General features: G+C 35.4%; 21 protein-coding genes and 1 long non-coding RNA gene across 40 annotated transcripts in view; 13 read left to right on the top strand and 9 right to left on the bottom strand.

Moving 5' to 3' along the window:
* The first annotated feature begins 2331 nt into the window (after positions 1-2331).
* Positions 2332-17521, top strand: LOC115443297 (alpha-tocopherol transfer protein). Of its 2 annotated transcripts, none has more exons than XM_030168652.2 (8): positions 2332-2442; positions 11896-12048; positions 13263-13422; positions 13992-14050; positions 14590-14786; positions 15106-15216; positions 15733-15835; positions 16773-17521. In XM_030168652.2, exons 2-8 carry the CDS (start codon positions 11904-11906, stop codon positions 16922-16924), a joined length of 927 nt encoding a protein of 308 aa, XP_030024512.1. In that variant the 5' UTR covers positions 2332-2442; positions 11896-11903; the 3' UTR covers positions 16925-17521. The 2 variants fall into 2 exon arrangements, with proteins under 2 accessions (XP_030024512.1, XP_030024511.2); XM_030168651.2 differs by lacking the exon at positions 2332-2442 and adding an exon at positions 9733-10015.
* A 5400-nt stretch (positions 17522-22921) lies between these two features.
* On the top strand, positions 22922-47952 carry LOC115443278 (alpha-tocopherol transfer protein-like). Its single transcript, XM_037436855.1, has 8 exons — positions 22922-23164; positions 42598-42758; positions 43542-43704; positions 44114-44172; positions 44547-44743; positions 45609-45719; positions 46345-46447; positions 47094-47952. Exons 2-8 carry the CDS (start codon positions 42605-42607, stop codon positions 47243-47245), a joined length of 939 nt encoding a protein of 312 aa, XP_037292752.1. The 5' UTR covers positions 22922-23164; positions 42598-42604; the 3' UTR covers positions 47246-47952.
* Positions 47953-48620: 668 nt separating this feature from the next.
* LOC115443279 (aldo-keto reductase AKR2E4) lies at positions 48621-62286 on the bottom strand. 2 transcript variants are annotated; one of them, XM_030168629.2, is made up of 8 exons: positions 62155-62286; positions 57368-57451; positions 56370-56540; positions 54785-54901; positions 53890-54057; positions 51704-51892; positions 49247-49404; positions 48621-48709 (listed from the first exon to the last, which is right to left on the bottom strand). In XM_030168629.2, exons 1-7 carry the CDS (start codon positions 62200-62202, stop codon positions 49258-49260), a joined length of 924 nt encoding a protein of 307 aa, XP_030024489.2. In that variant the 5' UTR covers positions 62203-62286; the 3' UTR covers positions 48621-48709; positions 49247-49257. The 2 variants fall into 2 exon arrangements, with proteins under 2 accessions (XP_030024489.2, XP_030024490.2); XM_030168630.2 differs by lacking the exon at positions 62155-62286 and adding an exon at positions 58358-58527.
* Positions 62287-66608: 4322 nt separating this feature from the next.
* Positions 66609-78236, bottom strand: LOC115443304 (aldo-keto reductase AKR2E4). Its single transcript, XM_030168659.2, has 7 exons — positions 78120-78236; positions 71455-71550; positions 70149-70319; positions 69076-69192; positions 68643-68810; positions 67614-67814; positions 66609-66843 (listed from the first exon to the last, which is right to left on the bottom strand). The coding sequence occupies exons 1-7, from the start codon at positions 78159-78161 to the stop codon at positions 66655-66657; spliced, it is 984 nt and encodes a 327-aa protein (XP_030024519.2). The 5' UTR covers positions 78162-78236; the 3' UTR covers positions 66609-66654.
* Positions 78237-86278: 8042 nt separating this feature from the next.
* On the top strand, positions 86279-87781 carry LOC115443291. Its single transcript, XM_030168646.2, has one exon. The coding sequence runs from the start codon at positions 86922-86924 to the stop codon at positions 87225-87227; it is 306 nt and encodes a 101-aa protein (XP_030024506.1). The 5' UTR covers positions 86279-86921; the 3' UTR covers positions 87228-87781.
* A 4318-nt stretch (positions 87782-92099) lies between these two features.
* On the bottom strand, positions 92100-93716 carry LOC115443274 (structure-specific endonuclease subunit SLX1 homolog). The gene is given in 5 exon segments (XM_030168623.2): positions 92100-92689; positions 92692-92773; positions 92877-93068; positions 93134-93185; positions 93434-93716. Coding segments are annotated over 5 exon segments (1065 nt in total). The 5' UTR covers positions 93613-93716; the 3' UTR covers positions 92100-92129.
* Positions 93717-93924: 208 nt separating this feature from the next.
* LOC115443263 (zinc finger HIT domain-containing protein 2) lies at positions 93925-96442 on the top strand. 2 transcript variants are annotated; one of them, XM_030168604.2, is made up of 4 exons: positions 93925-94114; positions 94195-94729; positions 95155-95358; positions 96087-96442. In XM_030168604.2, exons 1-4 carry the CDS (start codon positions 94059-94061, stop codon positions 96417-96419), a joined length of 1128 nt encoding a protein of 375 aa, XP_030024464.2. In that variant the 5' UTR covers positions 93925-94058; the 3' UTR covers positions 96420-96442. The 2 variants fall into 2 exon arrangements, with proteins under 2 accessions (XP_030024464.2, XP_037292536.1); XM_037436639.1 differs by having other exon boundaries at positions 93958-94046.
* Positions 96443-96682: 240 nt separating this feature from the next.
* LOC115443262 (phosphatidylinositol 4-kinase alpha) lies at positions 96683-129225 on the bottom strand. The gene is made up of 37 exons (XM_030168603.2): positions 129045-129225; positions 127027-127237; positions 125560-126281; positions 125042-125155; positions 123758-123935; positions 121193-121293; positions 120468-120618; positions 119667-119862; positions 119124-119234; positions 118660-118833; positions 117562-117772; positions 116876-116987; positions 115129-115402; positions 114763-114864; positions 113638-113839; positions 113022-113159; positions 112767-112871; positions 112366-112557; positions 111532-111754; positions 111108-111308; positions 110277-110409; positions 109402-109476; positions 108407-108636; positions 107884-108011; positions 106800-106946; positions 106139-106320; positions 105299-105428; positions 104690-104869; positions 104116-104236; positions 103416-103606; positions 102955-103021; positions 101393-101514; positions 100954-101142; positions 100607-100729; positions 100057-100180; positions 99384-99543; positions 96683-98966 (listed from the first exon to the last, which is right to left on the bottom strand). Exons 1-37 carry the CDS (start codon positions 129126-129128, stop codon positions 98741-98743), a joined length of 6330 nt encoding a protein of 2109 aa, XP_030024463.1. The 5' UTR covers positions 129129-129225; the 3' UTR covers positions 96683-98740.
* Positions 129226-131148: 1923 nt separating this feature from the next.
* Positions 131149-133541, top strand: LOC115443296. The gene is made up of 5 exons (XR_003938596.2): positions 131149-131240; positions 131999-132029; positions 132293-132331; positions 132904-132993; positions 133450-133541. It is a non-coding gene; the product is annotated as an uncharacterized LOC115443296 (long non-coding RNA).
* Positions 133542-135586: 2045 nt separating this feature from the next.
* On the bottom strand, positions 135587-151286 carry LOC115443294 (luciferin 4-monooxygenase). The gene is made up of 11 exons (XM_030168650.2): positions 151113-151286; positions 147149-147356; positions 143615-143804; positions 143159-143308; positions 140989-141151; positions 140262-140396; positions 139404-139535; positions 139009-139089; positions 137898-138044; positions 137013-137178; positions 135587-136134 (listed from the first exon to the last, which is right to left on the bottom strand). The coding sequence occupies exons 1-11, from the start codon at positions 151194-151196 to the stop codon at positions 136007-136009; spliced, it is 1584 nt and encodes a 527-aa protein (XP_030024510.2). The 5' UTR covers positions 151197-151286; the 3' UTR covers positions 135587-136006.
* A 3889-nt stretch (positions 151287-155175) lies between these two features.
* LOC115443306 (protein nessun dorma) lies at positions 155176-163823 on the bottom strand. Its single transcript, XM_030168662.2, has 10 exons — positions 163692-163823; positions 163142-163322; positions 162639-162852; positions 162075-162304; positions 161516-161676; positions 160756-160966; positions 160191-160363; positions 159745-159852; positions 156954-157108; positions 155176-156033 (listed from the first exon to the last, which is right to left on the bottom strand). The coding sequence occupies exons 2-10, from the start codon at positions 163320-163322 to the stop codon at positions 155943-155945; spliced, it is 1524 nt and encodes a 507-aa protein (XP_030024522.2). The 5' UTR covers positions 163692-163823; the 3' UTR covers positions 155176-155942.
* Positions 163824-168218: 4395 nt separating this feature from the next.
* On the top strand, positions 168219-184707 carry LOC115443293 (cytochrome P450 4g15). Of its 3 annotated transcripts, XM_030168649.2 has the most exons (11): positions 168219-168313; positions 168737-168909; positions 178067-178176; positions 178744-178831; positions 179411-179596; positions 180050-180125; positions 180936-181203; positions 181834-181902; positions 182430-182604; positions 183336-183515; positions 184399-184707. In XM_030168649.2, exons 2-11 carry the CDS (start codon positions 168750-168752, stop codon positions 184569-184571), a joined length of 1485 nt encoding a protein of 494 aa, XP_030024509.2. In that variant the 5' UTR covers positions 168219-168313; positions 168737-168749; the 3' UTR covers positions 184572-184707. The 3 variants fall into 3 exon arrangements, with proteins under 3 accessions (XP_030024509.2, XP_037292854.1, XP_037292855.1); XM_037436957.1 differs by lacking the exon at positions 168737-168909; XM_037436958.1 differs by lacking the exons at positions 168219-168313; positions 168737-168909 and adding an exon at positions 174418-174443.
* A 4239-nt stretch (positions 184708-188946) lies between these two features.
* On the top strand, positions 188947-207350 carry LOC115443292 (cytochrome P450 4C1). Of its 2 annotated transcripts, XM_030168647.2 has the most exons (11): positions 188947-189044; positions 193522-193682; positions 201651-201757; positions 202402-202492; positions 202964-203149; positions 203724-203799; positions 204256-204562; positions 204882-204950; positions 205621-205789; positions 206351-206530; positions 207056-207350. In XM_030168647.2, exons 2-11 carry the CDS (start codon positions 193523-193525, stop codon positions 207238-207240), a joined length of 1530 nt encoding a protein of 509 aa, XP_030024507.2. In that variant the 5' UTR covers positions 188947-189044; position 193522; the 3' UTR covers positions 207241-207350. The 2 variants fall into 2 exon arrangements, with proteins under 2 accessions (XP_030024507.2, XP_030024508.2); XM_030168648.2 differs by lacking the exon at positions 204882-204950.
* A 1151-nt stretch (positions 207351-208501) lies between these two features.
* On the top strand, positions 208502-216791 carry LOC115443267 (serine/threonine-protein phosphatase Pgam5, mitochondrial). Of its 3 annotated transcripts, XM_037436731.1 has the most exons (6): positions 208663-208835; positions 209832-210010; positions 210528-210745; positions 212368-212501; positions 212832-212988; positions 214785-216791. In XM_037436731.1, exons 1-5 carry the CDS (start codon positions 208663-208665, stop codon positions 212980-212982), a joined length of 855 nt encoding a protein of 284 aa, XP_037292628.1. In that variant the 3' UTR covers positions 212983-212988; positions 214785-216791. The 3 variants fall into 3 exon arrangements, with proteins under 3 accessions (XP_030024472.1, XP_030024470.1, XP_037292628.1); XM_030168612.2 differs by having other exon boundaries at positions 208502-208835; positions 212371-212501; positions 212832-216791; XM_030168610.2 differs by having other exon boundaries at positions 208503-208835; positions 212832-216791.
* Positions 216792-217187: 396 nt separating this feature from the next.
* LOC115443307 (neo-calmodulin) lies at positions 217188-236013 on the bottom strand. Its single transcript, XM_030168663.2, has 8 exons — positions 235885-236013; positions 232183-232300; positions 230938-231041; positions 221745-221881; positions 221126-221269; positions 219730-219939; positions 219101-219157; positions 217188-218795 (listed from the first exon to the last, which is right to left on the bottom strand). Exons 2-8 carry the CDS (start codon positions 232183-232185, stop codon positions 218686-218688), a joined length of 765 nt encoding a protein of 254 aa, XP_030024523.1. The 5' UTR covers positions 232186-232300; positions 235885-236013; the 3' UTR covers positions 217188-218685.
* Positions 236014-242293: 6280 nt separating this feature from the next.
* Positions 242294-261924, top strand: LOC115443270 (sodium/calcium exchanger regulatory protein 1). The gene is made up of 4 exons (XM_030168617.2): positions 242294-242532; positions 260429-260595; positions 260933-261043; positions 261628-261924. The coding sequence occupies exons 1-4, from the start codon at positions 242463-242465 to the stop codon at positions 261676-261678; spliced, it is 399 nt and encodes a 132-aa protein (XP_030024477.1). The 5' UTR covers positions 242294-242462; the 3' UTR covers positions 261679-261924.
* A 4957-nt stretch (positions 261925-266881) lies between these two features.
* On the top strand, positions 266882-524858 carry LOC115443301 (unconventional myosin-XVIIIa). 9 transcript variants are annotated; one of them, XM_037436648.1, is made up of 38 exons: positions 266885-267200; positions 311368-311545; positions 323092-324309; positions 325680-325817; positions 399607-399789; positions 400167-400346; positions 400914-401038; positions 401340-401477; positions 401932-402075; positions 402940-403169; positions 403530-403677; positions 404265-404375; positions 405186-405315; positions 405626-405722; positions 406237-406360; positions 406786-406933; positions 407329-407429; positions 407655-407779; positions 408767-408942; positions 410494-410579; positions 410996-411131; positions 486956-487228; positions 497128-497217; positions 510512-510655; positions 512557-512790; positions 516382-516498; positions 516758-516919; positions 517557-517733; positions 518163-518292; positions 518697-518710; positions 519485-519618; positions 520246-520351; positions 520426-520623; positions 520758-520967; positions 521338-521504; positions 521598-521807; positions 522349-522459; positions 522664-524858. In XM_037436648.1, exons 2-38 carry the CDS (start codon positions 311372-311374, stop codon positions 522746-522748), a joined length of 6474 nt encoding a protein of 2157 aa, XP_037292545.1. In that variant the 5' UTR covers positions 266885-267200; positions 311368-311371; the 3' UTR covers positions 522749-524858. The 9 variants fall into 9 exon arrangements, 7 of the variants coding, with proteins under 7 accessions (XP_037292551.1, XP_037292549.1, XP_037292548.1 ...); XM_037436649.1 differs by lacking the exons at positions 266885-267200; positions 311368-311545 and adding an exon at positions 321472-321571; XM_037436650.1 differs by lacking the exons at positions 266885-267200; positions 311368-311545; positions 323092-324309; positions 325680-325817 and adding an exon at positions 370469-371662.
* Positions 336758-340697, bottom strand: LOC115443300. The gene is made up of 4 exons (XM_030168656.2): positions 340451-340697; positions 339807-339931; positions 339369-339473; positions 336758-338998 (listed from the first exon to the last, which is right to left on the bottom strand). Exons 1-4 carry the CDS (start codon positions 340611-340613, stop codon positions 338534-338536), a joined length of 858 nt encoding a protein of 285 aa, XP_030024516.1. The 5' UTR covers positions 340614-340697; the 3' UTR covers positions 336758-338533.
* On the top strand, positions 446622-452472 carry LOC119188792. The gene is made up of 2 exons (XM_037436655.1): positions 446622-450500; positions 450870-452472. The coding sequence occupies exons 1-2, from the start codon at positions 449580-449582 to the stop codon at positions 450876-450878; spliced, it is 930 nt and encodes a 309-aa protein (XP_037292552.1). The 5' UTR covers positions 446622-449579; the 3' UTR covers positions 450879-452472.
* Positions 524859-527466: 2608 nt separating the features above from the next.
* Positions 527467-538911, top strand: LOC115443271 (AP-1 complex subunit beta-1). Its single transcript, XM_030168618.2, has 18 exons — positions 527467-527523; positions 527741-527882; positions 528729-528899; positions 530541-530738; positions 531167-531284; positions 531845-532035; positions 532728-532910; positions 533500-533682; positions 534276-534470; positions 535093-535185; positions 535532-535653; positions 536035-536225; positions 536679-536770; positions 536916-537020; positions 537327-537465; positions 537692-537809; positions 537912-538038; positions 538146-538911. The coding sequence occupies exons 2-18, from the start codon at positions 527775-527777 to the stop codon at positions 538545-538547; spliced, it is 2736 nt and encodes a 911-aa protein (XP_030024478.1). The 5' UTR covers positions 527467-527523; positions 527741-527774; the 3' UTR covers positions 538548-538911.
* A 1861-nt stretch (positions 538912-540772) lies between these two features.
* Positions 540773-556078, bottom strand: LOC115443269 (PAX-interacting protein 1). 3 transcript variants are annotated; one of them, XM_037436762.1, is made up of 16 exons: positions 555872-556078; positions 552883-555426; positions 552536-552703; positions 551589-551696; positions 551010-551088; positions 548885-549036; positions 548038-548140; positions 545816-545933; positions 545462-545540; positions 544982-545209; positions 544574-544720; positions 544010-544222; positions 543591-543743; positions 543081-543159; positions 542478-542757; positions 540773-541879 (listed from the first exon to the last, which is right to left on the bottom strand). In XM_037436762.1, the coding sequence occupies exons 1-16, from the start codon at positions 555965-555967 to the stop codon at positions 541315-541317; spliced, it is 5112 nt and encodes a 1703-aa protein (XP_037292659.1). In that variant the 5' UTR covers positions 555968-556078; the 3' UTR covers positions 540773-541314. The 3 variants fall into 3 exon arrangements, with proteins under 3 accessions (XP_037292659.1, XP_030024476.2, XP_037292660.1); XM_030168616.2 differs by having other exon boundaries at positions 544982-545197; XM_037436763.1 differs by having other exon boundaries at positions 548885-549033.
* A 4380-nt stretch (positions 556079-560458) lies between these two features.
* The window catches only part of LOC115443305 (serine protease gd), a 23965-nt gene continuing 7707 nt past the window's right edge, over positions 560459-576716 (top strand). The window contains exon 1 of the mRNA XM_030168661.2: positions 560459-560833. Within this exon, the coding sequence (XP_030024521.2) occupies positions 560474-560833 (360 nt within the window). The 5' untranslated portion in view covers positions 560459-560473. The remainder of the gene's footprint in view (positions 560834-576716) is intronic.

Raw genomic sequence — 576716 nt, 5'->3', positions numbered from 1 at the left:
TGCCGATAGGCGGCAGATAGATTTTGTGCAATAGGTTAGTACATTTGAAAGTTCTGCTAGGCAATAACTTCTAAATGTTTGGATAATTGATACGTCTAATACAGTATTCAGATATTTAATAATATAATGGAATAATAATAACATCAGGCCTGTATTATATACTGTTCCACTACTGGGCACGGGCCTCCTTTGTTACTGAGGAATTATCCTGTAACCACGTTGGAATAGTGCGGATTTGGTAGACTTCACATACCCTCAAAATTCTTACAGAGAACTTCTCAGATATGCAGGTTTCTTCACGATGATTTCCTCCAGCGTCAAATCAAACTATAATACAGAAATACTAGACCCATAATTTTATAAGTCATACATGCCCTTGAGATTTGAACCTGCAGACATTCGTCTCGGCAGTCCGTTCCACACCCAACTAGGCTATTACCGCTTCTAATTTCGTAATGCCTACCTAGTAACTATTGGATATAAAAAAGTCTATCAGGTTCGACTTCCTTTTATTTTTTATAGTATACGAAGGAAGGGAGTCACAGATTATAATCTCCTGTACCCCTAGCTCGAATTTAATAATAATAATATCAGCCCTATATTACTTATATACTTGCCCACTGCTGAGCACGGGCCTCCTCTACTGATGAGAAGGATTAGGCCTTAGTCCACCACGCTGGTCTAGTGCGGATTGGTAGACTTCACACACCTTCGAAATTCTTATAGAGAACTTCTCAAATGTGCAGGTTTCCTCACGATGTTTTCCTTCACCGTTAAAGCGAACGATAAATTCACAAAGAATACACACATGATTTTAGAAAAGTCAGAGGTGTGTGCACTTGGGATTTAAACCTGCGGACATTCGTCTTGGCAGTCCGTTCCACACCTAACTAGGCTATCGCCGCTTTTACTCTTATCATATCGTTACTCTATGGCTTCCTTTAAGTAAATTTTTGTATGGAATTTTTAATAGCTCGCCGCACAAAAATGTGCCAACTGCGCGTGTAAATTTTGAATAGTAAGTCGTATAACCCTACTAATATTATAAATGCGAAAGTTTGTGAGGATGGATGTATATTTCTTCCTCTTTCACGAAAAAACTACTGAACGGGTTTGGATCAAACTTTATAGTAATATTGCTTATTCATCAGAATATCACATAGGCAAAAAATTATAATGATTTTGTGTAATTTGGTCATAAAATAACGATACATATCAAGTAAGTCGGAAAAAAAATATCCCGGAGAACTACTTCACGCGGGCGAAGCCGCGAGCAAAAGCTAGTTATAGTTAAGTATATGTTGAAGTACGGAATACAACGGCAAGTGTCTTTTTTGACGTATAGGATCGTCTGATGAATACCAAATACGTTAAGTTACTCGATACATAGATATTCTATACTATAATACGTAAATTCATGCGAAGGTGGTGATGTTTGGATTACTGTAATTTGTAATAATAATATCATCCCCGTATTATATACTTGCCCACTGCTGAGCACGGGCCTCCTTTACTACTCAGAGGGATTAGGCCTTAGTCCACCACGCTGGCCTAGTGCGGATTGGTAGACTTCACACACCTGCGAAATTCCTATAGAGAACTTCTCAGATCGTCTTGGTAGTCCGTTCCACACCCAACTAGGCTATCGCTGCTTCGTAATTTGTAAATATTCTGAATATCAAAGGTTTTACTGAAGCATTACTGGCCTTCAAGGATACATTTTTTGTTTATTTTTTTTACGACGTTTAAAGATTTATAGACATATTTCAAACTAGGAGCCGCACTGATAAAGCCAACTTTCTGAAAATTTATTACAGGACGTTTTGTGTCTGCCCTGAGGTCCTTTTCTAAGATGTCTATAACATTGATTTTAATTACGATAGTTTATGGGCTAATATAATAATATCAGCCCTGTATTATATACTGTCTCATTGCTGGGCACGGGCCTTCTCTACTATCGAGAGGGATTGGGCCTTAGTCCACCACGCTGGCCTAATGCGGATTGGCATATGCCCTCAAAATTCTTTGAGAATTTCTCAGTTATGCAAGTATCAACGGGGCGTGATGACGAAGGCTGCAAAGTCTTCGAAAGAAAATTGTAACATAAAAAAAACGCGATCAAATTCGAAAATTAGAATTATTTCAATGTCGTACATTCGCGTAAACGTAAGAAATATAACAAAATAATTAAACTTAATTTTGAATAACATCAAACATTTCAAAATAGAAAAGAGCGTACTGCGATTTTACTTCCGGGAAAATAGTTTTACATGGCTAGGCTAGTCCACACAAATCAAAGGTAACAAAAGAGATAAAAAGGCCAAGTTCTTCAAACTGCAGTGTCGTAAGTTCGGTTGCTCAAGTGTTCCGGTTGGTAAGCACAGTGCGGCTTCAGCTCTTGAGTGTAGTCGTCGCGTTCAATTGGATGTCAGTGCCTATCAAGTGAGTATTTGAATTTATATTTATTTATATAATTGTTTTTATATGTACATTTTAGGGAAATTGCATTTGAAAATTGAAATAATATTTAAATTTAATTCCGTAGTTTTATGTGACAATTTTGAAAAGTTCAAAAAATACTAAATTAAAAAAAAGGCTTTATGTAAAATATTTTTAAAATTTTAATTCAATAATTTGCCATATATTACCACAAAATTTTATACTATAATAAAAACACTGTTTTACAGCAGGTTTACATAATTTGAACAACAGTGTACTCTAATAAATTAAATTTTATTCCTAAAATTGCAATGATAAAAATCTGTAGACTTTTTATGTGATAATAAATATTATTGAGCAGAAAAATTATGCAAATACATTATAAATCTTGTTATATAAATGTAGCTTTATTATATTATACTATATGTTTATTACATTTATGAATTTTAAAAAAGATTACAGCTAGCAAAAAAAGGGTCAATTAATACAAAAACTTTTTTTGACGCCCTACAATGCTATTGCGTATAATGATCGAAATACTCTTTAGGACTATTTAAAGTTTCAGTACTTTCAAGATCAGAAATAAAAAAAAAACGCTTTCACCATACATTTTGTAAGACTCCAATTCGCTTTGTAAATACGTATTGAAAAATATTTAGATCGTGAAATTATTTCACGTTTCCTAAGAGGCTTGTGCACGCGTATAGGAACTGAAAATGTTTTATTTTGCAAGTAAATACATTATAAATGTACTGCTCCGAACCAAAAAAAAAAAAGGATTTTTTTATATTATACGCTGTATGCGCTTACCATCCGAAGTCACTTTGTCGTGCTTGAATAAAAAAACACACACCTTTAAATTTATAGAAACACCATCCATCACCTTGAATTACAAAGTATTGTTCAGTATTCCACTGCGCTCGCCATCCTGAGATGTTAAGTCTTATCTCCAGTAGTTACACTGGCTACAATGTCCTTCAAACCGAAACACAACAGTGACTACACAATACTGCTTAGCAGTAGAAATAAATATTGCGGTGGTACCTACCCAAGCGGACTCCCACATATGAGAAACCTACCACCAGCTTCTAGACTTATTCGACATTAGAGTTGCTAAATCGTATTCAAAATATCCCACGGCTATTTAACTGCTGATGATGCATGATTTTTCATCACGTATTATAATGACACATTGATTGACTTCTCCCCTTTATTCTTAGTGACACATTATATAAACAAATTACACCGGAACCAACATTTATTTACAACACTGAGACAAGTTTATTTAACAACTATGTTGGTTCACAACTATTTGTTTTAGTATCCTGTTTGTTTTTAAACAAATCTTTATTTTTAAAGAACGTAAAGTAAAATCATATTTTTATTATTATTTTCCTTACGCCCATCATCGAACTATTTCTTTTTATTAGTTTTAAAATCTCTTTAAAGTTATTATTAAACTAAATTATTTTACAGTTGCCAAAACTACCTAAGAAGATTCTTTCAAATAAATTTAACAATTTATTTGAAAGAATCTTCTTCTGCTTGGCATTATTTCGGCCTAACGAAATTATTTGACAGTTGCTAAAACTAAGTTGAGGAGTTTAACAATTTATTTGATAGAATCTTCTTCTGCTTGGCATTATTTCGGCCTATGTCCCAGGGCCCGCCTTCCTACTGCGATCCTTTCATTTCGCCCGGTATTTTACATCCTGCATAATGAGACCACTGACTCTCATATCTTCCCGGAGAACATCAAGCCAACACTTCTTAAGCCGTCCGCGGGCCATTTATTTGAAAGAATATCATTTAAAAATACAACACATTTAATATTTATCCTCATAGGGGTGCAGGCAGAGGTGCAACTAGGCCATACACTTTTCGCCATGTGTGTTCCGTCCCATGAAATGATATGGGCGAAACTTCCAATCCCTATATCACGCAGAAATCCCAGATTCCGGGCTAATACTGAGCACAAACATCCAATATCACCTTTCATCTAAGATACTCATAAATCGAAATCTTGGCTTGTCTCGTGGAGCAATAACAATGCCTGTGTGGCGTCTTTTTTGCAACGGAATGCAGACAATATAGTTCGCGGTAAGCGATACGACAGCCCATAAACACTAGCAACAACATATAGAACTTTGAATTCCAAGGTATTGCATGGTCTCCCACTGCGCTCGTTGCCCCGAGACGTAAGATCAGACAGTGCCCAGTAATTGTGCTAGTTAGACTGTCCTTTAAACCGAAACACAATGTGCACGCACACTGCTGCTTGGCGGTAAAAATAGACATTGCTATAGTACCTACCTAGACGTTTCCTCCCAAATCTTATTTTAACATGCACCTAATGGGAAGTGAAGTGGGTTCTAATAAAATGTTGCCTGATGAGAGATGATTACCCCTCGGCAGTCGTAACAATTATGCCGGCCTGTTAAAACCGGATATATTCAGGCTGATACCGGAACGCAACGCATTTACCAGGGCCACTATGGCGGATTTTGGATCTTATGTACGATGGTCACTATCTAGGCAGGTGTAAAATATATCCTACTACTAGCAAATGAGAGACCTACAACCAATCTAAGTCCTTAATTCATTTATAAATTGATATTTGGTATTGTATCTGTAAAGACAAAACTGGGCTACAGAATCATAGTCTATAACCACGATCTAAAAATGGATTTAAAAAACACCAACTTTAATATCCTTCCTCGGATATAAACCCCTGAAGAAATCATTAAATCTTAGCAACACTCCGTAACTAAATGTAGGAAACGTCATATTAAATTAACATGTGCTGTACTGACTACAAATCATCATAATCCGAGGTGAAGGTTACGCGTGACTGATATTACGTATTACATATAATCATATGTATATATAAAAAAAAAATTGTCATATGGTGTTTGTACCGTTTTTACTATGAAGAAATAGTATCAGCCCTGTATGTGTATGTGTATACTGTCCCACTGCTAGTCACGGGTATCACCTACTACTGAGACTAATTCGGACTTAGTCCACAAACATTAAATCGAATTAAGAAGGTCCTAGTTTTTTTGAAGTCAGTTAAAATTCACATATAATTTAGATGCTAATAATAATATCAACCCTGTATTATATACTTGCCCACTGCTGAGCACGGGCCTCCTCTACTACTGAGAGGGATGAGGCCTTAGTCCACCACGCTGGTCTAGTGCGGATTGGTAGACTTCACGCACCTTCGAAATTCCTATAGAGAACCTTTCAGATGTGCAGGTTTCCTCACGCTGTTTTCCTTCACCGTTAAAGCGAACGATAAATTCACAAAGAATACACACATGATTTTGTAGAAAAATCAGAGGTGTGTGCCCTTGGGATTTGAACCTGCGGACATTCGTCTCGGCAGTCCGTTCCACACCCAACTAGGCTATCGCCGCTTTTTTTTTATGCAACATCCCACTTGCGAAATTATAATACAGCCTAGGCTGTTAATTAGCACATATTCGCCAATATTTTTTTTCATCTAATAATCTAATCCAAAGCCATAAGATAAACTGACCAAACTTGCATGAGGTGGCGACTTATCACAAGTTTTTATCCATCAATCTTCAGATTTGTAAACGGAACAACTAAAAACAAATAATGACGCAACGGTATAAAAAAAAAACAGAATATAGAAGGAAAATCCTTTGAAATAAATATAACACCATCTAAGTAACAACTAAGGGCTTTTTGCACTAGCGATCTACGCGCGTTTTTCTGGTAAGCGATTATTATACTTTGTAGTGTGCATTCAACAGACACTCGGCGTTTATGCAAGAGAAGCCACGTTGTAATCGCATTTATAATAAATAAATCCGCCCGCCTCAGTTCTTTCCTTGATAAGATCAACAGAAATAATACTAAGTAATAGTATGTTTTATTAACAGAATTGTTAATGATTGTTGAAAACATATAAAAAACAGTCAAAGCTTAGCGCGCACACGCAGCTAAAACATTGCGCGCAAAGTGCAGGCGTTCAAAAAACGGTTAGCAAATCGCTAGTCAAGTGAATCGCATCCGTTAAAAAATACGTTTACAAAACGTTCGTGTGATGGCGTCTTAATCAAAAAAAAATTATACTGCTGCAAAAACTCTCTCATTGTATTGGCGTTCAATGTTACATAATTATTTATTATTTTTTTAATTTTATTATAGTCTCGCTGCAATATAACGCATGGTTCCGCCTTTATATCTGGATAGGTAGAGATACAATAACCTAACAGTATATTGTGCATGATTGGATCTTATATGTATAATTAAATTTTGATAGTAAAGTTTTATGTTAGAGGTAAAGGGACATATTGTGAACAGTAATATTTTTTTTTACATTTTTATATAGTTTTCATTGGTCCACATCATAATTTGTAGAATCGAAAAGTACTTATATAATAATTATTGTCTATGATTTCTACAGTAACCAAATACAGAAATAAAAATGGCTTCTTAATCGTTGTATCCTCAGGTTGTATCTCTATCTACAAAGTGGTCAGTTCTAAACAACTGTCGGTTACCTTAACTTAAAGACGAGTAACACTTTATTGTCAACGTAAGTTAATATTCGCATTTGGTATTTACCATGCACTTGACCTTTATTCTCAGTTTTTATGTGTTCATAATGTTTTGCAATTTACACGCGAATGTTGTTGTTGAAAATAATACTATAACACGCTTTGACATCCATGGTTATGCAGAGTTAAACAATTGCAAAGACGAAAATTTTTGAAAATATTTGGATATTTTTAAGATAATGCATAAACCTGGATTTGTACAAAATTTTACGTAAAGATAAATCAAGTCCTGGACTAATAGCAGTTAACAGAAAAATCATTTTTGAACTGCTAACTGAAGTTAATTACAAGCTAAACTAATATAAATCCTCAGTTAATTCATATAAAAACGTTTACAAATATCCCGTGTCCACCTAACAGGCTTTAACCGATGTAAGTTGCAACACGCTGGCGGAGCCAGTTTACCACATTAATTCTATTGCTAAACTTCAAACACGTGAATTCCGTTTGGGTAACCAATATGGATGGCGTAAAAAGCTGTATCCGACAGCTTAGACCAAAATGGATCTTGTGTTATTGAGGCGTAGGGTGGTTTTCCTGTTTAACGAACCTGTTCAACCTGAGCGACATTCGAATTATTTACTAAAGAGGTTTTTTATTTATTGATTCAAAAATATTTGTTATATTTGCAGTGTTTTTATAGAATGGTTGTTTTCTAAGTAAATACTGAAAGAATGTCCACAATATTTTAGAAATAAAAAAAGAAAAAATGCCCTACTAAAAGTACTTACGAAATATCAAATACGGTGTTCCCTGAAAAAGATAATTTAAACGAACTAAACAAGCTCTGGAAGAATGGTTTACATATAATTGATTTTTTTTATAAACCATTTCCAATATACACAAACATTTTCGTCGTCACAGGTATCAAACCCGCGACAATTTCTTCAGAAGTAGATCCTTACCTGTTGCACCACGGAGATAACTAGCTTATTCCATCAATAATAACAAGGTTGACGTAATCTTGAACTTGAAACCTAAAAATTTGCTCGAACCAACCAAAATGACAACAGAAAATTGACATCATTTGAACTTTGATACTTTTGACCTCAATTCTATAACAGTAACCGCCGAGTGGGAGCGACATAGTCGTGAAATAACGACCAAGCTCCTTAAATAAAGATTAAAAAAAAAAAAAAAAAAAACCGCCGAGTGGATACTAATGTTTGGCATACAACTAGACCATGTCCCGGAACATATAACTTTTATCGCGCTAATTTGGTCTCGAGGAAAATGTTTGAATATGTAATTTGATTTTTAACTAAATGTCATTATGGATCACTTTACTAATTTATGGATTTTAGCGAGAGCGGCTTTTCACACGTGCGAAGCGTGACAATCTAGTTAGTAATATACTATCTTCAACAAATACCTATTTGATTTATAGAACTGTTGACCCAAATGAGTTTACAAAATCAGCGGTTTACCAATACACTTTAGTATATGCGACCTTGCGGTGAAGACTTTCATGTTCGTAAAATATGTCAAAATATGACCTTCAGTTTGCTATTATAATAAAGATAGTGTACAGTATTCTTTTGCAAAGAAAGTTAATTTTTACCTTAATATCATGCGCATAAGATTGTATACACTATGCGACCGAGAGGTTTCGTGTTCAGCACCCAGATCGGGCAAACACTATGTGGGTTTTTATAATACGGAGAGCCTTCACTCGCGGCTCCGCACGCGTAATAGTTTTTCGGGATAAAAGTTTCGTTGTTTGTAGTTCCGCTCCTATTGGTCATAACGTGATGTTATATATCCCATAGCCTTCCTCAATAAACAGGATATCCTACATTTAAATATTTTTTCAATTCGAACCAGTAGTTCTTGAGATTAGCGCGTTCAAACAAACAAACTCTCCAGCTTTATATAATAATATAGATATAGCTGGCGTTGGTTACTGATTGATTTGCATAGTGTTTGGCCTAAATGACTACTTATTTCTTCAGAGAAAGTATCTTGCAATCTAAAAGAGAGTCAGCGCCTTTACTTCATCTAAAGGTTTCCAGACGGATCAATCCAAAGCATCCTAAATCCAGCGTACACCTGCGACGTCTATCGAATTATCTTTCCACCTTGCACTTGAACGACTTGACGGTGAGCGCCTTGCTTATCGTGTAGCAAATATTTCCTAAAACTTATAGCTAATAATAATATCAAGTAAATAAGCAACAGCTCAAATATGACATTTTCCGTTCTATAAATTATTTGTACAAAACATCATATCATTTCACCATCGATTTGTCGTTCTTAAGAACCAAAATACCTTCCCCTTTGTAATACATAAATCTTATTTGCCTAAATTAATATCAAAATAATATATTCTTTTTTAAATTCAAATTCAGAGTTTATTGCGCTCCACAATCATTTTATACATGTTTCATTTTAATACTTGTGATATAATCATGGATCCTGTGGGCACGGCAAAATTTTAAGAGAAGAAGAAGCTATATAATTAAGTACTTATATTGGTGTTTATTATATGCATGTACATATAAATTATTTATTATTATACTTACAACTGAGTTTTTTATTGCTTGTGTAAATCTTAGTTTTTTAATGTGTGAGTGTGTGTGTGTGTTTGTGTGCGTGAGTGTAAATACGAGACTAATATAGTGACCAAATTATGTTTGCCAAAAGTTATCAGTTGATATACCTATCACTCATAGTACGCGGAAACTGTAGATAAACTTTTATCTTCTATTTGTTAAATCAATGGCTAAAGGGAACCTAGCAGTTATCATTCAGTTCATACAATGTGCAAAGGTTTATATATAAACCAATTAATATAATATTAGAAATGAATAAAGTGCGTAAAATGGTTCATTTCTAAAATCAGTAATATATTATTTATATCAGCTGTTTAAATTAGGTATGAATCATCACGTGACGTATTTAAAGTGTGATAAGTTGTGAAGGAAATATGGGAATAAACGAAACTTCTAAATTTTGTGATAGACAAGCAAGAAAGACGAATGGTAAGTGATTTGCACATGAATAACATCACGTTAGAAGTATATGGTGCTTTGAATGAGCATTTAATGAAACACACATAGTGGCTATTCAAAGATTAACGTTTTTATTAAAAATATACATCCATAATCAACTAGTTTCACATGACTTATAACAGATATGGCTCCATTATTTAAAATAGTAATTGAAAGACAACGTTATTTTTATATTAATTCATAATTTATTTCAGAATAAAATTCCATAGTTGCGTTAGTATTAAAATCGTATTAATCTATATTATGTTAGTATTTGAAGGAATAACGAGGAACTAAAAAAACTTATTTGCACCTAGCGAAATAAACTATATTACTTTAGTACTTATTTGAAGAAACAACTAGATTTTAGACTACTATTAGCACCTAGCACTAGACCCACACTTTCAATTGTATCAGTCTTATTTATAAAAATTTCGAAATGCTATGCTTTGTTAAAACAGAAATTTACTCGATCAGCTGTGAGTCAAAACCCGCCATCTTGCCTCTTAATAAGATAAACTAGGAAACCGGTGTTGTTTTTGACAACTATTTGTAATTCTTAATCACCTCTTAAAGCTAAAACTTTATAATTAAGGCTGTAAGTGAATAATGACAAGTATTTCAAATGGCCCTAGATCACTTATAAGGTTGTTTTTTCATTAACAAATTCCAATAATCACGAAACACAAATAAACAGGTAACGATGATTTATCTTTTCTAATCCTTACCAATATGGAACTTTAAAATCTCGTTTTTCCGACAGAATAAAAAAAATACAAAGTAGTTTCTAATAGCCAGCGATTTATTGAGCCATATGATGATAGTATCGTCCCTTCTCCCACCATGGGAGGGAATTGAGCTCAATAAATTGTAGTTGATAAGGCACGTCTTATCATTGCACCTTGTGTTTGTAATGATTACCTTATTAAACATATTATGGTCTAATATGTATTATTACACGGACGCTTTTGTCAAGATATATACACACACAACATCACGCATTTATCCCCAAAGGAAGGGATATGGAGAGGCACCAGGGCACCCACTTTTCGCCAACTGTGTTCCGTCCCATGATGTGATAGGGGCGAGCTTATCGCTATATCATGGACCAATTCCTCCGGGCTGATACTGAGCAGGAAATCCCAAATATCACTTTGCCCAACCCTGAATTCGAACCCAGAACCTCAGAGCGCTGGCTTACCACGCATGCAGTACAACTACGCCACCGAGGCTGTCAAGATATCCCACACCAATATACCCCACGTGAACCTGTCTTAAGTTGTTTATTTCGTTTTTATATCATCGATGTTGTGAGATGAGTTTCCTTGAAAAGGACTCCTCGTTTTACAATGTCAAAGAATTCCGCGTATTATTTCGCTGTGTCTATATTTTTAATGAGATTTTTATTTTGACAGATATTAAATTATTTTTCCTTGTTAGAGATTCGTATGAATTATGCTGAGGGTACCGTGAGGTATTGTTTATTTGCATTCGCATTCATAAAGAGATGTCAGAATTTATTTACAGAAGGAAAATATTGTTTGAAAATTATCTTAGTCTCATTATTTTCTTGTTGCTAAGGTCATCTGATTTCATCTTCTTCTTCGTTTATATTTGTATGCCTACATACTACGTAGGTACTGTTTATTATAATTAGATTTATTTGTATTCAATTACTAAAGTAATACGTATATACCCTCCCCTGAGAGCATTTAAGCTCATCAGAAAAGAAAGGAAGAATATATTTTATTTGCCAAGCTGTTAGTTGACATCGGTTTCTAGTAGTGTTCATAACTCGTAACCTTATCATAAATGACTACTTTATTCTATGTTTTGTCATACAGTCTAAAACAACTTGCTTTTCTTTTCAGAACCCAAGATGGCAGTATCATTAGTTCAACCCTCAGGAGAGATGTGGAAGAAGATCAGAGTGGAGCTGAATGAAGACATCAACACTAGAGAAAGAGATTTAGCAACCATCAAAGAGTGGCTGCGGAAACAACCCCATCTGCCGAACGAATGGGGTAATTATAAAAATATAAGTCCTGTATTATATGCTGTCCCACCGTTGGGCACGGGCCTCTTCTACTACTGAGAGGGTTTTAGGCCTTAGCCCACCACTGGATCAATAGATTTTGTGCCCATTTAAAAGTCCTGCTACGCAATCGCTCCTAAATGTTTAGATACTTAGTACATCTAGTACAGTTTTCGTATTTCTGATAATATAATATAATAATAATAATATCAGCCCTGTATAATGCGGGTTGGTACACTTTACTTACTTTCGAAATTCTTATAGATATCTCTCAGGTATGCAGGTTTCCTCACTATTTTTTCCTTCACCGTAAAAGCAAACGATTATTTACAAATACACGTAACTTTTTAGAAAAGTCGGAGGTGCGTGCCCTGGGTTTTGAATCTTCGGTCCAAAACCGGTCGTCACGGAAGTCCGTTTCACTCTCGACTTATCGCCGCTTATTTTTTTATGACCAAGTACTTAAATTACAATTCAAGCTAACTCAGTACCACATTTCATCAAAATAGTTTCAGTGATTTAGACCTGAAGGCGTACCACACCATACTATGTATTTGTGGAAGAATTTTATAATTTATTTATATTCAATTAAAACATACGTGCGTATATTGGCTCGAAAGCATACTTGTGTGCCGGTATGAATCGGATGTCATATCGCGCTAAGGTTTTGGACTCCATCTGCAGCTCTAATAAACTGATCTGCTTACATAGTTTTATCATATAAAATTACATTAGGTGAGAATTCCTCGAAATGACCGTGAGCGAGGGCGTTGTTAACGATAAGCATGATAGAATACTACAAAATTATCGATACTATTATGCATCGATTTTTATCATCGCTAAGAGTTCGAATTATTACAGTTTTTGCGGTTTTTGAACATTATAAGAAATTTTATGGTGTTTGCAAATTAAGTAAAGATAATAATTATTAAAATTGACTTAAAAAAGTAAGTACTATATTCTTGTACATGTAATATAGATAGGATTGAAATTAAACTTCTTCATTTCGTTTTTTTTTTTCGTTATTGTAACTGCTAGGAAGCTTCATGGCACGATAGCTTACCTCTTAGGATAAATGTGATATATTATGTGTATATGTATATGTGTATACGTTTTGAGTCCTTTTTACGACCGACTACCTACCAACTTCAACCAACTCTGACAATTCTCGCACAATATTCTCTATACTTACCTTGTCAACAGATGATAACTGTCTGATGACCTTCCTCCGCGGCAGTAGCTTTTCATTGGAGAAATGCAAGAGAAAACTCGACATGTACTTCACCATGAGAGCGGCCTGTCCAGAGTTCTTCGCCAACCGGGATATCAACAGAACTGAACTCACGGAACTAATGAGCAGGGCGTGAGTGATTTTTTAAAAGTATTTTTTCTTCATGATCAGCAAATTGATTGATATTCCTGAACATAAGTGAAGTAGTCCAACATATGTTCATCAATGAGCGATGGTGAATCACTCGCCATTTGCACGTAATTCTTTTGTTGACTTTGATTTACTGAAACCCCCTTTTTATATACATTCAAAGAGCTTGAATTACGATGAGATCGCTCTATAAATCCACTTCAAATTATCCACTCGTAGGCTATAAGCCTTAAAAATGTTATGTACAAAGCCATTTAATGTTTATATGTTAGGGGTCTTATTAGGTCTTCTTCTCCTTGTATTGCCTTTCCAACTAGTGAAGATTGGCAGTCAGTCAGTCATTAAGTGTACGAGGGCGAACCCGTCTTTTTGCAGTTACAGGCGTTCTGCGATTTGATAGCTATATAAGTAAAAAGAGTATATTTTAACTCTTCTACTTATATAGTTGTAAAAGTTGCCCTTCATATAAAACGCCAGTTTTTGCAAGAAAATGAATATACTCCCATAGACGGAATAAGGCCCCTGATAATAATGTCGTTTTTAAATTTCAGTCAAGGCCCTACCCTGCCTGGTCTTACTCCGCAGGGACGCCGTGTCACGTTTTGCAGAGGTTTGTATTGTGATAAAATAATTCTTAAGGTACAAGGTGAAAGTACGAAAAACGGTCTTATGGAGATATTTTTATCATATCGTTAATAAATGAAACCACATATTCGTCTTTACCCTTGGGAACATTGTGGCTAAAATAATCTACGAGTCAACGAATATTTTCACCTAAAATCCCGTTTACACATTTCAACATTTATAATTTAGTGCGAATAAAGGGTGTGCGTGAGTATATTTCTAACTGAAAGTGTGATATTGCTGCGAAGAATTCTCTTAAAGTAGTAGAAGTGGCATTAGGGCATTTAAATTTAAAATCATTTTTGTTGATATTTATTTTCTTCGAAACTTATTTTTTTTAAGTCACATCTACTATCATAATGACATCGTATATCGAACGCTTATTGTAAAGATCAATTACAATAATCCAGCAATCAATCTACTGACTGATTCTGATCAACTCTTATTCTTAATTACCTAACACATTTCACTTTATAAAACAAATTTTAAACATCTTTAATAACTAAAAAATAATTCAACTTCCAGCTCTCGATAAAGACGTAGACACCAACATGCTGAACGATGCGTTCAAGATCGCGATGATGATTGGAGACATCAGACTGAAGGAGGAGATAGAGGGAGTCGCAGGAGATATCTATGTTCTAGATGCTTCTACTATAATACCCAGCCATCTTGGCAAAGTGTCCCCCGCTGCGATAAAGAAATTTATGATTTGTGTCCAGGTGAGTTCTTCAGGAATAAAAAAAGAAAAAATTTAAAAATTTATTGGATAAGATGTATTAAAAATTGGACCTTATTGTGAAGTAATTTAAAAAGGTTTTGTTTTGACGAAATGAGATAGTATGAACAATTTAATTTTGTACTAAACATTTTAAAACAGTTCAATCGAATTATTAAATATGATATTCTATTTATACTTGAATAATATTCAATTATTTATTAGTCGAGGATGGCTTAAAAATGCTCAGCTTCCCATGCGGAGCCGGGAATGATTGCTAGTTGTTTTAATAATGCTTAAAATCACCTAATTTTTATTTCCAGGAAGCTTATCCTGTCAAATTAAAAGAGGTGCACATCATCAACGCATCTGCTATAGTCGACGCTGCATATAACATAGTCAAACCTTTCCTCAAAGAGAAAATGAAGAACAGAGTGAGTAACCAGACGCTTTGCTTTCTAAAGTGACTGCCAAAATTTACTTATTGTTTATCATGTTAAATTGCTGAAAATTAAATAGTTTAAAATATTAGTCTATTCAAATGTTGTGTACAGATATTTTAAAGGTGTACAAATTCAAAAATTATTATGCTGAATATCTCTGAAATCTATGTTAGTGAATCATGTAATTTGTACAGTGTTTCTGTGCCAAATAAATAAAATTAATGCTATACTATTTACGATAAAAGACCATGTCTTGATGATTCTATTTTTGAAACTAGATTAAAATCAAAGTCATTCGTAGTGTAGAATACAACGGAAAAATTTATATCGGCTTCCTATCTGATAACACATGTTCATCGTGCTAATCACGTGTTTAATACTAATAACATTAATAAGAAATAATAAACAAATTTATAGATACAAGTATGACTAATAATGTACTGAACGTTTACTAGACCTGATTTTTTAAAGCATTTGGTTCTGATGCAAATAGTTTATGTATTTCAGATATTTTTCCACACCGATATCACCGAGTTACAAAAATACATTCCTAAGGAGATTATACCAATTGAATATGGTGGGAATGGTTGCTCCATGGAAGAAGTTAACAGTAAGTATGCCCTGCTTTACGAGCAATGCCTTAATAATCACGAGGCGAATAGCGCGTCCCGTCTTTTTATTGGAAATACACACACACACACATTTATCCACGAAGGGGTATGCAGCGGCGCAACCAGAGCACCCACTTTTTGCCAAGTGTGTTCTATCTCTTGATGGGGCGAGCCTATCGCCATATCAGGCACAAATTCCAGACTACGGGCTGATTCTGAGAAAAAGCCAAATATATCTTTGCCTGACCTGGGATTCGAACCCAGGACCTCAGAGCGCTGCGGTACCGCGAATGCAGTACAACTACGCCACCGAGACAGTCACGTGAAAATTGATCATAATTATCATACCTCTGACTCATGAGCCGTGAGGGCTGATAGTACGCTCTTCACACGTGTCCCAAAAAATATATTACACTTGCAACGAGCCACCTTATTTACCCTGATTAGTTTTCGGGCCCGAACAACCGACGAAAGAACTTATATAAACGAGTTTTGGAATTAGAGCTCGCCTTCCCGACCCGAAACATTTTACCGACACTCTAAAGAAAATAACCGTTAAAATTAAACTACTTTTCGGATTTTGTAACGGTTTTTTATATTTTAGTTACCTCCCGACGTTTCGAAGACTTTGCAGCCTTCATGGTCATTGGGGACTAAAAAACCTCGATAGAATCCGAAAAGTAGTTTAATTTTAATGTCTAACATTCGCGTAAACATAAGAAAATAACCGTTTATTGAACGTCAAACAATGTATGCCTTCATGGTCAGTCCCTCCAGTGACTAAGAAGGCTGCAAAGTCTTAGAAACATTAGAAGAAAATTATAATAAGCAGTGGCAAAGAGTTAAATATAATAAGAAAAACCGTGATAAAAATCGTAAAATAGTTATATTTCCCTAAATACATGTAGTTAAATGTCTTTCTATTTTGCATTGCAGTTGCATGGATGAAGAAACTTGAAGAATACATACCCTGGTTCAAAGAACAAGAAAACATCAAAGCAGATGAGGCTCTTCGGCCAGGGAAACCAACAAATTACGACGAACTCTTTGGTATAGACGGCTCCTTTAGACAGCTCTCCATCGACTAAATTTAATTAAAATTAAGTATATTAATAAAATATTTAGAATGCTTGTATTTGAAAATATGAATAATTTAGGTTCATTACTTCTAAGGTTAGTAGGTGAAATATTGAAAATTAATTTGAAAAAAAAATGATTCATCATAATTAACATTGTTTAAATTTAAATCGGGCAACGGTACATAGAATATTTCAATGGTCGCAGTTTACTTTCTTTTTTGAAATTCCGATACGCAGTATTTTGAAACAACATAAAGATAGTTTAAGTGATGCATGGATCTATCGCTAAAACGAACCGTGTGAGTGGTCATTTATAATCAAAGTGGCGCATATGTTTATCGCCAATTTTATTCATAAGCATGATTCATTGCTCGTATTAAATAAGCATTATTATTCACATATATATTATAAAATCAAGATGATAATTTTGTCATTATGCTTTTATAGATTATGAAAACAGTAATTTCTTTTCAATGAAGGGGAACTTTAAACAAGTAGTGTAGTTTGTATGGAGATTTTATTATTAAGCTAATATTAATTCAACGTGGTGTGTCTGTGATAAGAAATTATTCGATGTTTTTAAATATAGAATTTATATTTAAATAATTTATGTATTTCATTTCAAATAATTCAAATTGTGAAAAGTTCTCTAAGAATTTTAAGGTTATGTGAAGTCTGCCAATCCGCACTAGGCCAGCGGTATGGACTAAGGACATATACCTCTCAGCGATAGAGGAATATATTGCCCAGTAGTAAGACAGTATCTAATACGGGGCTTGTATTATTATTATTAAATCCCTCCTAGCCGAATATTCAGCCATGGCCGCCAATATCCACGGAGATCAGCCAGGTACGCAGGATATATTATAATGTACAAGTGTTTGCGCAATACACACGTGCACTCTCAGTTCCTTCATTCTCATAGTTCGGTGAGACGGCAATCCAACAAGACCGAAGAGAGATCAGGTGCAGGACCAACGGCTTTACGTGCTTTCCAAGGTATGGAGGTATCACAACGCCAACTTCCTTACTGAGCTGTGACTAAGCAATGTTTTAAGATGGGAAACCTAGTCACAATTATTTTGGCCCGACCCGGGATTCGAACCCAGAACCTCATCGTAGTAGTCATACTCGTACCGTGTACAATTAACAACTACGCCACCAATGCAGTCAAGTTCAAGGATATATGCTAAATCCATAACTTGTTCTTTCTGGAGCGCCAATTTTATACAAATCCGTTCAGCAATGTCTTCTTCGTTTACTTTTAACTAACATCTAAATCCTAAACATTTTCACAAAATAATAGTAAGAAAAGAAATAGTATTTTTACAGCAAAATCTTTAGAATTATATGCAACATCAATATTTTATAAGACGCCTATTTTTTTTTGCGTTTTTAGTAATATTCGAATAGAAAAATAGCAAAAACATTTTTAAAAAATAACTCGCCAATGATCCGATTTTTATTTATATTTTACTCTTTTGCTCGTTTGAAGGAGTTTTACGGTACAAAAGTACCGCTTTATATATTCCCGGGGTAGAAAGTAGCCTATAACCTTCCCAGGTTCTTAAATTATCTCTATACCAAATTTCATCAAAATCCTTTCAGTCGATTTTGAGAAAATCGATAACATACAGATAGAAAGGGGACTTTGTTTTATAATATGTTTAATTATTTCTTACGTGGTGTTTAGCATCAAATAGGTTGTCGGTCTATTAAAAACAAATGAACTGAGACGACATCATAACACGTAACCGCGTAAACAACAAAAACATTAATTGACTTTGCATTTACGTAATATGGGTATTTTCCTAACACTATACGACAGCCAATGGATTCGTCTACGGCTATTAAGGCTAATAAACAGTGTTGTAGCTTGCCAAAGAACGGCCCTGTATTCTGATACAGGGCCCCGAAACTTGTTCGGGGCCCTTTAGGCCAGTGCGAACTTCTAGGAGCCCACTTATTTTAATGTATTCATTAGCTAAAAGTGGCCCCTAAAACTCGGGGCCCTTTATTATTGAACCGGTAGTGGCTGCAAACCTGCAAAAAATATTAAACTCACCAATACTCCTCGCATAACCATTTTGCGTTGGTTATGTACTGTTTCGTTAAATAGGAAATTTCCATTCAAATTTGAAAATCGAACGTTCGCTTTTTAAATTTTGCACTGATGCCGCATGTAGTAGTGAACCATAGATTGATATTATCTATTATTTTATTAATGTTAAAGAATCATTTAAAAGAACTTGGCTAGAGATTAAAATTAATGATTAAAGTAGTTTTGTATCATTATATTTTGGTATCATCCAAGTGGCAAAAAACCATTACTTAAAAAGCAACAAAAAACATCTAACCGTTCAACAGAAAAAAGAACAAAACAGAAAAAATAAAATTATTTTTTTTAAACCGGCCAGTTATAATTTCAATGTCAAATTAGATTCAATATTTTTTTGTATGCTATGAAGAACTATAACATAAACAGCAAAATTAGGAACATTTGTTCCTTTTTTAAATCTTCGCAGCAAAATGAATTCAGCCTAAAATATATGTACGGTGTAGTGCTATTGCAATATTGACCAACAGATGAGTAAATTAAAGTTTTTGACGATTCTGTCTCGAAACGACGGGAATCCCCGTTCAGACTAGCCATGATGTACATACAAACACCAACATTACAGTATTAGATACACGACATCCATACAAAAACGATATATAAAAGACGTGTTTTCCGTCATCGGAGACGCGCAATGCACGATTTATTGAACTGATGAATCGTTTGTATTGTATTCACATCTTATTGTATTACTACGCCATATAGCTGAGTCATTTTTGTTTTAATTGAAGGGCATTTAACCTTTATCGAGATAGCACGTAGGTGGGTATAGAGGTACATGAACGAAGATTTTGTCGTCAGAAGTCAGAACTAATAACTGAAGATTTGGTAAAGAGGTACATGAACGAAGATTTTAACATCAGAACTAATAACTGAGGATTCCTTTGTCCTACTCCAGTGTATAGAAATTCTTTCACAATGTTTTCAATTTTTTATAAGCCCCTATCCACCCACTGCTGGGTATGGACCTGTGTTTAATGACAACAGTTTAATGTGATCAAAACTGACTTTAAATTATACTGGATAGGTATCCAACTATACTATATCCAACTATTATTGTTTACAACTTTCATGTCTAATTATATTGCAACGAATATGTTAGGCTGAAAGTTTCAGATCATAAATACATAATACAAAAATGAAACAATACAGAAAAAAGAATGAAAATTAATTTATTTGTGATGATAATTTAAGTTAATATTTCTTTTGTACGGTCAGGGCAAAGTGACCCACTGCACCTGATGGTAAGTGGAGTGGAGTCCAATAGAATGTCGACTGACGAGAAATGATTACCCCTCGGCGGTCGTCACAATTATGCCGGCCTGATGGAGCCGGTTATACACAGGCTGATCAAAAAACGACATACGTACGTGGGCCGTTATGGCGGGTTTTAACACCTTGTGTATGGTGTACGCTACCTTGGTATAAAATATATCCGCAAGCTTATGTTTAAAACAAACAAATTCAATAAGGTGTGGAGGTAGATACGGTCTGATAATGGTTGCTGCTACGGTATACCCGATTTTATTACTTTCGAGTTAAGGATCAAGTAAGATGGAAACATACAATTGCTTAATGGCCCTGATTAATTTTACTCTTGTTAGATATTGAAATCGAAATTTAATTACTCTATAATTCCAAAACAACAAAGAAATTTAGAAGGTAGTAAACAAGTAAGTTTCAACGTATTATTTTGGTATCTCACCCTGAGTATTATACTTCTTACTAATCTCATCTTATTTGTTACTATCTTAATATTATGCGAAACTTTGTGAAAATATTCGGACATGTTCGAAGTAAACGAAGAAAATCAAACATCACTTTGTCTAACCCGTGGATCGAACCCGACGCCTCAGCACTGCAGTCTTACCGTAATACAATTACGCCACTAAGGCAATCAGAACGTGCAGTAATATAAAACATAAACAGACGTTCGTAGCTTTGTATGCTGTTGGTATCCATACACAGCAACATTGCATATGAAAACAATTTTTGGACATCACCATCATCGTTAAAGGCTTTACATATAGCGTCTGCCCCAATTAGTTCCGAATAATAAATCAAGTACTCTAATAATTAATAAAATCTACAGCAATGCCGTTGCCAGCTTTCAACTCAGTGGGGCATAGTAGGTACAAGATTATATTCTAGAATCCAGGAGAGAGCAGCTACCCTCGCCCTGGATTTCCTACCCTCCCTCTGGATTTCCTACCCTCCCCCTAGATTTCCTACCCTCCCCCTGGATTTCCTACCCTCGCCCTGGATTTCCTACCCTCGCCCTGGAATTTCTACCCTCGACCTGGATTTCTTACCCTCCCTCTGGATTTCCTACCCTCGCCCTGGATTCCCTACCCTCGCCCTGGATTTCCTACCCTCCCCCAGGATTTCCTACCCTCCCCCTGGATTTCCTACCCTCCCCCTGGATTTCCTACACTCCCCCCTTGCGACGCCAATATCCTTCTACGCTGTAACTAATTATCGAATATTACTCACAAAAATTATAATTAAACAACACAGATATAAAAAACTTTTGGAAATCTACCACGTTATGCAAATCAGACGATACGCTTGTTGTTTTTGTTTTGAACTTCTTTAAATATTATAAGACTCAGACCCCGCCGCGTCTAAACGTAATAAAAACTACCGACAGTTCGATGAAATTTTGTATAGAGATTGTTTAACCCCCTCATTCATAGACGTTTTTTATCTAAGGACGGGGTAATGCTGTGATAACAAGTCTGTTTCTCAGTGCCCAACGGCCTTATGTCTACGCATTGCGAAGGCTGCCTTGCCATCAGCACTGAAAAACAGACTTGTTATCACAGCTTTGCTCCATCCTTAGATAAAAAGGGTCTATGAATACGGGGGTGAAGCCCTGGGAAGGAGGCTACTATGCCGGGGTAATATATAACGGGACGTTTGTCCCCGAAAAACTCATGCGTAGAATCCCACGCGCAAAAGCTAGTATAACTTAGATTGAAAGAAAATAAACGCAATATGAGGACTACAGGGCAGAAGAAACATTTATAGGACAAAAACCTCGTTAAACTATTTACCTTCGTCTAACCTTAAACATATTTACTGTTTAAGTAGTTTTATTTTATAAAACTGATTCATAGATTAGTACAATACTTAAATGGCTCAACGACCTACAACATTTGCATTACTAGAACTTGCTAGTGGTAGGATATATTTTATATCCGCCGGGATAGTGACTACCGTACACAAGGTATTGAAACCCGCCGTAATATTTACTAGAGATCAGCCTGTGTATATCCAGTTCCCACAGGCCGTAATAATTATGTCGACTGCCGAAGGGCTATCATCTCTCGTCAGCTCACCTATTGGACTCTACTCTACTTACCATCAGGTACAGTGGGGTTCACTTTGCAGTGCCCGTACCAAAAAAAACTTTAAAGTGATCTCCTTGGAATGTCGGAGTCTTTGTAATTACTTCATAAAGCCCTTCAAAACTACATCAGCTTGCACTCTATAGATTGGCGGAAGAGATGTAAAACGGTGTTTTTAGGGTAAATGGTATAATTACTGCCCTGGCTCGGGGATGGTATGTTGGGGTCACTGACCTTACGAACCAGCGTTTGACGTCAATCTTCTCTAGAATACAGCCCTTGACTAATTGAACAAGCAATTTCGAAAAGGCCACAGCTCTGGAAATGTGGTGTTTCTGAAATTTAAATATCGAATTATATTCTAAAGTGTAAAGTTCATAGAATATGTTTTTATGTAGATAACACAGATAGTGATATTGACTTAAGTACCATTTTTAAAATTTCATATTCAATTATGTTATAAAACCCGCACAAAGTCTTGCGTACAAATACTACTAGACAAAAATAAATCCAAAAACTGCTTTACCCAGAATCTCCGCTAGAGGTGCTGACAATAAATCCAAACACTTCATCGCTAGATCTAACATTGTGTTTAGAACGTTTATATTAATTAGCCGTGTTCGACGCAACACGCACCCGTGTACGTTCTTACCGTACGAGTGCAATATTTCCCAACAATCAGAGAGAGGTGAGGTCGCCAAACGAGCAGTGGTGACCGAGCGCTGACGCTCGGAAGACGCGACCCACTTACTATAGTTTGTGCATCAGCTGTAAGGATAAACAGTGAGTATTTTTTGAATTTAGAACACTTCATTTTAGTTGGTATAGTGGCCAGGAACAAACTATTATTGTAAAAGATTTATTTTTCTATTTTTAAAAAGTCGAAATAAAACTACCTTCCATAGTTTGAAAAAAATGAACAAAAAATATATTGTTTAATTTTTAAGTACATTACAAACTCGTGTTGTGATGAAATAAAATTATTCTTTAGCTGCCATGTGGATCCAATGTGACTTTGGTCTTTGTGGTCAACAAACAAAAGTAATGGTTATGTTATGATACCAAATATGTAAATTTTTATCCTAAATAAAATAATATTATTCACTAATTGACTACCCAGAATGAAATACCCTTGTTTTGTAAATTGAATGTGTCATGGTGTTGTGCGAATAAATGTATTTGTATTTATATTTTATCAAATAATATTACTATTTGCACTTAACCGATTCGCTCCCTATTTACGAAGATTAAAATTTTGATTGTGATACCCTTAAATGTAGAGAAAAAATCATTTGTACGTTTTTGTTTAATTTTTTTTTTTATTTCATAGTCGTAAAATTATAAGACATTTCATATGAGCAAAAAAAATAAATTCTTGTTTCTATTCTATAACGAAAAAACGAGTATGTACAACACTTAATATATCATTGAACCTTGCATAATTAAGTATGTAATACATAATAACCAGCCAAAATTACCGGATGGATAAAAAAGCTTAACAAGTAAATCGAATAAAAAGTGACGAAAGAAACATCCTTACAAGTTAGAGCTCATTATTATTGTATTTATATTGTGTATTTTAATTAAAATACATCTTGTATAATAATAAATTAAAAAGCCAATAAAAAACCTAACGTAATTAATGGACGACCCCAAAATAATATTCTACATAACTCTGTAATATTTGCGGATTTGCTTATTTTTTAGTTTTTATATTTTTATTTTGTATAAATTTAGCGTCTAACTCGTTTTATTTTTCTGTGTACACATATTTTTGGAATACAATCTAGATTAAAACTGTATGATTTTATATATATTTTATAGCACTTGTAGTCTGTTTTGTGTATAATAAAACAAAAAGACCCTTATTCATAGACGTTTTTTATCTAAACACGGAGTAAAGATGTGATAACAAGTCTGTTTTGCAGTGCTGACGGCATGGCAGCCTTCGCAGTGCGTAGACATAGGGCCGTTGTGATTGGTTAATGTTGAGATATAGCAATAAGGGGGTAATTATATAAAACATTCATAAAAATTCATACATCTAACCTCAAAAACTTTCGCATTTATAATATTAGAAGGATAAGTAGAGTCAATTTGACATTCTGTTAATAAATGAAATCACATACTCGTCTTCACCTCTGCTAATATTATGCCAAAAATAATCCATGAATAATGAATATTTTACCCATAAATTCTAGTTTTTTTTATGATTTTAATTTGTTCGAAACTAAACCTTTTTTATAGTAACTCATTGTATGTAAGATACCATTTTATCATGAAGAAGCTTGAGATTATATCTCAGTTTTTTACATTTTAATTGCTCAAAATTAAAAGATAAAAAACGATAAAATCCAAAAACTAGTTTTACTTCGTAGTCAAACATTCGCGAAAACATAACATGTCATTATAATAAATATTTAGTAATCAAAAACTACTTAGAAATGCTCTGACTCGTTTTGAACTCGCTACATATTGTTTTAAAGATAATATAATTAATAATAATAATATCAGCCCTGTATTATATACTGTCCTACTGCTGGGCACGAGCCTCCTCTACTACTAAGAGGGTTTAGGCCTTAGTCCACCACGCTGGCCTAGTGCGGATTGGTAGACTTCACACACCTTCGAAATTCCTATAGAGAACTTCTTAGATGTGCAGGTTTCCTCAAGATGTTGTCCTTCATCGTTAAAGCGAACGATAAATTCACAAAGAATCTACACATGATTTTAGAAAAGTCAGAGGTGTGTGCCCTTGGGATTTGAACCTGCGGACATTCGACTTTGCAGTCTGTTCCACACCCAACTAGGCTATCGCTCGCCTAATAATGAATATAGAAATATAATGAATATTTCTATATTAAAATTATAACACATTTTCGAGAAATTTACAGTTCAGACATAATGAGATAAGGTTATGCAGAGATTACGGCGATAGCCTAGTTGGTTGTGAAACAGACAGCCAAGGCGAATGTCCGCAAGTTCAAATTCCAAGGGCACACACCTCTGATTGATACTAAAATTCTAAAATTATGAGTGTATTCTTTATGAATTATCACTCGCTTTAACGGTGATGGAAAACATCGTGAGGATACCTGCATACCTGAGAAGTTCCCTATAAGAATTATGACAGTATACGAAGTCTACCAATCAGCACTAGGCAAGCGCGATGGTCTAAGGCCTAATCCCTCTCAGTAGTAGAGGAAGCCCGTACCCAGTAATGGGACAGTATATAATACAGGGCTGAAAATATTTTTATTATTTATGCAGAAATTTCTTAATGTATAAAGTAAAAAGCGGCAATAGCCTAGTTGGGTGTGGAACGGACTGCCAAGACAGTTGTCCGCAGGTTCAAATCCCAAGGGCACACACCTCTGACTTTTCTAAAAAATCATGTGTGTATTCTTTGTGAATTTATCGTCCGCTTTAACGGTGAAGAAAAACATCGTGAGGAAACCTGCACATCTGAGAAGTTCTCTATAGGAATTCGAAGGTGTATGAAGTCTACCAATCCGCACTAGGCCAGCGTGGTGGACTAAGGCCTAATCCCTCTCAGTAGTAGAGGAGGCCCGTGCTCAGCAGTGGGCAAGTATATAATACAGGGCTGATATTATTATTCTTAATGTATTGTTTTGATGTGTAGATAGGTAGAACACTTATAATATTAGTATCTACACATGGTTATGGGCTCCTTTTTCCGCACTTAGCCCGTAAAAAAGTCGGGCCATTGTGCGTGAGTATCTACACATATACCATACTATAACAAACTATAATAGGTTCTTAGCAAACATCAATAGTATACAACATATACGTTTAAGTAAATCACCATTATCTATTTAAAATATTTTTACACAAAACCTACGTGATGTCACAGTGTTCTTGGGATTTTGCATTGCTTTAGGTGTTATATATTATAATAATCCTTCAAACTATTTTTCTGTACATCGCTATCATAATGGCGGGCAACAGCTAGAATCTGTAGTAACAATATAAAGCTGAAGAGTTTGTGCGAACGCGCGAATCTCAGGAACTACTTAACCGATTTAAAAAAAATCACTGATTGGAAGCTGCATTACTCCTGAGTGTTATAAGTTTATTTTTTATCCCGGTAACATAATATTCAGCTTGTAAAACCTTTTTCGCGCGGTGAAAGCCGCAGACAAAAGCTAGTGATACATAAGAAAAACAAGAAAAGGTTTATAGCTTTCCACAACTACTTGAAAAATATTTTGAACGTTAATTACTTGATATGTTAGTAAATTAATTATTTACAATATATGACTGCCCCGATGGCGTAGTTGTAATTGTATACGGTACGAGTAAGACTACCGCGCTGAGGTCCTGGGTTCGAATCTGTGTCGGGCCAAAATAATGTGACTGGGTTTTCCTTCAAAAAACTACTTAGTCGCAACTCGCAAAGCACTTAAAGCAGTTGGTAATACGCCTGATCTTCTCCATTCATGTCAGATTTGAACTCTCACTGGACTATGAGAGTGAAGGAATAGAGACCACCTGTGTATTTCGCACACACTTGTGCACTACATAGGTAATATCTCCTCCGTACCTGGCTGATCTCCGCTGAGATTGGTACCCGTGGCCGAAATTCGCCTAGGAGGGATTCATTCATTCATTCACTTATAATATCTATGCTCCTCATTACCAACTTACCCTATTCCCATGTAACGTGCAATTAATTCTTTACGTGGCTTTCGAAAATTACTTTCTCAAAACTTCATTGTTCTCAGCGTAAACTTACTTTCTTGTCTTCAATTGTGTTTTGATAATACAAAGGAATCTTTGTCTTAGTGATCAGTTTGGTATGCAATAATACTGTGATGAATATCAACACTTATTTACCAAAGCAACAATGCGAACGAAGTTCTAACAAACATAGTTTCTGATCCTCAAATATTTGAATTGTATTAAGATTTAAGGAATTTTATTGCAGTAAGGAATAGGTTTTATCTTAAATATATATATATATATATATATATATATATATATATGATATAATGTTCAGTTTAGCCGATACTGTAACTTAATTTTAAAACTATTGTCTTTAAAGTCGAAAGTCATTCTTCAAATTTTTCATGTGCTTGCCTGAACGGAATTGTTATTTTTCCTCAATTTGTCCCTAACTATCTTAACATAAAAATTACATTTTAAATTCGGAATATTAAGTAGACGTTATTTACGTTTCGCAGAATATTTAAGATTTATATTCTTTTTCCTCCTGCCTTGTGACTTCTATACTTTATTTTTTTCTTGCAATGAACCAAGTAACCATTTTGCTAATAAAATAAATGTACGCTCAATAAATGTTAGATATGCTACGACCTCATTTACTATAATGGGCAGTTTCATCATCTCTTCTGACATTTGCCTTCCTTTCAACGTAGCCTAGTACTTTCCTTTGTTTGAAAGGGCAAGTGCAGTGCGATTTAGTCTGCCTTATAACTACTCATCCTTGTTTATTTTACACACCTTTATACACGGTCATTTTGACATTGCGTTACTAAATGAAACCACAAACTTATATATTTGGAAATAAAACTTTACAGCAAGTCACTTGATCTGGAGATGTAAAATAAAAAAGTGTAAGTTTAGAACAAAATAAATATTAGTGTAATCATTAAAAATTTTCGCGCCCTAATGCCACTACTACTGCTCTAAGAGAATACGCCGCAGCGCCAATATTATACTTTCAGTCAGAAATACATTAACGCACGCGCCATGTTCGCATTCAACTAGAAAATGATCAAAAAAACAGTAAATTAAAATCAGGATTTTTGGTGAAAATATTCGTTATTAATGGATGATTTTTGGCACAATGTCAACAAAAGTAACGAGTATGTGGTTTCATTTAGTAACGCAATGTCAAAATGACCCTGTATATTATATTTATTTTCTGTTGTCTACGTACATATATCCTTATGTGTTAATTGCAACCTAAATAAACATGTTATCTAACTATCTAATACTGATTTTGGTACCAGCTAAAACATTAAACAGTATAGTTATTTACAGACCGAATATCAGAACCAAATTTCTGCTACAAAAGTTATTACCAATTGGTAATAGTCGTTGTCGTATCTAAAATGTCCGTATTAAGAGATGTCACAGGATCCTTAGATATTAATACAAAATGAAACATATTTATAGACAATATAATAAGTGTAACAACTGGACATAATAAGACTTAACATCTCATGTCTCAGGAAAGCGAGCGCAGTAGAATACCCAACATTTTGTAATTCAAGGTGTTGGATGCTGTTTCTACTGTTTATGGGCGGTCGTTGCTTACTATCAGGCGAACGACAAGCTCGTCTTGTCATTCAAAGCAACAAAATACATGTGCTAATATGTGCAATAAAAACGTGCAAATCACGATATGGAAAAATTAAATGTATTTAACACTGACGTTTTGCTATGACTGCCTCGGTGGCGTAGTTGTATTGCATGTCCGGTACAATAGCGCTCTGAGGTCCTGGGTTCGAATGCCGGGTCGGGCAAAGTGACATTTGGGTTTTTCTGCTCAGTATCAGCCCGGAGTCTGGAATTTGTGCCCGATATGGCGATAGATAAAAAGCGGCGATAGCCTAGTTGGGTGTGGAACGGTCTGCCAAGACGAATGTCCGCAGGTTCAAATCCCAAGGGCAACACACCTCTGACTTTTCTAAAAAATCACGTGTGTATTCTTTGTGAATTTATCGTTCGCTTTAACGGTGAAGGAAAACATCGTGAGGAAACCTGCACATCCGAGAAGTTCTCTCTAGGAATTTCGAAGGTGTGTGAAGCCTACCAATCCGCACTAGGCCAGCGTGGTGGACTAAGGCCTAATCCCTCTCAGTAGTAGAGGTGGCCCGTGCTCAGCAGTGGGCAAGTATATAATACAGGGCTGATATTATTATGGCGATAGGCTCGCCCCCTATCACATCATGGGACGGAACATACTTGGCGAAAAGTGGGTGCCCTAGTTGCGCCTCTGCATACCCCTTCGGGGATAAATGCGTGATGTTATATGTATGTTTTGCTATTTCACGGTACATTGAGTAACCATCGCATGAGCGCAAAGTTTCGATATGACAATTTTCTCAATGTCCTATATGATCTTAGAACTCTTTAAAGTGGTATCAGTATTGTTGTGGCTGTTGTAATTCATGCATATGCTGATTAATAATCCAGATCTGAAAGTTGTTTTGTTATATTAAAACTTCGCAATCGGGTGGCCGAAGTTACATAACGCACACGTTACGTTTTGGTAAATGTAAAGCAATACAGATCTTTGTGGGAAAGACGAAATATAATGCATCGATATTGTATTCTTACTCACGTTACTCAGATATATTTAGTTCCAACGTCAATTAGACAAGGAGAACGATTGCAAAAAAATAAAGTACTTTCTTATCGAATACTATAATATTTAAAACTTGTCAAACACAAGTAACTACATGGAAATAATTGACAATTGCATCGTTATTTTTTTAGGAAATTTATAATGATGTCTCCTCCAAGTAAGCCTGCGAAATTAATGAAATCAATGCAATATATTAAATAAAAACAAATGATGGTGATAATAGCGTTATACCTACACAACTTACGTCTGCTTATGCTAGGATATATTCTATAACCGCCGAGATAGCGAACACCGTACACAAGAAATTAAAACCCGCCATAGTGGCCCACGTAAGTGTCGCGTTCCGGGATCAGCCTGTGTATATCCGCTCCCAACAGGCCGGCATAATTATGTCGACTGCCGAGTGATAATCATCTCTCGTCAGCCGACATTCTATTGGACCTCACTCCACTTACCATCAGTACAGTGGGGTTATTTTGTCATGCAGGAATAACAATTCTTATTTAATTAAAGTTAGGAAGCCATGATATGCCTAGAATCATGCGTGACTATGTATCCCTATATTAACAAATTAATGATAGGAACAAAATGATAAGCACATCCCGTGTCGATGCGTGTCAACAAATTAATATAATAGCTAATCTCATTGCATTTGACCTCCTTCAAAATATGGAAACAATTTTACACATTACAAACTGCATTAATGCTGGCTGTTAGTTTGAATTATCAAATTGTAGACTTAGGAATGTCAAGCTGCGAAGTGTATCATCATGTATGTATCGGCCTCTGCTACGGCAAACTTAGGATACGGTAGATGACCTGATAAAGGTCACTAGAAGTTGCTAAATGCTGCCTCGACTGCCTCGGTGGCGTAGTTGTACTGCATGCGCAGTACGGCAGATCCTGGGTTCGGATCCCGGAACGGGCGAAGTGATATTTTTAGGTTTTTCTGCGCAGTATCAGCGAGAAATCTGGTATTTGTGCCCGATATGGCGATAGGCTCGCTCTCTATCACATCATTGGTGTCCTGGTTGCGCCTCGGCATACCCCTTCGGGGATAAATGCGTATATGTGTTTGTTATTGGTTAAGTTGCTAAATGCTCTTTCCAGTAAGTCGGTCTGGAAACCTTCGAAACTGCTATGACAGGAATGGCGAATCAATGGCACGTGCCAGTGGCGATACGATTATATAATTATTCGACCACGCGTAATGTCGACTTAGTTTGGAAAATAAATGAGGTCCCTATTAAAAGGGCATTTGGATAGATAAATCGGGCCCTAGACAGTACATTATTGTTTCGACGATCCCCAACAAAATCTCATCTGCAAAATACTCTAGTTGCAGTATGGAGTTCTTAAGTTCAAATAAAAATTAAATTAATTTTTGAAACAATCAATAGTTTTGAAATGAGTAATAATTGATATTTATATTTTCACTTAACTTAAGCATTCTTACAGCAACAAGAGCATTTTGTAGATGAGATTTTGTTCTTAGGTACCGTTGAATTATTTATCTTATGCACACTTTTATTTATGTTATGCATATTTACCATTAAAGGTTCATCCCTTGCCTACGAAGTGTATATTCGCAGAAAATATTGAAACAGATGAAGCGAATGTGCGGCTAGCAATTGTAATCTAGAATTCCGATTGGTCCACATTGCAGTTTTGTAAGAGCGGTTGAGTTCTGCACATGCTTTCACTACAAAGATTATGAAAAAATGCATTATTGATGACTTAATTTCGTTGTTTATTTCTCTACGGGTTACTTAACTTTATGATGGTATTCCTTCGTCCATTTTCTGCCTTAACAAATTAAGAATAAAAAATAGTTTCTATTTTAGCGTAATAGTTTTAACATTCAAATAAGGAACACGAGCAATCTGAATGTTAAGGTGCAACAACCTTAGCGCAAACAAAGTTGAATAATTCAGTGATTCGTAACTATTATGTAATAAGTATAAATTTAATTAATCTGATGCATAATTACAAGCAAGTACACAGTTTTTTTTATATATAAGGCAAAACTTTATTTATAAAACAATTTTGTTTGTTTTTGCTTTAGATTTTTGACTTAATTTTTCTTTTTTTCACTGTAAGGTTTCACGTCAGGGGTCACGGGTTTTTTGTCTACGTAAAAACATAGATACCTAACAAGAGACTTTGACCTTTTCAAATTAACATTTCATCAGATTTATTAGCTCTCAGCTTTCATAACATAACGAAGCCAATTGCCATTTAAGTAGGTACAATATCAAATTCCGGACTGATACTGGGAAACCCAATGTCATTTTTACCCGACCTAGTGTTCGAATCCGAGACCTCGTATTGTACCGCAACATAATGACACCACCGTTTAATCATCATCATCAGCCGCCACTGCTGAACATGAGCCTCCTCCAAAGATTTCCAGATCAACCTATTGTAAGCGGCCCGCATCCAGTGACCTTCTGCGACTTTAACAATTTATTTGTTACAGCTTATTTGCACTCAATTAATTATCTAGGTACTCATGGAATATAACGTGCAGAAAGAAATCATTTTTTATATATTACTCTAAAAGAACCAGTCCTTTTAAACCTTTTAAACCCCACGCATTTCTAAAGCAAACACTCAAACGCTAAGCAAACTAACATGGAAATGTTTTCCTTTGCAAAACAAACATCAAAGACACGTCGTCCAAGGCCAGTGGGTCACTCACAAGGTCCAAGTTTCACAACACTTGCCTCACCGTCTGCTTCGTCCGTTAACTTAGAAGGTTAATATCATGTTTATGAAAGTGAATTAGTAATCGAATTGCATCTATGACTAATATGAAAGGCAAGATTAAAATTTAAATCTCAAAGTGCAAGGAATTCGTTTTTTAAATAAGTAAGAAGGTTGGTTATGCAACAGACTATGTTAGTCATATTATTTATTACGTTAATCAAAAATGTTCTTCATTTAAAATCTAACATAGCACGATTAAAATCCGTTTAAAAATCAACAAGATATAAGTCTTTGTGTGCTGATGAGTTAACGTCGAAAAACGAAAAAGAGACGCAATATCCTTATTACGTCATATAGATTTCGATGCGCGCGGAAGAAAGAGATGAAACGATTGCCTCATTACGCGCCCAATTTTGGTGGAATTTCTCATTCAATGTACAAACATGGTATTTTTCGTTATATTTTTTCGTTCAACACGGTTATTTTCGATTTAAACATGGACACAGGTACCACTAGAATACTGTTTATAACGCATCCATAGTTTTTTTATTAATATCACTGCTTTTATCGTGACAACTGGGGCTTTTTTGTTTGCAACTTGTTTCATAACATTTATTAATTTGTTTGTATTTATTTATTTGTTTGTATTATACCGCATCCGTTCCACCCATTAAGGATGCGATAAGTTATTTCGTGGCATTATTTATTGACTTATCAAATTTGTTGTAGAAATAGAAGCAAATACATTTCTAGTTTATGAAAAAAGGTCTTTACGACTGTATTCCTGAAGGAATAGGTAGAGTTGCAACCAAAGCACCCACTTATGGTAATATATGTGATATATTATTAAGACAAAAGGCTCGCCCTTTATCATATCATGGGACGAAATACCTACACGGCGAAAAGTGGGAGCACCAGTTGCGCCTCTGCCTACCCCTTGGATAACAAAAGGCGTGAGTATGTGTAACCAAATAATAATAGGACAGCCTTACGAGGTTTAGATGCTTTTTCATCAAGAAACTCTATATGACTTCATTTAAATAAATGTAAAATAGATAATACCGAAAGCAGCGATAGCCTAGTTGGGTGTGGAACGGTCTGCCAAGACGAATGTCCGCAGGTTCAAATCCCAAGGGCACATACCTCTGACTTTTCTAAAAAATCATGTGTGTATTTTTTGTGAATTTATCGTTCGCTTTAACGGTGAAGGAAAACATCGTGAGGAAACCTGCACATCCGAGAAGTTCTCTATAGGAATTTCGAAGGTGTGTGAAGTCTACCAATCCGCACTAGGCCAGCGTGGTGGACTAAGGCCTAATCCCTCTCAGTAGTAGAGGAGGCCCGTGCTCAGCAGTGGGCAAGTATATAATACAGGGCTGATATTATTATTATTATTAGATAATACCGATTTTAAATGCACTCAATATCTAACCTATACTGTCTTCATTACAGTTACTCGAGCGCAGTACCTAACCTTACATTATTGAATTCCCTCGCTAAACGTGCATCGGACTTTCTAATACCTAGATATTAAACATTAAGGCCTATGGTGCAGCTATAAATATCAATAACTTTCTAGAAATCGTTTTATGAACACGTACTTTATTGTATTTTAATTTAATTCATTAGATTATACTTTTGTACTTTAAAGTTTCATCTCCTGCCAAAATAGGTAAAGCTACACTTAAGAATAAAAAATATAGTGAAAACATTGGTAAATATCTAAATGACTTTTAAACGGGTGTCTGAAATTTTGATATTTTAAATTTAAACAAAACTTGCACGCTAATTCTATTTCTTGTTATATACAAAATTGTTTTTAAAAATGAATAACCTAAAAGTATTCAGTGTATTATAGTATAAATAAAGTCTTAAAGGACAAGTAACCAGAGTAGTAAAAGAATCCTTAAAAATCTAAATCAAGTAGCAATGTTGTTAAGGCGATACCTCAAGGTCCATTTTCATACATTTTGTTTCGGCTTTAATCTGGGTAACTAAACAAGTATTGGCAAGTAAAGAATTTAAATTCACGTCTAGTTAGTGATTAGTTCTCGCAGTTGAAAGAAAAACGTAAAAATAATTAATAATCATGGATATTTCGGCCTTTAAAATTTAATATGACGAAATTTATTTTTACGTTTTTCTTTCAACTGCGAGAACTAATCACTAACTAGACGTGCATTTAAATTCTTTACTTGCCAATACTTGTTTAGTTACCCAGATTAAAGGCGAAACAAAATGTATGAAAATGGACCTTGAGGTATCGCCTTAATGTAACCTTCGCGGGCCGACGCGTTGCGCTACGCAGATTGAGTACCGGAGTACCTACATTGTAAGGTGTAATTAATTATTCCATCTGGAGTTTGCACTTACGACACGATGAGGTGACATAAGTCCTTGCTTTTAGCGCGAAGTTTACGGTCATTTTCCATAATGAGTAGTATTATAAAGATTAGAGAAAATCGCTTTTAGCGTCATTATGTTTAGGTCAATTATTTTTAATGGATTGCCTATAATTCTAAGATCGAAGTTTGAAAAACAGACCTTATAAGTTCTTACAATAAATATAAAGACTTTTACATTTTTATGCCACGCTACTTGTGCAATATTAATTCACAAAGGAACAATGATTTGCGCAAGCATCGTCTTTATTAAGATATAAAGCAGCCTACAGCACTCAGGAGTAATGTAGCCTACTATTAGTGCAAAAAAAAAAAGATTTTGGTTTAACAGGTCCTGAGATTACCGCGTTGCTTGAGCAAAGTACAAACTCATCGTTACATCTTATAATATAAAAATGAATCGCTGAATGTGTTGCTAAGCGCAAAATTCGAGAGCAGCTGAACCGATGTCGCTTTCTTTTTTTATAATATTCCTTGAAGTACGAGGATGGTTTTAACGAAGAGAAAAATTTTAAAAATTGCCTGAAAACGTCTAAAAACACACTTTTCTATATTCCCATACAAAAGATTCGTAATAATACTTTAAAGTTAATAAAATACCATACCATAAAGTGTAAGCTTTAGTGGAGGGGTTCCGAGAAGGCAAAACAAATGAGTGTTGTTAGTATCGTATACATATTAATGTCAATATTTCGATTGTTACGTAGTATGAAGTTCGTCAGCTAGTTTTAGTATAGATTTGTAAAATCCATGTTAAAGGGTAGGTAGCAGAAACTTGCCAGGGACTGGTAACAAAAACTATTGAATGTGATATCAAACTCTATGGCCCAAAGTTAGCTATTATAACCTCTACATCTCTTATTGCTCAGTAGTCTAAAAATGGCGACGCCACATATAACTTAAGTCTGGTCATAAAGATTGGCAATAGCATTGAACTTCAACATTGCTTAATACTAAATTTAGAAATATTTGCAATCGTCCTTGGACTAGATATTTCTACATTAATATATCCTAAAACATTAATGTGTTGTTGACACAGTAATAATTAAGGTCAAAGTAATGACAAAATTCTATTTAATTTTGCATATTGTAAGATATATTTTTCCGCCTTGGTAGCAATCGCTGACACAAGATGTAAAACCCGCCATCTCGGCCCACGTAAGTGTCGCGTTCCGGGATCAGCCTGTATATATCCGGTTCAAATAGGCCGGCAAAATTGTGTCGACTGGCGACGGATACCTCTCGTCATTCAACATTTTATATGAAACCCACTTCGATAACCATCAGGTGCTGTGGGGTCACTTTGTCGTGCCCCGTATAAAAAAGACCACAGTAAGACGTTATTAAACTTTAATGATCATTAAAGTTTTAGTAATTCGAATATTTTTACATGAAGAGCTAATAATCTCGTAATATTTTTAAGAAATAAAAGAAAAATGTAATCAAAAGATGACTTGAAAATTTTTAATTTACTTGAAGAAGTAATCCAATGGTTAATGACTAAAATTAAGAGACGTAATATTTCGGCAGTGACGTGTCTAAGAGCCATAATAAAAGAAGATTTTAAGCAAATAAACCGATTACAATAAATCTCAGTAAATATGTTGAAAAAATTGAATTTTAATTGGTCAATTTTTACCATCATTTGATAGATAGATTGGAATCGTTTATTGACCGTAAATATCTATATGATGAATAAGATTTAGTTTATTGAACATTATTTACAATAAAGTTAATAATTGATCAAATATGATTCGTTTATATTGTAATTATTAGACAGACAATTGTTTAACTATGATTTTAGGACGTGCGAATTTCCGACATTACCTGCCTAACCGCCTACCTACCTATGCTAAACATATATACATATATAAATACCGATGAAATACATATTTAATTACGTACATATATTTATGCATAAGTCATGGTACGAAGTGCGAAATAAATTTAAACGACTTTAAAAAAGGATGAGTGTCTCAATTCGACGTCTATTTTTATGTTTGTTAACCTCAAAACTCAGTCATTTATTAATGGATCTGAATATTTTTGTATTTAAAAGGATATACATCCAGATGGGTTCCGTAGAATATTGTTAACACTACATTTTCGGCTTTTGCAGTTTTTTAAATATATTATATCGGGTATAATAATATCAGCCCTGTATTACATACTTGCCCACTGCTGAGCACGGGCCTTCTCTACTACTGAGAGGGATTAGGCCTTAGTCTACCACGCTGGCCTAGTGCGGATTGATAGACTTCACACACCTTCGAAATTCCTATAGAGAACTTCTCGGATGTGCAGGTTTCCTCACGATGTTTTCCTTCACCGTTAAAGCGAACGATAAATTCACAAAGAATACACACATGATTTTTAGAAAAGTCGGAGGTGTGTGCCCTTGGAATTTGAACCTGCGGACATTCGTCTTGGCAGATCGTTCCACACTCAACTAGGCTATCGCCGCTTATATCGGGTATATATTTATTTAATTCAATTTAAACACAGCCGGCTCGGCACTGCGGGAGCGCAGGACGCCTTCGCCGACGCAGCCCGTAGGCGCGGTGCGGTAAAGAGGTTCGCAGGGCCGACGAGTTCGGTGCCGAAACGACGGGTCCAGTTATAGGGCGCGCTATAATTAAAACAAAATTGCATAGTAAAAAAAAAGTTTTACCATTACCATACCATTTTATAGCGAAATGGTTTTGTTATTAGTGAAAACAAAAACTAACCCAATCCAGTAGTTTGGTTTTTAAACTGAAATAACAGGAATAATTATGTCGTGTAAGTTAAAGAAAATGCGAACTTTGCTTACCCGTCATTGTCAGTGGGTTTTTTGTGTTTGCTTTTTATTGAACAAGCATCATTCTCGTGCGAACGTATGTGACTATAAAAACATTTTGAAAAGCATAAATATTTTAGCTATTAGCTGTCAAAATGCAAATAACCATACTTTAGTTACCACAAAAAAGGAAATATTTATGCCCATTCAGTTTTTGCTGTTCATAATAAAAAATATCCAATAATATATTATAAAAATTCTACACTGTCTTTGCCGTCCGTAATCTTATCTTGCTCTTTCCAATATTATAAAAGGGCAAGTTTGTGAAAATGTTGAATGTTTGTTAGGAGTAAACATAGTAACAATTGAACAGATTTGGATGAAATTTAACGCATGGGGAGACCATATCCTGGATTAATACATAGGCTTTTTATCTTAGTAACTTTCTTCCATGGTAAATAATGGAATGTTTATTCTCATTGATTGATTAGATGGCGCTGACGTCGTACTGTATTTCACACTTTTTTAGCAAGAAAGACTCTTCACGCGAGCAAAGCCACGCGCAACATCTAGTTTAAAATTAAATGGCCAGGTTTTGTAATCCTTTTGTCTCACGTATTACATTCAACCAATGATGTAACAGACGCCTAAATATCATTGTACTAACCTAATTTGAAATTACAACACAAAATCGCATTGTGAGCAACAGAAATCTAAGACCAGTTCACTGCTTAAATTCGTATTTCCATTTATCGCGAATGGTCTTCTTTTTTATAATAGCTCCGTTGTAACAAAGGTGATTTTGTCAATGTCGGAATGTGTGTATGTCAACCAGTCAATAACCCTCTGAGGCAAGTCTTGGGCGCCTGGTCTTCACCGAATGCACGCCTATTCATGTGAGGACATTTCTCGCGGCTCTTGGCCACCTCGTGGATGTAACAACACGTTGAGTCCTACGAAGATCACTAACATTTCCTGGCCTTCTCCCCTCCGCTCTTCTACGAGGATTCCTTTTCTTTTTCCCACACTTCCCTTCTCCAGATATCGCCACCCAACTTTCCTTCAGGTCCCAGTAGTCGCTTAGTCGGGAGATGGGATCATGATCGCATTCGGAATTTTCCCCCGGTGTTGACTACGGAGCCGATACACAAAATGATTGTGATTGATTTTTTGTTTATGCCATCCTTTAAATACGTTGTAAGTATCTCAACAATGAGTCGTTCGCATAGATGTGTCTATTTCTACCGTCAAATGTTGAATTAAAGATATTCACTGCTGTGTTTGAGTTTGATATTGTTACCAAAATAATTAATAATAACAAATATCGTGAGAAACGGAATACATTCCCACGCAGTACTTGTTTTAAAATTAAAACATGAAGGATTACTAACAACCAAACACGCTCAAAATACAAGAAAATTAAATAGAACATAACATAAAATTACTTGGTTACTATATAAATTACTAGCTTTTGCTTGCGGCTCCGCCCGCGTGAATAAGAGTCCCGCTTTTTTCCGGGATAAAAAGTAGCCTACAGCATTCAGGAGTATTGTAGCCCCCTCTTAGTGAAAAACTTTCAAAATCCATTTAGTAGTTTCTGAGATTAGCGCGTTCAAACAAACTCTTCAGCTTTATACTTAGTCTGGCCATAAATACTGTTACACTTAATTATAAAAAAATATTACATTTGAATTTCGAATCTGTCATTTTTATACGATTGTTCATTGTGTTTTCTCATTTTGGCGCCAATACATTGTAAAATATTTTGCGATATTAAAATGGTGTGGGGTGATAAAGAGAACCGAATCGCTGTGATAGCATTACACAAAGTAGGTATGGAGCCAAATGCAATTTTTAAAACTCTCCATACACTTGGTATTAGTAAAATGTTTGTGTACCGGGCTATTAATAGGTACAATGAGACCTCCTCTGTTTGTGACAGAAAAAGATCTGGCCGTCCACGTAGTGTTCGTACGAAAAAGGTGGTCAAAGCAGTAAGGGAAAGAATTCGAAGAAATCCTGTCCGAAAGCAAAAGATTTTATCTCGGGAAATGAAGATAGCACCTAGAACCATGTCGCGTATTTTAAAAGATGACTTAGGACTTGCAGCCTATAAGAGACGCACTGGCCATTTCTTAACTGATAATTTAAAGAAGAATAGGGTGGTAAAATCGAAACAACTACTGAAGCGGTACGCAAAGGGAGGTCACAGAAAAATTTTGTTTACGGATGAGAAAATTTTTACAATTGAGCAACATTTTAACAAACAAAATGACCGTATTTATGCTCAAAGCTCTAAGGAAGCTTCCCAATTAGTCGACAGAGTGCAACGTGGACATTATCCGACTTCAGTGATGGTTTGGTGGGGTGTTAGCTATGAAGGAGTGACTGAGCCATATTTTTGTGAAAAAGGTATCAAAACATCGGCACAAGTGTATCAAGATACCATTCTTGAGAAGGTAGTTAAGCCCCTTAACATCACCATGTTCAATAACCAAGTATGGTCCTTCCAGCAAGACTCGGCGCCGGGTCATAAAGCTCGGTCCACGCAGTCTTGGTTGGAATCGAACGTTTCGGACTTCATCAGAGCTGAAGACTGGCCGTCGTCTAGTCCCGATCTTAATCCGCTGGATTATGATTTGTGGTCAGTTTTAGAGAGTACAGCTTGCTCTAAACGCCATGATAATTTGGAGTCCCTAAAACAATCTATACGATTGGCAGTGAAGAATTTTCCCATGGAAAGAGTGCGTGCTTCTATTGATAACTGGCCTCATCGTTTAAAGGACTGTATTGCAGCCAATGGAGACCACTTCGAATAAGCTTTTTATATTTTTTAATTGTTTTATATTTATGTATTAAACTGACACACTGTAAAAGTAATAAATGTTATTTGCAGTTAACAATTTTTCTTTTTTCTTTATTACAATATTTATGGCAAGACTAGGTATATTAGTATCTATACTATTATATAAAGCTGAAGAGTTTGTTTGTTTGTTTGTTTGTTTGTTTGAACGCGCTAATCTCAGGAACTACCAGTCCAAATTGAAAAATTCTTTTTGCGTTGGATAGCCCTTTATTCGTGGAGTGCTATAGGCTATATATCATCACGCTATACCCAATAGGAGCGGAACAGTAATGGCTAATCTCAGGAACTACCGGTCCAAACTGAAAAAATCTTTTTGCGTTGGATAGCCCTTTGTTCGTGGAGTGCTATAGGCTATATATCATCACGCTATACCCAATAGGAGCGGAGCAGTAATGGCTAATCTCAGGAACTACCGGTCCAAACTGAAAAATTCTTTTTGCGTTGGATAGCCCTTTATTCGTGGAGTGCTATAGGCTATATATCATCACGCTATGACCAATCGGAGCGGAGCAGTAATGACTAATCTCAGGAACTACCGGTTCGAACTGAAAAATTCTTTTTGTGTTGGATAGCTCTTTATTCGTGTAGTGCTATAGGCTATAAATCATCACGCTATGACCAATAGGAGCGGAGCAGTAATGGCTAATCTCAGGAACTACCGGTTCAAACTGAAAAAATATTTTTGTGTTGGATAGTTCTTTGTTCGTGGAGTACTATGGGCTATATGTCATCACGCTATGACCAATAGGAGCGGAGCAGTAATGGCTAATCTCAGGAACTATCAGATCGAACTGAAAAAAATATTTTTGTGTTGGATAGCCCTTTGTTCCTGGAGTGCTATAGGCTATATATCATCACGCTATGACCAATCGGAGCGGAGCAGTAATGAAACATGTTGCAAAAACGGGGAAAAATTATTAGTTTTGAGAGCTTCCGTTGCGTGCGCTGCGTAAACGGTTACAGTTATGCAACAATAATGTATGTGTGTGTGTGGATTATTCCTCTTAAAAAGTTCTAAAAAATATATTATAAAACAAAGTCCCCCGCTGCATCTGTCTGCCTGAACGGGTTAAACTCAAAAACTACCCAACGTATTAAGATGAAATTTGGTATGGAGACAGTTTGAGAACCTGGGAAGAACATAGGCTCCCGGGAAACTACTACTTTTATAACTGAAAACTTTAGCCTGAAAAACTATATAACGCGGGCGGAGCCGCGGGCAAAAGCTAGTATATTATAACTGAATTAAATCTTACCCACACAATGCTGTTGAAACACATCTCCGACAGAATTGCAAAATTAATGAACACACGGATCATTGTGAAATGGTGTTTCCATTGCAGACGATAGTCCGCGATCACGTTACTTGACCTTCCAAATCGCGCATCAACATTTCCGAATTAGTATCATTAAATAAAAAAATTGCATAAAATACATTCAATAATGATAGCTGTATATCGTTATAATACAAGGTTTTTGTTATTTCACACTAATAGTTTTAAGATAGATAATTAAGTTTACGAAGATTTTGTTATTAATGGAGGGGAGATGACCTAATAGTGACTTCTACCAAACGGTAGGCAACTATTAGTACGACATTGAAATGCGCGGTATTATAAGTACCTAAGGTTCGAAGCAGTACCAAATACATCCGTGTATTTTTAAGATAATTTATACAGTCTAACCAAGGGCGTCGCCAAGGGGGGCAGGCAGGCGGAATACGGGCGAAAAGTGCGCACACCTGTTATGCATCGGCCTGCTCTTTCGAAAATAAAAAGCGTGTGTGTAAACTATTTTATAGTATTGTATTATTTTTTCTTTTATTAAGGTACTAGCTTTTGCTCGCGACTTCGCCCGCGTGAACGAGTTTTCTGTGATAGAAAGTAGCCTTTAACCATACCAGGGTTTTAAATTATCTCCATACCAAATTTCATAAAATCTGTTCAGTAGATTTGGAGGAAATCGATAACATACAGACAAAAAGACAGAAAAGGATTTTATAATACGTATAGAATAAGCTAGAGCTTGAAAATAATAAATTATAAAAAAAACTGTAGTGCAACGTAATCAATCAAAATTACAAAAGCACAAATTTAATTCCAGGTGCAAAATGAAGATAAAACAAGAGCTCCTTGTCCAGCCGACGGGCGAGTTGTGGAAGGCGATCAGGGTGGAGCTGAACGAAGATGTCACCAACAATGACCGGGACTTGGCCGCAATAAGGGAGTGGCTGAAGAAGCAACCGCACTTGCCTGATGATTGGGGTCTGTATTTATTATTTATTGCTCTTAAATGTAGGCTATGTGTTAAGTGACTGCTTCGGTAGTGTTGTTGTAATGCGCACGCAGTACGGATACGACTACAGCGCTAAGGTCCTGGGTTCGAATCCCGGGTCGAGCCATAATGAATTGTGACTGGGTTTTACAATCTTAAAATTTACGCAGTTCGGAGTTAGGAACTTGGCAGTGTGACAACCCCGTGCCTCGGAAAGCACGTAAAGCCTTTGGTCCAGCGCCTGACCTTTCTCCGATCATGGAGGATCGTCGTCTCTCCAGACTATTAGAGTGAAGGAACAGAGAATGCATCTGTGTATAGCGCACACACTTGTGCACTACAATATCTCCTGCACACCTTTGAGCAATTGAGATTGGCCGTAGTGCCCGAAATTCCGTTAGGAGTCATTCATTCATTCATATGTTAAGCCAGGACATGGTCTACCCTTCTCGAAAATTTTATCCATGTGTTCGACTGTATGAGCGTTGCCTTCTAACAAATGTCCAAACATTAACAGAAACAGGTGACATCCTTGTTTATTCGAGAGATAAGAAATGTATACTGTTGCTCTTTTGGACCGCGATTCGCATCAAATAGCAAAATCTGGCCCCCTCCAACAGCCCATACATTGCAATCACAGTAAAAAACTATGAACAAACATACGAGTGTGTATGTAAACAAAATATACTTTCAGTAATAAAAAAAAATTCAGGGTTCATGTCGTAACATGTCCCAATTCGCCAAATTATTATAATTTTATTTTTATTTTTCAGAAACTGGCCCACTAATGACCTTTCTCCGTGGTAGCAGCTTCTCTCTGGAGAAATGTAAGAGAAAGCTCGACATGCACTTTACCATGAGAGCGGCCTGTCCAGAGTTCTTCACAAAAAGAGATGCCTCAAGCCCTGAACTGAGCGAAATCTTGGCATCAAAAATGTACGTTGATTTCGTGTTATTCTATACGGGTTATAGTGACATTATGTTTCTAAATGAAACGACATAATCGTCTTTACCTCTGCTAACATTATGCTAAAATCATCCAAGAATAACTAATATCTTCACTAAAATTCTCAGTTTACCTATTTACGAAATAATTATAATATCATATATTTAAATCATTACTAGGTCTAATGTATTTTTTTATAAATGTGTAAAAATGAAGTTTAAAATTTTAATCTAATAAAAATTACAAAAGACAATAATTTATGGATCCCCCTTTATTATGTTTTGTGATTATTGGAATTCTAAACGGTTTCTCAAAACTTGCGAATAATATTCCAAGAACTTATGAACTGGTTAACTTTCATTGAACGATCTTTATTATAAGTATTGATTGTATTTTCAGTCAAGGTCCACCCTTACCAGGATTGACACCTAACGGAAGAAGAGTGACCATATGCAGAGGTAAACATTTCTTGAAATTATTCAAAATAAAAATACCTACAAAATTAATAATACCAAAAAATTATGCCCGGGCTTTTATATTTGAAGTCTTATATTAAAAGGAATACTCAGCTAGACTGTTTATGAACCGTCTCCTCGTGGGACTCCCATAGTGACGGCATAAATTCAAAATTGGCAACACATTTTATTTTACCAAGATCTAGAAGAAATTAGTCTAAGTGTAAACCATAGTGTGGGCACAAATTCAAAATTGGGGACGTAATTTTTTTACCAAGATCCAAAAGTCCAAGTGCGAAGAAACTTTAGACTACCGAACTAATAAAAACCTTGACAGACAAAACCTAGATTTCCTTTAAGCAATAAAAACTCCCCAGGTATCCACCACAACTTGGACTCGCAGCAGATAGTGGACACACTAAAACTGGCGCTGATGATCGGAGACATTCGCCTGATAGAAGAGAAGGAAGGTGTTGCTGGCGACATCTATGTTCTAGACGCTGCTATCCTGGGTCCTAGTTTGCTCACCAAGCTCTCTGCTACTATTATTAAGAAGTTTATGATTTGCGTGCAAGTAAGTTCGTATTCTAATCTAGTCATTTGAATAAAGGTGACCTAAACGGCTAATACGTAAGATTACAAGGATCTATTTTGTCCACGACATCACTTTTTAAAATGGGGGAGCGGCCCCAAACGGAGGCGTGACAAGATATAAAGGGAGGCTCTACTGTAGCTTTTTGTCAATCTATTTCGATCCCTAGTGAAAAGTACTTTTTTTCTAGATGAAGTACCATATCTCCTTCTGTATCCCTCACAACGTATATGCACATTCATGATCATCAGTTAGAGTTATAAAGGCGTGAAAGCATGACAATTCATAAACCAACTTTCATAATATTAGTTAGGATACTTGGAGAGTCACCGTCTTCCTCTTCCTTGCATTGAAGAGAAGGGAGGTGTGGGCATTTCTATTTTAGGGAGGAGGATGGAGTGACAATAAATTCTTTGGGAATACGTCTTTTTGCAATAATTATACGCGTTATAATCGAAGGTTAGTTTTAATAGCATAGTTAAAAGATTAAAATGCCCATAATTGCAAAAGCATAAATGTATTCCATTTATGCTTGGGCCTGACAATAAGTAATGTCTTGTGCGGTAGTCAACTTGCGATCCCAAAAATTGGCACATCATACAATCCAATTGTCGTTGTATACGCACATTTTACAATTAATTTGGATTAGCTCATTATTAAATTCGTTGCGTACAAGGTTTGTTTTTTTTTAAGTTTGATATATTAATATAATTTGTCAATTTATTATTTAAATTAAACAATGTTATATTAATTAAAAAGATAATCGGATGCTTTTGTATTTTTTAAAAAAAGTATTTCAATAGCATTTGGTAGCAATGTTGTTATAAACTCAAATTTGTTTTCACAGGAAGCTTACCCAATAAAGCTGAAAGAAATACACATCATCAACACATCACCTATAGTAGAAAGATTTGTTAATTTCGTGAAACCCTTCCTTAAAGAAAAAATTAGGAAACGAGTAAGTGGGACAATTAGTATTAATTTATTGTAATTTTTTTTTTTGTAAAATGTAGGTAGATATTGTAACTTTTACTTTTCGGACAACCAACACCTCAGTCCCCTCCGTGACCACAAAGGCTGCAGTCTTCGGAATGTCGGGAGAAAATTATAATAAGTATAAAAAACCACAATAAAATCATAAGAAATCATAGCGGTTATCCTAATTATAATATTCATACCCTTGCAACTATCAACATATAATGCTAGCAAATAATATTACCTATTTATAATTTCTATATCTAGCTACATTTTAGTATTTATTTATGTGGGAAAGATACAATATTTTAACTCTTTTAGACTAGTTAAGGTAATTAAAAATACATAAATCAATAAAGTTTCCACTTATAAGCAGTTATTTTACAGTACAGTAGATGTTATAGGTAAAAGTTAGTATATTTCTTTATTATATAGTACTACAGTTAGTATCTTTACTATATTCAATGAATTTGTTTTCTTTTCCTTTTTTTTAGAATATTATTTTTATAAAAAATATTTTTAAAGCATATCACCAACCTAGATCAGGAACGTTAAAAAATTATATTTTACTTACAATCAAAAATAACCAGCATTTATTTATAATCTAGATCTTCATCCACAAAGAAGTAAAGGACCTTTACAAGTATATTCCTAGAGAAATGTTGCCTGAAGACTACGGCGGCGATTGCAGCACCATGGAAGCTCTTCATGGTAAGCCTCTTTGTTAATCTACTCACAGGTCTTAATTCCAACTTCTTACCAATCCTAACAATCCAAGAGTGAATAAAGATGTTTGAATGTTTTATTCTCAGTTTATTGCATTCCACAATTTTTAGAATTTAAGTAAACACATAATCCGCTGACCGGAATGATACAATTTGGCAAGGCTAGATAAAGTCCTAGATTCACATATAGACCATTTTATACCTACAAAGGGAAAGGTTTTTTTCTGATCGCGAGCGAAACCGAGCAACCTTTATGCCCGAAGGGAAGGGCGGAGGTGTAACCAGGGTACCCACTTTTGGCCAAGTGTGTTCCGTCCCTTGATATGATAAGGGGCCTATTGTCTATTGCCAGCCCATTGCCAAACACCGGGGCTAAACAGAGCCAAAAAACCCAATATTACTTTACCCGACCTGGGTGTCGAACCTTGCACCATAGTGCGTTATCGTACTGCCCACACAATACAACTACGCCACTAAAACAGTAAATAATATTACAGTATACTTAATCTAAAGACGACTACTCCCATGCATATGTATATTGAACAAGAAGCAATGATAAGGAACAAAGATATTTTTTACTTTAAAACTTTAAAAAAGTCTACATTCTCAATTATTAACAATTTTCCCTACAGAACAATGGACTATGAAACTTCAAGAATACCGTGACTGGTTCAAACGCCAAGAGTCGATCAAAGCCAATGAGGAACTCAGACCAGGAAAGCCGACCAACTACGACGAACTCTTCGGAATAGATGGTTCCTTCCGTCAGCTAACTATCGATTAACTCGATATAGGCTTACCTCATAGAATTGTTCGTCCTATTTGCTGTTAGGGTAATGTTTAGTCAAATATACTTTTATAACTAATAAAAATTTAAATTTAGGTAAACAATTTGGGTAACTTGGGGCTGTCAGAACAATTAGACTTAAATTAGCAGTTGTTTTCTCATTGCTCGGTCAATCGTCTATTTTTTTTTCATTTGTGTAATTTTCTCATGACAAATGTGTATTGTTTTGCTTTGCGCTTTATACTCGTATTTTTTTTTCATTATCATCTTTTTGAAGATATGTAGCTTAACAAAGATGTAATAAAGCCAGAGCAAAGCAGATTTTTCAATAAATATAATTATCAGCCATTTTTTATTCTCACAAATCATTTTCTTTTTAAAACCTCTCAAGTGCAAATAATTGATCCAATAAGAATTGTATACTTATCGGACTATTGTTAAGATTTTTCAATACCTATGAATTGTGATAGTCAAAAAAAAATCTCTTAAGGACTTGATCTAAATCTGACATTCCAAAATAAACCTTGAAAATCAGACGTTATAAATTAAAATCATTTAAACATTGTAACTCGAAAATATTGATTAATTGTATGTTATTTGCTATTTATGCTCAGCTATTGTGATATATTAAATTAGCAACTTAATTATTGTGTATTATAGTTTGTAATGGTGTCAATTATATTAAATAAAAATTATCATACCGAGAGAGTATTTTTTTTTTAATTATTGACCGATAGTTATTATATTATTAGACGCATAATAATATAATATTTATGTTTTAAACGGATTATGAAAAAACTAGGCTGCCTTGACTATGCCAACCAAAATATAACTCTATTTGATCGACAATTTACCATATGGTGCAGCATAGTCAGCGATCGGGATAAATTAAATCTTTTTTTTAATGCTGTGTGGAAGGTCTGTAAACCAGTGAGAAAATCTGTCGATACCACCTAACGCCCATTAAGACAATTTCTCAAAATGAATATGCGCAACATAATAGTTTTGACGTTACGAAATTTCATGTAACATCATTTTTTTTAGTTTATTTTAATTCATTCATTTTATATATTCAAGGATACGCTTTTCGTTGTATTGAGAAGCTCTTTGGAATACGCTGTACTTAAATAAATAGTTAATAGCCTGACCAGGAAAATAAAAACTACTTTGGATCTTTTTTTGTTTTAAGGTTAACATTATCAGAACATATACAAGAAAGTAGTTCCATATTCCATCACATTACGAAGTTTTTATTTTCCCTATCAGGCTATTCGTAGGTTCTAAACACCAATATTATATAGGCTGATCTATCATTGATAAAGTAAATTTCGCCTCCACTATGACTCATATTTGGACTTATAAATAACAACACTTATATTTTAATTCGTATATTTCTTATAAAATAAAATTATTCTACAATAACGCACTTTTAACGATTCTTCCCCGTTCTCCTCAATACTCCTGAAAAATATTAAAATTAAATTCTGGATTTTCAATCAGCATAAAAATTTCCAGGCTGGGCACGGGCCCAACAGTGGGCAGTATATAATAAGGGCGGGTCTTATTAAATATTATATGCTCTCTCAATATACTTTTTTTATACATACGTGCGCGGCAAAGTGACCCCACTACATCTGATGGTAAGTGGAGTGGAGTCCAATAGAATGTCGACTGACGAGAGATGATTACTTCTCGACAGTCGACACAATTATGCCGGCCTGTTGAAACAGGATATACACAGGCTGATCCCGGAATGCGACATACGTGGGGCACCACCGGGTTTTAACACCTTGTGGTAATTGCTATTCGGGCGGATATAAAATTTAATTTACCACCAATAACTGACCATTGTCATGATTTAAACTCAGCCTCGGCCATAACATAGGCACCTAACTGACCTACTAATGCTCGATGTAATGTGTGCCACTGCTGATCCTGGCTTACAGGAGTTGTAGTGTTGGATGTGAGGAAATACCTATTTATGATTGCTATGTTTACCATTTCAGCTTCTAATCATCAAATATGCTCTTATTCTTGTTCAGTTTGTTGATAGCGGAGATGTCCTCGTCAGTCAGTCTGAAGTCAAAAACGTCCATGTTTTCGGCAATGCGCTGCTTGTTCGTAGACTTTGGTATGGGTATTAGGTGCCTATCGATCTGTAATCAAAAATAGTATTTTAAAACACAGTATTTTAGACGTAAAAATAAGTAAAAAGAAAATAAAATTGCTTATATTTGTAGCGGAGTATGGGTAGATGGTAGTATAGACACCGCTGTAGAGGAACAGATGGTTGCGTTCCTCTATGGAAAGGGAATATTTCCAGTCAGGCAGATGTTGCGCCTGACCGGCCGCGGCCCCTCCAACAGTTCCTATTCGGAGGTGGTATATATGCAACGCGTCGCTCAAATTCTGCAATCGTAATCCAGGATCGTCTGTTGCCATCTTGCGTGATTGCTATGCGATAAATCACTATAGTTGTGTCAATACCACATAGGTTTTCTCGAACTTCCGCTGATGTTGACGAAATGGCGGTATGTATACTAATTGTACCGCTACATATTTAAATTTAATATAAAAAAAATATTTTCGTTCTAATTATAACACACATGCCATTTATCCCCGAAAGGGTAGAGAAAGGTGCAAATGTTGCACTCACTTTTCGCCGTACATATTCCACCCCATGATGTGATGGGGGCGAGTCTATCTCCATATTGGACACAAATTCCAGATTCCAGGCTGATACTGAGTATAAAAACCCAATGTTACTTTGTCCGACCCGCGGATCGAACCCAAGACGGCACTTTAGTCGTACCGCAATACGCCACCGACGCGCTAATTATAACTTGAGCTAATCTAGGAACTGTATTACTTTCAGGTAATATTATCTATCCATATATAAAAAAATGAATCCCTATTTCCCTTGTTCACGCCATGACGCGTGAATTGCTGGACCGATTTCACTATTTTTTTTTTTGTTGTTGTGTTTGTTATTGTCAGGAGAAGGATCTTATGAAAGAAAAAATCAAGGAAGTTGAGCGGAACGTTAGAAAATTTAAGAAAAGCTAATTTCAGCGATTGACTGAATGCGCGCTGCAAATTCATAGTTGACAGGACATCGTCTGTCGGGTCAACTAGTTATAAATAATTATTATCATATATTTATATTAATTATGACTAAATTTTATTTGTCTTTAAACTCTTTAATTTTTCCTGTATAAGACGAAAAATGTAAGAAACCTTTTTCTTACAATAATATGTTACCATAATTAGAATAAAGGAATCTCTAAGGATCAAGTCTGTCGTGCTAAACGCAACGGCGGTATGTCAGGGAAACCTTATTTCGAGATAATCTAAGTTTTATAAATATAGTTTTATAGTTTTGTATGTAAAACTGAGATAGAGAAACTCTTTTATGGTTTTTTGAACAAGTTCTAAACAATATACTGTTATTTAGGTAAGTTCATTGGATGGGTATTTCTTTAAACTATCTGACGACATAAAAATCAAGTTTTTGATTATTTTTTTAAATACCGCTTTTGAGCTTACTATGGCAGAAGTATAAATATTGAGTATAGAGTAACAAGAACATAAAATACTTTTAACTTGACAATTTCATGACTCACATTCTGATTTCTAACGCAATTTTAGTGACCTGTGGCTTGACCTATGAGCCAATCGATCACCTTTAGACGTGAACTCCGAGGTCAGTTTATAACCTTGACTATAAACAGATTAGAGAACGTGTATTCCTAATATTTAATTCGTGAAACATAAAAATAAAATTATAATTAAATTAAATTATACATTTCACAAATTAATTTAAAAATATATATCGATGCCAACCTCCTTCGCAGATATGTCTCTCTGATGATTTTGTATCTTACTTTTACTAGGAACGCCACCTAATAAAATATCTGAACAAATTGAAAATTTTAAATAACATTCGGTGAAACTTTTTTGTTTCGTTATTTTTTATTACAGAGGTAAAATAAAGTACAAAATTATCAGAGAGAAATATTCCCTCAGGGTGATGGTATCATATGAGTTAAAATTCAATTTTTCTTTGTAGTTTATTTTAGAGACTACGTTACAACCCTGCTGTGAGGTCTTGGGTTAGAATCCCTGTTCGGCAAAAGTCATATTAGGTTTTTCTACCCAATATCAACCCCGAGTTTATTGTTCATTATTATTGAATTTATACCCGATACACAAGTGAAAAGTGAGTAACATAGTTGCACCTCCGCCTACCCCTTCGGGGATCAAGGCGTGATGTGTACGCATTTATTTTAGTTAAAAATATAGTCGGTAAGAACACAAAAGTATACACGCGATTTGAAGTTTTGAATTTGTTCAGCAATTTTTGTTACTAAAATAAAAAAACATTGTTTCCTAAATTTTCTATAACACATTTGCCTTTAAGTATATGTACAGCAAAATACGACCGAATAAACTCACCAAATACCGCAGCACCACTTGATTAGTAGACTTGCCGTACTTTTCCGCAATAGATACCAGAGTGGAATCTTCATTCTTGTTGCTTCCACCTCTCTTTACCAAAAACCCGAAGGGGCTGTACGCTGTGACAGCAATACCGCGTCCATGGCAATCGGCAACCAATTGCTCTTGGGTCAGCCAAGGATGGATCTAAAATTGACGCAAAATACAGTTTATTTTTGATTGGTTTCTAGTTATTAGGCATATAAAACACTTCAGCTATTATGATGGTTATTTGTTAAATATTCGATCGATTCGATCTGTTTTACATAGTATTGTAGATAAAAATGTACAGCTTTTATTACGATAAATTCAGAATTATTTTTATACCAAAATGCTGATATTTAATTTACTCCGCACCAAAGTATCTTAGAACTGTTTTTGATAATATTTTTCTTGTAAGTGTCCTACATTAAAAAACCCAATGTTACAATAACTAAAATTTATCTGATAGGTGTAATTTATGTGTGATTATGATTAAAATACGATTCTAGAGATAAAACGAGATATTTTACTTCTTAAGGTAAACCGGTGTGTATATCTTTGCTAAATGATTTTCGTAGTAATACTGCTTTCAGTCTTTTATAAAGCATAATGTTTACTAATAAAAGGTTAATAAACGATAAGCAAAGGTTGTAAATATAAATAAAAACAGGTTTTGTAAGTCGTATTGAAATCAGCTGTTAATAATTTGTTGCCGTTTACAATAACGCTAGACAGCTTTTTCAACTCAAAATTCTTATATTCTTTTTTATCTAAACTAGGTTCATGATTTTTTGATTGGCCGTTTTGTTTACTGAACCATACTAATTGTTACCTACTAAATATAATCTAGCAACTTATTCTTTCACCGTAATACAGCGGTTACCAAAACAACGGCTCTAAAAGCTTAGATGAAGTAAAAAGAGAAGAAAAAAGGAAAATTAAAATTGGTTCCACTTTTATTGACAAGAAGTTTTCAAATATTTATAATACAATTCAAACATGTAAACTGCAATAAATCGAAAACTTCCTTGATGTACCAACATGTAGACTTTTTTTTTTATACGGATAAAGCAAAGTTTTCCAATTGCATCTAATGGTAAACTGAATGAGGTCCAGATAGAGCATCACAAAATCATCCCAAACTCTTTGAGACACAGATGTATACACAAATCATCATCATTGGCCTGTTACATTATACAGATGATTTAATCAGCGTCAACTGTTGGAGGTTATTTTATGACATTTTCTTTGATTGCTGTAAAGACCAATACGAGAAGGGCAAATCCACGCGACTTACAGACATTATTATCAGACTTCGCCCTGGATAGTAAAGGGTTGCTAGCACATTCGCGTCGGTGTGCATGTTTCTCGGTCCAGTCTTTAAGCCAAGTATTGTCATATGTGGTTATACCATCAAAATAGTTTTAAGCCAGACGACGTCATGATCCTCAGCTAGGCTTTCCCAACTCTTGCAGTCAATATCGAAGGTGATCATGATACATGTTTTAATTATACTGACATTCTTGTATCTATCCTTATATTCGATTTTGTTGACCAGAAATTCAATTTTAGTAGCCTTCGGCATTAACTACAAGAACTTCGCGTGTGCAAGATTAATTGGATAGATGCAAGGACCTAATCAACGGCATTGACATTTATGATGCAAAATTATGTGACACTCACAAGATCATCTTTATGTATAATATCGGTATGCCGAGGCTGTTGTATTCTTAGTGCGTCTGATGAATTGTGTAACGTATGCTGTCTTATTTTATACTTAATGTGCAGTTCACAGCGACGTGCAGTATTGGATCCAAGTCAGTGTTTATATCAAAGAAGTGTTCAGGGTTTTTTCTATCATTTTCTGTTATGGTAATGTCAATTGATATTTCTAGTTTTTGTTGTTTTTATTTAGCATGAGATAATGGTACATTATTGACTAGAAATATTATTTTCAAGGTCTGTTTCAAATACGTTTTGGCACCAAAATGCAAAATATATAATCGAAGTAAGTATGAAATCTGAATTATTAGAACCACAAATATTTCGTAAAGGGAAATCAACCAACAACAACCAAATGCTTAGTTTAGCGCAACTGAAGTCATGTATCATTAAACTTATCTCACCATTCACAAAATTACCCGAAATGTTACATCACTTACCTCAACCTGATTAACCGCCGGATAAACGGACGAATTTGAAATGATTTTATCCAAATGCTCAGTCTTGAAATTAGACACTCCAATGGATCTTGCCAATCCTTGTTTCCTAACTTCAATCATGGCAAGCCAGGTCTCTGTGATATCAATATCGGCAGGGGATCCATCGTCCTAAAACATAATCAAATAATGATTTCTTATGGTTACGCGAATGTTGGACATTAAAATTAAACTATTTTTCGGATTTTATCGCGATTTTAATATTTTAGTTTTCGCCCTACGTCTCGAAGACTTTGCAGCCTTCGTGGCCAGCCCCCCTCCCCCCGAACATTATATAAAATAATATAACATTCGTCAACAGCTAGTTTTAATTCAAAATCCCAATATTCGAAATTCTAGTCGATCGCGCAATTGACCAATCAAGATAAAGTTTGAAATGATTACAGACTTTTGATTGGTCTTTTCTCAGGATTGTTTATTCCGCTAGATAGCCTTAAATTTTAACGGAATTAAAATATTCAATGAAGGTGATTTTACAATCGTGAGAATCATAATTGATTCGTCACGGAAGTTTTGACTACACTGAGATATGCATAGAAGAGGTCTTATAACACCTGACTGATGCCTATATGTCCTTCCATTTTGTAAAATTCAATATCAATGAAACATCATGACATATTTATTAGCTTTCTAAAAATTAATCAATTACGCTTTTGAATCTAACTGATACCTATGCATTCCGCCATTTTGTAAATTCAATGTTAATGAAATATTATTAAATATTTATTAACGTTCTAAAAATTAATAAATTACGCTTTTTAATCTAATTTTCAATATTAATAGTTTGGTTAGAATAATCTGCATGACTAAAAAAGAAACATTCAAATGTGGTACTCACTTTCTCCGCTTGAGTGGAATGAATAAGGTACAAATCGACGTAGTCCAAACCCAACTTCTCCAACGAAGCCTTCGCTGCTGTCACCACTTGGTCCTTACCGTGTTTGTCGTTCCATAACTGCAAAATATAAATAAAAATAAAAAGGCCTTTATTTCTACTACTCTAATTTAAATTGAATATTATACAACTAGAAAGTTTTGTGACTTAATTTAATTAATTAGTAGTAGTCGCCTCTGTGGCGTAGGCCTCCCCTATTTTCCGCCACACCTCTCTTACGCAAAATATAATTGCATGAAAAAAGTTAAATCAGTAATCTATACTAAAATATAAAGCTGAAGACTTTGTTTGAAGGCGCTAATATCAGCAACTACTGAACCGATTGTGAATATTTTTGGCTAATAGGAAGCTATATTACTTCTGAATGTTATAGACTATTTATCCGGGAAAATGTAAAGCGGAACTTTTATCCCGGAAAAACTTCTTCCCGCTTCAATTAGTTTAATTGAAATGGTTACATGGTAGACGACCAGCGTGTACACGTAGTAGGTATTCTGTTTTCTTTTGTTAAAGCATGTTTCATACAATAGCCGTATAGCAGAAGTTATTAGTGTTTTTTTACACTATCTACACTGCATAATACAATCCAAAGTGCTTAATCATTTAACATGAATGATGATATAATTTATTATGAAAAGTATTAATGTCTAGTTATCAAAGCAATTTATATTGCTATTTTGGTCGTAAACGATACGTGATGATAGATTCTTGTAATTATGCATAAACAATTAATCAACGTCATGCCAATGTTTTAAAAACAAGATCTCTTATTATTGCTAATGAAAGCAGAAAACATGAACTCCAAAGGGACATGTAGAAATCCAGTTGTTAGTTTTTTTTTAGACAGAGGTAATTATATGTAAAGCCTCTAATAATGAACAAGTTTGCAACACTCTATAACTGGTTTCACGGCTCATCACTAGGCTCAAAATGTCAAGGATTCTTATTATTATTTTACGGTAAAACGATACTAAAGATGCGCATATAAAAAACAACCTTAAAACTAATTAATCTCAGATCAGATTATAATTAATATACAAGATATTTTGCAATATGGAAAAACCAAAACCGCAAAGTTGTTATTCCAACAGATGAAAAAGAATTAATATTAATAGAATAAAAAAATATAAGATTGTATTTACTCTTTTTTCACTATTAGCAATTAAAAGACGTAAGATCCACATAATCTGTGGGAAAGGCGATATATTTTGTTTACAAGCTAATACTTTATACTCTGCTAAAAATGTTTAAATAGAAATCGAAATACTGAAAGTCAGCACGTTATTTTTAAACTAAACTGACCTTCATAATAAAGAAATTCCAGTAATACGCAAAAAGTGTAGTTATTTTTTTGGCACTCAATATTGCCCTGAGCTTACTCGCAAAAATCTAATGCGCCTCGAAGGCAATGTAAACTCATTGCCAAACTACTAAGTATGTAAAGTTCAGTTCAACTGCTCCAGTAACTTCTGCGTGTAGCTTATCTTCGCCCACAAATGGAGAGCGTCTACGCGATTATATCACTTACCTTAGTAGTAATAAAGAGATCTTCCCTCTTCACAAGCCCTTTGTTGATCGCGTCGGCTATGCCCTGGCCGATCTCTCGTTCATTGTTGTATAGGGCAGCGGTGTCGATATGTCTGTACCCAGCTTCGATTGCCCAGTACACCGCCTCACGCATTTTAGCAATATCTTTTCTCTAAACAAATATGAAAATTAATATTTAACAACCAAACCATTATCATAATCGATATTACTCTCTAAACCTTGTTAAATTTAGCAAAATAAATAATTATTTATTGAACATCACGTAAGTAAAAGAAAACAAAATACACATATTAATAACTATAGCTAATGCAACAATAGGCGATCTTATAGCTAAGAGCGATCTCTTCCAGACAATCTTAGAAAGAAATTATTTCTAAAGAGAAGAACAATATAAAGAGTACCTAAATAATTCATGGCCATAGCATAGATGCAACTTAATTTAATTCGGAAATGCGAAATCATCTGAGACGCTGTCATGTTAAAGTCAGCATCTTAAGATCCTCATTTTTAATAAACAGATATCAACAACTACTTAGATATCTTAAGTCACAGCGTATGACGGATTGTGACAGCTAAGTTCTGCTTATAATACAACACCAACTTAGCTAACAACAGGCGCTCAAGTGGCAACCATTGTTTATTAAATAGTTCAATACCTTAAATATCTACTTAAGATCCTAATCTCAAGTGAGATTGGTTTATTAAGTCTCCTAAAACTTGATGTTAATTACATAGTTACATATAGATTTAATATAATGATATTTGAACGCTGAGTAGTAATTTTTTTTATTTTATTTATTTATTTATACATATATTATAACACCATAACAGTTGAAACTAATGCGATGTTATACAGATTTAATTTTAACAATTTATATCAATACATTTATGAGCCATTTCAGTGAATTCTGACAGGTAATGGAATTACTAGCAATAAACAATAATAAATAGTTGATTGACAAAGAAATATTAACTTACTGAGCCATAAGTCCCCAATCCTAATAAAGGAATGTTGTACCCATCGTTTAGAGCGATCGTAGGTGCTGTCTCCGCGCTTGATTCCTGCAACAAACAAGCAAAGAAAATTACTATTACTAGAGCATTTAAAAATATCTCTGACATCATGTCGATTATGTTTTCTTTTATGTTTAGTCGATAATTGCAAATTACATCGATCCAGAACACGCTACGGATAAAAAATTATAGTGTGGGAGCAGCATCACAATTCCTACCATGTTTTACAAGATAAAACCCTTTTGTTCCTATGCATGACAAATTACTGAAGTAAAATATATATTTTTTCCAATAATTATAAAAAGTACAATAATATGCAAAGAATATTGGCTATATTAGTTGCGGAAAATTAGAAGCTTGGAACTTTCTTTAATACTAATACCAATTTTGTAAAAATATACACAAATAAATTGGTAAATAGTTCAGAGTACCTATATAGCAACTTACATAGTGCGTGATTATGTGATAAATAAAAAATAAAACAATTACCTACACATTTCCTATGTAAAAGCAATTTTATAATTGAAACGTTCTGGACCATATTTTGTTGAATTTGTGTAACTAATAAAAAATACTTTTTCAAAAAACACATTAATTATTTGAATTGTAAGTTTATTTTATAGTTTTATGCAAATTTCATCAATAACGAAAAATACAATAACATTTTAGTTTTTATATTCAGTATTATTAGCGAAATGTCATTCAAAGTTAAAATAAATATATTGAAAAGAGGATTGATTATAATAGATATGGAAAGTGATATTGCTCAGTATTACATTCACATCTATGGCAAATTCTTTAATGGCTTCCACCGTTTATCTATCGGTGATTTCGCCAATTTCGACTAAATATAATAGCGGATATAAAACAGAGACTTACTAAAAACCATGACGTGATTTTTTTCTCGGTCATCTTTAACACTATTTCTCTTTAATTCAAATTCAATCAACATACCTTTGTTGTAACTGACATTATACTCTTGAAGAAACCCAAATAGAAACCAACTTTGCAACGCCACTGTCAAAATTAATTACTCCCAAATTGATCGTTGAACTTTACTGGTCAATTTTCACTTTTCTCATTAATTGAACGTCGAAAGTTAACAGTAAACGACACTCAGCAGTTGGTTTCACTATTTATTATAAAGTGAAGGGAAAACGTTAAGGTTAAATGCTAACTTAACAATACAACGCTCTATCAATGTTCTAAATTCACATCAAAATACATTTGCTATGCCGAGAGCGTCTTCGTCACGATATTGAAATGGTAAAGTTCAATACCTGCGGTATTTCTAAGTAAATGGAGCAAAATTTAAAGCCCTTACGCCATTATAATACAAAATAACATCAAGTATCCATGCAAATAGTGTACAAGACACAATGATATCAAGCATCTAGGTGACAGATGGTGTAGGTATGATATAACAAATTCCAAACACGTATTCTAGGTGGCCGAAGACTCATATAATTCTACACGACTACCTTCGTGTCGTGGTAATGTGTGTGCGGTACGAGTACGACTATCGCGGTGAGGTCCCGGGTTCAAAGCCCAAGTACAAAAATAATTGAGACTGGGTTTTTCTATTTTAAAAATTACTCAGTCGCTGCTCGGAGTAGGATGTTAGCGGTGTGATACACTCGTGCCTAGAAAAACACGTAAAGCCGTTGATCCTGCGCCTGATCTCTCTCCGGTTGTTTCGCATTGCCGTCTCACCCGACTATGAGAGTAAAGGAATATAGAGTGCACCTGTGTATTACGCACACATCTTTGCATTATAATATCTCCTGTGTAGACCTACCTAGGTGATCTCCGTTGAGATTAGAAACCGTGGGGCGAAATTCGACTAGGAGGGATTCAATTCTACACGACTATCTCTCTGTTCCTGAGTTGAGAATCAACTCATCAATCAATCATGATGATATATTTCAGATCCTGTTTTAAATTTATAACCTTATAAAGAAAGAAAAAACGTAAACGTAGACAAATGCGTCTCAGTTTATTAAGTAACTCTACTCAAACAGTATATATATACTGAAGAAACTTCTACTTTATTCGATATAATTGACGGGTGTGAACAAACCCACTATTTACTTCCAAAGATAAATACTGCTTGTTTACATGAAATTTTTCCATCACAGGATATACCTAGTGTCCGATAACCACTACTTTGAGGTTATAGTTGAAAACTCAAATTTTAAACTTTTATTTACATTAAAATAAATATTGTTTGCAAACTCGCATTGGTATAAAAAGATCGAACGTTACGCGGTTACTCAGAAAATACGTGGTAAAATGAAGCAAGTTCTACTTTATAAAGGCAGACTCTGCGGCTATAACCAAGGCACCTTTCTACAATAGTTTACGCTAAGAGAAAATAAACATTTGTATAAGAATGATATTCGAGCGACAAACTTATCATAGCATATGTCATTCCGATAGTTTTTTGTTTTTTATTAGCGTTCTCTTAATTTGCCCCATTACTAAGGATCGTGACTCCTTCTGCGTTTCATAATCTGTATGATCCGTCGCCTGATGAAAGGCGGTGCTGATGGGGATCTCCAGCTGGTCGGAGATCTGGTCCGACCACCTATTATTAGCATTATGGATTGTTAAAAGGCGTCTTGGCCTCTTTCCTGTAATTGCATATTACTGGTACATCCTTGGGTACATCACTTATTCATTTGAAGCGTTGATACCTACCAAATAATAATAAAAAATACCTAACTACAATAACGTCAAATTATCGGTGTCAAACCATCTAGATTTCAAGGTGAAACCTGCTTTTTAGTTGACATTTTCCTACAATAGATGTTTATATTTGACCGCAAAAAAGTATGAGATGACCCGGATTGTATTTTTTGTGGACATTCTAGAATTATCGTCAACACGCAGGTTGTTATCAATTTGTCCTCACGTTTCATATCAAGGAAAAAATTCAGTGGAGTGAATGCACTTTGTCACGGACCTTTTTAATTACCTTGTTAACACTTCTAAATGTACTTTTGCTTTTAATTAAATGACCGTATACGACTTTGTTTCTTCCGTTCTGAAACAATATTTCTGCTATTTTTATTTCTTAGTCATATTTTTATGTTGGCGTAGTTGTATTATTGCACGAGTAAAGTAAAAGTCTCGGGTTCGATACCCGGGTCGGGCAAAGTATTTTTGGTTGTTCCATTTAGTTGCAACACGGACTCTATAATTTGTGCCCGATGTGGCTATAGGCTCGCCCCCTATCTCATGGTGGGACGGAATACACACGGTGCAAAAATGCTTGTAACAGTTGCGCCTCTGCCTACCCTTTCGGGGATAAAGGACATGTGCGCCTATATTTTTATGTTTATTGACACATTTTCATACGCAAATATTAATATAGCAATAGCTGACTTGAGTATTGAACCGGCAGATTCACAGTTCAATGTTTTAAAGACAGTATTTGTTGTTATGTCGAAAAATACGCATTTTTCAAAGCTATGATTTTTATCCGAAGTGGTAATAGGCTCGCAACGTCATATCACGAGACGATATAATCCTAGTCGAATTTTGAATCCACTAATAGAGCCTCAGCCTATCCCTTCGGCGCAAGGTGCATGTAAGTACTATATGTAATTCGGGAACAATTACAGCTTCAAATCATAATATCTTTATAATAAAATACTATTTGAAATAACTAAACTGTTTAATGTCTTTGATTTCAAACATATTTACTCATTGTAAAAAAACATACAGTCGCATTAAAAACCTCCTCCTTTTTTTAAGTCGGTTAAAAATGAAATTTAAATGGAGCAAGATTGAACCTGTTTGCCTTCGTGACATCATTTTGATTATGTGTATAAACAGAATTACACATATATATTTTTAATAAAAAAAAAAGTTTTTTGTACCTTCGTCTGACAAACTAAAGATAATAAACATCTAAGGTAATGGACACCTTTAAGACTTGATACTTGAGAGGAACTTAACTTGATGCGATAAATTTATTTATTCAGATTACAGAATGACATTAGAGTTATTATATTTTTTTTAATGTTTGCACCAACGTCAATCAAAAAAAAAAAGTAAAACACTGGGACAGTCAAATTAATGTCATATAGAAATGAGAAATATAAAAACAAAAAGATTTTGAAAATGAAATGAAAATGATATTTAAAAAACTGTTAAATGTGATTAAAATAAGCGATTCAGAATTTTTATATATTTTATTTTAATACTTTAGAATATTCACAATAAAAATTAATAAGCTTCCCAGCTATACCCAAAGTTAAAATGAAAATTAACGATGTATTTTATAAACAAGGATCAAAATCAGTTATTTTAACGTATTTACTTACGTTACGTCCTTTTTACTGTATACAATATGTATGCAATCAGATAAATTAATAAGCTTATTACTTGCAGACATGTAAGGATTATAAAACCATGGTCTGATAATTGCAAACTTTCTTTTTTTAAAAAATCCTTATACAGTAATATACTTTAATCGAAACATTTAGATATTCAATTAATTAACTAAATTTAACTAAAATAAAATTAACTAAAATTAAAGTACACGTATTTTTTTACAAAATAATAAATATTTCAACACCGCTAACAAAATAAAATTATGGAACATAAGCTAAAAATAATTATGTGTTTAGTTTAACAAAAGGATAGAAATAAATTAATTTATTTTATTCCAGAACATTACATACAATTCTAAAATAAATAAATACATTTCAATAAAATACGAAATTCTTTTCAAAAATACTCACATTCCATAACGCGAGGCAAAACAACGCAAGCGCGGTAACCAATGCCATCTCAATGCTCGTGTGTGCCGGCCGAGCGCAAAAAGCTGACTGATCGTGCGCAGGGTCCTCTTCACATAATAGGAAATGTTGCAGCTATCTGTAATATTTATTTCCGGACTGGTTATCTTCAGGTGATGTGAATAGCCTCCAATCGTAGTTACATACTTAGATATTACATAGGGCGCGATGACTAGATCGAGTATGTATCTTTGTTGACTGCATTATTTAGGATTCCGTGCCTCACAAGGAAGCCTTTTAGGATCACTTTGTTGACTGTCTGTCTGTGTCTCAAGACTCTTTTTCTCAAGAACGCGTAGAGGTTTTAAGTAGTAATTAATATCAAATCCTACTCGTTTACGATCCGAGGAGTCGGCCTGGGTAGGTACCACCGCAATGTCTATTACTGCCGCCAATCAGCAGTGTGTAGTCACTGTTGTGTTTGATTTGAACGACATTGTAGCCAGAGTAATTACTGGACATATTAAGACTTAACATCTCATGTCTCAGGATGTCGAGCGCACTGGAATACCAAACAATACTTTGTAATTCAAACTCGACTCGTCATACAAAGCAATAAAAAAAAAAACAATATTTTTGCATATTTCGATTTCACAAGGGAATCATAACCTATAGGGTTGACTCTCAGTTAACCTAGAAACATGAAATTTGGCGAGAAATAATGTCTTACAGCAGATGTAAAGGAAAAAATGTGAAAGTCATAAATATGTACGTATATACTTAGATACCTACAAGTTTGTAAGGAAGCCTCAATGTGCGAGTCCAACTCGCACTTGTTTTTTTTGTAATGTAAATAGATCTTTGACAAAGGATGACTGCATTTTAGTAATATATAGAGAAGTTTGTATGATAAAATGAGTAATATTGTTTTAAGTAGCTCTATAACATGTACCAAATGCATATAGGTATCATTATAGACGAGAAAGAATGTCTGGCAATTTTAGTACCTGCATTGGAATGTAAGTAGGTGTAATAATTCCATGATTGGAATACATTATGCAACTTGGTGCCTCTGTGGCGCAAAACATGGAACTTTTTAGCTACTAACTAACTTTTGTTCGCTATTTCGCCCGCAGAAAAAAAATGTAGATATAAAAGTCCCACTGCAATTCCGAAATACAAAGTAACATTACTTAATTTAACTGCGTAATTAATTTTTCCCATGAAGTTATTTCGCGTCGAATGAAATCCACACTTGCAAACATCATATCAAACTTTGACATTTTTATTACCTATAATTACTAAGATTTGTTTCCTCATGGTAAAACTAGTAAGTTGGTACATAGGAATTATTGGTGTACCAAATTGTTTATCGCAGAAGAAAAATCGAAGTTATTCATATTAAGCAAATAAAAAATCAAACAATTGATCTAGATACCTATTGAATGAATGAATGAATAATGTGTGGGGAATCTCTCCTAATCGAATTTCGGCCACGGCGGCCAATCTCAGCGGAGATCAGCCAGATACGCAGGAGATATAGTGCATCACTTATGCATGTGCGCAATACACAGGTGCACTCTCTGTTCTTTCACTACCATAGTCGGGTGAGACTTACCTATTAATCCAACACAGACCGGTCACAAAAACCTGTTTTTACTCCATAATTCATAGGCGCCTTTATACAATCATGGGATTTTAATCGCAACCCAACAATTGCTACTGCGAAGTATTTTTTCATATGAGAAATGATAACAATATACACATGTATATTGGTATGTGATTGTTTATGCCTATAAGAATAAGTCTTTTTGTAAAATCCTTATTTACAAGCATCGAGTAAACTGCCTTGTAATTTCCTAATTCATTGAATTATTAATTATAATTTAACAAATACTGTATCGTATAAGCACGAACTAAGATTTAGATTTAGATAGTACCAACTACCAAGCCATTAGAATTGGTATTTAAAAAAAATCATATTAATAAAGTGGTTACTAGCCAGCTGGTTTATAACAATACCATATTAAAAAGGCCAGATGGTTTAGCAAGCTGTAATTAACAACGCCTGACTATGTATGAGAGCAAACTTTTAAAGAGATACTTGCTATCTTTCCTTACATAGTAAACTTGTCATAAAATATGACTCCATGCAATAGGGGTGCTCCTTCACACAAAATAGAACTCAAAAGACGAAGAATGACCTAAGGATGCCTCACGAATCCTCTAAACATAACTATACAGGATTTAACTGGGTATTTAGATGATCGGGACCTAGGAATAACTAATTACAGTTAGCACTGAGTGCATCATGACAGTTACTGGATACTTTATTGAGTGCATCATGTAAATTAATTACTGTTAGGTTTTGCTCGCACATCCGCCCACGTAAAAAGTGTTTCTCAGGATAAAATAGAGCTTATATTTTAAGTTAGACCTCTAGCAACATATCGGTGAAAACTGCATTCAATTTGATGGACTAGTTTTTATGTGGTGCGTGTACAAACATAGACAGATAAAAATTCTACAAACTTTTTTTTGGCTTCTGCAGCTTATAAACACCCACCATATTAGTTTTTCTACAAAATCTGTAATGTGCAAACGTCGCTTACAATTTTATTATATGTAAAGATAGGTATTGCAAAGGCCACACAAAGGCTTCGAACAACTCACTGCTCCCTGATAGGTAAAATACGCGTAACAGACGAGCTTGCGGTTTATATAATGGTAAGCTGGTAAGACCTAACGCAGTTCATGGTCATTACCAATGCCAACAGGTCTGCCAAGCCGGTGCCTATCAACTGACATTGCCAGAAGTTTAAATGGCGGATTTGTAGGTAGAATAATTGTAAAAAGTCGTTGAATAAACACATCACGTTTAAATTTCATACACCCACTTTCCGCCGAGTGGTTTCCGTCCAGTTGTGATGGGTGGATCCTATCTCCATATCGGGCACAAATTTCAGACTCATTGCTGATGCTGAGAAGAAAAGCGCAATATCACTTTGCCCGACCTGGAGATCGAACCAGAGCCCTCAGTCAGTTCTACAGTAATACAACTACGCCAGCGAGGTAATCGTACTTTTGGCACTTAGTATTTTTTAAATAAGTTATTATATTAAATATTCTCATGTACCTTGACTTATAATAAGTGCAACTATGTTCGCCTACGTGATGAATAAAGCATTTTATTTTATTTATTTTTTATTGATTTACCTACTTCTTATTATTGGTATTTGTATAGGTAAATAACTATTAGGAAACCTAGTTTTCCCGCTCTTTAAAATCTATAGGATTTGGTCATATTTTTTCTATCTTACGAACAAGAACATAATATCGACGGTTAAAAGGCTAATTGTCTTAAGCGACATTTTTTCTCGATATATTTGAACTACGTTAAATGAACATAAAAAGTGCTGATTTTAAATATGTATGAAACTTAGTACTTATCACAAAAAATGTCGCTTAAATAAATTTCGTCATATTAAATTTTAAAGGCCGAAATATCCATGATTATTAATTATTTTTACGTTTTTCTTTCAACTGCGAGAACTAATCACTAACTAGACGTGAATTTAAATTCTTTACTTGCCAATACTTGTTTAGTTACCCAGATTAAAGGTGAAACAAAATGTATGAAAATGGACCTTGAGGTATCGCCTTAAGTTAATTAGCTTTGCAACCGTCGATATTTAAACCTGCCAGAATAAGTGGCAACCCTAACCATGTTGACGCCCAGCGAGTTGAAGGCCGGTGCGTGAACCCTAAACAAGCGAAGTACTCTCTTGTTTACTTATTTCATTATGGTAATAAAGATTTATACGCAATTGGCGGAGGAAAGTCGTAATTATTTATAGACTCTATGAAATTATATTTTGATTTGTAATATTCAATAGACTTTGTTTTTATTTTATGAAATTTTGGAGTAAATATATATGTATTAAAAATGCAATAGTGTTGTTTAATAATATATGTTGTTGGAATCAGATAAAAGAATTATGCGCTATTTCTCAGTTTATTTTAATTTAGATATCTACGCATGTGAAGCGTCGTTCGTCAATTTTCAATTCTTTACGCTATATAAAGAAGAAATGTCAGTTTTGTTAATTTCTTTCATGTAACAAGTAACATAAAACACAAACAAGCATCAAACCTTAATCCCCAAGAGGTAAACAAAGATGTTATAAGGACAACCGATTTTCGCCAGTGTTCCGTCCCATGATGTGAAAGGGTGCGAGCCTATCGCCGTATCGGGCACAAATCTAGGCTGATACTGCCTACTTTAGTCTCTGCACCACCTAAAGGTTGACTGATAGAAAATGCCACCAGCAATAAGCCTACCTTTATACTCTTCGTATGGAAATTGTAATAAATAAGTATACAATGGTAAAAAAACCCAATATCACTGCTTAACTCAGGATATAAGCCGACAATTTTGACAAAATATAAACAACAACTTATTTTTCAACTTATATTAATCAGCACATAACATACAAAATATTTTTAATCCCTCTCGAAAGGATAGTTGGGGTAATCCTTCCAGTCAGTAGGGTTCACCACTCGAATGTTCTTGTTAAATCTGCTGATCGTAGCGACTTCGTTATCTGACAATTGGAAGTCGAAAACGTCGATGTTCTGCGCAATTCTGCCTTTGTTTGTCGACTTCGGGATGGGGATAAGTCCTCTTTCGATCTAAAAAAGATAAAATAATATGATATTTTTAAATGTGCGTGATATTTCAATTTTAGATTTGGTTTTGATGTATCCTAAAGCGACAGCCAGGACGCCTTTCTACAATCGTATAAGCTTATAGAAAATAATTGAGAACAAAGAAGAATCCAGGTTTCAAAGTGAGGGAGGGGTCATATAGTCGATGTGTAGTCATTCGTGTGTTTTTACTATCTTACAAAATAATATTTATTTTAATAACAATATATCGATCATAGTCATTAAATAATAATCAGTAGTCACCTAGACACCGACGGGGGGGGGGACCCAATTCAACCCCCCCCCCCCCGTCAGTCGCTAAGATGCGTCATTGCTATAAATTTATTTTTTTACCCTTAGCGTTAACGATTCTAGAAAGGAGTCATGATTACCCTTATGTTATAATTTTATCCGTAGACCTTATTACATTAGCTTTACACAGCATAATTTTATAACAACAATGGGAGTAATTTCTTAATTCAAGGGCGTAACAAACAAAATATTTTTAATCCCTCTCGAAAAGATAGTTGGGGTAATCCTTCCAGTCTGTTGGAAATGTTCTCGAATGAACTCGAAAGTTTTTGTTGAAATTGCTGATGGTAGCGACTTTGTACTTTAACAATTGGAAATCAAAAACATCGATGTTCTGCGCAATTGTGCCTTTAAGAAGACCAAGTAAGAAATAAAATTAATGTCTAAAAACTGACTCAATTAGAAATTTATTATTTAAATCATCAATAATCAAGAAAACTTACCAAATATCTTAAAACGATTTGCTCAACAGTTTTCCCGTACTTATTCGCAAGTGCGACCAGGGTGGGGTCGTCTACACCCGGAGGGGGAGCCTGGGAGCCTTTCCTGGACACCACGAATCCAAACGGACTGTATGCCATCACAGCGATGCCCAGATTTTGACAGTGAGTCACTAGTGGCTCTTGAGTCATAGTTGGGTTCACCTGGAAAAAGTATTGGTATTTTGGAATCAGCGTAACACGGTACATGATTAACAAGGAAAGAGAAATATACGGTAAAAAAATATAATATAATATTTAGTGTACCTAATTTGTAAATATTTACTAGCTTATACAAGTTGAAAATAAAAATTAAATAAAATCTATTTGACGACAATATTTTGATACACACGTAATTCAACGACAACCTCGTTTCGTCATTCAAAGAAATTATTAAAAAATATATATTACAAAGTTTAAAGTTAACAATAATTTAATTTATTTGCACGCTTTTGATACTACAATGTTTAAAACGATCTTAATGCTGAAGGCATTATATTCCAATCACGGAAGTGGTGCAAAGATAAAACAATGTAAGCAGGTGTGTGTAATAATAGGATAAAGAGAGGATGAGACATCAACCATTAAGGCTAATAATGCTGGAATTTTACAAATATATTGAAAATAATCCCTACACTAGGCAAGCCTGTATCATAGTGAGTAGTCAAGTCAATAATCAACACATTGTGATGGTTGCAAAACTGGCAGCAAGATGGGTTATCCAGTGCCGGATTTAAATTTTTTATGAGTGTGTGCCACTTTATTTCCGCCGCCCCATGTAGGTAGGGTTATATATGTATGTAAGTTTCTAAAATACTTAATAATTTTCCATTTGTTTGTAATATGGAAGGTACTAAAGTTAAATAAACGAATGATTAATTAAATCGAGTGAGCGTCCTCTGAAATCTGCCGCCACTAAGAGGCTGACGCTGGGTGCCGGTGTTATTCTTGGTTAGAAATCTACGAGCTATTCATAATACCAAGTATTAATACCTCAAACTGGTTAACAGCAGGTCTGACGCCGCTGCTCTCAACGAGTCGACTAATCTGGGTGATGTTGAAGTTGGACACCCCGATGGACCTGGCCAGGCCCAGATCCCTGGCTTCCTGCATGCCCTGCCAGGTTTCCAGGTGATCGATATTGTCGGGGGAACCGTCGGCCTAAAAACAGGGGAAATGTTAGTATAGGATCGTAAAAATTATAATTGTTCATGCCGCTTAACCTTTGGAAAAACGGTTAAGATTTTTCAATTACATGTTCAAAAAGGTAATGATAAGTTTCATTGTAAGGAAATTTGATTTTTAATTGTGCAAAAAAACTTTAATCCTTTTTAAAAGCCTTTAATCTACATGACGTTCGTCTAAGTAATTCAATATTCTGCAATCTCCAAAATCTTTGTAATTTTTTATTAATTCAAATTCTTACCTTCTCGGAGATAGGGAAGTGTATCAAGTAGAGATCAACGTAGTCTAATCCAAGACGACGCAGCGACTCCCTCAGCGCTGGCACCACATCTTGACGAGCGTGTTTATCGTTCCACAACTGGAAAATACAAAAAAAGTTGTATAAGATGCCACTTGACTCTGCTATCAACCAGTTTCATCATGAACTGTAGAAATAAAAGTAAGCTATAAGAGTTGCCACAACACAAACATCGCTCAACTAAAAGCAATAAGAGTTGGCACAACACAAACGTCTCAAAAGTAAAAGCCATAAGAGTTGGCACAACACAAATTTCACTAAAGTAAAAGCCATAAGCGTTACCACAACACAAACACCATAGACTCGGCAAAATTAAAATGAAAGTACTGGTACTGTCAATGAATAATGTGTGATTAATCTAGTGTAAGTGTAAGTTACTCCATAACTCTGCGGTTATAAGGATGTAGATTCGATACCCAGATCGAATAATCAAAATTTGTGGTTTTCGATACGACATAAATAGATTGATACATTGGAATCAGAACGCTCTATAGGTATGTATAGTCCGTCATATGTTTCTGTATGAACGCTTATATCTATTTCAAATACTGAGTAGTAGAGTCTGGCTAAGATCAACATTCATCATCATAACATCATCATCATCATCAGCCGCAGGGTGTCCACTACTGAACATGGGCCTTCCCCAAAGATTTCCAGATCGCCCCACTGGAGGCGGCCCACACTCAGCGACATCCTGCGACTTTCTGAGATCAATATTATTTAATCAAATTGATGATATTCATCTAACGTAAACATTATGTTAAAATAATATTCTACATAACTCTGTAATAGTTGTGGATTTCCTCATTTAGCAGTCTATACTTTTTATGCGGTAGTAGTACTTTAACTTTTACTCACTTTATTTTGTATAATTTTTACATCTACCCCGTTTTAGTTTTCTGTGTACACATATTTTTGGAATACAATACAGATTAAAACTGCATAATTTTATGTATATTTTTGTAGCAGTTGTAATCTGTTTTGTGTATTATAAAATAATTAAAAATATATATTACCTTAGTAGTAACGAACAGTTGGTCTCTTGTGACTATGCCCTTTTTAATGGCTTCAGCTATGCCTAATCCGACTTGTTCTTCATCCCCATAGATGGCAGCAGTGTCTATGTGCCGATAACCTTCTTCAATAGCCCAGAATACTGCTTGGCGGACTTGGTCTAAGGTTTCAGACTGGAAATAAGGAATAAAATTAAATATAAATTAGTATTTAAATTTAAAACGATTATAAATATTTGTTACTATATAATAAATACGAATGAAATATTTCTTAAAATATTACTTTAACTTTAAAACACTCTGACAATCTAATAATTAAAAATTATCAATAAACTGATAAAAAAAAACAAAATACCGTTGATACCGTTTAAAAACATTCTAGCACTCGTTTATAATTGCTTTATGGTCAAATCAAAGATGGCGTCTTGGCTGTCATAGAATTTCCTAAATATCACTAAAAGCCAGACAAAAAACAATTTACGCATACATTTAATCATTTCCATTATAAGCACATTTAATTTTAATTCTTTGCAGTTTATTAGAAATCTTATATGGAAATTCAAATATTAACTAAAGATTACCTCGTTTAGAATTGATATGTAAATATATTTAGTAAAAATATATTTCGAAAGGTTCTCAGTTTCTGTTACGAATTAGTTAAGTTCAAAGCCATGCCAACCAGAGCGTGTATTTTTTATTTATTTCGCAATATATAGGTAACCTTTAGAAATAGATAAATATTTAATATTTTTTGTGTTCATAAAATCATATTTTCAAATATTACGTTAGGTCAGGGATTTTAATATTAATTAATATATTTTTTAACATGTAGCATATATACCAACTAGCCAATCTTTTAAACTGCTCGATTTTACCGCAAAAGTGAAAGCAAAACAAATATAAATGTATCGAAATTCGAACATAACTTGTTAGGACACAAATTAAAATGAGATAATATAATTCGAATAGGTTATTGTGCAATAAATTTAAATAAAGTCAACAAACATAACCACAAAACTCGATAAGAAACATAACCTCAAATTATTTGTTATTTGTTAGTCGGAACTTAACTTGTGTGCACAAATAATAATATCCCTATAAGTATGTAATACGGCGCAATTTCCATTGTTAAACGTGTAGGGAAAGTAAAGCTGGCCTACGTAAGTATCGCGTTCCAGGATCACCCCGTGTATATCCAGATTGGTACAAGCCGGCATAATTATTTCGACTGGCGAAGGATAATCATCTATTAATCGACATAATGGAATGGAACAATGTAGTTAATTTGCTGCGTTAAAGACAAACTCACCTCTTTTATAGTGCCTCTACCGGTACCCAAAGCGAGTATTGGGATGTTGTAACCATCGTTGAGCTGGATGCAGGGCGCCAACCCAGCCATCGCGAACTGAAAGTGAAATGTACTGTAAACCACATTTATAAACGATTGATCGCCCTGACACGGTGTCGGGGACAATCAATAATAAACTTTATGCTGTTGCAAAAAAGTATAATGAAGGTAAGTGTGTTGAGAAATTATTCAATATTCATACAAAAGCAGACGCGTATATCAACAAAAGGTTTAGAAGAAAAGCAACTTGTTTAATGTATATCCACACTTAACCTATTTATGAATAAATGGTAAGTCGATAGCACTATCAGGCATAAGTACCACATCTAATCAGAAAAACTGCTGACAAGAAGTTCAATAATCATGTTACACACCATGCATCTATTGTTTATACAAAATACCTAATGATTTCGATTCCAGTTGGGTACGCATTCGTTTTGCTGATGGTAGGATATATTTTTGATCAGCCCGGATGGCACCCAAAGCACACTAGTTGTTAAACCATAGGGGCTCACTTAAGTGTGTCGCGTTCCGGGATCAACCTATATATATATCCAATTCAAAAAGGCCGGCATAATAGTGTTGTCCAACCACCACACACAAAGTGTTAAAACCCGCTATAGTGGCCCCCTGAAGTGTGTCACATTCCGGGATCAACCTATGTATATACAATTCAAAAATGCCGACATAATTGCGTTGACTGGCGACGGGTATCTCGTCAGTCGACATTCTACATAAACCCCACACCGTTTACCATCAGGTGCAGAGAGCTCATTTTACTCTGCACGTAAAAAAACTTCTTTGACCGTTCTTTCGGCAATCTAACTACAATCAATCGCAAACAGGTCATTCTGCATAAACATTCCATTCCAAACTATACATACTTATATCGTGCGGCCTATCTAACGCTCTACTTTGCTCTGCTCTAATCACCATAAACCATTGCCACTCCTCCACTGCTGAACCTAGGCTTCCACTGATCATTTGCAGACCGACTTGTTAGGAGTGGACTGCATCAAGCGATATAACTACCATTATTATACAAGACACCTTTTGTCTTACGATAATATCAGAATAGCAATTATTCATTTGGACCCGTTTTATAAATAAATCATAAAGCATCATAATAACCAACAAGTAATACAGAATACATTGTTGATAACGCGTTTAAAATAATATGGTGCAACTACATATTAATAGTTTATTTTTATAGGTACGTGCGCGGCTAAGTGACCCCTCTGCACCGGATGGTAAGTGAAGTGTGATCCAATTGAATGGCGACTGATTACCCTTCGACAATAGTCAAAACTATGCCGGCCTGTTGGAACCGGATACAACGATTACGAATTGATCGGAACTTAAATTGAACTATCAGGGTAAAAGACACCAGTGTTACTATAATTTGGTTATTAAGAATTCAGTATACACGGTCGTTAAATGCATAATTCAATACACATCACGTCTTTACACCCGAAGGGGTAGGCAAGGGTGCAACCCTGGTACCCTCTTTTCGGCTGTGTTCGTTCCATAGTATGATAGGGGACAGGCCTATACAATTCAATAAATTCCAAAATATGATCAAATATAACGTCATAGTCAATCATTTCCGAAATACTTTTGCCCTTCAAGATGCTGTTAGTTGTTATCCTTTGCTTCGTCGTAGCTCGGTAAAAAGTGCACTTAAATTTATAATGTCGGAGATAAATGACCTTCAGACCAAAACTTAAAATAGACTAATAACCTATTAAAGTCACGTTTTGGGTTTTACTTGCCGTCAGTCGTTCGGCATATCTAAGGCAATCCATAAAAATCTGACCTTATTTAACATAGATATTTAGAATGTAGCATCAGTTCATCAGTCCATGTTTGTATTCAGATACACTCCACATTTGATGAAAATGACCTACTTCATTAAATGCATTGCATTAAATGGTAGGATTTAGTTTATATTCGCCTGATAGCGACCACCGTACACAAGGTGGTAAGACCCGCCGTACAAAATAAAATACGCTTTCATATTAATTACACACACTTGCTTTTTATCACGAATGAATGTAGAGATGAATGTAGTGCACATACTTTTCACCGCTTCTATTAGGCCCCTGAGGTGATACGGATATATTTATTTCTAAAATATAATAATTATTCTTCTTTATCAATCGGCAACGACTTTAGGAATATGTACTACATCTAAGAAGCAAAAAACTGCCTCGGAGCCGAATAGGTTAATCAATAATTAATATTTATTTGTAAATCTGCATTATATTTCCATTGGTAGCCAGAAAATACTGGAGGTATTTTATATAAGACGGCAATCCAATGCAAAAGTTAATATAAAAATATAAGCTTCCACACTCAACATAATTGTTTATTGTGTAAGTTAAACATTATATTTTAAAAAATATGAATACGAAATATTACGCTCTGCTTTGAACAATACTTAACAAAAAAAAAACACGCGTCAGTTATTATAATATAAAACTAATTTCTACATAAAAGTTAACTTCAGATTTAAATATAAAGTAGGTCATGGTCTTAGCAATAAAATATTATAATATAAACATATAACAATACGTTTTAATGATGAAACGTTAAAAAGATTCGTCACAGAAATAAACTTGAATTTTATTTATTATTAGATGTTTATGGAAACGAATTAAACTAATTACTAGGAAATTAAAGGCACTAAAAAGCAGCAGTGAACTTAATATGACGATGATGGATTAAGAAAAACAATAAATATGTTCATTAGACAGGCTTCTGAAGTGTCTTATTACTATACCAAAAGTAAAAGATATAGGTGCAAATCTGTAGACATGGTCATAGTCTTATACAAATAGTTGTCCAACTAACAATAGGGTAGTTGACTACTTTGTTTAACCCATTTATCAAAAATGAATGTCATCCACCATCTAACAGAAAAAGAATTATCAAAATCCACGCAATAATGAATAAGTTGTAAAGCTTTGCAATTTGGTGGAGGGTGTAGCTATCAAATAACAGTAAAAGCAAACTGTGACGTCACCGAGTGCAACCGACCATAACGCTACGTGCGCGAGACAGAGAGCGCGATAACCTCACCACGTCCCGACTTTTGCTCACAACAATATTTCAAATATGAAATAACTAATTTATTTTTTATTATGAAACTGGTCTCACAGAAAAAAAAATTGTTTTATTTTGGTACATATAAAATAATACATAAAACCAAACATAGGAATGTACCCTATAAAAAGCAGATTTCATATCACTCTCAAAGGTTGAAGTAGCAAACACATTATTTTCTCCATCTGCACTTATACCATTCCAGTGTAGAGTCGTAACAATACAGTTTTTCAAGCATGTTGAAAAAACTTGGCATATTTTTTACTTGGCATCTGACGTCAACTCCCTCAGATGGTTCAGACCCCAGACCAATCGTGTTATTCGAGGAAATCAGTTAACACTGAAGGCGCCTTCTGACGTCGTTTTTTGTAGTTATTAACATATAAAATGCGTTAAAATAATTGCTGTTTTTTCTTGTTTTACAATGTTAAGCATTTTTACGGTGATTCAATAATTATTATGACGCATGCGTAATACGTAAAAAAACTACAATTATTGTTCTAATATTATGCAACACGTAAGTACATAGGTACTTCATCAACAGTGTTGATGAAGTTTTGTAGAGTTGAGCCTATGCTCAAGTTTTGTAGAGTTGAGCATAGGCTCAACTCTACAAAACTTCATCAACACTGTTTATTTGATTTATATTTAATTTATTAACAGATATTTTAGTAAACGTCTGCATCCAGCATTTCTTGAACTTAAGAAAGAATTCCTGACCGAAAAATCTGATAATTCATGATCTGATATTTCATAAAATATTTAAAATTTACAACTCAAACCTTTCACATCTAGTCAGAGAAAAACATCAGAGATAATTATAATCGGTGGATATATCGCTCCCTACCCTTTACACCGCGGATGTAATCCAAGTAAGGGTCAGTTAAAATATCGCAACTGAGTTACGAGAGCGAAATGTGAAGTAATGTAAGGCGCGGTCACTGCACGGGTTATAAAAACTCTACATGTCTAGTAAAACTTGTATAAGTTGTTCATTGAAGTACTTCGAACCATGCTTTAGAACCGAGGATCCCAAACTTTTTTTCTCATATACTACTTTCGAATTTTTACGGGTTCTAAGTGGATACCCTGTAGCTAAATTTATACCATATTCCACAGAATATGCAAGTTATTACATGTAACAGTCACTGAGCTTTTTAAAATATTGTCTGCGTCCATTGATAAATGAAGTCAAGCCAACATATTAGTTCTTTACTATCAAAGAAGATAAATTTTCGTGGACTCCCGCTTACAAATTATGAACCCCCATTTTTTGACCACGCCAACGTAAACCTCGGTCGAGTCTCCCGTAGACCCCTGGGGCCACCTGGACCGCTTTGAGAATCAATGCTTTAAAATATGCAAGCCAAGTCGAGAATGCCTTTTTTATCCATTTAACGTAAAGTAATTGCGAAGACATGTCGCTGGCTCAGTATTACTAGGTTCTATGTTATTTTTAATGCGCAAATTGAATTATATCGCATCGTTATAAGATTTTCTCAGTGACAGTTTCCAATAATCCCGAAAGATAAATAAAGAAGGCAACATGAATAATGGTCTTTTCGAATTTCTACCAACATGAAAATTTTAAATCCCCTTTTTCTAACTTAAATAAAAAATAACTAAGGCCTTGTTACAGTAAGACAATGATTTGTTATAGTTAAACAATAAATAAGGTAATATATTTTATTTAACCCGACACTAAGTATGCTAAGTATAATGATTTCTTAAATTTATGCGAATGTTAGATATTAAAATAAAACTATTTTATGGATTTTATAGCGGTTTTTAGCAAGATGATTTTGTTTTCTAACATAAATAAATTTAACATAGGACCTTGTAGTATTAAGCCAGCGTATGTAGACGTTTTAATTAGCGGACGTGAGCAAACTTTAAATTAAATCAATTGACATATAAAAATGTAACAGCGGATACGAATAGTTAAGTAAACTAATATTGACCAGATTAATTGGTGCCCATTCGGCATTCACTAATATCATGTGTGGACATATTAAATTTGACACAGTTTGCTCTAATAAATATATTGCATGTTATCACTACATACTGACGCCTTTTATCAAAAGCATAATAAGACAACATTTCATGTCTCATGATGGCGAGCGCAGTTGAATACCAAACAATACTTTGTAATTCAAGGTGTTGGATGTTTTTCTACTGTTTATAGGCGATCGTATCGCTTACCATCAGGCGCACGGCAAGCTCGTCTTGACGTTTAAAGCAATAAAAATAGGCATAGACAGAGGCCAAGTAATAATCATTGTTTTTTTATGTAATGTAAGAAAAAACCGCAATAAAATCTTAAAAAATAGTTTCATTTATAAGTCTAGTCATTAGCCAAACTTATTTTTCGGTCCGTGATGTGCTACGAATCTAGCCTTTACAAGCACAAATTCCAAATATAAGCAACGTAGGTATGTTTTAGAATTTTAAAATTCTAAGTATTTAACCCATAAATGAAAATAAACATTGTCGTTTAACTTCGCCTTCTGCGTACAAAGCGGGCAAGGATAGAAGAAATATAGGACCAAAAGTATTATAAAAGAGATATAGTGCATCTGCAATGTTAAGAAAATACTTACAACTTTCGAATGCTGAATAAATAATTTCCAATTTAATAAGGGGTAACTGGTCGTTCGTCATCAAAATTATTTCGAATAAATAACTTTGCAACTTAGGTTTTATTTATGTTAGATCTTGAAAATACCTAATTTACAGTTTTTTGTATACCTCTTGACTCTCAACGTTGCTCACTCAGACTGCACCGACTTGCGAAAAATTTGGCAAGAAATCCGAAAAATAATGTTATTTGCGTTTTTATACCTTGTTATATTTTCATCTATTTGTTTGTGTGTGTTTTTTTATTTCTATTTGTATAAAAAAAATTACATCTCTATATTTTGTTTGAAAATGAATGTGTCATGGTATTGTGCGAATAAATATTTTTGTATTATTTCAACTTTGATATTGTTTCGATTGCCAAAGGTATACGTCCGATAAAAGGTATTTAATGGTTAACAAATATCCGTAAGTTTGATGTGTCATTGTTGATTGTGTGTAACCCACATGATTCAGTGTAGCAAAAAATAAATTATGCAAAATAAGTAATAACACGGGCAGCGCTATTAAAATCGTAAAGAGTTTTTTACACTCGATTACATACGTATTATGTCCATTAAGTTTTATTATAGTTCTCAATTTTAGCAGCTTTATTAGTGTTTTTAACATGTAAATTACTTCGAATTTACTGAAAAAAAATATAATAACTCTTTTAAACAGAACAATTATAAAAACAAATAAAAATTAGTTCATAAAAATACTAGACAATTACCACAAAACAATAATTATCTATATCGCACGTAAGCATATTAAAAAAACAAGTTCCTCTCTCAAAAAAAAACCTATCACAAGCAAATAAAAAACGTAATGACGTGTCATAAAGCATAAAATAAAGTGATATCATAAAAGTAATTGATATAATGTAACTAAAGGTAGGTACTCACGGCAATTAAATTAAAAACAAACAGTCCTCGCAGCGTGTTCATCTTGTTCTAACGTCTCGATCGGACTGGCGGAACGACGACACAATACAAGTTTATATGTTAGATAACATAGCTTAAAGAACGACCGGTTGTACGACCGAGCCGTACTATTTGACAAAAAGTCACTTTATCTCATTGACCTGCCACTTTCAATAAATATTTCGTATCGCTTTTTTACTGCTATGAATGACGAGACGAGCTTGACATTCGGCTGATGGTAAGCGATATGACCGCCCATTAACAGTAGAAACGTCAACACCTTGAATTACAAATAATTGTTAGGTATTCGACTGCGCTCGCCATTCTAAGACATGATACTGGCTACAGTGACCTTCAAACCGGAACACAACAGCGAGTACACTGTTGTTTGGTGGCAGAAATAATCATTACAGTGGTACCTACCCAGGCGGACTCTGACATATGGGAGACCTACCACCATTTCTGACTGCCTCGGTGGCGTAGTGACTGCCTAGCGTAATTGTCCGGTACAATAGCGCTCTGAGGTCCTGGGTTCGAATCCCGGGTCGGGCAAAGTGATATTTGGGTTTTTCTGCTCTGTATCAGCCCGGAGTCTGGAATTTGTGCCCGATATGGCGATAGGCTCGCCCACTATCACATCATGGGACGGAATATACTTGGCGAAAAGTGGGTGCCCTAGTTGCGCCTCTGCATACCCCTTCGGGGATAAAATGCGTGATGTTATTTATGTATGTACCACCATTTCGCTTTATCAAATTCATCGCGAAAATGGACCAGTCATAACAAAGTTTTTAGATATGCTTATAAATGATATTCTGTTTGGTTCATTCTCGGGATCGAAGATAAAGATCGGGATCGTTTATTGAAATCGTCTTAATTTTCTGATATTAATAAATGAGACATAACTCGCGTGTGATAGAGTCGCAAGTTATCTGGTAATACTAGTAGACAATACAGTACTTAAAGCAGGTCAACACAATGGTAGCAATTTAGTCACTGTTGGAAACACTCATAGTCAAAAAACATGATGTATTACTACTTGGATTCATGAGGAAAGAAACCTTAACAATTTTAGTTTTACATCCAACCTCAAGATGTAATCGTTAATTTAGACACGAAGACAAACGTTTCAACACCTTGACAGGTCGTTAAAGAACCCGAGGCAGATTGTTTTTAGAAGAAACAAAATGAGCAACTCATAATTATATCTTGTTATCCTTGAATGTTTTTAAATTAAACATGGATATAAATTCAGTAATCTATAGTAATATATAAAACTAGAGTTTATTTGTTTGAATGAGCTAATCTCACGATTACTAAACCTATTTAATTTTTTTTTCACTGACAAGAAGTTACATTACTCTGAGATTTACTTTTTATCCTGAAAACAAATTTTTCACAGGGGCAGAGCCGGAGGCAAAAGTTAGCGAAAACATAAAATCGTTGAATCCATTTAATTCTTATTGCTAATAATATAAAGATTGTTTTACCGTTAATATAAATTATTCTGTATCTATTAACTATTAATTACCATTGTAAATCGTGACGTATCTTTATTGAAAACATATAGATATACACAAATTAACAATATTGGAATATTTCATTATTTTTAATAGAGAGCGAGATATATCTTATTCATTCATTCGATATTGCGAAATTGATTCGAGTTACTTTCGACCTTTTCCTATAGTAGCTCAGTCAGGTCGTCGACATTAAAAGCTAACTGAAAATGTCAATGCAAAAGCTATCTGTCGAAAAAAACGGTAATATTGTATTAGTAAATATTTTTACAACGAGTCAAGAAACCTTGTACAGCTATCGCGAAAACTATAATTACTTTAATACACACAAGAGATATTAAACAATTAGAGGACCAAACATATTTTTGTGAACTCACACCTAATATTAAAATAGTAAATATTATAATTTATCTAACTTCTTATTTTATAATGTCATGAATGCGAAAATTTGACAAAAAAGTTTGTTAAAAGTGTTAAAACAAAAAAAAGGCTAAACGCATTTTGATGATATTTGGCATACGGTTAGACCATGTCCTAGAATTAACACATAAGCTACTTTTTATTCATAAATTTACTTTCGGAAATCATAGAATTTTTAAATCATTTTTTTTAAAACTAGATGGCGCTAGCGTCGTCTATGAGACATGAATCACTACAGTGTTTATTCACGAACGTTTTCCTCGAAGTAAATCGACCAACTTTCGTCAACAACCAAAGAACCTGTTCAGTGTAGCAACACTTTCGACATGTTTGCACTTTCCGACTTGTGACCACGTGTGACAGGGTTGACGCGATTATGTTCTAGATTTCAAACTGTGTTTCATACTTAAAGTATTGACACACACTCGTACGTTTTATCCCCAAAGGAGTAGGGAGGCAATTGATGCACCGACTTTTCGTAGGGTACATTCCAAGTTCATTCAAGTGTATCGCAATACACAAATTCCAAACTTCGCGCTGATATTGAGTAGAAAACCAAAAATCAATGCTCGACCTGGTGATAGAAGCCAAGACCTGAGGTCTTGGGTCAGTAGTACGCCACCGAGACAATTTTAACTAATGTTGTATTAATAATAATTATTCGAATTTTATTTCGTTTTTTTATATTCTATTTAACAGCAACCAGCTCCTGAGTCCTCCCTGTGACCTTAAAGGTTGCTAAATATTCGAAACTAGCGACCCGCCCCGGCTTCGCACGGGTGCAATGCTGATACTAAATACACTACAGAAAAACTGTGGACGTTGTATATAAAAACATAGCGGCCCGCTCTGGCTTCGCACAGGTATAACATAACAAAATAACAGTATTTCTCCACTATTTAATGGATGTTATTATACATATAAACCTTCCTCTTGAATCACTCTATTTAAAAAAAAACCGCATCAAAATCCGTTGCGTAGTTTTAAAGATTTAAGCATACAAAGGCCAATAGGGACAGAGAAAGCGGCTTTGTTTTATACTATGTAGTGATGTCGGAAGAAAGTTATAAACTGCGACAAAATCCGAAAAAAAAAATTATTTCAATATATACCATTCGCGTAAACATGAGAAATCATTATGTGTTGACATCGTTACATCAATATAATACATCATTTTATCGAACGAAATATTACTTCTTATAATGTTTTAATATTCAATGCCTTTTTTGAAACGGTGTTAACTGATTATGTGGCACCTAATAGTCAATCATCGATAATATACTATGCAGGGATAGTAAATACATGACATGACAGCATCACGCCTTTACCCTTTTCAGGGATAGACAGAGATGTAACACACCAACAATTCGCCAATGATTGGTGATAGGTCTCAAGTATTAGGAGGACTACATACCATTTACCAAAAAGTTCCAAGTTTTGGGACTGATACTGAGCGAAAAAACCCAGTACCCCATTGCCTAACCCTAGGATTGAATCTGAGACCAGCGCGGTAGTCATGCCGCTACACTAAACGCCAAGTTAAGAAGTAGTATGCAAAACACGCTTTATAAATATTAGATATTCGCGTGCATAATTATAATTAATAATACATTAAGAGTAGGGACGTGCCGGATATCCGAATCCGTATCCGCGAAGCTCCGAAGAAAAAAAATAAGAGTATAGGATTTTTTTTTGGCGGGTCTTGTACGGACCTTTGACAATAGTAAAAACGTATATGAAGTTCACCATATTGTATATGGCTATGAAATAGCGGTATATGAAATTTTAATAATTTTGTATTAAGCCACATAATTAAACAAAATTTATTGTACTGAATTAGCTAGGTACAGCAATGTATAAAATAGTCTGATTAAAGTATTTTAATACAAAATGGAAGTACTTTTTAAGTGTCTATTAAAAACAAATACAAATGTTTTTCAATTTTATATTTTAAATACAAAATACGTATTTTATTTTTTTAAAAAATGAATGAAAAATCAATTATTACCAGATATTTTATTTCTCTATTTATATCATTGTTTTTTAAAAATGTCTCATACCTTATTAAAAAGAGTACGTACTTATACAGAATAATACATTATTTTACATGTGGGCGTAGAAGACAAAATCCGAAAAGAATCACTGCCCACTTGAAAATCCATTTGTGACCGAAGAACCTATTTCGATTAATTTTGGTATAGAGATAAATAGGATCTTGGAGAAGTACATTCCTACATTTTGTCACAAAATAAAACTTAAAAGAAATTAAATAGGGGATTATAATTCGTATTCTTAACTAGTTATTCCTCAATTTAAGAAATAAAAATTAATTATATCATGGTATACCTGTTTGATAGATCTTTATTCGCGGATCTGAACTCTTATTATCCGTATCCGCAACCGCGGATACCCTTTAACGACTGAGAACATCCCTAATTAAGAGCAACAAAAAACTTATGAATATTAATGTTGCACTTTTTAATGAGATTGATTTATTAGAAAGTACAAATGGATATGTCATGTAAGTCATTATTAATGTATTAATTTCTCTTGACGACAGAATATTTATATTTACTTTTAAAGAATCTTAATACATTTTGCAACATCCCAGTAACTTCGTTTTTAGAGAAGTATTCTCTAGGTAAACTCCGTTCAATTAACTTTTACTCTCAACATCTGTCAAAAATGGTAAATCATTGGCGATCGAGCCTCTCTACCGGTTACAGACAAACAGCTACGTTAGTGTAGCTTAATTCACATACCTGAGAAAATAACTTCAGTACATAGCTTATTTTTTTTACATAGTTTGTGAATTGCACATAAGTATAACTCCATAAGCCCGCAGTCCTATACACTCGACCCTTCTAATAGTTTCAACCCGCGTGCCGACGAATACGGTAATGAATAGATAGTTTAGTATGCTCATCTCTATTGTTAATGTCTTATCCTTTCCCACTGGCCGTGCTGAGCCGAGGTTCATAATCCCTTTAGTGGGTTGCCCTGAGCATGGTCACTTAATTTGTCAATGGTTGCGAGCGCTAATCCTCTCACACAAAAGTCCAGTATGTTTATATAAGCCGACCCTTGTCAGGCTCACAAAAGGATGTCAGGTTAAAAAAAGTATGAAGAAATACCTCAGTTATGCGAGCTAAGATAAACTAACTCGTTCACAAAATCCAATAATTATATTAATATATTTTTTATTGCTTTGAACGATGAGACGAGCTTGCCGTTCACCTGATGGTAAGCGATACGACCTCCCATAAACAGCAGAAACACCATCCAACACTTTGAATTACAAAGTATTATTTGGTATTCCACTGCGTTCGCCAAGATAAGGTACAGTAAGCCTTATGTCCAGTAGTTACACTGGCTAATATTGTCCTTCACACAACATATCAGTGACTACACACTGCTGCTTGGCGGCAGAAATAGACATTGCGGTGGCACCTACTAAGGCGGACCCTCACATATGAGAGACCTACCACCAGTCATTATATTATTTTTAAGCTATCGCCCTCCACTACTGTATCCCGGTCTATAGTAGTATTTATTTGAACGAATCGTAGTCATATTAATTCACTATCAGGTTACATTCCTTTACCGGTGACAATAGCGAAGCGTGCATACAATTCGATTCCTACCGGCTTCCCTTTTAGGTTTATTTACGTTTGCGCTAGTCTTCTGTTAAATTAGCCGCGATATGTTAACTAGAGCCAATATTTTTGCTTCGGCTTACCTTTTGAAAAAATGTCATACTACGACACTGTTGCGAGGTATATTATATTTTATATATAGGTATATTTAACCGATGGTTTAGTAATGAAGCAGGTAGCTTGTTGACGTGCTGACTTGCATTTAAAAAAGAAAGTGTTTATCACCAAGCCGTTTCACTTTGGCGCCCCAACGTTTTTACTGGTACGAGTAAACAGTATTTATGCAAGTAAGTACAGGTAAGTACTTTTTTATGTCATAAAAAAGAACTCTAATATTGCAGGTATATAGTACACAAATCTATAGTAATATTAGGCTGAAAAGTTTGTCTGTTTCTCAGGAACTACTAAACCGAATTTGAATTTTTTGTCAATAAAAAGCTACCATACTGTTGAGTGCTATAGGCAAATTTTTATCCTGGAAATTTTTTTTCACGCGGACGATGCTGCAGGCAAAAGCTAGTACTAAATAAAGAAAAATATTTATTTCAAAAATCTAATCTATCTAGACTCTATTATTTAATGTCCAAAACAGATTACACTCAAAACACTGACAATTTGAATCTCATTATGTATCAACGTGCGCGAATTTAATTTATTCCGCCATAGTTCCCGTAACACGGAATTTGCTCATTTGAATCCAGGACGAATCCAAAAACGCCTATCGGAACCAGGCTATGCTTTCACCTACTCATATAAGGATACGCCTAATTAGGAATATAACCCATTAGAAATCAGGATACAGGAAATGCAATTTAATTTGTTTTAATTGCGACTGTATTACGGTCGTTATGATGAAAATTTGTGACAATACAAAGGTCTTACAAATGTGAAAGGTCATATGAATTGTTTACTTCAGGGTTAAGTGTAAAAAATGCAACGTTTTAATTTTTCGTTCTTATGCAAATTAGTTATATGATAAAACAGCTAATTACAAATTATAAAGCTCTCTGATTTAGGTAAGGTAAAGAAATACTTGATTGCCTTCATAATAATCATAAGCTCAGTCCCTTATCCATGAAGAGGCAGGCTTACTGCCTGCCTGTAGCTAATACACCTAGAAATCGCGTATTTTAATATCCGTCCTAAGTATTGATAAACAACAAACCCACCTTCATATTAGACAGAATATGATTTTATATTTCCCATGTTGGGAATCAAATTGACCTTTTTAACTCTTGGTCTCTCGTGGCTCGCCGGCGAGCCAAGACAGCTACATGACATTTGCGTGTGTCACGGGATTATAACCTTATATACTACATAATAAGGTTATTTTTCCGTCACACGCGTAGCTGTTTGACAAGTCATGACGGGTTAAGCTTATGACATAACCAAAAAGAGCTGAACCCCGTCCGCATTAAGACCTTGCGCGTGTATGACCAATTCACTGGAGCTTTTTGCGACCTCTGGAAACCTCCACTTTATTTGTAAAAAATATCTGAAACTTCTTACTGGATTATGAAAAAATATTTCTAATAACCATATCTAACAAAAACGACGTAGCAAAGAATTAAACGCGCGCTTACACTGCAAGCTTTTATAAAGCTTAGTTACTTGAGCTTTTTTAATTTATCTAACTAAAATATAATAATATAAACAAACTTTAATGAGTAATAACCTCTTAAATTTACCGACTTAGATCAACCAATTTTTTTTTTATTATCATGCAGGAAAACTATAACATAATGAACAAACAGGAAAAAGATTAGAAACTGTCAAAAACCCAAGACAATGAAAACCGCAGTTCGTGCGCGTGTACATAGTTATCTTCAAATTACATATAGTTACAGAGTGTTACAAAAATACATTTTAAATTGTAAGAATGACGCACATTAAGAGCTCTAAATTTCTTACTTGGATAAACTTTGCATAAAATTATAATTAAAATGAACCTCTATGTAGAGCTGTTGATCGAATGTATTTCAATAACTATGTATTTTACATTTCTTTTCACAAATGTATGGGTAGCACCAGTTATAGCTCCTTTACTTTCATTGTAAACTCGTCGTTTTTTTCTGACATTTACTTTCACTTTATATCTCCCACTTCAGGTTTAAGGATTTTGACACAACAAAGTGGGACATAATAATATCGACCCTGTATTACATACCGTCGCACTGCTGGGCACGGGCCCCCTCTACTACTGCAAAGTGTTTTAACATTAGTCCACCACATTGGTAGACATCACATACCCTCAAAATTCTTTTAGAGAACTTCTCAGGTACGCAGGTAAGCAAGCCATCATTCACTAAGAGTACTCACATAATTTACGAAAAGTCAGATTGCTCTTGAATTTGGAACCTGCGGGCATTCGTCTCAGCAGTCCGTTTCACTCCCAACTAAGCTATCTTCGCTTAACCATGCCTCAACCACAATCACAAAGTTAATAAGACATTGTTTTTTATAACACTCTGTATAAGGTCGTTCACGGCGCATGCGCAGCCGGCACGCGTGTCAAGCCTTCCAATCTAGCCTCTATCTAGTCGTATCATGATCTTGGTTAGTGGGTGAAGTGTTATTTATATCTAGTCTGGCTGACACGCTACAATTACCTGATTCCTACATTGTCGCGTTGCTATGTCGAGACTTCATTGTCTCAATAGTTTGTCACTATGTAGCGTCTAACTTAAAAAGCGTGTAAGTATTCATTGGTCGAAGATGGTCACAATACCATACAGAAATCAATGTGCGTTTTTTCTACAGATAAGTAAAATATGGCCTAAAACGAATATTATAGTTTATAAACGCATGTTAAACCAGATCGTATGAATCCGGATAATGATATGCAAAATACATCGACGCATATTTTGAGTTCACGGTCCAACTCCAACGGTCGCGTCATCATTAATGCAAATAAACATAGTGAAATGCGATTCCTTTTCACTCTGTCCCAATATGCCGCTGTAACTGTACAACGTTTCTTTACGAACGTCGCAACAGACAGTTATCCATACACTTATCGGCGCGTCACAACTCACAATAGAGTTGCGAGCGAGCGCGCCGACACGACTGTCGCTTCATTCACTTACGCGCTTACATTCCGTTTCAAATTTATTATGATGCAGTAAATTAACACGCTAGTAAATTATCGTGGACATCGAACGCGAAATATTGGCGGGAAAAAATTCAAGATGGCGCGGCAAATATGTTATTTCTTCGTCTTCACACTGTTGTTGAGCGTGATGCCGTGTGAAATGAAGAGAGTGAAGGTCAGAGATTATCCAACGGACAAGCAGCTGACACTGCAAAGGAAGGAGACAACTCCAGTTGACTTCACGAGGCTTGTGGTGATGCGGCTTGTGTACGGGTTAGCTAAAGTGTTGGGCTTTGAAGAGCCCGTCAGTGAAGTGTTAAACGGTGCGCTTGTCCCGCCAGGAGTCGACGACGATGATGATTTCGATGATGATGACGATGACGGTATCTTCGATGATTATTAGTTGTAAAAAAAATCTTAAAAGTCATACCAAATATCAATTGCATTTAAATGTAGATTTTAAACTTATGTTAATAAAATTTATTTTAATTCACACGATTTTATATAAATGTATGTAGTGGGTGAATATTGTTAAATATTGCCTTTTTAATATTCCTTCATAGACTGCTACTTTGAACTTTATTGAGATAAACTTTATGCATTAAAAACGATTTTTTGCCCTTATTAAGTAATTATAGTTGTTATACACGAGCAGAGCATGTAATTTTTTTTTTACTAATGTCAAAACAAAAATAATAAGATGCTGTATATATTTTTAATAAACTCGTGAGGGCAGCTCATCTGGACTTCATAATAATAAAATGCACACAGATGAGTCGACACCTTTTATTGCACAATAAACTATGATTATCGACCTCTCGTTATAAACTTATGTACCTGTTAGTGATATTAAAAACACTATTTATTATAGGCAATGAATACAATCATGTACTACATTGATTTTTGATGTACCTATTTATTGAAAAAATTGTAAATAAATTATTAGGTTTAAAATTACACATTTATTTATTTAAAGTCAGAGGGGTCTATTCCGTCTGTAAAGGCAAATCCGTCTTTTTGCAATTACGGACGTTTTATTGAAAGGACAGCTTTGATGGTTGTATAGGTAAAAGAGTTAAGAAATCCTCTATTTACCTACACAGCCACCAAAGCTGTCTTTCGATTAGAATGCCCGTGATTGCAAAAAGAAGGATATACCCCGTAGACGGAAAAAAGGCCCCCTGACTTTCACGATGTTGATCAATTTTATCTGTATTAAAGATTTAGTCTTTGATGTAATACAATCACAACAAGGAAGAAAGTCAATTATGTAATGAAAGATGCGAATAAAACTGCGTTGTCCAATAACTGTACCACAAATACTTCCATAGATCAATATAATATTATGAATGACGCGAAAATATAGTAAACTAGCTGACCCGATAGACGTTGTCCCGTCTTAACTATAAATTTACAGCGCGCATTCTGTCAATCGCTGACAGTTATTTTAAACAATTGACAGCTATATAAAATTAATATTTTCGTTAAGTTTTCTAAAATTTTCTAATTATCCGCGCAATTTTTTGAGTTTTTTCTTTCATAAGAACCTTCTCCTGACAATATAAAACGCAGCAAAAAAATAGTGAAATGGGTCCAGCCGTTCACGCGTGATGGGGTGACCAAGGAAAGTAGGGATTCATTTTTATATATATAGATTATATTATTTTTGGTAACGCAGAAATGAAACCGCGATGTCCAATTCTATAACTACTTCAATACAACAGAAATCAGTGGCGAAAGGTGACATTTTCCGAAAGCGAACCCGACACAACATATAGGCACTATTGATATCCATAAATACGGTCTGCAAATCATTAGAACGATAATTACATTTTACATTAGTTACAAAAGGGAAGCTGGCAGGATTCGAATTATAAGGGCCCTTCGCTAGTGACAGAAATCCTGCTTTCATTACATTGTTGATAATCCTTACATCTTAAACAAAACTTAATCGCCGCGTCTGTCTGATTGTTTAAACAGGGTAAATTCCAAAAATACCAAACGGGAATTACGTCGCCGTAATAGGGTACCGGACTTATTTTTGTTCTTTACTATTATCAATTATTTACGCTATATAAATTATAACACAAAAGGAATTATTAAAATCCGGTAAAAAATCAACAACTTATAAGTCTTTGAATGTCGGTGGAAGGGGTAATTAACAGGAAACAGAAAAGAGACGAAATATCCACATGTGACGTCATCGGGAATTACGACGCGTGCGAAAGAAAGAGATGAAGTGATATCCCTACAACGCGCCCACTTCTGAACGTTACAATATTTGAAATATGAATTACTAGCCCATTTTTAACCAATTTTTATGCAGTTTTCGCAGGAGTGCTTCTTTTTCGTATTATTAACCATTACATATAGAATAATTAAACATAAGAAGATAATTAAGTTTAAGATAAGAGTCAATGATTGTATGTCTAGATTAATAAAAGTTTAGTTCTCAGCTTCTTCTCGACGTGGACGGTCAAGTCTACGGGCTTAATATATTATTATATTTTTTAAAAAGCCCTTCTCCCCGCTCCGCATCATAACTCGGGTTTCGATGAAATTTGGTATGGCGATAGTTTGAGACCCTGGAAAGGACATAGACTGCTGCTTTTTTACCTGGGAGTATATAGAAGGACTTTTTTTTAATTCTGGCACGACTAAGTGGCTGCATTGTACCTGATGGTAAGCGTGATGCCGTCCAGATAAAGTATCAAATGGCAACAGATGGCAATCTCATGCCATTCAGCACAATTATGCTATAGGTGCATTTTCTAACTTAATAGAAATTGCTTTCACTATTATTTTTAACATTAAAAACAATTACAAGCCAAAATTAGTATTTAACTACCTGTCTCTATTAGCTCAGCAGTCAGGCGACCTTCATTTGGCTTCTGAACCTTTTCCACTAATCGCCCAAGGTATTTCAAGAGCATTGTACCCGCCAACCGCACGGCCACCCTTCTTACAATCGTAAAGGATCGACTCCCGCTGTAGTTGTTTATTTAAAAAAACTTTTGAACGCGGTGGCGGAGTTTAATTAGGGTACGACTGCATTGCTGCAGTGTCGGGTTCGATCCTCGGGTCGGGTAGTGATATTGTGTTTTTCTACTCAGTATCAGCCCGGAATCAGGAATTTGTACCTGATATGACCGTCATAAGACGGAATACGCACGACGATTTTATTGGGTGCACCAGTTGCGCCTCTGCCTACCCCTTCGGAGATGAAAGGCGTGAGTGTGTATACTTGTGTTTGTGTGTTCTATTAAACCGCAAACTTTGCTGGTTCTACCCACCATAGTGCGAACTCCACCTTATGACGTATATGACAATAAACGAAAGGAAATTACATCTTACTAATCTTGGTACTAGATTGAGGTCACTTAAAATGACTACTTTCTTACAAACAATGCAGACCACAACGCCGCCGAGTGCATTATAAACAAAAAAAAACACGATAACCAAAAACCAAGTTACAAAACGATGCGTTAAACCTATCATTAGCTTGCGGTGACTCGTAAGGAACGTCGCAAACTTTGTTTTACCGTTATAGAATTCTTTCAATAATTAAGTGGCGGTAGCCTAGTTGGAAGTGGAACGGACTGCAAGACGAATGTCCACAGGTTCAAAACCCACGGGCATACGCCTGACTTTTCTAAAGTTAAGTATGTGTGTATTCTTTGTGAATTATCGCTTACTTTAACGGTAAAGGAGAACATCGTGAGGAAACCTGCATCAGAGAAGTTCTCTAAAAGAAAATTGAGGGTGTGTGAAGTCTGCCAATCCGCACTGGTCTAGCGTGGTGGACTAAGCTTAATCCCTCTCAGTAGTAGAGGAGGTCCGTGCTTCGCAGTGGGACAGTGTATAGTACAGGGCTAATTTTATTAACTATTCAGAGAGTAAATCAATAAAAACTCGCGTGGTTGTGTTTAAATAAATATTTTGGTTATTCATTATTTCGCTTTTTCCGTTATTTATATTGTGTACTTAATTAATATTCCTTTTAAACCCCGACGAAAAACCTGGGGTGGTATAAATTTAAAGTGTGAAGCTCTGTCTGCGTATCTGTTTATTTGTATATCTGCTTGTGGCTTTGTAGCTCCGAAACAAATGAACCAATGTAGACGAGTTTTTTTCTCTATAACTAAAAATTACGACAAAATAATCAATTATTTATAAATTATCATTGATAATGGATATGGTACGGCAGCGCTCTGAGGTCCTGGGTTCGAATCCCGGGTCGGGCAAAGTGATGGTTTTCTGCTCAATATCAGCCCGGAGTCTGGAATTTGTGCCCGATATGACGATAGGCTCGCCCCCTATCACATCCTGGAACGGAACACACTGGGCGAAAAGTCCGTGCCCTGGTTGCACCTCTGCATACCCCTTCGGGGATAAATGCGTGATGATATGTGTGTGTATCATTGATAAGTCAACAAAAACCTTATCTTAATACACCGAAGTTTTTTATTTACTTAACGCTTTCACTAATCCATACATGCTAATATATTTGAGCTAAAGTAATGAATTAACGTGACTCCGTGAAATATTGCACGTACGATAAATTCTGAACGAAACGACATGAAAGTGAAAAATCGTAAAAAAAACAGTTGCTATGTATATTACTTATAGTATATAGTACTTATAGTGCATATGTATACCTAATTATAACAACACAATTAATAATTTATATAGTTCGAGAGCATATAAGACTGTATTAGGCGAAAAAGGTATGATTTATAGCTATGTTGCATCTCTTTTTTATTTCTATTGTAGGGTAATATTTTCCGAAAGAGAACTACATAGCAATATAGGTACTAAAATGCATAAATAAGGTGTGCAAATCGTACTAATGATAATGACAGATTTTACATAAATTACGACAGGGAAGCCGGCAGGAATTGATTTATATGGACTATTCGCCACTGACAGGTAACTAACTAATAACTACTTACATAGTAATTGACTGGTAAAAGACTAGAAGTAATCAAATTTTTTCTGTTCGTTCACTCATATTTGGATGAGACCGCAATCCTTCAAGACTGGAGAGAGATCAGACACAGAACCAATGTTTTTAAGTGCTTTTCGAGATACGGCGGTGATACTGCTAAATTAATGACTCCGAGCTGCGTATTGTTGCATACATTGACATATATTCCACGGGTTACATACATTTATTTTGAGATATACTCATATATTTGTGTTTAAATTTTTGTAGGAAGTTAAATAACTACCTAAAAATATATATGTCTTATCAATTGAAAAAGAAACAAACTAATTCATTTGGAATAAATAATTTAATAGTATGTCATAAATCTTCACAATCGTCAAACCAACTTGGATAGTCATCAGTATTTTTTTCATAGCTCTTTTTTAATGTATCAGCTTTTGGTGCAGTGTCAACATCTGCCACTATATCATCATCTGATATGTCAACTTCTGACACTTTGTCATCATCTGACATGTTATCACCCAAAACTATATCCTCTTCTGACATTCTATCTAAATCTGACATGTCAGCATCTGAAAGTAATTCCACTTCTGACGCTTTATCAACATGTGACATGGCACTGGTTGGCCCAATATCAATATTTGACATATCTTTCCCACCTGACACCTCATTTGACTTGATCTGACCATCCTCATTCCCACAACCTTTCATCTTCCTAATAAGCTCTCCCCATTTCAATACTGTATTACAAAAGGGGCATTTACCTCGGACTGGAATGTATTCCCCTGGTGATAAAAATAGATCTGCCAAACAGGTTATATGGCTTTTTAACTTGCAAGTAGAGTTCAAACATGTTATTCTTGTCTGACTATCGGCTATGTATTTTGAGCATAGTAGACATTCTTCGTTTTTAGTTCAATGCACTTTGTTGATTTCTTTAGATTCTTGCTTTTAATTGGTCCTTGGCATATCACCATGTGGTCTGGGGGTTTTCTTTCAATCTAAAGAGAATACACATATGTTTTTATGAAATTAAATATAAATAAAAAAATGACAATTTTTACATTGCAACTCTTGAAACAATTATTTAAAAAAATATATTACCAGAAATTCTTCAATGTATTCAGTTTCCAGCCATCTCACAGACAATGGCAGGCGATACCACGGGCCCACTCTGAGCATCTCACTCAAAACCCTGAGTTTAAATTTATATTCAGTCTCCTTTCGTGGGATTTTTTTTAAGTTTAAATGTTGTAATCTTATTGTTTTTGTAGGATTCTGCCATGCCCATTCAAACTACAAGACATACATTCATAAGAGAATATTATAATGCAATTATTTAAAGATAATTATCTACTTACTCTTAGAGCAGAAATGTTGTTAGGAAATCCATGCACGATCAAAACCATTTTCCTAAAAATATAAATATTCTATTTGTACTTGAACTATTAACAAATTATAATTATCCACTGTTATCACTTGGATATAAAATATTTTCCACATGATATAATATGATACCTAATGACAAGCATAATCCCCTCAAATAAATATTTATAATTTCTTTTATTAAAAATGTCCTACATTTCATTTCATTTCAGGCGTATTATACATATTTACATTATAAGGGTTCACTAAACTTTAGAACCTTATAATCTACTTACCAAGGTCCCTTATTGTTAGTACGATGCGCTCCACCGGCCCAAGTGCCTCTGTTGTGTTGCATTATTCGCCGGTTAGGATCTCGTGTATATCCTATGTAAGTACGGCCTTTATATTTGGGATTTAAACAGTACAACAAATATACACCGAAGAAATCTTCTACCAGCTCGGGTTCAGTCATTTTAAGTATATTTTTTTTGTTTGTTTTTGTTTTAAATCAAGTACAAGCGTTCATTTTTGGCGGTTGACGTTAAACCAATGATTATATTTAATCATTGCGTTAAACAGCTGATTACTGTCAAGAGTTTAGTAGCTGCAAGTTAATAAGTCAGCTTATGCGTTATTAAAGTATTTTATTATAATAGACTTTACAACTTACTTATAATTATTACTACTGATATAATTATGAATAATATAATAAAAATTCACTAAATCATTAACAAGCAAAACTTCCTACGTCAATGTTACGTGCAAATATCTAAAATGTTTATAAGGAGCAACAAAACGATTTTAAAAAAGCAAGTCGTCAAAATAAAAAATAAACATCATTAATCATTTTGTTACTGTGAGCTGAAAACATAAATAGTATTTAACACTATTATCAAATTTTCAACAGTAAGTATCGAAATGGAGGAAAGTCCTTCAAATTCAACTCTAGCTCGTAAAACGAAAATTTGTGGATTGTAAGTAACCTCTTTGTTTTATATTTTATCAGTAGATTTCTCACAAATATTTTGCAAATAATACCAAAAAAACATTTCAGATGTGAAGCAAACGTAAGCAAATATTGTTGCCCTCGCTGCGATGTATTATACTGCTCATTAGATTGTTACAAATCGGATAAACACTTAGAATGCTCGGAAAGTTTTTACCGAGATTGCATCAACGAAGAACTTTCCTACCAACACGCAGATGAGGGCTCACGACACCAAATGATCGATATTCTGAAACGGATGAATGAAAATAATGAGTCCCTGGAAGATTTACAACCAGGTGATGAGGATGCAAATGATGATGATTTTGACTCGGATGATAATGACGAAGTCGATTTAGAAGAAAGAATAAAAAATTTAGATTTGAATGATGCTGATGCTCTTTGGAACGTACTGACGGATGATGAAAGAAATGAGTTTGAAGCATTGTTAAGTAAAGGTGATGTTGGTTCCATAATGCCACAGTGGGAGCCCTGGTGGGTTGGAAACAAGGAAAAAAAGTTGGTTAAAGATATGGATGAGTGTAAGGATGAATTGAGTAGGTGTCCAGCAATAATAGAAGTCCCAAAATTAAACACACTTACTGTAAGTATTTTTATTATACAAAATCTATAGGTATTCTTGTTTATTTAACTCTAAATTTGATGTTTGTTGAATTTATGCCAGTATTTAAAGCCTTTGCAGGAAGGACATTCTAACCAAAATTTGTACAACACACCAAAAATTGAGAGTACTTTTTTTATTTAATTATTTAGCTGTGTTTTACAGCAGTCATCTTTAAAGCTTGTCCTTTTAACAAAAAGATCTCCAGTATTCGCCATTTTTTTCCTTTTACCAAATTTTTCATATTCATTCTAAAATATTAATGGCATATTTGCTATATTAAGATACAATTTTTTTTGTTGTAATTATTAAAGAAAAAGACATTAAAAGTGTGAAATGCTCTTTCTGAAAAGGATTGATGATCATTACTTTCAATTATTTAAAATATATTTTTTTATTATTTTCAGAACATCAAGCCATCACCAGCAATCATTTTTAACATAACAAATGTGCTGTCCTCTTATGTGTTTGTAATCAGATACTTCAATGGAGAAATAGAACCTGTTGAAGGAGTTTTATGTTTATTGAACATTTGTGCTAATTTGGACACCAACACAAATTTTGATGATTTTGCCACTGCAGTGGAGTCAGTTGCACAAAAGTGTCTTCAGGTAGTCACATTAATATACTGTTGAAATATCCAATTGTTGGAAATGCGTACAGTTAACTCCAAACCACGAAATTGAAACAGCTTGACTATAAAAACTTTCCTATCTTTTATTCTATGTTCATAATACTTTATAATACTTTTTGTGTAGGCTGAAAGGTTCATTATGTACTTACTACCTTTTACTCACAGCTCTACCTGCATAAAAGAGTTTTTCCAGAGTCAAAGTCCAGCTTTATATTTTTACAGAATAAAAGTAGTCTATAGCACTCAAGTAGATTTCTATTAGTAAAAAAGTCAAAATTTGTAACATGAGATTAGCATATTCAAACTCTTTAGTTTTATATATTAGTATCATCGATAAATATGTACTATGTACACATTCACTGAGTTCAACTGAATCGAACTGCAATCCAATCAAACTGACTTTAGTATGGTCAATACTGACAGCTTGTTGTGTATGGAGTGGCGCTCATGATATAAGAACTCTAGTCTAAGTGTAAACCTAGATTTGAATAAAAATATTAGTGAAATAAGTAAAATTATTTATACTTCAAGTGAATAAATAGGTTATAACAGTGACATTTCGGTTGCCATTATAGTTCAGATTTTTAACAAGTTTATATGGATGTTCATGTCTATAGATATACGCCAATGATTAGTATAGATTTAACTTATTGAACTGCATGTCTTCAATCAAATGTTTATAGTATAAACTATCTTATATTTCAGAGTGAGCTAATACAAACTGATGAAATCAGCTTAAATGTTATGAAGCATGATACACATCTTATACTAGAAGGGCCAAGTGACGATAACAAGAAATATTATTGCCAAGCAGCATTATCACATTTGAGTAAAATATTTAGTGATGCAAAGAAAGCGGAAAAACTAAATAAAAAAGATTCAGACAAAGGTAAAGATGTTAACAGGTTTTCAAAGAAGTTTCCAGAACACACACAAAGTCATTTGCCTAAACTAGATGTAAGCAAAGTAAAGAAATGTATGAAGAAAGTGGAATATTACTTGTCATATATAGAAAGTTATGGTATGAATATGGAATAAATATTATATACCATGCATATGAAGTCGTTTTTCCCTTTTTAAGATATTTAGTAAAATTGTTGATAAAAAGGGCTGTATGGGTGGTGTTTATTGATATGCTAAAAAATATAATCGAAAAACATCAAGTCCCAACTCATGGAAATTTAGGAATATATTTGGAATGTGTGCACCCGCGTACATACATCATTGCCAAAGGTCTCAACATTTTAAGACTAGATTTTATTTATACATGAAATAAGTTTACAGGGTAAAAAACACACAACACCTTTACCAGATACTTTATTCGAATCCAACAACAATAATCCAGAGGAATGTCCAAAATATAGATACCGATTAACAATAATAATGTCCCTTTCACATATTTACAATAGAATTATGCATCAACTCAACACTTACCACGGCAATCGAGAATGTTTCATAGGATTTGTTCAGAATCATCAGAATATAATCGAACATTCATTTGTGGACTGTATAAATTCTACAACATTAAATACTGTAAAAATAAGTTTATAGCAATTATAAGATTTCAACGAACAAAGCTTTGCGAAAAATTAAAGCATTTTTTAAATCATTTAAGATTGGAAGAATTAAGATATTCATTAATATTTCATTACTTTCGCAATTTGGTACTGAAGTTTTATATATTATTTATTTTATATAATTCTGTTTGATTATCGATAAATATTAGTACTTCTTGATGCTTAAGAATTTATAACAATCCACAACTTAACAATTAATATAATTGTTAACAAAAATAGGAATTTGTCTACAACATTTCTAAGTACATTACGTACAATAAATATATCGATACTTACGTAAAATACATATTTATTTCGCACATCTAATTATAACGAACATCCACTATAACTTCACCTACGCGGCCAAGCAAACAATATTTTATAAACAGCTAAAGTGGGCATTTTTTAAATGCACCCAAGGTTTACAAACTTAATTCTGATATTAAAAGAAAAACTACACTACGCTACGCCGCATCCCTCGTAGCGCTGTTATAAAATAATAGTAATTTACCAAGATAAACTTCAGCCACATTTAGAAAATAAAGCTATGACAGAAAACGACAGTGGAAACTAATGGACATAAGAAAATAAGTTTTTTTTTTTATGACAAATTATCACCATACTATCACATTTTATAGTTAATGTTAACTATAAATGATATATGGACGTTAAAGTTGGCAATGAAAATAACTTACATTCAACCCAACCTTATTAATTAACTTGTATACGATTAGAGACTTAAATAGCTAAGGAGGAAGTTCAGAAACACTAAATGAAATTAAAAATGCACATATGTTCACTATGGTCGCGTAGATAAAGCTTTATATTTTTCACCTATACATTAATGGTAACGAACTTGAAAAAAAATATTTCTCAGTTTCTACTGAACATTGATAAAATACTATTTACTTTCATTGACAAAAGTTATTTGAAAACGGAGAAAAATAAATAAAATTAACAATTTGTATTTTCTATATTTGTTCCAATTTTAAACTGTATGAAGAAAAACGATCAATGGACTTCGTATTGTGTCACATTTAATACATTTTTACCTAATTAACTTCGATTAAAGAAAGCTATTAAGCGTAATAGTAATTTTTTGCAATATACCGGCATTTCGAAAATAAATAATCATTTAACATTTATTTAGATATCTATATAAACATCGATTAATTAAATCGTACCATATCGATCATTTTCCATCGACTTTGAAATTACATACAGACCTGATTTCAAAATTAAATTGTTTTTAAATCATGAAATAGGAACATGTTAAATGACATTCAATGTTACCTGTCGAAGATATGAATATCGATATCGATAAAAATCACAAGTTATTGACAACAGTAACGTTTACTAAGTACACAATAGCCAAAAGACACCTTTTTTACTATCCGGGGGATATTCAAACCACATTCCATATAATTTCTTATATTATACCACTCTTAATTTACACTTCAGCGTCTATGTTTCATACTTCTGCTACGATAGTATAGAAAGATATTTGGTTTTATCGAATTTTCTATCGATATTGATGATTTTTACGATGTTATTTGAAAAAACTGCTCTCTTAATAATAAACCTGATATCAATATTAGCAGAATAAAGGAAGACGCATAAATAGAGCCCATACTAATTTTGTCGCTCTTACAAACAAATTATCGAACTTAATACGGAGCTGTAACACTCGACATGCGTATAATGTTTAAATCCGACATTACCATGCACCAGCATGCCATCCCTTTTCCTTGCACACAATCAATCTTCCATCTCGCTTACACAATATTTCCGAATACTATCCTTTTAATAAGGTATCTGATTCTGATAATACTGAATCATATCATATGTTCGCGTTCTAAAGTTGAGGAAGGAGTTTCGTATAACAGATAGCATGTACGCTGCTGCCTCCTTCTCAGTCGAATTGGGGGCGAAACGAGACCGAAGGAGACGGATTGTTTGGCCACGGAAGCATGGTAGACCTGTGTCCAACATCAATGAGACCATCGATATGATCGCTTCTTGATACGGTCTGAAAGGGAAAAAAAAATATTAGTGCGCATCTTTTGTTTTTGTAAGTACTTTTATACTTTGAAGGAAGGGGTTTCAACAAGCGACGACGCCCACTGATCGAACGAGAATTGATAAATCAAATAAGCCTCAATTAATTTTAATATGAGCAAAGATCTTAACCCACAGACTCAATATATTTATTATTGTATTAAATATTGAGATTAATCGCAACATCATTTACCTAATGTTAAGCTCCATGACCGCACATAAACAGTATAAACACCACTCTAACTTTAAATTACAAAACACTGCGTCTCATTGCACTTCTCTCGTTACAAAGACGATAGAAATCCTATAATCCACTACTAATTACACAGGCAATAATGTCTATCAAATCCTGGGATTTTCTGTGTTCTATATCTTACAAATATATTACCTGACAGCAAGGAACGCTTGCACGCACAGCTCGCAGAACCATCGGAATGGCGGCGCCTCCATCTTACCGCCCATGACCATCACCATCTCGTCGGTAAGCTTGATGTCAGGCTCAAAGCCAAGATTGCCACCGGGCGACGATTCAAACATGAACCCGAAATCTGTTACAATAAATATTTCTTCTTTAGCTATACAATAAGGCTGGCACAATCTTGTGGATTAAAAGCCTCTAAGCTTGTAGATAAAGTAAGATTAAAATATAAAAGTATTTCTTCATCATAGGAAACAAAAAAAAAAATTATAATGCAATAAACTCTATTGGCCTCTAGTAATGAGTATTCATGTCAATTCTTCAATAGACTTCGGATATTTTGGCATCAGTATTTACTCGTTATTTTTCCACGCATCGAAATTCATTAAAAACATATTTCTGCGTAAAGTTTAACGTTGAGATCATTGTTCGATTCTCTGAATTATAACAACTCGATATAACAATTTAACCAAAACGCAAAATCGATACTTTCATTCGAATCCAATTGTTTTCTATGAAAATGTATAAATAGAATCTTTTGCCATTGTTTTTTCATTGAATGCCCTTCACAGAGGCTAGATCATACAGAATATTGATGAACAACAATCGAATTCATCGATATTTATATGCTGGCTATACTTACCGATGTGAATAATATGTCCATCTGTGTCCAACATGATGTTTCCGTTATGTCTATCCTTGATCTGCAGAAGGAACCCTATCACGCTGTATGCCGCCATAGACGTCACGAAGCATCTTCTTGCAGCCTATTTATATTAGTGATATAATTAGTATAATTGAATTATTGGAAAAAAAAAATGCTTGAAGTTTAAGGTGGTTTGGACATTTGGACATGAAGAATCACAGGAGATTGACAAAGAGCATATATAAAACGAATGTGGATTGCAGAGGCGCTAGGGGTCGACCGCACCGAACCTTCGAATGTCAGATATCTGATATTCTTAAAGGCCAGGTTAAGTACCCTGGAGCGGCGGGAATGCATGAAAAGATTGAAGGTGGAGGAAGCGAGAGAAGTATGTTAGATTCGTGCAAAATGGCAATACATAGTCTCTGCCTACCCCTGTGGGATAGAGGCGTGATACTATATATGTATTTAAAACTGCTGTTTGATGTTTATAGGAATCGGCATTGAGAATATATAGATAAGATGTTTGATAGTCGATAGAAGTTACCTGGAACTCTCTAGTAGTTTCATCACCATATTTCTTGATAAAATATTCATACATTCCAATGTCCGTTTGTCGACCAAGCTGATCTCTTGATTTAGCATTTGGCACGCATTCGATCACACCACACTGGAAAACACACACACGAAATCATAAATTTTAAAATTCTTATGAAAATCTTTAACCCATATAAAAACAATTCAACCAGAATATAAATTATTAGAGCAACAATAATTAATATGTTTTTCCTAGTTAAAAGTAATAACACATTAGCGAAACTTAATTAAAAGACAAAAAACCTATTTCCCACTGAAACTATTTTTCAACTACCCACAGTTTTTAAAACAACTCACCCCAGGCGCAGTGGCGACAACTTTATAAGGGAAAAGGTACAGATCCAAGCCGACTTGCTGGAATATGTTCTTGAACAGCGATATCACTTGAAGGGCGAGCATGTCTTGTCTGACGTCATCGCCCACTTTAAATATGGCCGCCTGCCACGTCTCGGAGGCTATTGCAGTGTATCGGTCTTTGCCTTCCTCCTGTAAATCGTATTTGGTTGTATGCCTTATCATTGAATAAATAATTGAATATTAATTACTTTCGAAGGCAAATAGTTCAGAAAAGTATACCGAAATATAAACCGATATCGATTGAATAGAATAATCGATATCGAAATAAAAATAAACCTTATCCGAATACCAAGTATTTTTGATTCCTATTTGATGTTTCAGACATTTATATTTTACATGCACCGTTCTTATAGTATTATTGTGTCAAAATATTACTTACTAAAGGCGGATCTTCACCAGCAGCTATTGCCATGGCAACCGCCTCCATCTCAGCGATACCGTACTTGCGGACCCTAAACCTCGCCAAATACGGGGCTTTTGCTGCACTCTGCATGGGCGTGCCTGTAAAATGATTAAATTTATATTTGACTAGCTGACCCGGCAGACTTCATACTACCTCATGGATAAATAAAAGACCTAATCTTTTGTATAAAATGATTTTAAAACAAACAAATCGAATCCGTATTTAATAAAAAAGCATTTATTGAATAAATAATTTAGCCTATCTCCTACATTGTCACTCACTAAAGAACGCAATTCTGACATAGCAATACGACTATTTTCTTGATCTGTCTGTCTCTGGTCATCAGTGCGGTTAGCACGTGAGGTAGCTCTTCGCACATTTGATTGACTACGACGACCTAAGTCAGGTCGTCTTCTCCTCGGCATCGTAAATTGTAATTAATCAAAGTGAGAAAATTTCCCGCTCATTTAGCAGTAAAGTGTCACTATCACACAAAAGAGCACATTACTTGGAATGTCACTATCACAAAGGATCACCAAAGTAAAGAAAGTTCTCGCGCACGTAACCACAAAGATAGATATAATATCGTAATAATACTCTTCCGTGCTCTGAAATGCGACAGGATGGATTGACATATTAGTTGGTTGTCAAATCTAATGTCAAATATTATGATTGCGTTCAGAAATTTAACTTAAGATTCATAATTTAATTTGTGACAAAACTTAAGATTTATCTTCGATTTCTATATAGTCTTATTAAAAAAATAATCGGACAGATTAACAACTGAAGTTAGCTAAAATTGAGTTTCTCGAAGCCGACCACTGTTTATGTACTATGTATTTTGAGACTATGCAATTTTGTCGCGTTCGCGATTCACTTTCACTTTTGTTGAGTTTCAGAACGCGATATTAGATCCTCCAACGCGCACGCGAATTTGAACTTTATGCAGCGGTAATAAATTACAAATTGACTCTCCATTTTATTTAGAAAACGTTTGTATGGGAAATAGAAAAATGCTGTTTTGAGGATTTTCCCGGCAATTATTCGAATTTTTCTGACCTTTTAAATCTTCCCTAGACCTCCACGAATAATTCAAGACCAAGATAAGATAAATCCGTTCAGCCGTTCTCGAGTTTTAGCGAGACTAACGAACAGCAATTGATTTTTATATATATAGATACTAGAATAATTTGCAAGAATTACAAAATTTTATACATAGTCTGCAACAATGATTTCTTATGTTTACGCGAATGTTATACATCAAAATAACACTATATTTCAGATTTTATTGAACTTTGGTATAATTTATTTTTCTTCTGACGTTTCAAAGACTTTCTAGCCTTTATTATTACAAGGCGGACTGAAATGTAGGTAGTACGAAAATTCAACGTCACAATATCTACATTTTACAATTGTACATAAAAAAAACACAGTGACCTCATTCTATGTAGATCGAAAATTCAATTTATTATTTTTTCCATATTTATATTAATGCCGATACTAAAATAATCGATATTATATCGATATAAATAACTTACCGCTCTTATAATCGATATCAATAACCATCGAGTCTGGGTTTGAAGGTAGATAACAACCGGGCTGAACCTGCAACAAACCCGTTAATTGTGATAAAATGCCTCGAAATATTGGAATAAAAATATTATAATCTAATGACATTTTTATTTACCATAACCGAAGATCTATTTAACGGAAACATCCTACTAATAATATAAATTTGAAAGTTTGTAAGGATGGATGTATGTATGTTTGTTCGTCTTTCTCGAAAAAACTACTGAACGGATTTGGATGAAACATTACAGTAATATTGGTCATACATCAGAATAACACACAGGCTAGAATTTATAACGATATTGTGTAATTTGGTCATAATATAACGATACATATCAATTAAGTCGGAAAAAAAAAAATATCTGGGAAAACTCCTTCACGCGAAGCCGCGACCAATAGCTAGTTTAAAATAAACAAATACAAAACTTACTTTAACATTTTTCAGCGCGTCCAAGCACGCCCGTTTCCTCTCAGTGCCTTTCGGGAAAGGTCGGATAATGCCGCTTATGTTCGTTATTTGGCTGAAGAAGTCGAATTCTCGTTCGTAGAACGCCTTCGCGGGACCCGATAGAGTGTCCAATATACATTTCGTTAGGTTCTCTAATATATCGAATAGGGCAGCTGGAATAAAAATGTTTATAATTTTAATCCTACTATTTTTCTAATAATAGACATTTGCATTAGACTTTATTGCATTACATAAGTGTTTGTCAGTATAGAATGTATATATTGTTGGTGTGTCTTATTAAATAAAATAAATTAATATTACAAATTTGAAAGTCTGAAGATGTTTGGATATAAATATTAGCGTAACACGCATAAATCGCAGACTTGTTTGGTTAAAATTCATACTCGAGTTCTGAATTAACTTCTATGTACTCATCTATGTCAATAACATTACTGCAAGATCAAAAATTATCTATGCATATTATAAAACAAAGTCCCCTTTTCTATCTGGCTGTATGTGTTCGATTTTCTCGAAATTCTACTGAAAGGATTTTTATGGAGATAGTTTAAGGCCCTGGGAAGGTTCTAGACTACTTTATATCCCGGGAAAATATATAGCGGGACTTTTAGAAAATTAAAAAGAATATAAATAATTGTACACACAAAGTTATTTTAATACTTACGATCTTTATTATGCATTTCTTCATCTGTGTACATATTTGTGTGCATGTTCCATATGAGCTGGTGAGCAACCACTTGCGACTTCTTGGCTAAGGACTTTATCAGTTCCGCCACGTAACCCATCTACGGGTAAAATATGAAAACAATAAATTTCAGATTTAAATTAATAAACATAATTCGGGTCATACAAATATCGATATCATCGAATGTTTAAGATGAAATATCGATACCATTTGAAAGAGGAAAGAAAGAAAAATGATTTATTATAATTTAACATTACAGTACAAATTGTATTCTCAAGTTCTCTTATTTTTTATATGATGTGTAGCTAGCAGATCTTCTTGATTTGAGAGTCTATTTGGATCGATATAATGGCTCTATCAATTCTTAACACCAAACATCAATGTTCAAGCAATACTGTTATCCTGTTTGATGCATATTATAGTCATTAATATTGGACGTAATGAAAAGTATTATCTAGAATACATACTAGTTCTAGACCCGACTATCGACTATCGACTATCGACTAACGACTATCGAATAGACACAAATATCGAATAGTATATAGACACTCACAGTGTCATGCCTCAGCGCCTGCACCAGTTGCGGTATGTACAGTAATAGCGTGGAGGCGGGGTATGACGTCAGCGTGTCCACCGCCGCCTGCGCAGACAGCGGGTGCGGCGGGTACTGGCGGCTGAAGTACGACAGCGCTTCTACCGGACTCACGCGGGCCCAGGTTACCATATGCACCAACTGGGAATAAACGTTTATCCCTTCTATAGTTAAAAAAGTAAAGTAATTGTAAAGTTAAAAAATAACAGACACAAATAAACATACAGACCAGTGTAACTTTGACGACTGTTAAAACACAGGATATTATGTTCGTACTACATTATGATTACCGTTAGATGTAGCTCGTTTTTGTTAGTTTTATGAAATAAAAATATACGATAATTAGACGTCAAAATGAGTCATAGGTTACGAAGCGAATTTTTAGAGTTAAAGGTTTTGAACATAACATAACAAATGAACATTGACCACTAATATCGAATATGATTATATAACATAGCGAAAAAAAAACAACAGAATAAACTGCTCTGACGGTGGATACAAGGTTCTGTTAAACCAACAATATTGTAAGAAAACTCTTTTAGTATTTTAGTTTTAAAATCAAGCACTAACCTCCTGAGCGTCGTTGAGCAAGGTATCAGTGGTGACCAGGTACTTGAGCGCTTGTGGTATGTGACACACCGCAACAGGCTGCGCTTGCACCTTACGCCTGATCTCCGCCACTATAGCGTCATTCTTTAACCTGAAAATATTTACGATTATGACACAAAGAAATGCAGTTTCGTTATGGACGGAATAATATTTATTTTAATATCAAAACCAAAGTCAAGTGATGATGATTCTTCCTAACCGAATCTCGGCCTTGAGGGCCAATCTCAACCGAGATCAGCCAAGTACGCAGGACGTATCATAGTGTACAAGTTTGTGCGCAATACACAGGTGCACTCTCGGTAATCCGATGTGACCGGAGAGAGATCAGGCGCAAGTCCAACGGCTTTGGTGCTTTCCGAGGCACGGTGTACCACACCGCCAACTTCCTGACTCCGTGCCGTGACTGAGTAATGTTTTAAGATAGAAAAACTAGGTCATAATAATTTTCGCCCAACCCGGGATTCGAAGCCAAGACCTCACCGCGGTATTCGTACTCGTACCGTATACAATTACAACTACGCCACCGAGACAATCAAATAGTGTAATCAAAAGTAAAGTAGTGTATTGCTGAATGGACGGTAGTTTTGGTACTCTTTCAAAGACTTGATATTTGCGATAGTCGATAAATCCTACACACGACATTATAACTTTATAAATAAAAATCATTTTCATATCACTTGGCAGGCGAGATCAATTTTTGCTTTTAATTTAATCATCTAGTTCACATGCAATGTATATAAACAAACTCCTCCCTCTCTCTCTCTCTCTCTCTCTCTCTCTCTCTCTCTCTATGAATCGCACCTCTCCGGCAGGAACACGGCGAGCGCCGGGCTGATGTCCCAGGCGAGCTTGGCGTGGTCGCGCCACGTGCGCTCGGCGTTGAGCTTGGAGCGCCACGTGGCGATGTTGTCCTCGCCCGGCACCGCCTGCTCCGCGCGCCCGTGCGGGTTGTGCCACGTCACCAGGAACTCGATCTCCACTGCCTGCCAATACAAAACCGACCATCCGATGTAGAACATAGGGTATAACAATCCCGCATCAATTATACAGCATGGAACAAAAAACAATCAGCTGCGTACGGAATATACGTTTAAAAAAATTCGCTATAATTACATAAGATCGCTAATAATTTTGTGCTATTATAGCTTGTCTTTTTATTATTAAATTGTTGATCAGTATCGACTGATTAAAAAGATGTGGTAATAATTAAATACATTTATAATATCATAAGGAAAATACTGTTTGTACATAATAGTATAAACTGAGAAAAAAAATTATTAAAGAAATCTCTGACGTCATAAGGAAAAATGACGTTTCTAGATAATAGTTTATATCGAGAAAAATAAATCGATACGTCTTATTTCTCATGACTGATTTATTATCCCACGAAGCTAGATATCATGAATGATATAAAAATTTATACTATTTAAAATATAAGTATGTACACGTTTTTTGACTTTACCATAAGCTCCAGTATAAGATTCCTTTTCCTAACATAGTCCTTGACGAATGTGTCCTGCGACTTGACAGGCGGTTTGACACTACGGTTGGAGCGCTTGCCCGCTATACTTCCAGCACCGCTACTCAATGTCGTTGTCGACATTGGCACCTGCAATAAAAATGTTATTTAAAACATAATATATGTCGTCGCAGCACTGGTGATTTTCAGGAGCGATAGTGGCGCCATCTATCATTACATCGAGGAAGTATTAGAAAAGGAGGGAGGTCGACCGCTGTCAATATAAGAACCGGCCGAACGACGAGAGCTCAATCTTGTAGAAGTTTTTGTACGAGTCTTATTTGGACGCTCGAACCAAGCACATTGTGTATTCCGCTAGTGTTACTATGCAGTAAATTGTTAGTGAAGTAAAGAAGTGTTTCAATAATTTAATAACTGTCTGGAAAATAAATATAGACCGGTGATATTTTACCGGTCATAAAGAATTTTCACTCCGACATATAGTATATTTTTTTAATGCACTCTCATGCATACCTGAAGTCCCTTATTACTTAGGATGTGCTGTTGGCAGGATATATTTTATATCAACCACCGTGCACAAGGTGTTAAAACCGCCATATTGGCCCGCGTAAATGTGACGCGTTCCACGACCATCTTGTGTGTCGATTGTCGAGGGATAATCATCTCTCGTCAGTCGACATTCTATAGGACCCTACTCCACTTACCATCAGGTGCGGTTGGGTAACTTGACGCGTCCGTTTAAAAAATAAAAAAGTTTCTCCAAGTTAAATCTTTATCAAAAATAAAATAACTTTAATTTTGAAAAGTAAACCGGCAGGTTTGCTAGTTATCTCATCAAAATCATCTAATCTGTCTCGTAGATTAACTAATAACTAAAATATATCAAAATTATTAATGTTACCACAAAAACCCAACCGCTAATTTCAATAAACGAACACAATCCGATACGATACATAGGATAAAGATTTTTGACATTCTTTCAAATCACTTATTTAAATTGGTTTATTCTCGGGATTATTGAATATATAATCTGAAAAAAAATCAGTCGTATGTAGAAAAATATTACCGTATTAATCCATCCAGTGGTCTGCCGACTCCCTATATCGCTGCTGTTCACCGACGAGCGATTGTCCGTCGGAGAGTTCGACGTGTATATACTCTGCTGACTGCTCGGACCCATCAGTTCGAATTCGCCTGTCGATAAGAATGGATATTACTTTCCAATTGTCCGTTATTATATTGAAATTTGAATCCGTTGACATTTGATGACAATATAATAGTTGACTTAAATTGTTTACTATTAAAAAATAAGCTCATAAATATTATTAGCACCCAATTTCTTCATGAGTAAAAACTATTAAAATTCCCATAACACAAACGTCTCTAAAGTAAACGCCATATGAGTTACCCCAACACAAAGACCTATAAAGTAAACACCATAAAAGTTGCCACAACACAATCGTCTCTAAAGTAAAAGCCATAAGAATTACCCATAACACAAACGTCATGATTTTGACAAAAGTAACAATAACATTGTTAATGTCTATATAGAAACTGGCCGTAAGAAAAAAAAATCAATCGTCCCGTACCTCCAATATCACTGCTCTTCAAATACTTCTTATCAGAATGCATCAGTTGCCAGAACTTGATGAGCGATATGATGTCCTCTCGCAGGGCTCCTGAGACCTTGGAGGGGCACTGCAGACCCCTACAGAAGTAGTCTAGGCAAGCGCTGTACACTCGCTCGCGGAGGATGTTGCGGGCTAGCGATTTGGGTAGTATGTCGCCTTGTAGGAGAGATAAGCCGCAAGAGAGTAACCTGGAATTCATAGACGCAATGAAAATAACATCTTTTACGCAAATATCCGTTATGAAACATTTAAAAAGTTATTTTACCATTTTGTAAATGTGTTTTATTTTCTACTTTACAAATGGATAACCCACCAGAAATTTCATTTTAATTTAGTGAAATCAATAAGTGCTATAGAAATCCATTTATACTTTGTTTTAAACATCCATACAAAAATGCTAGCCGGTATGCCATATTGATTCATGACGTCACTCTATATTAAAAAATTAGATTTTGAATCTCGCTTTAAAAACAATTATAGAAATTATATATCCTAGCAATAAGTCCGTCTCTCGGCCCATTGACCGCCCTGAGCCGAGGTTCATAACTCATTAATAGATTGCCCTCAGCATGGTCACTTAATTTTTCAAGGGTTGCGAGCGTCTAAATCGCTCACCCAAAAGTCCGGTGTGTTTGTATAAGCCGGCCTTTGTTAGGCTAACAAATCCAAGTCATGTATAAACAAAAAGTCGCTCGTATGTCATTCCCAGGGGGGGGGGGGGGGGGGCAAATTACATATCAAATAGCGATAACCACAATGCCACGACTTTAAGTCTAGTGAAATGTATAAAAAAAATGTGTAATCACTTAAAAAATATCATTCCCACAAATATTTTTGTTTTCTATACGCGTTAACGATTGTAGAAAGACAAGTTTGGTAAGACCCTTAGCACCTTACAGTTGCAGTCATAGACAAGCAAGAAGTACCACAAGGTCCACTGAACTGTTACTTACTTAAACCGAACGCCGACAGCCTCGACATGCCTGTTGATGTGATCCCGCATATCGCCAACGGTTATTGGTAGAGATCTGTGAAAATATATAATCTACATAAAAATCACGATGAGGTAAAATGTATGTTTGCAAGTTCGCTTGTTGGGAGTAGTGTAAAAACAACGCCATCCCTAACTTAAAAAAAAAAATATAGTAAAAATTTTACGGACTTTTTTTATAGCTTTGAATGACGAGATGAGCTTACCGGTCGCTTGAAGGTAAGCGATACGACCGCCCATAAACAGTAGAAACATTATTCAACGCCCTGAATTACAAAATATTATTTGGTATTCCACTTTCCTCGCCATTCCGAGGCATGAGATGTTGAATCTTATTATGTGCAACTACACTGGCTATAATGTCCTTCAAACCAGAACGTAACAATGACTACACACTGCTGCTTGGCGGCAGTAATAAACATTGCGGTGATACCTACCCAAGCGGACTCTCACATATGAGACACCTACCATCAGTACCACCGGACTTATCAAAAGTACATGAACTTCTGCTATTTAATAAAACGAATAATCAAACAAACAAACGCAAATCACGCTTTTATCTTCGTAGGGGTATTCAGAAGCGAAACCCAGATACCCACTTTAAGCAAAGAGTGTTCCGCCCCATGATGTAATAGGGGGCGAGCCTGTCGCTATATCAGGCACAAATTCCAGACTCCGGGCTGATACTGAGCAGAAAAACCCATATATCACTTTGCCCGACCCGGAAGTTGAATCCAGGACCTCAGAACGCTGCCGTACCGCGCTTGCAGTGCAACTACGCCACCGAGGCAGTTGTACTTGATATTTAATGTTTATAATAAAAGCGGAATATTATACCTATGTAGTAAACTGGCCAACATCTCGACTTTCTCTTGGCTGTTGTACTTGGCCGTGTCCGCGACTTCGCACAGGTAACGAACCCAGACCGCGTGCGGCGCGACGAACGGCGGACGCGGCTCCAGCTTTGAACCTGTTTGTAATATATGAAGATGTTTGGAATCTGTGTAGTATTAATAATACTACACATAATACTGTAAATAATACTGTATGATTTACCACAATGTACTTTGGATGGGCTAAACGGCAGTGGCGAAAGATGAAATTTTCCGAAAGGTAACCCGACACAAAATTTAGGTACTAATACACATAAATGTGGTCTGCAAATCGTTCTGATGATACTTAGATTCTACATAAAGGAAAACCGGCAGGAATCGGATTATACGGACCCTTCGACACTGCTATACGGTAAATGGAATTAGGTATAAAAAATATTTTTATGGTGTCTTTTTGTAATTTTGGAAAAAAAATCTATTTTGCGGATTTTCGGACGTGACGTGAACCTTCATGGTCACGGGGCGGACTCTTCGAAACGAACGCTGCAGTCTTCGAAGCGTTGGGAGAAAATTATAATATAAAAAACCGGGATAAAATAGTTTTATTTCGATGTCTAACATTTACGTAAACATAAGATATCATTTTCGTAGTTTATTAAACTGTAGAACTGTATACCGACTATATCGATTATAGAAGTTAATTATTTCTAGTAACTGACGCGTGTAGTCAGTAAATTTAGCTACTAGTACAAATAGACCTTAACCAAGACAGTTCAGAATGAGTTACGATTTCAAAAGACAAAACTTCACTTGAATTTTTTCAATACAACCTCACCTTCATATGCCGCCAGGGGGCTGATCTCCTCGGCCTGTTTCGAGAACAAGCCCATCTTCCTATCGACGGTGGACTGCCACGCCGCGAATATTTCCTGCAGCAAACGCAGCTCCAGGTCCGGCCGTGCTGTTGTCAACCATTGCCAGCATTCCACCGCTGTCGTCACCGCGTCTTCAGTGAAGATCTCGACTTGCGACCACGCTGTGAAAATTTACATTATATTTGTATGGCTAGATGTTTGGGATCATTGCTGTCTGCAAATGCCTCGTCTCGTCCATTTTTGGTGTATTTGCATTGGCCACCACCTTTACTTGTCTTATTAACAATAGTTTGCTTAACTTGATTAATAACCATACTGATATATACCTAGGACTATCGTGTAATAGACATGTTCATTGAAATGTGTGAATAATACACTCCTAACCTAGTGAATGCAGCAGGTGCCTGGCGGCGGGGTGCGCGGGCGCGTGCTGCGCGTGCGCGTGGTGCCGGGAGTGCACGAGGAGCGCGGTGGCGCGCCACAGCGCCGCGCGGTGCGCCGTCTCGCTGCCGCCCGTGCACGCCTCGCGCAGGCTGGCGTGCAGGCGCGCGCCCACGCGCCACACCGCCGCCTCGCCGCCGCCCTCCGCCATCACTGCGCCAGCTATCTATATACCAGAAAAAAGGGTACTATTCATATTCTAAGATTTTAAACTTATACCCTTAAAAAAAATAACTGAATACAAAATATATTTTTTTAATACTTATATATAATAAAGTATACGTATCAATTCTATATTAGCGTTTAGTCGCAACTCCAGCCAGTCTAAAGACCATTCCTATGGTAAAGAGTAGTCTATAGTACTCAAAGGTATTGTAAATTCCTATCAGTGAAAGAATTATCATAATCGATACAGTAATGACAGATTATATCGATTACAAGAAAGCCTATCTTTTCCCTTTATAATATTCGTATAAGAACAGACTTGATAAAGATCGCAGGAACTCGTTGGATGCAGGCCGCTACTAACAGATCGATCTGAAGATTTTAACAAATAGCCTAAGTTCTGCAGTGGAAGTCCTGAGACTGATGATGATAGTCATACACACCTCCCCGGCGATAATATTAGTATAAGAACAGACGACTTGATAAAGATCGCAGAATCTCGTTAAATGCAGGCCGCTGCTAACAGATCGATCCGGAGTTCTTAAGGCATAGCCTAAATTCTGCAGTGGACTTCCTGTAGCTGATGATGATGATAGTTGATGTCATACATACCTCCCCGGCGTACCTGCTGCGCTGCGACACGACGGCGAGCAGCGCGGCGGAGTCGTGCGTGACGCACGGCGGGCGCTTGTCGAGCGCGGCGCGGGGCAGCGGCGCCGACGCGCGGTTCAGCCCCGCCGCGCCCAGCAGCGCGCCCGTGGCCAGCGCCAGCCCGCAGTGATGCCAGAGGGTCGAGTTTGGAACCTATGGCACATGTATACGGTTTAAATTAGATTTAAACTTAGAAACAGACGAAAAATAAATCGATATTTTTTAAGATGAAAAAATATCGATTATTTTTCGTAAATATTAAACCAATTTTTATCGATAAAAATATTTCAATTTTTGGTTGTTTCGTTAGGTTGACTATTGAAATATCTTATTATAGACAAAATGATTGATAAGTCTTTTACCAGGTTAAGATACTCTTGTAAATGTGACCGGGTAGACTGCGGCGCCCACTTCATCGCTTCCTGAACGATCCCATGACAACGGTCGGCGAAATCTTTCACGATACTCTATAAAGCAGAATTTAAAATATTAAAATTATTTTTGTTCAATAAAATCTTAAATTATTAAATGGCTTATCCGATATTTAAATCCGATAGATAATTATTGATATTTTCATGTTTGTTGAAGATGATTGGATGCTTCTTGTTTAAACTTACCTCTCTACCTTCCAACGTGTCTTGCAGTTGCAATGTAAAATCTGTGCCGGGCACTTTCAACAGCGGCGTTTCTTGATTCGCATCCAATTCCAAACTAAAACTCAACACCTGCAGAATGTCCAGCATTGACCACAGCACCTAAAAACAATACAATTCTTATAACCAGAGTCTAAGCTATTGAAGAATTGTAAATAGTTTTTTCGATAACTATTAATGCTGCCTTGTTTTATTGCGATAGTAATTATACTACGTCACGTTTTGGGGTAATTATATACCTTACTGGTGGTAGGTCTCTCATATGTGAGAGTCCGCCTGGGTAGGTACCACCACAATGTCTATTTCTACCGCCAATCAGCAGTGTTTAGTCACTGTTGTGTACCGGTTTGAAGGACTAGCCAGTGTAACTACTGGACATAATAAGACTTAACATCTCTTGTCTCAGGATGGCGAGCGCAGTGGAATACCAAACAATAATTTGTAATTGAAGGTATTGGATGGTGTTTGTTCTGTTTATGGGCGGTCGTATCGCTTACCATCAGACGAACGGCAAGCCCGTCTCGTTATTCCAAGCAATAAAAAAACATCCTTCTACGTTCCTCTTCTTAAACCAACTCACCCGACAGTTCCACAGCAGATGCGGGAATCTATCGACTAACCCGGCGAGCCACTTGTCCGCCACGCGTCGGATCTGCTTGTGTATGTGGTTGAAGTTGACCAGCAAGAACTGCGCATGTCCCTCCAGCTCACGCTCGCGCGACTCGTCCTTCACCTTCTCAGACATCACATCCAGGAATTTTTGGAATACTTTATCGCCGACACTGGCAATAAAACATAAATTTAATGTCATTTATGGCCTTAGGAGTGGGGAATATTTAATAATAATATCAGCCTTGTATTATATACTTGCCCACTGCTGAGCACGGGCCTCCTCTACTACTGAGAGGGATTAGGCCTTAGTCCACCACGTTGGCCTAGTGCGGATTGGTAGACTTCACACACCTTCCAAATTCCTATAGAGAACTTCTCAGATGTGCAGGTTTCCTCACGATGTTTTCCTTCACCGTTACAGCCAACGATAAATTCACAAAGAATACACACATGATTTTAGAAAAGTTAGAGGTGTGTACCCTTGGGATTTGAACCTGCGGACATTCGTCTTGGCAGTCCGTTCCACACCCAACTAAGCTATCGCCGCTTTTTGGAGGAATATTTAATGAATAATATTTCCATTCATACAGCATTTCATCAGGCAAAAGACCGAAGCCGATGGAGAAATATCACAATGAAGATAATTAAGTCACGATTCTCAATAATGAGGGACCGACTGGAGAGAGAAAGACAGAGGACAGCGGAAACGAAGCGCGCGGCAAAACACGACGAGTGGGTTAACGTTATACTCTTGACTCGACTCAGGACAGATTTTCAGGCACGAGTCAAAGGACCTTGCCATAGTATTAACAGATACTTATTTCGCGCGAGACGCTACGAGACTAAAGCCTAATGGCAATAGATATCGACGGTTGAGAGGCTAATTGAATTAAGCGAATTTTTATTTTCTATAAATTTACCTTGTTATCAAACAAAAAAACATTAAAAGAAAGCGCTGGTTTAAAATATGTATGAAACTTAGTGTGGCCAAAAAATCTCTTAAATCAATTAGCCTTTCAACCATCGATATATTTTCTTATTCTTGCGAGTGAATTTATCGATGTTTTTTTTATTGAGTATTGATGCTACTTACCTGGCAACACATTGCCACATGCCAGCTTTGTCTTTCTGTAACGCTGTGTCGCTCAAATATTCTATGATGGGTTGCAAACTAGGCTCCGGTGAATTACATACACTGAAATACGAATTGATAAAACGTTATCTATGCAAGTATGAAATGTACGACAGTTAAAAATTACACCCTTAATTTAATATTTTTATAATTTTCTGACTTTCCAAAATTTGTGTAAATATTTGCCTAGAATAAAAAAATACCTAAATAATATACTCTTTGTATTCCTCAAGGACAGTTTAATTTCTATATTTTGATAGATTCTTTAAAATCAGATGGAAAAACTTGAAATTTTAGCTTTTAATTTTAGTTAGATAAAGAACATACCGCAAAGTCTCCAACCAATACACGCTCAGTATATACATGCACGGAGCGAACATCAGTTTATTGACGATCACAGTGACATCTGGCGGATGCTCGAGCAAGTTCAATATTTGCGTCTTCAGCTCTTGTAATTCGTTCATCGACACCGAATCGTTCCGCACTGCGGATGTGTAATGCAACTCTCGGAATTCGGAACGGAGCGACGTTTGCGAGACAAGGAACGGTGATTTTACAGCTATCTCTTTCACACCCGTGTACCATTCCTGCGGCCATAGTCCTGCGGACGTAATTTTATTGATTTTAGAAATGAACTTAATATTTACAATGTCTTTTCTTTTTTTTTATATTATAATGCCTTATATTGTTGTTTTTTTTTTATAAATTGTCTTTGAATATTTTTACAGTTTATTACTGTATTAGAAAAATATTTTTAGCAGTCTTTTTTTCCATATTTATGTTGGAAATTTCTTTTTTTTTTCATTGAGACAAAAAATTCTCAATTTTAAACACAAAAACAAAATCACATTACAATTTTATCAACCGAAAAACAATAAACGTAAAATATAACACTCCAATCCAAAACCATTCAAAAAGCTTCATCTATAAACATTTTACCTAATAAAACAAAAAAAACTCATCTAACAATGCGTAATCTATAATACTCGACCTAAAAGCACACTCTGAAAATAAAAAACACACACACTACTAAATTTGTCCAAACATTTGTTCAAATATACAAGTCGAGCCCAAGATTATCAAATACAGCATTTAATCCGGTGCTATATCCATGGAGTGAAGATGATTTTCAACCTGATTGTTTCGAGATAATTTATCATAGCAATGAGAGACCCAGATCGCACTATGAAATTCCACGTATTGAAACGTATGGAATAACATGTTTTAATTTCATTTTATGAATGAAAAAAGCCATACAAGCTTTTAAAAAAGGTTTTCATACAACGGAATGTTATAACAAACATTTACATTAATTTTTAATGTGAATGTAGAATGAGCATACATTATTATTTTGATCACAGTATCTTTAAGAGTATTATTTTACCTTTCAATTATTATAAAACAGCTAAAAATTTCGCTAAATTTAAAAAAAAAATATGCCACATATCGATAATAATCGATATGTATAATCGGTATTTCCAGATTATTATAAGTAATCCATGAATATACTACCGGCATCAAACTAACATCATATAAAAACCAAACGACATACATCTATTTACTGTCTAAAAGCATGTTTACTCACGCTTTCGCATGGCTACAGGCGTTGCCATAGAAGGAGAGACAATAAGACGTTTAAATACATCTATATAAACATCACAATATGTAGGTATTTACATACAATTTGATTATAGAGTGTTGAAGGAAAGTGCGATATCGAATTGTTTTTTTTTATTTAAAACTGTCGACATATCAAGCGATTCGTTTAATCGATATAATATTTAGTCATTAAATGTTAGTCAAAAATATCAATAAAATTCTTAATCAAGCTTTTTTTCTATTATAGAACAATAGACTCGAATCGATTACTACAATTTATCGACATGTTATTTATTTACAAAAAAAAATATCAGACTTAAAATAAATCGATATTTTTTCCCTAATCATTCGCTTGAAATGTTTACAGTAAAGTAGAATAGATTTGTTTTAATAGTAAATTTAATTCGTGGGTAGAAAAATATAAGTAAATAAATTTAAAGATCATATTATATACGTAATATGCAATGATAAATACCTGATTCGGCAGCTGTGAAACCCATCACAACGCAATACAGCCAAAAGTCTTTGAACAGTTTGTGGAGACGCGGCTTGGGATTCTTTATCGCCGGCAGCCTTTTAACGAGTACCTGAGTGAGATATATTTACCTTGATTGTTTTTCTTTCTATGAAATAGTTATAAAATAGTTCTATTTTGCAGAGTTATAATAAACAGCGCATTGCCTCGCAGGGTTGATTGGTCAGCCAACAAAAAAATTATAAACAAATATGAGTATGGTACGTTGTATGCCTCTATTTAGCCGATATTTCTAGAAGTCTTTACAGGACGCTTGGTTCAGTAGAGGACTTCAATAATAATAATGATCTGAGTTGATGGGGATTTGAAATTGTGTTTAATATTATGTTGGAAGGGCTCAAAATATCAACTCAACATATCAAACTATTTTTTTCCGTTATGCTATAGATGTTACCTCGACGTCTTATGGATAGATTAAATCATTTTTTATCTAGCATTTCGGTACAAAGTATTAAAATAAGCATCGACTTTATTTCTTTCTATAAAGAAATATTCTTTACGTTATGCTATAGATATTATCTCGATATCTTGTGAATAGTTAATTAATTTTTAATCTAGCATGTAGATACAAAGAATTAAACTAAGCATCGGCTTGGTCTCTATAAACAAATATACAATAAACTCACAGCGATGACCGGTATGAGCACGCCGAGGTTGCCGGCGGAGGCGGAGGCCTTGAGCACGGGCGCGGGCGAGCGGTCCGTGGCGCGCTCGCCGCCCAGCCCCAGCTGCACGAACAGCTCCAGCAGCCGCGTCAGCAGCTCCAGCCGCGCCGCCGTGCCGCGCACGTTCGCCGCGATGTTCGCCAGCGCGTTCAGCACGGCGCCCGACACGTGTCTGGGGGCAAACGATTCACAATCTCCGCCTTTTTGGAAGTCGGTTTGGAGCCGTTCAAGTATAACGTAACGTAATTTTTGAAGATTTTTGACCCCCCCGCCCACCTGTGTAACGCGCCGTAACGTTTTCCTGAACGACCCCGCCCCCTCTCAAAAAGTTATGTAACTCTAAAATTACATTTTTTTTGCGCAAAGTACCGGAAAATCGCTAAAATACCTTTGTTGTTGTTTTAAAAAAATCCAATGTTACATAACGCGTTGTTCGTGAACCCTCCCTCCCGCGCCTGTAACGCATCGTAACGTTTTACATGAGCCCCCTACCCCCTCCAAATTGCATTACGCAATACTTGAACGACCCCTTAAAACGGATACGATATTCTAATTGGAAGTGACTAGTGGTGAAATTTTTCGAAAAGGAATCCGACACAATATAATATAGATACTAATATGCATTAATGCAGTCTAGAAATCGTACTAATGATATTAAAATTAAACAAAATATATTGCTTGTCAGTAATTAACCTTTCAACCGTCGATATCTTCTATAATCATCGATATATATGTACAACGTACTACTTTTAGCGTTCCGAACATTCATTGTGTTCAACTGTATTGAACTGTAATCTATTCAAACTAATTTTAGCATGGTATCAATATTGATGCTTTTGATTGTGTACGGAGTGGCGCTTATAATATAAAAACGCGAGTCAAGTTCAAACCTGGATGTGAATAAAAAATATTAGTCAAATAAATAAAATTATTTGTTCAAGTGAATAAATAGATTATAACAGTGACGTTTTGTTTGCCATTTTAGTTCAGATTTGAAACAAATAGTTTATATGGACATTCATATCTATAGAATATACGTTAATAGCTACAATATTTTACCTGTACTGCTTCTTATCATCGGTGTGATGGTACGCAGCGCTCGCCGACTCGACCGTGATGACGGTGAACATGCGCATGATCTCATCGTGAGCGGGGCCCTCGGGACTGGCCAGCGCCATACAACCCAGCTGATCCACAATGAGGGTATCCAACGATGATGGCGCTCGACAAAGCCTGTGGAGTTATCGATATCGATAAAGTGTCCAATGTCGATATTTTTTATGAATGTTTGGCGTTGATGTATATTGGTGAATCGATAAAACAGGTATAGGTATACCCGTGTTTGTGCGGGTTTAAAAAGAAAAGTCGATGAATCGATTTCATCAATACTAAAGCGTCGAAATAAAATGGGCCTAAAACTAAAGAGAAAATAATGCAAAAGGTACCCATAAAATATAATACTCAGAAAACAATATTGCAATGTGAGGTACAAAGTATCAATAATCATTACATATGATACCAACCTCTGCTGGAAGAATTGTAGTATCGTGTCTGTAGTTTTGGGTGTGTCCTTCAACGCTACTGCCACGTGACCCAGCATTATCACTATATTCGTGCTTATTAATGATGATTCACTGTAAAGAAAATTACCAATAAACATACTTTTCCTGACCACGGATAAAACAACTCGGCCTTAATCATCTAACTCCCCCCCTAGGCAATTCTTGTGCGCTCGGTCTCCACACCGAACGCACGGGAGGAAATTTATCGCAGCCCTAGGGACACAGTAAAGAGTAGAGTATAGTATATAGTATAGGTAGTATATATATCTCATGGTTGCCAATTCACATTGAGACCTATAAGCGTTCGTGAGCATTTCTTGGCCTTCTCCCCTCCTCGCATCCTAAGAGGTTTCCCTATCCTTCCCCCACACTATCTACCTAGCTATCCCCTCCTAACATCCTCCAAGGCCCTACAGTCGCTAAGCCATGGGATTCCAGTATCTATTCGCAGAATTTCGAATACCAAAAAATCATCTAACTTGTTCATAATATAATCATACTAACCTGTCACTTGTTTCAGCTGTGAACAATCTGTTACTAACTGACCCTACTAAAGCGGGAACGCAGTAGGGGTCCACTGTTAGTGCTGCCTCTAACGCCACGCATAGATTCTCTATGGCAGCATCTCGAAGTTTCTCGAACGGTGTCGATTTAACCGGCACTCCTGACTCTGTTAGACCTTGCAATTCTTTACCTTGTACTGAAAATATAATACGTTATAGTTATAAATGAGCCATGACAACGCAACTATGCTGGATATCAGACAAAATCAACAAATTAGTACTATCGATGTCTTCGGATAAATCCAAAGAATAAATCGATCAAAATAAGGCATCTGTAAATATATCAAACAAATTTAATTGTGATTAATTCATTTTTACAGTCGATCTAGAGATAGCGATTGTGGGTCACACACACACTCACGCCTTTTATCAGCGAACGGGTAGGCAGAGGCGCAACTGGTGCACCCACTTTTCGCCATACGTATTCTGTCTCATGATGTGATAGGGGGCGAGCATATTACCATCTCAGGCACAAATTCCAGACTCTGGGTTGATACTAAGTACAAAACTCAATATCACTTTGCCCGATCCGAGATCGAACCCAAGTCCTCAGCACTGCACTCGTTCTGTAATAGAACTACTGTAACGAGGTAGTCAAACTTCCTACCAGCAAAGCAGTCGATTGGAGGTCGTTTATTAAAATCGTCCGTATATTCACCTCTGTAGTATGGGTTAGTAATGTAATATTTAAATAGCACATAGACGTTTTTTTTTTCAAATGATCAAAACAACTGATACTTACATGTTACTTTCATATGTTCTTTGCCAGTCTTTTCCAATTCCAATTTGTGTAATTTAAACAAAATAGGCGAGGGCGTCACTAGAAAATCTCTCAAACAATAAATAGACGTGTTCGCTATAGATGGGAATTTTGTTGCCAATTTACCGAGTCCCTGTAATAAAATTACAACAAAAAATGCTATTATCCTTGCACGTCTTTTAAGTACTGATATATTGGCGTTTTTTTTTAGTCCAAAAAAAGTCACCAATAATCTTACGGTATAGAAAGTGAGCACAATAGTTCTGATAAATTCATTAATTTCGACCTTAAGGCGATCATGGATATTTCTGCCTTTAAAATTTCGTCATATTAAATTTTAAAGGCCGAAATATCCATGATTATTAATTATTTTTACTAGACGTGAATTTAAATTCTTTACTTGCCAATACTTGTTTAGTTACCCAGATTAAAGGTGAAACAAAATGTATGAAAATGGACCTTGAGGTATCGCCTTAAGGCGTTGGACATCTTGGCAGTCACCAAAACTATGCTGAATAATACAAACGAAAACATTCCAAATTTGAAAAAAAAACTTCAAAGCAATAAAAAAAATACAAAAATCGAACTCTTTTCACAGTACTGTCCTTTTTATGTCCACATGTTTGATATACCCAACATGAAAAATGTTACGATTTTTTTTTATAATTAATTAATTCACTTAAAATTAGAAGAAATTTTATACTCACTTCAAGACACACCATCAATAACGGCATGTGTGCTAATATCAATTTGTGATTATGATTAGAGTTTATCTTCTCCGTTAAACGTCCACATAACGAATCCGCTCCTGCAAACGATTTTTTATTTAAACTCTACAAACTTAAAGTTCATATTTGTTTTCACTTGTTATAAGGTGAAATTCAGCTATTTATATGTACAGGGTGTCCGGATTTTATTCATTTTAAATTAAGAATGATTGTATTTGTCATAATTTAATTTGTTAATAATTTTTTATTCTATGAAGCTGAAAACAAGCTATTCAAACTTTGGTACTCAAAATATGAAGGGATTTACAAATGTATATATTGAACGAATGAACATGATTAATGTGCTATCTCTTTTAAAGTGACAAAACAGTTATTAGGTCAAGTCTGATATATATTTTTTATAGGGCAAATGGTTTATAACTTCCTATAAATCAAATGAAACAAAAAAAATATGATCCTGCGTCTTGAAGTAGATAGAAATTAGATATTTTTCTTTTAATATCACAATGTAAGAGATGTTTTCTATGTGTACACTGTGATCAAACAATGATATATTCTAACATTCAGGCTATAAAAATAAATTGACACCACAGGTCACGTTTCTATAACTTAAACCGTGCCAAAATATTATACATTTCAATTGATCACAAGTATTTAAATAATAAAGAACATGTTACTTTTCAAACATATCTCCAACTGAATCAACTAAAATAAATAAAGCAACATATTTTCGGGCAAATGTGATAAACCTTTTAACCGACTTCAAAAAAGGAGGTGGTTATCAATTCGACGTGAATGTTTTTTTTTATGATGTTCCCACCGTCGTTCCACGACAAAACATCATTGAAATATATTACGTTAGATATGAACCGACACAAAAAACAATTTACGAACTAGAAACAATTAAAATGTATGCTTCAAATGTTTAGTATATCGACGCTTGAAAGGCAATAATATCTAAGCGACATATATACCAAACATGAGTCAAACGAAGCAGAAAAATATTTGGAATCGCCCAATTTTTCTGCTTCGTTTGATCTTGGTTTTGTAACTCTTGGAAATTTTAATATGATTACATTTATATAAAGAAAAAAAGTTTAGAATTTCATTAAAACTAAATCGTTCTACTTAAAATGTTAGTGATTGTCCCTTAGACATAATTGCCTTTCAAGCGTCGATATGATTTTAATATGCGATAGAACTATAGATGGATAATCTACTGGATTCAAACCCGGTATTTGGGAAAAACATCGATAAATACCCGTATACACCCAGTTTTTGGCATTTACGCCTTTAACCGGTTTTTACCCAAACCAGATTTAAATTCAAGTAGATTGCCCATCTTTATATACGATGATACCGTGATATATTAATTCGAATCGATTTGGTATTGTTAATCAAAAGGGATGCCACTCTCAAACCCATACGTGAATACCTATTAATATTGTTAGAGCGTTTATAAGCGTCGGCACGTTAAACTCGGGATCAACTGTAACATCATAATACATAGGTACACTATAGTCTCTCACCAACATGACAAACACACGCCTAGTCTGACCAACATAGTATAAGTCAACATCCCTTGAGGTTCAGGCAGAAAAAGAACAAGGTTGTCAAATTGTAAATCATAACTTTATAATAATAGTATCAGCCCTGTATTATATACTACTGTTGGGCACGGGCCTCCTCTACTACTGAGAGGGAATAGGCCTTAGTCCACCACGCTGGCATAGTGCGGGTTGGTAGACTTCACACACCATCGAAAATTCCTAATAGAGGATTTCTCAGGTATGCAGGTTTCCACACGAAATCATAACTTTGTAGCCAACTAATTCACCAATTACAAGACTGACAAGAAAAAATGTAATTCTTTATGTTAAGCCTAGTCTCTACGGTATATGAGTTCAAAATAAATATAACAATATAATTTAAAAATTATAATAATATGTTCTTTCCAACAATTTTTTTTTTAAATAGTTAAAAAAGTAATTTGTGTGATATCCACAGCAGTGACAACCCTGCTTAAACAGAACATTTAACGAAAGTACAAAAAAATTATAAACCTTAATGATTTTTATTTATTGTAATGGGTGATAAAAATCTACAATTTTTATCACCAGTCAATACATTTTGACAATTTATTACATGTAATCCTATCCAACCTTATCTATGTTCTCTAAGTACCAATTTATAATTATATTTATCTATAACCGACATCGTTATAGATAATTTTATAATAAAAGACTATAATTAAATAGCAATATATATATCATTAAAAATAATATTGAAAATAAGTTTTCATAACCCCACAAAAAAAGCATAGCAAAATAAAAAAAATACGGTTTAAGGTTATTTCGGTAAAACCTTAATGTAAACAAAATCGATAAAAAAAGGGGCATTCATAATTTTATAAAAAAAAAAAAATTATGATTTTCCTAGCTACTATTATTCCGAAGTTACAAAATTCTTAATTTAATTTTCCATTTATATTTTTCTACACTTAAAAGTTTGGCTCCGAATCCATCCAAAAAATATATACATTACCTGTTTCATCTCCAATGGCCCACACCAAAAGATCCACACACGCTGAATTAGCCATTACGTTCACTTTAAACTTATTAACTGTTGCGAAATTACTCTCTCTGTCTTCCCTCTCTGAGGCGTCGTGATGGCGACTCTGCAACTCGGTTTGGCCGCTAAGGAACAAACATTTTACGAATTCCTGAAATATACAACACACTGTCCGAAATAGGTCCACTTATGCAATAAAACTATGAAAAAAAGTTATATATATTTTTTTATTGTAATGTTCGTTAAATAGGATTGACACTATTCGAAATAGGTCCACTTATGCGATAAAACTATGAAAAAAAAGTGACATCGTTTTTTTCTAATGTATGTTATGTGAGATTTAGAAGTATTAATTTCGTATAAACTTTTTTTTATATTTTTATAAGTATTTAAAAAGAAATAACAATATTTCACAAGAAGCATGACATGATTTAAAATATCCACCTGTATATATAAAATTTAGTTATGTTGCTAATATACGAAAATTTTATAATTATAACATTTTCAGAAACTTGTCTCGTTATGATTAACCAAATAATCAACTCGAAAATAAGAACTGCAAGCAACATCTTTCCTACTTTATTGAACACTACCTTGCTAAAACATAAGTTTATTGAAATGTTCAAGTGTATAAAAATAGCATGTACTAGAATAATTGTTATTCATTATGTATAAATAACTTTAAACAATTATAGTAAAAACTGGCAATGTACCAAGCTTCTTCGGATGTTTTCGAAAACTAAAAACCACAGACTTCTGTGTACTGCGAAATTGTGCCATAAAACGATTTATATTTCACGAAAATTTTACATAAACTAAATATAACTAACTGAAATTTGATAAAAGTAAATAATATTATTGATATAAAACTACCATTCGCATTTTATCGCGGTTTTTTATATTATGATTTTATCCCTTTTTTATATACATATTATAACTTTGACTTTTCGGACGACAAACTCCTCAGTCTCCTTGTGATCATGAAGGCTGCAAAGTCTTCTAAATACAAAAAAAAGGAAAAAATTATAAATTAAATTTTATTATAAATTATAAAAAAAAAATGTTTTTTCAATGTCTAACATTCGCGAAAACATAAGATATCATTATACATATTAATATTATTTGTGTTTTTTACTTTTATAATATATTTTACAGTGTTGCATACATACTCCTGTAGATAATGATTTATTCAAATGTATCTGTAACATTTTTTTTGCACTTAATATACAAATGTATACAACATTTAAATGCACTTACCTGAACATCTTTAGTAAATGGACCGGGAAGATCCTTTTGATGTTGTAATAGCTCTCTCAAGAGTGTTACCATCACCAAGTTCAGAGTCTCAGAGAACGATTTATATGGAAATACCTGCAAATAACAGAAATAATTTTAATGATCTACAAACACTGATTAAACTTTTTGCTCACATAGTTTTGCCGGTGGTAGGATATATTTTATATTCGCCCGGATAGTGACCTCCGTGGACAAGGTATTAAAACCGCCATAGTGGCCCACGTAAGTTTGTCGCGTTCCGGAATCAGCCTGTGTATATCCGGTTCCAACGAGCCGACATAAAACTGTCAAGGAGTAATAATTTCTTGTCAGTCGACATTCTATTGGAGGCCACTCCACTTACCATCAGGTGCAGTGGCGTCACTTTGTGTTGCCCGTATAAAAAAAAAATTGAAATATGTTTCGTAAAACTAAATCCCACAAGATAATCAAATTGGCTTTGCCAAATCCTGTGTTATTATTGGGAACATAATACTCACTTGAATTTGCCCCGAAGCATAAATATCCTCAGCTTCTTCGTCCAGAAAGCCGAGCAGGTCTTTAGTCAGCAATTTCTTCGCCAACGACAATATCGATTGCAGATACGTAACATAAAATTGCACACTGATCCTTTTCTCTGGAGATTCCGAGAACCTCATGTATGGGAACTGATTAAAACTCGAGCCAAACTTATGAAAGAAGTATGTTGTGGGATCATATGGCACAGAATGATAACTATGAAGAGAACCACGTTTAAGAGTGCCTTCTGCACTATCCACGGTATCGCTTCCATTCTCCATAACATTCTCGTTATTAAGGTTCAAATTCCCTGACAAAGATCTCGGTATGATAGGTCTGAATTGGTTGAATTTTCTCTTCTTGTCTAAGGTAGAGTATTCGAAGCTGGGTTCGGGTTCCTTCGTCTTTACTGGGCTTGGTGGTTGAGGGAACAAGCGACAGAGTAAAGGCGGTTCCACAGTGGCGTACCTCCCCATGGACCTAGCCAGACCAATCAGCACTGGAATTGTGCTTTTGCATAATTGAAGTTTAGAAGTTCCGCTATAATCTTTGCTCTCGAAGCAACTAATGATGATCTTCGTCAGGTTCGACATGAGCTCAATCTGAGCCGTGATGATTTCCTCTCGTAATGATTGTTGCTTCGATGCAACGTCGGAGAGGAGCGTGTTGAGGCAAAAGCTGAACTTCTCAGCCATTGGTATACCTAGAAATGTGATTTTTTTTTTTTATAGATATCACCTATAAACGGATTTTATACATAAAGCAGTATATAATACACAAATAATGCGAAAATTTTTTTTGTTCATTTTATGTGTCTAGTTTGGAAAACGCTACCTTGTAGTATGGCGAGTGTGTCACTGTGGATCGGGAGGTGTTGTGTTTTGTTATCAAGTCAGGTAGCACTAAGAAGGGGTTTTTTAAAAAAAATCGCCATATCCATTATGCTATATACGTAAAATGTTATGCCCCACATTACAATAGGGGGATAAATTTGGGAATTGAATCCCAATACTCACTGTTTACAAGGCGAGAAGACTGCCACTAGATCATTGCCTCGATTTACGTCATAGCAACATAATAAAGTAAACACATTCACACGCTACGCCATTGTGTAATAAAATTTAGTTTTGTTTACATTAATATGTTTAGCTTCGAATTTTATATTCATAAACTCAGTTGCTTATTAAAATAACTTTAAATATTTACTAGTACTTCCATGGATAAACAAGGACTCTTTTTTAATGTTAAAACATTAAATATTAATAATAACACTAAAATCTACTATCCACATTCTTAGTTGACACAAGCCCTCTATAAGTTTTATTAAAATTACCTTTTTTGGGCTAATCTTTACAAAAGGCTAATTTTAATACCATTCATTAAAAAGAAATACTAAATACAAAGTTTGCTTGGAAAACACAAAATGTCACCAAAATAAAATAACTTACGGTCTCCATTTTTAATCCTGTACAATGGCTCCTCAAACTGTGCATTTGTGAGACACTTTAGCACCTTCAAAAAATACGGTAAGAGTTTGTCCTGATGCTGCAACTTGCTCTGGAGGAAGTACAGGCCAAGGGCTATAGATGCCTCTTGGCTCCGAGCAGTGACAACAAGGGATGAAGTTGCTTGAGGACACAGCATAAACAGGGTGTTGACCTGATAACAAAACAATACAAGGTCACCAGTTATGAATAATTCACATTATACAAGAGCCCAGTTAAGTTGGTACCACTGAATTTATATTTCAGACACCAAGCAAGATTATGTAAGCATTATTGTTTGACAGATTAAAATAAAATTGTAGCCAATTATCAATTTTGAAATAGGTCATTATTTTATTAAGAGTGCAACATATTATTCACAAGACTGCAGTTCCGTCCTTGCCGCGTTCCTTTGAATAGTTCCGGCCCACATGGCTATGAATGTGGTACCGGGTAACCTACATACCCGTTTACTACACTCATGTAATATTCTATCATGTCCTAATCGTTGATGTGGCCGAGCCACTGGAAGAGGATGAGACAGCTGTGATCGGCCACAGCCGTGGTCCGTAACCTGCTAATGGGTTGCTCTTATCATGGGCACTTAATTATTCTAGGTTTGCGAACACCAAAAACACTCACCCACAAGTCTGAGGTGTTTGTATAAGCCAACCCTTGTCAAGCTAACAAAAGTAGAGAAAAAAAAACTTACATATTATAAGTCTTAGCATCTAAACTCTCATGATGATATCAAATTGATTACTGTATCTCTAACTTATTAAAGAGGCATTGAGCTTTACAGAGGCATCTTTCATTAAGCACCTTGAATAATGAATAGACTTTAAATTAATTTATTATGGAATTAAATCATTTGTACACAAAATCGTTAGTAATATATAAGCTGAAGAGTTTGTTTGTTTGAACATGCTAATCTCAGGAACTACTGAACTGATTTTGACTTTTTTTTCACTAATAGGAATCTACATTCCTTCTGAGAGCTATAAGCTACTTTTTATCCCTGGAACATAGTTATCCCGGAAAATCTTTTCATACAGGGAGAGCTGCATATAAAAGCTAGTATGCTATAGTGATATATCTGTCATTATGATAGAAGTTTGGTAGGATATTGTGTCCAATTAAATAGTGGCCACTGCACAAGGCTTAAAACTAGTCATAACAGCCCAATTTTTATACAATTTAGCAAAACAATATAATAATATCAGCCCTGTATTATATACTTGCCCACTGCTGAGCACGGGCCTCCTCTACTACTGAGAGGGATTAGGCCTTAGTCCACCACGCTGGCCTAGTGCGGATTGGTAGACTTCACACACCTTCGAAATTCCTATAGAGAACTTCTCAGGTATGCAGGTTTCCTCACGATGTTTTCCATCACCGTTAAAGCAAGCGATAATTCACAAAGAATACACACATAATTTTTTTAGAAAAATCAGAGGTGTGTGCCCTTGGGATTTGAACCTGCGGACATTCGTCTCGGCAGTCCGTTCCACAACCAACTAAGCTATCGCCGCTTAAAAGCTAAACAATAAATAAACCAAAATAAATCATACTGTTTTAACAACTAAACTTTTTGAAAATAATTACAATGTCTTGCTTAAAATAGCAAAAGAAGGTTGTGTGAAATTAACTTTCAAAAACCATTGAATTAAAGTGTGGAAACATTTCTCAAGGTCTTCAATTAAACCTCTGCTCATTAACCAATGCTAATGTATTATCCGTGAAATGAATAACTATAGGTAATAGGTAAACAGATATGAATCACCTCTACCACAGTTATAAGGAGTCGATAATGTTAAAAATTATGTCATCGTGCAGTCATACTCACAAATACGGGTAAAAATAAATCATCATTCTTTTATATGCGGACGTAACCTTTGCAAAATAATCAACAGTCGAGGGAGTAATAAAAAATGACCAATAACAAGATTACAAAACGTAATGTTGTAATGTAATCGGATTACCTTCTCCCATGGTGTTGGATTTATACTGGACAAACACCGGGCTAAGTGTTGCACTGTCTGTTTGAAGAACTCACTCTCTTCCATTTCTTTGTTTATATTATATCAATATGAGACATTTTCTAAAAACTATTAGAAATTACACCCATCGAATCAGCGGATTGCGATTTGTAATATGATTTGACAGCTTGTCAATACTGCGTTCCATTTTACATAATATAAACACTATATGCATTTTTGGAATATTTATAAAATTATTTTTAAATCGCTGGTAGTCAGGCTGGTCATAATTACTAAAGAATTAAATAAACCTGCTCGGCTTGATATATTTTAAAATTATATGTATGTTAAAACTTTATGGCATAAATTTAATAAAGTAAAACGGAATGCAAGTCTCATTTCATTCATTGTTTTTTTTAACCAAGTCACTACTTACCACACTGCACCTGATGGAAGTGGAGTGGGCAAACACCATTACAATGCTACGGGAATAGGGTTCATCTTTGCCATTGGACACAATTATACCGGCCTATTTGGAACTGTATATATACAAATAGTCCATTGAAATGTTACATTTTTTAGGCCTTACCTTGCGTTTTTTAGAGGACGCAATTTTATTTTTTTGAAGTGTAGGGGGGGTCAGTGTAAAGCTAAAACCAAGTTTGTGGGGTCGCCACCCTTGTCCCACGGCCGCCATCTTGAAAATAGGGGTTGAAATGGTTTTTACGATGTATCTCTTAAACTATTTATCTGACAAAAAATTATAAACATTTTTTGTTGCAAATTAAATTCTCTACAACTTTGGTCCAGTAACTTTTGTCGTAGAACTATAAATAAAAAAGTTATAAGCGAAAATGTTAAGAAATTCAATTTTAAGCAATGTCCATTGCAACGTCATCAGAACGTGTGTTTATAAGGTTCATAATAAATTTTTTTGTACTCTCATTACGTACAACACAAACCCGCGGTTGTCGGCTTGTACGCGAATTACTTGGATCCTGAATCGCTTTGGCACAGATGAAGCATTGTTCACAAAAACAATTTTTTACGAACTGTTTCGGAAGTTACTGTACATATTGCGTGTTATTGTTATTACGTGGACAATCGAACCGATAATGTTGTTCGTCGTCGCAGCAGCAGCTCCAGTAGTTTATCGTTAGTTTCAGAAGCTCCAGAGCCAGACTTTGATTTTATCGGTTCGATTGTCCACGTAGGTAATAACAATAATACACGATATGTACAGTAACTTCCGAAACAGTTCGTAAAAATTTGTTTTTGTGAATAATTGCTTCATCTGTGCCAAAGCGATTCAGGATCCAAGTAATTCGCGTACAAGCCGACAACCGCGGGTTTGTGTTGTACGTAATGAGAGTACAAAAAAAAGTATTATGAACCTTATAAACACCCGTTCTGCTGATGTTGCAATGAACATTGCTTAACATTGAATTTCTTAACATTTTCGCTTATAACTTTTTTATTTATAGTTCTACGACAAAAAGTTACTGGACCAAAGTTGTAGAAAATTTAATTTGCAACAAAAAATGTTTATAATTTTTTTTTTGTCAGATAAATACTTAGTTTAAGAGATACATCGTAAAAACCATTTCAACCCCTATTTTCAAGATGGCGGCCGTGGGACAAGAGTGGCGACCCCACAAACTTGGTTTTAGCTTTACACTGACCCCCCCTACACTTCAAAAAAATAAAATTGCGTCCTCTAAAAAACGCAACCCCAAATGTAACTTTTCAATGGACTAAAACTAATCTCGGAATGCGACACACATACCTACATGGGCCGTCCACTTTACCCGACCCGAAATTCAAACCTGAGACATTAAAGTAGAAGTCGTACCGTGCATGTAATACAACTACGCAACCGAATTAGTCAAATATTCCATAAGGTCATAGATATTAGCATATAATAGTAGGTACGGTTTGAGTACCCACCTAAGTGTAAATACAAAAGGAAACTACTTTGTTATTAAATGTTATTTAACAGGTAATTTACTATTAAAATCGTCGCAGGCGCAATTTAACCTATTAAATAACCATCATCATTTTCTAAATGTTTTTATGGGTACTGGCGAGATAGTATAAATAGAAGTGAAAAATGTTCTACAAGTATTACACCTAAAGTACGCGATTAAGATGTTCCAAAAAGTTATTGTTTTGTTTTTCGTTGTGATGCTGATTGGCAATGTAAGTTACAATTTATATATTATTCCTACTGCAATTATGGGCAATGACGATTGGGGCAACCACCCAAAGCCTTGCGCTTACAAGGGATACCAAAAAAATCGTTACCATCCTTAGACAGTTCGGTAAAAAGGTCTTGCAGCAATTTGCCGCCAAAAGTTTCGCATTGGTAAAGCCCTTACTGATTATGGGACTTTAATATATTCTTGAATAGATACACTTATATTAATGTTTAAAGAACCAACATCCCAATTCTAATTCGTCATAGGTATCTTCAAAGTAGGCATGTCGCGTCATTAGCCTATTTTGAATATTTAATTTCGGGGTCAGGCCCTAGAACTATAATATTTAGTCATCTGAGGGTCGGACATCACTTTGGTTTCTAACACGATTTGTCCGAGACTTAATGATCCGGAGGCAGATGAAGCACCGAGCGTAAAAAAATAAACCAAATCCTTTCTGCAACTTACTTACTTATGTACTTAGAACATTTTATGCCGATAACATTAGAGGGGGATAAGGGTATAATAATATATTTTTAGCCCTATTGTGTTCAAATTAATGAAACTGTTTCGCAACTTCTGAATAAGTGGTACTCGTCACATAAATGTATAAGCCGACCAAATACAATAGTGACTACACACTACTGCTTGGCGGAGGAAAAAAGACACTTAAACTTGAAATATATGAAACAGGCCCCGAGAATGCATCTATAAATATAAATTCTGAGAATTACACTACTTAAATTATTCAATTTACAGAGCATCCAACAAGGATCCGAAAGCAATTCCGGTAAGTGACAAATCCACGCGCTTCTGAATTACTATCTACCTTAGTTTACTGCCAATTAAAGTATGCAGGTGGTTCACTACTTAGGTCTCCATTACAGTACAGTATTTCTCATACCATACTTATCTATAACGCGCTGGCGCAATTTTTATATTCTCTTCTATATAAAAACTCGAGTCAAATTTGTTTTTGTCTCAAGGAATACTGAGCAGTTTCTTTTCAAAAGAAGTAATTAAGTAATTAAAGCATAATGTTTGTATATACAGGTAGTTCTGGCCAATCGGGAAGCAGCGGTGGTTCAGGAGGTATGTTGGTAATTTGTTAACGATTTCATACAGCTATTAATTATATATATTTTAATTCAGTACTTATAGTTTTTTTTTATATCTTTCCTTTATCGAATAAAAAAACGCTTACAATGTTCTTCACAAAAGATCGAAAAAATTCAAATGAATGTCCTTCAAAAATTTAATAGGTAGCTCGCTCTCCTCCCCGTCTCGATAATCCAATGGTGCAAGTTGTGGTGCACAAATGAGAAAGTCGAAAGGAGAGTTGGGAGGGAGTTTTGGGATGGGCGAAGGGAAGAAGGAAGGAAAATGTACGAGAGACCTTATAGGCTTCAATGAATTTACAACCAAGAGCTGTATACATTGAACTAGGGCCGCGGCAAATGTCCCCCATAGCAAGGATGTGCATTAGAAAATTTATAGTTATGTAGTAGATCCTAATATTAGCCATACTGAGCTTAAAATTATTTAGTACCTATCTACCTATGTATTTATGTAGTTACGTATGTGTCCATTGTATGTTCGACTCTAGCGTCACTCTTAGGGGACCGATTTTGGCAAATGAGGTGTAACCATACTTTATTTCACAGGTGGGTTTGGTGGAGGAATGAACGCGGGAGTTGGATTTGGTGCCAGTATGGGCGGCGGCGCCCAAGGCGGTGGCTAGGGGGGTAAATGAGGTACAAAACTATTATATCACATATACTTAAACAGTAGATATTTAAGTATGCCCAATGCCGGTATATTACTGAGAGTGGCAATACTTAGGATTTTGAACAAGGAAAGTTTTAGAACTGGTAGTTTTGTAAGATATTAGGCACGCTGCCCAGCTGTAATAATGTTTTTATATTACACGTAATGGTTATAAGCCGTTGTTGTAGGTAATTCCACTGCTACCCTAAAATACCCTAATACCCTGGTAACTTCGTTATCTTTTCGGACTACTAATTTTAGGCTATAATTTAAGATAAGAATATTTTTTTGTTTTATGCTTTTTAGTTAATATTTGTCGTTGATACTCAAGGGTTAGTTATTCAACGTAGATTTTAAACGAAGCAGTTAACTACTTTATTGATAGAGAGATAAAATAAGAAATAAATAATGAAATACTTAAGTATATAATGTTTAATTTTCAGGTAAAATCTACTGGAAATCTGAAGATATCTTATATACTGTGGCCGTTATGTAATATTTATTTGGGTATTTAATAAATAGTGTTCTCTAATAATAATGCCTATTCATCTACCTTTTTTCGAAACACTCTGTACAATTTCTGTAACTGTCTGTTTCCCAGCAACAAGTCGACAGCGCATGCGCGACAATTTTTCTTTCTCCACTTTTACTATTATAACCTGAACAAGAAAATAAAAATTCTCGCTATGTTATGGCAAAGTATGGAACTTACTTATTTCTTCTACTAACAACATTAACTTTAAAACGAAACAGCACAAGTAGCAGCAGCCCTGAAAGCAGGGTTTTATTTTCGGGGCTATAATAAATTATATGTATATAGCATTAGCCGTGTATTATATACTGTCCCACTTCTGGGCACGGGCTTCGTCGACTACTAAGAAGGATTAGGCCTTAGTCCACCACGCTGGCCCAGTACGGATAGATAGACTTCACATACCTTCATATTTTTTATAGAATAATTTTCAGGTATGCAGGTTTCCTCACGATGTTTTTCTTCACCGTTAAAGTAAGGCTATAATTTAAGAAAGTAGTAAATGTTCGGTCATTAGGTTCGGACTGACGATGGCTATTAATAATAATAATAATAATGAATGATAATAATGGAATGAATAGGAATGGTTCCTATAATTTACTCGAATTCGAGTTATCCAGACAGCATTAGTTAATATTTAAGGAACAGCAGGTTTTATTGCTGAGGAAGGGATAGAGACAGATAGCTTTTGTATTGTATACAAAAATAGCATTTTGTAAAAAAATTGGTCGCCTGATTTTGCACTAAACTAGACTGAAAGGTCCCACTCGATGAATTTGTCACGAGCCTTCCCGGATGTAGTCACGCCAGTGAAGTAAAGTAATATCAATTAAATGTTAATAACAACATTTATAGATTAAAGATTTATAAGTGTTTAAATGTACAAGGCTGAGAATCAGTAGGCAATTTTACATTCACGCATTAAAATTAATCCTATTGCATTTCACGCCGCGTTTGATGTATTAAACACAATAACCAAAACTAAGTATTGTTGTCAACGGTGATATGATATCGCTTTTTATAGATTGATCGTTGAACTCGTCATAAAAATACGCCTTTATCTACTAAGATTTAGACAGAAACGAGGCTTGAGCCCTATTTTGCTGAGCATCCGTCCCATGTAAATCTAAGTGTTATTTCGAATCAAAATACAATTTTAAGTTGGCCGACCGAGAAACTATAGGTAGATATACTTAATACTTGCAGCTTAAGTACGCTTCTATAGAAACTAGGCAATTTTGTATGCCCTATGCACATATATTTATTCAATGAATAATCTAAACAATCTTTTGGTGTCTCCTAAAATTATAATTCGATATCAGAAGAAATGGCAAACAACGATACGTCTAACAGTTATTCAACGAAGATTTATAGAAGGCATATTATCGGCTCTAAAGTTTTTGGAATTGATTCCGGGTCAAGATTCTTTGTTTCGATAATAATGCATTTGTCCAAAACATTTTTTTATTACCATAGTAGACAAACGAGCGAGCGGTCCGCCTGATGTTAAGCAGCATCCGCCGCTCATGGACTAAAGCAATGCCAGGGGCGCAGCCAAGCCGTTGCCCACTGGACACATCATAGGATATCTTATCAGCAAATAATCAGTTAAGGAACACTTCATGTTGATTTTTAACAGCATTTCCCCGGAACTGGATACACCAGAGAAATTTTTTTGGAAGATGAATGGTCGTAACACTAAGCCCTTTTTTCAATATACTTATAATAGTATCTTGCGAAATCTTTACATTAAAATTATAAGACAGAACAGTGTTGCCATTTGTAAATCGATAATTACGGTGTGGCAAGGTTAAAATACCAAACAAAATATGATATTTCTTGAATCAGTAAAACCAACTTGTAATGAGGCGGGAGCTAAAACAATTCGTATCTTGTAACTTGAGTTTATTTATTAGGAATTTCCGGCAACCAAATGGTAGATTAGGGCCATATTATGGCGTGCTTAGTGTTATTCTCGTGTACATGGAGACACTAGGATACAGGCAGAAGCAAGATTAATAGGTATCGAATTAAAAGATAAGTCAACATTGCAGTGTAGTACATGTTTACTTACTAAATTACACTTAAATATTTCGTATCAATTAATCAATAAAGAAAACAACAATGAACATGTATATAAATATAATTAATATCATTATTTATAACATTAAAACGTATCTATATTGATTCCAACAAATATAATACCTGAACGGCGTATACTTTATCGCTATGAATATAAATTATATTTTTATACTTAAACGAATAAAGTGAATTCATCAGCTATCAAAAATATAAACAAATATATTATTTACATTTTTGATACAAGAATTCTGCTTGAACTTTACTCTGATGTTGAGTGCAGTCCAAATTTGGACATTATACGACATTGACTAACGGGCGTCTTTCTCAGTGGTACGAAAATCACTTTACCATAATAGCCAGACGAATTTATACTAATATTGACCTAATTATTCTCTCTGTAGATCGGCCACCATTGTTTTTAGTTTTGCACGGGCTATTTTCCCTGCAGATGTCATTGGAAGGGCGTCCATAAATGCTACACCTCCTCGTAACTGTTTACTTGCGGATAGTTTACCTGAAAAAATATATGAATGTAGTGTAACTAGATAATTTATACAATACTTAAATTATGTATAGAATTATATCTAAACTTATATCTAGACTTATGTACATAATATACAAACTTATATCTGAAATAAGTACTCATAATATTTGGTTTAATTCACTTGTATAGATTATCTAGTTCCATTACATGAAATTAATTATTTATACAATTTCATCGAGGGACGAGGAGCACGAGTTGAGAGATATTTAGGTGATAGATTTTAAGGTGTCTTTTATTGATACTAGTTTTTTATTTTATTTTATTATTTTACAACACATTATAAAGCGACTATCACGTTTCTTTATAATATGTTGTATACGTGTGAGTTACGCTTGATAATATGGTCGTAAGGTTGAAATTTGCAGTTTTTATTTAGACAAAGCGAATTTTTATACGCACTCCACTACACCTGATGATGAGTAGCTCCCAGATATCATATGTAAGGGTGATTATTCCGTCTTCGAAGCCGAATATACACACTTTTATAGAATAATATCAGCCCGGCATTAAAATATAGAGCTCCACTGCTGGGCAAGGGCCTTCTCTATTACTGAAAGGGCCTTAGCCCACTACGCAGGCCTGGTGCGGATTAGCGGACTTCGCATACCCTCCAAATTCTTATAAAGAGCTTCTCAGGCATGCAGGTTTCCTCACGATGTTATCCTTCACCGTTAAAGCAACCGATAATTCACAAATACACGCATAACTTTAGAAAACTCAGAGGTGTGTGCCCTTTGGTTTTGCCATTGACATTCGTCTCGGCAGTCCGTTCCACTCCCAACTAGGCTATTGCCGCTTGCGCAGATTTATAGAGAAATTTCAAGATTATTTTTATAGAAAATACGCACTAGCAACCAAGTCCTTGATCTCTTGGGCGGTGACGTTGGCACCCTTGTTTCGGACGACGCACGCTACTGGCAAATCTCCTTCGTCCGCGTCGTCTACTGACGTCACGCTTACGTCATAAACTCCTTCGTGCTGTCTGATCACCTCCTCTATTTCTGGAGGTACTATCTGGAAATGTTACAAAAACGTATTCTGTTGTTTTATATATTCTTATTAAATCTTCAAAATCCTATACCTATAAGTACTTATTTATATTATATTTCACTCTAGAGTCGCTTCTAGTGGGCGGAGTTTGACTAAATACGAAGTGTAATATCGATTTGTCTCTACTGTGTGATCATTATACGCTAAATATTATTCATAGTTATATTTTTTTAATTAAAATTGTTCATAAAAGCTGATTTAGCCTAATCCTACCTATGATTGTCATTAGTTATTGACATTGACTCTATACACAAATGCACAAAGTTTTGTTTACCAACGGCCGTTTCCAGTAAACAAGACCAATATTAATCTTCGATCTGATCTCGGGAAAAAACCAGTCGAAATAAGTCATTTGGTAACATGGCAAAAACCTTTGTAGTGATTGGTCGATTTTCGCGATAGATCGAAAAAACGTTTGAGATATTCTATTGAAAACAACCGTTATAAGATATTGTTTAAAAGAAAAAATAACTATTAGACAGAACCATAGTTATAACCATTAAAACCGAAGAATAGAAGATATAACAAGATCTAAGTTATTTATAGCAACAATAATATTGGAGTCTAACAATAATAGGTAAATAACTCTTGAAAAGTGTAGAGAAAAAAATTTTGGAAAAGGACTTTTAGACTTGTCGAACTGTAAACAAAAGCTAGTATTGAATAAAACAAAATTAACACACCGTGTAACCTCTATTTTTGATGACCATTTTCAACCTCTCCACAAAGAAGAAGTTATCTTCCGCATCTCTATACAATAAATCGCCGGTTTTGAACCATCCGTCTTCAGTAAACGCTTTCGCTGTTTCTTCAGGATTGTTATAGTACTCCTGAAAAGGGAAAGTGAATTTTATTATTATTTGAATAAGATGCAATTTTATGATAGCCGGTCAATAAGACTCCTATATTGTGGACGAAACTTTTTACGTCAGGTTGGCTTTACATTATTCTACACTAGATGTTCCTCGCAGCTTTGCCTGCATGAACGACCTTTCCCACTACGAAAGACTATACGACACCAGCAGCCTATATTTAAAAAATCCATTGTTTCTCAGTAATGTGTTAATCCAGGGTATGGTCTAGTGGTATAACAATATTCATCGAAATCCGCTTAATTGTTACTGAGTTTGCTTCTAATAAACATACAAACATCCAAACATTTTTATAAACTTTCCCATTTATAATATGGATATAAATCAATTTCGCTCTTAAGTCCGATATCAAGTGAGACGATGTCAAATTAGTAGGATCTTAAGATCTTCATTATTTAATAAACGGATATCAACAACATCTCCAATAATAACTTAAGTCAGAGCATAATATGACGGATATTGACATTTGAGTTCTGTTAATTAAGCAACACCGACTCAAATGAGAGCAAGCTCTTAAGTGGCAAGGTTGTTTATATATCCAATATATTTATCTCTACTTGAGATCCTACTGGAGGGTAAGATTGGTTAATACCGCACGAAGAATGCCTTAGAAAAATCTGGAAACTTTTGCGATATTTCGTAGCTAATCGTGAACTCGCGATAGATATTTTATACCGATAACATGTTCCGTTCTGAGAGGCATGGCTATATTAATCAATCTTACTTATAAAAAATTCGTAAAGCTATGCTTAGTAAAACACAAATTTATTCGATCAGCTGTAAGTCAAAACCCACCATCTTACCACTTAATAAGATTTAAACTAGGAAACTGGTGATGTCTTTGACAGCTACTTAAGCAATTCTTAAGCACTTCTTAATGCTAAAACAAGTTTATAAGTAAGACTGAATTTGTTTAACTTACCGCAAAACAAATTCCTTTTGTCCATAATTCACCGGGAACGCCTGGCTCTGTAATTTCTTTACCCGTGTCTGGATCTATTAGCTAAAATATAATTGCGGTTTAATTAATTTATAATATATATTATTTTTAAAATTCATAAGAAAAAGTCAGCTCTACAAAAGTTAGGGAATTGAACACTTCAAATTATGTATGTTAATACATAATACGTGTATTAACACGTTAAGTTTAATGGAAATAATATTTATATCTAAAAAAAACTCTTAATTAATCTTATCTAATAGTAGTGAAGCAAAAATTTTTGTTGATAAAGGCAATAAATTATAGAGGCAATTTGTTTGGAATTTCTTCAGCAATTGTTGTAGCTGATTGTATGTACCTACTCAATAAAAACTTACCTTCACTAGTACAGCGTCAGATCTCTTGCCGCAGTTTCCAACCGGCCCCTTGGGATTTGGTAAGAAAATTGGCCCCAAATTCTCCGTTTGGCCATAAATTTCGAAAACCGCAGCGTCTTCTCTTGTTCTTTTCTAAAATATATAACATCAATTAGTTCGTATTTTGAAATGTTTAAATCATAAACATGTAAAAATTTACACCGCATAAAAAGATCAATGTAATGCAATCGTGCATAGCCGCTTAGGACCTGATTCTGATAATTTGCATATTTAAGAGGCGATTACTCAATAAATATAACTTTATTACAACAAAAACATAGAGCTAATAACGTTAAGTATTACTTTAACAATAATTGCTATAACTGAGTTCAGCATTTCAATATTGTCAGGGGCCCCAGGACTAGGCCATGTCCTCTACCTTTGACTACTTAAGTATAATTAGAATGTCAAACTCATGAGTTGGCAACTAAGCAAAAAACAAACTGATATCAACAAATAAAACAATAATCCTAAAAAGAAACTCAAATCTACAAACTCTTTTTTAAAATCAAACTCTATACATACTTGGTAAACTAGATAGTTGAAAAATTATACACTTAATTAGGAATTAAAAAAAAAAAACAATTCAAAAAATTTCAAAAATAAGGAAAAATTATAATAAAGGAGAACTAAACTAATTCTAATAATATTGATAAAAAGAAGAATACTGTTTAATCTGTGCTAAAACAAGTGATATCAATTTATTAGGTCCTTTCACATGTAAGAACTTAATATTTATAGAGGGCCACTGGTTCATCTGTTGCTACATACGTTTTACTACTTCATCAATCAGTTAGTAAGATATTATAACGCACTTACCTGAACTTCGCTCCATACATCCGGATACACCTTGCCCCCGGTCAATATGACCATGTTAAAGCAGGCAAAGTCACAGACCTTCTCGTGCTTTATCATAGAGGACGCTAGAGTCGGGCTCATCATGACTGTTGCGGGCTAAAACAAGCATTAGATTTCAAACCAAAAGCAAATTTCAGGAAATTTATACGTTCGTCGAGTTCTAATAAAATCATAACAGGCAGTGATAATCATAAGGGGAGGATTCGCCTGCACAGCGACCCCGCTGGATAGCGAATAATTATGTTCTCTATTTATATAATGACTGTTATAGCTACACTTTTATATTTAAACGTAATATTAAATAATATTTAACTGTTTAGGCTGAAGGATGCTGACCGCTGTGATACGATTAGTACAACCGCCAACTACATATGCTAAATCCACAATAATATTGTGTAATTAATAAATATTTATTTGTTATATTCAACTTCTAATAAATAATTTTAAATAAAAACTATACGCAAGTTAAAACTCGCTATAACGCCGCATTAAGCGTGTGTATATACGGTTTCGAATAGGCCGGCATAAGTGTCAACTAATAATCATCTCTTGTCAATGGACACTATCAGAACGCCACTCACCTTACCATTAGGTACAGTAGAGTCGCTTCGCCCGTATATAAATAACATACCTATAACCTCCCTTGCCTTAGCTGCTATAAAAAATATATTTGACACAATATACATACTTTATATATATTAATCATGTCGATAATGTCTCCTGTGGTTAAATTCGGCGAAGAACTTTGCACTCTCGTCATTTTTGTCAACGGCATTATGATCGGATTGAAGAACCCGGATATCCATTGAATTGGTGATATATGCAGGCCATTTCTTGGTGTTAGTTCTTCCCTAAAATAGGAATTTAATTTATATTATTAAAAGTACAAATTACAAACACACTAATAGAGATTCTCCATTGTTTGCAGTTGATTTGAAGTTCAATCGCAGAAGTCAAAGTTTGTTTTTTAAACGGATTACTTTTTGGAACTACCATTCCGGTTCTGATAATTTTCTGGTTTTTAATAATCAACACTATCTCTGAACGCTGCTAGTTGCTTTCATTTTATATCCGGGTCTGTATGTATTTGGTACACGCAGGCGCGCGTAGTTAGAACAGTTTCTAGTATAAACTGGCTAGGCCTTAGTAATTAGTAAAGTTTTGACCTTAGATATTAGTAAAATAAGTAGGTATAATATCTCAGCCCCAAACCTAAACGGGGGCAAACCGGGGCCCATGCCACAGGCTGAGAATTTCGAAGGCGGCAAGTTCAAACTTGGCAAACGAATACACAATCAGTAACGCAATTTTGACTACAGAGACGTTCAGTTCATTAAACACAAAATAAATAATTTATGACGATGCTAACAAAAATAAAAATATATATAGGTATATGTAGGTGGGCGGAGGCGTATTTTCCACATTTTGCCCCGCCTCGAAAAGAATCAAGATCAAGGGCTGCAAAATCTACATGGATAACTTACGCTTAAATCCACGAAGAGAAATGCAACATGCTCTTAGATTATAGCGAATATATTCAGAAGCCGTACACTCCCATTCGTACAACTAGTGATAAACTATAATCTATAGAATCAATCATCGTGATTGCAAGACGAAGCCATAAAGTATTGCGGAGAACTGTGACTTCTGTGGCATGAGTACAAAATTAAATGATTTACCATACGTCTCTGTAGTTTATTATCTATAATATAAAAATGAATCGCTGAATGTGTTGCTAAGCGCAAATGTCGAGAGCAGCTGAACCGATTTCGTTAATTATTTTTTTTATAATATTCCTCAGTAGTAAGTACGGGGATGGTTCTTACGGAGAGAAAAAATTTGAAAATTGTCTCAAAAAGCCTAAAAACAACCCTTTTCTATATCCCCATACAAAAGATTCGTAAACAATGGAAAGAATTTTAGGTGTTTTATAATTTTTATTTTTCGACATAATGTAATCGTTGACTTATCAACTTTCTTTTTTCTGTTTTTATTTTATAATTTTATATTATAACAGAATAAGTATTAAAAAAAAAGATTTGAGAATAGACTGTTAGGCGGTACGAAGTTCGCCGGGTCAGCTAGTTTACTAATATTAATGTATGTACAAATTAAACCATTGCAGTGATAGCGAGATAATTCCGTAAACAGGGTCATTTTAAGTTGTGGTTGCTTACTTGAGCACAGAATTTGGATAATGTTGTATGTTTTTTCTTGTTTGTTTCGTAACTGTGCAACGTCTACCGGTAATGCTAAATAATCACTACATAGTATTTAAAACAAAGTCGCTTTCTCTGTCCCTATGTCCCTTTGTATGCTTAAATCTTTAAAACTACGCAACGGATTTTAATGAGGTTTTTTTTTAATAGATAGAGTGATTCAAGAGGAAAGTTTATATGTATAATAACATCCATTAAATAGTGGAGAAATACTGTTATTTTGTTATGTTATACCCGTGCGAAGCCAGAGCGGGCCGCTATGTTTTTACGCGACCTCTTCAACAGTCATCATTATATTTCCGTCAATTTACATAAAACCATAATGTACTAAACCTAAACCGTAATAATTGCACTATTTTTTAATAAATATCCTACAAAAATCAGCTCAGTAGATTTTGAAAAAATCGATCACGTATAGACAGCTGGGGACTTCGTTTTATAATATTATGTAGATGATATTTATGTTTCTTTCCTTTTTAATTTTATATCAATCTACGGCAACTTGTTATTTTGTAGTAAACTGTGGATAACGTTGTGGGCTGTACACTTATGTAAACGTTGATACAGTAACAACCTGTTTGTAAATTTCGTTGTGGAGCTGTTTGTTATCCCGTAATAAATAAATAAATAAATACGCACGCTTTTTTCTTATTAAACATTGTCAACGCTGGGCTCATCATTTTCTGGAACCAGGCCATGTGTGTGAATGCTGCGAATTTGATTATCCCTGTTGTGCCACCAGAGCTGACGAGCCACGCGTATATTTTGCTCAGGTCGAACGTTGCTACCCTAAAAATATATATAAATTCAGTTTTGTTGATAGAAGGGTTACCCTTAAAAAACAGCATTTGTGAAATGGGTAGAGGGCCACGTAATGCTGGGTCATCTAGACCTAAACGATTGCAAAAGAAGTTGTGCCAAGGATACGGCGATGTCCCATGCAACTGCCAATTAGGCAACAATTAAACTTTTTAAACAACCGCTAGTTCATTCTTAATTTACTGCCTAAAAAAGGGCCCGCGTTAAATTAGTATATATCCTTTTTATTCTTTTACTTAGTGTTCTGTTTTAACTTAAGTAATAACCCATACTCACTGAAAATCGTCTATTGGTGAATTGTCATCATACTGCTCGATCAATTCAGCCATGGGATTCTCACCATCGAAAGTGAAGACTTTGGTATCTATATTTGCTTGTTCTGCTGCCTTTACAAAGTCACAATAATTTTCTTTTTGACAGAACGCTACTTTTGGCCTAGTAGTTTTTATCACCGTGTTAATTTCATCTGCAACAAAAGTTTTTTTTAAAACGTTTATACTTTCGTATTTATAATAAGATATATCATCAAACAACGGGCCGGTACGAGTATCAATGACCAGTTGCCTTGGTCTGTCAAACTATTAGTGTTTTTCCGCAAAAAGTGCTACAAATATTCTGACAAAAATATTTATATTTTATCAGTCCATAAAGTTTTTTTTAAATACGTTTATACTATCGTCTTTATGTCGAACTAGTTTCCTGGAATTTCGATTATTTTTTTACAGGGCGCGGCAGTGTCATCCCCCTGATGATGGGCGGGTCTGATTACTTCTCCACAGTCTTCATAATTATTCCGATTTAAAAGTTGAGGGCCGAGCGTGTTTTCCTTTAGCGCTCGCTTCGTATTTTGATCGCACGTTTACATGTCTTGTCCTTCCCCCTCCCCCTCTTAAATCGGTCCCTGCATCACGTTTACTGCGTCTTTAACTTGCGCATGAAGGATAACATCGGATACATAGACTCTATAAAGAAAGTTTCTCTATAGAGTCTATGTATCCGACGTTCCCACATGAATGCGTTCCATGGCATGCAATATATTTTGGTACATTACATAAAAATATACGTAAATACAGTGATTTGGTTCCAAACAAAGGTTGAGAGGTGCCAGAGTCGTACCGGCACATTAACTGTATCTATGAACGGGGCCTCTGGGATTAGGGGCCCCTCTCGGCCCATAGCTACATTAAGAAGGAGCCTAAAAGTGTGCACTGCCTTGAAGGGCTCTCACAAATTTCGATACAGGACCCTTCTGTTGCCAACTACGCCACTAGTAGGTACATCATCATCATCATCAGCCTACAGCTGTTCACTGCTGAACATAGGCCTCCCCTAAAGCGCGCCACGCTGTTCGGTCCTCCGCTCTCCGTAGGTACGTTTTATCTATTATCAAAAGTGCATTTACTCGTAATTGTAGATACAATGTGTGTAGATACAGTGTGTGTAGAATATACAGATTGTATATTCTAGATAAGATATTTAATCGGCCATATTAATAACGGTGTTCTTATAAATAGCATTGTCATAAATTATCATACTTGAATAAAGTTAAGGTTTTTGGATCATATTTAGATTTAAGCCGAGTGTTAATGTATCAGCCGACGATTGCATTTTATAATTTTTTATCTTCTATATTAAAAATAATACTAATCTATGTATAATTAGGTAGGTACTGAAAAATAACAATGAATAAAAATATAAAAAATTAAAAAATATTGATATTATTCAAGTAAAAATTCAGTAGATGAGAGATGATGATATGTGTGAGATCTGGGTTGCTATAATATATTCCTTACGGAACAGTAATATCCCGATGGAAGAAATTCAAGCGTATACCTAGGTCGAAGGGATTTAAGTAAGAGGTACCAATATCTGGTATGTACAACGCATTCAGAAGTTGCGCATGTGTAATTTTTGTGAATGAATATAATATAGTCACACACAACATCACGCATTTATCCCCGAAGGGGTATGCAGAGGCGCAACCGAGGCACCCACTTTTCGCCAAGTGGGTTCCGTGATCCGTCCCATGATGTGATAGCGGGCGAGCCTATCGCCATATCGGGCACAAATTCCAGACTCCACGCTGATACTGAGCAGAAAAACCCAAATAACACTTTTCTCGACCCAGGATTTGAACCCAAGACCTCAGAGCGCTGTCCGTGCATGCAGTACAACTACGCCACCAAAGCATAATACAGTCAAGGGGCCTTATTCCGTCTACGGGGCCATATCCGTCTTTTTGCAATTACAGGCATTCTCATTGAAGAAAAGCTTTAATGCTAAAAGAGTAAAAAAAATAAAAAGTCCCCTAATTATCTATACGGCTATTAAAGTTGTCCCTCGATAAGAACGCCTGTAATTGCAAAAAGATGGATATCTCTTTAGACGGAATAATGCCACCTGACTGTACGTCAGAAGGTTAAAAATATAGTGTTATGTTTTGTTGACATCTATTCAACGTATCTATGCCTTTAATTAAGTATAATATGGATGGATTTTTTAAGATACAGTATAAAATTTTTTTTGTTGTGCCGTGTGAGTACATTGACCGTAGCAGCTTTCGGTAATTCATTTATATCTCATGTCATTGACTCCGCTCGTATCTACTACGAACTACTAATTGATTATATACAACCAAGATATATAACTATGTATATATATCATTTTGTATAAACTTCCTTTCAGCAGGTGTTAAATAGTGCGGATAATACCCATTGTCCAAATAAAAAGTAAGTAAGTATAACACTTTTATGTTACTAATATTGCAATGTGAAGTGTTTTATGATTATTTTGACAGACGATAAAGCAATCGATGACATATTAATTTTATTGTACGAAAGTCAGTCATAAAATATTTAACAGATAACGACTTTAATATTAAATTTCGCATGGTGTCGCTAACTTTGGAGGTAATTATTTTTTATTTTATAGATTTAGAATGTAGTATAGTATTGTTGCCAAGTGAGAAAAATATTTGGTCATAATATGGTTGTTGAAATGTGGTCCTGAACCCTGTATGAAAAATTTAAGTCAACAGCTAATAAATTTCAAATACTTAGACTGTCTTTACAGCTGTCTTATCTTAAACCTTCCATACGTATTTACACCATTTCGTTACCGGAGAAAATACGGAATTACATCAAATGAATGATAATATAATAAACACTAGCTTTGGCTCGCGGCTTTGCCCGCGTGAATAAAATCGTCCTATTAAGTAGCCTATTTCCTTTCCAGGGTCTCAAACTATTTCAATACCAAACATCAAAATCCGTTGGATTGTTTTTGAGTCTATCGCGTTGACAGGTAGACAGATGCAGCGGGGGACTTTGTTATAAAATATAATTTTTAGAACCTTTTATGAGAAACGATTCCATCACACATAATTCAGTTTACCCCGTTTTTGCAAATAATTTTCATTATTCCGCACCTATTGGCCATAGCATATAGCCTATAACCTTCCTCGATAAATGGGACGTCCTATCCAACGTAAAAAAAAATCATACTAATATGAAATTAACTGAAATTCCTGAGATTAGCGCATCCAAACAAACCAACAGACCTTTTAAATAGTTAAGTATAGGCACCTACTTCGATATTTATTTACTTAATGTTACAAGGCTGTTAATAATAACTTGTAAAACCAGTTTCGGATAGGTCGGAAGTGAAAGTATATAAAACATATTTTAACTTCAAAACTCCTCAAATTAACTTAGGTTAAACTCACAGAAAACATTTACACCATAAATTATTTTTAGAAATGAATACATAGTGTGAATATTTTGCTCATTCTGATGTTATAAAGAACCTTACCAAACTTAAACAAAGGATCCACGCCAACTATGGGCAGCCCGTTCATTAATGCCGCATAATACGGAATGAACAAATCCATGTGGTTTCTGCCTCCAAGAGCTAGAACATCCCCGGGCTTGAATCCCAGTTTTCTGAAGCATCTCGCTAACCGTATAGACCGCTTTAATACTGATGCATTGGTTTCTTGTTCGCCAGTCGCGTGATCAATCTGCAAACAAAATTGAATTGGAGAACTTTTTAACGTATACGTGGCAAGTGGTACCATCTAGAGTCTGGGTTCCTAACCTGGGAGTAATTACCCCTGCGGGGGTAAATCAGCTATTTCACAGGGGTAACAAAGAACCTAATTATAAGATCGTGGAAAAAGTAACAGAGCTGACGTCGAATTATAAGGCTGTTGTGCAATTTATGATAAATAAAGATGTTTGTATTTGCTTGTATTGTTTATTTTGATAACATCATGAAGGCGGGGTAAATTAGTTTTCCGCTTTGATCACAGGGTTAACAATATTGAAAAGGTTAGGAATCACTGATCTAGAGTCTAGGCGTGTGGTACGTCTGAAGAAAATAAATGAAAGTTAAGGAGCTTTATTCTGTCTACGGTAGCAACTCCGTCTTTTAGCAGTTACGGATGTTCTAATTGAATGAAAATTTTGATAGGCGCATCCTGCCGTTCTAAGCTCAAAAGCGGTATCTCAAAAAAATCAAAATCTAGTTTTTTATGTCGTCAGATAGCTTAAAGAAATACCCGTCCAATGAACTTTGTGAAATAACGGTATCTTATTTAGAACTTGTTAAAAAAAAAACTTAGAAGAGTTTCTCTATCTCAGTTTTACATACAAAACTTCGATTATCTATCTCGAAATGAGGTTTCCCTGACATACCGCTTTTGCGCTTAGCAGGGCAGCATAGGTAAAAGAGACAAAAAGTTCTCTATTAGTACAACCGTCGGAGTTTAGTATGTTGATTTTCATTACAAACACACATGTAAAATAATTATACAAGAATAAAAATAGAAACTGGATATTAAAAATAATAAAACATTAAACATACTTATTTCGTATGAGTTCATACAGCAGTATAAAAAAATGATAATCCTTATTCGTATAATTTATCATCCGTTAACTTCACTTGACGTAAATCTGTTTTTTATAGTTACAAGTGCCATATTTCTGTGATTTCATCATAAATAATTAACAACTTATACGTATATACGTACCGCATCTTATATGTATATTGATCACAGGTCAAGTTTTTTGAGATACTCATGATGTTCTCCACGCATTGTTTATAAAATGCCTTTTGATATTGAACCTCTTGAAGCATTTCAAATAATAAAATTTATAAATTACTTACGCACTTTATTGCATACGTAGTTACTTACTTACTTATATAGAACATAGTATGTAAAGTTTTTAAAATGGCTAACATTATACCTATCCACGTACTCCATTAAACTAATTATTCCATATTACATAAGATATAACATGTAGAATAATAAATATTACTTATTCAGTGAGGTATATTATATTGTAATAACTATTTATTGATTTATATTATCAACAGCTCTACAAATAAATGTTTAAATCATTCATTTACTTATAGCGTATTCGTAGAGTGATTGTTCCAATTAAAAGTAGGTCATTTAAAATCAATTAAGTATCTGTACTTCGCATGTACTATGACTGCTTTGAGATCCTTTGGTGAAATCGAAAAAGTAGGTAGTATTTTTAAAATTAAAGACTCTATCTCAGTGATGGCAAACGTTTAATGGTTAACGAGCCATTTATAAAAAAAATATGGCCTGTAACGTGCCATGAAGGACCGGTTTTATCTATCCAAGTGCCCCTTTTAACAACTTTTTTATGACTCAACAATTTTTTATTTGTATTTTTTTTTTATCGTGGCTCGGCAGAGTGGCTTCACTGCACGTGATGTTAAGCGAAGTCAAGCTCAAATAAAGATACATTCATAAGACATATCACGCGTCTATCCCATAGAGGTAGGCAGAGACTATGGATTACCACTTTGCACGATTCTGGCATACTTCTCGCGCTTCGTCAACCTTCATTAATCTTTTCATGCATTCCCGCCGGTTCATGGTAATTGACCTTGCCTTTAAGAATATCAGATATCTGATATTCGAAGGTTCGGTTCGGTCGACCCCTACCGGCTCTTCCATCCACATTCGCCATATACATTATTTGGCATAGGCTAATATATAGCACTACTGAACCGAATTTGAAAATTATTTCGCTGATATAAATCTTCGTTACTCTTATGCTATGGGCTAATATCTACTCCGGAAAATTACACAACGTTTTTTATATAAGACAAGCTCTGTAAACATGACTATATCTCCGAGCGCGGAGGACATCCTCGCTACATTTATTTTTCACTCTTTGTCGTTTTGTTATTGTAATTACGGACCGTATTTGAAAGAAAACATTTCTCTTCTACAAACAAAACATAAATTATCACTGTCTAAATTTTAAAACATGAATGTGCCTTACCTTGTTGGATTGTAATACATACCCTAATTACAAATTTTACATTTCAATTTTAATAATTAAAAACTATTAAACATATTGACAATTTGTTTTACAAACACTAAATTATCATTCGTATATTTAAAAATATATATATACAATATATATACTTATAAGAAGAAATTCGGAACGAAAAATGATATTGATACATTCAAGGCATTTACGGTTAGATTAAATAATTATATACGTGGCGCGTAGAAACACATTTCCTCTTATCTCATCACAAATCTCGAGGACACATATCAAACTACGCGTGGGAATGGCGTCCCATGAGAATTACTTTGTTACACAAAATATAAACATGAACTGGTAGTTATTTATACATAATACGAAAGATGCCACTGCTTATTGTGGCTCGTGTATTAATCTACCCTGTTTTACCCTACCCTTTTTTGGGACACCAGAAAATTCAGACTTCGAAGCCTCTTTGGAAAGCTAAAAACATTTATTTTCTTCTTCAATATTATTTTAACTATAAGTGGTCTGAATTTATTATTTAGAAAAAATATTATAGCTTGATACTTCGATTCCAGCTTCAAGCTGGAAACAGTATTTGTACCCAATTTGAGATGAAATATGCTGTAGACCCGCCGGTCCCATTCAGCGGTATTATTTGAATTATTATATACCTACTTACTATGTCCGAGTTTCGATAGATATATTTCTTAAATATTATGATTTATTGTAGGCTATTTTTATAACAAATATAAAACCTATTGTTTAATACCATTCGTATCCCCCCAAGGCAATTCTTGTGCGCTTGGTCTCCACACCAAATGCACGCCTATGCACGGGGGAACATTTGCCGCAACCCTAGCCACACAGCTCGTGTGTATATCTCATGGTTGTTCATTCACAGTGAGGTTTATAAGGGTTCGTGAACATTTCCCTTCTCTTCCCTTCCAACCATCCTAGTAATTCCTACTCCTTCCTCTTCTCTTCCTTCCCTATATCCCCTCCCTTCTTCCTCCCGGGCCCTAAGCAAGTCTAGCTGCAGGCTACCGAGCCTCCAGTGACAGCGGTAGGGCCCACCGACTCATCATGGGGCTGCCGTGGTTGCTAAGCTGGGGGATCGCTTGTACACCGTTGGCAGGGTAACCCCGGTGAAGACCACGGGAGTTCCACAAAAAAAAAATACCATTCGTAAAAACTGTTTTAAATATATTTCCTGTTATATTCAATATTTATAACAGACAAAATTAAATATTTTCCTTAGCATTACGGACGAAAAAGCTTGCTTTTGTTAAAATGCCATGAACTCATAAAAAATTTAACGCATGATTATAAACAGCACTGATCTTCGAACAGTTCATAAAAAAAGTTGCCGTGTTCTTTGCAAGAAACTAACCTAGTTTTCATTCAACAAACGACAAAAATAAACACACTAATTTAGTCTACCGTTTGGTCATACTAACCTGACAAATTGCGTCGGGCCGTCTCTTCATAGAATCCAAAAACAATTGCCCCATGTGAAAATTCAGATCGCTTGCACGCTCCATTGTATTAACTATCAACTACAGCACTAGACGTTCGACTCACTGTGAAGTTACGATACAACTGACGACCGTCCGGTTTCCTTTTGAACTTCTTTCATCTTTATCTTATTCAAAAGCGCAATTACATCACCTATATAATAATAATAGGTAGTACAAACTTTGGCAGACGGCCTTTGGACTTTAGGTAATGGAATTGTGTAGTATTTTTTCTATTTTGTTTCATGTTATTATGATTTTTATCGTTCGTTAGCCGCGTAGAGCAATTTATAGTTTATACTTACTTAACAATTATTTTTAAAGTGGCAGGGGCGCGCCCCTCTTCTAAAGCGTAATAACATGGAAGGGGGGAATTAATATAGATTTTGTTAAAATATTTCTATCCCCCTGGAATAATTCATATTTCTAGATGAAACGTACTATATGTTGTTCTGTACCCTTGGCAACGTTTATGCAAAATTTCATGATCTTCGCATAGAGTAGCAAAGGTATGAATGTGTAACAAACAAACTCAGTTTCATAATATTATTTACAATACTTATCGAGCGTGGGCTTTCTCTTCTTTACATTGAAGAGAAGGGCGACGTAGGCATTCCTATTATAGGTAGCAGGGTAACGTGGCAAACAATTCTTTGGGAACCTCTAATTTATACTATGTCGTACTAGTATTCATTATTCTGTGGTTGTATATATTTTTTTCTACCGTGCAAAGTGGCATACTCGTGTATTGACTGTCATTCATTATGTGCATCGTACGATACGCAAGGACGACTGTCTATCAATAAAATTTTAGTATAGTTAAAGTCTAATAAAAACTACCGCGTTTAATGCTTATAATTTCGACCACGAGAGAAGTGTATGCTTAATAGTTACGTCTTTTGTCGCCAGAACTGTGCCAGCTTATCACTGCCGAAGAATCTTAATATTCAAACGTATTCCTAGGACGGCAAAACAAGACAAAAGTGAAAAACAAGAGTGTTTGCGGATAATTTTTGTTTTCCACTACTATTTCACACTTATGTAATGTCAAGCCACCGACTTATACATCATTAATCATCACACGAGATTGTAAACAAGACGTAGAGGAGCGCGTGTAAACTTCATATTTTATATTATTTGCTTTATAATTACCGATATCTGATAACATAGTTTCGTGTGAAGAACGATGGCACCAGCCACTGACAATTTACAAGCATACGATTAGCAAACGGGTACTCAAAAAGCTGATTCGAACAAACTATACCAACTACTTATTACAAATAACAAACCAACCAACACATAACTGTAAGGCTATGGCCATCACCATTGGCGCTATGGATACAATTTTTGGTTCTGCAAAGATATGTACTTATGTGTGTTCCTTATGGGCTCAAAATGGATGAAGTGTTTTCAATATTTTTTTCTATATTATAATCTTCAGAGTAACACAACGGGTAATGTGAAATTAATGTAGCAGTCGGACCACCAGGAGCCATTTAGGCTATAGATATATTAGGGCTATCCGTGCGAAGCCAAAGTGGGTTGTTAGGACACTAATTTCTATGTAATCTAGTTCTTTGTAGATACTTAAAAGGTTTGTAGCTACTAGTGGCGATTGGTCCATATAACCCGATTCCTGCCGGCTTCTCTTCGTAATTTATGTAAAATCTAATAATCATTAGAACGATTTTCAGACTACATTTATGTATATTATTACTACCTATAAGTTCTGTCGGGTACCCTTTCGAAAAATCTCATTCTTCGCCCTTTTTAGGCGGTAGCTACGAAACCTTATTTCAATAATTGACACGTTTTCACTATAAAAATAGTAGGCAATAGATTGAATGATATGTGTATTATTATCAGTCAATGTCTGGAGGATTCGCAAAGGACATGTATACTATAAAAAATTATATCAATTTCGTGCTCTGAGTTCATAGCAGTAATGATCACTTTCCATCAGGACCCATCGTCTCAACTAGTACAGTTTTCGCCATGAGTTTTTTCTGATCAGTGTCAGTCCGGAGTCTGGAATTTATATCGGATATGCTCGCCCTCTATCGCATCATTGAACGAAAAATACACAACGAAAGTTGCACTAATTTCCCCTCTGCCTACCCCTTAGGGGATAAAAGACACAAATGTGTCTACAATGATGAATGAATGAGGTTCAGATAATAGTAAAATTATCAGTTATAATTTATAAAATTCGTAGAGATTTTGAAATAGCTGTTTCTTGATAACCATTGGCCCTTTGTTACTTTATTACACACTTTATTGACGCTTAATCTTTATACAAGATCCAACATTTCCATAGAACTTAGAATAAACCGGATAAGTTTCTTTACTTTACAATGGATTGACGCCAGGCAGCTAGCCATCAAAAGTACGGCATATCCTTTGTGCCACAGTATTAAATAAAGAGTGTTGTGCCTTCCCCAGACTATGTAGGACCGTAGGTACCTTAACGCTACATTTCGCCGACTCTACATTGGGGCAGATATTGGATACAAAATTGGAGCACATTATTTTTATTGTTTTGGATGACGAGACGAGCTTGCCGTTCGCCTGTTAGTAAGCGATACGTACGCTCATAAACAGAAACACCATCCAACACCTTGAATTTCAAAGTATTGTTTGGCATTCCACCGCGCTCGCCATACTCAGACATGAGATGTTAAGTCTTATTATGTCCAGTTACACTGGCTACAGTCTTTCAAGCCGGAACATAACAGTGACTATACACTGCTGCTTGGTGACAGACATAGACATAAAGGCAGGTGGCGGTGGAACAGATTTTAATCAAGTTTAACGTTATACTGATTATTTTAATGCAAACATTATCACAGTGATACCCAGAGGGCATTGACATTTTATTCCCTCAACGCTATCTTGAAACGCGATGTCGTAAACGATCGCTTTAGAATATAGGTATATGTTTAAGCTTTATCTATACAAATTATAAAAGTCCAACAAAGTCCCCTTTTCTGTCTGTCTGTATGTTATCGATTTTCTCAAAATCTACTTAACGGGTTTTTATGACATTTGGTATGGAGATAGTTTAAGACCCGGGGAAGGTTATAGGCTAAGTATTATTATTATTTTTATCCCGGGAAACTCCTTCACGCGGAGGAAGCCTCGAGCAAAAGCTAGTTAGTAAATAAAAGTAAATTTAGCATTAGTTTTTATTATACCAATTCGTGCTCGCGACTACCCGCGTGGAAAGCCTTTTCCGTCACAAATACCAAAAACACTGTACGACAGGGCCATCTATTTAAAAAAATGAGTCTAACGTTCCAAAGAAGCTAATTATCGAGATAAAAAGGAGCCTATATGTTAATCCTGGACATGATCTACGCGGGTGTCAAATTTCATTCAAATCCATTTATCTGTTTCAGCGTTTTCTTTTCAGAAACATCTCTACATTTTCGCAAACTTCCGCATTTATATCAGAGAGAAATAAAATAATAAGAAGTAAGCTAACACTAGGTATATGATCAGTTGACCTATGTCCTGTATGATTCACTGCAATAGTAGTAAAAACCGGTCAGTTTGGCTCTCACTGGCTGTACCCGCTGCACATTGTCAGCGAAACTGTTTAATTCGGTTTTGTTTGAAAATAAAACTGTTTTAACTTTTAAAACAGTTACTCTACTATTAGTGCTTGCACTTGATGGATCCTCCTTTAAAGGCGCAGCATCTATACAAGCCGATACTCGGGTAATTTGACCTTATATACATCAGGGCCCCAAACCTGGTTCGCCGTTCAGATATTCGTATCCCTTTGATGGGTTTACTTGAGCATGGTCACCTAATTTACAAGAATAAAGCGCTCATTCGAAATTTCGATGTGTTTTTATAAGCCGACCATTGTCAGGCGAACAAATTTCGAAAAAAAAACCTCGCGGGCCCAGTGTCATTCATTTGTCTGATACGGCGGTAGGTAGGGCTTTAAACCAAAACTTTTCTGACAACTACATACAATGGAGATGTAAAAAAAACTACATTTGAATTAGGAATGTTAGTTTTTTTAATAATAACATTACATGTACGAATTTATAATTATCTTAGTAAATTAAAGCTGCTCATAACTTAAATTCGTGTGAAACCAATTTATGGCACCAAAACTACTATACTACAGTTTATTTTAATAAAAATTATAGACAACTTAAACACACTGACACACTATTATACAGGATCATTTTGACATTGCGTTACTAACCGCCATTCTCAATAAACGACCCCATTCGCTTTTTTCGATCCATCTCAAAAATTGACCAATCAGAACAAAGGTTCTTTCTTGGTATCAGATTAAAGATTGGATTTCGGATTGTTCATTGAAAACGGTTGTAAATGAAAAATAATAGTCTTGTTGAAAATAACACTATAATAAGTTACTAGAACTGTAGATGTAAAATAGTCAGTTTTCAAAAGATTTGGCCATTACTATTTTAATACTTATTATTTTAAAACAATATAACATAATATAACCATATAAACCAAGTACGAAGTTAGTAAACAATTATTGACACCATTTTTTTATTCTTACAGGCACGAACATTCAAATCTAATTTCCAATAACAATTAAGAGACTTATTAAGTAACCATTCATAAAGAACCCTAACTCAATATGAAGTATTGTAATCTTATAATTGAATCACTAAGGATCTTTAAATTGACATTACATTTTAAGATTTGCATAAATAAAATGGACACTAATAACTAAATTACAATAAAATTAATATATTTAATCTTTGTTAATATCAGAGGTATTCAAATAGAATCTTGTTCAACAATCAACACTTCTTTTTGGAGATTGCCCGACCCGATTTTGCAATTCGCCATCACTTGTAGACCTTCCACTCTGAAAAACAAAAGTTACAAATTATCAGTCTTACTTATAAACTTGTTTTAGCGTTAAAAGGTAGTTAAGAATTGCTTAAATGGCTTTCAATAACATCACTGGTTCCTAGTTTGAACCTTATTAAGAGTCAAGATTGCAGATTTCACTTACAGCTGATCGAGTAAATTTGTGTTTTAACTAAGTATAATTTTGAGAATTTTTTATAAGCAAGACTTATTTATTGTCTTCGTAACATTCTACAAAGGTTAAAATATATTATCACAATAAATTTTACAAAAAATATTATGGTTGGATTTTATGTAGTAGGATGTCGGGGAGCAAGGTTCCGCTACCTCGAACCCCCAAAAGAGGAAGATTGTATTTGTTTTTGCCCGGATAACGGTCACCCTACACAAGATTTAAAACCCGTCATAGTGGCCCATAAGTGTATCGCGTTCCGGGATCAGCCAGTGTATATACGGTTTTACACAGACCGGCATAATTGTGTCGACTGGCGAGGAATAATCATCTCTAGTCAAACAATACTCTATGTATGCCACTCCACTCACCATCAAATGCAGTGGAGTGATTATGCCGTAACCGTTTTAAATAAAAGTCCGACCCCTCACTCGAAGTCTTTCTATTGTAACTCTGATGAATTTGTACTCACTAGAGTCACCGTCCACGTATAAAAAAGTGCTTAGTGCTTACCGAGGACCTGAAGTTTTTATGGCAAATTAATCGGTAAGCGGGGCTTAGATTAGTTAGCAGTAACGGCAAGCCTACTTCTGCAAATATTATTTTCGCAAGTATTGCGGTCTAGTCAGATGTGTACAGAATTATTGAAATATTAACACCACGCATCTCAATGTTTTTGGGAATAGCGTAATATATTGCTGCGAGAACTTGCTAGTCTAAACCTAGCTTTAAATTGTACTCACTCGGCTTGCTTCACCATGGCTCCTGAATCGACTTCGCATCGTATGCTGTGTTCCGTGCAGTCCATTATTATCGTGCCGTTGAGCTCTACGTGGGACCCGGAGTACATCTGAATGCCGACGCCGCATCTTTTTATTATACAATCGCGTAATTCCACCTAAAGTAATAAGGGTTAATTGTATAAAGAAAAAATCATTGTACAAACCGCGCGTAAGCTCCTAGAAATCTTACGGGATGTTGACTTAGTGATTTAATGCAATGATATTATTGATTTTACGTATTAATGTAGATAAGGTCAGGCGCCGACATATAAAATAAACATCTACATCGATAACATAATATCGACAAAATTACTTCATTAAATCATTACGTCAACATTCCATAAGATTAATAGAAGCTCGTGCGCGAACTTTACAGATTAAAACTTAGCCGATCAATAATCGGCTAAGTTTTAAAAGCAAAATATAAATTACTAGTTTTTGCCTGCGGCTCCGCCCGCGTTATAAAGTTTTTCAGGCTAAAGTTTTCCGTTATAAAAGTGGTAGTTTCCCGGGAGCCTATGTTCTTCCCAGGGTCTCAAACTGTCTCCATACCAAATTTCATCTTAATACGTTGGGTAGTTTTTGATTTTAACACGTTCAGGCATACAGATGCAGTGGGGGACTTTGTTTTATAATATATTTTTTGAAACTTTTTCCGCCTTATTACAAAAAGATAGGTTAGTACTGGGTTTAAACCAAGACTAAAAAGTCTAGGTTTGTTACGGTATTAAAGTTAGTACTCGGACTAAAATTCATTCTTATTATAAATCCAAGACCAACCGAGGATTATCTAGTACCGAAGATAGTCCCTGATTTAATTAGTATCCACAGAGTATAAGCAAAAAATTACCGTAATCCTTTGATTCATTCACTCCGCGTTTGACGCACCGTTCCTTTTAACACAAGTATGTATAAAACGAAGGGCAAAATGTTTAATAAAATGTGATTTAGATAATGATGATGATGCTAAATATATACTATTTTGATATTTAAATATATCTTAAAGCTGAATAATTTAAAATGGCTTGGTTTTGCTTTAATTCACTGTTGACTTTTAAGCTAGCGTACAATGGAATGAAGTGTGCGGCGCGCATATTTGAACATTATCAAAATGTTTACATTACGGTTTATTTATGATTTTGATTAATAGCACTTCAAGTAACATAAAGGAACGTTGTTCTTCTAAAACAATTTAGGCACGACAACAGCATCACAAGTGTAATTGTTTTTGTTGTGGAATCACGTACGTTACGTATATTTTAGTTATACCAATAAAAATGGAGCAATAAATCAAAACAAACGAGGCGAATATTGGACTTTTGAAGAAAAGGTTAGTAAAAGCAATCATCTTGGTTATGAGCAGTGTAATAAATTAAAATGTTATTCAATTAGTACAAATTTCCTTCTTAATCCAAGCAATACTACGTTAACTTATTTCCGAGTCGGTTTACATATTAGATAATAAATCAACCAAGACGAGTACCAATATGTTAAGATGGAAAGAATGGAAAAATTTAACAAATAAGTGAGTAAATTTTGCTGTTTTTGTAATGAATGTTTAGTTACCATGACTTATGTAAAATGTACCTATATTTGTAAGACTAAACGACTCACTAACTAACAAAAACTACCGGGTCTATTGAACCGCAGATTTGTTCCTAACATTTTTAAATCTTCTAAATCCATTAAATCAATCAAATTTATTTCCATATTTTCTATTTTAGTTTATATTTGGTTCTCTAAACACAATTATCAACTTTGAAATTTAATGTTTCGAGGTTAGTACTGGAGTTAAACTAGGGGTCACGGCGGTTTAACTTTAGTACCACAGATAGTCCTCGGACTAGAGATAAACTCGGTTTTGTAATACCATTTTTCTTAATCCATAGTTTAAACCTGGTACTAAACCCGGTACTATAGTTAGACTTCGTTTTGTAATAAGGCGGTTTAAGAGGAACAATCCCGTCATACATCATTGTTGTATAACTTTAACCGTTTACGCAGCGCACGCAACGGAAGCTCTCAAAACTAATAAATTGTCCCCGTTTTTGCAACATGTTTCATTACTGCTCCGCTCCTATTGGTCATAGCGTGATGAAATACAGCCTATAGCGCTCCACAAATAAAGAGCTATGCAACACAGAACGAATTTTTCAGTTCAAACCGGTAGTTCCTGAGATTAGCCATTACTGCTCCGCTCCTATTGGTCATAGCGTGATGATATATAACTTTGAGCACTCCACAAACAAAGGACTATTCAACACAAAAAGAATTTTTCAGTTCGAATCGGTAGTTCCTGAGATTAGCCATTACTGCTCCGCTCCTATTGGGTATAGCCTGATGATATATAACGTTTGAGCACTCCACAAACAAAGGACTATTCAACACAAAAAGAATTTTTCAGTTCGAATCGGTAGTTCCTGAGATTAGTCATTACTTCTCCGCTCCTATTGGGTATAGCGTGATGATATATAGCCTATAGCACTCCACGAACAAAGGGCTATCCAACGCAAAAAGAATTTTTCAGTTTGGACCGGTAGTTCCCGAGATTAGCCATTACTGCTCCGCTCCTATTGGTTATAGCGTGATGATATATAGCCTATAGCACTCCACGAACAAAGGGCTATCCAACGCAAGAAGAATTTTTCAGTTTGGACCGGTAGTTCCTGAGATTAGCGCGTTCAAACAAACAAACAAACTCTTCAGCTTTATATAATAGTATAGATTAAAAAATATATATATTTAACTATACCTGTGCTCCTTTATGTACAACGATGCCAGAATAAAAGTTATCCAAAGTGCAGCCTTCCATGAGAATCTTCGCTCCAGCCATCGCCACCACACCTTGCGCGAAGTCGCTCTGAAAATATATAAAAAATATATATATACTACAATAAATATAGAAAATGGTAATAACAAGCATAGTTTTTTTAATGAGCTAGATATAAGTTGAGTAAAAGACATTATTTAATTATATACGCACATTTTTACGAGCGAACAATACACATGCGCATACGCACGTTAGGGTAATAAGAAACAATATAAGCCGTAAACACAAAAAAAATTGGATTTCATTTTTGCGTCTAAAGAAATTTTATTCTCAATTTTTATTAGGCACTAGGTGTCGCATTTATATTAGTAACAAGTAAAATTTAAATCTCTAACTTTACAGGGTAATTTTAATTGAATTATTTTCACCTGCGAGTTAGTGGAATCGTCTAGAAGCGCGCAGTTGTTGAGATGCAGCGTGCCGGCGCGCATCACCACCACCGTGTTCACGAGCGCGCAGTGCAGCGTCACGTCCCTCACGCGGCACTCCTCGCTCAGCATGAGCAGGCACGACCGCATGTCGGACGCTCGGAGCGTCGCGCCTGAAGCGAGAGTGGAGAGAACATATTTAATTCTTATACATCAATGTGTAGGAATTACGTGAGAACGAAAAATGGTTTAAGTTTTAATTTCGAGATAGGAGAAAATGTTTCAGGTTTTCAAATATTTGAGCAGTTTTGATAATGTGGTCGGTGAGCTTCTAATTCGATCTAAAGTTACCAAATATAATCGCATGTATGTCCACTCACTGTAGCTTTACGACACTAAACACGCAAATATATGGCTGAATACATATTACACATAAAGCTGTAGATATATATACACATATTATACATATAGCTGTAGATATATATATATATATATATATATATATATATATATATATATATTATACATACAGCTGTAGATCTATATATACATATTATACATATACCTTTATAACTGCAAATAGATATTTGCGACAACGGCATCTCTGGTATATCGTAATGCTTGCTGCACACCACCACTTCTTCAGGGTCCATGGTTAAAGCATCCTCTGAAGACACCATGACGGTCAATGTGTGTTCGTTTGTCAATCGAGAGCAAAGGAATTTCGATATCTCATCGAATTCGAATGCTGTGCCGCCTTGCCAGAGAGCTACTACCTGTAAAATTGCATGATATGAAATATTAGGACAACTGTAATGGACACTCTGAGAGGACTGGCAAAGGAGAAATGTATATTGTATGTTTGTTTGTTTGTATATGTTGTATGTTTTGGTAATAACTTATCCATATGTTTTTTTTTTGAAATGGTAAGTCGGCCAAAAAATAAAATACCTAATTACTGAAAACCAACTATTGAGATTTCATCTAAGGGCCTCACAACACGTATCGTAAAAAACTTTTATCGTAAACGTCGCGTATTCCGAAAGCTCTACAAGAGCTTACAGGCACTTCCACTTCGAAACATATTCACACACGATGCGGCATCGTTTCAGCAATATCACTCCTTGCACTTGTCATTCCGACACACACATACGTCTTTCATCCCCGAAGGAATAAGCAGAGAAGCATCTGGTGCACCCACTTTACCCTCGTGTGTATTCCAACCCATGATGTGATAGGAGTCTATAATTCTCTAATTAACTATAAAATAATTTCACAACATGTGTGTGAAGGGTGTAAGAGGACAAATAACGTATCTTACTTACATTTCTCCTACTCTTCTTTTTCTGTAGTTTATTCCGGGCCTTAGCCAAGTACTGTTCCCTAATGAGAGGATTTTCATACAAAGTCCATTGTGACATCAGTCCGTCCAGTCGGGCATTCATCTCGGCACATGAGGATATGTAGTTTGCAGGTAGAAGAGAGTCTGAAATGTGAAACATAAGTCTTTGACTGCATGCATTAGTGTGGAGTTCCAATAAACTTAATGTTTTTTTTTCAAAATTAAACATAGTATGCCTTTAGCATATTATGGTCAGTTCATTTTGAGTTTACTCCTCCTAAGTGTGTTGCTCAATTCTAGGTTCTGGGCTCAGGTAGGCAGGGAATTACTGCAAAAAGCTACTATAAAAGCTTAATTTATCACTATCATATACAACAGCTACAAACTGAATAAAATAAAATAGTTGGTAAACAACTTGAGCACACTACCACAAGGTGGAGGATTTTGTACATAAGTGTAGCTCCACTAAAAACTTCCATGCAGTAGTGTGCTCAAGTTGTATGCCAGTTATTATACCATTAGTATCAATATGAATAACATACCATCATCATTAGCAAGATCCCCTTCACACAGTGAGGAGTCCAGCTCCTGTAGTTTACCATGAGCATTGATAGCACTATTCCGGATTCGAGTGATGGTCTGCAGCACACTGTTTGGTATTGTACCGTTGTGTAGATCACACCACAGTGTCATCCGATCCTCAATGGTGTTCGGTAGAAGTACTTTATCATCTTGATCGTCCCATGGCATCCATATGTTCTCATAGTAGAATCTGTAGAGGAATAATATTTTTATGACTTAAAGCAACCTAGTCTATCATAGGTGGTGTATTTTGAAGCTCATTGTATGATGCTTTTTATAAGGAAACAATGTTTCATAATCATCTCTAATTAGTTATGAAAAAGAAAAATTTATTATCAATAATAAAATGATTGTGTTGTACTTGATCATCATTTCAACTGCATGATTAGTTTGGTATTAACACAGAATGCATATAATAACTGCAGTGGTGCCCAAAAATAAAAAAATAACTAAATGCTTAGTAGAATTACTAATAAATCATAATAAGACATTATTGAGTACCATTGGTCAACTCTTCAACTTACCTCAACAAATCAATAAACTCAGCAGTTGTAGCAGCGTTAATACACTGCTCCCGTTGATTTGTAGTTGGCCATAACTCTATCAGGGGGACATCTACTACTGATTCTGGCAACGACACAGCTTCATGTTGAACACTTAATACATCAACACATGCTGACAGGTTTTCAAAGTCCACAGAGGTTACCGTTACATATGCTATGCATGGGAATCTCACTTCTGTAATTTAGATTAGACAATAAACATTTTAAGAGTAATTATAGGTGGTTTTAATGTATAGAATGAACAATACAATTTGCTAAGTTACAATTATATTGAAATAGTAAATGAGTGGTAATTTGCAAATACTGTGTACATAATTAAGGAATAACATTGCAGCTAGAACTTATAATTATGGAGATACAGAAACATCAAGCATATACAAAACGTAACAGTATTGTTTAGAGGCAAATGCTTATTATAATATTTCTTCAGTAATTTTACTATTTTACAAAAATTACATACTTACCAAACTTTTTACAAAACTCCTTAGACAGTTTCCACAAAGCATCCCATCCTACAGGCTCCACCAGTAACTCTGCCTGTATGGACCATTGCTCACGAGCAGTCCCACGCGCAGAGCTGAATACCCTCAACAATTCCTGGAGAATCTCGTTGTCACTGCGCGAGAATGTGTACACTGAAGGCATCTGAGGAATATGTAGTATTATGCAAAATTGAAAAAGGAACACGATACACTTTTTTGAATTTGGTTTGAAAATAGTCAAAAAGTATAAACAGTATTAGAGCGTTAGATTGGAAACAACGGTGTACTTATCATTTACTCAACTATTTCTCTTCTTAACTTATATTTACACAACGTTCAAAAGTTTATTGACAGCTAGAAAGTAGTTAAATCAATTGAAACGTAATTTTAATTCATTATTTAAGATTATAATGTCTTAAATCGCTTTATTTAGGACAAATAGGTGCAGTTTATAACAGTTATCATGAGTCATCGAAATATTGTTGTACAAAACTTATCGAAGGAAATTAAAAGTAAATTCAATAGTAATTACCTTTTACATATAATTGTATTATGTTTTAGTGTATTCTTTTTACAAGTATCTTCGAAATATCTTGAAATATACAATAATGTTTACTAGCCAGACGTTCGTATTCAAACTTTTTAAATTTCAAATTGACGTTTAAACTAGGCCATAACTACCGCTGCAGCGTTTCATTTCACTAAGAAAATCGTAATAATTTTTATTTTTATTATGATGCTCGATATGATTTGTATAATTAATGATATTTTTGCTTATTAAATATTAGTTTTACAATAAAATAAAATATTTAACACGACATAAATAAATATATGTACTACGTTGTAAGCGTACGCATCTGTATTCTGTGCGCGTCGCCGCTCATATACTCGCGCTTTGTCGTTTAATGTATTATCGGGCTATTTTTATCGAAGCAGAAACCAGAAAGATATATCTTTAGGTATGTACATTAACTCCATGGTATGTACTCACTAGTCACTACTCAAAGAGTTCTAATTATTTACTGTTGAATGCTGAGAACTGACAAGCGGAGGTTGAATGTCTTTGTAGGTACCACAGAACAAGCTTGTCATTGTTCTAAGGTAGGTACAATATTAGAAAGATGACAATAGGGCATAGGCAGGATAAAGAGGTTTCGTTGATTAAATTGTGATGGACAAATAACAGCACTTTCCACTTATTCTTTATTATAGAAAATTTCTCAAAATAACGAACTATAGAGGTAATCCGCAAATTAATATGAATTCGTTCAAGTGAAAAACATTAGAATAAAAGCCTGCTAGTTTATAATAACTAGGTATGTTAATTTAGGTCACGGTTTCGGGCTAATATCTGAAACTACTGAACCGATTTTAAAAATTATTTCACTAACATTTCTCCTGATTGCTGTAAGGTATTTTATATATCAAGAAAATATTATCCCGGAGAAATAATAAATTATAATAATAAAATCTAAGTATCTATCTATACTATTATTATTAATGATAAAGGCTCTACTGGTTCGAAGTAAAAAAAAATCATTGTTGGATAGCTCATTTATCGAGGTAGTCCATAGGCTACTTATAAGTAGGTACTTATAATATCACGCTATGATTAATAGGAGTAGAGCATCACTGAAAAATGTTGCATAACGGGGAAAATTTATTCCTTTTGAGAGCTTCCGTAGCGTGAGCCGCTTAAATGGTGTAGGTAAAGTTACGCAACATTCATATATGACGGAATAGTTAAACAGTTCTAGAAAATATACACATAAGTATTGAAAGAAAGTCCTTGCCGTATTTGTCTACCTGTCTGAACGCGATAAACTCAAAAACTACCCAACAGATTTCAATGAAATTTAGTATGGAGATAGTTTGACATCCGGGAAGATATATGGTGGGACTTTTATACCGAAAGACTCACTCACGCGAGCAAAGCCGCGATCAAACGCTAGTATTAGATATATTTATACGCCAAATACGAAAAGGATAAGACGAAAAAATCGTAACACCACAGTTACTTAGCATGTTAGAATTTTAAACATCCTTGAATCTTGAAACAATAACACATTTATATTCAGAATACAACAGTGTTAAGTTACGAGGCTGTAATAGCTTCCAAGTACGAGGATTGAACCCATCACGTAAGCTATTTTAAAATGACGAAATATATAAGCCGCTTCCCTGATGGTAAACGACATGCCTGCCCATTTATGTTTAATATGAAAAATACCACTCGAACTTTGTAAAACAAATCTTCTGGTTTTGGTCTCAGTTCGTTATCTTGAGATTTCTCATAATGCCCATTAAAGTAATTAATGTCCGACCGAAGATTTGGCCTTTGCCACCTTCTCCCGAAAAACAAATTTTAATTAAACCTTTAGCTCTTTTGCTGATATTCGCCGAAATTGAACGAAATAATAAATAGGTAAAAGTTATAATTCATATTATTTGAAAATGTTATAATTTATGAGAAATTGCAATGTTACTATCTTCTTTATATCAATTACAGTTAATATATAACTTCATCTTATAGCCAAACTTAAAGAATATTTCTTTGAATACGTATTACTAAATTTGTTTGAGCGGGTATTTAAATTATCGATTTCAATTTCGGCTTCGGCCAAATATCGATCTTCGATCGGACATTACTAGTAATTATACTAGATAAAATGTCCTTCAAACTAACACAACAGTGCTTGGCAGAAACAGAGATTTCAGTAGTAGTTGGTATCCACTATCCAGATGGGCTCTCTTCTACGAGAGATCTAGGCCCATTGAATTTATCATTTATTATGAGAAACATGCAATTTGAGCTAAATGCAACTGAAGCTTGTCGCTCGAACATAATAGTTTATTATGATACTAAATCAACGCTTCACCGATTTTATCGGAATTATAATATTATATTTCTATAATTATAGGTACTATAAATGGAACGTGGTAGTGCCATGCAATTAATTCATGCTTCGTGCTCTATTTGTTTTTTTTTTAATAGGTGTCCCTACAGTCAACATCGGGGAAAATCTTTGAATGGGATATTGAAATCGCTCGCCTTAGGGACTATAGGGCCCTGAAGGAGAGTTGGGAGGGAATATTTCGGGGAGGGAAAGACAGGAATCCTCTTTCAGGATGGGCGGAAAGGAGGAAGAAAAATTTGCACCAGTCCACATAGGCCTCAGTGTGTACATACAACCACGAGGTATACACACTGAATTGTGTTCCTAGGGCTACGACAAATGTCTTCCCGTGCATGGGCGTGCATTTGGTGTGGTGACCGAGCGCGGTAGAATTGCTTCGAGGAAGTACTCTACTTGGTTCGAAGTTCAAACTTCGTAACGAATATAGGTAGGTGAATACAAGGCCATTTTGTTACCTACAGTTGAGTGTCTTATGCCAGGTTTACTTGCAAAAGTCAACTTCCGCAAAAAAATGTTACCCAAATTTATAACCAATGACGACAAGCTGGCTTCTGCCACGTTTTGAAGCTTTTTTTTGTTTATTACTTCGAATGACGAGACGAGCTTGCCGTATGCCTGAAGGTAAGCAATATGATCGCCCATAAACACCATCCAACACCTTGAATTACGAAGTATTGTTTGGTATTCTACTGCGCTCACCATCCTGAGACATGAGATGTTAAGTCTTATGTAAGCCATACACGCTACGGTCTACCGGAGAAGTCATCTGTGCAGGTATGCCTGCGCAGGTATCAATTGAAAGAATTGATTTTCGATTCTGCGCCGGTCGCCTACACAGGCTCAAAAATCTGCACAGGTCTATTCCCACACACATTGCGGTCTATCGGCGCAGGCATAACTGCACCGGTGGACCTTTCCGATGGACCGTAGCATGTATGGTAGCCATTATTATGTCCAGTAGTTACACTGGCTATAATTTCCTTCAAACCGGAACACACCAGCGACTTCACACTGCTGCTTGGTGGCAGAAATAAACATTGCTGTGGTACTTACCTACCCAGGCGGAGTCTCACGTACGTGAGACTTTTTATTACCAGTGCTTCTATATACTAGCTTGAAATCTTGCCTCTAGTGTAAAGCATCTGGAAATTTTAATGCAATATATTGCTGCCAGAACTTGCTAGTGTAAACCTAGCATTTAAGTCAAACTAATACGAGAAAAAAATACAGATTTGTCTTACGTCAATAGGACATTTTCTCAAATAAGTTAACCTTGTGGTAATCTAGGGGGAAAACAAGTTAAATAATAAAAATACTCGATCCGTACGTGACATAGAGAGTTACACAACATCTACTTAGGTGGTTGTACCTGTTGTGGACTTGTTGACATTTCAAGAATAGAATTTTTTTATTAGAAAATTCATTTATTTAAATATGTCTCATAAATACAGCATGTTGCAGCCAATTATAAGGCAGTTGGCAGACAATGAGAGGTTGTATACCCGCAACAAGACAAACATTTGTGTAATCATAGTTATGATTTTGGATTTTGAAACAGGGGACTGAAAGCCGCTTAGAGTTTTTGTTAGCCATGATATAGAATTTCTATCATGCTGTGGAGTCAAGACTTACTATTTATATGTTTGTTGAATATATACAAAATATATTGTTACATACGTGACCGATCTTATGGATCATCAAAATGAGGCAAAGTGAAAGCTTCGTAGGCGAATCCCATTAAGTCAGGAATTAGGCCAGGACAACCGGAGGGCGGTTGAAAAAAGGTATTAGTATGCACATTTAAAAAGGAATTCAAAATGAAAAGAAAGTTCCTATATCAAGATGAACATTAAACATATTTTACATTACCTGCAATAAAGCTTTTTAGACAATAAAAAATATACGTATTGGGCTATTAGTAATAGCCTATTACATATAACAAAGCTTCAGTTTTTTAGACCATAGGTACACAAGAATGTAAAGTTTAATAAGAATTGTTCACTTATATATCGTTACCTTATGTAAATAAGAATTAATTTCTAAGTTTCTTGGCTTACGGTTCGTTATCAAGTGTCTCTACCCTAAACAGTAAGTTTATAAATACGCAAATATCCTAGAGCAAGCATTTGCACAAACGGCTTTATTATTATAGTCGTCGTGTTATAAATAACACGTTTATAAAAAGTGTTGATGTGTTTATTGTGAAAGTTATAAATAATTAAAATTAGTATTAACGGTAAGTAATTAAACATTAAACTTTATTTAGTTCAAATTAAAATTGTTTTTAGCTTTTAAAACGCTTTAAAAACAACATTAAAAAAAAGTTACACAATTTTAATTTATTTTAGTTTGACAAATATATCTATGGCAATTACAATAAAATAATTATTGAAGTAGGTTACTATGAAAATGTGCCGGTAAACATTTTGAATAAGTCTGTAGGTGCCTTGATATCTCAATTACAATAAGACATCGTAATATTTATTAAATAGGACGATTTATACTTAATATAATAACAATATATTTATTTGACCAAAAAAATATATTACTTTAAATCATCCAAATCAAATGATATAATCAAATAATAAATACATAAAATATTTCTTTATTTCTATACTAAATTTTTTGTTATATATCCGTCGAAAACAAATAATTTCAGATCTCATCCAAAGATGTACTGGATACCAGCATTTATAATATTAGGGATATCGTTATATTGGCATTACTGGAGACGGAAGCACAAACGAATGCTGCAGTTGGCTGAACTGATCCCTGGGCCACCAGCGTACCCTATAATTGGAAACGGATTACTGTTCATGCTCAATACTGGAGGTAATGAGATAGGATCATAGTCGACCGAGCCTTTGACTAAAAGAGGGGAACGAGTATAGGAACTCTTAGGTTTTGTTCCATGGGGTTATAGCTGATTGAGCTGTCGTCTCTTAACTACTATCATGGATAGCATTTTTATTTATCTGCCAATACGTTTCGAAGGATCCATAGCAGTATTATTATTTCAAATAGGATTATTCCGGGAGGAATCACTACTGAACTTCACCTGACGTCCCCTGGCTATATATCTTGTATAGCATTTTCATTTGTATTCCAATGAGGTTCAAAGGATCCTTCGCAGAATTTCAAATAGGAATGACTACAAATTACGATACATTAATAGTAAGGCATTTATCTTGGGATTTCCTTAATAGATTTATAAGTCTAACTTATAGTTTAAAGGCAATTATAATAAGTTAATAGTTGTGTTAACAAGTATAGTAATTATATACATCAGATATAGTTACAATAAACTTTACTGTAGTATTCTATGTCGCAGTCATAGTTATTTTATTTGAAAAACATAGTATCTTGCGCATTACGGACTCTTTTTCGTTTTATCTAAAACTATAATTGTATAGATATACTAAACTATAATTATACAGAGAAGATGTATATAACAATAAATAACACTGCTAAATTTAAAATCCGCTCAAAGCTACGTAAAATATTATAATTAAATAACTTACAACACTGAAAAGTAAACACTTACTTAAAAAAACACTTTAAATATCGTACGGAAAATAGCCTTTAAGAAAAAAAACATAAAGATATTATCGTAGTGGCCTTAATTCGTATGGAATAGCAGTAAATTGTTTGTTACGTAATGATGTCTTCGAGATAATAAACAAGGGTGACAGAATTATTTACCTACTAGCTTCCGCCCGCAGCTTCGCCCGCGTGGATTTCGGACATCAAAAATGGAGGAGGTGCTCAATTTGTCGGGATGTTTTTTTAATGTACGGTGGTATGCAGGTGGTCCGATTGTCCGGTCAGGGTCTGATGGTGGGATCCTGGTGAAATCAAAGGAAGCATATAGCATGATTCAGTATTCACGCGTGATGGCTTATTATTAGCGTATTTCATGTATAACTTTGGTGTTTCTATACCGATTTCTATGATTCTATTTTATGGAATATTTAATTAATAATGTTAACTATTTTAATTAGGGATGACTGAGAGTGTTATAAACGTAAAAGTATATTTCTATAACGGTTATACAGACAGACAGACAAAAATTTTACTAATTGCATTTTTGGCATCCGTATCGATCCCTAATCACCCCCTGATAGTTATTTTGGAAATATATTTCATGTACAGAATTGACCTCTCTACAGATTTATTATAAGTATAGATAGATGTTTATAGAAATACTAGATTTTGCTCGAGGCTTCGCTGGTGTGCAAGAGTTTTTCGGGAAAGTAACTTATGTCCTTCCTAGGGCCTCAAACTATCTCTATACCAAATTTTATCGAAATCTGTGGGGTATTTTCAATCCAACGGACAGATGTGGCTGGGGCCTTTGATTTATAATATATATATTATATATATATTTTGATTTTTTTGAAAGGAACAATTCCGACATATATAATTGTTGTGTAACTTTAACCGTTTACGCAGAGCACGCAACGGAAGCTGTCAAAAGGAATATATTTGCGCCCTTTTTGCAATAGTTTTCATTGATGCCCCGCTCCTATTGGTTAAAGCGTGATGATATAATAGCCTTCCTCGATAAATGGGCTATCCAACACAAAAATAATTTTTCAATTCAAACCGATAGCCTAGTTGGCAGTGAAATGGACTGCAGAGACGAATATTCGCAGGTTCAAAACCCAAAGGCACGCACCTATGACTTTTATAATATTCTGTGTGTATTCTTTGTGAATTATCGGTTGCTTTAACAGTGAAGGAAAACATTGTGAGGAAACCTACAACCTGAGAAATTCTCTATAGGAAGTGACGGTGTGTGAAGTCTACCAATCCGCACTAAAGCCTAATCTCTTTCAGACTACTGAGTTTTCCTCTACTAAGAGGAGGTCCGTGCTCAGCAGTCGGACAGTATATAATATAGCACTAATATTATGATTGTAACTGGTAGTTTAGAGCTGGAGATTAGCACGTTCAAACAAACATACATACATCAGCTTTATATAATAACATAGATTTTCTTTAGTGGCAATATTGAAGAACATTTTATTCAGCCCAAAGCTAGATCCAGACTTTGTAACACTTGCTTGAGCCGAATACGCATCGAGGTCTGTTAAAGAATGGAAGTCTATGAACTTTATAGTTCATAGTATCACAATCACAAGAACGCATTATTTTATTTCTTCACTCCTTGTATAATATGCCGAAACCTCTATATAGTTTTGATAACACACAAACAGTCCATAGGATTAAAACATAGGTGATGTTCCTAGCAGAAAAGTGCATACACTAATCTACACTAAATAAAAAATTGCGTTGTATTCCATGACACTTGTATAGTAATTAAGAAATATAAAATTTATATTCAAGCTTTATTCAGATATTAATTCCTTAGAAGCGATTTACGTAAACGACATACTTAACCTCACTGTAAACACTTTAGGTCATTTGTACGTGGTCATAGTTTATTACTTTAGATCAAACAAATAGCTTCCTGCATCTTAGTTTGAAGTGGATTATAGCATTTAATGTAAAACATAAGTGTGATTAAAAGACATTATGAGGTTTTACTGAGGTGCGGCCATGTGGTATCACGTATGGATATTAGGGTAAAATAAGCCAAAACAACGGTTTTTTAAATTTTACCCTTTGTTGTCTGTTTGTTTATGCACGCATCACGTAAAAACTACAGCATGGAATTAAAATTCAATTTCACCGATCTATTACTAGAGGTCTATCTTAAATTAAGGCTATATTTTATCCCGGGCAAAATATGAAGCGGGACTTTTATCCCGGAAAACCATTTCACGCGGCCGGAGCCACGATCAAAAGCTAGTCTAGAATAAAAAATATTTTTTGCAAACTTTCGGATTTACGATATTAGTAAAATAAGAAGAGAGTACGACGAACTTCTTATCAATATTACACAATCACAATAAATCTATGAAATTGGCATCAAGCCCCTTCTTGAGCATTCGTTCAATATATTTTCGCGCACGTGAATTACGGTGGGAACATTCAAAGATTTACGAATAATTAATTTAAAATATCAATATTGAGTCTTTTTGAAACTTTAACAACCAAAAATATTCCCAACAACCAATAATATTAAATTGTCTATTTAATAGTCTTGGTTGCTTACTAAAATAATAGAAGAAGATGCACGGAATCAACAATTTTAGTGGCATTTTTATTTTGAAATTAACAACACAATATCCAAATTTAAAAAAACGTTAACTACCAAAGTTAAGATAACATTTTGTACAAATAGGCTGCTTATTTTTTTCTATATGTTTTATAAATTCCGAGTAGACCTTCTAGAAAATCTCTGATAGTGTTTCGATTTTACAATGAAAAAAATAATTAACACTAGATACGATAAACCAAAATCCCATGATAATCTAGACATACTAATATATAATATATATATACTAAGTATATGAATAAAATATTATTTTAATTGTTTAAAGTCTCGGGCCTTTATTTGTTATAATTATTTACTCGCTTAATAACATGACTATGCACTGATTAATATCACGTAGAAGTATTTGTAATTGATTGTAATTTATTTTAATTTTCTATGCAATGATACGCCGACATTGGTTTAACGAAGTGAGCTGCTGGTCTGTTTAATGGGGAAAAACAACCATTTATTTTAATAATTATCATACAGTCTGTTGGATTCCTTGGTAATTGAGCCTTTAGACGAATAACTTAGTGAGGTCAGTCGGTGTACATACGTTCAATATATAGAGCATTGATTCCGAATACTGGAGAAAAAAAATCAAACATTATTAAACATAAATAGCTTCTCTTGTAAAAAGTGCGAAATGTCACTTACGATGTTCATGATAAAAAGAAACCAACGTCCCGCAAACGAAATCAAAGTGAAAAATATAAATTTTCCGAAAATATCATAAAATATAACATAATAATCATTCGGAATAGTATAGTTACTTCATCATCATCATAATCAGCCGCAGGCTGTCCACTACTGAACATTGGCCTCCTACAAAGATCGTCCTATTGGAAGCGGCCCGCATCTAGCACCCTCCTGTGACCTTTATTAGATCATCTGTTCACCTCGTGGTAGGCCACCCGACGCTGTGTAATCACTTAATCATATCAAAATAAAAAATATTCAACGTAGTATGGAAATATTTATTTTTAACTCTTTCGAATAACGAAATGCTCAGTAAACAGTATAGAATTGCATATTAATTTATTTTTTATAGCATAACAGGGCCCAAATTCTATCCTCATACAAACTTATAATAATATCAGCCCTGTATTATATACTGTCCCACTGTTGGGCAGGGGTCTCCTCTACTACGGAGAGGGAATAGGCCTTAGTCCACCACGCTGGCCTAGTGCGGGTTGGTAGACTTCACACACCCTCGAAAATTCCTAATAGACAGTTTCTCAGGTATGCAGGTTTCCTCACGATGTTTTCCTTCACAGTTAAAGCAAGCGATAATTCACAAAGAATACATACATCGTTTTTTAGAAAAGTCATAGGTATGTGCCCTTGGGATTTGAACCTGCGGACATTCGTCTCGGCAGTCCGTTCCACACCCAACTAGGCTATCGCCGCTTTATTACATATACAAACTTGATTACTTATAACAAAATAAAAAGATCCATATCGCCGGCTGAAAGGCTAACTTAAGGCGATACCTCAAGGTCCATTTTCATACATTTTGTTTCGGCTTTAATCTGGGTAACAGTGGCGAAGCGTCCATACAAGCCGATTCCCACCGGCTTCCCTTTTAGGTTTTCGGTGATACTAAACAAAACATTTAATAGGCAAATATAAATTTACAACATACCAGACAGTGGACAATAATTATAATAGCTTAACTTATTAATTAATGATCACTTAATAATGACATCTATCGGCGAATAGCCCGTTGTTTGTAAATTTAATCGATATCGATTACCTATTTTAACTAACGTTAGATGGCGCACCTTGTATTTAGTTCCCCAGAAATTCCGTTACCAAAGTGAAATTGTGACGCCACTGGCCTAAGGTAACCCGCTGTCAAGCGGCTTAATGTCGTAGTATGTTTTTAATATAGATGGCAGCACTTTGTATGACTTTCTATGCCAGTGTTTGTCGGAATCGCGCGGAAGATATGGGCAAAGGGAACCCGAGCATTTTCGGCTTCACGTTAACCGACTTTGTATAGTTGTCACTTTTTACGTCCATTAAACGTCATAATTTATTATGCTACCAAGTTGCGGTGTTTGTAAATTGTCATATTCATTTTATTTTTTGATAGTTCTGTGTTATTTAGTTACCAGCGCTTTGTTTATTTAGAAACTACAAGTAAATATGTATTATAATGGAATTAACTACCTGTGATCAGTTTAATGTCTACCTTTACGTAAGTATATTATTAGTCTGTAATTTCACATATTAGTATGTAGATGGTTAAATATTAAAAGTAGATCTGAAAGTTTTTGATTTTAGACACAAAATGTGTGTTAGAAGAAAATAAATACTTACTTATTATATTTTACTGAATTTAAAACCATACAAGCAAAAGTTAACGAATAACCTTTCTTGATTATTTAAATTGATAATTATATACGTTTATCATGTTAGTACCTTTAAACTGTTGGTCTGTTTGGCGATTGTGATACCTATTTCTATATGAGGTAATTATATTAAAAGTTTTATTTTGAAAAAAAAAATACGGATACTTATTTGGAGGTAGTGTGGTTATAATTTTAATACTTACTTTTGTTGCTGTTATAACAAATTAATAGATAAGTACTTATATTTGTGATTAATGGAAGGAGAATTATCTACATTTATTGTTCGATTTTATAAATGTTTCAATTATTTACGCATAATAGGTAATTTAGTAGGTATGTTAACGTTAGTCGATTTCGAATCAAGACTAATTCGTTGTCTTAGTTTTTGTTTTCCCATAAATTGCTCCCGATATCTTATGTGACGCAAATTTTTTCACACCGGGTTACCTTTTGAAAAATTTCACCCTTCGCCACTGCTGGGTAACTAAACAAGTATTGGCAAGTAAAGAATTTAAATTCACGTCTAGTTAGTGATTAGTTCTCGCAGTTGAAAGAAAAACGTAAAAATAATTAATAATCATGGATATTTCGGCCTTTAAAATTTAATATGACGAAATTTAAAAGGCAGAAATATCCATGATTATTAATTATTTTTACGTTTTTCTTTCAACTGCGAGAACTAATCACTAACTAGACGTGAATTTAAATTCTTTACTTGCCAATACTTGTTTAGTTACCCAGATTAAAGCCGAAACAAAATGTATGCAAATGGACCTTGAGGTATCGCCTTAAGTGACATTTTTTTGCGATTAGTCAATTAGCCCTTCAACTGTCGATATAATTCATTCTGTACGTATTTTAACCGTTCACTTGATACATATATTGTAAAATGTATTTAAATAATGTTCTTTATTAATACTTATTTGAAAATAGCTACATATTTCCTCAATTAGAGTCGTTCTTTGAAAATATATCGCGTCTGATGGCAATCAGAATGTTTGTCCTCATGCATTGTAGCGTCTTAACATTTTAAATACCTCGTGACAATTTTAGTATCCTATTTTTATTATTTTTAGGCTGTACAAAATCTCATGGTTTTGATTTACATTTTCTCATGAAGTATTTCAGAAATCAAAATAAGTCACAAAAGTTCCTTTTTAGACAAGATAAAATTTTCTTTTTGAAATAGCATAGTTCATGCTAGAAGTTCTGGCTATAACATATAATTATGTGCTTGAGTCACGCTGTAGATAATTATGTTGTCATCTCTAAACATCTGTTCTTATCTCATCTTCTCTTACGTGCAAAAATATCTTTATTGATGTGGTTCCTTCGAAAAGGGATAGTCGGAGTCTGTCCTATTAAAATTTCGCGCATGCTATAACGGCGCGCGATGCGTTTCGTTCGAAGTGATGGTCGAAGTCTGTCCAATTATATTCTCGCGAGTTCTAATCCCCATAGTTTTCCAATTTCTCTGATAATTTCATTAGTCGGCGTGACAATAACCGTTTACGATCAGATGATAATTGTGCCACCATTTGGTTTACTCATGGAATAACTATTTTCTATGTCTGTGATTTTGCAAAAAGCGGGGATAGCCTAGTTGGGTGTGGAACGGACTGCCGAGACGAATGTCCGCAGGTTTAAATTCCTAGGGCACACACCTCTGACTTTTCTAAAATCATGTGTGTAGTCTTTGTGAATTTATCGTTCGCTTTAACGGTGAATGAAAACATCGTGCAGAAACCTGCACATCTGAGAAGCTCTCTATAGGAATTTCGAAGGTGTGTGAAGTCTACCAATCCGCACTAGGCCAGCGTGGTGGACTAAGGCCTAATCCCTCTCAGTAGTAGAGGAGGGCCGTGCTCAGCAGTGGGCAAGTATATAATACAGGGCTGATATTATTATTATATTATTATGATTTTGCATAATATATAAATTAACAAGTAACAGCCCAGAATGGTTAACGGCATGTAGGATCTTTCAAAAACTTACAAGTTTGTCAAACATACCAAAACAAGTGCAAATGATATTATTATTATTCTCTCTGCAATGTATAATTACAAAGATATTGCTATTACATTAATGTGTTGTGCCGACTCTACACACAAGTATGTACACTGGGATTAGGGGAACTAGAAGAACCGGACTAAAGTAAAGAGGCCTACTGTGATTGATTTTACGGTACTATAGTACTACGCATGGCACTTGGCGCTGGTGGTAGGTCTCTCATATGTGAGAGTCCGCCTGGGTACCACCGCAATGTCTATTTCTGCCGCCAGTCCAGTCACTGTTGTGTTCCGGTTTGAAGGACATTATAGCCAGTGTAACTACTGGACATAAGACTTAAAATCTCATGTCTCAGGATGGCGAGCGCAGTGGGATACCGAACAATACTGTAATTCAAGGTGTTAAATGGTGTTTCTTCTGTTTATGGGCGGTCATATCGCTTACCATCAGGCGAACGGCAAGCTCGTCTCGTCATTCAAAGCAATAAAAAAAAAACATCCCGCAATGCATTGGCAATGTAACGGTGAATGTAGCCTTGACCATTTACTTGTATTAAAACATCGAGCGTTTGGCGTATTTAAATTTTATCAATCCGGAAATTGTAGACGACGCTCGATGTTTTTTCTTTTATATTTGATTTTAAAAACCAACGACCTTACTGGTATTATATTTTATCGGGCAAAGACACGAGCTCGAAAAGCGAACACAAAGAAGAAGAAAAATGTACAGGTTAATGCTGACTCGCCTTGAGTATTATTACGTCAAACATTCGCAGAAATGGAAATGAAAATACTTTTGAAAAACGTTTTTTTTGCCTGTATTGTACCATCTCTAAGAGGGATACATTAAATTGTGAAACTCTAGCAAATCCTCTATTCATCTTAATGTTGCTTTGCAATGATTAAGTATAAGTATAATTGATCCGCTAAACTTTGAATGCGTTCCGCATGCCATTTTTCAACTCTTTTATTTTCATTAGTGTTTTGCAATGCTCTGTAAACGAAATTTCAAACAATAACCCTAAACTGGTTACAAATAACTACGTTCTTTAAATAAATAACTTCAATAAGTTCTGTGTTTTTCTCTTAAGTTTAAAGCCCGTTTTCCTTTACGGAGAATTGTACTTAGATTTCTATATCTCTACGCCATCTATAACATATCCCATGTAAAACTTTCACCATAGTTGGTCGCCTTATAGTAAAGTAATTGGCTGAATAAAACGTTACGTTCAATCACGAAATGTTCAACAGTATTTCCTTGCAAGATACAATGTCATTTGATTGCAATAAAGCTGATCATCAATCAAAGATTTTATGTTAATCATATTAGCTAGTACATATATTGTCTGAATTATTTTCTGTATGAATCAAGGCGCCACAATTCATCAAGGTTAAATAAATTAATGATCAACACAAGACTCTCGTTTATAGGTTACTTGTACAACAGTATGTTTTTACAGAACAAATGCTGGATTTGGTAGCAGAGCTATTAAATACATACGGAGAATATTGCAAATTTTGGTTGGGCCCCGACCTGAATATTGTAGTCAGGAATCCTGCTGATATACGAGTGAGTATCACACGTACTTATAAAAGACTTAATACTGGAATTTTGTTACACGATGTGGCGAGACGACCAGGAGTAGACGTTTGGCAGGAAGTCGTCTAAGCATACTTCTGCAACATGGTCGAAAGAGTAAATTATGCCGATGTTACATTGGAGTACAATAGAAGCCAGAGGCAGTGGGAAGAGAAAGTATAAAAGTTCTCTCAAATAAAAATAAGATGAAGTCGGCAAGGTTCTAAGATCCCGGAGTACCGATAGCGGTAACACGCGGTACAGGGCGCTCATACGTTGAAAGGAACCAATTTGTTTTTATAGGGTTTTAGTCGCGAGCATAGCAACATAGCCTACATACTGCTTCGGCCCTCTGAATCGTGCTAGAAATTGAAAAAACCTATTGAAATTGACCAAACCCACGTCCAAGTTAGGGTGAAAGTTTTCTTAAAACAATCGGATGCACTTACACTCATTTTTCAATTTAAGTGCTTACTAGGAAGTAATATGTTCAGTATATTGAGGCGTTAGGCAAAAAATTCTCATTTCTAATATATGATTTTCTTTTCTCCCTTTCAGTTACTGCTTACTAGTAATAAGGTGAACGAGAAAGGACCATTATATGAATTCATGAAACCATTAGTAGGACCGGGGATTTTGACTGGTGGTACGTGTTTTTGACGATAATTTATTTTTTTTACATAATTTCGAAAGAAAAGTATTCCTTTACCTTAAACTGATATTGAAACAGCACCTAAAGAGTTTCTTGTCTGTTCTTCACTGGTGGAAACTGCTTTCCAGACTGGTGGTAGAGTTTATATTAACGGAATCTCAATAATAGATAACATTTTATAGCTTCAAATACATTATTGCATTTCCTTACAAAGTAGTTTTCAGATTTGGTCAAGTTTTTGTATTTTACATAAATTTTCATTGATGATTTTTTTTAGCACTTTGTCTTCATTGGTAATGTTTTATTTTCAATGTGCCACGCCAATATGTTATCATAAATTTCCCCGTTCCTACATATTTCATTGATGCTTCACTCTTATTGGTCATAATAGAGACTTGTAGTATTGATCATAAAGTCATGTTTTACCTTTCTCTATAAATTGGAGAATTTTAAAATTTGAACCAGTAGTTCCTAAGATTAGCGCGTTCAAACAAACAAACTCTTCAGCTTTATACAATATTGTAGATCATTCACCAAAATGAAATTTTATATTAATAACATTTAATTTTCCAGGACCGACATGGCGAAACCACAGAAAAATTGCAACCCCGTCATATAACAAAAAAGCTGTGCACGAATTCGCGACACTTTTCAACAAAGAGGCAGATATATTAGCTGATATATTAAGCAAGAAAGACCTAAACAAAACATTCAACGTATACTTTGACGTCGTTGAATGTACCACTCAATGTGTTTGTCGTACGTAGATATTTAATTTAATAAAATGTTAAAAAACGGTTAAAAAACAATAACCATGTTAGTTAAACGAACTGTCGAGACGAATTTCCGCAGGTTAAAAACCCAAGACGCACCTCTGGCGTTTCTAAAGTTTTATGTGTATTCTTTGTGAATTATCGCTGGCTTTAATTGAGAAGGAAAACGTTGTGAGGAAACCTGCGCACTTGAGAATATGTTAAACACTGTATTTATCAATGGCGTCACTCGACCCCTTCCCGTAGGAGCAAACCGGGATAAAATAAGTGTTATGGAGGTCATGGTCTACCCTTGTGCCAAATTTCACCCAAATTCGTTCAGTTTTTCTGCGTTTACTTCTAACAAAAATCTAAAAATTTTCACAAACCTTCGCATTCATAGTATTAGTTAGATTAAATTTAATTTCAAATAAACAATCACAATACATTTTCCTTTCAGAAACTCTAATGGGATTGTCTAAAAAAGACACGCAGAACCTAAAAAATTTAAAGGAAGTAGTTTTATTGACGCAAAGGTACGAACCGATTTATATCGTATGACGAAACTTTTTATTTCTTGTTTTTGGGCAGAAAGTACTTTATTACTACGGCCTAGCCTTGGTGGGGGCAACTGAGCGGTTATGTCGGGGTAACCGTTCCTTACGGCCCTGCGTTGAGCCGCCCGGATTTGATGTAGACCTTCGGACAACCGCCGGACCGAGTCCCTTAACATATCGTAAGACAAACCTAGTGGATGCTTTTCTGATAACATCACTGCTTTCCATAACCTACTGCGATTATCATCAGACTGAAGATGAAGTCCACTGCTGAAAGTATCACTATGTATTTTCAGTGCAGGGACTTATGTTAGACTTACTTCCAAACATGACAAAACTTTGTATTTGGTATATAGAACCATATTGTATAGGACTCAATGCAATGAAACTCTTAGAACGGGCCATCCCGTTATAATATACATATATTCATTAGTACGGTAGATCGAGAACCGGTATGGTCATACTACCCTCGATCCTTTCATAAATATTCGTAATCTATAATTATGGGTACGTACCCATACTTATAAATACTCATAATGTACATGGTGAAAATCTTAAAGCTCTGTTTAGGTTGAAAAGATTAGTTTAAAACCGACAGGCCGTAGTTAAATATATTATGAGACAGATTTTTGTGATCTAAAAATGTATTTAAGTCATCAAAAATAGCGTTGAGTTAAAGGACGAATAACGTTGATGGAATCTATAAAAAAATATCTTATTAAAAACAGTAACACCAAAATTGTAAATATTGAATGACTGAAATATTTTTTTTTTTTATTTCATCTACAGAATGTACGACACAATATTTGTAAATATGACAAAATGGTGGTATCACATACCTATGGTTCGCTGGGTGACTGGTCGTCAAAGAACAGAGAACTATTTCAAAAAGATAACAGATGAATTAAGTGCAGACATAGTTAGTAAAAGAAGAAAAGCGATCGCTAATAATGGAGTTGTTGACGACGATTCGCTGGGTATCGTCGATCGTTACATTCTTTCCAAAGAGTTGAGCGAACAAGAAATCAAATGGGAGACATTTAGTTTGTTTACGACGGTAAGGTGTGGTATAATTTTAGGTTAACGTATTAGACATATGCAGTCTTACTTATAAAAAATTGGCAAAGCTATACTTAGTTAAAACACAAATTTAGTCGATCAGCTGTAAGTCAAAACCCGCCATCTTGCCTCGGAATGAGGTTTAAACTAAGAAACTGGTGATATTATTGACAGGTATTTAAGCAATTCTTAATTACCTCTTAACGCTAAAAAAAGTTTATAAGTAAGAGTGATGGTTATACAATGATTATAGTATGCAGCTTGCGAGGTTACGCTTATAGTTAGTTAGCTAGCCGGCAGTCAGCCGCAAAGGATTGAGCTGCCTAATGGTCCCGCAGTTTTAGGCACTCGTCCCATCACCAACAACGATCAAGTAGAGTTAGCAACTAGAAATGAGTGAACAAGCAGCGAGAAGAAAGTGTTTAGTTCCGATAGTTTTTGCCTTCGCTATAGCCAGTGAATGACTGCGATTACTTGCACTGTAGTAGAGCATAATTGCTGAGCGTATCGGCGAGTGTTTGACCGTCAAACGAGCATCGCTCTGCTAGTATTGTCTTAGATAGTTCTTTTTCTGATGACAAACAATTGCAGAGAGTTATAAATAATAATAATACGTACTTATTTTCAGAGTCAAGAAGCTTCTGCTAAAATCGCATCAGCAGTGTTGTTGTTCTTAGCACATTTACCGGAATGGCAGGTTTGATTTATAATTATTTTATCATTTTAGAATACGATTGAACATGGCTTGTCAAGTTATGAAAGAATACTTCCAAAATCTGCATTGCGGCAACTACTTTATATTTACCTGTATTATTTCATATGAAATCATTCGCTAACTTGTTTTTATTCCAAGCATAGGCTTCATTTGCCAGAATGTGATTTTTATTTATTTCATTTTAGACTTACAGACTAATTTTTCAGTTATAGAACATTATAATATTATAACAAATTGCTGACAATTAGCCTTAATAACTTAAATAAGCACTTTACATCTATAAACGAAACTAGGAAGGACTTTTTACCGCGTATATAGCCGGCTACACGACATTACATTATTTGAATATTATTTACAATAATAATCGTTCAATGCTTATTTTTATATTCGTTTCTAATTCTTAACTAACCTCGCCAAAATAACTGACGTCAATTTTAATAAATGTCATCCTCAAGTACTTACTACGTAATTTCCCACATCAAGATATTTAATAGAATTTTTGATTTCAGGAAAAAGTTTACAATGAAATAATCGAAGTTCTGGGTGTAGACGACAGCCATGTCTCAAACGACGATCTGAAAAGTTTGAATAATCTAGACATGGTGTATAAAGAGGTTTTGAGATATCTCTCTATTGCAGCTTTCATACAAAGGACGGTAGAGGAGGAAATTAGTATAAATGATGGTAAGTAGTATGTTTTTTATTGCTTTGAAAAAGACGAGTTTGCCGTTCGCCAGATGGTAAACGATACGACCGCCCATAAACAGTAGAAACACCATCCAACACTTTGAATTGCAAAGTATTGCTTGGTATTCCACTGCGCTCGCCATTTGGAGACATGATATGTTAAGTCTTATTATGTCAAGTGGTTATCCTGGCTACAATGTTCTTTCAACGTAAAACACAACAGTGACAATACACTGCTGCTTGGCGGCAGTAATAGACATTGCGGTGGTACCTACCCAGGCGGACACTCACATATGAGAGACCTTACACCAGTGAAATTAACTACCAGTGCATTTTTACCACCAAGCTTCATCATGCAAGAACTCTTGTGTCCTTATTGGAGATTGCAGCTACTGTAATTACTGGCCAGTAACTGTAATGGCTCTGAATGAGGATTGCAGTCAAGTATCTTCCATACAGTGCTTGGTAATCCAAAGTTCGGATAGTAATCCTACTGTTTATGGGTAATGATAAACGATATCTTACCAAGAAGGCCAATATCTTGTCTCGCTGTGTTATGTGATGAAACCAGCAAGCCGCACATTCTATATATTTTTAAATCTATCAACTCCCCTCCATTTAGCATCAGGAGAAATGGTCACTGCCGTGTCTATGAACTCCACTCCATCTAGCATCACGTGCAATGATCACTGCCATGCAAATGCAAAAAGCATCTTTATTATTATCAGGTAAAATCACATTACCAGTTGGCACATCATTAGTGATTCCGATACATGAGGTGCACCGCGACCCGCGACATTGGGACGAGCCACTCAAAGTGAAGCCTGAACGGTTCCTACCTGAGAACGTGAAGACACGGGATCCCAATGCCTTCATACCGTTTAGTTTAGGTGCTATGGATTGTTTAGGTACGTTATGTACAGTCAGACACAAAAGTAGCTGAATAAATTCGAAATTTCATAACGCTTTTAGTTTTTACACATCAACTTCAATGGAAATATTTTTTTTTTGTCTTAAATAAAGTTTATACCTTTGAAGTTTGTTTTAATGAATAAAAATCGATTGTTGACACAAAATATTAAAAACGATTTATTTTTCTTTACTCGTTCAGCTAGTTTTGTGGCTGACTGTACTTGTTTTTTGTTTGTTGTTGTCCAGCCCACTGCCACTTTAGCTTGCTAATCCGACGGGCTATGTCGGTGACATTCGTTCTTCTACGGATCTCCTCATTTCTGATTCGATCACGTAGAGAGACACCAATGTTTATTAAATAGTGACTATCTTATGATGCTGGCCTTATTTTAACACCATCTCAGCTGATATGACACTACAGAGCGAAACTGATTTGTAACTATTACGGCCCTAAGTACTTCGAGCCGAGCTTTAGCATCCGTTGCGTTCTCTATACTTTCAACAAAACGAAAATGAGCTTTATTAATATTGTAACGGAGGCTTGCTTAGCTCTGTTGCCTTTGCTTATCTTTGTGTCAACCACTTCCCAACAATTTAGTACATTGATAGATAGATAAATAGATAAAAAAGTTTATGTTGGCTACAATTAACACACAGTATAACTTAAGATATACATAGGCAATAGACAAGTACATATCCATTTGTGAGATATTGCAGCCACAATCAGGCCCCAGCTCAGCAATATGCTTTGCTCCAAGGAGCAGAGTAGACACTTTTTGTGCAAATGACTTCCAAACAAGTTAGTAGAAATCTTTAAGAGAGGCCCAAGTTCAGCAGTGAACATATTGGCGATAGAAATTAATTAACCAATAATTCCAGGTCGAGTATATGCAACAGCGCTGATCAAGACTTTAGTGGTGAAAGTACTGAGGCGGGTGAACTTAGAGGCACAAGGGGCTATAGAAGACTTGAAGCTGCATGTAGCTATATCAGTCAAGTTTGCAGATGGCTACAATCTTAGAGTAAAGCCGAGAAAGAACGGGAGTATGTAATAAAAAACAACACAGAGGCATCTATTAGAGGCATCGGCCGGTAATCAGTGGGCGGAATAATTCTGATGATGGTCGTCGTTTGGTAGAAAAGATTATACAATCTTAGATAATAATATTTAATATTATCGCATCGTTGTATATATTGTTAATATTTTAATTCCTATTAAAATATTGCAATTAAATTGCTGTTTTATTTTTACTATTAACTTCTCTGTAACCCTTCCGTGTGACGTTTCTGTAGACGAAACTATATATACAGGATTACACTATTAGAAATGCTTTATGGCGCGCGTAAGTTACTCAACGGTAAATCATATTAGTATTCTATACTATGAATAAAAAAAATCCTGAAGTATCCACAATGCCATCAGCTTAACGTGGTTTGTTACATTTGTTCTCATAAACAGTTTGAGACTTCAATTTTAATTTTTTATGTCGAATCCAAAAATCGTCCTACCGATAAAAATAAGGCCTCACAAAATAAAAGGTTACAGTGTTCCAATAAGATAGATTTAGGCGCCGCGCAAACGCTTTGAACGTGTTGTGGAAAACTCTAGTAAGTATACAACTATAAAACCGAGAGTTGCTGAAACCATACTGAAATATCTCAGCAATAAGTTGACAACTCCGGGCTGATACTGAGTAGAAAAACCTGAGAAAGCACAGCAGTTGTACCCAATGGTTGTACCGCAATACAACTACGCCACCGAGGCTGGCACATTATTTACAATGTAGAGCAAATTACATATAAGTAACAACCTATAACTCTGACTGCCTCGGTGGCGTAGTTGTATTGCACGTCCGGTACAATAGCGCTCTGAGGTCCTGGGTTCGAATCCCGGGTCGGGCAAAGTGATATTTGGGTTTTTCTGCTCAGTATCAGCCCGGAGTCTCGAATTTGTGCCCGATATGGCGATAGGCTCGCCCCCTATCACATCATGGGACGGAACATAGTTGGCGAAAAGTGGGTGCCCTAGTTACACCTCTGCATACCCCTTCGGGGATAAAATGCGTGATGTTATGTATGTTTATGTTATGTAACAACCTATAACAATAAACTACATATTTTCTCTTCTACGTTATAATAATATCGATGATTGAAAGGCTAATTGGCTTAAGCGATATTCTTTTGAAATCAGCACTTTTTCTACGTTTTTTTAACATATGTTTAACGATCTTTTTACAGTATTAAATATTATATTAGCAAAAATAATTACAGAATAAAATTTTTGTCATTTTTTGACTATGTGGAACCACAAAGAATAATACAAAGAGAATTATAATATATATGGAATAATAGAATAGTAGCCGCGTGGCATATGTATATTTTTCTATATATATTATAATTCTCTTTGTTAACTTCTCTTCTGCCTGTCTGAACGCGCAGCCGAATACTTCCGGAAACGTCCGATGTCATCGACTAGGATAGCGGCGCGAAACACCGAGTTAAATTTTTTCAAAATAAGTAGCCTTTCAAACGTTGATATATGAAGTATTAAGTGTAACTTATAGACGATTGTCAGCGTTAATTGTTGGTTTCCATTAGAAAAATATACACAGAAAAAACAAGTACCATGGAAATAGTTAACCAGCAGCTGTAAATATTTTGCAGAATTACAATTTAATTGACATATTTTTAATCAAACTATACCTTTTTAAATGGTATAAGGAGTAAATCCTTTAGTATAGGAGGCTCAAAATATTATTTTAATAAAAATCAGGATATCCCCATTTAGGGCAGACCGAAGATTCCAGATTTGGGACGAATAATGATGATGTAGACTCGCATTAAATAAATCTAATTCATAAACGAGTACAAAAATAATCTAACTCCCATTTCGTTTCCAAATGTTATGAAATTTTAAGAATGATATTCTTCTTAGTTTAAAAACTTTTTAAACGTGTCTACACAACATTAAATGGGCCCAGTTATGCCAAATAGACGAGATCTATATAAGTACATTTGGCACAATGTAAGTACTGTCAGCCACAAAAGTAGCTTAACAAATCAGAATTCCAAATCGCTTTAAACTCTTGACATCGCTTAAAAAAAGTTTTTTTTTCATTAAAAAAACTTCAAAGCGTTTACTTTGTTTTAGATAAAGAAAAAGAATATTTTGATTGAATTTAATGTGTAGCCTTTTAAAGTTTTGACATTGCTCAGCTACTTTTGTGGCTGACTGTACTTACAGATTCGGTTCATACTCAACACAAATTAACATTGATCTCGAGAAAATTTACTGAAATAGTCTTACACGAGTATAGGTAAAAGTGAAAAGATAACAGTCTGACAGTGTTACTCGGTACGAAACTTTAGTATTACATTAAGGCGATACCTCAAGGTCCATTTTCATACATTTTGTTTCGGCTTTAATCTGGGTAACTAAACAAGTATTGGCAAGTAAAGAATTTAAATTCACGTCTAGTTAGTGATTAGTTCTCGCAGTTGAAAGAAAAATGTAAATATAATTAATAATCATGGATATTTCTGCCTTTAAAATTTCGTCATATTAAATTTTAAAGGCCGAAATATCCATGATTATTAATTATTTTTACGTTTTTCTTTCAACTGCGAGAACTAATCACTAACTAGACGTGAATTTAAATTCTTTACTTGCCAATACTTGTTTAGTTACCCAGATTAAAGCCGAAACAAAATGTATGAAAATGGACCTTGAGGTATCGCCTTAACTATTTATTTTTATTTAATAGCAGATGCGGAAGATTGAATACAAAATTAATATACATACAACACAACATATCTAGAATAGATCTACTTCCTTGATAATATCGAAGAAGAGTTTAGTCCAGCTTACTTCTGGTTTACATGCAGTTATTTTAAAATATCGTAGCGCCAGTAACCCTGACATATCATTAAGTCGTCGCCAAAAGGTGGGTAGTAGTGATAGGAACAGCGCTTTCTCTGTGAAAACAAAAGAGCTAGCATGAGCATGGGGCGTAGCCGGGGGAGTAGGGAGGTTCAAACTGTTCTGTAACTTTTTTCAAATATGATTGCCAATCAATGCAATGACGTTTTACAAATAGACGCGTCATACACTAACAAAATGGCACATAAAAACGGCGCACTATTTGCTATATTCACGTACCTGTACATATAATTATAAATTGGCTCGAAGAAGGACTAAAAAGATGTAGCATACATTCGTTAGAGAAGGATATAAATACATCGACAGTAACGTAACAACGTTAGTGCTGCACGCTCATTGGCCGTTAAGTCGGGCAATTACCTTACCTTCGTCTTGCCAGTATTGAGCTCGGACAACGTATCTATGTAATAAAAACATCTTAGAATCAATGCGCATTTTTGTTGTTTTAATACCTCCACAACGATAATAATTGTGTCGACTGACGAGGGGTAATCATCATTCGTCAGTCGATACTGTATTGGATCCTACTCCACTCACCATCAGGTGCAGTGAAGTTACATTGCTGTGTTCGCATAAAAAAATACTAAACCTGCCTACGTTTGGGGTGGCAGGTCGTCTTTATTATTACTTATAAGGATCACGAGCGCATTTCAATGCCATACAACGTTTTTTTATGTTTATGCGAATGTTAGACATTATAAAATATGATGCACAACACCTCAGTCCTCCAGTGACCACGAAGGCTGCAAAGTTTACGAAATGTTGACAGAAAATTAAAATATTAAAACTGCGATAAAATTTAAAAACTAGATTCATTGTAATCCATAGAAAGTTGTTGGTCGAATACTATTAAAATTCTGTTTAATAGTAATGGTAATTGTAATTGTACCCAATTATATGTAACGAGATCCTGTTCAGCTACTGTCGAGGATCAACGCTGATCATGTGTCAATATAGCATTTCAATTGTTATTATGTACTTATATACATGTTATGCACGATGAAGCATAAAGTTGGTCGACACAATTTTGTAGTTTCCACTTCAGGTAGATAACTATAGTTATTATACATTTGTTTAGATATTTATTAATATAATATATATTTATATGTGATGGAATATCCATCACCATCGTTAATGTTGACAAGTCTTATACGTTAACTTTTGCCTGCACTCAGTCCACATGAAAAAGTTTTTTCAAAAAAAAATATTTTTCCGAGATAAAAAGGACTAAGAAAATTCCACCCGAAATGTCCGATATAGGGATCGACAATTACCATTAGAAATTCTGTAATTATCTTAACCCATTTTAAAATATTATTAAAGACATAGTTCCAACTCAATCAAGAAGGCGATGAACATGACATACCTATAGGAGCCGAAAACAAAACATATTCGAAAATCGAACGAGATTCCATAACTTCAAACTGTATTATTTTTGTACCGTACAGCACTGCCCAAGGAAGCAAGGTCGTTGGATCTTGCATATTTATAAAACGTTCATTATCTATTACACACATTTACCTCAGAAGTGTGTGTTAAAGTGGGAGTGTCAATAGTGCATTGTTTTCAAAATTTTATTAAAAAGGTAACGTTTCATTTTTGTAGTTCAACTATTTTCTATGATATTTTTAATGCAGGTGTTTTTAAAAATATATTATTAACAGAAAGTCCGATAAAATAAAATTGTGGAAACTAATTAATCCCCCATAGTGTTAAAATTATATCTGCTTTTTTTTAACTTTCACGTGCTGATTCGTGTAGCTTACATTAGGGGGTTTTGCTTACTAGTTCTTATATTATGTTATGTGTTTTAGAAATTTATTCCCGTTGGATTAAATTACATCATACTCTCGGAAAGGAAATAATATTAATTTAAAATTGGTGAAACATATTGATAAGCCTACTAATATTATTATTATAATTTACAGCGTTAAATAAAGCGATTGCTCGACTTAGCAGTGGAGAAATTCCAATCGCCTAAACAATAAATGCTTTAACAATTAAATAGGTATCATGTCATGTTTTTTTCCTATTTGTTTTAAAATATTTTTTTGAACTTTTTAACAGGAATAATTTCGTCATACAATATATTTGATGCGTAACTATAACGGTTAACCAGCCCACGAGAATAAATCTTCCCCGTTTCTGCAACCGCTTCTATTGGTCATAGCCTAATGTTATATAGCCTATACTTATAACCTTCCTCAATAAATGGGTTATCCAACAATAAATATTTTTTTAAATTAGAACCAGTAGTACTGAGATTAGCACGTTAAACAAACAAACAAAATCTTCAACTTTATATAACAGTTTAGAAATATAGGTAGGTGAAAAAATAGTGTCTATAATTGTCACATTCGAAGATTCCATCACACGATTTACTAACTGTTTTCCAAGTCATACTATGACTCATAGTCTATCAGGGATACCCCGAGTGACGAATTATATCTTGTAAATTTATGTAAGTTAACATGTTTCTTATCAATTACTTTGCTCCACACTTGCCAAATTAGACCAGCTTGGCGGACTGGTTTCCTCGAGGCGACTGACCCCCAAAAAGCGACGATAGCCTAGTTGGGTGTGGAACGGACTGCCGAGACGAATGTCCGCAGGATCAAATACCAAAAGCACACCAAAAGCACACACACACCTCTGACTTTTCTAAAAAAATCATGTGTGTATTCTTTGGGAATTTATCGTTCACTTTAACGGTGAAGGAAAACATCGTGAGGAAACCTGCACATCTGAGAAGTTCTCTATAGGAATTTCGAAGGTGTGTGAAGTCTACCAATCCGCACTAGGCCAGCGTGGTGGACTAAGGCCTAATCCCTCTCAGTAGTAGAGGAGGCCCGTGCTTAGCAGTGGGCAAATATATAATACAGGGCTGATATTATGATTTATATTATATAAGTAGAATGGCGAACTAAATAGATACGCATGTTACAAGTTACACTTACTGACACGCACGAGACAGCAACGCCTAATGAGGTCAATACGGGTACTGTGCAAGTGTACGATTGTCTCGGTGTCGCAATTGTATTAGGTACACGGTACAAATACGACTATCTCGCTGAGGTGAATTAAAATCCCGGGTCAGGCTGAATACATTGTGACAGGGTTTTTCTATCTTAAATTTACTCAGTCGCAGCCTTAAGTCAGGAAATTGGCGGTGTGATACTCCTATGCGTGCTGATCTCTCTCCGGTAATGTCGGATTGCCGTCTCACCGGACTATGAAAGTGAAGGAACAGAAAGTGCACCTATGTATTACGCAAACACTTGTGCACTACAATATTTCCTGGTACCTGGCTGATCACCGTTAAGATTGGCTGTTGTGACCGAAATTTGGCCGAAGAAGGAATTTATTCATTCATTCACTGTGCAAGTAGCCGCAGAGAAATAACTTACCGCGTCCGGACGGTAATTCGCACTATGCAATCCAGACATTTGGTGGTAGCTTATTTGTATTCGCCCGGATAGCGACCACCGGGAACAAGATGTAAAGCTGTAGTAGCCCTGGCTTGTGTCGCGTTCCGCGATCAGCTTGTGTTCAGGCCGCCAAAATCATGTCGACTGGCGAGGGATAAATACTTACATCTCGACACTATTGGGACTCCACTCTGCTTACCATCAATTGCAGTTTCCACTCAAGTGATTCCTCACTTTGGCGTATAAAACAGGCACGAAGAACACGACGCGCACCAAATATCCCATCACTGTAGTTATTTGACCATGGAATCTAGCAAATTATAAGATAGGTTTAAAATTTCTTATGTTTTATTTTGGCGCTAATTTATAACGATCTTCTATTTTTAAAGTACTAATTCTTAACTAACGTTTTCAATAAATGATCTCAATCCCAATAATTAATCCGATTCCGATTGATAATGACGGTAAACTGTTGATTGAATAAATTCAATTTAGAATGTAGATAGACCATGTCCAGAACCTGTAGCGGAGCTACTTTCGTTTTGCAGATTAAAATTCCAAAAAAACATTAGCCTAAATTATATCTAAATTTATTGTAACTTATAAATAAAATTATATTAAAATTCAAAATTAAAATACTAAATGTACAAACTTTAATATCATAGTGTAAAAATATTTGTAACCTCGCATTGTATAATTGTAAAAAAATAATTAGCGTCAACAATCAGCCGAACGGGTTAACGCAATTTTTATATTAGATGGCAAGCGTATGACGCAGTGACCCGACCGGCTGAGCGGCAGCCGAGCCTGGCCCGCCGCGCCGAGCGACGGCCAGCGCAGCGCGCGCGCATTCGTTTCGGAAGGAACAATTAGTCAACGCTAATTCGGTTCCGACGCGAGACACTTAACACTTGATGCCTTACTATTTCTTGTGCCCAGCTAATTTGCAGCTGCTTAATTTCGTGTTTGCTTCTTTTCCTATTTGTTACTATCTGTACTTTCGCTCTCTTCTCCTTCTATTTTTGTGTTGTGGAAAAATTAACTCTTTTGTGATCGTGATACGGACTAATTTTATTTAACGACCCGGCAAACTCTTAAAGGACTTACAATCGATCTCACACTTCTCCACAAACCTATAAGCTTTATTCCTTATAAGTACATAGTAGAACTTGTAACCTAAGAAAGCAGGCGGTGCCGCGAGCAACACCTACTATTCATAATTTGATTTAATAATAAGTATACGTGAAGAATTAACTACTACTTAACAGATAACAGGTTAAGATATACATATTGTTGACATTAATAATTATTTTAATAGTCTAAGGTTGCATACGGGGAAATACTTAACATACGTCTTGTCAATTAACACATAATTCCATACTATTAAATGAGACATATATTTTACTTTACTTGATTATATTCTTTGCATAATGATTTCTTATGTTTACGCGAATGTTAGACATTGAAATAAAAACTAAAAACTATTTAAACGGATTTTATCGCGGTTTTTTTATATTATTATTTTCTCCCGACGTTTCGAAGACTTTGCAGCCTTCATGGTCACGGGGGGGACTGAGGTGTTGTTCATCCGTAAAGTCAAAGTTACAATATCTACCTACATTTTTCAAATATACAACTTTTTAAAATTTTATCTGTTGACGGTCCGATCTACGCAGAATGAGCTCACAGTGTCTTGAGGTCTGGCAGCCGGTCTTTTGGGATCCGATTTAATTAAATGTAGAACAGGATCCCAGGCTTGTGCAAGCTTCCAACCATCTTCCCTATTGAAATTTGGGTGTTTTTAATTTCAATAGCCTCGCGAATCATCCTAGGCAGGAATCGGTGTTCTTTGGCAAGGATTTGTGGCTTGTCTAATCGCAAATAATGATTGGAGCCTCCTTCAGAATGTTCAGCGACTGCAGACTTCGTAGAGCGTCGGTGTTTCACGTCAGCTATATGTTCTTTTACGCGGGTCCCTATATTTCTTTTTGTTTGTCCTATATAAGAGATTATGATTATATTCTTACCCGACTACGGCGAAGCTTTAGTGTTGGTAGGTCTCTCGTTTGTGAGTCCGCCTGGGTAGGTACGTACCACCGCAATGTCTATTTCTGCCACCAAGCAGCAGTGTGTCACTGTTGTGTTCTGGTTTGAAAGACATTTAGCCAGTGTCATTACTGGACATAATAAGACTTAACATCACATGTCTGAGGATGGCGAGCGCAGTGGAATAAATAGTTATTAAGTATTTATGATATCGCCGTTACTAAATGAAACCACATACTTATCGAAAATAACAATACAATAAGTTACTCTAACCCTAAACGTAAAATAATAAAAAAAAATCAAACAAAATAAATACTTATTAATAAAAGGTAATATTAATTATGTCGGACCAGTAACAGCATGCTTTCAGTCAAAAATATAACGAAATATTGTCAATCTTAAAAAGTCTAAAACCAAGGAATTTTCAGTTGAACAAACTATATTTCGAGCTTGCTGTTAGCTTCTGGCTACTTCCACATATACCTGATCAGCTCCTACCGTCATAAAAATAACCTATAATTATAGAGCTACTACCATTAGTCGGCCATCTGCCACCATTGCCATATTTAAGAATACATATCTTTTTAGGATGCTGTGGCCCTTCATCGTGGTATTCAGTTTACTCGGGGGGTTCTGGCTGAGTTGGCGATACAAGAACAGAAGACTTATACATCTGGCCAGCAAGTTTCCTGGGCCTAAAACATGGCCGTTTATAGGCAATGCTCTTCTGTTCATGGTTAAGCCTGAAGGTACGTATACTTATATAACTGTATTATATAATAATATGTAATAATGCAATCAGTAATAATGCAAAAAAAAGCGGCGATAGCCTAGTTGGTTGTGGAACGGACTGCCGAGACGAATGTCCGCAGGTTCAAAACCCAAGGGCACACACCTCTGATTCTTTTGAAAAATTTTACTCTTTACCACTGGGTCCCAACGCACGAAAAACTTTGTCAATGTGTGAAATTTTTCGGAACCACTTAAGCTAAGGTCCCGTTCATTCATCGTGTTTGCCATTCTAGTTTTTCCACCAGAGATAGAAACATCAAGTTAGTTTATTTGTTTAATGAGCGCTCAGAAACCTTTTATAAATTTCCGAATGCGTTCTCCTGCCAACCGTGGAAATATTTCGGCTGTTTCCTTTGTACACAAACACCTTATGCCATACACTGCTACACAGTATCCTTGGGTCTAAGAACAGTCGCATATCGTCCTCTTCGTATCGCTTCCGATCTCTACTATTATAGTTTAACGCTTGACACACTCTACATAAATGTGAAGATTCCGAACCAAAGAATCCATGTTCATTGGTAACGTTAAAATGATTCCTCCAAATGTGGTAAGAAAGTAGTTCTTTCTCATCAGCTACTATAGATTTGATCGCGTTCACTAATTGCGATGTCGATCCGTAATTGTCAATGTGAATAAATGAGTTTGGTGGTAGTAATTTTTCACAATCAGTTAGACTTGGGTGTCGTATTACGGGTATAGCGCCTTTAGAGTATGCGTTGTAGAATAACTTCTCCGTCATGTATTGGCGGCATGCTGAATTTTCTAATACCAAGTAAAATAAATAACTTGAAATTATAGCGCAGTCCGTGTTGACATGGCCGGGACATCTGAAAATACAAGTTGTTTCGCTAAAACAAGACTATATGCGAAATTCGCTTATACGTCAAACAGACCACCGGGCGTTAAAACGGAACTCGTTTCGTTTACATGCTTGAATAATTTCACGTAACAGGTATATATTGGATACCAATTTTGGAGTGAGTGCCTAATTAATATTGCTAGTTTAGCTAGGTAAATACATTAACGAATATACGAAAATAATATGCTGCCAGCGTACAAGGTCAGCAAGTCAGATTGTCACCGGAGATGAACACACCGCTGCAGCACAGCAAATGGAAGCTATACATATATATATGAAATATATATATGCTATATATGTAAGAAGTAGATTGAAGCAAACCTAACGCAAAAACACAACTGACATAATAATATTTGGCTCAGAGTATAACTATCGCGCTGTGTTGCAACACCTCTGCCTATCCCTGAAAAGGGGAAAAGGTGTGATGCTATATATATGTATGTATCAGTGTGTAAGAAGTAGAGTCAACTAAACCCAACGCAAAAACACAACTAATGTGTTACGCGTGCAATACGACTATCGCGCTGAAATGTTACACCTCTGCCTACCGCTGAAAAGGGGAAAAGGTGTGATGCTATATATATGGATTGAGAAGTAGATTCAAGTAAACCTAACGCAAAATCACAACTGATATTTTTCGATCATAGTACAACTATCGCGCTGTGGTGTTACATCTCTGCCTACCCCTAAAAAGGGGAAAGGTGTGATGCTATATACATATATGTATGTATGTAAGAAGTAGACTACTAAAACCAACCCAAAAACACAACTGATATGTTTCACTACACAGTACACTATCGCTCTGAAATGTTACGCCTCTGCTTACCCCTGACACGGGGAAAAGATGTTATGCTATACGTATAAGTATGTGAGAAGTATACTCAACCAAACTCAATGCAAAATTATAACTAAAAACGTCACGGGAAAGCTAAATTTGCGTTTTCGTTTTCCTGGACGACATAATTATTCTAGTTTTTTTTTAGTTTTAAAACCAAACTACTTAAGCGATGTTGAAAAAAAATATGGGACCAATCTGGAGAGATATTCTTTTAAATAAAAAAAGATTTTTCCAAATCGGTTCATAAATGAGCGACTTCTGAGGTAATAAACATACAAAAAAAAATCACGTCGACTTGATAACCTCCTCATTTTTTTGAAGTCGGCTAAAAAATGAGTTGACTACATATGATCCACATGAGGGTGAGATAGGAGCAGCAATAAAAGAGGCTAAGTTTTAAGTAACTCGATCAGAAACAATGTGTGAACAGTGAATATATCTTAATGATTATGACACTAGATTGATTTACAGAATTTCAAATCTTATTCAGTTAGCGATATAACAATACAGATGGTTATAAAAATAAAGACAAACACTCGTAATTATTATCAAGAAGCAGATAAAAATATAAAGAACTAACTTTCTTCGCAATTTGAAAGTATAGGAACATCTGCCGAAGAAATCAACTTTGATGAGTCTCCTCAAATTCTTGATGTACTGCATACGATGTCGGACACAATGGGACATCAGTACGGTTATAAGAACATCCCTTCTCTTCCGCTCCCAAAATGGGATAAGGGAAGCAATATCATCGAATGTGGTAGTCTTTGGTGGGAAGACTGGCTTCGGCAACGGGCTAGTACGACCGTAGGGTATAGGCACGTCCGAGTCGCTTCTAAAAAGAACTTTCAATATTACTTATATAAATAAAGGCGAATTTCACTATTTCGTTTTCTCGTAACACAAATTCGTCAACAGGTAAAACAATTTAAGTATCTGCCTTTTCAAAAATTATTGCATATTGAAAATAATCAGAAACTGAAAGAAAACAAGCCAGGCTAAAGACATTTTTTTCTTACGCCTCATAATCTCTTAGCAGGTTTCCAGTTTTCTCACACTCCGTAATTCTATTTACCTTTTAAACAAATGCATATACCTGTACGTCATAGACCAGTTGAAAATGTTGTGTAACTGTGGGAAAGTCGGTCTGACTTTTGCTGCTGCAAATGTGTTCAAAGGCGATTCGTCGCTGAGAAATATCCACCTTTGATTAATATTCCTTTTCTTGGGGCTCGGAAGGTCTCCTTTGAACAAGACAACGATGACAGCATCAGCTATATTAAACAAGTAGCTGTCTCCAGTGAATTTACAATTCTGTACCGGACAGTTTCTTAGGGGATCATATCTGCAAAGAAATAATTTAAATAAACCATCTAATACAAGAAGAACTTGCATCATTTGTTACCTGCGGAGACTGTGAACTCTTGAAAATGTTAATCAATTGATATGATATGAAAAGATACATTTTTCAAAAGCCCGACACAATTTTTTTCTCGTGACAAAGTGATATTACTGCATCTTTTTGTAAGCGTAGAAGAAATCAGAGTGTCGACTGATGAGAGATGATAATAATATGATTATCACTCGCTAATCGACACAATCATGCCGCCCTATTTGAACTAGACATAGACCAGGCTGTCCGCTGGACCGCCATAATAGTTTTGCACCTTGTGTAGATTGGGTACTACTCGGGCGAATAAAAAATATATTCATTCTCAAAAGTGGCAGGAAAAAATACAGTAAACACATACTAGCTAGCTTACTATCTTTGTAATATACGAAAATAAATATTCTAAGAAGTATCCTCTTGGTCTTCTTTTATATTTAAGACACGTCTGCCTGTTTGGTACGTTTTTGAGGTAACAAATAGGCATTAAAAGCATTACCGTAGATAAACGTTTCACCATTTTACCGCATTACGAAATTTGAATTTAAAACATTGTCTTAAAATTATCCAACACCATTATCACGTCAGCTTCCGTGACAAAGTAAATGGTTGGCCTTAAATATAATTATCAAAGTATTTGTATTCAAGAAAATTTTGCGTTACAATTGGGCCAATCATATGCGTACACAATGCGTATAAAATTTTTGTTTCAATGTAACCTAATGATAAAATTATTGTTTACATTTTTGTTATTATTATTTATTTTAGTAGATTTTTTTATTTTATTGTTATTCATACAACCCTAAATGTCACCTCTATGGTATGGATATTTCTTTGCAAAATATTTATATAGGATATTAGTATATTTATATATATGAAACAAGTCAATAATTTTGTAAAAGTTTCATAGATTCAAGGTTATAATAGAATTGGGAACAAGCAAGCTCCATTTTTAATCCAATAGCCGAGACTGGGGAGAGAAATAATACGAAAGCAAACACGAAAATGATATTTAAACCCACCTTTTAGTTTTTGGATCGATTGCAAATCGATCCTTCAAATCGTCCCAGTATCGCCACAATAGTACTAGAAATGTTTTATTTCTTCTCTCAATCATACTTTCATCCATATTCTTGTACAAAACTGATCCCAGAGTGGATGTTGTCCATGTCTAATTTATGAAAAAAGTAATTTAATACACTTGATACAACTTAGTAAAACGCATTAGTTTGATCTCTGCCTACTCTTTCGGGGATTGTCACGTTGTGGGATTTCATATATTACTACTTACTGATCTTTGTCTATAATAATGATTTATAATCATTTTATGATATGTTCTCTTATGTACTTTTTTAAAATTCGCATTAAATTGGCAGAACACTTGCAAAATTGTAAATAACACTAAAGTTACTACTTTCATTTCGCGAATTAATTTCCACTCATACTAAAGTTTTTCTTCATTAAACGTCCATACCGGTCTTATCATTTGATTCTTTACGTTGACTATAATTTATAAACATCCAAACCAATGTTTCCTGAACAAGAAGCTATTGTTCTTATTGTTAAAAAATATTGGTAGTTCGTTATGTAAACATTTTTGATTTTGTTACGTCATATTCTGCAATTTTCTGCTCTGTTAAATTTAATTTCATTTTGGACGCCAAGACCTAAAGTAGATGCGGAGTATACTCTGATACTCGGCAACATTCAACCTATATATTGATACACCGACAAACTTTTTAAAGACCAGAAGATCAGGGGGCCCTACTTCGCCTACGAGGGCATATCTGTCATTTTGCAATTACGGGGTTTCTAATCCAAGAACAGTTTTGATGGGCATATAGTTAAATAAGTCGTTTTTGACACTTCTACCTATACGGTTACGGGTGTTCTAATCGAAGGATGGATCTTTGATGACCGTATAGGTAAATAAGTGATTTTTTTTACTTTCTGGCCTATACAGAAAAACGGTTTCGCTCTTATAGACGGAATAGAGCCCCCTGACCTTACATAACTTTATATTAAACATATATTCTTGATTAAAATACCGCAAAAGAATATTTCAAAACTTCATCATCATCAGTCCGTTGCAGTCCACTGCTGGGCATAGGCTTCTCCCAAGGTCCGCCACAGAGCCCGATCTGCTGCTTTATGCATCCAGTCACTGCCGGCCCTCTCGTGCAAGTTATCCCGCCATCTTCCCAGAGGGCGTCCCATGCTACGTTTTCCAAGACGCGGTCTCCACTCCAGAACACGCTTTCGAAACATGACAGGGATTATCTATTGACTTGTCTGGAATCGAATTGTAAACTTCCCGCTTCACAGGTCAAACTAATAAAACAATAATTAAAGGTATACTTATAAATCATATGTACATGTAAATGACTTCTTGTCCTCAATTAATAAACAATTAACATTTACGAACTACGTAAAGTTATAATCCGCCACTTGAGGACTGAATGGCACAATTACTTTAATTATTGTTATGACCAAGTCACAAAGGGTATAAGTAAATGGATAATGAATACTGTTTATTCGTGCCTCTACTGTTTATTTGACCTCTAGTTTATTTAATTCCAATTTTTTTGCTAATTACAATTTGATAATATAAATAAATGTGCTTTGTTTCCATTAGAATTTATTTAGGAGTGAAATAAATGAATAAATAATATCTGTCAAATGAATATTGACCAGCCAGGAGAGTATTAGAGATTCCGCGTCCCCCTGGGTTAAACACAAGTTAGTTTTATATTGTACTTGTCCTACATTATTGGCATTACATACCTATAATATAAAATTTTCGATTCCCTCCAAAACCCTCCCACCCTTCATCAAAATATGTTTTTTTTTTTATTATTTATCATGCGATCAGTCCTTTTGACTATGAGCAGATGAGATGTTAGAGTCGGAGGAATATAGGGCGCTACCCCCAGTGGAGTAAGCGCTTTCTTGGGAATGTTTAAGTTTTACTGGTTATCCTTATCAAAGATGTCACGCTGCTTTTTTAGCCGACGTATGCTTTCGGGTGCATCAAAATATGTGATTGCACATTTTATTGTTTTTTTTAACCCACCTCCCTCCATAGTAAAACTTAACTACGTCCGTGGTTGCCCCTGTACTAAATGGTCTTTACGAATGTCGTCACTGCGCATTACGCAGAGATTTTATGTTTGACCATTAAGATTTATGGGACCTCCTTATTTACGTGCCTCGGAACATAAATTGGAGTTTAACCACATTTATAAAACGAGTGTAAGGTCATTATTTTTTACGTTATGAGGTGTAACTAGTGAACTGAGATTTGAAAATGATTTGGAATCTATAATATAAAAATGAATCGCTGAATGTCTTGCTAGGCGTAAATCTCGGGATCAGTTGAACCGATTGCGCTAATTCTTTTTTTATAATATTCCTTGAAGTACGAGGATTCATAGGAGAGAAAATTTAAAAAAAAAATCTATGTTACTGTTAAAGCGAGTGCGGGGACATGTGCTCTCGACTTTACCTACAATTCATACTTTTCTCATTCTCAATATCAACTTGCCCAAGCAATACCCTCACCCACCCGCTGGCCCATCGTCTGGCGACGCTCTTGAATCCTTTATTGAACCTTGGCGACGCCCGTGCCTTCTGCATAGGTATAAACCCGTGATCAGAATAGGATGCGACCTTTTGAAACTGACACTGTCTGTTAGCCTTAACATATTCACGCTGATGTTCGAGAGAAACAAATAAATATGAAAATGTAGATTTTCATACAGGCAACTATGCGTAAAACAAATATGCTTATTACGTAGTTCCTACACATAAATACACACGAGAAGAAAATCTGCTAAAATCACTACCTCTTTATGGTATTGCGATGTAACAATAATTACAATGAACTGGCTGTAGTACAAATATATCGATGAATGAACAAGAAAAAAAAAACATAAATTTAAATTAAGAACTTTACGAATTGTACTTCCTTAGAGGTACTTCTTTTGGAGATTAACATTTTTGATTTATTTGAAAAAGTTCCATCTCAACTACTTCGCGCGCGGATATTATTCATCAGCTATTTGTCATAGAGCTGGGAAGTAGTACTTATTACGCTAATAATATCAGATTCTATAAGAAACTTTATAAATACCTAAATAATGATAACATTGAATGCCACAGTAATGTCTATAGTATACAGCGGAAGATTAATTAACTCATAGTTTATTTTAAGGAAAAATATATGATAAATCTTATTTATATTTATGCGTGATATGCAATTTATCATTCAATATAACAGATAGATCTTTATGTGCAAATTCCTTGTAAAATAATAATTCATTTAAAGCAGGAAAGTATTGTTTAATTAATTGTTTTTGCCAATTTAAAATACGAATGAATTCAATGTCAACATCCAGCCAATCTCAACGAAGATCATCCAGGTACACAGGAAATATTATTGAGCACAAGTGTGTGCGCAATAATGCACTCTCTGTTCCTTCACTCTGATAATGCGGTGAGACGGCAATCCGACCGGAGAGTTCAGGCTCAGGACCAACAGCTTTAAATGCTTTCCGAGGGGTAATCACACCGCTAACTTCCTGACTCCGGGCTGCGACTGAGTAATTATTAAGATAGATAAACGCAGTCACAATTATCTTGATCAGTTATCCCGATCTGGGATTCGCTTCCAGGACCTCAGCACGGTAATCGTACTTGTACCTCGTATGCATTACATCTACGCCACCGAGGTAATCACTGCTATATCATTCACAATAACATACAATAATGAGCCGTCTGTTTATAAAAATATGTATAATCTTAAACCATATTAAATGTATACATTATTTTTGTTTCAGATCTAAGCAATGTAGTGAAAAAACTACTTGTACAGTATGGTGACGCCATCAGGTTCTGGTTGGGGCCCGACTTGAATGTTGTAATCAGCGATCCTGATGACATCAAGGTAAATTACGATTAAGGTAGATTTAGGACCTCCGTCGATCATGATGTCGCCTATCACTTTTTTTGGGGTAGGGGGATTACCTCTTTTATGAGCCCCCGCCCAGAAGCCCATCTCATAAGTTTAAAATAAATTTTATTTGAAAATGATTGTATTGGACAGCTAATCTAGATAGTACTCATTTATTTCTACTTATTTTTGATAGCATAGATAAGACACTTTATATGATCGGCTTTACATTCATGTACCGACTGCCGTGCAGCATTTTCTCAGAAGTTGTAAAACAAGCTCTTATTTTGCATATATTTTGCTACGAACCTATAGCTGATGCTGATGTATGTACATATACATCAGCAGTTACCATTTCACATTTGAACCTGGTAGCTTGGTTCGTAGCAAAATAAGAGCTTGTTTGTATCCTTCCGGATTGCAAAGCGAAAACCTGCAATAGTTGCCCACAAAAGCATATCACGATTTAGAATCAACTTTTGTAAATCCACACAAGCCGGCATAAATTTGTTGACTAGCGGGGATGATGATCTCTCATGAATGTGGCCGTCACTCCACCACCAGGTGCAGTTCACCTGGTGTAGTCACTTTGCTGTGCCGCCATTGAAACACAGTATCTACTTCACGTTGTGTTTCAGGCATTATTATCAAGCGCAAAGACTACCTACAAAGGACCTCAGTACAAATACATGGCTGATGTTATCGGCGAGGGAATTTTGAGTGGTTCTGGTATGTCTTGTAAATTGTGCCTACCTTGAGTATAAGATGAAGAAGGAAGATGTGATAAAATAATATACTTAATTGTATAGTAAACTAGCTTTTGCTCTCGGCTCCGCCCACCTGTAAAAGTTTTTCCGGGATAAAAAGTCGCCTATAGCACTCAGGAGTAATGTAGGTTACTAGTAGTTAAAAAAAAATCAAAATCGGTTTTGAAGTTCCTGAGCTTAACGCATTCAAACAAATAAACTCTTTAGCTTTAGAAATGGACTGATATATAACAGTGTTCCCCAAACCCAAGCACAACTGGAAATCCAGTTTGTTAACTCATTCCCTGCTACTCAATACCAATCTTTGTCTTAGCTTCTGTCAATGGTTTTAGTGTTTACGAAAGTACTGAATACTCAGAGAGCAAATATTTTACGTTAGATGACGTGGATTTTATTAAGCTGATACATAAGACGAAAAGAATTTCGGTTTTAGGAACAAAATGGCGCCGTCACAGAAAAATCGCAACCCCAAATTACGGAAAACGTGCTATCGAGAACTACACCAATACCTTTAACATAGAAGTAGACTCGCTGTTAACTAATCTGAGAAAGAAACGCACAGAACAACAATTCAACATTTACGATGACATCGTGCTGACGACTTCGTATGCGATTTGCCGTAAGTTCTGCAGTCTATTTCGTCAGTATCTGTAAAGTGCTATATTAACTACTACAATCGAAGCTCGCAGAATTGAATCCCATTTTAATATACACCGTGATTCGGCTTCGTATTCGCAATGGATGCAGGGCCAGCTATCTAGTACCTATGCAGAGGCAGCTATCATACAGGATCAGGGTATATCGGTTGCGGTTCAAATAGAACCTGTTAAATAGTCCTTTTCCAACAGTTATCATCTATTAATAAAGAAAATGAAAAACATTTCTTCAGTTAATGTTGATGATCTTTTTTTCCGTTATTTATGCAATTCCGCCTCCGTTTCTATTAGCTTCCTCTTCCGCGGGTACTGGAAATAATATTCATATTCATGCCTAAATATTATGAAAAATTCCAAATATTACTCTGTAGTTTGCGCTGTGCCTCCAACTGCGATAATATAGTCTCCGTTATAACTTTACACATCGGTCTAGGCTCATAACTTTCATTTGTGATATTTTTGTATCGTAATAACAAAGATTTAAATAAACAATTTCCAACGTCTATTCCATTTGAAGATGAATTTATTTTATTTCAGAGACACTAATGGGGCTGAGCAAAGATCAGACACTAAACTTGCCTTATCTATATGAAGTGATAGAAACAAGTCCTAGGTAATCTATTTTTTCCACCTAAATAATAAAATAAATCTCTGGCCTGACGGTAACTGCCGCAACGCACATCTGTTTCTTTTTTATATACAGCCATAGCAAAGTAATACACCTGATGATAAGCTAAGTGGAGTGGAGTTCAGATAGTGTTGACTCATGAGAGATATTTATACCAGCCTGTTTGAAATTGAAAATATGCATACTCCAGCAATGTGCCAAACAATCATTAGCTTGCGATATTAGGTCTTATGTTTAAAGTAATTTTATTGGATACAATGTCTTGTCATTCGGCACACAAAATATGTTCTTGCACAATGATTTGCACAGCAGTAGAAGATAGTGCTGACATCTATCTCGAAACTTAAGACGCAATCGACATAAGCACCTACAACTAAACATACTTTAAACAATAGGTATCCATGGTGCAACAAATTATTAACAAATATGGTACAATTTCAGTATGTACGACACAGTGTTCAACAGAATGACAAAGTGGTATCTGCAGATAGATCCGATATTTTGGTTAACGTCGGCCTACCGCCGACAACGATACTTCATAAAAATAATGTCGGAATGCTGCCAAAAGATATTGCAACACCGAATGGACAGGTTAAAGACTCTTGAAACGGAAAGTAAAAAGAACTTGATGAGTAATGATGAGGATGACGTAAGGAATACAGAAATCAGCGTTATTGATAGATTTATTCTATCCCAAGAGTTAAACGCTGCAGAACTAATACACGAGACATTTACTGTGTTTACATCGGTAAGCTACGATTTGAACAAGTTTGTTTTAATTGTAAAATGTTAAGGTCTAACGTATCTTCGGGAAAGTAAGTGAGTTTTAATATTCAAATTCCTACAGTCCGAAAAATTCTTGATCCATTGGTCTTACCGTATATGAAAGGTAATTCGGTCGTTTAATTTGCACACTTCCTCTCCTGGTCTCTGATAATGATCATTAAATTATGACTAGCGAAAAGCTACTCAGATAACAACCCCAATAGTCGGGCTAAAAAAATATGTTTTCTGCTTTATCGTTTCCTCATAGTCCATACAAATTATAATTTAAAATAATTTTTCAGAGTCAAGAAGCATCCGCGAAAATATCATCTGCTTTGTTGCTTATGATGGCATATTATCCAAATTATCAGGTATTACTAATATTACTCTCGACCTTGACAGGACCTACCTAACCTTAGTAGACCTAACCTTAAAGAAATCATAAAATTAATGCCACCATATAACACCATACTATTACATTGTTGCCATAAGCTGCTCTATCTACAATTTAAAACAAAAATAAAATGCAACACTATTGCAACATCCTTCAGACAGACACTACAGTTTATACTATGGCTAGGTAGCTTAAAGTATTTTTTGCCATCACGTACTTACTATTCATACAGGACTAAAACTACGGTTTATAGCTAAGTATTAGAAGCTGGAAGTCAGTTTCCATCATTTAATATTCGGACCTGAAAGAAATAAAAGACTACTTCGGTGGAGTATTTGCACTGCATACTTGCACTGCGGTACGGAAGTGGTCTGAGATCCTGGGTTTGAATCGCGGGTCGGTAAAGTGATATTAGTGTTTTTCTACTCAGTATCAGCCCGTGACGGAACACACTTGGCGAAAAGTAGGTGCCCTGGTTGCGCCTCTGCATACCCCTTCAGGTATCAATGCGTGCGTGTGTGTGTGTGTTCGTTTTTTAAAGGCATCTCAGTTAGGGTTGGAGCTGGGGGACATTTATCTATGCTTATCAGCGGCTTCATCCATCTATTTCTAACCTAAATACAGCAACCATGTTTTATTAATATCAGGAGAAGCTTTACGCCGAAATAAAGTCTATTCTGGGTGACGAGGATAGATGGGTAGACGACGATGATTTCAAGCGAATGCCGTATTTGGAAATGGTATTTAAAGAAGTGCTGAGGCTTTTTCCTATAGGAGCCCTCTTGCAGAGAACTGTTCAAGAAGATATCACTATAAGTAAGTAAAACATACTTGCCGCTTAAAGCGAATATTGTAAAGTACTAAAACGTGGTCGTCTGTCATATGTGTGAGTCCGCGTGAGCAGGCACCACCGCAATTTCTATTTCTACCGGTAAGCAGCAGTGTGTAGTCACTGTTGTGTTCCAGTTTGAAGAACATTGTACCCAGTGCAACTACTGGACATAATAAGATGATATCTCATGTCTCGGGATGGCAAGCGCAGTGGAATACCAAACAATCCTTTGTAATTCAAGGTGTTGGATGGTGTTTCTACTGTTTATAGGCGGTCGTATCGCTTACTAACCGCGAACGGCAAGTTCGTCTCGTCATACAAAGCAATAAAAAAAATATCTAGGTACAATCGAACCTTGATTAGAAATTAATGAATACCTGTATTACATATTATAGATGCATCTTTTGGATTTGGATTTGACCAGAAAGATATATTAAATGTGACGTATCAAATACGTTTTCGGTGTAGGTACCTAATTAACAGGAGTTATGGTACACGCGCACTTAATAAAAATCTTTGGAACAACCGATTTATAATTCTTTCAGGTTCAGGCACCATCCCGGCTGGTAGTAGTTTAGTAATCCCAATTTACCACATGCACCGAGACGTACGGTTCTGGTCTCAACCTGAAGATTTTAATCCTGAGAGATTCAACCCTGCAAACACTGCAGAGCGGCAGCCAAATTGTTATATACCTTTTAGTTTAGGACCTATGGATTGCTTAGGTAAGCAAGTACTATTAATCTAAGAATCAGAAATAAATACCGAACTTACTTAATCTATACTTTTATATAAAGCTGAAGAATTTGCTTCTTAGTCGGACTCGTTCATTTACAAGCTGCAAGTTGTAATACCATGTTTATCATCTAGATGATTGGCGCACTGGAAAATACAATTTGCAATCAATTTTCTTCCTCATATAAGTCCAATTGTAGAAGCCACCTTCTTCTTGATTATTTTCGATGCAACTAGCTATTATCATAATAAGACCTAGTTATGCCAAAATGTACTAACAACATTTGTTGATTGTTATTTGTTACAGCTGGATTTTTCAATGTATAAAAAAAGTGTGAAATGGTTTACACACACTTTTATGTGTTAGATATAAATAGATCTTGATGTGTTTTGCTGTACAGTAACGTATCACATTTGGATCAATTGCGTGTTACATACATGCGTGGGTTGATACATTTTGGAACAAACTGGGTCCAACTTTATCCTTTCTTAATATGCTTCCTTGTTCATTTCAGGAAGACACTTTGGAACCAAATTGATAAAAACGATATGTGTCAGAATACTAAACCAGTTCGAGGTGTCGTCGACCGACAAATACAAGGATCTTAGGTTAACAATAGCGATTTCTGCTTCGCCCATAGATGGATACCATCTCAGTTTACGACCGAGATCACAAAACAACGAATTACATGTGAAATAGTATATTTATTAGTAAAACCAAATAAAATTGTTGTACCTATGTCCAGGGAAAACCAAGTTTTAATGATGATGTTAGTTTCATTTTGTTATAATAATAAAAAATGTATGGAATATGCGTTTAATATTATTACCTTATTGTAGAAACCCGCATATCATATAGGTAACTATTTATTATAAGTAGGCTGTGTGCGAGGGTTTCCTTGCTAATAAAAGGAAAAAATCCAATTTCGATGATCCGAGCAAATAAATCTATCAAGATAATATTATGTACCTATTAACTACTTGGGTACCTACCAGTGACGAAGAGTACATATCTCAGAACAATGACAAGCAGTACATATAATCCGATTCTTGCCAGTTTCCCTTTAGATAGAATTTTAGTAGAATCTAATTATTAGGTATCTTCAGAATATTTTGCAGACCGCATCCATGCATATTAATTAGTACCTATATGTTGTGTCGGGTTCCCTTTAGAAAATTTCACTTTTAGCCACTGGTACTTAAGTAATTTATCTACTGTCTGCAGTTTCCCAATGTAGTGACGAGAGATGAAAACCCCTCGCAAGTCGACAGTATTATGGTCGATATCTGGGCGGATATAAAATATATCCTAATCAGATTAGGTGGACTAAACAGATACCTAAAAAATAGGTAGGTATTATGTACTTTTAAAGTTGCGTAGGTACACTTTTATTTTCATTATAATTAACTATTTTGAATGAATAATAATAAGTACATTATATACTTAGTAAGTATTTGCTAACTATGCGGCTAGTCGTAAACCTAGTAATAGTCTATCTTTATACATTAGAACTCTTACTTAATTTAAAAGGTCTTGCATAGATTTACTGCACTGCACCCGCTGGTAGTGAAGTGGGGTCCAATACAATATCAATTTACGAGAGATGATTACCTACCTAATATGTATATAATACTGGAAAGACACAATATCCGGCCTGTTGGAACCGGATATACACAGGCTGATCCCAGAACGCGACGTATTTAAGTGGACCACCATAGCGGGTCTTAACACCTTGTGTACGAAAGTTGGTATCCGAGCGGATATAAAATATATCCTACCACCAGCATACCTTTGCACACTCCTTACAGATACTACTGATGAAACGGAACGTTTTTAAAATATTTTGTTTGGATTTTAAAATAATTTATTATTATATCCATAACAAAGATAAATAATTATAATATGTGAAAAAACTGAACGCATCAATATGACATGTGCGTTGTTGCTATCTGCGTCTGCGTCTTGATTTAGGAATTGTCAAATTTGTCAGTTGGGCGAGGAATGAGGTTACTTTTGTGACCTACTAAATTTTCCTCGATTCAAAAATATTGTAATTCATACCCTCGCGTCAATTGTAAATGAATTTTTACAGAATATAAACATTACTTTCATTTAGTGGACATGGCTTCGTTTTCTAGATTCCATAAAATAGCGCTTCTAAGTTTAGGTGCCGTCGGTGGCGGATTGGCTTACTACCATATAAACAGTGGCAAACATGAGAAAAAATACGGCGCATACAATTCGTGGACAGTGAATTACACGCCCAGTGTAGTGTGGGATAGGAATTGGGACCAGTAAGTATTCAATTTTGTAGTTGTTTACTTTCAAAGTGACTAAGCATTCGCTTTTCATGCGTCGCGTTTGTCTATAAATATAATAGCGAGGTTATAAAAATATATAAATCAATATTAATCTCCCACTCAAACTGCGAAAGCTTGATTCGTTAATACACTACCCATTACATAATAAAATAAATAGATAAAGTCTTGCTTGGCGTAAAATAATGTCTTTCATCTCTCTAATTGTGAAGCCATGTTTTCAAATAAGTACAAAAAAATCTTTGTTGTTAGATTATATTATATTTTCTATCTATTCCATTGATTCCCAAAGTGGTCTATATTATGGACGAACATGGGTCCACCTCAGACTCGATGGGGATCTACATTGGCGTGATCAAGAAATGAAGGTTCTTTATTCGTAATCGAGAGTCCACGAAACTGTCTTGGTTTTGAGAGTAAAGAACTAAAATGTTGACTTGACTTCAACTATCAATATAGGCACATAATATTATAAGAAGCTCAGCGACTGTTACCTGTAAAAACTTGCATATTATGGGGAATATGGTAGAAACTTAGCTCCAGGGAATCCACCCTATCCAGGAAAATATTGGATGTAGTCTATGAGTAAAAATAGTTTAAGAACCTCTGAACAAATCTCTGGGCTTTCTAATATTAGTAGAGATACTAATTTTTATTAATTAGTAGATTTTTATTTATAGAATTTGTTTATTTGAATGCTTTATTGTCAGGAACTATTCAGCTGATTATGGATTTTTTTTTCAATAGGAAAGTATCTTATTCCCAAGTGCTGTAGGTTACTTTTATCCCAAAAAAGCTATTACATGCAGATGCAGCTGCAGGCAAAAGCTAGTCATGTATATAAACATTTTCCCCTGTTATACCATTTTCACTTATCATGCATATGTGACACTGGCAGATTAACTATGTTAGGTCCATATTGGGTTAAAAAACTATTGTAATTGATAGTTATTTTCCATTCAATAATTCCAGCCGAGAACCAGAATCAATAGTGAGACCAAAACGATCAGACACACCAGAGGAAGATAACAAATATAATGAAAAATTAGAAAAAGCCAAGAGCAAAGCGGTCAGGCATTTGTTTTTAATAAGACATGGACAATATAATGTTGATGGAGGTACAGACAAGGAGAGGGTGTTAACGGAATTAGGTAAAGCTTATTTTGTGGTTTAGCAAGATTACAAAATAATTTATATACAAAAATTAATGCATGTGGGGCATATCGAAAAACTGATTGTAAAACTAGTTTACAAAAAAAAAGCAAAGATATTTTATTAATTGCTACTTTGTTATAATTATAGTCTTAATTGCCCATAATTCCAGAAGAATCGCATGGTCAGTAAGATTATCCCTAAACTAAAAGTCTTAACCCTACATCCACACTAGAGTAGCATGGGTTGGCATTCAGAATAGTACTAAACATTAGTTTCTCTACAGAGAAAGGACCTGTCAAATAAGCGAATTGTTTTCTTTAGCCATATAAGTGAATTGAAATTGTCTTCCTTTAGTGCTTATGACTTGGGGCAGATCATCAGCATCCGCCACATTACACTGCTAGGGTACTACAGTATGGTGATAAAAACTATACAAATATTCATATTATTTACTTGACACAGTGTGTATTTCCTACTGGTAATGGATTTATATAAATATGAAATAACCTCCAGGCAGACTACAGGCAGACATGACTGGTCAGAGATTAGCCTGTCTCGACATCAAATGGGATTTACTAGTTCGGTCCACAATGACAAGGGCTCAAGAGACAGCTGTCATAATCGCCAAGCATTTGGACAAAGACATCCCAGTTAAAGACTGCCAGTTAATAGAGGAGGGCGCTCCGATACCACCAGAACCTCCAGTGGGGCACTGGAGACCTGAACCGAAAGTAAGTATCAATTCTTAGATAATTTTGATATTGATAAAAAAATTTAAGACACCACAATTGGCAAATGATGATTCTAAATAAGTATGTCATAAAATCAAGATATCAAATGATTAAGAAAAATGTTACTTATCATTGCTGGTCATAGAATTAATTTCATATTTACAATATATGAGAACCTGGTATTATTTAGTGCTATCATAAATGATTTAAAAATGACAATTTTAAATTTGAGTCCATGAATATTATATTTCCATTATATCTTAAGATTATACAAATTTATGATTACACATCGAAACATACATAGGTATAAATTATCAACTTTGATCTTATCATTGTTGTGATAGGTTTAAAAATAAGTACTTCCATTATATGCTATGTAATTTTTGAAATGTAGCCTCAATATGTCCATATGCATATATTGCAATATATTGATGATGATTTCATGAACAAACATTTTCTCTGTTATGTCAACTGTGTTACATAGTCCCAATTAATTTAATAATTTACTATAAAAAAATCCTTAATCAACATTTAAAGAATTTCACAAATATGGTATTATGTTTCATATGCATCTAAAAATTTAGGTATTGAGAAATAAACAGAGTATTTTTAGAAGTATGTAGTATGTTTTGCAAGTTGAATAATAATGTGTTTGTCTTTAGAGCATGTCTTAGAGAATTGACTGCACTTGTGAATGATGAATAAAGCTACTGAAAGATCCCGCCTTTGTTGTTATCTAAGAATGTAGGTTAATAAATGTGTTTGTTATTAATGTTTCAATCTCAATAACATATTGTGGTAAAATATTTACCACACCCATTTTTTTCTGATAACACTTTATTCAGTTTGTTTATTGTGTGTTTTATCATGTTTAACATACATTTTCATGAGGGATATTAAAAAAATAATTGTAATTTATAAATTAATATTTTTTATTCACAATTGCAATCAATCTATCATTTTTGCGACTGTCATGATACTGACCAGTAGGCATTATTCCATTCCACTAATCAAACATTAGTGAAGAATTCCTGTTTCATTACTCACATCTTACTACTTTCATATTAGTTTATTCATAATTTTTATTATAGATTATTTTATTTTTTACACATTACTTTCTGACTAAAAATAAGTGTGCATAATGCATATATACAATAAGGATTAACTGTCTCTTCTAGATAAAATATTAGTATCAAAAATTATATTAATTTTACAAAAATATTAATTATGAGAAACATTAAATGTAGTATGACAGTAACAGTTTGCTAATATTTTAATAAAAAAGTCAATATATGAGAAAGTTTTTAAATCATAGCTAGGTAGTTTGGCCCTTAGCTATAATAGTTCCTGGTGCACATAGTAAAAAATTGGAACACTTAGTTATAAAAACCAACAATGTAGTTAAATTATATTTTCCACTACCATTGAAATATTGTTGTTTTCTTTTTACAATAATTTAACAACACTTAATTTTTTTTGCATTTATTTATACATCCATATTATTTCTATATTAACCATAATAATATATTTTTAATACTAAGTTACCCCATAACTTCCCCTACAATGGAATAAAGCTTTACATGGCAGTATAGTAATGTGGTATTTGGGTTTGGCACGTGTAGCAGTTCTTCCAGGATAGTGCGCGGATTGAGGCCGCTTTCAGACGGTATTTCCACCGCGCGCCGCCGGAGCAGACCAAGGATTCGTACACGCTTCTCGTCTGTCACGCTAATGTTATACGATTTTTCGTGTGCAAGTAAGTGTGTCATATTTCGTACCGGATCTGTATTACCGCTGAGCAAATGTTTCTCCCAAATTCTTAAATAAGTTTGTAAACAGTAATAGTTTGTATGGTGTACCATAACCTACTACTATGGTCTAATCAATCGTTGGTGGTTCCCTAGTCAATCTGTGAGCCTACAAAATGCTCAGCAGTGTCTATGCCTTTGAATCATAAAATTTACCGTCAAGGGCACAGATAACACGTCTTTGTCGTGATACGATAATAAAAAATAAAATATTTATTTTTTATACCGAATTATACCTTTTGTATACAGTATGTACAAAATCCTTGTTTAAATTCCAGGGCCCTCCAGTTCCCACCTGAAGGTTGGCTTCGGATATCACTAAATCACGCGTCGATCACCTGGTTATCGATAATGCCAAACGGCAATGTGGTGCTGCGGTCTCTCAGCGACACAGGACATATGGAGCCAAAGTATATCACCAGCCGGTAAAAGAAGGTGCATTATTAGTAGTCAGTGTTATTGTAGTTTGGATGGGGTAGACTAGAATCACGTTGTAGTCAATGATAAATCAAAAAGTATAGATATGCCATAACCTAATAAATCAAACTAAAATATTTTCGTACGCATACATACAAATTCTTGACATGATGTGTCATAGGAAAGCTAGCATTTGTTATTTACGTGTAGTGTATGCAATCGTTCCAATTGGGACAATTTTGAGTCATAAATTGCGTATTCTAATGGCATATCTAGCTTTTTATTATGTAATATGATTGGTAGCTACATTTGGAAATTTGTGGTGCTTCTGGTGCGCGTATTTGGGTTTGAAGAGATAAATTGCTCTTTTTATTCGAGAATACTGCAATGAACATAGTTCCGACGTGAGGTATATATTGCTGTAGATAAGAAACTACAAGGAAATTATGTTTCTACTTTTAAATTTAATGTAATTGGTTTATGCTGGAATTAACCCAATTTGATTGTTTTTTTAAATAACAATATAGACAATAAAATAAACGTATTGCAATGCGATATCGGTCTAGACTAAGAAGCAATGAAAAATACGTAGCTAGGGATTGCAATCCGGCCTCAATTTCAAGCCGACCGAATTTACATCTGTATGGCTGGATCCGATGGCCTTACTGTTTGCCAAATATTATCGGATTCGAAGATTTTATTATATGTATAGAAAATAATATAATAAAGGCCGATCAAGTAAAATTTTTGGAATAATTATTTAGCAATGATGTGATTGCATCCAGCACAAGCACGAAGTACGGTAGCGTGTAAGTCAGTAATAAACAATTTATATTGTTATAACATATAGCTGTTAACAAAGGGCCTAACTAGTACCCTAAAGAATATAATAGTAGTATATCATGAAATTTGTTTGTTTCTTTAACACAGACGAGCAAGGGTTAATGTTGCGCACCTTAAATACCTGTTAACTGGAAAAGCATATTTTAAGCCAGCACGTACTTACGCATACAAATATGTATTTACCAAAATATTACTTCCCTAAAATGTTTTGGCCCTTAAGAAAAATTACAACATGCCTTTTTGGCAACAACGAACGAATAAACGAATTACCTTTTTAGTTTTGTTGGTGAATGATTCCTTCCCTCTACAGATATACTTCAAATTCTTTAATATAAGATTCTTATCGAGTTGTCCCTCCTTTATATTTTTATATTCTTATTACTTCGTCAAGATGACCCTATATATTTTTTTTCAATGACTATTCGGTGGACGTCTAAGGTCGCCAGATACGGCGAAATACTGGGACCGTAACCAAGATACCTTTCTACAATTATTAACGCTAACCGGAATCCGCATAAAGTAATCTAGACATTTTGTTACCAAATAAACCAAGGTGTCATATTCACTGAAATATAACATAGAATAATGCTGTAGGAAGATGTCGATATATGTAAAACAATGTAAAATGTGTACTCTCGTTATTTGATTGGGCTATAAAAGTATTGCTTACATAAGAAAAAGATGGTGATATTGTCATTTACGAAGTTTTACAACTTGTTTTAGTGGGAATTGTGACTGTCGTATTAACTCCAAATAAAAATTTAAGGCTGCCTTGGTACTTACTGGTTATGTTAGTGTTAGAATGTGCCAGCCAATCAGGAAATTTACGACATATTAATTTTATGTCCTTTTCAATAGCCCATTCCCCCTTATGTATGCATGTATTGCAAATTTCCAAATCGGATAGCTGAAACAGTTCTAATTGATCCGTAAACTTTCCTTAGATCAGCTAAATATAACAATGTCTGCAGGAATTACGATCCTGTAAGTGATTACTCGGTGACGAAAAGGTGCAATTGAAGAAGGATAATACAATTCGCTCTTAAGCTATGTTCAAGACCGCTTTTTTTTACTTTTTAATATTAATCTATTGTATTTAAAAGCAAATATATAGACGATCGTTTCACAACAAATATAATTGCGAATAAAAATGTTTTTAGAATTAACAATAAATTGGGGTAAATTATAGAACAATCCAGAATAACGTATTGTCTTTATACAGGCGACACTACTACTATTGTCTTTATGTAGCGCTAATTATATGTTTTGTGTGATCGATGGTATGTATATTAGTAAATAAATAAATAATTTATACTTTATGTATCTACCCCAATAGAGCCGAACATTTTTTTTACTCTCGGATACTATATACAATTTATTGTTTAATTTTCCACTAGTCCGTTCATTTAAAACTTGGGGCTTTCTGTATTTAGCCTGCTTTTAAATACCAATATTCATCATAGTACAAATGTACACCAAAATGTTTAAGATGCCATAAATATGTATCAACCATTAACCATACCGAGCTACCCCTAGCAATTGCAAATTTAGTTCAATTATTCCCTTCTGAGACTTGTTTTATATTTTTGATTTCCTTCGATATAGAAGTATCGGATAGCCAATAACCGAAGTTCGTTCCTTCTCATCCAACGCTCAAAAGATTCCCTATTCTACCCCAACACTAGTTATTACGAAATAAGTCTTCAAACCACATATATTACAATGTGTTTTTATGTTTAAGTTTTTGGAAGATTGTCTTGTGTAGTACTGTTATTGACTACCAGTGTAGTATCATATATTTTTATAAGTAAAATAAAAACATAGTCAATTATAATGTATCTTCAATTGATAACCTCTTTTTGCTACTATGTGTTCCTATGAGTATTTTCTATATCAATTATATGAAGGATAAAATAAGGAAATAACTAAGTATCTGTACTTAAATGTGCAGCTTTCATTTGTCTATACAAAGTGCTCAGTAAAGTGGTGGAAATGACAATTTATTATCACCTTGACTAGTAGGTATCCTTTTTTGTTTTATGAATAATTTGAACTCAATTAAATTTTCAAATATAAAGTCAAACTAGCAAGTACGTCGCTTGATTGTAAGAAACGCCTACGAATCACTCACAAAAAAGATATCGTATATAGGTAATAAGTTTCAGATTCTGGTGATTTCACCGAGAACATAGTATGCACCAGCTATAAGGCAGAAATGTATGATACGACAAAAAAGTAACGATTAACGATTATACAGTACGTACGACAGTTCTTTGATTACTTGCCAAATAATTATTGCAGTTTGCACCAGTTTATTTGGGACCCATCAGTAATAGTTAGCTACCGGTATTTATTTATATCTTGCCGTAGTAATTTTTATATTTTATTATAATCAAATATTGAAATAACTGCATTTCGTATATTAAGTTGGGTTTAAATAAAATTCGCTAATGTAAGTGCCATTACCTGAAATATTGTACCTCTTTAAATTCATGTTGTAAATCGTATTCCTATAGACTTAAACCTTTGTCATCTATAAATACTATAATTACATTATTATGTCCATTATTGATACAGTGCATACAATATATCCCCATTGATTCGTCAAATTGCATCTCAATGTCTTAAGTCGGTGTATATTCAGCCTAATGGAGTTTTATTATAACTAACCAATGAAAGAACATGAATATAATTTTATTGAGTTAAAACATTTCCGAATTGAGAATGAGTAGTTACTTTTATACAATAAAATCGCATTTGTATTTGTTTATATTTAAGAATTTGTTTAGTAATTACTAATTATATTGTAATGTTGAAATAAGAATAATAGGCCTGCCTAGATTCTCTAGATACGTACAGTTACCCCATGATGCATTTTAAATTACTTGTAACGAACAGTGTTGCTTATTGTACATTTCGACATGTAAAAATGTGTATTGTAAATATTTTGATATGTTAATAAATATCGAATACTTTTATGGAACGTTTTATTTAATACATGCCCGAAAAACTCTGAATAAAATGTTTCTCGCCTATAATGTGTTGTAATAACAAGAATTTTGCAATAGTAATTATTATAAAGAAAATATTGAGTTTAGCACCACAATTCTTACATAATAATATCCTCATTTTTAGTGATCAAAACGAGATGAACCTAAAGATCGGGTTTAAGGTCGTCAGAAATCTTAAAAGTGAAATACCATAAAAATATTTTATAATAAGTACTTATTAACCAAATGTTTTTTATTTAATATGAAGACTAATATATTTCTCAAATGCGTGGTTCAGGCCAATGTCGTCCGCACGTGTAAACCATATAATGCCTGTTAAATGCAGAAAATTGTTATACAGTATTGTGAAATAAAACTTCAATATGATTATCAAGAAAATTTTATTATGTATATTTGGTCTGTAATTTCCAAATTCAATATTTGCTGTAAAATCAGCTGAAATGTGTCACAGTATTAAAAGGAAGCTTTTGCAATAGGTATAATGATATTTCGGGATATGTTTAGCTTAGGAAGTCCATACAAGATCTTTTGATAATAGTGTAAGTACGAATATGAAAATCTGTAAATAAATTGATTATACTTTTTTTATCCACATGAATACGTTATGTTTATGCCACTGTTACATGTTACATATTACATCATTATGTAATTAACCTTCCTTTGAACAACTCTACAAAAATTTACTTTTATATTCGAAAGAGTTTTTAACTTGCTATTGCTGTCCCAAATGAGATTTTTTTAAGAAAAACACGAATATTTATCACTTATTGTAGATTGACAGGAAATATTAAAGATTTCTTTTTACTGCATTAAAATAAGATAAATAACATTTACATATACAAAGATGTTAGTGATTAATTTGAATATTAAATTCTTAAATTACTTTTTTCTGTATTTTTATATACTGAACGATCATTTGTGCTAGAATGACGTGGCTTTTTATTTTAGTTTTTCGTAAATAAGCATTAGGTAATAATCGTATTACAAAAAAATATTTCGCAAACAAACTCTTTAAATAGGTACAGATATTATATTAACTATAAATAATTTTAGCTTGGGTAATTTTCTATAAAGCCGTTAATTTAGTGGACAAATTAAAAATAGAATGTGTAGTACATATTATTGTTTATGCTTCTCACAACCACGCTAATAAGTTTTAAATACCTATAAGCATAGATATTATAAGAAACTATAAAACTACTATTTGTCCAGTAAATGTAATAATATTCCTACCTATTGTTCTTTTGAAAGAGAAAGGTGTTTTTGTTTGTTAATGGCAATCTAAAATTAACAATACATTTTTAAACCCTAATATTTGAGATACAAAATAGGATCCATTATTTTGAAAGCTCAAGGAAGATAAAATATATTATTTGCACCTCTCTCACTCTCAGTTACAATATAGAGAAAAATGGTATTACGAATTATGAATTTTTATATATACATTTTAAATTGGTGTTATAGTTTGGAATATATTTCACGTATATTTTTAGTTAAAAGGGGTAATGTTTCACAAATTTTCATATATCATTAATATTACGCTAAGCATTAATGTAATTTTATTTAAATATATAAAACTGGAAGTATTATTTCGTTATTTTTATTAATTAGCTAAAAGATGTTAGTCAATCATATCAAAACACTTTTAAAAATTATTTTTCTTATCATCAGAAACTAGGTTAAAAACGTTATGCTTTAAGTAGAAAGCGTAAAGATTATGATTTTATACATGAGTCATCCAAGAAGAATGTTTTCAAGCTTGTAACATGTAAAGCATTATGCTTGAGCCCAGGTTTTGGTCCAGGGGAGGCCGTTGCGCACCCTGCCCTTCCCTGGGTACGCCCATGTAAAGCATGATAGTTCAGTTAGCCGCCACTGGTCTCGACAGGGGTAAGTCTGCGCCCTCCGTGGTTTCATCTTCGTCCTCATCGTCACAGGCGTCTTCTGGCTCGCCCAACGCTCTTACGAATTCTATAATTTACATGTAACATAATTTTGTTAGGCAGACTATTATAAGATTTCTTAGTTTTCAAAAAAATTGTTAGAAATAATTTACATTGTTTTTAAGACGGGGGAATGATGATATCTCGCTGGTTAAGTGCGAGTAGTTCATTTCTTGGTTAGTATATTAACAGGGATATCGAAGGTAGGTGATTCTTCTGTTTCGAAAAGATGCTATATAAGACTATTTTTTTTATAGCTGAGCACCATGAGTTGATAGTTATTAATGATTGAACTTCTGTAAATAGAGAAGTCATAGTGCAACAAACACTTACCCAAAAAGTCTATACGGCCATCTCCATCCGAGTCCACTTCTTTAATCATGTCCTCGACTGGAATTATAGACAATTATCATATTCAAGACGTTAAAAAAAATTATCATACTCGTATTTAAGACTTTAAAAGAAATTTATATTGACAAAACAACATTTTGCAATACTACGAAGCTATCCAAGTCCTGTTTAGGTTTGGCCACTAAAAGATAGGGTAAGTAGTCACCCAATATATTATAATATCTGATGTGTAATTAAAACTTTGACAGCAGTCTTTTATTCATAAGAAATCCTTCAGCGCACAACTTTTAAAGTACGTCTAGTAAACATAGTATAGTGCGTTGGGGTAAGTTCACAACACGGGGTAACATCGTTATACCCCAAATGTGATGCACTGAATCAATTTTAATTGTCATTTAGTATTAATTTTAAATCAACGGTTATATGGCGATAGGCACGGTCGCTATGACATCTTGGAACAGAATTCTATATCGCAATAGGCACGGACGCCATGGCATCTTGGAACAAAATAAACACGGTGTATAGTGGATGCAATAGTCACGTCAGAATCTGTTGAAACATCAATATTACCCTGTGATCCGATCTTACCCCAGCACAACTAGTTTACTTACTCTCTTCTTCTGACAAATCTTCGCCCAGACACTGCAGCACAGCCCTCAGGTCCGAAGCACAAATGTACCCGCGGTTATGCTTGTCAAACACCCTGAACGCGTCTCGCAGCTCCCTTTCCTCCTGCTCGGCCGAGCTGGGGCCGCCGCCACCGCCAGACATCGACTTGGAGAGAATGCTCACGAATTCTTCGAAGCTTACGTTGCCGTCGCCTGGTGAAGTAAAAAATAATCAATACCTTTTGAAAAATGAGTGACGAGACGAGCATGCGTGTGGTTTAATGAAAGTGACTCGACCGAAAAAAAATAAATATATGTAAATGGAATTTAGAACATTACCCCAAAAAAAGTCATCAAGTAGGTATCATCGTTCCAAGAACGTCGCCAGCTGATGGCCCAGGGGGGCAAGTTTATATTGAGAATGAGAAAAGTATGAATTGTACGTAAAGTCGAGAGCATATGTGCCACCCCCACTCCCCCTCTCCCGCTTTAACATAGAGCGTAATTAAGCGTATAGGTTTGATTGATCAAACAAGTCCAGTCAAAGACTTAGGACTTTGGTTGCTTTACATTTGGCAAGTTTTTTAAAATCTCTAGGAAGGGGAAGAGAGGCGCCTGCTCCTTGGCGACGTCCTTGCATCATTTCTTTTATCCCTAAGATACTTCAACCTTTGCCTTCTCATTCTTCATAGAGTTGGCAACGCACGTACTTACGTTTATTCCAACATTGTTGGTATTCATGGACTATGGAGGTCACTTACCGTCAAATGACCTATTTGCTCGTTATAGCTACTACTCGTGCAAAGTTAATCAACGTGTTGTATTTTAGGAACGGACTGTTTTGAGTGGCTAAAGCAATCGGTTTGGAGTAATTACATTTCACGTGTAACCATAGTTTGTTGACTACAGTATTGTTAATAAACTTGGCACCAATTTAAATGATTGCTTTCCATTGTTAAAGGGGAAGAATAGTTGGATTAACTCCAAAAACATTACAGTATTATTGCCGGATTTGTCATTGCAGGATCACGTCTTTTACCTGAAGCGTTAGTCAAAGGCACAACTTGTTTTACACTTCACTTAGGTACATCCTAATGTACAGGGCGAGGCTACCAATAGCACAAATTCCAAACCGAAATAAAAGTCGAAAGAATTTTTTTGAGGACACAAGAGCATTGCTTCTTTATTCCGGGATAGAAAAAACCAACATGATACCCAATTGAAGTTCAAGTCGAAGTGAATACATCGAACCTGTGGCGACCGTCAACCCCTTTCTCTAACTAGTATCTCGTGATCTGGGCAATTGCTTAGACCCCGTGTCCCTCTCGATCACGGGATTCTGCCCATCCATCCGTCTCTCCAATCCACTTAGAGCTACATGTTTGATTAGTATACCCACCGTCGCTATCCACTTCCTGCAGCATGTCCTGCAATTCCTCGACCCTCGCGAACTGGCCCAGGCTACGCATCACGCGTCCCAACTCCTCTTTGGTGATGGTGCCGTCTCCATCCTTGTCGAACAAACGGAACGCCTCGCGAAACTCTGGAAAATGACATGGATTTTGCATGTTGTACTGTCCTTATCTAACAAATATTATAAGATATTTTTTATATTTGAGAAAACTTCTCGTCGGTAATGTGTGAACCACTGTATTTGGAATATCTCAAAAAATATTAAGAACAATAAATGTATACCTATCTAAAATTTAACAAAAATGTTCGAATTCCGTGACAAGATAGCATTTGTGCTCCACAAGAATACAAGATAGGTAGTTTTTTGTTTTCCATATTTGATGTAAACGGCAATCATATCTGTCATTATTATTAGAACGCCCGTAATTCCAAAAAAAAGAAATGCTCCCGTAGACGGAATAGGGCCCCATGACCTAACATGATTTTGACAATATTTACAATTTGTGTTGCTATTATCCGTTAGCACAACATTGTCACTTGCCTATACGAAGACGAACAGCCAAAGTCCGAATATCATCGAACAGCCAAAATTGCCTTTTGCATACCTTTCATTTGGGTTCTAGTGATGCCTGTGCTTTCGTCGACGATGGAAGCCTTCCTGTCCAGGTTAGTGTTGGCTGCCGGCTTTAGGAACGTCACTTGTCGCTGCGGCCTCGGAGATGACGAGCGGACCGATTGTTGACTGTAACATTTATGAAACAAAGTTTATTTTAGCTCAGCTATTTGTGTGTGGGCTGCCCTACTAATAGCCTGATACTTTGTGCGAACCTAATATACATAAGACCTAGGGTCACGAGACCTAATTTTACAAATGGCTAGCTGGTCCCAATATGTGAATTCCTCTACCTATACCTATTTTTAATTTTATAACACTGGCTTAGCTATTGGATAAACCATACCAGGGGACGCAGCTATATTTTCTTTCTACAATCATTAAGGCTAATAGAAAACAAGAAATTTATGGGAACCAGTGGCGAACGGTCCATATAACCCGATTCCTTCCGGCTTCCCTTTCGTAATTTATGTTAAACCTAATTATCATTGGAATGATTTGCAGACCGTATTTATGCATATTAGTACCTATATGTTGTGTAGGGTTTGACAAAGAGTGACATTTCCCTTTCAGAAAATGTCACTCTTTGCAACTGATGGAAATGACATCCAAGCGGTAAAGACAGATTTTTTTATATGATATATGTAACATGTTGAACGCAATCAACAATTTGATTTGCCAATAAATATCTGGATTCTAGATACCGTTTTATTTTTTTAAAATCCGGCTAATTACATAGACTTGTAAGCCAATCGATCACTAGTATATTCCGTTTAAATCCGTATCAAATGGATTAAATAATTAGTTTGATGATTAGCGGCTTACACTCTGATCAATATTAAGGCTGATAGGAATAACAAAAGCGGATATTGCTCACATATGAGTTACAAGTTGCATCCAAAATTTCAATACGCGTAAAAACTTTTACGACCATACCAAAGGCTTTTGCTTTAGTAAAATAATTTTTACAAGGTTTAATTTATTTAAGATGAAGAAAAATGAATATTTCGTTTGAAGTTGATGTGTGGAAGCGTTTGAAGTTTTGAATTTGTTCACCTACTTTTGTAGCTAACGTAAGTTTTCCCGGGATAAAAGTCCTATTTTATATTTTCCCGGGATAAAAGTAGCCTATAGCACTCAGAAGAAATGTAACTTCACATCAGTAAAAAAAAATAATTAAAATTGTTACCTACATGAGCCAGGTCTTAAAAACGAGGACTAAAATTAAATAGTTTCATTTTTCTTAGATGTGTAACTTTCCATTATATTTGAAGGTTAATCTGGTTTTGTAATGTTAGAGAATTTTGTAAGGATTTACATAATTGAGTCGCACAGGGGTAAAGCCTTACTGAGATTTCTTTGTTTGTTAAAAAAAAATATTTACACATGTTTGTCGATTATTTTTGTTGAATCAGAGGCAAGATGCAGGAAGCAGTTTTGCTTCCTGCATCAACAGGAACTACAATATTATAATATAACACTTAGAATCCCTGACCACCGGTGACTTGAGTCTTGAGCTTCGCCATTGGAGGGTGACTACTTTTTTATATGCATTAATATATTTTCAGATATACGAAAATATAAAAAGTGACTCAAAATATATAAATTAAATATACTTACTTAGCAAATAAAATCATTGTTGACACTGATAAACATTATAAAAGTTTTTTTGAGTAAGGCGTGATCTAACAGTGAGCTTCAAGATGATTCACTTGTAAAGTGCTCTTGCGAATGATACATCACAAACAAAACAATTCAAAACAGTATTTACCGCAAATGTAACTTTCCTATATAAATTCCACGAAATGCTCATGGCGCGTAAACATTTCCTTCTAACATTCCTTTGTATTGCACGTGCCTAAATACATAGCGAAATTTACTTTTGGAATTCACTAACGGTCAGTTTCATTCAAATAGCCAAAGTTACTGTTACTATTCCCTTAATTATGATGGTTATGTTTTTTATAGTTTTTATGGCTATGAAAATTTTCACATTACGTAAATAACATTAAAAAAATACACGTCGAATTGATGATTATCAATTCTCCTCGTTTATTTTAATATCGGTTAAAAATTAGTAGCTATGTCGAAACTGAATAACCAACTGTACGACAGCTATAATTTGATCGACATAAGTATATCGTATAATAATAACATCAGCCCTGTATTATATACTGTCCCACTGTTGGGCACGGGCCTCCTCTACTACTGAGAGGGATTAGGCCTTAGTCCACCACGCTGGCCTAGTGCGAATTGGTAGACAAGTATATCGTGTAAGACATAAATCTCTACTCCAAAAATCATCCCCGAGCACATGAATTTCACTAATCTGCGCATGAATAAATAAGGCAATTCCGACGACACCTGTGAGGCAATAAATTTCATGGGAAAAGCTTTCGTCCCGAGCCGGGTTGTTTTATTTGAAATGCCTTCACATTTTCGCTATCTGCTTCATTTTTTTGACATAAAGGTAGCCCCTCGCGTTTAATCGAAGTACATTTTTTCACTGGCTTTAATTTTATTGTTTTTTTTTTTTATATACAGACGGGCACGACGAAGTGACTCCACTACACCTATGGTAAGTAGAGTGGTGTCAATACAATGTCGACTGACGAGAGATGATTACCCCTCGACAGTCGACACAATTATGCTGGCCTGTTGGAACCGGATATATACAGGCTGATCACGTAACGCGACACACTTACGTGAGCCAATTTAGCAGGTTTTAATACCTTGTGTACGGTGGTCGATATCCGGGCCGGATATAAAATATATCCTATCACCAGCAAAATTTTACGTTTTGTATGTTTGTACAAAAGCGTCAACGTTGTGTGTAGTTATAGTAATGTCACTCACCATACGAAACGCAATAATAAGCTGTCACTCTACTAAACCTTGCTGTGAGACAGTGTGAGCTGTGGTATTACGCCGCTCGTACCAATGATGAACACGAGGTAGACGATATAGACATTTTCTTTTTACCACTTTGAAGCAAACGATATTTGAATTTGTGTTTTTTATTATTTGACGCGGATTTTAACTTAGCTCAGCGACCAGATGAAATATCGAACACATATTTCCATATAAGTCATTGTAATCTCAAAACCTAAATGTTATGCGATTTGCAGACTATGACTGCGACTACAGACTTAAAATGTAACGAAATCTCAGCAACAGTATAAACAAATTACACAATTTTCCGTCAAAAACTCTTCACGTAACACAATGTTCAATTTACAATGCGGGTAACCGACGGGGCCGCATTTAGAATTTCGGAGTAATGGCACATTTTAAAAGGTCTAACCTACTTTAGAATTCCTAGGGCAATCAGGGAGAATAAAGTACTAGATCGAGGACACATATATTTTCTATAAAAGGGATTGAGTTAAAGAGAGGACCGAGATATTTAGAGTTAAGAATTTACACTCTAAAGCAATCGCTTTAGAGTGTAAATTCTTAACGCTAAAAACGATTGTACGAAAGCATTAAATTCTCTATAGTCTATCTTAACACCACATTTCACTTGGAAAATTGTAGTATAAAATGTCTGGCAACTTCATAAATGTTTAACTTCACGGGTATACCTCGCGGTTTTATTTAACTGCAAACGCCACTCCTATGTGGCAGCATCTACTAACTCACTATTCGCTGCAGTATTGTATAATCAATACTTCAGCGCCGATTTCTAATATTGCCTCTTAGTGCCTAAACGTTATAAGAACGTTCCTAAAGATTTTGGTATGTTTGTGGTTAATAGATATGACACTATGAATATTGGCATACAACAGGTCAACAGTTGATTTAACTTAGTAACTGTAGGTTATTTTTTACCCCACTTAAAACTACAATGGGTGTCTGTCTTTCTTAAAAAGACTTTACAGACAATACCTATTTTACTGTTCGGTATAAAATAAGCTCGAAAAAGAAAAGGATATATACTAATTTTTTTATCTGTCCCACATCAAGCAAACAAGCCGCGAGTTAGAGTAAGCCAGTATATAAATCTCTTCTAGCTACGTCCCTGAGTAAAGCTGGGGAATGCGTTCACAGAGCATTACATCCGCAGACAAGCTTTGTTTGAGGATTCTCAGTGCGGCCGGGGTCGGACGACGGTTGAGGGCAAACAGAATTTTTAAATTGGTTTCTGTAATAGGATTCTGGCGAAAGGGCCTTTTTACTTTACTTTCTTTCTTTCTAAGTTGTGATGCGGTTATAGTTTTTAGAAACGTTTTTAAGGATTGAATTTGTTCTGTTCGTATTTAATTGAACTAGAGTTTGACGTGTCACTTTATAGATTTCTTTATGAGTTAGTGTTTAAGACCTTTTGACAAATAATGGAATATAGGGGCCAAAATTAAGACGAACTTCTGCAATCGTTAACGGTAAAAGAAAATAAAAATGTATAGGAATAATATCCAAGCGACGGAAATATCGCAAGGATATGTCATTCCCATACATATTTTGTTTTTCTCTTAGCGTAAACTCAAAGCTGTCTTGACTACGGCCCCAGCATTGTACCCCTACCTAATAATAATATCAGCCCCGTTTTATATACTATCCCACTGCTGGATACGGGCCTCCTCTACTTCTGAGAGGGATTAGGCCTTAGTCCACTTCGCTGGCCTAGTGTTGATTAGTAGACTTCAAACACCCTCAAAATTCCTATAGAGAACTTCTCAGGTATGCAGATTTCCTCACAATGCTTTTTCTTCACCGTTAAAGCGATATTTCACCTCCCTTATATTTATAAGGGAGGTGATTATTTAATCACAATGTAACCCAGGACTCGTAAAAAAGCGAGAGCACTTTTAGAAACCAAATTGCATACAAGAGGAGATGCTTTATAAACTTAGAGGCGGGACATTGAATCGGCCAAGTTAATACGATAAAAGATAAAAACTTCTACCATTTGTAATACTTCATTCGAAATAATTTGTTCCAAGTTCCGAGTCATTATAATATTAAATACCATCCCGCTTTGCACAATTCTATATTGTGGTTGCTTCCGTACTGCCGCGATTTTGTAAATTAAAAAGTCTTTATAATTTATGACCGGAGTACTGTTTATCTTCAAACATATTAAATTGAGGAGTTTGGACATCAGGACTCAAGCATTAATAAGTTTTTGGAGACTAGAATACAATTAATGCAATAAGATAGAAGAAGTGTCTATTTTTTTTGAACGGGTACGACAAAGTGACCCTAGTAGCGCTTATGGTAAGTAGAGTGGTGTCAATACAATGTCGACTGACGAGAGATGATTATCCCTCGACGGTTGACACAATTATCCCGTCCTGTTGGAACCGGATATACACAGGCTGATTGTCCCTCGACAGTCGACACAATTACTCCGGCTTGTTTGAACCGGATATACACAGGCTGATCCCGACACGCCACAATGACGTGGGCCACTATAGTCGATTTTAACAGCTTGTGTACGGTGGTCGCTATCCGGGCTAATATAAAATATATCCTACCATCTGCAAAATCTCCTGATAAGTCCTGGTGTTTGAAAATAATTTAAAATATGTGTTAATCTGCTATATTTCATATATTATTCAGTCGAACGAGCTTTAATTAAAACGAGTTGATATCGTAATCTTTCTGGCAGCCAAAGTTTCAGAATATTTAAAACTTTCCTTTCTAGTTTAAAAGATATACCGTTAATGTTTTAGTAATATGAACTCATCACTATTCATAGATTGAATGTTTGTGCCAAAGTATACTGTGTTGTAAAGTTATAGTTTTAAGATTCGATTTTAAATGTTTTTATATCAACTAAATCTCTGTATTTACAGAACGCTAGAAATTTCAAGGTGTTGATGTTAGACGCAAAGCAACCGAATCATTATTTGTAAAATGTACATTTCATGAGAAATGTACATGGATTTATGTCTTAATTTCATTGCGGTGTGAATATACAGTGTATCACTATAATGTTGGAAACGTGGTAGATAATATTGGCTTTGTGATGTGTTTTTGTATGATTCACGTTTCACTTTCTTAAACTGTTTGTCCTTTAATAGCTGTGTAACTGTTAAAAAAATGTATTAATGTTATATATAATTTTTCTCCAGTCAATCTCCAGTTCAGCATGTTACCTTCTACCCAGTTATCAGTATTAACATAGTTATTATCAAACAAAACTTTATGAAAATATGAAAATGTGTGTTCGAACTAAACTTGGAAACAGCTGAACGGATTTCGATAAAATTTGACACGCGCATAGACCATGTCCTGGACTAACACATAGGTTAGCTTCTATCCCGGTAACTTGCTCCCGTAGGAGATAATTGTTTTTTTTGTCATTTAAAGGAATGGCGCTAGCATCGTCCTGACGGCGCGGCGTTATTTATTGGTACAATGATTTAAGGATTTACGTAATGGGCAAAGCTTTTAACGCGGATGGAGTCGCGAGCAACATCTAGTATTGTAAACATACTTTTATAGCTGTGTCGGTCACTAATAAATATGAAAAAAGGGGCGTACCGCACACAAACTCTTGTATCGTATGTATGTACTCGAAACAAACAATATTATGATATTGCAATTCTAAAAGTATCATAATCAACAAATGTTAGAATACCTCATTTTAGTATCCTTATATATCTTGGAAAAACTTGTTCTCAACATTCTTCTAAATTTCCGCTCCGAAAACTTTATAATTAAATTTCCGCTAATACTCCCGGCACTTGGTGAATTCTAAGTATTTCGACGTTCATTATAAAGTTTTTAACTTTATCGAGTAAAATGTAACAATAATATAATAATATCAGCCCTGTATTTATATACTTGCCCACTGCTGAGCACGGGCCTCCTCTACTACTGAGAGGGATTAGGCCTTAGTCCACCACGCTGGCCTAGTGCAGATTGGTAGACTTCACACACCTTCGAAATTCCTATAGAGAACTTCTCAGATGTGCAGGTTTCCTCACGATGTTTTCCTTCACCGTTAAAGCGAACGATAAATTCACAAAGAATACACACATGATTTTTTTAGAAAAGTCAGAGGTATGTACCCTTGGGATTTGAACCTGCGGACATTCGTCTTGGCAGTCCGTTCCACACCCAACTAGGCTATCGCCGCTTACTATCCGAGTAAAATGTATCTTTATATAATGAAAATTATTAACATCGCGTCATCACGAAGGACGGTAATGAAGAAACTTCGATGCCGTTTTCAACCCTTATTAAAGTTGGACAGTCAAATATATTTTTCAGTTCTTTTATATAAGTAAATGTATTAAGTCAACAATATACTTTAGTGTTTGGATTCAGTTATACCAAAAAAACTAACCATATGTCTAATCGACAAATTATCTTCTATTAACCATATTTTGGTTACGTTAAACATGGTAGTCTTAATTTTACTTATTATCAGTGCAGGTACCTTCACTATCTTCATCTACAACGACCCTGGTCAATCTTATCATTCACTCTTTCTTCTTCTATCATCTTATCATTCTCTAGTTCCAACACTCTGTGGTTATAATCTTTTAAAAAAATCACAGTTTTCTAAAAATATACTTTCAAACTTAGATAACAATTCCTCGGAACACACCACAACAGCGAAATTTTATTCAAGAACGTTGTTCAACATTCGGGAATTCTCTTGGGGATTTGTAATAAAATCCATCTGATAAATTCCTGTTTTGTGTGAAAGGGCTTAGAGTGATCGATGCCGATTCAACGGAATCGAAACGGAGAGTTACGAGATCTCAAACTGAACAATATTGCTTTATTCTTGCTATTGTGTCGACACTTAATCACATCACAAAGGACTTTGTAGTTTGTACCGCAAAAGTGTATATATGTTAGTCCAAAAACTGCATCGCGTAGTTGTATTGCAATTTGACTGTAGTACTGAGATTTTGGATTCGATCCCCGGGTCGGACAAAGTGATATTAGGTTTTTCTACTCAGTGGATCTCAGTGATTCTATCAGCCTGGAAGTCTGAGTCTTTCAGAAAAGAAAATAAACAACTACACATGGAAGTATCACTAATGAAAATGAAATTAAACAATGATCGACCACTACATTAAATATCATTGTTTGTTTGAGTTTTAAATCATTCTAGCGAATGTAAGCGTCACATCTTCGAGCCGTCCTTTCAATCTCACTGAAATCCAAATAATAACCGAAACTTGTGGAAGTCAGACACCATACAATCTGTACCGAAAATTATGTTCTACCGTCGCGCGGGTACCTACGTATCAGGATAATAGCTTTTTCATAGCGTGGCTTATTGTACAATTTTTCCATTAGTGGAATTAGAGTGAGCTATTCGTGTATCGATCGAAATTCAAAAAGCGAATATGAAAATGGTAAAAATAACATGGAACCTTACAGACATGGTATACAAAGTCTCAATTTAATTAATCTAGGTACTTCTTTCACCCCACTCTACCCTTTCTTATTCTATTCCAATATAAAGATTACCTAATCTTTACATCTATAACCCTGATATGGTCACATCAGTATACATATATCGATATCTGTACACTTATTAGATTAGTCCGCCAATATTTGGGAAGAGTTATTCACACTAATCAGATAATGTAAATAAAAATTCTCTAGCTAAGATATTAGATACATAATTTTACGACGAAGGAAAGCATCGTAAATTGTTAGGCACACTGATTTATATCCCAGCCGAGTACTCCGAGCAATCTGGTGGAAAATGGATGTCGTTTCGCCTCGTAATTATCGATGTACATCACAATATTTATCAGAATTCAGGTATTTTTATGAAATCTACATTCCTGCTATACAGAATATTTAGCGAAGTTTTCCTATTTGAAGAACCGCTCTCAATATTTTTATCAAAATTCTCTTCTACTTTAATTGAACAATGGCCGACACCATCACCAAATTATGCTGTGAACACTTCAAATTACTTACAAGAAAAAAAAATCCCTTATACCTTACTATTATTAATACTAAAGAGATGAAATAATCTAGAAGTATACCACAAGTCACAAAAAAAAATTTCAAAATTGATAGAATCGATAACTCTACATTATACACGAGGACAACGGTTTGCTCGCAAATCATGAAACAGGCCCTAAATCTAGTAACAACTCCACACCTGCTGAATCAATCATTCTAATCAACAAATCCATCAACTAACTTCCACGTTTCATTCAGTTTACAGATGAAAGCAATTTGGAAGGATATAAGCTTACCTGTCCGACGCGCTGAGGGCGACGGCTGGCGGCTCCCGGCTTGCTGGACGCGACGAGTCGTCAGGTGGGCCCGGCTCGCCCCCGCTACTGCTTGTTTGCCGGGTCTAGGAGGTAAAATAATACGGTGAAATTCTTGGTTAGATTGAGTAAATAATAAAAAATATACCGTAAAACGTATTGCCTTATTTTAAACAAGATACCTAGATCTCAATATTGCGAGCCAATTAATACACTATACTGTTTTAAACATATTTTTTTTATCTGTCGGAGTAATAAAGGCACGACTCAATATATTGTTGTAAAAACGATTCTATGATAATGATAATTGACTTTTAAGGTCTAGTTTAGTTTAATCAGGTATGGTTTTATTCAGTGACGTATGTAGAGTATTTTCCTAAAGGCCTCGGATACTAAAACAAAATAGCATAATGCTATGTTTGGAGATTTTTATAATTGCAGATATGATATTTTTTGGTACGTAATTTACGGAACGGATCAAACTAGTGTGGGTTCAGGTCAAAAACTGCCCAACATGAGTGATAATTTGAAAAACAGTATACACAAAAACAATGGATGTATATGAAATTAAAAACAAAACTAGTTGATTCTACCATTTAAGAGAGACATAGTGTATTTTTAGACAGTTATGGCCTATCTATATAAACTATAGTTATTGTATACCTTTATATAAACAAAATTAAGGTTACAAACTTTTATTGGTGGTGTTTACCATCAAACAAATGTGCAATAAAAGGCTTAAGTGTTCATTTTTGGGTGAAAGCCAAAATGTACTGCCCGTAACTATAGAATTAAGTTTGCCGAGCACCAATCTGCTCTGTGATGTGAGCTTTAAGCTTGTTTCTAGTGCTTTTATGGAGAGCGTTACTTAGTGTAGGGGGATGACTGATAACAAATTCGATATTGAAGTGTAAATATGACCAGTTTATCAAACTAATTTACATTCTATTCATAATGTAGGCAAAATGCAAAAGAGATAAAGTGCAAACTTATTAAAAACTCATTCTCTATTATTTTTATTAATGATTGATTCTTCTATGTTTAGTGCATGTTTTAGATACATTTTCTTCTTTTATAGTAATGGCTAACAAAACAATGTTCTGTTGCATTCTTACGATTTGTTCTTTTGCACACTACTACAACCCTACTTTGCCAGACCAAACTATCAAAACAGTGCTGTTATCAACCACCTTTAGTTCCTAACCTCTTGTTGTAAGTCATACTCACCATGATGCCCTTAAGCTGATTCACCAGCGGTGAATCAGCGAAGAAGTTGTTCACCGCGGAGAATATTTTACTTCTCTTGCTCGTCGCGCCGCGGCAGGCGTTCGCACGCCTGCAATCCCTGCGCAAACACACTGTCTAAACACATCGACACTAACTTATGGCAATTCATTTGTTTACACTCATCAGTCACTGTAAATGCTGAGTGTGGCATCTGGAGTTGAATCGCGATTCTAGTTTTTATAAACACGAGCTCATTTTAGAGATGAACCATTTTTGCTATTTTAATGTAGATTGCATTCGGAAATATTCAAGAAATACTAGTTATATTTACGTTATAAACTATTCTAATGTCTAAATCTTGTGGTAAATCTGTATTTCGGTACACATCCTACAGCAGTAGGTTTAACATACATTAATTTTCGATCAGCGATCTTCGATTTTTATAAGCTCAGTACAACGGAGTTTTAAACAAGTTTCAAGCAAAAATATTTATACAATCTACTGTACAATAATATATAGACCTTGAGGTAAGAAAGCAGGTTTTATACATCCAAATATCGGGATGAGCGTGTACCTAGCCTGATGGTAGACCCATAGCTGAAAAAAGTGTTTGCACTTCGCGCGCTGGTTTTATACACACGCATAGCAAAGTACTGCACTACTATATCTGATGCGAAGTAGAGTTGGGTCCAATAAAATGTCGACTGACAAGAGATGGTAACCCCTCGACAGTCGACAAAAATATGCCGACCTGTTGGAACCGGATATACACAGGCTTATCCCGGAACGCGACACACTTACGTGAGCCACTGTGATGGGTTTTAACACCTTCTGTACGCTATCCGAGTGGAAATGAAATATATTCTATAACCAGCAAAACTGCTTAAAGTGTGTAAAATAAATAGAACAGATCAATATTTCGTATGCAACGCTCTAACGAAATGTCACCTGAACAAAGGGCACCCACATATAGATTATATCTAATTATATATCTACGAAGAAGCAACTTTTTTAAACAATATCATAAATATTTGGGCCGTATATAGATGGAAATTATTTTCATTCGGAAGTGCGATACCAGCTGAGACGCTATTAAATAAAGTCGGCAACTTAAGATCGTCGTCATTTACTAAACAGATATCAACAACATCTCAAATGATTTCTTAAGATCGCATATTATAACGGATATTGACAGATGACTTTTAGTTTTTTCTACAACGCGACCAGAGAACAAGCTCTTTAATTACTTCTTAAACATGATCTATTAAATAATTCAATACATTAAATGTCTGTTTGAGATCCGACTCAAAGGTGGGTTTCATTTATTTATAGAACCTTTATACGCTTTAAGAACAATAGTTCCGTTGTTTCTAAAAACTATTTCACACATGTGGCTTTACCAAATATGTATAATGTTTGCACAATGTGTATCAGACTAAATCCTGAAACGACCACAGAGCCGCTAACTCCAAGGTCTTGTGAAATATGTATCCGACTAATATTATAAATGCGAAAGTTTGTGAGGATGGTGTATGTATGTTAGTTTTTCTTTTACGACAAAACATCTGAACGGATTTGGATGAAACTTTACAGTAATATTGGGTATACGTCAGAATAAAACATAGAGTACAATTTATAATGATTTTATATAACTTGGTCATAATATGACGATATAAGTATATCAAGTAAGTCAGAAAAAAATATTATCCCGGAAATCTCCTTCACGCGGGCGAAGACGAGAGCAAAAGCTAGTAATATTATAAAAAGTTTGTGGGTTTGGATATAGGAAGGTAATTCGAATATCGGAACTTATCCTATTTAGAAAATTGTTTCACGCGAAGTTAGTTTTATTGAGTGTTGTTCTTGTCTTGAAACGGAATAAGTACTTATATTATGTCGGCTCTGGTATTAAAGTAATAAGTTTATAATCGTCGACATAAAAGTAAATGATCGTTTTTTTTTCTATTTTATATATTTATAGAGGGTTTTGTTTACAATCAGAACATGTCACCCTCATTGGTGCACTTATGTTAATGAACTTAATGTTTTTTGCTTTTGGACAACCACAATTAAACGGTTTAAGACTCCGAGAAACTATCAATATTTTTTTTTTTAATCTTTATTTAAGGAGCTTGGTCGTTATTTCACGACTATGTCGCTCCGTACGTCCACTTTTATCCATGCCTACTAATTTTTTATAAAATCAAAATATTTTTTTAATAAACCCTTAGCCTCTTCCGATACTGGAATGGACAAAAAGAGATTTGGCATTGCGTAAATATGTTGGATTAAGATTATCGTTTGAAGCGCTATCTTTTTTATGATGGCCCGGCAAAGTGACCCCACAGCTAATTGTTAGTGAAATGACGTCCGATAGAATGTTGACTTTCGAGAGATGATTACGCCTCGACAGTCGACACAAGTATGCCTGTTGGAACCGAATATACACAGGCTGATCCTGGAACGCGACACACTTACGTGGGCCACTATGGCGGGTTTTAACATCTTGTGTACGTTGCACGCTATTTAGACGGATATAAAATATATCTTACCACCAACAATTCTATCTCTTATGATATCCTGTCCTATCATATCATATCTCCCTGCAATTGGTTTACAAAAGTGTTAAACGGATGTTATCTAATACGTCGGTACAACGGCTCTTAGTTGACTCCACATCCAATTAGATGTCTAAAATTCATATCTTTAATTTGAATCTTATAGGCCTAAATTTGTTATTTAATAATTAGTGATTTATCTTTTTGACTGACTGTAATAAGAAAATGTGAACCTTACCCACCTTATTTGGTAATTTAATAATAAGTAATTTATTAACAATAAGAAATTAACAGAACAATACTAGGAAACCTAGTTAAAACATCAATGAATAAGGTTTACGTTATTTATGGACCTATTATAATATTTAAACTTAATTTTAACTATGATTTTAAATAATATTTGCCCACCCTTTGTGATATAGAGGTATTTAAGATTCCTCTTGTATTAATATTTGATGTAAGCACTACGGTAGAGTTGGCAGCACAAAGAACTTTGCCTTCATGCCTTTTGATCTCATTTCCGGACCCAAAATCAGGCTTTCGGAAGGTATTCTCTTGAATTTTTGTTTCAGTTTTATTCAAAGAGTATTTGCAAGCTTTAAAATCAATAGTTTCAATTTGTTAGTCGCATTTACTGAAAGCAAACGAAAGAGCAATAAATTATTTTCCTAATTCAATGTAAATGAAATAAAAAAAATACAGAAATGCTAAAATAATTTTAAATTAAACGAAAATCAATGGTGCTTTAAATATCGTAAGCATCATTTTACTTCAGCAAATTATTTGTAAAATTGTTTTTCTTTTTCAAAACTTCTAAAAACAAAAACACTAAATATCCTAATTTGTTTGGCTGCTTTAAATTGCATTATAAACGAATATCTTTAACAGTACGTTTTATTATAAATAAAAAATAACTCATATCAAGGGTCGATGTAACAATAGAAATACTAAGGTCAATAAATGTAACATTTGAAACGCATTTATACGATGCCATGAGAATATCTTGTACAATAACCGCCCCAACTAAGCAAACTATTTCACTCATCAAACACATCCGGTATAATGCATTGTCAATTCACATTCAATTGCAATACAGAGCCGACAATACGCGGACAATACTAACATAAAGAGATATAAATCTTACCCGTACGTTGAAGTTGCACGAGAAAAATTGTTGGCTTGTCAAAATATTGGTGGTTTTGGGAGGTCGGCGTGCAGTGTCTCGTCGAGGTTTGGGGCCGGACTGAAAGGATGCTGTACGCTGGCCCACGTCAAAATGTGGCGCGCATGCGTTTTCCCGGATTCGATGTTGTTAAGCCGCGATTCTGTATACACGTGAACGTGCAATTTTTTTCTGATTATTGAGGTCATTGATGCGATTTTTAAAGGAAATGGTTAATTTATCTGTATTAATGACTAGTACGAAATTTCTAGTACACTGTAATAAAATCCTTAATTAAAATAATTTATTAGTCCCCCAGGCGAACATAATTGCACTAAATACCTGACTTTTGTATACCCTAGTGAACCCCTTTTTGATGCTAATAGTAATGGTAAAACTGAAGTCATGGTTTATCGTTCTCAACTTATGCTTGAATACTATTAAAACAGTTACAAACAGTTCGACGCAGTCTTAATTAGCTAACATACTCATGAGACAAAAAGATAAATACAAATTAGAATAAAATTTTTGAATGAAACAAAAATAGAAATGGGTTATACTTTCGATTTCTTTTTTAGCAATCCATCAAAATAAAATCACTTCTTTTATTTTCCAACATTCCAAACAAAAAAGTCGCTTGTTTTGGATCTTCAAACTTTAAATGCTATCCCTTCGTGGCCCAGGAGGAGGGTAATGAGCGATAGGCATAGCATTTGGCTGAGATGTTGTGACGTAACACTAAAATGTCTTTCGTCGCTAGAATAAAATTCCGGCTTAACCAAAGATTAAATACTATGTGCTAGCGAAATATACGGGCAAGCTACACCAATATACAGTGAAAGGTTAGTCAGTCATCGGGTATTGTAGCTATGTATCGACTATCGGTACGCGATTTGGTTGTACAATATATCTACAATATTATATTGATTCAAAATAACCGTGTCACTCATATAATCTATTGGTATGGAATATGCATTTCTTAACACAATTAATTATTCGTAGTACGATTTTATAAATAATAAGTATGAAGCCACATTAGGTCAGTTCGATGGAGAGCCTAAACCCTCTCGGTAGTAGAGGCCCTAGTCCAGCAGTGGGACTGTATCCAATACATATATAGTGGGGTTTATCAATATTTTAACAGATGGGCCTAATGGACGATTCAGACATTTCGGCAGACCATTTTTCTCACTTCTAAGTTATACATCCCACATGATGGTGGGGTGAGCTGTTTTTTTCTTCTTCACTTCGCTCTATCTAAGATATCGTCTTCGCTAAATTTACGTTCCCTCTTATCCCCCAGTATTACATCTTTCCACCATGTTCGGTCTGCCACTAGCAGTTCCTATATAATTACTTGTGCAATCAAAATCCAATACGAGCAACGGGAAAGACAATTTGTTAGTCGCGCGGCTCGTTTTTTCTACAGCAAGCAACAGTTTTTTATCCTTGCGTGCATTTCTCTTACATGGGACATTCATAAATCCTAAGCCACCGTATGGAACACGGTCGTGGAGTTGAGCAGCCGTGATTTGCACGAGCCTTAAAATTCAAGAAAAGCAATTTGTGTTTTCAGTAACTATTCAAAATATTAATCAGGCGCGTTATGTTGTGGTACTTTGCGTATGTATTTTGGGTTATTAGCAACAGGCTCCAGTGAATACGTAGGCTAGCCTTTTAATTATGTCAGCTGTTGGTTTCTTTTGGTCTTAATCAACTTAACGATCATGTTTCAGGTAATGAATATAATAATTAATAAATGCATACTTATTTATACGTGAAGAGCAAACGTTGTACCCCTTTTTAAGAACGTAGCGCGCACGGAGGAGTATGAGATTTAGTATGATTAGATTACATAAGTATAGAGAAACACAGAAAAATAAAGTTTATATATATAATTTGTGTTACAAATGATATAAATTCGACAGTCGATTCTCGGCTACTAGATGAGCACTAGTTTGTATTAAACGTCTCGAACTTCTGGAAATATCATCGTCAGGTATATTATGGAAATATATTAAGAGATAAAAAATAAATATGTAGAGTGCGATAGTATTGATATCTGATTATGCTTAATAATACTCATACAAAATTTTATTTATAAGATTTATATTTTACAAATACATTTACGCGAAATAAAACTTAGAACTTTGCGTGAAAAATAAGTTTTTCTTAATAAGGTCTTCTCCCTTATTAACCGACTTCAAAAAAAGGAGGAGGTTATCAATTCGACGTGAATTTTTTTTGTTTTTATTTTTATTTTATTTTTTTATATGTTTGTTACCTCAGGACTCGCTCATTTATGAACCGATTTGGAAAATCCTTTTTTTATTCGAAAGAATATCTCTCCAAATTGGTCCCATAAATTTTTTTTCAACATCGCTTCAGTAGTTTGGTTTTAAAACTAAAAAAAACTAGAATAATTATGTCGTCCAAGAAAACGAAATCGCGAATTTAGCTTTCCTATGACGTTTTGAATTATGCTTTTGCATTGAGTTTTTTTTTACGCTAGCAGCACATTCTTTTCGTACATTTGCAAATTTATTTATCTAGCTTAACTAGCAATTTTAATTAAGCACCGACTCCAAAATTGGCATTCAATATATATCTGTTATGTGAAATTATTTTTTGGTTTTGAGTGGTTTTTGAAGGCGGTTTAATTTTTTGTTAAAATTATTTCTATTATAAAACTAGTGTCGCAGGAAATCCTATTAAAAACATTGACTTAATTCCACAATAACATTTGAATCAAGATTTCGTTTCATTTCTCATTCATTTCGATTCGGTCATGTATTGAAATACCAACTAAATGGTTAATCGGATCACAAAATCCTTCAAATTATTCAAACAATAACAAAGGGAATTCCCAAATAATACCTCGACCCTACGCCCAAGGTTCGCTAACATTCAGAAACACAAATAAAACTAAATTCAACCTAAAATACCCTTTATGGTACACGTAGAGCCAGTCACAGACAATTCTTCTTATCTCTCTTACTTCTTATTAGTATTATAAATGCAAAAGTTTGTGAAAATGTTTGGATGTTTGTTAGAAGTGAACACAGAAACAATTGAACTGATTTTTTGAATGAACTGAATTTGGCGCAAGTTCGACCATGTCCTGGATTAGTACATAGGCTACCCTTTATCCTGGTAATTTACTCCCATGGGACATATTGAAATTTTTATCAGATTTTTTAAATAGATGGCGCCAGCATATTTTATGAACTTTTGTAGCAGGAATAGGGTTCCACGTGGGCGAAACGGCGAGCAACATCGAATTTACAATAAAAAAAGGAAATTAAAATTGGTTCATAACTTTGGGAGCTGCTATGCGATATACAGATATATAATATTTTGTAGCTATCTATAGAATCATACGCTAAAACTTACATTACACCACACTGTAAGGCATGTCTTAATTCTGTTAAGCGGTAGATACGTGTTCTTCTTTTATAAAAGGTGGTATAAAGACTAATTACTCTTTGTACTTTTTTTTAAATTATTTTTTCTTCGTTTTTAAAAAAAGAACGCAAATGCTCTCAGCCCTTTTTTTTTTTTTTTTTTTGGTTTCGCGGAGAAAGTCCCTTATTACTACCGCCCAGCCTTCGTGGGGGGCGACTGAGCGGTTATGCTGGGGTAACCGTGCCTTACGGCCCGGCGTTGAGCCGCCCGGATTTGATGGTGACCTTCGGGCGACCGCCGGGCCGAGTCCCTAACCCTATATACAACTTAACCTATGCACGGCCTACCAGCTAAAACTCCGCGGTGGCCCTCTTCGGCGCATTAGGGACGGCCGCGGGCTTCCTCTGACGTTGAAGTGTCTAGTCTGCGACCGCAGCCGCCCCTGCGCGGTGCCGCCTTGCGGCCCGTCTCCTATGGGGGGGGGGGCTCAGAAGCCCCCGCGCACCGAAGGACGCCCTCGGCGTCTACGGCAGTGTGAGGCCAACAGCACACTGCCGTCCATCCCGGGGTCAACCGAAAGATGTGCAAAAATGCACAAAAATGCACTAGGGCGGACAGCCCCCTGCTGCCCGCCGACGACCCCCTTCGTGGCCCCTATTAGTCGCCTCTTACGACAGGCAGGGGATACCGTGGTGGAATTCTCCAAATGCCCCCATTCCACAGGGCGGAAATGCTCTCAGCCCTGCAGTCAAGTCCGCTGTTTATTTTTCACGTCCAAAATCGTTCTGTAATTTTATAAAAATAATAAGGCCAAAGCCATGTCGGCAATCCAATTATTTTTAAAATTGAGAAAAAAAATCTTAGGCCACCGTCTAATAAGACATAAGTACGTGCTACAATAAACGCTAAAAAAATAGCAAGCACTGGCTTGCTTTACCATCCCCTTTAAACTAAATAAAAACTGAAGTTTCTGGGTCAATGTATTTACGAACTAATTTAATTAATTCCACCGTACACCGCAATCATTTAAGTAAATTGGCTTTCAGCGAGCCATTTGTTCAGAAAGTCGGTTCTTTGTGAAACGGAACGTAATTAGCTCTAATGCTATATTTTCAGGGAAGGAAAAAATAAAATGTATAATATGAATCGATATTGTAATTGTATTCCGTGTAATTTAACAGGAATAATAATAAAATATATTTTAATTAAAAGAATGTATTCTTTTGTTTTACATTTTGTCTTGAGCCGTCCTCTTTGGTATCAATAATAAGTTTTTTTTTTACTTGTGGCTCCATCTGCATGAAATTTACTCTGGAAGAAATTATCCGCTGAACTCTTTTACGGGATAAATGTTCATGGTTTTGTTAAGACTACCTAATTTAATTTGAAAACACGGTTTTTTCTATAACTCCTTACTAATATAAGTAATAAAAAATCACATAATATTTTATTATAAGCATCAGCGTTTACCTGGGGATTTCGTATTGTATTATGGCAAGTTAAGCGGGATGTCTTGGGTGGAAGTAGCTGGTTGCCAACCATACTTTATAATAACGTATCCTACTTTAATTTCTATTATAGTAAAGTAAAGTAGTAAAGTAGTCAGTAAAGATTAAAAATACTTTATTTTTAATCTTTACTGTGATATGTAAAACGATTCACTTAGAGTGAATATGTTATATTTACTTATACCTAATAATTTAATAATTACTGAACTATTTATCGATACTATTGGGTATAATAGATCATAATACATATTATGTTGACAACAATTAAATAAAATACAAGCTATTTATTTACTTATTTAAATTTAATTTTGATTGTAAAAGTAACTTTGAGAGTTTTAAAGCGTAACAAAAAATTGTTAATGTGTACTAAAATCACACAAAAATATGTGTTTAGGACAATAAAAACATAAATTTGAAAAATATTTTTCTTTCTTTCAAATACTTTTATTTTCCTACTTAATCAATTTCATAATTATTTATTTTTTTTGGCAAAAAAAAGTTGGCAACTTTAGGTGGAAGTGGAACAGATTGCCAAGATGAAAGACTGCAGGCTCAATGCCCAACACACGCTGCACTTTTCGAAGTTACGTGCGTACCGTTTATCGAATAAAATCACTTGTTTTTTCGGTGAAGAAACACATCACCAGAAAATTCACATGTCTCACCTAGGAATTCTCTATAAGAATTTCGCCTCATAAAGTATCCTTACGTCTATATATAATAAGATAGTACCTATAGGTTGAGCATTTAGAGATAAGAGAATCAAATTAATACAGAGTATCTATTACAATGTTTTCATTAATCAATCATTCTTTTGAGATCAAGGGCCCCGCTTATATTTTTGAATTTGGCGAGTGGCCTTCCCGATAGTAATAAAATACTGAACAAAATTAATTTATATTACATAGTCCACATTTAGAATAACGACATCTAGCGGATATTCTAGAAATATTTTTATTCAACGGAAAAGTTTATTTATTCTTACATTTTACAGACGCTTTTTTTGTTTCTGTTTTGAGATTTTTTTATTTTACTACATGAATTATTAACGCTATGAAGTTCTTCACTCGCCATACATTATATTCTTTGTAAGTTTTTCGTTAATTTATGCCAGCTTTAATGTAATAATAGAAAATTGTAGGAAGCAGCTATTAATTACCGACCCTAAGAGTCTCTAAAGCTGTAAATAGGTACCTAGATGAGTACTTATTTATCTAATCTTATCATATATTTACAAGAAAATAAATGAACCCACATGCTTACTCTTTAATGTCTTTAGATCGTTTATGCCAAATTTGTCAAGTTATTATATTATTCAGTGAAAGAGCATGAAAGGTCATTACCCAGTGCATTGAATAATACAAATAATTGTATAACAATGGTGTACAGCAGGTCGTGGAACATGAGGGCTAACAGCTAAACAAAACGACCCCAACGTATTTCCGCGCCAAGGACTATTTATACTCATTCACATACCATTCACTCCGGTCAATTCGTTCCATTCATTCAATCACGCATGCGTGGCTGCGGCTCAACGATCCATACCAAGAGGCGAAATACGTGTGCCGCGTTTATTCATTCTAGTTGTAGCCGGTGTCCGGGTCTGACATATTTTTAAATCAAATATATTAAATAAATCCTTTAAAAATGGAGTTTGTCGGCAAGAAGTACAAGATGATCTCTTCTGAGAACTTCGACGAGTTCATGAAGGCCATTGGTGAGTATTTATTTGTTAATTCTGTTGTAAAGATTATCACATTGTGCCGGCCGGCATTTGTCTCCACGCCCGGTACCTTCTACTTTTTTAATATTACCTGTTTGAATTCATCAGTAATCGAAATTATTCCATATTTCAACATTAAATAATATTTTTTGTTAATCACGTGTTATATTTAATTTAAATTCATGAATAATAACTCCTTTATGAGTTTTACCTGTTGCAGACAGAGTTAGATTTTGTGAACGAACTACCTGCACAATTTTTTATGCGATTATGCGATTCACTTTTTTATATACTTAATTCTAAATGATTGCTCATATTTTATGTTCTTTTGAGCATAATCATATTAGATACTTCGTTATTTTTAAGTCGCATAATATGAATAAATAATTTATTCTTAATATTATAATATTTGGATTTCTCATATTTTATCCTATACATTTTACAACGTGGGTAGTCTACTTCTATTTTTATTCCATCAGATTACTCAGAAAATATCATTTAGACTTTTGAAGTTTAGGCTTTTTCTATCTATATTTTTGTCTACCCCCAATGCATAATTATGACACCTGTACGATTTTTCCGATTTAATATTTTTTTTATTTCTACTAAATATAAAACGATGTCTAAATACCTAAGCAGTTTTTATCTATATATTTTATCAGCATTAGTTGATTACTCATTTTTATGACCTGATATTGTGAATACCAGGTATGGTTGACTAATAAAGCCTATTCATCAGATTATCTCGACCACACATTATGCATAGGTGCCGTATCAGATAGCTGATTCAAAAGAAAAATGACACGGATCGATGCGCCATACTTTAGCTAGGGATACTGTCCAAACTATTAGGCATTAGCATAATAAATAGCGATGTACTATGTAGTACTATGACCACACTTGACCTTTGTCCTTTTCGTGATAATGTCTCTGTAAATAATTTACGACAGTCCGTCAACATGGCCGCGCCTTCTGCTGAAATTTGTAGGTTAGTGAAATTTTCGAACTTATACTAATATTTTTTTCTTAGCAAATATGGCAGTGCTTAAAAATTTAAAACGACCATTTAAAAAACTCTTCAGTTCCCAAAGATAGTCAAGTCCCAAATCATGGAACACAATTAATCTTTTCGTCTAGATTATTTGTGTTTCAAGAGTATCTTCAATAGATAGTGAAACATTTATTGTATGTAGGTAATATGAAATTATTTAAAATGGAAATAGGTCATGGAAAACGCAGCTAGAATTCTCTATCCCGGGCTGACCCAGCTGTGACCCAATACGCGTGAACTAAAGCTCGCGCCCTCTAGGCTATGACGTCATTACGGCACTACTATTCTATGAGCTGAAAAGCCTTTTCAAAGACTTGTATCATTCGCTCCAATTCCAATTAGTGGAGTTTCCATCTATTCATCGTACAGGGCTATGCTTTTTTGCTATAGCGGATTATAGACCATCAGTTTTGATACAGTTTAATAGATGCAACTGAAATACAGTTTAGACTGTAGTTACTGCATCGCAATTAATCGTTTAAGCTTGCGGATTAGCTTCCATGAAATATATTTTGCTAGAATAAAATTCTAAAGTGAAATTTAGTCATGTCGCTCGGGGATGATGCAGCTTTTATTAATGAGGATATTAGTATCAATTTAGATTCATAGTACCCTAACATGCCTCTTTGTAGATGTTCTGCTTCTCTAATTTCATTATCTTCATGAACTCCACTAAAGTCTGACTAATCTTTGCTGACAGAAACTTAAAATTTATCACTAGTAATTATATTCAAATTTGGATTGTTAATACATGCGAATATCTAAGACAAACTTAGGTGTGGACCGACTTTACGATAATATAGCTTAAGTTCGAAAGTGATAAGATTATATTTGACGAAATAAGAATGTGCGCAACGAAAGCCATGACACACGACTGATGCATCATTATGAACAAGTTGCATTATTTAAAATTTTCCATAAATATATCATCAACTTCATTGAATTCGCTGATGACTTAGCCAAAAAATGCCAAGTCTTTTATTATGTTACCTTCCTTATTAGCAAAAGGGAATATAGACAATGATTATTTTACTTTGATTTAAAAATTTCTTTACTCTTCTAATACATACTGATACTGGTGACCCAGAGGAGTTTGGGTAGTATCTAATTAAATATTGAGGATGTTTCAATTGGTCTCAGAGGACACTGGACATCTGGTCAGATGGAGAGGTCAGGAAACAAGAAAGTAAATGTTACAAACTCTTTAGCTCAAATTATAATGGCTGGAAAGAAGCCCGCTCAATATTATAGTTTGCGCTTCAATTTGCTCTTACTACTCCCCTAGTTAAACATGAACGTGCATAACTCACATGGTTCCATAGCACTAATCAAGGCAATGTTCTAGTTACTAGGGGCCCCATAGCAATTATAAATTCTTTTTTGCCACGTGCTAGCGCTCGCGTGCCGTGTTTAGCTGCCCCATACCATATAGCGTATTGATTCTTTCAAATATAGGTCTGATGGGAATTAGATATATTGTTTAGGTATACATAGGTATTATAGGCGTAATAGAAAAACTTTCAAATTTATTACACCGTCTCGTGCCGTGGTTAGCCATTTGGAGCATGTATTGAATTTTTCCTATTGTGGAGTTTTGATAAGCAAATATGACTTATAGGTATTATGTCCGTATTATTCATAACAATGGAACAATTTTCATATTTATTACTTGTTCCATGAATATATTACAGTGCCAATTATGTTTCGCAATGCATTGTTGATTGCGTTGAATGTAAGCCTTTGATCCCCAGGTTAACACTTCGAAATTGGAAATTCTAACTATACTGTATAGAATAGTGGCTACATTTATGTACGGGTTTAATCGATACCGCAACATCGGCTCTCACTGGCTACCATTTTGGAATGCAAATGAGTCTCTAGAATATAGATAATTGACTTTTACTATAAGATGCAATAGTAATTAAATAAAACAAAAGAATTTATAATGAAATAACTTGATTAGTTCGTGATCTATCGAAGGATCGTGACGTTTACCTATCATTATCTCTAATAACATTTTATCTTTCGTATTGTCTATCTAACAAATGGCTGTTAGATTCTAAATGCACAATTAAATCCACCTAAACTAGTTAAAAAATGATGAAACGCAATTTAAAAAACTCTTATCAGATTCTGAAATTAAATTATTTCTATAAGTTTAAAAACTATTACAAAAGAGTTGGATCGCATTAACATGGCACGTAAGTTTTATTGAAAACCATATTTTTGGGGCAATCAAAATTTTAATCAAGTCTTCGGAGATTGGTTATATTGTTTTGTCAAAAAAACAACCATCGCAGTTTGAAACACGAGTTGTGAATGTAACTTCGATTCTGGGAAGGAATGTCGGCATCAGACCAAAAGACTTATGTATCAATGCTGTTTACGATACGTATAAAAATATTAGTAAAATTAATTGATTATAGCCCATATTTTCACAATTTTTATATATTTATACATATTATAAAACAAATTTCCCTCTTCTGTCTGTCTGTATGTTATCGATTTTCTCAAAATTTAATTGACGGATTTTTATGAAATTTGGAAAGGAGATAGTTCAAGGCCTTAGAAAGGCTACTTTCTATCTCGGGAAAATATATAGCGGGACGTTTGTCCCAGAAAACTCCTTCACGCGGGCGAAGCCGCATACAAAAGCTAGTAAATTATATATACACCTTTTTCTAAAACTAAAATTTCCTTCACTATTTAAATATTTGAGGACATTTGTATCATGAAAGAAAAAATTCTCTACTCAACTCCGGTTTTCATGAACGTTTTCCATTTTAGTCACAATATGATACAAAAACTATATTGCATGAGTCAGAACTTTATCAGTCACTGGTCTGGGATGCGAGATAACATGGTGAGAGTGATCTTTAGGGTTAACTTTGTTATTGACGTTATACAGCAGATAGTATTATTTGTATGTGCTAATTTTATCATAAGTAAATTTATTCAAAATAAACCTTGAAAAAATTATATTAAGATTCCTATTTAAAAATCAATGAAAGTAAATACTTTTAATGGCAACTGAGATACTATGTAGGTACTCTACGAATTCAGAGTTGGCAACTCCTTGAATTTACCTCAAGGAAGAATCCGACAGTTTACCTTATAGAAAACGAAGCCAAACTTATCATCAAAAACACAGAATAACTGTATGAAGATTTTGTATATTCGATATTACTAATCTATATAAAAATGTACACTTGAAGCATTATCAGACCACCTGCATAGTCTGTTAAGTAACACTACTTTCATAACCTCTTCATCATTCCAAAAATATATACAAACTAAAGTTCTCTGTTAAAATAATCAAGTAAACTGTATGTTTACAATTTATTGCAAATTCGATAAGACGCCTTGTTCTATGTTCACATACAATGAGTTCTTCACAGAAACAAAACTTCCTTTCATAATTCAAATAATTCCACATAGCTAATGAAACCCACTTTGTACTTATGATGTAATGTGCTATCGATGGAATTTATCAGTTAAATTCGGAAATTAATGGCTTGAATCATCATTTAGTGCTACGGGGTCACCTTGCAAAGGCTATATGTACCATCGAATCAATAGTTGACTAACTTTGTCTGTTTTTTATTTGACCTCTGAAAATGACAGTGTAGCAAGTAATTCAATCTACGACATCCCTTACCTTATCTTTGAAAGTTTTACTTGCAGTTTATTCTAGTTTTGAAACTGTAAAACTGATTTTTCGGTTCGCAAATATTTAAGATAAAGTTAAAAGTAATACTTCTAATTAAAACACGATATTCGTCATATTCAATAGATTAGCTTTCAAAAATATTTGAAATATCTATTTTCACGGTCAGACATCGACAATGCAGACATTTTTTGTTTGGTGTTGTATTTCTAAACAAAAAAACTTTCAGCTCCGTTGGCGTCGCAAATGATTCATTTCCTTAGTTAGATAAAAGATCGACAAAAAACCGTTCAATTTTTAAATTACCATTTTGCATGCCTTACGTGACTTCTTTTTGTAAAAATTCCGTGTAGACTTCGTATCTTGAATATTGTTGTAATATTTTTGTGTTTTTGCGCAATTGCGGCCTCACTGCTGAAATTGCCATAACTGCGAACGGTTAGAGGTAATGTTAAAAACCAAATAATCAATCCTTTTTGTCTTAATATTGAAATTCGGACGACATTATTGTGAAAATGTGGATGCCTCTTAGCTCTGCTTGTCCCTAATATAATTTGCTTATTTCTATTTTGACGTTCGTGTCATGAATTTCCTCAAAACGGCAAGCATAGAAAATACACATTAATGTTCTTTGAAACGCACACAAAGTACGTATATCTGTTTTTTTGTTGAAACTCGTCAGCAAAATGTGTTGTAAGCACACATTAAAGATGAAGATCATTGCTCCCGGCCTGGCTCGAAAGACCACTTTTTGCTCCAAGCTATTGCAGAGCCATGACAAATCTGCCGCCCTCTGCATTGTTATAGCTGTAACAGAGATTATAGTGAGTTTTTTTTATAAATATAATATTTCTAGTATGCAAATGTATCGAATAGATGCTATTGGAATTTTATGTACTTTGAACATCAGATTATCTATACTATTATATAAAGCTGAAGAGTTTGTTTGTTTGTTTGTTTGAACGTGCTAATCTCAGGAACTACCGGTCCCAACAGAAAAAATATTTTTGCGTTGAATAGTCCTTTGTTTGTGGAGTGCTCAAAGTTATATATCATCACGCTATGACCAATAGGAGCGGAACAGTAATGAAACATGTTGCAAATCGAGGAAAAATTATTAGTTTTGAGAGCTTCCGTTGCGTGCGCTGCGTAAACGGTTAAAGTTATGCAACAATGATGTATGACGGGATTGTTCCTTTTAAAAAGTTCTAAAAAATATATTATAAAACAAAGTCCCCCGCTGCATCTGTCTGCCTGAACGTGTTAAACTCAAAAACTACCCAACGTATTAAGATGAAATTTGGTATGGAGACAGTTTGAGTTTCTGGGAAGAACATAGGCTCCCGGGAAACTACTACTTTTATAACGGAAAACTTTAGCCTGAAAAACTTTATAACGCGGGCGGAGCCGCAGGCAAAAGCTAGTTAGTTAATAAAAAGGTATAATCAATATTATATTATGAAATGAGTAATGTATATAGACAAGTTGTAAATAATGTTTATCATAATTACTGTTTTTATATAAAAACATAATTTAATATTGAGTTACATTGTACACTTACGAATATGCCTGTTTTAAAGAAAATATGAAACAAAAACGTGTACATACTGTTTTGCTATATTAAATCAGAGATAAATATTTTCCCGAGATAAAAAGTAACAACTAATGTAGCTTCCTAATGAATTTTTCAAAACCGGTTTAGTTAATGTAGCTTCGTATTAGTGAAAAAAAACAAAATCGGTTTAGTGTTCTTTAGATATGCACGTTCAAACACTCAGCTTTATTTGTAAAGATTATTAAACATGAATCATGTCTTGGTGACTGATCAGTTTAGCATAGTCTGCTAATTCTATTGAAAAATACTGTGAGCGTTCAGCCTCGGACCTTGAACCGCGCGGACTTTGACTCCATTCTGGACTCGGAATATTGCCAATGACACCTATTCATTCACAACGACCGGTTGTTGCAGATAAATCTTAATTATACTGCTAAGGTCTTGTCAGGTGATAATTCTCCATACTAATATATAAAGCTGGAGAGTTTGTTTGGACGCGCTGATCTCAGGAACCACTTAACCGATTTTGATGTTTTTCACTAATAGGAAGCTCATTACTCCTGAATGCTATAGGAACTCAGTAGAAAAGCCCAAAAGCACTTTTCCCGATTCGGGAATCGAACCCAGGACTTAGCTTACTTACTTTACAGTACCGTAATACAACTGCGCCACCGAAACAATCAAAAAGTAATTGCTTAAAATAAATTTACCACAAAGATAAATATCAACTGTAAATCTAAAAACTAACTACAATAATGTCAATTATTTTTTATTTCTGAAAATGAATCAATTATCATTTTTATAATTATACTATGTAACAGTAATGTAACACATTACATAATATGTAAAATTTATTATCCCTTATCGCTTTATTGAAGTCTGCTTAACGTCCACTATCAGAAAATCCCTATACGGTATGCCAATATACTTTTCGGCCACTCTCTTTTACACTTCAGATAACAGATAATCGTTTCCTGGTCAATGTTCATTAGAATAATATATCCGTATCTATGCTATTTATCCTAAAAGTAGTTTTTTATGTAATGTTTTTTTTTCTGTTTACGTCTCTTTTACGTAATTTTTAACACTGGCTTTTGTGAGGATCCGCCTTTTCCATCTTTGGCCTTCCAGAATGTTCTAAGCTTTTTGTAATTTTCCTAAAATACAAATTTTTAGATGGAAGCATTAATTTCCATATATGTTAAACCTTGACAATCATGACATTAAATTTGTCTGACAAAAGGCTATTTACATTCATATGGAACATTTTTTTTACAATATAATTCAGCATGTAAGTGGCGATAGCCTAGTTTGGAATGAAACTGACTGCCGAGACGAATGTCCGCAGTTTCAAAACCCAAGGGCACGCACTTCTGACTTTTCTAAAGTTATGTGTATATTTTTTATAAATTGACGCTTGCTTTAACGGTGAAGGAAAACATTTTGAGGAAACTTGCATACCTGAAAATTTCTCTATAAGAATTTTGAGGGTACGTGAAGTCTACTAATCCGTAACAGCCCAGCTTGGTGTACTAAGTCCTAATCCCTCTCGTTAGTTGAAGAGGCCCGTGCCCAGTAGTGAAACAGTGTATAAAACAGATATGATATTAATATTATAATGCAGCACTTGGGATTAAAGAAGCATGTTTACCTATTTACGCATACGAACAAATACTAATATTACTATTTGTTCAACTTGAATAAGTCTGTTATTGTTCACTAAAAGCGTTATTAGATTTGAGTATTCAGTTTTGAAAAGTATGTATAGTATATCTATATGTATAACATAATATGAAAACAATCTGAATTTAAAGTTTATTACCATTTACAGATGCTTCGATAAGCAATCCTTATTCAACGAATATTAATGTATTATATAACTTGTATCCTATCAGTCCGTCTAAATAAATATATGAATTTCGTAATATAGCCTTCGTGATGCATAACAATTGAATTGTATAACAATGAAACAAAAGAACTAAATTACATGATTAAGTGTACTTCCATAACAATCTATGTCATATGAGCATTAAGAATGCTGTTTTATTTCGCCAATTTTCTCTATGCAAAAGAAGGAACAAAAGACTAAACAAAATTTGGATAATTAAAACTTCATGCTCTCATGATCCTTGTGAAATCAATGCTGTAAAGGCAGCATGAAAACTTTTCTGACTTTTATTTATTGTATAAAAACACTAAGATGGCCCTTTTTTCATAGCCTATGCGGATTCCATTAATATTTAATCCGATACTGTAAATATTTTATGAATAACGTTTACCAGGATCCAAAAACTTATTTTAAAGAAGAGGTCTATAACGCAGTCATTATATAATATCAGCCCTGTAATATATACTGTCCCATTAATGGGCACGGGCCACCTCTCCTACTGAGAGAGATTAGGCCTTAGCCCACCTCACTAGTCTAGTGCGGGTTAGTAGACTTCACATACCTTCGAAATTATTGTTATATACGCAGCCACTAATCCTTTGGAATTGTGGGTCTTCATGAGCGTGTTTCCGTACCATCAACTCACTTCCTCACTTGTCAAGCTTCTGCTAAGAACTAAACGAAAACTTACTGCTAATGATGGCAATCACAATTTGCAAAATTGTTTGTATATTTATTGATGTACATGGGTTGTTGCTCCTCTATGAATCTTGTTTCATAATTTATATTTAAAAATGTTTCTCTCTTTTTCTTAGGAACTTACCAAATTACTTCTTAATTTTACTTCTAAATTATTGTTTTAATGTCTTTTATGTTTTCACTAAAATTAATTCTAATTCAACTGGTATACTAATAACTGCCATAGTTCCGATGTAACATATACGGGCGAATATAATCAATATTGGGTGTAGTATGTACCCATATCCTTGTGGTTGAAGATTACGTTACCAAGAGAATGTCTGTGCGGTAAAGCCCAGTATAGAATTCACAAACGGATACATTGTTTCCAACCGAAGATACGCTAGTTCTGTTAGTAAGTTGTACTATTTGGACGAACATAACTGATTACATTAAATAATAAGTTTTATTTCCTCATTTACTAGAATGGCTTATTTTGTCAACAATTTTTCTTTATGCCTGACGTTAATTTGTCTTTGTCCCATACCCAATATTCTTACTAAGATGCTCCCATTTCTCTCTTGGGCATCTTTAGTAGTGGGACCATAAATAACATGGTTTATTACTAAAGACTGTAATCACATGAACGAAAACTAAACGTAGATTAAGTTCTTGCTTCAAATGATATTTAAAATGTTGCATTTTATATACTTATTGTAGTTTACTTTCTTGTTATCCTTCATTACATTTTACATCCGAGTCAAGAAAATCTGAGTCTTGAGATTGTATTGTGGTTAAATATATCGTATTACTGCATCTCATCCTATGATTTGTTATCTCAAACAGGATGGACCGATGTACGCACACAGTGGTCGGGGGCAATTTATCTGTCACTTTGTCATAGCCAATAAGAATTGTACGGAGACTGTTGCACCGGAATGTTCTGGAAAGTTTTCTTCTCAGATTTAGTCAATTGAATTCTGCGAACTGATTTTTAAATTTTACTTTAATTACTGATTTATTATGTACTATGATAGTTAGTAGATGTGCAAATTATATAGCTTAAACTTTAATATCAAAAAGTTATCCAGAAGATCTTCGAACTTTGAATAATATATATTTTTTGTTTTATACTCTTCACTGAGCTTTATTATTTATTCCCATAGCTAGCTATCTATAGACAAGTTATATAATCTATCATCTTCTACGTAGAATCGACATTCCGAGTCAACATTCTAGCTTTAATCAACATAAGTCAATGAGCAAAATCTTCATGATCGCCTCTTTCCTCATGTCACGCGGGTCATGTCAAAGCGCCGGCACATCCTTTGAATGAATTATACGGTTCGTATGTGAATATCCCGGCATAGTTTGGCGTTAAGGCTTCCAATGGACGCGTCGGCCGGTCAATTGTGGTAAAATGGTCAGCAATCAGCTTCAATTGCCGTCAATAATGCACGTTCGAGAACGTCTGTGAACGAACGAGTTTTCTATTTTGTTTATTCTATATATAGTTGGGAACACGTTTGTCCACGTGTTTGAAACCGCTTTCTAGATGAACTGAGTAGAGAACAGATAGATAATGTTTTTGATTTTTCTCTTTAATATCTCGTAATACCAAATTATATTACGAATTGCATTTTTAAATGTTGTTTGTAAATTACATTCTCAAACTATTTTATAAATATAGGTACTTGTTGTTTACAATGTTTCTGAGAAGTTTTGCGTTCTTTTTAATTGTTTACGTACTTATCAACATAGTAACCTATACAATTCGACAAAAATAAAACTAGTCAACTTACCGATAATATTTTTATCAATTCGAAATCAATCTTAATTACATCATAATTAATGCAATTAGCTTCCAACATAATATGATTATATCTTTTATTTTGACACTTGCATGTCTTACTAGTGATAAATACGTTTATTTTAAATACACCACAATATCTGAGAGTATATTTCTTACATGCGTATTAGCAGATTTTTATTTATGTTAGAAATAATATTACCACTCAAGTCTAAGACTAGGTGGTTTTATTTCCAAGCAGTTAAGGATGTTTTTAAATAAAACTTTTTTTAACAGTAAACTCCTTGCTCTGTCGATATTGTAAACAAACCCTTCACTTCAGAAAACGATTCCATTTTCAAAAGTGCTTTTACTGCCTCCGTCGAATTTAAATATCAATCAATATAAATTGGCGCAATAGGTTTGACTTATTGAGCGGGACTGCGGATGTCGCTGCCTACGCCTAGCCGGGGGATACGATCATTATCAATAACATTCCTTGCCGCTTCATCATTTACTCTATCTAATACAGGATATATTTTAACTGCTTAAGTTGGTGCAATAACTTCAGTTTTCTTGTTTGTTTTTTTTTATATGTCTCAGCCTGCTGATATGTTGTTTATGTAGTTTTGTAAGCAAGCTAGTGGTTGTTTCCAGTAAACACATTCGTACCCACTTTATCGTTTTCTTCGTCGTCTACAGGATATATTTTAAAGATTCGAGTTGTATTGTTTCTTCTTTTAATTGTCTTGTTTTAATAGTGGTCGTAGTTTTTTTCTTAATTTATTTATGTTTTGTTTGAACTGTGATTCTGTGGACTTATTGTTTTGTATTTGTGTGGGATATCGCTTCATTATAAAAAAAACTTTACATAAAATCTCCAAATAATAATATTCAATACAATTTTAAATCACTGTAAAAATATATTTATTTCCATGTTCCACGATCAGGTTTCAGACTTTTTGAATTTCTCATATCTAAAAATGCACAATGTCTTTATTCTATAAAAAATGTACTTGAACGCTATTTCATGTTTTACATACGTAGGTGTTAATTTTATCTCCCACACTTCATTGTATGCAAATAACAAAATTGCGTCATTCTCTTCCTTTTCCAAAGTCTAAAGGTCTTTCATTATCACTTCACTAGTCACTATCTTTTCAGGTTATGCTTAAATTACTGCAGCTACAATGCAAAAATATTATTTAACTATGTATCGATTTAATAAAAAATAGTAATAGTTTCAAGATAATACTTTCGTTATTTTTTCTTACTTTTTTATGTTTTTTTTTTTATTGATTTTTTATGACGAAACGAGCTTGCCGTTCGCCTGATGGTAAGCAATACTTTCGCCCATTGAAAATTGAACGGTAGATTAAGTGGTATAGAATAAAAAATTCGCGGTCTTCTAATTTACTAGCGAATAAACGCACTTAGTAATTAACTGGCTTTTGCTCGCGGGTTCGCCCGCTTGGAGGAGTTTTCTCCTATAAAAGTCTCGGTTTATATTTTCCTAGGATAGAAAGTAGTAAATAACCTTCCCAGGATCTTAAACTATCTCCATACGAAATTTCATAAAAATCCGTTCAGTAGATTTCGAGAAAATCTATCACATACAGATAGGTAAAAAAGGGGGCTCTGTTTTATATGTATAGATTGTAGATAGTTACAATTTATATTAGATGGAGAAGCACGTGTGATTCCAAAATTAAATCACATATGTCTGGTCATATTTTAAAATACGGAAACATGAATCATAGAACGTAAATAATATTATGCACTAGTGTTTACTGATCAGTTGGCGCGGCACCGCAACACAATGTAGTTTGGACATTGAACCTCTATTATTAGCAGGTAATATGTAACATTCATAACAGGGCTTTTTATAGACTCATGAGATAAAGATAGTAGTACTGTGGATGTTGAGAGGTGGCGCCTTGGCTTTACATTTTTTTTAATAAAACTATTTTCAGGATTTTATGGCGTTTTACATATTACTATTTTCTTCTTTATTTCTTTTATTATTCTTCGAAATGTTGGAAGGAAATAATAATATAAAAATAGAGATAAAATACGGAAAATAGTTTTTTGTATGTCTAACATACGCGTTAAGTTTAGAATTTTTATTATAGGGTGAAAATGTATGTGTATATAGACTGAATATTTTTATTTATCTGCAGTTAATAAACTATTGCTATGTTTTTTTTTCGGGATATGTGTTGTTACATTTCTTTCACTAACTTTATATGTACATCGCAAATTTTATTAAATATTATTAAAATTCTCAAAGAAATTTCTAATAATTTCCAGTAGTTTTCCATAATACTTCGTTTTGTATATCGTAATGATGCTAACGAGCGACATGTTTTTCCAAATGACTACATGTTTGTCCAAATACATATCTATGGAATAGATCTTATCAAAATGTTGGAAAAGTTCAATATTGTGTACGCAAATATTTGCATTTATATCAATCACGCTCGCCGGCCTTATGAGTCAATATTAATGCATTTGAAAAATATTATTTTCAAGGATTTTGGTTCATTTTTTTTTATTATTTTATATAAATCATATATTGCTAGGCTCAAGCAATATGTAAGTACTCAAATAGATATAAAGTCACTGTTTTTATCTTTATTTTTCCTTTTACCATGCATTAAATTCGTCAAATACCATGATATTATGCATATCCATAAACTCCGTCACTTAAATTCGATATAGCTGACATACCTAATATGAATATAAGTTTATAAAGTATATAACTAACTACATTGTTAACTATTCGTATATTTATACTTTTTACGTAGTTTAACGATTAAAATCAAAATTTTCATGACATGTAGGCACAATACAAGGAAAATTGAGTATACAAATTAAATAAAGATCTATCGCATCATACGATTTATTGAGCTTGAATGGACAAAATGGATCGCTAACAATCAAGATGGCAAAAGTTAAACTAACACGCGAACAACGACTACCATTTTATTGACAAAAATTCCCAACGGCGCGTTCTAAATTGAAAAATTGCGCCAATCTAAAAGGTCGACGTCCTTGACGTCACGCCACTCGGACGGACCAATCGCAGCGCGCCGCGCCCATCAGCGCACCAATGGGAGGAGAGAATTATTTATCGATTTATCTGCGACCGATGGGTGCAATTGGTCGAATTAGTCTTGTGCGATGAAAGCAACAGGCTTGAGTCTTGTTATACGACAGGCAAATAAATCTCTTATCGAGACGTATTTGAGTAAACTGTATATTATCATGTTATAAACCGTTATTAATAGAAATTTGAATATATTTTGCTGCGAATCTGTTTAAATATAAAATGTTATGTACAGTTAAAATCTGAGAATATTCATTCATTTTGTAGGTACGAAAACGCCTTCCGTGGATTTTAATTTAATTACCCGACGTATTATTTTGCTTTAATTTCTGTTTGCAATAATTAGCAAATTTAAATCTATTTCAACACATTTCTTGTTGATTAACCGTTGATACTTATTTATTAGATTCAACCAACCTGTTCTATGCTCCATAATGAATGGGACACGAGTTATTATTTATTATTCTTTCGCCGTGCAAGCATCCTGTTCCTGAAAACGTTCATGGTTTTTCTAAAACCTATGCCTGGTTTCCTGGCATTCGGTATAAAACTGGGACCTAGATAGCATATCAAGTTTTTGTACCTAAATAGGATGGTTATTAAATCGTTAACGTGCTCTGGTTTCTTGCAGTTGGTTATTATTGTGGTTAAACCAGCTTGCAGCAATTGAGAATACAAGCATGGCCTCTTATCAATTATAATTTCTATATTACATTTTCCTTTACAAGTTATAAGTAAGACGATAGGTGCCCAGTTTGAGTAAATTCACCTTTTTCAAATTCTTTGCTTTTAAATCAGCCGTAGATTCAAATTTTCGCTCCGGTTTGGCATAAGGCTTAAAGCAGCAGTTCCTTGGTATAGATGTTTTCTAAGCATTGGCTTTTTAAGAAAGCCTTCAACATCATCAACTTTACCTTTACTCCATTAATGTAAGGAAAAATAATAACCGCGTCTTATCACAATGGTGCCATTTGCTACAATCCAACTCCCAGCGAGACCAACGCAGTTACTTTATTAGCATTATCGAATTATTATTTAAATTAGGATCGAACAGGAAGCAACGGTTTGCAGTCCCGGTGGACTCCTGGACGTTGGACTCCGGCGAGAATAGGGTTGACAGGAAGCCGTGTTGGTTCTTAAGGAATTCGTAAATTTTAATTTAGAATAGGTATTATAAAAGTTATTAGGTAGACACTGATAGAACAAGTCTTGTTATTTATCTAATTTCTGATAAAATAAAATTCGAAATAATTCGGAAAAAAATTTTATTTAAATGTTGTTTTTAAAAAGTTGGATCACGTACGAAGTGCGCAGTTCCGAGGCGCGGGAGAGAATCCCGAATCGAATCCCGATAAAGGCGTGATGTATGAGTAATAGTTAGATAACAACTTCATGTAATGTTTGGTCATTCTTTAAAAACAATTTTTTTCCGTCATCTAAATTGTACTATCAGAAATCCAAATTCGAAACATGTATTAAGTAATCTGTAGACTTATTACATTGTAATAAGTCCACAGATTTCATATCAAGCTAAAATTAAAATAACTATTCGCTACGGGAATTAAAATGAATATTTAGTAGTTTACGATTATTAAAAGGCTATGCGTACATACGTGCAAACCCCTACAGACCTTAACATTGGAATGCGGGCTGGCGACCCACGTTTAGACTTTAGACTTTTGCAACCATAAAGGACGTTCAGCGGAGGTTTAAAACAAATACAACTTTAAACTGGTTCCTTTTAGTCGGAACTGCAGATATTTGTAAAATGAAATAAGCGCTATATTTTGTATTTTGTAACCGTTGCTATCTTTATAGTTTAGTTGTTACTAAGACACGAAGCTGTAAATTTTAAAATACTAAGATAAGTAAGTCATTTTGGTCACTGTATGTACGTAATTTATTACGTTCAGAATCGAATGGTGTAGATACTCGCTGGCCAAAGTCGAACTCGGAGCCCAAAAACCCCTAAACTATCCGCAGTCTGCAACGTTATGTTTGTACCATATGGGTATTTACATATGTTTAATGAAGTATCAAAGTTCGATCTTGTGTTCAACGGTTCAAGGTAACACGGGCTTTATAAGCAAATGTAGTAATACTATGCTAGATATATCTTGCCTCTTCCTTGTCAATATTTAACGTATACCTGCTTAATATAACTTCATTTTAATAATTTTTGATAGAAGTAGTAATTCTATGGCTATGAATTGTTCATGTTTAAATATTTGATTTCTCGCATGTTGATGTTAATGTTTTTCGAAAATCAATTCAGTGACGTTCATAATGTATAAACGAGTCCAAGCACTTCAATCAAGCCAAATAGCTTTCTAACTAACTATACTGTTTATTGTCTTTGAGTCACTTATAATATTCGAATTGATTCCGAAAATGAAATGACAAAATTTGGTTTGTGACATTCCTACGAATACCTTATTTTAATTAGTTTATTTTAGGAGCAATTTTAAACAATTATTAAAATAAGAAAGTAGCATAGCATTCTTTTTTTTTGCCATTAAAAGTCCACTGCTAAACACAGGCCACCGTTAAAAATTCCAAGACAAACCAAACCCGTTAAAAGCATAGCATTAGGATCCGTCTCTTTATACATTCACTTGGTGGTAGGTCTGCCATATGCGTGAGTCCGCCTGGGTAGGTACCACCGCAATATCTATTTCAGCCGCCAAGCAGCCGTTTGTAGTCACTGTTGTGTTTCGCTTTGAAGGATATTGTAGCCAGTGTAACTACTGGACATAATGAAACCTAACATCTAAATTCAAAGTGTTGGTTGGTGTTTCTACTATTTATAGGCGGCTTACCATCAGGTGAACGGCAAGCTGGTCTCGTCATTCAAAGCAATAAAAAAAAACATTTGTGAGAACCTATTTGATGGAACTTTAACGTAGTATTACATACTCTTTGGATCGAACTGCCGTCTCCTTTCGTATGACATTATATACGTCAGTTAAGTTATAAACCGCTGCGGGAATTATTAGGTTATATTTCCTTATTATAGTAATAGTAATGATTTGCGGTGACCGCAACATGCCGTCGTGGGAAGACAAGAAATATCGGCTCGTGTCTACTGAGAATTTCGATGACTTCATGAAGGTTTTGGGTAAATTTACCATTTTGTTTTGGCAAAAATGACTGCCAATTACTTGAAGGTTAAAAGGAAGAACCATCTTTGTCTTTAAATGACGTTACTTCTACATTACTATTCAATTTACATGTTAAAACTACTTTAAGTACAAATAAGAAATTTTGAAGCAGACATCTTTTTGTTAAAATTGACACATCCGAGAGCATCTTTAGTTTTCTGTAGTACAGTTCTTTTTAGAGTTAGAAGTGGAAATGAGCCAAATCTGCAAAACTATAACCACTTAAAACTCAGTCTTTGTATCGATAGAAAAATAAAATTTTCATTTTAATATATATAACTTTAAACAATAAGGTAGATATTAACAGTTATGCATGTTTAATGTTGCTTCCTCTTCATCAATATAAGCTTAATAGATTTCCAGCGAATTCATGTGTGCTATATTGAACGATTAATTAGAATGTCTCAATTAATGATTCATTGCTTGGTTGACTGACCTTTGATAGACGCTAAAGTTACGGTATTGTCTTATTATTAACATTCTGTTAAACATTTAGTTCCAAATTATATTTTGTTTTTGATTACTTTTTTATTTCTATAAATTCAATAGCATTTCTTGATATAAAACCTAACTTTACGCAGTGTTACACTAAGTTCGATCTGAAAGATATTTTCTTAAATTCATCGTCAAATGTTTCTTTTTAATTACATCGGCAGCAGCAATGCATATTTATTTAAATAAATCGAATTTTGCCCTTTAATTATCATTAATGTATAAAACATATTTTTAAACACGGGTTAACATTATTATATCTCTTCAATAGAAAGAGTCGTGGACACGGTCATTATTGGTCGGTTAACGTTCAGCGCGCCAATGTTTTCCGCCATTAGTTCCTCAGTCGATCCTCGTCTACTATCTTACAAGTGCCATGTGGTACTACAAACTATCGATTAATTTGTACATACATACATGCACTCAGCCCTACCACCGCTAATCTGCGCTAATCAGTTCTGCCGGTTACAATACTTTACATACTTTTATGTTTACTACAGGCGTGGGCCTGATCACCCGCAAGGCCGCCAACGCCGTGACCCCCACGGTGGAGCTGCGCCAAGAGGGAGATGGCTACAACCTGGTCACCTCCTCCACCTTCAAGACCACCGAGATGAAGTTCAAGCCTGGCGAGGAGTTCGACGAGGAGCGCGCTGACGGTGCCAAGGTGAGACTTTACTGCAAAACTGAGTTCATTTGTTTAAAATCTGGTCTTATTGTTTTACTGATGGAAGATGAGGAAAATCGTGGAATAGATAAATAACACAAACAGCTCCCAGAGACTGTCTCCGGATAAGGTCACCATGCAGGCGAAGCCGCGAGCATAACTACTAAATTAATAAGAATAGAACTTGACGAACCGATAGAAGAAAATATTTAATTAAAAATTCTTTTAAATTTCAATCTCTTGGATTATGGTAATGCAACCACTGAGAGATTTTTTGTATGATGATTTTTTATTTAGCTGTTATATTCAACTACTATAGCATTAATTACTTTAACAGGTGAAGTCGGTGTGCACATTCGAAGGCAACACCCTGAAGCAGGTGCAGAAGGCAGCTGATGGTCTGGAAGTGACATACATCCGTGAGTTCGGACCTGAGGAGATGAAAGCTGTAAGTATAAGTCATCTTCTAGAATTTGTTGAGGATTTAAGTGTTTCCCCAACTACAGTATAGAATTAAATAAAAGGTAACCTGATCAACAATCCAAATTATAATTTTCGTACAAATAGACTCGAAAATGGCGCAAAGTTAAAAACAATAGGTACTAATTAATATAATGCATTTACTAGTAACAATGTACAAAGTGCACTTTGAAATTTGAAGAGCAAAAAATCTAACCTACTGTTGAACTAGCAGACAAAGTATGCAATAACCTTCAACATTAAATGAAATGTAAAACATCGGCGTCTAGTTTGGTGGATCATACACAGTATATATAAATACAAAGCATATATATTTTTACAGACAATTTCATCAAAAAGAATCTGCCCATAATAATGAATGGTGTTGAAACATCAAATTTTTAACTACCTTCCTAAAAGATCGGGAAGACCTATCAACAACGCAATTTTTCTAGTATCATTAGTGTCCTTAAACATAGGTCATGACTTACTATCGCACAAATGCACGGTTGCTAGACTAACAGAAAAATTGGGCAGATGAGTGACTATTTTAACATCTCTTGTTTGTTCCAGGTGATGACTGCCAAGGACGTCACCTGCACCAGGGTCTACAAGGTTCAATAAACCCAAGCTTCATAAGACTGCCGGGCTGGAGCCCTTATATTTTTTGTCCTATTATTATGTAGCACAACTATGGAAAAGTTAAATTATGTTTATTTAGATATCTTGTGTAACAACGTAAAATATTTCGAAACATAAGTGTATCTCAATATCTTTGTACGCTCTGTATTTGCCAAAGTTAGACTTGTTGGCGTCTTCAATCGTTGTATAAGTTTTTCTGTGCATATTTAAAATAAATATGTTTTTGTATGGTGTTGTTTTCATTTATTCCATTGAAGAATACGATGCTTAACAATAATATCAGGTCTGTATGTATTTTAACATGCAGTTTTGATTGGAATTGAGCTGCGTCGCAATTAGGTGTAATGATTAAAATTCGGGATTGGGGAATATTTTTCAAGAACAAAAATACAACCAGTGTTATTTTCAATTACCTTAATAATGCTCACCAAAGTCCTATGAACATAATATTAATAATAGAATGCTAGGAAAATGGTTCGATATAGGTAGGACTATGTATGTAAGAAGTATTTAGACTACACAATCCTTTAGAAAGGTATTGAGCTATTACTCGCCTCGTTTAGCATACAGGTTAGCGGGCGCAGTACGTAATACCTGGGTGCAGTTACGACCTTAACTAATGTGAGGTTCTGGGTGGCAGGTCTTTGCAAGGCTTTCTTATCTGATTGCTAAACATGGAAAGAACGTTTTTTCTTTGTACCCCTTGCAAGTGTTAAGCTCCTCAAACTACGAAGCCCTGGGCTGTTGCCCCGTTCGCCACCTTCTAAAGCCACAACTAGATGGAAGCAGATCTTTTCAAAAAGGCCGATATGAAAATGTTCAGGGAATGTCTACGTTTAACAGTATGCTTTCTATAGCTTATTATGTATTAGTTGTAATATGAATTCCATAGTCGGACTGGGAAAGAAGTTGCGGATTGTTAACTTATTTGGCGTCGGGCGTGGCACATAAATTATTGTTTCTGGCTCCGATGTAATCTTCGGATAGAATAGGAGAAACATACCAAATATATATCAATGTAAGTTATTATAAAGTGGCAATAAACACGGCTCATAGCCTATAGATTACTAACAGATGTGCCAAAAGGTCTAGAGCGAAGAACAAGTACTGACAAAGCGTGGTCAGACACGCCCACCTACAAGACGGATAGACGACCTGATAAATGTCGCAGGAACTCGCTGGATGCCAGCCTAACAGGTTGGTCTGGATTCTTTAGGAAAGAACTAAGTATATTCGGCAGTGAAATTCTAAAGTTGATAATGACTAATATCTAACAGAGTTAATATGGGCCTGATAAAATACTTACGTGTAGTTTAGCGTTAAATATTATGAATATCAAGACGATGAGATTGTTGCAATCAGTACATGTATGCTTTAAAAATACCCGGATTCAGAAAGGACATCGGGAAATTCCATAATGTTCCAAATCGATGAACGTTGTATTTTAGTACAAGAAACTGCTGAGATTATCGGATTATTTGAAAATATAATCAGAGCCTATGTACAAGGCTCAAGCAATGTGCTAAATTTATACATTATCAGTCGAGACGGGATTAAGGCCTGAGAACATCGATCAAATTATTTGACAGTAATTAATCATTGATTCAGTAGTAATGGTACCGTACGGCCGCTACGTTAGCCAGTTTGAAGTTAGTCACGATACCCGCTTTCTTTATGTGTCCCTACCCGCTTTGTCCTCACTCGTGGCAAACTTCAAGCCAACCGTGACTGATGGTGTATTGGATCTAGGTTTTCAATTATATGGCCTAAATATTAAAATGGTTTTGGTTACTAGGCCGGCAAACAATTGGGTACGTTGATTTTATGTGATCGTAACATATTGCCGTCCTTAGGCGAAAGGAGTAAGGAACTGTGAAGGTTTAGAAGCCCAAAATACTATCTACTTACCTACTTAATGGGCCTTTTGGGTGAGGTAAAAAGCAACAAATTTACATACCTATCTAAGCGTGCGCCTAAAATTGGACGCTATGAAAATGTATCACAACAAACTATACTTTGTACCATAGTAATTAAGTTTACTTTAATGACAGGATGAATAATCGATAGGTACTCTGGAAATTGCATTGACTTATAAGTATTTTAAATTGTACTTAGGTAGGTAAGTATCTATATCTTATCTCTGAGCTATGAAACACAAAATGTGCGTCGGTACCGGCACCTATTAGGTAAGGGATTACAGTAAAATTTTCGGGTAATAATATAATCTATCAAATGATTTAATCCGATATCTTTAATTCGCACTTATTCTATGCAGGTAATCTTTTTTTATCGTTACCACTTTGTACGTAGCGACCTTCCTGGTCAACAATCAGGTTGCACCGACGGTTAGGGGGCCCTGGGCTAATTCTGGTTTGGGGTCTATCTAATTAATAAAATAACTGCCATCTTGCCAATAAAACTGGTCGTTAGATATCACCCCGGTGCACTTGAAATATTCTTTTCTAATTTCTACTACCTCCTTTGGATTCTAAAAACATAATTCCAAAAAGATTTACGATCTCTTTCAAGGTCGTTTTGCTTGCTACGCCGGTAGTATTTTTCTCTGGAAGCTATGATGTGTTTTTCTTTTTTCTTACAACGAAAACGCCTCGTATTCTGTTTCCATTCTGTTGATTTATATTGCTTGTGAAAACTTGCTTTAAATTTGTTATCACCAATTATTTTGCCAGTATTAAACTACTCTGGATAAACTTATCTAAGGCTAACATCGCTTCGTTTTATCTTAGAAACATATTCAATTATGATAGAGTTAATAGTGTATAAAAATAATTTCAACTTGATTCTAAATTTAATTCATATATTGTTGTCCAGTCTGCAACCGCTAAAGTTAAATATAACAATATGAAATCTGTTTTATTCAAATTCTAACCCGTAGTTCAGTAACCTTCCATGTACGAATGTACCAGAATCTGTGCAGTTATCCGATGGAGAGACATTACGCCTAGACAGATTATCAATAATCTCTAGCGGAGGAAGGTACGCGTCCACAGGCACTAGCGGTGTCGCAGCCGCATGCGCCCTCATGCTTTGCCCCGCTTAACGTAGTGGTTATATTCTCTTTGTGCCCCGCCAAGTACACTAAAAAATATTCATTGTAAATATTAGTCCCCTAGGTATTACAATAGTATTATTAGTAGTTAGTATAATATTACAATATTGATATAATATATGCCAATATGATAAGAACCAGACCCTATTTAGGATTTAAGGTCAGTCGGGGGAAGTGCGCCATAAAATTTCCATAGCTAGATTCAATGCAAAATAATTTCTTTTTGTGCTGACTTAAGAATGTAATTTTATTAATTTAAGAATATTTGGTATTTTGTGATAACAACCTATAGCCATTCAAGGAAATCGGACCATAAATTAATAATATTTTGCTCAAAGTAAAAAATGGTAGTAGGCGCACTTGCCTCCGAAAATGGGGTAAGTGCGCCTGTGTAAAAAAAACGCCAATATGAAACATTATAAAGAAAACACTCACTTTAGTCCATAGAGAAATAAGTATTACTCGCATTGCTCTTAGATAGTTTTTAATCACTCAATATTATAACAAACTATGGCTGTCAGATCAAATTCGGGGTAAGTGCGCCATATATATGTAAATCAGGGCTTACAAACATTTTAGAATCTTTTTTTATATATAATTTTTTGCTATGTTAGAGTTTTGTGTGCGGATATGTTGGAATAAAAAAATGGTAGCCCTAATATAAAATCCATTTTATTTCTAAAAACTAAAAAAAACATACAAAAATGTAGGAATTAACAATTTTGAATGCGTTATAACTCAATTACTTAGAATTTGGCCTTATGACATTTGATATGTTTTAGCTGCATTATATCCAGATAACGTGCCTGATCGAACAGTTGCAACCTATTCACGTAAAGTTGCTCTAGACCTAGGTATTTCAGTTTTTGTTTTGTAAAAACGAATTAACTAATACGCCCTTTTATTTAAGTCGGCTCAAAACAAAATACCTTGAGTACAAAAAATTCTGCTGTTAAGTATAATATTTTAATAATAATAATTCATATTAGTAAAACTTATTCTCAAAAAAGGTTGGTTATATATGGATCAGGGGCAAGTGCGCCATACGACTATTAACTGTGGCGCACTTGCCCTACTCGACAAATTTTAGGTACATTTTTTCGCATTGCTAAAAAATCCTTTATTTTAGTATGTATAAATAAAATTCAGGCAGGAAGTTAAAATAAAAGGTTTAAACTATGTATTCACCGTATTGGTTTACAGAAATATGTTAAATTACTTGAAATATTTGATATTATCTTTCACGGGGTCATCTCGGTTTACAGGTCTAAATGACACTTAAAATAAAATGGCGAATAAATCGTGTTAAAATGAACATAGCCATTTATGTTTTTTAGTGGAACTGTATTTCAGTTAATAGCATAGATGTAAGATTGCGGTAATTGTATAACATCAATAGTTCTCGATTTTTTTAGGGTAGGTGCACTTACCCCGTCGGTGCACTTGCCCCACCTGACCTTATCAGAAGATTTTAAAACATTAAATAGGTACGGCAGGGATATTTAAGGAAACAAAAAATATTTTGTTTGTTCGACTATGTAGCAGTTCATTAAAAGCAAAAATAAGTATTAAAATACCATGTATTACATGGTAATTTTTTTTCATTTTATTGCTCACGAACTATGGTCACAAACCTCAAATCACAAACAGTATACAAGTCATCGTGATCCTTCAACACTCGAGTAAAAAATATTGTTAAAAAGCGCCATCTTTAAGTGTGTAAGCAAATTTACTTCATCATGCTACAGTAGTTTTACCAGTCAAAACTAGATGTCGATCCTTGAGAATACAAAATCTAATTGTTTACTGAATTTTATATATAATAATTAATAATCTTATTATTTTACTTTTTATAAATATTATGGTAGATTATTAATTTTATTCACGTATATACATTAAATAATGAAATTATCAGTGCAGTCCTACACTTTATTATCTCTGCATTAAAATCATTCATTCTTGACAACGCTGTCAGAACCACAGAGTATATCAATTCAGTACGTTTGACAGCTATAAACCTACTAAATGATAAATATCTTGCAGCATCTATATTTTACTCCGTTAACTGAACTCTAACATTTAACTGGTTTATAGTGTTTTGCGGGCGTTGCTCGGTGCGTCTGTTGTTGCGTTTAGTTTATATCTATCGTGATTGGATACGTTTGCATTTACGGAACGCGAATTAAAAAAATATCGATATTCGACATCTGTCAAAGAATCAGTATTCCGGAATTCTGCTTGATGTGATATGAATTTCGTGTAATATAAGTGTTTTAATTAAGATAAAATACGTTTAATCGGTGCAATAATGTGTTTTACTTGATGTTTATTGGAACTATGTGGATATAATGCAAAGAATTTGTGATGTGTTTTGTGTGTCTACATAGTTTGTGAGGATTGTACAGCTGCTTATTGGGATTAAAAATACGCCTATGTAAGTAAATATTTACATTAAGCTCGCGTTGGCAGCGTCGTCTTGTCCCCGCATTTAGCCTGCATCGTTTTTTATGTTTAACCTAGGAGAATGTTTAAAACATAATGAGTAGCAATATAAACTTCGTAGCGTATATTATTGTCGTAAAGTTACTGTGGCCGGTTTTACCTATAAAATACATAAATAAATTATAATATACACTTTTTTATTTTATTCGATTTAGATTAAATAAGCTGTCTACCCTCATTTCATAAATTAAAGTATTTTTAACACATAAAAATATGTTTCAATAATAAATAAATATATATACATCTAATTGAGTTCCAACTATAACATGATAAAATTTAATATATAAATAGTTTTAAAGTACTTTAAGTTTACATAATAATCTTAATAAAACTTAATTATTATCAGTCTATTTTTTATAAGCACTTATTTCATTTAAAAATAAGAAAATATTATTAAAGCTACCACTAATTTAAAATATTAAAAAAAATGCATTGAGTACTATTTATAAATAATATGATAATGGTCAAAATAAAGTCTCAATGATAGGTTGATAAATTATAAGTAATCAGCATATATTTTTTGATACCATCTGATCAGATTTAATGCATATGTATGTGTATTAAATTTATCTTTATGCTAATCATGTTTATACTGTAGACTAATTATTTAGATAATTATGTTAATAATGTTTAGGAAATTACATTTTATTATACCTGGTCAAATGTGTGTCATCATGTCCTAAGGCTTAGGACCTACAATAATAGGACATACATACATGTATATTGTACATACATGTATTATGGACATATATTACATATCATTTACTTTATTTATTTTTAATGCAAAAGAACAATGCTATCCATACGAAAAGAGTATGTTTTATATTTATTATTACTAAGTAATTAAGCCCATTATTTTTTTTTTTATTATTACCTATACTATTCCTGTCTATTCTATGTTGTATTTTTTGTACAGATTGAGTTACATTTATCACATGATTTTATGTCTATTTCTGTAAATATTTCCAATAATTCTGAAATAATAATGAAGTGGTAGCCATAAATTTTGCCTTTTGATTGCAACATGAAAATTTCAAATGTCATTTTTCTAACATAAATAAAAATTAACATAGGACCTTGTATTAGTGAGCCAGTGATATATTTGTTAATAACAGGAAATTAACTGTATTTTAGAAATAGAATCATATTAATATACAGGGTCATTTGAACATTGTAACTAATTGAAACCACATTTGATCTTGTTAAAAATAACAATTTACAATGAATTACTTGAGCCATAGCGGCGATAGCCTAGTTGGGTGTGGAACGGACTGCCAAGACGAATGTCCGCAGGTTCAAATCCCCAAGGGCACACACCTCTGACTTTTCTAAAAAAAATCATGTGTGTATTCTTTGTGAATTTATCGTTCGCTTTAACGGTGAAGGAAAACATCGTGAGGAAACCTGCACATCTGAGAAGTTCTCTATAGGAATTTTGAAGGTGTGTGAAGTCTACCAATCCGCACTAGGCCAGCGTGGTGGACTAAGGCCTAATCCCTCTCAGTAGTAGAGGAGGCCCGTGCTCAGCAGTGGGCAAGTATATAATACAGGGCTGATATTATTATTATTATCCACAAAAATTACTAAAGTGTAAATTTTGAACAAAATAAATATCAATTAATTGTACACATTCATACCTAATGCCACTCTATGAGACTTGTACTCTATGAGAAATTATCGCAGTGGCGCCTTAACACTTTCACTCAGAAATGCATTCATAAATACCTCATATTCACACTAAACTACAAAATGATAAAAGTCGGTAAAGTAAAATTGGGATTTTCGGTAAAAATATTATTTCTTATTCTTAGATTTTGGCATAATTACCAGAGAGAAAGAGGAGAAGTGGTTTCATTTATTAAGGAAATGGTAATATGACCCTATATACAATTATATAGATTTTTCACTATAGGAAATACCCTCATAAATTAATGCAGCCTCGATTTCATTCTTTCATGTAATATGAAAAAAGTTGTAATAAATAATGTTGGCAAAGTATCTTTATTAATTTTACAGTCAAGCACCTTATTGGTCCGCTGACCACATACTTAGTGAGAAACAGTTTTAGTTCCTGTTGGGTAATCAAGAACTTGTATGATTTAATATTTCAAAATGCCTCAGTTATTCGGAATTGAAAGCTGTGCTGCTTATGTCATTGTTTTTTTTGGGACATAGCAAAGAAGTCCTATTTCTCCTGGTGGATTAAAGCATCCAGATAGTGTTGACTAATAAGAAATTTATATGTGTCACCAGTCAATACAATTCTACCACCTTTTTTGGTGTTATTCTCGCTTCCTATCAAATATATACTTAGGTATAAATATCATAATATTTTATTGTTAATTAAAATCTCTATCATTATTATACAAAATTAATACAAATAAACATATTTTATGTTTTACATTTTATTTTTCCCTAAAAATATGTACCATGTTCAGGGAAAAATAAAATGTGCATGTGATATGTTTACATTGAAAAATTGCAGATTTCTTCTTTATAAAGAAATTTTTAATAGGCGCTCATCTTACAAACATTGTAACTGTAAATCCAACTTGAAATTCCCTTTTCGTATTTCTAATATATAAATACAATAACTAACTGGCCAGCATCTGAAACAGAATAAAAACTTTTAGATCTAAACTAACTATTCCCACAAACATACATCCTATTATGGAGAGAGCATAAATCTCATTTAGTGTTATTCTATAGATTATGCTTATGTCGTTAGTCAGTAGACTATGGTACAAAATATAAATATAGCTTTGGTTCCATGTTAACAGGAATATTATAGTAAGGAAAATTTACCTGTTAGAAATAAATTTAATTTAATATGTACGTAAATAAGTGAATGTAAGGTAAATAAAACATATTTCTAAAGGTTCTTACAGAAATAATTCAAAATGTATTTAAAACATTAAGGCAACAAGAGCAAAAATCCTATTTTGTTGTAGAACACATTCCTTAGTTTAGCTTTGTTAATCATGATTCATACATGCAAGATAGTTGTTATAGAAGCAACACTGTAAGGTTAATAATCTAAAACTGTATTAAAGTGAAAATTCAAATATGTAATTGATAACAACTTCAGTAACAAGACCTTTAATTGCTCAAATTGTGCCGTTCAAGTTTGACTTAAATATATCCAGACTTTAAATTAAATATGGAAACCTACATAGGATTATATCCCTCATCTTACACATTTACGGTGTGTTTCGCCGAGATGGAGCCCGCGTCGCGTCGCAAGGGCGCGACGAATCGATAGTACGCCCCGGCCGGCCCGTCAGCTGGGACCCGTGACCCCTGCGTTTACGCGAACCGAGAGCCTTGAGACATGCTTGTACCTTATGAATCATTTTGCCTACGGCTTAGCCCGCGTGAATTTTTTTTCGCGATAAATATTTTCCAAGGATAAGAAGTAACTTATAGTTCTCAGGAGTAATGTAGCCATCCTCCCACCCGCACCCCACATACAAACACCACACTCTCATAGTGACTTATCAAACACACCATAGTGAAACACGGAATAAAAAACGTAGCTTACCATTTGTATTAAAACATCAAATTGAATTATGATTTCCTTAGATTAGCGCGTTCAAACGAACTCTTCAGCTTTATGTATTGATTCGTGAAATAAAGATAAGCGGTGGTTGTAATTCGACCGTATTTTTTCTGTTAGGTATAATGTATAAACATTTAATTAAGTGAGATTTGCTCACTCGTACAATGCTACTGCTAATAATATTACTTACAAGGTATCCGAAGTTTAAGCTTCACATTTCAATCATATGAGAATATGGAGAATATTTAGCTCATCTTGTTGAATAACAATATGTAAATTGAAAACATGAGCTAAACGACATAATAATGTTGATATTTGTAGCAAGATGTTCACGTCTATGATAATTATATCGTTTTTATGCTTAAAGCTTACATCAAAACGTAGGTTTTATTAGCGTATTTAATAATATAACGTCGTAAATTATATCCTTTTTATATCTTCGCTAGTTTTATATTCCCGGGATATCTCATAACGAGCACCTGTTACCTGTAACATTCAGGCCACATTAAATTAAACAAAGTATTTCAGATTCGGTATATTATCGCGGTTTTTTTATATTTTTCTCTCCACGTTTCGAAGACTGCAGCCTTCGTGGTCACGGGGCGAACTAAAGAGTTAGTCATCCGAAAAGTCAAAGTTACAATATCTACCTACATTTTACAATAATACATTTTAATTTTCAATTTTTTTTTTGTTAACAGTCCGATCTACGCAGAATGAGCTCACAGTGCCTTGAAGTTCGGGTAATAGATATTTATTACTGCAGGGGTAACGGGAAACATATTAACACAATCGTTTCACACCTATGTAACAGTCCACCTGAATGAATGTTCATAGACTTAGTATGAGCCTAATGACCTTTATTAATAGATAGACTTATACGGAAGGTGCTGTGGAGTGTAAGAACAAAAGGACATCACACCCCTTCTTTCGTAGGGTTATGAACAGGCGCATCTAGTATATCTACGTATGAAATTGTTTTGTTGTCAATCTTCTCGGCTTTGTTGCAAACGACGATATAGTCCCAGCTGTCTGTGGCTCTGGAAATATCTATGATATTCATATGCCCAGGAACGTCATTCCATGCGGAAATTGTAGAAGTAATGATTATTAATATATTGAATTGAGTCTGAAATAATGTTCCTTTTTTATTTAAATAGGGCGGACGAATTTCCTAAATTATTCTATAAACAGAACATAAGACACATCGTTTCCATTAAGTTTGATTATAATGCACGTGTACGAACTTATGATTATATGTTTTAACAAGTTGTCGCAGCAATATATTGCGCGTGTTCCAGATGCAGTTACGCTGGCGGCCATATTTCAATAATTTTACACATGCGACACACACGCAAGTCCTGCAAGTTTAAAAATTTGTTGCCTGCAACTTGCCGTAACTATTAATACGACAAAAATCGCTTGCGCAAGTCAACGTTCAAGTTTTCTCGCTAATCTATAACTTGCTTTAAATTGAAGAAACTAAAAAATATGGCGGTTTTCGCGGCGCTCCCAACCCAGTCAAGATTTATCGTTATTGCACTGGGGGAGGCCAGGGAGGTAACTAGATTTACTCAGCGCTATGCCACGGGACGAGGAGAGGCAGGAAAATGTAACAATTTTCACCTAATTTATATTCTTGTTTACGTTATCGTGTTTATGGTATGGGTCAACTTTGCGGTTTTTATCTTCTTTTTTTCCATTTTCGGCAACATTTTTTACGATGTTTTCGATGCATATCCATGTATATACTTTAGCAGGAATTTCGCTTATGCGGTTTATAATGCTACTTAATACAATTCATTTCTAATCGTCTTAAATTATGTTCAAACAGAATGTTACGTTTAATTATAAAAATCTGTGAATATACTTAATATAAATATTATAGACTTCATGAAGCAAAATAATATTATTATTTTGTCAAACAGGCTTTCATATATTTAATTCATGTCTTCTGAATTATTAATGGTATAATAACAGATAATTTTTAAAAGTATATTATAACCATTGGGTACATAAATACGTCACGTACCAAAGTTATCCTGAGCACAATACCTTTCAATTGATTTGAATTTATAAATATAAGTACAATTTATACGAATATTATATGAAAAGTTTCATTATTAATCTTTGTAACTATTCGGAAACAGTATAACATACAACACGTGTTATACTATAGTATACAACTGTATATGACCTTGATGGATGCTAACAATACTTTCACACCGAAAGTCGTGATGTCATATTGTAAACGTGATTGACGAATCGTTGCCAGTTTCACGGACAACTCGTAATCATGTTTACACGTGTATTAGCACAATCAACTTACACATATACGTGACTAGCTTTTGCTCACGGCTCCGACTGTGTGGTAAAGTTTTCCGGGATGAATGCCCCGGTTTATATGTATTTACCCTGATAAGAAGTATCAGGGAAAATATATCGCACTTTAAGGAGTAATGTAGCTTCCTATCAGTGAAAAATTTCTAAATTGGTTTAGTAGTTCCGGAGATAAGTGCGTTCAATCAAACAAACAAACTCTAAAGCTTTATATATATATTACTATAGATTATTGCAATAATGATGATGGTAATTCAGTTTTGACTGATTTGCTTCAGTCTATTCAAAATCAGTGCCAAAGTATTAGCCGATGCAATTTATATCTTTAAACCGAGTAGATGAAACTTAAAACTGAATATTTTCATTATGTTACTACGTAAATATTACACACAGTTCAAAGCATAGTATTATATACGAAGTCGACCGTGACGCAATACGCCGTCTTCGGGTATTTGTTCCTCGTCATTGAACAATTTGTACGATATGCAAATATTAACCTTCCATATTTGTGTTAGATTAAATTTGGTGTCATGTAGCGTGGCATCCGAAATATATGTATTGAGTATATTCGCACTCTTAATAAAATAATGACCTATTTCAAAATTGATAATTTGTGGCAGTCGTCGGAAAACTAATTTTGTTTGCTACCTTTCTTTTGAAGTTTGTATAAAATTGAGCTTATTAAAGATAGGTAATAAATGAAACCTATAGTATGAAAAAAAAGAGAAAATACTAAAAGGCCGCAAACAGAAATTGGTTGTTTGTCGATTCCACAAATTGGCAATTTTGAAATGGGTCATTATTTTATTAAGAGTGCGATATTTTAAAAATAATTATATTTAATATAACATAGGTTTGTTACCAATTCTTAGCTTATATCTTAGCTTTAAAAAGTAAAGACTGTGTCATTTTTACACAGACTACTAAGACAGTCGCTAGTCAACTCTTAGCATACGTTGCATATTTAGGAACTTCGATAGATTATCTAGATCAATCCTTTATCACATTCTTAAAGAATCTGGAAATGGGAGGATTTTTTAATAAATTACAAATGTCTGGTCGTTTGTAAGTTTAAATTTGTCTAAGAGCAATCATATTTTATCGAGACATTATTTTTCTGGAAGTAACGTAATATAAAAAAGGGAACGTTTAGTTTCAACGACTTCCAATGGAACTCATTGAGGTTATCTTCTGTACCGACGCTCGCTGAAATCATTAAATTCATAACTAGTTGCTGGTGGTAGGATTTATTTTATATTCGCCCGGATAGCGACCTCCATACACAAGGTGTTAAAACCCGCCATAGTGGCTCATGTAAGTGTGTCGCGTTCCGGGATCGACCTGTATATATCTGGTTGCAACAGGCCGGCATAACTGTGTCGACTGATGGGTAATCATTCCTCGTCAGTCGACTCCACTTACCATCAAGTGCAGTGGGATCATTTGGCCGGGCACGTATAAAAAAAAAAACAATACATGTTTTGATCAACATTCAACATATTACAAACATCGTCAGGGAAACGCATGCATGCGTGTTAAACCCAATGTCAACGGGTTATAACGAGCCATGTGCAGTGCACATTGCAAGCCGAAACTGGCTCACTGCTGACGTCACCGCGACAGATTCGCATTCGAAATAACCACCATCCATTGTGGCGGTTATGGATGCGTTCTATTTTCGGTCAACTCGTGACTTCCGATCGTCGCGTCGATCCGGAAGTGGATTTTTGATGAATTGCATTAATGACTGGTTTATTGGCTGTTTTTATTCGCTTTGCGTACGAATTCGTTTGTTTTAAGCGTTATTTATGAGCGTTGAAAACTATTATTTAGCCGTTTAGAAATGTACTCTATTATTATAATTATAAGGTTTGATTGAGTGTTTTGGGATGAATTTTGGTTGTATTGTATGTACGTCGCTATCTCTATTGCTAATTATATTGTCTCATATTTGCAATGGAGAGCGTCGTATCAAGTTACTTAGAGAAGATTGCATTTATTTAATTTTCAACATATTTTCGTAGTTAACGAAGTAGTAACTAAGTGCAGACTGGAACGGTCGACCCACAACTTTCAGCTTTGGTCAAACGCCCGGAGAAGGAAATCTTCATTTATGTAAGTTATTTAACAATTTGTAAAGTATATAAAGTTAGTTGCGGCTGATTACTGATACGTGCTAGATTATCAACGATCTGTTGTCAAAGGAATCTTGGTTATTTTGGACATGACCCGCCGTCAAATAGATACCTTAACAAGTTATTTGTGGTGGACAAAGTAGAAGGTAAAGGACCTCGCGACCGAACACCAAGCAGTTGAGTAGATCAAGTGACTACCCGCGACTGCCTTAAAACAAGCCGAAGAACGAAAAAAATGAAAGATTTCATACATAAAACCACAAGGCCTTTCAGGGACACGACCTTCAATAAAGATCACGACCAAGAAGTGGCTGATAAGCTTATCCCTTGTTAGAAGAGACATATGTTACCAGCAGCAATAGGACAACATTCAACATACAGGACGATTACATCTAACACTGTAATCTTATTTCTCAAACCAAAGATAATTCATTTCTATCTGTACATGCATTATAAAAGTTCCCTTTGCTGGACAGCAAAGGCTATATGTTATCGATTTTCTCAAAATCTGAATGCATTTTTGTACGGTTTTTACTAAAAGATAGTGCAATTCTTGAGGAAGGTTTAGGTATTAAGTGAAATATAACGACTACGGTTGAAGAGGTCGCGAGGTTGTAAAAAATCTCGTGGGTCGGGATTTAAAAAAAAACTATATGACACTCATTTCCACACGAGCGAAGCCGCAGGCGCAGCCAGCTGAAACATAAAAGATGCGTAGATCACGCGTCTAACACAATCCTCATTTTTAACAAGATCATTATAAATCTAATTTAGGAGGTAACGTCTGTGATCTTTAATAAACAAGATTACTGCAGCCGCGTTCATACGCTTCGGTTGCATAACACGGTAATGTATCAATTGTTTTTGTGCGTTTGTTTCTTGACATAAATGCAAGCACGCGAGCGGTAATTCAGATTAGATCGTGAGTTGTGGGGTATTATGTATGGTCTGATTTGACTGGAATGAATGTAAGGATTAAAATTTTTCTGGAAATAATTACTTGTGGATTTCGTTGTTTTCTTTCGGGTTGTGAATTTAAAATAATGGATTATTATCAATTTATAGTGATTAATTTTGTGCACACACGGTTTTTAATTTGGGTCTTATTTTACTTAAGCGTGTAATCAATGTATCGGCACGTTTATGTAGTACATCGGAACACTAGACGGAACACCAGAGACAAAACTATCTGATTCGTATCTATTTGCATCAATAATACGTTCAAAAATGTGACAATTGAAGCATTTGCAATATACCAAGAATACCTGAGCTGATAGGTCTGAATGTACTCTGTCTCTTTACCTTCAGTACTCCCTTACCGTTCTCTTACGGTTAGCGTTATCTAATATTCGTAAACCATGTCTCGCCCCCTTTCTAGTGTTTGAATAATAAACGCGAATCGGTCTAATTGACCTACTTCATCGCATGTTGTGCCTTTGTTAACCCATTGTGTTGCGAGTTGCCTTATGAACACTAGTTTTTAGCTTTGTTCGCTTTATATAACCCGTGTAGTAATTTTATATTATGAATGCGGGTGCATGCACTCTATGCCGTTGGAATTGCGTGTATTTTTGTGTAGTATTTCTAAGGTTTTGGATGTTTCTAAGCGAGTTTATGCTTAGTGTCTTGTGGTTATGAAAAGATTTTTTTCGTTTCTTTTTACACGACAACGTCTAAAAAGAACATAGTTAATTTTATAATAAGGCTTTCGTAAGATTATTTAAAATTTTTGAGTGTTACTTTGCTTCCATTTATAAATATTATTTCTCAAAACTCTCTCAGTCTTTAGATTTAAGAAAAGGTGTGTTTAACAAAGTTTAACACATATTATATCAGATGTTTATTTTATAAGCCTTGATGTTGATGTCTCATAAAATTGTTACAGCACATAAAGTAGCGTTATTTATATCAAAAGCTAAAGTTATACTTAATTAAAGTTTTTCCTGTTTTAACACTTGTGTTGTATATTTTACAAAACATAAAATACACTTTATTATGGCGAATTATGGACAGCTGCAATATTATTCGAAAAATTGGATTTGGTCAACAATTTCCCAAAAGACCCAAAAGCAATTTGTTACGTGTAATAAGGAGAGATTGACAAACATTTTTTCTCTTAATTTGATCATGATTCTATTCTTAAGAAGCCATACCGAAACCTCTAACTGTCGTGGGTCTTCATTGGCCATGGTTACAGCGATAAGATCTCATGAGGTGAACCATTTAATCGCTTGTCGCCTTCCTGTAAAAAAGACCTAAAATATTGAATAATAGTGTTACATTAAATATGCTCTATTATAATTAATGACGTCATCACACGAACTATTTTGCACTTAATTTTTGCCGGTACAACAGGACGGTGTAATTGTTCCCTTTTGTCGGTCGGCACGGTTTCAATTATAAATAGGCGCTGTGGCCGAGTGACCCGTTGTTATTAATTGACTAGACGATGCAGATATGTGACGCGTTAATTCGTCTATGCAATATGGGATAATACTGGCTGTTTATTTTTATTAGCTCCCGCCGGCGCGGCTTTCGATGTTTGAAATCTAATTCTTTATTGTGATTGGATGGTTGAGATTTAACCGTTTTGTTGTCATGTGTTGTACTTACCAAAGTTGTTTTTATTTTCGTGGAAAAGATGTCGGTGTAAAAATCACCTGGCGACTATTGTGGTTTTGTTGTACCTGAGAGGGCAGGTGTCTGATTTTTTAATATTTTTATTTGAGTGTTATTTAAATATACACTCGCATTCAGTCATTTTGAAGTTTATTATTATTTTAAAAATACTATTTTTTATGGGATATTTATTATCGTAAAACGACTGCAAGATTATACATCTGTTCGTTCCTTATAGCTATCGTATATCTTCATTTGAAAAAAAAAGGGATAAAGCAGTCTTATTCCTAAATAATTAAGTTTTAATCCCATAAATAAACTTTAATGCGCAAGTAAAGCTGCGAACAAAAACTATCGTAAACGTATCATTTCAATTTGCCATCAAAGAACAGCATTAGTTAGGCGCATGCAATTTATTTATGCAGGATTATTTAACCTCATAGTCAACGTGTTACCTCATCAGCGTGTTGCGACATAAAATCATAAACTCGAGTCTAATCTATGGTTTTATAGCGACAGAATTACTAAGTAACATATAATTGCGTCTAGAAAATTATATCCTACGGGACTTTTATTGATATTAGCTGTAATGTATTATGTAAATTTAATTTACGTGTTGTTTTCATGGTAACACAAAGTTGTTATAATGTTCCTGATGGTACCTAAGTATTACTGCTGCTAGTGGTAGGATATAATATATTTTATATCCGCCCAGATTGCGACTACCGTACACAAGATGTTAAAACCCGGTATAGAGGCCTATGTAAGTGTGTCGTGTTTCGGGATCAGCCTGTGAATATCCGGGTCCAAGAGGTAAATATTCTCTCGTCAGTCGACATTCTATTGGACCCCACTCCACTTACCATCAGGAGCTGTAAAGTCACTACCGTGACGGTAAAACAAAATGTCGGCTTTTCTACACGTGCGCTCCAGGCGAAAATTCCGGCGCCGCATTTTTTTCAAGGTCTCAACGTTATTCTCTGACTGGCAAAGGCTATTTCATGACGATGATGACGAACATTCTAGGCTTTATAGATGCATCGAGGTACGATCCTGTGCTGCTCATTAAGGCTTTAACGTCTATGATTTGGCACGTTCGACAACCCGGCTCTTGCTTCCCTTAAAACCGGTATTAAGTACAGTAAACGACAAAATTAATCCTAGCCTCTAGTTTCTTGTACGTCAGACATATAGTATCCAAGACGTCAGCTATTAGACTATTGCAAAGGAAATATCCTTGCATAGTATTGATGGTGTCCACTATATATCAAGGGTTGAAAGGCTAATTTACCTAAGCAACATTTTTTACGAGACAAAGTTTCATACTTATTTAAAACCAGCACGATTTTCTATGTATTTTAAAATAGGTAAATTTTTTTGAAAAAAAAAATGTCGCTTAACCCGTGAGGTAGCTGAATGTTTGCCGGCAAACATTGACAGCTACGCGTGTGACGGAAAAATAACCTTATTATGTAGTATATATGTAGTATATAAGGTTATAATCCCGTGACACACGCAAATGTCATGTAGCTGTCTTGGCTCGCCGGCGATTCACGAGAGACCAAGAGTTAAGACAATTAGCCTTTCAACCATCGAATATGTATTATGACATTCTTTTCCAGTCCTCCTGGGGATATCGTTTAATATCTCTGTTTTTATAGTCAAACATAAGACCGTATATTTTGTTATTCGCCGTATTTAGCAACCTGAATGACCTTTAAAATTACTTGTATAATCAACTATGGGTACAATCTTATAGTTTGTGATAGGACCGTACGAATAAGAATGACTCATACGACTAAAATAGGTATGACCCTTAATAATACATTATAAAAACATATTTTCCCCCGGGTTTTCGTCACCGCAAATTAAGTAGAGTACATTAAATAAATTCCCCAGAGTTCGGTGACGAATGACATCAAGCAGGCGTTCGGGCTTAAAAAGTAAGTCAATTTTTTCTGCGACTTGTGACGTGATACAGATGTATCGAATCTTCTTTTCGGAGTGTTTATGTTATGATTTTGGCAGATTTCATACATAGTGAACTCAGCCTTGCTGTCTTGTCTATGGCTCGTATGTTATAGACACAAGATTTCAATTTTTGGAAAGAAAAAAAATATGTGAATGACACAAGCGACAGACTTATAGCTAAGATATTAGGTCTTTCCGACACATATTTTTGTTTTCTATTAGCTTAAAAGGTTGTAGAAAAGCGTCTTGGTTACGGCCTCTGGGCTCTAAAAGCTCTATTCTAAATTCAAAACTATGCATAATCATAATCCGAATAAGGCATTATCCGTAAGTTGTTACAATTCCTGTAAATTCCTATATCTATATTTTTGCCAGTAACTTTGAGTATATTTTACCTTATCTCAATTGTTCCTCTATCAATGCCCTTTACAGCAATCCAACCTTTAATGGTACTTGTGAAATGGAACCAGCTAGATACGAATAGCCGTATCAAATGTGCATATTGCTTAATGTAGAATATCAAAGGACGAATATTTTGTCTTTAATTTAATCGCGTAGCATAACAATAAATTTATTTCCTAATTATTAAAGCATTAAGGGTTTACTTAATCTTTACTATGATTGCCTGAAAGAATCGCCTATGACGTGGATTCTTACGATTTTTTGCGATTAAAAAACCGTTATTGATATGGCCATTGGAAAGACGAGTATAACGCAAATGCCAACGGTCATGTGGCCGCATTTGCAGGAAACGCCGTTTTCTCAAACCCGGAAGTATGTCGCATTAAGAATATTTTATTACGTAACACGTGTCAACCCTACGATTAGTTAATATAGCACGGCTTTTTTACGAGTATACGATTATTCCCCGTATGTGGTCGCGGACCGCAGACATTGACCTTCCCGATAGCATTCACTATCTACCACGTATCTACGTGTACTGTTTGGACACGCGGTGCCAGCTATTCCTATAATACTGGAGTACTCTTGGTATATCGGTGATCGTATCATGTTTTTCGAAGAATTGTTGATACCTGTTTTTGTCTGACTTTCGTTAAGTATAGGACAGAATAATTAAAAGGTAATATGATTCATATAGAAGTGTATACTCACATGAATAAAAAATTGTAAGATGGCATACTTACATAGGTATGTGGGAATGCTTCAAAATAAAAATATAGTTTGCAAGTAAATTGCTTCTTGAATATTTTTTTTTGTCTACCTTTTTTTTCTGTCGTTCCCAAACTTAGTCTGTCATACACTTATCTTTTATTTTATCATGCACTTTTTATTCCATTTCATGCATCACACTTCTATTCTTATACACTCTTATATTCTTACACTCTATGAATATAATGTAAAGACCATTCTCCATCTATTTACCAAATTTAATTTAACTCCGTTCGCTGGATTATGCTTTTACTTCTAGTTAACTTCCAACTCCTTCACCCCTTTAATCATGTTAGTAAAACGTAAAATCCGATTTGGTCATTTTCAATCATCACTGCGAAAAATATAGTTATTTTTTGTAAAACTATAACCGAATTACGGGATCTTGTTTAGAAGGTATTAACTGTTTGTAAAGTGGTACTCTTTATCTTAGATCATCAACACGAGGAAGAAAGAAGCAACCATTATTGATAGTCGTGATAAATATTTTGCATAATTAATATATTTTTTAAATATTTTAAGTTTTATTTAACGTTCAATGTTTTGATTCGATCATATCAACAGCGCACGCGTCAGCAAGTTAGCACGCACGCGCTGCAAATGTCAGGTCGGCCGGTCAGTATTCACTGTAGGATATGTCTGTGTTTTATACTCTCGGTCGATTGCATTCCTTCGCAAGTTTATTGGTATTTTTGTAGCCAATTTGCCTCCCAGCTTTTGATGGCTACCACCAGTTGGTAGTTTGATATAGTATGCAATTTTGATAGGTTTTCTTCGTGCAATAAAGATTTCATTACTGGAGTTTTTATAAGCGATATTTTTGTTTAATTTTGATGACCTTTTAATCGTGATATCATCTACGGAATATGCAGTAAAAATAACAAATGAGCAGTAAAGTTCGTAATCACCGGCATCAATATTAAAATCAGGTTGACGAAGGTCATTGCTGCCAAATGCTAATCCGTAAATTTTATCATGCTAATAACGATGTTTTAGCTAAGTTATAATTCGTTTCTAATCCTATAGTCATCATCATCACCATCATCATCCTTACGATATTGTAAACTAATTGGAAAAAGTAATAGGTCTCAAAATTGACTAATTTCTATAGATGTACATGTTTGCAAAGTTCGCTAGCAAGTGATAAATAAATCAGCGGGATACTACTTTACAATTCACACGACTTCACTATGGGACCGGTTTGTAAAATAATATTATTCCACATCATATATCCATCTCAATATCTTCGCTTACCCTACGTACAAAAATGTCTTGTTCGCAGTTTTACTTTACCTTCTGTCTTCAATCTGCTTCAAATAAACTGCTTGGGAACGAAGACGGATTATTTGTTGAAAATTCGAATACTTTTTCGGATTGAAGACTATATGACGTCATTAGTTCCTTATTTTTTACTACTCCGAATGAACCCGTGATTGGCGTCGCGTAGCTAAGATTTCAAAGCGTGGAAGTCAGGTAGCTAACTTCAAGTCGATCTAAAAAAATATTATGGCTGTATTTAATTGTGCATCGAGACTCCGAGAGTCAGGCCAGTAACAATGAATAGGATTGATATAATGCCCATATGATTAAAAATCAATATACTATTATATATAGCCAAACAACTTGTAATTTCTATACGTTAAGTGGCGATTACGCACAGGAAAAGGGAATGTGGAGCGACCCCAACTAGGGGACAGCATACAGATGACCGTTTATTGGGTCACTGGAAGCGACCGGTTGTGTACATGGTAAACAACGCGAAGATTTGAGCCACAGCAACTTTAACCATCTTTCGGATGAAGAATATTCTCCTTACCTACTCTTGTCCAATTTAGCATTTGAAACTGGCATAAGATAATTTTCACGTACCTACGTAAAGCGTCTTTGAAAATTTTGTTGGAAGAGCCTACAAAGATTGTTGCCCTATTTATAAATCAAAATTCAAACGGAGGACTTAGAGTTCATGCATGTCAGCATGCACTAGAATTTTATTGATTAAACGAGACTTTGCTTGCAGCTTCGCTCGCGTTAAAGAGTTTTCTCGGGATAAAAGTAGCTTCTCATGATCTTAAACTAACTTGCGGCTTCACTCGCATCAAGTTCTCTCGGGATAAAAGTAATCCATCCTTCTCATGATTTTAAATTATCTCTATACCAAATATCATAGAAATCCGTTCGGTAGTTTATGAGTTATCGTTTTCAGACAGACTGACGTGACGGAGGACTGTGCCCTATAATATGTAAAGATATAAAATAACACGATTTGGGCGCTGTCTTAATACAACGTATTATCGCCTATCTTTGAAAAAAAAAATTAAAATCCACCAGCAACCGTTAGTTACTGAAGACGAATATAATATTTAATATTCTAGTAGGCCCCACTTCACCTCACCATTAGGTGCAGTGGGGTCTCTCTGCCGTGCATACATAACAAAAAAATGTTTATTTAATGTGTATAATTCATAGACAATGATCTCTAGATGTTACCTGCTACCTACGCGTTCGTTGATCGTTGTTTGTTTGTCGTTTTTCTCTCGCTTCGGTCATGTTTTGTATTCAGATGATCGATAATTATGTTGCTTGCGCTTAATGTTAATAAATCATGTTAATGTGTCGTTGAAAATTGATCGTGTTTTGTATTCAGTTTTTATGTTTTGCAGTTGAAATATATCAGCGATGATATTTTTAGTTCTTTCGGACTGTCTTTGGACTAGCGAGTCTCTCATCTGATGGTAGGCGACAAGGCTACCTCAACAATATAGCACTGCCCTGGTCTGCATAAGATTTGGATGTTTTTTTGGTAGGCGTCTCTGTAGACAACTCCTTGAGAAACTTGCGAATCGCATACTGGCATCCCCCGGCTTAGCGACGATGGAGAGTATAGATGTAGTAAGGATGAGTTGAATACAGAAGGAGGGGAAATGTGCGCAAGCCCTTTCACGCCTCAATGTGCTGTTTAACTACGAGTGCGCACTACAGTGTGTGCCTCGGCCTGCGACAAAAGTCTCCCCATACATGGGCGTGCCTTCAGTGTGAAGTCCGAGCGCGCTAGAATTGCCTCGAGGGGGATACATAAGGTATCCCAAGATGTCTCATAATAGCCTGTCTGTCTAACTAATATTAAAGAGGTAACATAAATAATAATAATATCAGCCCTGTATTATATACTGTCCCACTGTTGGGCACGGGCCTCCTCTATTACTAAGAGGGATAAGGCCTTAGTCCACCACGCTAGCATAGCGCGGATTGGTAGACTTCACACACCCTCGAAATTCCTATAGAGAACTTCTCAGGTATGCAAGTTTCTTCACGATGTTTTCCTTCACAGTTAAAACAAGCGATAATTCTCAAAGAATACACACAATTTTTTAGAAAAGTCAGTGGTGTGTGCTCTTGGGATTTGAACCTGCGGACATTCATCTCAGCAGTCCGTTACACAACCAACTAGGCTATCGCTGCTTTTTAGAGGTAACATAACAAAATAGAATATTAACTAATCATGAGTCGATACGTTGAATAGACGCAACAATTACATATTTCTTGTTGAGTTCATGCTACACCAGAAAAACTTTGCAGAATAGCTAAAGTGCATGTTGGTGTGCTTGTAACAACCAATTACATATTACAATATGTAATGACTGATATGTCCGCTGTTTGTGAATACATATTTTTTATTCTGTAATTGTAGCGTAGGTGTGAGGATCCATTGTTTAGTGTTGCACGTTTTGTTTTTATTTGTGTCTTGTTGTTTTTTCTGCGGTGATTTTTGTTCCGGGATGTTTCTTTTAGGACAATGCCATTAAAATAATGAAAAAATTACGTATTATAATTTAATAAAATGAAAATACTAACAATATTATTAAATTATATTCATAGCTTCATCAAAAGTTCGTTTCAATCAGTAGAAGATATTACCATGACTTGTCATTATGAATTGATTCCGAAGTGACGATAATTATATTATATTTATACTATAGCGAATGCAATTTTTTTTTATTACTTAGAAACCTGCTATAGAAGTTAAATAGCATTGCGGTGTGACCTTCAATAGTGAATGAAAGTGATCGTGTCCACGGAACTTATTGAGCGTAGACCAAACAAAAACCTTACTGAAGGTGACATTGGTTGACTAAGACTTGTTGACTTTAGGATTTTCTATTATTGTTTTTTTTCTTGCCGCTAGTTAGTACGAGGTCGTCATCACATTATCCGATTGATTCGTTTTCACATGTTGTTAGGTTTGACAATATTTTTCGATTGCGCAGGAGTTGAAAAATAAACTATTCAGACGAGGTGTAGAGAACAATAATGGCGAAAACAGACTATCATCGTTTCCCGTGCGCACGCACACGCCATGCTCGTAGGGTTGTCAATATTGAACATTATTAGTAAAATTGCTAACTATTTACTTTTAATGCCATACAAATTCTGAACACCTGAGATACATAAAAATTATCGGTTTATTTGTGACTCAGTTTTGCATTTTATTTTTAGTTTCATGTAAATTGACTACATTGCAAACTTGACTTCGCATATGCTAGCAGGGAATTATAAAAATACGAGTACAGTCAATAATCATAATAGTCCATTTATATATTATAAACCATTATAATGCTTATTACTACCACTAGTCCACATAAAGTTATACAAACCATTATTACAATGTCTAAATTTTAATAAATAACGATCTAAATTCGTCATCAACAACTATGAGGTTACCGGTATGTTGACCGGCGCGAGGCGCTGTGGACGGATGTGCCGCGTGTCTAACGGGGCCGCGCGGCCGAATGTGATGACTCGGATGCACACAAATTGCTGAATGTCCTCCATCGCATAGGTTACTGTAAGGACAAACACATTTTTAAAACCCTTATAAAAATGTCTAAATTGTATTAAATAATGATCTAAATTCTCAACAACTATGAGGCAACCCTAGCGGTATGTTGACCAAGGCGCTGTGGACGGATGTGCCGCGTGTCTAACGGGGCCGCGCGGCCGAATGTGATGACTCGGATGCACACTAATTGCGGGATGTCCTCCGTGTAGACGATATGTTTGTTGGGTGCCCGATTGTCGTGCTGTATGCGTTGGTTCAAGGTGACCCAGTAATCTGCATAGAAGCTGTTTGATCATTGTGTCTTAGGTATTAGAACATATACTTAACTATGTTTTAGGTGTATGAATTTTATAGACTGGAAAATCCAATTAATGTGTATTTTTTACGACTTTGGCACTATTATTATCTTCAACTCGTCTAAAAACATACCGTATTCTTTTTACACTACTGCAGTCCGCAAAATTAATGAGTATATTGAGTTATACACGAAATTACTAGAAGTCTCGATTTCATTTAACATGAATCTTCCCTAAAGATTTCCTGACTAACCTAGAGAAACGGCCTGTATCCAGCGAGTTTTTCAATAACTCGATCAGGACTATCAAACTCGCTAAAGTCATATCAATACTAATATATAAACTGAAGAGTTTACTACTAAAAATACTAAATCGACTTTGATTTTTTTTACAAAAGTAGATAGCTACATTACTTTTGACTGATATAGGGCCATAGGCTACTTTTTATCTCAAGAAAATATTTATACTTGATAATCTTTTTCACGTGGACGGAGCGGCAGGCAAAAGCTAGTATAATATAAACGGAAATATTTACGAGTTATTTTTATCATGTGGTTTATCATGTTTATGTTTTAGCGGTAAATTTATACGTGACGATGTAAAACGGTACTATGATTTACGTAGTCAGAAATTGTATGTGAAGTCCCTTATTGCTAACATTAAGTTGTGGTCCGAAACCTGTTTTTTTTCACGTAGGCCTTTGTAACTGTTGGAGATTGTAACCTTCGTCGTGACTTATTATTTGTTATATGTTCTATTTTTAGAACTATTTGTGTTTTGTTTGCCATAGTTACTTCTCTTTAGTCCGAAATAAACACTCATGTCAATAACATCTTTTTACTAACTTTATTTAATTACTAAGAACATATACCATATTTACAACAGTAACCTATTGTGGTTTGTGAATAGTCTAATGCTGTTGATTCTGAATGTTATTTATTGCTGATAATTATAGGTTAGTAGGTCTTTGCTAATGCTATTCTAAGGTATTTATAAAGCTTTTTTATTCGTTTAGAAGAAATGTCCCATTATCGCGGCTTTGAACTTTGATGGATAATCTACACTAATCTAGGGTAGTTAGCGGATTAATCAATACATTACAAAGATTTGAAAATAGTATTATTAATAAAGTCATGAGAAAATTATTTAGATTTGTTTGGTTGTATTTTATGCGAAAAAGAATAATTCACTGCTACGTTCAACTGGTTTATTATTTTGTGTACATGTTTTATTTGGTTGTATTTTATGCGAAAAAGAATAATTCACTGCTACGTTCAACTGGTTTATTATTTTATTAATTTAACATTCGTAAACACTATTTGCAGTTACGTAAATCGGACGTAAATAATTATTCATTTACTTCACCAATTACCTCCTGTAAGAGTTATGCCCGCAATTATTTTATCTATATTAATTAATATTGCATATAAAATGTTAGTTTGTTTCGGTGTACGTCCAATGTTCGTTGGTAGACTGCAGTGGCGGAGGGTGAAATTTTCCGAAACAACATAATATTGGTATAAATATACATAAAAGCGGTCTGCAAATCGTTCTAATGATTATTATTAGATTTACTGGTGGTAGGTCTCTCATATGAGAGAGTCCGCCTAGGTAGGTACCACCGCAATGTCTATTTTTGCCGCCAAGCAGCAGTGTGTAACCACTGTTGTGTTCCGGTTTGAAGACATTGTAGCCAGTGCAACTACTGGATATAAGAAGACTTAACACCTCATTTCTCACGATGGCGAGCGCAGTGGAATACCAAACAATACTTTGTAATTCAAGGTGTTGGATGATGTTTCTACTGTTTATGGGCGGTCGTATCGCTTACCATCAGGCGAACGGCACGCTCGTCTCGTCATTCAAAGCAATAAAAAAAAATCATATTACATGAATTACGAAAAGGAGGGAAACCAGTAGGAATCGGGCTATATGGACGCTTTGCCACTGGTAGACTGTATTGATTTTGTATGAGTGTGCAAAGCGTAAATTCGCTTACCTAAAAAGTTATGCCTGTATCGAGTGTCATGGGGGATTAGTGCAAACGTAAGCGTGTATTACATATTTACTAGAGAATTATTGGGCGTAAATGTTTGGGTATAAAACTATTTGTCAACTATTTAAGCGGTTAAAATTTTGCATTAACATTTTTCCAGCCTGTATGATGTCATGCTAATTAATATCTTGTTAACGGAATATAAAAGGCTTTATATTGCTTGTGATTCCGTTTATTTATAAATAGGGGATGCTAATAATCAATAAAATAGGCGATATCAGTCAGAGAGAAATAAATTTGTGAAAGAATTCTAAGAGTTTAGAAACATTAATTGCCTTTTATAAAATCACAAACTTTACCTCTACATTAGTGTTGATTGAAGCCACCTTCCTTATATTATAATGCTGCAAAACGTTTATATGCATAATAATGTATATCGTCGAACGAGAGAAGCCGCACGAAACGGCTACTTATTAATAAATCGATAGTTGTGACTCGAGGCGCCGCGCAGCGCCGGATGTTCGCGAATAACTTTATTAGTACCGCGAAAACCTTGTGTTGCCATGTTTACTTATTTATATCGTAGGTAGTACTAACTTGAGAAATTTCCATCGTTTATTATTACTGTTAAGTAAGTCGATGTTCGTTAAGCGTTGTCGAAAGTATATTACACTTTATTTATTGTGATTGCGAAGTAAATAGAATCGTGTATTACCTAGTTGCCTCTTGCTTTTCGTTTTCAGAAAGGAGAATTTTTGTTAATAATTATGATCTGTTTTGAAAGAACGTTTTAAAATCTCAATAGTCTTAAAGAGCGCCTAAAGCGCTCACCCAAGAGTACGGTGTGTTTGTATAAGCCAGTGCCTGGCTAGCGAAGATAATGTCGTGTTAAAAAAAAATTGTCTCTATGACTCGGACTCCACTGGAGAGACTAAGCTCTGTACTTAAATTATCCTACAATAACTCCTCGGTTTCACTAAACTGAAGAGGGTAAACAGATTCAAGAGTTTCAGTAATGCACAAACCACTAAACTAAAACTGCCTTGATGGCGAAGTTCATCACCATCAAGGCAGTTTAATTTCACACGGTACGACTACAGTGCTTAGGTCTCGGTTTCAATCCCGGTTCGGGCATAGTGTTATTGGGTCTCTTCTACTCAGTATCAACCAGGAGTCTGGAATTTTAACCCAGTATGGCGATAGGCTCGCCCCCTGTCACATTATAAGACGGAATACATACGGCGGAAAAGAGGCGAACAAGTTCCGTTTCTGCCTACCCCTTCGGGGATAAAAGTTTGAGTATACTGAAATAAAATCCACTATGTGCCGTAACCTCCTTATTCAAAAACAATTTCGGACAATAGTAAAACTAATTGCCCAAACTTTGCCGGATAGCGGCAGTTCGTCACAGCGAACTTACAAAGGCATTATGTTTCTCGAAGTAACTGAGTTGTCATTATACCAATGATTGGTGCAGTTGCAAAACGTTTCACGCGTTGGTGAGCGCGGTTGTCGGTCGCGAGTTGTTACCGAACGCCGGCAATCGTTGGGACATAGTTTATACAAACTTTGTCAAATCTGTTATTAATAGACAGTTGCTTTTAAGCAAAATTATGGGGTAGGATCTCTAGTATAAGGCACTTTTAGAATTACAATGTCTTTTGAAGGAACGATATATGAGTATTTTTCAAATATATGTACGCAACAAAATAGTTTTTTATAAGGTTTTATTACGAAAAATGATGTCTCATCTGTCTTTTTTTTTATTTGTCTTAGAACATTCGTTCTGTCAAATCTATACTATTATATAAAGCTGAAGAGTTTGTTTGTTTGTTTGTTTGTTTGTTTGTTTGAACGCGCTAATCTCAGGAACTACCGGTCCAAACTGAAAAATTATTTTTGCGTTGGATAGCCCTATGTTCGTGGAGTGCTATAGGCTATATATCATCACGCTATACCCGATAGGAGCGGAGCAGTAATGCCTATCTCAGGAACTACCGGTCCGAACTGAAAAAATCTTTTTGCATTGGATAGCCCTTTGTTCGTGGAGTGCTATAGGCTATATATCATCACGCTATACCCAATAGGAGCGGAGCAGTAATGGCTAATCTCAGGAACTACCGGTCCAAACCGAAAAATTATTTTTGCGTTGGATAGCCTTTTGTTCGTGGAGTGCTATAGGCTATATATCATCACGCTATGACCGATAGGAGCAGAGCAGTAATGGCTAATCTCAGAAACTAGGAGTTTGAACTGAATAATTCTTTTTGTGTTGGATAGCCCTTTGTTCCTGGAATGCTATATGTTATATATATCATCACGCTATGCCCAATAGGAGCGGAGCAGTAATCGCTAATCTCAGGTACTACCGGTTCGAACTGAAAAAATATTTTTTGTGCTGGATAGCCCTTTGTTCCTGGAGTGCTATAGGTTATATATCGTCACGCTATGACCAATAGGAGCGGAGCAGTAATGAAACATGATGCAAAAACGGGGACAATTTATTAGTTTTGAGAGCCTCTGTTGCGTGCGCTGCGTAAACGGTTAAAGTTATGCAACAATAATGTATGACGGGATTGTTCCTCTTAAAGGGTTCTACAAAAATATATCATAAAACAAAGTCCCCCGCTGCATCGGTCTGCCCGAACGTGTTAAACTCAAAAACTACCCAACGTATTAGGATAAAATTTGGCATGGAGACAGTTTGAGACCCTGGGAAGAACATAGGCTCCCGGGAAAATATATAGCGTGACTTTTATAACGGAAAACTTTAGCCCGAAAAACTTTATAACATATAAATTGAATGTATACCAAAAAAAAACAGTAGAGACAGAATAACTATATCGTTACGTAGAATTATTTTGAGAAATACTTATACTCATTTGAATCCATGTGTCATCGAATTTTGATTTACTAAGCAGTAGGAACTAGAATCCGTCTTAATAAAGTTAATACTAGGCCTTTTGATTACAAACTTAATAAAATTTTAACTATTTAGTACTTTTCTACTATGATATGATAATGCGACATCATTGGGGAAATACTTTTTCGACTCAACTAAATATTTAAACCCCCTGGAATAATAGTATCAACACACTAATAATGCCTCCGTATAGTAATCATGCCTCTGTATCATAATTGTACATAAGATGACTACGCTTCCGAATATTTTAGACTAAATTTAAAACGTAAACTTTACACAAATTGTTATTTTTGTCACGTTTTATCTTTCTTTAAACTGTTTTCATCATGCAGGCACACGGCACGGCGCAATATTATGGTTTAAGATATAATATAAACTCCATAACTATAATGTATAAAATGAGAACTTCAAAAGTATCTCACATCTATTCATTTTTTAAGGAAAAACATATTAATTATTATCCTTTTTATACAAGACTAGCTTTTGCTGGCGGCTTCGCCCGCGTGAAGAAGTTTTCCGGGATAATTTTTTTTCCGACTTGATATGTATCGTTATATTATGACGAAATTACCCAAAATCATTATAAATAGTAGCATATGTGTTATCTTGATATATAACCAATATTACTGTAAAGTTTAATCCAAATCCGTTCTGTAGTTTTTTCGTGAAAGAGGAACAAACATACATACATCCATACACCCATCCATCCTCGGAAACTTTCGCGTTTATAATAGTAGCAGGATATACCAGTAAATGATATCACTTATTGCATTCTTAACATTATTTTAACTTTCCACTAAGTAAAGATTCCAGTCGAAAACCAAGGTCAGGCACACCTCGCCCGGCATTTAGTGCTGAACTGCAACCTTATCGGCAGTATCATGGGATACACGTTGCCCGAACCCTCTATTTTTTTGTTTTTTTTTGTTTCTTGTAAATGTTTGTGTCCCAGTATATAGTGCGAATAAATATTTTCTTCTTTTTTTTTCTTTCTTATTTTAACTCAATTATTCACGGGCTAAGTTCAGTAATATCACGTTTTCACTCTCGCGACTCGGGACAAGTTTTTGCAAGTATGCAAATATGTAGTCTATTTATGTCCTCATGGGCTATTGGCCCACCAACAATGTTGACATGAAATGATTAATTAAACGGCCTGCGTGGACAACGTTTTAATTTTTCCGGTTGTTAAACGCAATGAAGGGTGCTTGTTGCACGCACGGCGCGTCCAATGAGCCTTAATTGATCCGTGACTGTTTGACTGACGTGATGTTTTTCTGTTTAGGATCTTGGATTTATACATAATCCCTACAATTAATTACTCATGGAACTCTTTGTACCCTAAAACCTCTTTGGCAATAAGGAATTTAAAATATTGAAAATGCGAATTCCTTGTTCATTTTTACTTTTCATATTTTTAAAGCAACATCATTATTAACTTACGTGAATATTTCATTATAATAAAGATATAATGTTCATCAATCCACGTACATTCGTTGATGACACCCCATAAAGGACTGAACAATATTCCGAACAAAATAGTGAAATGCATGGCGTTATAATGATTGATTAACCGTGTGCAAATCGGCTGTTTGTAAGCATCATGCAAGGAAACAATCAATAAATCTTGAGATGTGTAGGAATAAATTGCTTGTTCCAGCACACGTCCATCATGTTTCATATGTTTTAAATTGAAGACATTTAGTTTTAAGACACTGTTGAATGATGTTTGAATAAATAGTAAATTGACTTAGCTCATTTTGTTGTGGGAAAAATATTAAGTTTATTTTGAAATTTTGTTACCAAAAATTCATTTTAGTTACCAAACATTTTGTAAAATACAAACGAGTATGAAGTAAGCAATATTTCTTTATATTTGTAACTATCCTACTAGCCTGGCTTAGAGCCAACGAAAGCCATTCTCATGCCTTTGTAAGTTGAAAACATTTTTCCTTTACTTTGTGGCGTTATTTGCGCTAGTGCCAGTTTCCGTTGTTTTGATAAATTCTCTTCCTCAAGCTATTTGTTTTGAACCAACCCCACAAAGATAGCAAAAGATATAGTAAAGCAAAATAGACGTGTAACTAGACGGGATATATCTTATCTTAAGTTAACGTCATTTTCCTTATTGGTGCAGGTTTTCTTGTTTCAGCATTAAACGCATAGCTTTCGTGTCTAGGCACGGTCGCATATTTTAGTGAAGTTTTGATTATAAAACAAACGGGTTTTGTTATTTCTGTCTAAGGCAGAGCCGCAACTTTTGCACCCAATTTTCGCCACGCATATTCCGTCCTATGATGTGAAAGGTGTAGTGCCTATCGCCATATTATCAGGTACATACTCCAGACTCGGAGCTGATGCTGAGAATAAAAACCCCAATATTACTTTGCCCGACCCAGGATCGAATTTGAGACATCAACACTGCTGTTTTGGATCAGAAGATTCATTAATATAGTGATCATAAGTTAAGTGATACAATAACTACATTCAATATGCACCTTATTAGAGTTATCAGTATAAGAGTTGGTTTATTTAGAATATTTAGGCATATTTGTCTTCTATGTCCATTCAAGAAACAACTTTAATGATTCTTTTATTTCAGGATGATTTTGATATAACGTCGGCCTGCACCGATTGCATACCAAAGATATTAAGTTAACGTTAATTATGGAGAGTTCCAACTAGTATATTATGCCCAATACATAGTCATTAGTAGCAAGATTTATGTTATAATCTACATTCAGTTTTTTGTTTGAATGTATATTTAATAACTTAATAGCTAACCTTAATAGTTTACCTCCATAATTAAGGAAGGAAAAACCAAATATAACCAAGTGTGTGCCTGCGTTTCAGATATTCAATATTCATATTTTGTTGGTGTAATTAACGTGTTCTAAATACAAATGCTTTATTTTAAAATTTTGTTATTACTTGTTTACATTTAGTTGTTTCCTATCTAAATATCGGATAATGTCATATCTCTTTTATACCCAGAGCATCCTTACGTCTAACGCGTGCAATAGAGTGAGTGTCACGTTGTGCTTTGTAATTCATAGCTCTGTATGGTGTTTCTACTGGTTATGGGCGGTCGTATCGCTTTTCATTGCACGAGCGGTATATTCATCTCGTCATTCAGGTGCAATAAATAATACATCATCTAGATTATTTATTCGTAAAGCTTTTAATTCAGTTATACTACATTGTCGTTTTCATAGCGATAAGATTTCGAGGCGCGTGCGCAATGCAGGCGCGGCGATGGCGCCGCGGAAGTTTAGCGATATCTCGTACGCTTCCTAGTGGAGCCGCCTCTGGCCTGTCAATCATCCGTGCTTGACAGAGTTTGAGGAAGCATCGGCTATCTTTTTGTGTCTGTTTGTTAATTACATTATTAGTTGCTGTGTAATTCGTTTTATTTCGTGATTGTATCGTAATGTCTGTAATGAAGCCGTTTTCTTTTCTACACTTCTTGTGTTCACTTCCGTAGGTTGTCATTTTTTAACAGAATCATCGATTCGAATATTAGTTGGTATTATTTATAAGACCTGGCCGATCTAGCTGGCTTTATCTTATGTGACTCCTTGTCACATAAGATGACTGGCAGATTTGTGTACGGGTGTTTTGTGCCTTTTGGTCTATTTCAACTTTCCACCGGGTTTCTGTAATCGTAAAGCCTGGGGATTCCAATATTTCGTTCTTAGGTTTCCCCCAGTAGCAACTGCAGGGACGCCTACTTAAAAAAAACAGACAGCCATCTCCTACTTTTTTCTTAATTTCATATAAATTCTGATAATGGATAGATCTGAGCCGCATGTGCTGGGGTCGGACCAGAGGTATTCATTTGGTCTGTTTGTTCTACAGCTAGTCTATCACTGCCTCTTGCGTACATTAGCATGCCGCCAAAGGGAGTGCGATTAATCTTGTTTCGTTCTCGCTTTGTTTACGTTGTTTAAAACGTATGGAGATGTATCTCTCGATGTCTGACGGACTCAAAACAATGTTTACATCGGCTATTTACGTTAGTTTACGTGTGTTTGCATCCTTAGTCTCGTTCGAATCAGGGTTGTCGCCGACATGATATTTTTGTATTTATATATATTTTTTTACGTGTACCTATGTGTGATACTGGTTAATAATTGTTGCTGTATACATTTTATTTAAATTAATTTCACTGATTTAGAATTATTGATGTATCGGTCATGATATTCATAAAAATCGCAGTGTGTAATTTAAGACAAAAAATAAATTGTACTAGATCTCAATTTTAGTTGATGCAATACTTGGCAATGTTATCTACACTGCGGACGGTTTTGGCAAAGAAAAATGTTGGATGCCACCTATCGGCCAATGCACGAGTCACGATATAATAAAATATCGTCCTCTTTGTAGCCAAGTGTAATAAGTCGGAATTTCGTTGAATTGATTTACGAATGAGCACGGCACGAAATTTCATTGCACATTTCGACCTTTATTGACAATTCTTCAGGTGTTTTAAATATTTGGTGATAGCGATTATCACCTTTAGGTTTCCCGATTACTCGTTTATGCTCTTCCCTATCCTTTATTTCCTAATGAAATAATTTGTTATAACCGGAATTACTAGGTAAATCGAAATAATTTTCAATGATTGCCCAAACTTTACCCTTGAGCTACATTGAGAGGTATCAATTTGAAATACTATTACGTAACCGGGTGATTGAACCCGGCGCGTTGCGTTTCCATAACAAACCCATTACGGGCGGAGTTGGCATGCGTGCGAAACGAATTGTTTGTACAACGTGTTATTGTCAGGTAATAGGCGCCTACACTCTGTTGGGTGATAAACAATGATCTGTGTTGTCGACAAAGTAATAAACGGACTGTCTCGGTGGCGTAGTTGTGATTGACACGGCACGAGTAGGACCACCGCGCTGAGGTCCTACGTTCGAATCATGGGTTGAGCCAAAATAGTTGCGACTGGGTTTTTTTTATCTTAAAGATTATTCAGTTGCAGCTCGGCGTCAGGAATTTGGTGGTTGTGATACCCTAGTGCCTCGGGAAGCACGTAAAGCCGTTGGTCCTGCGCCTGATCTCTCTCCGGTCATGTCGGATTGCCGTCTACCTGGAATAGACAGTGCACCTGTATATTACGCAGACACTTGTGCCCTATAATATCGCCTACGTATGTACTTGGCTGATCTCCGTTGAGTTTGGCCGCCGTGGCCGAAATTCGGTTAGGAAGGAATCAATCAATCAAACGAACTAAAACTCTGGCGACCGTTGACGCGATGTCTCTTGTCGGTCGATTATTGGACTATCCTGCTCTTACCCATCGGACCCACTGTATCATTTCTCTATGAATAAAATATAGATTTAAAAAAAAATAACACTTCATCGGTTTAGTGAATGTACGTAAAGCTCCCATCAGCAAAACTGTCAAGTGTTAACCCTAGAGAATAGATAAAAAGTTCGTAGGTACTTAGTATCTATTATTGCGTAATGAGTTTATTGAACCCCGATCGATGTGTATTTTATTTAGTATTTATATCCCTGTCAGCCTCTGAAAGGAATTGACCCATATTACCAATCGAATAATTTGTCATACTTAAATATCAAAGTATCACATTGTGTAAGCTGAAGCCCTGCATTGATGTTTTTTGTTTCTCAATTCTCATTTAATGCTGATAATATTGGAGACTCCGGATTAAGAAGGATGGTGTTTAAGTTACTGAATACCTTAGTCTTTTATAACTTATACTATAGGTAAGGTTGTTTTCATATCACTATTAATCAGCCGTAGTGCGCCATGTTAATGAAGTTAGTCTTGTGTGATCGTCAAAGATGAGTAATGACTAGTTTTTCTGATGTGTGAACTAACGGTGACTAGATTTATTTAATGGCAGCTTGGGATGTTGGACCGTGTAAGCAAACTGTATGATAGATCCGAAATGATAATAATGTTTCAAATGTTAAATCAAGTTATAATGCCCCACAGAATTAAACAATAATTAATTTGTAATTATTCTCAAGTTGTGATTTTTTGTCTGTTATGTTTCGTTGATATGAATTATTGATTTTTTTTCTTTCTTTAAAACATTTCAGTCTCAATAGTATGCAGCTGTATGGCTATTAGCTAGATATTCATTTTGCTAGTACATATGTTGGTTTAAAGCTCCACAGATAAACAAGTATCGATTTATTTCCACACAATAGAATTGCATGTGTTTACAATGTACATGTCTTAAGTATGGAGATTTTGAGAAATTTAAAATATTTAATATAACCAATACGTAAATATTAATTGTATGTCATATATTTTATCACTGTCTGCCTGTTTGTGTGGCACCGATTAGGTAATTACTAAATACTACTGATCCGAGATAATAAATGCGGATGTTTGTGAAAATATTTGGACGCTTGTATGAACTTAGAAGGTAACGCAGTAACCACTGAACGGATTTTGATGAAATTTCGCATGCGGATAGACAATGTTCTAGATTTACATTTTTATCCTGGTAATTTGCTCCAGTAGAAAATGTTAGAACTTTTGAGAGGCCTTTCACGGGACCAAGTCACAAGCAAATCGTAATTCAAAATAACCAATACTAATATATGATCAAACGTTTGCATTGCAGAAGTCGTTTCCACGCCCCTTCGCGTGACCGTAGGCTCTTGCCACACGCAGCTGAGGTCAAATAAATTTCTTTTTTTTTTTTCATTTAACAATTATACACCTGATCCATGTGTGCATAACCAGTTATAATAATATGGTATGCACTTCGTCTATACTGGTTCTATTCCCCTTCTCTCGGCCTTGGCGTGTTGTGAATTTAACAAAAGCAACGCGTTCCGATGTCACTCCCTGTTTTTTTTTATTGGGTTTATTCATACCTGCGTACGTGTCCTTTAAGTTTTGCTAAGTGCATACATTTATTTACGAACTGTATTGTGTATCATTCGTTTGTCGTCTCTTATAAAAATAAGTCAGATCGAAGGACTGGGTCATTGTAAACAATATATCTGTCGCCATTATTAGCGTGTAATATAGCTTATTAAAATGTTTCGTATTTCTGAAAATATGTGTTCAACGTCGATCATTCATAATTATTTCGGTTTTAAGGAAACAATTACCTTACGGAGTACTGAGTACTTAAACACGTTTAAAGCAATTACGCTATTTGCGTTCCATACAGCAGTTGGCATTACCTTCATTAGCTTAAGTAGAGAAATACACCAGAGTTTCGCTTTCCTAAGCACACAGCTTGGCAACCTTTTTCAAACTATCTACAAAACTAAAATTTTTGGACTCGTGTAGTCGAAAGTCTCTATGCAAACGTCCATCGTACAATACTTACACAAGATTCTTTTGTCATGCCCCATTCGGTATCCGTTAATTGAAATGGCACATTAGTTTCGTAAACCTCGACAAACCACCAACCGTTTAGGTATTTGTTTGAGTTAGAAATAAACACGCAGATGTTAATTTTAAAAGCCACGTACAATTTTCAAATGTCAACATCGTTAAGAAATGTCAAATATGGCGGGAAAAACGGATGGTATTGTATAATTTGTCTAGTAATTGATGTTTAGGTTGTTTTATACTTTTGACTAAAGGAGCATTTATGGTTGCAGAGGCTACGCCGTTTCGCGACGGTATACTCGAAATATAGAAGAAATTAATTTTTGATCTCGAAATGCTAAAAGCTACTTCTTCCTTATATCTAACTTAGTTACTTAGCTGCTAGTTGAGCAATTCAGATTTTTTGGATTTTTAAAAGATGTCTCACCCTAAAAGAAAAATGGGCTACCTTCGAGTTTGCAACTCTTTTAAACAAACATAAACATTTAACTGTAGCTACTGGAAAACTTGGGACACCTTTAGTTGGATAGCACTTACATATAATAATATGCAATGCTATCAGCGTGCTTAGTACTATAGGGATAGGTACCTCCACACAACTGCCATTATTTATGATCGGACACGTCCACCCACTGGCGCCAATTATAATATACCATAACGTGTGTTTATTTAGGTCGCTTTTTAAATACCTTAAACACTCGTATAACAAAGTAAACACACGCATCGAAACGAAATGTTAACCACAATTTCAACAAGAACGTGACAAGTCCACGTGTTTCATGTAATTCTATCCGCACCTTTAATTCCGGATCTAATTCACATCCGGATCGGATCCGTTGGCTATCGAGGTTATGTAGGTAAAACATATCGTGTTCACTTGTGTAGAAACTGCTGTCATTGTTGCTATTTTTACTGGTGTTAATTCTACCAATCCTATTTCCTACTAAATAACAAATGTTGAAGTTTGAATGTGTGGGTGCTTTTTAGAAGTAAATATGTGAACTGCTGATAGATCATTATGTGTTTAAATTTGACTTTCACTAGCGTTTAATACTTCACCATTAAGCAAGGGCTTGTTCCATCTTCTTATTATTTAGATGATTAAGGACATATCCCATTTGGACGCCCATTTGACAAGGATTGGTGGATACCTGCAGCTTCTTATTTAACTCATTATTTGTTGACCGAAGTATTTAGATGAATCTTTTTAATCTATTTGGACTAATTTAAAAATATCCTTTGTTATTCTTAGCCCATCGCACGGATCAAAAACTCCATTAAGCATGACTGTCGTTAATCTCTCTACTATACATCAATAAAACAGTCCTGTCGTAAAACCCAATCATCGTTTAACAGCTATTTTAGGACGCAAATAAATATGCCAGTTTGTCATGATTAAAACATTTTACGAACCGAATCGAATGAAAAGTTTTCAACAATGGCCGACCGGGCGAGCGCGGCGCGTGCGCGGATCGTATTTCGATCTCGTCTGATGCACAGTCCATTGTGTCGGTGTTTACGGCACGTGGAGTGTCACATGAAATGAGGCTGCTTTATGGATTTAGGGTCCCGTGTGTTTATTGTACTGATTCATCTGTCACTCGTCTTACGGATGAATAACATTGATGTCGTATCACCGGTGGAGGGGAAGCAATTTTCTTGATGCACCATGGAGATTCTAGTTATAAAAGTGCTTATGTTTTAGATGTATTAGAAAAAATCCAGAAGCACTCGCTACAATAGTTTCGATGACTAGCCCCCGATTTAAAAAAAGTTGGTCACAACCTGCTTCAAGTAATGCATCCTAGTAACACACGCCGATGAAAAATGGAAAGAAGTGAAGAAATTTCAAATTATCGTTTGATTTAAATATGATTTGATAATCTGAAACTTTTACCGACTAGGTCCAGTAGAATAGATTAATTGTGTGTTTTGTATGTATATTGATTAACTTAGACGCTTAAATCGTGCATTCAGTAACAAGAAATAAACGATGCAATATGTTAACCGTGTTAACGTACGAAACTCTCAGTGGAGCTAATCTTCGCGCTTGACTGTTTTCTATTGTAATAGACCAAGGTAAACCCATGATTGTTAGCGCATTATTGTGATTCCCATACTTTTGTTACAAAGTTATAAACTTTTGTTACGTTTCCATCTTTATTTGGCGTTTATGTGGTTCTATTATTGTGGCATAAAAAGTTATGGTGTAGTAAAAAAAGTATTTTTCAAGTTGTTTACCAATTTATCTGTCCCATTTTTTCTTTTTATCATTATCGCACCGCATTGCTAATAAAACAGTATTTATATTTACTTATCAAAATTTTATAAAGACAGTAGACATTTTGGCTAAATTCGTGAAAATACTTGCAGTGTCATGTCGCTTGATTCAAGAAAATACAACTGCAGTGTAGGTTTTGGCAAAACGCCCAATGCAGGTAACGCCACAAGGCCTGGAAGTAGCTGATAATTGGATTTAGGAGGTGGCAAAACTTCAAATAATTCCATGTTGCCATTGCCATTCCATTCTGTTGTCGTCAACAGCGGGTAACTTCTGGCTTCCGTTCTTTTTAAATTATAACAATTAATATTTTTCATTGACACAGGACAAAATAATATCATATTCATAAAATATATTAATATCTACATACTTATAGTATACAAACATCGCAACAATAAACGCAACGGTAAATATTTCAGCTATTCCGTTTTCAGTTCATGGTCTACTAAATTCCCAAAGCTTCTGGACATGTTGCTACATTTTATTACATCACACAGCGGTAAAATGTTGAAATACGGAATCAGTGAAACGTTAACTCCATTAGTTAGATATAGACACACATAAATAAAATCGAAGTGTCTGTTTGTGATTTTGAAATGAAGGATTTTTTCAGAGCTCATGAAGTACTAAAATCTGAATTTGTATACGTAATACGGGCTACTAGACATAATGAGACTTAACATCTCATGTCTCAGGATGGCGAGCGCAGTGGAATACCAAACAATACTTTGTAATTCAAGGTGTTGGATAGTATTTCTACTATTTATGGGCGGTCGTATCGCTAACCTACGGGAAAGCTCATCTCGTCATTCAAAGCAATAAAAAAGTCTTCGTGTTTTAATTTATCCAGGCTTATCTTCCACGTGGCTAAACTGAGTTTGACGAAACTACCGTCCGTACGTAGAGGTCTTTTCGGGGATTTCCCTAGACCACATTTTGTCCCAGCATCAGAATTTCACGCAGGTGGAGCCACATCTAAAAGTTAGTTCTCAATATTCGCTGTTTATTTACAAAGTGGAGTGGCAATCGACTCTGGTATCTCGTTTTGCGTCACTGATATTACATTTCCATGTTCTGATATGCCATGGTGAATGCCGCTTATTTCAATTGGCTTTTGTTATATATGTGGTTATTGGCTGTGTTGTTGATTCCAATTATTTTAACTATAAAATGCAATCGTGGTTTTAGATCTGTTTTTATTACGTAATATTGGATTGGATCGAAACACCAAATGTTTTTGAAGCTAAGAATATAGAGAACATAGTTTGTTCTTAGCTGATTGTTTTGTAGGTATCTCATTAGAAGTAGACTTACGCATGTGTTAGTAGATACAGAAGACTCATAAGTTAAGTGTATTCTTATAATATATGATGAAAATGGCAATATTAGAAAAAATAATAGTATTAGGGCAAGTATAATTCATAGAACTGTAATTCGAATAAAGAATAATAAAGCTCTAAGAAGATTTGTATTCATGAGTACGCAATAAATTTAAATAAATATAATTTATGATAGTGCTGCAATGTAAGCTATACAGGCCAAAAAGCTCCCACAGGCTGGTTTTAACTTCACTTCAGCACGCAACCTCAATGCGGGTCAGTGAGCCGTAATTACTGTAAAGCAAATAGGAAAAGTATGTTTAATTAAGCCGTGTAAAATGAGTAGCTCCATTTAACTAGTTAAGTATTTTCATCCTTTTCATAATTCTACTCAATGTTTGGCTCGACCGTATTTTACTCTTATTATGGGAGTTAATGGTTTTTACTTTTTAGAAAATTGTAAGAATTACATAAAATAGAGACTATGCAGAAAAGTAGTTCTTACTCTTCTAAATAGTCCCTTTTGTGTGAAGGCCTGGTAATGCGAAATATTTGAATTAATTATCATCATTTTATCATTCTCTGCAACAAATTTTAGCGGCTACTGTCAGAACTACGCATAAAAATTATATGTCTATATATGATGCCGAGTCATCACATATAGACATATATTTCGATCGTGTGATGGTAAATAATTGAAAACGCCCATCAGACTAAAAAGCGAGGCTCTCCCTTTTGCCGGCCACAGATACATACATAAAAATAACACTCAACAAATGCAGCCACTTTATCACTCATTACACCATCAAAGAAGAAGAAAAAATAAAGTCTAAATGCCTCTAAACCTCAATCTACTATAATGTATGAGCGATTGTGAGTTCTATGCCGTATTAATGACATTAATGTGAATTTCGGAGTAGTTTTTTGCTCTTCAGTAATTCACTGACCATACTGCATTAATTCTTCACATAGTTTTTCAATGAAACAGACCTACAACCCGGACTGAGGTTACAATGTGCAGTATACAAAGATACACCGTGGCTATTAAATATTTCAAAAGAAAAGAAAAGGTATTGGTATAAATGTTTTGCCAAATTCTAGCATTGAATAAAAGCAGGGTATTACAGCTATACGTAAAAAGCCGTGTGGGCACGTGTTTTTTACAGAGTACAATAGCCGCTCATTACCTTCCGCATACTGTGATAATAATGATTAAATTCAATTAATGCGATGAGTCATCCGTACCTATTTATACACGATGCGATATAAATCTTTAAATGTACTTACCTGCTAGTGGCGATAGTATAATATGATTTTTTTGTTTCTCTTTGTAATTGAAGCCAACTGAACTCGGCATTAATCTACTTAACTGGCTCTTGCTCGCGGTATCACCCGCGTGATTTTTTTCGAGATAAAAGTAGTCTATGTCTTTCCCAGTCTTGGATTTGTAAATAGGCTGTATAGACCGCGGCCTATGGGCGGTAGCCTTTTAGGGGCGGCAGATTTCATAGGACTCTCACTCGATTTAATTTATCATTTGTTTATATAACTAGTGCCTTCCATTATACAAACAAATGGAAAATTATTTAATATTTTAGAAACCTACATACATAAACCTACCTACATGGGACGGCAGAAATAAAGTGGCCTACACTTATAAAAAATATAAATCCGGCACTGGTCTTTCCTATGGTCTCAAACTATCTCCATACCAAATTTTATCGAAATCTCGTTAGTTTTTGAATTTATCGCATTCAGACAGACGCGGGAGGTCTATGTTGTATATAAGTAGTGAAAACGATGAGGAAGGATATCATATTAGCTCAGGATCACAAAAGAATTCCAATATTTATAATTTGAAATGTCAAGTAATGTTCTTATTGTTACAGAGCGATCATGACACTTGCTATTGATATCAGGCGATTTACTGGCTCGTTTCATCATCTGGTTATATGATGCTATCCAGTTATATGTAGTAATTATTATGTAATAGTCCCTAATGCTGTCTATTTCGTCAAAATCTATTAACCATTTTCTCCTCCCGTATTATATCAGCGACCATAATAAACATCTTTATATCCAATACCATTAGCTGCCATTAAGAGCCCCTGACGCATTATATACGTTCTAATTGAATTGCCATCGCGGGTCGCTTCCTTCGGATATGAAAGGTTTCTCTCCACTATATTTAATTACATTTACATTATTCTAATCTAATTGATCTGTGGGATTTGATAAGATTTATTTGAGAGCGACATTATAGGCTACATTTTAAAACTTGGCGAATTATGTCGGAGACGGTGATGCCAGATTTGCTTGGCCAGGTGGGGCTGTGTCGAAAAGAATATTAATATTATCTCATATAAAACGATGTCCTGCGGCGATTAGGGCTATAACTTATTTTTTTTTCTCGCTAACAATAACTTCAATTTTTTATTCGTGGTGCTACACAGGTTTCAGCTTGCTTTACTTGTTGTAAACGTCCCTATACTTGCGGTTAAAATGCCTCCTTACTACATTATTTTCCGCTTATACTTTCCCGCCCTCACACCCACCACTACGACTCCTGTAAGCTAGGATTGGCAGTGTACGGATTTTATGACACCGAGCGGTGAAGCTCAGCGAGTCTCAGGGAACACACACAATTTATCACTATCCCGCAATGACATTAATCAAATAGAAATAAAGCTAGGGGTTGGAAACTACCAGATATTACCTGCCAGTCATTCTGTCGATCTGCAATCACAAGATGCATCATAAACCATAACGAATGGAAAGAAATTACATTCACAAAGCGGTCTCAGTGACCAAGCATTGTCCTACAAACTTAATACCACAGTATCGTGCATTGTCATACAGAATCGTACGGATCAATTTCTTATGTGGACCAACAATATTAATATCAAACCACTGGCAGCTGTCAATGTTACCGTTACAGGCTTACGAGGGTGTATCTAAAGTAACTGTCGACACGTCGCTTGTACGTGATTGTGCGTTGTATTAAACGTGTGTAAGCTGGCATACAAATTGTGCGGCCATTGTTGTGGTCCCCGCTGTAGTGAGGTTGTCACTTCTTAAGTTTTATTTCGTATAAATCATGATTTTGTGTTACAACGCTAATATGACTACGTAGTGCAAGTAATACATTCGATGTTCATACATTTTATGTTCTAAAATATTCATAAGCAAGAAAATTTTATAACGTATAATCTAATGTACCTTCTCGTATATTAGTTGCAGTGAAAGCTCATAATTTTATATCTTAAGGTGACTTGTGAACATCATTCATAAAGACCAGCATTGAATGTTCAGTCTCACCGCTTATAATGCTTGAAAGCTCATTCTTATATAACCGTTACGACATGAAAATCAACTGCAGTTAATGTCTACATTCTCCGCTCCTTTAATTTCTTGGAAGTGTCATCATCTGACCCGAATATTGCGAAATTACACTGATCATTAAGAAAGGGACATGTTCGGAAAAAGTTGAAATTAATGAAGACTTAATGACTAGTCTTCACTTTCCCCACTTTACGGCAGAATGACGGATAGTGGTCTTCTGTCGGTCGAGGCGCGACCTTACTGTTAACTAAAGGCGTTCGTAGTCTTATTAATTACTAAAGCGACAACAACGGGAATTAGATTATCCTTTTTCTTCATTGTGAATACTAATAATGTTTGCTGTGTGAAAAGCCTTTCCCGTTACAAAAGTATCTAAAACAGTCTATCAATCTGTAGCGGCACATGAACAACGGTTGCGTCATCTATTAATAAAAAAGATTTAAAACATTCCATTGTTTCTCATTAGAGCAAATTACTGGGATAAAATTTAGCCTATGTGATTAGATAGGACATGGTCTATTTTTGTGCAAAATTACATCCAAATCTATTCAGCCATCCCTACGGTAACTTCTAACAAACATCCAAACATTTTCACAAACTTTCGCATTTATGATATAAGTAAGAATATAGTAAAAAGTAAGATTTTACTAACTGGATGGCAACCCTATAATGACGTAGGTTTTCGCGCAACTCATTTCCTAGCCATTCTTGAGCTGAAGCGCGGATGACGCGGCTGAATAGCCTCAAGCGAATGTGCCAGGACGCTGGCGCATGTTCAAAATATGCGAGCCAGGACGCGCGCGTATGGAATACGGCCGCATTGTGAAATCTGTGCCGTTTTGGTATATAAATGACTTTAAGTGGCGTTTGGCGGTTAGATCAGTCGGCGCATACTGGAATTACACCAAGTTTAAATGATCGATTGATTTCGTTGTAATAAATTAGTATTGGAGTACTTATTGCTTGATTGTAAGGCATCGTTAATATAATCATGTAGTTTTCTGCTTATTATTATTATTATTATTAATTATTTGATAATAAAATTATTTAAGACCGTTGTGATATATAATTTGTTTCGTTTAGGTAAATTAAAATATTTTTTCAGAATTTATGGCGGTTTATAATATAATTTTCTGAAAACACAGTTATTTACCTACATTTTACAATTGTATAAAATAGTATAATTAAATTCAAAATTTAAGTTATCAATTAAAGCTACAAGTTACAATATCTACCTACATTTTACAATTATACAATTTTTTTAAGTAAATATTATAATTTTGACTTTTCGGACAATCAAAATATAGTCTGTACTTATGTAACAATTGCAAATCTAAAATTAAGTTCGAACATTCATAAACTCTAAGACCAGTTTTTTACAAATGCCCGATCATTGTTTACCCACATACCGAAACAAGCGCCCGAGAGGTCAAGCCGATGATTCATTCGCGATGCTGCAACAAGGTCATCCAGTGGAATTCAGAAAATGTACGCGCCATGCCGCGGTGAAAGGTTTTGGTATTTATTGCCATGAGTAAAACTTTTATTATTTCGAATTATTTTAAAATTATGGAAGTCAGTAAGCATAAGAGTTGAGTTATAACTTAAACCCCGTTCAGATGACGAGCGTTTGACGCGTGTTAGCAAAACACGTCGCTTAGGAAACACCTATTTTGTACGTATATCGGTTCAATTATTGTAGTGTCTGCTTGCCTTTGTGGATGTGGTGTTCACAACAAAGCCACCAATAACTATAATACACCGGCTCACTACTACACTCAGTTGCAAGCGCAGGCGCCCTTTCCGAATCCAACCGACCAATGCTACCGATTGACAGATTGTCGGCTACCCCCTCTACTGGTGTACGTGAGACAATGTATCTATTAAATAAATACAAACACTACACCTTCTTTTGTGAAATTGTTATTAAGATATGTCTTTCAGATAATTTTTAAATATTCAATATTGTATATAAAAGTACGTTAGTATGCATTCAAGTTTGATACCCAGGAGATATAAAAATCTAGAACGGATAATTGTTAAGCAACTTAAATTTTGGGCGATGTAAAGACACTCGGCGTTTTGAGTTTGTTCGAAATTCATTTACATTATATATTAGCATTATAACTGTAATATAAAAATTTGGCTAATTATTAACTTCGTCTTCTTCTTCTTCAAGTGTCTCTTCATTGTTGAAAGTTGGCCAAATTATTAACTAAGAAATGAATTATGTTTTGTTACTTATATACATATTATAAGACTGTTTTGCAATTACTAAATTATAAGTCAATGGACGTTATAAAACGCACAAGGTAAATACAATGAGTACACGTATTGTAATCAATAAACGCGCGATGTATAATAAACAGTGGCATATATTACGGTCAGTGGACATTGACCTGAATAGCGGGCGATCCAGACTCGGGGACGCCACGTGCATTCGATTCTATCGGCTCAGGAGTACAGGACCGTAGTTAGACGTTTGTATAATTGGAATCGTTTGTATAAAAGCGGCGATAGCCTAGTTGGTTGTGGCAAGGACTGCCGAGACGTATGTCCGCAGGTTCAAATCCCAAGGGCACACACCTCTGACTTTTCTAAAAATCATGTGTGTATTCTTTGTGAATTATCGCTTGCTTTAACGGTGAAGGAAAACATCGTGAGGAAACCTGCATACCTGAGAAATTCTCTATTAGGAATTTTCGAGGGTGTGTGAAGTCTACCAACCAGCACTAGGCCAAAGTGATGGACTCAGGCCTATTTCCTCTCAGTAGTAGAGGAGGCCCGTGCCCAACAGTGGGACAGTATATAATACAGGGCCGATATTATAATTGGAATCGGAAAAAGCGATAAAATAAAGCCCAAATGATATAAAACTTGTGTCTTGTTTGTAGACGTATTTTACTGTATTGTATGTCGCCATCTGATTTATAATAGCAACATGAATAATGATTTTAACAAATTCAACTTTAATACTATCGTAATTAGGATCCAACAAAAACTGGGTATTTTCTAAATAATATAATTAGTTTTACTAAAGCAAATATTGCGATGGCTAAATGTTCTACATATTTTTTCTAATGTGACTGATCTAGTATTTAGTATGTATTAAGATTTACGATATTATAAACACATCCGTTACCTTTACCATATATTTAAGGAATGATAAAATTCTAAACCGGGGTAGTTGGTCCACTATGGACAATCTACCTACATTTATCTTAAGATATTACTACATATACATAATGTTGGTTCGTCCAAGTTGTATATCATACATTTATCATTACTCTAATACATGATTACTACTATATAGTAGTAGTATAATAAAAACAAAAGATTTATTTTAAATAGGCACCCGCATTTTAATTATCAAGCTCAGAATTTCCTGCATCTGCGTGACTTCGTTCAAGCCATAAAGATTGACAATATCTGCACTTATAAATACAATACAATAATATATTCTTAAGAACTACATTCTACAAATAATTTGGTTACGCTTCTGTCTCATTTTCATTAGTCATTCTCAACATCTAATGGAACAAGATATTTTTTTTCAAATCAATACAATTATACATGTTGCCAGTCACCTCTAAATGTTCATAGGTTTTTATCACATATCTGTATGGAAGTAATCTGTGGTACGTTCCTGGCATTTTAATTGAAGCACTTTTTGTAATTGGAATTATGTTTTTCTGGGTCAATCGAATTCGTTGACGTCCGTACGATAATCTGAATTAACGGGCTGATTTGTACCCATTTCCATTCTAAGTAAATATTTTTGGCCAGTATTATATTTTATAATTCTTTTTTTGCTTCAAGTAATTAAGTTAGAAACAAAAATCTGATTAGGGTAATCGGTTAACAAATTATCTGCAACAACAGGTGTATTGATTTGAAAAAATATGAGAATAATAAATATTATACATACAATAATGTTCCCTTTTCTGTCTGTGTTATCGATTTTCTCGATATCTTCTGGACGCATTTTTATGAAATTTGGTATGGAGATAATTCAAGACCCTGGGATGGTTATAGGCTACTTATATCCCTGGAAATTATATAGCGGTACTTTTATCCCAGAAAATTCCTTCACGCGGGCGAAGCCGCGAGCAAAAGCTAGTAGTGTATAAAATAAAAGTTTACGCCAACAGATTCCCGGAAATATTGAAAATACAGATAGCATTTTTTTTTAATCTTTATTTAAGGAGCTTGGTCGTTATTGCACGACTATGTCGCTCCGTATGTTCACTCTTACCCGTGCCTACTAACTTTTGATGAAATTAAAATATGTTTTTAATAAAAGCTTAGCCTCTTTTGATACACGGACCGACAAAAAACTGCGTGCATTACTGGACACAAAAAGATATCAACAATATTTACAATCTTACCACTTTGGGTGGTATAATAAATTGTTTAATTTAATGCGAGTGTCGAACGTATTTTGAAGTTTTCGCTTTAACGGCCTTGCAAGCCGCCACCATAAAATTGATTGACGATTGTGTTGTGTATGTTCGAAACTCGTGAAAATATTACTTTTAAATTCAGTGTATGCTGAAACAGTGTGGTACCGCATAAAAACATAAATATTGGGAGTACCTAGCTTTAAGTTTTATCTATAGTTTTTTTTTAGTTTGCGTTATAGTTTTTAATATAATCAGTGAAGGCGCTTTCCCACCTTTTATATTTAATAAATTCTTGACACTGACTGACACACAACGTATAGCATATTATCTCGATGGATTTAGAAACATGAAAACCATAGGGGACAACTAAGAGGCTAGTTTTAAAGATATATGCCCGGAGATGCCATTATAGGGTACATAGCTAGGATCAAGATAAACACAAGATCAAAACTATCTTCGCAGAATAAATAACTAGCTGTACTATTTAAAAAAATATTACGGTATCAGTACTAGTAGCGAAAGGAGAAATTTTCCGAAAAGGATCCCGACATAACTAGCATCAAGATAAACACAACAGCAAAACTATCTTCACAGATTAAATAACTACCTGTTTTATTTATAAAAATAATACAGTATTACTACCAGTCGCGAAAGGCAACCCGAAAGGAAACTCGACATAACATGTAGGTAATAAAGCTCATAAATACGGTCTGCAAATCGTTCTGATGATAATTAGATTCGTCATAAATTTTACATAAAGAGAAGCAGGGATCGAAGACAGGAATCGGTTTATATCGAACCTTCACCACTGGTTATTACTGTGATGATGATGCTTAGCCTTAGGTTGCGATGTTATAGTGTGCACTCTGTTTAATATACTAAAGCATGGAGGTATCACTTCAGCATTTTATTGGCAGCGATGAAATTTATATTATACGTTGGAATTTGCACGTATTTAATTTCCAATTCGTAATTTAAAATTCCTTTTGTGAATATGACCCGAATGATGTGTTTAATTTCCTGTTCGTAATTCGAAATTTCTTCTGCGAATATGCTCAGATTAAGGTGAAGAAAGGGCTAATCGTAGGCAGCAGTCGAACCGAGTTTTCATTTAAATGGGTTAATAGAACAACTAAGTTATGTGGAGGTATGGAGTGCAAGGCAATTAGTTTGTATGATTCTTAAAGTTCATTTTCCGCATAATTCCTTGTGAAATATAATCAGTTGATGGTAATCTGAATAGAGTTACCATTGTATAAATTAGTATTACGCTTGATCTTTTTTTGCAACGTAGGCAGGATCGACGCATTTTATGACATCGAGCGTTGAAGCTCGGCGAGCCACAGGTAAAATTGGTCTTCACTCGCAACGAAATTAATCAAATAGGATAGAGATCAGTCGGAAATATATACCATATTTTTTTTATTCCACATCAGATTGTGAAATTGCCACCCGAAAGAATTTACAACACGTCTTCTTAATTAAGATTCCATTTGATGGAGAATGCAGGAACCCTTTGTAACACCTAATGATTTTTGGATTAAATTTAAACATTTGTTTGTTTTGTTACAGCGCCATGTTCAACTTTATGAAAAAGTCGGCGGTGCTAACGGGCGGTGACGCCGGCGGTTGTGAGGAGCGCGACGGCGAGAAAGAGAGACGGAAAAAGGAGAAAAAGGAGAGGAAAGAGAGGGAGAAACGGGAGAGGATAGCGGCCGGCCTCGTCGAAGAACCTTTGAGGCTTGAGGAGGTACGTGCTACTTCTGATAGATAACTGCTGGTAAAATAGATGTGACAATATTTTTATTTATTTATTTTCTCTCACATAGTCATTACAAAAGCATTCCAATGCGACAATGTGGGGTAAGTATTATTAATTTAAAATAAAAAACAATTAAGTATAAAACAAAAAAACATAAACATTATTAAAACAATAATTTATTTAAAAACAAACATTATTAAAATAATTTGATTGATGTACTAATATGTTAAGGAGCTGTGTATTGCCTGGTTTAAAAGAAAACTATTATGATAAACCATTACTGTAATGCCTTTGTGATCCATAAAACAAACATTTCAACGCAATTTTCATAAATTTTGCTCCGCAGTGGGCCATACCATAAATTCAAAATTAGTTTAATAGGTAAGTATAAATAATTTATTCAGACCCAATGCATTTTCAAAGAAATATAAATGTAAATCAGTAAACTTTTCTAAATAGCGATTGAATTATTTTATATCTTTCATTACATCGTAAGATCTAGTTTGCAGCTTCAATAAATCTTGATTATTGCTATGTCGATTTCCACTTGATAGGCGTATAAAAAAGAAATTTGTATTTAATCTATTCATCTCTCGGGTTGCGGATTTCAGTTTTCGGACCGTTTGTTTTATGAGCTATCGTAAAATATGATCGTAAGCTCGATATGTTTAACGGTTATCAATAAATTTCTGATTAAATCGATAACATATAAAATATATTCATTATGCTTGAATTTATTAAAAAGTTGGTTGCCGAAACTAAATAATTACCGTTAATTAGATGAACTAGATTCTAGATCCTGTAAGTGAGATTGTTTACTATTTTTTCAAGATTTTTTTTAACAGACAACGGTAAAGTGAGGAAGAATAAAGTTTTAAACATCCTATACATTATATAGGTATCCATTTAATTTCTTATCAAAAACTTTGACTTCTAAACCAAACCAGAAATCTGTGTTCTTTATTCCGACTTTTACAAGTCAAATTTTCGACAATTATAGTTTTTGAATACTATATCCGGATATAAAAGTATATTCAGTTTCGACCAGGCCGGCATAATTGCCTCGACAGGCGAGGGATAATCATCTCTCGTCAGTCGACCCAATTCACCTACCGTCAGGTTCAGTAGGGTCAGGTTGCTCGTATAAAAATAAACTTCTTACCAAAGACTTAACTCGTAATCATTTCTCGAAGGCAGGATATAAAAACAGTAAAATAAGAGTGACAGTTATAGCTTTCGATTAATTGGCCCATAGGAACGGTTTTGTGCCGTTGCACCTTGACAATGAGCTCTTTGTGCCTTCACTTTTCCCACAAGACATGTGATTGAAGTCACTTCCGGACGTTTTAGCTTCACATTGGTTTTCGTTTAGTATTTAATTAGGTACGTTGTCTTCTTCTTTGCTCATTCCCACTTTATATGGAGTCGATTCTCCTACTGTGTCTGCTTATGTATGTTGTCTTCTGCTTTTTCTTTGCTCATTCCCACGTTATATGGGGTCGGCTTTTCTATTATGTGTGCGTCAAGCTATTTTGTGTGTAGTTATGTATGTTGTATGCCAAACTACAAACAAACGGAGTATTTAAAAAGGCCACTGAAAGCGATTCCGATCAAACTAACAGTATGAAATTTGTCAGCAATTGTCATTTGGTATAATAAAATCCAATATTATAAATCGTTATGTTTATGGCAAGTAAATAATAAAAAATACATACAGCCCAATAAAGGACTTCCACATTTTTATAAGCCAGTTAAATCTAGTATCGCTTTTCAAATAATAATTATCTATGACTGCATTATAGTAATTTATCTCGAGTGTGTCAAGGCCGTGCCTCTTAAAGATACAAACATAACACTTGTATCATTCTATTTGACATATTGTTTAACCTTTAAAATCATTCAAGGTTACCCACTTTTGATTCTATGCGGTCAGATGTATCCTCTTTGCCTTTTTGGGTGACTACCGCCTTTTAAATTGAAATAATTGAATTATGAGCTACTTTATATGGAATGTTATAAGCTTTTCTCATATTAATATGGTCAGTGTCATTTATATGTAGGTTTTAGATTTAATGAGTATAACTTTTCGTATGGTTGGGTATACCTTATTTATCACGTAAAGTTAAATATGTGCATAATTTCTACGACTAAGTGGCGATAGCCTAGTTAGGAGTCAAACGTACTGTCGAGACGAATGCAGGTTCAAAGCCCAAGGGCACGCATCTCTGACTTTAAGTTGTGTGAATATTTTTTGTTGTGACAGAAAAATGTGAAGAAATCTGTATGCCGGAGAAGTTCTTCATAAGAGTTTAGAAGTAGTGTAGTCAGCCAACCCGTTCTAGGCCAGCGTGGTGGATTAAGGCCTAATTAATCCCTCTATATGTATAGTGTGGTATAAGAATTATTTGATTATAAGTGTTTCTTTTGATAGTAATAAAATTTGTGCTAGCTGTAAAAAAAATAGTATCTTTATTTATATTTCATAATTATTACTACATTTCCATTGTGAATATTCACTGCACCGGTACTTTACCGTCTTTAGATTTGCATTCTTTTGATTAAGATACATTTGAGCTACAAAATCTTGGTGTCAATCAGACCGTGAATAAAATAGCAGATCGTTTTATGTTTGTAATTATTATTTTTTTAAAAAGTTTTTGTGTTTCTATTTATGACGAATCTTGACTGTACTGTGTGGAATTAATATATTTTGAGAAAGATCTTTGTCTACCTTATGAACTCGATTTTATTTAGAGTTTTCGAAATCGAAATGTGTTCGACTTTTGGTGCTACCAGTACTTTGTTCGACACTGTATTAACCCTACATTTCTAACAATACCTTAACCTATATATATATATATATATATATATATATATATATATATGCTGTTTAAAGGCGTTTAAGAATCCCATTGTGTCCGCTTGCTGCTAACTCTACATTGACCCGCATTGTATCAGCACATTTATAGACCTTAAGCGATATTTAGACATATAGCCCTTAGTTAAACACGCCAGTGGCATGTCGCAATAGGTCATCGGTGCTCGGTTACTCCATTGCTCGGCATTCAGATAGCTCCCCGCGTGCCGCCCATTGCTTTTGCCATTTGTTCGAGTCGACCTCGGCAATTGGTTACTTTTGTTATGTAAATAAAACATTTTGTACATGTTTAGTTCGATTGATCTTTATTCCGTTTTGTAGATAAGGGTGTTTGTTTTTATGACGGGTATACCCACTTAGCCATCATTGGTCAAGCATAAGAAAATAAAAATCTTAGAAAACCTTTACATTATGAGAAGGTAAGAAAAAAAGACTTGGTGATACACTAAGGAATATGTATTGTTTCGACGTAAACATGCTACTACAACTCACACACACATCACGCATTTATCCCCGAAGGGGTATGTAGAGGCGCAAACAGGGCACCCACATTTCACCAAGTGTGTTCCGTCCCAATTCCCATGCTGTGATAGGGGGCGAGCCCATTGCCTTATTGGGAACCAATTTCAGACTCCGGGCTAATACTGAGCAGAAAAACCCAAATATCACTACCCGATCCGGGATTCGAACCCACGACCTCAGAGCGCTGCCGTACTGCGCATGCAGTACAACTACGCCACTGAGGCAGTCTACCTATAACTCACTATCTAGTAAGTGCAAAAACATTCCGTCTATACAGCGAGTTTGTGTAGGATCATCGTGTTTGTTTTGACAGATAATAAAAACATACACGCACTAATTGCACCGGCCAACATCGTGTACGTTTCAACGGACGTTGAACCTATTTTAATTTATAATAATATCAGCCCTGTATGCACGGGCTTACTCTACTACCGAGAGGGATAAGGCCTCAAAATTCATAAGAGAACTAAGGTGTGCAGGTTTCCTTACGATGTTTTCTTTTAATGTTAAACCAAGCGATAATTCACAAAGAACACACACATAATTTTAGTAAAGACAGAGGTAGAGAGTGTCCTTGCGATTCGAACCTGCGGACATTATATATTGCAATTTACGTTTTATTATTAGTTTTTATAAGGGTGAAATTTTCAACTTGAAGCGTGTTTCTCGATTTTTTGTACGCGCAAAGTGACCCCGTTGCATCGGCTGTAAGACATTGATAGTCTATTCACTACCGAGAGATTATAATCTATACTAATATTACTAATATTATAAAGTTGAAGAGTTTGTTTGATTTAATCTCAGGAATTACTAAACGGATTTTGCATTTTTTTTTATGAGAAAGCTACATTGGCTTCTGAGTGCTTGCTATAGGCTACTTATCCCGGAAAAACTTTTTCACGCGGGCGGAGCCTCAGCCACAAGCTAGTTTATTATAAACCTAATGTATAGCGAAATATGGTAAGCTCTGATTAAATTACATGGTGAGTATGAGTAAATGTCGCCTGACGCTTAGCGCTACGACTCGCGACTGTCTTCAAACAGTAGCAACATACATTTACAATGTTTAATTTTTAAACAATGTTTGTAGAAAATTCATTGTTACAGCTGGAATTTACTATGTATAAAAAAAAAATTGGAATGGGTCATACATACATTTTTGTGTCAGGTATAAGTAGATCTTGACGTGTTTTGCTGAACAGTAAAGTATAACATTCGGATAAACTGCGTGTTAATAATAACTTTTTCGACAATTGACAACATTTCATTTTTTCAACATACCAAAATGTTTATATTTTATGAAACTAGATCTAAAATGATGAGATCCATATTTTTTCTTCTTTCGAAATGCAGATATATATATATATATATATATATATATATATATATATATATATATATATATATATATATATATATATATATATATATATATATACTATTATATAAAGCTGAAGAGTTTGTTTGTTTGTTTGAACGCGCTAATCTCAGGAACTACCGGTCCAAACTGAAAAATAGGGGACCGGCCTATGCTTGATTTTGTACATTATTCTATATGTAATGGTTAATAATACGAAAAAGAAGCACTCCTGCGAAAACTGCATAACAATTGGTTAAAAAATGAGCGAGTAATTCATATTTAAAATATTGTAACGTGCAGAAGTGGGCGCGATGTGGGGATATCGCTTCTTCTCTTTTTTCGCACGCGTCGTAATTCCCGATGACGTCACATGTGGATACTTCGTCTCTTTTCTGTTTCTTGTTAATTACCCCTTCCACCGAAATTCAAAGACTTATAACTTGTTGATTTTTTACCGGATTTTCATAATTCCTTCTGTGTTATAATTTATATTCTTCTACCTTATACCCTATTCTTTTTGCGTTGGATAGCCCTTTGTTCGTGGAGTGCTATAGGCTATATATCATCACGCCATACCCAATAGGAGCGGAGCAGTAATGGCTAATCTCAGGAACTACCGGTCCAAACTGAAAAATTCTTTTTGCGTTGGATAGCCCTTTGTTCGTGGAGTGTTATAGGCTATATATCATCACACTATACCCAATAGGAGCGGAGCAGTAATGTCTAATCTCAGGAACTACCGGGCCAAACTGAAAAATTCTTTTTGCGTTGGATAGCCCTTTGTTCGTGGAGTGCTATAGGCTATATATCATCATGCTATACCCAATAGGAACGGAGTAGTAATGGCTAATCTCAGGAACTACCGGGCCAAACTAAAAAAATCTTTTTGTGTTGAATAGCCCTTTGTTTGTGGAGTGCTCTAAGTTATATATCATCACGCTATGACCAATAGGAGCGGAGCAGTAATGGCTAATCTCAGGAACTATCAGTTTGAACTGAAAAAATTGTTTTGTGTTGGATAGCCCTTTATTTGTGGAGTGATATAGGCTATATATCATCTCGCTATGACCAATAGAAGCGGAGCAGTAATGAAACATGTTGCAAAAACGGGGACAATTTATTATTTTTGAGAGCTTCCGTTGCGTGCGCTACGTAAGCGGTTAAAGTTATGCAACAATGATGTATGACGGGATTGTTCCTCTTAAAAAGTTCTAAAAATATATTATAAAACAAAAGTCCCCCGCTGCATCCGTCTGCCTGAACGTGTTAAACTCAAAAACTACCCAACGTATTAAGAGGAAATTTGTTATGGAGACAGTTTGGGACCCTGGGAAGAACATAGGCTCCCGGGAAACGACTACTTTTATAACGGTAAACTTTAGCCTGAAAAACTTTATAACGCGAGCGAAGCCGCGGGCAAAAGCTAGTATATATATATATATAAGGTCAGTCGGGGCAAGTGCGCCGACGGGGTAAGTGCACCTACCCTAAATAAATCGAAAACTATTGATGTTATACAATTACCGCAATCTTATATCGATGCTACTAACTGAAATACAGTTCCACTAAAAAACATAAATGGCTATGTTCATTTTAATACGATTTATTCGCCATTTTATTTTAAGTGTCATTTAGACCTGTAAACAGAGATGACCCTGTGAAAGATAACATCAAATATTTCAAGATATTTAACATATTTCTGTAAACCAGTAAGGTGAATACATAGTTTAAACCTTTTATTTTAACTTCCTGTCTGAATTTTATTTATATATACTAAAATAAAGGATTTTTAGCAATGCGAAAAAATGTACTTAAAATTGTCGAGTAGGGCAAGTGCGCCACAGTTAATAGTCGTATGGCGCACTTGCCCCTGATCCATATATAACCAACCTTTTTGAGAATAAGTTTTACTAATATGAATTATTATTATAAAAATGTTATACTTAACAGCAGAATTTTTGTACTCAAGGTATTTTGTTTCGAGCCGACTTAAATAAAAGGGCGTATTAGTTAATTCGTTTTTACAAAAGAAAAACTGAAATACCCTGGTCTAGAGCAACTTTACGTGAATAGGTTCCAACTGTTCGATCAGGCACGTTATCTGGATATAATGCAGCTAAAACATATCAAATGTCATAAGGCCAAATTCTAAGTAATTGAGTTATAACGCATTCGAAATTGTTAATTTCTACATTTTTGTATGTTATTTTAGTTTTTAGAAATAAAATGGATTTTATATTAGGGCTACCATTTTTTATTCCAACATATCCGCACACAAAACTGTAATATAGCAAAAATCTTATATAGCAAAAAAAAAAAATCTAAAAATGTTTTGAAGCCCTGATTTACATATATATGGCGCACTTACCCCGAATTTCATTTGACAGCCATAGTTTGTTATAATATTGAGTGATTAAAAATTATCCAAGAGCATTGCGAGTAAAACTTATTTCTCTACGGACTAAAATGAGTGTTTTCTTTATAATGTTTCATATTGGCGTTTTTTTTTTACACAGGCGCACTTACCCCATTTCCCGAGGCAAGTGCGCCTACTACCATTTTTTTTTACTTTGAGCAAAATATTATTAATTTATGGTCCAATTTCCTTGAATGGCTATAGGTTGTTATCACAAAATACCAAATATTCCTAAATTAATAAAATTATATTCTTAAGTCAGCACAAAAAGAAATTATTTTGCATTGAATCCAGCTATGAAAATTTTATGGCGCACTTCCCCCGACTCACCTTATATATATATATATATATATATATATTCATGATTTTCACTTTGAATTTTGTTTTATTCTAAAACGACGTAAGCTCCAAATGACGTCACATATACGGCTCAAAAAGCAATGACCTTTGCTTTGCAGTAAAAAAAAATTAAGTGACAGTTTTTTTGTTTTTGTCTCTCTCGTTGAAAGTGACAGTTGTGACGTATCTATTGTAATATTGACATTTGACATTGAAAAACTATTTCATTCAACCGTATATGTGACGTCATCAAGCATTTTTCGGTTTTTAATTTTTTTCTCCGAAATTAAGTATTAAAAAAATATTAAAAATTCATAATCTAACTCAGAGTAGAAAAATTAAGAAACGGTATTTTTGTTTTAGGCATGTTTACATTTTGAAATGTTGTCAATTTGTGTGTTAGTACATTTTGGCATAACTGGGTCCAATTATTGCATAGTATTTATTGTACTACAACGTTAGCTCAGATGCATTTAATGTTAAGTCCTATAATAGCCACCAATACTTATGGTAAATAGCTGAATCAAGCAAAATAGTATATTTTGGCATAACTGGATCTAATTATTGCATAGTATTGTACTACAATGTTAGCTCAGATGCATTTAATGTTAGGTCCTATAATAGCCATCAATACTTATGGTAAATAGCTGGAGCAAGCAGAATAGTACATTTTTGCGTAACCGGGTCTAGTTATTGCATAGTATTGTACTATAATGTTCGCTCAGATTCATTTCATGTTAATAGCCATTAATACCTATGGTAAATAGCTGCAGCGAACATAACGGCATAGGATGGATTATATCAAACCGTTTGTTATTAAAACATTTATAGAAGCATTGCGATGCCATTCAGTTTAATATCGGCGCATTTATGTTATCACAAGCGATATTCACGTACTTTAATTACTCATTCACCTACACGGACCCTAATCGATGATTTTTATGTAAATTTATACGAAGTAAGTAAACTCGGCAGGTTATGATTCAATGTCGCAGTAGGACAAAACTGTTTATTGATCTCTTTATTATTTACTGTACTTTTTTATCTTTATATTTTTTTAATTTAAAGGATTTTAATCTATACGATTATGCCAGCCTCATCGTGTTCTTAAACTAATTTAAGAGAAAACATTTGATGTCCTTTTAAACTTGCTTACAAATATATATATATATATATATTTGTAAGCAAGTTATATATATATATTAAGTATTCAGTTACATTAATATGATTTGTAAAACTATTCGTTTGTTATTTATAATTTCCAAATTATGACTAAGATTTTTTTTTTTATTTGACTTAAAACAAACAAACTCAAGCAAAAGGCGTGCTCATCTCGTCATTGATTTGCAATAAAAGAAACTCATGCATATACATTTAATACAGTAATAATTATTCATCCAAAACAAATAAAAATAAGGCATACCCAACATTTTCCGAACCATACAATGTTTACATTCTAATGCTTTTTAAATGATACAGAAATATGGCACAGTCGGTAATTAGAAGACAATGGCCCGTAGCTAACGGTTCCTCAGTAAAGTGTTTTTCTCATTACGAGGACGTCACGGTGGCCGCGCGGATCGTGTGTTGGAACAAGAAGATGGTAAATAGGCTGGGAGATTCGACCTCGTGTAATGCAATATTATGTAACCGGCATGCTTGGAAGATTAGAGTTTGAGTTATTAAAATTGTAATTATAGGAGAATGCGAAGATATAGGTATATGTCTGGTATTGAGAGATTTGTGGGTTGGTATGATGCTTGAATCACGTTGAATATTTGTGGAATGATTTCTTATGTTTACGCGAATGTTCGACATTGAAATAAAACTATTCATTTTTGTCGCGATTTTCTATACATATTATAAGTTTCACCCTCGAAAAATCGACAGAAATTATAATATAAAAAAAAAAAACTCACGTCGAATTGATAACCTCCTCCTTTTTTTTTTGAAGTCGGTTAATTAAACCGCGATAAAATACGTAAAATAGTTTTATTTCAATAAATTTTTGGGTTAAATAAATGAGCGTTTTTGTTGTAAAACATAAAATGTAAAAGAATAATGTAGTGAACAAAATAAATGAAAATAGATTTTAAGAAATCATAACAAATATAAGTAAATACAAACGCTAGGGGCAAAAAAACAAATTATCGTATGTGCACAAACTCTTCGTATATACTTTAACTTATGAATATTGATGGTATTGTATCACTTGTTTTGCTTTTCGCTAAGCCGAAACACTACTACCTTATCTAGTACAACTTCACACTATGTGATAGTTTCTACGTCCAATAATGTTGAAAAACAATGATCAAATAAAAACAAGTGCAACATGTTTGTTGTTTTCTATTGTTAACATTGATTAGTTCTAGTCATTGTTAATGTACAAATAGATCAGTTTATCGTTGGAGCTAAATCGATCAGTACTATACTATGGACCGATTCCATAAATTAGAAGCTAAAAGTTACAAGATGATTGAGATCGCCTTGAGCGCTTTGGTGAGTGATTATTGTTACAACTTATATAATCAATTCTTCCTACCTATTATAATTTGTATCGATAATTTCAACTGGCTTAATGGTTTGATTATTCCAATTTTATGTATCTCAAGTTTCGTCATCAATCGTCGACGTGAACTGTCGGTCAATTTTTAAGAATATTCGAGTTTAAAACATGTTATATACATTTAACGATTATACTCTGATATATTTTTATATTAAAGTCCTAATTCAAATAGAATATATTATAAAAAATATTATTAATTTAGTATCAACAGTTTTCCATAACAGCGACGTCTTTAATCATTATTTTATCAGTAACAGTCTCGAGCAAATTTATCTTAATATTTTATGGATAGTAAAAACAATTTCAGTGGAAAAGCGACGTTGCCATGTAAATTGAATGTTGACTGGCCTCCTTTCACTAAGACTTTTAAATACCTACGTTTGTTCTGGTTTAACAGAGCGAAAATTATCTATTTCAAATACTTTCATCACACGTACTGTACATTTTAATTGATTTAATGTGCTAACAGTTAGTACATTATAGTTTTCTTCACTAACTACTTCGCTAACTATCCTGTATTTTGTTAAGATAATTTGTAGGTAAAGCTACATAAGAATATCTTCTGACAGGCATCTTAATTTTGTATTACACCCAGAATATACTTAAAAAGTTAAAACTATTTGACTTTGGCTTTGTAGTCGAGTCACAAATTAGTTCCGTAACAAATGAAGTTAAACGAACAAATAAAAACCTAAGCATTAAAGTAGCGAATTATTTTAATTATTTTATCGTTTAATGTGCTATTACAAGTGATGAATTGCAATAAATAACGTTACACTTGATTGCTGATTAAAAAAAACAGTTCGCGCCGCGCGCCATTTGAGCTTGTTCTCTTGATTCGCGATTCGTTTCGAATGAAGTCTTTACTCGGCCCCACTTACCCACTTGTTCAAAATTCGATTTGCCCGTATATTACACGTCTGAATGCGGACAATTAATTGCGATGATACGAGTCGGAAACTCGTTTTTGATACACTTTCGTTGGCAACCTTTAGCGCACGTTCCCCGGCAGGAATGTCGTTTTTCGCAATTGCAGGAACCCGTCAGGCATCATATCCAACTACTGTTATATGTCTCGTCACTGAGTCTGCGGCGCGAAACTGAGAGTCGTTTATAAATCTATCTTGTATAAACCGCAATTCAATGTTTTATTGTAACTCAATAAGGATTGTTATTGCGTATCACATCGCCGTAAAGATTAACATCTGCAGGTGTCAGCTGTTGATAAATTACTGTCTTTTGTTTTGCTTCATTCGCTTCGATCAGAAAGTCATTTGCTGATGACTCGCTAATTGCTCAAATGATTAGAGTATTAGAACCCCGCTGTGGTATTCAAATTGTTTGTCGTTATGTCTAGAATTCATTTATCTATTCAGCATTCATCTGGCCTTCATGGCCATTGAGCCGCATCTTTGTGTCTACAGTTCGTTGTAAATCGTATTTTTATTTGCAGGTGCGACGGTCACTGAAGCTGCGAGGCAGGCGCAAGGAAAAAGAGAAACTACCCTCAGGCATAACAGCCGATTACACTGCTTCGTTGTTTGCTCACTTGGAACAAGACTCCAATTATTCCAACTATCCCCTCATACCCACCTCGGGGTCCAATTCGAACTTGAGTGATGAGAACAATCATCTCTATCCCGCCACGCACACTTGGAGCAAAAAGGAGGGGATTTTACAATCTGATAGTTCCGAAACCTCTCTCAATTCTCTAAACAATCCAAACAATGCTAACAGCAGTCCGCGACAACCGCCAAATCTACCTCCTATACCACCGCGACCACCAAAACGAGGAATCCTCAAGGGCCCTCGCCTAAGTAATACTAGTTCTAATTCCCTAGAGAGCAATGTCCAAAGTACAGACACCGTCGACAACGTCAATGGCCAGGATTCCAACTTGTTGGCTCGTAACACGCAACAAAATGAGATTATCTCTTACGGAATCCCGCCCTCGAAAAGCACCTCTTCCAGTGATGATTTACAGCAAATGCAGAATTTTACCAAAAAAGTCATTCACAGTCCAGTGGATACACAGTTTAAAAATTATAAGAATAACGCAAATAACCCTTCGATAACGACACAAGATGCTGACGCGAGATCTGACGAAGCGCCAAAGACGAATGGAAACAGTTATCTTGGAGTAACTTCTACGTCGCCCAGTGCTGATTCCTTGACCGACACTACAACGAATTCGTCTTTCGCTACACCCCCGTTTTCTACTTCACCTGTTGGAGAATCTCAAGGTTTTCACAGGTGGTCAAGGACTAGTAACTTCGACGATGTTTACTTACCGCTACCATCTCTAGCTCCATTGCAATTGCCTAAACCAAGATTATTGACTATACAGAGACAAAAGGCGCCACGAAACGATTTCGGCTTCAGCCTGAGACGAGCGATGGTACAAGACAGGATTTTCATTGGAGAAATGAATGGCCACGAGAATGGTTTATTTAATGGTGATAATAAATGTAGCGGCACCGCCAACATGATTAGCAAATTGACATACAAAGCCGTAATACTGGCTGAACCGGGCTCGTATCCTGGTGCGAGCGAGACAGGGCTGCTACCCGGAGACCGACTGCTTGAGGTCAACGGCGTTAACGTAGAAGAGAAGAGCAGGGAAGAAGTGATCGACCTTATCAAGGGCAGTCACGATTTTGTGACTATTAAGGTGAGTTAGATATTTTAATTAAAAACATTAAACAAAATTTTGCATAAAAAACTAGTAGGAATTGAATTATTATTTTTGAATAATGTGCCGTTAGGAACACTACCGCGGTGCCAGCGTGTCTGGTTATTTATTGTGCCGTCGTGAGCAATTAATTTGGTGTTAAAAATTTAATTTTCTTTTAATCTAACGGTACATGTACCCGCTATAATAATATAGCTGACACTGAGTTTCAGTTAGATACGGGATTCAAATATAATATGAAGATCTTTCGATAGCCCTAGTCAAACGGATGCAGTCCTATAACGTTGTAACTACATTAAATCACTCAATTTACAATTTCCTTTACAAGTTTCTAAATTTGATTATGTTCATTTGTACGATATGCACTGAACCGTCATACATAGCGTCCATATTTTTAGTTTTCCTTTTCAAATGTTTGACATTTATCAATTCAACAAAAAGCGTCAAAAGATCCATCGAAACGAGTTTTACCGTTTACCGTATTTCATTATAAAGAATGTACGAACCTTGCTAACTTTCTCTTGGTGTTTATGAGAAAAAGCCGCTAATGTAGCTCGCTTGTGTTTGCTTATTTAGGTTACAATCGTTTGATGTGTTACTCAATGTTGTGCTAGTATGCCACTTTGAGCCGGGCGTACGCCACAATCATTCACGATTCAAACAATGTTATCATTTACCGACATGCATGGTTTTCGAAAGGCCAGCGTGGTGGACTACGGCCTAATCTCTTTCAGTAGTAAAGGAGGCCCGTGCCCAGCAGTGGGACAGTATGTAATACAGTGCTGATATTATATATAGTTTCCGAAAGAGTAAAATCCAATAGGTTTTTTGCCGAAGTAACTTTTTAGAATGTCATCAATTCTATAGTTATGTCAAGACATACAATAAATCTAGGAATAAACATGTATTTCCAAATCGTAAATAAATTATGCCTTGTTTGATTCAGTAGCTAAACTATCATAGTGTAAATTGAATGATATTACATTATGTATACAATGGAGCTCTTGTTAATAAACTCTAATTTTTATACAACAGCCAGTTTTTTTAACAGTAAAAATAACGGCTATAGTTAAAGGGATGAGAATATTCAAAATACAAATGTCGCTAAGTATAAGCCATAAGAGTTAACACAACACAGGTGGCATAATTTTGACAAAAGTTACTGTAATATTGTCTTTTCAGTCAGTAAAAAAACTGGCCGAAAATAATGAATGTATTGTCGCAAACTTAAGCAACAATACTCGAAACCTTAACTAAAAAAAATTCACCAGCTTCTCTACTCTGTTCCTCATCCTAGAACATAAGATATTCAGTCTCACAATAGCCAGTATGAACATTTACCTGCCTAGGTGCAACCAATAGCCGAGCTGTGCGAGCTGTCGCGCAGGCGCGCTGCGGACGGTGGCGGCGACGTGGATCTCTCCGACAGCAACGTGCGGTGCGGCACCCTCAGCCGATCGGGCAGTCGCAGGTTCAACAGCACTCAGGTAGGTTACGGAATGTACATACCTACCTACGTCCAGATTTTTTTATAAGCTAGCTTTACAGGTACTTATGTTTACGATCGTTAAGTCCTACCGATGCGTTTTAGTTCTGTTAATACGATATTTTTTACAGGTAAAAACGGTAAAATACCGCGCCGGTATGAAGTTAGGCACGATGTCTACCATTTATATCTTGTGGGATACGTTAGTCCCTGAAAAAAAATTGTGCGCAATATAAACTTTGAAGCAATAAACATAGAGGCCATACAGTGCCAACATACATATCGCTGGCGCAGTACTTCAAGCCTGACAGCATTTCAGTTATTGATTTCTTACCAGTTTGTATAGCGAGTTTGCTATTGAATACTAGTTTTGCATTAAGAAAGTCAGCTCATAGGGGTTGTTACAATTAACTATGCATGAACTATGCAATTTGGATTTTTATTTTTTAGACAGCTATTTGCCATTATGCAACTTAAAGGTGTCCGCTTGTATGACTCAACTAATGTCTGTTTTCCAGGGATTTATTCACAACAGTGGTATAAACATAAAAATATTCATAACAGCAGCGAAAATTTTGCTGCATTGTATTCCCAAAATTTTTCAATATTAGCAGGAACAACAGGAATATACGAAACTAGCTTTTGCTCGCGGCTCCGCCCGCGTTATAAAGTTTTTCAGGCTAAAGTTTTCCATTATAAAAATAGTAGTTTCCCGGGAGCCTATGTTCTTCCCAGGGTTTCAAACTGTCTCCATACCAAATTTCATCTTAATACGTTGGGTAGTTTTTGAGTTTAAGACGTTCAGGCAGACAGATGCAGTGGGGGACTTTGTTTTATAATATATTTTTTAGAACTTTTTAAGAGGAACAATCCCGTCATACATCATTGTTGCATAACTTTAACCGTTTACGCAGCGCACGCAACGGAAGCTCTCAAAACTAATAAATTGTACCCGTATTTGCAACATGTTTCATTACTGCTCCGCTCCTATTGGTCATAGCGTGATGATATATAGCCTATAGCACCCCACAAATAAAGGGCTATCCAACACAAAACGAATTTTTCAGTTCAAACTGGTAGTTCCTGAGATTAGCCATTACTGCTCCGCTCCTATTGGTCATAGCGTGATGATATATAACATAGAGCACTCCACGAACAAAGGGCTATCCAACGCAAAAAGAATTTTTCAGTTTGGACTGGTAGTTCCTGAGATTAGCCATTACTGCTCCGCTCCTATTGGGTATAGCGTGATGATATATAGCCTATAGCACTCCACGAACAAAGGGCTATCCAACGCAAAAAGAATTTTTCAGTTTGGACTGGTAGTTCCTGAGATTAGCGCGTTCAAACAAACAAACAAACAAACAAACAAACAAACAAACAAACAAACAAACTCTTCAGCTTTATATAATAGTATAGATATGTATTGCACAGTATGCTTTATGGCGGCAAGCCTTATCAATGATACATTTTTTTTCCATCTAAAGTGAAATGACACATCGTGTTCAAATAAATGACTTGTTACGTATCTCCTTGGAAATGTTTACTCTGTGTGAGCAAACTTTCAAGCAAGAACGTAGTATTTATCTTACGCTTCACACGTAACCTAGTTTGAAATTGATAAACATTTTCAATGTAAATTAACAGATTCATTGTTACGTATGAAATTATAGTACATTAATAGCTGAAAATTCATTTCGGTGTTTCAATCTCTGATGCAGAAATCGTTGAATGGATTTGGATGATCCATAGACCATGCTCTGGATTAACACATAAGGCAGTGGTTGTTAGACCTTTATAGGTTAACGTGCCAGTATTCAAAAAAATAATAATGTGCCAGTAGCGTGCCATTCAGGCCCGGCCTTTTCTGTCCAAATGCACCTTATGACGTCAAAAACAATATCTAACAAAGTTATTGGTTGAGACATTATTGGCGTGCCTGAATTATTTTGTCTCGTTTCGCCACTAGCTCGCATGTCTATGGTTATTGCTATCCTTAACATAGGGTAATTAAATTTTTCTTCCGAGTTAAGTTTACACTAGGAATTATATTCCGGGAATGGTCTGTTATGCGGGTGATGGAGTTGTGTTATCCCTGATTGTTAAAGGTTATTTTCATCCCAACTTTACGCGGATGTAGGCGCAACTCGGTTATTTCATTATGGCAAGCTGTTGCGGAAATAAATATACGGCTATACTGCCGTACTAAGCTCAAAAGCGGCATCTTAAAAAAATCTTGATTTTTATGTCGTCAGATAGCTTAAAGAAATGCCCATCCAATGAACTTATCTGAATAACGCTATCTTGTTTAGAACTTGTAAAAAAAACCTTATAAGAGTTTCTCTATCTCAGTTTTACATACATAACTATATTTACAAAAATTCGATTATCTCGAAATAAGGTCTCCCTGACGTACCGCTTTTGCGCTTAGTACTGCATTATTGTCTGATTGCAAGTAACTTGCGAGAGTTGAGACGGTTCGTCAACGAGCGTACATGATTTTTCCAGTGCACAACCGTTATTCGCGCAAGGCATGTGGTAATAGCGGTAACAATTTCGGTTATGACAATACTGGGGCAATAGCTTACTCCACAAATCTATAAAAATGTTGCGTAGTTTTTCTGACGCGATCTCAGAACGATTTTGTACCGTGAGTTAGTGTTTCGAGTGATGGAGCTATGAATTGCGATGTAGTAGCGTCTCCGAACGCCATTTATTGACGCTATGGTCAAAAATCTCTATAGGGTATTGTCTACGATGAAGGACTTTTTCTTTTTTTTTTTAATCTTTATTTAAGGAGCTTGGTCGTTATTTCACGACTATGTCGCTCCGTACGTCCACTTTTATCCATGCCTACTATTTTTTTATAAAATCAAAATATTTTTTTAATAAGGATGAAGGACTTCTTTTCACGAAACATTAGAGATTTTTTTTTATACTTGCCCGGAAAATTGACTCCTGCACGTGATGGTCCAATCCAATAGAATGTCGACTGATGAGAGATGATTACTCCTCGACGGTCGACATAATCATGCCGGCCTGTTGGGACCGGATACGCACAGGCTGATCCCGGAACGCGAAACACTTATGTGCCCAACTACGGCGGGTTTTAACACCTTGTGTACGGTGGTCGCTATCCGGGCGGATAAAAAATATATCCTACCACCAGAGATGATAGTGTAGTGAGAATAAGTATTTTTGTAGACCAGTGTTTGATCGGCGTATGCTTAATTAAATTGTGCAATACGAAGACGGTGTTTTTGTTATTACCAGCCTCAAGACGGTACTGTTCTAAGTTCATTTCTATCGAGGTAACTATAATTTTATGGATGCTAATTTATATACCTCGAGATACAAATTTTTATACGTAATAACGGTATCGGTTTTATAATATGCTATATATTGGCTATAATGTCCTCCAACTAAACCGCAATAGACTTTCTGCTAGCTGGAGAAATAAACAAAACCTAGACTCATTTGTAATCTAAAAACTTTATCATGCATTACCAGACATCATATTACTTTTCAACATGAACATTTAAATATTGCGTCATGCTTTAATAACAATAGTGTAATGTCGGCACGCGCGTTCGTACTATATACTACATGGCGAATGATAGACAAAACAATGCCGGCGTGTCGCTTGTCGGGCGACGCGTGGCGCCGCGTATCTCGCCGCAAGCCATGGTCTTCAGCAGGCAAGGATAGTATTTTTTTTTTCTTTACCTACGGTTCCATCTAATATTTACATGATCCTTTAGCAACTAAGTTACATTAGTTTCGGTTCACATGGGTTGAGGGCGGGACTAGGTTCCGCTATTTGATACGCAATTCGCATCCCAGCCTTCGTGTTTGGACGGTTCCGAGCAGCTATCTTATTGCAACAAAATACTTCGGAGCCGTCCCGTATGCGCCGAAGAAGGCCACCGCGGGTTTTGGTATATTCCGATGTGGGGTGTACAGGGTTGGGAACTCGGTCCAATGCTCGCTAGAATGATGATATACTCCTAAGTGTCGACATTGGACTGTAAGACCGGTGAAACCAATATAACCATTACACTCAACCCCCAAGTGATGGTAGTGACAGCGCATTATCTGCCCGCGAAAAAAGGCTTGGACGTAACCTATGTTCAGCTTCTGGGAGTTACAGGATATATTTTGTACTTGACGGAACAGATACCGTACAAGATATACTGCTTCTTTGTGACGAACCGCGGTCTGGAGTCAGCGGGTGTAGATCGACCAAGATAGGCCGGCAATGTGCATATTATGGGAAATGCAGACTTGTAAACTATAGCTTTAGCTATATTTCACTTCGCACTCTTAATAAAATAATGACCTATATCAAAATTGTTAATTTGTGGAAGTCGTCGGAAAACCAATTTTTGTTTGTTACCTTTTTTTTGAAGTTGCTATAAAATTGAGCTTATTAAAGATAGATAAAAAATGAAACCTATATCATGAAGAAAAGGGAAAGAACTAAAAGGTCGCAAACAAAAATAGGTTGTTTGACGATTCCCATAAATTGGCAATTTTGCAATGGGTAATTATTTTATTAAGAATGCGACTTACTCTCATGTTGTATAATAAATAAAGTATTACTTATCTGTAAGTTGTAGGCACCAGAACTCTTCTAGATTTCTAGGCATAGGTAGGGAAAATTAGTTTGACAATGTCATTGTAATATGAACGTATAAACCTTCTGCACTTCATAATAGCGTTGCCAACCACAAATTGCGCCGACGCAACAATATTGTGACATAGTATCATTGGATCGTAACTGAAGCGGTTATTTGCTTTGCTTATTACTTAAAATTACTTAATATAGTGCAAATTGGTTACATAACTCGCTATCAGGGTAGCGATCGGTTTATTTTCAGACGTAAAACGAGAAAGCAATGTAGTAACTCATATTCAAGGTTGTATTATAATTAATAGAAAGGGCGAAGTATGGCTGTCAGTCAATAAAAATTTAGTATTAATATAATAGTTAGTATATGATTTTGACTGCCTCGGTGGCGTAGTTGTACTTGTACCGTGGGGTTCGAATCCCGGGTCGGGCCTAATTAATTGTGAGTGGGTTTTTCCATCTTAAAAAAAATTACTCAGTCGCAGCTCGGAGTCAAGAAGTTGGCGGTGTGGTACCCCCGTGCCTCGGAAAGCACGTAAAGCCGTTGGTCCTGCGTCTGATCTCTCTTCGGTCATGTGGGCTTGCCGTCTCACCGAACTATGAGAGTGAAGGATCAAGGAACAGAGAGTGCACCTGTGTATTGCGCACACACTTGTGCACTATAATATATCCTGCGTAGCTGGCTGATCTCCGTTGAGATTGGCCGCCGTGGTCGAAATTCAGCTAGGAGAAGGTTAGTATATGAATATTGATATACTAAACAGTAGCGTTGTATATTTGTTGGGAGCACTTCATGGCAGTGAGAACTTTTAAGCGCCCGCTTAGTTTGATGTAGGTATGGGCCAAGAGGAGCCCCAAAGCTCGGGTGCTCCGTAGCGTATCAGGGGCGGTAGCACCGCCCCTGATACTAAGAAATCCTTGAGTCGTGAAACATTTTATAGAGAACTATCACACAAACGATTATGGAGGTATTTTTAGTCAATGGACAAGCAATTATGACCTGCGTATTACTTTTTGTACGTCGCAGAAACTTTCTCCAAAATAGAAGATTATACAGTTAGTATTTGTGGAGAACTTTGTGGAAACATTATTGAAATTATTCACAAATCTAGCTAAGTAAAGGGTCGTGTTTATTCATCAAAATTTCTGCAACAATTGTCTCTTGTTTTAATCCAAAATGCACAACTCCTACAAGTGTCCTTAAGTTTGTAGCTTTCACTCAAAATTGCATAATTGCATTAGCGATCGCCCACATTTTGATGATGCTGAAATTACTGTTATATACCAAGCTGTTTATGCAAAACGTCTTGAACAATAAGGCCTAACGGCGATAATCAAAACTCGCAACTTCGTATGACGCATCTACCTTTAGTTGCACAGGTAGTGAATGGATTAAGCATTTGGAATTAGAAGTACTAAATTTAGATTTGATAACACTATTATTTATTATTTTGAACTCTATGAACGTTTGTATACAAGACACACATTTTTCCCAAACGCCATCTCAAGGATACCTACTTCTGCTGGTTGACACATTGTCCACAGTGTGTGTTCCATCCCGTGATATTATAGGGAGCTAGATTATCGCCATATCGAGCACAAATTCCATTCTCGGGGCTGATACCAGAAAAATCCAATATCACTGCCCGACCTGGGTATCGAACCAATGACTCCAGCACTGCAGTCGTACCGTAATATAACCACGCATCCGAGGTAATCAGTTTTAAATTACCAGTTTGCTAAAACTAATACTCACATGACATTTAACTTCTCACTACCAACCTACAATGTACTCGAATTCTTAAATCTGGATTGTTTTCCACCACAAACGAGGGGTTCCGTACCAATTAGGGGTCATTCCCCGATATTGATTTACGCTTCAAGCAAAAATCCTCTAAATAATTCACTATATCGGGAAAGTAAATAACTCCAAATGAAGATGTATTGAAAATGAGAGTGGGGCAATATTCTCCCTTGATATATTTAATGACTCATTCGTGGGGAAAGGGCGGCATTTTGGGTCATTTTTGGGTTATACGAATTCCCGTCCCGATTGGTTTGACGTCTTTCGCATGGGCTTATTGGAAAAATTAGCTCGAAGAGTCATAACCTTTTCTGTAGTCGGTTAAAAAATAATTTGTATCGAAATTTGTAAGCTTTTGTGTTAGTCAATTGTCATGAAGTTTATATAGTATTTATTTTTCTCTTAAAAACCTCAGCTATAAAAATAGAGATGATACATCTTTTGTAAACTTTAAATGGTATTTGGTATTTTGTTTTAATGTCATCATAATATGTAAATAACTTATTAACTTTAGAATTAAATATATTTAATTAGATAGGTACACAAATTGTCTGATGAATGTCAACGTATAATATATCTATACGAAGAATTAAATTAATGTTAATTAAATCGAATACAAATCATCAATATTAATATGCCAATGGCATGCGGGCGAGACTCACTTTCCTTCCTTGTTGCAAATTGCAACACAATGAATCTTATTAATATTATGTATTAATAATAGTTATATTCGAGTTGATTTATGTATTACATTATTATGTTATTCCTACAAGCATAAAGTTCACGGACATGTTCATTATAATAATAATTTAATAAAGCGACATCTGCTTTTTGTGAATTATAAGTTTTATAATTCTAAATACCAGATGATGAAAACATTTTTTAAATTAAATGTTTTAATTTTCATAAAAAAAAAAACTACAAGACACTACGTACTTATTGAGCTCATTTTTACTTTCATTGTCTTTTAGGCAATTAAATATTTATATTTTCGATTTGTTTACTAATATTAGTTAGCGTTCCGCAACCGGCCTTGCTCGATTTATAATCTGTCACACTTGATCATCGTTCAAGGCTTGTTTACACAATCCATCCTATTAACTTCTAATAATAATACCAATCGAAATCGATATGATTAATTGTCAACGCAGTGTTTTCAAATATAAATTAAAATATCAAATTTAAATACATATAAAACTATGATAGGCTACGCACTGAGAACAGTATTTTTCTTCCGTTATTGTTTTTTACTTTTTATTTTTCTCTATATTTGGCAAGGCGCGGTTTGCGAATTTTTTGGTTTGACAGTTTGTAAAATTGCAGTTATACTTTGTAAAACATTGTTTTTTTACTTTTCATGATTGAATCAACGTAGGCTTTTTAGTTTCTGCAATCGTGCGCAGTAACTTTAGAGAGAGATATAAAATATTACTTGTGTCATAAAATATACTTATTTATTATTAATTCATTAAAATTCCATTCAAGTGACTTCGTTAATTAGCCATTTATTAGAATATAGGTTTCAAGTACGGCCAATTTTAATTCGTAAATTAAAATACGATTATTTATGCAAATATTTGCTTCTAAACATTAATTCAATTTAATCACTTCGTTCTACATTTGGTAGACGTATTTAGTCCAGATGCAAATAATATCGACAACAATGTTAATTTAATTTGATAATATAATTACGTGACGGCATTAAAACATTACTGTTCGAACAACTGCAATTAAAATAATGACTTGTTTTTATATCTTAATTGGCCAAAACGTATATAGGCAGTTAATACTACTAATTAATATAAATGCTGAAGTGACTCAACAGTGAGCTGTTACTTAAGTTCTGCAGATATTTGGCTAAGTGACAAAATGTAAGAATATCAATAGATTGTACATTATTGAAATAAAACCATTTTCCGGATTTCATAGTATAATTATCGGAGTTTTTATAATATAATTGTTTCCCAACGTTTCGAAGACTGCGGCCTTCATGGTCGTAACCATGGGGACTAAGGTGTTGGTTACCCGAAAAGTCAATTTATAAATGAATGTACATTAGACAATACTGCCTGTACTTTGTAATATTAGCTATCTACTATTAGCATGTATAGTAAGCCACAGAAGTAGCTGAACACATTAAAACTTAACTTTAATCAAAATATGTTTTTCTTTCTATAAAATAAAGCAAACCTTGTAAAGTTAATTTCAGCTACTTTTGTGGGTGACTGTACACTCAAAGTTTTATCTTTCGTTTCATTCTCCGAGACGCTATTGAGTCAGCCCTAGCATATTTGCATATACAAAAATGCATACGCTAAAACACTACAGCCACAATGAAGTCCCGTCATTCGTCGTTAATTTGCAAGCTGTAGACGCCCATTCATGTGGCAAAGCGGGGTGCGTTGCGTCCTCGCATTGTGCCTCAAGTACCGGTAACTACGCTTTGATGCTTGTTTGACGCTTAGACATAGAAGGGTTAGTGCTTGGAGTCAGGGCTGTAAGGGTAATTAGCAGTTCAAGATTTTCAACTTGAATGTGTTTACTGTCTAGTACGTCTGTGGTGTATTAGTACCAACTGTCTAGGTTTGGTCTTTGTTCAAAATTTCTTAAGCTTTCGCACAGGGAGCCTATAGCAAAAACTTATGTTTAAAATGTAATATATGTCTTAAATGAGATTGATTCGACCTTATCCTTTTACTTTCATCCAAAACCTTACAAATAACGCCTATTAAATCAAAACTCCAAGATATTATTAATGTCGACAGCTAAAAGCCAATAATTTCAATTTGTCGACGTTCTAATTTCTCATGCCAGATTTATTTGAGCATTACCCATTAAATATGCAAGGCGTATCAAGCGGCTCGATAATAGAACGCTGCAGGGCGGCGAACTGAGCCCGTCTAGACGCCCCGCCCCACCCGAAATGAGGTACAGGGGGGTTAGTATAAATCTGCCCTCCTGGCCGCCGATCGAACTGAAGCTAAATTGGTAAATGACCACTTTGAAAGGCGTGCCTATTAAAAGTTATATTTTAACCCTTGACCGTACTTTCGGTTATTATTGGGAGAGACTTAACTCGGATAGATTGATTTCAATTTAAAATTGTTAAAATTAAATGAACGCATCCATTACGACTTTCATATAAATGTCAAATAAAACTACTTGTCTCTTTTTCTAACTTGTCATGCCATTTGTAATACTCGATATTAATTATTATAACGATTTATACACAAAATCTGTTTAATTCCTACAAAAATACTTCTCCATCTATATTAATGCCTCTAAAAATGTTGAGAACCCCTGATTAAGCGACATAACTATAATTCAGGTAACACTATGTCGGTACTCGCTCTAGGGATAAAATATAAGGGCTGTATAAATAGTATATTATGCAACATAATTTCATTGTAAGTGCGATATTAGGTGAGATGCTATCAAATTCAGCATCTTAAGGTTATCGCTATCCAATAAACATCTCAAATGATATAAATCGCAGTATATGACGGATTTTGACAAACGAGTTTTGTTTATTCAAACAACGCGGAATCAGACGAGAACATGTTTTTAAGTGACAACTTAAGATTTGGTTATTAAATAGTTCAATACATCAAATGTCTACTTGAGATCCTTCTCAAGGCAGGCTAAACTGATTTACTAATACGACCTTAAGATGTAGCCACTTACTATTAGGCAATCCAACTGGCTTTGTGCATACGCTCTAAAATTCAATAAATAAAAAAAAAACTATGTAGATAATTCAGTAATTGTCAATATGATGCAGCGATCACAAACATTTTTTGTAACCCGAACTAATATAATCTAGATTAGCAAATTATAACACGAACCGTGCACATTGCAGTTCCCATACAGCTGCTGTGTAGGAAACACATCAATTTTAATTAGTAAAGCAGCCACCACTCATGCCGCTCTGTTTACTAATGCGCTTTATGTCCGTTTGCTGTTCTCATTAGTTTTGTTTGTTAATTATAGTTCATTGTGTAATGGTTATTAAATGATCTAGTGAAACGATTGTGATGGGATAACTGAATATCGGGCTTTGTTTTGGGTATTGTCAGATGTGCTGAACTTTTGGAGATAAAACATGGATTTTTGAAGTTTTATATTTCGATGGTCCCCAAGAACAAAATCTTATCTACAAAATCTCTAAGTGCAATATGAAGGTTTTAAATTAAGTGAAAATATAAAAATCAATTTCTCACATCCAAATATGAATTAAATTAATATTTGATAACAATCAATAGTTTTCAAATAAGTTATTGATATTTATATTTTCACTAAACTTAATAGTTCAATGTTTCATATTCCAACTAGACATTTTGCAGAAGAGATTTTGTTCTTGGGGACCGTCGAAATGAACAAACCATGCCATGCGCTCAAAATATGTAAAATCATAATAATTACTTCTAATTTATAATACACATATTATTAGATTATTAGAATTGTAATCGTAAAGTTATTCATAAACAACTATAAATAAAACAAGATCTCAGTATTTTAACTTTAATAAATATATTAAATTACCTCACAATATGTAAATGTATAAATATAACATTACGTCTGAATACAATATAAATGAATATGACATATTTGTTCTGCGTATTGGTGTTGGTAGAATTTGTTTTTTAATCCTAATCAAGATCATATTAATATTCTTAATTTAGCACATATAACTGGTATGCTATATTAGGTAATAGAGAAAAAGATTAAAGGGGAAACACTATAATTATATTAGACAATAGATACCTAAATCAAAAACATGATCAACAATCTAAAGTCTAGAATAAATGTCATATCCACGAAGTACATTACTTTAAGAATAATTACAATGACAATTTCGAGACTAGAAACACAAAATATGTTATGAAAGACAATAATATTGGAACTATATTATTAAAGTATTGCTTTGTTGAATTTTAATTCGCTTGAAATATTCATAATCTGCGATAAGGCGCTGTTGGAATATTACATTCAAATATCTATTAAAAGTACAAAAACATTGATTGGACTGTCAAGTATTTATAACCTGACCAGGTTAATAAAAACCCGTTTTCATGGCGCTACATTTGGCTTTTCGTTTTAAACCGTTTTTTTTTTTTATGTTTTAAAACATGGCCGGTTTTTTATTTTCCTGGTGAGGTTTTAAAACATTTCTGTCAATATAACATGTAAGTCAAACTTTAAATATCAGTGGTATTCTGAAAAATATCACACAATATAATGGCAGTATAGAGATAATCATTATTCTCCGTACTTAGCTTATTTAGATAGTATTTCGCAAACGAAACACAACATCTTTTAACTAGTATCAAAAGGCATATTGGAAACTTCAATAAGTAAAGCTATGACACTTGAAACTAATACTATTTCCACTCATTTAGAATATTCTCCTGGTCCAAGCATAAGGGACCAAACCCCGATTGATTAAATATTAACGCCCGTATTCAAAAACGTTATTTATCTAAGGACAGAGCATTGCTGTGATAACAAATCTGTTTCTCAGTGCCGAAGGCATGGCAGTCTTCGCAGTGCGTAGACATGGCGCCGTTATGATTGGCTAATATTGAGATACAACTTAAGTTGGCTGTCAGATAAACAAAGCTGAACAAACAGCAAGCTGTTAGATAAACAAAGCTGAGAAACAGACTTGTTATCACAGCAATGCTCTTTAGATAAATAACGTTTATGAATATGGTTGTGAGTTTATAATTGCAAGCGTATTTATTTTAGTAAATGGTACAAATATTGCTATTTTTTACTCTCAACTGTCTCCAACTAGGCACTATGTGTTGTGTGATTATAAAACAACTAACATATTTACATTTCCCCTTATTTATAAACTCTTATAGTGAGTTTTGAATTATTAAAAGTTTATAAATAAACGTTGTAGGCTAAACTCCTACATATATTTATAACAGAGGTTTCATTTAAAACAGTATAAAATTCAACATTATTTAAATGACTTTGTATATGTGCTTTTGAGTTCATTTTACAGTAGTGTTTTTTATTTCTCAACTTGCGTTTTAAGCTAAAATATATGAATCTCTTTTCACGACAAATAAAGAAGAAAAATCCTAAACGTAAAATATAGAACTATATATTCCTTTTTATAATAGATATTTGTTGAAGCTGATTTATTGAAAATACTGTATCCACATTAAATTACGATCCTGACGTAACAACACTGACTCGACTTTGGCACGTGCGCCCAAAAGCCCTGCGACGATTCGCATCATTCGATAGCACCAAAATAATGAACTATTTTCTAGATCATGCCATTTAGATTTTTGTTTCCACTTAAAATTTTTAAGTTGTTCTTATCAATACTTTGCATTTCATATTTAGCAATGACATTGCACACTTCCATCTTGACTTTTGGTATCAAATTTGGTTGCAATTTCTTCACGCTAGCAGCCATGCTTCGGAAGAAGACGTCTATTTCGTTTGTGTTCTCCTTCAGGATTTTCTCTATGAGCTTGTCTATGGTCTGAGATCTCTGCTCAGGTTGTTTATGATCTTCCACATACTGAAGTATCTTTGGTTCATTCAGCAATATAGGCTTTGGCAGTATTTTGATTGGAGGTATGTTCCGAGGCAATGGTACTGCCTTTTTTCTTCCAGCCTTCTTTTTGCCAATTTTCTTTGGTAAATCTTCTTTTACTTCCCTTTTTGGGACTAGTTTAATGAAAGGTTTTAATGCTTGCTCAGGAGGTCCATCAACAACTGTTATCTGAAGTTAAAAAGTAGAAAAATATATTTCTTTATCACTGGATTGCATTTTCATTAATTACATATTATTTTAGCAAGTCTATATTTTTGAACATTTGATATTTACTAAATTTATGCAAATAGAAATACTTTTCTGATGATGGAACAAGAATATTTTTTTTTATCTAACATAGTAAAATACAAACCCAGCATAACACAATAAACTTAACCAAACTTAATACAAGCATTTAAAAAAAGAAATGTATTGGTGCACTCTTTGTAAGTATGGTGCTTTGATTTAGTCAAAGAGTGACAAATATCTACTATGCTAAAGTATCATGTGGTCCCTTTTAAAAGTAGATAAGTTTACAATATAGTAAGGTGCATATTACCTCATAATATTCCTGATTGTCTGTGATGACCTGCTGCTCCGTGGCTAACATAGTGTCTTCCTGCATCGGCTGATCTTCCACCTCAACTTCATTAGTACCATCGACCTGGAACATTTGATATATACATTGTAAGTAGTCTGCACCATAGCAGTAATTAACTTATAAATCATAATATTATTGTATCAAAAGTAGACACTTGTTCTAGGGATTGTCATTTTTTTAGTCAAATTTAACTATACTCACAATAGTATGCCTCGGAGTAAAATTGTCATAGTTTATTGCATGTCATAAAATGTTATAAATGTGTAATGAGTAAAATTCGTGTAGTTATATTATGTTCAGAGCTTACCCATTAAGAGACCAAAAATTCTTCACTTTTTAGTACCATTTTTACAGTTTCTTGATCAAGTTGTCTTGAAACTTGGATATGTTACTCACCGAACTTTCGTCAAGGAACTGTAGTTTTTGAAAAACGCCCACTTTGGATATGTGCATCGTTCCAATACGTTTGCTTCTCATATATCCATCACGGAGGCCCCGCCATCGTTTCTTGCACTCCTCCACTACAATTTTTTATACATACTTACTTATAATTTTATCCAACGCGGTAATCATACTTTGGAATTACTTGCCTGCTCTTCATTGATCTTCAAATACGTCATCCGTTATTTATCAGTTGGACATCTATAAATCTTTTACCTTTTATGATAATTCAATATTCCATGAGATTTTATTTACATTTTCATATCACTATCTTAGCGGTGTGTTTACTGGCCAAAACTAATATTATTATTTATTACTGTGTTTTTACTACATACTTCAAACTTCGAATTAAAACAGGTTGTGGTGTTATGTTATCACAGCTGTTTTTATTTACATTAGCATTGTATCAAATAAATAAACAACGATTTTCATCCACGTTTTAAATTCAATACTCTGCACACGGTATTACAATGTAATATACTATACCGCAGCTCAAACAAACAATAATAAAAGTTTATTTTGGTTTTATCACACCCACTCTCCGTTGCTGTTGTATATGACAGCACCGCTTTTGTCTCTAAAAACCAATAGAAACATACCTGGTTTGGATAACTGTTGTGCTATTTCTTGCCATGTTGACTCCCTTGCCAAAATGTTCTTTCTCGACGGATCTTGCAAATTATACAAATACGAATGTGGTTGCACTAATTCAGCGAGTTTCTCGTCTTCTTCAGTGGACCAGCCAAGGGCGTTTAGTGGCATTTTAGCGGTCGGTTTTATTTTGCGTCACGACACTGCCAATACAAAATGTCCGTCGCCTATCAGAGAACGGAAATTGTCGCGCTGCGCAGCACGACGTCATAACCCGAACGATATTGGATTCGTGTTTCTACGTTCTCATTGGTTGTTTTCGTAGAGCGTGTAAATTCGCATTGCAGTGGTGCTTCCATCTACATGTTAGTAGATATAGTATTGTATAACATAGCGCCGCGAGATGGCGCTAAAACGATTTTAAGCTTGTTCTTTCAATTTTGTTAGTGGCGTATAGATGGCGTTACGAAAACACTGCGGTCGTTTATTTACTTACTCGATTATAGAGAAGCAAAGAAAAGTAATAATTTTAAACAGAATATTAATTAACTGACACTGTACTTAATTTACCACCTATTCTCATCCCACTTTAATATGAGGTTCGCACAACACACATAATTTTTCATGGCTGTAGCAGAATGATTTGTCTTAGATAATATGAAATGTGACCGGTCATACATTGTCTAATGTCAGTCCCTTCTGGGAGACCAAGTCATGTTGGAAACAAGTCACCCTACTGACCAGTCCACGGCTACAGGCTGCCACCAGACCAAGGGATCGATAGCATTTCTCATTGGCTATGTGGGTGGTGACAGTTTTGGTAAAACTTGTGTTTGTGGTACTTGCTTTACCTGACCATCTGCTATACATGGTTATAAATTTATTTTAACAAAACAACAACGGCGACGTTTCTTGACTTGAATTCAGACCGGCCAAAAAACATTTATTATGATAGCTGTAAATAGGATAACATAAAACATTGAAATCTGTCACGTGGTCCTACCATAATGCCTACTAAAGCCAGAAAAATAAAAAAAATAGCAGATTAAAATCGTTTTCAAATAATAAAAATTTACATTTAATTTTGTTCATAAATTAATTTAATTACGCAGCACAATCAGATCGTTTACATTTCGGTGTGCCAACATTCGAATATCGTATCTGTAATCTACGAACTCCGGGCCGTTTGATTAAGACATAATGTGGGCCGTACTCAATTATAAATATCTTTATAAATCTACATTAATTAACATGCCGAGTATTTCTCTCATTATCGAGTATTGATCGCAAATAAAACCACGATAGTGTTTGCCGCAGTGCTTACGTTGTGGGTGTGCGATCAGATATTTTATAGAATGCCTAGGCTGTCTGTGAAATTGCTTTGTATTAAAGTTCATATAAAATGTTCCTGCGTGTTTAGGAACACTATAAAAATAATAGATTGTAGTTTTGGTTGTTTTGCATTGGTCATTATGATACAACGCGTTAGAGCGATTTTGGCTCGTACTATTCAGAACAAGAATAGTAAAATGATTACACACGGATAAAATGTTGGAAAAAAAATGAGAAAATATAAATTACATTTACACCGAAACAATAAATCTTCTAAACCAATGTTGCAATTTTTATTTATTGATTTAACTGCACATTCACAGGATTTTCCGATGAATTCCTAATGTTTCGTTTTACAAGCGACATCTATAAATAAAATAGTTATAATGGATTCCTTACTAATTAAATACTGTATGTACATGTAGGGACGGATCTCTGCTTTGATGTGGTCCACCCATAAATCTTCGTATAAATTGCCTTTTTGTAGGAGACGAAAATAAAGCAACGCGACGCAATCCTTATGACTAGTCACCGTTCATAAAAACTGTTATGGAAATGCTCTGGTAATGAAAACATTTCATTTTATTATTTATTTTAACTAAAGTCAGGTGTTATTACAATCATTTCTCTAAAGGAGTTATGGAGCTGTTAAACTTAGAATTTTATTTTGGTTTGTTCATTTACTGAAGAGTTTTGTTTATGGTAATATATACTAGATTGTGCCTACGGCTCTGCCCGCGTGTATTTGTTTCCGGCATAAATTTTTACCCAGGATAAAACAGTAGCCTATATAGCACTTAGGTGTAAAGTAGCTTTCTATTACTGTTTTTTAATCGGTTTAGTAGTTCCTAGTAAAAAGCGGCGATAGCCTAGTTGGGTGTGGAGCGGACTGCCGAGACGTATGTCCACAGGTTCAAATCGCAAGGGTACACACCTCCGACTTTTCTAAAATCATGTGACATGATTCTTTGTGAATTTATCGTTCGCTTTAAAGGTGAAGGAAAACATCGTGAGGAAACCTGCACATCTGAGAAGCTCTCTATAGGAATTTCGAAGGTGTGTGAAGTCTACCAATCGGCACTAGGCCAGCGTGGTGGACTAAGGCCTAATCCCTCTCAGTAGTAGAGGAGGCCCGTGCTCAGCAGTGGGCAAGTATATAATACAGGGTTGATATTATTATTATTATTATATTTGTTCCTGAGATTAACACGATCAAACAAACAAACTCTTCAGCTTTATATATTACTATAAACTTTATAGAATTAGTCTTAATATTCATGTCAATAATGAGGATTAAAAATACAAAATATAATATGAAATGATCTCTACGTCAAAATGATTCTGTTTTTGTTTTCAACCACTTATTGTTGTGATGACGCGAGGCTAGACCAAGGTCTCAAGGTTACTAAGGAAATATTAATATTATATTATAGTCACGATTACCACTGAGACTAGCGCTAAAAGCAATGATTTGTGATGACGTTAATGCAATTAGACGTCTGCATTCATTGAAGGTATATTTCCATAAACACTGAAAAAATTATAAAAATGTCTTTATGGCAAACGATATGTTTAGAATTCGATGTCACTAGTCTGCTACTTCAGTCTCACTCTTTTATACCAACAGCACACGCACATCATTTATTCCCAAAGGTGTATGCAGAGGCGTAACCAGTCCACCTAATTTTCGCCATGTGATAGGGGCGAGCCTATGGCCATATAGGGCACGCATTTTAGACTCCGGGTTGATACTGAGCAGAAGAACCCAAATATCACTTTGCCCGATCCGGGGTTCGAACCCAGGACCTCAGAGCGTTGCAGTACCGCGCATGCAATACAACTACGCCACCGAGGCAGTTAATACAAAAAGCTTCTAACAAAAATATCGTAATTTGCGGCTTGCTATTATGACGTCTTGTGAAGTCGTGTGGCTGTTTGTTAAAAGTATTTTGTACATGTAGAATCTCCTGAATTGGAATTGGATTTGGCTTACAGGAAAATTAAGTTTCGTAGGTACTATCGTATTGTACATGCTACATTTTATTCAGTAAAAATCTATATTCGGGATTCTTAGATAAGTGACTCAAACGGATGGAACTATTATGGCTGCAAGTATCTAGATGAAATTTGGCATAAAGACAGATAAGTGTGGAATAACCAATAGGCTACGTTTTATCTCACGAAAATATATAATAGTTATCTTATTCCGGATAAATTTTCACGCGACCGGAGCTGTGTGCAAAGGTAATTTTTCTTTTTCACCCGTTTTTCACTATGGTGTGTTTGATAAGAGTGTGATGTTTGTATGTGGAGGGTGGCCAGCTAGGAGTCAGCCTCGCTATTTTATACGATGATCGAAGCAAAGGCTAATTTGATATGATTTTTATCATCAACGGACAGCGCCACGGTGCGGATCACGGGAGCTGTAATGTGATGTGGAAATGACACGCGGGGTGACAGCCGATGGCGCGTGCTTCCGTCGCCACACCGTCCCCATAGCATCGCGGTTGTGTGGAAGGATCGGCTTTCCGTTTATAGTTTTGACTGTTTAGGAAATTGATTATTACTGTCATTTTATTTGACTCCAAAAAAACGACGAGTTTCTATGTTTGAATTTTGTTAACTATTTTTTTTGAAAGGAAGAGAAACGAGAGTCAGAGAATTTGAGAGGGGGTGAAGGTTACAAACAGGTCTTCTAGTTTTAAGTGCTCAGAGTGTTCCAAAGATTACGATAAATAGTTGTATGTACAGTCAGAAAAGTGTTCGCTTGACCACCATTACGTTCTAAATAAGGAGCTTACTTATCCATCAGCAAAATTCAACTTATAACTAAAGTAGACAGCTGAAGTTATTTGTTACTTCGTTCGTACATCTCCGACATGATCGCACTTGCTTGATGGAATGGGCTGGAAAATGTGAATAAATATTAGCATAAAATTAGTTGATGTACAAGAAACAGTACATGATCAAAACCCTAATAATTTTAATAAGTCCAAACTTCAAATACTCATATTTACCAACTCATAAAATAGATAGCGAGATGATAAGTTAGAGATCGGAAAAATTATAAAGCGTTTTGAACATATTCAGGCCATTAATCTAACATGACGTAATTTTGACATCGTAATATGGTGATAATCAATTTGAACCATCGGCATTACAAGCGTTAATGTTTAAACGCTATTGAATAATACATAAATCAATGCATTAAGCAATTAACAAAGTTACGCTACGTAAGTGCCATAAATTATTCATATCAACATTGTGAAATGATAGAGAGACAGCATAAAAAACTTGCATGATTCGAGTAGACGACTTCCTGCGAAACATACGACCGATAAAGATCATTTCGAAGAAGGATAGTAGACGTTTTATGGAGAGGAACGGATACATTTAATTATATAGTTAATTAACGTGGTCAAAGTAAGGTTGGTAGGAATCAAACTTTGTTGTTGTTTAAGCCAAATTTTGCGAGAGGCGAATAATTTTCAACTTGTAATTACGAAGAGTAACTAAGATATTAATATAATGCTGTAGATAATATAACATGGTCTATTTAATAATATAAATGAGTGTACTCAAATAAGTCGAATGAAAAACGAAAATTTGACTTTGTTCATAAAACTGTTTGAAATAAATATGAAACAACAGAATCACCGGACTAATGACCTTTTAATCTTTAAAAACTTCATTAAAGTCTACAAAAAACAATAATAACGTCAAAATCGTCAAAACCTTATTAAGTCTTACAAAAAAGAAACTGAAATGTTTTTACGGTGTGTTTTGAACGTCTTTTGCCAGTTTACATTAAAGGAGTGAGTAAATTAAGAAGTGTTTGCCCACTACACCGTTTCATGCTATGTCCGTATTAGGAACGTATCAGACAAACAAATATTATTTGAAAATTATGAGACTATGACCATAGATCGGTCCATCACCGACCAACACCGTGGCGAGAATGTTTTGTCGGTACCGTGACGCTCCGTGTATGCCACGCGACGTAGCCTAGAGCCCAGGCGGCGAAACTGTGGAGCTACAATGTTGACACATTCCAGTGAGCTTAGTACGCCGCGTTGTGATTGTTTCACTGTCTGATACTTTCACAGTACGGTCATGGTATGATCCAGTCATAGGGCAGACTGAACTAATTTGTTTGGTAGGTAGGTAGGTGATGATAACCAACAAACATGACAATAATATTATATATGTGAAAAATGAAGATGTAGGGATGTTTGATATTATTTCAGTCAGAGGAAGCCCACAGTCGTCCCTAATGCGCCGAAGACGGCCACCGCGGAGTTTTAGTTGGTATGCCGTGCGTGTATATAGGTTAGGGACTCGGCCCGGCGGTCACCCGAAGGTCAAGATCAAATCCGGGTGGCTCAACGCCGGGCCGTAAGGCACGGTGACCCCAACATAACCGCTCAGTCGCCCCCCCCGAAGGCTGGGCGGTAGTCATAAGGCACTTCCTCCGCGACAACAAAAAAAAAAAAAAAAAAAAAGTATGTTTGATATTAGTAACGCAAAAACCATTTAAGGGACTTGGATGAAATTAAGGACAATGTTGACATTTCTAAGATTAGTGCCAATTCTCCTGTAGGAGAGGTAAAGCCCTTGAACGCGGACGTACCCGCGACCAACACCTAGTTGCGTATAAAATTGACGGCGATCAGTAATCACCAACCATGTCACGGCATTTTCTACATATTGCGGGATTTCATCAGAATTTTTCATTTCTGCTTTCTCTGTGCATACCACATTTCACACCCGTAAAACATTATTGATGTAACGCATAATGCACATTCAATTTGCTTTCAACTTTACTTTGGATTTACAATTTAGTTTACAAGCCTAATAAAATTCAATTTATGATGGTTTCAAAAAAGGTGATCACAGTTTTATTGGGCTTTCGAGAAGGGTGCTCGTATTTATTTTCGGATGGTAGTGGTACTCTAATACAGGTTATAATATTGTACTGTATTATGTATTACTCTGACTACAGGTCTTTAATAATTTAGACAACACCTCTCGATATTCCGATATCACTAGTTATTTGCGATGAAATTGAGATTCCTTATAGATCTACATTAAGCGTAATAAACTTATCAAATGTGGAATCCATATAAGTCTGTCCAAATTACCATGACTTAACTGAAAATTTGTAAGATGCATCACAGCTTCGTCAGCTTTTTACAACCTGATAACTAAACGGCTTAAGTGCAACAATAAAACCCTATATCTAGATATGGTATGTCAACAGATCGTAAAGATAGACGCGACGCGCTAAGCACGTTGGAAGTTTAAAGTTTACACAGTTGAAATCCGCGCAGCGTAGCTTGCGCACGCGCACGTCGCCGTATCGCGCGCCATCCCTTCGTAGATCGTAGACTATACGAAATTCGATTATTGTTTTTCATTCGATTTTGACTTTTTGAATTCGGTTTTATGTTGGGTAATAATTCATTAGTGTTTTTATTTTGTTATCCTAACTGGCCAGTATTTTAAAACTTGAGTAGTGTTTTTGGGTCATATTTAAATGTGTAAAGTGCAGTGCTTTCAACAAAATTGGTGCAAATCGGCGTGATATTTTCATTGAGGTTCTAATGGTTTCGACCGGAAGAGAATTAGCTACGAAATATAAATATCTAAACAGGAATTATTGCGATACAGCCAATGACAGCTTCTGCAAGATGTCATATTGATAGTTGCGAGGCTTGTCCCGATTGTTGTGTCAGCTGCCTGCCCGCTTGACAGATTTGATGTTTTAATTTATATTGCAACATTTTTAAGGTGTCAGAAAGTTGTTCACAAATTGCCGACATGAGCATTTGCCAATATTTTAACACTTGCTCGCGTAACATGTTCGTATCATAAACTTTGGTCGTAAATTTTAAATATTTACATATCTAATACCAGGTTATCTGAATTTAAATAACTAGTTACATTAAAAATATGACGGAAGCCAGTAAATAGAAAAGTAAATATAAGGGCTTTCGAGGAATTAACTGCAATGAATATTATAATATAAACTACCTACTACCTGAATGCTGTCCTATAACAGTATTTATGATTAACAAAATATTTAATCCAGATATTTAATTTTTATGTCATACTAAAACATGTATTTCATTAAGGCAAACTCGATTATGAGATCAGTGATACGGTCCCTTAGCTGAACAATTAGGTCAATTTTATTCGTGATGTTCATTACAATATGACAAGATCATGACAAATGACATATAGTTTTAATTATTGCCACTTCGCCAACAATTCCTGATGATAGGTTACAGTTTAAAAAAAAGACACTATAGAGCCTATTGTGGTAACCAGTTTGGACTAGATTAGCCCAAATGACCGTATCACCTAAAATATCACATAACAAGGCTAAAGATCACAACGCCCTATTCGATATCACCTTTGCAGCACCCGATCGTGGTTTATCACGATTGTTGCACGACCGCTTCCCACGTGGTGTCTGGCGATTTTGATATTGTGCGTAATGTTGACCGAGTTTGTCGATGGCGTAACAATAGGGGCCCTAAGTGAATTTTGGGGATATGTGATAACCTCGATGTGTGTGAAAGTGAATTTGAAAATCGAATTTTTGTTTTTTTTTTTTGGGACACGTTTGTTTTGTTTTGTTTATATTAGATATGTCGTATTTTAAGGATCAACACAAGCGATACGATGTTAATGCTTCATATGACAATGTTATAAGAACTGCATACTCAAATGTATTATAGATTAAGATAGCCTCACACATAGTCCCTCCAAATAGTAAGTTATTAGTGTTTTGTCGTGGACTTCATTAACTACGATAAACTTTTGGTCCCACATTTCTTATACCCATAACAAGGATTTGCGGAAAACATAAATATTTTGTCTCAAATCGGACCCATGATTTCTGGTTTCACGGGCATCTCATTGCCCACTACATCACTGAAGTCCTCAAAACTGTCAACTTCCCCTTTGAATATGTTTTCTCTTTGTCGCTGTTACCTTCAGATGGTACGTCTGTTTATGTTTATACTTAAACTATGGGAAACCTAAACAACTCCCGTGCGTCTGTGATGGATCGTATAAGTAGGTACTTGATGGATTGTTGATTCAAACATCAATCAAAATCTATAAGTTATCTCTTCTCCACAAGAGCCTGGTGTAGCCTGTACATATGCTTAAAAATACTTCAATTTTTATATGTGCACAGCAAAGTGACCACACTGTACCTGATGGTAAGTGGAGGCGGTTCCAATAGAATGTTGATTGATGAGACATGATTAGACCTTGACAGTTGACACAATTATACCCGACTATTGAACTGGATGTACACAGGCTGATCCCGGAACGCGACACACTTACGTGGGCCACTATGGCGGGTTTTAACACCTTGTGTACGGTGGTCGCTATCCGGGCGGATATAAAATATATCCTACCACCAGTAAGTATGGTTAATGCGTATCTTCTTGCAGTCGGCTACGTTTCGTAAAGTTGGATAAACGGAATATTTATCCAAACGGTTATAGAATTCAGACGTAACAAAGTATAGTATACGCAATATAGCGCATTAACAACATAAATCAGTCGCAAATCACAAGAGCAACCGAAGTTTGACAAATTTAGGGTTTGTTTCTGAACTTTCTTTATGCCAGTGTTCGAAAATATTACTGGTATTGCTGTTTCTGGCTGGTAATGATTTCGAATCCAACTGGATTCTCATCAAGATATCTTTTTAAGAATGACTCGGTATGTTATATCAGTTGTACTTAGGTATACCACTAATATCTTTATTATTCTTATCTCATCCCATTGATCGATACAACCAAGTTCGTCGACATGGAATGCAAATAACTTTTATCAAAAATAATGTCCGCTACGTGCAACAACGCCATCGTCCGTGTGATGTTTTTTCTTTAATTGATCGGAGGACAATGGATTTAGAGGGTTCGTGTGTTGTCTATGAATGTGTGATGATAGTTTCGAGAAACTTCTATCAATTAAGATGCTATGGAAGCAAACCGTTTTCCCAAATAGAAATACAATTCCGTTCTTGGCTACGTGAGTGTATTTCACGTATGTTATTTCTGATAATATATCCTAAGAATATTTCAGTTCACCATGTTAATTTTAAATATATAAGACACTCAAAAAAAGGATGATACTAAAACCATAAATAAATATTAATTAATCGCAGTTCACAATTATCTGCCACTAATTTCCTGTGTTTCTTCATCACATACTATTTCGTATGCGGTAGATAAAACAAGGCAAAACGCGGCAATCAGTGCTCGTCGCATCGTCGGAAGCCCGACCATGTCTGAACATAACATCGCATCTATAAAAGGCACAGGGATTAACCGGCGGACCATTGGGATTATTTTGGTCTGTGGCACGCGTGCTGCACGATCTTGGATTGTTTTTGAATAAGTTTACCGTTTGATATTGGTTGAGGGTTCTCTGAAATTCACCACTGCCATTGATACTATTGTACTGAGTGTTGACGTTTCAGTAATTAGTATTCAAATTTCGAACCCTGCTAGATGAGCGAATTCGTTTAGCATAGACAATATATAGATGAAAGTTATCTATAGGCACTATCATAATAACCCTGTGGGAAGAAACAAAGTTGTGCAGTTCTAATACCTTTTTATGTAGGTCTGTAGCAACAGCTGAACAACAACGGACAGTCCATTTTATGTCTATGAACTGTAGGTATTAAAAATTTTAATTAGTGAATGTAGGCCTATTAAGTCATCAGTATTTGCTAATAGCTGTCATTAAATTTTACAGTTATTGTCTTCAAATACAGTTATTGTATATGAAGCCTTCTGACTATTGTATCATACATATTCATCGGTATACAATATTAAGCTTTTTTGCGACTACGCGTTATGCAGCCTTAGTAGGGCCGGGAACCGCCTTTCTGCTAATATTTCACATAAAACATTTAAATGTGCTAATATTTCAAGAAACTAAATATCGTACTAAATGTTTCATAACACGAGTGGAGAGTTCAAGTGTGGACTGTTGACATCAAATGTGGAGAGACTGAAAGCAAAGGCTGTTTGAAGAACAATTTCACTAGTGATGATGCCCACGCATGAATCGATTTGGTTGACAGATGGATTTATGTATTTGAAAAGTGTTTATTCTCTTTAGTTCAATAGAGGTTTTTTTAGTATTTCATCTTCAGGTCGTTAGGTATAGTTTAGTTATTATTTTATCATAATAATTATAATTACTGATCAATAACTTGGTTGTATTACGTGCGCGGTACATCAGCAATTTAAGGTCCTGGGTTCGAATCCCGGGTCGGGCAAGCGACACTGGATTTTTCTCCTCAGCATCAAGCAGCAGTCTGGAATTTGTGTCCCAAATGGCGATAGACTCGGCCCCTATCACATTATGGGACGGAATATAATTGGCGTTAGATGTGTGCTGTAGTTACCCTTTCGGGTATAACGGCGTAATGTATGTGTGGAATTTATAATTACTAGGCACTATGTGACCTTCATATCTCGGGTAAGGACTATGCTGGAATCTGAATGATGCTAGGTATTGTTTATGTGTTGTGGTGCTTATCAAGGGGCGAGCAATTTTACTCCTAGTTCAGCTTTACAAAGAGAATAATGACTGATGAAACACTACCTCAGTGTCCTTTGCATCAGTAAAATGTAGGTTGATTCTAAAATTACTCGGCTCAATCAGTCGTCCTTTGTACTTGTGGTCAGCAAGGTTTAGATGATCTAGATTGGGACAAATGTCTTATTGTAATCGATACACGATGCGGTAGGGTTATCTATCTTATATATTTAGGTTAAACTGTCTGCATTGTAGGTATTTGTGTTAAGTCTAGTATCTTCTTTAACATTGTCACGTCTTTATCTCAGAAGGATAAAGATGCGTGTACGCACGTCTCGTCTAGCATTTTTTTATTGCGTGGTACGTGAATATCTTCATATCGAATCCAAATTCTGAGCCTCAATTGTTACCTGGCTGAACTGTTTCCTGATTCTAGATACAAACCTAAGAATCCATCAGTATAAGTTATCTTACAGTTACACAGTTTAAGTCACAACTTTTAAGTAAATTGTGTGTTGGACTTACCGTATGAAACAGCTAATGCAGTTAGTACTCATTTCATTAACATTTATTTGGGAGCATATATTAGTTTTGTGTTTCGTTTGTCTGACTTTTGTAGTTGCTCGGCTTATACATTTACGTGAGTAGAAGTAGTTACTCAGAAGTTGGAAAACAAGCCAAATATGCATAACTATAATATTATTTATAGTTTTTTTTTTTTATTATGCCCACTATACAGGCGACCATAGTTTTCCAACGTACTATATCTTTAACATACATCGTAATTTTAAAGACTACATTTGCATAAAATTTTCTTGCTGTTTAATTAGTATATTAGTAGCGTCAATCTGTCCTTAACTTTATGCACATAATACTAGTATTAGCGTCGAGTAGGCGCAAACGTAAAGAGTTAATTACTAAAACCAGGTGTTGGATATGACAGGCAGCTAATCTCTATATCGCTGTATCGTAAATTAGTAATCAGTTGCATTTGTAATTAACATAATTATTTGATTTACAAGTTGTATAAAATTATTCATCATATATTATGATTTTAACAGTATTTTTAATTATTCGCCATGACTTCATAAAAAAAAAAATATTTGATCATTTCAAGTAGTGCAATTGCAGCATTGGTCTATACAAATTCAATTAATTTGTGTGTACGTTAAACCGAATAAGGTTTTCTTTGTTTAGCCTCAAAAGCTTTAACCTTTGCACCGGATCAATATTTTGTACTGATATCTAGAAATATTACGATGAGTACAAATTAATGTTGTATTTTATTTTGTAAAGGTTAATTTGGCTGATGTTTAAAGCACATGCAGAAGGCTCGTATGCCTTAAAACGTATCTGACAATTGACATATACGGAAATATCTGATATTTTAGTCATGCTACATATGTCAAATTGAACAGCATCGTCTGAACGAGCTACAAGGGTTTTCGAAATCATACCGTTGGACATGCATTCTAAACTGTCATGTATGATGTAATTAATCGAGTTCACAAAACAAACTGTGCAAGTTTCAAGTTTAGCAATCGGTGAAAACGATGGCGACATTCTCGTTTCATCGTTATTTATATGTTTGTTTACTGTTTATTTGAATTTCAATCATACATTAACAGGGCTTGATAGCTTGATGACTTGATTGATTTGGATATGTCGTAAGTTATCGATGTAAGGTGACATGACGTGGTTGCATCAGCCATCAACTTTAAACTCCTTTAGATTCCATCTCGTCAATATGGGTTATATCTGCCTATAATCAAATCTTAGTTAGAGATGAACTGAAACTCGTTTTTCTTGTATTCAGATAAGGTGCAAAATGCAAAACTAACTAATAATCCGGCCGTATTATGAAAATGATATTAAATATTTGGCTAACCTTTATTAAACATAGTCGTAATTCGTAACGCGAGAATTAAATGCCCGTGTGAAACAAAACGTATAGCTATTAGAATTAAAAAATATTCTCTACGTGCATTCATGTATTGAATAACAATAACGTCGGATTATAAAATCTTTGCATTTATACCGACATATTTGCATATTTGATTGCGAGGTAAATACACTGAAATTCCCCTTTTCTTTCTGTCACAAAAAATCGAACGAGACAAAATAACAGACGAATTATCATCAAAAATTGGCACTCGTTTGGCCATTGTGCGGTTTAATCGACGAATAGTTGTAATAATTGGATTATTAATGTTTACAGCTTCGATTGGACAATTGGTTGATTCCATTGCGTTAGTTTGTTAAAGAACGTTTCATTTAATTGATGTTAAGTCTTCGTTTGTACTATAGGCTATACATGTAACAATAGATAGACAGTTTCTTAGTGCGTAGACTCGTCTTTAATCTGCACTCATGCCCAAGTTCAAGGTCTATGCGTACTTTTTTCACACTTAGATCCAAAACTAGATTACCCTTTTTGAATACGTATGCATTGATATACAGAAAACTATACCAAATAATTTTAATTATAGATTGTTTACTTCGATCGTAATAATAATGTATTCAAGTTCTCCTTTGCAATAATACACAAGAGTTTACAAGACCAACAATTAAATCCATGGACAATTATCTTATCATTTATATTTCCAAATCACATGACTGCCACTATATATTTCTTCTGTCTTCCAGAACTAGTGTTGACATTAGAATTAGTTGAAAGGGACATTTACGGTAATTAACTGATTATAGTGTGGCAGTGAAACCTCGTACACATGCCGGCCGGCATATTGTGCCACGAAAGAGCGTGAAACGTGCAAATCGGTTTACTACGAGCGAAAGCGAGGGCCGGCCGTGCGGGGGTTTTGTTTTCACTTCATATTATATTTTTGATACATTGTGCGTTATTAAAAGGTATATGTATGGTTTTGAATTTGATTGCGCTGTTATGATTATGTAATTTGTTTAGTGTGTTTATTGAAGTTATGGTTTGTTGTTTTTATTGTAGTTTATGTTGTGTGAAAGTGCTATGGAATATTGATTAAAATTGCACTTGATTTATAGTTGACGTTGTTAACTTCGGTCAATTCTAAGCTTTGTTTCTATCTTTTCATAGTCCTATTTTGATTTTTGTAAGACGATTATTTTAACCTTCATATATAGGAGACCATAACTTGTATTCATAATAACCAGCATTATCTAGATTTTGTTTGCATTACGCTTTTCTCTGTCCTTGGGATTATCTACTTCTTTGCAAGCTTTAGATTTCACACACTGATAATTCTATTTAGTGTTTGCAATTAGTAACTCGTATACACACTGTTACCTAAAGTTATAGATTTCATTGCGGTTATAGAATTAAATTAGAAGAGTAGCAATTACGATAGTATATACAAGACCTAAGCTATTAGATGCACACTATGCAAGTAAATATGGATAATGACGGTGCTCCTGACATTTGCCCTCCGAGCATTCGTGTGAAGGATAACAACAAACTGTAGTTGTTTCGTGTATGCTCAGTTTCTGTTGAGATTTCCGTAACATTTTTTATAATCAGTTTTTGATTTAAATTGGTAGTCAATGGTGCATTTAAGTACATGCCTTTTACTATTTACGAGTCGTTGAGAGATGATGACTTCGTGTTTATCAATTCATAATAATTTCAATTGGTTCAACTGTTCTTGCGTAATCACTATAAAATTTGTACATTCAGGTTAATATTTGGGCCCATCCAATAACTGCCAGTGGAGTGGTGTTCATTATTACAACACGCCCGTACATAGCTGTTACATATGTGATGAAACTTGTGCTTTTTTTACGAGGAAATATCACATTAGATTGCTTCATTCATTACACAAATTGTGCGTATAAAAGTATATGTTTTCACGATTTGCTTGTAGGGTCGATCAGAACATCATTTGTATATACCATTCGACCTTGGTAAGTTGATTCTGTTAATTAATCAGAAGTCAGATTTAGCTGAGCTCTACCCGAAGAAAATTTTATTTTTAATAAATAATTTTTTTTTCTGAATCTTGAAGCTTTCGAACCAATCTAGTTAGTTTCTATTGCAACAATTAACGAATACTTCGACACATAATAAACAACTATCGACAGAAAGATAATTCACATTTTTAAGGGAGACAAATGTCAGGCCAGTCGCAATCAGCTACTGTTATTTACATCCAATCTTATATTGCTCTCCAGTACCTATTGTAAGTTTCCAAGAATCATTACCGACGTATGTAAATTCAACAGGTGTTGCGCTACAGATTTGCATACAAAACGCGTCTGTGTGAGACCAATTGCAAGACAAACAGTCTGTCACATGCACGCACACAAGTGTAGGTGAAGTTTTGCAACAGCCGAAAGTGGCCGACGACTACGAATTGCCTTTGATATGATGTCGGAATGTGACGGACTTGTCTGAATGGAAATGGAAATGTAAAGAGTTGGTTAGAGCGTTTGGTTTACACACACACACACACACACACAACATCACGCATTTATCCCCGAAGGGGTATGCAGAGGCGCAACCAAGGCACCCACTTTTCGCCAAGTGTGTTCCGTCCCATGATGTGATAGGGGGCGAGCCTATCGCCATATCGGGCACAAATTCCAGACTCCGGGCTGATGCTGAGCAGAAAAACCCAAAGTTCACTTTGCCCGACCCAGGATTCGAACCCAGGACCTCAGAGCGCTGTCGTACCGCGCATGCAGTACAACTACGCCACCGAGGCAGCGTTTGGTTTAGTTTTATGGAATTTGGACAATTTTAGTAAAAAAGCCGACGATGAGAATGCAAAAGTTGTCAAGCTTAGCTTTAATGATAAAGTACCAAAATAACACATTATAACCAATATTCATGGTATATGAAGAAATTTGTGTTTCTGGCGAAAGGCGAATCAAGGCACAACCATGGCAAATTCACCTCCGGTTGAGTTGTTATTCGCTCGGCGCATATTCTCACGCGTTTTAATGACGAATACCTCACACTTTAATTGATAGAGAAGTAAAATCATGTTAATTTTCATAAATATAGCTTCTTCGAATGTTCAGTTCCAAAATATCTTTATTCTTCGAACGGACATCTGTATCCAACATTCCGATACCTTTGTACATCCTTTAACGTCTTCCAAAAAGGAAACGGACACAAAAATATGAAAAATAAGAAGTGAAGTCCGCCCTTCCATTCCTAACGTTTTAAGCCGTGCCTCGTCGTCTGGTGAATAAATCGTGTGTCGGTCGACACTTCATTTACCTGTCTCGTCTTGAAGCGTTAAACGTCTCGTTTTTGTCTATTTTACAAGCTATTATAGTATTGGTATCGATTGTTTTTGTCTGCGATTTTGGATTTAATGATATTTAGACATGATAACATCGTATTTTTTATATTCTCTATTTAAAATTTATTTATACAAAATGTTTAATCAAGCAAGCCATTAATAAAATTATGGACATAATTAAATAATAGAATGTAGAGCCATTAGGCGCCTATTGGATGAAATAGTTTTGCAACACGCACGCAAAAATATTCATATAGTTACACCTAACTGGTTATGTGGAATTTCCTTATGTAACAATTTTGCATATTGGAATCTGTCAAGGGCGTTTGCCAATTAATAAATATGTTAAGCGGCTTGGAAGGCTGTTACTCTAAAAATTAAGCATTAGACCTATTTATCATTGGGTGAACTACTAGAGTGCGTCATTTTAATGAAATGATTTTAAAAAATGTACAAGGCATCTGTTGCAGGTTATAATTTATTTTATAGATATTTTTTTTCTGAGCATAAAAAAATCAGCTCTCAGTTGAATTAATATATGAAAAAGAAAAACCTGTGGAAATTCGTAGTATTCAATTCTATAATGTTACACAACGTTGTTGACATTTAAATGAAAATGAGGATACTTAATATACTTATACGATTCCAGTTTTTAATGTGATTGTAAAAATATATTTATATATTTGGGAAATACCTAATCGGTTAATATTGCTGTACAAGGTAAAAATTATATTATCGCACTCTTAATAAAATAAAGACTTATTCCAAAATTGTTAATTTGTTGGAATCGTCAAAAAACTCATTTCGGTTTGCGACCTTTTTTTTCATGCCATAAGCTTTATTTTAGCTCTATCTGTAATAAGTTCAATTTTAGAGCAACTTAAAAAAATAACAAAGGTTACAATTTAGAATGATTTTGTGTAATTTGGTCATAATATAACGATACATATCAAGTAAGTCGGAAAAAAAATTATCCCGGAAAATTCCTTCACGCGGGCTAAGTCGCGAGCAAAACTATTATTTTATATGTACGCAAACCATTCGCAGATATATAAATTAAGTGTGATATTACTAAACATCAAAAACAGACTATTTAAAATCGCACAAAACCCAAATGAACAGTTAATTTACGACCACACACAATCGTATTTTACGAACTTCTTCGAATCGCGATCTTAGCATCTTGTATTCTTAGAAGAAAAAAAATTATTAATACCGACGCAGGCGCCACGTTTCGAACGACCGTTGAATATATTACGGCATTATCTCGGCTAGCTTCAAGGATCTTTGTATTATTACGAGGATCTCGCGTTTGTCGCGTTAAATATGAATGCTAATGGGGCCGACCCGTACAACTAGGATGGCATTGTCAATGTTTACTTTCAATTTTCTATAAATATCTTGATATTTGCATTCGATACGTGTGTAATATTAATGCAGTATGCTAGTGATAATTTTAAGTTTCTGATATAAAGACGTTATTAATTTCTCAGTTGTTGGAAAGTGATTTACTGCATTGTGTGTGCCACCGTGTTAATTGAAATGCAAGGTTATAAATTAAGTTCGTCTCGAGGTCCGAATGGAGAGTATTCAAATACATTATTTAAATCATTTAAAATTTATAAACTTTGCTCCAATTGATAAATCGACGGTCCCTACGTATAGTATCGAATCTGCAAAAATGCATTTTGTAGATTCAATACTTTGCGTAGGGACTGTCGATATTTAAACGGTCCTTATTAAAATGAACTGCATTTATTTAAGATAATAAGAATAGAAGTGCTTATCGCCATGGTAATTAACACTAAACAAGCGATATTTATTCCACGGTCCCTAATCCCACGGTCCAAAATTGTATTTTGCCGATTCGATACTTTACGTAGGGACCGTCGAAATTATAATCCTATGTGAATTTAATATCGATTATCAGATCAGCATATTTAAAATCACACTTTTCATCTAACAATATTGATATCTGGACTCTTTAAAGGCGGGTAGCAGTGGCAAAGGGTGACATTTTCCGAAAGGGGACCAGACACGACATATACATAAAATCCGGTCTTCAAATCGTTCTAATGGTAATTAGATTTTACATAAAGGAAGACGGCACGAATCTGGTTGTATGGACCCTTCCTCACTGCCGGATAGCATCATAATGATTTTTTTTTTAACAAAAACTCCAAAATGTATCCTAATGTAATTATAAACGTCACGGTTAGATAACACGTTAGCGTCGATCAATCACATCTCGTGTTATGCAACGTGTTGTAAAAACACACCGGCGAGATCACCTTGATCTTGCTTTTTAGTTTTTGTATGAACTTCTTTATAGTAAGATCAGATGTCCCCTATTACGTCTAAATTGAATTTTATGTCCTTTGTGAGGTTGTAGTCCTAGATTTACACCTGTTTTATACGAGCAAGGCAAAGCAACCCAATTGCACCTGGGCCCTTATACTGTATGATAGTGTAAACGCGTAACGCGGCCGTGTCATGTTATCTTCGAGAAATGTGCGTGGAATGGTATTCTGTAAGCCAAATTTCTATAGTCCTAAACATGATGCGTTGTGTTACGTGCTTGTTACGCACTGTCAAAATAACGTGCGGGATAGAGAATAAGGCCCCTGATGGTGAGTGGAGTGGAGTCCAATGTTTTTTTTATAAGCCCCCCTAATTAAGGGTTTAAACAAGATTCAAGTCTTAAATGATCATAAACAATTATGCTTTACTGATTCTAGAAGTCTTTAGTGGTATGTATTTATTTTAATAAGATATTTAAAACATAAGATGAACTTACGGCAGGGTTCATTGGACGCTTGTACCTCTACTCGTAAATTTATCTCTTATCTCATTTACCTTATCTAATACTTCCTTATTTTTTGTATGTACAGTAATTTGGGTAATGCTGATTCCAAATTAATTAAGATTAATAATATTATCTCATTTAAAAAACATTTATCTGTTAGCGATCAGTACAATATGTTCAGAATAAATGAGCGACCCACACTGCGTAGGCGCATCTACAGTTTCATCGGCCGTTTACTTGAGTTTTTCAACATTTTCTCAGAAAGAGAAAGTGTTTTATAATTGCTAACATTTATCATTAAATTTTTTTTTAATTAATTTAGTATTATGACATCTGTACTTGGTTGTTATTTTGAAATATTAATTGGTTAATATTTCATTCTTCTAATTACTTCAAGTCAGCTCTGTTTTTAGGTGTTGAAATGTAATTTAAATCTAATAAATTTGGAAATGCTACTTGCATCTTAACAATCCAACTATGATACATTGTAATCAGTTTATCTTTTCTAACTTGATCAAATCACAGCTTCCGAAGAAGTAAGATTACGCTCACAATTAATAGCTCCCACGGCTACAAAGTGGATCAACTATTCGCACTTTAACCATTAGCTTATGGTAATTTGTCCGTTGTTTGACTATATCTTCATCGAATATGGTGATAATTATGAGGATATGTATGTATTTAACCAATCCCACATAAGTGTAATTACGTGCCTTATTAGGTGTACGATTAAAAATTAAAACCTGTGTTAAATTATGTCTTTGTTTTAAAGCTGCAGAAAATCTATCACTGTTAATTGCATGATGGATTAACCATATGTATGTAATTGATTGGGGAATTATTTTATGTTGCGTTTTTTTGCATTGACAATAATACGCGTTGCGGTATTCCAGACAAAATTGGAATTAGATCAGAATAAAGCTTTTGTTTAAAGGCTTAGTTTTGAGACAAGAATCACGAACGTACGCTATATTTCTATATCGAATGATATATGTCGGAGTGAAACTGTTTACTTGGTTATTTTTTTACATGACCGGTAAAGTTTCACCGGTCTATATTTATTTTCCAGACAGTTATTCAATTATTGAAACACTTTTTTACTTCAATAACAATTTACTGCATAGCAACACTAGCGGAATACACAATGTGCTCGGTTCGAGCGTGAAACAAGACTGCTGAAGACTACTACAATACTGCTACAAGGCTAGTACAAGACTGAGCTCTCGTCGTTCGGCCGGTCCTTATATTGGCAACAATCGACCTTCCTCCTTTTCTAATACATTCTCGATGTAATAATAGATGGCGCCACTATCGCTCCGGAAATTCACCAGTGCTGCGGCGACATATCAATGTCTTAATTATTATATCACGTTTATCACATAATGTGATTATGCTCATCGTATCAATACCATACTATATCTCACATTTCATTAATCAAAGTTTTCATCTGTTATCAACGGTCTACGTGAAATATTTCCACGTACTATGCAAACTAGCCAAGGCTTAAATCGCTCCAGATCACGTAGCACAATGGAAACGTTGCTTACGCAATGCAGTTTCAATATTATCAGGTAGGATCTGTGCCGCTGCTGTACGGATTTGCATGAGGCATTGACCAACCGCGCCGGCATGAGTATTCACTCGGCATATTTACATCGGTTTGAAATGACGTTTGGGAGGAAATAAATAGACGACACTTTTAATGCAGTTGCAGACCTAAAACTAATGCTATGTTCACTAGCAAGTTGTCGCAGCAATATATTGCGCAAGAACTTCCAAGCAGCGGCAATATTTCAACAATTCCATAGAAATCCGACTAGCCGTAAGTCCTCCAAGGCAGAAATAAAATTAGCAGAAGTTCATCATCATTGAGATTACTTACGTAGTAAAAATCACCTGGAGAAGTTAACTTCTGTAGTTTTCTAAATTATCTTAAGCTGTGTCAGTTCACCTAGCTCGTATGTCTTAGAAAACAACACAAAAAACATAGTATAAATAGTTTGCGGTTTGCACACGTGTATGAAAAAGTATCTCACTATATACTAAGCATATATTTGGTCTACAACCCGCAAAGTCTGAAACATTCAAATTCTAAAAGAAATGTGATGAATGATATACAAATTGTAACTGTCAGTGCTTACTTAATGCTGTTCAAATAGTATTCAATGGAAGTTGTTGGCAGATTTGCATGAGACGTTGACCAACAGTTCTTGTGTGCACTCGGAATATTTGTATGAGTTGACACGTATTAGGAATTGGCTTTAGGAATATCGTAATAAATAATGTTTTAAAACCACAGCACAATGTTTCTCCTAGGAGTTTTTAGCGGTGTTAATTTTGAAACGAGAAGCGGTTGGTTTGATTACTGCTTGACTTTGTGGAGTTCTCAAAAGTTTATCACAGGTCTGCTTGTATGATCGGCGGTTCCTAGGCACTAAGATATATGTTACGATGTATATCAGGTTTAAACTGTATGCTTTTTGTACGTCATCTAGCTTTATTTACACTACACTCGGTAATATCGTTAGACTTCGTTTGGAGTAAGGCGGATTATGTTTAAAAACTAACGCATGAAATATATCTATAATTGGCTTTGTGCTCTGCAACAAATACTATTTTTGCTTGCAACTAGATACCGTCGACGTTTTGGCTGGTGCAATAATCACGTGTTTATTTACTGACTTGTGATTGATCTTATGCTTGTGTTAAAGCATGAATGAAATGTAAAATTCGACCTTCACTGTCTCGGTGAAGTTGCATTACATTACGACTGCCGTTCTGAGGTTTCGAGTGCGATTCTCGCGTCGGGCAAAGTGATATTAGATTTTTTTTACTCAGTATCAGTCCGGTGTCTGGAGTTTGTGCCCTGTATGACGATAGGATCCTAGCTTATTACGTCATGTGACGGAATACGCATGGCGAAAAGTGGGTACACCAGTTGCGCTTTTGCTTACCCCTTCGGGGATAAAAAGCGTAAGTGTATGTGTGTGTGTGTGTTTGTGTGTGTTGCTGTTATTATTATCAAACGAAAAGAGTAGTGTAATTGATATAACTGTCTTTGTCTACGAAAACTTATCAGTTTTTTTACTCACTGGACTCAGACAAAATTATCACCAAAGTGAAGTTGTTGATGAGGGTTCCTTTACTTTTACTTAATTCATGACACGATGCTGTAGATGTCATTATGATGTTATGTTAGAGGAACTAGAACACAGCATTGCTTACAATACTGTTGATAGGATCGAGATATAAACAAAGAAATAGTAGCTAACTGCCCAGAAGAAATCTTGCATTCAAGAGCCTATTACTAAGTCAATAATTCTGAATGAGGAGGCAGTAATCATACGTGTATCAAACTACGAATACGTAGTGTTGTCGTCAGCAATTTATTATCTATTTCATCATACTAGTTGAACGAGTTTGTTGCGTGTTAAAGTAAACAGCGGCACAATACCGTGATTTGATTTACATTTCTTGCATAATATTGTTTATTAACTGCTTTGTTAAAATTCCTACATATTAGATTTTCTTGGGAATATTGTGTTTATATTATTCTTAGAAGTTTGTCTTGCCTTTAATGATCTTTTTATTAAATGTCTTTAAGAATATCAATAATAGTAAGTAGTAGTAATTTATTTTTATTGTTTAAAATAATTATTTATTTCGCAAGTCCTATAAACAGTGTCTGCTTTTCAGTCTATCTGTATATTATCGATTTTCTTAAAATATTCTGAACGGATTTTTATGAAATTTGGTATAGAGATAGTTTAGCACCCTGGTAAGGTTGTACTTTCTATCCCGAGAAAATATATAGCGGGACTTTTATCCCGGAAAACACCTTCACGCGGGCAAAGCCGTGAGCAAAAGCTAGCATTTCATATTGTTCGTGTCAACGCCCTCGGGAAAAAGTTTTTCCGGGATAAAATACCGCTTTATATTTTCCCCGGATAAAAAGTAGCCTATATCACTCAGAAGTAATGTAGCTTCCTAGCAGTGAAAACATTTTTAAAATCGGTTTAGTAGCAGTTCCTGAAATATTCGCGTTCAAACAAACTAACGCTTCAGCTTTATGTATTAGAATAGACATGGGTCCAGATACATAATTAAAATTTACCGTGGCACTTTTTACTGATTTCAAATGACGAAAAAATAGAATGTAACAAGTTTTAGTTCAATTAAAGTATACCTATAGTGAAGGTGTTAATGAAACGACTTCCTGCACTTTACATAAATGCAGTGCTATTTTGGCAATTGAAGTATGACGTGTCGCCTTAAATGGAACAAGAAAATAGCCGCTAATGAAAGGCAGAAAATGGGTCTCGTTCCTACGATGAAGTGAGAAGTGATGGTATACAGTTGATGGAATACGATAAACGAATTGAGAGAATTGTTATATAAAAGTACTAGTTTTGCCTGTGTTGGCGTGAAAAACTTAAATTTTTCCGGGATATAAAGTAACCTATAGTACTCAGGAGTAATATAGCTTCCTATTTTTGAAAAAAAAAAAAACTCAATATCGGTTTAGTAGTTTCTGAGATTAGCGCGTTTAAATAAACACGCGTTCTTCAACTTCCTTTTATACTAGATCTACCCTCAAAAAGAGATATAGGCATGCTATGTACCTACGTATACAAAAACAAAACATTAAAGAAAATAAAAAAGTAGTTTTTCTTATTAATTTATTTATTTATGAACAACAGTAGGAGTTTCACTATTACTTATATTAGTACACAACATCATCATATAAAATCAGAAAGTTTAAGTGTACTGCTTTTGAATATTGCCACAACATGCATTAGGAAAGATAGCAGTAACAATAATTAAAATTAGACATAAAAAGCTACTAAGATTAACAAAATAATTGAATATGTATTGTTATTAATTTCAAATAATAATTATTATGACAGCAAACTAAATTAAATGCAAGTAAATTACGCAAGCAGCAGAATTTGAATTCCCACACGTGTAAAAACTTGAACAAAAACAATATTTATACAGTTTTGTGACTGCAGCGTTTCGGACTTTGATAAATGTTTCAATAGTTTTTGCTTCATTGTCCACGTAACATGGTGCAGCGTGGGCTGACACCAGTCAGTTGAAGTATTTATTATTTATAAGTCATCAAACAACACTAAATGTGCCAACATAGGCGACGTTCACTTTTACTTTCTGTTTGGCGAAAACTATCACTATTTTATGATTGATTTATATTCATGAAGTAAGATTGTTGATTTAATATTTGTTATGGACTTCTCCACGGTGTTTTCTCAAACGAAGTTTAATGATTTTTGTCCAGCAGGTAATAGCTTGTTTGTTTTTCTGGCTTTCCTGATGTCTATAGGCGATGGTGATCACACGCCACCAGAGTGGACAGGCAACTCGTATGCCTTTGTAGACTACAAAAATATGTCTACAATATTAATCACTGTAAATCCGTAAAATTGTATATTTTTTTTTCGTAAAATCTTGTACTGGCAGCTGTGTCAACAATTGTTACAGAAGGTTGCATTGGATCTAATTTAATTAAGTATTTTTATTGACCTCTTTAGAGACAATTGTGGTAACCGTTTCGGTTGAACGCTCTGTTACTAGAAGAAAATCAATTCTCTTCTAGTAAAATTAAAAAATATGATCACATTTCTTCCTATCGTCTTGATCTAAAATGGCTACCTATACGCCAGCGCCGTTCTTTGCGGGCACTAACCACTCTTTTTTCTTTACTTACCTCCCCTACTCCTCCTACTTACTTATCCTCCAACTTCCAATACCTCTGTAATAGCCACGATAGGAATCTTCGCTCTTCTAGCAATCTTCTCCTTAAATGTCCATCTCATGGCTCTAACTTCACTCACTCTTCTTTCGCTATCCAATCTATTCTTCTATGGAATTCACTCCCTCTCGAAATTAGAACGGCCACTTCTCGGCTTGCCTTCAAAAGGAGAGTACGGCAGCTTTTGTTAAAAGAAGCAGAAGAGTTATCACGTTAATTCTAAACTTTTTATTATTAGTATGTACAATCGGACAAGTTGGTGCTAGTACACTTCCAAACACATTTTGCTTGACCGGTCTAATGTCCCGAGATATTTAGACACGCCCCTGTCTCATATTTCACCAATTACGACAGTTTTGGAGATGTGCGAAAGGAACAGCAGATAACTATTATTGTTTACTTTAGTTGTATTTTACTGATTGACGACGCGCACGCAACTATTGAGTACCAGTAGTATTTTGCTCACAATTATTTTTTCGTTTACGGACACCGATATCTTGCCACTACGTAGACTTATGTTCGTTTACTGGACTCTTAATTACTTAGTCGCCGACCCGTCATGTGACTACTGCACCATGGATTATATATTCCGGGAATTAAATATTACAGTAAGTAAATCAGTCATACTATACTATATAATATTTTAATATTAATTTTAACTAGTGGATGTTAATATGCGTGGGAAAAATATCGTCAGGGCAGAGAACTAATAATTAAAATTTTGCAGTTTTTGAAAAAATCGCGGTTTATGGCTTTTTTTTAATTATTGGTCATCATAATTAATTATATTTAAAGCCAACATAGACCACCTTTTTAAGCTCTTTTAAATATAATTATAATATTATTGAGTTTTGATGAATACTTATTCCTTTAATTGTGTAAAACAGACTTCAATATGCTACTTATTATATTTTATATTAATCCTTAAGTTATCCTATCTATCGTAGGGTCAAATATCATTAGTCATTGTGTGTTTTTGCCAAAAATTAACATAGTGCTATTGATCATACTTGTAGTAATCTATGTAGTATGTTATTTAAGTTGCTTTACGAATAATCAAATGTCAAAATATTGAAAAGAAATATAATTGGAAAACTTAAAAGTACTCAATGCAAAAATAAACTACTTCGACGGGTATACTCACTATACTTATAGGTGTTACCTATCTTTTCTTGATCTCAGTTAAAAATTCAGAGTTTTCGATATTGAAACAGCAGTAGCATTAAGCGTAACTTTTACCGTCAACTTTTAATAGTAAACTCTAATTTAATGTTGGGAATATATTAAGTCAGGCCGGTAAGCCTTTTAGTCCAGTCAATAAGCTCAAAAAGGTGTCAATTTATGTATTATAAAGATCCAAAAATATGAGTGATAGCTCATTCGATTTGGATAACATGACGTCTAGAAAAATAATCTTTAGTGTTCATTGGCACTTAAAAATACAATTGTTATTAAGAGGATAAAGAGGTTCTTCGATAACTTAAAAATAAGAGATAAGGAGGAAATTTCCATTTAAATCCTCCTTATTTAAGAAATAAGGAGGAAATTTCCAATTTAAAGAAGAAGACGCCCGAAATTCTATCTCCTTTATTAATAATTTTTATTTAATGCCAAAAATATAGACGAGTATAAATAATTTATGGATAGGCGATAATTTGTTTTATTACAGTAATATTGCATAGCCAACATTTTTATTGCTGCACATGTGCAGTTTAAAACTGTAAAGATTTCACATAAAAGGGTCTTTGTTAGAGGACGACATTTTTTTATGTTTTTGTTAACCCCGGTTCCATGTCGACGCCTTTATCGGAAAGCGGCGTCCATTGTTTATTGAATTTAGACGAGTTTAAAGATTTTAAGTAGTGGTAATATGATTTCTTACTAGAGTACTTAATTAACTATGTCGGCGCGTTTGTAAGATCCGTTTATAGACGTTTAAGTCCCACCCAGTTTAACCCAGAGGTTTCTGTTATTATTGTTTCTTTTACAACTACATAATATGTAGCACTGAATTAAAGTAGAATTACAATCCGATTTAATGCAAATTTGGGATTTTTATCTCAATAAAATGTGTGCAATTATGGAAAACAAAGCTGATTTTTTTTTACTTAATTTGGATTATTTCGTACTTGACCCACGTATTTTGTGTCGGCCGCACTGGCGTTCTGCTCCCATATAAATTTTATTATTTTGGCACTGTAGTCATTACGTTAAAATATTATTAGAATAATAGATTTTAGTAATTAATATATAATTTAATTGTATTACAGAGAACCACTGTCCCTCGATGTATACACTAGGATGCGGATGAGAGCTTCATCGCCAACCGATCCAGAGCGCACACTCTACTCAACCTGCCTGCTGAGCGTATCAAACTTGTAATGAATACAATTAAATCATATCACTGAAGTAACAAAAAATGTGTTTTATTTACATAGACTTTCTACGAAATTTCATTTTACATGTGTATCTCATTATTTATTGGTGTTGCAAATATATTATCTACTATATTCGATTTTAACTTTTGATAATTATATATCGTAGCGATATGTGCGTGAGCCTCATCGACTGTTTCACAAAACGAGCCTATTGAAATAAATCATTTTATTTGAAAGATTTGATTGTGAGATTTAAAAAATATTTACTTTAAATATTACACTTAAAATGAACTCTGCAAATATAAACGTTATTACATTTGGAAGGCATCCCGAAAAAGTTAAGTAATCAAAAATCTTGTTTAGTTATCTCTGAAAATAATTACTTACTGCAAATATTTTTTTTTTCAAATTTTCTTATTTTTAAAATTTTTCCCTTTATATCCGTAAATGATAATAATAACACTTACTTATGTAAAAAAAAAAAACAGGTAGTTATATCTTTTGACGAATCGTGAAATTATTTGTATGAATTACTCAGCCATGACTTTTCTTTCTTATTTTTCTTATCAATTAAGGGTCTAAAATTATTATTTAATGACTCCAAGTTACTAATTTTTGGCACATTATTATTCAATAAGTTTGAGGTTGGTTGGAATTTATTCGAAACATAAAACCAGCGCCCATACAAAAAACGGACATGTCCTTTAAAAGTAAATAAAATGTTCAAAAAAGCATAAAAACAATTGAGAAAAAATATAATAATTTCTAATAATGAAACGAATAACAATAATTTATGATTATGTGAATGATTTAACGAATTAAATAAACTGTTTAAGTAATTTATATAATTCAAAATTCAATCATAATATGCAGCTATTAAATCGGTAAAAAAAAATCAATAACTGTAAGTTGATTATAGACTTTGGGTTTTAACTCAGCGAAAACTAAATAATTGGCTAAAGAAAGTAACTAAAATTTACAAACTGGACATGTGCAGCAATAAAATGTTAGCCTTGCAAATACTACTGTAATAAGAATTCAAATCTACGCCTACACTTATAATCTTTAAATGCCTCTAAATTCAATAGCATAACAATCGACTCAGTTTAACGATAAATGCGTCCACGTAAGACCGGTGTCAATACAAACATTGATAAAAAATGCGCTCTTTAACAAACCATTTTTATGTGATATATTTATTCTTTTCAAACAACATCTGCAGCAATAAAAATGTTGGCCTTTCAATATTACTCTAATAAAAGCATATTACCACCTACACATAAAATCTTTAAACTCGCCTCAAATTCAATAAATAATAATCGCTGCATATCGATAAATAGTCCAATTGACTACTTCAAAAAGGTGTTAAATAGTTCAAATTAGGATGAAAAAAAGGTATTTCGTTATTAACTCAAAAACTATTCATATTTAAGATAAAAAAAGATCATTAAGAGGAAATAAAAAAAAAACAATATCTCCAAGAAGCTAATAATTTTAGGTCAATTATTTTAACTTTAATGTTAATACATAATATTTGTAAATACAGAGATTGGAATAAAATGTTATCGTCTAAGTTTTTGAAATAAAATAAAATAACAATTCAAATAATGAAATCTATTAACTATGATTTATTATTATAATATGAATTATTGAACGAATTGAATAAACTGAACAGTTTAAATTTTTACGATTCAAAATTCAATCATAATATTATGCAGCCATTGAATTTATTTAATAAATTAATTATAGACTATGGGTTTAAAGAGACCGAAAACTAAAAAAAACGGCTTAAAAAAGTAGCTAATCATAATTTACTAACAAAATATAGTTGTGACAAATATGGCGGAAATTGCTTTAAAATGATTATTTTTTAATACAACACAAAGTTTGGTTTGTTAAAAGTTAAAAAGAAGGTAATCAGGCATATAATATGATGATATAAAATAATTAACATAATGTCGTTTCTTATTTATTAAAAATAATGCCAAAAATTTTAACAATATAAACACTGTAAATCGCGATTGTCTCCAAACTATAAAACTTTTGTTATTACGTTCCTTACGCCGACGATATGCATCTTACAAGTATAGGAATTATCGTCATAGCATAGACGTGCGCGCATTAATTTTAATTTCGTTTTCTATTATACACTCAGCAGCGGTTCGGTAGTGTTACGTAACGTCATTGCAGGTAGCCAACAGACTTACGACTGATATCGATCTATGCAATCGATCCCAAACCCCGCCTCCCAAACGTAGTAAAACAAATTTGCCAAGTTATTTTGACCCTTAGGGTGGTCGACCGCCAACTTTGCTGATTGTACATAATATATATTTATGTATTTATAATCTGTATTTTATGTATTTATAATATTTCTTATATTCTGTTTGTATTTAATATAGTTATACATTATAGTTTTTTTATGTATGTTTATGTATTATTAATTAATATCCATGATGCACCTACCTTATTTATCTCTGCACCACCCTTAGGTTGACTGGGAGAGAATGCCTTTGGCATTAAGTCCGCCGATATACATGTATGTATATGAAGTGTAAATAAATAAATAAATAAATAAAATTAACGGAAAATATTATAAAATACAGTACTTTTTAGATGAGAGACAATTTCGTAATGTAACTTATCGTGATTAATCTATCACCAGCAAACCAGTTTAACATAATAGATATGCATCGCAAATGATATTTATTCCCTTAACTTTAAGAAACTACAAAATCAATAGTTTTAAGATCTTTTAGACACAATATAAGTATTTCATTTTATCATAATCCGGTCAATACATGATAATATTAGATCTTTAGCTTTGTCACGTTGTTACTATTGTTTATTATAAGTAATTTGTACACAACTGAAACATGAGTTGAACGTACTGTTCTGACAACCTGTTTATGGTACAATTTGCATCAAACGTAGCAGCAAAATCACAATTCGCTTCGACCACGCCTGGCCAATATACCATTAAAATCGATTTTATCACGCCGGTCTGCACTGTAAACCTTATAACTCTAGTAAACGGTTTTATTGCGCAGTGACATTCGCCATGATCTGAATAGAACTTTGACCCTTGAAAATGCCAACCGCGGCTACCATCGGTCCTCGTGAGAACGTCATTGTGGCATAGACGAAGAATGTTTCACGTTCAAGGCTCCTTCGAACAGTCGCTGCGTTGCGGCGATGAAGTTTCGCCCAGTGGTAACAAAACACTAGCAGCTCTCGCTAAAATACACCGACATTGTACTGGCAAAGCACATGCCAATGGCTGCACTGAGCATAAACATAATCCTCTCGCAAAATCCGACTCTAACAATAGTCTCCAATCAAAGAAATCATTCCGCGGCGACTGTATAATTGAGATCAAAGAGGCTGATAAAAACAATCATGTAATCAAACATGATGGAACTTACATGAAGAGCTTCAGCAATAGCACCAGCTCTTACGAAGGTCATAGTGATACAGACTCGGAGAATACTTTCAAATCACGTCCCGATCATAACAAATCTTTAGATCCCTGCGAGCGTCTGTTTGCTCAAAATACAAAAGCCTCATTGATGAAAACAGCACGCATGCGCTATGCGGATGATTCAATCATAACAGATGAGGTAGATGGAGACAAAAGTAAAGCAGTATTTAATAGAACCCCGTCTCGATCGAGTTTTAGAGAGAGGAAAACCGGTGTTGTTACGATTGAGGAAATTAAATCGGATGGATCGAATCTTGACGAAGATTTGGCAAATGCAGTGCTATTTGATGAAAAAAGGAAAACGCCAACGCAAGGAAAGCCGGGGTTGCAACTTAAAGGTTCTACAGGGAGCACAATTTCTAATGGCAAAACGAATGGCACAAAACCGCCATGGAGAGGTGCCAGTAAGAATGGCATACCGCCTGAACCTTTCGTTCGTACTCCATCGTTTCGAGGTAGTATTAAAAAGAAGACTGGGAAAAATGACGGGACACCCTGGCGCAAATTGTATGAACTGGCGCTTTGGAGACGATGTGGTGTTAGTTTTGCAACAGTTGGTGCGGACACGGAAAGGATTTTGCTGCGTCCATGGAGTGAATTATCTACGCAACAACACCCCCCACCAATATATACGGTAAGTTATAAAAATAAACATCAATAACAATAACACAATTCATTATTTCCGTGGATAGTTCTGGATTCCTCAAATCATAAAAAGGAAAATGCTCTATAGTTATAATAACTTGATTATAACATAATTATTAATTTGAAAGTTTTATAATAATCTTAAACCTATTTTTTTAACATACTTTTAAATCTTATCTAGGACGCCACACGAAACTTGTTTGCAGTGAGATACGGATACACGCAAATGGTCTCGTTTAATATTTGCCAATAAGATAAATGTAGTTCCTCCTTCAGATAAGGCGTTTGTTTCAAAAACATCGTCAGTTTCGTATTCAGCTCGAGGGTTCGATTTCTCGAGCTTTCGCGCAATCACATCTTTACTGGAGCACTTTCGATCGCCATATATCCCGGGCCATGGGTCATGATGTATTTGCGAGGCATCCATATGGGGAGTGGACAGCCCATTTACATTGTTCCTAGGTGACCGCCGCCGGCGCTACTGTTCGATCTAATGTCTTGTATAGGAGTTTCACTGACATCGATTGATTTATTATAAGCTGAATAGCCTTATAGGGAATTTTTGCTATTTTAGATAGTGAAGTTGCCTTCACAGGTAATATGGTTGAATTGGAAGTGAAATTGTTAGTTTGCCGTTTGTATACTATTGTATTTTTATGTGATCAAAACATAGTGTAGCGTTTTATTTCTTATATTCAAAAGAATTTTCTCCGTCGTGTGACTATCGTTCACTTAGCTGCAATGTGTACAAAATTAAAAACAATTAAACAGCTACCTATAAAACTTATTTACTTACTTAAAACTCTTCCCTGTTTACTTGGAACTGTATGTAAAATTTCGTAACAAGTGTTACAAATTGATGTTTTTAGCAAACCTCAGAATGTAAATCACCGACACCGTTCCAAATCCACAATTGTCTCAAACGGCCATTTGTAACAAAGTTTACGAACGTCCGCGCCCGGCTAATGCCGATAAAAATGACAAACAAGGACAACTAATGCAAATCGCCAATGTCGCTGATTTGTTACAAGGCGTGCTTACATAATAAACTAGAGTCAGAGACATGAATACAAATGTATTGTGGATCGAATATATCCACTCGCTGTCTCAGAGAACAGCGCGCGTGGGTAGCCATGATTCGAACAATCGAGAGATGCAGCCAGTAGGGTTTCTTAAACGCCTCGTTACTCTTTGTAAATAAATGCTAATTTGTTTGCAATGAGTTTCCTTGTATGAACAATAGTGCATGCGGAATTATTGGCCGCTAGTTCTGCTTCCCTTGTACCGCTGATTTGTAATGCCCTTTTGTCTAGTGCTTGGGTGAAATTGTTTTTTGAATTTATTTTGCCTATATTTGTATCTCTTTGTCGTCCTGTTTAGGGCTAGGGTTTTTCGCGAGATGCGTTATTTATTTTACATCTGGTCTGTTCAAGCTCGCAGCATTTAATAATGTGAGTGTAAAATTGGAATGAGTTTACCGGGTCTTCATAAATCCTTTGTTTGACTTCTGTATGTCATGTGTACATTTGGTCTGAAAACTTCTTAGCATTGATTCAACCTATATCACAATTAATTTACTTATAAATATAGTATTATACAGTGCATATATCTCGGTAAAAGGACTCGATTAAATTTAAACGTTTTACTTTTAAATCACTTTCAATTTCTTCGAATTCTTCGCGAAACTAGTTCACTGCAACATTTATCATCTCAAATAAAAACTAGGTCACGTTTACATCAATCACGTCGGCAAAGCATCACCGCTGATTTATTTGATGATCGTATCTTATCAAGGCAATAAATAATAATAAATATCTGTTATAGTTTATCTCTGTTTTGATCAACCGGACATTTATTTAGAGTTTATTGGCCACACGAAAGCCAAATAAATCACATAGAATTTAAATAATGCTAGAGACAATCGGTTAATTTAAATATTTACGACGCATGCTCGCCGATTCATCATAGGCGTGCGAAAGCTGTATGCTAATTGAGATAAACGGTATTTGTATTAACAAACAATAAGGCCTCGGTGCTTACGAGAGGCGAGGGCGACCGCTGAGGTTAAGCAATGTTAGGCGCGTACAGGGTTTGAATGATGTTGACAGTTCAGTCCCTTCTGGCCTGGAATAGTTTATGATTATGCCACAGTGCACCGGCCTTTCTACTTCTTCTAGATATGAAGTTTGTCATAATCCTTTTGATATAAATACGACTATTAAATATTTACAAAATTATGACCAATTGCAAGATTCTTAATATTGATTTATTTCAATCTTGACTTTTTGCGAGTATTTAACGCTACGAGAAGTTACAGAACTTTCAACATATCTGAAAACATTGATCATGATTAATTAGTACCTACTTGGAAGACAACTATTTTTACTGTAGAACACATCTATTTGCCCAAACTTACGTATGCTTGTAATTTGTCACCTCACACTTTTCACAACTTATTTGCTACTTCCAATTCCAGTGGATCCATTCTTTCACACATGATCGATGTAGCCTCGATTGGGCTCTGTGATTTTGAGAAAACGTCGTCAATGTTTACATTGTCTTGTAACACTCTTGTTACGACGCGTGACATTTTCGTTGTTTATAGAATGTTTGATTGTGTAATGTTTTTATTGTGTTTTGTCTAGTCACCGTCTGCAATTATATTTGCAGTATTGTCTCTGCAAGCGGAATGAAATTTATGTTTTCTTGGCTTTTGATTGTTAATGAAATATCCTGCTTGATTTAGCTAATATTTTGACTGTTTGAGGACACCATAATAATAGTAAATAAATAAATAAATAAATAGTACCAATCCTGTATTATACACAGTCCCACTGCTGAGCACGGGCCTCCTCTACTACTGAGAGAGATTAGGCCTTAGTCCACCACGCTGATCTAGTGAAAAGAATAGTTTTTGATTTTATTTTATTGTTACAACCATTGCGTTTTAGCTGTATAACAATTTTTAAGATTATATCGAAATTGCTTCATATTCGCTAATATTTTAACATAATAAATCAGTGGTTATGTGCACATAATTTCAACATCAAAGTTGATGTGACAATGATTCAATCACAGTTTAAATTGATTAAGCGGCGTTATATAATCATATTCAATTATGTGTGGTGATGATCCCAAGAGGCAATTAGAAGGGATAAACAATAACCTATCAAGGACAACGCTGGCGTCAGAACATTATTCGTCACCTACACAATAAATGCCTATTGTGAAATACCATAAGTAATAAATAATAACTTGTATTTGTATTGTGTTATCGAATATGTATTTAGATGTTAGAACTTGATGCTGAAGAGCGGTGATAACCTAGGTGGGTATACCTAGACTGCCGAGACGAATGTGCGCAGGTTCAAATCGCAAGGGCACACACATCTTTTCAAAAATTATATGTGTATTCTTTGTGAGTTATCGCTTGCCTTAACGGTGAAGGAAAACATCGAGAGGAAACCTGCATACCAAATACGTAATTTTGAGGATGTGTAAATTCTACCAATCCGCACTAGGCCTGCGTGGTGGACTAAGGGGTAATCCCTCTCAATTGTAGAAGAGGCCCGATATACATACATGACGCTACCTATTAAGCCTTGTTTCTATAGTCACATCGGGTACAATAACTAGACAGGTTTGAGGATAATTGAATTGTGAGTGTGACAAGGATACGAATATCATTTGTATTCTGTTATTGATTTACTTCGCTGTGCAGAATTCGTGATTGTCAAGAGTGTGTGCAATAAAGTAAGATACTGAAAAACCTTGTTACTTGATGACTGTCGTGTTTTACTTATCCTTGTACTTTCCTGTGATGAGATCAGTTTCTTTTTTCCTAAAATATCTCTGATTGTACGCGAACATCTCATTGATTGCATGGTCCACCGTTTTTTCTTTTTTTTTTTAATAGTTATTTACTACTATACAAGTTTTTGTTATGACGATTGGACTTTAGCTTCACAATTACTTGGTCCAATATAATTTTTATTAATATTTCGATTGATTGAATTGGATTCTAAATTGTGAATTTCTAAGTCATTTTGGGGCTTTAATGATTATTGTTTACCGTGGATCGTATTCACCGATGGTTTCCACCGACGCTTCTTAACACAAAACGACAAAATATTCTACGCGCGCTTCTCAACATCTTGCATATTTGGCGAAAGTTATTAACTATTCTGATGGCACTCCATTTTAGCTGATGTTATCTTGTCGGTCTTCCTTTGATCTATTCTTTATACGGAAGTACCGATATTTGAATGTCTTTGGGGCCTCTATTTGCAAAGCCCGGTGGCTGTGTTATTGACGGCGGATTAACCTCTCGAGATTTGAAAAAGGTTTTATTACGTTTAGATCAGAATATTATAAATCATCGTTGTTTTGTAAATGGTTTTAATTATGGAGATTTCTGTTAAGTGCAATTTTATTGTATCTAATATATTGTGGATTTTGCCTGATTGAATATGAAGTAACTGCTACACAATGACATAATAAATATACAATCAAAGCAAAGCTTTCATTTCATTAGTGATTAATTTATATATTTCTTTGTTACAGGTAATAACAGCATACTATTAACTCGGAGATCAATAAAGTCTTAAGGTATTTAAACGTAACACCAATCAATATTACATCCACGCTCTTCGGGACATTTTTCCCGGTTCCCACCGGTTCGCACCGAGATTTCCCGATTCAGAACGGGTCTCATTGATTTAAGTTATCATTGATCCCTATCATTAGCGGCTTGGCGAGGAATCCGCCCGGCCCAACGGTAACCCCTAGATGGTCATGCGTCTGTTATAATTGCGTTTTAATGCTATTGCCTGTTGCTGTGCCTCTATACGCTTTATTTTTATGAATTAAATATTATCTACATCCGTTCGGAATCGTTTACGATTGAAATTTGTTAGATTGAGAATGGTTTCTATTTTTTGTTATAAAAGTCGTTTTTGTATGCCGTCTTTAATAAATATGACGTAAATTAAAATAAAATACATTAAAGTTTTTCTGATTTTAAGATTGTTTCCGAAAAATACACCTATATTAATTGTTATGTAACCACTTCTCTGCTAAATTTAATTTTGAACGATATTAAAAGTTTAATCAATTATTTTCTTAAATTGACAGAAGGATTTCTAATCCAGCTTAACTATACATTTTTTATATCTCCGGAATTAAAAACCAACTCACATGTTTTATTAATTGTGATACCAACCACGTTAGTATACCGAGGCACATTTCCGTTGCGATGCAATTACAGTCGAATCCGTTTATAATGACATCGAAAGGAATTGACAAACACGTCATAATAAGCGGACGTCATACAAAGCGTTTTGAGAATTTTTTTTTTTATGTAAATAGTATGTGGTTGCGCCATATTTCTAATTAATTCTTTATAAATTTTAACTTCGCATTTCCGGTCGCGTCAATCCAAAATAGTGTCTTTTTTTTATTAATAATTTGGTGACACAATACGTACACTTCCTTACCGCATCCCTTTCCCGCACATACCTTTCCAGCGAGCGAGAGCGCTTCGCTGGGAATTGGTTCCGCGAGTGCCCGCGCGCCGTACGGGGTGCGGGTGCAAAACACTCTCTTGTTCGCGCTCCGCAAAGAAATGGACACGATGACATCGAAGAATCATGTCGGTCATTATAACCGGACATAATTAATTAAAAAGGGGTCACAATAAGCGACATGTCACTGTAAGGGAAGTCATTATATTCGACTTTTTTATAAAGAATCTTATATGAAAACCAAACTTCGTAGTGTAATTACGTCATACTAAGAGGTTGGTCAATATAGGCAGAGTCATAATAAACGGATTATACTGTATGTACCATGCACTTCCTGCTGTCCCTTCCTGGACAGAAAGTCTTCAAGATGCGTCCAACAACGTCCTACTGGTGCTATGTGTACAGTCAGACTCAAATAAATATACGTAGTACATAGATAAACAGCTAATGTATGAATTACAAAGTCATTAAGGTCTAAAATAAAATTGTTTTGGGAGTGTCACTTTTGATTTCTCCTTTTGTCAGTTAACGATGGTCTGTACAAGAAATTAGTTCTATAATTACGAGCTTGCGAGATATTTTCTTTATTTTCCTAGTCAAGCTGCAGAATGTTTTTTTTTTTTTTGCATCATTTTCATATATTCGGGACTGATCTAATTCTGGGACTGTTGGAACATTTTCCATTTATAGTCTAGCTATATTATCAAAGTAGTTCGAGTTGGCATGCGGGCTTACTGAATGTACCGCTGTCCTTTCATTTGAAATAATCTGACTCGCGATTTCTGAGTTCTCGTTTCCTCAACCAGTACATTTCACGAAACGTATGATACGAAGTAATAATTTGTGTCATATCATACAATAATGTGCAAGTTTGTGAAGATTTTTGTATGTTACAATTGAACGCATAAACAATTAAAGTCGCAGCCTATCAGTTCTCAGTCTCATAACCAGACAATTTTTGCTTCATAAATCCTATTAATATTATAAAAATAATTTTAACAAAAAATTAAACCGCCTTCAAAAACCACTCAAAACCATAAAAACATTTTTTACATAACAGTTATATATTGGATACCAATTTTGGAGTCGGTGCCTAATTACAATTGCTAGTTAAGCTATATTTGTTGCATAGTCCATCTATGAACTACAATTCTTTCAAATCAATTAAAAGAAGTAGGTTCCGTTTACTACTAAGAAACATACACAGTGAAAAGTGTAATACCAAGCACCTGTATGGTGTTTCATCTTTTTCTTTCATCTTTTTTCGGGGCAGGCAGTGTAATATACCCACATTTGACCAGCCATATGTAAAAGGGGAAGAATTTGGGTAGTGTACAGTTCACAAATTTAAATATTTCCTTAATAGCTTCCATTTGCTGTGCTGCAGCGGTGCATTCATCTCCGGTGACGATCTGACTTGCTGACTTTCTACGCTGACAGCACATTGTTTTCGTATATTTGTTAATGTATTTATCTAGCTTAACTAGCAATTTTAATTAGGCACCGACTCCAAAATTGGTATCCAATAAGTATATAACTGTTATGTGAAATTATTTTTTGGTTTTGAGTGGTTTTTGAAGGCAGTTTAATTTTTTGTTAAAATCATTTTTATTTTTTGCTTTTTTGTGTTAGTAAAAAATAGACCGCTTCAATGGCATAGTTGTGTTTCGCTCACGATACGACTATCACGCTGAGGAGTAACACCTCTGAGTACCCCTAAAAAGGGGAAAAGATGTACACACACAGTTCGACTATCGCGATGAAATGTTACGTCTCTGCCTACCCCTGACACGGGGAAAAGGTGTTATGCTATATGTATAAGTATGTGAGAAGTACAGTCAACCAAACTCAATGCAAAATCATAACTAAATACGTCACAGGAAAGCTAAATTCGCAATTTCGTTTTCTTGGACGACATAATTATTCTAGTTTTTTTTTTTATTTTAAAACCAAACTACCGAAGCGATGTTGAAAAAAAATTTATGGGACCAATCTGGAGAGAAATTCTTTCGAATAAAAAAAAAAATTCCATATCGGTTCATAAATGAGCGAGTTCTGAGGTAACAAACATACAAAAAAAAAACACGTCGAATTGATAACCTCCTCCTTTTTTTAAAGTCGGTTAATAAATGCGAATGCTTATGTGGATGGATGTATGTTTGTTCCTCTTTCACGAAAAAACTACTGAACGGTGTCTATCCACTAGGTGGATAGGCTACTTTTTATCCCGGAAAAATATACAGCGGGACTTTTATCCCGGAAAACTTCTTCACGCGGACGAAGCCGCGAGCAAAAGCTAGTAGATAATAAAATTATATTTGTAAATTCCACATTTAAAACTTGGCACGTTCATGTCCTTCGGAGTATTCGTTCTTGACATTTTGTAGTATAATATAATATTATGTATGTATTTTATATGTCACGTTTCTACGACACATCGTATTTACGGCGTCTACCTTATGTGTGACCGATTTGAATGGTATCCTTAATATCAGTTTTATTTACATGTGCCTAAATTTATAGATTATTGATTGTGTCCCCTGTGTAAAAAATAATTATGTAAGAGATGAACATACTTACAGTCTTACTTATGAAAATTTCGCAAAGCCATGCTTAGTTAAAACACAAATTTAGTCGATCAGCTGTATTAAAACCCGCCATCTTGCCTCTTAATAATGTTTAAACTAGGAAACCAGTGATGTTGTAGACAGATATTTAAGCAATTCTTAACCACCTCTTAACGCTTAAACAAAGTTTGTAAGTAAGAGTGTTAATGACAATTTTTCGGGTCAGTGAAGAAAGAAGCTATGAAGGATTTGTGTTCAAAATATTCAGGCGGGAAAAATTAGATTAAATTGTTCAATAAATTGCTGAACGAGAGGTTTATACTAAATTATATGGTTCTCGTACCTACCGCTGCAACACCTGTAAAACACCGTATACACATTATAATGACACCAAGTTACAAAGGTCAAAACTGCGAAAACAGAGCTGTATTAATCCGCAATTATACAAATAGAAAGATACAAAGCAGTTGAATATATCATCAATCTTTGTACTGTTTCGTCTCTTAAGACCCTCCAGAGCAAATTGACTTCATATATTTTGGCGCACGAGTTACGGCGACATTGGAGATTTAGGAATTAATTAAAAAAAAAATTTAGTCTTCTTGAAAATTTTAACCTACCAAAAAATTCTTTATTCAATTGTCCAAAAAGATAGTATACAGCAGTAGTAGTAGCACGACTATTTTAGTAGCATTTTTATTGTGTCATTATATCATGACTATTGCCATTATGTCATGACTAGTTTCTAAATATACAATTAGCGCGCTGTTTCTTGGGGGAAGCACTTTAAACAGAAAGGCCTATAGCATTCGATCCTTGCCCTCAAATTTTTTGCTCGCCGCACCGCCCCGTCGCGCCTCGTAGATTAAGCGATGCCTCACAAGTGCGTCTATAATTTCGATAGAGATCTCGATTACACGCCTGTCGAATGTGTTTTATTAATCTGTTGTTTTGGTCTGTAAAGTTGCGGTGGCGTCAGTAGCAAATGTATAAGGAACTGGCATTTAAACGCCATTCAATGTTATTGTTTTCTTATCTCAGCAGTCTTTTTTTGCAAGATTATCAATTTTGTTGTTAAATTTGAGTCGTTTATTGAATATATATGCTAATTTTAATTAATATTTATTAATTAGTGGTAGGTATTATCAGCTAAGAAAATTAAGTCAATGAAACTTCTATTAAATAGGGGTCTTTCAGACAGATTAATGATCGTATTAATGGATACAAGTTAAGTTTTGCTGTGAAGTGTGATAGGTATAAGCTGTGGTGCTCAAGTTAAAGTCAGAATCCTAAACTCATCGTTATTTAATAACGACCTAACAACATCTCAATTGGCATCTTGTCTGTGATATTGGGGAACTAAGTTTGGATATAACTGACATCATGTGCTGAAATGACAGCTCAGGTTTTGTTTATTAAGTAGATTTATAATGTTCACTTAAGATCCTACTTAAGGATGAGATTGGTTTATTAACACGTTCCTAAGCTTTTAAAGTTGCCGAAAACGATTCACGATAAACATGATAGTAATGGTCTTTGCACTCTTATTTATAATATAATATTTTTTAAACTAAATAAAAATTAATCCTCCCTTAGTGGAATAATAAAAAAGTATTTTGCAACACAAAAGTTGTCAACGCAACCAGTAGGAGCAGGGTATCTATTCGGCGCAGCCCACGCGATTTCGCAACATCGACCGCAGCGCCACCCGGCGGATTTGTCCGACACTCACGACAGGGCACGTTTGACGCCCGGTTTCAAAGAACTTAACATTGCACTATGCGTTTATAGTTAACGCATACGTTTGAGTTTAGTGCCCGAACAGATTTACATATAACTGTGAAGGGTAACGGATTATGTGTGGCAATGATTTGTTGTGTTCACATGGTTGTTATTCAATACGTGCATTGGTGCAGTGATAGGTTTTTTTCTCTGACGCGTACGCAACATAAAATACGTTTAAAATCGAATAATGTACAATCAGCAAAGTTGGCGGTCGACCACCCTAAGGGTCAAAATAACTTGGCAAATTTGTGTTACTACGTTTGGGAGGCGGGGTTTGGGATCGATTGCATAGATCGATATCAGTCGTAAGTCTGTTGGCTACCTGCAATGACGTTACGTAACACTACCGAACCGCTGCTGAGTGTATAATAGAAAACGAAATTAAAATTGATGCGCGCACGTCTATGCTATGACGATAATTCCTATACTTGTAAGATGCATATCGTCGGCGTAAGGAACGTAATAACAAAAGTTTTATAGTTTGGAGACAATCGCGATTTACAGTGTTTATATTGTTAAAATTTTTGGCATTATTTTTTTAAAAAAAAAGAAACCACATTATGTTAATTATTTTATATCATCATATTATATGCCTGATTACCTTCTTTTTAACTTTTAACAAACCAAACTTTATGTTGTATTAAAAAAATAATCATTTTAAAGCAATTTCCGCCATATTTGTCACAACTATATTTCGTTAGTAAATTATGATTAGCTACTTTTTTAAGCCGTTTTTTTAGTTTTCGGTCTCTTTAAACCCATAGTCTATAATTAATTTATTAAATAAATTCAATGGCTGCATAATATTATGATTGAATTTTGAATCGTAAAAATTTAAACTGTTCAGTTTATTCAATTCGTTCAATAATTCATATTATAATAATAAATCATAGTTAATAGATTTCATTATTTGAATTGTTATTTTATTTTATTTCAAAACTTAGACGATAACATTTTATTCCAATCTCTGTATTTACAAATATTATGTATTAACATTAAAGTTAAAATAATTGACCTAAAATTATTAGCTTCTTGGAGATATTGTTTTTTATTTCCTCTTAATGATCTTTTTATCTTAAATATGAATAGTTTTTGAGTTAATAACGAAATACCTTTTTTCATCCTAATTTGAACTATTTAACACCTTTTCAAGTAGTTAATTGGACTATTTATCGATATGCAGCGATTATTATTTATTGAATTTGAGGCGAGTTTAAAGATTTTATGTGTAGGTGGTAATATGCTTTTATTAGAGTAATATTGAAAGGCCAACATTTTTATTGCTGCAGATGTTGTTTGAAAAGAATAAATATATCACATAAAAATGGTTTGTTAAAGAGCGCATTTTTATCAATGTTTGTATTGACACCGGTCTTACGTGGACGCATTTATCGTTAAACTGAGTCGATTGTTATGCTATTGAATTTAGAGGCATTTAAAGATTATAAGTGTAGGCGTAGATTTGAATTCTTATTACAGTAGTATTTGCAAGGCTAACATTTTATTGCTGCACATGTCCAGTTTGTAAATTTTAGTTACTTTCTTTAGCCAATTATTTAGTTTTCGCTGAGTTAAAACCCAAAGTCTATAATCAACTTACAGTTATTGATTTTTTACCGATTTAATAGCTGCATATTATGATTGAATTTTGAATTATATAAATTACTTAAACAGTTTATTTAATTCGTTAAATCATTCACATAATCATAAATTATTGTTATTCGTTTCATTATTAGAAATTATTATATTTTTTCTCAATTGTTTTTATGCTTTTTTGAACATTTTATTTACTTTTAAAGGACATGTCCGTTTTTTGTATGGGCGCTGGTTTTATGTTTCGAATAAATTCCAACCAACCTCAAACTTATTGAATAATAATGTGCCAAAATTAGTAACTTGGAGTCATTAAATAATAATTTTAGACCCTTAATTGATAAGAAAAATAAGAAAGAAAAGTCATGGCTGAGTAATTCATACAAATAATTTCACGATTCGTCAAAAGATATAACTACCTGTTTTTTTACATAAGTAAGTGTTATTATTATCATTTACGGATATAAAGGGAAAAATTTTAAAAATAAGAAAATTTGAAAAAAATATTTGCAGTAAGTAATTATTTTCAGAGATAACTAAACAAGATTTTTGATTACTTAACTTTTTCGGGATGCCTTCCAAATGTAATAACGTTTATATTTGCAGAGTTCATTTTAAGTGTAATATTTAAAGTAAATATTTTTTTAAATCTCACAATCAAATCTTTCAAATAAAATGATTTATTTCAATAGGCTCGTTTTGTGAAACAGTCGATGAGGCTCACGCACATATCGCTACGATATATAATTATCAAAAGTTAAAATCGAATATAGTAGATAATATATTTGCAACACCAATAAATAATGAGATACACATGTAAAATGAAATTTCGTAGAAAGTCTATGTAAATAAAACACATTTTTTGTTACTTCAGTGATATGATTTAATTGTATTCATTACAAGTTTGATACGCTCAGCAGGCAGGTTGAGTAGAGTGTGCGCTCTGGATCGGTTGGCGATGAAGCTCTCATCCGCATCCTAGTGTATACATCGAGGGACAGTGGTTCTCTGTAATACAATTAAATTATATATTAATTACTAAAATCTATTATTCTAATAATATTTTAACGTAATGACTACAGTGCCAAAATAATAAAATTTATATGGGAGCAGAACGCCAGTGCGGCCGACACAAAATACGTGGGTCAAGTACGAAATAATCCAAATTAAGTAAAAAAATCAGCTTTGTTTTCCATAATTGCACACATTTTATTGAGATAAAAATCCCAAATTTGCATTAAATCGGATTGTAATTCTACTTTAATTCAGTGCTACATATTATGTAGTTGTAAAAGAAACAATAATAACAGAAACCTCTGGGTTAAACTGGGTGGGACTTAAACGTCTATAAACGGATCTTACAAACGCGCCGACATAGTTAATTGTCACTCTAGTAAGAAATCATATTACCACTACTTAAAATCTTTAAACTCGTCTAAATTCAATAAACAATGGACGCCGCTTTCCGATAAAGGCGTCGACATGGAACCGGGTTAACAAAAACATAAAAATGTCGTCCTCTAACAAAGACCCTTTTATGTGAAATCTTTACAGTTTTTAAACTGCACATGTGCAGCAATAAAAATGTTGGCTATGCAATATTACTGTAATAAAACAAATTATCGCCTATCCATAAATTATTTATACTCGTCTATATTTTTGGCATTAAATAAAATTATTAATAAAGGAGATAGAATTTCGGGCGTCTTCTTATTTAAATTGGAAATTTCCTCCTTATTTCTTAAATAAGGAGGATTTAAATTGTAAATTTCCTCCTTATCTCTTATTTTTTAAGTTATCGAAGAACCTCTTTATCCTCTTAATAACAATTGTATTTTTAAGTGCCAATGAACACTAAAGATTATTTTTCTAGACGTCATGTTATCCAAATCGAATGAGCTATCACTCATATTTTTGGATCTTTATAATACATAAATTGACACCTTTTTGAGCTTATTGACTGGACTAAAAGGCTTACCGGCCTGACTTAATATATTCCCAACATTAAATTAGAGTTTACTATTAAAAGTTGACGGTAAAAGTTACGCTTAATGCTACTGCTGTTTCAATATCGAAAACTCTGAATTTTTAACTGAGATCAAGAAAAGATAGGTAACACCTATAAGTATAGTGAGTATACCCGTCGAAGTAGTTTATTTTTGCATTGAGTACTTTTAAGTTTTCCAATTATATTTCTTTTCAATATTTTGACATTTGATTATTCGTAAAGCAACTTAAATAACATACTACATAGATTACTACAAGTATGATCAATAGCACTATGTTAATTTTTGGCAAAAACACACAATGACTAATGATATTTGACCCTACGATAGATAGGATAACTTAAGGATTAATATAAAATATAATAAGTAGCATATTGAAGTCTGTTTTACACAATTAAAGGAATAAGTATTCATCAAAACTCAATAATATTATAATTATATTTAAAAGAGCTTAAAAGGTGGTCTATGTTGGCTTTAAATATAATTAATTATGATGACCAATAATTAAAAAAAAGCCATAAACCGCGATTTTCTCAAAACTGCAAAATTTTAATTATTAGTTCTCTGCCCTGACGATATTTTTCCCACGCATATTAACATCCACTAGTTAAAATTAATATTAAAATATTATATAGTATAGTATGACTGATTTACTTACTGTAATATTTAATTCCCGGAATATATAATCCATGGTGCAGTAGTCACATGACGGGTCGGCGACTAAGTAATTAAGAGTCCAGTAAACGAACATAAGTCTACGTAGTGGCAAGATATCGGTGTCCGTAAACGAAAAATAATTGTGAGCAAAATACTACTGGTACTCAATAGTTGCGTGCGCGTCGTCAATCAGTAAAATACAACTAAAGTAAACAATAATAGTTATCTGCTGTTCCTTTCGCACATCTCCAAAACTGTCGTAATTGGTGAAATATGAGACAGGGGCGTGTCTAAATATCTCGGGACATTAGACCGGTCAAGCAAAATGTGTTTGGAAGTGTACTAGCACCAACTTGTCCGATTGTACCTATTAGTTAAAGATATTAAATATTTATTACTGAAAAAAAAAGCAATTATTGAATATTTTTTTTTGTGACGCGATACATGCTTAAAGAAGCTTTTGATGCTCTGTGATATACCCAGAATAATTAATATTTAAAACATCAAACAACCAACCGTTATTCTTTAAAAGGATCGAACATCCGATTCAAATAAAACATACATTGTTTATTACTTCCCAATCTCGAACGCGACAATTCTCACACACCGTTTTCAGATTTCGATATTTTCATAGTTTATTAATAGAGGTTTGTATGAACGTAAGCCGTGTTTACTACGCGTTTATTGACCTGCATCGCGTGTTATTAATACATGAATAAGTACACAGATTCCAGGAGAGTATTCAGTAATGGCAACTCATGTGGAAATAGAAATAGATCTTATTTAGTTGGAGTGGAATCTTTACGCATTTTCCGTTGCTGTTATTGTTAAAGATGTGCATCGTGAAATAGTAAATCAGTAGAAGCGAAACACCCTACATCGGCATACAAGCCAAACCCATAGTAGCCATTTTTTGCGCATATGCAAGGGCCACGTGTTACATTGTTGCACTAAGATAGTTGCGTGGAACCGTCACTGCAGATTTTAATTGCCAATTATGAATGATGATATTATTTAAAATGCGTAAATTATCAATGAACTAGTTTATATCTTTCACTGGTGGTAGGTTTCTCATATGTAAGAGTCCCGGGTAGGTACTACCGCAATTTCTATTTCTGCCGTCAAGCACCAGTGTGTGGTCACTGTTGTGTACCGGTTTTAAGGACATTGTATCCATTGTAACTATTGGACATAATAAGATATCTCATGTCTCAGGATGGTGAGTGCAGTGCAATACGAAACAATACTTTATAATTCAAAGTGTTGGATGGTGTTTCTACTGTTTATGGGCGATCGTATTGCTTAGTTAAGGCGACCGGCGAGCTTGTCTCGTCGTTCAAAGCAATAAAAAAATATATATCTTACTTAAATTAAACTTCTAGATACTTTTACTTTGAACGCTATGCTATGCTCCGTAGCGCTCCGTTGTGTCGTATGTGCCAACCTCAAACTTCAATGGACGTTGAAAATAGCCGAAAGCCGCCGCTCAATTACATTAGCATTTGATTGCCATTGTTAGTGGCTAGTGTTGGCAAACAATGCGTGAGCGATCGTTGCTCGTCTCACGTTCAAAACTATCGCCTCTCGCGATGAATTGTACTGTGTTTTGATGTATCAATCATGCTTGATTATGGTTGTGTACGGTTCAATTGAACGCGTTTATGTTAGCTATTTTAAACGTCTGTGTTATTTGTTATGATGTACATGTATTATGTAAAAGCGGGCTTGTGGCTATAGGTATTCTCTACCAGTCAGTCTGAGGGTGGTGTTAATTTATTATTTTTTTTTGTAATTTTTTTAATCGCTCTTTATTGGACGCGGGTATGACTAAGATTATTTTAATAATCAATAAGTAAAAACTGCGGTCTTATCGCTCTAGGTAATATTTTCCTGACCATGGGATATAGGTATACCTAGGTAAAGGAGAAAAAATTCTCGATACATCTCTAAACAGCGTGTTTATTTTTATTTATCAATCCTGAACCTATATTACTTATACGTCTAGGTCATGTTTTATATGTTATTTCCACGATACAAAATATTTCTTATAATCCGCTTTAAATTTTTTGTCCATTTCATGATTTTAAAAGGAGGTATTTAATAAGCAAAAACCGACGTATTAACATAGGCTTACGTCTTTGTATGTTGTCAAAATAAAATAACATATTTCCTTATGTGTATTTAATAACAATTATAATAAGACGTTGTTAAGTTTTTGTTAACATTTCTTGTGCTGTTCAAAGTCTACAAACAGAATGAATTGATTTAATATTTGTAAAATACAGAGTCATTTTGACATATGCAATATGACTCTAAATGTCATATTAAGTGAAATATGCTTGTCTTCTTGAAAACATCAATTTACGATAAGTTATTTTAACTATAGATTTAAAATAAAATATGTAAGTTTCGAACACGATAGACATTCATATAAAGTAATTTTAATTTTAACTCACACTTTCCATCAGAAATACAAATACATTCACACCACATTGACTCTAAACTGCAAAATTATCAAAAAATTAGATGACTAAAATTAAGATTTTTGATGAAAATACTAATTTAATCATTTATAATTTTTGACACAATTTTAGCAGGGGTGAAAAGAAATATGTGGTTACAACTTTAGTTACATTTTGGCTATTTCCTTGCGTCATTTTTTTTAAAGAATGTAGATTAATTTCAAACTTAGGCACATATTATTAATTTCTATAGGTATTATGCGGAAAAAAAAATAAAAATAAATAATTACATGTGCATGTTATTTTTATTACATCACATAAAAGTATCTTCTGTAATAAGATATTGGCCAGTCGCTACGTCTTAACGCAGTGAATTAACTCCCTTTATAGCGTGAAATTGTAGCTGCCAGCTAGATTTCCGTCTAGATATAAACGATGCACGGCCGTCTGTCGACCTATTTGTATTATGCCTTACATTAAGGGATTCTATTTCTATGAATGTGTTTCTAAAAATGGCCGGGTTATGCGCGTATGGCATGCGTTGCGGACGGATTGCGTAATGAGGAATTGCGTTAACCGTCTGGATTAAATCATAAATTTATTTTTGTAATAATATGGATTGTAATTGAAATACTCCAATTCAATCATTTTTAGGCAAATTGTGTTCATTCATTACGTATGAAGGTTGGTGATCGAAAATGATAACGAGAGTAGTACAAAAACACCTAGCAAAGAATAAAAAAAAATACTGATTTGTGTTTTATTACTCTTCTTTAGGCACCCTCTTTACTTTTTATCTTATATCTTTTCAATCAAAATACAGGCATTAAGAAGAGTTTATATTTAACTTAACAGACAGGTCACCAGTTACAGTTAAGGAATAACCATTCTTTCTCTGATGCGTGATAAATTTTGGTACACTGTCCTGAGAGACTTGCTATTTTTTGGTGAATCGTTTTTTTACGCCTAAAGAAACATTACAAGCAAAGATACTGCTGTGGTTTCTAACCTGCAGTCGTATATTATGATAATTTATGACCAAGCAATCGGTTTCACAGGGACACAACCTAAGCGACTATATTAATAGCCCCACGGGCAGTATACCAAACAGCTGATTATACAACACTCCCGCGACACGAGCGCTTCCTGCGATCCATTGGTTATTACGTATTCTGTTAGTGAATCCGGAGTGAAGATTAAAGTTTTAATAATAATGTATTGTTTGTTATACCGGCTACTGGTAGGGCTACCAGTTTAGAAACTCAACGCTCGATTGGTTGATCTGCCAGTTGCGAACACGATATACTGGCAAACAACAACTCCAAGCTTTGTATAGCTGATAAGAGTGCTCCCGGTAGGCAACGGCTTGGCTCTGCTTCTGGCATTGCAAAATCATTGGGAGGCAGATGCTGCTTACCATCATGCGGGCCATTCGCTCGGTTGCCTACTAAGGCAATAAAAAAATAAATATAAAGGTACTAACGTTGTCACTAAATCAACAAAGCGGTAAGTTAGACGGATAATAGAATAATCCTAATTAAAAAAAAAACTTGCAGTAGATGAAACACAAGTACCGAATGCGAAGATTATAGAATAGGTAAGTACTACTTTTTCCTCGCGGATCCGCCAGAGTGAAAAAAAAATCCAAGATAAATGTCCCGCTACATATTTTCCCGGGATTAAAAAGTAATATTAAATTTTATAGAAATCGGTTCACTGGAACAGCTGTGCATAACAGACAGACAGGGTTTCGCATTTATAAATACGTATTGATTTGCCCATTAAAGGAGAATATTCAATAGTCCTATTCAAAAAAGACCTCTAAAGACATTTTACCATTAACTCTCACGTCTAAACGCCAGCCCTATCGCAGCCTCGTATTAGATTCTTCGTGATCAGTATGCTAACCCCGAAACGCAACCAGGGAATAACTAGGTGTCAACTCACTCGTCACGTACGCCATTCATAATACATCGCGTTCGTGGAAGGCTTAGGTGGATGAAATATGCAGTCGCACAATGTCGATCGATTACAGGTGTTAATAAAAACGAACAAAACAAGGAAGAAAATATGGTAATTAAACGCCATGATGAAGATTTGTCTGTTGTTTGCTGGTTTGATCGGAAACTTATTGCTATCCTTGTAATTTATATCAATAATGAGATTACTGGAGATACAAGAAACCATTCACTTTCCAATTTGAATTTCTCTTTCTAAAAGTCAACAACAGCAAAGAGTATCGCGACAGGTAAAACAGCAAACGGAAAGATCAAACTGAGACGGCGTGTTATTTTATAAACCGACCAAAATGGTTCTCTATTTAAATATAAACAAAGTTCAAATAACTCCTTGAACTACAATATGATATTATCTACAATATACAATGTTCAAAGTACAGTTTACATTTAAACTACAATATACACACGTGCCTAATCCAGCAATGGACACGAAAATGTCAACTCGCAAACAATGTTACGTTCCACTTGTAATAAATTGTAACCATAAACATCCTTTTAAAAATAGCATGTATGCAACAAGCCAGCGAGCGTTATATTGAACAAGGGTTTAAAATGGCTAGCGTCGACTACGCTCGCCGTGTCGGTACAGCAGTGGCATTCATTCGCTTACTATGCATTTACTATTATGCCGCGTCAATTAGGAAACGGCCGCTGCTCGTCGCGCTCAGCCGAATTATAACGCATTCATATACAAATGCGAAATTAACTCTGCCTGTTTGTTACGATTTTTGAACCGATTTTCGGTGTGAAGTCAGCTTGGAACATAAGAAAATATATAGCGAGAGTTTTATTCTCGAAAAACATATCGCGCTGGCGACGCCGCGAGGTGCATGTAGTTCGGAATCAATAAATTTCGATATAAGCGCGCTTCGGTTTCGCTCTAGTCGACGCTAGCCTTAACAAAGTTTGATGTAATGAATGAGTCAGCCTGGTGCCGTTTTGGTCAGCCGGGTTTCAAGTTTCCATTTGGACAACACACCGGTGGCTCGACCGTTTGGGGTTTCTAAATTAGCCGGTGCGCTTGCGAAGTTATTGAATTCAGTAGAATTTTTGGTAGAATATTAAGTCATTTTCTTAGTATTTAATAAGTGAATGCTTCGTAAGGTAATTTTATGTACAGTCTATATATCTATATCAAAATATTAAGCTTACAAGATTGTTTGGAAGCGCTCATCTCGGGACCTATTAAACCGATATCGATTTTTTTTAACTAATAGGAAGCTATTACTCTTGAGCGCTATATACTACTTTTTATCCCAGGAAAATATTTATCCCGGAAAACTTTTTACACGGGCAGAGCAGCAGGCAAAAGCTAGTCTACTATATAATTAGTCTATACTATAGAGTATAGACAGTATGTATAATACAACTCACGGTAATCAATCGTCTTATTAGAGACTACAACGGTAAAGATATAGGGTTAAGACAATTAACAATCAGACACACTCCACTTACAACCTATTGATTACGCGTCATACATAGTGTTTAGGCTACTGCGCCAAGCCCAAAATAATGGTTCATTCTTATACGTATAATAATTACTTCAATTGTAGTTGTGCATTTCCGATTATAAGACACTATATATTCAGGTCAATCTCTTATTGGGTTCGAAATAAAACTTTCTAGGCTTCAAGTGACAGTGAAGGGTGCAGTCTTCGAACGTCGGGAGGAGAAATTAAAATAATCAGCGCGAAATCCATAAGTAGTTTTATTTCAATATCAAACATTTGGGTAAACATATAAAATCACCCATATTCGGTCTCTGATAGGCTTATTACTAAGGTTAAAGTTTCATCCCGCTTTATCAGGCTCCAGCATCTGAATCCAAACGAAACCTTTGTTACTCTTGTAATTTTTAGAATTGGTTAATTAATTATTACTACACGAAAAAAAATTTTTTTTTCGTAAACATGGTCATTTTTACAGTGCGTTGCTAAATGAAATCATATACTTATGTTCTTGAATATAACATTATAAGTGCAAAAAGTTACTCGAATCATAGATATAAAATAAAAAAAGTGTAAGTTTCGAACAAAATAAATTGTAATATTTGAATTTATTGTAATATTAAACAACCGTGTATATGTAATATGTCTAGATGTTTTAAAACATATAAGATATTTTTGACACCCGAAATACGGGATGGGCGCATTTAAATGAAATTTGCGATTTGTTGCTAATAAAACGTTTTGTACACTATCACGAATGTTTGTGTACATTTGTACATTGTGGCCAATAAACACATTTGCACTTGTGTAACGAAATGTGGAGTTACATGGTCGTCTGCGCTGTGGTTCAATGTGTTTTATACTATATATGCTAGTATTTTTTGTTTAACTCAAGGACCTTGTGTACAATTTTCTATAGAATAATCGTATTCGTGAATTGTTGGAAGATTATGGTTCGTGTTGGATATAATCCATTGAGATTTAATTTAACTAATATTATATTCACGCTGTCCTTCTTTGGTCTGGCTTTAGATATTTTGTTTTGGATGTAATTACTATGCGCTATTACTTATCAGGTAAAGTTTGCTTTCTGTGTATTAGACAATAGGTCACGACAGACAATAGCTCAACGGCAAATTCAACAATTAATCGCTCTGATTTTTATAATCGAACATCAATCAATCTATTTTCTTTCCATTTCTATCAACCATGCAAAATTATCCAGATCATTTCAAGCAGCACATTATTCATTACTTTCATTCTAAGTAAGCACACAATCCAATTTGTCACGGTTACATCTTCATACCTTCGCGTCAAATGAAACGTATCACTGCCCCTATATCATTAGCAACGCGTAGCGCATTTTAAATGGTGTCTTCCTGTCATTCCGTACCATTAGATGTACCATTAGGTTCCGGGCTGGCTGTCAGATTTAATGATAGATGTTGGATATCATGCGCTCGATATGACTTTCTTATAGCATTGATACTCGTCGACGAAATTGAAGATGTACTCGTAAGTGAAGGAAAAAGTTGTGAGAAATTATTTCTTACACACAGGTTGATACGGAAAAATTAAAAAATCACCTATTTTAAAATTACTTTCTAATTTAAATATTGGTACAATTTACTATACATATTTAGTATTTAGACGTAAAGTATACTCTCATGGCATTCGGACAAAACATTTTTCGTATTTGGAAATGATATCATCTAAGCTTTATTATTATATGGCATAAGGTTACTCTTCGCTATTTCAAAACAGATACCCGAACAAACTTTCTGATTTATGATCCCGGAATGATTCATGGCATTCGGTATGCATCTAATGCAATTATTTTATCAACTTTGATTGGTACGTTTCCTTTGTCGTCATCGTCGTCCTAATTTGTTGTTTGACTGACAGTCAATGAATCTGGAATGCCAACGATATACGGTATTTCTTTATTAAACGTTTCTTTAGCAGTAATTTGCCTATTATTTGCTTTCCCATTATGTTTTTCTATTGTTTGATTATGATGAAGATTGTCATGCAATAAATCAGTCTGCCTGTTGATTGAAGTATTTTATCAAATTATAATTAGTTTTGTTTTTTGTTCTTCTAAAAGTTTTATATGTATTCCGAATGTTTTGGATTCAATGTTAAGTTTACGTATAAATTTCCGTCCCTTTTTTGTAACATTATTTAGGAATAAGAAGCTGTTTCTAGTTTAAATGTATACTGTCTTAGATATTACAGATAAAACATTTCCCGATTCGATAAATGGTCCCTTTATACAAATTCCTCAAATATCAGAAACCGCTATATTTACGACGACAGTGTTATAATTATTGTTCGAGATATCGTAACCGGCGCCTGCGGAATGACAACGCTGTTTACCACCAGCTCATTTGAATTTTCCCCTACATCCCTCTCTTTCTTTTCTCAGTAAAATGAGTGAGAAAGTAAATTTCAAGATCGATTATCGGTCAGCTTTTGAGAAATATCGCAGCATTAAGTGAATAATGGACAAATGGCTAATACATTTTGCTTGTTAAATAAGTATGGGATTACGAATTGATCGATATCGAATGCTTTGAATGCTTTAGCATTGCGTTCGGTATATTTAGAGCACCTTAAATACGCAAGTAAGTGGATACTTCAGTTACTAAATTATACAAACAAATCATTTGTGGGCGCTGAGATTGCTACGAATGGGATTGTTATGGAAACTTGGAATTGAAAGTGGCGCTATGCTAGATTAAATTTTAATAACTAGTTATAAAGTCACATTTTTCAGTGTCAGTTTTTTTCACGAGAGGAAGGTGACGTCTAACAGGCAGCTGGTTGTAAAACTGACACAATATTTATACAATGTAGTTAAAAATATATTGCGTCCACCCAACATTAGAGTGAGATAGTTTTATAAAAGAGAGCTGTATCTGCGCTTTTGCCTTAGTGCTAAGGGTTATGAAGCCTGTTTAACTGGTAGGTGACATAATCACCACATAATGCATAAAGTACATAGGAATTTAGGTTCTCAATAGTAGTAAACAAAGCTTTCTATCCATTAAATTTTAAATAACGTTGCTGCAGAAAACTATTTCTAATTATTCTTGTTTTTTTTTTCTTTAATGGCAACATGCAGGACTGTTTGGCACTTTACACAAAACTAATATTATATTTAATAATTTAATGCAAATTTATACAAATTAATCAAGCACCAAATGACTTATATCAGGTGGGACAATTCTTATGAGCATTTTATTTCCTTATGGATAAGATAAATCTTAGCAGGAAGTCAATAATTAATTTTAGTCAAGCACGGCGTTCGTTCTAAGTCAAGTTTATGACGCAAATAGAATGCAACATATTTATGTTATCCTGGTAATTATAATTCAATAACTAGAAATTTCAAAGAATTGAAGTGAAATCTCACGCACTGGAAGTTTTAAATAACTAACTTTTGCCTGCGGCTCCAACCTCGAAAAATGTTTCCGAGATTAATATTTCCCTAGGATAAGAAGTAGCCTATAGTACTCAAGAATAATGTAGCTTCCTATTAGTGAAAAAGTATTCAAATGGTTTAGCACTTCCTGAGATTAACAAAAAATATTCAAAATCGCTTTAGTACTTCAGGAGATTAACGCGTTAAAACAAACAAAATCTTTAACTTAATATAAGTATAGATTTGACAGCATTTAGATCAACGTAAATAAACTTTTGAGTTGCGTGAATAATTTTGCTATATTTTGGAAGTAACGTTATATTTTAGAATTTTCATATACGGTAAAACACATACGGCATAACATGCCTACGTGCTGTATATGGAACACTCACGATCTTTGTAACTGGAGTCAGGGTCGAGCAACAATAGGTGCTAATGTCACGCGCACATTATGCATTTGTCTTTCCATGCGGCCTGTTCAAGTGCACATTTGCGGTTTCACGTATAACGACTTTATTAAAATTGAATTGTTATTCTTCTTGAGTGGTGATGTGGTTGGTCAGTCGGTTGAGATCGTGTGAGCAATTCAGTATATTGGTTTCGACAGCTAAGCACGTAAAGCTGTTGGTCCTGTGTTTGATATCTCTCCGGTCATGTCGGATTGCCGTCTCATCGGACTATGAAATTGAAGGAACGGAGAGTGCACCTGTGTATTGCGTTCACAGTTGTGCACTATAATATCTCCTACGTACGTGGCCGATCTCTGTTGAGATTGGCCGCCGTGACTGGAATTTGATTAGGAAAGAATCGAATGAATTTTTGGTTTCAATGTTGTGGTAAATAAAATTACTGCAAACCACGCTGCTAGGTATACGAATTTAAGTTAAAAACTTGTTTTCAATGTAAAGATTATTAAAATGTTTAAGCATTCGTTTCAGGTTGAATTATAACAAGTTTTTAGAGTTCGTTTACCTTTTGGAGATCAAAAATACAAAAAGGTCTAGTGCTATAATAACATTAGTGTATTGCAAATATCTCACCCATTTTCAAATCCGTACATTTTCACGACTCTAATAAAAAACTTTACTGCTCCATGTTTCCCTTTTCTATTTATCGTGCGTAACGTTTACGACTCCAATTTCCCTTTTCCCGATGCCCTGAATCAACAAGATTGATTGCGCTTTACTATGTTCGGTTCGTACGTCGTGTTTGTACCGTTTATGTGTGTACAACGCAAACAGATGCTCTCAGTAGGTCACCGGTCAACCCAAGTCTACAACTTCAAACACCTGCGGTGGCAATAAAGTCCAACTCGTAAAGGCTGCTAACCACAACGTGGATGCACATGCATAATTTGTAATCGGAACGACTATTAGCTTTCCAGCATTAAATTTATTATAAATTTATTAGTATCAAGAAATTCTTCCAGTTTTGGCTTTATGCGCCTGTTTGGAAATTGTTTGAGTGCAGTAAATTTAGTTTAACGTCGATCCGACTGGTTTTCGGGCGGGTAGGCTCGTTGAGTTATTTGGGCTCTGTTAATTAAGATGTGATTGGTTTATAGCGTCCATAATTGAATTATTTAACAAATTGTATCATAGGAATTTAAGAAGCATTCTGTCCTGTTTGGATTCCGATGTTTGTTTATGTTATTTAGTAACTAGTTTTAGCTCGCGGGAAAGTTTTTCTGGAAAAAAGACTGACTATATTTTCCCGGGACGAAGCCTTTCCAAGGTCTCAAACTATCTCCATACCGAATTTCTTCGAAATGTGTTTGATAAATTTTGGGTTTTTCGCAATTAAATATACAGATGGATGTGGCGGAAAGTTTGTTTTTTAATAACTAAGAATTTCTAAGTCGAAAAGTTACAAACCCCAAATACGTTAATTACAAACAAATGTAACAACTTTCTCGCAAGTATGATGGTGATAATTACTTACTCACATCGAATAATCACGGAAACGTAAGTACGAGAATTGCAGCGTGTTGTGTAGGATGGTTTTTAATTTAATATTCACTTCCTGGTTGATGTGTGGGTGACACATGGATTTTTTGTGCAATAACATCCCACAGTGGATTGTTTATTCCAATACATCAAGTTCCGTCAGAGTAAACCAGGTGATTTTAAATAGATATTCCGCGCGTAGATAAGTTTTAATTTTCATTATGCTATTTTAAAGTTTATTTGAATGGATTTTTCTTTCCTTGCTTTAATGTCGTCTATTATTTTGTCGTATAGGTGTAGATTTTGAGATTTCGAGTTATAGTCATTGCCATTTATAATTAGTACAGTAAACAACTTCAAGGGATCCATGCGACCTATTTTTTAAATATTGTCTATACACAGGAATGTCTCTCTTTACTTATTCAAGGCTCTTCCAATTCTAATACAATTAGAGTCTTATGTTTTTTTATGTATTTTGTGTCCGTTGATAGTGCTAAAATATTATTTAATAAAATAATTTTCTTCAATTTGCCTTTCCTTTTTTCGTAACTTATCTGTGTAACCATCGCATTTTGCACTTAATACAAATCGGCTCACAAGGAACATTCATGAATAAATATGACTAAGTAATACCATATTTTCGCAAGTCCAATGGAACTTTCTAGAACGTCTATAATGTAGACAAGTATGATTGTATTGAATAGGTCAGTTAACATATGATTACAACCCTTTTCCATTTAGTAAGTTTTATAAAGTGTATCATTACCTTCAATGTCGATAAGTGGGGAGTTTCGAATCGCCACGTAGTCTCACTTATACTATAATGCTTCCAAATTACAAAGTGTCCATTACAGAAGACACCAGTGAGATTACTTCGCTATACAGTAATGACCAGGGTTATTGTGATGTGTTAACCTTGGATTCATCCTGTTAAAATTTTTCCGCGGCTATTATTAGCTTTTTAAGAATGATTATGTCCATAAACGCGTTAATAAACGTATGTTCGTCCGATGTGGTTAATAAATTTCGTGTACAAGCCATATTTGAATCAATCATTATAGGCATATAAATAAGCAACTGGTTTGCTGTCGAGTATGAAGAGAGTTTCCGATTTATTTTGGTCTCTCCCTCGCTCTGGCGATGTTAGTCGCAGTATTTTGGTATAGCCCTTTTTATCATGTCCTACAAATTAGTACTCACGTCTGATTTGCTTTCAATGCTTTGGTACTTTCAATACTTTCGATTTCAATACTTTGGTATTTCAGTAACACGTACGCTTCCGTTCTTAAAGACTTAATATTGATAGTTGGTGACTAACACGGCTGGATCGTTTCAAAGTATTTTGTGACCAATAAAACGTTTGTTGAATAAGAATTGGGCAACGTATTTTAGTAGTGCCTGTTGGTAACCTTACATGCATTTTTATTTTATTGATTCATAGAGTAATGTATGATTTCCCCGAGCTTTAGCAAGTTGTTTAGTATTTTAGTCGTGAAATGTTCAGTATGACCGCGTAGAATTCGTGGTTCATCTTCAAAAATATTTATTTTACCTATGTTTTACTTGATATCATCGTTTACCTAATAATTTCCTTCTAACATAAACAGTTTGTCTACCGTCCAACAAAAATAAATAACCCATACCGTAAAAAACACGTATTATACATTCAAAAATTAATATAATATATAGGTACTTTGCTGCACAATGGTCCGACTTTTTTATGGGCTAAGTGCGGAAAAAGGAGCCCATAACCATAACCATAAGTACTTTGCTGCCTTTCAATTTTCTCTGCGCATTTACGAAATATACAAATATCCTGGTGAATACGGACCTTGCACTTAACAACTTCTTTATTCACATCTATGAAATGTTATATTCCAATCATACGTAGGATTAGTATTTTAAGCCTTAACGCATTAGCATCTACGGTAAGTATGATAGCATCTGTAGTACCATTACCACGGACCTTTAGCCCCGCATTGCCATAACATTCGCTTTCGTAATTGATATCCACTGGTTCCGATCTAAGATTGATCGGTTCGTTTGTACTCACTCGTACGTATGTTTATCGTGAACTATGTTTATGATCGTATTACTCTGAAGATAAATGACTTGGTTTATTTGCGTTTTCGCAATGCCTTTGTGATTTATTAGGCCGTTTATGTAACTAGTTTATTTTGGTGAAGAGCTGACCATCGATTAAGACCATCTAATGATAGTGGATGCATCTAAAAAAATATAAATTAATGGAAATTATACTTTACCAGATTTGGCTCCTGGCTTCTTCTGCATAGAATTTGCTCTCGGTTTGGTCTAAAATTGTGTTCAAGTTTATTTCATACCAATTTCTTGCAAATTGATTCTGCAATATAGCCATGAAAGGATAACTAACGGCCCACTGAACGAAGGAATATAGAAGACGAAAAGAGTTACTCTCGCATTGATAATATAAGAATTTAGGGTGCATTCAGTAGTTATTTATCCTCCTATATGTCTTTACAGGCCAAATCCGAAGAGCAGCTCGCGTGCGAGAAGGAATGGCTGCAGGCCGGCCACATGTGGCTCGCGCATCGCGGTGGGTTCACCGCCGTGGTGCGGGAGGGAGACGCGGACGCCGGCAGGGCCAAGGTTCGAGTCCTGCAGACCGGCGAAGTGCTCACCGTTGATGAGGATGACTTGGAAAAGGTGGGTTCATTATATTGTAATAATCTGTTAGTTTATTTGGATTGGTAACGGAAAACTGTTAGTGTGTTCCTCGTATTCATGAGTCAAGCTGGTTACATACCAAGTACTGCCGAAATGAAGTATATCTGCCGGCAGGCAGCAGTTTGCAAATACTGTTTTATTCTGGTTCGAGAGACATTGTAACTATTGTAATTAGGTACTAGGTATTATAAGACTCCACATCCCATGCCTCAAGGTGACGCAAGGGAATACTATGAGGTTCTTATTCAAAGTTCAGGACAGTGTTGCTACTGTTAATGGATAATCGTTTGTCAACGGACCTTCGTTTCCCTCGTCTCGTCATTCAGATATATTAAAGTAGAGAAATATGTCCACAGGCCAACCCGCCGCAACTGGAACGCTGCGAAGATATTGCCTCCCTGCGCTGTTTGAACGAGTGCGGCGCTCTGAACGTGCTCCGCTCGCGATACGCCGCCGGGCTGCCGCACGCCCGCGCCGGCCACGCACTCTTGGTATTGGGACCGCCGAAACGCACCTCGCCTGTTTATACTGAAAAGGTTAGTAGGTATTGTATAGTGTGCAGTTGCGGTAAGTTTACAAGAAGGTTCTTAAAATTCGTCTTACAGGAAGGTTCTTAAAATTCGTCTTTTTCTTGTTCAAGATGGGATTGTTACGTAAACAAATTAGTGTACACTGTGCTTAAACATGTCGATGTAAATGTTAACTTTATAGGGGAGCCAAAAATATTCTTTTTGAATTTCTGTACTTCGTCATTTGTTTTCCTATCAAGATAAATACTAATAATTTTTAAATTCATGAATATAATGTAATGTAAAATAAAGTTTCAAAGTTTGAATGAGGAACTTGACCCAAAAAACTCGAAAGTTGTAATTTACTACAAAACCATGTTTGGTCTGTAGCTCCCTCATTTTGAGAGATATCACAATTTTAAACATACAGATAGATGCACAATAAAATTTCCAATTCAATGGTATATAGAACGTACTAGCGACAGAATAACCTTATGACATTTGAAATTTCAACCATCAATATGACCAAGATATTTGATGGATATTTCATCAATACCTACTGTTCACAGTGCGTATTCGATGGTAATGTTGCAGGTGGCGGCGATGTTCCGCGGATGTCGCGCTGATGACATGCCGCCGCACGTGTTCGCCGCAGCGCAGTCCGCGCACCGCTGCATGCTCGCCTCGAGGCGGGACCGCGCGATCGTGTTCCTGGGCAGGTAAGACTTCGTAGCGGTACAATTAGTATACTCACCGCCATCTTGTCAACATCAATGGAACAACAAGAAGACCTACGTGGTATTGATACAACTGTAGTGATTTATCGCATAGCAATCACGCAAGATGGCGATAAACTATCCTGGATTGCGAATGCAGAATTTGAGCGACGCGCTGCAAATTATATTCAATTAAATTCGGCTAGTCTAGTGGCTAACAATGCTGCTTGGCTAATCGAATGTCATCGGACTAAAGTAGAACCAAAAAGGAAGTGATAAGTAAATACAAATGATAAAATTTCAGATCCGGCTCGGGCAAAACATCTGCGATGCGTCACTGCGTGTGGTATTTAGCCAGCGCGTACCCTGCGCAGGGCTCGAAGCTCACGCCCGAACGACTCGACGCCGCCTTCGACGTACTCAACCTGTTTGGATCTTGTCGGTGTGTATGTTTTTTTGATTAGTGAGAAATTATATTTTAGTTGGTGAAGTTATGATAAGAAACAAAATGATTGTAATGATGAAGTTATGTTGGAACTGAAGAATATATATATTTTTAGAACAAAAATAATGTAAATTAAAGATTTTGTATGCATGATCAGAAGTGTACAGGCTGGTTCCACAGAGTCTAATTTTGGTACGGGACTCGTCGGTGTAAGCCCCTAAGGTCAATTTAGTCACTAGCCTTCTGAAAACAATTTTTAATTATAATTTGAAAACTTACAGCTACAATTCATAGTAAAGGATACACCTAAAAAAGGCCAATTATAAGTACAATAAAAAAATAGACGACAAATATTTTGCGTATTGTATCATTAAAAATCCTAAACAAATTACATTACTTTGTACCTTATCCTTAACTCCTATATGTTACAATGTTTTGTTGTTGTCCCCAGCACGGGATCGAACCCGTACGCGACCCGGTTCGTGTCGCTCGCGTCGTTGGACTTCGACGGCGGCGGCGCGCTGGTGTCCGCTTCGGTGCAGACGCTACTGCCCGACTTGAGACCTGGACACACGCTACTGAGAGCTTTGCATACGTAAGTATAAAGGATCATTTTGACATTAAGTTATTAAATGAAACCACTGTAACGCGCCGCCATGATACACGGCGCCATCACGTGCCATCAACCCTCGCGCCCCGCTCGAAAGCATACGGGTTGCGCCCGCGCCAATAGATCCGCGCTCCCGCAGTGCCCTAGTAGGTAGTAACTCTCTCCCGGGGTGAAAGCGCGCGGGCGCGGCTCGTACGCTTGAACCTATACTATTTTCAATACCTAATGCAATGTTCAGTATATGAAAAATTAATTATTTTTGGGACTCAGTGTTTTGGCTTTATTTCCCTGCTCCGACGAGGCACTCAATCCATACACCCAAGCGATACCATATACTTATCTTCTTGAAAATATTACTTTACAATAAGGTGCTCCAACCCTAGATATAAAAATATTTTTTTATTTTCCGCGCTCAAATACCACTACTACTTCTGTAAGTGAATTTGTCGCAGCGGCAACATGACACTTACAGTCAGAAATACATTCACGCACACGACATAATCCCACGAATGTCCGTGTCGTTGATTGGTATTGGTTGAAAAATTAGGGCGTGAATCACATGTTAGCCTTTCGACCAATCACAATGAAACGAGACGGACTTTCGTGCCGTTTTTTCTAGTCACATTCTAAAATCTAAAGGTATTGGTCTTCTTCCCCAATTGCGTAGGCAGGTATATCCAACACAAGTACATGTTTTTGTATGTACTTATGTCAAATAATTAGGATTATCCACTGTTCAATTTTCGCTTCGTCTCCCCTGAATCAAATTTTAGATTTTGCCCCGCCTCCCTTCTTCCCCCTTAAGCTAGCTACGCTCTTATTAATCCCTATAAAAATTCTTTTTTTTAGCCTATACCACGGATGCGACGGTCGTCTCCGCCGCGAGCTACTCCTGGACCAAGCGCCGGTGAACGCTCCGAACCCTTTCATCAGCCCGAGCGAGAAAGCGGACGCGCCGAGCGAGTTCTCGGCGCTGAAGGAAGCGCTGCAGCTGCTGAATGTGAATGAGCAGGAGCAGATGGCCGTGTGGAAGGTCATGGCTGCTATCTGCCATTTAGGATGGGCTGGCGCTGTGAAAGGTTGGTTGGTTGTAATAAAATAGTCATTAGACCTTTTTCTTGTTGACAGCAGTATACAAAAATGTGTGCAGTTTTATATAAATGAATAATCTAAAGATTGAATGGCATTAATTACTTGTTAAGACATCGGATGAAAGATAAAGATTGCGGGAACACGTTGGAAGCAGGTCACTATTAACAGGCCCGTCTGGAAATCTTTAGGGGAACTAAGCAGCAGTAATATTAATGTAGGTGTTGATGACGACTTATTAATAGTAACATTGAATTTTGAATTTGAATTTCGGCCGCAGCCAATCTCTACGGAGATCCGCCAGGTATGCAAGAGATATAGTGCACAAGTGCAATATCATTACCTTCCAGCGACCACGGGCTCGGTGATAAAGTACCAATTCGCGAGCGCGGGCTGCGGACAGCGCGCGGCGCGCCTGCTCGCCGTCGGCGCGGACGACCTCGCGCGGGCAGTGTTCGCGACTGTACCCACCTCGCCGCAACCCAATGCCAACCTCAGGTAATTCACATACAGTTGCATTTGCTTTGCCCAACCTAATTTCAATTTAGAGAAGCGGTTGGTAGTAAAAACTAATCTTTAGTTTTACAATTTGCGTGAAAACTCGTATCAATGTTTTTACAAAAAAGTTAAATACGCGATGGATATGTCACTAAAAATCTATTACAAATTAATGTTTAAGAATTGGTTAGAGTTAGACAAGGTTTAAACATAGTTTATATTTAAACACAAGCCGATGGTGTTTTGACGCATGTTTAATCTTAAAACTTGGCTTTTCAAGCTGGCAGTAGGTGGTAATGGTAATTTGACAGCTGTCTGTCAATAATATTGCAGTGTTGCTATAACATTTTTTTTTTTAGTTTAACTGGCTTTTAGATAAACACTGATTTGTAATGTAGGGATAACTCCCTACATTATAAAACAGTCTAACAACAAGAGTTTATACATGGTGTTTAGAATTAGGCACTATTTAGCTAAACACATATTAAAACTGTGTCTAAAGTATTTTTTGTAATAACACTGTATATTTTTATAGATAGAATGTTTAAACTTAAGTACGGTTTGGACTTACTTGTAATTTTTTTCAGAACTCCATCTCCATCGAACGAGAAAGAAATGTCCGGCACAGAAGCGTTGGACGCATTCGTAACCGGCCTCTACAATGAGACGTTCAACATGATCGCGGCATTAGTTAACAGGTACTGATATTTAACGTACTTATAGAATCTAGCGGAACTCTTCCGCGCTCGTATGTACTACGACTAACAAATAAAAAAAATAATGATAAACGTCATATAGTGTGCGACAGAGATAGCGCTCTGCGCAGCCGAAATTAGCCGATTATGTTTTTCTGAAAATCGATGTGCAATATTTTAGCTGAGTGCTGTACACAACTGAATGATGAGAGCAAACTACTCTGATTGTAACACGACTGCTCATAAACAGTTGTTACTGTTCATTCAAAGTTCAATTCAAACACCATCGGAACCTTGAATTACACAATGTATAACGCTCGTCATTCTGTTTTAATTGAGACATTAAATTTGCTAATGGTAGGTTTATATCTGGCCGGATAGCGACCATCGTACACAAGTTGTTAAAACCCGCCATAATGGCCCACGTAAGTGTGTCGCCTTCCGGGATTAGCCTGTGTGCGGTTCCAATAGGCCGGCATATTTGTATCTAATGCTGAGGGGCTATCATCTCTCATCAATTGGCGTTCTATTGGACCACACTCCACTTACCATCAGATAGAGTGGGGTCACTTTGTCGTTCACTTATAAAAAAAGTCAATTGTTCAATTCCATATTCAAATAGTCCTTGGCGAATGGCGACTTATAGATAGTATAGCGATAGTACTTACTCAAACACTGTCGCATATAAGAGGCCTGCCTTGGCGAATGGCGACTTATAGATAATATAGCGATAGTACTTACCCAAATACTCTCGTATATAAGAGGCCTGCTTCTCAATTAATGTAACTTTAATCCTAAATTGATCCCTCCCAGGAGCGTGTCGTCGTCGTCGCGGACGTCTGCGTCGATATTGTTGCTGGACGCGCCCGGCGCCGACAACCCCATGTGCGCCGGACAGCAGAGCGGCGCGCCGCTCTCCAAACTGCTCTCCAACTACTTACAGGTACGGACACATTACACTTGCAAATGGTTCATGATCATATGCGAACATTATGGTTTTTGTGTGTAATTGTAAAATGTAGGTAGGATACTGTAATTTTGACAATACCTGAGTCCGCCCCGTGACCATGAACGCTGTAATATCTGAAACGTCGGGTGAGAGATAAAATACGAGTCATGTTGATTCAGGTTGATATATATCGTGACTGAACCATTTTTTTTTGTGGCAACTTTCCCTTATCTAAAACAAAATATGTATAATCAGGTGTATAACATTTTTTTTATGCATGTGATTGTGTATTTGTGTTGTGCAGGAGCGTCTGCAGGCGGTGTTCCACGGGGCGCTGCTGGTGGCGCCGCGCGACCGGTACGCGCAGGAGGGCATCACACTCGACATCGGCGCAGAAGAAGGTACCCACGCATCTCACTATTATACTGTATAATGAAATACTCTCAACTCCACACTGAATAATATAACTCACATGTTGACGGCTTTTATCCCCGAAGGTGTAAGCAGAGATACAACTAGTGCACCAACTTCAATGTATGGGGTGTATATTGAGTAGAAAACCCAAATTTACTTTGCCCGGCCCGAGGATCGGATCAGAAAACTCAGCACTACACTTGTACCATATAGAATTACGCCACTAAAGCAGTGGTCAAACAATATAAATATAATAATATTAAACAAGAATAAACTAATAATAATACTTTCTTCTCACTCTTTATCCGTTCATTATTTTTTTGAAATATCAGATGTGCTGATTCAAATCGAAAAATTGACACATTTTATATTTTTCTGATATCGAAACATTTCTTTTTATTGTGGACTACAAAGTTGGAACTATATGTATAACTTTTAGTCCTACTTCTTATTATATCAATAGAAGATTCCACATATCTCATAAATTACAATTCCTCACAGACTGGCTGTCAGAGACCGTGAACCCCGGTCCGATGGTGGAGTTGCTAGACAAGTCGCCGCAGAACAGCATCGTGCGGAGCTCGCAGGCAGACCTCAGGGAGTGCGACCGACGTGGACTGTTGTGGTCAGTGGAGTTGGACTTGTAATAGACCTGGATTTGAAGAATATGATGAAAAATATCTTAGCATCATTGATTGATATGTAATTTTTCTAGTATTAAAAATAGATTATAAAAAGTAAAAGTCGCATCCGAAGTTGATAATTTTTTTTCATGAGCAGGGAGTGCACTTGCATTGTACAGATGTTGGGGTCTTGGATAGAAGTATTAAGAGTTATCATAATTATAATATTTGAGACAATAATCTATATTTTGCTACTTCGTTGTACATGTCTCTTGCTAGCCCTTATGATACACAAAATACGGTTCAATTTATGACACATTTTTCTTCCACTCCTACACTTAACAATTTTTTTAACGACTATATACATCATACTAAACACGATTTATATTCAACAAAAGACTCTTTAACAATCGTATTTCCCCAACAGGCTACTAGACGAAGAGTCGATGTACCCCGGCTCGTCGGACGACACGTTCCTGGAGCGAGTGATGACGCACTACGGCGCGCCGAACCAGACGCAGTACCTCATCAAGAAGGCGCCGCACGCCAGACAGTTCGTCTTACAGCATTTGCAGGTATATACAGTATTTTTAAGAAAAAAAATTATTTACTATTATATATTTTTTTTATTTTTATAATTGTAGAATGTAGGCAGATATTTTTATTTTTATTTTTCGGATGACTAACATCCCAGTCCGCCCCCTGATCATGAAGGCTGTAAAGTCTTCGAAATATCGGGAAAAAGTTATAGTATAAAAACTGCGATAATATCCGAAAAATAATTTTATTTCGAAAAATTTACTAAATTATTCTTGAAGATTAAGTGTATTATTTACGTTAATATATTTAAGTGTAATAATATAACAAAATAACTATTCAAAATTATGCTATTTCAGTCTGGTTTGATTGCTTAATCACTGTTAATTATATTGTGTTAAAAGCTTGTATTTTTAGTTATTATTTGTTTCAGGGAACCAACCCAGTTCTGTATGACGTTACCGGTTGGGTCAAAGCAAGTCGAGAGAATCCAGTGACGAAAAAAGCTCTGACACTGCTACAGGAGAGTCAAAAGTATGAAATGTAGTTTTTTTCCGTTTATGTTTAATAGATTTGTAATTCAGATAATACAGCCAGTAAAAATAATTTTGGAATTATTTAATTATCAGACGATTTTAACACAAGCTTTAATCAATATAAAAAAAAAATGTGTTTTTTTTTTGTTCATAAATAGTATCTTATTATTGAAAACCCAGTCAGTGGTTAACGAAATGTATAATGGAGTAATAATGTGTGCAGCGAGGAGCTGTCGCGCATGTGGTCGTGGTGCCGCGGCGCGAGCGGCGCCAGCGCGTGGGCGGGCGCGCCGCACGACCACAGCACGCTGCGCCGCGCCTCCTCCATCCGCCGCACACTCACCACCGGTAATGCACTACATACATACATACATACATACATACATACATACATACATACATACATAGCATCACGCATTTTATCCCCGAAGGGGTATGCAGAGGCGCAACTAGGGCACCCATTTTTCGCCAAGTATGTTCCGTCCCATGATGTGATAGGGGGCGAGCCTATCGCCATATCGGGCACAAATTCGAGACTCCGGGCTGATACTGAGCAGAAAAACCCAAATATCACTTTGCCCGACCCGGGATTCGAACCCAGGACCTCAGAGCGCTATTGTACCGGACATGCAATACAACTACGCCACCGAGGCAGTCAATACACTACTATACAATAATAATTAAAGCTCCTCCCTATATTTCTATTTGATTAATTTCCTTGCGGGATAAAGACAGACTTATGTTCCCTGACACTCGCCGAGCTTCACTGCTCGGTGTCATAAAATGCGTGCCACTGCTGATCCTGGCTCACATGAGTTGTAGTGGTGGGTTTGAAGGCTGTAATATCTCTACTTTACAATTGTCAGAGAATATTTTGTAGGTATTAATCGAATTTTGTTTATAACCTCGTTATTATTTAAAATAACGTATCGAGAAAAGTGGGTAATACAAGCCTTACAACCTATAACCTTACAAGCTATAGATAAATGACTTAAATCAAATTATTACAAGTTTAAATAGTAATGCTTACGTTTATTTAAATTCTAAAACCTTTTCTATAAACAAGGTACACCGTTACCGTACCTTCGTTTGTTAAATTAAACTGTATGGCATCCAGTTCGAAGGACCAAAATAGACATAAGCTTATTCCCCGATTGTACTTATAACAACAAAGAGTAGACAAGCGAGTCAGTGAATCACTTACCGATAACTATTGTAAAAGTTTGCCAAAGATTTCTATGAATACTTTCCTTACATATAGTCCTTTAATTCCCCTATACACATTAATTTTACCTCAAACTAGACAGTCTCGTACAAGCGCTATATTCCCCTTAGGCACCGCGGGCATGAAGCGTCGCTCGACGGCGCTGCAGGCGAAGTTCGTGGCGGACGGCGTGGTGGACACGCTGCGGCGCTGCGGCGCGGGCGGCGTGCAGTTCGTGTGCTGCCTGCTCGCCAACCAGCCCGCCGACGCCAACGACGACGTCAACATACCGCTGCTGCGCTCACAGGTACCATTGCCAACGTCATTAGACCCGGGAGCCCAACATACCCCTCACCCTCCTCTTTACCCACGGACTGAACAGTGTCGATTATCTCACCAAAAAAAAAACCGTTTCAAAAAACTTACCAAATTTGACCATCGATCCGTTCTCCAGATCAAACCAATTGAAATAAGTAATTTGCATTACTGGTGGTAAGCCTCTCATATGTGAGAGTCCGCCTGGGTAGGCACCACCGCAATGTCTATTTCTACCGCCAAGCAGCAGTGTGTAATCACTGTTGTGTTCCGGTTTGAAGGACATTATAGCCAGTACTACTGAATATAATGAGACTTAATATCGTACGTCTCAGGATGGCGAGCGCAGTGGAATACCAAACAACACTTTGTAATTCAAGGTGTTTGATGGTCTTCTACTATTAATGGGTGGTTGTATCGCTAGACATCAGGCGAACGGCAAGCTCGTCTCGTTCTTCAAAGAAATAAAAAAAAATGCAAGCACGTCCCAAAAATCTATTCTGATTGGTCTATTTTCGCTATCTATTGACAAAAGCAATCGGGATCGTTTATGGACTCGGCGATAAACCAATGACTGCGATGAAACGGCAGATTTGCAGTGTGGGCCGTCCAAAGTTTAAGAACTTAAGGCACTACAAGTGGTAGGTACTAGACGCCTTCAGAGCATTTTTAGTCTCTGCGACCGGTTCGGGATCGATTTCACTCTGAGACTTACATTTGTCGATTTGTATTTTACTTTTTTTATTTTCTTAATTTGTATTTTACTTGCTGTACTCAAGCCGAGTTGGTCTAAAGCGAGATTTAGATTAGCAAGAAAACTGAGAAAGGTCGATTTCCTCAATCGATCGTGTAAAATATTTAACGGACATTGGCATCGATAAACCATTAAATGAGTCGGCTAGATTAAACGTTCCAATTTAAATATTGGACGCCACGTCGGCCTTAAAGGCAAAGAAATAAGCGTTAAATTACTAACTAATGTGCTTTTGATCATTCCGAAATTTTTAATGGGACATTGTGTATGTAGTAGGTACTAGGTATATATTTTTATTTATTTTAAAGATTTACACCAGCTTAATGAGGTCAGCTTTCTAAAGTTTAGTTTTCACAATCAATAAACAGCTAATATTATTGTTTGGTGAGTGAGTTTCATACACCACAACAATAGATCATAAGTCATTTTTATGTTTAAACAGGTTATTTATACACCTTTCCTTGACATTTTCTAATGAAGTAAAAGTGGTGTTCAAAATCGTTTAGTAAGAATACGATAAACTATAATGCCTTGGCTGAAAGAGCTGTAAATGTATTTAACTATGCATTTTTTACATTTCTTTATGGTTTAGCTGTTTATAAGCGTTAATAATTATTATTCTGTACCTTTAGTTGCTATTCTATAGAGGTAAAAAAATTATGTACTGTTGAGGTTGCAAATGCGTCCTTTAAGGAATTATAATAAATTTTCTTAGTTTAAGAAGAATATAACAAAACTAAGAAAACAATTTACAAACTCAAAATATTAAATCAAGTTTTTTATCACCAGTTCCGCGGATTTCAACTGTTGGATGCGGCTAGGCTGTACAAGCAAGGCTTCCCGGAACACATGCCGCTCAATGAATTCGCTAGAAGGTAACTAAATGTTATACTTAAATTTGTTTAATAATATTAGCTTGCAGTTCCGCCCGCTTGGATCGAAAGGAAGGTTCCACAGCGATAAAATATCTTTTCGGAATGTAAAGTATATAAAAAATTATTATATTTTCACAATTAACTCTGTTAAATGTACAAATGCTACACCATTGTTTTTATTATATTATGTTGTGTATCCTTCGTTGGAAGTACCTAAAAAAAAATAATGTCAATTCGTTGCCAGGTCAGAAAATGACACAGCAAGAAACATACTTCACATTTAAAACAATACTAAGAATAAAACAACGATAAAAATAGAAAATAAAAATGGTCCTTCGAGCCGGATCTAATACAAAAAACATTAAAATTATTGCTAAATTCCACTAACCAACATAACACACCACATTATTCACCAGGTACCGGTTGTTAGCAACATCAGAGAGCGAGAATGAGTCGGCACCACAGACCACGCTGTCAGACCGGCAGATCGTCGACGACATGCTCCTCACCCTCGACTTGGACGTGTCCAGCTACAGGCTGGGGCTCACACAAGTAAGTGGTAGATTAAGTCTATTTATTTATTTGGTGAGTTAAACGAGCGTATATTTGGTCATGTATTTTGCTGAGTAATAAAATTGGCGGTTTTTTGTATTATACAGGATCATTTTGACATTGCGTTACTAAATGGAACCATATACTCGTCTTCACCTTTGCTGACATTGTGCCAAAAATCGTTCATTAATAACGAATATTTTCACCAAAATCATGGTTTTAGTTTTCTGATTTTTTGATAATTTTGTAGTTTAATACGATTATTGCGTGTGCGTGGATTTATTTCTGACTAAAGGTATGATGTTGCCGCTGCAACGAATTTACTTAGAATAGTAGTAGTGGCTTTAGGACGCGTAAAATTAAAATTACTTTTTATTAATATTTATTTTGTTGGAAACTTACACTTTTTTATTTTTCATCTACGGCTCAAGTAACTTATTGTAAAGTGTTATTTCTAAGTAGATAAGTATGTGGTTTTATTTTGCAACGCGATGTCAAAATGACCCTGTATAATAATTTATGAAGTATAAATAATTATATTGTTAGGTGATGGCTTTTATAGCTGTATTAGTTTGGCGTGTTATTGACAGTTAACCTCGGTTAAGTTACCTTAGTCAGTACAGTTATTTTATCAAAACTAAACCTTATGAACTTTTATATTTAGCCGTGCATAAAATTTCAATGTTATGCAAATTGTGTACCTTTAATATTTGCATAATATATGAGGTAAGTAAACATTTTTGCCTTTCCAAAAATTATGAAAAACTTTCAACATGACATGTAATTACAAATTTCAACACCCTTATTTAACTTTAATTTATCATCACACCTTTGATAATCAACTTTAGAACGTATTTTTTTTTTCAATTGGGTAAGATTTTAATTGATTGCCTTTGGTTTCCGAAATTTGAAAGTCGAACGTCGGAAAAAAAATAATACAAAAAACGCAATAAAATCCGCAAAATAGTTTTATATCAAAATTTTATGTTTTCATTATGATAAAATATTACCATTAAGACATAAGTGAGAAACAATCAACTGGTATGGGATAACCATCTCTTGTCAGTCGACCCCATGTGAAACCCATTCTGCTTATTATCAGGTGCATAGAGGCTATTTTGCCGTGTTCGTAACAAAGTGCACAAAAGTTATTTTGTGTTCGTAACAAAAACAAATCCATTAACTAACAGATGATATAACAGCAATTGCACTAGTTATTATAACACTGAATTCATAGCAAACATGCCGTGTTGTCGAGTGAAAGTCGATTATGCAACGATAACTTTTGACTTATAATGCGGTCGCTTTAGTTTGGACAGTTAGTAGACCAAAATTTCATGCTGCCTTTGCAAATTAAATTACTAGGTTAGACTGTCATGTTGGTAACAGTTGTATTACATCGCACGCCATAACAATCCTAGTACAAAGGTTGTAATTTTTTTTTTTAATTTTTTCATTGATGCTCATTTCAAAAATGTTATTGCTAGTATCAACCTATTAAGGTTGATACTAGCAATAACATTTAACAATAAAACTGTTAAAAACATTAGTTTTTAACAGTTTTATTACAACAATCCTAGTACAAAAGATGTTATTTTTTTAGTTATTTTTTGCCACATAAGTGTTTTAATATTTTTTTTTTATTTTGGCAACAGTCATTTTTAACAAAATATGTTTTAAAAATAAGGGCCTGCGATTTTTGCTCCCACAATACCCAGACACGAAACTAATATTCACGAATCATTTGAATGTATTTAGGAACTGATCAAAATTAATTTAAATCCAGATTTATTTGAAACTACTGGCACTGGCAGACGTCCTGTCCTAAAAAGAAAGATATAATCCTTGAACCCAAGTACAAAAACTTTGATCGAAATCGATCCAACCGTTTAGGCGGATTTCAGAGGCATACACACTTACAAGAATTATATATTATATTTTTTATATTTATCCAAAAAATAAATAAACAAAAAGCTGTCTGCTAAATTCATTCATCATATATACTATATAGATTGTTAATAAAAACACTATTATCGGAGTACACTTCAAATCTTTGAGTGTTATATAAATACAAAATTAAATTAATATGTAGGTGTACATGATGCATCAACGTTCTGATTGCGTCATACAATGTGGTGAGTGGTACTATGTTACATATTGTTAATATTTGAAGTAATTGTGATCTCGCCTCTCTGAATTTAGATGTCTATAGGAAACAAAAGATTGAATTAAAACTTCTTCTGTATATAAAACAAAAGACTTTCGTTATTGGCATTACAGGAGACGGTGAATTCAAAATCAGCAACATTGTATAAGAGCAAGTCTAATTTTCATAGAATTATGTAGACAGTGTACAATTTCTTGTAGGAAATAAGTGTATGTATTACTCGTTTAATAATACACTGCAGGATAGGATTAATGTTCGATAAAACCGCAATTTCCCTTCCGATTTGCAGTAACTACCATCGTGTCTGTTACAATGTTGCAATAATTTCCCTTACTCGAAGTATTCGCTATGACTAGCTCGCCATTCACCGATCCAACGTGCATTCTAATTATGTAAAAGTAAAATTTTCGCCAACGAAATTCGAATGCAATTCGATTATTTATTTCGTCGATTTTTTACATTTCAATCATCGATTCGCCATTTTTGTACGTTACGATCGATTTCGATTTCTGTTCTTCAACGATTATCACTTGCACCGTTTTATGTGCTACATCGATTAAAACTTTATATCTTTCAGTTCATTGATTATATAATTATTAACGAAAATCGATTTACCCCGCGTTTAATTCGAAGCCATATAAAGCTTGTATTTGCAATTTTTGTTTATTTACTGATAGTTTGAACCGGCGTGGCCTTTCACTCGGCAAATAGCTTTTTTGTAATTTCGTAATTACAACCGTACATAAATCCACGTGTTTACGCAACGCGGCTGTAATGTTTGTTATATAATGTTACTTGTGCGTTCCGATTTTGATGTTTTGTGCCGGTTGAGTGACCTCCTTTTTTATTTTGATTCTTTCATGCTTTGTATTATGTGAAGTTAATGCACTTTGATGTCGATAATAATATAATAATATCAGTCCCGTGTTATTTACTGTCCTACTGGTGAGTACGGGCTTTCTCTACTATAGAGAGGCATCAGGCCTTAGTCCACCACGCTGGCCTAGTATGGGTTGGCAGATTTCACATACCCTCAAAATTCATGGAGAATTTCTCAGGTATAGAGGTTTCGTCACGACGTTTTCTTTCACCATTAAAGCAAGTAATAATTCACTAAGTCTACCCACAAAAATTTAGAAAAGTCAGAAGTACGTGCCCTTGGATTTTGAACCTGCAGACATTCGTCTCGGTAGCCCGTTCCACTCCCAACTTGGCTATCGTCGCTTTGATGTCGATATTAGATAATAACACAAATTATTAGAAGATGGTACTCAAAGCATCTGATGTCGATTTCAAATATTAAAAAAGTATTTCCATTTGCTACGGAAGGTGAAGGGAAGTTATCAATTTAATTTATATTTTGTATAATATGAATATATCATTTTTATTCTCATCTTTGTTCCATGTTTTTATCGTACTATTTAAATAGTTTTCATTATCAAAGGCAACTCCGCCTTTGTCTTTTCGAGGTTCAATGCTCGGTGTCATGGACACGCAAGCCGTCACTGTTAATCTAGGCTCTTAGTTCGTGCTGTACGCGTTGCATTAGCGGGCTTGATGAGATAGTTTCTATACCAAGCATTGAATTTTAGTAACTCCTTACCTTTAGAGCGTTTTTTTTATTGCTTTGAATGAAGAGACGAGCTTGCCATTCGCCTTATGGTAAGCAATACGACCGCCCATAAAGATTTGAAACACCATCCAAAAATTTTAATTACCAAGTTAGTATTCCACTAAATGTTGATATTTTAGAAAACAGTTTTGTCAGACAATATTTACAAAATATTGATTACACATTCAACGCTCATAAAAATCCAAAACTTAAGAGTAATCATAGATTTATAGGTATATATTGTTTACGATTTTTTTTTCGAGTTCTTGAACCCGAACAATAATAATGTTTGTGGTCATCCGTTCAATTACATAATTTGGGATGCAGTTCGACCTTCTTTCGCAAACTGCGTTCATTCAGTGTCATCCGAAAGTGGCACCGTGTCCTCAATACGCGAACTCGGATTATATAACCACTTGCGACCTTTTAAGTTTAATATTTTAGTAAGATATGTCTCTACGCGTATTATTTTTTGTAACGAGTTGATGATGATTGATGGATTTGGTCGTCTTTAATTTTCTAGTGGCTTACTTGTGCCACGGAATCGGTAAGGTCTTGGGTTCGTTCCCTGGTGGAGTAAAAGATTTTGCTATTTTTTTTTTTAATTTCTAATGTAGATTTGAATATGTAATATTATCAGTACTGTATTATATACTACCTACTGCTGAGCATGGGCCTCTTCTACTATTGAGAGTGTTAGGTTTTAATCCAACACGTTGGCCTTGCTCGGATAGACTTTACATACCCTCGAAATTCTTATGAAGAAGTCTCAGATATGTTGGATTCCTCGTGATGTTTTCCTTCACCCTGTTTAAATGTGTACAAGATAATATATATCTACTAACTGACGTGTCCAAGGTATAGTAGGCAGTTCGTATCGTCATGAACTTTGACACTACCTTTGAAATTAAAATAGTCGCCACGTATAACTCTTCAAACTACCTTCAAAACATAAAAGTAACACTATTACTACAAATGATGGTAATTTTGTAAAAGAAAACAACAGAAAGGCATTTTACTCATCTCGGAGTCATTGTATTTTAACGATTCGTTGTGTTACTATACGTGATGTAAGTGTTATATAACGATTTGCTCAACTTGGGAGGGTTGGCTCTAAGTGCCACGTCTCGGATGGCCCTTAGCCACTTACATCACCGAGCACTTGGCTTTAGAGTGCTTTACACCTACTGAAATTGTTGGGAATATTTAAGTGCGTGTTGCAATACAAAATATTATTACGTTATAATTGTAATATTTAGGTATTTTAGACTTTTTGCCCGGGATAAGTTGGGCCGAAACTTTATTGATATATGTCTTGTAAAAAAAGTAGCCTATAAGAACAAAGATATTGTATGTTTCCCAAATAAATAAATGAAATAATTAAGAGTATCATGTAATATATATAATATCAGCCCTGTATTATATACTGTCCCACTGGTCGGCACGAGCCTCATCTATCGAGAAGGATTAGGTCTTAGTCCACCATGCTGGCCTAGTGCGGATTGGTAGAATTCACACACCCTCAAAATTCCTATAGAGAACTTGTCGGGTATCCAAGTTTCCTCACAATGTTTTCTTTCACCGTTAAACCAAGTAATAATTCACAAAGAATACACACATAATTTTAGAAAAGTTGCTCATGCTCAAAACCCAAGGGTCTACCTTAAGTTTTGAACCTTGAGTACATTCGTCTCAGCAGACCATTCCACAACCAACTAGGCTGTAAACTAGGATCGGCAGTGGTGCAAATTTTTTTAACACCAAGCAATGAAGCTCGGTGAGTCTCGGGGTACACTAATTATTCTGTAGATTGCGGCCTGAACACAAGTATGAAAAAATATGTCACCTTTGCACGCTAATGTAAGTTAGCTTCGTTCTCAGTCGGCATAATATCGACAATCTATAATACGCAATGTTATTATTATTTTGTGCAACACCTTTCTATTTTGATAGAGTCGTTGAGATGTTCTTGTGAGCTAACAGTAATGTTACGAATCAGTATTACGGTAGCGGATGTGAAAGGTTATTGTAGTACATATCGCATCTGTGATGACTATGAGAAATATTTTTTTTAACATCAACATAATATACATTAGGCAAAGTCGTTTGCTATCATTATCATCGATAAGTAATAAAAATCTAGATATGTAAAATTGTAGTCCCTATTTTATCGACAGAAATGTTTTTTATTTCTGTGTGATTTCCAGAACTTCACTTTTTAAATTCTGACAGTTAGTGTAGGCGTGTCGTTTCTATATTAAATCAAAATAACACACAAAAATTTCACGTAAGTTACTTTTAAATACTACGTCTCTGTAGACTTAGTATTTTAAGTAACTTACGTGAAATGTTTACTAGAACGTTCTATGATAACAAAAAGCTTTTACGTAAAACCTTATAGAAAGTTGTAAATTTTTGCTATACTTTTTTTATACATGTCTGTTCAAATAGATTGAATCCGAAAACTGCGTTCGTGACCCACGCGGTTTCAGCAGCGAAATCAGAAATAGTGTTTTTATCATGTTCTATCAAACTGCAGCGTGTTGTTACCTTATGTGTAAAAAACGATAGTGAATCAAATATAGTCTATGAAAAAAATTATGAGAAGGTATCTAAGCAATTAAGGTATTTGTTAATAAAAAAAAATGTTACTTGTATGTCTGCGCATATAACCGTCGTTTTCAATAACGATTTCAACCGTTTTTTTTAATTCATCGCGAAAATGAACCAATCAGAACAAAGATTTTTTTGACATGTTTACAAAAGGCTAATTCTGATAAGTTTCTCGGGATCGGATTGGAGATTATTGAGTTCCTTTATTGAAAACGGTAGGAAAATGCCACTATCGGAATAAATATCTCTCACAGTACTTTTCCGGTATAAAAACTAGGCTATATGTTAATCCGGAACATGGTCTATGTGTGTGATAAATTTGGCCAAATACGTTTAGCGATTACTTTGTTTCTGGTAAACATGGAAATATCTTAACGAACTTTCGAGTTTCTAGTAACATTTAAAAATCTTATGTAAATATTTTCAAATGTTAATTACACATTTGTATTTTTAGTAACCTTAATTATTTTATTAATTTAATATAATGAGCGATAAAATTAAGTGCGTAACGCATAACGAATTTTTGGAACTATATTTAACGAATTAAATTTAATGTAATTAAAAAATTACTAAAGTTGTTTTTATACACAGCGATATAGTAATAATAGTTATTTTATTCATTTCAAAATATAGTCGGGTTAACATTATTCAAATATATTACATTCAAAAACTTGTGTGTGTAACTTTGCCTGAAAGTTTGGTTAAAGATATGAACTTAATCATTCTTTATTTATCTGAATTTCCTTCTTCTCTACGGTTATGCAAGGCGCATGACTTTGTGGCAACTTCGCCAAATACATACAAAAACTTTTTAAGATAAAAAAAAACTATCTTCGCTTGCATAGTGACCCAAAGTGGGTCTTGGCCTCCGAAATAACTTCATCAATTACATGCAAATATCCAACGAAAAGATTATTTTTTAAATACACATGGACAATACAATACAATTTTAGATTTCGTTTCTAAATGATAACACATGTTCGTCTTTATCTCTGCTAACATTATGCCAAAAATCATTCATAAATAATAATTAGCTTCACCAAATACCCCGGTTTTAGTTTTCCATTTTTTATAGTGTAGTGTGAGTATGGTGTGTATTTTTAGTCAGTAAGTATTTCTGACTAAGAATATGACGCTTCGGCCCCGACAAATTCTCTTCGTGTAGTAGTGGCTTTAGGGCATGTAAAAATAAAATTGTATTTTTTTTATTTTGTTAGAAACTTATACATTTTTATTTTACATCTATGGTTTGAATCACTTATGGTAAAGAATTGCTTCCAAGGCAACAAATATATGGTTTCATTTATTAGCGCAGTGTTCTAAAAAATCACGTCTGATCTGCTCTACGGTAGGCTTGGATCAAGAAATTAATATTGGACATTAAACTCATGTAAAAAAAAATATCTAGGAGAAATAAATATTAAAAATAAAAATATCATGTAAACATTTCTTAAATTTTCGCTATCTACTGCTAGTAAGAGACATAGAATACGTTTTTTGCATTGTGTTTATGTTTGTTTTGGTTGCATAGATATAAAACGTGCAAATCATCCTGTTTAATAAATATTCAAATTCATTGATTCGCAATCAAGGTGGGCTTCACAATGGATGGTAACGAATCTTTGATGATATATTTGATACTAATGATTTCAGTACAAGTGCATCATGAGACGTGTGAGAATTTTAACTCATTGATTTTCAGTTATTTGATTTGAGACTTTCACTGAAGTTTATTTATTAGATTTTATATGTTATGATGTAATATTTAGTGTCAAAAGAAAGTTAGCTTTTGAATTTGCATTTTTTTAAATCTCCTTAGCTTTGCAATTTAACACCTCATTGTAAAATGTATGCTAAAATACATTCACTTATAAGTTAGTTATCGTCTATATTTGTGTTGAATTATTGCGGCTATTTACAAGAAATTCCTTTCCCCAGATCACAAGAGAAGTGATTTTAGAGCTTAGACAGATCGACCGTAAAACACAAATTCATTCAAAAATATACGTGATGAAGTGTATTGGGTTGACTACACGTACCTTTTTTTAGAAGCACGGCAAAGTGACCCCCACTGCACATAAGGATTAGTAAGCAAGGTCAAAATAGAGTGTTACTGATGAGAAAAGATTTTCCTTGACCAGTCGACACAATTAAGCTGTCTGAACCGGATATACACAGGCTGATTCCAGAACGCGACACACTCATTAAGGCCATTATGAGTTTTACTTCAATGTACTGTGATCGCTATCCGGCGAATACTTCTACCGTACGACCAGCTATACTAGACCCATATAGGATAAAAAAGTAGATCAACAGACATTACGTTGACTGAAATTAAGTACGCATGCACTCGTCGGGTGAAAGTGTTACGGTTTTTGTCTATCTACTAGCACTAGTCCGCTGCATCTGTGACGAAACTGTTACGTCGCGGTTACGTCGCATAGTTCCGCGAAAGAGGCGCCCGAGAGACAAAATAAACTATGAGGAAGGGATTCTTGTGTTGTTATTTTTGTTGAATATAGCAATCTTCGTACGTCGACGTCTTTGTGTCGGACCCCTCAGATAACTACAGGGAAACCTGCGAATGGAATATGGGAATCATCCGACTTAACAACTGTAGGGGCCTGGAGGAAAGTTGGGATAGGATAATTGGGAAGGAAGTGTTAGGTAAGGATAAGGAAATTTGGTGTGGAGACCGAGCGTACAAGAATTGACAAAATTTCATTTTTTCAACATTTTTTCTTCTTTCAAAACTCAGATATTTTCATTCATGATTTTCACTTTGAATTTTGTTTTATTCTAAAATGACGTAAGCACCAAATGACGTCACATATACGGCTCAAGACGCAATGACCTTTGCTTTGCAGTAAACTGTTTTTTTTGTTTCTCTCTCTCTCTCTTTGAAAGTGACAGTTGTGACGTATCTATTGTAATATTGACAATGACAAATAACGGTGTCTTAGTTTTTAAAAATAAATAGTAAGGTAGACCAAGGAACTATTTCATTCAACCGTATGTGTGACGTCATCAAGCATATTTCGGTTATTATTTTTTTTCTTTGAAATTAAGTATTAAAAATTCATAATCGAACTCAGGTATTATTGTTTTAGGCACGTGTACATTTTGAAATGTTGTCAATTGCATCAGGGGGTGTATACATTGTGTTAAAACCCGCGTAGGCGTCGCGTTCCGGCATCAGCTTATGTATATTCGGATCAAACAAACCAGTATAATTATAATGACATATTAGTTTTCCCTGAGGCTCGCCGAGCTTCACTGCTCGGTGTCATAAAATGCGTGCCACTGCTGATCCTGGCTTACAGGAGTTGTAGTGGTGGGTGTGAGGGCGGGAAAGTCTCAAGTCTCAAGACCTGTATAATTGTGTCGATTAGCGCGCGTAGTCATCTCTCGTCAGTGGACATAATCTGGAATCCACTCCGCTTACCATCAGGTGTAGTTTTGCCAGTAAAAAAAACAGTAATGATTTCCGAATAAATGTACATATATGTTAATATTTTGTATGTTTCACGTAAATGTTTAAATATAAACAGTGGAACAGTGTTATTGTAACATTAACAGGATGAATGTTAATTACATTTATGTTATTTAAAAAATCTTTTATGATAACCGTATCTACATTTTTTTGTTGTGGTTTTTGTAACGGTCACTTAAAATCCAAATGAAAAACATTATCTTGTTCATTATTTAGTTACTTAACCGATATAATCATCATTTTTAGAAGACATAAACTGTGTTTAATTATAAGTAAATACCTATCTAAACTTAGTGTTTTCATTATAAATTCACCATATTTTAAACAGACATTGGCAGATATATATTTTAATAGAAACATTGACAGCAGATTTGCGGAATTTCCTATTTTTAAAACTGAATTAGTTTAAATAATAACTAAAATACGTATCCGAATTTGTCATTTGGACGACCATAGAAATATTTTATTGATCAATAATAAGGTTATAAAAAAGCTTATTACAGAACCTAACTACAATAATTAATGTTTTTAAAAACTAATTTGCGTTGTCACGGTACATAATTTTGTAGGACACATAATGCGTATTATTTATGATTTAGGTTTACATTTTGCCTGCTGCTCCATCCGCGTGAAAATTTTTTTCCGGTACAAAAGTTTTGCTTCATATATTCCTGGCATAATAAGTTTATAGTACTCAGGAGTAATGTAGTTTCCTATTAGTGAATAATTTAGTTATTTCATAATCGTGTATTTTTTTTATGACACGGACTAAGAATTTGACTTTATAGATCTCATTGTGAGTGTCCAGGCGTTACGCAACAGTGCTTGACCGATGCTATGCGTAAGTGCCGGTCGCAGTCCAGCGTCACTAAACAATGAAAATTATATAACGAAAGAACAATAAAACGCGGTAATAAATTAGAGTAATGTAGTTTATATTTACGTATACACGCCTTTTACCTCTAAAACGTAGGTAGAAACGCTACTAATACATACATATTTAGCTGAGTTTGATTCTTCCGACGACGTAAGAGTGTGCGAGCCTGTCGCCAAATATAGTAAAACGTAATATCTATATAATATTTATACGAAAGATATCAAAATGACAATGTCCTAACCCGTGTCCAGTTCTTACGAATATGTTTTAATTTCTTGGTCAATGAACCTATTATGAATACAGCGTATAGAACGCGCATTTTTAAACCCCTTTTGATATTAACCTATCAAGGCATCACAAAGGGCGCTTTCACCAAATCCGTTGTCCGCTGTCTTTAAAGATTAATTATGTTCAGCGATTAATTTAATCAACGCATATTATAAACGCGTCGTGTGATGACAGACGAATTATAAAGTCAATCTTATTGTAACACGTTTAATTATATTTATTAGTGGCGAAGAATGAAGTTTTCCTAAAGGTAACCTGATAATACATATGTACTAATCTGCCATGCTAAGCTGAAAAGCAGTATCTCAATAAAAAAACAAAATCTTAATTTTTATGTCGTCAGATAGTTTAAAGAAACACCCATCAAATGAACTAAAATAACGGTATCTTGTTTAGAACTTGTTAAAAAAATCTTAAAACTGTTTCTCTATCTCAGTTTTACATACAAAACTATAAAACTATATTTACAAAACTTCGATTATCTCGAAATATGGTTTCCCTGACATACTGCTTTTGCACTTAGCACGGCAGTAATATGCATAAATGCGGTTTGCAAATCGCCCTAATGATTAATACATAAATTACGAAAGGGAAGTGAATCGGGTTTTATACAGACACTTCGCCACTGATATTTATACAATGGATGCAATCGTGGCCAGCGAGATGATTTATTTATTTAGGAATGCTGACGTAACGTCCATTGACATAATACATTGTAATAACGTTCATAGTAGTTTAAGCTAAAAATCGTTACAATAAAAGGCGCACACGGTTTGCATACAAAAACGAACAATTTAACAAAATTATGTTCTCAAATAGAGACATGCACAAAAAATTATAGTGCGTGAATAAGCGCATATTAGTTTTAAATTATTTTTGTAATATTGTAGGTAACAAAAGAAATATAATGATCGCTTATTCAAAGACTAGCAACCAGCCCCGGCTTCGTACAAACACTACCAAACTTCACAGGACAATTCTCAGGACTATTCTAAAAATCCATAGGGTACATACTCGTACATACACACATTTATAATGAGAATCACGGCGCCAGTTTCATCCTTATTAGCCCCGTGTGACCATAAAGTAAAATTACTCAGGCTATGTGTGAGAAGTTACAAATCTTATCTGACTAACATTTGGGTTGGTTTTGGTTTGGGATAGGATAGAACTAAACTAAGAAACAGCTGAACGGATTTGGATGAAATTTGTTGAACACCATGTTTTGGATTAACATATAGGGAAATAATGGAATTTTATAGTCTGATTTCTTAAATATATGACGCTGGTATCACAAACTGGGCGCTATGAACTTAAATAGATGGTGTTGGTGTCTCTTGGGGGCGTTATAAACAGCTGCAGTTTTTAGGGACATTTTTAGTGAGAAAGGCTGTCGGAACCGCAAGAAAAACTTAGTAAAAGAATAAATCATTGCTAGAGGAAAGGTCAATCAATACACTCGCTGTACGTTGAACTTATTTCCGCCTTAAGATGAATAAGGTATTAATATAAATGTCATCGTCACAGAAAAATAAAGAAATATTGTTTGAATTAGCGCGTGTTCCCAACTTCTTATAATCATGGGTTCCTCCGCCGTAGCTTGAAGAAGCATCTTAGTACGCCGGCATGATTGTGTCGAATGGCATGAGATAACCATCTGCTGCAATTCGATATTCTATCTGGTCGGCATCGCGCTTACCATCAGGTGCAGTGAAGTCACTTTGTGGTGCTAGAACAAAAAAGTATTACGACGAGGCATTTTCGATTTATTAACAAACAGATTTAAAATAAATTATTATTGAAATATCCAAATGTCACGTAACTTGTAATACAAAATTAGAATTATGAAGCGTTGGTTAATAATAAAAACTAGTACTGATGTTTATTAAGAACCTGATTATATTATTTTTCGTCGAATTTACATCTCATTATCAAGGGCTGCGCTACCCTATCAAAACAGAATTCTCAAAGCCTTCAAAATGACGATACGTTAACTATTGCTGATTGGATTGGATGAGTCACCACCTTAATTCATTATATATTTATGTGTAGTATGATTTTTTGTCTAATAATAATATTTTTTTTGCATAAAAGTATCTTATTTTTCTCTTTAACCGTCTCTACTGTAAAGTTTACATTACAGACTTGTCGTAGTGTTAATTGCTGATATTGATTTGTATTAGCCGTTGCGTAGTTGTCATTTTATAGAGACTGATAAATTTCTTGACGATATCCGTTGACTACATCTATTCAAAGTGACATGTTCACTTTTCTCAATCCACACAAACCTGCTCAACTTGATCTTTACTAGCGTCTAGTTTCTATAAGTAATTAATTCGCAATTCTTATCGCAGCATTATGAAATCAAACGTCATTTGTTGGTGGTAAATTACTTTCGAACATCGAACCCGAACAGCTGTTACGAGAGGTTACGCTACGATAACTAACCCCGGAGTCTAGGTAATCGCGTTACGTGAGCGGCTCAGGCCCTGGCGAGCGCCGCGCGGCCAGTCTGCTATCGAAACGCACGCGCTGCGCCCGCACTTTCGCTCTCAAGCGGACCGCTTCCGTAATACCTACTACCTAAGTCTCATATTAGTTTAACATTTAAGGTCAAAAGTTTTTAAGAACTAAGCTAAGGACGAATTTTATGCAGCCTTAATTGGGCCATCAGGATATTTTTGAATTTAAACGTCGAATGCAGATGTAAACAAAGACGTAAATAATTTGACGTCTGTCTATGATTGACTCAGTTTTGACAGTTCAGTGACGTGCGTGCTGTCCTTAAAGTGACAGATTAGTGAGGTGTGACTGTGAAGTGTTCGTGCGACATGTTGGTCATCCTCGCGTTCATCGGAGTGCGATTCATGTTGAATGTGTCGCGTCAAAGCGCGCGCGCGTTGGCCGATGAGTGCTACACTAGGAAGTATGGTTTTGTTTTTATATGTCACATGTGGTATGATATTACACACTATTGGTACCTACACAACATTTTGGATTTACTTATTTTTCTAAAAAAATACCGAATTATTTTATTTTCGTGCGACTGAGCTTTTATTTGTGATTAAACATGACAAAGGAAAATATTAACGCTCATTTCGTCTAGAGTTTTTCGGTTGTTTCGGTCATGATCTTTAAATATAAATTTACATAATTAATAAAGCCTATGGTTATACGGATTTGTTACCACTGTTTGGTAAGGGTCATGTTATTGCAACATTCTTCACGGTGATATATAATCGAAGCTTATATCTTCGAAATAGTCACGAAATCAGTCAACGAATGCAAGTTCACAGTTTACTACCATCCTATGATGTATCAGGGGTGAGCATATAGTCATAGTTTTCCGATCGATAAAAAAAATGCCCGGCGCAGGCGTCGAACCCGAGGACTCATTTGTTTCACAATCACACCAACTCAACCTATCCACCGAGACACCAACGAATAAATTACAAAAATACATATTAATGCTCGACGTAAGATTCCAACCCGGGTCAACTCAGTCCACAGTCAATACCTGTCAAAAACTAGTGAAATTTTATTGACTTAATAATTTATTTCTTAATTTATACAACTTGACATGTCGGAGATCTCTAATGTTATTTACAAATAATGTCGCGCACCGTCTGGAGTTTTTTTTAACATATTTTTTATCTTTTATTATGTCTGCATATATTCCGATGACGCGATGCAAAAACAATTTTCACTTATCGGTATTAAAAGTACCAAACGTTCCGTTTTGGTAAATTTTGCGTCACTTTAGCGACAGATTTGGTATTTGATCAGTGTTTTGCGTCAATTCAATTCGTCCTTTCGTGGTTAAGTGGGCATACGAAATACATGGAAACTTTCACTAAGGGGTTAAGGTATTCATATATTAGGGTCAGGCTAATACAAAACAACAAACGTTCCAATTTATATTAATGTAAAGCTGAAGAATGATTTCTTAAGTTTACGCGAATGTTAGACATTTAAATTAAACTATTTTACGAATTTTATCGCGGTTTTAATATTTTACTTTACTTCCGACGTTTCGAAGACTTTTAGACCCCTCTAGAAAGCATTTAGACCCCTCCCGCGTATTATTATAAAAAAGAACATCAATACCATTGTAAAAAATGTAAGCAAGGCAGTTAGTACTATGTGGCCCAGAGCAGCCTCCAAGAGCTCTATTATACTGAATTCATGAAGTGCGTACCTTAAAAAAACAAATGATGTATGATTTTTTCAAACGTTCTCTCAATTCAAAGCATTAGCGGAGACATCAGACAGGTGATAGGTGAAAAATAAGAACGAAAAAGGCAATTTCAATATTTAAAGCGTTGTATCTCAGCACAATGAGTGCAATATCATTGAGCTGTAAGGATGAATACGATCAGACCATCTACAAATTGGAATGTATTTCGTAAAAGGTCGAGGTCTCGGATACTCTCGCCATTCACATTCTTTTTAACAATCGTCTTGTTTTGAACTGGTGAAGTGCTAGCTTCGATTCTCGGGTAAGGTACCTACAACTCCAAAATAAGGTTGACCTACTTTACGACGTATTTTCAATTTAATTCAAGGCACATATTACAAATGGACGCTGGACCTCTTCTTAGGGGCTAAATTTTACTGCTCCAAATGTCATAAAAACGGTGCAATATAACCGTAAAAATGTAACTAACCGATAAAGTTATTTACTTATTTATAATATTGGTATTTAATATCAACTCTAGAAGGAGTTACATTCTTAAAACACATTCCCTTGAGAATGCCGGTCATGGAACTCTTAAGTTGCTCTGTACATAACTGGTTTTAATACATTAATAAATAAAAATAATAAAAACTTATTATTGAAATTTATTTTTTTAAGTAGGCAGTAAGTTGTGACACTAGTTTATCGTTTAATGACATGGTATTATCGTTGATACTAAACTATAAAAAAATATTTAGTAAGAGCGGTAAAGGGTGTTTACTTGGGCGTGATATACAATATTGTTTACATTATGGTTTGTAATTAATTAATTGGTGATCTAAATATTGTTTGTAAGATATTTCTTGTTATTATTAGCACAAAACATTTTATACAAAATAGTAGTGAATAAGTCGAAAATTAAAAATTAATGACCGCGGTGAATTGCTTTATTTTATACAAACTATATTAACACAAACAGTCTTTGGAACTATAATGAAATGCTAAAGCAACGATTTATGCTCATTTTATATGTAATATATGTTAATATATTTTTGTGGATGAATAAAAAAACACTTGGTTATAGGCTCCTTTTTCCGCACTTAGCCCGTAAAAAGTCGGGCCATTGTGCGTTAAAAATAAACACTTATTAATACCAAGTAATGATATTATTTTTGTTCAAGTCCACGAAACTACGAAAGGTATATAGATACAAAATATTTCAATTAATAGACACTGAATAGATAACACCGCATAGACAAAACTGCATAAGGCTGACGAATTACAAAACTAATGTGGTAAAATACCAATTTTTCAAATTTAGTGTCAAAAGAGAAATACAATCTTGTATTTTATTATATTTCAGCAATTTATATTCGAATTTAGTAATGTTCCCTCAATTTATCTCAAAAATCTCGTATATTTAACCGACTTAAAAAATATAGGTCTTCTTTATTTGTTATTTATTAATTTACGTATTATTGCTGCTTGTTCCGAATTTAGTAATCTTAATATTTTTCTACGAATTTTATTAATAGCAGACTATATAAATGTTAGATATTGATAGCCATGCGATATTTTAAAATATCAATGACATTTTGCGAAAACGAGGCCACGGAAGACTACCAATCTTCCCATTTGAAAGCCGTCTAACTTGTTATTCTTGCAGTTACAACCATTTTGAAATGCTGAATTGTTCAACATTTTTCCATAGTTTTCTTTTTACCTACTGGTTGTACAAGGCCATTACTTTATGAAACACAAAATTCGCTAAAAAGCATTCAAGAGTTCCCGGATTTCCTTTTAAATTTTTTTTTCATTTACAATAAATTTTTTTATTCATTTTTAATGTGTAAAGGCCCTCGCTCACGACGGTTTCAAAACAAACTGACAAAGTGTAAAAAATAAAATAAAGGTGCAGTAATAATCTGAATGTATACTTTTACATATTGAAATCTGAAATCGAAATCTGAATGTATACTTTTACATATTGAAAATTAGTGCTGAAAATGAAAAACGCGCGTCTTTAGCTCGTACAAAAAGTCTTCTACACAAGCCATAAGTGCCACATACGTAACAGAATGCTTGAGAAGCAACCCACGTGTAATATACTGGAAGCATGTTTCACCATGTATGCGTATATATTGTTGCGAGCTTTAAGTTTGAAGTGGTTTGACGATTGATTAAATTCTACTTTGCATATTTATTTTAGGATTAGCAACGTTACGTAGTACATTGTTATAAGTACAGTCAGCCACAAAAGTAGTTGAACGAATCGAAAACTTTGAAACTCTTAAGAAATTAAATTCAATAGCAATTTTATTTTTTTCTTAATCTAAAACGAAGTAATGCCATTGAACTTTATATAAGGAAAGAGAACTTTATATTGTTACTTTTGTGGCTGAATAAACATATTGCAATAATTAATGTTATAATCCTCTTGTCCACATTTACAGGCGTTTATGTTCACACACAATAATGTTTTATTATTTTTTAAATGCATTATATATGAAGCAGCCTTTGCTCGCTGCTCCGTCGGCGCGAAAATGTTTTTTCGTGATAAAAATCTCTCCACACATTTTCTCTGGGTAAAAAATAGCCTATGTGGTTCCTAGGATCTCAAGCTATACTTGCGTGAGCAACTATGGCGGATTTTAACACCTTGTGTATTGTAGTCGCTATCTGGGCTACAATACACAAGGTGGTGGATATAAAATATATCCTACCACCAGCTGTCGGTAAATAGACAAAAGAATTCAGCCAATTGAAATTATTGAATTTATTTCGCAATTTATGCTGACGATTCTAAATTCAACCGAGCAAATAAAGACTTCAGTAAAATTTTATGCTTGTTAAACATGTATAAAACATTAGCCGCTGTTGCATGTTTCACTAATCTATTAACACTCGAGCCACTGCAGTGAATGTATTGAGCCTTGACTGATCCGCGCCAATACCAAAACTGATGCTCTGAGGTCAATCATACGGTTTCGTAAACACCGAGGTCGATTAAAAATTTGGAATCAAATTAGTTCTGCAAATATTTTAACAGCAACCTTGATGCAATTTACGTGCATGAGTTGAGTGTTTTTGCGGATTGGGTATGATTTTTTACAATGATGTGTTGGCTTGAAGTTCTTTGGATTGATTGATTGATAGTATTAGAGTATGTATGATGCATAATTATTATATCTCCGGTTGTGTATCCGATAGCATTTCCTATCAGGAACGTGTTTACACAAAATGAATTTTAAAAAATCCTTTCTTAGGGCCATTGTTACATCCATATTCAATAGTTAAGAGTTTAAGCACATTGGCGCATTGTAAGCGAATTCACATCGAGACGAAGGCTTCCAGTGTAATAAGACTGTTAACTTTCGACAATTCAAACGACGGCCCTTCAGTGTATTACGAAAAGCACCTACATTTTATAATGAAAATATTTCGCAATACTCGACTTGCAATGTGAATGCTTTACATTTTAATTCCATTTAAACATCTATATCGGAATGCATATTGTTTACGTGTAATCGTGAGAAAAATAGAAGAATTCTTACAATACAAAGGTCAACATCCAAAAACGTTTAAATGTCAATAAACGAAAATATACAAACAGGGATGATAAAATTATCTTGATATGCTCAGTTTTTTATCTATTTTTGTAAACACGGTAATCGAAGTTGCTATATGCATTAAAACAACTGAAGCTTTATTGTAGTGATTTTACTTCTTAAATTAGCTTATTCTAATTATAACATCCTTACATATTATAAAACAAAGTTCCCCTCCGCGTCTTTCTGTTCAAACGCAATAAACTCAAATCCACCAAACGGCTTACGATGAAGTTTATTATGGATATAGTTTGAATCCTTGGAAAATACGTAGACTACTTATTATCCCGAGAAAATATATAGCAGGAGTTTTACCCCGGAAGAACTCTTTCACGCAGGTGAAGTCGCGAGCTATACCTAGTGATATATAAATTAAAAATTCATATCAGATTAACCAATGAGATAGGTTCGTTAGTTACATTATGATAGGGACGAAGTAGGGAAACGCATCATAAGTATTTTTAAAAATTATATTATTTATTAGGCCTTCAAATAATGATTCATTAATTTGTTTTAATATTACTATTAGGCATTCAAATAACGATTCATTAATTCGTTTTAAACTTAGCTATTATATTATGAGCACAGCTGGCTTACCTTTTATTCAACTGATTGACACGACGAACCCATCAATTTGATGTTAATCAATCAAATCAATCATCAATTGAACATTAAAAATATTACAACAAGGTTTCTTGTTTGGCTTACGGGAGGCGTCTTTGAAATTAGTGATTTTTTTAAGATAAAAAGAGTTCGCGTCTCGCTGCTATCGACTTGATGTTAAGTGATGATGTTGCCTAAGGTAAAGCACGCTTGCCCTGAAGATACCTATTCACTCGCGATTGTAAGAGCCCCAAATTATATCTATGCTGAAATATATGCGACGATACCAAATTCCACAATTTGTCCGCACAATAAAGATGGAAGCAAAGATTCAATTCTGATTTTTATATTCACTAAGAGGAAGGTTTATTATTACTGAGGACTATAGCCAACTTTTTAACCCCTTTTAAACAGGCTGTTATGCGGATAGAGTTACGTGCAAAAGTTATATTTTATAAAGTGCTACTCTGTCTATTAAGTCCCCCGAACTACAATAAATGACTCGTAAGAATTTCTCAATGGCATCCGATGATTGTTCTGTCATTTCCAATTGATGGTCGTTTTTCTTCGATCATTTGTGATTGCAATAATGACACATTGTTGATTGTCTCTAGATTAAGATCGCACTGATACGTTTCTTTATATATATTTTTTTATAGCATAGGTCATTCGAGCAAGTTGGTCACCTAATATATTATATTATGACCAGCCTATAAATCTTTAATATTAGAGGAATTTAGAAAGATTGCAGACTTTGAACAGTCTTAAGGTGGTAGCTCAAGGTCCATTTTCATACATTTTGTTTCGGCTTTAATCTGGGTAACTAAACAAGTATTGGCAAGTGGCAATTTAATATGATTTAATATGACGAAATTTTAAAGGCAGAAATATCCATGATTATTAATTATTTTTACGTTTTTCTTTCAACTGCGAGAACTAATCACTAACTAGACGTGAATTTAAATTCTTTACTTGCCAATACTTGTTTAGTTACCCAGATTAAAGGTGAAACAAAATGTATGAAAATGAACCTTGAGGTATCGCCTTAAGAGGTTTTAGGGGGCTGGAGAATGGAAAAGCTCGCATTTATTAAGGCCATTACTAAAGGAAGGGTATAGGGATTAAAGAAAGGTACGAAGACGGGTGTTTGAATTGCTATTTGCTTGGTATAATTTTTTTTATTTGATATATCATTAGGCTCGCCTCCTAGAATGTCATAAAGATAATTAAACTGAGCCGTATTGCTTTTCTGCCTACCTCTCCTAGGATGAAGATATGTTTTTTCTAATCTATTGCTAATTTAAAAATCTTTGATATCGGATCGTGACCGCTTTAAAAATGATCAACGATTGGACAACACGTATCGGGCCGCTTTCGCTATCTCTTTGCTTTTGCCTAAAAGGCCTACCGGTTCCATATCAGATTATTCAAATTTACTTCGCCCACCATCATTACGAGTTGTTAACTTTTATTGGTATATGTAAATTCATTAGTCTTGCTATTTGGCATACTTTCGTAGTACGTTCTCGTATATATACTAAAGTATAACTTTTTTACACGCTTCATAGGCGTAGTGCTTTCTGAGGCACGGAAGTATTACACGGCCAATTTCCTAACTCCGAGCTGCGGCTGAGTAATTTTATAAGATGAAAATATCAAATCAGACACATTTTTGGCCCGACACGGGATTCAAATTCAGGCCCTCAGCGCCGTAGTTACCGAACAGTCAACCTATACCTATAATCACGTTGAACGTAAACCCACACAGTTGATTGCCCTATACAAGTTATGTTAGGGTAAATAGTATTAAACTGGTTAGGTGTTAGCCAATGGCAGTGACGATCTAAAGTCATTTACGATATATGGAAATGTGCATAACACACCAGTATATTATGATGCACATTAAGGGTATATTTTATTTTATAATGTGCCTTATACTGGGAGAAGATTTCAACGCGCGCGCAGTCATGAGCTTAATCTCTATTTAATTTATTATAATTGGTATTAGGTATTCGAAATTCTTCAAAATGCTTATGCTTACGCAAAAAGTATGTAAGAAAATGTTATTATAAATCTAGAATATATTTGGTGATAAACAAATCAAAATATAACTGTACACTGTTCTGATTTTTCAATTATCTTTTTTAACGTTCTTATTACAATACTGGTTAAACGTGTTGGTTTGTTTTTTTTTCTTCTGATAATCCTAATCAAGGTCATCCACTATTAAAGCCTTGTCCCAAATCTTTTAGAGGATTTTTTCACTTGGAATTGAGGTCGTTAATATAAGTATGCAGACACAAATCTTAATTACCCAGGTTTTTTTTAAAGATGATTAAAACGCATACCTCAAATCTAATATATGATGACCACCGCTCGTAAACATCAACACTAGAGGAATCACAAGGAAGGGGAATTTGGGGCGGGTGGACCATACCTTTCAAAATGTTACATTAAATAATTTTAAAAATCTTTAATAAACATACACATCACGAATTTATCTCCGAATAGATAGGCAGAGAGATGCGAGTAAGTGAAGTGGGGTGTAATAGAACATCGACTGACGAGAGATGATTACCTCTCGACAGTCGACACAATTATGCCGGCCTGTTGGAACTGGATATACACAGGGTGTGGAACGTGGTACACTTACGTGGGGGCGACTATGAGTTTTAGCACCTTGTGTACGATGGTTGCTATCCGGGCGCATATAAAATATATCCTAACACCAGCAAACCACCAGTGTTCTGTCTAATGTCGTGATACAAGGTGAGCTCGTGACCATTTTTGATAAATTTATGATGTTAGAAGAATTACCTCAAACCAGGTTAATATTTGGTAGTTATATCTCCTTAGGTTTGCTTTCTAGTGTTGCACTTAATTACCGAGTATTCGAATCTGGGTATTAATTTGCTTTCTAATAGAAAATTTCTAAAATGCTAAAAAATGAGAATGTAAAGAATAATTAACAATTGTTGCGAAAAATAAATAAATTACATTCCGTAGCTATAATTAAATCAAATAATAGAGTTGCGTTCTGCCAATGCATGCGATTACAAATTGCATTATGAATATGCAATTGCAATTTTATTGCGTTATTCAACCCGTTTATATGCATTTTAATTAAAGTGACCCTGAATTAATGCAGTCAATTTTATATATGTAGGTAGATAGAGGTGTTTGAAAGGAAGAGGTCACGTGCTGCATCAGTGGCGAAGGGTCCATATAACCCGATTCCACTCGGCTTCCCTTTATTTTTATTTTTATTTTTTTTTATTTATTTGGCCACCAACAATTGTTTACACTATTACTTATGAATTAAATATAAAAACTAATACAATTAAGTTGCACAAATGTAACAATTATTTAAAGGTTGGCACAGCATGCACATTTTATATAGAATGTATGTAGAATCTAATTATCATTAGAACGATTTGCACACCGCATTTATACATATTAGTATCTATGTTGTGTAGGCTTCCCTTACGGAACTTCACCTTTCGCCACTGTAATGTATACTTATATAACAAAAACTTGCGAAAATGTCTACTGAATCTTCGTTGATTATTTAGTCTTTGTTTGTAAATTACAAATTTATGTTGGATTGGTGCATTGATTTATATTCTATAGACACGAAGGTCCATATAAACTATTTGTTCAAAATCTGAACTAAAATGGCAACCAGAACAACACTGTTCCTATTTATTCACTTGAACAACAAATAATTTTACTTATTTGACTAATATTTTTTATTCAGATACAGGTTTACATTTAGATTCGAGTTCTTATATCATGAGCGCCACTCCGTACACAACCACAAGCTGTCAATATTGACCTAACTAAAGTCAGTTTGAATGGATTGCAGTTCCAGTCAGTTGAACACAGTGAATGTTAGGAACGCCAAATCTAGTACAAAGCATAGGTACATAATATATCGATGGATTGGTGTATTCAATTCAAAAAATATTGCTTGATTAACTTACATTAAAGAGATTTGGACGTCCAAATGCCCCCATTCTACTCTCGCCTTCAAGCAGAAAATCTATAGACACGATGATCATACCAACAGTACTTGTTTTGCTAGTAAGCTACTATGAGACCTATTATAGGTCGTTTCCAACAACCGACGTTAAGTCGCACGATTTACATAAACAACGAACTTTTCGCGCTTCTAAACTGTCTGGTCACGATCCTTTAGCCTTTGCTGTGTGCTTATAATGCTTAAGTGAAATTAGATTGTGCATACTTATATGACATGCTAGTGATATTTATTAATTTTGTACCCGATATGACGATGAGCTCGGTCCCATATCACATGGAACGGAATACGCATGGTGAAAATGGGTGAATCAGCTGTGCCCCTTCTTATTCGGGAATTATAGGTGTATTAGTTGTCTTTTTATCAAAACACATGTAAGGTCTGTTTATAAATTAAAGATAGAGAGGACAGAAGAATAAACAATTCTATATCTTGTTAAATTTATATTATAAAACATAATAAGGTAAATATTGATCACAAGCGATAATTTTTATGCAAACAGCAGTAGTATTTTAACATCCTATTCTAATTTTAATAACACCTAAGACCTGGGGTTTAATAATTTTGAATAATATGGACTGCATACTTTGATAAGACCACTAACGAATATCGCAGTTGCTCTACGTGAAAGTAACAATTGATATGATCACATCATTATATTGACAACAAACCGTCATCCTATTATGACGAATTTCTCACACTAATCTGTGTGAAAATATATTGTTTTGACAATAACGGAGCGTAATAAAGGCGTAATTTTCTAAGGTACGGATACGCGCCGATAAAGATCCACGGATAGTGAGAACTTTCGATGACATTATAACGAATTATGACGTGAAAGTGACACCGAAATGCTGGACGGATATTGTTTTGCCACACATGCGATGAGACAAGTAGAGCATACTCTTTTTATTAGGTATCTATTACCCTACGTGATATTATTTTTATAGAAATTAAGTTTTGTCAGATTTTTCGATTTTAAGTTCATGGCACACAACATTTTTTACGCAGTTATGTAAGTACGCAGTATTGTATGCAAAGGATTTTCTGCGTGTTTTAGTTTCGTTAAACATCGTTGTCAAGATGGTAATTTATAAGATTGTTACAAATCGTGAGCAAAGTCGTCTTTGACAAGTTCGTCTAAAAACCTTCGGGAAAGGCTTTAACTATGCCTGATGATGATAATAATGAATATGTCAAAGTAAAAATAATTAAAAACTAGACTATGAAAATGAAATCATGTTAAAAAACGTCTCATGCAAAAACCTCGGTGTCAAAATATAAATGATTAGAAACTAGACTGTGATAGTTAAAACATGTTTAAAAATGTCGTATGCAAATCTCGTAAAGCTTTCTTTCGACTACTTTTCAACCGATCGAGCTTGAGCACTGTTCTATAAAGCCATTAATCAGATACAAACGTAGTCATAGTAATAAATAGTATGTATGTATTGTGTGTAGCATTTTTATCTTCATTCATTAGTCATTTGTAATGAATCGGCCATCATTTTTCTCAATTCATGCATTACTATGCGCTAATGGATGCCGTGTTTGTTGACTGTATCCATTTGTCATGTTAAACTGTATTTTCTTTTATGTTTTTTTTTATAGTACTTTATCATTTAAGGGTTTACATGACCCCGTTTAGCGTGTTGTAGTTATAGCAGCCCTATTTTACAGAGATGATTCCTATTATGAATACAATTCTGTGGGGCTGTTTCATATAATTTTAGTAAATACTTCTCGTCACATCCAAGTATAATCCGATCAAATACAACTCACTCATTAATCTATGCTTCCATATATATTACTATAAAACGAGTACTATCTTCATTAGCTATTTAATACCATAACCTTCAAATAATTATTTGAAACTAAACAACACGTACACACATAGGGCATGTGTCTCAACAATATTAGATATAAAATGGAAACCTTCTGATTCAATTTACTTTATAACACGGTTAAATTCTGACGCCACGGCTGTAGAAAACAATCACCTCGAAATACTAAGAAAAACTTTTTTCCATATCCGCAATCGTAAACACGCGATGATACATGTCATAAATTATCATACAAATGTATGAATCGTTCGTATCGCTATTGGAAAAACAAGTACCGGGGCCCTTCAAAGCGGTGCCAGTGTAAATGATCGGTTAATGAAGTACATAATGAGTTTAATAGGTTATAAACGATGATTGTAAATGTCGTCTTGTTTTACAAATGTCAGGGTAAGTCATTGTCGGGTCCGATGGTTATTATTGACTTATAAAAGTAGCAATGGAGTGAGAAATTTGTTTAAGTTCTAAGCCGTATATTTAAATGTTTTCATGCGGGTATGACAAACTGGCTCTTTTGCACATTTAAATTGTGACCGATATCTATACTTCTTCGTAGTAGAGTCCAGCCGTGGGACAGTGCACGATTTAGGGATATTATTATTTTTTAACCTACGTTATACGTTTGTTAGTCTGATTAGGGCCGACTTATGCAAATACTTTGTGTATTCTTTGTGAATTTATCGTTCGCTTTAACGGAGAATTAATCTGAGAAGTTCTCGATAGGAATTTCGAAGGAGTGTGAAGTCTACCAATCCGCAATAGGCCAGCGTGGTGGACTAAGGCCTAATCACTCTCAGTAGTAGAGGAGGCTCGTGCTCAGTAGTGGGCAAGTATATAATACAGGGCTGATATTATTATTATTATATGCAAATACACCGGACTTTTGAGTGAGCGCTTTAAGCGCTCGCAACCCTAGAAAATTAAGCTACCATGCTGAGGGCAACCTTCTAACAGGTAGGTTGCCCTCAGCATAACGACCTTCTGCTCATGACGATCACTGGGAGAGGATGAGGTAACAACGTTGATGAAGGAATAATATATATTTTTTAATCTAACATAGAAAACTGTATGATTATGCGTTTTATTGTCTTATATGATAAAACACGAAGTTCCAGTCAAGGCGTATGAAACGGTACTTACTTACTTGCCTTGAAAATGTTGAATGAGAAATGCTTTTGCTTTAAAACATACACGATTAAGTTTATTCACACCCGACGTATTCTGGAAAACATTTCTTAAACGTTTCATACAAATTATATTAGTGTGTGAAATAACTGTGAGAACAGAAACTGTTTCTTTCTAAACGCAACAATTTTCTCAATCACGCATAACGCGTTTTGCTCGCGAAACTATAATTAAGGAAGCTCTGTATTTTCACTTTCTATTTAGGTTTTTATAACTCTATTAGGGATGCTACAGAGTAAGGCTGTAAACCGCGAGATATTTGGGTAACCTTCCCCAGTGAATAATTTAAAATATGCTTGCTAGAATTTTCTCTCTTGCAATAGGATCGTATTCGTCCAATCGAGACTAAATACAAATCATCACTTTCAACAACAGGGTTCTATTTGCCAATGAATTAAATAGTCAGGTAGCCTTTTGCCCCAAGGCGTCTAAATAAACTTTGAAATCATACTGAAAACTGACATCGATAAATATTTGTATGCTTAAAAATTATAAGGGTGTTTTTAGATATTTGGTTTTCAAATACTATCATTATTTACTTTATTTATACTCAGACATATCTAAAAACGAGCAAACGCACTACCGTACTTTCCAACGTCTAGTGTCACTTTAATCGCGATAGAGTCGGGCGATCATTCACAGGGCGTTCTCTTGACACTGATGCATATCGGAGTTTATGGCTCAGCGGGACGTCGCGTGTCGGGTACAAGTCACGATTATACAGGGTGTACGAAAAATAAATGACAGTTGACTGACGAATGGAATGACGTTGGTACTTGAGGAATTGATATAACTTTTCTTAAAACTACAGGTTACAGAATGCACTACAAAAGACGTTTTTTACTAATAAATAATTTCATACAATGAATTACGAAATCGGTTTTAATTGCGAAATAATTTCAAGAACTGTTCAATCTTAATTTACGTTTTGTCATAATGTGAATAAAGATTAAAGTACGCAAGAAGTAAACAAAATAAGTCCCAAAAATAAAGTGAAAAGCGCATTTGAACAAGATAATAACACTCGTGTCCGCGTCCTTTTTGGTAGACTGATTAGCGATCTCGGCGGAGAAAAAGTTTGCAATTATGAAGTAAAACACACGGACCACTACGTCGATTAGAATCTACACGAAGAGAAACAGTTACGAATGCTTTTTAGTGTGTGAGAATTTAGTGAATGCACATTTTGAGACCGGTGTGGTGTTTCCAGGTTATTAATGTGCTTCCTCGACGGTAATTAAGTAAGTTTTTGACGGTGTGGAGTCGTTAAATCATGTTTTTATGATGAACTTGATTGAACTAATGGTTGTTGTTAATTTATGTCTTTGTATAAACTAGATTTTGCTTGCGTTTCCGGCCTCGTGAAGAAGTTTTTCCGGGATAAAAAGTAGCTTATAGCACTCTGAAGTAATGTAGCTTGTTATTAATGAAGAAAATCAAAATCGGTTCAGAAGTTCCGGAGATTAGCGTGATCAAACGAACAAACATTCTACATTATAATATTAGCATTGATTATTAGTTCTCCAACTTAATCGTAAGATTCAACGTAAAATATTCTAATTATATTTACTTTACCTTTTTCAGCGTTTCTATGAACAACATACCTGCACGATAGTCGTCGTTAAAGTATTATTAATAAGGCACTACAATCAATCAGCCTACAGCTGTCTATTTCTGAAATATTAACAATTCTCTTACAACCACAAACTCGTGACTCGATAAGCTTTAATTAACGAGTGATTTCTTGATCTCTGAGCAACGAATTACAAGTTGATTGAATGTCTTTGTCGAACATCGATATAGGAGAACAGTCTAAGAAAATTTTATCACGCCAGTCGAGCCACATGCAAAACCTATTCATATATATGTAATACATTTAGCGAATGCGCAGATCTTGGGTGATCTACCAAGTCCATGGGTATAATGTGTTAATAAGTTGTCCTTCCAGACGAGAGGTTGAGGAGCCATTTAGCCAAACAATAGAGCTGATGATACTAAATATAACTCATCAAATTTTAATAATATTAATAATAAAAAAAAAATTGGCACAACATTAAACGACAACATAATACTATTCACATGCTGATATATGCATAAAAATTCTTATACAGAATTTTTAATAAATAATGACATTCTCTATAAAGTAACAACTAACCTTTAACTATTATTACTTACTCTCAATGGGCGTGTATCAGTGCGCTGGCCTTTTCTCTAACCAGAATTATCGGGTCCATTGAGTGCGGGACGTGTAATGTTTGCTGGTCTGGCTAGAATTTTCTTTTATACCAGTTTGAAAGTAGTACCTCATTCAGGGAGTCGTGTAGTATAAATTTGAAATTTATTAATGCCATATAAAAAACTTGTCTTTAAATGTTTGCTTTTGAATTATTATAATTCTTCATACAACCGAATAAAGAGAGTAGTAACATGTCATAAACAAAAGCAAAACCACCCAGAACTTTAATACTAATGGCTTCATTAGGCATTTCTAAACGTGCATGGCAAAGTAATCCAACTGCATCTGATGGTAAGTGGAGTGGGGTCCGATAGAATGTCGACTGACGAGAGATGATTACTTCTCGACAGTCGACACAATTATGTCGGCCTGTTGGAACCGGGTATACGCTAGCTGATCTTAGAACACGACACATTTACGTAGGCCACTGCGGCGGGTTATAACACCTTGTACGGTGGTCGCTATAAAATATATCCTACCACCAGCATTTTAAACACAACAATTCTAGCATACTACTATTTAACGGACGTTTCGGTACATATCAAGAGCGACACGCCTTCTCTACACGTTTAGTGACAAAAATTCGCCTTAGATCTTTATCAATGTTTAGACGTGTCACATTTTTTCATGTCTCATGCGAATGTAGACTATCATTACTCTTCCGTTGTATAGGGTTGCCTCCTCTTTGTGTATAGCGGGACATGTTCTATCCAAAACGTCTGTCCAGGTCGTCTTTGTTATTGTACAAGAATGTCCCGGAATTAAAGTTGATGGATAATGCGTGGCGAATAAGTGGGGAGACAGGGAATGTTACGTGTATTTAAAAAATCGTGGTCTTGCATGAGTCATACTTTACTTATCGATAGTTGAAAATGTCTTGTTTGGTGCGCAGAAGTTGTGGCAGCCCTACCTTTAACAGAAATAACAGAATGGTGATATTATTTTTGGTATTGTCATTTATGTGCACGCGCATCGAGACACAGATTAGACGACATATTTAGCTTATTAGAAACTTGGAATAAGCCTCATTGTAGACAACCGAAGAAAATTTGAAAATTTTATCATGTAAATAAATGCGATACATAAAAAGTATGTTTATGATAAAATAAAACGAAGGATGTATGTAGTTACATTATGCACAAGACCAGCGTGGTGGACTAACGCCTAGCCCCTCTCAGTAGTAGAGGAGGCCCGTGCCCAGCAGTGGGACAGTATACAATATAGCGCCGATATTAATATTATGTACTAACAAAAAATGTTCCCGAACATTTGTTATAAAAATGTTATAATTTACGAAAATTTTGTGTTTAAAATTACGGAACTTTTTTATCTTCCGGTGTCGAATTCCTCTATAAATTGTGTCAGATTTTGTTCACGACTGCCCGCGTACGTTAACCTTGTTTGTGGTTATATTAAATTTTAAAATTCTTTACAAATTGGTCGTTGAATTGTATTCATTGCTACGCCCATGAATTACACAAATATGTTATTCACTTATACGTCCCCATAAGGATCACGAATCACGCACTTTGACGCCAACTTTCCATCGATTTACCGAATGTTAAGTCTGCATCATATTTTATCCGCTTTCTACATATTTATTTAATTCTAAACACATTTTCGGCCAGTTTGTCGGGTTTTTACCGGTTTTCCGTCGCATCACTAGCGTTGATGACTTTCGATAAATTATTTTATACACGTGCCATATAAAATGATATAAGCATTTTTTTTTACTTTTTTGTTTCGAGTAAGTAGTATTTCCTGAATAATTACTTACCTACTAAATCCACAAGACATGCGTAGTCATTAAGAACAACAAAGTAATATTTTTAAAGTGAATGCATCTAAGTAAAACAAAATGTTTCAAATTTGTGTAAATGTATGGTGTTGAAAGACTCGCTTGTAAGACCTTCCCACTACTGTCCCACTGCTGGGCACAACAGGCCTACTACAAAAGTCCCTACATGACTGGCAATGCATACCGGTAACGGTACGAGGCTAACGTTATCTACTTAAAATCCGATTCAAAATTATATTTATTCCCACAGGAGCAAACTAGTCATAGTCTATTGGTGTGCCAAATTGCATATAAATCCGTTCAACGATTACTGCGCATGCTCCTAACAGATATCCAAACAATTTCATTACTACATTTTTTTAAGAATATTAGTAAAATTAATAAGATAAGATCATTACAATAGTTTCTTTGGTTAGTATTGTAAGAAAACTTAAAAAATCTAGCTATCGTTATATTACTACTGTATTCCAAAATAAAATCGACACACAAATAATTAACATAAATTTTCAAACAATTCCAACGGAGATATGAAAATAATATTTATCTATAATATAACAGAAAGTCTACATAATTGAGGAAATGAGCGTTCTAGCGTTATGAGGCGACCTTGTTCCGAGCCGACGAAATTGTTTAAATTGTCGTGTTTGCCTTCGTAATGTGCTGCGCCTCTGTTAGACGACATTTTGGGTAAATATTACTGCTTGTTCGATTTATTAGTGATCTAACAGTATGTTAATAGAAATTATAGGTTTAAAAAGCAACATAGCGACGATCCCCAAGAATAAAATCTCTTCTGCAAAATGCTCTAGTTGCAGTATGAAGGTTTTAAGTTAAGTGAAAATATAAATATCAATTACTTATTTCAAAACAATTGATTGCTATCAAAATTTTTATTCCAATAAAAAAAATATTCAATTTTTATTTTGGGGTGTTCCAATACATGTTATTTTCATAAGATAGACGTAGGTACGGTAAGGAGAATAAATATTTTAAAGTAGCGCAGCGGTCTAACGCCTGATTTCGATAAACAATCCTAATCGATCGAATCCCGAGAATAAGCCACTCAAAATAACTTCTTTGTAACAATATCAAAAAATCTTTATTTTGATTGGTTCATTACTGCGATCAATCGAAAAATGCGATTGAAATCGTTTATATAAATTATAATTATTGTTATTATTGAAACTAATCTTTATCTCTGACTAGCTTTTGCCTACGAATTCGTCCATGTGAATAAGTTTTTCCGGGATAAATATTTTTCCGAACCCAAAAAAGGACTCTTTAGTTTCTGGAGTAATGTATTGCATTCAAACAAACAAACCAACTCGTCAGCTTTATATATTAGTATAGATTAAATAAAATATGAAACATGAATTTGAAAATTGAATTGTTCAATACATTTTTACGATTCAGAAACGCATGAAGCTGTCGTATTGTTAAGACGACACCGACGTGAAAACTATTTGTTCACGGAAATTGTACGCTAATCAAATCAATATTGTGCTAATCAAAGTAAATAGACATGGGGGGTCGGGTGGCATATTGTTTGTGCATTTGAATAAATCTTAGAACATACTAGTCGAGTGTAGTATTTTCCGGTATTTTTGTGGTCATATAAATAAATAGAGTTTTTTGCTTGGCCTGCACATTTGCATACTTATCTGTTATTCGCAAAAAGTGATTTTAGGTCGTATGAAAAATAGTTTAGTTTTTCTCTTGGCCTGTACATTTTTAATATTTGTTATTTCTTCGCAAAAAGTGGTGTCTAAAAGTAAATGTTTCGTTTTGATCTTTATAATAATTTATCCATAAAAATCGTAATTCAATGTTAATTCATTTGTACCGCATGAGTACTTTTTTATGAATTTACCAAAGTAAGCTTTATTATAATTCATAATAGGTGTATTATTTACAATCATTGGGTTGAATATTACGCATTCCTCAGTTTTACTATTAATATATTACTTTTATTATTATCCAATATATTAAAGCCATGTACACACGCAACCTAAATCAATCGTGACGGTAGAGACCGTCCATAGAATGACACGTTAATTTGAAAAGTTCAAATAGAGTAGTGTGTAAATTTGTAGAAAGTTGACATTTGGAAGGCTCGGTCGTGTGACGGCGTTACACTTTTATATTATATGGGTGGTAGGTCTCTCAAATGTGATAGTGCGCCTGGGTAGGTACCACGGTAATGTCTATTTCTGACGCCAAGCAGCAGTGTGTAGTTACTGTTGGGTTCCGGTTGAAGGACTTTGTAGCCAATGTAGTTACTGGACATAAAAAGACTTAACATCTCATGTCTCAGTATGGCGAACGCAGAGGAAAACCACACAATACTTTGTAATTCAAGTTGTTGGATGGATTTTCTATGTTTATGGGCGGTCGTACCGCTTATCATCAGGTGAACGGCAAGCTCGTCTCGTCATTCAAATTTCAAACCAATAAAAAATACATGATAGTATTACATAGTGTTCAATTCTTAAGTACCAAAAGTATAATCCAAAATGGTTTTCCATTTCAGACTAGAGCCTATGGGTACGGAAACATAAATATGCAAATTTTTATGAAAGTCGTAACTTTAATTACTGTGATTATGTACATAACTGTATCCTAAAACTAAAATTTACGATCAATAAATTTCAATATACGCGGAGTACAGTCGACGCCACACTTAAGTTTATTGCTTTTCATAGTCATATTACTTAGGAGAGAAATCTTTTATATCGCCAGAAAATTAGATAAATATTAATATGTGTTTGTAGAATTTTAACTTTTATATATAAACTCTGTTTTTTCATCTCGCCGAGTGATTATTTGATTTACGTGACAGAAGCTAAAGATTTATTGGTTTAATTTTGGTAGTTTCAAAGAAAGCATTAGCTCAGTATTATATTTTATCTGGTTTTTACAGATTCCATCGTATACTCCGTCAGGATTCATACATAATCTAAATTACAAATTGTCTTAAGGGTTGCGAGCGCCTAAAGCGTTCACCCAAAACTCCGGTGTGTTTGTATAAGCCGGCCCTTGCCAGCCTAACAAACGTATTATCAGGTTAAAAAAAAACTTACTAAACTATAAAAACAATAAAAAAATGATTCAGAAACCAATGATAATTTAAATGTAGCTTTTCTTTTAACGTGGTATATATTATTTTTAATTAGACCGTACTTGGTCTTGAATTTGACTGCCATGTAAATTTATCACACGACTGTATAGGATTGACCTCTTTGATTAGAGGAACTACGCCTCAACGTTTCGAGTTTAAGTTTTTATCGAGTATTGATACTCGCTGGCCAGTTCGAAAGTATTCATTTTTCGCATCACTTGATAACATCGATAGAGTGAGATCGAAAATTTTAATCGATAATGCATTTCGAACGCATCTACTGTTGTGGATGACCGTATCATCAAACAAAGCTGTAGAAAGGTATCTGAGCAAATCTTTTTTTGATATGATAGATTAATCTTCGGATTATTTTTATGACAGCCAGCCATTATTAGAAAGACCATTCATTGAATGAATAATCTTAATACAATTGAGTGATCAACGAAAAACAAATGTTATTTATCGATTTTGCCATTACTTTTCCTAGTCATATACAAATCATTATAATAATAATAACTTTATTTATAAAAGAATAAATACGAAAATCGATTGTGTTGTAATATCGGAACTACACGCTGCGAGTAATGACGTCACGAGCGGCGACACGACCGCCCGCTACGACTCACTCTACGATACTGATTGGAGCAAAACGAGACTGTTTACGGAAACCTGTTGTCTGATGTAACAGATACTCTACCACCACTACTGTGAACGTATACAGGCTGATGTTTATTGTTCAGGTCAATGTTATACGACCGAATTGAGTTGGTTTGACTGCAAAAGAGTATATTTGAGTGACTGTGAATTGTTTAAAAATTTTACAATAATAATTGGCGAACTACTGAATATGAATAAAAATGAAACCGTTTATTTTTTGTGTTCATTTTTGATTTTACGTTAAATTTAAATAAATTAGTGTTTTTCTTATTTCGTCTAGAAATATATTTATCAATTAACTCGTAAATCCAAAATGTTTTATCAAATGGCACTTAACCCACACACACATACACAGAATGTCGTACCACATGTGATCGTAGGCCACACACACGCGTGGTCCTACAACACATACCCATCACACAGATGTACCACCGCGGCCGTGGAGCTGTCGGTGCCAGAGTGGGCGCACTACCTCGCCGCCATACTGTTCCTACTGTGGATCGTGTTCGGAAGGAGAAGGAGCAGTGTTCAATCATCCTCGATATGAGTGTTATGTATGTAATATTTGTTTTAATAGTCCAAATGTTTAGAAAATATGTGTGTTGGTTGAAGGGATTATAATTAAATCAATGAAATTAACGTCATATTTTAAAACGGTAATACAGAAATATTTAAAATCTGTTTTGGGGGAATACCAGTGACAAAAGGTTTGTTTAACCCGATTCCTGTCGTTTTGCCCATTGTAATATGTGTAAGCAAACTATGTATGAAAATAAATTTATAAATAAATAAATAATTAATATTTATAGCATAATGGGTTAAATTCGAATTATAATTAATATTAGTAACTTGTGTCTTGTCTATATCTTGTGTCGGCTTCCCTTTCAGATAATTACACTCTTCCACCTTACCACCAGGGAATAAAGAATATTTGAACTTTTGTTTGGGGGTATGTCTTGTAATATAGTAGAATTGTGTAAAGCATGTGGAAATATCAGAATAACTCTGATATGCTATACAAAAGTCTGAGTTTGAACTTTTCTTCGGGATTTTTTTCAATTTTTTATTGGTAGCCTCTATGCAGTCATAAATCTATTTTATACATTTCACATAATTTAAATAATTTTATTAATAATTTTCCTAAACTCAAATTTCAAGATATTTTTTCCACATAAAAACAAACCTTTACATAAAATTAATTATTAAGTATGCCGTAATCACCCTCGCGTGTATTTTTATCTACATTGGCAATCTATTATATGCAAGGCATCGTACACTTGACTAAAATTCCTCCTTAATTTGGTCGGACTATACAAGTCGATGGAAATAAAACATCACGCTGTATATAGAAGTGATTGCAAGTTGCCCGCGGACAGCGCGGCGGCGCAAGTACGCTTCAGTCGCACGACGACTGTCGAGGCGGCAGGTTGGCAATTACTCCGTCCATTGGTGAAAACCGTATGACAATCGGAACGGTAGTGTTTGAGTTTAACGCATTCAGGCAGACTATGGCGGCGGGTGGTTTTGTTCTATAACATATAAGGATTATAGATAACCGATACATATATCAATTACTACCAATCAAACAAAAACCTTATAGCATCCACGTTAATTATAATCGAACAAAATGAAACTCTGTGTCCGTCTCCCATTCATTCTATATTAAAATTCCAGGAATTAACAGCACATTTCTGACAAGCATCTAACGCAGTAAGGAGTGGTCACTTGTATTGCTATGCACGGTGGCCGTTAAAGAGTAAATCACTGATAGAGGAACATCATCTGATAGCGCGTGTCAACTGTTTTCGTCGTACGTGTTCCGTTTATTGTAATAATACTAAGCAGTTAGGGTTATAACTAATCTATATTGCTTTTAGATTGATAATGCTATTTAATGTTTATTTAGACTTGATGGCGTCTTGAAACTCAATTTAAATATAAAAACAGATACATCAACATTATCATGCTAATGCAGTTATAGGAATAACTTTCTATTAAACAAAATCTAAGGGGAATAGTGTATAATCCTTAAATTTTGTAGGCAAATTTTTATTACGGTCTGCCGAAATAACATGATGAAAAAGTTTTCAAACGAAATTATTTTTCTGAACTGCTGTTTCGAAAAAAATAATGTAATAATCCATATCAAATACACTATATTATCTTCATCCAATTCGTTAATAGAAAATGGAATCCCATGATAATAATTAATAATTTACCGGGTGTGCAATGTAAGGAAGGTTTTGATTATTATTCGTCATTTATTGACATTTTCGGGACGTCATACTAAAGAGCAAGCAAACGAGTTTTATACACACCATACATTAACTGACAATGACTGCACAAACCGACGCCTGTTTTTAACCCTCTATCTATCAAAACAAACATGCACGAACACCATTCAACTCACAGATATTAGAAAAAAAAAGTCATTCTTTGCGGTTCAGCCCTACCAAACGTTTGGCACGCAAGATGACACCGCGCCATCGTCCCTCGGTGCATTAAGCTGTCCAGTCCGAGGCACAGTCGAGAAAGTCCGTGAATAATCGGGATGGTATTTCCTTTCCACGGGCGGGAGCGGACGAGCACTTGGCTATGTCTACCGCACCCAGCGGCGAGGACTTAGTGTAACGCGTGGGGGACAAAATGTTAAAGAAAAATTGTCTTAATATACGTCCGGAGTCAGGATTCTTGTTTGAATAGCAGTAGGATCTCCCCTTATTACAATTGTAAAAAAAGTTGTCTAAATGTAAGCCCGGAGTCTGGAATTGTGTTCGAATTGCAATAGGCTCCCTCATGTTACATAGCATCTGATACTGGTGGCTAAAATAGGTGTGTTATGACTTTTACCCTTGAAAGGGAAATGCTGTTTATGTAGTCTTTAATGATTTCAAAAATGTATTAGTTACGCTCAAAAATTTATTGACCCATCATCAACCAATCAAATTTTAGTCATAAGGTTTTAGAAACAAGTCGTTGACCTGATATTTCAACTGATTATCGTGTTATGTTATCTCATTTCCATTTCAAATATAATAGTTTACAAGTTTTTTAGGCGTGGGAATTATGACAATTTGCTAATCGGTAACGTTTTAGAAATAATCTTGCAAATCACGTTACGTACTGTTGCATTTTATTTCATAATACTTAAGATGTAAACATCGTGTATAATTGCTAATTCATCGGTGTAATACTTACAAAATTTTTGTTACAACAATAGAGAAATATCAATATTGCTGATCGTATTATCAGATCTATAATATTTTTACTATCTCTATTTGTAACTAAATTAATTTCACGCTTAATTTAAAATTTATCTGCTTATATCCAAAATGTGTATGCCAAGAGTAATACTTACAACATTTTAGTTACAAAAATATATAAATATCAATATTGCGAATCGTATTATCAGATCTACAATATATTTAACCGTTTCTATTTGTAATTCAATTAATTTTACGCTTAATTTCAAACTTATTTCAAAACGTATATGCCGGGTGTAATACTTACAAAATTTTTGTTACAAAAATAAATAAACATTAACATTATGAAATTTACAATATTTTTAAACATCACTTTTTATTACTTAATTATTAACACTGAACATGGGGGGTCCGAGTCCCCATCTATCTGTCCAAATACGTCCGATGTTGCGTAAACACGGCTCATTTAGAAAGCAGTTAGCGACGTCGTAAGGACGCGATTGCGAATGATTTAATACACGTGCAATGATTAAGTTATTGTGCGCGCACTATGCGCGTGTTTTCACTTGACCACTTGTGAAATGTAATTATGAGATTTAACTGGACGTTGGTGATAAATCTTCATTAAATAATAGTGTAATATAGTAAGCCTGTATCACAAACATGTTAAGTGTTATTCATATCGTAACATCTTGGACAAACAAACATTATATATAAGGATTAATATCTTAATATTAATGAAGGTAGATTGTCGATTGTTGTGGTACAACTACCCCGCTTTTACGAATGTGTCAGTTAATCTGTGAATAAATGGTGAACGTAACGGATGTATTTTATTTATCGTAAATCGTAATACACACTAATTGGCGACGAGGATGGGATGTGAAGTTGTGCAAACGGTATAAAATAAACATATCAAGCTGTACTAGTGAAATGACGGATAAAATGTCGATTGGTGTAATAAAGGAATTTGACCTTGCTCAAGGTAATTGGAGGTCATACGTCGAACGATTAAAAATGTATTTCAAAGCAAATGACATCAAAGAAGAATTGCAATTGGCCACGCTGATAGCAGTGGTTGGTGATCAAACATACGAATTATTTGTTAATTTGGTGAGTCCGAAAAAACCCGCAGATTTAAAATTCGATGAGTTGACAAGTTTGGTTGCTGACCATTTGCAACCCAAACCTTCAATAATGGCTGAGCGTTATAAATTTAGACAGCGAAGACAACAGTCAGGTGAAACTGTATCGCAATTTGTAGCTGAATTGAAGAGGCTGTCACGACAATGTGAGTTCAAAGAAACTTTAAACGACAATCTTCGTGATCAATTTGTGTGCGGGTTAACCAGTGACGTCATCCGACAGAGACTTTTTGCTGAGTCAGACTTATCGTATTCATATGCAGTCACTTTGGCAATGTCATTGGAAGCCGCCGAAAGAGATTCTGCGGCGGTGGAGGGTAACAAGGCGAACACATCACAAGGTGCGGACGGATTATACGATATAACGGTAGCAAATTATCAACACGCCGGCAGCGGTGCAACAAAAGAAAATGCGGGCAGTTGTTCTATATGTGGTATTTTTGGACATCGTGCTATGCGCTGTCGTTACAAACACTTCAAGTGCAATGACTGTGGGAAAGTGGGCCATCTGAAGCGTATGTGTCCCCGGCGCCAACGGGGAAGTGAAGAGAGTGCGCCTCGTCGGCGAACTACAAGCAAGCTGCGTCAGGAGCCTGCATATTTTGTTGCCGAGGTGCGCAATGAAGGAAGAACTGAAATTGGTCACTCGTCAGAATCGGATGGGGAAGTGGAAGCGATGCATCAGATGTCCTTGAGAAAGTACCCAGCGGTAAACATTACAATTTTGTAGAAAGTATACCAATTTCAATGGAAATAGATTCAGGTAGTCCGTGCTCTTGCATTAGTAAAAATACATATATAAAATATTTTAATGAGTTACCCTTACATAATTGTAATTTGACTTTAAGTTATTATACTGGTAAAACGGTTAAGCCTTTAGGATTAATTACACCGTTAGTCCAATATGGTAATATATCCAGACGTTTGGACTTGTATGTTTTGATAATGGTAAAACTCCACTGTTGGGCCGTCAGTGGCTAGCTGAGTTAAAAATTAAATTGCCTATGTTTCATGTTAACAACTTATCGGTTGATGCGTGTATGCATAATAATAAGGAAGTTGCGATACTTGTTAACAGATACAGTGAGTTGTTTGATGGAGCGCTGGGCCGGTACACGGGCGGTCGAGCGACGCTTCACGTGCGGGAGGGCGCCGTGCCGGTGTTCTGTCGCGCACGCCCTGTGCCGTATGCGCTGCGCGACCGAGTCGACAAAGAGTTAGACAGCATGTTAGAAAATGGTACTATTGAGCCGGTGGAACATTCTGAGTGGGCTACTCCTTTAGTTTTAGTGAATAAGTCTGACGGAAAATTACGAGTATGTGCTGATTTTAAAGTAACGTTAAACCCCGTATTATTGGTTGACAAATATCCTTTACCTCGTATAGAGGACCTTTTGTCCAACCTTAGTGGTGGTATTCATTTTTCAAAAATTGATCTGTCGCAAGCCTATAATCAAATTGAATTAGATGAAAGCTCAAGAAAATACACGGTGATTAGTACACACCGTGGTCTTTTTAATATAACAGATTAGTATATGGACTAGCTTCAAGTCCGGGAATCTTCTCTAGAATTACTACCAGCCTCTTGTCTGATATCCCAGGTGTATCAGTTTTTTGTGATGACGTGTTAGTGACAGCATCAACAAGTCAAGGGCATTTACAGGCTCTCAAGGAGGTGTTTGAAAGATTAAAGCGAAGTGGTCTCAAAATAAACAAAAATAAGTGCGTATTTTTTGCCGACTCTGTCAGCTACTTAGGTCATATTATAGATAAAAATGGTATTCGAACAGATCCAGATAAAATAAAAGCTATCGTGGATTTGCCCAGGCCAACCAATATTACTGAACTCCGATCTTTTATAGGCATGGTTAATTTTTATGGCAAGTTTATTAAGAATCTTAGCATGCATTTAGCTCCGTTATTTAAGTTATTAAAAAAATCATCTGAGTGGTCATGGAATCGCAGCTGTGATCATGTTTTTGAACAAGTTAAAGGATTTCTCACAAGCGCGGAGGTGCTAGCACATTATAGTCTAGACAAACCAATAATAGTAACGTGTGATGCCAGTGCATATGGTATCGGGGCTGTCCTATCCACACTAGATTCAATAGGAGAACGACCCATTTGCTATGCGTCGCGTGCCCTATCCGAAGCAGAAAAACAGTACAGTCAAATACAACGGGAAGCTTTGGCCATTGTTTTTGCTACAAAAAAATTTCACCAATACATTTATGGAAGAAAATTTATTTTAAAAACCGACCATAAACCTCTTTTAACAATTTTTGGGCCAAAGTGTGGCATACCGTTAATGGCCGCCAGTCGTTTGCAAAGATGGGCGGTAACTTTATCTGGCTATGATTTTGTAATGGAATATGTCAAAACTGATAATAATGCTGCTGACGCGCTATCAAGACTTCCTTTAAAATGTGAGTCATCTAGGAACTTACCTGAGCAGACTTATTTGCATTTTGCTCGGGACGCTTTTTTACTAGACCATAGGGCATTGCGACTAGAAACAGTGAAGGACCCAATATTAGGACGCGTTTTTAGCTATGTCCGTGACGGTTGGCCGGATAAGACTGATATGAAACAACTACAGCCCTATTTTAACCGCAAACATGAAATTTATGTAGAATCGGACTGTCTAATGTGGGGGCATAGAGTGATTATACCAGATAAATATAAAAACTAGTTCTGCGTGAATTACATGAAACACATTTGGGAATGATGAAAATGAAAAGTCTAGCTAGGAGCTATGTGTGGTGGCCGGGTATTGATGAAATGATTGAAGCTGAGTGTCGGGCGTGTGGGACCTGCGCCTCGCAGGCTTCTTCACCACCAGCTCACACTCCGTGCCCATGGCCATGGCTAGGTCGACCCTGGAGGAGAATACATTTAGACTTTTTGGGTCCCGTGGTAGGAAGTACTTTCTTAGTGATCACAGATTCCACCTCGAAATGGATAGAAGTTTTTAAAGTGAGAGGCACATCGGCCAAAGAAATTATAAAAATATTAAGACAGTTGTTTAGTCAATTCGGATTGCCAACTTTAGTGGTGTCGGATAATGGTCCACCTTTTTCCAGTACGGAGTTTAAGTCATTTTGACAAATAACGGTATTGCTCAAACATTTTCGGCTCCATATCACCCGTCATCAAACGGAGCCGCCGAAAATGCGGTAAAAATATGTAAAAGGGTTATAAAGAAAGCTATATGCGATAATGTAGACATTGAGGTAGCGCTGCATCGGTTCTTATTGCTTTATCGCAATACGGAACATGCAACCACGGGAGAAAGTCCAGCACGCGTCTTGCAAGGGAGGTCTTTAAGGACACGGTTAGATGCTTTGCGAAAGGATAGGAGCGAGACAATAAAAATGGTAAGGGCGTCCGAAAAACTAGAACAGCGCGGGTCGCGTCGAGAGTTACATATCGGTGATGACATTTATTTAAAAGATTATAGCAAGAGGGGAGAATGGACTGAAGGTCAAGTTATTGATCGTCTTGGTAGGACAAATTATAGAGTGCGCTCATCTGATGGGAAGTGTTCTCATCGGCACGTCGATCAGTTAAATCGTAGATCCAGTGTTGTGGCAGCTAACTCGTTACCGTCGGATTCGCTAGGGCTAGGGGATGGCCTCGTGGATGCCACCTCAGATAAAATTACGACTAGTGAGTTTCAATCTGTACCATCTTTTATCAATTCAGAAAATGTTTCAAAGCAGTCACATCAGTCTGTGCCGGACACGGCAGATGCACAGGTGAAACTTAGTTCAGTGGCGCATACGGCACATTCTCCTGAACGACGCTCACCCAGCTCTCCTATCCGATCCCGCTCCAAACGTGCCCGTGTTCCGGTTAAACGCTATGGATTTGATTTTGATTAAAAAGTATATATATAATTATATATAAAAAATAGAAGATAAAAAGGCTTTTTCTTATTGTGTTGATTTTGTGAATTTAATAAGTTTATGTAACGTCATCATTAGCTAAAATAGAATCTATTATCTAGAATAAGTGGTGAGGTGTAATATAGTAAGCCTGTATCACAAACATGTTAAGTGTTATTCATATCGTAACATCTTGGACAAACAAACATTATATATAAGGATTAATATCTTAATATTAATGAAGGTAGATTGTCGATTGTTGTGGTACAACTACCCCGCTTTTACGAATGTGTCAGTTAATCTGTGAATAAATGGTGAACGTAACGGATGTATTTTATTTATCGTAAATCGTAATACACACTAAATAGGAGTTAAAGAATAGTGGAAGTATGTACTATTTGATAGTCTTAGTATTTATGTTTTTATTTTATAGAATGATTGTACTATTGATAAATTTGGTGAGCTGTTTAGAATTGGAATAAAATGATTATTGCCAATCGTAAATTATACACACGACACGGTACGCACAGCTTTGGACGGTATTATTAATTTACGTGCTATATATATTTTTTTTAAAGAATCGCACGGGCCCTTATTCGTAATATTACGTTTTAATTTTAGTTTAAATCCGTAAATGTCTATTTAATGCAATAAAATTAATAGTCTATATGAATATTGATTATAATTGACTCTAAATCCTACTGAGGGTCCCCATACCCACAAATCGCTTACTTATTCCGTATGCGTTTGCACAAACCCTCATTTGGAAAGCATTTAGCGTGGTACTAAAGAATCCATTACAAATGAGTTATTTTCACGCATTACGTTCAGCAATGCTGTTAATTTAATGACTACTGACATTGATTTGAGTTCATTAATTTAGTTGAAGTGTTTCCTACTTTAGTACTTTAATTATTATATGTGAAATGGCCTTACGTATACGTAATTAATTCTTCCTATCTTAATTAAGTATCGATCACTGAACAGTAATCAGGTGCAGTGATAAAAATAACAGTAAACCATAAGATTGTTAAAAGAAATGCATACTCCTTTATATATTACAGTTGGTATTATACTAGAGAATACGCGATTTTTTTTTAATTAAATAATACAATGCACTTCTGTACACTAGGAGGTTCATGGTCTGATGGCGAATAGGAAACTCCTTGCAAATCTCTAACAAGATTTATCCGATATTGAAGCCTCTAGATAAGTGTTGAACTCAAACTGGTCCATAGGAAAGAACAAACTAGAAGCAACATTAGTACAGCCAAATTGTGGAATTCGGTAACGTCGTGTCTATTTCCGCATAGATACAATTTGGAGCTCTTCAAGTCGCGTGTGAATTTTTTTTCTGGGCAAGGGTGCTTTACCTTAGGCCATATCGCTTAACATCAGGCGGATAGCGGCCAAACGCGATCCCATTGAGAATAAAGAATAATCATATAACCAAAATACTACTTAATAAATGTATTAAAATATTTTATTAGGATACGATGGGACTGATATAGGCTATGCGTAAATGTCCCTAAATTAAATAAAGAGAAAAAAAAATATATTGAAATATTTTTCGTCCAAAATAATACAGTTATATAAAAGTGTAGTACAAGACTTCAGGCTCACACGGGAACCGGGCGTGCGTGAGGTTCCGTTAGTGAAAATCAACCGTGAACAATCGTCGCGCACCGTGACTCGCCGGGAGTCGAACCCGCATAAATCATCGCACGGGCTGTCACACGAAATGAGACAAATCGACGTCAGCGGGCGACCGTAATGGCTTGTTTCGGTCCGTTGTCAATAAGCCCTCATTAATGCTGTACATGACACTTTATGTCAATATGTGTCAATTCTGACGTGTGATATATAGGCATACTCATGATATATAAGTATGCTGTAATCATGCTTTTTGTCTTTGTAATTTGTGTTGCTATTTTTAGTGTATAGCACTTTTTTCTGGCAAAAATGAGCTACAAATGTGATTAAATTTTGATGGGTTTTTTCTAGTTTTCTTAAAGGAGTAGGAGTTTCGACTCTAGGTAGAGTCTATTATGACATAAATTAGCGCAAAGCCACTTCAATAGTTATATTGGACATTCTTCTCTATTAGATTCATTATACATACTTATGGATAAGGCATTATGAACGTTTTCCGATTTTGCGAAGTACAAATCTTGTAAAATTTAGTGCAATAAAATAGTATAATTCAATGTTTTAAATGAATAATTTTTGATAACAAATATCATCTCATAATTGAGTTACAAAATAAAAAATACAATTATTTACATTCTGTAACATATAAAAGGTAAAGTGTAAACAAGAATAAATATTCTAGTAGAGCGAGTGACGACTGACAAGTCACTAGTATGAATGACAAGTCCGCGCTACTCATTGTGTCTGCAAATATGTTCATTGTTCAAGTACCCGCTGTAACAGAATACATTGAAAAATACGAACACTCACATGTACGAGACATTTGAATGAATTACGTACTCGTGTGTTCAGTTTTGTTGACCTAAAGGCGTGTTTACGAGTTATGATCATATTTTTACCAGACTGCCCTAAACAGAGGGTTTGTATACAATAGTATTATATTTTTTCTGAAGAATGTGTGGCCTAAACTTGCTAAAGAAAACATTACATTATCTTCCTTTATAATTCTTATTAAATTTACCATTTTTCTAGTATAAAAACAATTTCCTTTAAAACATAGAAATCTGGAAACATTAATTGAAATTAAAATAAAACTATTTTGCGGATTTTATCGCGGTTTTTGTAATATATTTTTCTCTCGAAGTTTGAAGGATTGCAGCCTTCGCGGTCACGGGACGGACTGAAGGGTTAGTCATCCGAAAAACAAAGTTATGATATCTACCCACATTTTACATTTATATTTTCTTTTATATTTTATTTTTAGCATTTGACTTCGTAGCTTTTTTCTTTCGTTCTTTAAAACATTATGAATTCGAAATTATAACACAAAAACCGCTTCAAAATTCGCAAAATATCAATCAATATCTAATATTTGCGTAAACATAAAAAATCATTATTTGAATGAAACTCAGAAAACACTTATGTCAACTTACTTTATACATCTACATAATTCACATGCGTGTACTTGAAACTTGCAAGTTGTCGCGAACGCCGCGCGCCGTATTAACTCGAGATGTCCTGCACATAAATCATCGTCAAAGGTGTCACGTGCCCACGTCTTCCTCGCCCCTTTGACTTGCTCCATTTGTGGCCGTTTAATTTAAATTCCTTGGACACGTTTGGTTATTAAGCTTTAGTTACAGTTGCTTGTCTTGGGAAGGATGTCGTATGTTGTTAAGTGATGTAGTTGTTTAAGGGTAGTGGTAGACTTAAAATGTTGAGTTAATATTTTAGTTTTAATTTTCTTGGTAATTTTTTTTTTTACGTTTACGTTAAAGTGGTCGTACTGCACCTGATGGTAAATGCAGTAGGTGTCCATAGAACGTCGACTAACGAGAGATGATTACCTCTCGGCAGTCGACAGATTTATGCCGGCCTGTTGGAGCCGGATGTACACAGACTAATCCCGGAACATGCTACTTACGTGGGCGACTATGGCGGATTTTAACACCTTGTGTACGGTAGTCGCTATCCGGGCGGATATAAAATATATCCTACCACCAGCATAACATAAACAGCAACATGGGATCAAAATACATAGGCTTCAATTTGTCTAATAGTATCATTATAGTAGCGATTACATTTAGATGAACCAGATGCTCGTCTCGTCATGAATTTATAAAAAAACACTATTTTTCAGTCTATATCACAAGGCTACTTACAAAGGCTTCCCTACGTAACAAATATGTGCTTTTGAAGCTTTAAATTCTTTACTTAATTATTTGGTCTTTTCGATCTATCCTCATTCGACACGAAACGAGGTCTCTAAGTAGAGCATTATCACACCTCGCGTGCACACTCGAACCATTTACGTACCAAATAATTAACAAATAATAATGTATAATCTGGATTCCGAACACCAATTACATTGGTTGACAACACACGTTCATGTGATGGTCGGACGGAATTGGACGCAAAAAAACAACACGCGATTGCTTTCTACTCATATTACTTCCTCCCGCGAGCGTTACTTGGAACTGTGGGCGATGGCTTGGATCGTAATTATACTTACGTTTAATTATATCTATACTAATATATAAAGCTGAAGAGTTTGTTCATTTGTTTGTATGCGCTAAACTAAGAAACTACTAAACCGATTTTGTTTTTTGTTTCATTAATAGGAACATTACTCCTGTATGCTACGGGCTACTTTTTATCCCGGGAAAAAATTATCACGCGGATGAAACTGCAGGCAAAAGCTAGTGAATTATAATAATATACACACGTCACAGCTGTTCGGAGCCTTTGCTCCGCGGTGATATCCAATGTGGTTCAACAAATTTTGCATTAATAAATTCAAGAACATTCCGTTACTTATTGCATTTCATCTTGCGGTACTAAAATTATTAATCATTAATTATTAAATTGCTAAACATGGGGTAAATTTTGAGCGAGGGACAATAATGTAGGTGTTAAATAACCTCTTGTACTGAAAAGTTTCAAAATTGCTGATACATTACAAGAGTTGTCTTTGATATGGTGTGCCTCCAAATCTGTCCTGACTAGTAACATCTTACCGGTGGTAACCTTCTTAATACCTACTAAATTTATATTTTGTAGTATTTTATTATAGCTATTAATATCTAATTCGAAAGAGATTAAATAAACAATAAAGTCTAGTATTAAAACTTATTCATTTTTATATCACTTGTATAAACGCATTCAATATTTATCTATCTGAAACTCCTCGATGCGATTGACCTCACGTTTAGTATGCGCATACGCATTGCACAAGCACTAAACTTTGCAGATTCTACGCGATATGTCAGCTATCATTCTGTAAGGAGCCGCGACTCGGGCGCAGAATATCAAGCGATGTGCATCGGCCATCGGATCGATGCACGTAAATCACTAACCATCTTGATCAGGGATTGAATTCAGTAAATAAAGGGAGGACAAACAATTTCACCATTCAACTAACAATATACCTTCGAGAACCAAAATGAGTGAAGATATTCTTGTGCAACTTGTTGCTGATTTCGGGAGGAAACTGGGCCCCAGTTGAGTGCTATATATATAGTACCTTAAATTCCCTTAATATTATCTCTCGCGATGGATTTAGTATGTCGTAATTGATCATACTTCCAAATTAACTTGAGAATGAAAATCGCTATGCTTATTCAGTGTGACGAATAACGTATCCTCAATAAAAATTAAAACTTTTATTTAAGCGTGGGGTCATGCTCCACGTCCCCAGTAACCTAAATCCGACCCTGTCACGCATCGGCCACCTGGCGCATAGCAAAGAGTTGCGTGTCGCAATGCCGAACGAATCTTAATAGTCGTTCGGGTCCCCGCGCGGCCCTGCGTCGCGGGTTCGATTTCCTTGATGGTGTTATTAAATGATTAAACCTTCATGTCTCCCACCTCGTGATTGAGTAATAATTACTAACGTGATTCTTCACGGAAAGGAATGAATTCTTCCTTCTGGAAAGGAAGGAAGTTGAGTATACGCTGAATGAATATTATTAAGATTTGGGCGTTTGTTTGAGATTACTTGGAATCTTCTCTTATTGGCTTTTGTGATGAAATGTAATAATTTGTTTGAACCTGTTAAATATTATACATTGTTTAAATTCCTATTCCGGCCTACCATCAGTTGGGAGCAATTCCCACCAGAGAAAACGAGGAAGATATTCTATTGTTGCTCTTTTCAAAATCAGTTTAAACTATGCAGTTCATTATATAGAGAAAATTGTTTTTTGTTTTGTGAATAGCACTCAGAAGCAATGTAACGTCCTATCAGTAAAAAAAAATATAATCGGTTCAGCAGTTCCTGAGATTAGAGCATTCAAACAAACAAACTTTTCATTTTTATATATTAGTATAGATATACAGCATTGATGTAAGAGCATTGATAACAATCATCAGAAACCTCACTTTTCAATCTTGACTCTCCCAAACACGATACACAATGACATCCATTTTTTACAATTCCCTAAACGTTTGCTATCGCCTGCGCACGGTGAAAACCGTGGGATTGCTTTTATTATTACCACAGTTTACAATAGAAAACTATTAATTATTACGTAACCAACATGGCGATAATGGGCCGAATGTAATTATACTAAAATCATCGGCTATAATTATTGACTTATGCGTTTAGAAAGTCCGCTTTTAGGGTTCCGTGTTTTAAAATGGAACACTTATTTCACATTGTCGTCTATCTGTTTGTGAATACTCTTTATCTCAGTAATGCGTACAGGTATCAAGTTGAAATTCATATCAAATACTAGAATTTACAATATTTTTCAGCTGTGAAAGATTCAAACTTGTAAGTCAACGCGATCAAAAGATATGACCGTTTATATGCGATTTCACAAAGGAAATATCTGAAAACAGAAAACTTGTACTTTAATAAGAAAAAGCTTGTTCGTACGGAACACACGAGTCGTCAATTCGACTCGCACTTGTTTGTTTTTAATTCTTTAAATGTGTTTACTTTTTGAATTATGCAAGCCGTATAGTGTTGCATATCTTATAACTTACCCTTCAAAGTGACCGTTTGAAATAAATTACGTTGTCACGCGGCATGCATGTTGTTCAACGGTGAAATCTTTCTTTTTTCCAACAGTAGATGCATTTGGAATACTATCTGCGCGATTCTGTTTAAATAAACACATGTTTGAGCTCTCCACCTCGACTCAAGAAAGATCGTGAATTCTTTAGTATTCATTTATATTTATCGTAAGAACAACTGCATAAATGAGAAATTCTATAGAGAGAATTTTAAGGGTACGTGAAGTCTGCCTGCCAATCCGCACTAGACCAGTGAGGTGGACTAAGGCCTAATCTCCCTCAGTAGTAGAGAAGCCCTGTGCCCAGCAGTGGGACAGTATATAATATAGGGCTGATATTATTATATAATTATTATATGCTACAGCTATAATACTGTCCTTGTTCCTTTATTTTGCTGCATTTACCCTAAAGTGTGTTTCATTCCAATAAAATAAGTATTATTTGATTTTGGAATGAAGAAATGTCCTTTAGATAATATCTTATCACTGCGATAACAATATGTTGTTGTTCGAGTCCCGAACTTTATCGGCTTGGACTAGACCAATATTTACCCCGTCCGCACCATTTGTAGGTTCAATTTATAAGAGAATAATTCAATAAAAATAATTTATATCACTCAGAGATAATGTAGTGAAAGACTTTATGATTTGATCAATAGCTTTAGAATTCTGAGATTACGTCTTCCTTCTTAAAACTACAGTACAAATGTAAATCATCAACTAGAAAGAAGTGGATGACCTTCAATGGCTAAACTCTGGGAGCTACGATGGTCGTGGATCATCGACTTGAGTGAAAACCTAAATATGATAAATGTGGTCCAATACGTTGACATTGTATTGGACCACACTCTACTTACCATCTCGTGCTGTAGGTTCATTTTGCCGTGCACGTTAAAAAAAAAAAAAAGTGATTTTCGTCTGCAAAAAAATATTACTATGCACAACGGCCCGACTTACTACGGGCTAAATGCGAAAAAAGGATCCCCTCAATATATGATTATGTTCTGTTTATCGCCTAATAATGAACGATCATTGCCGCCCACAAACACGACTATTGAGTAGCCGTCGCGTCCGTGCGTGGCCGACCTGTGACCCTCCCACGAGCTTACTAAACGCACCACACGCAACGACGTAGCAATTACTTCACACCGGTTTCTGTGTTTCTTTTTAATTGCTCCATCTGGGAAAATGGCAGGTAGGTACGTGATATGATGTTTGCTCATCGTAAAAAAAAATATTCTAAAATAATCTTGGAAATGTTGGGCTTTAAGTATGGAATACTTCAGGAAAGGGAGTGTTTTTTTGAAATACTTATCATCCCTGTTTATAACTAGCCAATGTTTATAGACGTTTTGATGATAGTCACAAGGGGCTTCTTAGCTGTTTGCAATCACGGCTGCGAATAGTTTCTGGTTGGTCATAAAAATGGCTGTGAACTGTGGATTTAAATATCTGTAAATTTTATCCCGGGAAAATATATAGCGGGACTTTTATCCCGGAAAAACTCTTTTCTGGTATATTATAATTATAGTTTAGCGTAAACTGATTTTTTTTATATCTGCGTGGTAAAGTATCTCCACTGGGCCTGTTTTTAAGTAGATAAAGATCGCGTCCAGATAGAGTATCAATTGCTGACAAATGATGATATCCGTTGCCAGTCGACATAACTATAATAGCAATTTCATAATATAAATCGCTCTCACTTCTCACACAGGCCGAACAATATTTGCTCAGACTGCGGCACCGATCTTTTGACTACATCCGTTGGGTGATTCCTCATCCCTTTTAAGATGCCGACATCTCTTTAAAACAATTTATAAAGTAATTGTTAAGTACCTACGTAAACGTACGTACCTAAAACTAGCTGTAATGGCCACTATTATCGTGTAATTTATATTAATATTATAATTTATGGACTCCTTTGCTACGCACGACGTTTTCACTCCGTGCCACTCAACACAATGTTCTATCTACCCGCAGTTTTGCGTAGTGTATAGTCCGAGACGACAGTCAAATAATTGTAAATATATCCATACACTACACTAGCTGGCCTGGCGGACGTTGTTTTGCCACAGGCCGCATTTTATGTAAACTATCTTTTATCTCTTAGGTCTTGACAACAGCGCCACCTATCGGTTCCAAAATCGTCCTATGATTCAAGCTGAAAACAAGGATCTTACAATTTTTTTATTGAAAACGGTTCGGCGATTACGGAGATGTACGAAAAAAATATTATGATACACAAATATCACTCAACTTTAAAACTTTTCAATGACGTCATTTCCTATTGATGTTTTAAAATGATTCTTTGATACAAACCTTGTCCTGATAAATATAAACACAAAGAAGGAATTAGTCAAGCCTATCGAGTCGTTTTCAAGTGACGCTTTTACGAAATGTGTCAAATGATTTTTATTTATAATAGACTGCGTTGTTTCCTTCTCCTCATTAAAAAGTGAGTATAATGTTCTCATTTACGGAATAGTTTGTTTTTCTTTATGTGAAAGAATTTTCAAAATAGTATCAGTTTTAAAGTTTTTATCCTAATTCTAAACTCAGTCATAACGTTTGCAACTTTCTAAGATCGCAGTAAAATGGAGATAATTAATTTAATAATTTAATCAAAAATTTAAATAAACCAATTATATTGGACACAAAAAAATAAAATACTTAAGAGTTTTTTAAACATCATGAAATGAACCGAATGATTTTAATTCTAAAAGTCATTTAGATATCAATCACTGATAGAATCCATAGATAATACTTTTCCATTTCGCACTTTGTTCTCAATAAATTCGTTTTATTAGTCTTGCTTAACGCAATCTTCAATAGTCAGTTATACGCTATTAACATGGTTTTTAAGGCATTAAGTTCTGCTAATTACGCCTAATATTATTTAACTTGTGTAATGGTAACTACTAGACATAATAAGACGTAACACCTCATGTCTCAGGATGGCGAGCGCAGTGGAATACCAATACTTGTAATTCAAGGTGTTGGATGGTGTTTCGACTATTTATGAACGGTCGTCCATCGCTTACCATCAGGCGAACGGCAAGCTCGTCTCGTCATTTATAATAATATAATAATAACTCGTGTTAAATATATTTCGCTTTAAAGATATCAGTTGACTTGTTACAATAATAACTTAATGCATTTCTCAGAACCGTTTATCTGTTCACGTCGCTGACATCGTGTGAGATTAAATTCGAACCTTTCCTCATACTTTAATGACTTAATAGGAGCAATTGTTAGTGGATAATTCTGTGTACACATCATGGGCGGCATTGTGTGTCGAAGGAGCGAGTTTGTGGGGTCAGTTTATCAGTTTATCGTAGGCTCGACGTCAAAAAGTAAAATTTATGTTTTAGTATTGTTTTCTCTACCTTTAACTAAATATTAATTTATAACTGATAATAAAAAATAGTGGGCTTGATATAAAAAATTATTCTAAATTTGGTATTTCTGTTTTAATTTATTTTTTTGCTCCCTATTACAAATTTGATGCGAGTTCGATTAGTGAAAAATGCTTTTTAGCTCGCATTTTACATTGCACCAATTTTTTAGGTTAACTTCACTATCAGCAACCTGCTTAACACCGATGTGTTCTGAGAATACTCTACCAGAGATACAGATTTGATAGTCACACCTTTCGGTAAAAGTTTTGTCCCTAGGGTCTAAGAGTAGAGTCTCGATAATGTAGACTAACGTGAGATGATTACTCCTCGCCAATCGGCACAATTATGACCGTTTGAAACCGGATAAACACAAGATGATCCTATCCACCAACAATACTTTTACAGATAAAGAAGACGGTTTTTAATTTGAACAGTTGTTGGATTAGTCAGTGTACACGCGAGGGATCACTCGGGACGCGTGCCCGCTCGATTCCGCTCAATTAGCCGCGAGACCCTGCGCCTACGCAAAACGTCTCCATTGCGGGTTAGGCTCGGATTGCATTAGGCACGTTTATTATTTATAGCGTCATTGATTCACTTACAGATCAGGGTGTTAATAATGTCTTAATTGGCTCGGAAATAGGGGTGGGCGGGAAAACTAAGACGAAATATGTTGGTTTAAATAACACGTTTGTTCGGTATAAGAATTGTATCTAATATGCTGGTAAGCTAGAACCGTACCACCTCTGTTTGATCGTGCGAACACACGTTACAAGACGTTTCTATGTTTTGTCTTATACATTTGTGTTTTTTGAAGCTTTTGAAAAGTAGAGTTGCCGATGACAACCATGAGGGTCGGCAATATAAAACAGATTTTGTTGTACTAAACGCTGTGCTATCCTACTAATGTATTTTATGATTCACTAGCTTATTCTCTCAGCATCGGCTCAAATCTTAAAAACCGATTCGGTGTTTTACGTCATTCTAACGTATATCGAAATAAAAGTCATTTTCTCATGTATTATGTCAATAAGAAGATTCAGGATTAATATATAATGCATAATGTGTGTGTGTGGGGAGGCCTATGTTCAGCAGTGGACTTCCTGTAGCTGAGATGAATGAATGAATATAGTGTGTCCTACACTCAATGCTCAGTAGGCAAATGATGTCCATTTCACGGTTGATCCGTCTCATCTGGGTGTTAATTACTTGTTCCACTCGGTCTCACCTCCGAGCCTCCGGTGCCGCGTGAGTGCATACATTTTATTGCATTTTATTTATATTTATATAGATATGGTTATTAATGCATACATCTATGTACATATATTGCTTCTTTACTTGTATATAAAATAGTTACTAATATATAAATACTTAAATTTTGATCCTTTACAAAATCGATGGATTGGGTCGAATGTTGTGAGTCGAATTTGACTTTGAAATAGGGAATAAAATTTTGTTATTTTCTTATTCGAAAAGACATATGACACGGTATTTTGTGTTCAATATGAAGATAAGATGCTCTGTGTCATGACACCAATATAAGTTCAGTTTTGTGACTGCTTTATTGTCACACTCAGTTACCTCTTGTCAATAAATCAAACTTATTTTATAAGTTATATCCAATTTATTAGAACACAGTTTTATATACGGCATGAGAATATTAAATTTACGATTTCGTTTTATTACGTGTTTACGTTATAACATCTGTTCGGGTTTAGTGTTAAGTATCGTGTTACGCAAATCGACCTATGATTTTGACGTCCACTCGTCAAATTACGGGGTTATCAGAACAACGACCCACATTAAACAACATAAAAAGACCAAATCATTTCGATTTTTAAATATAGAACAGGATAACCGTGTCACGTCTCTAATTGGGTTGCGATTTATTTCTCAGTACAACAGTTTTCGGGAATAATGGGGTGTTTATGCAACCCCATTCTGTTTTATGTTTTATAACGCGAAACCGAGTTTAGTCATCGCGCTTCAGATTACAATGTTTGTTTATAAATCCAATCCAACCCATTGAATTTCGTTTTGCATTTAAATGGATTCGTTAATATGACTGCTCAATTGTAAATTGAATTGAATAACGAATAACAAGAATGAAGAGTCGGCTAACGATAGACTTATTACAGCGAAACAATTGGCAACGAATAATGAACTATAATGATCATTGAACCTGCATAGGCCGTCTCATTACAAATGGTTTGTCACGTACTGCGGGCGCCTGCTGCGGCACTGTAGAGTGACATTGACTTTCTTCGCGGCCGTGCTAGGGGCGAACCGCGAGCGTGGCGCGGCGCACACGCACGCTGCCCGCCGAGACGCGCGCGCGCTTCCACGCTCCGCGACCGCGACGCGCCGCCCGCCGGGGCCCGCGACATGCCCGCAGTGAAAGTATTCAATATATTCGGCGGGCAGAAGCCGACCGAGAAGCCCACCGCACCCCCCTCGCACCAGGGAGCGATCCAAAGATTCTACAGGACTTTTTCAGTCGGCTCCGACGCCTCGCCCGAACACAAGGGCTCCAAAGTGACTGCCATCGCGGCCTGCCTCGAAAAGAGGATTAGTGAACCGGTGAAAAGTGATGTGAAAAACAAAAACAATGTTGGCGATGCTGTTGTTAAAGACACTAAGCGGCATCACGTGTACGAGAATGTAAACATAGTGAGCGTCGATCGGAATGCAATACAAGAGAAATTGCTCGACGAAACTAAAGGATACTCGTCTATTTACGAAAACATCACGGTGGTCGGGAAGAAGATTCATTCGAAGTCGGCAAGTAGAAACAACGCCGAGGCTAAACTAAACAAGGCGTTGGAATCTTTCGATAAAATATTGTCCGAGTTCTGTGCGAGTACTTCTCTTATCACTGATGTTAAATGTGCTAAAAGTGAATTTATTCCGCCTAAGCTACAGAAGTCAAAGACTTGCAGTATTATAGAATCACGGTGTATATTAAAAAAAGCAAACTCTGACCCGGAAAGTACTATAAAATCGAGAAATAAAGTGGCACGCAATAACTCTATAGACAAAACTACCAGTTTGTGGAATCTCGACGATATGAAGGAAAAACAACTCAACGCGCCGTTGATGCCTCTGACGTCAACGCCAAATGAGAAAATGAACCCCGATAAGTATGCCACTTATAAAATATCATCTAAAAACTCGTCCCGCGCAAACTGCATTAAAACGGAAGACCTAAAAAAACTCGACGTCAAAACGAGAATATTAAAGAAAACTTTATCTAATCCGCCGTCAACACCCGTCCCGGTCGTATCAAAAACGAAGCCGGTGACGAAAAAAGTCGAGAAAAAAGTGAGCGACCCAAAGAAAATAAAAACCAAAATGTGTACAGATAATGGATCGTTAAACATAAAGACGAGTTTAGAAAGTAAAGAACAGCCCAAATCACAAATGCAGAAAGCGAAAAGCGTGTGGGAAATAGGCAATGAATCGATACTCATCTCACCCATCTTAGAGAGAACCAAGTCCACCACTTCTATCGCGGGCTCTCCCAGCAAGATCCCGGTGATACGGAGTCAAATGTCGCAGAACAAATTCAGCAGCACGAGAGCGCTTTTTTCTCCCACTCCGGATGATCTAAACAATATAGACCAGGCCAGCGAGTGTGCTCAGAAAAAGAAGGTGACTGCACAACGTAAATCGATGGATAAACCAGAAGCTGGTAAGCAAATAAGACAAAAGTCACAACTTAATCTCAAGTCAGATGGGAAAAGACAAAACGACAAGTCGAAGAAAGACGCGAGTGACAGTAAAAAATCTTCAACATCACCAAAATCATCGAGAAAAGAATACTCTGACGAAATAAACGCAATGCGAGCGAAGCTCCAGCAGAGAAAAATAAACAACAAAAGAGACCTCGTCATCGCGACGCCGGAAACCAAACGTAATGAAAACGACGCGGACGAAATCGATTCGGCGCTGTCGCCCGTCAAGACGATGGTCAAAAAACTAGAATTGAAAACAGCCATGGAATCGAAAACCGACCAGGCGTTGTTCCTCAGCTGTAAAGTGATTCCAGCAGTTCACAAGGAGCTGTGCGTGGCGAACACCACATTCCATAATCATTTGAGCACGCTCGTCGGCCGGCAAGTGAGATGCGTCGAATCCAGAGACGACTCGAAAACGTGCTCGCAGCTCGACAAGCTCGCGCTGCACAAACACGCGGACGAGAAGATATCGGACACGCACTCGGACTGCAGCGACGACTCGGGTCACGTCTCCAATGACGCCGCCAACGATAACGAGCCGACGTTCGATAACGTGCACGACATGAGTCCAACAGTCACCGACGAGCTCCACCCGAAGCCGTTCGAAACGCCCAAACAGTTCGGGATAGATTTGTGTGAGAATGCGAAAAACGTACGTCCCGTGCGACCGGCGCGCCGCAGCGGGCGCGGCAACGAGGTCGCTAGCGGTACCCGCGCCGCGGACGCTCCGAAAGTGGACGAACAGGTACGCGACGCTGTTAACATATCGATAACAACAAATTACAGGTGCTGTTTACCCGCCGAGCGCACACCGCCCAACCGCGTGCCGACATGCCGCGATTTAGATCGCCTCCGATGGTCAATCTGCTGGCGACTAGTCCGACTAGATCTGCCAGATGAAAGCTGTCGGGCGCACTCCCGATGACAATATTAACGAGTTGCCAGGTCGAAGACCTCTTTACCATTTTGTTGACAGCGCCACTGCGCTTACAAAATACGGGCACGTAGCCGCCGCTCCGACGGGTGCTATATACTCAAATTAATTTGAGTGCTGCACAATGCAAATGCCGACGGTCTATGTAAATAATTTGCAAATGTGTCATTTATGAATGAATGAATCCTTGATTAGAAATGTTTATTATTCATAAGGTAGTAAAATTAAATGCTTATGTTCTACCGAAAGCGTGCTCTTATCGAGCCGCTAAGAAATTGACAATATAACATAATGATCTCATAACAATTAAATATAGTAACAGTTAAATACACATAGTTTCCGTTAAACAAATGCTAGTACTCATTCAAATACTCGATGTAATGAAAGTAACATTCGGGGTCAAACTATTTTGTCGGTTGTCACAACCGTCACTCGTTGCGTAAGCTTTCCTTTACGTCTCTTTTTGTGTTACTTAATTGCTTGATTTGCATAAAATGATTCTTTTTGCAAAGCCGCGTAATGATGCAACGTTAACCACATTCTTTCGTATGGCGAATAAATCCAACGTAACATCATTATGTAACAAAACGATGTCAATTATCGAAGTTGGAGTTATCGAGTGCCTAATAAGGGAGACTGCCTCAGTGGGGCGTAGTTATACTGCTTTCGTGGTACGGCAGCGCTCTGAGGTCCTGGGTTTGAATCCCGGGTCGGACAAAGTGATATTTGGAGTTTTTGCTCAGTGTCAGCTCCGAGTCTGAAATTTGTGCCCGATATGGCGATAGACTCACCCCCTATCACATCATGAGACGGAACATACTTAACGAAAAGTGGGTGCCCCGATTGAGCCTCGGCATACCCCTTCGGGAATAAATGCGTGATCTGTGTGTTAATAAGGAGACCCATAACTGACCATGCTAAGATAAGCGAACGAAACTTTACAAAAACGATGTTCTGTTAACAAGTGCTGCGCCACGGGGTCACATTTTGCGCCGGAATAATTTATATACGCTTTTACTTTCACCGACATTATTGTTTTATTATGTTTAATTTCTTACTCTATTATTACGGTCTGCATCTAATTGGGAAAGTAAAGTTGTATGTTACAAAATATTCTCGGACACGATATTCAATTATAAACACACCTTGTGATTTGGTTTATAGAATATTTTATAGTACTAAGACTATGGTAATGTATAAGAGAATTTAGAAGCTATCAAACTATGAAGTTATGGTTGGCAACTTTAATCGCATATTACGTGGACTATGAATGAAGACGTTTTAAATTCGATTACCAAGAGAGGCATCACTTTGAATAACATTTCTCACACCACAGAAGCGAATAATATTTCTCACACCACAGAAGCACCAACGCCATCTCGAATAGAGTGATCTCTATCATGATTTTGTTACAGGGACAATTTGATTACAAATAGATCATAAAATAATTAAATCAAAAAGTTATTAAACTGTCCAAAGCATTTAATAGCGTCGTTGAAAGTTAATCATCTTGTTCGCGAAAGCGACAGCGCAAGCGCCAGTTTGTGCAAATGAGTTTTTTTACACATAACTATGCAGATATACGACGCTCTATAAAAGGGAAACCGGCAATGAACGTATGCCATGAGAGAAATGTAATTGCTGCTAAATTGGTGATAGGCTACCTTCTAAGAGTTACTGTTATGGGTACTTAGCAATTTAAAATAGAAGTGTTTTCTCTGCATCGGGATTCTTACACGTTCGCTTTAATAAGTATCTTAGAAATCTCCTCTATGGTCCAAAATTCTCTAATTGTAAAAACTTGGGGAAGGCCTTTGTCCAGAACTAGAATATTTGTATGCCTGTAAGAAATAGGGATAGATTTATAAAATTGATTCCAATTAATTGTGTAGTCAGTTTTAGCTAGCTAAATAGTTAAACAACGGATACATCACAGTTCAAGACATTCACAGTAATAAAAACAAATCTAAGCACTTTCCAAACCATATCTCTAACGTCGGTTGCGAAATCGTGCGTCACACTAGTAATCGTAAAGTTTTAAATTCCACGCACCCCCAGTTGTAAAGTTTACGGTTACTTTTCCAAGATTTATATGCAAACCTCGACCGCATCGCGTCGCGTTGCAAATAAAAAAGGCATCACTTTCAGTCGCGACTTTCTCACTTCGCAGTGCGTGTGCAAATATTACGTGATGCAGGTTGAAAAATTTATAGAAGAAACTGCCATCTCACTGTGTCCGGTCGTTGAGTGTGCGTTTTCTATGTGCCTTTGAATATTAATTAACTCATTTGTGTAATTAGCTTCATGAACATCTTCTATTACTGGTTTTGTATTTACCCTGTGCTAAGCTTTCAACCCGCTTCCTATTTTTGATTCATTATTGTTTCTGTCTATACTATGGAGTGAAACTGCTCCTTGCATTTCATCAATGTACTTAAAGTTAAAAGGTACTATCTTATCTAATACATTAATAACCCATTACAAGTTGTAAATAGTTTGAAAATGATCGCTTTCGGCTCACCCAACTGAGCTGAAGACAGATGGATTGCTTTTTATCGCAACTGAGATATGTGGACAGATACTCCATTCTGTTTCATCTTTATGTAATGAATCTTTCACTGCGCATTTCAAATTCAACAAGTGTCGTCAATATATCAATTTATTCAGTCACGTATTAGGTGTTTCGTATAAAATTGCTTTCGAAATTAGACATTGGATAGGTACAAGTTGCGTGGATGCCATCTGAGGGAAATGGACGCACGTATTGGCTTTCGCCGTGGCATCGTGCCGCGGGGAAAGCAGAGTCCTTAACAAAATAACGTAACGGATTCTAACTGAGTTGTTAATGTTATTGCCGATGTGCTAATGCTGCACCTGGACGCTGCAGGTTTCTTTAGAAGCGACAGACTGGACGGTTTCCGTAACTACTTCAGATTTAGAAAGTTGTAAATATTTTTTGCAAATAAACATGCTTTAGGTGAACTGTATTGGATATTTGTCTTCTGCAGTCTTTATAAATTTTCTAAAACAATAACTGTTGTAGAACTCTCATATGTGAGAGTCCTCCTGGGTACCACCGCAATGTCTATTCCTACCGCCAAGCAGCAGTATGGAGTCATTGTTGTGTTTCGGTTTGAAGATCATTGTAGCCAGTGGTAACTGTTGAACATAAGACTTAACATCTCATGTCTCAGGATGGCGAGCGCAGTGCAATACCAAACAATACTTTTTAATTCAAGGTTTTGGATAGTGTTTCTACTGTTTATGGGCGATCGTATCGCTTACCATCAGGCGAACGGCAACCTCGTCTCTTCATTCAAAGCAGTAATAAAAAAAACTGTGCTCACAATAAGTAAGGACTTCATTATTACTTACACACGGTATTTCGCATCAAGCTACAAGCCTTTATCAAACATAAAATAGAGCAATATTTCATATGTGCTAATATTAAACACAATAACATCACCGTTAACAATAATAAAACTTATTAATCAAACGTAACTAGCGCCGTCTATTGTGATAAGCGATGGAAAAGTTTCAACACAATGTAGATACAGTCAGACACATAAATACCTGAACAAATTCATAATTAAAATTTTTGTACGGACTGCTGCGGGACCCATACACCCTTGGGTGATATTGTTGATTAGAAATGATTATAATCCAAGATACGAGGAAGTTAATACATTTCTTAGGTTGTGGAACGGACTGCCGAGATGTATTTTCGAGGGTGTGTAAAGTCTACCAACCCGCACTAGGCCAGCGTGGTGGACTAAGGCCTGTTCCCTCTCAATAGTAGAAGAAGCCCGTGCCCAACAGTTTATAATACAGGACTGATAACATTATTATATATAGTACTGACTGCCTCGGTGGCGTAGTTGTATTGCATGTCCGGTACAATAGCGCTCTGAGGTCCTGGGTTCGAATCCCGGGTCGGGCAAAGTGATATTTGGGTTTTTCTGCTCAGTATCAGCCCGGAGTCTGGAATTTGTGCCCGATATGGCGATAGGCTCGCCCCCTATCATATCATGGGACGGAACATACTTGGCGAAAAAGTGGGTGCCCTAGTTGCGCCTCTGCATACCCCTTCGGGGATAAAATGCGTGATGTTATGTATGTATGTATGTAGTACTGACTATGGGAGATGAGCACGCATGACCTAACACAGTCTGACTGCTTTGCGCACTAATCGTATGGTTAAAATAAAACCATTGGCTTAAAACGCTGACGCCGCAATGCACTTACTAATTACGAGTTAGCTCGTACAAATGCGCTTTACACTTTTGTGTTCCATCCAATTTTATTTTTATTAATAGGAGAAGTTTTCTACACTTCATATAAGAAAAATGTTTCAATAAAACTTAATAGGTGATGTGAAATTTGGATTTGTTCAGCTATTTTTGTAGGTGACTGTACTTCTTGCGTCCTATCTCCAAGTCGTTACGTATTATCTTATACAATATTGAACAGTTAAAACAAATGTTTACCTTCTCACACAACACGTATTGTCCTTTATTTGCATATCGTTATTGATTTTACAATTCGATTTGCTTCATCTGTTATCTAAGTTGTTTGTTTAATGAGTGTTCTCTTCTTGGGCGTTTATTTATTTGATAATTATTTATTCCCGAGTATGGGCCTCCCTAAAAGATTTCTTGATCAACCTATACAGTCATCCATATATCGACTCTTTGGAGGAGGCCCATGTTCAGCAGTGGACAACCTGTGGCTGATGATGATGAATTAATTATTTAAATTAGTTTTCATATTTTCAGTAACATATCATTTCATATATAATATATTGTATATATTACCTCCTTTTGATGTTTACGATTAGTTTCAAATTACCAACCGTTTATCTTGTAATTATTAAATGATTTATTTCCTCAATATAATTTCTCCTTAATGTTTCAACTGTAAAAGGTCAGCTGTTTATGAGTTTTGTTATGTCATGTGGTGTTTGGATTGTTTAAGGAAGTCGTAAATTGATGACACCAATACTTCCATAAATGTAGGAGTTCTTTACTATATGTCCAGAAATAATAATAATAAAAATGTTGACCTTAGTTTCAAATATCGAACCCTTGAATCTTATTTCGAATATAAACACCAGCCGTTATAAAACAAAAAGAGAAAGAAAAAAATACAATACCAGTACGTATTACTTACGCAACTGTACAAACTAATTCACATTTGATTGATGCTCGTCTCGTTTACAATACGCAACAATTAAAGCTCTGTACAGTCGGTGATTTTGTTCAGTTTTATTTTTTCTGTACTGGCGAAAGTCTATTATATATGCGATATACGTTTCCTATATGAAGCCAATGATTGACTTGTGCAACCGTTGCGCATTTATGGTTTTTATCTTGAAAGTTATTCGCGTTTTGCGCTCGCGCAGGTTCCGCTTCCTGACTTTCTTCTTGATTTATATACGGTGTATATGTGAATGCTATGGTGTGGCCGTTTCCTTGTTTGTACTCGTTATTGGCAGAATAATGTGTGTAGGTTTTCAATATTAAAATTGTAGTAAAAAGTTACGTATATTTCATCATATTACGTCACTACGGTGTCCTCCATAATAAAAATAAGTCTAGGTATTGTAAGCAAATTGTAGTACACTTAATTCTGATTTTTCGAACTATTTCTTCTTTATATTATACCTGCCAATGTTTATCGGTGATTTTGCCAATGTCGTGTAATAATAGCGAGACACAAAAAAGAGACTATAAAATTAGATCGCGACTCGAAACTCGAATCATTTCAATACAGCCGAAAGAATGTAAGAAGCACTCAAGTTTGACTTTATTTCAAACCCATCAACTTAGTCACTGTTGTTCGAAATTTGAATCTAAAACAGATGACAGTTTTTGTCTTTTGTCCAGGTTCTGTTTGAGGTCGGCGGGGACAATTTACAAGAATTTAGTGTTGTCCAACCTTTATGAATTTCTGACTTTTTTGTGTCATGTCATACGATTCTTCGTCATTACTTATTACGTACATAAATGTGCTTTGAAGCTACATTACACTGAAATCTTGTTTTTTTATTACATAAGTAGGCAAGGTCTAACAACTGAGAAATCCTACTGTTTTATTTAAAAACTACGAAGATCATTGGATGGAAACTATAAAATAGAATAGAACAATTTTTTTTCGTATAATTCACGTAAGATCATAGTATACAAATCTTATTAATACTTATGCGCATTAAAGAAATACAAAAGTACATGAAATGCCCCTACAAATGATGATATCAGAGCAGTAGATTTATTGCTACGGTGCGTGACAGCCCTAGTTTCGCGCGGTAATTGCCAGGCCACAGGTGGCCGCCTTAATGACTGCTCAACGCTGACATTCGAAATCTGCGTTCGCTTAATAGGGTTGCCAGTGAAAGATATCTGCACGAGATATTTATGAAAATGAACAGTAGTTTTGTTTTAATTCTGGGTTAATGTATTACGTGACTCTATCTTGGGATAAATTTGATAAAGTTGCAAATTAGATACTGGCTATTTTTATAACTCTTATTGTGTATATGATTACAATGATTATGTCTCCATGCATAAGTGATGAATATAGACCTGTGACAAATTTTTAAATTAACTTTGATATACCTTGTCATATTGCCATATGACTTAGTGTGATAAGTTTATCACGCTAAGTTGAAGACAATGAGACGCCGCACGTTCAACTTGTAGAAATCTTCATTCCATTTAAGCATCCATTCACAGCACAAACCCTTATTAATACTATCCCTATTCCTTCCACATAAAAATAGGCAACGAATGAATTCATCTACGACTTCCATAGGCCGGTGGCATCAAGTAAAAAAGAAATAAATCAAAATCAATCAATCATTACATAAATACCAGCGTCAAGTGGCAACCCTAAAGAGGCTACAAATTACGTACACGGAGAAAAGATCGTAAAATAAGAGAGCGACACGTGGCGTTTTTGCCACTCGTAGTTGCAGTAAATAGCGATTTTTTGTCATATGTGATGTTTAAATATGCCTAAAGAACTTTTTTCGTGAAATTTTGAAATTCGCAACATTTGCGTTTTCCTGTAAGTTGATATTATGAAAATAGTTAATGTTACGCACGCAATGCGTATGTATTGATTTCTTCCTAGCCGAATTTCGATGGCCAATTCAAACTGAGATCAGCCAGGAACGCAGGAGATAGTATAGTGCACAACTATATGCGCAATGCATAAATGTACTACTCTCTGTTTCTTCAATCTCATAGTTCGGTGAGACGGCAATCCGACATGACTAGAGAAAGATCAGGCGCAGGACCAAATGCTTTACGTGCTTTAAATGTATGCAGTGACTTGATCCAGTAACAATTGTTATAATGAGCCCTTTATTGAACTATTCTATGTCGCGGACAAGCTTTTTTAAGTATTAAGGGGACTGTGTCGTTATCTCTTACGTCCTGCGCTAGATCTAATGTACAATAGGTTTATTTAATAAACCTTTGAAATGCATAAATCGTTTACTCTCATCTACTCTTATTTGTCCATTATATTTTCCTTATTTACTTAAATATGAATGAAATACGCTTTGATGCACATACAGCAAATTATATACGATTATAAAATTTAAAAAATACATGAAACAATAGACAATCGTATAGTTAAAAATCATGAAATAGAAGCAGAATCCAAGACCTCTTTCGAAATCCTTTCTGATCACTTCTTAATTAGTGTAATCATAAAAATTTTATTTGAACCGTCTTTTGCGGTAATAAATCTCGTATTGCATAACGTTTCGAATGCCGTAATGACGCGAATTTGAAGATGTTGATCAAACCAGTTGGCCGACCCGTCGGAACTGTTGAACCCGTGGAACACGTAATTACGATACACTATAAAGATATTTTTAACGTATTTTTTTTTAAATTTTGTTTGATTTTTGTTATGAATCGTAAAGGATTAAGTATCAAAGTCGGGAAGCAAAAAGTTTGCATAATGTTTTCTTATGTTTACGCGAATGTTAGACATTGATAAAAAAAGCTAGTTTGCGGATTATATCGCGGTTTTTACACCAAATTTGTTTGGTTTATTTATGAATTTATACTTCTTTTATCTATACTAATATACATAGCTGATGAGTATTTGTTTGTACGTGCTAATCTCAGGCACTACTAAACCGACTTTGGATTTTTTTCCCTTATAGTAAGCTACGTTACTCTCGGCTTATATCCCGGGAAAATATTTATCCCTAAAGACTTTCAAACGCGGGCAGAACCCCAAGTTAAAGCTAATATTTTATGTTGAATTTCCCAGCACGCGGTTTGAAAAATATAATTTTTTTTTACACTGGGTTAAACCGCGTTCCGCCCAAAAAAATATTTGATTTTCTATTACAGTAACAAAAAACTAAAATGTATGTAATTATGTATGTGTATCAGTGTGTACAGTAAAAATACAACTCTATGTAAAAACTAACTTTCTGGAATAAACCACCATTGATACACCGTCTATACGTATTATAAAACGAAGTCCCCAAAAGCTGCCTGTCTGTATGTGATCGATTTTCTCAAAATCTACTAAACGGATTTTTGTATGATTTTTACTCACAGATAGTGCAATTCTTGAGGAAGGTCTAGATTAATAGTACATTACGGTTATATGTAAATTGACTGAAATATAACGATTACTGTTACAGAGGTCGCGTGATTGTAAAAATCTCGTGGGTCGGGATTTACGCGGGAATCCTTTTGATACACTGATTACCACGCGGGCGGAGCCGCGGCCACAGCTAGTTTATTAAACTAATACAATATTTTCATAGTTTAAACGATGTCAGATAATAAAATTAAAATGAGTAAGTGGGTAACGGCATCGGTCCCTTCCAATGTGTCGACTGCTGCTTCGTTTCTCGACCGACCCACATAGATAGCGCTCGTCAACATTTTAAACAACGCATTTTCTATTTGTGTTAGTTACATTTTAGTTAATGTTCATGTGTTACTGGTAGTACTTCTTGAAGAAAATAACAGTAATAATTCATATGAAAGTCGATAAATGAAACCTGCAATATGACGATTAATCAAAGAATATAGGCCGTTAAGTATTTTCAACTTATAATATCAGCCCTGTAATCTATACTATCCCACTGCTGGGCATGGGCCTCCTTTACTACTGACAGGAGTTAGGTCTTATTCCACCACGCTGGCCTAGTGCGGTTTGGTATACTTCACACACCCTCAAAATTCCTATAAAGAATTTCTCAGTTATGCAGGTTTCCTCACGATGTTTTCCTTCACCTTTAAAGTAAGCAATTATTCACAAATACACCCATAATTTTAGAAAAGTCATAAATGTGTGCCCTTGGGTTTTGAACCTGCAGACATTCATCTCGGCAGTCCGTTCCACAACCAACTAGGCTATCGCCGCTTTTACTATGTTTTCTGTTGGATTATTATAAATTAAAGTGTCCCTGAAGTGCTTCAAATTTTACTAGTTAATATTGAAAATCTTCGTTACTAAAATAACTGAGTTTATCCTTCATTTTTTCACGTGATGCGGTAATTTTTCACAAAGCATTCGTATTATCAAAAAAACGATAATATAGTTTTTTTGTTACATGAAAACATTATTTGCGTAAAAATTTTATGTATGTAATTGAATAAATACTAAAAAACTGTTTCACATATTTGATGTCACAGTGTAAGAATGTTATCTGCAAATGTTAATGTTCTCTGAACATCACGTCAATTAAACAAGTACGTGCCTACGCACCGTTCCGTGGAATGGGAAATCTGTCTCTTGTATAATTGTGTCATTGTATAGTTAGCTAGTGCCCTCGGTTTTGCTCCGATTCGTTTGTTTCGGATATTTATTTTGACAAAAAGTAACAATTCTCTTAAGGTGGTAGCTCAAGGTCCATTTTCATACATTTTGTTTCGGCTTTAATCTGGGTAACTAAACAAGTATTGGCAAGTAAAGAATTTAAATTCACGTCTAGTTAGTGATTAGTTCTCGCAGTTGAAGAAAAACGTAAAAATAATTAATAATCATGGATATTTCGGCCTTTAAAATTTAATATGACGAAATTTTAAAGGCAGAAATATCCATGATTATTAATTATTTTTACATTTTTCTTTCAACTGCGAGAACTAATCACTAACTAGACGTGAATTTAAATTCTTTACTTGCCAATACTTGTTTAGTTACCCAGATTAAAGCCAAAACAAAATCTATGAAAATGGACCTTGAGGTATCGCCTTAAGGGTTCCCGTGTTGATATCCTATATTAATTGAATGAAAATATATTTTATGATTTAATCAAAGTCAACAAAGTCTAGCATTCGAAATTTAAACTGCAAAAATATATTTAAAATTCATCAAATTATTCAAACCCTAGCGTTCGAAATTTAAAATTCATTTGACTAGAATAGGCGTTAATTGATTTATCAGTTAAACGGAATTTAAAAACTTGTTAGCGATCTATTGATTTGATTTTATAGAACCTTAAAGTAGCCCACATAATGTCATTAATTTCTTGTTTATGATGACTATTGCTAACTAATTAATCGAGGTCGATCATCTATATGGCGAATGATCTAATCGGATAAAAGTTACGAAATAATTGTATTTATTGCGTTTGGATCATTAGATCAAAACCCACGTTTGGGGCAAAAATCTTCAAAGTCCATCGCTACGTAGGCAATGTTTCTATAGATAGGATCTTGAATAAACAGTAACTCCAATCTAATATTTTAGGCTATACTCTCCCCCGAAACAATGGGCTTGAGCATTAGTTCCATATATCGTCAACCGACTTAAAAAAGGAGGTGGTTCTCAATCTGTATTTTTGTCGGCATACGACATACAGCGGGAATATGCAGATTTAAAAAATAAATTCTGGTCTTTTTGAAAAAATGTAAGTATCAAAATATTGCTTATTAAATTGTGTATTTTATAGTGTTGGTTGTACATTTAAATAATTTGTATTTTAGGAGGAGATGCTCTGACAACAATTTTAGTGGTATTTTATTGTAAAATTAATGATAAAACATGTAATTTATAAATAAAAAAATAACTACTAAAATTCAGGTAAAGTATTATAGACATATGTATAATGTTTAATTTATTTTTTCTATGTTTTATAAATTTCTAATAAATAGCTTCTTAACTTTATGGTTAGCACGCCGTTTTACTGGGGCACCTTACCAGTATCATTAAACATAACTGACATAATATATAAATTTGAAAATCGAACGTATGCTGTTCAAATTATTTTTGTGGGTTTCTTTTAATTAAATTGTTTTTGCCTAAAATACTATAACTGATGGGTGTACATCTGCCTTCATTGTCTGCCTTCACCGTTCGAAGTAACAGACCCGATTCTATCTTATAATATTAAAATTAGTTTATAGTTATTAAAAGAACAGGAAAAAAAATAACTTGAAAAACCGACTCAATCGAGATAATCAACTCGTAACCAGCTATTTTTTCATTTAATCGTATTTTTTGTTTTTATTTTTTTTCTCACACAATTTCAAACTTTATCCCAAAGAACAATGGGACAAAAACGAATCGTCGCTGTTTTGAATGTTTTCATAATAGTCGTGTGTTTTACGCCGCTATGTTTTGTGAGGTTTTTTGCTTCTGCCGACCATTGTTTCAAGGAATTTAAGAACGTGTTGATATTCTCGTAACGACCGGTGATTATTTTAATTACATCGACGGCCCATGTTGAACTGATGAACTGATTGATGACGGCTTGAAGTTGGGTTTTACGTCGCCTTCTAAACCTGACTGTCTTATTAATAAGGAGTGGATTCAACGCGAAAACTTTTGAAAATTTGTTGATCTTTGGCGGATTTCGATATTTTTAATCTAGACATAAATTAATTATTCAACAGTGATTTCCTCATGACTGATGCTTCTTCCATTAATACTGAATCATCTGACTTAAGTATTCTTAACAATGATCAAATAATAACTTATAATTTGAAGTTCAAAACTCTTATAATAGCATAGTAATAAACATTAAATATTTAAACAAAATATTGCTTAACTTAAACGCGATAGTTAACGTTTACTTGTTAGACGCATGCATAACGATCTTATTTACCGAACGGCAAGACGACTATTATGATAACAGTCAGCCTCTTATAATTTTGACTGGACTCCTGAATTGAGTATGAGAATGTAAATTTGTTATTAGTTCCAATTTTAGCTATGAGTAAGCACCCAGGCTTCTCAAAATTAGCTATCAGACACGTAAACCGCCACTGCCGATACTGGCTTATAGGAGTTGCAATGAAGGGTGTAAGGGCAGGACGTGATGATTGATGTTAACCCAAAGAATGCATTTCCTGACTTGGGCCACTCCTCGTCCGGATAATGATATACCCTTGAATATATTGGGTCATAAAACTGATGAAACAAACGTCTATTTCACCTATTTCGCCTTCGTGATAATTTAGTTTTGTGTCAAGAAAACTTGGGATTTTCTGCGGTGTTGAATACTTTTTATCAGTTACCTTCATATCGATTATTAATATCAGTTCAATGGTTTAATATATAGAAAGCTACCAACATGGCTTTCGCGTATAATTATGATAATAACATGCAGATTTTCTAAACAATTGTTAGAGTAAATCGCTTCGATATTCATAATACCATAATATTCGCGCGACGCGGAATACCAAAGTGCTCGGTGTCCACTTTCTACGATAATCACGAGGTATTCACTTTGCCCGCGGCGTTTCCTGCATGAAAGCGCTTCACATAATAGGGCGCGTGTAGGAAACCGCTCGCAAACAAACCGACAACTCATAGACGTTTAACTATTGCTAATTTGCGTAAACGTATTGCGTTTTGCAATTCAGCGAACATTCAATGTAATGGTTTTCATAATTGCCACTAGAAAAGGAGAAAAGGAAGGAAGGAGGGGGTAGCGGGGGTAATTAAGCTTATAAGAAAGTGTCGTTGCGTAAAATTAATTACTGCTTTATTTAATTTGTGTTAAATGTTACAATGGCTTGGGTTATTATATACGAATAATTTCTTTAAATAAATAGTTTGCACGTCGTAAAGTTCGCTTATTTACGAATTTTGTGGATGGTCGTTACATGTTTATGTCATCAATGTGACGCTAATTATTTAATATTCTAAAAACTAGAATTTATGACAACGTTTATAATTCCACATATTAGTAGTGTATGTAGTGTAGTGTATTGATGAAAGGTTTTTAATTTGAAGCTAGTTCAGACAATGCGAAATCACAAACTGCTTTTCCACTGACATGTAAAATATGTGATTGTTTTAACTGCTCTTAAATGTGTACTTTAACTCCAAATGTATTTTTCACCGGTATACATACATATCAGCCCTGCTGTTGTAAAGAATTCTAAACTCATTACGTGAACAATTCATATTGAACCTTATGAAATCGGAATAAAATTAATTCATCAGTGCCATTTAGTATAGTTAATATTTTACGAAATATGCCTACATGACTTTTGTTAAACTATAATGATAAATAAACCAACGGACCCGTTTAAGATCATATAAAGGTGCGCGCACACCGGTACCACTCATATTTACAATCTAGAATACATTAAATTATTATACCAGTAGTCTACACTGTTACATTGTATTCTACGTCAAGTATTAGTCGTTTTCATTCATTTAAATGTAATTTATTTATCTGTAAATTTAATTAGCTTTATCTTATAATTATTATAATCATCCTCCTATAAAGAAACGCCACTAATCAGCTTGTAAATGACTTTTATTTCAGTGTTACTCTTACAAATAACACGAATTCAACGGGACAAATTAAAAATAAAATGAATCATTGAACTTATTAAAAAATTGATTTTTTTATGGACAGAACCCCACATGTCTATGTATATACATAGCAATTCGTGGATTTAAAACCTATAAAATTCTATTGTTTTTTAAATTTCGAATCTATAAACATTTTCTTGAAAGCTCTGTGGGTGACCACCTTTATACAAACAGCACGCTCCAATTGCAAGTGCCCAGATAACTGCAGATGCGCCTAACTGTACGTCTGTTTGCGATATTATGATTATAATAGCGATCGACGGACCGAGAATTCAGTCTTATCGCTATAGGAAGTCAATAACTCAACTGACTCTTGAGTTCAAAAAATTCCCAACAGATATCTCTCATAATCGTTGATTTCTCATGTTCTCCCAGTGACGTTCTGAGCCGAGGTTCGTAAGTGAGTTGTCCTCAGCATGGTCGCTTAATTTTCAAGGGTTGCGAGCGCCTAAAACGCTCACCCAGTAGTCGGTGTGTTTGTATAAACCGACCCTTGCCAGGTTAACAAACGTAGGGTAATTAAAACATACATAAATATTAAACCAATTAATGAAGATTGATGTTACTCTGAATTTAATTACTCGGTCGCCGCTCTAAATAAATCGAATTTTAAAAAATATTTCCCGGTTTGGTTTTGGTTTTGTATACACAAACAACCAGACCGGAAAAATTATAAAAACTTTATGAATAGATGTTTGAATAACTATTCCGGGATTCGTTTAAATTTAACAATTTAATTGAACAAAAAATCCTTTACAAATCAAATATACATCTCAATAAACAGTCCAATGAGACGCTATTGAAATATGGCGCTCGCAACTAGGACACAATAAAGCGAAGCGATGTTAACATACTAATACAATTGGCAAACTATTGTCCGGCCGTTTATTGTAAACGTATCGTTGACCGTATTAGTTCGCTTGTGAGTGACTGGAAACACCATTCGTTCGGATTTGTCCTAGTTTCCGAAGCCATTATGTTTTGAAAAAAAAATGGAAAATTCCGGATTCCGGAAAATATAAGTTTCGTAGCAAATACAATACCAAATAAAACGAAAATAGAAGCAGCCAGATATTGTTTCTAAAAAAAAACGGAAATTCCGGATTCCGGAAAATTTTATATTTCCTAGCAAATACATTAACAAAAAAATTATCGAAAATATTCTTATACTAACATTCGATATAAAATTGAGCGGGAAAAATTTCTTCACCAAAATGTCATCATATGATTATGTCCCAAATCGTCAATCTAAAATGGTACACCTAGTCACGACCTACATACTTTCGTCGCGTAATATTCCGAAATGTATGATGGAGGGTCATCGTGTGCCAATTGAAAAATGACGATGAGGTCAAACGACAGACGCAATAACTCAGCGATAGTTATGGCGCCAATAAAATACGCTATTGATTTGTTTATTGATAGAGCAATGCTTGATACGCCTAGTAACAATGATTAAAGCTTTCTCTGGGACATTGGCGGACGCTAAATCGCGGCCATTTTGAATCCCGGATATATAATGATATTTTTTATTTTTTTTATTGCACGGCAAAGTGAACCCCATTGCACCTGATGGTAAGTGGAGTCGGGTCCGATAGAATGTCGACAGACTAGAGATGATTACCCCTCGGCAGTCGACACAATTATGCCGGCCTGTTGGAATCAGATATACACAGGCTGATCCCGGAACGCGACACACTTACGTGGGCCACTATGGCGAGTTTTAACACCATGTGTACTGTGGTCGCTATCGGAGCGGATATAAAATATATCCTACATTAGTCCTGGACTTGTAAATAGGCCGTATAAACCGCGGCCTATGGGTGGCAGCCTCTTAGGCGCGGCAGATTTCAGAGGACGCTCACACAATTTAATTAATCATTTGTTTATGTAACTTTGGTGCCTTCCATAATAGAAACAAATGGAAAATTATTAAGTATTTTAGAAACCTACATACTTACATAAACCTATCTATATGGGGCGGCGGAAATAAAATGCCTACATTCATAAAAAATATAAATCCGGCAGTGTCTACCATCAGCAAATATAAATATAAAGTTGTAGAGTTTGTTTCTTCGTTTGTTTGTTTGAACGCGCTAATCACAAGAACTACTAAACCGATTATGAAAATCACTAATAGGAAGCTACATTACTACTGAATGCTATAGATTACTTATTCAAAATCGGTTTAGTACTTCTGAGATTAACGCGTTCAAACAAACAAACTCTTCAAATTTATAATAGATTTGACATGACTGATCAAACTCTTTTTCAATGTCTCCACGTATTTGCCCCAGTTTCGCTACCACTCGTGAAGGGCAAATGATACAATTCAATTTTGATATATTCAACGCCATTATAATTGTAAAATCAAATTGAATCGTCCTTACTGAAGGTGTACAGAATGAGGTCGGCACAATTGTTGCTTATTAAAATGTGTTTCTAATGAACTGGCGAGGTATTGCTTGTGTTGCTGGCATCCACATATCATCGGTTAATTGAGTACTTGAACGTACTGATTACTGAATGGTGGTGTCAGTTTCAATTTAGAGTTGACTTTAGACTAATATTTATGACCTGGATGAATTGCCTATAAGAATTTCAAAGAAGACTGGCCAGCTAGGCGAGCGCGGTTAACAGTCGTTTTCCATAAACGATCCCAATCTCAATCTTCAATCCGAATCCAAGCATGAACCAAACAAAATAACTCATTACTAAGCATGTAACCTTTGTTCTGATTAATCCAGTTTTGAAATGGATCGAAAAAAGAGATGGAGATCGTTTATTGAAAATGGATATAAGACGTAAAGCCTTTTACAAGTAGAAGATAATATATCTATACATATTACAAAAACAAAGTCCCCTTTTCTGTCTGTATGTGATCGATTTTCTCAAAATCTACTGAACGGATGTTTATAAAATTGGGTATGGAGATAGTTTAAGACCCTGTGAAGGTTATAGGCTTTCTATCCCGGGAAAATATAAAGCGGGACTTTTATCCCGGAAAACTCCACGCGGGCGAAGCCGCGAGCAAAAACTAGTAGCATGTATAATTAATGAACGATGATCCCTCATTTAAATGTTTTGTAAGTACTGGTTTTAATTAATTAAGGTCGATCTATGTTAGGGGATAATTCATCGAAGTCTCACCTTAAACGGATCATGGAGAAATCCTTGACACCAATTCAATAAGAATACCTTGACGGTCATTTTCCATTTAACCCTCTGGGAGACTACGAATCTATTCCGCACGATATAAGCCCCGACAAATCTGCACCAGACATATACTTATTAGGTTATTTTCCATTTAACCCTTTGGGAGACTACGAAGCTATTCCGAAACATGGTAGGACCCACGAAAGATCTACAACAGACATATTTAGCCTTTTTCTCTTTACTCTCGAGTGTCGACATCGGGCTGTAAGACCAGTGAAAGCAACATAGGCGTTCCACTCACCCCCCAAAGGTGGTAGCGATAGGGTGTATTTTCCCGTGAAAAAAATTAATAGCCAGATGGTCTCAATATACCCACATTTCGCCAAGTATGTAGAGTCCTATGTAATATGTAGGCGAACTTTTAACCATTTATCGGACATTCATCCAGACTGTGATAGTGAGTAGAAAAACCGATATCATTTTCCCCGACCTGAAGATGAGACCCCACGGCAGTCGTATTACAAAACAACGTAGCTATCATAAGGAAAAATTACGTTTTGATGTACAATTTTATTGGGAGAAAATAAATTATTAGATTCGTCTTTCTAATGATTACAAACAATTTCACTCGATACGTCTTTTTCACTATGACGTCACAATATTATAACAATACTGTCTAACTACACCACATACTTCGAACACGTTTTACATCATTTCTTACACATCACATCGTGTTTTTGATGGAAAAAAAAATTGAAAGTAACCGCCACGTGCAGTTATGTAAAAAGTAATAACTTTCATTTCGTTACGCGGCCGACTGTACTAATGCACTATTATGACTGATGTGGACTGTACTTGCACGCCGTCGAATATCGTGTGCGAACCGATAGTTTTATGCACGGCTAGTTATTTTGATGTGTGTCATTTTATTGTGTGATGTAGTATTTATTCTTAAGACTATTTGTTTTGTATGGGTTGGTGTATGACTTGGCATTCTTGGGAACATAAGTATCCATAATTTACGCTGCCGCACTTCTTATACAGGGTCAGTTTTACATGGCGTAAATGAAAGCACATATTCGTCTTTATTAGTGCTAACATTGTGCCAGAAAACATATTTTATTCGAAACTTTTTTATTATACATCTTTAGTTGAAATATCTTATAAAGTTTTTGTTTCAAGAAGACAAGGATATGGTTTCATTTATTAATATAATATCAAAATGACCCTGTATACGTGTTCTCGACCGCGATTCTCTTTGCCTTATTTTGACAGTTCGGAACATGCATGTAACGCATCTACTTCATTGCGTTTACTACTTTTGAAATTTACACACAGAATACCATTTCACGCTAATTTCATTAAGATAACGTAACACGGCTATGTTAAGAGTTTACACTATTATAGAATAAGGTCTCAGTTTAATTTAATTTCAATTTCTTACGATATTATCATATTATATCGAGATTTCCACTACTGAAAAGAGGAATGCATTTTTGTAGTTATATTAATAGCTATGACATTTTTTACAAATACACCATTTATTTAAATATGCCTTTACAATTGTTACAGATCATGTTCCGCGGCGGCGTGGTGGGCGGTCTGGACGCGCGGCGCGACGCTGCCCTGGCGCGCGTGCTGGTTCGGTTGCAGGCTCGCGCGCGCGGTCTGCTCGCGAGGCGGCGCGCGCAACGGCTCCGCACGCAGCACACTGCCGCGCGTTGCATACAGCGCAACGTGCGCGCGTTCCTCGCCGTGCGCGACTGGCCCTGGTGGAGACTCTTGGTGCGCGTTACGCCGCTGCTCGCCGTGCATCGTACTGAGCACAGGCTTAAACAGGCCCAGGTGAGTTGTTATATACATTAACCATTTCTAGCGTCAAATGGAGATCTAGAAAATTTTATTATTCAATACGATTATCGTACATCAAGATGAACATACTTATCATTACGTAGAAGAGGGGTTAAAAGCAAGCAGGTTACATGATTCGTAAATTATATATGCCAAATTACACTTCTATAGTACCAGAAATATATATACGCTGCTGGGTTCAAAACAATGAAATAGAGAATAGGAAAAGCAGGAGTATTTCTGTCACCATATATTTTACTACCATAAGAACTCGAAAGCGAGCTATTATCAATTATAACCGTATAGTAATAGAGCTTAATTCAAATTATCGAACCATTGAAATACCTTACTTTGCCCTCGTGTTTCGCTACCAACTGTAACACCGGCAAAATCTCTTACCCAATAAATATTAAGAAGATTCCTCAACACGTATTAATTCAAACGTTAAATTTACCCAAACGTGACGAAAGTTGTTCGTGCGAGTCGCGTTACTCGTCGTGTTTGGGTAAGCAATCGCGATTACGTACTTTGTACGGCATGCCTTGCTAATTGTTGGCTGATGTAAGTTATGACCAGGTGAGGAGCTAAATTAAATGGCAAAGTGTGTCATATTCTCGAATTCGTTGACAAAAATTTATCTACAAATTTTGTTATTAAAAGAAATGCAAATTTAAGTGAAATAAAAAACATTACCATTTTTATATTCATTTCAAATAATTGCAGCGTGTTCTTAAAAATCGCTGAATTTGATTGCTCGTTGTTATAAAAATGGCCGATATATGATTGAGAGTCAGTTGCGGGCTCTATGGTTTGATTTAAGTAGACGGTACGGAGATACTTCTGCCGTGCTCATGGGTTCCGGGAGGGGGGTACAAGTAGGTGCACGTCCAGAAATAAAAGACAAAAAATATCACTGAATAAATCTGCAACGATGGGATCTATCGACCACAGGGGTTTTTTTATAATAAAGCATTTTCTAAAACCCGCTAAATTTTAATTTGAAAAAAAGAAACTTTATGATATTATATAATATAGTGCGTAAGTGCAGATGCACCTCCCTAAAACTAATATTGGCGGTGCAACTTCCCGTGTTCGTTTTATTAAAAAAAAATGCAGACCACAACAATAAATTTCAATCAATTCCAATCACTAACTTCAGATCGAAGCCAAGAACAAACTAATCAAAATAAGTCATCTTAAAACATGACGAACTATTCTGATTGGTTAATTTTTACTATAGATCTGAAGGTAGCGATAAGATCGATTATCCGTCCATCGAGGGCATCTACATTTGCACATTCCGGAGCATTATAGATGTACTACGGGTCAAGGAAGACATCATCTTCTCACATATCTCCCTGCATTGCGTTCAACGTGGATTAGCAATAACCCGACCGGCGAAGCAATTGATTACAATATCGGCGCTGTATTATTTACTGTCCCACTGTTGGACACGGGCCTCCTCTACTACTGTGAGGGATTAGGTCTTGGTTCACCACGCTGGCCTAGTGCGGATTGGTAGACTTCACATACCCTCGATATTCCTATAAAGAACTTCTCAGGTATATAGGTTTCCTCACGATTTTTTCCTTCACCGTTAAAGCAAGCGATAATTCAAAGAGAATACACACATAATTTTAGAAAAATTGCAGAGGTGTGCGCCCTTGGGTTTCGAACCTGCGGACATTCGTCTCGGCAGTCCGTTCCACAACCAACTAGGCTATCGCCGCTCTAAGTTTATATTCAATTATAAATAAATAAATCAGGAGCGGTTATAAAAATAGACCGTAAACGTGACAAATAGCACTAACAACCGACCGCCTAACCTATTTAAAGAATTCAAACAGATAATTTACACAATAGAGTTAGTGCACGACAGTGGTTATCTTGGTTCATGACCTCATCACAAAATTGTTCTTAAGCAATGCTTCCTGTTTTATCAATGAAATTGGACTAAAATTCACGCCTATTACCATTTAGGGGTAGGCAGAAGCGCAATTAGAACAACCGCTCCTTATCAATCGAGCTTATATGAAACGTGGTAAAGAGCAAACATTTTATTGCTATAGAAATTCGACTCTTACACATCACGTCTGTTTTTTTTTTTTATCACGAAACACTAAAGACGTTTTCTCACCTGAGATTCGAACCCAGAATCTCGCTGTTTACAGCTCGAATACACTATCGGTTGTCACTAAACTAAAGACAAACTAATCACACGAAATATTATTAGTGAAATGAAATTTCTGAAAAGCTAGTGTTAGTAGAAAATTGGTTCAGTATTGTGATTGTCGGTAAATTGTAAAATGGTTTAAAAAATAGAGTTTTTTGTCCGTTTTCTCTCGATAAATTGCGGAACTGAAGAAAAAATTTGTACAGAATCAAAATATCGTACTATAACGCTTTGTCGATTAAATGCGTATTTTCAATTTTACTTTCCTGTTCACTAGTAAATTCGATACCAAAAGGCGCTAAAATATTACATTATAGGTGGTTTTATCCACGAAAACGTGCTCCACCACCTTCTATGAGGAGGTCTTGCGGGATTAGAAGACTGATTCAAGGATTTTCCTCGACACCATCTATCGTAGTGTGTGTGTACTATACTGCTAACGCACAAGTGTAAGCGATTGGGGAAGGAAGTGGAGCGCGTCTTCGTGGTTGAAATGATCTATATACAACTTCGAAGAATTTTATACTGCTATCTATCATACAAAAGAACGTATTTTATATTTAGAAACAATTTTATTTGAAAATAGAATCTTTTAAACATCTCTTTCCAATCGAACAATAAAGCCATCAACTTTGTTGTACACGCAACTAAACTTAAATCCTATTTTAAACGTGTTAAAAACGTACGCATCACTAAGGATGTTTCTTTAATCACTCAAGGTGTCTATATATAAGTGGCAGTAAACCATAGATAACAAATGCGTCGTTGAGTACGCTCGGTCATAAACAAACTCTCACGACCCGTGCGTAATGAAAGTGCTTGAAAAACCGAACGAGCGTTGAATGATACATTGTACTGATTGGAGTCGTGTCTGTTTTTTTTTTATTTATTTAAATGAACGATGAGACGAGCAAGTTGTATAGATCGCTTAAAGTCATGTCTGTATTCTTTTATATCTAAACTAGCTTTTGCTCGCGGCTTCACCCGTGTGAAGGAGTTTTCCGGGATAAAAGTCCACTGTATGATAAAAGTCTTGCTATATATTTTCCCATTACTGATAGGTTCAAACTAATTTTATCCCGATGGGGGTTGAATTTATCAAAATCCTATTTAAGCGAACGTCTTCATCATAGTAGCTCCAATCTTTAATTTCAGTTCAATCAGTCGAAAATCTAAGAAGGTTTATACAAACTTTCATCCCCTATTTTATCCCCTTGGGGGGATGAATTAATCAAAATCCTTTCTTAGCAGATGCCTACGTTATAACATCTACCTGCATGCCAAATTTCAGCCCGATCCGTCTAGTGGTTAGGGCTGTGCGATGATATATCACTATGTCAGTCAGTCACCTTTGAGTTATATATATATATATATATATATATATATATATATATATATATATATATATATATTTAGATTGAGAGGTAGTCGCTCGCCTGATAGGAAGGGTTCGCCAGTAAATCGCAATGCTGAGTTATGTATTAATTCTACGTAATACTGCGTTTGTCATCCTGAGTAATAAGGTTTACGTATCAAATGTACATACATTAGTTATTGTATATAATTCATATCCATTCTGATTCTAATAAAATGTATGTATTAAATTTAAGAGACCAACAATATGCCTCAAAAGTACTTTTTAAAGCTAGATCCTACCAAATCTAGATCATCCTACCAAACATTAACGCGAAAAGTTCCCACGCATACAGCAACGCTTACTCGGAAAAGTTACAACTACCGTGCGCGGGAGTCGAACCGGTCGCGGATCACACCTGCGCAATGCATTTCCTGTGCACTACAAATTGCTCGACGCTAGCTGACCGACTGTTCTATCGCGACCGCTAATTGCGACCGATTTCCGCGCCATTGGCGGCGCGTGCGCGTCCGAGTAGGGTTCGCACTTAACGGCTGACCACAGGAAGGAGGTTAGTAGTGGGATGGGCAGGAAATGACAGATGACGACCATAATGCAGCGGTTACATTTTTTTATTGGCTTTAAAGTGGCATCTCGCTATAAAAATATGTGTTTTATCGGTAATACATTACATTTACCATTAATAGAACTCGCCAGTAAAACAGTTAAATTACATTTGAAGTAGTCGTTTCGTTTCTGAACTTTACAAAAGCTTTAAATCTTTTCCGATGTGATATGATTATGCGGGTGAATGTAAAAAGGTTTTAAATCAAAGCGGCAACCCTACACTAGATTCTAGCCATTACAGATAAATGTTAACAAGAAACTGGATTGCTTAGTTAATGAGCGATAGTGCAGACAGCGGTTACAATATTTATGAATGAGCATTGTATGTTGCGAAGGAAGGAGCTGTCGACTCGCATTAACATAACTGCTTTCTTTTCTCTAATACAAATTATATACGTAGTTGATTGTGGAACGGACTGCCGAGACGAATGTCGGCAGCTTCTAAGCCCAAGGGTTCTCTGACTTTTCTAAAGTTATGAGAGTATACTTTGTGAATTATCGCTTGCTTTAACGGTGAAGGAAAGTATTGTGAGGAAGCCTGCATATCCGAGAAATTCTCCAACAATTTTGAAGATATGTGAAGTCTGCCAATGCGAACTAGACCAGCGTGGTGAACTAAGGCCTAATCTTTTTCGATAGTAGAGCAGGCCCAGGGCAGTATAAAATACGGGGCTGATATTATTATTATACTATAGTCTCTATGTGCTTCCTTTACTGTGAATTCTATAATTTAGAAAGTGGTAAGTGTCTAATTATTGTGGTCAATTTCTGTCAGTACTGGGCTTTCTAAAAGCAAAACTAGAGCACTGTATAAAGGCTTTTTCGTCACTCTTGTCTCGTATATAAAGTATAAAGGTTTTGGCGCGTGTGCTTAGTACATAGTATGCATCTTGGGTATGAGCCTTACTGCTAAAGACCAAAAACCAAAATCCGTTCTTTGCCAATTGGACTCAATAATTTCCGTCGTCTTTCGCCTATATAAAATAAATGACAAAAATTATCCTCCAGGTACCAATATATGTCAGGTTTATACCTAAACTAGCTTTTGCCTGCGGCTCCGCCCGCGTTATAAAGTTTTTCGGGCTAAAGTTTTCTTTTATAAAAGTCACGCTATATATTTTCCCGGGAGCCTATGTTCTTCCCAGGGTCTCAAACTGTCTCCATATCATATTTTATCCTAATACGTTGGGTAGTTTTTGAGTTTAATACGTTCAGGCAGACAGATGCAGCGGGGGACTTTGTTTTATTATATATTTTTATAGAAATTTTTAAGAGGAACAATCCGTTCATATATTATTGTTGCATAACTTTAACCGTTTACGCAGCGCACGCAACAGAAGCTCTCAAAACTAATAAATTTTCCCCGTTTTTGCAACATGTTTCATTACTGCTCCGCTCCTATTGGTCATAACGTGATGATATATAGCCTATAGCACTCCAGAAACAAAGGGCTATCCAACACAAAAATATTTTTTCAGTTCGAACCGATAGTTCCTGAGATTAGCCATTACTGCTCCGCTCCTATTGAATATAGCGTGATGATATATAGTATATAGCGGTCCACAAATAAGGGGCTATCCAACACAAAACGATTTTTTCAGTTGAAAAGGACTATTCAACACAAAAAGAATTTTTCAGTTCGAATCGGTAGTTCCTGATATTAGCCATTACTGCTCCGCTCCTATTGGGTATAGCGTGATGATATATAGCCTATAGCACTCCAGGAACAAAGGGCTATCCAACGCAAAAAGAATTTTTCAGTTTGGACTGGTAGTTCCTGAGATTAGCCATTACTGCTCCGCTCCTATTGGGTATAGCGTGATGATATATGACTTTGAGCACTCCACAAACAAAGGACTATTCAACACAAAAAGAATTTTTCAGTTCAAATCGGTAGTTCCTGATATTAGCCATTACTGCTCCGCTCCTATTGAATATAGCGTGATGATATATAGCCTATAGCACTCCAAGAACAAAGGGCTATCCAACGCAAAAAGATTTTTTCAGTTTGAACCGGTAGTTCCTGAGATTAGCCATTACTCCTCCGCTCCTATTGGGTATAGCGTGATGATATATAGCCTATAGCACTCCACGAACAAAGGGCTATCCAACGCAAAAAGAATTTTTCGGTTTGGACCGGTAGTTCCTGAGATTAGCCATTACTCCTCCGCTCCTATTGGGTATAGCGTGATGATATATAGCCTATAGCACTCCACGAACAAAGGGCTATCCAACGCAAAAAGAATTTTTCGGTTTGGACTGGTAGTTCCGGAGATTAGCGCGTTCAAACAAACAAACAAACAAACAAACAAACTGTTCAGCTTTATATAATAGTATATAGATATAATTAAAACAATAGAAAATTATTATTTTCATACGAACTATATTTAAATTTCGAACGGCCTGTTGTCAGCACTTTACACTCATTGAATAATTTGCTATTAAAATTTTGTCAGGCACTTTGAAGATTTTCATTACAGGTTTTCTGTTAGATGAATCGCTTTATAAATTTCATTATGTTTATATACCTCAAAGAATAAAGTGTAATAATTGCTTTTGAGATAAAACCAATATGTAGATATCAATTTAGTTATTAAATTTATGAATAAAATTACATTGATGCAGTAAATATGGCTCGTATTAGCGAACGGAATTAAAAAATTAAAACAAATTATCTTGTATAACATTTAATATGAATTAAGCATTGATAACGAAATTAGAGTATGTATAATCAAAATAAAATATACATTATTTGTTTTACATCATAAGGTTCGTTTTTAAATAAAAGAAAGCAAACCGACCTCACAATTCCATGCACAAAGAACGCAGATACCTCGTGAGAGAAGCTAATAAACTTATAACAAGAAGTTAATTAGATCAGTGAATGAGAATGGAGATGGCAATTGATTCAGTAACGGGCTGGGGACCGCGCGCTTCTCAGTATTCCCACGGGGTACTGCGACTTCTTAGTATAGTATCTGGCGTGCAAATGAGGTCTTATTAATGTTTCAACGTATTTGGCAGGTAATGTAGATTACAGTAGTAAATGTAATAACGCCATTAGTTATAAAGATTAACCGCCATTTTCAATAAATGGTCCCGTTCGCTTTTTTCGATTTATTTCAAAAATAGACAAATCATAGCAAATATTTTGGACATGCCTATATCTTTTTTTTTGTTTTGAATGACGAGACGAGCTTGCCATTCGCCTGATCATGCCATTGCCATCCAACACCTTGAATTACAAAATATTGTTAGGTATTCCACTTACCACCTTGACACATGAGATGTTAGTCTTATTATGTCCAGTAGTTACTCTGGCTACGAAGTCCTTCAAACCGGAACAAAACAGTGACTGCACACTGCTGCTTGGTGGCTGAAATAGACATTGTGGTGATACCTACCCAGGCGGACTCTCACATACGAGAGACCTACCACCAATAAAGGTAGGGGCTATACAACGGTGTTGCGCGAAGGGCTCGGCCATTAGTCGATCGTTTGTGATGCAAATGGGCGCAACCGCGGCGCAAGTAGAGCGCGACCGTCTATACTCTGCCAATGACTACGTTTCTCTGTACACAAATTATTTATTTAATACACGATTGTGTTATTTACCGTGAATTGGGGTGGATAGGGACGAGATAGCGAATAGGGACTGCAATAGTTTAATCTATTTTCTTATATATAATAAATAAAATCATCTTACTTTTAGTAATTTAAAATATAAATTTTAACGATCTTTAAATATATTTTGTATATTAAAAATCAGTTAAATTATGAACGCGTCTTTGATGAGAAGAATTATAGATAACTTTATCATAATTACAAAAGAAAAGTCGTAATGTCGTCATATATACACGCCTTTTGAGTATTTATATCATTCAAAAACACTACATCACAACAAATAAATGACCCCGATCCATAACATTTATCTTTTGGGTAATCGAACCAGGAACATGTCGGTTACCCGTCCTCGCGCAAGAGGTCGTTTAACATATAATCCATGCAATTCAATACAATGCATAATATAACGCAATGCGTGGTCATAACAACCGCAACTGATGATACGGCGGTCGTGTAACCGACCGATCGCATCTCGGTTCCGGTTACCGGTTACCGGAACGATTATTCACGGTCGTTGTTGCCGTGATCTGTGACACCTACGATCAGGTGGTAGTTCTCGCTTTATATGGTGCTATCAGTTATGAATTTAGGTTACATATGACGCCTTTAAGTCAATTATATCTAAGCGACAATCAGTAAAGTTTTCAATAAAGTGATTTAAAGTATTGATTTTAATAAGAAAATTCATAATGATTAAACTATTTACTTTATAAAAATAATTTCTAATAATATATAAATTGTTCTAGAGATAAAAAAGAGATCAAAGAACGCAAAAAACTAGTTCATTTACAATTATGTACACAACTCATTTTGGGTATATTTGTCGCTTAGATATTATTGCCTTCCAAACTTCGTCGTAAATCAGTCAGATGTTTAAAAAAAAATTATGAGACTTTATACCATTACGCAATTTTCTACTGCGATCCTAAAAACTCTTGTTTAACAGTCAGTTGTGACGGTCTCGATAACGCAATAAGTGTAGAGCCAGCTATAAATTGAAATACCACAGGTTCGATCCCTACAGTAAGGCTCATATTCCTGTGTACTAAGTAATGATGTCTGCTGTACTGTTAAATTTTCTAAATTATTTACTTATAAAATGTAGAAGGCCGAATATGTGGTCTCTTAGAGCTAGCTGATCAGTGGCAAAGCGTACATACAACCCGATTCCCACCGCCTTCCTTTTTATGTTTATTAACGTTTGTCTTAGTTTTTAGTTAAATTGGCTGAAATGTTAACTAAGGCAATTTTATCCTCTCGGGTTACGTTTTGAAAAATTTCACCCATCGCCACTGCAAGCCGTGCATGCTGGACTGAAATCACTTTAAAATATGGAAAGAAAGGTAGAGCACACATACGAATTACGAGTCAAAAATGCGTTTTGTACGTGACGATCGGTTCCGCTCGAGCAGTTGTTGAACGCGTCGCGATTTTAGCCCATTAGCTCGCACGAATTTCTATTAAATATTTTCCGAATGGTTATCAGCAAGTATGTTTATGTATCGAGAGCTAAAATGTCAGCGGGGTTGGGTTTGATTCCCGTAACGGACATAATGAGCTGTGATTCGCTGCATATTTTGACTTGAAATTCCGAGCTTTTTTAAACTCCCGCTGAAATTAAGTCTTTGGATAAGATTCTTTCGAAAACTATAAAATGAATTTAATACAATTTTGATCACGCAACAACGTGAAATCTAGCAAGTTATCCACTCTGTATCTTTATGTATTAATTTCGTTTTAACTGACAGGTACTTACATTGTTGGAACAGATTTTTTTTTTTATTTCGGTCAAAGTACGTCCATTCCAGATAAGATAAAAATCTGTTGACTTTTATGTTCAACCCACTATGATTTAAATCAAAGTTTCTTACCCAAAATATTATATTTAAACAAAAATATTTCAATTCACAGTATGAAACTCATGAAAATACTGTCTTAGTTCCCCAACTTAATAAAATAAAATTTTTGTATTATATGAATTGTTTATTAAAATTGATTACAACCCAACCTAACCTAACTTCAGAAGTCAAATTTCTCGCCAGTTAATTCAATTGTTTTTAAACCAAAACACTGACCCTAGCTCTTATAGTCACATTAATATGGTTGTCTTTGCAGGACGAGTTGGAGACACTACGAGCGAAGTTGGACAAAGTGGAAAGCGAACGCACCCACCACAAGAACGAGAACGAACGGCTCGAGACTAAGGTTGGTGATCTGTTTATTGGTTCAATGTATTGTCATCGGATGCTTCCTTACAATTAATGCGATGAGCCATTGTCATACGAGAAATCGCGTACTTCTGTGTGAATTTTGTAGTAAAAACTTCTGTTACGGGACTTGGAGCTTACTTTTAACGGAGTAAGTATATAGCTCCGAAGTGTATCAATTTTAATAATATAAGAGTTATTGAGCCCAATGTTACAGTTTACGAAAATTATTACATTAAACAAATTCAACTTAAGATTCTCTATAATGGTCAATAATATATATTTGCACAAACACGAACACAACACAGAAATTAAAAGACAATAAAAAAATTACTTATATGAAAAAACAGACACAAACATATAAAAATAAAATTATAAAAAAAATGACATTATTAAAATCAAAATTTAGCCATTAACCCTTCGACTCGCGCTTGTCAAACCTTCTGTGATATCAGTAATGATAAATACAAAACTTAAAGAAGCAATTAACCGGGCCCTAATAACGACATCGCGAAAACACCCCTGTCATTAGCCATTATTTTCCTTTGTAATTATGTGTCCGAAGACAATTTGCCGACGAAAAAATATTACAAATTGTCCAATCAGTACTCTTAAGACGAAAGACCCCATGGAAAGACCATATGAATGTGTCAATAACAGTAATTAAGTCCAATAGTCGTTGCTGCACCGAAATAAAAAGTGGCATTGAAAATAACAGCCCCTGTATAAAATACTTTAATTGCTTCGAGATCAAATCAGTCATTAGCCAAGCGTTGCGAGTGCGTAACAAAAACTGGTTTAATTTCAATACCACAAAAAGTGTCTGTGTCTTGCTCGTGGACGAATTTGGGGGGTGAAACTGGGGTGCTTAGCCCCTCATATCAAGATTTTAAAAAAGTACATTGAACTTTAATATATCACCATATAAAGGTGTATTCATATATTGAATAAAGTATACATTCGTTCTAAATTTTTTAAGTTTTGTGGTTTGTTTTCGAACATATTATGAGCGCCGAAAGATATGCGGGCTGTGACGAAGGGTCAAATTTTCCGAAAGAGAACCCGACACAAAATATAGTTGCTAATATTAATTACAAGTACATTTTAGCCCACTAGGGCATAAATATTAATACTTTATTAATTATTAATAATATGATAAATAAGTTTGCTTACATAAATCCCAAAAGGGAAGCCGTAAGTAATCAGATTACATCGACCAGCCTCCACTGCTATCCGTTACATTATGCCGAGCCAAATTAGCATACCGAGTTCTTCCCAATTCTGATTTACTTAAAGCAAATTTTTGTGACTAATTTAGATCTTCAAAAAGACTTCAACTGTACATTAATAGCCCCCACAGATACACCTGAATCCATCCCCCATCTCGTACATTGCGTCTCGCGATCCCACAACGCATCCGGTCCGACCGGACGATGATTTTATATAGCATTCAAGACTGGCAGCATAAATGAACTGCCTTTATTGTGAATGCGAAATTACGATAAAAAAATATTTCGTCTTGACATTTAGTTATTACTCGTCGAGTCTGAGAAACTGATGATGATTTTGTCGTTAGAACAAATAGTCAAGGGAAATGTGTTTTATTCCGCGTATTTAAGTACTATATTTGTTTGTTTTATGGCTGTCGTTTTGTGTGTGCGATTTGCGATTAATCTGTCGTCGACATTGCGTTTGTAAGATATTTTCGCGATAATTTCGTCGATAAATGCTCTCAATAACATAAAAACATGTCATGATGTTAATAATGTTATTAAGTAGTCGTGTATTTTGTTAGATTTTAGGCGTAATATGAAATTAATGATATTTACAGCACATTTATAGTGAGTTATTTTAACCCTTTGATTTGTTGTTGAAATAAACGACACAAGTACCTACATATACAAAAAAATTACAGCGCTCTGTCAATAAAAAAAACAATATTAGATTTACACGGCTCAATATTGTTTATTTTCTTCCATTTCCATATCTCTCTTAAACAATATGCCTTTAATCAATATCGATGCTTAGTGATGTGCCACGTTTATCGCGATGGCAACAGAATCGGTAGCGCACCGTTAAGTGATAAAAATCAGTAACAATACATCGTAATTACCAACAATGTAGAATGTGGGCTCATTGGCGAAGAACGAGCCGCTTACAACACTAGTGGATTTCTAGATATCCTTGATGTGAAGGATGCAAACTCACGGCCCATGTCAGTGTTTTTACGGCTCTGGACAACCGCGGCAGTTTAAAAAAATATTTAAAAATGTGTTCGAAATTCAAAAATACATTTTTGTTAATTGGAATTCCATACTAGGTGATTCGAAATTATTTTTTAAAAGTTGAATTCATTACGTTCCATTCGTAATACATTTCTCGGAATGAATAAGGTTCGGTAACTGCAAGCGACTTACAAATTGCGTTTAAAAGAAATCAAGTTTTCGGCGGCATATAAAATGCACGTAAGTATTTGAGTATTTTTTTCTTGTCTTACTGCGTAATGTGTACATTACATTAGCAAAACTAAACTGCATTTATAAAAGAAAAAAAAAATTAAAAAAAACTTTTTTAAAACTAATAAACGTGTTAGTCAAGTGTGCTTACATATTTTGCGCTGAAGAAAATTAAAAAAGTCGTTAAAAAAAAATCACGTCTTCATTCTTATATTATTGACGTGCGACAGTTTACACGCATGACCTAGAGCGTGAAAAAAGCGTAGATAATTAATTCCGCGACGCATGGTTCCTTGACCGCGACAAAAATACGAATATGTGACAAACTTGTTACGTAACAGTTCCGTAGAACGGAACGTAAGACGTTTTTTTCATAATGATTCATTCTGCGTTCGAAAGATACGAGAACTTTCTTTGATAATGGGCTTGTTATGTGTACCAAAGTAATAATAAATGTAAATAAATTTGACTTTTAGCACGCTTCAACATAAATTAAATGATATTGTACGCTATTGTTAATTACACACGCATCAATTTCGGACGGCAATATTTAAACGATGGAAATAATTGTTTTTCTTTTTTTTTTGTTCGGCTGATTGCGAGTTAACTGCTACTGTTGGCATGGGTTTCTGTGACGTTGGTGATTCGTTTTCTTCTTTACGTGATAGGATAGAGTTCTCGACCAAATGGTTTAGTTATTTAATTATTCATATTGCGGCATAATTGTTTCTTACAAATATAAAAAAAATATCGCATAAATATCTACGACGGTCATTAAAAAGGAAAAAAAATACGCTCTTATATTCCAAAAATAAAATGATTTACGGAGTAAATAATGCAAGAGAAGTGATTGCAAACCACTAGATGAAAATATGCGGAACTTTCATAAAGATCTTGCAACAAACATCCTACAAAAAATGGCAGTGCACAAATGTTACTTGTGAACAGTCACGAAATATATTAAGAATATGCACGTATTTTTAGAGACATATGTGCGCGTGTTGGTTGCAATATTTGCAGTTATTTCTTTAACATTGAACGTCATTAGAGCGGTTTGTGGTGAAATTATAGAATTAATTAGCAAAAACGAAATAAATTCTTTAGTGTTGCGCATGATCATTTACTAGATTGACATACAAATGATATAGGTAGATATTGTGTTGTATCTTTATTATTCAATAATCGATTTTTTTGAGTTTTAAAGCATAATATTTCAATTAATATTTATTAGATACGTTTAACACATACATAAAACATGAAAAATACTTCACAGCAATACAAACACAAACCTCATCAAATTCCATTCCGCCAATTGTACTCGTGCCTTTTGTCTCTCTTTTCTTATTAGTTTTTTTTTCCTTTTTTATAAATTTATCTATTTATATCAATAAAGAGTAAATAAAACAAATAAATATGATACTATGAATATCAATATCAACAGAATACAGACGAAACAGTTCAGTCTCTACAACGAAACCGCCATTCTAAATTATAATGAAAACTACATCTCTGTACTCATTACTGTAAAAAAAATCTCGCAACTGCAATTTCACATTCACTTTTTATAGAATCGCGTTCCTTTTTACCACATTTTGCGGTAATCAGTCCATTTTGTTTTTACCCTCACTGGCGTTCGTCCTAATCAGACCGCGTCCGTGGATCGTTTTATTTTCAATAATATCTAGTTGTGCAAAAAATATGATGGCGTTCTCTGTGGTGCTATGATGGAACTGGCTTCGGCATTTAATGATGCTGTGGTAAAATATAAGTTTGCTCAGCTTAACAGACATTTAATTGATGGTATATTCGTGTTTTGTTCTTTAATGCTCAAATTTTTGGAATGATTACAGTTGTTTCTGACTTTCTGAGTGGGATAGGAGTTGTCAAAACATTAATTGGTCAATAGTAAATGTTTTTAGTATATGGGTGGGGCAAAGTAATATTGGGTTTTTCTACTCAATATCAGCCCGGAGTCTATGCCCGATATGGTGGGAGGTTCGTATTACATAATGGAACTGAATATACTCGGAAAAGTGGGTGTACCAGTTGCGCCTCTGCCTACTCTTTCGTGCGTGTATGTTTTTGGTATATCAACTCAATAATTATTGCGACTTCCGCTCATTATTTAATGCTCAGTCATTGTTCTTATCAGTGACGAAGGGACCATTTGATAAGGTTCTAGACGACCTCAACGAACACGTCAAATAGGTACTAAAATCACAACAAGTAAACAACTATACAAAATAGTAAAGGAAAAAATTGCTTCTCTTTCGGAAACATCTTTGCAATCACCAACTTCAAAAACAGACAAATAAATACATAGTGATATTGTTCATCCCTTAGGCCTCTCCCAAGGTAAGGCCATAGAGCCCGCTCTGCTGCTTTATGAATCCAGTCACTGCCGACCCTCTTCTGAAAGTCGTCCCACCATCTGGCCTTCCTACCTATTTTTCGTCCTTATTCGTACCGTGCCCTTGGAAATATATTTTCTAGCATTGACCGCTACCTCTACTGAGCTAAAAACTACCTTAGTTGATGTCCTTGAGGGACGTGAACCAGTTTCCGAGCAAAGTCAACTAGTATCATTGAAATAGTTGGTGCTGCATTACTGTTTTATTCAGATACTAGCTTCCGCTCGCAGCTTCGCCCGCGTGGATTTCGGACTTCAAAAATGGAGCCGGTCGCGAACGTTCGAGAATGTTCGTTTTACGAAGCTACTCGCTAGGTGATTTGCTAGCCTCTAGATGCCAAGCAAGCCGCCTGCCTGTGCGTTCGCGACCTTATATATATACAAAAATAATCCTTATAGCATGATTCAGTATTCACGCATGATGGCTTATTATTAGCGTATTTCATGTATAACTTTGGTGTTTCTATACCGATTTCTATGATTTTTTTTTTATGGAATATTTAATAATGTTAACTTTTTTTAATTAGGGGATGACTGAGAGTGTTATAAACGTAAGAGTAGACAAATATAATGAGAAAGCTTCGAACTGCTAAGCTATCGGGAGTTACACGTGTTATTGTGAGTCAACCATAAAAGATAGACATATGCTGTCGTGGGATATTTTTTTACATAATTTTAAGGAGAACATTTCCGTCATACATGATTTCTGTGTAGCTTTAACCATTAAGGTTGCACACGCGCCGGAAGCTTAAAAAATGGAGTAACTTCTCCCGTTTTCCCAACATTTCCCTTTACTGCTCTGCTCCTATTAATTGTAGCGTGATGAAAAGTATACTATAACCAGCACAGGAGTATGACAAATAATTGTACCAAGTTTCGTTAAAATCGGTCGAGTAGTTTTTGTTTCTATAACGGTTATACAGACAGACAGACAGACAGACAGACAGACAGACAAAAATTTTACTAATTGCATTTTTGGCATCAGTATCGATCCCTAATCACCCCCTGATAGTTATTTTGGAAATATATTTCATGTACAGAATTGACCTCTCTACAGATTTATTATAAGTATAGATAGATATAGATTACAATTTTTGGTTAGATTTATAATTGTTTATTGATTACAAATATTTTTGGATTCATTCTTGTCTGCGTGATAGATTGTATTTAGAATATTTTATGTTTATTTTGTGGTCTGTATTAGAATACATTTTTGAATCCTGTCAAATTGTATGTCGATGTGCCAATTCTTTATTATATTTTTGGGTGTGTTTAGGATCTTGTGCGTAATAACAAAGGACTTCCGAAAATCTTGTTTTATTTTAATATAGATATATAAATAAAGTAGAAGTATGCAGTTTTATATGATACAGTAAAAGTATAATTTTTTCGGTTTTTGGCGTCGAAATTATTCGATGAAAACACTTGATCCTTTAAAGATTAATTGCACCGTAAATCATCGCAAATAGGTCGCATTTTTGCACGTCGCACGCGCAGTTTGTTTTTTAATGCAAAATATAAGACATTTGTCCAGTTTAGCACGCCGCTTGATCCGCCGCCCGTCCGTCCGCTGGACGACCTAATTTCAGTGATTTACTTGTCCAGTCCATAAATATACTTGCGTTGGGGGATTAATGCCTTCTATTTTCGTACAGTTCATTTGTTGCTAAGAACTAGTAATGCTGGTTTGATAGTGTGAAATTGAGCAACGGTTGGCTTCTGTACTAACGGTCGGGTAAATGTGTTGACATGTGTGACTGATGATAGTAAGGAAAGTACTTCTGAATCTGACGATGCAGTAGGACGTAATTCCTAGGATTATACTCAAAACAGCAACAGATATGATTTAGGTACTGCTAAATCTATTCTAACGCTTTGGCCCATAAAATCTGAAATAAGGATGAGTTGATAGATGTGAGGTGCGGCAAACGATCTAGATTTTAACACAGATTCCCAGATTTCAAAAAAAATATTATGTCGTTGATATCGGTTGATTGAACGACTTACTCACGAATGAGAAAACTACTGTTTGGAACACCCGACAGTTAATACTTATGCAGTCCAAATATTAAATGTGATTGGCGGAAATGAGTCACATTGACTAGTGTTGCGCTAAATGTATGTACCTCCAAATGAACATACTCGTACAATAGCTAGGCACTCCTTTATAAAATTAACAGCCCCCTCAAAATATACCAAAACGCGATTCGTAAGTGGATGTTTTTTTATGATTGATCGAGGGATCGATGCGTTAGTCACGTGTAAGACTCTCAACCAATTCAATAAAACCACACGATACGTGTATTCTTGCCACAATCCAAGCATACTGATCATTTCTCGAAGTATCTATGAAGAAAGTTTAGAAGAACAATAATACGCAGTAATTGTTTTCCTTTGATTATACGGCTCTGCTCATGTGAAAAAGTGTTTCTAGGATGTATGTTATCCCGGGATAAAATGTAGTCTTTAGCATTCAGCTGTGTAACTTCTTACCAGGGAAAAAAGATCAAAATCGTTTGAGTAGTTCCTTAGATTAGTGCGTTCAAATAAACATCTTCTTTAGCTTTACAAATTAGTTTCTTTAACAAGCGTAATGTTATTAAGACGACAAAACCTACATTCTTTTAATCGCTTCATTAATATTTTGTTTATAAATTCAACATCAAAGATGATATAAATTACAACATTCAAAATCCTAAATAATGATGATTTAAATACCTTACGACTACATTACTTCTTCATGTTTACCCTCATTTCTGTGTACAAAACACATAATTTACTTTAGCAAATGATATTCTTGTTATTATAAGTGTTGTTTGCGATAATTTATTCAGTACTATATATAATTTTACGTGCCATTTCGAAAATTTCTGTTTCGTGAGGAAAACGTTCAGTGTTATTCGTTTGTGCGATGCGTACGCGCGGATTTGTACGATACACGAAGTTTTCGAGAATTTTGATATACGAACGATCGACTACGACATAAAATCGAATTGTTAGTTTTAAAAATATCATAAATAATATTTTCAAAAATATTTGAAATGTGCAGTGATTTAAAAAACGATTAGACTTTTATGATTAACAGTTGTGCAAGTGATTTGTCGTCAATATCATAATTTTTCATTTTTATTAATTTCATTTACATTTGCTCTTTTTTCTCAATTTATGTCCTCGCTTTTTTATTGTAACAGCTTTGCTTTCATGCATTCAATGTAATACGATCTCTTGATTTCCTTATTTATTTTTGATACGATATCTTGATCTGTAAGTGTTAATTTTAATATTAGTCTACTAAAAACTTTACTAAACTCTGTCTACTGTGTGCCAAGCTTCTATATAACCTATTCATACGTTACAAGTTATTCTAGCATGGCATCGTGTACTGCTTTGGATATTTCCTACAACTTTCCTAAAGTATATTTCTCCTCATATAAACTTTAACTCTTCCTAATTATTAATAAAATCCAGCCTTTATACAACCAGTCCACCGCTAACGACTTCAATGTTTGTTGACGTACGAAACCATTGCACAACTCGACGCACTGACAAATGTGTCGGGTCCCGAGCGGGTGTTGCATCAAGTGGACGCATTGGCAGACGTCGTGCCGCGTTATTTATTTCTTATTCCTCTATCCTGCTCTCATTCTCGATCGATCGATATTTATTCATGTTGAACTGATTAGTTCGAAATTTAAGTCGAAGTTCGTTAATTTGAAATTAGAATATTCATAATTTGTATTATCATCTTTTGAAAAAATATTTTAGAGCAAGCAAATTAGTGAATCTAAATTGCCTAAAAATTTTAGGTCATGTACATTTTAAAGCATGACTGCTTATTAAATTTAACGCTCCTGTCTTAAATCCGGACACCATCAGTCTTACATATAAAAAATTCGCAAAGCTATGCTTAGTTAAAATACAAATTTACTCGATCAGCTGTAAGTCAGAACCCGCTATCTTGTCTCTTAATGATGTTTAAACTAGGAAACCGTTAATGTTTTTGACAGCTATTTAAGCAATTCTTAACCACCTCTTAACGCTAAAACAAGTTTATAAGTAAGACCGCACTCTAGTCAGAGTATAAATTAAAATGTATTAACTAGTTATCGAAAGATACACCTCTTGAAGTATTACGTATGTCGAACTATCGAGAATAGCACATCTCGACTGCAAAATGGGAACAGTAAACTGAGATTAAAGCCCTTTCGACGTTTTATGTTCGGAGCTTTGCCATCAATTTAGCACTATCGACGAACTCCAATACTACGCTCAATTCTATAGGACATGTGAATGCGTTGAGTCTAAATAAATACTAGGCGTTTTGCATCTTGTATTACTTAATCAGTTAAAATATCCAATATATCTGCTTGTTTCTTTTTTTTTTCGGACTTTTTCCTTTATAATGTGATCTGCTTTTCTCTTCTTTCTCTTTTTAATTCTTTGTCATCTATATCAGATCTAAAATTACTCACATAAAACGTCCACTAATTTTCAGTTTCGTATACCACCCGGTTACAATTGCTGCTCATTGTAAATTTGTAACCGTATGAATCATTCAATGCGTTTCAGATTTAAAATTCCTCTTTTCCGTTCAAATTTATTTGCAAAAATCATAGACAAATATAAATGTGTATGTCGAAAAAACCGGGACATTCACATTTCCAGAAGATAAGTAATACGCGTGTTGCATTTCGCGCGGATCAAGCGTTTACAGCCGCGTGGGCTGTTTGTTGTTACATTTTATTCGCATTGTACACGGCTAATTTATCTTCGGTTACCCGTCAATAAGTCATTGCGTTATAAAAAAAAACTTTCCTGTTTTCCGTGCGCAGTGTATTTCTGTCGATTTTGACGCACACACCGCCTGCCGGTTTTCACTAACAAATCAACGATCTTTAACATTTCTGTTGTTTAACAACACGCACAGAAACTGCGATCGGTTGCTTTTGCCAAATGTGAATTTTTAACAAACACGATATTAATTATATGTTTACGTTATTTGCTGTATTGCCCTTGCCAAATACTGTAGTGTTCGCGTTATTGGATTCCACATGTGCAAGTGCATCTGTCACTTTGGTGACATGACGCTGGCATACTTTGCGTGTCTTAACAAGGCTATTTTCGCATGGCGGTATCGAGACGTTTCTTCCAGTAGTTGTATTCCGCATGCCTTATATTAACATTGAGCTTTGTTCCTGAGCATTCTGTAATATTCTTTCTACTCTTATTAAAATTCTATCTAATTCGTAGTATGAGTGGTTGATTCCTGGTCACTAGCGTGGGTTTCTGATATTTATTTACATAACAAACCGACATGCGACCTTCATGGTTTCCGTGCGGTTGCTTGAGCTTCTCATGCAGCATATAAATTACATATACCTACAGATTCCGATCATCCCCGCACATCGTCTGATCGTGTCATTCGTTTACAGTCGCGTTTGAAAGATTGATCGTTGTTTTTGAAGCCTCGTGTACGCGACTCGTGTATTTGAATAAAGGACACATTGGACGTACGAATGTCGTCATTGGCGTGGTCTCAGTGAATTTTGAAGGTCCAATGCGTGTCACTCGCGCTTGCACTTCGACATCTAAGTAAACCAAAATAGTCTAGCGGCAGCGTCGGGCGGTCGGCCCGTCGGCCCGGCGACCGAGATAGCCGGCGCAGTGCGTCCGCGGAGCCCTCTCGCGCCGGTTCTATTTCCAACTAATGTCTCGACGCATCCCGTGTCGCTCGCGACAATAATACTGACGGTGAAATGGCACTGGACTTTCACCGTGGGAGACACTTCCGGTATAGGAAACGCAAGCGAGCAGCCTAAATCAACATGCCACACGTATCCAACGGCGTCGTTCCCGACGCTTCCAAGAGTTCCAACCATCTGAAACTACAAATTCCAGAACAAAGATCATCGTTCAACGGTGTGACTTCACCGCCGATTAATGGAGATTCTAATTCCAATGGACTTCTGTCTCCACCGATACTGGATACGACGCCAAAGAAGCCACCGAAGGCGCCACCGAATCGACCGATACTGCCGATGAAGAAATCTAAGACGCTGCCAATAGACTTCGACGAGAAAGTGCCGCCAAAGCTTTCCACAACCCTTCTTAATGGAAAGAAGCTTTTTGTTACAAAACCATTGAAGGAAGTTCATACCTTTCAGCAAAATTCGGTGGAAAATGGAAAATACTTGGTGAGTCGTTCACCAAGTCCAGGTTACAGAAGGAGTAGTTCATCGGCGTCGGTGGAGACAGGTTCTATTGCTGAACTTGCAAAGCGCCATGTATCGAACAATAACTTTTTGCTATCGAGGTCACCGAGCCCGGGTTCATACAGCAGCATCCGAAGCTCTGCAAGCCAATACTCAACATGTAGCAGCAACAGCACTTATGTGCCACTTTCACGATCTTCAAGTATGAACTCAACTCTAGGCAGAACACCAACGCCTAGAAGGTTATACCCACAAAAATGTGATAGCTCAGAAAGCGTAGACCTGGGGGAACTTAAAGCCAAAGAGCAGGCGCCTGTTATTTTCGATGCTAATTTAAGTTTTGTGTTGGGATGTAATAAACAACCACTCAGACAGAAATTCAAGCCTGTTGCCGCTCACATGGAAGAGGGAACATCTTCAAACTACTTGAGCAGTAAGATCGATAACTTTCTTAAAAGAACTGATCATGTTATGGATGAATGGCGAAGGTTGGGACATAAAGATGAACCTGAGATGAAGAGAAGATTAGGCAGATCAAAATCTGCCACTAACATCATGATCAAAGGATTCACACTGTTCAGCAGAAGTGGAAGTAGAGCCAGCAGCATATGCAGATCTCGGGGCATATCCGAGGATCGGACCACCGTCTCCGAAATGGAAGAGGTTGGTGACTCATCACGTCAGCTTTCTTTAAATTCGTAGTGTATTACCGTTGATTCTAAATCGTTTGGCTTGCTCGTAGAGATACAACTAATATGTCGTAATAAATTATCGTCGAGTATTCGGGAGAGTTTCATCGGCTGGCAGTGGCGCTTGGACCGCTACTGTCGGCTCGGTATTGCCGCACATGCAGCGCTTGCCAAAAGTTTTTTCTTTCGTTTTGTTGACTTCTGCGTGTTCCTCTCACAATGGTTTGAACTCCTCCGTCCGTCAACGCGACGCGGCGACGCTGTCACTCAATTCGAAGCAGGAAACTGGTTTTGTTGTTATTCGAGTTATTTTTTGCGAGTTAGCGTTTGCGTTTTTGGCAAATGGTTACACGGTGGCATTGCTAATTCAGCGGAGCGTTATGATGCACTGGGCGGTCCAACTACACTGTACGTCATTACGTTCCAAATTTAACCTGTTATATGTGAAATATTACCGTCTAGTTAATGTTTCATTCATGGCCTGGCTGTGCACGACAACTATGATAAATAACACGTCAATTACAGAGCATTACAGTCAATTAGACGAGTCAAACGTGCACTGATCGACCGGATGCCACTACTATAAGATAGAATGATTATGTGCCGGAATATTGTTATGGCGTGTTAATAACTGCACTTGTTGCGATACGAAGCTAATTGAAAATAATTGATTATAAACAATGGGTAATGATAGACTTTCTAGCTAGACCTATCTGATATTGTTTGGAGTTTATTGTGCCGCCCCTCTCTTGAATAAAATGTTGTTGATCTAGAAATTGGTAAGTGTTTTGTTACCAATTTACCTTATACGAATATACCAATAATTTTTAAAGGTTTACAATAACTACTAATATAAGATGTTTAGAATAAAATATACTAAATTTCTTTTAACACTACGTGTTGTCAACAAGCCTTTTGTATATAGTCCAATATTAATCGGCGCCAGAATACTAGTCATTTACGACATTCTGCCATTCAACATGTATAACCACTTACAGCTGATGCCAACGAGTTCTCGTTCTCTGCTGGGTATTATGTTATTTAACTGCAATCCGTGTATCCACCTGTGTGCCAAACCGGATCTTTTGGTAATATTAAGTACTATCACGATCTGTTAACGTGTGGTGGATTCAATTTAGTAGTAAAGTGTTATTATTGACGGTTTTTTTAAGGACACGATATTAGTATTTCTGTTCTAGTATCTGTTATTATTATTGGCATTTTTTCAGTTAGAATTTATGTTCCGAAGGTCTTAAAGTCTAGTGACTTTACAAAATCTAAGGAACCTTCATTGTAGATCAATCAGTATCTACGTACGCCTAATTTGTTTTAGTTGACAAATCATGCGAGTTCAAAATTTTATTAGATTAAACTATTTCTCTCCGTGTTAGAGTTTGATACTTTGCTGACCTCAGTCTATCAGCCCTAATTAGCAGTATTCAGATACTGTTAGATATAGGCGTCTTCTGGATCATCATTGTTGATATCTTGATGCAAAATACTTATTTGTACTTATTTGTCGCAGCTATCAGAAGTCGGCGGTGAGTTGGCAGAAGAGCGTGCCGCGGCTGCACTCGCAACAGAACGCGCGGATGCCGAGGCAGCCGAGAGGCTTCGCGTAGAACGCGACAACAGAGACTTGGTCGCCAACAACCAACGGTTACAACAGGTTGGTAGTGCTGGCAGCAATATATTGCGCAAGAACTCTTAGATGCGTTTACACAATATTACCATAGCACCCCATGGTAAGTGGAGTAGGGTCCAGTAGTATATCGACTACCGAAGGGTAATGACCCCTCGACAGTCGACACAATTGTGCCGGCCGGTTGGTACCCGACATAAAAAGACTGATCTCGGAACGCAACACATTTACTTGGGCCACTATAGCGGGTTTTAACATCTTGGGTTCGGTGTTCGCTATCCGGGCGGATATAAATATATCTTACCACCAGCAAAATTTCATTTGAGAGAAAGATATTTGCTAATGGTTTGGAGAAACCGTTGTTGAGTTTCAGTCAATTTGGTTGAAGAACTATTGAAGAACAATCACCTGGTGTAAACCTGGTGCTTAGGTAAAAATCTAATAATATATTATATGAATATGTAGTTATTTCCATAATTATTACGATTATAATGTTTCCAAAAACGAAATTTCACATTCATAAATAATAAAGTTCCTAGGAAATAGTTCACCGAATTATATTTATTTCTTAAACTAATGTAAATAACCAACAATTCAATATACTTTGAACAAAATATATCTACTTTAACACTTACAAAATGTTTAGAACGTTCAAATAGTTAACGAAATAATACAGTAATAGAACTATATACTTGAAGCTTCTGTTTAAATTACTATCATTTTGAAAAGTAATTACTTGTTTTGTTTGGCATCATACAACTGTTACAAATACCTTTGGACAAATTGCAATCGTCCACTTTTAAATATATAATTCTTTATTACGACAGAGGTCTTATCAGCTTAATCTGGCATGCCTACTGAAATATAAGCTGGCAAACTAGAAGATGCTGTCACAGCGTTGGTAGCAAGACATGAGAAGCATTATGATACTTATCGTCTGATGATTAAGGATGAAATATCGACCGAGAAAATTAAACTGTTCGATTGTGATTGTGTTAAAATATGGAAATAATCTCTTGTACAAACAACGTTAACTATAAAACGAATAATAAAAGTGGTGTCCTCGAAGATGGTTCCTTATTCCTGGGCAATCTATAATAAAACTCCTAAATTAGACATCATGGGAATCTTCATGTAATGCTCTAAGATTTCAAGTGCAGTTCAGTACCATGCAAAGCTTAGTAATTCGAATTTCAGGGTAGTATTCCAACCGTAACCATTAGACGACTGGCTCGTGTAGTCGTTCGGTAATATAAAAACACAAGTACGAGCAAAACGTATAGATCTAAATACGCCATGCCATTAACGTTATAAATACCGGTTTACGTGATTGATACAGTTCCGATCGTCGAGGAGTTATGAGTTTCAACATGGATGACATCTGTGAGACTCTCGTGTGCCAGAATGCGTTTAGAAACGGGAATGAGTTTGTGTCGGCTGTTGCGATCGGTGTAAAATAATTTCATGTTGTCAGTTACAAAAACTATGAGAAAAGTTTAGTTTGAGGCAAGGTTTTGGGTCGTGAAACTGTATTTGTATTCAAAATGAGACCTGGTTATACATTTACAAACCGCTGAAGATTATTTTCGTTTTAAAATGTATTTTTAGTTCTCAGTCTTGTTACTAAATGACAATAGTCATTAAAAATTGTTTCTATCTGCGATTTAATTACCTGTTATCGAAATATCATCATCTATTAATTCTACATTAAAGCCATCGATCTATTCAACTCTTCCGTTTGAATTTACACCAACATTAAATCTTCATGAAATAACTCATGCAATCGGTTGCTACTTCATAGGATTCAATTACCTCTTTAAGCCTAGTTTATGCAAACATATCCCCAATTACTTTTATTTTCCCTAATGCAATCAGATCTTTAAATTCTTTTAAAAATGAATTCACAAGACCGTTTCTCACCGTCACAGGCGTCGGAGCGTTTAGAACTGGAATTACTTCATTGGCGGTCTGCGGAAAGCGGTGGAGCTGAACCTTCTGACTCCGAGGGCTCTGAAGCTGACGTCAGCGGCGCCGGAGACAAATACAAGAGGAGATATGAGAGAGCTCATCGGGAACTGCAACTCCTGCGCGCGCAACTGCGCAGGCAACACGAAGATGATTTGGAGCAACTCGTTACTGTCAAGAAACAACTTGAAAAGAAGGTCAGTTTTATTGATATTGTATCTTTTAATAATTTAAATAATGTAAGAGATTCGATTTACTCGTAAGCGTGACAAGCAGGTTTATAAGGGATGGTTGGTTTTGAGAAAAAAGGGGTCTTATTTTGTTCGTCAATAAAGTACTGAACACCATAAAAAATTCGGATACTAATGGATTTTGGTGACTTAATGATATCCACATTTCATTTATATGTCATTCAATGATTGCCAGCAAATCTAGACGTGAAATCTATCTAAATAAATGAAACGGTAAAATGTTAAATTAAAAATAGCTGTATTAGCAATGAACTAAATATTATGTATGTAGTTAATTCTAACTGAAGCAATATTAGCACGTTGCTTTCAAAACAATAGTGAACTGGGTTATTTTGATCTCGAAATTAAGATTACGTGTTTACATTACTGTATACTAAATTCACATCTTACTTTGTGTAATGTTTGAATCTACTTAATATACTTCTATATCTACTATGATGGAGCTATTTTTATGCGACCACGGCAAAGTGATCCCACTGCACCTGATGGACTGGAGTGGGCTCCAATAGAATGTCGACTGACGAGATATAGTCACCCCTCAGAAGTCGACACAATTATGCCGGCCTGTGAAATTTCTATGAAAGTCGTAATCATAACTGCTAACCAGATTCTGAAAATTATTTCGTTCTTAAGAAGTTGAGCTCACCTTTAATATCATCTTATCTTACTGATATTAGAAATGGGAAAATGTTTAGATGTTTGTTTGAAGTAAACGCAGAAACAGCTGAATGGATTTGGATTAAATTTGGCACTCGAATAAACTATGTCTACTTTTTATCCCGGGTTTTTGCTCCTATTAGAAATAATGTCATTTTTAAATAGATGCCGCTGGCTTCGTTTAATGTTTTAGGGACTTTTGTAGTGCGAAATGTGAGTGAATCCGCGAGAATCACCTAGTAGTTATTACATTCTAATTTGATTGCTTTTATCTTGGAGACAATTAAAAATAATTGCTTTTTAACTATTACACATTAAAATATCTATATGTATAAATAATAATTAGTTACAATATGTATTTAAGGCCATCACTTAAGAACGGTTCGATAGGATTCTCTAATTGCTTTTTTTTGTCTTCCTAATTATCCAAAAAGCTTAAAACGGTAAAAGACGAGAAAGATTGGAAAAAAATATATAAAATTATTTCTTTGTACACGCTAATCTCCAAAATCGCCCGATAAATTATGAAATGTTTTTTTTTGTAATAAAATTGCGATCATTATAGCTTTTTATTTTGATGAGTATCATACCTCTAACATATTTCAGTAAATGATCAAAATTAAATATCTTTTACTACTTTAAGCGTAATGAGGTAACGTACAAACAAACATTAAACAATAATGAATGAATCATTGCTCTGTCTAATAATACGAATGTTTTGCAAACGACCTTGCAATACATTCGGCTTTAGGTGTTTATGCAATTTCAAAATAATGCGTTTTAGTGTAATAAAATATGTTTTAAGAAATATTACGAAATACCATTTTTTATACAATTTCAGGTAAATGTTTTTTGTGATTTGTGTCCTGAGATTTTTGTGTGAATTTGTAATGATTAATCAACGTGTAGTTTAATATGGAAGATGTTGTCGGAATATTTTTTAACTCGATTACACAAAGAAAGTAAGATTTTTTTTTTTATGAAATTCAATCCAATTATGTTAAACGGACGCTTTTCAATGGCATATTTTTTTTTTGTAAGATTTTAGTTCAGAATACAGAAAAAACCGCTATTTAGTTCAAGATAAAGGGAATACTTTGTTGCTGTTTGATATTTTGATGTGCTCTGTTACCAGAAGAAACGAGTGAAATGTTTTTGTCATGAATTCCTATAAGCGCGCACTTTCAAATGTCATGTTTTGTGGAAGCGTCACGGATGGAGAGCACATGCACGTAATCTCGATATTAACACATCAAGTGCCTCGGGCACATGGAAAAAACACGAATTTTTATCATAATTCGGTGTTTATCGCGCCCACGCGACTTCCATTTATTTTTACACGCAGTCTCACTTGTCATTGAGTATCTTATATATTTTCACAGCATTATTTCTGTCATGGAATGTTTTTTTTTTAATGATATTTTGTCGAATATTCGAGATTCTTTGATTGCGTGAGTCATGTTTGTATTTTGATATGTAGTGTCCCCGCTGTTTATTGCATTTCGTCTGGTCGGAATTTTATTCAAAGAGAAATGTTTAATGCATTGATAATACAATGAAACTAGCCAAGTCGGTTAGCCACGAAATCACTGCGGCAAGACAAAATTAAAAACGTATTGTGTTTTTAAATCACAGATAGATTAACGCTATAAAATAATAATATTTTTATACGTTATATTTTTAAATTATGGATATTTTTTTTTAATTCCACTATGTAGGTCAGAGTACTAAATGTTTTATCTAATTTATATCTAAGATCATCCATGGGACACCGCTTTCGCATCGCTCTTTAGCTGATATAAAAAATTCAGAATCCGATATCATCTGCGTGTTATCACGCACAATACATACTCTTATCGATGTAGTGAGACGAAATTTGTGATCGTGGTCGCTTTTCATATATTTTTTTGTATTAAATATAAACGCCCAAAAAGTGATGTGAAAATTACTTAACAATGTAATTTTTTATTTTTACATATTAAGTAAGTGGATAGTGAATAAAAAAGGTGTTTCAAAATTCATTTTAGCTTTAAGTAAAGTTTCTTTATTTATAAATTAAATACAAAAGAAATTTATGTACCGATCATTATAACCCAGGTATCTTCAAGTCACGAGTGAAAGTATCTTCAAAAAAAAATTATAATCGAAAAAATGTGAGATGGTAATTTTTAAAATTAAATTAATAAAATGACAATCAAAACGTGTCATGAATAATTTTTTGTTATTAAAACCGTTGCATAGATAAAGTTGCCATCTGGTTGAAACACATATTCCGTTCACAATAGATAGGAAATCGACGCATTGCAACAACTGTTTACGAAGTTATTATATGATTTGTTTAACCATGGAAGAGGAGACTGAGGTGAGTGTACTTTCAACCAAGCGAGTAATTTAAATGGATTTATAGCGTTAATTCTTATCTGGCTTGACGCCAAACGAGCAAGATTTGCGGCATTCCCCCTGTTAAGTGACAATATGCTAATTGGTTTTTTTACGCCGAGGAAGTGATTATTTTATCGATCGTGTGTAGAGGGAGACAGCATGACTTTAATAGATGTCGTTTGTTAAAGTATAGTTCGATACTAGATAATTTGTAAGATGTCGTTCGTTAGAGGCTGAGACTAAATAATTTGTTTTCAGTTTCGTGAAATTGTAATAAACATCACGTAGTATAAAAAGTTTTTGTCAAATATCGTCTTTCTACATACAGATAATTATCATACAAAAAGTTCTTTACATCCTTTCCTTCCCATGCAAGGCCTTATTCTGTTACTAATAAGATTCCATTCTCTCAGTTAATACGAGAATCAGAATTATAAAAAAAAAACATCGTATTTCGCTAGTGGAATGATGCTTAATAGTGTGTTGATTTGTTTGAAGGTCCAAGATGCATACGAGGAGGTGGAGGAACAGAGAGCGGTGGCGGCGCAGTGGAAGCGCAAGCTGCAGAAACTCACCAACGACATGGCCGACCTGCGCTCGTTGCTCGACGAACAGGTATGTTACTTATTAAATTAATTCTTTTAACATAATACCTATTGACTTGCCAACATTGTATGATAGCGTTTTTAAGTTTTAATATCAATTTATGGCATAGAATTTGCAATTTGTGCCCGATATGGCCATACGCCCGCCCCTATCACGTCACGTTATAGAACCCATATGGTAAAAAGGGATTGTCCTCGTAATACATCTGCCTACCCTTATCTTCATAAGTGGGTGATATGTTTTTTACATTGTTTTTGCTTGCCCACAGACTTGCCGCAACAATTTGCTTGAGAAGCGGCAGCGCAAGTTCGACAGCGAGTTGCACGCTGCCCAGGAGGAGCTCAAGAGAGAGCGCGCGGCGAAGGAACGACTCTCGCGCGAGCGGGACCAGGCGCACGCAGAGAAATACGCACTTGAGCAGAGCCTCTCTGTAAGTAGCTATTCATATCTAATAAAACGCGTTGCTTTAAGCATGGCGGCGAACAGTGAACTATATTTTATAAAAACCAATCAATTAAAAATAAGCATACATTCGTTCCGAATGATGACTTAATGAACCAAACATTGAATGAATTATGCACTTCGTTCCGATTACTACTTAACATTGTTTTCAACAGATGGCATTACATGTTTCATTTGATGTTACAAAAATCAATTTCAACAATATCACGAGTTTAACTATTTATTATTAGGACTATCTATAAAAAAATCCAGATTTGACACCCCATCCATCTCCCCTGCTTTGTCCCACCTAGACCTAAAGTTGTGATTGTCTCGCCTGACCTAAAACTATGTACACCCAAGACGATTATTGTTTGTCTGAAAATCCAGACGCCTGGTGAACGGCATGAATGCTATGACTGGTAGTAATGATTGCTTGGTTATTGCAGTGGCGTCTCCATATTAAAATTCATCAACTCTTCTACAATCCACCACTTAGTAATCTCACTTTAATAGTATTATACGCATATTTTAGACATCGACCATCACTCCAACGCAGCAATTTATTGTAGACAATTGTCTTTTATTGAGCAATCACTCAGTCTTCTGTTTAACCCCCACTCCAGGAAGCTCGCCTGGAGCTGGAGCTGAAAGAGGAGCGGCTGGCGGCGGCGACGCGCGAGCTGGAGGAGCGCGGCGGCGGCGGCGACGAGCTCGCCGCGCTCCGGCGCGCGCGCACAGACCTGGAGCGGCGCCTGCGCGACCAGGAGGAGGAGCTCGACGACCTCGCTGGACAGATACAGGTATGTTGGGACGTTTGAGCAAATATTTGTGTTGTATGGCCAATCACTCTAGACTACTCCAGTGTTCGTGGCTTGCAATAGATCGAGAGACCAACATATTGTGACTCTCGGCCAATTATAATGGTCCCAATCAAACGACACTGTTTGAAAACACTGTAAACACTGGCTTTCGTAAAATAAGATGACAAACAATAATGATGCATTTTTCTGTTTGCAAAATCTTGCCTGCTTTCCATGGTGTTACTCCGATGTGTACAGTGCTCATTATCAAATCATTACAAAATATACTAGGTTAGAACCGTCAACGATTTTGCTAACGAACAAGCTAGCTATAATCTTTAATACTTTTGTAGGCAACCATATAGGTGTCCATCAATACAAAACACCTTGCAACCAAAATGTATGCATAATTTTTTTTTTCTTTTTCAGTTGCTGGAGAGTTCGAAGCTGCGCTTGGAGATGTTGCTGGAGCAGCAACGCAAGGAGGCGAGACTGGAAGCCGCCGCGCGAGATGACGAGATGGAGGAGACCAGGGCCAACGCTGCCAAGAAACTTAAGAGTGAGTACATTATGAGAATAAATGTTTCCGCTATTAGGAGGTAATGCTCCAGGTAATAAATAGGTAGTTTAAATTTTCATACTCGTCTCTTGATTTGCCTGATACCTTGTTTTACCACTCGTGCGGAAGTGTAAATGCTATAAGTTAGCCAAAAAGTGTTTGAACACCGTACTTTTGTTGATCGAGAAGGACTCGAACACAATCGCCATAATGGCCCACGTAAGTGTCACATATCACGATCAGCCTGTTTCAAACGGGCCAATCAATTGTGTTGACTGGTGAGCAATAAATATCTCTCGTCAATCAATGCTCTATCTGAATCCCACTCGAATTAGCAGGCGCAAGAAGCCACTTTTCCGTGCCAGCATTAAAAATATTTTTTGATAATAACGTTTTGTCCGTAGTGCTGGAGAGCCAGCTGGAGAGCGAGCACGCGGAGCGCAGCGGCACGAGCTGGAGCGGCGCCTCGCCTCGCTCGAGGAGACCGCGCGCGCGGAGAACCACGACCAGGCGCAGCTCGTGCAGAGGCTCAAGAGGTAACGTTACATATCAGCCTTGTACATACTGGAGAGCGAGCACGCTGCGCGAGCGGCACGAGCTGGAGCGGCGCCTCGCCTCGCTCGAGGAGACCGCGCGCGGAGAACCACGACCAGGCGCAGCTCGTGCAGAGGCTCAAGAGGTAACGTTACATATCAGCCTTGTACATACTGGAGAGCGAGCACGCGGAGCGTAGCCTGCTACTGCGCGAGCGGCACGAGCTGGAGCGGCGCCTCGCCTCGCTCGAGGAGACCGCGCGCGCGGAGAACCACGACCAGGCGCAGCTCGTGCAGAGGCTCAAGAGGTAACGTTACATATCAGCCTTGTACATACTGGAGAGCGAGCACGCGGAGCGCAGCCTGCTGCTGAGCGAGCGGCACGAGCTGGAGCGGCGCCTCGCCTCGCTCGAGGAGACCGCGCGCGCGGAGAACCACGACCAGGCGCAGCTCGTGCAGAGGCTCAAGAGGTAACGTTACATATCAGCCTTGTACATCCTGGAGAGCGAGCACGCGGAGCTGGCCTGCTACTGCGCGAGCGGCACGAGCTGGAGCGGCGCCTCGCCTCGCTCGAGGAGACCGCGCGCGCGGAGAACCACGACCAGGCGCAGCTCGTGCAGAGGCTCAAGAGGTAACGTTACATATCAGCCTTGTACATACTGGAGAGCGAGCACGCGGAGCGCAGCCTGCTGCTGCGCGAGCGGCACGAGCTGGAGCGGCGCCTCGCCTCGCTCGAGGAGACCGCGCGCGCGGAGAACCACGACCAGGCGCAGCTCGTGCAGAGGCTCAAGAGGTAACGTTACATATCAGCCTTGTACATACTGGAGAGCGAGCACGCGGAGCGCAGCCTGCTGCGCGAGCGGCACGAGCTGGAGCGGCGCCTCGCCTCGCTCGAGGAGACCGCGCGCGCGGAGAACCACGACCAGGCGCAGCTCGTGCAGAGGCTCAAGAGGTAACGTTACATATCAGCCTTGTACATACTGGAGAGCGAGCACGCGGAGCGCAGCCTGCTGCTGCGCGAGCGGCACGAGCTGGAGCGGCGCCTCGCCTCGCTCGAGGAGACCGCGCGCGCGGAGAACCACGACCAGGCGCAGCTCGTGCAGAGGCTCAAGAGGTAACGTTACATATCAGCCTTGTACATACTGGACCGAGCTGCCCTAGTGCGGGTCGGCAGACTTCACATACCTTCCAAATTTGTACACAGAACCTCTCTGGTATGTAGCTTTCTCACGATGTTTTCTTCACCATTAAAATAAGTGATAATTCATAAAGAATACCATACTTTACTCCGGTTTTTAAAACTGCGGACATACGTTTCAGCAGTCCGTCCCACACCCAACTAGGCTATCGCCGCTTCTAATATTAATTAGTATAATAACATTATACAACCGTCTAATATCCGTTTTTTTTTTATATCTAGGGACCTGAAAAGATACAGAGCTCTGCTGCGCGACGCACAAACTATGCTTGAACAGAAGGAAAAAGAAGGCGGTGGCAAGGCTCAGATCAGACAGCTCAAGAATCAGGTATGAATTTTTCCAATAATGTACAGGATTTTTTTAAAAAACACAAAATGCAATATAATGTTATTTCGTATCAGGTGGAAGACCTGGAGCTGGCAGTCCGTGCGGCGACGAAGTCGAAGCAGGCGGCGGAAGCGGAAGCGGCGGAAGCAAACGCAGCGCTGGAGGAGGCAACGCGCGCACGCGCCGACGCCGCCGAGCGCGCACTCAGCGCCGCACGCGACGCCGCCGCCGCGCGCGCGCAGCTCGACGACGCAGAGGAGGAGGCCGCCGAGGTATGTGCACGGACCACCCGCATGCACACTCATCACCGCGCATTCACTCTAGATGGGACCTAAAAAAGTTAAAATGTTATGTCAAAGATAAAATGTAAAAAAATTACTCTAATGATGTATTTTTGTGTGCGTAGCTACTGAAGAAATACCGTGCGAGCACGAACGCGTTATGCGCCGCGCAAGGCGAAGCGCGAGAAGCGGAGGCGCGCGCGGTGGCCGCGCAGGAGGAGGCGCGTAATGCGAAGGAGCGTATAGCAGAGCTGACAGCACGCTTGGCTGCAGCCGAGGCGGGCCATCATCATGACCAGCACGAGGCAGAACGCCGTCTTGATCTTCGCAATAAGGTAAAGGAATTGACGCACATATTTTATATTAACAAACAAAATAAGTTGTTGATTCGGTTGTAAGATAATTTGTTTCTAATGAGTCCCTTGACGGTAAGTTGTGATTGCCGTTTGAGTACTTACATCAACAATACCCTCACATTGAATCGCTTAATAATAAATTATGATCACCATTCGAGTACACAACAATACCACTCAGTAGTCAGTCAATGTATTTCAATCTTTAAGGGCGGTAAAAAAATGTTTGCAACTGGGAATGAGAATAAAAACCACATATCCATAATTTTCGCAACTTCAAATAAAACGACTGCCAAGGAGAATTTCCGTTTTGAAAACGTATAAGGTAATGTGTTTTTCATGTTTGGTGTAGGAGTTGGAGTCGAGCCTGGAGTTGGAGGCGACAGCGCGCGGACGCGTGGAAGGACAGCTGGCGCGAGTGCGCGAGGCGCACGAGCAGCTCGCCGCTGAGCTCGCCGCCGCACGCACGCGCGACCAGCTCGCCGCCGACGACCTGCGCAAGCTCACCAGGCAGCTCAGGTACCATACACATTAAATTCAAGTGAAGATATTACTCAAATTACATTAGCTGTTTAAATATATTGTGGGTATTTACATGTATATTATTTGTAGGGAGCTGAAAGAAGAGAACTCTTCGCTGGAGGGGCGGCTGGGCGAGGCCATGCGCGCGCGCGCCGCGGCGGAGGCGGCGGCCAGCGCGGCCGCAGCGGACGCGGCCGCCGCGCGCGACGAGGCCCGCACTGCCGCGCGCCGGGCGCACGCGCTGCAGGAGGCCATCGCCGCAGACCTGCACGCGCCGCTCGACTCCCGGGACACGGACAGGTATGCACCGGATACACTATCACTACATAGTATAAAACAAAGTCGCTTTCTCTGTCCCTATGTGTGCTTAAATCTTTAAAACTACGCAACGGATTTTGATGCGGTTATTTTTAATAAATAGAGTGATTCAAGAGGAAGGTTTATATGTATAATAACATCTATTAAATAGTGGAGAAATATTGCACCCGTACGAAGCCGCGGCGGGTCGCTAGTACATAATAAACGTTTTTAAAGTGGGCTTGGCTCATCGGAATAAAAATCCGATAACTACTTTATATCGATATGACGTCACCGCAGAGGTGTACCCCACAAATGTGTCCACCTGTAACGAGGACGGGGGAAGAATAATATGAGTTTCATTTATTTAAAAATAGTCATGTTTTAAAAAATCTACGTCGTCACATCAACACTAAATAAAACACATCTACCGATAAATTGATTGCATATTAAGAATCGGTCACTGACACGAATTGAAATAGCACATTTTATTTATTCCAACTTTATGATTTTAAAATGTATTCATTTTTCTTTTTATTTGCAGTGACAACGATAGCTACAGTTCGGACGAGTCGATAGGCACGTTCCTGGCGAACCACAAGCTGAGCCCATCAGCGCCCTCTAGGAGTAGCATACACCTCGACAATTCACACAAGTGAGTCCTATAAGCTCCACTCGTAATAAAATGTATTAGCGTTAACTATAGAGTCACTTAGACATAATGTCTTGAAAAAGGAAGCGTAAGGAAAATGTTAGTATGATCAATATATCAGTGGTACCTACTATCGATAACATAGAATTTATGTGATAAATATGTGATTTTAAACGTGTCATGTAACTGTTGTATACTTATTCACAGATCGCACAGTACAGAAGGGCGTGACAGTCGTTGCAGCGCGGGCTCAACATCAAAACAGTCGCCATTGAAGGAATCGGTCGCATAACACGACGTGTCGGGCGCCGGCGCCGCGCCCCCCACGCCCCCCGGGTCCGCTGGGGCCCCCGCGCCCCCGGTGGCCCCCGCGCCCTCCGCGGCCCCGGGCCTGCTCGCCGCCGCGCTGCCCGCGCTCTGCGCCGTGCTCTGCTCCCGTCAGAGGCACGACTCCGCGCATCTGGCCATACAATAGCTCCACAATTATAGAAACTTCCAGAACTATATACAAAGGCCTCATATTTATGACGCTGATCGCAGCCCTTGTAAAACAGGTTATGTAACTTGGTATACTTGTCAGTAGAACTCAGCATAGAAAAAAAATCTTTCTTTGAACAAACCTCCGTAGTCTTACTACTCTGCTGATTTCTTGGTACTTCTTTTGCTGATTTGACCTTTCTGTCAATATCATTTAAATACCTCAAATTTATGCATTATTAGGTTGACCTGCTTAGAATCGGTAGAAGAACCTTCCAAAACATAAATGATATTAAACTTCCTTTCCGACTTCCCTACTTTCCTACCAAAGCAGGATTTAGACACCTACAAATATCAGGAATTAGGCCATCTTGCACCTAGTCATAAGAATTCATATATTAAATAAAATTACCCGGACTTTGCAAAACCGAAACTCGGTAAATGACTTCAAATAATGAGTGACAAGATATGATGATGATAATGATTGTTCAACTTACAGATCAGTAGACTGATTAGATGAAACGAAATAACGACCTAATTTTTACATATTGAATAGTAACGAATAACAATCCGACATGCTTGGAAAAACTTGAATCAAGTAAAATACCATAGTCCGTTTTAAATGTTACTATCCACTTCCCGGTACCATAAACGACTTCACAATTCGAAGACAATTGTAATAACGACAGAAACGAAGACGATAATACGTGCACTATTAAGGTTTTACAGTATCGATTAATACGACAATCGATTTGAAATACGCTTCAATGCTTACATTTAGAAATATATACGATATACAACAATGGCTCCTAAATTTAGACTGCATATACAATAAAGAAAAAGTTTTTACATCTCAATTTTTAAAATTCGAATTTTAACGCTTTTGATATGAATTATAGAGGTCACATTATCGATATTAGATAGTCCAGTATGTAGACAGATGGCGCTAGTGTCAAACTAAAATTATGCATTCCAGAATATCTAAATGTAATGTTTGAACGCGTATCGACAAGCGGTCTTCTAGACGCACTAGCGGCATCACAATTAGGCTTTGACATTATTTATTTAGTGTAGAACTTATCGTAGAGACAATGTCGATTAGAAATCGCGCGGCTAAACGCCAGCCAGTCAGTATTTAGGCGGTCTAGTGGCGGTAAGGCTCGGTTCACACGCACTACACTCTTTTATCAAATATATAGCAAAATACAATATTATGTACTTGAGTAGAATAGCAACTTAGGTAAATAATCTTCAATAGTATTATAACGTTTCTCTTCCACGCGCGGTGCGTGTGAACAAGGTCTTAAACTTACAAAATAGTTAAGTTCTTTGTTGTTTAGTTAGCTAACTTTTGTAAATAACTAGATGGCATATAAGATTTATTATTTAATTTGTAATATTTGTGTGATCAGACTGTTATTATATGATTTATTTGTTATAGTTGTTGCTTTATCATGTAGACGTCGGACATATCTGTTAGGTAAATAGGGGTTTTTGTGTATCTCCTACCTTCAAACGTTTTTATTTTAATTTAATTTTTATTATACACTTGTCTATTATGTAAAATTATTTTTATTTCAGTCAATGATCTGTGCTAAAAGTTTGTTTTCATTGGCAATATTCTTATATTTAAATTATTACTTCCAATGAGAATTGTCAAAGGTAAATGAGAACATACTAATGAAATTAGATTTGATTGATTAATTTTACGTAATAGCCGAGTGAGAATTCGATGTATATCCCTCGTATTATAATCGTAAATGTGTATCTGTATGGAATATTATTATGTATACCTCTTATCTGTGTGTCTGTAACCGCAAATAATTAATTTGTCTATAATATGTGTATGATAATGTGATGAAATGTTACTGCATTCAATACTGGTTGTAAAATGAAATTATTTAATAAAGTAACTGGAATAATTATGTGCCCTTTTATCATTTTGAATCCGATTTTCCTACAACTTATAAAAGTGCGAGTTGGACTCGCACACCAATGGCTGCTTACAATCTATAGATAATAATTTTGTAAATGTTGCCACATTAAAATTTCAGTGCTAAGTACTCACAAAATAAATAAATATATTTATTATTGTATAACTATAAATTGATGGATGAGCCGGAGGGGGCGACCGCACCAAACCTTTTGAGTATCAGATATGTGACATTCTTAGTAAAGGTAGGCAGGAAATTTGCGGCATAATCAGTCTCTCTTGATTTCTTACCGTTGTTTTCCATAAACGATCCCGATCACTTTTTTGATCAATCGCCAGAACAGATGCTTAGATTCAAATACAATGGATCGCATGGAAGATTAAGATTAGTATCGTTTATTGGAAAGGGCCATTAGATATTTGATTATCTCACTCTAAGGGATTGTAGACCTGAGTAAGTGATTTAAATTTGAACTTGATACCGGCATGCCTTCCTGAGGAAAGGGGTCTTAACAAAAGGACGAACAGTAAAGTTATCCTATAGTGATTCCATTTTTCCTTTCAAGATAATAATAAATATACTATATGTCGGAGTGAAACTGTTTACTAGGTTATTTTTTTTACATGACCGGTAAAGTATCACCGGTCTATATTTATTCAGACAGTTATTGAAACACTTATTTACTTCAATAACAATTTACTGCATAGTAACACTAACGGAATACACAATGTGCTCGGTTCGAGCGTCCAAACAAGACTAATGAAGACTACTACTAGAGTCGTACAAGACTCCAACCACACTCAACCAACACTCGTACAAGACAGCTCTCGTCGTTCGGCCGGTCCTTATATTGGCAACAATCGACCTCCCTCCTTTTCTAATACTTCCTCGATGTAATAATAGATGGCGCCACTATCGCTCCGGAAATTCACCAGTGCTGCGGCGACATATACAAATAATATATAATAAATAATGACTTTTTACTTTTGCGCATCGAGATTTTAGTAACCACTATCATTTACACTGTCCTAAATGCTCAAATGAATAAAGAATGAAAAACCCGTGTAGTATTCATTTACGCCCCGAATGAAATGTTTTTTCGGCGCCTTTTTTCTCTGACAAATATGATATGGCCGTAGTGCCTTTTGGTGCCTTCCCAGGAACGCCGAGCAATCCAATCCACCCTAAAGACGCCAAAGGCGCTGCAGAAGGGGTGGCCCAGGGGGTTAGGTAGGAGGTCAGGGGCAGAGTCAGGGCTCTTGGCGCCTAGAGAGGCCGCTGCTTCGCCCTACGGACAAACCGACCGACTGATTTAGATAATGGTTACTTCGGAAAGATATGTAGAAAAGATTCCTAATTTCTTCATTCAAAGAAATTACCTACTCAAAGTATGTTGCGAGAAATCATCCAAAATTTTATCGGCAATCGTTTGGAGCACCACATTTAAAGAATTTTTATGGAGATAGTTTGAGACCACGGGAAGGATATTCTTTCTATTCCGGAAAAATATGTAGTACGACTTTTATCCCGGAAAACTCTTTCAGGCTGGCGAAGCTGCGAGCAAAAGCTAATTTGGAATAAAAAAAACCATAAGTGCATTTTTTTAGGTATTATTTCTACAATATAAACTTAATGATTTATAAGTATTTTGATTGGAAATATTGGATAGGTACCTGCTAGCTGATAAGCAAAAGCTGGCATGTGTTATAATATTTTTTTTTAGAATGTAGAAGTACGATTTTCGGCACAAAATTCACTGTAAGTCCGTCCAAAAATAAAATATATACTTATTTTAAATTTTATTTTAATGATTCGAACACATGCTGAACTTTACTTCAGCGAAATGAATGAAATTGGCCGAAATAAACCGTCATAAGTACTTATAGCTACTCTACTAATCCCAGTGCAAGCAATTGCTTCTAGATAATTTAAACTTGTTGCTTATCTGTTGCACGCGATTGAATATTATCTTTTATACGTTCCGATAAGCTCGCAGATCGCTGCTGATTTAATCTTAAAGCATGAATTTTAGCTGTTCGTACACGATTAGCTAAATGTCTTGCTGCGCGCTGTTTAATTCTCTTTGGCGCTGTTCCTCAGATTCTGATGCGTGCGACTCAGCGACTCGTAAACGATCTGCCTCCTAGGAGCTAGGAAGCTTGACGCTGCTCGCTTGATTCCGTTGCGCGTAATTTTTTAATTTTACGTGCTTGCTTGGTAGATCTACCAATTGATGTCCTTTTTGCGCATTATAAAAATGCAAAAAGCAATAGAAAGTGCGTAGATCTTCTTATTAGCGACTTAATTTTATAAATTTCTTATATATAATAACATGTGCCAACACACAATTTCACCAATGCTCAAGCAAGCATGAAGCAAACCAAGAACTTCATAATTAGTTTACCATAAAACATAGAAATCGATACGATTATATTTTTTCTTTTCTCTTTCTTAGTAAAAATGCTAGAAAGCATGTTTATTTTAAATTTATTACATTATTTAATTTTATTAAATCACATAATTTCGTATCTAGTAAAAAATCGATATATAATGTGATCTACTATATCGATACGATGCTCAAATTACGCCACATTGTCAACAAATTTGCGACAGATGAATCACATCCCTATTTTACGCCCCTTCTGTCGTGTCAAAAGTACGGACTCAAATTTTTATACGAAATTATTTATTTTTCCTTATTAATAGATGCTAATTTTATTTTCAAATGCATAAATTTACTTAATTCTTAAACTAGTCTCCACAAATTACGGTTACAATTACAAATCTTGTAAAAGTTGTGAAGTTGTCAAAACGAAGTATTGATTTTTCGGCGAGGGTGTTTTAAAATATTTTCTCTTTTCTACTGCGAATAGGTGCAAATCGCATTAGTTACATAAAAGCAGGAAGATGACAGATTCAAGATACTTCACGACGACGAAGAAGGGGGAGATCTTTGAGCTGAAATCGGAGTTGAACAGTGACAAAAAAGAAAAGAAGAAGGAAGCAGTTAAAAAGGTAAATCATATCTTCAATATTGAGTCATCACGTAAGAGTCAGCATTACCAACTAAGAGAAAGCATTCTTATTGACTTTATACTTGGTCAATCCCTGTCAGTACATATGAATAGTTGATTAGCATAGAATATAGTCTACATAAGTTTTACAACAACTGACTGCATCCAATAATATCCTTGTAACCAAGGGCTAGTTATGGTTGGTAGCATCACAACATGACTTCGTATCTTACCACCAAACAAGATCTTAAAATATAAAATTGTATTATTAAATTGCATAATGATGTTACCATTATATACCTTTGCTTGTTTGTACCACAATTGCCTAGAAAATGTTGAGTATAATCCAACAATTGTAGTTGATTGATTCATATACAAAACCCAACTTTAATGAGAATATTCTATGACTAGCTTGATATCCTAAGATTTGAAGACAGGCTCCATCCTAAATATGGAAGAATGAATTTATATCACTACTAGCTTTTTTCTGTGGCACTGCCTGTGGAAAAAGATTTTCAAAAGATAATAAATATTTTCCTGGGATATATTTTAATATACTATAATTATATATTATATGTAGCTACCTATTAGTGAAAAACTTTTAAATTTAGTTTAGTATATCTGAAATTAGTGTGTTCAGACAAAATAACAACCTCTATAGCTTTATATATTAGTATAGATCGTCTATTATGGATTCCAGATGAACAGACAGATGACAGACTGTCAGATCCATAGTAAACGACATTCTATTGGAAATCCACTCCACTTATCATTCGATGCAGAGGGATAATTTTGCTCTGTCTATATAGATAAAAAGATGACAACTAATGTTGAAACATTGTCCTAGGTCATAGCATCAATGACAGTGGGTAAAGATGTGTCCGCACTGTTCCCTGATGTGGTGAACTGCATGCAAACGGATAATCTCGAGCTGAAGAAGTTGGTGTACTTGTATTTGATGAATTATGCTAAATCGCAGCCTGATATGGCCATCATGGCTGTCAACACATTTGTCAAGGTATGTGTTCCTTTATTTACTACAAACAATAATTTAGATTCTTATATAATTATATTTTACTATATGAAATTCTATATTATAATTATTATAGGTCTTATGTGTTTAGGTATAGTGATTTTGTGTAAGGATTAATAAGAACATCACTGTGATAAATGTCCCTAAAAAGCAGTTTTTTTCTGAGGTAAAGAAATATATTTACTAAATACATATGTGTCTTATAAAAAAAATGGGTATTTGTGTATTAAAAATATGCAAAACGCTTTTTTCAAAAGCTCTGAAAATGTATCCACACAATAAACTTTTTTAAATTGAGTTGATAACACGAATCCCTTTGATTTAAAACATTGTGCAGAAAAAAAAACAACATATGATAAAAAAAAGAAATATATTAATAAACATGATTATTTAAGTATTACGTAGAGTAGTGACTTGTGTGAGTGTGACTTGTGTTTTTTGTCATTTTAACATCTACTGTGTCCGTATAATGATGGGTGGAAGGATCTACCAACATACCAGCTTGTTAAGGTAAACATGATCCAAAGAAATCCAATCGACTCATCTATATAGTAGATTTACACATTCTATGAAAAAAAAAGTAGGATAGTCAGTGAATTTTGTATGCAGAGCACATGAGAATACCCCGATGTATCATCCTGCATGCTTGAACATTGCATGAACTTACGGTCTTGGCCACAAGCATTATGTTTTAAAAATTGTGGTAAATCAAACAAAAATTAAGGAAACTTAAGTATTCCAATGTGTTTGTAGTTTTATAATATTAGTTTAATTTTATAGTAATTATGTAGTGTATAAGTCTGTAATTTTGTGTAAATATTATTCTTTTTAAATTGTTCTGTTTATTGCTGACAATAAAATAGAATTTGCTAAACTTCCAATTTGGATTACATTTGATTTGAATTTTATAAGAATTTGATGATTTTAATTTAACCACCCAATATATTTTAACATTAAATAATATATTTCAATAACATAAAATTAAATTTTTATAGATTTAGATACAACTGTAATAATTCTGAAAATTTTATTAATTAAAAACCAAATTCAATGCTTGTGGACCTGATCAGTGAAAAAAAAAATATAAATTTCATCATAAGCACAATAAATGTGTAAATCTACATAAATGATTATAACAAGCGTTAATTATATTATGCAAGAGCTGTTTATAAAATGTATATGAAATAACGATTCCATGCCTCATATATTTTATTCTGAATAGTAGCACATCAGCTGTTATCTATATGTACCTCTTATACAGTAGAACCCCTATAGATAAAGGTAACACTAACACATTGACCCCTTTTGGACCGTTAGAAACAGATACAAATTCCTGTTTTTACCTATTTTTTGTTGACTTTTAGGTATTTTTTAAATACATTGTATGTCAATAATCCAAACCATTATCACATTTATAAAACAGTTCTGACATTTCCTATCTACTCATACAATATTCAATATTTTATTTATTTCATAATTTTTGTATAATAAAAAAAAACAAACAAACAATGGGTTTCTACTGTAAGAACGCTTATAGTGGTAATTGCTTCAGTATTATTGATGTGTCGCTTCTCTTTTGTTCGTATCGCTCCCCAATACCGTATGCAAACCGCGTTGCCACTCCAGGACTGCGAGGATTCAAACCCGTTGATACGGGCGCTGGCTGTACGCACCATGGGCTGCATACGTGTGGACAAGATCACCGAGTATCTGTGTGAACCGCTCCGGAAGTGCTTGAAGGATGAGGACCCGTATGTGAGGAAGACTGCAGCCGTTTGCGTTGCTAAGCTGTATGATATATCCTCTAGCATGGTTGAGGACCAGGTGAGTGTAATTTTTTGATTAATATTAATAAACTTTTAGAAATGACAATACAGGCCGGTGATATATGTCGCTTGGCAAGGGATAGCCATCTCTCGTCAGTCGATACTCTATGAGGATGTTACTCCACTTATCGGCCTTTGATTCTATGCCACACGTTATTTTGATAGTTGTATCAATCACGTAACGCACCTCATTGCGTTTATGACAATAGAAATTTGGGTAAAGGATACCATTCCACACTAATTTCACAAAGATAGGGAATAAGGCCCCTGATACAGTGAAGTCACTTTGCTATGAATGTGTATAAAAAAATAATTACGTGAATAAAAGGCTTTAATTAAGATTTATTTGTCTTAAAAATTATAAATAAATATAAAATATAAATATACAGAATATGAGTAAATTTTTATATTTGTTTTCTATTGTAGGGATTCTTGGACCAATTGAAGGATTTACTTAGCGACTCGAACCCCATGGTGGTGGCTAATGCTGTGGCAGCTCTCTCTGAGATCAATGAAGCCAGTGTCTCTGGACAGCCTCTGGTTGGTGAGTATCGCCTACTGTTTAATCATTGAAAATTTAAGAAAAAGAAAAACTTATAAAATTATTGTTTAATTTCATTGTATAGTAACAAAGAATATCAAAAATATAAAACAATTACATGTTAAATACTGCAGTAATGAAATAGAATCTTGATAAAACTAGCATATATGTGTATTTATTTGTACCATTAGAATTATAATAACAAGTGCAATTACTATTAACTAGAAAAAAAAACATTTAAAGCTTTGTTACTTTTTTGCTATACGTAAGTCAGTTTTGTTATTTTTGTACTTCGTTCTAAGTTTAGTACAGTTTGTTTGGGGTGCTGTTAAGTTGAAGACCTATTTGACTTGTATAATTAAAACACTTTAAACTGCTTTTTGACTGATGTATTGAGCTCACAAATGGTGATAATGATAATATGTGCGATGCGGTCGCGGTATGGTTGTGAACTAACTAATTACAATATTATAAGTAATTGACGCGTGCCATGTAAATATGTACGGTGTAATCATACAAAGTTTTTATTGAATCATCGTACTAACATATAAGCGGTTACGCAGAAATGAACGCGCCGACGATCAACAAGCTGCTGACGGCGCTGAACGAGTGCACAGAGTGGGGGCAGGTGTTCATCCTGGACGCGCTGTCGAACTACGCGCCGCGCGACGCGCGCGAGGCGCACTCCATCTGCGAGCGCATCACGCCGCGCCTCGCGCACGCCAACGCCGCCGTCGTGCTCTCCGCCGTCAAGGTCAGCCCGCTTGTACACAACACAACTTATACATACGTACCGATGATATGCATATATATATGGTCTGCAAATCATTCTAAAGATAATTTAATTTTACACTAATTACCAAAGGGAAGCCGGCAGGAATCGGGTTATATGGACTGTTCGCCACTGATAGATCATTTCATCCACGAAGACGCGCCCCACCACTTTTTAAGGGGGGGTGTTGCGGGTTGTCACAGGGTTAGAGGACTGATCCAAAACTCGGCCTCGACGCTATCCATGGTAGTGTGCGTGTGACTCATGCTACCCACGCACACTGTGAGCGATTAGGGAATGTAGTGGGGAGCGTCTACATGGATGAAATGATCTATATATTTGTTTGAGATTTTCTTAGAACAGAAAATGTTAATTTTCTTATAGTGAATAAAATGCAAGTAATCTATATAATATATATGTAAAACAATATTTAATACTGTTCATGCTTATTTGTGGGAACCTAAATAATGTAGGTAGTTTGAAATATTTGGTAAAAGTGTATCCAAAAGCCCAAGCTGTCTAGAAATCTGTAATAGTCGTAAGCTTGTTATATTTTTTTTTAATATCGTAAATGAAGAATCAATTAAAACGAGTTTATTATATTATGAAACCGAAGTAATGAAGAATATAAATCCTTTAAAAACGCAAAATTTCACATTGAATATTATCATCAGGTGCTGATGAAGCTGATGGAGATGGTGTCCTCCGACACGGAGCTGGTGAGCACGCTGTCGCGCAAGCTCGCGCCGCCGCTCGTCACGCTGCTCAGCGCCGAGCCTGAAGTGCAGTACGTGGCCTTGAGGAACATCAACCTTGTAGTGCAGAAACGACCTGATATATTGAAACATGAGATGAAGGTATGTTTTGTTAAATCACTTCTTTACTTTGTTTTAATTATTTTTTTTTAACGCTTTGAATGACGAGATGAGCTTGCCGTTCGCATGATGGTAAGCGATACGACCGCCCATAAACAGTAGAAACACCATCCAACACTTTGAATTACAAAGTATTGTTTGGTATTCCACTACGCTCGTCATCCTGAGATATGGAGATGTTAAGTTTTATTATGTCCAGTAGTTGCAATGTCCTTCAAACCGGAACACAACAGTGACTACACACTGGTGCTTGGCGACAGAAATAAACATTGCGATGGTACCTACCCAGGCAGACTTCCACATATAAGAGACCAGTAATTTAAATTGTTCAAAAACTTTATCAGTGTTTGAACAATAATGTCAAAACATGAATTTGAAAGTTGACACGGACAGTGATATTAGAGGAATAAGTTGCCATAAAAAAATATCAATGGCCATAATTGGCTCATTGCTGGCAAAAACGTAAAACTGACGCGCACATGACGCATCATGTATGTAACAAAAACTCAGCAAAACTAATTTTGTTGCCGTAATAGGTATTCTTATTAATCCAATATATTTTTCCTAACAGGTGTTCTTCGTAAAGTACAACGATCCGATATACGTGAAGCTGGAGAAGCTGGACATCATGATCCGCCTGGCGTCGCAGGCCAACATCGCGCAGGTGCTCGGCGAACTCAAGGAGTACGCCACCGAGGTCGACGTCGACTTCGTCAGGAAGGCCGTGCGGGCCATAGGCAGATGCGCTATCAAGGTATATTGACTGGATCGATTATAAGTTTGATAGTGTTTAAAAAGACTTCAAAACACTGTGAGCTCATTCTGCGTAGATCGGACCACCGACAGCTAAAATTTTAAAAGTTGTATAATTGTAAAATGTAGGTCGATATTGTAACTTTGACTTTGCGGATGAACAACACCTCAGTCCCCCCCGTGACCATGAAGACTGCAAAGTCTTCGAAACGTCGGGAGAAAACTAAAATATTAAAATCGCAATAAAATCCGGAGAAATAGTTTAATTTTAATGTCTAACATTCGCGTAAACATAAGAAATCATTTTGATAGTGGTTATTTTCGTAATGTGGCTGTATTATGATTATTAGAGTGCGCAGAATCATCGAGAGGCCTTACTAATACAAGACAGCGGAATGCACAAATACTTACGGCTAGATGTACCTCGCCACGCCTTATATACTTTGGTCTGCCTTATATACTTCGGCCTGCCTTATATACTTCGGCCTACCATATATATGTTTTTCTCTTTCGGCCATATAAACCTCGCTAAATACTTCTTTCTACATTCCCCTGAAAAAAGATAAGGATCTAATGCTAAGTATTTATTCGCAGGTTGAACCGTCAGCAGAACGTTGCGTCTCCACGCTCCTGGAGCTGATCCAGACGAAAGTGAACTATGTGGTGCAGGAGGCGATAGTGGTGATCAAGGACATCTTCCGCAAGTACCCCAACAAGTACGAGAGCATCATCAGCACGCTGTGTGAGAATCTGGATACACTTGATGAGCCCGAGGCCAGGGCTTCGATGGTGAGTCGGTTTTTTTTTTATACAAGCGCGGCAGAATTTCTCCACTGCACCTGATGGTAAGTGGAGTTGGGTCGAATAAAATGTTGTCTGATGAGAGACGATTATCCTTCGGTAATCGACACAATTATGCCGGCCTGTTGGTACAGGATATACACAGGCTGATCCCGGAACGTGACACACTTACGTGAATCACTGTGGCAGGTTTTAACACTTTGTGTACGGTAGTCGCTAACTGAGCGAATATAAAATATAAACCAGTAAATTTAGTTAATATACTGACAGGCCATAGTCAAGATGCCTTTCTACAATCGTTAACGCTAACATTATGTATGGGAATGACGTGTCCTATAAAATAAATAACTGTGCCCTTGCATTATGATACTTAAGTTACAAAATAAATTTGCAGCTATTTCGAACTTTTGATTTAAAATAGCTTGGATTTCTTTTTGTCTAAAATTACTCAATATAAAACTATCGATGCGACCTCGATGTTCTCGTTTAGTTCGCCTCGTGTAAGTATCGCTATGGTAACGGTTTAACTTTTCACTTTTCAATACCTTTGTCTTCGAATTCTGTACCCAAATTCCCCATGCCAAATGTTAACTTATGAGTATATTTTCAGGTATGGATTGTGGGCGAGTATGCAGAGCGTATCGACAACGCTGACGAGCTGCTGGACTCTTTCCTAGAAGGTTTCCACGATGAGAACGCACAGGTATATCGCCAGCTTATTGCCTGAAGACATGAACCTAGAGCTTTCAAATTAGTTGACAAACCCATTCTGATACTAGTATTGCATGTTTCTTTCTAATGTTCTGTTTATCATAATAGTTCAGATGCAAATATGTTTTTAATTCTGGAAATTTTATGATCATAATATGTTTTGGCATACCATGAAAAAACATTACAGAATGAATGAAATGAATTTGAAAGGTACTAAAAAATATATTTTGTCGTCTTGCGAAGTCTATATTAAGCGCGTGCGCACGGAAGTTGGCCGTGAAACTTGACGTGAGTCATATTTTTATGAGAAGGTATTTGACATAATTATCGTTATCCAGGTGCAACTGCAACTGCTGACGGCGGTAGTGAAGCTGTTCCTCAAGCGGCCCGCCGACACACAGGAGCTGGTGCAGCACGTGCTCAGTCTCGCCACACAGGACTCCGACAACCCAGATCTCAGGTACTTATCTTAAGATTGCATTAAAATCTTATATGATAGGTAAAAGTAATGACAATAGTTTTAGATTGACACTCAAAAATAATTAAAATATTAAATTGTCAACACGTCGGCAAGTAAACAAAATCACTTCATCTTTCAACATAGAATTATTTCAGTGACATCAGTCATAGCTTTATTGGTAAAATATTTCATCGGAGATCGTGACATTAAAATTAAACTATTTTTCGGATTTTATCGCGTTTTTATATTTTACTTTTTCTCCCGACGTTTCCGTTTGCAGCCTTCGTCGTCACGGGAGGGATATAAAAACCACGATAAAATCCGAAAAATAGTTTAATTTCAATATCTAACATGCGCGTAAACATAGAAATTATTCTACAGAGATCGTGGCTTCATTTACTGGCGTCTGCTGTCCACCGACCCGGCTGCGGCCAAGGAGGTGGTGCTCGCCGACAAGCCGCTCATCTCGGAGGAGACGGACCTGCTCGAGCCCACGCTCCTCGACGAGCTCATCTGCCACATCAGCTCGCTCGCCTCCGTGTACCACAAGCCGCCAACCGCGTTTGTTGAAGGTATTTGTGACTGCTGGGTGAATGAAAGTTCATTAATAAAATGAATGATGTATTGCGGATGCACTATTCAAGTCTATAGAAAATTGTTGTAGGGTAGTGTTACAGACTAGTTAGCGCGACAATTAAATTATGCATTACTTTGATAATAATGCTGTAACCTTAATAATATAACTCATATAACATTATCACCAAGTTAGTAATAAGTGTGACAATAAATCAGGCCATACGCACGACACGGCCGGGGGTACCGTGAAACATGTGTCACCTCGACGTTGATTAAGGGAGGACAAACGAGCGCACGGGCACGCGCCTCGAATTGCCCCGACCGTCGCTGAATAGGGGTATTCGCTACACAGTTAATATTTTTTACTGTATGCAAAATGTATAAGCAGTTGAACACTGTGTCACATGGATATGAATATATGTCGTAATATGTGTTGTATTGTGTTGCAGGTCGCGGCGCGGGCGTGCGCAAGTCGCTGCCGGCGCGCGGCGCGGCCGCCGACGAGCCGCACGCGCCGCAGCCCACCGTCATACCCAACCAGGTACCACACCTATACACATAATCATTACTGTTTAAAGTAGCTTGTTTACTACTGCATGTTACGAATATCAGTTTTATAGAACAATAGTTATTGAGGGAACATCATTCTCTGTGTAGTGAATAATGAACAAACTTTGCCTTTATAGGAGTCTCTGATCGGCGACCTGTTGTCGATGGATATTGGCGGTCCACCTCCAGCGCCCGCACCTTCTTCCAACTTGGATCTGCTGGCCGGTGGTTTGGATGTTTTGGTAAATATTCTTCATTTTTTTTCTCACCCGTTCCCATAACACGCGTGCTTTATGAATTTAGTTTACGCATATGCAAATCACTTTTCTCTATTGTGCAATGTGAGATAAGGGCGCCTACAAATTCGTTGCAGGCATACGGCACTGCGACCGACACATAGCAGCCAAATGAAGACGTTGCATTTACACAATATTGCTCATGCGCAGAGTACTTGCACTCTAAGCCTAGCGCTTATTTCGAAGATGTTTCAGAGACGCACTATACAGTATAAAAAATACACTCGTGATGTAACGTTTCCTTGTTCACAGCTGGGCGGTGGTCCGGAGCCAGCGGCGGGAGCATCCTCCGGCACGACGGGCCTGCTCGGAGACATCTTCGGCGTGGCCGCCGCGCCCGCCTGCTACGTGTCGCCTAAACAGTGTTGGCTGCCGGCCGACAAGGGAAAAGGTGACGAAAATAAAGGCTTTCCTTCATCTGCTTCATTTCATGAATGAAAGAATTAACTACTTCTACTTCACCAAGTCGCGGTTTTGTACCTACGATTGCTCTTATAGGTTGTATTATATTAAATACGAAAAAATAATAGAAAAGATATTGTATCTAAACTTCAGTATGTAAGATTTAATTATTACCTACAGTGTCTTACAAATCTTTTGAACTCCTAATCTTTCAGGTCTCGAAATCTGGGGCACATTCATCCGTCAGAACGGTCAGCCTCGCATGGAGATGACGTTCACCAACAAAGCCATGCAGGCGATGAGCGGATTCGCCATACAGCTGAACAAAAACAGGTAAGATAATTAAAATTATTTGAATTACATTATGCTCAGTATTGAAACTTTTTATAGTAGCAAATGAACTACATGTGACCTAATATTCATTGTTAATTCCAGTTTCGGCGTCTATCCTGTAGGCGGCTTGTCTGTGGGTGTACTAAGTGCGGGCACGTCGGCGGAGGCGCCATTAGCATTAGCCACTACAGGACCTGTACAACGCATGGAGCCACTCAACAACTTACAGGTACATTATATCCACCTTAAAATAGTTTATTTTGATTCTAATGAACGGTTAATCATTCTTCTTTTGAAAATAAAATGCATTAAAGGAATTGTCATACATATTCTCAGGTTGCGATCAAAAACAACGTCGACGTGTTCTACTTTGCATGTCTCATCCCTGCGCACATCCTGTTTACCGAAGACGGCCAGCTCGACAAACGAGTGTTCCTCACCACTTGGAAGGAGATACCAGCTGCCAACGAGGTCCAACACACACTATCAAACGTTGTCGGCAATGCTGACACCATCGCGCAAAAAATGACCCTTAACAATATATTCACCATCGCAAAACGAAACGTAGAAGGCCAAGATATGCTCTACCAGTCTCTAAAACTCACCAACAATATATGGGTCCTGTTGGAATTAAAACTCCAACCTGGCAATCCCGAAGCGACGCTCAGTTTGAAATCGCGGACCGTGGAGGTCGCCACTTGTATATTCCAAGCTTATGAAGCTATTATCAAGTCGTAATCTCATCGATATCGATATATGTATATTTGGATCAAAGTATTCCCATGTTAAAGACTTGGCATGTAAATTCCATTGTGGTGTGAATGTAACTGAGAATGAGAGATGGTTTATATAATAGTAATAAGCAAATGTAACTTCAACAATTTTTATCGATACTTTTTGACGCAGTAAATAATTCGAAAATGTGGTTTCCTACCTAATCTTGAATATCAGTTGAGCCACAATAAAATATTATTCAATTTTGGCTTGTATTGTCAAGTAATCTATTATTATAGTTAATATACTTATGTTATAATGTATTAATGTTTCATATTTAAGTATCGATATATTTATAAGATATGAAATTAAATAAGTTTATGTTAAATAAATTGCGTTGTTTTACTTCAAGTCCTGAATAATAAGCATGAACACTATATGATGGAATAAATCGATCAAATCCCTCTATAGTCGAGACAATATAAGATTACTAATAATGATATTGACACTTTACACATTACTATAATATGTACGGAAGAGAACATAAAATCGATTGCTTCTAATAACTTATACTTTAGTGGTATTGATTTTTTATTCAATGATTTAGGTCTTTTTAGGCAAAAACATGAATATTTAATTAAACGTTTTTGAACGTTTTTAATACGAGCTATATATTTATTGTAATAAGGGTTCCAAATTTGCGACGCGTATTCTAAGTAGCTTCGAACGTAAATGCAGTATAAAATCTTAAATGTTTTAGCTTCAAAGAAAGAAATAAAAATCGCATTGTAAAGCTTTCAAGGTTTTGGTTACAATTTGGTCAACGACAGCACTAAATGCAGGATTTGAATCATGAATTATCCCCAAGTTATTCTTGGGAGAGTTTGTCCACATAAGGTATACAAAATAGGGAGAGGGGAAGATAAGACGTCTGCGTGTAAAAATAACACGCTTTGATGGGATAAGATCAAGTTAATTCACGTTAGATTGAGTAACCATCGCATGAGTGCAAAATTTTTGTATGACAATCTTCCCAATGATCGCTCTATATAATCTTAGAACTCTGGTAGTTTGAAATCTTTCTTATGAATCTTAGCTTATTTCCAAATAGAATGAACCGTACGTGAAGAGCGAGAGAGACTTCTGAGGGAGGAAAAATTCGGGTGACATTTAATGGGAAATTATGGCGAGATTGTCTAGGCCCGGGTATTTTAAAGAATCTAACAACCATAAACTTCTATTCCTATAATAATCATGGAAATACTCGACGATGATAATGAATTGGCACTCATGGAATAACTAGTTAAGAAATGATTAAACTAAGGTGAAAATATGTCACATGTCATTCTGAATCTGAAGTATTAGGAATATGCTAGGTGTTAAATTTGAGTTAGATATTATTAGTTAGTTACTTATTCTTGACAAAAGTCTAGGAATAGTTTGGTTTGATTGAAATAGATTATTCAGTCAGATCTAAATAGCTTTTCTAACAAGTTACCTCTAGTTTTCGCTTACTTCTGTATAATTTAAAAAGATGCCAATCTTACTTATTTCAATAGGTTTAAAACTTTCCAACTACCACATAGGTTTTTTTGTCCAGAACTCGCTTAGTAAGAATAAGTTTACGAGCGTAGTGATGGGAATATTTTTATTATCTTTCTTTGATATAACGATAGGAGGACACGATAAATATTATTTGGAATTATGTAGTTGTTTTTTGTATTTTTTGGTAGACATACTCAAGTTATTCCGCCGCAAAAAATGTGAATTGTCATATTGGCATTCTTATATTGTTCCGATGGCCTCGGTTACGGAGTTGTAATCATATAGACCAATATATAATACTGGAAAGCTGTAATGCGTACGCGGTGTGAGTACGACTACCACGTTGAGGTCCTAGGTTTGAATCCCGGGTCGGGACAAAATACCTAGTTTTTTCCATCTTAAAAATTATTCTGCCGTAATTTGGAGTCGAGATATAGGTGGTGTTATACTCCTGTGCCTCGGAAAGCACATAAAGCAGTTGGTCGTGAGTTTGATCTCTCTCTGGTCATATCGGATTGCCGTTTCACCGAACTATGAGAGTGAAGGAACAGAGTGCACTTGTGTATTGCGCACACACTTGTGCACTATATCTCTTGCATACCTGGCTCATCTCCGTTGAAATTGGCCGCCGTGGGCTACATCCGGCTAGTAGATTCAATTTATTTTCCCGACTATAATTGAGAGTGTATATAATAAAAACAAAGTTTATATATAATATGTTATATTTTCTTTTTTCACAATGTAGTCTTCTTGTTCGCATCACATACTATTCTTTATTTACATAAACGAACATTTCAAAAAGGTACACTTACATTTAATACTTTATGCACATTGCTTTATAAAATTTTGTAACAGAAAAGAATTCATCAAACGAAAGTATAGAATGTAGAAAAAAAAACGCATCCTATATATTCTATTAAACCATCTTCTAAAAATTAGACTAACAGAAAATATTTTCGTATCAACAAGATATAGTTTAAGACAATATTTAACTCAATTTGTACGCTTTTACATTTCTGCGAAAAACGCAGAATTTTATGATAGTTTAAAACCATTAGGGCGACCGCACACTTCCAACAATTTCTCTTAAGCCGATATATTTATAGAAAACTAGTTATTTCAAATTTCATCAAAGCTCAAGTGTGCGGCCGACAATACAAAGATGTACAAAGTAAAATAAAGGAACTATAAACTCTTATAATCCATAGACAATGTTTCATATAAACGTCATTACTCTAACACAAAATTAGTCTATCTTGACGAGGAACTCCTCGATCTCAAGTTTCTGTCTCATAATAGCCGATAGCACCACTTCAGTACTGCAAACGACGTTCAACGTCTTTTCCGATTGCAACAAATAATACACTAAATGCAGATCATTCGGCACCGTCAGCACTAGATAACTGTACGGTCTCTGCGTGTGCATCGCGTGGATCGACACGTATGAACGACGGTTCTTCTCCACTCTGCCGCCGCACAGCTCGATCATCTCGGTGAGAGCGGATTTCGACGGCTTCACGCACGGAGTCAAGAAAAATGTGATGCCTTCAAAGAGTTTCTTTCTTTGTTCACCACACAAGAGTACCTCGGACACGTCACAGCGAAACATTTTGTTGAACGCGTCGTCGCGCAGGCCGTGCTTGGCCTCGTCGGCGAACTTGTTGAGGCGCTGGCTCTCCAGCACCCACTCGGGCGTCAGTAGATGCTTCACGGTGACCAGGCAGCTCACCAGCTTGCACGTGCGCACCAACTTGTCCATCACGAGGTGAGTCGCCTCCGTCGCAGAGTTTACTACGAGACCACCCAATAGTCTGCGTGGAAAATAGTTTGTTATACCTCACATAGCGTGGTTTATAAAATATCCAACATGACCAATGTTAAAATATACTATAGGTGTTTTAAATAAATGGTGACACTATGGTTTGATGCAACAACTACCCACTTCAAAATGATTTTTACACATCCTACTATTTTGTTCTATGTGACAGTTAGTACTTAATAATATACATGTTCAGATGTAAAAGTAAAAAAAAAAACCTTAGCTCTGTACATTTGGACCTTGTCTTGGGATAAATTACTCTTTGTTTTCAATAGAGTTTATGCTGAAATAAAATTATATAATTGAAAAAATAGTAAGTTACTCATATAATTTAAAACTATTTTCAAGTAGTGAGCACAATGCTATATAAAGTAAATCATTTCTAAAATATCTATTACACATTTATCCAAATACACTAGTTCTTTGCAATTCTTTTTTTTATTTCTTTTATGTGTAATGATATTAGCGTGATTTATTTTTATAATTTATATATTTTGTTCGTGTCACGGTGTTGTGAGAACATATACTTTGTATTTGTAAATATAGGTCAGTATGTAATAAATTCTTACATCGATCGTGTATCTTGTTACCTGACTATGGCGGCGAGTTTGTTCTGCTCGTGGTGCGGCATGGCGGAGAACACGACGCGCGGCGCGAGGTTGAGCGGCGACAACACCGGGTGCAGCGACTGCAGGTGCGCCGGCGCATTGGGCGTGTGCGGCGTGCCGGGGGTGGGCGTGGCGGGGGCGCAGGGCGGCGGCGAGTCCCGGCGCGGCCGCTTGGCTCGGCGCGCGCCGCAGACCGCCGCCGCGGCTCGCTTGGCGCGCTCGTGAGACTCCTGCGTTATGTTGATGGGCATCTTCCAGGCGTCTGGGGAACATTATTGCTCCAATAACTCTTGCATATTTTAAAGTACATATTGATATAAAAAATATATGTCAACATAGTTATAAAGTGCATAACAATTCATACTATATAGGAATACATTATCTGTGTCTGTATGGCGGAAACGCGATAAAGGGCCTAGTGAACAAAATCTCGTGAAAAGCTCTAATGTATCCCTGAAATTAGATTGAACTATTTCGAATAGTTCATTTATAAACAGATAATCACTTCACAAAATGGTCTGTATCGCCACTATTATGGCTTCGATATGTAAAAAATATGAACTATAAATTATAAAGGTTACTTACTCATAAGATGCGACACCAAACTGTAGTCCATTCGGAACGGACTGCCCAAATTAAACTGTTGGTACTTAGCGTTTTCAATCTAAACAAAAATGTATTTTATAATAGCATTTTCTCGCGCACACAACCATTTTAATAAAACATATTGAACTCAATATTCAAGGCGTCATCTATCAACTGCTGAGTATAATGCACAGTAACGAGAAAGTGGTCATGGTGCCGAGCACCAAGTACCAACTACTTTAAATGACGATTATCTTCATCTTGACCATTTAAACCATGTTATTGGACATATCTACATAACTACATAGCAACCACCAGTGGCGTGGCTACTGTAGAATGGGCCACTGCACAGTGCACCAGAGCTCCTGGTGACTTATTTTTACTTTCTCTAGAATCCTGGGTTTGATTAAGGCCGCCATTAGTCACTTACACACTGGGTCGAAAGAGGTGCACGTTTTACACTTGAGCCTTTAATTACCTATCTACGTCACTGTTTATCGTATTCCTCACCTGCGAGAGTGCGGTCATGTTGCCGAGCAGCAGGTCGGTGAGCCAGGCGGCGGTGACGACGGGGATGCCCCACTCCCGCGCACGCCGGTACTTGTTGCCCTCCGCTCGCTTACAGATCAACACAGTGTTGTCGCGCGTCATGTACGGCGTCAACTGTAAAAAAAATAAGATTTTTATATTACTGAATTATATTTCTAAAAACAGTACACCCTGTTATGTATTTGAAATATTGTAACAACTTTCTCTAACACCCTGTAGAGGTGATTTTAGGTACATTAAAATACAAGTTGGAAACCGAGAAGAATGGTTTTTCTAATAAACGCTCGAGTAATAAAAAAGTACACAATGTGACATTAATTTCCGGTCTTACACGCCACTATAAACAGCTAACAATATCGATATATATCGGATGCGAGTACCTTGGCGCCGACGTGCTCTATGCAGAAGGTGAGGCGGGCGCGCTCGTCGTCGCGCCAGCCCGAGACGGCGGCGCGGTGGTGCTTGGCGGGGCGGTCGCGCGCCGCGTACATGCTGGGCAGGTGCAGCGCCTGCCACGGCGGCGCCACGCCGCGCCGCACCATCGCGTCCGACAGCCAGTACGCGGTCACGCAGCGCTTCGCATCTCGTAGGGCCTGTACATTTTTTTTTTATTTACTTATTACGGCTCTGGAAACAAGTCCATTGAGGTTCCTGCAAGTTTATATTTATAAGTATTGCCAACAAAAAAATGATTTTAAACTTCGTTTCGAATAGAATTTCGAGTATAATTTTTACCCAATATGGCGCTAGCCACGTTCGTATCATAGATAAGAAGGAGTGTTACAAGCTCAGCAAAGTGTGAATGTTCTATTTGCACCTCCATTTAACCCTCTAACCTTTAGAGTATAAAAATATAAAAACGAAGACTTATAGATTCATGTATAGTCAACTCGACCTTATTTTTTTTCTAATGAATATACTTAAAAATTGTTAACTATGTATACCTGCATAACGACGCCGTGCCGCTGCGTCTCGCAGAGCACGTGCGTGACGCGTGCGCAGTAGCCCGCCTCCACCTCGCCGCCGCGCCGCGTGATGGCCTCCGCCCACCGGGCCACGCGCTCCGCCCCCCACGACTGCTGGTACTCCACCTGGGAATTCAAAAGGACATGTATCTTTACATCGTTATTTTTTGTTACTTATTAGATAGAATTGTTCTATAGAAATCTAATAGAGATATATAGCATTATAATAGAGATATATAGCATTATAATAGAGATATATAGCATTAGCAAACAAGTAAAATTATCACATTATAAAAAATACTTATAAAATTCCAATTTACGCATAAAATATCTTTTTTAGGATGAAAAATACATTGCAATTTATTTTTTATTTAATGATCAACTTACAATATGGAAAACACATCCTAGCAGGAACAGATCCGGCGGCAGCTTGAGATTCGGGTTGTGTCCGTAGAACTGCACGCGGGCGGGAGGCGCGCGCACGGTGCCCGCGTACACCTTGCCGCCCACGCCCGCCACCGCGCCCACGCCCACGCCGCCCACCGCGCCCGGCGTGGCCGCGCCGCCCACACCCGCCACACCCGCCGGCGTAGCTGCTCCTGCCTGGAAATGCAACTATCACAATGTAGAGCAGGTGTAATACAACTGTAAGTAACATTTGATAAACATGATCTGAAACCAAAAGTCATGCTGAAATATTCACTGGAAAAGTCCATGAATCGTAGATATGATTTCGGCATTAGAAAGAATTTTGTGAAGACATGATATACCATAGATCTACATATGATCAATATTAGGCATCATATAATTTCCATCAGATTTCAAAATGTTCCACATCAGTCAAGATCAGTCCGCAGCAGTATTTACCTGATGGTGATGCGCGGGCCCCAGCAGCAGCCTGGCCGGCGCCCGCACGCCGCCCGCCGCGTGCGCTGCCGTCATCAGCCTAGTTATACATATTGTCATATTTTATTTCTCAACTGAGTACACACATATACCTTTAAGACATCCACATTTTTCTTTTCATTTTATTTTTTACAATATATTATGGGCCGATAGTATACGCAAAACTACTTCACATAATTCAAATTATCACTTTTTTCTTATTACTAAAATTATACGACAAAGGCAAAGTAATTGTATTCTAGAAATCTTGTAGAAATTTATACGGCCTTCTATGTAATTTATATATTTTTTAAATATTATATTAGACGCTTTTACCTGAGCGTGCCTGCGGCGGAGGGCTCGTGGTCAGTGGGCGGCGCGGTGCCTTGGAGTCTGATGCTCAGCATATTGGCCAGTGCGGTCTTCGTCTTAGGGTTCACCAACAACGCGTTACCTGACAATCAAAGATTTATCTTGCATGAAATTAACATCAATGTATATGAGATAAACAGCAAACCTAGAATGTCTGAGGGACTGCAACTAGCCCAGTATCTTACTGGTAAGATATGGAAAAGAGATTACACTGTGTATAGTCAACCACAAAAGTGAAGCTGAACAAGTTCAAACTTCAAAATGCCATTGACACACATTTATCTATCTATACTTATAATAAATCTGTAGAGAGGTCAATTCTGTACGTGAAATATATTTCCAAAATAACTATCAGGGGGTGATTAGGGATCGATACTGATGCCAAAAATGCAATTAATAAAATTTTTGTCTGTCTGTCTGTCTGTCTGTGTATAACCGTTATAGAAACAAAAACTACTCGACGGATTTTAACGAAACTTGGTACAATTATTTTTCATACTCCTGTGCTGGTTATAGTATACTTTTCATCAGTGGCGAAGCGTCCATACAAGCCGATTCCTACCGGGTTACCTTTTGTAAATTAATTAAAAATAATAAAAGAAAAACGTAACAATATAACTAGAATAAAAATAGTATATTCACACAAGTCATCTTATATTTATTAATATAATCAATACTTCAATATCTGTCGTTCATATCAATTCGTTAAATCATAACTCGCGCGCAGTGCTCGCGCCTCATAGTGTTCGAAGTGAACCCGGCCGCGCATAGCTTCCCTCGCGATATTGTTGTCTCTTTCACACGCAGCGCGGTGTCTTTGTCTAATGTTTTGGAAGTGACGTAAAAATACATGTGTGCGTGCGTGTCTGTGCACTTCAGGGTAACCCGAGAATTTGCGGCTTCATGTTTAGCTATTGGCGCGAAATATTTTTAATAATTTAGAATGTATAATTAGTGTTTGTGGGTAATTAATTCTTGTTGGGCTCTTTTAGGTACCTATGTTCAAAATATATGATTATTTTGTAAATTTAGAGAAACATAATATGTTAGAAGGAAATTATTAAGTATTATGATATTTTACTGATTTTAATTTATTGTGAACAGCGTATTATATTATGTTAAGTGTAGAAAAAAATATTTCGTCGGGTTCCCTTTTGAAAATTTTCACCCTTCGCCACTGCTTTTCATCACGCTACAATTAATAGGAGCGGAGCAGTGAAGGGAAATTTTGGGAAAACGGGAGAAGTTACTCAATTTTTTAAGCTTCCGTCGCGTGTGCAGCCTTAATGGTTAAAGCTACACAGAAATCATGTATGACGGAAATGTTCTCCTTAAAATTATGTAAAAAAATCCCACGACAGCATATGTCTATCTTTTATGGTTGACTCACAATAACACGTGTAACTCCCGATAGCTTAGCAATTCGAAGCTTTCTCATTATATTTGTCTACTCTTACGTTTATAACACTCTCAGTCATCCCTAATTAAAAAAGTTAACATTATTAAATATTCAATAAAAAATAATTATAGAAATCGGTATAGAAACACCAATGTTATACATGAAATACGCTAATAATAAGCCATCACGCGTGAATACTGAATCATGCTATAAGGATTATTTTTGTATATATATAAGGTCGCGAACGCACAGGCAGGCGGCTTGCTTGGCACCTAGAGTCTAGCGAATCACCTAGCGAGTAGCTTCGTAAAACGAACATTCTCGAACGTTCGCGACCGGCTCCATTTTTGAAGTCCGAAATCCACGCGGGCGAAGCTGCGGGCGGAAGCTAGTCTAAAATAAAGTAAATTCTTTAAAGTTTATTTTAATGAAGAAAACCGGTCGTCCATAAGGACACAAAAGTAGGCGATATTAATATTTAATTTGAACTACTTTTGTGCCTACTTGTGCAATGGTAGGTTATTAACACATTCAATTGAAAAGTTATTTTTTCTTTATCTAAAATAAAGTAAATTCTTTCAAGTTTATTTTAGTGAAGAAAACAGGTCGTCCATAAGGACACAAAAGTTAAATATGCTATTATTGAGCTAATTTTGTAGCCGCCTATACACTGTAGTAAAGTATTTTTATGCAGGATAATGCTTAGTATAAGAAATATATAATCAAATACAACACTTGATTATCACCTAACTGCAGTCACTTAAGCTGTTACTAAGTACACCCGTACCTTGCTGTTGGTCGGCGGCGTTGGTGGTGATGAGCGCCGCGTCTATCTGCTGGTCGGGCAGCGGCGACGCGCCCACCACGTGCGGCGACACGCCCGGAGACACCTGCACACGGCACACGCTCACTCAAGACACAGATACACAATACATATACTACTATGTACTATGTTGTAGTACAGGCAACGAGGATGCCGTATTGCATTAACAAAATATGAACAACACCAATTATTTTTTATGTTAACCCTGATAGTATATTTAAAATTTTAGCAATAATATTTTCTGGTAAACCCTTTAATGGAATCATATAAGATTATTAGAACATTCATTTTTATCGCAAACTACGAACACAGAACATCGGATGGAGGCACGAGTGGTGAGCACACTCGTGATTGGTCGGTTTGACGACAAACGCGCCGACGTTCCTCGCGATTGGTTCCTTAAACGATGCTCGTTGTTTTTGGGCTTACACGTGCGGTGCGGGTGCTACACACCTGTCCATTTTGTATATAGAGGCAAGCTCAGCTCGCACACTTTCATCTTTTATTTTATACGTGCACAGCAGTGACCCCACTTCACTTACCATCAGGTGCAGCCATGGTATACATAGTAAGTGCAGTTGGGTCCAATAGAATGTCGACTGACGAGAGATAATGATCAACAGTCGACACAATTATACCGGCCTGTTGGAACCGTTGGTTTGCGGAACGCCACACACTTACGTGGGCCACTATGGCGGGTTTTCATCTTGTTTATGATGGTCACTATCCGGGCGGATATAAAATATATCCGGATACCAGCAAATGGCACCATCTGTGCTTAGGACATTTGTAATATTAATTGCGACTTCACCTGTTTAACAGCGGCGTGGTGATGCGCGACAGTGTCCCTCTGCGCCTGCAACTGCTGCAAGCGCTGGTACTGCTGCTGGCGCTGCAACTGCAACTGCTGTAGTTGCGACTCCACCGCGCCGCCAGCCGGGCTGCCCACTCCAGCACCACCTACTGACAAACGGACAATTTTGTTCATACAGTCAGTAGGCGCAAAGGATTGCTCATCTTTCAATTTCATATAAGAAAGATATACAAAAGATTTTTCTTCTTTTTTTATAGAAGGACTAAACGAACAACGAAGGTAACATTTTAAACGAGTTGATTGAAGATGTCTAATAATTGCATTGCGTGAGAGCTGAGTATTTTGACTCTATTTATGAGAGCGCAACACGTGCACTTTCAATACGACTCTCTACTGACTATTAGTACTAATCTAACGTAATGTCCTATGTTTGTTTGTATGAGGTGTCTGCAATTTAAAATGAGCATCACACTTTACTCTTTAAGTAAAGACAGAATCAAATCATTTACTGTTACCGAAAACTTACTACAAAGAAATACGTATCATTCGCGTTTCACGACACATCGTGTATTAAATACAATATACAGACTTCAATTACCATTTGATATTAGCTTTTAGGCGTCGTAAAAACATGAATTCTTTATTTTATATATAAAAAAGCTTGAATTTATCTCTATATTTCAGCATACGAGCTCCAATATGCCAAAAAATGTTAACACTACATGTGGTCCACACATAAAGCAAATGTTTTATCTCCAAACATGCAAATAATGTAAATTATCTTTCAGACAAACAAAAATACGATGCGGGTCACACGCCAACACAAATAATTTGAACCTTAATAATAGCATATTACTAAAATTCTCTTACTGTCTATATCAGAGCAATCCATTTTCGAATAATACTTTTCACATAACATAAAAATTGTACGATTCTACGAAAATGTGACGCTGAACATTGCGTTAGAAGTGAACTAGATAACACATTGAAATTATAATGTCATAAAACAACGTCACTGCGGACCGCATAATTATTTATGAAGCGTTATTTAAATAGCAAAACTTCTAAACCTAAAACGCGTATGTTCTTGTTGTGTTTAACGCGTGGAGATATGGCTGTTAAATATTGTAGTAAAACAAGAGAGGAGACTTAAGAGTTGGAAAATATTAATGTTTTTTTTATTGCTTTGAATGATGAGACGATCTTGCCCTTCACCCGATGGTAAGCGATATGATCGCCCATAAACAGTAGAAACACTATCCATCACTTTGAATTACAAAGTATTGTTTGGTATTCCACTGCGCTCGCCATCCTGAGGCGTGAGATGTTAAGTCTTATTATGTCCAGTAGTTACACTGGCTACAATGTCCTTCAAACCGGAACACAACAGTGACTACACACTGCTGCTTGGCGGCAGAGATAGACATTGCGGTGGTATCTACCCAAGCGGACTCTCACATATGAGAGACCTACCACCATTATGATTGGTGTATGGATGGAAAAATATATTAATTTTGAGACCTAAACATTGTTTCATTTTATCAGTAAAGTATCAAGATCGCACATTATTTTGGATCCACGGAAAATCTACAGTTATGTCCATCACATCTGAAATAATATTCTAATTTTATTGGTAAGTGATTTTCTGATATAATATACAACATTGACCAGATACTGTCTTTATTTTACAAATTCTTGTGTGATTATGAGAAAATTATAGAAGGTTTTTTGAACAATTTGAAAACATCAATCTCAAAACATATATAACTGATTTCTACTTTCGATAAATAAGTGGGATTTGGATAAGCAAAAAAAACTTGTAGAAGCTACCAAGCTGCAATTTGTAAACAGTCACAGCAAGCTGAATTCTGCAGATTTAAAAGCTTGTAGCTCCCTTGGAATGTTCTAAGAAATGCGTCTCGTAAGTCGATGTCGTTTTATTTTGGTGTTTCTTATTAATCGAAAGAGCAATGCATCATTCACATGTTAGTCTCAAGCAATCCCAATAAACGACACAAGTCATGTCGTGTTTTTTTGCCACATTCTAAAACAGAACTTGCGGCGAGTAAAATATAAATATTGCTGCGAGCATTTGCTAGTATAGACTTAAGTAAGTCCTTACCGGGCGATTGTGGCGGCTGCACGGCGGCGGCGGCCGGGATGGTCGCCGTCCTGGCACCTTGCTGTTGTAACCATTGTAACTGCGTAAAAAAAACTCATCTTCAGATCGCTGCTTTTTCTACATGCTGAAGTCTGGTAGAACGTGAAAGTACCACGAACAGTCGGCAAAAAGAATATTATTCCAATTCAACGGTAAAGATTTTGGCTTTTTATAAATACTTTTTTAACGTATTTATGATCTCTTATGTGAGCAGTAAAAAAATTTAAATTCATTGTTTAATAAATGTTATAATTATATCAACTACGGTTTATGCACTATGATTGAAACAATTTCATTTGTTGTCACTTAACATGTCATATAATTTCTCAATATTAATAGGTATATATAATATAATACCCATAGGGAAAAGCTCATTACATATTTTTTATATATTTTTCTATAAATTTCTATCCTTCGATCCGTACAATATTTCTTTATCAACGTAATATCAAACGTAGGCAAAAGGACAAAGGTTGAGTCTTAATTAAGATCAAACTGTTTCCATCAAGCCTGTAGGTCAGTGTTATTCTTAGCCCTGACCTGTTGCTGCTGCGCGAGTCCCGGCGCGAGCTGGCTGCGGATGAAGGTGACGCTCTGCGGCGCTCCCGGCGGCGACTGTCCGCCCGGGGAGCCGGCCACTACGCCGGGCTGCTGGCAAACGTCACATGTATTATATATACCTAGTATAGGACATACTAATTTATTATTATTTAATGATGTAGCGTATGATGATTTATGTTTACGCGAATGTTAGATATTAAAATTAAACTATTTTTCGGATTTTATTGCGGTTTTAATAGTTTAGTTTTCTCCCGACGACGTAGGGGAAAACTAAAATGTTAAAACTGCGATGTATGGTTATGATATGTATGGTTTATTTGTAATATACAACTGAGTGAGAAAAGCTAAGCGCTCTTCTGATAACTTTTTTTTAATATGCACGACAAAGTGGTCCCACTGCACCTGATAGTGAGGTCCAGTAGAATGTCGTCTGACGATATGATTACTCCTCGGCAGTCGACACCATTATGCCGGCCTGTTGGAACAGGATATACACAGGCTGATCCCGATACGCGACACATTTACGTGGGCCACTATGGCGGGTTTTAACACCTTGTGTACGGTAGTAGCTATCCGGGCTGATATAAAATATATCCTATGACCAGCAGATGACTCTAAGAACTGCTCTTAATGTATCATTTCAATAGACTATGATGCTAAATCACAGTCATTATCTGTGTGTCTGTCTATCTGTGCGTGTTGTTTGTTCGGTGTACACATTACTGGTGGTTTTGTATACAGACTCATTGCTCATAGTAAGCTTAAGTATCAGTATAATTCTTATATTATAAGAAAGAAAAATATAAATTGAATATCCAAAGTAAAGAAGGCTTGTTATTGTTCTTACAGACTCATAAGCCCGTAAACCTTCCGAATAAATAAACTATATTGATATCTTTTCCCTTCTAAATGAACTAGTATATCACCTGTTGTTGCGCCATAGCGGCGGCCCGCTGCAACGTCAGTTGGCGTCGTTTCTGCAACTGTGCGACGAACATGGCACGCTGTTGCGGGTTCATCTGTTGCAGCTGCGCATGCGTCTGCGCATCCAAGTGGATCAGCTGTCTGCCACCCCCGCCCGCCGTCCATGATACCTGTCGAAATTATAACAGGTTTTGTATTAGTAAATATTTATGGTTACAAGTTGGTTGCAAACCAAATTGGTCCTGGATAATGACACAATTTATTACAGATATAATGACTCGGTCACATACATAAAAATATCATTGATGACATATAAAAAATAATAAAAAAAAAAGAACATAAAACACACCCTCGGTCCCACAGCACCGGGCTGACCAATCTGCTGTCTCTGCTGCAAATACTGCTGCTGTTGCCAAGTTACATTCTGACCACCCTGTACTATCTGCTGCCCGCCAGGCGACACGATTTGTTGACCACCACCGTGCGTAATGATCTGCTGGATTCCACCACCAGCCGCCAACTGCGAGCCAGCCTGTGGTGACTGCGGCAGTTGCGACAACACTTGCTGCGCCTGGCCAACTGCTTGTCCAATAATCTGCTGCCCAGATTGAGTCACAATTTGCTGCGAAGACTGCGCGATTACCACCTGGTGCTGCTGGCCTTGCTGCGTGATCACATGCTGGCCGCCCTGCGAAAGAACCTGCTGTGTGCCTTGGGTTATTATCTGTTGACCAGCCTGGTTCACTATTTGTCCACTTTGGTGAACAATCTGACTTTGAGACATTATTTGTTGACCGCCTTGCAATGTCACTTGTTGGTTGCCATGCACCAATATCTGTTGTTGACCTGTATGCTGGTTTATTAACACCTGTTGAGGTGCTTGGACAATCTGCTGCTGCCCAGAACTGTTGAGCAATTGCTGTTTCTGTACCAATATTTGGTGATGTGTTTGGCCAATGCTTTGCCCTTGAGAACCAATGGACTGCTGCAATATTTGTTGTGGTGATTGTTGGATTGTATGCTGTGGACTCAACTGAGATTGTTGATTGCTTATCAAAGCTTGCTGTTGGGTCTGCATGATCTGTTGTTGCAATATAACTTGACTCTGAGGGTTTCGTGACTGCACCAAAGAATTCCTTATTATCTGATGCTGGCCTTGGACATTCTGCACCATTTGTATGTTCTGCTGCCTCCAGGCTCCTTGGACAGGTACATTAGAGCCCTGGGCTTGTATTGTTTGCTGAACAGTCTGCATCTGTTGACTTAGTACCTGCTGCTGCCCAGAATTACCAACTAACTGATTGAGTTGTACACCCTGGGTTTGCTGACCCTGTGATGTTGCCACAAGACCTTGGTTCACAACACCCATATTTATATTTTGTTGCTGGTTAGTCAGTGATTGAACTGTTTGCTGTTGAATCAAATTTTGAGTTTGATTAGACAACTGCTGGCCTGTGTTTATCATTTGCTGGTTAATGACTTGAGGTTGTCCTAAGCTCTGGTTTAACTTGGCATTTTGTAAGTTCTGCAAGTTTTGTGTAGACTGCGCTAGTTGCTGGGCAATGTTCTGCACAGCCTGAGAGGCAGTCTGCTGGCTCAGACTTAAAGTTTGCTTCATAGCCATATTTTGCTGATTCAATTGAGCTTGTTGCAAGTTGTTTGCACTCTGGCTCAACATCTGACTTATATTCTCTATCTGTTGCTGAGCTGAGCTCATGGAAGTTGGTGTCTGGTTGATAGACTGCTGTAGATGATGTTGACTATTTTGTATGTGTTGCTGTAACTGCCCTGACAAATTCTGAGATATTTGTGATACAGAGGAGTTAGGTTGAGAAAACTGTTGCTGTTGATTATTAATTTTATTTTGTTGCAACATTTGCATCTTCAATTGATGTTGATGCAACATCTTCTGTTGCTGTATCTGAATTGCTGTCAGGCCATGAGGCTGCTGCTGTTGTTGCTGTTGCTGCTGTTGCTGTTGACTCTGATAAGTTTGCTGTTGTGGTAAATTCACTTGACTTTGCATGCTTATATTTGGCTGTGAAACTACTGCATTTTGGTTAAACTTCTGCATCAGTGGTGAATTAGCTTGACTACTCTGTATTTGTATATTTTGGGTCACAATTCCTTGAGGAATAGATTTGCTCATAATATTTGATGTAGGTACTGAAGTTGTATATCCCATAGAACTAATAGCAGAAGTAGTAACTGCTGATGATGTGGGGTTTGGTGGATGATTCCATGGCATCCGCTGCTTCAACTCATCCAACAAGGCCTGGGTACTATCATCCTTATTCTCAGCCATGTTTTGTGTAGGCACTTCGTTCTTCGCAATACCTTCTTCAAAATCAAACCCTGTTATAGCACTAATACGGTCCATGGGCTTTGGGAGAGGCTGAGGGACAACTAATAATTTAGGATGAAATACTTCCACAACAGCCTGAATCCTAGCCCTTAAACTCTCAAGCACCCAATCGGGTGTAACAATTTTAATTTTAGAAGGTAACGATAATGCCGCACTGTATTTCTTTCCACTAGCCGCACCACAAATTAAATGAGTGCATCGAGAGTCCAAGTTCAACTTTACTCTACCACCATAAAATGTGATTAGCGCAAACAATATTTTTGCATCAGCCGAACTAACTTTCGACACACATGCCACTATGTTACCAAATATCTTATTCCTGTTAGGACTGTAAGGTTTGGTGAAGGCAAGCTTCCTGAGTCGTGCGCAAGCAAGTACCCAGTGCTCGGTCACTGCCGGGATCTGGTATATGTCTTGGGCTTCGTCAATGTCAGTGTCTGCAGCATTGTCACCACAGATTAAATGCGTGACGTAGTCAGAGAAATACTTTGTGTTCTCTGCACCTCCGGATTGGAGCAGAAGCATAATCTGTAACGAGATGATTATTTTACTATTACAAAACTAAATGGATAGTTATTTTTGCGTTTATTGTTGCGTTGGCAGTGAGCATATTATAAACTTCAAAAGAACATGACTAACAACATAAATTCTTTGATATCTCAAATCATTCAATTCGGAATTCAGTTTTTACATTTTAAAAAAGTTTGTAAATAAAAGTTTCTAACGTTAATCATGACAATGTTTTTATTTTAAAGTAAAATATTTCAGTAATTAATAAAATTCGAGAACTTCAATTGGAAAGAACATTTCAAAATGGAAATGAAAAGTAGCGCGGGAGATCATCAAAATTGATTGTATATTCACCAAAACATTTTCTACTAGTAATATGTGATGAAAGTACTATTCATCTAGTAATTTAAGTTTACTTTCCAATATCAAATAATGTGTGTAAATAAAACAAGTAAAAACAAACCTTTTCGGAGACATCGCCAGATATGTAATACTTTACGTCCCGAAAAATTTGTTCTTGCAGGTTCAACGAATCTAAGTCATCAACTATTGTTACCATTTTTTTTCTAAGCCACTTGTTTCAAAACATTTATAAACAAAAATACATTTTGTCAGATTTTACAACAAAATGCCGAAAGTAAATTCATGCAAAAACGACGTCCATGATTAATGTTGCCAATGAATAAAAAAAAAAGTGGTACGTTACAGTAAAGTGAATTCCACACACTTGCACCCAGCATTATTTAGAATTTATGAAAAATACAATGTATAAATAACGATTTTATTAAATTCAAATTGACTGAACTTTAAAGACTGACAATAAATTAATCAAGTTTTGTTTTATAAGATCTATATTATATCTGTAAAATAAAAATGGACGAGAGTGTGGAAGCGGTAAATTTTTTTTTTTTAATGTTTTTCGTTCAGAAATTTATATTATCGTTGGATTGTCCACCATAATTGATCGGCACAGATTACTTAGAGAAGCTACGCTGGTCGGCAAACGATCAGTCCAAATCATGGATGGATGGAAAAGGATATGGACTAAAATACACCGTGTAGGTTTAAATATGGTTATATTCTCTTTGATTAAATAAAAAAGGACCAAAATAAAATTACTTGACAAATAGGTAAGTACAATATTTTTTTACTCATTATAAGTATTAACGTAGTCTGTAGTAGGTGTAGGCATTTAAAATTATGATTAATGGTGATGGCGGCCAAGCAGGGTTAACTCAATGCCGCTCCAGGTTGCAAGGCGAACCCAATATGCTCGGCGTTCATGGGGAGGCGTCCATGAAAACTGGGCAGTTCCTACTAGTAAAATAATAACTTGCTCCGCGAAATAAAAAAGAGTAGATACGCGGCGCCGTTAGTTGTAAATACTTATAGAATTAAATGTATGTTTTATAGAATCAATGCACAATGTGAAAACGCCTTTCAATAGCCGATTTCAACGAATCGCATACTGTGGTCAGCCGATCTACATCTAATAGCACATCGATCATCACATCAACAGAGCATTCATCGCTGGTAGTGACCTCTGACAGTGTGGTAACTCTGCCACTCAAGTATAAAAACATAAACCATAGTATAGCACCTAGCGGCCATCAGTTATTTCATTTGTTTTTCACTTCACCCTTGACATTTCCATAACACAGCTTGGCATATAATTAATTAATTTTGTAACTTGTGTTTTGTGCCATAACCTGCAAATCTCAAAATAAACTACAACATAGCATATCTTATTACAAGTAGGTAGTATTACTTACTTACTTTCCTACTAATTGGATGATGTTATCACCTTTGATGACGTCAGAGGTTCGACTACCTTATAAAGTTTAGGGAGAACTGTTTGTAGTCGAAGAAAATTAATAGATATGTACTTATTTAAGTCGGAGACTAATACATCATTCACACTTGACACCTATTAATCCAATGACGAAATTAACGAGTTTATGATATTCAAGGTTAGTTCATAATAATTGACTTAACTAGGATGGTTCCACCGGTGACCAGACAGTGCGCAAACGCTGGACAGGCGGAGAAATGATTATTTTTGGGTCAGACATGAGCACAATTGTAGAAGCTCACACCGACCGCATAAAAGCCTAGTTACAGCACTGCTCGTAGTTGCCTACATTTTCGCTAACTGACGCAAATCTGATGCACTGGATTTCCTTACTAAATCGTGTCAGTATAGTGTGTACCTATACAACTCGGTACTTTCCACTCACATATAGGAATCTGGGGGCTAAATATGCTCGCACACATGTCCTCCCTTACCTACTATCCAAAGAAGTAATAAGCGTCCTCCTGCCTTAATCTTACTTAGTCCATATTTTCCCGTTTCCTATTGTGGACCATTACAACTGCAATGCATAAATGTTAGAGTGGAAGCTTGTAACCGTTAGCAGAGACGCTTGTTGTTACTGCAAATCGTTTCAACACCAAGTTTTTTTTTCGGAAAAAAATGCGTTACAGCTCCCATTACTTGGAGGGTGAGTGACACGGTTATATTGGTTTCACCGGTCTTACGGCCCATTGTAAACACTTGAGAGTATAGCATAATTCGAACGAGCATTGGACCGAGTCCCTTACTCTATTGTACCGTACACCAGCATATCAACTAAAACCCGCGGTGGCAGCAACAAGTATACATTGTCAATATTATATTTATGGCAATATTTAGGTATCTAAGTACTTACGTTATCTAGGTAAATACCTAAACCTTGCAACTATTATACAAGATGTTACATTGCCGTATTGTTTACCTATTTTTTTGTTAGGACTTCAATGATACGTTGGTAAGAACTAACCGGTATTTCCAAAACATGATTCATCATTTGGCACAAGAATGAATGGTATATAATGGTGAGCTCTCGGATCTATGTTTTTTGTAAATCATCTAAGTAAATACCTATGTTATATGAGTAAACATCTTCCCAATATGCAAGGTGATTTAACGGTCAGGTGTTAACACAAAAGATACACATGAAAAACGATTGTAAGTTATGACCAATACAGACTCATTTTGGTTTTATTCCTCTTGATACCTACCTGATTAATTATTTTTTTTAACCTACTTTCTAAAAACCACCAGTCTTGATATTGTTTGGCAGTTTAGGACCATTGTTCGAATGCTAAGATGATTACTAGCTGAAACCCGTTTGATCATGGTATAGCGACTGTCTCCTAGTGCCATTTTGTCATCGTCTTCACATCACATCAATTGCAGTGCCTATTTCAGATTCTGTTTAATAAATACTGATAACTTTTAATCGATGTCGTTCCGCATTTTGACGTTCCTTGCTATCCGCCCTCTAGACCGACAACTTCTCTCGTTCTACCCCAGTGTCAGCGCCTATAAACTCCGCGCATAGTGAGAAATCTTAAGAGTGTCAGACAACTTGTACAGCCTCTAGCTTTGCAGTAATTACTTCTTGGATTGCAAGACCGGAAACTGAATATACGTGAAGTTGATTTAAAAAAAAATGGGATACAGTGCGAGCCTAGTGCAAAGATGACTAGTAATGTAGTTAAAAAAATTGTTCATTATTATTAATATTATGTGTACCTACCGTTGTGAGTTCCCATAAAAATATGCTATTCGCCGAGTGCTGTGGCGAATGTTATGCACGCCGTACTTGTTGTATATATCAGTGACTACTTATAATAATTGTTTAAACTAATGAAACTATATGTAACTGTTATTATACTTAAAAAGTAATTTAAGTTTACAGTTGTATCCTCGTAGAATGGTAAATAAATAAATAATAAACGCAAACAATTCCGCTGTACAATCCTAAAAATTCCTTAATATCTGAATAAATACTTTTGTATTATCTTGAATACAAACTATACAAGAATTTGTTATTTCCGTTTAGGTATTTGAATTTCCTCAAGATATGTCGATACCAACATTAATTAGTATGAAATTTCAAGTAGTAGTATTGTGAATAACGTGATGAGGGTGAATTTGGTTAGTGTAATGAACATGACATCAAACATTGGGATGCGGTTTGTGGTTTTTGCCAATTTTATTGCCTTCTTGAGCTGCCTAATTGGACTAAGCAAAAATGACTAAGAAATACCTCAAAACCGTACCCTTGATTCTTTGTTCAATTTCATATCATTGATGTTTTTGTTACCCTTGTACTAATTAAATGGTTACTAAGGTAGAACATGTTTTCGCTTGCGCGTTGCCCGAGTCATCGTTTTAAATGTAGGTAACAACTTAATTCTTGGAATAAAACTTGCCATCTTTGATTTAGTCTCAAGATGGATCTCTTTCATCATCATCAGCCGCATCCAATGATGAACATGGGTTCACCCCAAAGATTTATAAACTGACCTATTGGAAGCGGCCCGCATCCAGCGACCTCCTGCAATTTTTATGTGGTCACCTGTCCATGTTTTTATAGGTATGTTTGTCTAACAAGTTTATTAAATATATATTGCATCGATGCTCCACTCCTATTGGTGATATCGTGTTGTTATATAGCATATAGCTTTTTTCCTCGAAAAATGGGCTATTCAAAATTAAAAGAATTGTTAAATTCGAACCAGTAGTTCCCGAGATAGCGCGTTGAAACTAACCAACTCTTCAGTTTTATATAATAGTATACACAAGAACTTCCAGACGAGTTTACATTAGAGACAACATTTCATAATTTTACACACATTCGACTCGCCGCAAATCTTGTAAGATTTTTTGCAGAAGTGGGCTTTCCGTGGTTGTTTTTCACAGTAAAAATTTTTGCGCAAGTTTCTTGCTAATCCAAACCTCGCTAATAATCAATTCGAATGGGAGAGCTACCTATGTTAAAGGTAAAAACGCATTCGATTCGTTAAAAACTATCAGAATTACAGATCTATCGAGGCAGTCTATACCTAAATACACATTTAAATACTTACCTACTCAATCTAAGACTAAGAATAGTGTACATGATCTAATCGCAACAAAGCCAACTAGCAAATCAACCTTTTAAAACTCCATACCTAATAGGCACTTGACTTGAATGATACGTTGAATCAAAGCAATGACCGCATCTAGGACATTGAAATGGAAATGTGGCCCGAGCACAAGGACGCGAAAAATTTCTTCACGACTCCCATTAATTCGTTCGACGGCAGTCCTTCGCTGTCCGGAGACAGAACAGCACGTATTGTTAGCGCAAAATGCGATACGCAATTCGCAAATTATAATCACATAAACATGAAACGGACGTGTGTCAGTGTTGTTATTTTAGGACTTTTTATATTATTTGTCGACTCCCAGTACGCCCAGTCGCCTTGTCCGTCTGTGTTTGAGTACCAGGCCGATGGGCCTGAAGTGTTTGGGGTGGTGCGGTTGAAGTCAAATGGGCCAGTGTCCTCCGTCCATCTTAGAATTAACTTCACAGTTGCAACGCATTTATTTTCTGTAAGTATAATACTTTATTATTAATGTAAAATATATAGATACTACCTATACATACCTATGACTAAATCGTAGATTTACCGTGTCTATATTGAATATGTTTGAAATATTACCTGGAAGACGCGAGGGACAGGTAACAGAACTTAAAAACAATTGAAATTTTTGTCTGTTCAAATGTTTGTTGGCATATTACGGTGAAATCGCCCAATGGAATCAAAATTTAATTGCTGAAAAACATTGAAAAGTAGTCTGTGTAACATATAGGGTAAACCGCAACAAATCACACGGCCTAAATAGATCACTCGGAGGAAACAGGCTACAAAGGGTCGAGTGTGATCTGTTACGGGGTGAATCGAGATGGTAATAATAGGCCGGAATAGAGCTAAATCCACGCGCAGGATAGGATTTCATAGACTTTATTGCCCACCTTGCCATCAAATCTATGAGGCATACTACGTACTTAATTCCTGCAAAAACTACAATCATTGGTAAATACACCTTTTTTAACTTTTGTAAAAAATAACAGAGTGACGTCACATTCCGGAATGTCTTGCGAGTATTTGACGTTAAATGATATTTGAGATGATTAATATTAATTATTATTATTCAATAGTTAATTAAAATAATAATCCAATTTGTACAAATTATTGATATAAAAAAATGCCCCAAGTGGTTTAACAGATTCTAATTATTCAAACAGCAACATTCCTTTTAATACGAATAAAATATTAAATATTAAAGTTTCTAATTAAATACTTTACTACGAAACATGTTTCGGGTTCGACATTTTGGGTATATTTTCTTACGTAAAATTTATGATACACCAAAGAGAAATTGAGGTCGCAAGGTTTGGTAACTCCAAGCGTGTAAAGGAAAACTTTTTAACAAAAAGTTAAACCGCCTTCAAAAACCATAAAATAATTAAACTTTACCTAAGTATATACTGGTTACCAATTTTGGAGTCGGTGACTAAAAGATTTTTACCACGTAAAAATTTTTGCGGGATAAATATGTGCGCGATAGCCTAATTGGTTGTGAAACGGACTGCCGAGACAAAAGTCCGCAGGTTCAAATTCCAAGAGCACACACCTCTGACATTTCTAAAAAATGATGTGTGTATTCTTTGTGAATTATCGCTTGCTTTAACGGTGAAGGAAAACATCGTGAGGAAACTTGCATACCTGAGAAATTCTCTATTAGGTATTTTCGAGGGTGTGTGAAGTCTATCAAGCCGCACTAGGGCAGCGTGGTGGACTAAGGCCTGTTCCCTCTCAGTAGTAGAGGAGGCCCGTGCCCAAGAGTGGGACAGTTTTTTTGGGATTAAAGTAGCATATAAAACTCAGGAGTAATGTATCTTCCTATTACGAAAAAAAAATCTGTTTAGTAGTTCTTAAGATTATTGCATTGAAACAGACAAACTCTTCAGCTTTATATAATGCTAGATATAGATTAGATGCTATGCTATATGATGCTATTAACGTGGTGGTTTTTATGCCTATCTGAAAAAAAAAGAGTCATTGTTTAGGGTTTATCTCTGATACCAAAAAACTATCAGTAACCTGTAGCATTCCATATAGAAGTGACCAGTAGCGTCAACGTTTCAAAACATGGACATGCTTTAAAACCTAGTTAGTAATAAACCATTGCACAGATTACCACTATAGCTTAGCAAATAGAGTTGAATTTATGTCAAATTTTGGCAAGGCGCGGGTTATGCCAATGGTTTAGACATCAAAATTTTGCCCGAATTAAAAAATAACAATTATAACAACAATAATTAAGCAGATGTTTATATTGTTAATTGTTTTTTGTAGTCATTTCAGTAGTTTAATTTCAATTAGGGCATAGGTTTAAGGAAGACAATCTAGTCTAAATGTAATTTAGTGCTTAAGTATTGTTTATAATGATTGTGTTCTGTGCTATGCCTTTTGTTAAAAAACAAAAAATGTGTGGTTCAAGCGAGTAATTCTTGTCCTTTTGGGTCCGTCATTAGACAATTATGCTGGATTTATTATGAGGCAAAATTCAGTACGTATCTACTTATTTACAGTTCTAAATTTGAAATTGGAATCAAATTTTAGATGCCACAGACTTATCACGTTCTGTCTCTTTTTGTCATATCTTTTATAATAGAGACCTAGGTACCTCTACAGATAAGTACGTAATTCCTAGAATGTTCCTCTTTTTCATTCCGTTTAATAAGTATCAGGAAAACGACATTTTTTGCAACCTCAGAATGTGCTAGGTGCAAAAACTTTAATACAGCTCCGTAATAAACAACACCGTCTCTTTCTTATAAATCCAATTTACTCTTTGTAAATAAACGGGAATCTATATTTTTTGCCATTTCTGAACATAGCAATGGGCAAATTTAATTTTATTATAAATGAGTCAGAAGACTGCCTCGGTGGCGTAGTTGTATTGCATGTCCGGTACAATAGCGCTCTGAGGTCCTGGGTTCGAATCCCGGGTCGGGCAAAGTGATATTTGGGTTTTTCTGCTCAGTATCAGCCCGGAGACTGGAATTTGTGCCCGATATGGTGATAGGCTCACCCCCTATCACATCATGGGACGGAACATACTTGGCGAAAAGTGGGTGCCCTAGTTGCGCCTCTGCATACCCCTTCGGGGATAAAATGCGTGATGTTATGTATGTATGTATGAGTCAGAAGTAAGTTATAATTACTTGGAAAAACAATATTTCAATATTACTTCGGATTTTTTAATTATTTTATTGCCAATTTCATAAAAAGAATCTATACTAATATATAAAGGTGAAAGGTTAGTTTGTGTGTTTGAACGCACTAATCTCAGGAACTATTAAACCGATTTAGCAATTTTTTACTAATAGTAAGCTACATTACTCCTAAGTACTATAGGGTACTTATATCCCGTGAAACATGGCCGGAGAGTCCATATAGCATGATTCCTGTCGGCTTCCCTTTCGTTATTTATGTGAAATAAAATTATAAGAACGATTTGAAGACTGTATATATGCAAGCACCTAAATGTTATGTTAGATTATCTTTCGAAAAACTTCACCCTTCGCCTTCTTCTTCAAGTGCCTTAGAGGCCGTTCAAGTATTACGTAACGCAATTTGGGGGGAGGGGGATTGTCCTGTAAAACGTTACGATGCGTTACAGGGGCGAGTGGGAGTCTTGTACAAAGCGTTATGTAACATTGGTTTTTGTATTTAAAAAAAAATAAAAAAATAAAAAAAAATAACGAAGGTATTTTTTAGCGACTTTCCGGTATTTTGCGTAAAATAATTGAGAATATTACAAAAAAAAAATCATCTTAGAGTAAAATAACTTTTGGAGGGGAGGCGGAGGCGTACAGGAAAACGTTATGGCGCGTTACGTTAAGGAAGTTAGTTAAAAATCTTTAAAAATTACGTTACGTAATACTTGAACGGCCCCTTATCGTTGTTGATGGTTAGCCGTCAGCTTCTTGTATTTCTTCTTTATTATTCACCCTTCATCACTGCCGGAAAAATATGAAGCTGGATTTTTATCCCGGAAAAAAATTTCGAGCAGGCGGCGCCGCGAACAAAAGCTAGTCTGGAATATAAACGATACTGTTCTAAAAGACTAGTGCAAAAAAGATCGGACACAACCATGAATTATAATGTGATAAGTAATCTATAGTAGCAAAAAGTTTGCTTTATTCAATCACTTAAATTCAGCATTATACATTATGTAATTTATGTTATTTAACTTTATGTCATTGTCCAACTGAGTTGTAAAGAGCGAGTACTTTAGTTAAGCGAATAAGCAAAAACATGCAAAAAAGAATCATTTTTTACTATAGTAACTTATGAAACCAATTTTGATTCTAAAACGCGTTAGGTAAATCAGTATTTACCTAACGCGTTTTAGAATCAAAATTGGTCAGTACCTTCCTATGTTGCACATATCGTGTTGAGTTTTTTGTTTTTTATAACTACTGGTTTAAAGTTTTTAATCATTACATATTTAATTTATAATTTATTTCAAAGTGATTGATAGCAAGTAGTCAAATATCTGCAATATTCTTTTTTAGCATATCTGGCAACTTTTGCATTTTGGTAAGCTTTAAAAATCCCCATAGCCATGTGATATAACTATGACTGCCAAAAATTAGTATTATATTTACACCACTTATTTTTCTCTACACACATAAAAACAAGAAAAATAATAGGATAAATAAAACACACGGTTTAACAATATTAGGCATGTAACGGATTTGTTGCATTATGTGTGGTAGAAGGGCTACCAGCTAAGTAAACATTGTTAAACAGTACTGATTTGGTACTTCAAAGGACATTGTCTATGGCGTAATACATTTTAATGAAGTCAATAGATTATAATAATATAAGCCCTGTAATATATACTGTTCCACTGTGGGGCACGGGCCTTCTCTACTACTGAGAGGGATTAGGCCTTAGTCCACCACGCTGGCCTAGTGCGAATTGGTAGACTTCACACACCCTCGAAAATATAATATAATAATAGAGAATTTCTCAGGTATGCAGGTTTCCTCATGATGTTTTCCTTCGCCGTTAAAGCAAGCGATAATTCACAAAGAATACACACATAAGTTTTTCAGAAAAGTCACAGGTGTGTGCCCTTGGGATTTGAACCTGCGGACATTCGTCTCGGCAGTCCGTTCCACAACCAACTAGGCTATCACCGCTTTTAAATGTCAATAGATTATTATGCGGTAGTAGGATCCATAGATAAAGTTATGAACAAAGCCTAGATTTACCAATTGTATAAAACCACGTGGGGTTTTTATAACTGAAAGAGGATACAGTGAATCATTTGCACGATAGTAAGATCTACGACAGTACTTAAATATTAGTCACAAAAACCAGCACTTAGAATTACAAAGCCATTACTATGCCTGTTTATTCACAATTTTCTGTCAATATCAAACATCGATACATATGTATTACGTCAATGATATCAAAATAATGCCTTTCAAAACATCAAAAATAAAGGTCGCAGGAAATCGGGCTCAGGCCGCTTCTTGTATTGCTAATCTTTTGAGGAGGCCCGTGTTCAGTAGTGGACACAGCCTCGAACTGATTAAAATGATAGTCCTCCAAACTGGAACATAATAATACTTACAAACTGCTTAATGTGTGACGATAGAAATCGACAATGCAGTGAATACTACTTAGTACCTAGTGGGACTTTTCCTCCAAACTGGAATATAATAATATTTACAAATTGCTTGTGGTGGGTGACAAAAATTTACAATGCAGTGGAGACTACCTAGAGGGACTCTTCAAGATAGACCCACCTAACAAAATTAAATAGATAAAAAGCAAAGCAAAATAAGCTTTCTTTTTTAGTCTTTGCAGCTTGCTTATCTGCCATATTCTATACAAGTAATACATCATTGGTGTAATTCCCCGAGATCTCCGCGCTGTTGGTGCTTAAGAAATAATGTTCTCTACACCTTGTACTTAGAACTCAGTGTCCTGTAAATGTTTTAAATGCATAGGTATAACGGAGTTTACAGGCGTGAATGCATTTTTTGTACCGTTAGTATAATTGCACGCAGTTGTGATAAATGTATGAGGAAAACACTTTGAAATGTTGTTTTGGCAGGTTTCATATCATTGTCATCTTTAAGTAAATGCCTAGTTGGGCGAACATAACCATAAAACACAGAAATTAGCTTAATTATTTAGTAAATCCATAAGCATTGGATAACATCTCGGTGATGACATTTTTGTGGTGGATATAATATTAAATTAAGACCAAAATGACGCTGATATGCTCGCAAATTACAATGCGGCTGACAAGCGGTCTCAATAACTTAACTTTTAACTGGAGTTCCTTATTTCAACTCGAGAGTAAAAGTTACGCCAACTGTTACTACTGTTCCATATCCTGTAATTCTAGTAAGTGCACGCGTCGAAGTGTTTTATTTTTGTCTTAAGTACTAGTAATGTTAGGTTTAAAAGATATTTTTAAATTCTTTTTATGTTTTAAATTAAGTATAATTATTTTAAACATTTGATTTTTAGGTAAGCAATTTAAATAAAATACTGCATAGGTGATTGTAACAATGATTAATAGCTCTATGTCTACTCAATACTCAACCTGCGGCCCGCCGGGACTTTTTGATTAGCCCACTTGAAGTTCCTATGCTCCGTTCTATTTTAAATTTCGCGCCTATAAGAGAACTAGTGATTCGGGGGTCGAAGCTAAAAGACAAAAAACTAGCTAGTATTAAAAAGAAATGAAAGTATCTATAGTTTTTTCAATCTTCTTCTCATCAATAAAGTAAATACATCGTTTACCTTTGATTTACGTTTTATTTATGACGTAATAATTTCTCGCTTGCGGCCCAGGATCCCATGACAGAAACGTTTTTTGGCCCTAGTAAAAAAAGGTTGAGTATGGCTGCTCTATATTCATCTGTGACATAAAACGAAAAGCACCAATGACATTAATCATATTCAACCGTCCGATAGATAGCTTGACTTCACGGATAAGGTAGTCTTATCTATCTTAGTTTATAGAAACACAGATAAATACCAAATCTAGTGTTTTTTTATTTGATTTAAGCTATTTGTAATGTGTCGCTTAGATATTTAGAGTGTTTGTTAGTGCTCTGGAATTAAAAGTAAATATATTCCATGGAGTAAGCGATATTAAACTCTCTGTTATATCGTAATAACCTTTCAAACCCTTTTTATTATGATAGTCATTTAGAATTTTATTTCGGGATAGAAAAACGAACATGAGTCCTAACTTTGGCAGAGGCAAAAGATTTAATGCGTAAAAAATCAAACAAGATAAACACAGAAAATAAATTATGAGGTTATAAATTTGTTCAATAATTTTTATTATTGTTAAATATTTACTCGATGATTTAGCTCTTAATTCTTGTTTCACAACCGGCAATCATTGTACCTTTTTTGAACATGCTTGACGAATCTCTGTGTTAACTTTATAATTAAATATACATTACTTGTATTTTTATTACATCTGCTTGTAATGAGCAAGTTAGTCACCTGATATTAGTAACAAACTATATTATGCTGCAAAGACAAACATACATTGGTGATTCTGTATATATCGCTTTTTCTGGTGGTAGGATATATTTTATATCCGCTCGGATAGCGACCACCGTACACAGGGTGTTAAAACCCACCACATAAGCAAACTAAGTGTGTCGCGTTCCAGAATGAGCCTGTGTATATCCGCTTCCAACATACATAACATAACATCACGCATTTTATCCCCGAAGGGGTATGCAGAGGCGCAACTAGGGCACCCACTTTTCGCCAAGTATGTTCCGTCCCATGATGTGATAGGGGGCGAGCCTATCGCCATATCGGGCACAAATTCCAGACTCCGGGCTGATACTGAGCAGAAAAACCCAAATATCACTTTGCTCGAGCCGGGATTCGAACCCAGGACCTCAGAGCGCTATTGTACCGGACGTGCAATACAACTACGCCACCGAGGCAGTCCAACAGGCTGGCATAATTGTGTCAACTGCCGAGGGTCAGAACTGAATTATCCCTCGTCAATCGGCATTCTATTGGACCGACTCCACTTACCATCAGGTGCATTGGCGTCACTAAGATACGCGTACAAAAAAAAATATTTGCTAAAAAAAATCTACAGGCCCTACTAAATATATCAAAATATTACTAAACTCGTAGGAGAGTTGAACTAAATCAACCTTTAAAATCGGATAACGAATGATCGTTTAAGCGTATAATAAATAATATGTACAGAAATAAAGTATCAAAATTGAATAAATATTAAGTAGCTTGTGGCAAAAACATCTGTTACAGATAAACTATGTTTGCCTGACACCAATAAATTTGATCAGTTTTATGCAAAACGTAATATTGTACCTAACCATCTTTCGAAGTCTTATCTTGGATTTTTTATTCCATTTTGTTTATAAAATAATTGACGAATAAAGAAAACAATGCAGAATATTAGTGTTAATAATAGTGTAAACTTAACCAAACTGTTTAAAAAGTAAAAAGAACTGTTTAAAAAGTAAAGATAAAAGTAAAAGTACATTTTAATCTTAGATTCATGTTTTTTTTTTATCACGGCAATGGACAATTGAAATTAGTAGAATTTATTTAAGGCGATACCTCAAGGTCCATTTTCATACATTTTGTTTCACCTTTAATCTGGGTAACTAAACAAGTATTGGCAAGTAAAGAATTTAAATTCACGTCTAGTTAGTGATTAGTCATGGATATTTCGGCCTTTAAAATTTCGTCATATTAAATTTTAAAGGCCGAAATATCCATGATTATTAATTATTTTTACGTTTTTCTTTCAACTGCGAGAACTAATCACTAACTAGACGTGAATTTAAATTCTTTACTTGCCAATACTTGTTTAGTTACCCAGATTAAAGGTGAAACAAAATGTATGAAAATGGACCTTGAGGTATCGCCTTAAGATTTTTTATGACAAGAAATTAATCTATGGAGTGGCTATATGTTTTATTATATTAAAATGAAATAATTATTATGTTAATATTATATTGACTGCCCTCTATTAGTCTGTTTTGTCCGTATTTTTTTTAATCAATAAAATAACTGTGAAATTCAAACTCCAAATATTTCCTAGTGCTGCAACATTCTTTTAGCGAAAGAATTTTTTTTATTGTTTTTGATGTTTCAGAAGACATTCGCATATAAACCAACCTACATCGTAAGAATTTTCAAATTGTTTGCAGTTCCAGAAACCATCCACATTTAAACAAACCTTATATGTTTATCTTATTATAATCGAATAATTATTGCTATTCTAATATCTAAATTGCGCAAGATGGGATATCTGATACAATTAACCTTTATAAAAATTCAAGTATTTTGTCATCTTTTAGTTTTTTTATTTAAGTTTTGCAAATAATTACTTACGTCCGTAGATACTTTGATTTAAAATTAGGCACCGCTCACGTTGCTAATGATTTTAATGACAGCAAACAAGATGGAAAATGGCGACAACATCGACCACACAGCCCTTTTTTTTAGGGGGGAAGAACGCGTTATCGCTACCACTTAATGATCAATGGATCGGTTATGTTGTTTTCACCGGTCTTACGGCCCAGTGTCGTCACTATAATAAGCTATAAACATACTTATATAATATTCTGATTTATACAACGATGCCAGTTTCTTAAAAGTTGAATCAAGTAAATTGCTAAAAAATATTTTTTTTGTAAGGATTGTGCAACAACTAGACAGCATCTGCGCGGCGCCTTAGGAATCGTTAAAAAAAGTTACATTCAGCTACCAATGTAGCCATGTCCAATGCACTCAAAATATTTTGATTATCATTGTATGGGACAAAATATCAAATCAAGACGTTTATTTTGCTTTTTGGAAATATAATGTAAAAATAAATACGAAAAATGGTGTAATTTACTATATGTACCTAACAGATAAGAAAATTAGTAACTTTTTAAAATGCCAAGTATGGTATTCTAAAGAGATTAAAAAAAATAACACACCTTTGGCACACACCTCTTGTGCCTAATTAAAACCGTGTTTTAAGAATCATCACTTGAGTGAGAAGTTATGTCCGACAAAACGGCTGATACTTGTAACTTTTTAAAACTTTTTTATGTCATAATAAAATAAACAGTTCGGAGAAATGATTTCTTTTTTAAATCTGACTTCATCCGGCTGATAAGTTTTAAATACGGCATGTTTTTTGTCCCAAGTTTATTTGCGCGTAACATACTTTCCTGACTAACCACATTGGTAACTTTTATCATAAGAAGTTAAGGAGTTTTTGCACAGTCCATAAGTGCTACTTTCACAGCGAAAACGAACACTCGCAGTGCGGAAAAAATAATCACTTTAGTGTTTCCATTTTTCACCTATTTCCCACTTTGGCGAAAAGTGCCCTGGTGGTACCTCTGCCTGCCCATTCGGAGAGTGATGTGTCTTTTGTTTTGTTTCCATTTTTTTACCAATTGCAGTTGCGATCTTAGGGAGAGGCGCAGCGGGCCGCCCGGGCCTTCACGCTTACAGGGGCCTCGCCCTATGCCTTGGAATACCTTCCAAGTTCTTATATGTGAATCTGTCAAAACCGGGAACGTTAGTTTTGCCCAAGGGACCTTAAGTACCTGTTTTTTTTTTTGCTTTCGTCTAGTGCCTTGTATCGGTTAATGTTACCACTGCGAGTTTGTCCTACAGTTTAAAGTTGCGTGTCGTCCAGGAACACTAAAATATGCTTATTCCACTTTAAACACATGTTTTTTAAAACCGATTCTCATGAATTCTCTAGCCTCATGAATGTACACGTGAGTCCACAGGAGTTGTGATAATTTTTTTTACAGGCCGGCGTTCTGCGAGCAAAAAAGTAATTTGAGCAATAAATTATGAGTATTCATGAATATGAATTTAAACATAACACGTTACTGGGTTTTTAGCAAATTGTTCTAATTCTTGCGTACTATAGGACTTTCGAATGGTTTTGGTAAAAACCCGTTTGGGGATTCAAATATTGTCGTTCCTGAACATTAAACTAGTTTTAAAGTGATCAAATTAAATACATTATTAATTGTGATATGAATATTAAAGTTTTCATTTAGGCATAATGTTACTGTGTCCGGCAAAGACATTCCTCAACATTATAGATTATTATTTGTCTATCGCATCGTATCGTCTTCGGTATTTACTCATAATAAGTGTCTAGGTATTTACCACCCATAGAGTAAACGATGTTATTTGTACTAATATTATAAAGCTCAAGAGATTATTTGTTTGAACGCGCTAATCTCAGGAACTACTTACCCGATTTGGATTTCTTTGTCTAATAGGAAGCTACATCAGTCTGATTGCTATAGGCTACTTTATCCCGGTTTCACACGCAGGAGGCGGCGCAGGCTGAAGCTAGTATGTAACATAACTACACAGTTACAATATATTTGCATTTTCAACTGTACTTACCTACCACCCTAAGGCCATTCTTGTACGCTCCGTCTCCACACCGAACACACGCCCATGTGGGACATTTGTCGCGGCCCTAGACATAGAGTTAGGTGGGTATACCTCATGGCTGCGAATTCACGTTGAAGCCTATAGGGGCTCGCGAAGATTTCCTGGCCTTCTCCCCTCTTCCCATCCGCAGAGGTTTCCTCATTCTTCCCCCACACTTCCTTCCCAACCATCCCCTCCCAACTTTCAGGGGCCTACACTTGCTAAGCCGGGGGATTCCAGTATCCCGTTCGCGGACTTGACTACGGGGTCCGAAACACAAAAGAAAAACTATACTTACCTATTTAATGAGAAGTTGGAATTTGTGCTTTCGGGCACATTCATTGTTGGTGTCGAATAGATCCCCTTTGTATTGAAGCCAGATGGATGTCTTCTTATGTAAACAATTCCTTAGAGCACATTTTAAAGTCTGTATTAGATCTGTGTTCCGTTCGAATTGATTTTTATTAAAATATTAAAAAGTGCATTTTCAAAATTTTTGTACTTAGATTAATGAATTTGTTATTTAATCTGCAAGTTAAAAATACTGAGAACTGGTTCTTAGTCAGCCAAAAATACATTTGCACTATAATTATTTTTAAATCGTCCGCCGTTTGGGTAGAACTTGGGTACATCATACTTTCCATTGTCAAACAAAGGCAGATTAAAAAGTCTTTGAACCCTACGAGCCTGAAAAAATACGGCACTTACTTTTTGTTCCTTTTTTTAACTAATGATCGTTAACAACCACGAAAAAATGTTCCAAAAAGAACCACAAAAGAAAACCCCAAATCATTATTCTTAAAGGGCACGGTGTCAAAACAATTTGATTAGTTCTTTTGAAACCTCTGTCGTTAATTTGATTGGAAGGGTCAAAATCGCGTGTGAAGGATGCTAAATGATTTGATGGATATAAATCGTTAGATATAGAAAATAACTTTAGACTTCCGAATGAAAGTGAATGTACCCAAATACAGATCAACTTTAAGATGTTAACAATAATATCGTGTTTGGTTTGATATTTTATTATTGTGGTTAGAATAAAATCCTTGACAGTCAACCATCCAAAATAGGTACTAAGCAAAATACATTCTAGAGTATTAGTAGGTATTACAAAAGCCGAAGAGGTCGTAATAAAACAGTTGTCAGATAACTTATAAAACACTTTAAAAGTAACTGAAGAGGTCTCACAAAATTGGCTTTCGTTTGGCATGAAATATACCACATTTAGCTTATCAAGCAATTTGAAAGTAAGAAAAAAGTTGATTGTTGGAACAAAGATAGAAAATTAAAAACACAAAACCCTACATAACATAAACAATTATTGCACCAACAATTTCCTTTCCTTAAAAATCTCTCTAAACATTAAGACCCGTATCGATTAGTAACGTTGTATTTTTGGCAAAGTTGACAGTGTATGCGTCGCACCTAAGTTTACTGGGTGTGTTTTTGTTGAAACTCTACAAGTAGAGTCAATTTAACCTAAAGAATTTGTTACGCGCCGCTATCCTAGCCAATGACATCGGGCGTTTCCGGAAGTATTCGGCTGCGCGGGCAGGCTGGCAGAGGAGAAGATATGTCACGCGGCGACTATTCTATGCTTGTCATTGTTCTGAGCTATTCTATTATTATTCTCTCTGGCTGGACGTTGTCAAAAGAATGTCTAAAATTGTATTCAGTAATTATTTTTCTAATATAATGTTTACTGTAAAAAGAGCGTTTAACAAATTACTAGGGCATTTGCAATTATTTTCAATCATTACCAATTCTACTAGAATACTAATCTGTTAAAAGTGCAAGTTTTTATTGAAATAAATATAGTAAATTACAGTTTCTTTACGGAAGCTTGCCATTCCCGACAACTATAAAATCTAGCAGAATAAGACGACAAAAATAATTGCTATATGAAAGTAGATACAAGGTCTTGAACTTTAATGTTAACTAGTTTTCCTACTATAGCTCTCTTTAAATACCTTTGTTGTGGCATAAAAATGCCAAAATGATACAAGGAAGTATTTTTTTATTGGGGTACTGGCCCCGGCACGTAAGAGGTATTGTCCCGGCAATTAGTCATACTAATTCATCCGAAGGCGTTAATGTTATTTGTATTCAGGTAGCTTTATAGGAATTTAACATTTCTCACAAGATGTCGCGGTTGTTATCATTAGAAGGCTATGGAATATACACTAACCCCATTATTCATAGACGTTTTTTATCTAAGGACAGAGCAAAGCTGTGATAACAAGTCTGTTTCTCATTGAGATACAACAATATAAGCCAAACACAAGGGCCCTATGTCTACGCACTGCGAAGGCTGCCATGCCGTCAGCACTGAGAAACAGACTTGTTTTCGCAGCTTTGCTCCGTCCTTAGATAAAAAAGTCTATGAATATGGGCGTTAATTGTTAGGTGACAATTATTTTAAACTAGCTGGCCCGACAAACGTCCCGTCTTAACTATGAATTTGCAGCGCGCATTCTGTCAATGGCTGACAGTTACTTCAAACAATTGACAGTTATAAAATTAATATTTTCTTTAAGTTTTCTTAAATTTTCTAATTTTCCGCGCAATTTTTTCTTCCATAAGAACCTTGTCCTGACAATAACAAACACTACAAAAAAAAATTGTGAAATCGGTCCAGCCGTTCACGCCTGATGGCGTGACCAAGGGAAATAGGGATTCATTTATATATATAGATAAATTCTCCCGCTCTTTATTCCACGCCAATGTCAGACTAAGACCGGCGCAAAATATATTTGGTATGGAGATGGTTTGAGACCCTGGAGGAAAATAGCTCAATTTCTATCTCTGGAAAATGTATAACGGGATTTTATACCTGAATACTCTATCACGCGCGTGAATTCGCGGGCAAAAGCTATTACTTATAATACAAGGATGTTTCAAATTAAGTACCTTTTATTTACTTTATATTTTATTTGCAAAATTATTTTAATGGTGACGTGATATTTATATCGAAAACAATACATATCCATGAAATCTCCTTCATCCGATGGTTTCTTCTTTTTAAAAATGAACACAGATTATTTATTCTTGTTTCTTAGTACCTATATACTAAGCCCACCGGTTCAACAATTTAGGAGTTCAGTGACATACAAAGTACACACGTATATCGTATCGTATATATCCGGAAATAAAAAATACAGCTATCTGCAAAATTATTTTTAGATATTCCTGATTGTAGCTAGATACGTATCTAGGTACAGTCAGTTTAATAATAAATTAGAATAATAGATTCCAACTTTATCCTAGAAGGTTTAGAGAATGGCAACTAACGCTCACTAGATATTACCACTTTTCTGGATCTATGATTATGTGTTCAATGATATGATAGGGTCCAACCTATCGCTATATCCCCTGAGGTAATTCTTGCGCGCTCAGTCTCAATACCGAATGCATGTCCATGCACGGAGGTGTTTTACTTGTTGGAGACTTAATGAAACCACATAGTACAGGAACGACTTTATTATGGGCGTGACATTGGACATGACAGGAACGAAACAGGAAAGTGGTAACGACAGTGTTGCAGTCTATTGAGGCATAATCATAGACTAACTTTATTTATTGTTTATGTGACAGAAAGGACCTTGAACGCGGCCCAAAGCATACAGTTCAGTGTGTTTTAACTACACATTAAGGCCTATGAGGGCTTGCGAACATTTCCTGGCCTCTTCTCCGCCCATTCTAGAAGGTTCCTTTTCCATCCCCCATACTTCTCTTCCCCAGATCTTCCCGCCCTACTTTCATCGAAGGCCCTGCAGTTGCTAAGCCGGGGGATTTCAGTATCCCATTAGCAGGTTTTCCTCGGTGTTAACTGCGGGGTCTGGTAATAAAAAATAAAAGCCATCGCTGTATCAAGCAAAAAGTTAAGGAATCTAGAGACGGACAATTGAAATAATCGTTTTAGTGAAACATGTCATAAGTTTTAGTTGGCTTACTTAGGTATTACCCCTGAGCTTCGCGGTTGGGAACTCTTAGACTAATATTAGACGATTATAAACTCGGAATGCTAAACAAAATAGACACAGCGTTACTGAGTCTATGCAAACATACAGTGAGCACATAATTATTGTACAGTCAGACAGAAAAGTAACTGAAGAAATTCAAACTTCAAAAACGCTTCTACACATTAATTTTAATTGAAATATATATTATATCTGACAGAAAGTTAACCCTATGAAATTTATTTTAGTGGAAAATAAACGGTTGTTGATAAGGACACAAAAGTTTGAAATTTTAAATTTGTTCAACTACTTTTCTAGCTGACTGTATGTACTACATGACTACCGCAAAGGCAAATAGTATCTACCTATAATAGTCTTCAATAGCGATATTATGTTGGAACTTGCTTGCCTTTTCATCCGTTTTTATTAAACAATCACGAACTCAATCTTTAATCCAATTCCGACAATGGACCAATCAGATTAACTAATTTATAGGCATGTTTAAAAAAACATTTGTTCTGATTGGTCCATTTTTGTGATAGATTAAAAAAGCGATTAAGATCTTTTATTGAAAATGGTGGTTAGTAAGTAAACGTATTCTATAAACTTTGATTTGTATTTAGAACAAGATTTTTGAAAAACGAACGGCAGGCGTAAAAGAGGTTCCACGACCTCAAACAGCCACGATATTAAAAATTAACATGATTGACGGCGTACAATCCGGACATATCGAAACTAGTTTTTAAAGACGATTCAAATTTGGCAATAATTACATAAATAAGCCAAGAATTTTGTTAACTTGTTTAACGTCACGTTTCATTCTATGACTGCTACTGATTCTCACGTGTTAATAACATAGTAATTCGTAGTTTCCTTAATGGGTACCAATTTCCATAATACACAGTTTATTGCCCGCTGACATCAAATTAGAACGTTTGACAAATTAGACGTTCAGCC

Source organism: Manduca sexta, chromosome 9 (assembly GCF_014839805.1).
Source record: "Manduca sexta isolate Smith_Timp_Sample1 chromosome 9, JHU_Msex_v1.0, whole genome shotgun sequence".
NCBI classification, from domain to species: Eukaryota; Metazoa; Arthropoda; class Insecta; order Lepidoptera; family Sphingidae; genus Manduca; species Manduca sexta.
The sequence above is the reverse complement of the archived record's forward strand: the minus strand, read 5'-3'. Positions and strand labels throughout refer to the sequence as shown.

Bases quoted from the DNA above. Each gene is read 5' to 3' on its own strand.
- LOC115443293 (XM_030168649.2), top strand. From the start codon at position 168,750: ATGTACTGGATACCAGCATTTATAATATTAGGGATATCGTTATATTGG. The intron at 178,177-178,743 runs GTGAGTATCACA...TCTCCCTTTCAG, and splicing joins GGAATCCTGCTGATATACGA to TTACTGCTTACTAGTAATAA. The intron at 180,126-180,935 runs GTACGAACCGAT...TTTCATCTACAG, and splicing joins GTAGTTTTATTGACGCAAAG to AATGTACGACACAATATTTG.
- LOC115443269 (XM_037436762.1), bottom strand. From the start codon at position 555,967: ATGGTAACAATAGTTGATGACTTAGATTCGTTGAACCTGCAAGAACAA. The intron at 552,704-552,882 runs GTGTGTTTTATG...TAATTTCGACAG, and splicing joins CCGGTGCTGTGGGACCGAGG to GTATCATGGACGGCGGGCGG. The intron at 545,210-545,461 runs GTAAATACTGCT...ACATTGTGATAG, and splicing joins GGCCCGCGCATCACCATCAG to TTGCATTTCCAGGCAGGAGC.
- LOC115443294 (XM_030168650.2), bottom strand. From the start codon at position 151,196: ATGGAGCGTGCAAGCGATCTGAATTTTCACATGGGGCAATTGTTTTTG. The intron at 140,397-140,988 runs GTATGTATATTG...TGCTTGTTTTAG, and splicing joins ACATGATTAATATATATAAA to CCCGCAACAGTCATGATGAG. The intron at 136,135-137,012 runs GTGCGTATTTTC...ATATTTTTTCAG, and splicing joins GATCAAGGACTTGGTTGCTA to GTAAACTATCCGCAAGTAAA.
- LOC115443297 (XM_030168651.2), top strand. From the start codon at position 9,961: ATGGGAATAAACGAAACTTCTAAATTTTGTGATAGACAAGCAAGAAAG. The intron at 12,049-13,262 runs GTAATTATAAAA...CCTTGTCAACAG, and splicing joins CCATCTGCCGAACGAATGGG to ATGATAACTGTCTGATGACC. The intron at 15,217-15,732 runs GTGAGTAACCAG...TATGTATTTCAG, and splicing joins AAGAGAAAATGAAGAACAGA to ATATTTTTCCACACCGATAT.
- LOC115443300 (XM_030168656.2), bottom strand. From the start codon at position 340,613: ATGCCACTAAACGCCCTTGGCTGGTCCACTGAAGAAGACGAGAAACTC. The intron at 339,932-340,450 runs GTATGTTTCTAT...AAAAAATTGTAG, and splicing joins ACAACAGTTATCCAAACCAG to TGGAGGAGTGCAAGAAACGA. The intron at 339,474-339,806 runs GTGAGTAACATA...CAAATGTTCCAG, and splicing joins AGTTCCTTGACGAAAGTTCG to GTCGATGGTACTAATGAAGT.
- LOC115443301 (XM_037436648.1), top strand. From the start codon at position 311,372: ATGTTCAACTTTATGAAAAAGTCGGCGGTGCTAACGGGCGGTGACGCC. The intron at 520,624-520,757 runs GTATGTGCACGG...TTGTGTGCGTAG, and splicing joins CAGAGGAGGAGGCCGCCGAG to CTACTGAAGAAATACCGTGC. The intron at 520,968-521,337 runs GTAAAGGAATTG...TGTTTGGTGTAG, and splicing joins GTCTTGATCTTCGCAATAAG to GAGTTGGAGTCGAGCCTGGA.
- LOC115443292 (XM_030168647.2), top strand. From the start codon at position 193,523: ATGCTGTGGCCCTTCATCGTGGTATTCAGTTTACTCGGGGGGTTCTGG. The intron at 204,951-205,620 runs GTATTACTAATA...TATTAATATCAG, and splicing joins CATATTATCCAAATTATCAG to GAGAAGCTTTACGCCGAAAT. The intron at 206,531-207,055 runs GTAAGCAAGTAC...TGTTCATTTCAG, and splicing joins AGGACCTATGGATTGCTTAG to GAAGACACTTTGGAACCAAA.
- LOC115443267 (XM_030168610.2), top strand. From the start codon at position 208,663: ATGGCTTCGTTTTCTAGATTCCATAAAATAGCGCTTCTAAGTTTAGGT. The intron at 208,836-209,831 runs GTAAGTATTCAA...CAATAATTCCAG, and splicing joins TGGGATAGGAATTGGGACCA to CCGAGAACCAGAATCAATAG. The intron at 210,011-210,527 runs GTAAAGCTTATT...AATAACCTCCAG, and splicing joins GAGGGTGTTAACGGAATTAG to GCAGACTACAGGCAGACATG.
- LOC115443278 (XM_037436855.1), top strand. From the start codon at position 42,605: ATGAAGATAAAACAAGAGCTCCTTGTCCAGCCGACGGGCGAGTTGTGG. The intron at 42,759-43,541 runs GTCTGTATTTAT...TTTATTTTTCAG, and splicing joins GCACTTGCCTGATGATTGGG to AAACTGGCCCACTAATGACC. The intron at 44,173-44,546 runs GTAAACATTTCT...AAAACTCCCCAG, and splicing joins AAGAGTGACCATATGCAGAG to GTATCCACCACAACTTGGAC.
- LOC115443271 (XM_030168618.2), top strand. From the start codon at position 527,775: ATGACAGATTCAAGATACTTCACGACGACGAAGAAGGGGGAGATCTTT. The intron at 533,683-534,275 runs GTATATTGACTG...ATTTATTCGCAG, and splicing joins TAGGCAGATGCGCTATCAAG to GTTGAACCGTCAGCAGAACG. The intron at 537,021-537,326 runs GTAAATATTCTT...CCTTGTTCACAG, and splicing joins CCGGTGGTTTGGATGTTTTG to CTGGGCGGTGGTCCGGAGCC.
- LOC115443262 (XM_030168603.2), bottom strand. From the start codon at position 129,128: ATGGAAGAGAGTGAGTTCTTCAAACAGACAGTGCAACACTTAGCCCGG. The intron at 114,865-115,128 runs GTATGTTCTTTA...TTCGTATTTCAG, and splicing joins TATTGGTTGGAGACTTTGCG to TGTATGTAATTCACCGGAGC. The intron at 113,840-114,762 runs GTAAGTAGCATC...TTTTATTGCCAG, and splicing joins ATGTGGCAATGTGTTGCCAG to TGTCGGCGATAAAGTATTCC.
- LOC115443306 (XM_030168662.2), bottom strand. From the start codon at position 163,322: ATGCCTTCAGTGTACACATTCTCGCGCAGTGACAACGAGATTCTCCAG. The intron at 162,853-163,141 runs GTAAGTATGTAA...TCTAAATTACAG, and splicing joins GGAGTTTTGTAAAAAGTTTG to AAGTGAGATTCCCATGCATA. The intron at 162,305-162,638 runs GTAAGTTGAAGA...ATTCCTCTACAG, and splicing joins GAGTTTATTGATTTGTTGAG to ATTCTACTATGAGAACATAT.
- LOC115443304 (XM_030168659.2), bottom strand. From the start codon at position 78,161: ATGAACACGCTGCGAGGACTGTTTGTTTTTAATTTAATTGCC. The intron at 71,551-78,119 runs GTGAGTACCTAC...TTTCACTTTCAG, and splicing joins TTGTTTTTAATTTAATTGCC to TTCGCGATGGCTGGGTTGGC. The intron at 70,320-71,454 runs GTGAGTTTGTCT...CCTTATTTCCAG, and splicing joins GTAGAGGCACTATAAAAGAG to TCTGAAACCTTAGACCAAGT.
- LOC115443279 (XM_030168629.2), bottom strand. From the start codon at position 62,202: ATGGCATTGGTTACCGCGCTTGCGTTGTTTTGCCTCGCGTTATGGAAT. The intron at 54,902-56,369 runs GTAAGTGATATA...TATATTTTGCAG, and splicing joins ATCTCTTTATTACTACTAAG to TTATGGAACGACAAACACGG. The intron at 49,405-51,703 runs GTGAGTTTATTC...TTTTGATTACAG, and splicing joins AAGTGGTGCTGCGGTATTTG to ATCGATAGGCACCTAATACC.
- LOC115443270 (XM_030168617.2), top strand. From the start codon at position 242,463: ATGGAGTTTGTCGGCAAGAAGTACAAGATGATCTCTTCTGAGAACTTC. The intron at 242,533-260,428 runs GTGAGTATTTAT...TGTTTACTACAG, and splicing joins CGAGTTCATGAAGGCCATTG to GCGTGGGCCTGATCACCCGC. The intron at 261,044-261,627 runs GTAAGTATAAGT...TGTTTGTTCCAG, and splicing joins GACCTGAGGAGATGAAAGCT to GTGATGACTGCCAAGGACGT.
- LOC119188792 (XM_037436655.1), top strand. From the start codon at position 449,580: ATGACGGATAAAATGTCGATTGGTGTAATAAAGGAATTTGACCTTGCT.
- LOC115443291 (XM_030168646.2), top strand. From the start codon at position 86,922: ATGGCGCGGCAAATATGTTATTTCTTCGTCTTCACACTGTTGTTGAGC.
- LOC115443263 (XM_030168604.2), top strand. From the start codon at position 94,059: ATGGAGGAAAGTCCTTCAAATTCAACTCTAGCTCGTAAAACGAAAATT. The intron at 94,730-95,154 runs GTAAGTATTTTT...TATTATTTTCAG, and splicing joins CAAAATTAAACACACTTACT to AACATCAAGCCATCACCAGC. The intron at 95,359-96,086 runs GTAGTCACATTA...CTTATATTTCAG, and splicing joins TTGCACAAAAGTGTCTTCAG to AGTGAGCTAATACAAACTGA.
- LOC115443307 (XM_030168663.2), bottom strand. The intron at 221,882-230,937 runs GTAAGCTTATAT...TAAATGTTACAG, and splicing joins GCCCTCAGCGCGTCGGACAG to TCAACAATCGGTCCGCTCGT. The intron at 219,940-221,125 runs GTGGGTATACTA...TTACTTCACCAG, and splicing joins GCAGGAAGTGGATAGCGACG to GCGACGGCAACGTAAGCTTC.